Source organism: Watersipora subatra, chromosome 2, assembly GCF_963576615.1.
Source record: "Watersipora subatra chromosome 2, tzWatSuba1.1, whole genome shotgun sequence".
NCBI classification, from domain to species: domain Eukaryota; kingdom Metazoa; phylum Bryozoa; class Gymnolaemata; order Cheilostomatida; family Watersiporidae; genus Watersipora; species Watersipora subatra.
Window position 1 is genome coordinate 56,855,024 of NC_088709.1, and position 564,643 is coordinate 57,419,666.

The 564,643-nt window shown below is 33.4% G+C and overlaps 14 protein-coding genes and 1 long non-coding RNA gene across 20 annotated transcripts; 8 read left to right on the forward strand and 7 right to left on the reverse strand.

Moving 5' to 3' along the window:
• Positions 1-34,802: 34,802 nt before the first annotated feature.
• On the reverse strand, positions 34,803-36,226 carry LOC137388354 (uncharacterized). The gene is made up of 2 exons (XM_068074841.1): positions 35,423-36,226; positions 34,803-34,844 (listed from the first exon to the last, which is right to left on the reverse strand). Exons 1-2 carry the CDS (start codon positions 36,224-36,226, stop codon positions 34,803-34,805), a joined length of 846 nt encoding a protein of 281 aa, XP_067930942.1.
• A 595-nt stretch (positions 36,227-36,821) lies between these two features.
• Positions 36,822-46,479, forward strand: LOC137388355 (calcium-activated chloride channel regulator 4A-like). The gene is made up of 10 exons (XM_068074842.1): positions 36,822-36,836; positions 36,888-37,021; positions 38,359-38,503; positions 39,450-39,653; positions 41,280-41,435; positions 41,681-41,801; positions 42,976-43,070; positions 44,317-44,422; positions 44,899-45,064; positions 46,296-46,479. Exons 1-10 carry the CDS (start codon positions 36,822-36,824, stop codon positions 46,477-46,479), a joined length of 1,326 nt encoding a protein of 441 aa, XP_067930943.1.
• A 2,363-nt stretch (positions 46,480-48,842) lies between these two features.
• LOC137388662 (uncharacterized) lies at positions 48,843-56,544 on the forward strand. Its single transcript, XM_068075127.1, has 6 exons — positions 48,843-48,913; positions 49,753-49,910; positions 50,731-50,799; positions 52,600-52,683; positions 55,081-55,217; positions 56,199-56,544. The coding sequence occupies exons 1-6, from the start codon at positions 48,898-48,900 to the stop codon at positions 56,392-56,394; spliced, it is 660 nt and encodes a 219-aa protein (XP_067931228.1). The 5' UTR covers positions 48,843-48,897; the 3' UTR covers positions 56,395-56,544.
• Positions 56,545-76,601: 20,057 nt separating this feature from the next.
• On the reverse strand, positions 76,602-100,601 carry LOC137388356 (calcium-activated chloride channel regulator 1-like). The gene is made up of 12 exons (XM_068074843.1): positions 100,470-100,601; positions 95,919-96,035; positions 93,812-93,826; positions 93,265-93,442; positions 89,368-89,488; positions 85,983-86,124; positions 82,943-83,066; positions 82,425-82,798; positions 81,636-81,863; positions 79,631-79,764; positions 77,500-77,644; positions 76,602-76,844 (listed from the first exon to the last, which is right to left on the reverse strand). The coding sequence occupies exons 1-12, from the start codon at positions 100,599-100,601 to the stop codon at positions 76,602-76,604; spliced, it is 1,953 nt and encodes a 650-aa protein (XP_067930944.1).
• Positions 100,602-115,817: 15,216 nt separating this feature from the next.
• Positions 115,818-377,207, forward strand: LOC137387006 (calcium-activated chloride channel regulator 1-like). 3 transcript variants are annotated; one of them, XM_068073282.1, is made up of 24 exons: positions 115,818-115,840; positions 117,321-117,499; positions 120,903-121,019; positions 328,251-328,428; positions 335,336-335,456; positions 337,103-337,244; positions 339,201-339,327; positions 339,578-339,834; positions 342,356-342,583; positions 343,901-344,034; positions 347,291-347,435; positions 350,888-351,097; positions 353,048-353,206; positions 354,831-354,951; positions 357,060-357,151; positions 361,699-361,810; positions 362,913-363,065; positions 363,788-363,925; positions 364,709-364,851; positions 367,160-367,201; positions 371,349-371,432; positions 371,539-371,607; positions 374,808-374,944; positions 376,306-377,207. In XM_068073282.1, exons 1-24 carry the CDS (start codon positions 115,837-115,839, stop codon positions 376,502-376,504), a joined length of 3,291 nt encoding a protein of 1,096 aa, XP_067929383.1. In that variant the 5' UTR covers positions 115,818-115,836; the 3' UTR covers positions 376,505-377,207. The 3 variants fall into 3 exon arrangements, with proteins under 3 accessions (XP_067929383.1, XP_067929384.1, XP_067929385.1); XM_068073283.1 differs by lacking the exon at positions 374,808-374,944 and having other exon boundaries at positions 376,306-376,509; XM_068073284.1 differs by lacking the exons at positions 115,818-115,840; positions 117,321-117,499; positions 120,903-121,019; positions 328,251-328,428 and adding an exon at positions 334,567-334,706.
• LOC137387009 (calcium-activated chloride channel regulator 1-like) lies at positions 137,854-162,525 on the forward strand. Of its 3 annotated transcripts, none has more exons than XM_068073286.1 (13): positions 137,854-138,072; positions 138,522-138,655; positions 140,012-140,156; positions 140,532-140,741; positions 144,354-144,512; positions 145,333-145,453; positions 149,182-149,273; positions 150,931-151,042; positions 154,544-154,696; positions 155,775-155,912; positions 156,289-156,431; positions 158,847-158,977; positions 162,121-162,525. In XM_068073286.1, the coding sequence occupies exons 1-13, from the start codon at positions 137,866-137,868 to the stop codon at positions 162,275-162,277; spliced, it is 1,902 nt and encodes a 633-aa protein (XP_067929387.1). In that variant the 5' UTR covers positions 137,854-137,865; the 3' UTR covers positions 162,278-162,525. The 3 variants fall into 3 exon arrangements, with proteins under 3 accessions (XP_067929387.1, XP_067929388.1, XP_067929390.1); XM_068073287.1 differs by having other exon boundaries at positions 155,802-155,912; XM_068073289.1 differs by lacking the exon at positions 158,847-158,977 and having other exon boundaries at positions 162,121-162,268.
• On the reverse strand, positions 163,798-198,656 carry LOC137387070 (calcium-activated chloride channel regulator 4A-like). The gene is made up of 21 exons (XM_068073359.1): positions 198,638-198,656; positions 196,316-196,494; positions 186,843-187,020; positions 185,788-185,908; positions 184,084-184,225; positions 183,845-183,971; positions 182,732-182,973; positions 178,403-178,630; positions 176,818-176,951; positions 174,831-174,975; positions 173,723-173,932; positions 172,508-172,666; positions 171,519-171,664; positions 170,823-170,940; positions 169,931-170,042; positions 168,731-168,883; positions 166,526-166,663; positions 165,448-165,590; positions 164,811-165,014; positions 164,402-164,517; positions 163,798-163,978 (listed from the first exon to the last, which is right to left on the reverse strand). Exons 1-21 carry the CDS (start codon positions 198,654-198,656, stop codon positions 163,798-163,800), a joined length of 3,195 nt encoding a protein of 1,064 aa, XP_067929460.1.
• On the reverse strand, positions 202,350-260,526 carry LOC137387008 (calcium-activated chloride channel regulator 1-like). Its single transcript, XM_068073285.1, has 22 exons — positions 260,361-260,526; positions 258,101-258,279; positions 253,490-253,606; positions 250,880-251,057; positions 242,614-242,734; positions 241,093-241,234; positions 240,416-240,542; positions 238,707-238,963; positions 237,005-237,232; positions 236,572-236,705; positions 228,270-228,414; positions 224,768-224,977; positions 223,830-223,994; positions 220,708-220,828; positions 219,391-219,482; positions 217,318-217,429; positions 216,161-216,313; positions 215,150-215,287; positions 213,847-213,989; positions 211,281-211,370; positions 209,905-210,032; positions 202,350-202,798 (listed from the first exon to the last, which is right to left on the reverse strand). The coding sequence occupies exons 1-22, from the start codon at positions 260,416-260,418 to the stop codon at positions 202,669-202,671; spliced, it is 3,168 nt and encodes a 1,055-aa protein (XP_067929386.1). The 5' UTR covers positions 260,419-260,526; the 3' UTR covers positions 202,350-202,668.
• LOC137387010 (uncharacterized) lies at positions 289,934-303,579 on the reverse strand. Of its 2 annotated transcripts, XM_068073290.1 has the most exons (11): positions 303,564-303,579; positions 298,747-298,810; positions 296,802-297,095; positions 296,172-296,363; positions 295,325-295,425; positions 294,864-294,954; positions 294,003-294,122; positions 292,032-292,137; positions 291,616-291,704; positions 290,679-290,921; positions 289,934-290,373 (listed from the first exon to the last, which is right to left on the reverse strand). In XM_068073290.1, the coding sequence occupies exons 2-11, from the start codon at positions 298,792-298,794 to the stop codon at positions 290,350-290,352; spliced, it is 1,308 nt and encodes a 435-aa protein (XP_067929391.1). In that variant the 5' UTR covers positions 298,795-298,810; positions 303,564-303,579; the 3' UTR covers positions 289,934-290,349. The 2 variants fall into 2 exon arrangements, with proteins under 2 accessions (XP_067929391.1, XP_067929392.1); XM_068073291.1 differs by lacking the exons at positions 296,172-296,363; positions 303,564-303,579 and having other exon boundaries at positions 298,747-298,809.
• Positions 299,383-309,484, forward strand: LOC137387071 (uncharacterized). Its single transcript, XM_068073360.1, has 6 exons — positions 299,383-301,873; positions 302,061-302,191; positions 302,319-302,587; positions 305,081-305,155; positions 305,811-305,975; positions 309,335-309,484. The coding sequence occupies exons 1-6, from the start codon at positions 301,743-301,745 to the stop codon at positions 309,482-309,484; spliced, it is 921 nt and encodes a 306-aa protein (XP_067929461.1). The 5' UTR covers positions 299,383-301,742.
• LOC137387011 (uncharacterized) lies at positions 310,659-312,981 on the forward strand. Its single transcript, XR_010977860.1, has 3 exons — positions 310,659-310,792; positions 311,787-311,862; positions 312,517-312,981. It is a non-coding gene; the product is annotated as an uncharacterized lncRNA (long non-coding RNA).
• Positions 377,208-388,707: 11,500 nt separating the features above from the next.
• Positions 388,708-390,916, reverse strand: LOC137388357 (uncharacterized). Its single transcript, XM_068074844.1, has 3 exons — positions 390,910-390,916; positions 389,910-390,242; positions 388,708-388,718 (listed from the first exon to the last, which is right to left on the reverse strand). Exons 1-3 carry the CDS (start codon positions 390,914-390,916, stop codon positions 388,708-388,710), a joined length of 351 nt encoding a protein of 116 aa, XP_067930945.1.
• A 4,089-nt stretch (positions 390,917-395,005) lies between these two features.
• Positions 395,006-396,820, forward strand: LOC137388358 (general transcription factor II-I repeat domain-containing protein 2-like). Its single transcript, XM_068074845.1, has one exon. The coding sequence runs from the start codon at positions 395,006-395,008 to the stop codon at positions 396,818-396,820; it is 1,815 nt and encodes a 604-aa protein (XP_067930946.1).
• An 813-nt stretch (positions 396,821-397,633) lies between these two features.
• LOC137388359 (calcium-activated chloride channel regulator 1-like) lies at positions 397,634-452,409 on the forward strand. The gene is made up of 24 exons (XM_068074846.1): positions 397,634-397,710; positions 398,257-398,417; positions 399,760-399,935; positions 404,424-404,540; positions 406,585-406,762; positions 415,343-415,463; positions 420,329-420,470; positions 421,029-421,155; positions 424,217-424,473; positions 425,396-425,623; positions 426,171-426,304; positions 429,918-430,062; positions 431,091-431,300; positions 433,389-433,547; positions 435,294-435,414; positions 437,453-437,544; positions 441,432-441,543; positions 442,471-442,623; positions 443,351-443,488; positions 444,304-444,446; positions 445,949-446,179; positions 450,250-450,318; positions 451,035-451,210; positions 452,006-452,409. The coding sequence occupies exons 1-24, from the start codon at positions 397,634-397,636 to the stop codon at positions 452,073-452,075; spliced, it is 3,537 nt and encodes a 1,178-aa protein (XP_067930947.1). The 3' UTR covers positions 452,076-452,409.
• A 13,803-nt stretch (positions 452,410-466,212) lies between these two features.
• Positions 466,213-514,421, reverse strand: LOC137388361 (calcium-activated chloride channel regulator 1-like). The gene is made up of 22 exons (XM_068074847.1): positions 514,236-514,421; positions 513,423-513,539; positions 507,153-507,330; positions 492,673-492,793; positions 490,746-490,898; positions 490,354-490,495; positions 489,221-489,344; positions 488,020-488,168; positions 486,188-486,415; positions 485,124-485,257; positions 483,605-483,749; positions 479,351-479,554; positions 477,287-477,442; positions 475,134-475,254; positions 474,819-474,913; positions 474,244-474,349; positions 472,738-472,887; positions 472,457-472,594; positions 471,839-471,996; positions 467,878-467,949; positions 466,593-466,723; positions 466,213-466,297 (listed from the first exon to the last, which is right to left on the reverse strand). The coding sequence occupies exons 1-22, from the start codon at positions 514,419-514,421 to the stop codon at positions 466,213-466,215; spliced, it is 3,093 nt and encodes a 1,030-aa protein (XP_067930948.1).
• Positions 514,422-564,643: the final 50,222 nt, after the last annotated feature.

Below are 564,643 nucleotides of genomic sequence, written 5' to 3' on the forward strand. Positions count from 1 at the left end.
GCAATGTGACACACATAATTAATTTGGTATTTTGTGAAATATGGCGAAGGGATACATTAGGTCACTTACTCAGCTAACAACAATTTTAATGAAGTAAATAATGCAAACCATAACTTACCATCACATCACTGAATATAACCAGAGGTTGTTTACCTACACACCAGAGCATACAATGAGGATAGAGAGTATTTTTTCTTTAGCGCTAGACGAAAAAGAGCTATGCTATTATCAGGATAATCACATATTCTTATTATTCATATAACTAGAGTTATACTACGGTTTTACTCGATCACAAACTTTTTTAGACCATACAATACGAGTTGTTGAAGTTAGAAACTGATTTATTATAACAGATCACACATAATTTATTTAAATACAATGCCAGTGAATAAAGGTGGTGTTGCACAGTGGTAACTATTTTTTTTTAAATTTGCCAAACCATTCAATTGCAAAGTCCTTAGTGTATAAATGTTTGAGCAGAAGTTTTTGCACCGTACTAGCAGATTAAACATCATATAACTTTAAAATTTGAGTTTGATAATGGAGCTTTGATATATCTATTTATAGCTTTTAGGGTAATTTATGAAAAAGAATGCTAATTAGCCCCCAACATAATTGTACTCAGTAAGAAACGGTTTCATAAAAATGCTAACCACTTGGAAACAATAAACTGGAAATTTACCAGGTATATATATATATCCAGACAATGTTACTAGCAAAACTTTGAGGATATTATCTGGATAACATTATGCAGTAAATTATAGTAACCATTGCTGCTTGTACATGCCATATGAGAGAGAAGTTTATCTGGAACACTGCATTGTCTTTTACCTCATTCATAGACGGTGGTGGTACAGTGGTGGTATCAGGGTAATGATAGCACAGCGGTGGTATTAGAGTGGTGGTATCAGAGTGGTGGTAGCACAGTGGTGGTATCACAGTGGTAGTAGCACAGTGGTGGTATCCGAGTGATTGTATCACAGTGGTGGGATCACAGTAATGGTAGCACAGCTGCGGTATCAGAGCGATGTTATCAAAGTGGTGGTATCAGAGTGGTGGTATCAGAGTGGTGGTATCAGAGTGGTGGTATCACAATGGTAGTATCAGAGTGGTGGTATCAGAGTGGTGGTATTAGAGTGGTGGTAGCACAGCGGTGGTATCAGAGCGATGGTATCACAGTGGTGGTATCACAGTAGTGGTAGCACAGCTGTGGGTGGTATCAGAGTGGCGGTATCAGAGTGGTGGTATCACAATGGTGGTATCAGAGTGGTGGTATCAGAGTGGTGGTATCAGAGTGGTGGTAGCACAGTGGTGGTATCAGAGTAGTGGTAGCACAGCGGTGGTATCAGAGCGATGGTATCACAGTGGTGGTATCAGAGTGGTGGTAGCACAGCGGTGGTATCAGAGCAATGGTATCACAGTGGTGGTATCACAGTAATGGTAGCCATTTTTCCACAAATTATAATTGCAAGCTTAATTCTAGTACCAGAAAAAACCTACTGCTTCGCAAATTATATTAGAAAACAAACTATGGAGTATTGAAATGCAATGACTCTTATTAATAATAAAAATAGCTCTGTTTCCATTATTTTATATTGCCTTACAATTATCAATGTTTCAAGTCTTTTAACGTCTTTCTAACAAGTAGTTCAGCCAACTGAACAGCCAGTTGAAGCAGTTCCAGGTGTGTCTTGTAGAAATCATAAATATTGTATTGATATCTCTGTACCTACTTATCTGTTAAATTGTTTCATTGGTAGTGCAGCTTAATAGTAATGCCCTCAGATAAATTTACCTAGATGTCAGCATTGAGATACCAGTATTGTCTGGATAATGCCATTTAACGGTATGTTATCATCAGCCTGACCTTATATGTATACTGGTATGTTATCATCAACCTGACCGTATATGTATAACGGTATATTATTATCAGCCTGACCTTATATGTATAATGGTATGTTATCATCAACCTGACCTTATATGTATAATGGTATGTTATCATCAACCTGACCGTATATGTATAACGGTATGTTATCATCAACCTGGCCTTATATGTATAACGGTATGTTATCATCAACCTGACCTTATATGTATAATCATATGCTATCATCAACTTGACCTTATATGTATAATGGTATGTTATCATCAACCTGACCTTATATGTATAATGGTATGTTATCATCAACCTGACTGTATATGTATGACGGTATGTTATCATCAACCTGACCTTATATGTATAACGGTATGTTATCATCAAGCTGGCTGTATATGCATAACGGTATGTTATCATCAACCTGACTGTATACTTAGAGAATTATTTGTAATCAATAGGATGATGTTGTTTTTGAGCTGAAGCACTTTCCCATTATCTTACCTTGAGCCATACTTTGCCAAACTTTTACCATGCCACGAATCCTTTTTTTGAATCATACCATGCTGAAAATCACTTTTATTCAGTTTGAAAGAAAATGTACTAGGACAAATGGAAATCTAGAATTGGCTCAAATTTACTAAGAATCACAGCAAAAGAATGAAGTCGGTCTGTATAAAAACAAATAGCAGAGACCTAAAGGTTACAATAACAAGCAACAAGATAAACACTAGCTGCCTTATCATTGAAGGTCAATTAGTATTGATGCGAAAGACTAGACTGCTGTCAACAACTGTCTCTGACCGCTGCCTACATACGAGAAGCCAACCTTATTTCTATTTGATTTCATGTGCCAGCAGTGAGCAACTTCCTCATTGCAAAATAATTTTTCGCTTTTCCAGCTTCTCCGAGGTGCCTGGAAAAATCTTGTTCAAGATCGCATCATCAACTATATTAGGATTATTTGAAGCTGAGAGGAGGAAGAAACCAGACACAGGTATGTGGCTTCTAAAAGACTTTTTTATATCAGAAACACTGCCCGCTTTATTAGTAAACTTTATGTAAAAGCAACAATGCGGTTTTTATGTTTTTCTTAGAAAAATTGGTAGCATATTAATAAATAAAACTTAATCGCGGGAAAAGATTGTTTATAATATGTGTTACTATTGGCATAACCTTGCAGTAGTGTAATAAGGAATACAGTATAGAGCACAATAACAATCTATTTTTGAAGGAAAAACAAATATTTAAAAAGTAATTTTCATAATAAAGTTATAAATCGATATAAAATACAAACTTAAAAAATTAAAACACAGTTGTCATAGAAAGTCATAAAAAGCTTCCTAGTTTTAAGTTTAGGAAATAATAACTTGCAGTTGAAGGCTTGTGCAAACCAATTAAATGCGTTAGTTTTGCATCATAGGTTTACACTTGCTGCATAAACATATCTTGTTTTTAAAAGTGTAATTATAGTTCTGATGTAAGGCACATTTCTTTCTGAAAATTTAGAAAGCCTGGGTTGTTGTTGCTGTTTCATTAAAAAATATCACAAGATCTGCTGCGTTGAACTAAAATCCTTGTACCTCAAGCTGCATTTCTTTTGTTTTTTAGTGAAACCACTAAATCATTTTCTAGTCTTCCATCAGCAAAACCTGCTATAGAACTAGCTTTAATATCAGCCTTTAAAACATCACAATTATAACTTTTATGAAAAAACGTGACAGACAGTACCAGAGCTGAATTTTGCATGAATGGCAAAATGCAAATGCGGACTTCCTAAAAAACAACATATTTATAATTTGGGAAGGCCAAAAAATTTAAAAAAAATATAAGTGGCTTTTTTCCTAAATCAGTTTATCATTTAGAATGAAAGATTGTTTTGATGAGTTTTATAATTTTTTAAAAGTGTCTTTATGCAAAGTGCCATAATATTATTATATTACTCTAGGCTTGTCATCTTTTTAAAAACTATAAATATGACAGTATGTCATACCGGTCTTTGTTAAAGTTAAAATCTAGAAGATTGGTGGATTGAAACATTATAAAATTGTATAAAAGTTTTATAGAGTTATACACATGACAGCAGCACAAAAGTTGTAAAAACAAACCATATATATATCATATCAGAGTTTTGAAGATGCAATATAAATTATATAATTGCAAAGCAAGGCATCTAGTGTTTGGTCCATAAAATTTAGTATGAGACTCTCAAAAACACTTTTATGGTGCTACTGTTTAACAAAAGAAGATGAAATCATAACATGGTGTTTAATAAATTTGATATAATATTTACTATGGAAGTGTTTCGTTTCGCCCTAATCAGATATGACAGTTAACAGAATGATAATAAACGTGAATTCGTGTGATGAACAGTTTATATCATAGTCAATAGTAAAATATAAATAGAACATCATACGTCATCATCCGAAATTCTGCATGTTTAAGACCTTTGTCACTATTGGCGCTGTTTTGTTACATTTTTGATGAGTCACACACATGAATCAGCTATAATCTAAAGTTATGGTGGGCAACAGTGAGAAGTTGTTTATATACCATACCCTATTTTGATAAGCCTTTTATTGCATACTAACCTCAAACAGCAAGTACTATGAAGATGTTTTTTCAAGCAAGTTGATATTTTTTTGATTTGATTCAAGTTGAAGAAATAAGATGAGACAATGTATTATGTAACAGTATTTATAGCAAATATTACGTCAAGTCTCATTTAATCAGATACAGTAGACTCGTGAGTTGCAACATCTCTTATTTACGTTTTTCTCTTCTTACAAGGTGGGACATGATGTTTTTTTGTCCCCGCTATAGGATATATGTTTTCTACAAAAAATGTCTTTTGAAATTCAAATTTTGCAATCAGTTTATTTAATATGTAAAAAAAATGAAAAATTTGGCATGCCATTTACGAAAATAGCCCTCACAATGCCTGAAAGAGATACAATGCTCAATTTCACTCAGTTCCGCCTTATTCGTTATAAGCTACAGTTCAAATGAAACCCGAAACAAATAATAAACACTAGGGTAATGACTAAATTAAAGTTTAGTTCAGTAAAATACATACTGAATGAAGGTCAACCTTTAAGTACGTGTTTAGTAAACCACATTTGTTTAAATTAAACTCAAAGCTTGTGTTACACGTCTGTCTCAAAGGTAAGAACTTTATACTGTGCATAGCAACGTTACATTTTATTGCAGACCGTAACCCCTAATTACACTTTAACTAACTAAATTAATGTAAATAACTGTAGTTACTAAGGTTAATATACTATTTTGTAAATAATGTTTTATACAAACAGTATGTATATAAAATGTTGATGTTTTTATACCAGGAAGTGTTTGTATTAGATAATTACTGTGGTTTCTATGGCTCCTTGTGTGACATTTTCGCCTTACGATGCCCACACAGGAACAAATTAATGTTGTACGGTGAGGTTGTCACTGTACTATCTCGAAGGCTAGTTTTTAGCTTTTAAATCTACACGACAGAATCTTATGTAATGAATAAGTAACAAGTTATCTACTAACTACTTAGCTTTTTTGGTTAATATACCACTGTACTCACTTCATATACCAGGTAGTTTATATCAGTTAAGATGAACCAATGTTACATGTATAACCCAATTGCTTGTTAGTTGAGAATTCTGACAATAAAATATCATCAACAGGTATGATTACCAGATAACAGTTACCCTTGCAAATGGTTTCACAATAAAATTGAGTTCGTTAAAGGTTGACTCGCAACAAAATTCAAATTACAGTTATTTGGTATCAAAAGATTCACCATGTCTTACTCTGTTGTGTTGTAGGTGCCAAATATGTGGAAATGTGATTACAAGCTCTTAAAAGCTCAAAAATGAAAAGCCGCCGTAAATTGGAATCTCTTTATTTCTCTGACGTTGTCATTACAGTTTGGTTATCGTCTTGACACATGATGTTCTCAGGTTAATTGAAAGGCCAATAAAAAGCTCAATATAAAACTTATCGTAGCACTAGTTTATGACAAACACTTTGGGTTTTACCGAAGACCTCGTATCAAATATCGATGCTCGCTACTTTACAGTTTTGTTTTGGCATTATCTAATCGTCAAGTCGTAATCTGATCATGTGACCCAATACTTCGCAAACAACTTTTGCAGCACTTTTCGATTAACACAGGTGACCAACAGGCTCGTCATGATTATCAGACAATAATATGTACTCCTTCGAGGTAAGGTTAAAAAATTAAATGAATTTTTACAGTAAGTTATAAGATATCACTGCTAAAAGTGACAGCATTACAATGACGATAAAACAGACGCATAAAAACAATAGACATGGTTTTATTGAATGCGTGAAGTATATTTGTGAAAATATTTTGACGAATAAGGTTGCATGAAAGTGTAAACAGAAACCATCCTGTAACAACTACGTCCCATTTGAGCCATTTTGGAAAGCAAATACAAACTACGGCGGTCTCGTGTGGCTGCGATTAACTGTTCGTTTTTGAGCTTTTAAGAGCTTGTAATCACATTCCCATATATTTTGCACCTACAACACAACAGAGTAAAACATGGTGAATCTTATGATACCAAATAACTGTAATGTGAATTTTGTTGCAAGTCAATCTTTAAGGACAATTCTCCTTAATGCAAGCAAAACGCACTTTTGAGTTTCTAATCAGGTAGATAAAGGCAGATTTATGCAAAAGCGAAAATTTTAAGATTGCCTGTTGAGTTTGCCAACGTTTGAAGTACACTTGCTTTTGCACATGAAAAAAGCTGCAATGAGTCTGGTCTTATAACTCTTGCGTACCACAATAATTTTTAACACGTTAGACCACTGCTCTTATCATAATAAAGAATCTATTAGGATTCCAAAGGCTTTAAATACATTTTGCTAACTGAAATAGCACAGCTGGTAAAATGTCGTTTTACCTAACTAGATATCATGAGATCAAAACGTGCACAAAGTAATTTTTTATAAAGCTTTATAATTACGATTTATGATTGTTTTTTCCGTGCAGTGGCTTCAAGCGTGATTACAAGACCAATACAAGTAGCAATAAAAATTTTAGAATAGAGAATATATCTAAAGTTTTATACTATAATAGAATAAATAAATAGATTCTAGACCAATATAAAAGTTATAGATTTAAGAAAGGCAGGGCTAGCTATTTTGTCAGTTTTGATGCCGATCATGACCAGCGCTTTGGCATCAGGATACTCACCAATAAAAATTTTACTCATTTGAAGCATTTCCAGGTAAGATCACAGAGCCACTGATTGCATGACAATGCTTTTACAGACACACAGCCTCTGCTTGCAGCATGCCAGGTATTTTTGGGGGATTTGTGAAGAGCCTAGTAAGCATTGCCTCACATTTCTGTGACTGCCTTAGTCATTCGTTTTTGCGCACTCTGGTCACCCTGAGTGGTGATTCATGAACAGTCAACCTGTCCTCTGCACTGGTTGCCTTGGGTGGTCTAATGATGATGGCCAATGATAGCATTGCTTTTGGGTCACCAAATTTCGTTTGTTGCCACACTTTTTCTTTGTCTTGTTTTAGTTTAGTTCTAGAGTCTAAGCAAATAAGACTTACCTTTGACTTATTTACAGCTGTTTTTACAAACAACGAGCAGACAAAATAATGTGACGCTAGTATGCTAGTAATGTGATTACGGAGGCACAAGGTTAGTGAAATAGATGTTATACATAATATGTCATTTTGCTTGCTATTCTGTACTACTTGTCAGTTTTTCTACATGTTACGTTTCTACATAATGCTTTATACATTTTATGCTTTTTACTTTGTGTAGTAATATTCCACTAATTAGAATGCCTTTATCCATTGTATGTTTCATGATCTACATATCTTAAAAGCCATAAGAGCATAAGAGCCATAGCTTCAAACTTATCACGCTAGTATCTAGCAAAACTTTACATGATTGCCTACATGAACGGGAACTGAAGCATAGAACAGTGCCATATTATAAAATTGAAATTACGTTGCTCCACGTGCATTTTCAGCGATTTAATTTCTGGCAAATGAAAAATACAAATGAACCTTTACTGAAGGGTTGAAATTAAACATGAACTTTTTACATCAACTTTTTATGACAAGCCCTGGACTTAATTAAATATAGTGTACCCATCAAGCTCTTGTGGTGTAATTGGTGAGGTATTGGACTGGTGAACGGAAAGGTTTGAGATTAAATCTTCTATTTTAGTCTTCTAACAAATTCTAAGATTTTAGTAGCTATAGCTGGAAATTCACCCGCAAACATACACACAGAAACACGAACAAACTTTGAGAAATGTTTATAGATAATGAACACACCGACCCGAACCTGTTTCAAACATATCTGAATTGCTTCTAATCTACAACCACAGCTGATGACTTTTTCACTAGCTAGCTGTCGTTCTCAGAATTTTATTTGGTTACAATCTAGCAATCTATTAAAATTGTAACTAATAGAAACTGTTCCACTCTTCATTATACAACTCGGTCTACCAACTCTATGTATGAGCTTCTTAATAAACCGGCCATGTATACCTTCATGCCTTGGATCCCACATGGTAACAGTAGCATTTTAGTATGGTAATCTTTTACTAGGAATCCTTTACGTAAAATAATCAACAACAGACTTGTTCTATGGAACACAGGCTCGATGTAGCTGACCAAGTACTGCTGTATCTAGCTGACTGTAGAATAATTCATACTATTTTAGGCTATTGGATTACTCATCAGTTCTTTGCTTCCAGAATATTTTCATGTTTTATCCCTGACTGCTGTCTCCATATTATGCTTTGCTATTTGCACTGAATGTTGTTAGCACGGCCATAGATTTTTGCTGCGCTATGAAATGTCAACTATCTAGGTATTGGTTCCTTGTTTGTGTTTCTAACTAGAAAGGATAAAGGTGAAGTTTTCCTTGGTCTGCTTCCAAAACCACTTGATTACTGTTTTTGTTTTCCCACCTTTGAAGGTCTTGACTGCTGTTAGCCTTTGCTCCAGTGGTGCATATAAGCACACAAGCATTATAATTGCATCGGTTATATTCAGGTAATAGTTGTTGCTATAACACAAAAAGCTTAAAGGTTGACTTGCAACAAAATCCACATTACAGTTATTTGATATGGAAAGATTCACCATGTCTTACTCTGTTGTGTTATATGTGTAAAATATGTGGAAAGGTGATTACAAGCTCTTAAAAGCTAAAAAACGAGCAGAAAATCGCAGCCACACGAGACTGCCGTAGTTTGGATTCCCTTTCCAAAACGGCTCAAGTGTGATGTAGTTGTGAGAGATGGTTTCTGTTTACACTTTCATGCAACCTTATTCGTCAAAATATTTTCACAAATATACTTCACGCATTCAATAAAACCATGTCTATTGTTCTTACGCGTCTGTTTTATCGTCATCGCAATGCGGTCACTTTTAGCAGTGATATCTTATAACATACCGTGAAAATTCGTTTAATGTTTTAGCCTTAGCTTGATGGAGTACATAGCAATGTTTGATAATCATGATGAGCCTGTTGGTCACTTGTGGTAATCGAAAAGTGCTGCAGAAATTATTTGCAAAGTGTTGGGTCACATGATTAGATTACGACTTGCCAATTAGACCAAACCGAAACAAAACTGTAAAGTAGCGAGCATCTATATTTGATACGGGGTTTTCGGTAAAACCCGAAGTGTTTGTCATAAACTAGTGCTACGATAAGTTTTATATTAAGCTTTTTATTGGCCTTTCAATTCACGTGAGAACATCACGTGACAAGACAATAACCAAAGTTCATGGCAACGTCATCGAAATAAAGAGATTCCAATCTACGGCGGATTTTCGTTTTTGAGCTTTTACGAGCTTGTAATCACATTTCCACATATTTGGCACCTACAACACAACAGAGTAAGACATGGTGAATCTTTTGATACTAAATAACTGTAATGTGAATTTTATTGCAAGTCAACCTTTAAGAAGCAATGATTGTGCTTGCTATAAATCTAGTAATTAAATTGTCAAGGGGAAACTACCTTTAAGCAACACTACATTTATGCTGGATTCTACTTTGTAAATGTCTATAAAATTCTAGGTATTATTAAGTCTATGAATACTCTAAAATTGACAGCATCACAACTCTCTAGGTATTGTAACCTCTATGAATGCTTGTAAATTAGATATGCTCCAGCATGCTAAAAGCTGCTTCATTTACAGCACTAGGATATTGCAAAGGCTGACCATTCATATATATCTGAATAATAAGCTGCATGTGTAAGTATCTCAATATACATAATGCTACTGCTATATTTAAGATTGCTATATTACTAAGATTGCTATGTCTATCAGGCATGTACAAACATTCTATTTATTTAGATAAATAGAGTTTTATTTATCTAGATAAATAGATCTAGATAAGTAAAATAGGCGCTACCAGATCTATAAATAACGTGATTTTTTTAGGCTCTGTTACTTCTATAAACACCAGGACTTTTTTATGCTCTGTTAAAGCTATGAGTATCATGATTTCTCTAGGCACTCTTGCTTCTAAGAGTAACTGCCAGCCAGGGTAATGTAAAGCTAACTTTTATGGTTATGCTAATTTTCACACAAAACTCATTATCTTGAAATGTTTATTGTACTTACAGCTTCAGTTATTATGAAAGTTTTATATAGCAAACTGTCTTGTTGCAACTGTCACTACCTTTACATGCCGGTTGTGATAAAGAGCACCTTTGACAATAGTTTTCCTCCGCCTTCTTGTCACCAACAATTTTTAATAGCATGTTATCCAAAGTTTTACATCTCAGCATAAAACATTTTGGTTAGTTTACTGGTAACCATATTACGTTCTTTATCAGATATACAGCTAGAGACTATCATAGTACAACTGATATAAGACAAAGACTATATATTACTCGTACAGCATTTTCAATGTTTACTAGCTGTGTTTTGGTCTGCTCCTACACAATAGGAACAGGGCTTTGTAGGGGTTTTTATAGGGACTTCCTGCCTCTATTCTGTTGGTCTCTTTGCAAGTATAGATGTCATAACTGCATATTTGTCTTACTCGGAAAATTTTAACAGAGATCAAATTTAACGTCAATTTTAATTGTAAAACATCCTGGCAGTCAGATCACTTTGAGATAAAAAGTCGCATTTGATAGGAAAATACTGATAGTTTTCGATAAAATCTACTAAAATTTTGCATGTAAGTTCAGGTTCAACAGAAGAAAGTCCTTCCAAAAATTGAAAATGTGATGCATTGCTTTCAAAACCGCCAAAATTATAAAGTGTGTGCACACCTCAAATATTCTGGTGAGCAGAAAACTACGACTGAAATTGTTAAAACTGTTTGTCAACAAAATCTTTACGTAAAAGAACCTTAGGCATTGCTGGAGCTACATAAACTAAACGCCACAAATAATATACGCTTGCCTTTTTTTCAGGAAACCTTTGTTGCAAGCAAATGTCAAAATGCAATTCTTTGTAAGGCTCAGCATTCTAGCACTGATGGTTACTATAGCGACCTCATCAAACATTGGAAACGACAGACAGGATATCACTCTAACTACAGATGGTGGCTACAGCAACATCCTTGTTGCCATCGATGACAGAGTTCCCGAAAACATAGAGATCATTTCCAAATTGCAGGTGAGTTGATTCTGATTAATTGATTGACAATTTTTCATCTACTTAAGAATGAAAGGGAGCAGCCATGGTTTCAGTAGTTAGTACACTAGCATACAGCTACTAGGTTAGATCATCAGTGGTGTAAGGAAGGGCGTTCAGTCAAAATTAACTGGGCCAAATCTCATGAGAAATAGGTCACAATATATTCTGTTCCAAGATTTACCATTTGCATGGGTGGACGACCCCTAAATGTGAAAAGCCGAAAAGAAAAGACATATTTTAGAACTAAGTTTATAACTAAAAAGATTTGTATTTGATATTGATTTTCACCAACAACAAGCAACTTACCCACACTTTTATATAAAAAACTAATATATTATATATTAGTTAATACATATATATAAAAAGTAATATAATATATATACTTTTACTATAAAAAAACTAAGTTTTATTTTTAAGATAATACTAAAAAAATAGCAGTAATTGCTGTACATTAGTGAAATGCTACACAAATGACATTAAAAATTGCTTCATTGTTTTTTGTAAAATATTATCATAACCGACCCATTTTGTTAAAGTAGGTTGCTTTTTTAACTAAAGCCTTCAAGAACAGGATATAAAATTTTGTGGAAGAGATTGAAATGGCATCACTGAGGGTGCCCATAGCATCATTATAGTACACACCTTACCTTTCAACAAAAATGTTTTTCTAAATGCAGTTTTGTTATCATTTCTGTTGCTACAAAAAAAGTTTATCGATATTTCTAGAACTACTTCATAGAAGCATCCAGAGTGCTGCTCAAGGCTACACGCAATAGACTCTATTTTAAACATTTGACTATAGTGGTGCCAGTCAACTGGACTCATAACAGCTCTTGGTCTCCGGTAAGTGATCAGATGAGAACTATAAAAAACTAGTTGGCTGGCAGTCCAATGTGCCAAGAGAGAACATCATTAGATGTAATAACTAGGTGCACAAATATTCTATGTTGCTGCAAGCTGGTGGGTGGTGCAGAGAGTAGTGAAATTGGCTGCAAAACTTGGATACGCAAGTTCAGTATATGTGTGGGGTAATCTTTTTTGGTATTGCTCGTAGCGAGGTATTAAACAGATGAACGGAGAGCCACGCCTCTCATTATAGTAAAGAATTGCGCACTAGCAGTCTTTTGAAAAACCGTCAGGTGCACCAATAAAGTACAAAGAGTTAATATTTGAACAACTATTTGAAAACACAGAAAGGTGGTCAATTGGTGCAGGTGCTACAGCGTCCATCTTCTGATATAAAAGTCATGAATTAAAAGTTGGTCTGGTGCGTTCTTCTGTCTAACATCCAAACACAGCTTAAATGAAACCAGCTCTTATTATAGTAAAAAATGACTGCGTTTATTTTAAAAGATTTAAATTTGTTAGCACTAATAGCAATATTCTTGTAAACATTTTTTAAAGTACTTTGTTCTTGAGGGCTTCTTCCTTAAGCATAGTAGAATTTAAGAACACATTACGAATCAGCTCTATACATTAAGACTAGACCATAAGCAATTGGAGAACTCAATCTGGCAGCAACAAGCCGTATTATTGAAGTTTCATCTATTTTAAAAAGTAATTTCTTTTTATGACCACAAGTTTTGTTTTCATGTGAAAACAACTTTTTTATAAATTATGTACCATACATTAAAATTTAACAAAAAAAATACAGTAGAACCTCGGTTCTCGAACGCTTCGGTTCTCGACCAAGTAGGTTTCCGACCATAGATTTTGAGATTTGTTCATCTCGGATCTCGAACATAAATTCGATTCTCGACCAAACCGGAACATGTGCATTAGAATTAGAACAGCTTAGGAAACAGCATGAAAACATTCACTAACAAATGGAGAAGCAATTTACGCTTTGCAATTTTTTTACAAAAAAGAAGGAACCTTCTAGGACGACCTTTCCTCTACAGAAAAGATTTTCTTGGGTGATAAACCCTCAAGTCAAGTTATCCTAAATTGTTTTGGAGGAGGATTCTCTTTCAAAGATGTGAAGCAAACATGTCATTGCTGTTTCTATTTTATTTTCCTACAAATTTTGATATAACTGCCTCGTTACATTTTTTTGCTGTTTCGTTATCAATTTCTGCAATTTTTGGTATTGTATCTTAACCTTTAAAATTTTTGTTGTTTTAATTCTAAAACACACAAAAAAAGTTTACTAGTGTTTTCTTTTTCCAACATCATAAATAGAAAACATTTTATTAAAATTGAACATGATCTATATCTACCTGTTTTTATCTATAGTATGTAGTATGCAGTACAGCTTATGGTGTAAAACGTTGAAAAATACTTTACCGAAGTTGTTTTCTTGCTTTTGAATGAATTAAAATTTCCATGCATTAATTCTAATGGCAAAAATTGTTTTGGGTCTCGAACAACTTGGTTTTTGAACAACCATCTAGAACAGGTTATGTTTGAGAATGGAAGTTCCACTGCACAGCTTTGGGTAGCTTGAGACAAAATTAGGACAGTACAAAGGTTTTAACTGTTGGACAATTTTGAGCACCTCATGCAAAATAATTGACTCAATGTTCATAAAATATTTATAAAAATTATGAAGTTTTGATTATTGCAAACTAACATAAAGTTACATTAATAATTTTCTTTCAATCTTTAAAAGTTATAAGCTGCAAGGAACACTACCTCATGCAGAGAATCAACTAATATGCTATCAACCCTCTTCCTTGTAAAGGAAATGAAACTTTCAAAATGTCACAAACTTTTTATCATATTTATGAAAAAAATACATAAATAGGTATATTTATACATAAAGGTAAAAATACGTATAACTCGAGGCTTCAGAATGAAAGTATATAGAGCATATGTTACTATACTTTGTAATCCACTGAATTTTTAAATGAAACTGATATGGCTATTGAGCTATAAGGGATTGTGACAATTATGAGGTAATAGTTTATGGCTATAGTAATCCTTTTGCTTATAACAATTCTGTTTACATCTGAAACAAGATAGCAATATGGTGCTCTATTGTATTTTTACCATACACTAAGCTAATATTTATAAAGCTACTTTTGGTTCCATATAAATACCCACAACATCTTCAGTTCAAATTGGGTGTTTCCATCAGTGAATAAACTACATTACATTCTACACTACTTCAGGCTTTAATTCTTTACAAGAATACAACAGGATAAATTGACGACAAGGATGGGATCTTCTTGAGTGGACATTGATACCAAGGGAGTTCTCAAAGTATATATCAGCTACGTATACAGTCAGAGAGCTACCTACAGCAGAAGATTCACATTATTCACCTGAGGAAACACACCACCCTCTACCTACAACACCGACGCTGCAGTTGTTTTCGGCTCACACTATAGCAGAGGATCGAAAGCCTAAAATATTTCTCACATCACAGCCTGCAGTAACCTACAAGATTCTAACCAATCTTTTGGCTCAGATGACCCCACCAAAAGACATCAACCAGCTGACCATGGCAGAAATAACTGGCTTTATGAAAGAACAGTACGATCCGAAGAAATTCATCATCAGAGAAAGGTTCAAGTTTTGGAGTGAAATGCGGCGCAAACCAGGAGAGACCGTCCAAGAGCTAGCTGCACATATCCGTCAGGATGCCACGGCTTGTGATTTTGCCTCCACCACCAACCCACTTGATGAAGCTATGCGGACCAAGTTCATTTGCTCTGTAAGCAATGAAGCTGTTCTGAAAGCCCTATTCAAAGTCGATGAGCTGTCTTTCACCCGAGCAGTAGAATTGGCTACAGAGACTGAGGACGCCGCTAAAGTAGCTAAGGAGACTGCACATGGATTCAAGGCTACAGGTGTTAACAAAGTTCAGTCTGAGAAAAAATCCGCAATCAACAGGCTTAGCGGACCTTCATCCAGCGCCGGGAACCGACCACCTCCAAGCTGTTATCGATGTAGAAACAACCACTTGGCTAACACTTGTGCGCATAAGAATTACCAATGCAATTTTTGTAAAAAGCTTGATCACATTGAACCTGCTTGCCGAACCAAGAAGAAGAATGCAACTTTGACTCAACCTGTCAAGATAATCAAATCTACAACTGAAATCAAGACTGTAAAGAGAATTGCATCTCTACCCCAACTATAGCAACAGTTGAAGATTAAAGATACGAAATTCACTATGGAGCTGGATACCGGAGCTTGTGAAAACTTCATCACGATAGACATTTGGAAGGAGCTTGATAAACCAACTCTGGAGCCTACCAAAGCAAAATATGAATCGGCATCAAAGCATCCAATACAGGTATTGAGACAATTCCAAATGTTAGCAACAGTTCCTGATGAAGAAGCGGATGGTCAGACTTTAAACTTCGTATTGACTGAAATTCCACATCTTAACCTTCTTTGATGCGACGCTCTACAGAAGCTGCAGATTTCGGTCAATGATAAGATGAAACTCAGATTGTCAACCAAAGTTAACACAGTCAACATGGTATTTAAGGATCTCCAACTTGACCGATCTTTGTAACAAGCCTGTGAGCAACTCTGCCAGGAGTTTCCAAACGTTTTTCAACCAGAGCTTGGATGTCTCAAGGACTTCGAACTGGAAGTCAGATTTAAGCCTGGCGGTAAACTTGTTTTCTGCAAAGCCCGACCAGTCTCATTCGCCATGCAATCGGACCTAGTCCAGGCATATGAAGCAGGAATCAAACGAGGGATTTGGAAACCGGTACAGTTCAAAAAATATGGAACGCCAGTAGTGCCGATCAGGAGAGCTTTACTGCCAGGTCAACAAAAGAGAAAGCTGCAAGTATATGGGGACTATTCAGTTTCTATTAACAGCCAGCTAGAAACACATCGTCAACCCATGCCACTCCCAGGAGACTTGATGCAGAAGCTAAAAGGCGGTTACAGATTCACAAAGATAGATTTGGCCGATGCATACAACCAACTTGCACTAGCTCCTGAGAGCCAACGACGCCTGACATTGAATATGCACAGAGGAGTTCTTCTACAGCAGAGACTGCCTTTTGGAATAAGTTTGGCACCAGGCTATTTCCAAGAAATCATGGAGCAGCTCACTAGTGACTTAAAAGGTGTTGCAGTGTCTCTGGACGATATTCTAGTCAGCGGATCTACAGCTGAGGAGCATTTAAGCAACCTAAGAAAACTAATGCAACGCTTAGATGAGAAGGGCCTACGCTGTTGGAGGGAGAAGTGTGAATTTGCAAAACCTGCAGTCAACTACCTCGGACATCTACTTTCTCACCAAGGCATAGCCAAGGGTGAAAAGGCAGGTGCAGTCAAAACCATGCCCAAACCCACAGATATCTCATCACTTAGCTCATTTCTTGGATCCGTGGTGTTCTACAGCAAATTTCTACCGAATTTGTGAACAGTAACAGAACCACTCCATCGACTAACTTGAAAAAATGTGCCTTGGATATGGGGATCTGAAGAAGAAGCCAGTTTTCAACAACTCAAAGAAATGCTATGCTCAGAAACTGTACTAGCTCATTTCGATCCATCACTAGAAATTGGAATTTCCTGCCATGCCTCATCAGTAGGAGTGGGCGCTGTTCTTTTCCATCGATACTCGGATGTTTCAGAGCGACCAATTTTCAATGTATGAAAGACGCTGAACAGCACGCAGAAGAAATACGGACAGATACAGAAAGAAGCACTTGCTATAGTCTTTGCACTAAAAAAGTTTCACCAGTATCTGTATGGCAGACATTTCATATTAGTTACCGATCATCGACCATTGTTAGCATTGTTTGGGCCGACTAAAGAAACGCCAGCATTAGCAGCCAACAGATTAGCTCAATGGGCTCTACAGCTTAGTCAATACGAATACACCATCAAATACAGGAAGACCAACAAACACGACAATGCAGATGCGCTTAGTCATCTCCCTGTCGGACCTGATCACCATTTTGATGAGAAGGAAGATGGCGAAGATATGGACACAGTCTGCACGATATGCACCATTGGTCAGCAACTAAAACCGACAGATCCAGGAGTGCTACATAAAGAGACTGAAAGATCCTATTCTGTCTACTATTATTTGCTACACCAGGGAAGGATGGCCTAAAGCAATCGAAGAAACCAACACCGAAGCGGAAGACCAAGTTCACCACGCGGATTACATGATACCATGTTTCAAGAAGATTGCTGGATCACTCTCAATTTCCGACGGTTGTCTATTATGCGGATCGATAGTTGTCATTCCGCTCAGCCTTCAACCACAAGTTCTACAGATACTTCATTTAGGGCATTTTGGCATGCAACGCATGAAGCCGCTGGCACGATTTGCTGTGTATTGGCCGACGATTAAGGCTGACATCATGGAAGCATGTAAGCAATGCACCTCCTGCGCCAAACATCAGAACCAACCAGCTAAGCCTCCTAACCATCCGTAGATGCTACCAGAAAAACCATGGAGTCGTATACATATCGACCACGCAATCAACTTTCTGGGATCAAAGTGGCTGGTAGTGGTGGATCCTTATTCTAAATATCCATGCATTCACCCAACCACGTCAACATCCACTAAGACAACCACAGAGCTACTGGAACAAGACTTTACACATTTTGGCTATCCTCACACTATAGTGTCGGACGATGCCACCACTTTCAAGTCAGAAGAGTTGCAGAGATGGTGCAGAGACCGTAGAATAGTCCACCTAACCGGAGAAGCTTACCACCCCGCTACAAACGGAGCAGCAGAACGGCTGGTGCAGTCATTCAAACAAGCTCTGAAAAAATCAGAGTTACCACCCAAGCTCGCACTCACAGAATTCCTCATGCATTACCGGCGTACGCCACTGACAGGAGGATATTCATCGAGTGAGCTACTGAATGGATGGAAAATACGCTGCAAAATCGGTGTTCTTCTGCCCTCACCGGCACATCAGGCCCAAGGACGAAAAAGCAAGGAAACTGACAAAAACGAGGAAGCCGAACCTCAAACTACTATCGCAAAGATCTACACTTACACAATTGACAGCCCTTGCTATGCTCTCTATTGCGGGCCTCGACGGGATAAAAGACCTCGATGGGTTCCAGCCATTGTCACCAAAGTGTTCAAAACCCGAAGTGTGAATGTCAAGGTGATTCTTCGAGGACCAACATGGAGGCGACACATTGAACAGCTGCTACCCCGCTGTAGAGTAGAGGAAGATTCGGAGCCAGCAGACGGTAAAAAGCAAAAGATGGTACTGGGGCTGAGCCACATGTATCACTAAGCCATTCAGAGGTTACCAATAGCCCTCAACCATGGAAAAACCCCAGGATACCAACAAGAGAAGAATATGGACCAGAAAACCCTTGACGATCTAAATGACTAGCAGACCGCCAGACTACATAGATGTACCAATGGCTAGGAAGGAGGCGTTATGGCTATTGAGCTATAAGGGATTGTGACAATTATGGATAATAGTTTATGGCTATAGTAATCCTTTTGTTTATAACAATTCTGTTTACATCTGAAACAAGATAGCCATATGGCGCTCTATTGTATTTTTACCATATACTAAGCTAATATTTATAAAGCTACTTATTGTTCCATATAAATACCCACAACTTTTTCAGTTCAAGGTGTGTGTTTCCGTCAGTGAATAAACTACATTACAATCTGCACTACTTCAGGCTTCAGTTCTTTACAAGAATACAACAGAGACATAACAAGCTGCACGATATGCCAAATTTTATTATTTACAAATAGTGTATTTAATAAGCCTACACATGTTTTGCAAAGGAGTACGCTGTGTTCCTTTACGACCCAACAAAGAACCACACCAAGTTGATTAGATAAGGCAACTATATATATATATATATATATATACATATATATATATATATATATATATATATATATATAAACTTTGAGTAAAATTTCCACACAGAGTGCTCGATATTCTAAAGTAGAGCCTGTTATACAGAAACAAAAGTTTAAAACTTATGGTTAAAACACTTTTATTACTAATAGTTTCATGAAACTATTAGTAATAAAAGTATTTTAACCATAAGTTTTAAACTTTCGTTTCTGTATATATATGTGTATATGTATATATATGTAGATGTGTATATATATATATATATATAGTTATATATATTCCCCTGAACAAACAAGCGGAGCGAATGTTTGAGAGTTTTTATGATAAATGCATGTGCACACAACTCACGAAAATTATTCATCAACAACGTCAAAACCCTTGCATCGAAATCTAATCAACAAATTTAACCATTTTTTTGTAGATTCGTTAAAGTATAACAACAACACAAAACACATACAAACCTATTTAAATATGTTACCAAGTCTTTGAAAGGTTACCGCAATATCTTAAAACTAACCCTTCTCATTGGATTATACATAAATACACAGATTAATTTGGCTGAAAATTGTTATTAAAACTGGCCAAGCCTTACTTTTATTAACATTAAGACTGGCAAACGAAATGCCGAGCGACAGAAAAAAGAACAATTAAGTCGTGCACATTTCCCGAAAAAATACCGTGCACATTTTAACAGTCTTTAGCACTGTCAAATTGGCGACGGTCTCTGTAATTAACGCGGAAGTACAGAAATCATTTCTTTTTTGCCGATTTCAAAATAACTGAAATTTTGGAAACTTTTGAGTACTTTGGTATTCTAACTGATGTCCAAAGCAGTGAAAGTAAAGGAAATGACAATGATATTTTTTTCTAACGATTCTAATGAGATTATTGCAATACTTAATTATAAGTTTGAATATTCTTCTTGATACTTCTTGCTATTGTTAGCTATGACGTTTTGAAATGTAAACAAAATTGTGCATTGGTTTTCTATTATTACTGTATTAAAAATATTGGTTATTCTAATAATATCAGTGCATTTTACTTCTAATATTGCATTTCTCCTATTGCAGGGAGAGAGATATCAACAGATAATCTTTTCCTTTCATTATTGCTATTTGTCGTATATAATAACACCCACACCCAGTACATTATAGCTACCATTGCAGTTATCCTATTGCACTGCAGTGCCATTTGACTGCTAATATTGCATTTCTCAACCATCAGTACCCTTTCTTTTTTTCCAATATCACTTTGGTTGTAGGCTGTATGACAGTGGAATTTCTAGTTATATATATTTATACATATATAAATATATATATATTAATATATATTTGTATATATATTCCACAACCTAAAATTTCCTTATAGTATTGTTAGCTCTTCTGTTTGAGTGAAGTAAACAAATAACTGAATCATTAACCTCATTATGTCCTGCAATTTATCATCAATATTTTTGTAATTGATTATAGGCTAATAAAACATAAAATAAAAAAAAGTTGATGGTTTTAGCCAAGCAAACTTGAGACGATCAAAAATGCCAGAATTGTGGTGGCAGAGACTAACCCAGCCTATGAAGATGAACCTTACACACTCCAACCTGGAGGCTGTGGGCAGGAAGGAGACTTTATCCACTTCACTCCTGAGTATCTTACTAAAGATTCAAATAATGACAAAAAACACAGACCAGGTTAATATCAATGACACCGCAAAATTTGTTTTTTAGCAGTATCATCTTTTCGTAACAAAATTAACTAATCCTATTGGAATTGACTATAGTTTACAAATTAAGCTAGTCGTACCAGTATCAGCTCATTTTTTGATAATACAATATAATATGCTAATAAATAATGTTTTGTAACAGAATTTATCAAAGTTAGAATGAACAAATCTAAATTTTAATGTAATATGCTACCATGTAATACAATATAGTGCACAATCCTATTATTGTTACACTATCATACAATGTGAAGGAAGTATGCTCTAGGGTAATATAGTAGTGTATAACCATACTGTATATTTAGTACAACTACTATAGGAGTTGTGTAAATTTGACCTATGGTATTTTTGTGCTTTAAAGCCAATTTTTTTGTAATACCCTGGTCTTTAATAAATTTTAGAAACACATATTTATGTACTTTATGTAAAGTTAACGATGCATTTCAAGCCGAATACCCCAAAACCTGTTTTTGAACGCCACCTTTATTTGAACACCATCTTTATTTGAACACCACCTTTATTTAATCGCCACTTCTATTTGAATACCGCTATGAGAAAAGGTTTGAAACATACAGCGCCACCCTTAAATTAAACACCACTTCTGCTGGAACACCACTACTATTTGGTCGATTCTATTTGACATTTTTAACCATTTGAACCCTTGCCGCTTTTGTCGATGTGTGTCAGTAATCCTGAACAATTGTTCCAATAATCTGAAGTTTTTAAAATTTTATTAAACATACCCAAATGTGCTCATAATACATTGTTATTTGGCACAGCACTAATAGAAGTGTTTTACAGCTAATCGGGCTAAAACCATAAGAATTTGTATGATTTTTAAAAACATGAAAATATTTACAGTAACGTAATGCCCTATGAATGCACATTCTTCATTGTTCTATGACTCAAAATAATTATAGTTATTATCATATAATTCCCCAATTGCATCACAATCATCCATGCCCTACCAAAAAACGAGTTGTATCAATTTTTTCGCAATATTGTTCCAATATAAATTGTTATTATAATGAAGGAAGAAGATAGAGGTATTTGAAATAGTTAAAAATGAAAGTGAAACTTGTGGTCTAATGCCTTGTGCAAGAGTTCATTTGATTTGTTTACACTATTACTTAAAACCAGCATTAGTAAACAGAGCTACTGTGTTACACAGTTATTCCAGCCGTTAGGGTTTCTGACACACCCTACACAATGCTTACACTACTACCTAACACTACTACCTGTTAGAGTTCAAAGGGTTATTTTTCTCAAACCCATTAAAACAAGTTATCAATGAAAAATGTCTACAAAACCCTGCTATTCATGACTCAATTGCATTAACGATTAATTTGTTAATCGTTTTTGTTCATATCGAAATTCATTTTTCAACTCTAAGTCTTTAGATTGTTTCCATAAAAACTTTGATTGCAACACCATAGGAATAATTGTATCAGGCTAATGGTAGTTCCTTTTTTAACATAACCTTGATATTTTGATGTATATTGGAAACACTTCTTTACAGTTATGATGAAAAATGTGCTACTCTGTATTTGAGGCTGAAATTTGAGGCTATTTTAATTACATGCAGTTTCTCTTCATTTGCGCTAAAAATTTCTATTCAAAATGGCGTCGGGTAAAAAGTTTTGCTCTTATAAAAAATGTTTGGTCACTAATATCAACTAGCTCAGCTGTGCAGAAAAGAAGTGGAGATCAGAAGACACTGGGGAAAATATTCAACAGCCATATATGAAATGGTTTCAACTGAAAGCAACAGTCAGAACGCAACTGGCTAAGCAAAGGATGCTAATACTTTTGCATTAAAATGTTAATATTTGTTTTAAAATACTAATTTTAGTTGCTGCATGTATCATAGTTATGATTTGCTTATTTTACTTGTTCTTGTTTTACAGCTATTAAAATATTGATGAGTGCTCGTCAATATTGATGCGTGCTACGAGCCTTTATGCAACCTTGTTAAATATAGTTATAAAATGAAAATATATCTTCAAATTTAAAATTGAATAAAAAACTTTGAAGCTCTAGCAAATGGCAACTTGGGCTATAAAGTACTTATTGGTTAATTGCATGCAATAAATTTAATCTGGTACAGACACATATTAGCTTCCTTGTGCATATTTACTTAAAACGTCTATGATAAGTTGGAGGTAAGTTAGCAAAATTTCTGCCTCCAAAAATGTTAATGTTGCACCGCCTGAAAGAGAGTGCAAAATACATGTATAGGCAATGATCAATTTATCCATGAAAGAGTTAAATTTACCTTCTTAAAATTTTGACCAGGGATTTGAGAAGTACAACGGAATCCTTTATTTGAATGTCACCTGTAATGAAGTGCCACTCAAAGAGAAGGGTTAGAAGATAAAGTGCCATGGCGTTCAGACAAAAGATTTACAATAATTAGGTTTTACAATATGCATTTTTCTGATATATACATATATATATATATATATATATATATATATATATATATATATGTATATATAAATTTTCAAATTGATATGTGTATAAGCATGCATTAACAAATATATAAAAAGGTATGTGTAAATGTATTGATATTAATATTTATATTTAAATATATATATGTTTAAATATATATATGTATATATAGATATGTATGTGTAACCATTTGACTATTTATATACATCTACATGTATATTACAACATTAAATTCTATTCATATATTTCTTCATTTTAGCAAAGAGGCTTGTGAAAGAATTTGCCAAACTTAAATGGGGCTTGTTCGATGAGACCATCTCTGTGAATGACCAAACTACTAGTCGTTTCTACACGGAGAAAACCGAGAACAAGGTTTTCTTTCGATATAAAGGGTATGGACTTCTTTCTTATCCTATTTCATATGCAACCAGTGAAATGAACATTACCCATAATAGTATTAAACACGGATTGGCATCAGGTTTCAACATACCTACCTTTGTTTAGCAGGAGCCAAAATCAGTCTCTGTAAAGAGGAATACTAACATCTTTAGCAATGACCTCAGTTGGTAAAGTTTATATCTAAGCGCACTTGTTTTGTTAAATAGGATATATATTATATATGTATTCTGTTTAAAGAACAAAATTTTATATAGGCCTATATATATTTTATAAATATATAAAGCATGTATATAAAGTATATATATACTATATGTATACATATATAGATATATATATATTATATATATATATATTATAACTTTATATATTATAAATATATATATGAATACATTATATATAAATAGATATATCATAGATATATAATATAGATATATCTATATTATAAATTTATATTATATATATATTATGTATATATACATTTTCATGTTTAAAAAATAAAAAAATATATACGTATTTTATATATATGTTATAAATATCTAAAGCATGTATATAAAGTATATATATACTATATATACATAAATATATATATGTAGTATAATATATATATGTAGTATAATATATATATATATATATATGTATGTAGAATAAAATATATATGTATATATATGTATATATATGTATATATATATGTATATATATAAGCAGAATTGTATCCCGTTGTCCATAAAAGTGCTCGAAGTTGCCTGAGCTGATCTATAAAATAGACAATAAAAGAGCAGTGTAAAATTTATTAAAAACTGTATAACTTAAAGTTTCATGCTAAAAATATGTTAAAATATTTAGCACTCATCAGACACTCTGATGAGTGTCTATATATAGTGTATATATATATATATATATATATATATATATATAGTTAGTATATATGTATATATAGTTAGTATATATGTATACATATATATATATTTATAAAAGTCTTACCCAAATAGTAAAAAAGTTTTTGGGCAGAAAATCTATTTCTATTTAACATATAACAACATTTGCCATTCTCACTTTCAAACTACATATCACGAAAAAAGTTTTCTGTAGTTCAAATAAATTAAGAAAGAAAATAAAAATAACTTTAAAGGTTTTCAAACTTTATCAAACAACTGTAACTTTCAAACTTCATATTATGATCAAAATGCTTTGTGCAGGTCAAATAAATTAAAAAAAAAATAGAACAACCATGAAAGGGTTTAAATGTAAATTTGAAATAACTAGCAAGTAATAGCTAAATTAAGTCTGTTTTGCTCCGATTAAAATAAATGATGGTTAATAAATAATACAGTTAATACTAACTGGAAAAACAAAATAAAATTCCTGAATATGTTGAATTAATAATAACAATCATTGCATTGAAATGTGTGTGTATAAAAAAGGTTACTGTTCCACCAAAAGCTATCCATCAAAACTTTGAATATGAGGAAACTGGTACCTCTCGATACTGGTACAAATGTGAAAATAAGATATCATACTGTCTTTGTCTGACCAAACAGAGAGAATGCAGAGGCTCTTCCTACAAAGGTAATCTAATTGTCTGCTTAAAAAAATTGCCTTGAAAAGCCCTGACCGCAATATAGCAATGGAACTTTACGAAAACCGACAGTAAAATTTCAAGAAACCACAAAAAAGCATCGAGTTTCATACAGTTAATAGAATTCATAAAGTTTCAAGTAATACGTCATTTAGGGTGTACATATGCTACATAGTATATGATAATGTCTTTGATCAATAATCCTTGTATAGCTCAGTGGTAGTGCATGTGAATTTAATATATGTGGTTGCAAACTCCGTGAGTTCAAATCCATCAGAATATACAATTTGAAATCTAAGATTTTAACAGCTGTAGCAACACCCACACAAAAACACAGGCAAACAATGAGAAATATATACTAGCTGGATGCCCGGCGTAGCACGAGAATTAAAAATCAGCCTATAAACAATGAGGGGTAATGTAGTTGCTTGCTGCTTGCTATTAGCCTGGCACAGTGTCAATGAATAATTTGAGTAAGTTTACTAATAAAAGCTAACTACGTACTTGCTCTCACGATTGAGCACACATAAAATTATGCTACTGCCCTCCATGGCGTTGTGCCATCACATTGCGTCGTAATGGAGAGCGGTAGTGTATTACAGTAGTGTATGTACATACAATGACATATATCGTCTAAAAATTTATCAAGGTTGTGTGGCTAAATTGGTAAGGCTTTGGACCGGTGAATAGGAGGGTCGAGATCAAATCTTCTGCAATACTGATTCTATATTTCATATTCTAAATTCTATATAATATATATATAATATATATAATATATTATAGATTTTAATAGATATAGCTGAACATACACAGAAAAAAATACTCTGAAACACAGAAAAACTTTGAGAAATATATATGTATAGATATATATACATAAATATTTTATAAGTATTATGGTATACTAATATAATACTCAAAGAAAAGAGATAAAACAAACTGCTGTCTATAAAAGATCAAGTCTATAATAGAATTAAATATATTTAGAGTTTGATCAGCCAACTATATTAAACAATCATTGTATTGAGTCATTTATTTATAATTAAAAAGATAGAAACTGCTGAGGAGAGCTCTGATAAAGATTTGATGAGTTTTGATCAAATTAAATTGAAGAACCTTTTAAACTGTTGCCATAAAAATAATAGCAGCCAAACCCGTCATTACTTTTCCTCTCTTATAAACAATATAAAACAATATAATATATATAATATGTCTTCTAATAAAAAACTTAGCGTTTTGCTACTCAATCCATTAGTCAAAGTCAATGTTTATCTAAAATATAATACTTTTATAAGTAAAAGTTGAAGTATTTCTTGTTGGCTATAGGTATCTGTCATAGAACCGTCAAAGTCTTTCAAGCTCTGACAGTAATTTTAGACAATTAGATACCTGCGATCAGCTTCCAACAAACAATTGTTATTACGACAGATGAAAAGGTGACACTGCTAAATGCTAAGTAAATAGATCATAATTCCAATTGTTGGTTTTAGAAACTGTTGTAAGTGCGTCGCTCGCAGTACTGCATTTCCTTAAATAGTTTATTAGTTCATTCATTGTTGCCATTTCAGATGCATGAAAAATCCTGCTATTTCACTTACCAAAAACTGTAACAGAGAGACCATGCAGGCCTCGGCTCCTCCCTTATATCCTTGTGACGCAAAAGCCAACAAAGTTAGAGGAGCAGCATCCCTCCTTGCTTACGAGTTTCTTAATGAGGTAAAACCTAGTCTTAGACAAACTCCATGTACCTATACCAAGTTAATACAAAGTATTCACTTACCTGCTGTGCACGCACTCATTGGATTAAACTAATGTTTAGGTAGAAGGAGAACTGGCACCAAACTAATTTCCAAACATACACAATAGGCTAAGTTTAAAAAACTTTATGCAAACAGAAAACCTGTTTGTTTAAAAAGATTAAATCTCAAAGATATCACAGAAACCTTAGTTTTTACTTGATTAGCTAACCGTTGAAATTTAGGCTTAGCAATAATATAAAAACTGGAAGGTTGAATATAACAGGCTTTTTTTTCAAAAGTTTAAACCAGTAATGCTTATTCACACGTCTATTTTTTCAAAACTATTGGCTCTCATTAAAACAAAGAGGAAACTATTGATATTACATAAAATAATTTTATAGTACTATTTATCAGCCATCTAATTTATTTAGAGCACTACTTAATGGGCAACCACGCAACAAGCCTGGCATCTAGAACAAGTGTCTTTGGAATGTTCAATGTTGTAGTACTCACGGCACACCATTGCTAATGTATATCCAATAATATTTTTAAGGTGTCAGCCTTGATTACGAAGTTAATGTTTGCATTGCTTGCTCATTATGCATCAACCTTATCATAAACAGACATGCAAACATTCTTTTTAAAAGTTTTACTCACACAGATTTAAAATAAAAGCTTGAAAAATTAATGCTTTCTGAAGATTTGAAGGCCTATTTCAATTCTTTAGTCAATTAATAGTTGGTAACTGCTACAATGTCTATTTTCAATTACTGCCAATAACTTTTGGACAAAATAATTAAAAAGTTTGTTTTTTGGAATCCTTTGAAAAAAATTTAATATATAGCAACCTAAAATATTTATTTTATAATCATCATTGCTTTGTTTCAAGTTGATTTATAATAATTTAAAACAAAGCCATGACAGTTTATTTTTCAATCTAAAATGTTTATTTCTTTTTGACTAGCTAGTAAAATCTGTTAAGTTTTTAGAAGCTCCAAAATTACTTTACATTTTATAACAATCATTTTGTCATATGCGATGCAATTCTTAATTGCATTTTTTCAGACACATATAACATTAGAAACAAGACCAAAACTTCAGTCAAGTGTCTTTGCTTATAAAATTTTCAGGTGACTGACTTTTGCACTTCTGATGAGAGTAGCTCCACTCACAACTTTATTCCTGATAATCTACAAAACAAAAACTGTGATCAGAGTGCATGGGATGTAATGAAAGGACTACATGATTTTGGTAATTTATGACTACAAATACATATTTTACAAATATATTGTAAATTTGTCATATTGTCATTGTCATATTTTATATAGTCTATAAGTCAGTGAAAGTCTTACAATTAGTATGCATGTAAGTTACTTGAAACAATGGAATGAATTAAAATGAAGTTCTTTGAGTTAAAATGGATGGTTAGCCAACACCAAACTTATTTTTTACCATAGAGTTTTTTCCAGTTGTTGTTTATGAGATGAGAATAGTTCAAGCTGTTTCAATTATTTTTAACAAAGATGACAAACCCTACACTTTTAGCTAAAATAATATTGTTAGCTCAAAAGGTTTATCATGCTTTTATCCATGTTATGGAGTTGATATGCAACCATTTTAATTACTGCTGTTAGATACTTGCTAGTTACTAAAACACTAAGTGCTTTGATAACTTTTAAATTATTGATACATTAAACTACAAGTATTTTTTGTTTGCAAACCTAAACAATTTCAAGTTTGACAAAATTGCATAAAATAACGCAAAGAGCTAACAAGAGTTGAATAGTTACCATCGCGCTACAAATGTGTACACTATGTACAAATAGTTTGAAAATATAGATTAAATAGATCTAAAAAGATTAAAATTTCCTTAGATACTCATTTGTGATGATCACAGAGAGGTCTAGAAAAAATGTTGTAAGCTATTTCAAAATGGTTTAACTGGAAAATCTAAGTTTGCTACTTTTTTTGAAATTGAAAAAATTAAAATCTTTTAAAAAATTTAGATTTTAGAAACTTTATATTTTAGATTCTAGAATTTAAAATTTAAATATGAATTTTAACATTTTAAATATTAATTTTAGACACTGGTTAAAATAGTTTAATTGGTGTTTAAAATTCCTTATATTAGAACAGAGACTTCACCCTACTTTCTCTAGCAAAAACTGGTTTTTACAATTGTTATTATGCGGTATTATAGATAATAGTCTCAAAAATGGTAGCAAACAATAGTTTATAGTTTATACTTTTGATTATGTTGCTTCCATCCATTTATTAGCAAGGGAGAAGTTTTTGATTTTATAATTTAGAAAGTAAAACTTCTTACTGGCAGTCAAGCTCTGTTATGTTATATACTTAACGCATTAAAGCGACAATTTTGAAGAGCAGCTACACTTAAAAATATATAAAAAAATGTTTTCTCACCTTAGTTAACCCAAGCAGACAGTAATATCTGCGTAAACTTGGGTATCTTACTAGAGATCTGAGAGTTTTAGCTCTCCCCTCAAAATCTTAGCTGCTTCAAACAGCACGCTTTTTGATTTTATTTGATTTGAACCGGTAATCCTGCCTCGGTTTAACTAAAGGCAGCGCAAACCTTGTTAGATTAGGCAACAACCCCGCTGGCATGGCATTAAGTTTTGCACTTATCATAGATATTGTAGACATGATTTGAGCAAGAGTCTTGTTCATGGAGTGCCAGAAACGTGGAGTGGATGGGAATAAGTTTTACGCCATTACCCAGACACTCTACCAACTGCACTATCTGTCCTAAATAGGTCTTATATGCACACGATTCCTGTTGGTAGCCTGCTTTTAGGCTAGTTCTTTTTAGACCAGTGTAAACAAAATCTGTTATCGCTACAAGAAAACAGCTGTAATCCTAGTAAGATAGCCTGAGAGAAAAAAACGGCAAAATAAGCTTAGCTAGAGATAGCAACACAACTGTGTTGAAGTAGAGACCAAAGGTTCTTACTGGCTCTACAGTTACGCTACAACTTTAAGATGATGATTTCAATAATTAAGGCATTACAGATAAACTGACACAAAACCTTTGTAGATTTTATCATAATGTATCAGTATTTTTCTATCATTTGTGATTTTTTTTGATGTTTGAAGTGACCTGATTGCCAGGATGCTTAAAAATTAAGTCTATAAAACGTGATCGTGATTAAAATGCTCAGATCAATCAAAAGAGCGATTGTGATGTCTATAATTAGAAAGAGATAGACAGAATAAAAACATTTAATTTTAACTTAAACGCAATAACTGATATTAATTATCACAATGATAACAGCTAATGAGGCCGTGTTGCTCCTCTTTTTAAAGTGTTTTAATTAGAATCAAGTTTTATCAGTTTCAATCTAGAAACATTTTGACAATCAGATTACCTCAAACATCAGAAACAATAGAAAAATATCAATACATTCAGATAAAATCTACAAAACATCTGGTTCATCCTTTTTCAATTTTGTGATTCACTATTTTTAGGATCACCCGTAAACTGGGTCAGCCAATCTTTCAATTTCTAAATCAAGTAACACTTTTATGTGTATGTTCATGAACTGTGTGTCATTGCTATTTTTTCATGTTTTTATGCCATTTTTTAGCTACTGATTACGGCAAAAGCAGATCACTTGACTTTGTACCAGACCCCGAAGTTGATGTGGTTCACAAGGAAGCTGCTCTGAAAGCTAAAAAAGAGATGAAAAGCATAACTTGTGAGCAGGATGTTGTATGTCTTTGCTTGGACGTGTCAGGCAGCATGAGTGTAAGGAGCAGCGTAATTACCAAATTTCTGACCAATCAGCTACCAAAAACTCACCACAAATTCACTACCTTAGCATGTAGCTGAAAGATTAGTACACTCTTTAACAACTGTTTAATATATGCATGAATTATCTGATTAAGTAAGTTATCTATATATATAAATCTCAAAGTCCATCATTTGGTGGGTCCAGCTATAGCTATTAATATCTACTGAACAAATATCCATTTTGTGCTGGATTTGGTCTCTGAACTTCTCGATCACCAGGCAATAATCTTACCAATTAAGCTATGCAAGAATCGATGATTTCATTAAGTGATATGAGTCACTATGTCGGTTAAAATAAGAATATTGCGCTGCATTACGGAATGTCACTAAAGCTTGCTCTCATAGTTGTTATAATTAAATTTAGCAATGTGGATAGTAGCATACTCAAACTGGCCACTGGCAATGTGCAAGACTACTGGCAAGTGGCAAGCAACTGCATTACCTGCCTCTGTTTTTTAATACCCCTGCAACACCAGGCATTTGGCTAGTATATTCAAAGTCTAAAAGACTTAAAATCTTTCACGATTAATTAACATATATTTTTATATATAATTTATATTTATCTAAATTCATGTGTGATTAGTCAAACTTTTTTAAACAGAAATTAAAAAGAGTAATCTTTCCAATGAGAAATAATTTACAAAACGATATATTAAATCATTTAATGCTTGCAATTTAACTTTTCTGTCAGTATATGATTAATGTATCCCTATAAAATCAAGTTAGCCATCTATACTATTCCAGGCATTTCAACAAAGTTCTATTTTCAATTTTATTAAACCTTTGACATTGTTAAGCCAACATAATCATTCCTAGTTTATTAAATCTTACAAATAGTTTAATTGAAAGGCCTGTGCAGACTATCACTCAACTCAACATATAGCTGTGCGATAGGCAGAAGCGATTAGCTGTTTTGACATTATTATCAACAATAAGGTATACACACGATGAGCGGTTATAACCTTTGGGGACAGCTAACCAACAACGAACAGAAATTACAAATTTGCATTCCTGATATTGCGAGTCTTTTTGTTATCTTTACATAAATCTTCACGACATCATAGAAACAGCATCTTTCTGTCAACTGATGAAATTGGATTCAATGCTATCAACAAACAGCCAATTAAAATGCTAACAGCTGCGTTCATTGGTGTCCAAGTTCAACACCATGAAATCCTATCACCTCCCCAATACGAGGATTACTATGGACGCTCATAGCAAAATGACATCATAGCAGCTAATCATTGCGGTCTATCACCTAGCTCAACATTGACTTAAAGATGTGGTTGCGTCAAATTTATGTTGATTTTAAAAGAAAGCATTTTTTTTCTCTATCAGTTGATATGTTGTTTGTTGTGTTACGTGATCGCATTGCCAAGATATTTGAAGATTAAAACCGAAAAAATCTGATCGCCGTAAAAACGCTCAGGCCACAGAATTGTGCCCAGACTTGCCCAAAATGATGTCACGCGTTAGGCAACCTGTCTCTATCTTTCGTATTCACATCGGCTATTTGCGATAAAAGTCTAGTCTTACGCGGCTCTATTGGCATGTATCTTATTTTGTATTTGCTCATGTTGGCTAGGATAAAATTTTAAATCCTGCTACAGATGCATTATTATGAATGTTTCAAAGGCCTCAAATAACGAAAATTGAAAATTTGTTCTACTCACTTTCTCCAAATGTTGTGTAAAGATTTGAGTACCGACTACCAATTCTACCGGTCTACGGTAATTCTGTCAAATCAACTATGTAGAACGAGGTCTTTGTATCAGCACAGTTCTGCAGCTACCCATACTAACGATATACAACCTCCCATAAGTCCCGCCCACATTATGTCTGTCGCCTATCCTTGGGGCGGGCTGTATATCATCGCTTACACCGTCTACGTACTAGTTTCTTACTAGTAGTATCCTTACCGAATACTACCGAAGCGAAATAAGCAAGCCAAGTTTGAAAAGAATATAGATAGGGATAGAGTTTTAAGAATGAGAAGTCTGCTGCAAACTGGATTTGAACTCACATTCTCTAGTTCTGCGGACATCCATATACCATATCCAATTCACTACAATATTCTGCAAATCATGTTTTGCATTATCTTCAACAATATTATTTTATTATATATTTTTTACAAGCAAAAATATTTTCATCTCGGCGTAAAGCTTTATTAAAAATATTCATCAAGTCGTGGCCACTCACATAGTATAAGCTGATACAATAAGACAAATTCATCTACTGCAACAAACTCAAACAAAACATCATGGCTTATGCAGCACACATTCAAGTCTCTCTTTTCCCTCTATGGCAGTTTCCACACTGACAAAGCTTCTTCGGCAGGTGGGACGACATAAACATTCTGTAATCAGTAAAACAAATGCAATAAATATATGTCATTCATAGATATGTCATTCTAAAGCGTATCTATTGACAGCTTCCAAATTGGGAGTTAAATAGATTGCGAGTGTAATTTTAAAAACGAATAAACGTTTAACAAAGGCACAAGTACACCAAGCCAACGATTCGAAGCTTTGGTTCTGGAAGTTAAAGATTTGCATTGATCAATCGATTTTCTTCACTTTCTACAAGTGAAAAGTGAACATCTAATGTCAAATCACAAATCTAATTTACTAGATATAGATGCCACAAAAAATTTGAAGCAAATGTAGCTAAGTGAACTGATAAAAAAATATAAAACGATGATTAGTGATAGCAAAAAGTTATAGTTTTATTAATTAGTACATGGAATTAGTATTAGTACAGTTAATTTACCTCCATTCTGTCTTCCTCTGCAGCAAAACGCTGCTGATGCCTGTCAGCTTTGACCATAGGCTGTCTACTCCAATCTTTTACTAAAAGTTGCTCAGATAACTCTGAGTCGCAGTCGCTCGAACCTGAAGCCATTTTAAAACTATGTATAACTTAGTAATTGTTGAAACGCGTTGAATCAGTAACGATGAGAATTCTCTAACGATGAGAATCTTCGAGATCACAGACAACGCGTTTTACGAGTGATAACATTTATTACGGCCTATATAAAAATTCCGCGCTCATGATTGGCTAACGAAACGACCTCATATTTATCGCTCGTGGTTTCGTTTCAGATATCTTGCTTGTGACGTCACGAAAGAAGCACCCGCTGGAATGTGAGCTTTTTAAACGAGGGCCTCATTCAAACGCATATATCTCTGGACAGGGTTGGCCTACAAAGACAAAAATGGCATCAAATTGTAGCTGATGTTTTATCCTTTTTTTGGTCTTAATTTCATTAAATTGAATTTTTTGATGCAGCCACATCTTTAATCGATGGTATGCATGGGCCTGTACTGCTGATTTTACCAACAGGCTGTGATGCAAAAAGGCTGTAGAATAAAAGATTTACCAAACCTGATCAGAGGTCTACCATATATTATTTTTTGTTAGACAAACCAAAGAATCAGGGTGATGTCGGAAGCTGTCCAGTTGTACATTCAGAGCATCCTGAGAAACGGGTCAGCTGTTGGAATTGTCTCCTTTTCTAGTGTTGCTATTTTAAATGCTGATATGACAGAACTTACCAATAAGGAAGTGAGAAAAGATCTAATGACAAAAGTACCCATCAGTTCGGGAGGCGGAACCGATATTGAGGAGGGAATTGATGAGTGTCAACGCGTGAGTTTTCAGTCTCTGAATCTCTTCAACTATTTAATGCTACTTTGTTTGCAGTAATTTATATATTTAAATAAAACAACTACGATGTTAAAAAATTATATAGTTTCACGTCATTAGTACTTTTATTACACTACATAATCACTTTGTGTTATTTCAACCCACATATCACTTTTTTATGCACACTCCACACCTGAAATTAAATAGAAAATGTATAATAAAAATGCTAAAATAGAAGTGTAACTGATGAAAATTTGTTGCTGTGTATATATGGTATGTAAACCACAACTTGGCAGGGTGAGATGGATTTAACTAGTTATTGACAAAGATAGCATTTAACGACAGGAATATTTGCTTGGTGTCTTTGATACAATCAAATAATATTACCATACTAAATGGGATATTTAGGCAGCTTAAATATTTCAAAAAAATTGAAAAACTAAAGAATATTAACTATTAATAAACATGCAATTTAAAGTTTTCCTTTTTGTACCACATTCTTTTTCTATTTCCCAATCTCTCTCTCTCTCTCTCTCTCTCTCTCTCCCTCTCTCTCTCTTTTTTATCTCTCTCTCTCCCTTTTTTTTTATCTCTCTCTCTCTCCCTCTTTTTTATCTCTCTCTCTCCCTCTTTTTTATCTCTCTCTCTCCCTCTTTTTTATCTCTCTCTCTCCCTCTTTTTTATCTCTCTCTCTCTCCCTCTTTTTATCTCTCTCTTTTTCTCTCTGTTTTCTCTCTCTCTCTCTGTTTTCTCTCTCTGTTTTCTCTTTGCTTTCTCTCTGCTTTCTCTCTGTTTTCTCTCTGTTTTCTCTCTGCATTCTCTCTGTTTTCTTTCTGTTTTCTCTCTGTTTTCTCTCTGTTTTCTCTCTGTTTTCTCTCTGCATTCTCTCTGTTTTCTTTCTGTTTTCTCTCTGTTTTCTCTCTGTTTTCTCTCTGTTTTCTCTCTGTTTTCTTTCTGTTTTCTCTCTATTTTCTCTCTGTTTTCTCTTTGTTTTCTCTCTGTTTTCTCTCTGTTTTTTCTCTGTTTTCTCTCTGTTTTCTCTCTGTTTTCTCTCTGTTTTCTTTCTGTTTTCTCTCTGTTTTCTCTCTGTTTTCTCTCTGTTTTCTCTCTGTTTTCTCTCTGTTTTCTTTCTGTTTTCTCTCTATTTTCTCTCTGTTTTTTCTTTGTTTTCTCTCTGTTTTCTCTCTGTTTTTTCTCTGTTTTCTCTCTGTTTTCTCTCTGTTTTCTCTCTGTTTTCTCTCTGTTTTCTCTCTGTTTTTTCTCTGTTTTCTCTCTGTTTTTTCTCTGTTTTCTCTCTGTTTTCTCTCTGTTTTCGCTCTGTTTTCTTTCTGTTTTCTCTCTGTTTTCTCTCTGTTTTCTCTCTGTTTTCTCTCTGTTTTCTCTCTGTTTTCTTTCTGTTTTCTCTCTATTTTCTCTCTGTTTTCTCTTTGTTTTCTCTCTGTTTTCTCTCTGTTTTTTCTCTGTTTTCTCTCTGTTTTCTCTCTGTTTTCTCTCTGTTTTCTCTCTGTTTTCTCTCTGTTTTTTCTCTGTTTTCTCTCTGTTTTCACTCTGTTTTCTCTCTGTTTGCTCTCTCATTCTCTTTTTTCTTTCGCATTCTCTTTTTTCTCTCGCATTCTCTTTTTTCTCTAACACAAAAAAATAACATAAGTGTGTAAATCCTACACAATATTACTAGATGTTTTGATTTCACTATAGAGGTCATTTTTAATGTCGTATACTCAAAAATAATTTCACTTAACAGCGGTGTGCTAAGTATTTATTGTTTACATATGTTTTTTGCCAAGTTTCCTTCTTTTTGATAGCCAGCTGATATCATCTTACTTGGTTCATATCTTTTTTGGCAGTATTTTCTTTTATCTAATCCTCTTCTAATAAATTTCATATATGTATACATCTCAGTGGCTCTAACTTACAACTTTTCTACCTGAATAAGCTTGCTAGCTTACTCTCTTTACCACCCTCTTGTAAATTTAGCTAACGCACCCGCCCGCAAACTATTTGACGTATAGGGCTAAGTAACCTACTCCCCCTACAAATCTTCCACCTGTGAATTTAGCTACTGGACCCTGCACAACTTTTTTTGTCAAAATAGTCAGCCTGTGTGATTCTCTGTAATTATTTTTATTTTTTTTATAAACACATTAGACTGGCCCCTCATCCCTGTGCATGAATGGTGTTTTACATCGTCTAATTCAAGTTTGAATAACATAAAAATTGTCTTGACTGTCTACTTTAGATTCTTACACAATACACTAACGGCCACCTTACCAATACCAGGATACTTCTGCATAGTGATGGTCACGGAAATGTAGGTGACTCTATCGAAAGAATAAGCAAGGAAGGCATCACTTTAGACACAGTCTTGTTTGAGTAAGCAGCCATGTAACAACACACGAGCCATTTCTATATAAGCTTCAGCTAACCAAAACTGATATAGGTAGAATATTTATTTAAAGCGACAGAGTCTGTTTAATACTGTAGTCTAAAAGCACATTCTGATGGTACTCTAAACTCTCAGCTTGAATAGTTGAATATACTAAAATGGTCCTTGGAAATTCAAACAAGTAATCTGTTGTCTTTATAAGGTAACCAAAAAACATAGATTTTAAAGATAGAACATAGTTTTTAAACATGGTCAAGGAGAGAGGTTTGTATAGTGATAAATTAAATAAGTCCATTTAAATCCATTTATGCCAAATTTATGTTTAAAGCTCATTTTTTTGTTCCGGTACTATTAACTTAATTTGACATAAACGGTTTAAACACCTTTTTATCATTATGGACATCTTTACAGACTCTGAGGTAAAAAACTTGGAACACAAAACTGTTAAATTTTGAGCAAAAGTGAGTAAATGGAAATAATGCCTGATTCTAAAATACTAACAGCACTTTGAAACAATGGCTGATATTTACTGTAAAAATTAAATGAACAAGCTTCTAACAAGTGAAAAATCTGGCTGCAGTGTTGTTTTGGCCCCTGTGGCAGTTATAATCAAAATTATAGAGCTTGTTGCGCTTACTATTGCGAAAAGCTTTTCTCCTGTATATGTTCCTAACAGAACTTGATTTCAATTTTTGGAAAAACAAACAACAAAGCAGCGATTGAAGTCAACAGATATAATTCTTCACTGCGATATCAAATATTGTTTTTGAATTACATTCTCAACTGTGCAGTCCGGATTTTTCATGCTAAGTCTCACTATCACATCTTTTTTCTAAGAATAAGGCTTTAGAATTATGAGCTTTAGCAGTGCTAGTTTAAATTTCTCGAAGATAATAGTTTTTTGACTCTAGGCTCTTTCCAATGGTGCTATTGTCAAATTACACCAAAAAGTGTAAAGTATCATTCTTGAGCATAAACATAGATAGTCATGGAGACACTTGCACTAAAGTGCAAAAAATTATTTCAATATCAAAGTGAAGAGATGAACAAAAATCTTAAAAGCTGAACAGGAAAAAGAGAAACTTTAGAACACCTTTTCGTACTACAAAGATTAGGCTGTTTGCAGGAAAAAACAAGAACATATGAAACAAAAACTGGAGTCACTGATTAACCAATCAATCAAAATTTTTTCATAAATTCAATCATGTCTTTTGTCCAAGTTTGATTGCTTTTTAATGCTTCACAACTGAAGCAGTTGTAAGACAGCTGTAATGTTATACAACAATTTTAATGATTTCTACAATGATGAAGCAAACTTTTGTAGTCAAGGAGGGTATTTGGCTGACAGAGCCAATGAGACAGGAGGCAAAGAATATCTGGCAAGTGATGAATCGGGTCAGAACGGTTTGCAGAGATTCTATGAAGAGACTGCATCACGATACTGTAAACCTGAAATTAGAGACGCTGTGGTGAGCTCGCTGCAACTTATTTAAAACTAGTACGCTTGGCAGTTTTGTGCTCTGTGAGAGATCGTAATGAGTATTTAGTATGTGCATAATTATTTGGTAAAGTGAAAAAGTTGGTGAGGATTGCAGTGGATATTAGAGATGGTATGTGATATATTAGAAGGAGGGATTTGAGTTCAATCCCCATGTGAGGAATTCTTTCCTAAAGCTCTTAGTGCAGCCTTGGACAAACGAACGGAAGGACACAGTTCTTATTATAGTAAAACTTATTGACGTCTAAAATAAGTAATTTATAAACTTTAAAACATAGAAATATAATTACATAATAGAAACCTATGGCTGCTTTTGACAAATTTTCACAACAAATGTGGGTTATTTAATACTTAAATACATTATATTAAAGTATGTAGATTCATATTGAAACAAATAAATTGAAGAAGGAAATACTTTTCTAACTACAGTTTAAACAACTATTATGTAATAGGTTAGTCAATTTATTTTTGTATGCAACCACATCTGTATTTGAAAAGTTTAAAAGTTTTGCCGATACTAAAAAGTTCCATTTTTATAGTTCTACTGGCCAAAACTTTAGAACCATCAATTTTTTTCTCTTTAAAATAATTTAAGTCATACTGTGTAACAGGTTTCTTTTTAAAAGCATAAAATGACAATGTACAGCTCGTGTCTTGTTGAAAGCTTTCAAATGGCACTATACAACAGGTGTCTTTTCAAAAGCATTCTAATGACATTGTGCAGCAGGTGTCTCCCCAAAAAAGTTTAAATAGCACAGTGCAGATTGCTCTCCTCCAAAACATTCAAATGACACCATTCAGCAATCCTTTTGGGCATGGAAAACTTTTGCACTTATGAAGATATTTCAATATCTACTGGTGAGCTTAGTGACTCAGCAAGCTATCATAGCAAGCAGCTTTGCACTACAAATTTTTAGGTAAAGAGTGAGAAGATAACTCTACCATACAACATACTCAGTTACCAAGGAAGAGCTTATTTAGACAGAACAATTGGAATGAATACTAAAATGGTGTTTGAATATGATAAGAAAGTAAGAGTCGGTGTATCAGATAACTTTACTACAGATGTAACAGAGAATGACAAGTTGAAGGCCATTGTCATCATTATTGAAGATGTAATAGTAAGTATCAAATAAAATATCATAATAAGGTAAATTACACAAAATAATTAGTTGACATACTTTCGACCAGTTGACATAGTTTTGAAATATGGAGAAAACTCATGACTTGAATTAATTTCAATTTCAATAAAACCTTTTTTACTAAAATACTAAGACTTAAAATTTGATGATATTATTTATGTTGGCTCTATTTGAACTTTCTTTTTAAGTTTAAATTATTTTATTACTCCATTTCTAATACCAAGCTGTGTATTTGACATGTATATTCTTAGGTGTTAAAGTTTTTTTTGTTTAGGTTTTCATTTTTTGATATTTTGATGTTTATATCATTTTATTATATTTGTAGCGCTGTAATAGCCATTAAATGTGAAAGTTTAAAGACACATATTTTTAAAGTTATAGGGCTTGCATATGTTAATGTAAACTAAATTTTTAGAACTTGCATAATAGATATAAAAGTTGTGAAAAGAAGTGCAAAATATAACATTTTTTAAATAGGTAATAGTTTATCAACGTGTATGCTACAAAAAATTATTTTTTCTAAACCTATTGCAGTTCCTTTGCCAGGCATATCCTAAAATTTCAATCCTTTTTTATTTTGGCTTCAAGCGTTTTAGTAAGCGTTTAGCAGTTACTTGTTTTAATGTGTTTTAACTGTTGGAAGGATCACACACACATATACTAGTCAGTGACTGAAATACTACTCAATGCTAGTAAAGTTATGTGTAAACACATTGAAGCGTCAGTTGTAATATAAGTCTAAGAAAGACATGTCTCGTGTTAAAATCAATGCAGCACAAACAGTAGCGCCTGATTTTTATGTAAATTAGACTCACTTGAAATGCCTGTTCTAGGACCAATTTGTTTGAATAATGACAGACCTATCAATAGGTCTATTGCATATCAACCATACTAAAACTGCAAACTTATTTAGTTTTGCCTCTACATATTTCATAAAGTTTCTTTAGCAATCTTAAGCAAAGTGTTTACACGGTTTACATTGTTGACAATTTTGCTAAACTAGTTCCCGACAACAATATAATCAAAACTACTGAAATTGTTGGTTAACATACATATGAAAACACTTTTCATATCAGTGTCTTACAGACCCGGCTAATGTAACAGTTTGTTGCAAAAGATCCTCCGGGACAATTTACTTTTCTATAAGCAACTAAACCATTTGAGTGTAACAAGCAATATATATATATTTCAAATAAATAAATGGTACTGTTCAGAGTATGCAACAATCAACTGCATGGTATAAGGCATTCAAGTGCTTTGCTTAATTGGACTCATCTATGCTGTTTTCACATGTCTTTTTTTGATATACTCTGCACCTCGACTGCAGAGACCAACTCGATTTTACGTCGGTCCTGTTGACAGCTTGGTATTTGATCCAATAGCCCTATCGAGAGTCATACTTCTGAGCGATCTGAGAACGGCTTGGTCTTTCCTTCAGTTGAATTCTTTTTCATCTCGAAGGAGCTGATCTCCTAACCTTGATTCGGTGGTCCTGCAGTGCTGCTCTTTTAAGCTTTGAGCCTGTCTGTTTCATGCTGCCACACTATGGCAACTTAGCATCTTTGCATACTTATGTAAAGCAGACACATGGCATGTATGTTTTAGCACCAATTCATAGACTACACCATCACAAAAGATAACCCAAATCTTGAAGCAACAGTTATTGTGACTATTACTTCTTCTCCTCTTCCTGACACACCAGCAATTGAAGTGAATAGCAAGATCAACAACAGGCATTTAGAGTTTACTGCATCAACTGAGGTATTCTTAAACTGCAAGAGTTTATTTATAAATATGACTTATAGGTTGTTGATTGCTTAGGTCAGATTAGTCAAAAAAGTGTCAAACTAGAACTTGTACAAACTTGATAAAGAAAATTGTGCATGTGCATGCAAAAGTGCAAACATGCATGTGCAGGATGCTATCTGGAATCCTTGATATTTTAAACACTAGCCTTAGCTGAGCGTCAGAATTATGCTCAATAATAATTGCATATATTATTTTAGCTGGTTTCGTACATTGGAGTGTTCCAAGGATTCACACCGGTTTTACAACTCACAGTCAATGTTATCATTGAAGATCCAACAGGTGCATTGACCTACATAGAACATAATGACAACGGAGCAGGTAATGATGGCACCATTTTCTTTCAGCTTAACTACAGAATTCTCTTTATTTGAAGCCGAAACTGGCATTTGTTATTTGATTACAGAGAAGTTACATAGATTGCAGATAAGTCTCTACATCTACACATAAAAAGGTGGTAGTCAAAATACAACAAATTAATTAAAATTATTAAGTTAATTTAAACTATGAAAACAATTGAAAAGTATTATTACTAATTTATAGTGTCTTACCTTTTACCTAATGCATACACTCATCGGATGATCCTGCCAACTGTGTGCTTTTTCAATGTACCTAACGATTGCCAGCTGTCACAGGTACCCGCAATCTCTACCCATCAAAGTTATATGTCACATGCACCTTTTATTTATAAATGCCACACACCTGACTAAGGTGCATTTTACATGTATCTCTTACCTATATCTGTTTTAGAAGTACCTACAACCTATGTCTCTCATAAATAATTGCAACCTGTATCTTTGAAGATATCACCTGCATCTATCATACATACATGTACCTGTCACCTGAACCTGCCGCATGCACCTGCCACATGTAAATGCAAAATATCTCGCCCATTTGCTCTTTATACATATGCCTACCGCATATTTACAATAGTACTGCCAAACACTACCTGCTATAATGAAAACCTGTCACTTTTTCTGTACCATATGCCCTCTTGCTAACAGCTACTTTATCCACTTGTATAACTTGTCAACTGCAGCATCTTCCTCCTTCACAGAACAGTTACTGTCAAATGTATCTTTTCTACCCTTCTTTAATACATGCCTGTCAGAGGGGTCTTCATTTTGACATCTGCTACATCTCCTTGTTGTTTATGTAATATCTAACAAACTGTGTTTTTGATAGTTTTAGATGCCATATTCTGCCTCTTGTTTTACTTTTTGGCTTAACTTTGATTTAATACAAATTTGTTTATAGCTCAGTCACTTTGGTTCTAAATGGTTTAATTTTATCTGACTTTGAAAATTACTCACCTATGTGCATTTGGCATGTCGTTTTTCCTATAAACTTTGACACAATTTTAATGCTTTTTCAAATGTTACCAAAAATGAGTGATATCAGTTATGCATGCATGTTAGCTAAAGAAGGACATAAATACTAATAAACAACCATCTTATGTGTGTACAAATAATTAACTTTAATCTATATGATAAAGGAAAGGATTCCGTGCCAAATGATGGATATTATACTGGACATCTCGGAGCTCACCGAATAAGAGGATTGTCCAATAAACATTTCTATGGCCTCAAAGTAAGCATGTTCAGCTACCTACAGTGAAACCTCTACACACAAAGTTAAATTGTATTCTGACCTGTTTTAAAGCTGATCTGTATTATACTAAGAGCTGTATCTGTCTATTGTCTGCCTGAAAAAAGTGGAAAGCGATGCACCGCACAGGATTTGAACTAGGATATTTGGCTTCTTTGATCCACATACCAACCATTGCAACATCCCACCCACTTTCTTTAACTTAGAATAAGTGTAGTTTAAATTAGTATTATTTAAATTCTTTCACTAATTTTCTTTTATATTTTCAATTCTTAAAATATTTGCTTATATTCTACATGCATGTCACAAAAGTTGCTATCAAACTTTTACAAAATATACTTTTACAACATTGGAAATAGATTTATAAAGGCTGATAAACTCTTAGTTTTATATAAATTGAAATTTGACACACCTACCAGCTTTATATCTTTTGTTATCTCAAAAAGTGTCAAAAATTGCATTGTGTTTTGGAAATTTTACGCTTACAAGTTATCAACTTTTGTGGATAAGGGACAGTTTATTTAAGAGTATGTCATTTTTGCTGAATGCTGAAATGCGCTGCCCCAGTGCTGTATGCCAGTATGCTAAAATTTTACTAAAAGCTTAAAACTAAAAATGAACAAATGACATTTGATTTGCTGACTTTTCAATTTTTTTAAAATAGCGCTAAAAGTATATTATTATTTATTATTATTTAACCTGAGCTGGTAGCTCGCAATAAAGGTGAAGTTGTTACTCATGAGGGTGAAGTAATAAAACTACATTATCCAAATTTTTTGAAAACTGAAAAAGTGGAGTACTAAGCATTTTGGCTAACTACAGTATATATCCATGAAATACATGATTTGTATTGATCATTAAAAATAATAATTCAGAACACTGATTAGGCATGCATTTTTAAAGAACATTTCAGCGAAATGGCTTTCTGTTTACAGCTCCCTTAAATTTGGTTTAGTGGTGCTTTCGTATGGCCTACACACCATTACACACCATATGGCCTACATACCCTATTATGCACTACAGTGTGGCCTACACAGTACATCACATTAGTCCATAATAGGGCAGTGCAAATGGTTTCATAACTAATAGCATGCTCGAGCATCATTCACACATCTGAATATTGGTTCGACTATATGAAGTCGAGTCTTATGTAGTTTTATTGGTTAGTCAAGAGACAAGCTTGAATTATTGCCAACTAAATAAATTCCTTACCTTTGATTTGATTTAGATCGACATTACCGGAGAAGGTGTTCTCCCTGGTCAAAAGGTCATAGGGAGAAGAAAGAGATGTGTGGGCTGTGGCAGCCTGGGAAACATCACAAGATCAATGGGAGGTAAAATTTTACCATAAATGTTTTGATGTTGATGTGCATTGTTCTTTTTGTTGTGCCAGTGTATAAATTTATTCAAGTAATTGAATATGCGTTAAAATTGTGTATTTTTGCGACTGAAATTATAATTTAATTAGATATGCACAGATACTTTGCTTTACCAACCCCTACAAGCCAAAGAAAGCATAAGCTTTACAAAAGACTGTACACTTGCATGCAAAAAAGCAAATAAGGCGATGTGACAAAAAGTAATGATGAGTAAGCAACTCCTAAAGGCCGTGAAAAGTGAATAATTCGTCAGTTTGCTTGTGGTCCTCATTTAATGAGTCAAATGAGATAAAAAATAAGTGAAGTAAAAAATCACTTTATTGGATGACTCTCGCAATCTCTCTAAGTGAAAAACTGAACTTTATGATAAACAAAATCAAATATAAGAAACTAGTAGAATTCCTGGCAGCCCTAATGACTGTTTCTTGTAGGAGGTGTGATTGTGATCAACAACTGGGCTCCTGTGCCTGATACAACTCCACCAGAAAGAATTACAGACCTCACAGTTCTAGAAGCTTCTGAAGAAACGAGTACATTTACATTGGTTTGGACAGCGCCTGGTGAAGACCTTAACATTGGTAGAGGTAAGTGTCTAAGGTAGGTAAGGGAGAACTGATTCATTTTAGCATGAGCTCGTTAGGTGGAGATAACTGAGCTTGAAAAAAAAGAAATAACTTTCCGCGCCAAAATATGCCAAAAACATTTCATTACAACTTGTTGCTAATAGGTCAAAAATTTTATAAAACCTAAACAAATAAACTCACTGCATCTTGCATCTCACTCATCTTGAAGGCTTAGAGCAGGGTTTGAGAATGTTAAAGAGCCACGCCGTACAACTTTAGGAGATTTGCACAAAACATTTTTGGTTGGTGAGGAGTTTATTAATTACCCTATTGTGTCTGTGCTTACGCAGAAAAAACAATCATTTACCCGCATTGAGCCCTTAGAAACATGTTTACAGCCCTTGATGTGCCGGAGTTTGATTTGCACAAATGTTAAATGTTGATTGCATTACTACTTCACAATGACTACCAGTGTCATACGCATTACAGTTACCGAGGCTTCAAAAGTTTTTAGATATATAAACTTCTGATGATTATCTAATTAGCAATAATATTACTGACAACGCTGGTTACATTTTCAACAATCTATATACGGTATATAAAATTATGTGTTTGTTGCCGTTCGTATGTCCAGTTAACAGGTATTAGTTAAAATACACACGCTTGCGGGCTGGCAGTCCAGTGTGCCTTGAGAGATCATGACATGTAATAATCCTACGCACAGTTATTTCAAAGTGTAGCAATGTGGCTGCATGGTTCAGTAGTAGTGTCCTTGACATCCGATGTGCCATGCACCTGTATGTGCGGGTTCAATTTCTGTAAGGTGTAGTAGATGTTCGTACTGCTCTTAGCTGGCATTGGACAGACATGATCTTTATTATGGTAACCAATAGAATATTAGCCTAAAGTTACTAGCTTAAGTTTTTCAAGTTTGATGGGTGAAGAAACTTGACCAATGGCAACTACATTACTTTTCACTGTTTATAAGCTATTTTAAATCTTAAGCAAATGTGTAGCATAAAAAATGTTTTTCAACAATTTGTTTTAGCTATCCTTGAGCTTTTGAAAATTTAAATAATATACAGGCGACACGCACACGCACACGCACACGCACACGCACACGCACACGCACACGCACACGCACACGCACACGCACACGCACACACACACACAAATAAACTAATACCTTTATTTAAAATTAGAATGGTGAATGTTGTACATGTTGATTAAAAATAAATTTCTTAAAGAAACTTTTTTATTACCAGCGCAACGCCCGGCATTCAGCTAGTCTTCACTATAATAAAAGTCGTGTCCGACAGTCCGATGTCAGAAGTTGTCCGATGTCAGAAGTTGTTCGACCGTCCGATGTCAGAAGTTGTCCGACTGTCCGATGTCGGAAGCTACGCTAAGAACATTAGGAAAAAATATTGGGCCACTCACGGGCACTAATGACTGCGCTACTTTTGCATTTTTCTACATCCAATAATAACTGTGCTCATACTTATTACACCTGATGATCTTCTACACAAACTGCCTGTGTATTAGTACAAATAGCACTGTTGTAAGCTGTAGCAATAGGAATAGATTTTCTAGCCTGAAAATGCTCAATCTGTTTAACTAACGCTAGCATGAAATGGGACTAAAAATAATCCAAGCTCAATCTGCAGCACATTTATATATTTGTCTTATACCACTAGTTGATGTAAAATTTGATGTTGATTTGTTTACATCAATATATTCATATAGAGGTTGTATTTTAAAAGATATGACATGTTTATTTGCCATTTCCAAATATTAGGTTTTACCAAATACTTACCGGTAGTTATATCCCCATAACCAAATATTTGAGTAGCCACAGAGTTATTTCATCTGCTCTTAAAATATTCATAAACACAAATATAATTTTTGCAGACATGGACAAAATTTAAATTCAAGTGAACTTTTAGATTGACATAAATACAAGAGATTCTTAAAGCCCCAAAATCCTGTCTACTGTAGCATTGTCATTGCTGCTGTAAAAACTATATTCATGGCTTCCTTATGAGCCATTTTATTTGTGTATGAAAAAATCATTAGCAACTGAAAATTTTTGGATTTTTTGCATCAATATTTTAGTTTGACAAAACAAGATATTGAACAAAAAGTTAGTTGCATCTCATACGCAAAACATATTAGTTTAAAGTTGCGTGAAATAAAGTGAATACCGTGAAATATATTTCTATAAAAAATATAATGTATTATATAATTACGTCAATGATGTCCACTTTGTCATTATGTATATGTATGCATGCACATGTATGCGGGCATGCCAGTGCATGGTTGAGCTTGTGTGTAGTCTATGTTGTGTGTGTGGTTTGCATGGTTTGGTGGCTGTGTATTGTGGTTGGGTAGTTGTGCTCAGAGGGTCTAATTGAGCATGTGTGGTGGGTGTGTAGTGTGGTGTGATTGGGAGGCATCTGTGTGTGTGCGTGGTAGTGTTGGGCCAGTATCTAATTTAGTGCCGGATCGGATATCCTTGCAATTTTTTATCGGTTTTCCCGGTATAGGTATTCTCTGTATTTACCATCTTCAGTATCTTTTGCCAACTAAGAAAGTTCAGTATTGTCGGTACTATTGTTCGGTATATGGTTATCAGTGTGTGTTTAAACTTTAAATGGTTTAAAGTTTAATGGTTTAAACTTTAAACCATAACTGTCTCGAACAACTTTTATCGTTGTGCAAAAAGTAGCTTGTGCAAAAAAATTCTTTAGTCAGCAGTATATTGTTACGACAAGGAGACTCTTGGTTTTAGCAAGCAAAAAAAAGATGGAAATATAAGTTTCATGATAGATGTTTTTTACTGTTTATTCTATTAAATAATATAGTTATTGATACAAACGTTATGTATAATAGAGAACAGATAGATAATGGCAAGGGGCTCTCTTTGTTAAATATACTGAAACAGTTTACAGAAATCTTACTATCACATATTGTAATCAGGTAATGTAATCACATAATTATACGCAGTCCAATTAGAGTCCAGTCCCATTAAAATCTTTATACATCCTCCCATCTGTGTAGAACTCCCAAACCTTCGAGGCTAGTGGCATTATCAATGTAACGTAATATAATAGTAGATACAGTAAGCGTGGAAATTTTTGTTGAATTTGTTCGCCAATGCGTGCTGAGATTAGCATGTTCGTCAACGAAGCGTATTCGGATGTCCGTATAACCATTTACCGATAGGCTTTTACGGATAAATACCGATCATATCAAACCGGCCGCGGATAACTAGCTGTCTCCGAAAATGATTGGTTTCTTTGGATACCGAGAATCCCTTGGTATCGGTAAGAGCGGATAACCCAATACCGGCCCAACACTAGTGCATGGTATGCGTGGTATGCCTGTTATATCTGGTTGTGTAGTGTGATGGGTGTTTGTGGCGTGTAATTGTAGTGTGTATGTTTGGTGTGTATGTGTGACATGTGTGTAGTGTGTGTGTGTGTGGCAATTGTGCATGGCATGTGTCTGTGCAAGCTTGCGTGTGTGCGTGTGTGTTGGTCTGCATAAATGCTACATGTTTCCAATTTTTTAGCAATTTTATTCAAACTTCACACAGCTATGTTTCTTGGTTTTTGCAAGCTTTTTTCTAAAAATATATGGTTTTAAACGTGCATCTGGTTTCTGTGAAATAGCCTGTTAATCACCCACATGCGATCTGATAGAGATGGTAAGATTAAATATTGCTCTTTTGCTGTTTTTGCAGCTTCTGGATATGAGTTTATAGTTGGCTCTAATGACTCACTAGATACATTAGTACCTTTGGAGCCAAGTGCAATTCTCAGTGATGTATCAACCTTTCTAGTGGAAGCGGGAACACAACTCCAAATGAAAATAAATGCTAGTGAGTTTTATAGAGTAGTAGACCATTATAAACCTTAGCATATATTTATTTATACACATTACAGTAGAGTATAGCATTAGTAAACTTTAGAAGGTTGTCTACATAGCTAATTACAGCTTGGTTTTGTTGTATTATACTGAGTTATTGTCAGACAGTTCCGCATGATTCTGTGATAGTTTTTGAAGCTTAATAACTCTATGTATTACACAGAATTTCTTTCGCATCTACGAGTGTGCCTGTCAATCAATTTGCTAGGCTTTACATTAAAATGCTTTGAAATGATGCACAAAAAGTAATTTTGATAACATGTAATTCAACGAAAAATGAATAATCACTTTAAAAAACAACATGAGTAACAATTGGTTGATGACCATCCGCTGATGATATGAATTTTGATCGAGCCATCATACTTTTGTGTAACCCTCTGTTTAACTGCTTAAAAAGATTTTTTTAACATTACAAAGTTCAATAAAAAAACATTGAACACTTCCTGTGGAATAACTAAATATACCCTTCAACTAACAAAATTTGTATAACTAATTTTTGTTCAGTTCTAGCATGTGTCTTGATTGGGGAATTGGAAAACTTTGTTAAAGGTTCACATGACCAAATAATCAGTAGAGATCATCAGTAGAAATTAAATAATTTTTCAAAAAATAATTCAGGCTTCTACTTATAATAGAACCTTTTTTTAACAAATAAATTCACCTTATTTATCTAATGGTATTTGTAACTGTTTGTTGATGGTCACTCGCTAATGACTTGAATGCTTATCAAGTCAGTTTACTTGAAGCAACCATAACCATTTGCTAAACTCAACTACAGTTTTATTTATGTAGGTGGAATAACTCCAGAGATGCTTGGACTTCCTGAATCAACAGACATTGGTACCTACTACTTTAGAATGAGAACTCATGACTCGAACTACAATTATGCTAATTGGTCAAACCCTGTGTCAGCTTCTTATGTGAAACCTGAGACCATCATTGCTTTTTTTGTAAGTTTCTAAGTATATTTTACTACTTGGTGTTGCTGAAGATATTAAGAAATAAAGAACTATTATTAAAATATAATCAGACACTAAATAATAGTTTTACACCATCAAGATAATTAGCTATGCCATGATAAAATTTCTTTTTAAAAAGAACAGTTCACTGGACAAAAAAATTTGAAGTTTCTAAAATAATTTTATTGCTTACTCAAAGCAGTGTATAAGAACTTCATTTATTTAAAAAAATCGATCCGCATATAATTGACTTTATGCTATCAAGAGAAATACAACAAAGTTAACCACTCTTTTACAACATTCCATTCTAAAAAGAAAAGATAATTGGACAAAAAAAGTGAGATTTGAACTCTGTATTAATAACCTTTTAAATAAAATGACTTTGAAAATTACTTAAAATAAATTTGCATGTAAAAAATCTATTATTTTAAAATAAATAAATAAAAATAAAATAAATATGTCTATGCAGCTTACTAATATTTTAGCTCCATCATTTATTTTACTGATTTAAGATTGTATTATATTTCCAACTGTTGGACAAGTCTTTCAAGCAACTTGCTGACCGCTGCCAATAAAGAATATGAGCTATAAAAGCGATGAGGTTTCATAGCTACCAATGAGCTATAAAACTTGTATTTTGCTTTCAGATATGCCAATGAGCTATAAAAGCATTTCATTGAACAGTTAATTATAATTAAATATTTTTATTTTATTATTAGGAAAACCAGAATTCAGAAATAAATTAATTCAAGGAAGTTTAACTTTTATCTCACAAAGTTGGTCACCAAATTTGTTTGTATGTATATTTTAGGAGCAAATGCCTACAGAGCCACCCACGAGCACCGAACCTTACACTACCACAACAGAAACAACTACAGAAGTAAGAGAAACCCAATTTGTTTAATGGCTGTTTGCAAGAATTGCCTTTGTTCATGAATTTTAACACAGTATGTGAATTTTAGTGAACAAGGTATTCTTCATAGCAAGATGAATAAGGTTTCTTTAGAAGTTGTCAGTGCATACAAATGTTGGCAGCCTGATAAACACCAGGTTTTACAGTTACATTACTACATGTAGTTGACTTTCACAATCAGGTAAAGACTATAAATGGCTCTTCATTGTTTTTGCTTCCTATGCTTTTTCTTTGCGCAGAGCGTAACGTCTTTGGGATATTGATGATCTCAGCTACTAGTACTCCACTCATACCAGCAGTTAGTAGAGCTATACTCACATTGTTTAATGATACAATAACCACGCTAGTGTGATAACCCTAATGTCAACAACTGGTATTTAGCTTTGGTAGAAAGGCCATAACTAGTGCATGAACAGCCAGAAGTTATTAATGGCTATGCCCATATTAGTTGAAGAACCGTGTCATACATACAATCACCTGGGTTATTGGTGACAATTCAATACCTGAAAAAGTAACTCTCAGCTATAAAAATCTTATATTGATTGTTTGATGATATACTTTCTCACAAATTTGAGCTGCAGCATTTCTATGATAAATTCTATATGTAAAAACTCTTTGAAAACATTAGGTCAACATTAGGCCTTTAGTGCTAAATTCATATATAACTATATGCCTTTTTGAAAGAAATTTATTTGAGCCCATTTAAAATTTTCTCAAAAAATTTTAAAAGCCAAAACTTGTATACAAGCAGTATATATGCTTGTATTATACTCGAAATATTTGGTATGTTAACGAACCTTGCACTGGTGTGATCATCTTCGCTGGTATGTCATACCTAGCCTACCTAAACCGTCAAATGAAAGCATTGAAAAGCTGCTTTATAATGTTTCGCTGCAACTTATACGTAAAAGATTATTTTTTTTCATATTTAATTTTGCTAAAGTTTTTATATAGGTATAAAAAATAAAATATATAAAATAAAATATATATAAAATGCATATAGCTATGTATAAAATGCATACAGCACTCAAATAACACACATTATAACTATACAAAAATGCAGGTGAGTGAGTAAATTCAAATATAATTTTACAGGAACAGACGACAAGAACTTATGCTGTCAGCACTTCTGATGACATCATTTCTAAGGAAACCGCTACATATACAGTCACACAAGAGGTAAACTGAAAAAGGATGGTTAGCCTGCTATTTATGAATATGCACTAGTTCTGACTGAGCAGCACTTTTATTTGGTAGTATGATTATTATTGCTCTCTTTATTGACTTCAATGAGGGCAAGGTCAACCTACCAGACAAAAACCTTTAAATTATTAAATACAAATTCTGCAGGTAAAAAACTCTGAGGAACATTTACGGTCAATGCCTTCAGTGCTAAACTCATAACCATATACCCTTTTAAAAACAAATGCATCTAAATTCATTTAAACTATTTTTCAAAAAAATAGTTCAAGCAAGAACATCATTATGTCTGATATCTGACATACTTGGTACGTTAATGACACTCACACTGGTACGATCATTTTCACTGGCATGCCTTACACTGCCTACCGAAATCGTGAAATGATAGCATTGAAAAGCTGTTTTATAGCATATGGCTGCAACTCTTATGCAAAAGATTAATTTTTTTCATATTTATATTTAATAAAATCTTAATTTTAGGCACATACCAAACAACTAATTTATACAAATTACGGGCATTATAACCGCACCAAATATGAATGAGTAAATTTAGTTATACTTTTACAGGAACAGACGACAAGAACTCATGCTATCAGCACTTCTGATAACATCATTTCTAAGGAAACCACCACATATACAGTCACACAAGAGGTAAACTGACAAAGGATGGTTAGCCTTACTTAGCCTGGTTAACCTGTTACTTATGAATATGCACTAGTTCTGACTGAGCAGCCCTGCTATTTAGTAGTATGATTATTAATGCTCTCTTTATTGACTTCAATGAGTGCAAGGTCAAGGTCAAGGGCACTTTACCAGATAAAAAAATAAAATTATTAAATCGGACAAAAGCTTGTTTCATTGTTCTGATCAAATCTTGTAGTATACAATTTTTCGTAGAGTTTTCATAGCAATAAAAGCGAAAACAAAATTGCTGAGAAACTACGTCACTTGAAAGAATTATAATAATGTAGTGTTTTATGTTCCTATTGCATAACAATACACTAATCCACTATTTTGCTTTGATGATGGCTAACATTTTACACCTACGAAAAACTTTTTATTCTGGAATATGGCATAATAAAGATTTGCTATAAAATGTTAAGAAAAATTTTGCTGATGAAGATTTTTGTTTACCTCTGAGATTTGAGAAAAAGATTAAAATGTTTTGTTAATGACCAACCAAAGTAAAAAAAAGCACCCAGAACTTTGTTACGGCGTTCAAATTCTCCATCGGCAAGTAAGTCCAGTAAGCTCTCCGAGTACAGTAGCTCTTAGTAGTCTACTCAGTACAAGTGGTTAATATCATAATGCTTCTTTTAATCTACATATGTAGTTAGAATAGTGCTTAAAGGCACAGAGGCAAAAAGGAGAATGATGATTGTATTCTAATACAGAAATTAATTAACCTTAACAAACTTTTAAAGACATAATTAATGTATCTTAAAATTTTTTATTTTTATAAATTTTCAATAATTAAAAATATTTGCACTAGTTTAAATTTGCCTTTTCCAGATAGTGTCTCCGCATGAAAGTTTATCAAATTGTTTTTTTACAAAAGCTTAATAAACCTTACTAATTTGCATCAGTCAGCAGAATATTCAAACACAAAATGAACTTTTGCTTGAAATCTCAAATGCTCCTGTGGTTTAAGCCTTGAAAGCTTATGTTTTACAGGAGAAAACAAGCAGCCAATTGTTAGTGAGCACCACACATCACATTTTTACTGAGAAAGCCACTCTACCTGCAAGTGTTTTGAAAGTTTTTTGTAATGTGTTATACATAGCTTAATGCTTCACTCCAGATAAATTCCCCAATTAATTTTGTGCCATTTCACATAAACTACTGTAGTCTTCGTAATTTCCATGTCCTTTTTCTCAGACAGACTGGAAACTATCTGTTGATGCGTTTCCCATCTCCCAATAACAACTTATTTCAATCATGCTAACAAAAATAAAGTTGTAGTTTTAAAAACCTATTTTGTAACAATATTAATTTATCAACAATAAAACATAATTCGAGTATAAAATAAGAAAAAAATGTTGACAAGCAAATAATTCTCTTCTAGCCTTGTTTGTTTTTTCAAAAAGTGTTGGAAAGTTTAGTGTTACTAGCTTCTAGTCAGTGGAAATTTTATCTTAGTATCCTCAGACAACTTCAAGCATCTATTAACTTCTTCTGCACTTCTATTTTGAGCCTACTTGTGCCCGACACGCATCTGCAAACTGCACACGTTGATGGAAGTTTTTCTTCCGTTCTGTCAAAAAGGTCGGCTAAGCATAAAAGTTCTTGCTCTTCTAAAAATTTGTTTTCACGATGATTTCGACTGGTTTAGGAGTAATAAAACTTTGAGGTCAAAAGACAATGAGGAAAGATGTAAAACATCAGAAGTTGAAGTCAAAATTATTGAAACAGTTTAATCGCAATTGGTAGTTAAATAAATTTTTAAAAAGCTTTTATTTTTTTTTGATTATTATGAACATTACTAGTTTATGTTACCCGCTTTCAAAAATACATTTGTAAAATTTGACAAATAATATTATCTAACTTAAAGGCCTACAACTGCCCATTTAATTATACTGATTGATTAAACACCACAGGCGTACCAATAAATTTTATTACGTAATTGCATTTCTTTTCACATGGAAGTTGTTTCCTCTTACACACAAGTTGACTTTGCAAATAGAAACTTCTCACTTAATCAAGTAAAATGCCCCTTTAACTTTTAATGACGAAATTTGTGAAAAAATGGAGTATTATATTGAGTAATCACAAAAACTGATAAACACAACAGTCTGTTGGTCAGACCAAGATTTTTTTTAACTCAGTACAAAATAAAGTTCATATAAAAATGTATTTCATTACCTTTTAAAGACTTTCTGTTTTTTAATTGCCTCTTCCAAAAACATTCAGTAAGTTGCAATTAATACAGTCGCTGCCTTACTTTTATCACTAAAGATATTATTAGATACACTCACAATTTTAATAAATTCCTTTACAAGTAACTATAGTTATAAAAACTTTAATGAATTATATGCTTTTCTATTGCAGGCTGATGAAACAATTTCTATGCTTACAGTAATAGTTTTGGGAGTTGCCCTATGTACAATCGGTGTGGTAACAGTGTTAATTGGACTAGGCCTGGTCATTTACGCCCGTAGAACAGGATACATGAATCTCAAAAGAAGGTAATCAGAAAGCAATAATTAAAAATTTAGAGATGTTTTCTAAATTTGGTAATTATCACTTTTTAAATACAATTAAAATCTAATTAATGTTTTTAGGAATTACAAACGTTTTTTAGCTTATTAGCTCTCACGACAACTGGTTACAGTAGTAAAAATATGATGACTCATGCATTGGCTAGATTTTCATGCAGACATAGTTTAACATGTATAGTCATTTTGCACTTTAATCCCACAGATGAGCCGAGTGGAGACAACTGGACAAAGATTAACAGGATTCTGCTTCTGTAATATTGATTATTTCATTCTGTAAAATAAGCTTATTTAAAAATCTAAAATGCAACATATTTGAACAGGATTAGTGACCAAAGATTAATGAAAGATGTCAGAACGTCATTAAAACATGGCTTGACAATATTCATATGTAACAGCTGCAGTTATCAATTTAAAATTTCATTGAATTGTAAGTGCTATTGTAGTTGTTCATATCTGATTATTACAAAAATAAAATGTTCTAATTATAATTTTGATACTTAAAAAATGTATTTGCTAATCACTACTAAATTTTGATGTTAAACAACGTTACCAAATGCATCACCTTTTTTAATGTAAAGAAACAAGCATCGGGAAGCATGAACTTTCACAAATGTTTATTTGATTTTGTTAAAAAGTTTTGGTATTTTTCTATCATTTTGAATCGTTTTGGTTGTTTGAGCTGTTCTGACTGCAAGGATGTTTCAAGATTAAAATCGACAAAACTTGATCGTAGTTAAAATTCTCAGACCGAGTAAAAGAACAATGGTGATGCATTTAGTTGCAAAGAGACCGACGAAATAGACCGCTAACGCCACAAATTAAATACAATAGCCGATATCAATTATTGCAACAATAAGAACTGGCAAAGTCGTTTTGTGTGTATTTTTTCTGAGCGTTTTAGCTGCGAGACAGCTATAAAGCTAGTAAACAACTATAAATCTTCTTTAGAGACTGGAGCTGTGGAGAGGACGTGGTGGGGAAGGTTTATTACTCAAAGTATTTTGAGAACAAGGATGACTTAAGCTACAGAGATGCTGATGAAGAAAAGGGGTTGTACAAAGATGAGCCAAAGAGCGAGTACAGCAAGCTTTGCTCTAATGTGTCAGATGTAGTAGCGGAAGTTTCAGAACAAACACACCTTTGATGTGGATGTAATGTCAGCTCTGTAATGAATAGAGAGCTTATTGTTGTAATCGCACATAAATTTCTAAACTGTTGCTCTATACATCGCAGGTACAGTGTAGAAATATTTGTCCAATACTCCATAAAAATATTATATTAAACTTGTTATAAACTGCACCATGTGCAGTGCAGTTTTGTTAGCACAACTGCACTAAAAAAACTACTGTACTATTATATTACCATGCTGCTATTTATTGTTCTTACATAAATGACTATTTTCAACCCGTTAAAAAGTGAATAATGTGCATTATGAATAATAAATGCTTGTTATTCTGCATTCTGAGCAGATTAACCAAAATCGACTAGTTCACAATTGTTATTAGAATTGACAGATTCCGCTTTTCAACAGAACTGATAGATTTACTTTGCCATCAGACTAACATGTCTGCTATTTCATCAGAATCAATAAGTTACAACTTATCATTTTCATATTTAACAATTTACCATGTTTTTATTTGAAAATGTATAACTTTTTAAACATAAATGCATCATCTCTTGTTTCATTACTGATGTACCAAACTTTGTTTAAAGTTTAGTTACTCTCATATCTACTATTAAAGTTATACAATTGACCTAGAGCTTTTTCCCTTGCTCAGAAACTAATTGGAAGGTTTTACTTACCAAATATGTTGCTTCACATTTTGTCAAAATTATTTCATCTAACTTACTCAAAAAACCTGGTGAAGCTGTTCAAAGTTCATTCTAAAGCTTTTAAAACCAAAAGCATTTCGAAGAAATAGAGCTATTATAAAATAACACTTCAATTGGTTTACTCTGACTGAGGGTCGTTTTGCTTAGACATAAGGCTAGATCAAAACTAGATTAAAAAGTTTCTGAGAAGCCAGCAGACAACCTGAATTTTAATTCTGAGGAATACAGTCCTTTTACAGCATGGGATAGTTTTTGTCAAAGCCCACTGCAAAAGAAAAAAGTTCATTGGAGAGCTGCCATTGACAAAGCAACAAAGCTATGTACATTTTAGTCTACCAAACGATGAATGCTTTACGATGCTGAAAAGCCTTTATGCTATGTTTCAGTGAATATTCTGCTACCACTTTGTTAATTTGAAAACTCTCTGGACACTGTTAACAGTAATTAATTAATTAATTCTTCTATTAATTGATTATTGTTTTAAAAGTTCACACACAGAGCTGCTGATTTGCAACAACTGCTTATCAGCTGTTTCCAACAGTAATATGGAGTGTATATTTTGGGTGTCAATTATTTGTCAATTGCCAAAATGGGTTGTCATTAACATTTCAATTTACTTGATAAATAGCCAGCGAGTATTTTAAACCTCAAAGAGCTCAAGGTATTTGAACATAGAACATGAGCTTGAAAAGCTAGAAAGTATTGCTAGAAAACAGCAAAAAAGGAGAAAATTATATAGATAAAGAAAAGCATGTTGCACTGAATAAAAAAAGTGATGCACAGAGAAAATAAGTTTGCAACAGAGAAGAACAGAAAGGGGAGATGCAAGACTGACCGAGTTAAACTCACATGGCAAAAGAGAAATAGAAACAAGAAATGACAGGAACTCAAACTTGAAATGGTGAGCCAAATAAGTCAAAAGTTGATGATATTAATAGCAAATTGTTTGCAAAGATTCAAGGTTACTGGTTTTTGATGTTATAAAAATGGTTAGCGTTTGCATAAATTCAAGCATATTTATAACTATGAATGTGTGGAAGAAAAATGTATGAGCTAGCTAGTTGTTGACGCTGTTCATATCAGAGCAGTTGAGGTTTTATTTTTCATCTGGTTAAAAGGCAGCTGAGTATGATGCTTGTTTCTTTAGTAAGTCGTAACAGGATTCGTAACCAAGTTAACACGGTAGCAACCGCTTAAACTTACGTAAAGTAACTTAAAGTTAAAACTTAACTCTAACTATTTTAAATTATGACTTAATGTTGTAACCCCTATTTTACACCAATATACACAGTAGAACTGTTGCACCACTTACCATAAGCAATATTGTTCTGCAACCTTTACTTCAGAAACATCTCGGCTCAGTTCTTTTCATATCTGACTTGCTTTTCATTTTTACAGAAGCCTCTCAACCTGCTGTTAACTGATTGCAGCTTAATTTGTAACAGGATATGTTTCATGATAAACCTTTCTCACCACCACAGTTTAGTCTCTCAGAGAATGTTAATACTTCCTTGTTAGCTAGACAGTAGGTATTTAAGACCTAACAGGGTTAGAATATAACAGTTAATGTAAAATAGTTAATATTCCGCTAACAAGTGAAATAGTTAGATGTGGTGGCAGAGCGCCTAGGCTAAGGCTAACTGCTTAGCTGATCCCAGGACCAATGCCATGGGCCAGCCGAATCACGTCACAACAAAAAACCTGGTAGTATGTGAGCCAGCTTGGCCTACCGAGCTGCCTAAACCAAAAGACGATGAGATGTGGCAATAAAAATGGCTGAATCTAAAGGTTATCTGTATGAAGAGCCCAGATGAGCAAAAGAAGTTACAGATAGCTTGCAGTCTCTCTGCATGTTACTTATTGTAATGCACAAGCATTGATCACATGTACTTATATATATTATGCAAACATATATTCATGTTGTTGCTTACACTCAGTGTCTTTATTATTGTGGAGCAATAAAGATAACTGACAGTTTCCTTTACACAAAAGAAAAACATTCTGCCTCCAAATTTTGTAACCCAAATTCAGTAATACATATAATGAAGTGTTGCCATGTCAGTTTTTCGAAAATAGTTTCATACTTTGGAAATGATTTTTTTTGACAAGTTATAATTCCTTCGCAGAATTAAAAATGAGAAATTGTTTATACACTTTAATCAGATAACAGGTGACTAAAGACAGTTAATTCTGAAATGATTGCACACCTGAGTCTCATTCTATTTTTGTGTTTAAAATTAGCTTGAATAAATGACACTATTATAACAGAGTATTCATTATTTTAGACTTACAAAGTAGTGATTGTATTGGAGAGAAATTGCCAATTTCGAAAGAAGCCATTACAGTGCTACCAGCAGGTTTGGAGATTTGAAATATTTATAGCTGGAGATTCAACAAGGTCGTGATTTGTGTTGTGATGTTTATTAAAATTAAACAGTGGTTGATTGTGAATCATATGCATTTTATGTTCAAATGTACATATTAAACTTTTATTGACTTAAAATAGACTTTAGAACAAACAGTAATAAGAACTGAGATCAAATTTTTGTATCTAATACTGGTGATTATTGCTAGCGCTATTCATAAAAGTTCATTTTGTAGAGTCTATGAAGAATCAGTCTATGAACAACACAATTTATCAAAATAAAACTCCTTAAAATATAGCACCACATTTAAGCTCTTTTATTACTCAAATTTTGCTGAAAATGGCCGCACTTCAAATGTGGCAAAAAATCATCAGTTTCTTGTTTGTGGCTAGCTATTTCTTTTGTAGAACCTAAGTAAAAAAAGACCAAGTTTGCTACTTTCCACTTTATGCAGACTATATTTTGCTCAAAAATTAAGCTGCCAATCAAAGTCAACATACCTTGTAGTAGTATAAGCTAAAAAACTAACTAGCAAGTACTTTAGCGTGTGTATATAGAATTGGTCAAAGCTGCTTAACTGTTTTTGACTTTCATGTATCCTTTTGTTTGGGTGTAAATGTCAACTTTAATCAAATAAAACTTTAGAACCATTGATTTGCCCTACAAACTCAAGTTTATTCAGCTTTTAGATCAAGCCACTAGACGAAAGGCTGCAAATTGACTAATGACGATGTCACAAAATTCTGAGCAATGGTATGACAAACAATCTGGCCACATTGACAATTTGTTTAAGGTGAGCATTCACTTACAATCTTGAGAAATGTTCTCATTTTTATCTTGCATGTTTGCCTTATATATGCTTAAGCTAGCTTCGTTACTCTTGTTCTGTCTTGTTGGTTTTGCTAATAACTCGTAACTGATATACTTGCATTAGATTTAATTTATACCAGGGCTTTATTGATAACTATTCCTTTCAAAGTCATATAATTAATTCATTGTCTTTTTATTCGAAAGCACTGGAATACTGGAGCTCATCGCGTAGACCTCTCAAGCTTGTATGCACACACTACTGTTGCACATGTGAATAAAAATTTTATTCACATGTGCAACAGTAGTGTGTGCATACAAGCATACATTAATTTAATGCCACTAAGCTAGGATGCAGTTGTAAATGTTCTAGCATCAGTTGTTGTTAAGATGTTGAGCTGCATTTCATGGGAATAATATTCACCTCTTACTATCAGAAGTTTTTAGAACCTTCAAAAAGCCACACAGACATTTCTTGACAGACATACACTAGGCTAATGCATTTTTAATTTTTTTGAAACACAAATGTAACTGTTTGAAATTGTTACCTGATGAAAATTAAAAAGAGAAAGCTATATTTAGTCTTAAGTGATCCTACTAAAATATAATGAAGTTTAGCCACTGCCCTTTCTTTCACTTTTGATAATACTTTGCGATCGGTGCAATCCTACTGTAACTTACGTGTAAGTCATTTATGGGCCAAACTATCTTCTAATCCAGACAAACAGTGGTGTTTTATTGTTTTATTCAAACTTACATCGGTAATGATATGTAAACTACTCTTCAATTGTTTGCTACAAACTTTTCCATGATAATTTTAAGGTTTTTCTTTTCTTAAAACATCTGATCCTAAAACTATAAGAGGCCAGCTAGACTAATGCACCGAGTATGGAGAAAAATAAGCAGATGTAAAAAAAATGCTTAGATATTTTGTATGTATGTTACATAAAACTGCTAACAATGTTATACAAAACATTAAACCCTAAATAAAAATTACAGCAAAAATAAATACAATGATATTTATATTAAAACTTAAACAAACCCTTCTCCTCATTCTTAAAAACTTTTGCATTAACTTTATTATTGACGTCATTGAAGAAAGCATTAAGCTCTTTGCTGGTCTATTGAGGCAGCCCTTTACTGGCAGAGTGCTGTGTAATAATACTCCATATAGTTAAGACAGACTCATTGTTACTCTTTTATTTCCTATAACAAAACATAAACTATTGATTAAAGATTTTATGCAAAAGGGACCTAAAATATTGTAGATTTAAAGCATTTTAATACAAGTGGATAAACACTAGAGCTTCTGACAAAGTCTCATAATAGTGACTAATAATTATTAATTATTAGTCACTAGATTGTATACACGATTTACAGTGAGGGTAAAAAAGGACAGCTTAAAATAGAACAAATGTTGACCTGTATTTAAAGTAAAACTGTGTTCCTAATTGTAAGTAAATTATCAAAAGGAATTCTGTTTTGTTGAATAAACTGTTTTTTTCACAAGACTTATATGAGAAATTAAACAAGTTAAGTTTGTATTGCTAAAAATGGCTAAACCAATTATTTGAGATAAAAACTTAAAAATAATGCACAGTATTCTTCCACCCAGGTTACACAAAAAAATTAGACAAAGAAACAGATTGGTTGTAAGAAACAAACATTTTAATAAAAGCAAAACCTGTTCAAACATGGTATTTCTGCTCAAACTTAAGTTTCTAAACTTAATGGAGTATAATTACTTTTTTCGAGCAGCTTACTTCCCTATAAACAATTCATGCTCAAAAACATTCAAATCTTCCTTTAGAAAAACATGTCTGTTTGAAATGAAATTTTGTCTAACATAATAAAAAAAAGCTAGACCTCTAGATATAAAGCATGCTCATAATTTATGAAAACAATGCAAGCGAGTTAAATTAACTTTATAAGTTGTACAATCTGATCATATTTGTTGTTAGTCGATAAGAATGAAGTCAAACAAGTCTTTGAGATTTTAATCAAAAATCAATTTTAAATAAAGATAGCAACAGCTTTGCTAGTGTATTATTTGCATCTAAGATAGGGCAATAGTTTACTTACTGCTCACCAATTTACTAAAAGGCCAAATCATAACCTCTAACTTATAAATACTCGTAAACTACTTGATATTTGCTTTGAGGCTAAAAACATACATCTTGAATCGAGAAGTCTCAGAGAAAAAAACTAAGATTATGTGATGTATCAGCTGAAAATTAAACACAGCTAAAAGTATAGCACAGATTCTTATCATGTGTAATTTGTAACATTTAAAGTGGTAAATATTGGCAGCTCTAATATAGTTAATGCTTATTAGATGCTTACAAATTTGATGACTTGTCTAAACAGCAGCAAAAAAATATAACAGTTTTATGACGGTTTAAATTGTTATGAATAACTTACATGCGCCACTTCATTGTTTGCTTACTTATTCTCAGAGTGTGTTTATAATTAATGTAGTCTCATTCACAACTTTATAAAAACTGAATGAAATACTAGTTTATTTTCATACTAACTGACTGAATAAAAACTATGCTTTCTTTTAGTTTTTAGAAAAAACTAACTCTTGCCATTATTGGACTAGCGTAAAAAGACATGATTTATTAGCAATCCTTGCCAAGTTTTGTCAAGTATTCCAAATAGAGTATAGTGGTTGAATGTGTTGGTTGTAAGCTGTTTAAACAGATATTAAACAACTACGATTCTTATTACGGCAAATATAATGAGAAAAAAACAAAGTTTAATATACATTACTTAGGAATTTTAGTTTTGTTAGTTTACCTCTACAAACAATATTAATCTAGAGTAATCACAAATAGCTTTGATGCTTTGAAAATCAAGTATTAGTGTTCAATATTTTTAAAAATTAACAGTCAACTTTTTTTGTTGAAAAGTACATAATCTTACCTTCTTTTTGCTCTTTGTTTCTTACATCAGTAGATCAGAATACCAAGTGCAAGAAAACAAACTATGGCCAGAGTTATTTCTGTTATCTTCACTGTGCGAATCGCTGAGTTTGCCTGCATAAGAAAAACATTTATGAATTAAGAATACTGAGATAGCAGCAGCACAGTAATAAAATCAAATATATTGCTCTCATTTGAAGTGCTGACGGTGAAAAAATAAAAAAATTTTGTATACCAATTTTAGTCTATTTTATCAGAAATTATCGATATTTTTCAATCATTTAAAATTGCTTTTGTTGCTTGAGGTGATTTAACTGCCAGAATGCTTCAAAGTTAAAATCAACAAAACTTGATTGTGATTAGAACACTCAGAAAAAAACGTGCAAAGTTTTTGTGTTTTGCTAGTTGATATAGCCTATTGCATTCAAGTTTCATTGTTGTGCCTCTCTATTTTGTCAGTCCCTTTGCAACTATAGACATCATAATCACACTTTTTCTTAATCAGAGTAATTTGACCGCAATAAAATTTAATCTATTTAAATTTTGAAACATCCTGTCAATCAGATAACCTCAAACATTAAAGACAATCGCAAATGATAGAAAAATACCAAAACCTTCTGATGAACTCATCTAAAATTTTGTGTAAACTCATCCATAATCCTGGTTTGTTTGTTTGTTTATTATTGGAAGCATGAAAAGTTTGCACGCGTTTATAAAGTTTTTGAGATACATTGTGCTGAGCACTCACATAAATGCAGACTGACCTTTGTTGAAGTAGCATAAATACTGGTTGTTTTTTCAGACAGTCTAGAAGTTGAACTTTGAACCTACAACATACATGTAGAAGTTTCCTAATGACTTCGCTAAGTTCTAACCATTTGCTTCTACCAGAAACATACATGTACATGTAGAATTAGCACAAGAAACTAAGCTAAACCGTATTTAAAAGCTTTTATTTAGCACACATTTATTTTATATTGTTTTTAATTGGTTAAAACATATATTTTACTGCCTTACTAACTAGATAAGAATAATTTTTTGCTTTGCACGCTGTGGGCTTGTATCAGCTGATCTTTGTTAATTTTTATAGCTTTTAATTTACAAAATGTTAACCTTGTGAACTTTGGCCATCTTTGCTGATGTGTGTCAGTATCTCTGGATAAGTTGTGCAAGGATAAAAAGTTTTAAAACTTTTATCAAAAAGATCTTAATATGCTCATAGTCTAATGGTATTTGGTAAAACATCGATAAAAAAGTCCAGCAACCCACAAAAAATGTTAAAAAATGGAAAAACTGTCTTTCAAAGTTCATCTGGCTAAAATATAAAAAATTGAACAATTTTAAAAAACTTCTAAGAATCTTTACAATAGCGTCAAATCTATCGAGCACATGTTTGTCATTGTTAAATGAGTCAAATAATTCTGAAAAATTATGGTAAGTATCATATAATCTTTCATCTACATTACAATCATTTACAACATACCAAAAACAAGTTGTATCAATTTTCTTCGCGATATCGTCCCAGTGAAAGTGTTATCATAATGAAAGAAGTAGACAAAGAGATTTGAAAGCGGCTAAAAATGGAAGTGAATATTTTTTCTAACGCCCTGCAAAAATTAATTTGATTGGTGTTCGATGATGCTTAGAAATAGGTATTATAAATCGAGCTATGTGAATGCCAGTATTTGGTCGTTGGGGTTTTTAACATATTTTTTGCATTGCCAGAATACCGGCTGTTTGGGTTCAAAGGGTAAATTTAAAACAGTTAAATTACCATTCGTTACTTACGTTTCATTAATTGTAAAGCTAGTACTCTACGGTACAGTAGGTAGGCATCAACTAGTCTGTATATAATAAAAAACACACATTCTAAAAGTATTCTCCTTGCTAAACAAGCAAAATATTTTTATGAACTACTGAAAGCTTGAACTAGTTTATTAAATGCAACAAATAAAACAAATAAAACAAATAAAACAAATAAAACAAACTAAATCTTAAGCCATTAAAATCTGAACGCAATGAAAACTAATATAGAATAATAGTTTATGTTTCAGCAAGTGTTTTATGTAAGCCAACTATGCTTTACCAAGTCATAATTCTTATCAACTCTATTATCAAAACAATCTTTTTATATTATTTGATTATGAGTCAATTTTGTTAATTCAAAGATTTTATGTGTACAAGTAATTTTTATAAAGGAAATGAAATTTGATAGTCCCTTGAGTCAGTCACTATAGTCTTTTGAGTAAAGCCAATTTAAATAGTCTAAGCATGAGCTAAACAACTACTGTTACCTTTCTCTCCATTTTTACTGTTTAATAAAAATAACCCCCTGTGATTCTTGCGTACACTTTAGTCATTCTAACTTTGTACTGGAGCTGAAATCACATCATCCATTCTGACTCATGTTTTATTATAAAATTGGAATTCAAAATAAAACTTACTGCTAATTCTTTCAGTTCAACCTTTTTTTATCACAAACTAGTTTTAACAGAATACTTTCCAAGATTTGTTGTGTTTGAAGAAACATTTTAGGAGTTTTAAAGTGCATCTAAAATATGAATTTGATATTTCTAAGTACTTAAGTGTATGGCCAAGCTTCATGCTTTGACTGCAACTGTAAGACTTTTCTACAACTACCATAGTTTCATCATAAAATTTTATTTTGTTATGACACTAAACAATATTCATCATTTGAGTAATGAGTCATCATCTGAGTAATGAGTCATCATCTGAGTAATGAGTCATCATCTGAGTAATGAGTCATCATCTGAGTAATGAGTCATGAATAAGATTAGTTATAAATAATCAGAATAATTTTTTATACTTAAAAGTTTATTCCAGGAGTTGAATTTTAGAATACTAGAACAAAATGTAAAGAGCGTCTAGCTATTGATAACAGAGTAACACTTTGGTTCTGTAAATAATAAATATGATAAATAATCATGATAAATATTGTATTTAATCATAATTTAATGCTTTATATAAATAAAATATGGAGTTTCATGGTTTAGGTGATTAGTATTTATTATCATATGCATTGTCAGTTTTTAATATCTTAAATGTCATAGGCTAATTAAATTAACTATCTGGTTTTAATCTGACAACTTAACTAAATTAAAAAAAATTATCTAATCCTAAATTGTAAACTTTGTTGTTTTAGCATCACTAGCAGCAAATATTGTAATGCAGAATAAATAAATTATTTTAAAGCTAATATAAAAAAAATTACAACAATTTTAATCTTTATTTTGATTAGTAATTTAATTTAAATTTACAAAATTTTATTCTGGTTTATTCCTTGAAAACAAACAAAAAAGCTGCAAAAATTTAGCTTTAAATTCAATCTATGTTTCTATTTTTAGTTTTTTACACAAAATCATATATTGAAATTAAATGCTATACGCATTTATTTTAAGTAGATGCATTTACTATTTTTGCACAAAAGTTTTTATAGCCTATGCTACTGTAAATCTACAAGCTATTCTCACAATTTCCAACTCCACTTCATTAGACTTCAAATACTCAGGCTAATAAATGCTAGCAATTGTATGTAAACATTGCATGACCTAAACACTGACCAAAAGCTTTCACTAGATTTGCACTCAACTTTGAAATACACATATCACTCCCAAAAATAGATGGATCCACATATGATGATGACGCAGGGTTAGACCAGTTAGCATAGTTGTTGCTAGAGTCATAAGCTCTGATCCGAAAATAGTAGGTGCTGATGTTAGCTGATCCAGGCTTGCCAAACATCTCTGGAGTCAGTTTACCTTTGTGTAAAAAATTATTCAGCGAATTACCAGTTAACAAAAATAGTTATATTATTATAACGAATAACTAAATAGGGTTTCCCGATAATGATACATTAGACAAGTCTGAAGTTTCAATAAGGTGGTAAGAAATAACTTAAGTTTAGTAGTGAACCAACTTTTGTTATTCAAACAGTTTCTGAATACAGGTTTTTTATACTCTATTCATTAAAATTATGACTACCCCAGGTTAAAATTCCTTTATGGTTCCATATAAAGTTGTTGACTGTTTTGTTTATTTTTCTAGCACTTTTATCATAGTGAGACTCTTTTATGTAAAGCATATATAATATCTAACAATTTGGAATTTGTTGCAAAGTAAAATTTTTTAACTGCCTTCTCTTTTCCTCTAAAGTGACTGAACACACAGATTGTCTCAAAATAACAGACTTCATCTTACTCAAACATATTGGCATAATTTCACCTTACTTAATTTTTATTCTGTTGATTACCAATTGAATTTGTCCTGATTAACTTATAGTTAAACTTTTTTTCTCTTGTTACAGTTATATAATGGTTCAACTATATTTTTATTAACATATGATGAAAGCGTTTTCCATAAGGTAAAACCCAATTATGATACACTTCCTCACTCAAAAGTTACAAAGGTTTAACCTTAATAACTGCTTAACCATTTAAGCTACTTGTATCGATAAAAGCACAAATCCTTAGGTAGATATTAGTTAATCTTACAGTCATACTTCTGAAATTGTTATTTAGGTACATACTTGAATTGACTTGCATTTCTATTGAAGTCCCAGCTTCTACCAAAAAGGTAGAAGTATTAGTAAGGGCAGTGTCTAAACTGATCATAGATTCTATGGAGAGATTTACTCCAACTCCAAACTCATATCCAGATGCTACAAAACAAATTTGCATAAATGGTATCACATAAAGCTCAGAAAAACGTTTGCCAGGCTTAAAATAGCAACACTTCCAATATCCTTTTTAAATTACATTTACTAACTGTATTGATAAATTTATACCAAGCTACTTTACACAACAATAGTACAAATAATATTGTCGCCTTGGAAAAACAGAGAGAAGTAATCCTAAAAGTAAATGTTTTGGTTTTTCAGATTTTCCACGGAACGACTAATAAAAACAACTGAAGCAGTTTTGAGATTTTTGCAACAAAAAAATAGTTGATGTCTTAACACAACAATGTTTATTTTAGCAATTTTTTTGGCTTTGGTAAACTCAAAAATTAAATTATTTGCCGCAAAAAACTTTCTGTCAATGTAGATTGATCACTATTGAACACTAAAATGCTGTATTTTTTTACTATGCAAATAAATAGCTATTAGTAAATTCTGATCTTTATGATAAACTTTGTGATTGTTCAGACTAATGAATTGATATCCTTCAACAGGCAATAAATAGCTGACTTTTGATCTGCTATAAATGAAATATTGAATACAATTTTCACCCCCAATTGCTTCTGCACCAAAACTTAACCAACAGTTGTCATTCGCATGGTAACTCAACGTTTCTTGTGGCAAACAGCCATGATCTATATAGTTGGAACAGCAAATGCGGCGGTTGCTCAGTATCCAGCAAGTTCAAGAGAAAATCACTTCTTGATACTATACGATCATTCTAGACCGCACATGACCATATAAGAAAGTAGAAAACACACTCACACATTTAGGCATTACAGCGCATAAGTTAAAGAGAAGAAAAAAAAGCATCAATGATGAATCAATGTACTTAAAATAATGATCTACATATCTCAGTAACTAATGTCATTGTTTGAAAAAGAATTAAAATTAATATTTAAAAAAATTGAGTTATCGATCAGAAATCGTTGTCAGAAAAATTTGTTATAGGCTCAACAATAACTAATAAACATTAACAAAAAAGTCAAAACCGAGTAAAGCTTAGTGTAAGCAATAAAGATTTTAGTAGTTGTTGTAAAGGTTAATTTTACTCGCTAATGGGATTTATGATAGAAAAAATTTGCAGAAATAAACCATTGGAGAAAGTTTTAAATTAAGTTTAAGAAATTAAGTTTAAAAACTGGTAGTCTTAAAACCATCGAACTCTGATCTCTTAATGATATTTTGAAACTGTAACTAACAGGTAACCAATAATTAATGTATTTTACATGTACTTAAATGAAAACGTTTGTGAGGACTTTTAAGAGTTAGATTTTACTTGCTTTAAAGTTTTAGAAAGTTGTTTTTGCATACTTAATAATTCAGAGATTTGAAGCTGAAGAATTTGAGTAAAAACTAAACTAGGTTAGAGTCAACTAAAAATAATGCAACAAAATACCATATATGAAGATCCACATAAAAAGCTAGTTTTGGCTGCCAACTGTAGAAAGCATATCAATGAGTGCAATGAGTTTTTATGCAACATTTTTAAATATAAATATATAATAAAAATATATCTTGAAATTTAGAATGAAATAACCATTGAAAATGTCAATAAAATGCAAAGAAGGACACAGGCTATAATACCATCGAAGGTCAATTGCAAGCAATAGGTTACATACCAACTGGTAGAGATATTTCTCAGTTTCCCCAATGCATACTTATTAAGATATATTTGACAATTTGGAGATAAGTTAGCAGATTTATAGCATCCAAAATGTTTAATATCATTTCATCGAAAAAAGAGGGAAAAAAAGTCGACATTCACCTTGCCTGTAGTAAGGCTAAATTTATCTTCTGGTAATTCTGCCGAGCCATTTAAAAAATACCCCGCCAGCCTCTATTTGAACGGCGCCTCCAATTGACCGCCACTATAGAGAAAGGGTGAAAAAATAGAGCGCCATGGCGTTCAAATAGAGCTTTTACGGTATATACATATACACATATATATTTTATATGTATGTATGTAATCTAGTTGACACAGCCTATTATATGTATTACAGTTTATATGTCATAGAAACTACTTAAATTATAAATAGAAACTTATATATTATCACTTATATACAAAATTAAATATTATTACTTATATAAAAACTTATATATCATCACCTATATATAAACCCATGTATTATTATCTATATAGAAACTCATATATTATTACCTATACATAAACTCATATAGTATCACCAGTGTATAAACTCATATATTATCACCTATATATAAACTCATATAGTATCACCAGTATATAAACTCATATATCATCACCTATATATAAACTTAAATATTACCACCTATATATAAACTCATATATTATTACCTATATATAAACACATATATTATCGTTTATATATAAACTCATATAATATCACCTATATATTAACTCATATATTATCACCTATTCCAACATTCAGATCTTCTCCAGGTGCCGTCCAACGAAGTGTAATTAAACTTCTTTCTTCAGAAGCTTCTAGAACTGTAAGATCTGAAATTCTTTCCGGTGGAGTTGTGTCTGGCACCGATGCCCAGTTTCTTATGACTATAACTCCTCCTGCAAAAGTTATGTTAATATATAAACACTGTAAACTAGTAAGTTACTACCTGATGAATTATATGCTCTTTAAAAAGGGACTTTGGTTTCTATTTTTTTGCATACCAATGGTAAACAAACCTATGAGCTAGAAAGGTAATCAACTGTGTTGCTTGTAGAGTTAGGGTAAAATATCAATTAAATAATAATGGAAAGCTAACACTATTTCAATTTTTTGAATTAGAATGTAGTCTAACATTAGCAACTCAAATTTATGTACTAAAGTAATTTGTCAAAGTTCAACTCTTACAGAATTAAAAGTGATTATGTAGCCAATTTTTAGAATGGCCGCAATTGTCGTTCTTTAAACATTGTTTCTATATTTTTGCATTTTATGCAAAAGCATGCAAAACAAAATTTGTAAAAGATTTTTAAAATTTTTTTATCTTTAGTTTGCTATGTTAAAAATACACAATTTACGTGTTTGCAAGATCTTACTATTTTTAAAATTAAAAGAATATTATTCCTTTGAATTTTTGAATTTTTCAGAAGTGCTTTAGAAGTTGAGCATACAAAAAAGTTTAATTCCGATGTTAAGCCTTATTATTATCAATATCTTCTGTTACGCTGCAGAATCTCTATAATTCTTAGGATTTCAATGAGCTAATCATACATCTAAAATATCTGAATAAAATGCTAACTGATCAAATAAAAAATGCATGTACCTTAGATAGGTCTCAACACATTTAGGCTGGATGTATGTAGCATATTTAATCTAACATGTATTTAATTTTGTTATGTATGATTTATATACTATTCTCAATATAAACATTCTAGCATTCTGCTTTCTGCATACAGTATACTCTTTAATAGTTTACCTGATCCAGATCTGGTGATATTTCCAAGACTGTTACAAGACACAGATCTTTTTTTTCTGTTTGCCTCATCTCCCTCACCTGGCAAAACACCTTCTCCGGAGATGTCGATCTATGTAATAGGTAAACTTTAGTTCAGTGAAGATGACTCAAACTTGTGCAACATTACCAAAACTTTACAGCTTCACAAATCAACAACATCACCAAAGAGAGCTGTACAACTTTAGCAGATCAAAGTAAATTGAGGAGTTTTTGTTAGAATGATCAAATCTTCTTTATAGAATGAGGCAATTTTTTTTGTTTTCAACATTGTTGAACCCAACAGTTTTTGGAAATTTTGCTTAAAATGTCATATTTGTTAGACACATTTTGGGCTGCAAGTTAGTGTTAATGATGCTAGTAATGAGCTAGTATGCTAGCAGTAATTTCGTAGTAATAAAACAATATAAAACAAAATAATAAAATGAAACCCAATAAAATAATATAATAAGCTGAATTCCATTCCGCTTAATAAACCATCCTTTATCTATTTTTAGTTGTAGACTTTGATTACCCACTGCCACTGGGTTTTTGTCAACAGAGCTGCCCTTGTGAGTTTTCCATTACCTTGTGGTTTTTTGTGGAGAACCAATAAATTGCACAACAATTCAGATTGCTATGTTAAGATTTGTACAAAAGTTAACATATTTGTTATAACTAATCTCTAACATATTAACTTGTTATTAATTAATAATTACACAAGAAACTAACTCAAACCAAAGTAATACAAAAAGTGTATGCGCTGTTTTATGTCAAGCATTATGTCTAGCATCTCAAATGAAACCTAAACGCAACCTTATAACGAACTACATTTGGATCTATTGGGGCAATCAAACAAGGTACCTGAAGGTTCCATAGAAGTGCTGCGAAATAGAATCAAAATGAATACACAGTTTTACTCTTTTTGCTGCTCTTTAGAATGAAGCTAAATCTATGCCACTGATTTATTGTTGACAAAAAATAATAGTAAATTTAAGTTAAAAATAATATAGTTTGCAATATCATAGGCTGAGCTCGATGAATTGATTAAAAAAACTTTGGGAAAGTGTGACTGTCCAGATAAAATTCATGCATTGTTTTGTTCTAAGCCTTCTTAAAGAGTTGACCCTCTGTGAACCAAGTATTAGTGAATGCAGTAAAAATGCTAAGAACCAGATGACCATGCCCAATGTCAAAATAATAAGTGCTGTGCTGACACATTGCCAGTGCCGACCTTGCTTAGCCACAACGTTATTTTTGTCTACTTCCGGTCACTGCAGCAGTTGCACTTTGATTGCTTATTGAGTAATATATTAAGGTCAAGTAATTGCATAAAGCTTTGAAGCATTGTAAAGGCAGTCCATAAATAAAACTGATATTGATAACCTAGTTTTAAGAAGCTAATAGGTACGTACATGTATCTACAAGTTTCTTCCTCTATCTTAGCTTACATGTACACACATATATAATACATATTATTGCAACTTACCATGTCTATTGCTGCAATTAGTTACACGTTTGTGTTTTTATATTTTGCTTGTTTGGCTATGTAACACTTTACTAGTCATGAAGTTAGCCATTGACTTGAATATATTTACTCATGATTTTTACTCTTGACAGCTAGTTAAGGAGTTTGATGGTTAAAAGCTGGTCATATTTATGATATTGTTACGCTACACACCGAATCAGTTAAGATTAGTGCCAAAAACTTAGTTCACTACAGAGAATAGTTAGTTCCGCTTTGGCTTGCTGTAAACAAAACAAGCCTATTCATTTTTTTTCCATAGATTGAAATAAAATTTCTTAAATTTAATTTTGAATTGGCCTGTCTCAGGTGTTTTGGGAGTCTAGCAACTTTTGCACACAATTCAGCTAATATTTTTTTGGCACTAAATAAACTGTAGTTATACACTATGCACTTAACTTTTGGCCAAAATAACTGTGAATTGCTGAAAATGTTGTTGTCAGTGAACCTTAATAACTTTCAAGTCATAGATATGTCAAAATGTTGCATAGAGTATCGTATGATACAATTCTTATTTTGATTAAACACTTTGTTGCTAAAGTAGCTATGTATCCAGATAAGTTTTTATCTAAATCATACTTCTAAGTATAAGTATACAAAATATTAAATGTGTGCACAAGCAATGTTTGAGGTTTTATTATTTTGAGAATGTTAAATTGCTACCTTCCGTAAAGGCTGTCTCAAAACTTTAAACAATATCTCTTACTGAAACATTTCAAACTAAACTATTCAAAATTTATAGCTGAAATTTTAAGCAGGAATTATTCTCAGTTTACCTAGCATGCATATCCAATTAAATTTTCACACAGAATCAGGATAAAACTTTAAAAACTAGTTTCATGCACCAATCCTTTTACCTGAAATGTTCAACCCAAGTTTCATCTAATATTTTCCTGGTTTTTTGTATGGTAAAATACATACAATTTTCAAAATACCATCAAACTCTGACTCATCAGTTACTTGCAAAAAATCGCAATGTCTCTATTCAGTGATAGCAAGTTTTTGGTTTTAAACTTACAGACAAACCATAAAACTTCCCTCTAGAATCTCCTCCAATCAGATGAGGTGGTAGAAAACCAGTGTAGATGCCGTCGTTAGGTACAGAGTCTTTTCCTAAATAGATTTGAATTATGATCATATCAGTTTCAATTTACAAGTATGGAGCTTGGTTGACTTATTAATTATAGCTCTGTATTTAGCTTGGTTAGAAAAATTTTGAAAGCTGAAAATGTAGCTTTTTATGCTCAACTAATACACATTGTTTACTGCATCAAACATGCATAAATTTACGTTAGCGTAAGCTAGCAATAAATTATTTTCTCAAAAACTTTGCCAGTTTGAACTTGTTATAAATTATTTGAAGTTTAACCTCGCTGCGTATTCATGACCCTGATTCAGTTTTCACTATTGCAGTAACTTGATTTCTCATTATTAAAACTCTGTAAATGTAATTCAGTTAGTAAATTTAATGCATCATCAAAAAAACTAAAAATATCATAACACTAGTTAATGTGGAGTCTCACCAGTCCCATCATCATTGTGCAGAATCCGTGTTAAAGTGCCAGTCGGATCTTCGAGGATGGTGAATACAGTTAGTTCTAATACCGGTGAATATCCTTGAAATACTCCAATGTAAGCTATAAGCTACAATTGCAAGGCTACATTATAGCCCTAATTTATTAGCAATATTTTATTTTATAAAGGTAAGCTAAAAAGAGAAACAAACAAAAAAGCATATTATGGATTTTGAAAGTAAAAAGATTTTGTTTTGTCACAGTTTACTGGCCTACCACTTATTATAACAGTAATAATCACTGTAAGAATTTTCAGTTTGGTCATAATTTATAATATGTAGTTAAATAATTTTTAAAAGAAATTATAACTCTTTAACTTAGCTCTTTTGTTATCATGAGCAAGGTGGTACAGCTCGCCAAAGTGTTTGCGTATAGCCAAAAGTTGCGTGACACAGCTTTATACGTTCCGTACGAATCGTTTCTGATTAGTGAATAGTAAATTAATTACCCTGTCATGTCTGTAACTAAACTAAAGAAAACAGTTTTTTGCATAGATTGAGCCAGTAGAAAATATGTTTATAACTCATCTGGAGCATAAATTTGCTTTGCAGAACTTTATTTTTATCACGGTTTCATTTAGGCAATGACCGGCCTGTCAGAGGCGTTACAGCTACCAATGTTTTCATAAAGTTTAGATCTATGGAATTTGTGTGAACTTTATTGAATACCAGTACTATTGATAGTGATTAGTTTTACTAATAACGTTATAAGTCGTCTGAGGCAGACGCTCGTCATGGTCTTTTCAGAAATGGCCAAAAAAGCGTCTGCGCTCCTATTGCAACACATCTGTGATATTCTTCAGGGAATTGACTGAGGTAAAATTTATTGCTGATTAATTTGGTATTGAAACATTTTCATAGACAGTGTGATTTAAAATGTATGACAATTTACACGCGCCCTTGCCTAATATTAGGTTTTAACCATTATGGTGTTATGCTGTAATTATGTAATTAATTTGGTGGCGAAATAATTAATTGTTTTTAAATTCCTTAAAAAAAGTTGTGTATCTCATAGAACCAACAGAGATTTTGTCATTTATAGGCTAAAAAAAGATCAAATTTCTCTGGCTAATGTGCTCACTAATTTAAATTATTAATATAACAGCCCAATTGTTAAAACAAATTGCTGTTAGCCCAGTGTATTCAGGAAATAGAATTAAACAATCTCATCGTCTTTTTGTTGCAAGACGCGCTGTTTTTGAGAGATGATGTTTCACTAATCACGACACTGATACGATTGACAAGTTACAAGTTATTGTAACTTGTTATAAGTTACAAGACAATTGACAAGTTATTTTTTAGATTTCAAAAATGAACAAAATGGACAAATCTCTGTAACCTATTTATCTGCAAAATTGGAGTAACCTATTTATTTAAGGTTGACTGTCAATGGTTAGAAAAAACCTTTTCAACATTTTATACAATTTAACAAATACAAGTTTATTTTTCAAAAACCTCATGAATTTAATGAGGCTTGAAAACAAAATAAACCACTTTAAATAGGACTCACAAGCGTTTCTGAGACAGAGAAGTTAGGTAAGACTTTGCAAATAAAATGATTGTCTTATTCAAACTTACCTCAGTGCTCAAGCTGAACTCTACATTCTTAGAATTGACCCTAGTTTTAACCTCAATAGGTTGGATACCAGGAACTGGTGAAGAAGTCACAGTTATGTTTACAGATGCTTCAACACTTGGATCTTCTTTAGTGATGATGTAATCAACGTAATCTTCCTAAAATAAATGCTGCCATTTTAATATAAATTAAACCTTAAATACAGGTAAGTTTGGCGAGTATAACATGTTTTATGTTATTGCTGGGAACAAAACTTTATGTTGTAGTGTATTTTATTAAGGCGGTACTAAAATTACAGCAATTCAAAATAATGGTTCAATGCCAAAAGTTTTAGTTTCAATAAAATTAACAAAGTAAAATTAGATGTCCTCAAAACAAAATATGTAATCTAACTAAATATATGGTGGTATATGCAGAATTACAGCTGCTCTGCTACTTAAAAACATGACCGAATGGAGACACAAAATAGAGCTAGCACACTTTCTGCGTGTAAGCTCTGTAGGTACTTTTAGATTAAAATATCTCTAAAATTTGTTGATATACTATTTTGATGGTTTGTTGTTAAAACGTAAAAGGCTGATTTAGAAAAAAAATTGACAAATAAATAGTTACGCTACTAACAAAGAAACCCTCAAAAGTTAGGCATATTTTTAGTTGCCTTGTAACTCACTAGTTGACCTTCTATGACCACAATTGTGGTTTGTAAGTTTGTGTTCTCAGAGACGGTCACTATAAGATCTGTGACAATATCTATTTCAACTTTGCTATCGTATTTGAAGACCATTTTGGTGTTTAGGCCAATAGTGACATCAAAATATACTCTGCCTGCATAAGTAACTTCTCCAAATGGAATAACGATGGCATCATTGTTGATCTACAACAACCAAGCATCACATAGACCATTCAATAGCATTATATTTAAATATATCTTTACAATTGAAACTCTAACATACACTGTAACTACTTAGAAAACAGCTTGGTGCAATAGTAATAGTAATAGTAATAGTAATAGTAATAGTAATAGTAATAGTAATAGTAATAGTAATAGTAATAGTAATAGTAAAAGATGAACTTCTACAAGATCTTTTTAGAATTAATCAGAAGGTATGAGTATATTTGTATAATTTGCAAGTATATGTGATAATTGCCAAAATGTTTCAAGATTAAAATTGGTAAACTTTTCTCTCGGTTGCAACGCTCAAATCAGACGATAGCGCCTTTATGTCGACTATAGTTACAAAAAGACCAACAGAATAGAGACTCAAAATGCTGCAACTTGAACACAATAGTTGATAGCAATTATCTCAACGTTGTAAGGGTTTTAAACTATTTAAAAATTTGAATCTTTATTCCAAGTTTAAAAAGGATTTCCGGGTTTGAATGAAAGTTTTTAATAGATTTTATTAACTCATATAAAAATACAATGCTAACCTTTAACGTTTCAATTCAGAGCGCATGGTAATGAGACTCGCTTTCCATCAAAACTAACTTGAAATATTTGCTAACCGAAGTATAAACCCAAGACTTACCAGTGCAGCAATGCTCTCAGTTTGGCAAGATCTTGATGCAGTTTCTTCATAAAATGCTAGCAAACCTACTTGTCCTCTAGTATCACTAGCCAGATACTCCTTCCCTCCAGTTTTCTGTGCTTGATTTGTGAGGTAACCTCCTTGTCTGCAAAATAATTCTAAAAATTACCATTTTTTTGCATTGTGTAAAAATCAATCAGTAGTAATTTTTCTATAGAGCCCTTATTCATAATTAAACTCCTTACATATTGCTAACAGAATTGTAGCACCATGTATTAATGGTGTTAATTATTATAATACAGCAGTAATGTATTTTACTAATAATAATAAAGCTGTTTTGCAACATTGTTTATTTTGTTGGCTAATATTTAAATCCTGATTCTGTTTTTGTTGAAAATTTTCTAAGAAATAATACAAAAATTGTGTTCAACTGTAATACCAAAACAACTATGAGACTCTTGTTTAAATTTAATGTTTACTGAACTTACAAAATCAGAAAAACTTAACATTTATTGAATACATTAGCACCATAAACAATATTAACTATAATTATCTTAAAGTGCACCAGTTAATAAAGTAAGGACTCATGCAGCCAATAGTTAAGAAAAGTATAAATATCATCGGTGAAATTTCTATAATTTTCAAATATACCTATTTTAGGAGTACCTAAAACAGCTGTAAAACGTTAATTTGAAAATATATAAAAATTATTTTTCAGTATATAGAAATAAATTAAACAAAAGTAGAACAGATAACATTTTAAAGGGAAAAGGGTTGCTTTGGTTACAGCAAACCAAAGCAAAACTGGCTATTCACTGTAGTGAATTAGGTTTTTTGGCATTAATCTTAACTGATTCTGTATGTAGCGTAACAATAGCATAATTATGACCAGCTTTTAACCATCAAACTCCTTAACTAACATTAAAAATTAAAAAGGATGAATAAATATATTCAAGTCATTGACTAACTTCATAACTGATAAAGTGTTACATAGCCAAACACGCGCAATATAAAAACACAAACATGAAACTATTTGCAGCAATAGACATGGTAAGTTGCAACAATGATATAAACCCCCTATATGGGGGGAGGTGGTTTATATCATCGGTTGCAATAACATGTATTATATGTGCATGTTCATCCAGGCTAGGATAGAAAATGAAACACAAAGCTACACACCAATCAGCTCATCAGAACTAGTTCAACAATGCCAATTTTATTTACACACTGCCTTTACAATGTTTCAAAGTTTCATCAAATTACTTGACCTTAATATATTACTTAACCAGCAATCAAAGTGCACCTACTGCAGTAAACCAATTCAGTAGAAAAAACTAACGTTGTGCCCAATGCCGAGTTCAGTCTGGCAATTTGCCAGGATGGCTGCGCTTATTATTCTGACATTGGGCATGGTCATCTGTATCACAGCACTTTTACTGCACTCACTAATGCTTAGTTCACAGAGGGTCAACTCTTTAACAAGGCTTAGAAAGAGACAAGGCATTAATTATATCTGGGCAGTCACACCTCCTCAAAGTTGTTTTAGCCAATTCATTGCATTCAACCAATGATAATGCAAATTATTTTCTTTTTAGCCTAAACTTGCTATTATTATCTGGCATAGATGCAGTCTCATTCTGAAGAGAAGCAAACAGCAAAACCTAAATATTCATATTCATCCATTCTTCTAAGGCTTTTATAAAACTTATCATTGTTTGATTGCCCCAATAGAACCACATTTATTTTGGTATAAGGTATCATTTTAGGATTCATTTGATATGGTAGACATAAGTCTTGGCATAAGACAGCGCAGGTACTCTTTATATTAATCCGATATGTAGCCAAACTTTTGAACCACTTGTAAAAGTTGTTAGCACTCAATTTTGATTAAACAAAAATAACAACGAAAATGTAAAGCTTTAACTTTGACTCAAATAATTAATCATAATTTTTTTTAGAACATAAATTAGTTATTTATAAAAATAAATAAGTAAAAAAAGTCTTTTTATTAACATTTGATAATCCAAATTGATTTCATGGATACCATCTACTAGGAACTAACAGTTTGCTCGCAGTCAAAAGTTAATTCAAAGTTAAAAACTTTAGTGAGATAATGAAGAGTGTTGCTTACCCAAATAAGACAGTGTCTAGAGTGACTCCTTCACTAATTATTTTCGAGATTGAATCTTTAATATTTACTGCACCATCACTATGTAGAAGTATTCTTGTATTGCTGATGTCTCCTCCAGTGTACTGAGTGAGTATCTGAAATAGACTAAAGATATTAAGCTTTGATTCCCTAATTGACTGCTAGAATTCTCGGCGGCAATCTTGTGCAGCAAAACACCTGCGACAATAGGCTCAGCGGCTTATGTTCACACAAAACTGTGCCACTGATTATTGCATAAAAATGGTCGCTCGTGACTGTAGCTCTTCGCGAATGTTGAACATTGCTGAACTCTTGCGTTAAAGGTTGACTTGTAACACAATTCACATTACAGTTATTTGGTACAAAAATAATTACCATGTCTTACTCTGCTGTGTTGTAGGTGCAAAATATGTGGAAATGTAATTACAAGCTCTTAAAAGCTCAAAAACGAACAGTTAATCGCCTCCATCACAAAACCGCCATATATTAGAATCCCTCTCCCATTGCAAGTCCACCTTTAACCACCAGCAACTACTGGCAGTAATTGGCGTGTAGGTTCTCATTTCATCATCAATAGCCCTGCGATTTTGCCACCAGTGCTTGCGGTGTCTTTGAGAACCAGCCTTTAGTTACCAATTTGTTACAGTTACTCATGATTATGATATCAAGGTTTCCTCACATACATGGTTATTCAGTAAGTAGGGAAACTAATAAATGAAAGTTTACAAGATTAAATAATAATAAACAAACATTACAAAAATGTGCTGAAATATAAGTATATGTTTACTAGATTATATAAGAATTTAGCTACAATTAGCTCAAATGAGGGAGCTTTTTCCAGTCCCATGTCAAATTAATTTTCATTCTAGTACATTCTGTTCTGATTTTTGAAATGTCATGAAAAGACTTCATTTAATGTAAAACATGCATTCTTTATGAGCACTTCTGCGAAGCAGTTTTTTAATTTTTTGTCACAACAGAATTCTTGTAAATTAATATTTGGTTTTAACCAAAATGAAACTCGTTTTATGTTTATGCATGTAATTGCAGTCACTTGCAAATATTTCAAGTCAGCTCGAAATTTGCTGGTTTACTACTGCTTTGTTATTAAACCTTTACTGTCTGTGTTTGCAGCAATTTTAATTGTAGTCCTAATGTACATGTATAAAAGCAAGGTTGAGTAACTAAATACAACTTCTATAACATTTGAACCAGACACAATGGTGCAACTTTAATTCTTATTTGATGTTTTCTATAGCAAAAGTTTGATTTTAAAAGTACTCAAACATAACTTTAAAACAAATTTTTTGAACAATTGATAATTAATTTATGTTGAGGATGTCAAAACCATTTTGTTGCATCATTTTTATGCTGCTAATATAACACGTTATCCGATTTTTTACTTTTTTGCAACAATCAGTAAGGTTTTTAATGACAGTTTTTATATGTAATTTCATATGAAAGCAAATATTTGCTGTAGAAGTGACATTTAATTTTTCTTTGAGTGTGTTGAAACCAATTTTTATGATATTTTCTTCTATTAGTTTTTTCTTCCTTTCATATGGCTGCAGCTGCCAGCCATATCTTAGTGGTAATGCTGACATGATGGCTGGATATAGCATAGGAAAATTTGCAGTTAGATTCACTTCTCAACAATGCTCTTTGTGTGTGACTTGAAGAACTGCCCTACTGCCTATAAACCATGAAATTAATTATTAAACAACATTTAACCCCTTAGTCAACATCTCTGATAAAACGAAAGATGTCAAGTGAATTGCTCTCATGAAGTGGTTATTACTTTAAATAAACTTTTTAATCATCTCTTTAATGAAAGTTTACTCTAACAGCCAGTTTCCAACTGAGTAAATGTTTTAATGCAACTAGGTAACTATAACTTAGCCACAAACTTACTTCAAAATCTGGAAGAGAGACATTGAAAAATTAATATAAAGAACTTTTTGGTTAATAAGTGAAATGATTAACTTACTCGTTGGCATTCATTTATGCCAGCAGCAACATTTGTCCCATCCAAAGTGACTATTGGTACAGATGCTTTAAGGCTCTCTCTTACTGTATCGCTAGTAATTTCTGTCATATCTGCATTCAAGGTGACAGAATCATAAAAGGAGACAATTCCTACTGCGGTTCCATTTCTCAAAGTATTGAGTATATATAGTTGAACAGCTTCGTACATGGTAGTTATTCTGTTACCAATCTGTAAAATACATTTATAAGTTATGAACAATTGTGAAATTACTGAATATTGAAGTGAAAGGCTACTGGTACTATACTTATATCTATATCGAAGATAAAGTTGTTCGACTTTTTGCATTCTTCTGTGTTCTTGCATAAGTTCATTTATTGCTGATGAAATAAATAAACACCTAACCATGGAGTGCAGCAGGTTAACTGTACATGTATGACATTTCAATCTCTGATTCACTCTACTACCGATCTGTTTCCCTCTAAAATTGGGGCTTCCATATATTCGATAAAAACTATGGATGACGGGCGATATTGGCAGAGGCCGACTTTTCTAATCCGGTCAGCAATATTTAATAAAACATTTTGTTGTTAAATTGTTTAAGTTAATGAATGAAGGCATTTATTTTTTCAACAGAAAAGTAAGTTTAATGGACACAGCTTTAGCAAAAACACACTGTGCACTGATAGCATTGAGCTGAAGTGAGGAGTGCGTACAACGATATTTGATGAGATATCTAAGCGGATACACACTTTGTACTGATAGCATTGAGCTGATGTGGCAAGTACTTACAAGCATACTTGGTGAGATGTCTACGCAGATACACACTATATCCTGAGAGCACTGTGCCACTTCTCCTGTTATGTAACCTGAAGAAGAAGTGACAGTAGACGATGCTGTTGCAGTACTGACTGTGGTTGTTGATAAAACAGTTGATGTTGAAGTAATAACAGTTGCTGGAGAAACTGTAGATTCTGCTGTAATTTTACTTGTTTCAGTTGTAGTGGCAGAAGTTGTTGTTGTTCTGGTTGTTGCAGAAGTCGTTGTTCTGGCTCTTGTAGAAGTTGGAATAGTTGTAGTCAAAGTAGAAACGGGTTGAGTACGCACTATTCTAAATTGTGGATCAGGTAAATCGGTGGAGTTTCGAGAGATCTGGTAATTTTCAGCTACAATAATATTAGAAATATTATTCTAAAATCTCAAAATGATTGCTTATCAGAATATACTGTAATATCGTAATTAAAATGGCTACAACTGAAGGTTTATTGTTGATTCTATAGCCATGATGGAATATTAACAGAATAGTTTACCAAAATCATTTAACTCCGACATGACATTCCAGGCGCTTCGTCCTTGACAGTTAGCATTTTGTAGATTGCTTGCAAGAACATTGTGAATGGCTTCAGTTTCATTGTCTGTGCAAAAACCTTTTACCTACATAAATAGTAAAATTTTAATAACATTTCATGTTCATTCAGCAACTAACAATGCATAAAGTGCGAACATTAAAAGTTTTTGTCAATTATTTTTTGATGAAAGCTAGCCAAAGCATATCAAAAATTTTAGTGTAATATTACATTAGGATTTAAACATTGTCTCAAAATGAATAGAAAATATTTATAAAACATAAAAAGCTATACCTTTATGAATATGTCTATACCTACTCAGAGTCATATACAACAGTCTATCGGCATACTAATTATTTATCGTACCATCAAGCTGAGTCTTTTTTATTGCAAATTATCCATTGCTTGAATTGCATTAGTTGGCATGTTTGAACACTAGCAAAAACCAACAAACTTTAAATTAGCTAACTAAAATTAAAACAATTACCAGAAACCCTCAAAAAGGTACTGGCTATTATATTCATCACTATTTGACCATAAGCTATAAGCAATGAGAATAAGTTGAAACAATCTGTGTACTCAAGTATCAAAGTAAAATTTTGTATCTTTGATACAAAAGTATTAAAGATACTTTTGTGTCAAAGATACAAAACTATTATTATTTTCTTTTTCAATTATCTTACTTAGCACCGGTAGCAAACTAACCGGTCTGTACATAGAGCAAATTTTATTTGAGTTTTTTTTAAACAAGGGTTTTACTTTAGCTATTTTCATTTTACTTGGTACTTGAAAAGTTGTTAAGCTGGAGTTTAAAATGTCAGCGCAGCAGGAGCAATAGCTTCTGCCGCATCATTAACTAATTTTTTATGGAATGTTGTCAAATCTAGTTGTGTTGGCTGGGTTAACCTTTTTTAGAAGCTTGGTTACATTATTGATGCCGACTTTCAATAATTTGAGAGTTAAACTTTATGTTGATATCCTTTGCGTTAGCTCTCCTAGATTAAAATTACACTTGTCAAAATTTTGTGCCAGTGACGGACCAATAGAAGTAAAATAGTTATTAAAGATGTTGGCTATTTCAATCTTTTTCGTCAGTCTTTTTCATCATGCATTATGGATTTTGGGGCTGATGATAATTTAGTTTTGCCAATCCCATTATTTAAGTTTTGTCAGAGGTGTTTAGACTCAGAAGCACCTTTTATTAGGAATTCAAATTAATTTTTTATATCGAAATTTTAACTTTGAGGTAAGTGGTGAGTTGAGTGTTTGAGAGGAGAGGTAGTCTGCTTTAAAATAAGCTTGTATATATGAGCTGAAATCTAGGCTCGTATTTAAGCAACTTGAGCAACCGAACAGATTGAATCTTATTGTTAAAATAACTGTAAGTCTAATCACTCCCTTTTAAAGCTAAAAGATATTCAACTGGAAAGCCGCGTCCACAATTTTTCTTCAAAATACTGTAAAACATCTAATTAAATGCCACCTTTATTAGTCGCCACACAGGTTAAAAGTTGAAAAACAGAGCGCCACCATTTAATTGATTATCACCTCCATTTGACTGCCACTTTGACAGTTTTTGCTTTTTACAAATCCATGATAGCAAGTGATCAGAACAAAAGTGTCCACAAAATTGTACTGGTAATGACTCGGTTACATAAATAACAATTAATTATTTTGATGTTTCTGCTCATATCAAAGTCCATTTTCCAGCTTGAGAGCTTTTTGGTATTTTTGTTAAAGTTTTGAAAGTATGACCATAGAAATTAATAATAACTGTATCAGGCTAATAGTAGTTCTTTGTTCAACGGAGTTTTGATACTTCGACGTATATGAAAAATGATTAACACTTATCATGGACCGACTAATTTTAGAGTAAAGACTGTGCTGAGAGAACATCTGGCTAAAGGTTTTTTGATATTTATACGAAATGCAACGCTTAAAAGTTTTGCTTCACTAAAAGATTATTTGAACACTAATATCAACTAGTTCAGAAGTTTGAAAGCAAAAATTGTGGTCAGGTATTGAACAACCAAAAGATGTTCCTTCCATCAAAAGCAACAATCAGAATGCAACTGGCCAAAAAACGATACAAATATTTTTGTTTCAAGAATTTTAATTTTCGTTTCTGCATGTATTACATGTACCAGTATGGTTTGTTTATGTCACTTATTCATGAATATGTATTTGTAGCAATTAATCGAGTATTATTTTGTAACTTATAAATTTGCAGTTTTCTAGCATAATATGCTAGAAAACTGCAAATTTATAAGTATCCATTGTAAGCCAAGTGAAGATAAATGCAAAGATGCTATCAAATAATATTATTATTTGATAGCATCTTTGCATTTATCTTCATTTGGCTTACAATGGATTGACGCATATAACTCTTTTTCTATTGCACATAAAAAGCCAGTTTTACTTGCAAACTGTACTAAACATATCAATAAAGTCAATGAGCTTTTATGCAAAATTATTAAATATAGTTATAAAATGAAATTATATCTTTATATTTGAATGAAATAAAAAGTTTAATCTTAAACAAATTGCAAAGCAGGCGCAGGCTATGATATCATAGCAGGTTAATTGAAAAAAATAAATATCAACTGGTTGAGATTATTCTTGGCTTTCCAATGCATAATTACTTACAGATCTTTGACAAGTTTGATGTAAGTTAACAGATTTATTGCATTGGAAAGGGCTAGTGTAGACCAAAATATAGATGACAATTGTGTCACTGTTAAAATGGTTAAATTTTGCTTTCCAAAAATTCTGACTAGCTATTTGAAAAATAAAACTCTAGCCTATATTTGAACAGCACCTCCATTTACCCACCACTAGAAAGAACCATCTGGAAAACAGAGCGCCGTGGCATTCAAATAGGCGTTTTACGGTAATATATCATTTTACATTTGGAAAAATTATTTTATATAATTACTGGTTATTTGGAAGTGTGCATCTATTAAAATAATTCACTTTTTCAACTTTTGAACATAATCTTACGTACCGAATCTTCATACTCAAATGCCAAGAGTGATGCTGATCCTTGTACACTGCTCACAACGAAATCACATGGTGGTGGTGGTGGCAAAAAACTTAGGTCACAGTCGCTTAGATCTTGAAAGCCAAAGAAGACGTCTTCAACACATCTATAATTTAATATTTTAGTAGCATAAAGCTGTATATATAGTGCATAAAGAATATACTACATATGAGGTATGAAGTTAGGATAATACTTTTTGAATTGAACTATTATTTCAAAGTTTCTTTTTTATATTACAATCTTTACTATAATAAAAGTGTTGTATTTGGATGTTTACTCTATACATGTATTCATTGGTAAATATCAAACATGCTATAATAACACAAGGTATTAGTATTTAATATAAGTGCGTGCACTGTCAAACTGACTGTAATCTCTCAGTACAAATATAAAAAATAAGATAACTGCTAAGCATATATGGTGCGATAACTATGACATACAAACATATGTATAAAGTATGAGAGAAGCTGACTTTTACTTATATAGAACAAAGGGCTGTGTCTATTTATCTGCTAGAGATAAAACAAAGAATGGCTATGAATTGCAGTCTGAAACTGAATCTGAACTAGCAAAATTCAGATTGATGGCTCTCTAACATTTGGCATTGCCACTTGATTTTATAAACAAAGCAGGTGACTTGATTTCCAGCTTACTAAAAAATTTCTTTCAATTATATTACTAATCACCATAATGTTATTATACCACCAATTGGCTGAAATCAATTATTATTTGATCAACTAGGTAAAACCCAAAGCACAAGAATAATTTGCGCATGTTTTACTTTCAGATCACCCTGCTTTTCTAGATCAAAGAATGATATCTACCATATTAATTTAAGTCTTGTTTTTCTATCAATTGTTAGATCTCTCAAAACACTAAATGCTCTAAAGTTAACTTATTTATTGGCTTACACTTAGTTATGTTACACTTACATGCAAAGCAAACATTTTAAATACTAAATATTGTTAAAAATTTAATAACATAAACTCAGTTATAGAGACTTATTAACCCTTTGACTGGGTAACAGCCCCGCGGAAACAACCGCAATTTGCATAATTTATTTTTTGAAAATACAATAATTACGGAATTCTATGAACATGCATAGCTCAAACCGAAATTTATTTCTATTAATAAAAAAACTTTTGTACATAAAGATTAATTTACATGTGTACTACTACAAAAAAGCTATGACTATGTACAATTGTCTATGTATGAAATACTTGAAAGCATTGCTTCAGCAGAGTCCAATGCCACAGCATAGCCAACGCCAGGAGCATCGTCATAGTCCAAACTACCATAATGATCACTTTTCTCTGTATATTTAAAGTTTTCAGAGTTTACATCACTACCATCAACTGAATTATTATTATACTGATCATAAAAAAGATCACTAGTGATCACGGGATCAAATCAATCTTAAATTCTTCATGAGTTGACGGGTTTTTCCAACTTCGACTTTTTCAAAGAAGTCGCGAATTGTTTAGCTTTCAGCACAAAGCAAGGTCTCTCAGATGATCGTTCTATATTGTAATTCATTGACCAACATCTTGTCAATAATATTTAAGTCTTACTAGCGTTTATATCTTTTAATTATTGTTACTATCGACAGCTTTATAAACAACTACCAAAGGTGACATAAAAGTCGTTTCCCTACAGAACTGATAAATGACATTTTGGTCGTTTTCCCAGCCAGAGGGTCAAAATCCAGACTATGAGAATTTTCCTATAGTCAACTTTGACACATCAAGCTTTTTCAAAAAAAAGCTGATGTGCCGATATAAGCTAAATGATGTGGGTTGTGTTTTAAGCTGGAATTGCGTTATTCTAATCATAAAAAATAGCTCACGTGACCAACCTTATAGTAACAGAATACCTAATCTGTATATAAATCTCTCATTAGAATGTCTAGCTTTAGCGATAAAGTTTTAGAAATAAAAAACAATCTTTGTATTGAATTAAAACTTTTGAAATTTAAATTGCAACTCTGCTAACAAGTTTGTGCAACCACAAGACTAAGCCGTTCTTATCATAACAATTTCTTTTATCATATAGTGTATATTCTTTTTGCAATTGCACAGGCTAAATGTGTACTTTTTATTATTAATTACTACAGTGTGCCATCAGGTTACGATGCCCTTGTTTAAAGGTTTGTTTGCTTTTCTATAAAACTTTTCTAAAACTTTTTTTTCCATGTGAGCGCAGTTTTTTTTACTTTTTTCTTGCCATATGATATCAACAAAAATTTTTTTCAAAATTAAAATTTGACAGTCAATGTACTGATTACGACGAAATAATAAAAATGTGGATATTCAATTGCCAAAATTTAAATATTGACCATGGTATATATAACTCATGAAGGAGATATACCTTATCACTCTCTCAGTTCAGTGATATTCATTATAAGTCATAAGAAAATCAAATAAGAAAACAGATGGGCGATGAAGTTTTAGCCAATGACAAAGTTGAGGTTTAGTTAGTAAAATATATACTAAAACTAAGCTGTAAGTATGTGTTTAATAAGCTAAATTTGTTTAAGTTATCTACGACATTTATGTTATATATGTCTGTCTCAAAGGTAAAAGCTCTTCACAATATTTACTGCCCGTATTACAATTTAATGTTACATTTTTTTGCCGATCTTAACAACTGAATACACTAAAGTTTCTGTAGGTAACCATGGTTACATTTGCTATGGTTAACATAAAGTTTTGTTGTTAACTTTTAAAGTGTACAGTACAAGCATAAAATTTTTATGGTTTTCAGAAGGTTTGTTCGCATTAAATAATTTTATGGGATTCACTACCAATCTATACAATATTCTCGCCTTACGATGCTAGATTTAAAACATCTTAATATCATATAATTGTATACCAAATAATTTTTCATTGAGTCATCCATTCATTTTTCATTCATTTTTCAACTTTGAAGTCATTTTATTTTTTCTCTTAATTTATTTCAACAAAACACATATTCACGATAGGAAATTTAAAATATACAGTTGTTTGAAAAAACTTACAGTTGTTTTAATTTTTCTCTTAAATTTTATGAACTGCGCAAAAAACATTTCTCATGATATGTAGTGTTAAAGTTAGAATGGTAACTGCTGTTATATGTGAAATAAAATAAATTTTCAGTGCAAAACCTTTTATGTTATTCGTTTAACATTTTTTTCCAAAATACGTAAATTTAAAATAATAAAATCTCCACCCATCTTTTCGAAACTCTATATATCGATTAGTCATGACAACCTTTTAGATTGTGTAAAACTGGCAAACGTACTAATCATAATAAAGCACGGTCTAATACTGCATTGTAGTAAACTAATAATTTAAAACTGTTTGTTACTTACCCTTGTGGTATTAGGCTCCCCTCTTTTAGATAGAACTTAGATGTTTTGGTGTCATTGACTGAAACATTTTCATCAAACAAGCCCCACTTCAGTTTGCCAAACTCTTTGACTATCCTTTTGCCTATAATTTAGAATAATAATCTCTTTTATATAGCAAACATCTATAAAAAAAACTAAGTTTAATAAAAACATGAATTAGGTGTGAATTATTTGCAATTTACTGAAAAACACAAATTTGAGTCATGAAGGCTGAAAGTTTCTCAGAGGCCTTTAAATACAACTATAATTTTATTTGCAAATAAGGTTTACACAAATAATTACACTAAAGATATTCAACTGCTTACTCATGGTAAATGTAGAGTTGTATAAATTGAAGGTTGCTACAGTCATGTTTAACGTAGATATATATATATAAAAAAAAATTGTTTCCTCACCCCGGATACCCGTATGGGTGGTAAATTCTGCTCTAACTCGGGTCTCCTACCAGAAACCTGGGAGTTTGAGCACTCGCCTCAAGATCTTAGCTGTTCCCAATAGCGCACTTTTCTGCAACTCAACTGAGTTGATTGTTGTTGGTATTTGGGCAAGCCACATTTTATGCACCAGTGTTATTGCGCCCAGTGCCCCAATGACTACTGGGATTACAGTTGCTCTTACATTCCAGCATTTTTCAATTTCTTCTCCAAGAGGGAGATATTTCTCTACCTTTTCTTTTTCTTTGCTGGCTATATTGTAGTCATTGGGTACTGCTATATCTATTATAGTAGCCCTCTTGTTTTCCTTGTCTACCACCACTATATCTGGTTGGTTTGCTAGGACATGCTTGTCAGTTTGGATGTAGAAGACCCAGAGGATCTTAGCGCGGTCATTTTCATTGACCTTACCAGGAGCTTCTCACCAGTGTTGTGGTTTATTAAGGCCATACTCATCACATAGGCTTCTATACACAACACCTGCGACATGATTATGCCGCTCAGTGTATGCGTTCCCTGCTAGCTGCTTGCATCCACTGATGATGTGTTGGATGGTCTCAGGTGCATCTTTGCACAGTCTGCATCTAGGATCGTCTCTAGTGTGATAGATTTTCGTTTGGAGTTGCCTTGTTGGGAGCACTTGCTCCTGGGCTGCCATGATTAGCGACTCTGTATTGGCCGTTAGGTTTCCTTTGTTCAGCCACATATATGTCTGGTGAAGATCGCCAACCTTAGATATTTGTTGGTGGTAAGCACCATGAAGAGGTTTCGTGTGCCAGTCAATTTCCTTATCATCAGAGCATAGGTCCGTTGTAAAAGCAGCCAATTGAAATTCAGCTAGCAACTTATCTGAGATAGATCTTATATGAGCAACTTATCTTACTTATATATATATGTATATATATATATATATATATATATATATATATATATATATATATATATATATATATATATATATATATATATATATATATATATATAGGTAGAGAAAACGTAGAGGTAGAGAAAAGGTAGGGAAATATCTCCCTCTTGGAGAAGAGATTGAAAAATGCTGGGGTGTAAGAACAACCGTAATTCCAGTTGTCATTGGGGCACTGGGCGCAATAACACCAGCGCATAAAATGTGGCTTGCCCAGATACCGACAGCAATCAACTCAGGTGAGTTGCAGAAAAGTGCGCTATGGGGAACAGCTAAGATTTTGAGGCAAGTGCTCAAACTCCCAGGTCTCTTGTAGGAAACCCGAGTTAAAACAGAAATTACCACTCACATGGGTTAACCGGGGTGAGGAGACAATTATATATATATATATATATACATGTATATATATATACACATATATATATATCACTTGACATGCATATATCAATTAGATTAAATCCTCCATATAAATAATTTATATATAAAGTATTATTTTATCTATATAATATATAATATAAACATATGTATAGTAGACGCACCTATAAAATATACCTCTTATAACATAAATGCCAGATAACGTAAAGAATTTATGAAAAGTTTTTGCTTTATACAACGTAAAAAATTCCATATAAGGTAAAGTGTCAAGTTGGGCAAGTTCCCAAATTTGATTTGAATATTAATCTATCTCGCCACACTTGCCAAAAAACGATGCGTGTATAGTGTTGTACCTATTACATATATAACTTTTGCAGCATTTTAGTTCATTGTGATAAATCGTCAAATGTGTCGACAAAACAGAGAATAGGGTAGCTGCTTAATTATTCATAAATACAAAGGCGATTGGTGCAGGTGTTACAGAGTCAGTCTACCAATATGAATGTCACGAGTTGGAGTATTTTTTTTCAAAAACCTTCGTCAAAAGATTTGCTTTTTCTTAACCTTGATTCTCTGGAAGTAGATAGCCAAAGAATAGGTCAAACATGCAAATTTTTTAAATTAAGAATTTTTTGCTTTTTTGCTTTATTGCAAATGTATAAAATATTTGTTGCTAATTTTACTTTGCAGAATAGACGTTGCTATTTAGAAAAAAATAAGCAAATCATTGTAAATGAATGTCAAAGATATGCGCTCGCCATCAACTTATTGTAAAAAATTATTGCACTCATGGTCTAGAAAACCAGTGAGATTGATCAGAAAAAAGAGAAAAGTTGTTGAAGCGCACCAATAATACTGCAGTTGCAGTACAGCCCACGAACTAAAAAAATCAAGTCAGGTTTTTCTTTTTACATGGCCTAAGGCCAAATATTACTTTCTGCCAAACACTTGAGTAGACAAGATGAGAAGTAAAGCTCTCAGCGTGTCTACTCATCATAATGCATAACTTTTGTTGAGGCCTTTTGAACTTAGCAAGAACACATGCATCTTTTACTAGGAACTTCGCCCATAATCTTATTTGTCAAGATTTTAATCTTTTTCCAATAGCTAAATTTAGAGCTTCATAACTGTGTTAAAGTAGCTAAGTAACGCCTTACTCGATAAACAGTTCAATATTTCTGCACATTGATTACTATGTAGGCTGCGCACATAAATAAAAACATGTCGACACATTTTTTATTCTACTCATAGTTTAGAAAATAAAATATATAATTTTAAAGTGTGTTGCTTTTATCTTCTAGTGCAATTATATTAGAAATGTTAAAAAAGCCACTTAAAAAAAATTTGTGAGTATTTCTTTACTATTTTTTCTGGTCGTTCGGTGTTATTTTTGCAAAAGAATAAAATACGCAAGCAAGATGAGAAGTGAAACTGCATAAAACGATGCAGACTATAAAAAAACGAGAAAGTATTATGAGAGAAGCTAAAACTTTTGGCATAGTAAATCAGGAAGTACTGCAGTAGTATTTGAATTAATTATATACCACCACATATCAATTGTTGATCCACAAAAAATGGTTGGTCCATATCAGCGTAATAAAGCTCACACGAAAAAAATAAAATTGTTGCAAAAAACCATCTTAATGTAAAAAAACCTTTGTGACTAAATCGTTATCTAAATTCAAGTGTGATTAAAATTAACTAATTCTATTCGCTGTTTTTCAATGTTCAGAAACTTTTAATACAATGTAAAAACCATATTAAAATAGAGTGGTTGTTAAATTATGATTTTAAAGTAATGCTCAGTTCTTTGAAGACTATAATAAACAATAGATCTGCCAAGTATAAAATCAATAGCAGCTGCGCATTCAAAACTAGCAGTAAGTTACAAAATACGGAATATAAGAAATGTAGTTTTTGATATATTACTGATTACATACCGTATGACTAGCAGTTGTAGTAGTTTGATAGTTGACTAAATTGACAATAGTTTGCCCCACTACTAAAATTGAAGCAGTAAGATATATTGCCTATAGATTACGGCGTATTAAAATATAATTGTATATCTTGTAGAGAATTGAACTAAAGAATTTTCACTTGATCAGCATCTATCTTAACTAAACTTACGTGGCTTATATTTCTTGTCACTCGTAGGCTTCTTGGTTAAATAATCAGGAGTAAGGTGAATAAAGTCTCCTTCTTGTCCACAACCTCCAGGTTGAAGAGTGTACGGTTCATCTCCATAGGCAAGGTTAGCCTCAGCTACTACTACTCTTGCCCTTTTTACGGTCTCATCTTTAGCTGGCTTAAATTTAAAACCAGAGCTAAGGCTCATGTGTAAACTGCATTGTTGTTTCAGCTTTACATGTATGTATTTTCACTATTTTTAATGATGTTGTCGGCTTTTATATTTGATTTTTTCAAATGTATATTGTAAGTACTAAAAATTCCAATTACAGTGTTACATTTAAAATTTTTAGATATTTAGATTTTCAAGAAACACAAATATGTCATTTTTTATATTTGAATGGAGCTGTAGCTAAAGCTACTAAATTCTTAAAAAGGAATTATTTATTCAGCAAACCACTTGAAAATATTTCATCATTTTTGATAGAGCAAAATGGATCTACTCAAGTTTCAAAAGAAGGCTACATTTTTTTGCTCTGCAATTTACCTTGTACTTGCAGTACTGCAATACACAGACAAATATGTGTAACAAGTTTGCTCAAATTTTTTAAGACGTTTTTGAGTGTAAAGATGATTTAGCACACGCCTCAAAGTATAAAACAAAAATTAAAACATCAGCGCTGATTCATATGCACTTGTGTTAGTAGAAATTGTGCTTCTTTCATAGGTTGATCTGATTGTGTTGTCTGCAAAATTTCCTCGCAGCACACCAATTGAGAAATTAGAATTTTTAGCCATAAATTAAGATCGCGTTTGAAGAATTTTATTGCTGATACATTTGATTTGTAAGTCTCGACAGCTCTCACAAAAATATGTTTATCAGAAAATGCCTTTAACGCTCTTCAAAATGATTTTTAATTTTAGCTTTGCTCGACTTTTGGTAAAATATGCAGAATATGAAATTAAATAATATTTTGATAGATTCAAAATAAAGCCATATGTTTCCTTAAACTTTTCATTTTTTATTTAATAATTAAAGTTTTTGTTTAGCAAATTTTAACTTTGTTGTTGACTGTCTCAAATTTGCCAAAATTCCTTGGCAGACAGAAGTCTATCTAATTGCTAAATACTACCAAATTTTACAACTTGAGATTTAGAGCATTACAAGCAGTTTTTAATAATTTAAATGTAATAATTAGTATAAAGTACATAATTAAATATAATACCAGTTAAGTATAATCTTTTTAGTTTGTTTACAAAACTTAAAATAAGGCTGACTGATTATTGAGCTTTTAAATACTCCCAATGTTTTTATTATGATATTATAGATTTAGGTAACTCAAAATATATTATACATGTATTTAATTATTTTCTAACTTTTGTGATGCAATCGGTAGATTTTATAATACCTTTATCAAATACATAATATACCGATTATCAAAAGAAATTATTTCTACTTGGCTTGTAGATAATATGTGTACTTCCTTTTTTAAATTTCTGCTATTTGTCAAATTGTTTGCTTGCAACGCTGTGTTGTTTTACAAGTTTTTATTAAAAGCCTTCAAAAATTATTGTTACATTGTCAGAAAGTTAAATCTTTTGCTGCAATAAAATTTTATTGATTTAAAGATTTTAGTTTAAACTGCTAGAAAAATAATGTTCAGTTATCTAATCTTTTGTAGAAAACTAAAAAAACTAATTAAAACAGATTTTTAAGTAATTTTAAGCATATTAAAATTTTAAAGTTTTAGTAACTATTTTGTTACCAAATTATCAGCTATTTGTTTGGTTATGCTTTTAATTAAATAAAAATGCAATTGCATAAGCAAAGCAAATTTTTTTAGCATATTCATTACGAGTGAGAAAAAATCGGTCCACTATTATTTATGATAAAACGTAATTGGCTATTAAATGCAAATTTAAAACTCTTCCTACCAAGTGCTATTTTTTTTCACCCCTTATGATTCTTATAATTTTTCAACAATTTCAATAAGCGTGTGCAATAACAAGCTTGTTCTACATAATGTTAGTTCTCTACCTTATATATATCCTTTCAAGTTTGAACTGTAATGCGCAGGAAAGAGTAGGGATAGTTTAGCAAGTATTTTAGTATCTGTATTCGTACAACTTATGCTGATTAAGTGCTGATGAGCAACTTGTAGATTGTGTTCGTGGTAGATATTCCTATTTTGTATTTGTTTAAGATTTTTTGTTGTGAAAAGTGTCAAATTTTTGAGTCTCCCATAAAATCTTTTACTGCAAATATACTTTAACATGTCATTTTGCAAAAAAGCTCTATATTTTCATGACTCACACAATTTATTTACTTGTATTTCACTTCATTTTATTTTATTTTAATTTTATTTTTATTGTTCTATAATCTGTACAATATAAAAAATGTTAATTTAAAAAGAAAACATAAGTAAATTATTTGTTGGCCATTGAAATAAAGTAAATGCGAATCAAAGGCGAGAACGGTTAATCAGTATTTTTTAATGCTACAACTACGTATGAGCCATGGCGAGCCAAAAACTTTAGTTTTTTTAATTTAATGCATAAAAACTTGACTAAAATAGTTTTAACAGAAATAAAATTTCTCATTTGACTTTAAAAAATAGTTTTTCATTATTGCGGCAAAACTAGCAAATTGATACCTGCAACCAGGTGCTGTTGTAAGTCCAGCTTTCAGGAACCACAACAGTAAAGTTCTTGAAGTAGAGTCTGTTGTTGGTAGCAGTAAGTAAGACTTTGGAAGCCTCAGAAAAGTATGCCTAAAATATAAAAAAAGACTCAAAGTTTATACAAATCTATTGCTAGATAACTTAATTATTATTTGCTAAAATTTTTGCAAAGAAATTTAATTTTAAGTTTAATTTAAATCTTCAGAATATGTTGTAGATTTAAGTCAAGCCTTTATGGTTGGTGGGCTGACTCACAAAGACAATGATTTCTGTTTCTTTTGTTTTATTATTTGAAGAAACGTTTTTTGTTAAATATAAACAATTTCTAACCTAGTAAGATGACTTGCACAACTAATCATTGTCTCTTTTGATGGTTCAATTACAATTGATCCACAAGAAACTATGAATAATTTTAATCAGTAACTTTGAGATTTTTACTATAATAATAAAGTACTCACCGATCCGTTAGTTCAAAAGTAACTTTTGGCATTAACTTGGCATGCTTCTGTCATGAAAATGTTTGGTAGTGTTCTCATGTTTTCTAGTAGAGAAACACACCGCCAGGCATAGTTCTTATAAGCTACCTTTGGTGATCCTAACACTTATCAAGGGCTTCTTCAGGAACTGTCAGATTAACCCGAAGGGATGCATTTTGCAACACGTCCAGTCTGATAGAGACTGGTAACCATTTCACTTGCCTAATGGGTGAAGGACAGGTGAATTTTTAATGTGCCCGTGTTGAAGATACACGAGGCTTCCAAGTTATGGTCTAGATCCAAAAAAATCAGCAATTCAGGGTTGAACTTGCTGAGAGCTTTTTGTCAGATCAACATTAAGAAGGGCTTGAACCATCAACCCTATAGTTGATAGTCAAAGACACTACCACTAGACCACCCTGACACCCTGAACACCCTGTCTGTTCAAAACTAACGCAAAAAGCACAAGGAAAAAACTCACCCCACATGGGAATTGAACTCAGGTACTGGGATTCACATATGAGTTCTCTAAACCACTCTACCAAAAACCACTAAGCGGCTACACAAATTATGCATTTACCGAATATTCAAGCCAATCATACTAGTGTTACATAATTTGAGAAGTTTTTAGAATTCAAAGCATTGAGTGAGCATGAAGGTCTCACTAGAGAGCTTAAAGTTTATCAGTATGCTTCTTGATAGAAAATAATTATTTTTCCAAATTGTTTACAGCCTTTTTACGATTATCTGCAGTAAAAGTGGTTTCAGATTTTAAACATTGCTATAGAAGTTTCTTAAAGCTAAGGCTTCATACACCTTCTAAGCTGATTTATGATCCACCATACAGTTTTATACAGCATACTGTTTTATACAGCTTCTAAATTGATCAATGAACCACCATTACTCCTGCACATCATTAACATTATCAACAATTGTAAGACAGCCAGATATTTATGTTAATTTCTTAAACTATTACTTGTTGCTGACTAGAATTCTTAATTTTTAATGCTGTCATGTGCTATAACTATAAATTACCTTAAGCTGTCGTTAGCTTTGTTGAAAATTATTGTAGAACTCAAGCTTGTTATATCAATCATCATATTTGACTTCATCTGAGACCAAATAATGCAATATATGTTGCTAATTTTACTTAATTAATATAATCAATTAACATAATGACAAAGTTGCTGAACAAACAGTCAGGCTGCCCTCAAGTTGTGCTAGGATAAATATATTTACACGAGTTTTCTTAAATAAATACTAATTGGGAGTTAAGCTCCCTTTGTACTGTTTTTTCGTTCGGAATGCAACTCCTTATGTACTAATATTAGTAGACTTTATTATTTGTAAGTTTGTTCTGTTTCCAGTTTTGTGCTTGGTCATACACTAATTGTAATAAAAATTGACATGCATTCTCATGCTAGGCATCTGCTATGCATTAAATAGAAATACCATCTATTTCTCATGGGAAAGCAAGTCACTAATTATTTGGTGTTGAGTAGAGAATGGACATAAATAATATGTATTCTGCAGCAGTTGATCAACAAATATCTAGATTTCCAAATAAATTTTCTCATATTCTTTTGAGCATAGCACTGTTAGAGGTCAAAAATATTACTTTGTTTCCATGCTCTACCTTTTCTATTGTTTGATCATGCAGCTTGAATTACATAGAATAAGTAGCTGCACATATATTTGGCAATATTTAAAGATAACCGATTGGTGTAGATGTTGGAGTGTTAGTCTACTAATCTGAATGTCACGTATTGGAATCTGTTAAAATTGATAATTCATCGTAACTTCTAACCGTGGCTTCAGAAAAACAAATGAACAGACAGTCACCATTCTCATGATAATAATTCAATTTTTTTTTAATTTAAATTATTTTAGACATGTATAATGTTTCTTTTTAAATTTTTTCTTTTTAGCGTAGACTTTGTTTTCTAGAAAAAATTAAAAAGATACATTTAAACTGCCATTTTAGTTGTGCACGAACCTTAACTTAATATAATTATTATTATCCTGAACTCTAACAGGATCAAAAAAAGAAAAGTTGTCAATGCAAGCCAATAATTTAATGACTGCACATTAAATTACTTAATTAAAAGTTTAAGTTACTGTAAGTCACGAAATAAGAAAATTAGGTTTAATTTTTTTCTGTTGAGTGAATTTATTACACTCTAGAAGACTTAGCTCTAATAACATTGTATTAATTGTATAAATATTAATTAGGTATAACTATGTTGAAAATTGATTAAAAGATATCTAGACTTTCAAAAAGTGTTTAAAATTCTTTTATGCACAGTATTGTGAAGATAAAATAACATTGTATTTGCTTTCTTTTTTTCTAAGCGCCTAAAGAAATGATTTGAAGAACTAGTTTACATTTTATATATGAGGTCCACAAATTTACCTAAAAAACTTTGACTCTACATTTGCCTACTTATTAATACTGGTTTTAAAGCCAAAATTACATAACTACCAATTGATTTACTCTCAGTGGTACACAACAAACATTTGTAGTTATCCTTCCTAATTGTTAGTGACTCTACCTAAACCAAATGCTGCATTGAGTAGTTAATTTAAAAAAACAGAAAAATATTTCTAACACAGTGACATTTAAAAATAAAAGCTAAGGTACATGTTAAAGGTTTTATAAAAAATCCACAAAAGGTTTTTTGCCGCCATTTAATTTATGTCATTACTACTAATCGTTTCATAACTCCCGAATAGTTTATTAATGCTTTTACTTATACCGTTTTATTTAACTGGTATAATTTTTTTCGAGTTTCATATTTGCTTATCGAGTTTACCTCTAAAAATGTCAATTTGTGCTGCGACTTAACTACTTTGAAGTATAAAGAAACCTGTTTATGAATGTATTAGCAAGGCTTGCTCAATTTGATCCTTTATTTTATCTTTTAGTACGGTACAAGATATTTAGTACAAGGTATTCAGACAGTCAACTTATATAGCCTATCTCATCAGAGCAAAAACAAAGGTTTAACCTAGCAATTTTGCACAGAAATTTCTTTGAAAGTTCACAAGCTAAAAACATTACTGCTGTTTCTTTTGTTTGCATAAAAGAACAAGAAAACTACGATATTACCTTATATAAAAAAAAATATATATATATATATATTATATATAAATATATATATATATATATATATAATATATATAATATAATATATTTATATATATATATATAAATATATAATATAATAATATAATATAATTTAAAAACATATACGTTTGAGCTCATTTTTTCTGGAAAGCATGACCGTAGTACAAAATATTTCTACATGTTTTATGTAAGTTTCCACCTTTTCAGTTGCAATTTATTTATATAATTGTTTTTACGGATTTACTTATCCAGGTAAATTCAGCGAGAGTAACGCATAATGCAAAGAAGTCCTTGTCATAGGTTTAGTCCTTTGTTAGCCAAGCGACTTTTCTTGTCGGCAATAATTATATACCAAATAATGCAATTTCACAAATTCCTTACTAGTTTACTAAATTTTTAACAAATTTTACTCTTTTGACATCAAAACAAGAGTAAGCTACAATAAAAAAATTATAACTAAAGTATATAAAAACCAATCATCTAACAAGAATATTTAAAAAAAGTTATAAAAAACCAGAATATGTTGATGAAGAAATTATTACAAACCATTACGGTGGTGGAAATTACATTTGTGTGTATACAGATATTTAAAACGATTTATTAAATGATGTAGCAAATTTGTACTTAAATAAATTGGTTTTAATTGGTTTGGTTTAAAAAATAAGCCATTGTTTTTCATATTTGTGTCTGAATTCAAATAGTTACTTGCTATTTTAGTTTTTTTTTGCCGGTGCAAAAGATTTGGTCAGTAAAATCAATAATCTTTGCAGAAAGTTCTAATAAGCCGATTTAGTGGTATGAAATGAGAGAAATTCACTTATAAAGGTAATGCGCGAGTTTTTGAAAATTAAGATAATAGCTATTATTGCGTAATTTGGGGTTATCATGATATATTAAGCAGACTGCACCCAAGATTCTTACCTGCAGCTTGTCAATGATGGCAAGGTCCTCTGACACTTTATCATCTATAGCAATGAGAAGATCAGTGTAGCCTCCATCAGGACTCAGATTGATATCCTGTCTGTCATTTCCAATGTTTGATGATGTTGCCATGACTACCATCAAACATATGATGCTGGTCTTCATGTTGTTTTGGCAGATCGTTATTGGAGAATTCTAAACAATACAAAAACTTATGTGACAGATGCTGAAATCATAAACCGGAAAGTGTAAAACAAAAGGTTTTAAAGATTATGGTGCGCATTTGCTCTACTAAGATATTTTTAAACTTTCCAAAAACTAGAGTCATGTGCACAAGTTGCTATTGCATAACATATGCTTCTTTAAAAGAGTTGGTAATTGTTTAAAAGTACAATTAGCTCTGTCAAGCATATTTAGTGCAACATGGACTACACAGCAATATTAATTGACCTAAATAGTATGTTAGGTTGAGCATTACCAATTAGATCATAAACTTTAATTATTTCTTGTCTCTCATTAGTTATAAGCATTTATAAGCAATTGCTACCTGTGCTAAAAATTTATGACTCAAAGTTATCCTGTTAACAAATTTGCCGTATTATGATATTATTTTTACTAAAATTTTGCTTGAACTAGCTATCAAATTTTGTTTAATTTTTAAAAAATGTCACTGACCATAGCTGAGAAGGCATCGGACCTAAAGTTCATCTCTCCATTAAGTCAACAAAGCAGATTGATGTTAGGGCACTTACCAAAACTTAAATAGTTAAATGTTGTGACGACACCAATTAGTTATTTGCCAAAAGATAAAAATAGATTAAAAACCGAGTAGGCTAAACAGCATAGAGGTGTTCTAAAATTAATTAGTTATTACCTGGTTATAAAGGCTCAGTGATCTGCTTCTGGTTAAATGCTTTGCTGAGCAACCTATTTCAAAGTAAGTTTGGCCAGCATTTAATAATTTTTTAAAGAGTTGCACTATAATTATTCACAGTTGTATCAGTTAGCTGAATATTTATACCAGTCATACATGAGTAGTGCAGAGTCACTGACAACCACTCTAAATGCTATTATAAAATTTTATTAAAATTATGAATAATTTAAACAAGTTCAAAGACAACAATTTTAATCTCCGTATAAGGCAGTCACACCAAAAACACTCATACTGTTTACCCTCTGTAGACAGCATTGTTTTAGTTTTACTTGCCTAGCTTAAACTGAAAATCCTAAAACCTTTTTCAAGTATATTCTTGTTAAGGTATGGGAGATCTGCGTATCAGCAAAAAGGCATTGAATATTACGTAATAATTATTTATACATAGGAACCTGGATAAACTAGGCCCAGAATACTTGTATTTATATGTTCACACATGACAAACGTCGTCTTCTATTTCATGACACTGACATAGTAAATCTACAATTGTATGTTTTCATTTACGTTTCTGTTACTACAACCTTTAGTTCACTATTTTGACTCCTCCGCAATACTATAAGATTACCAACTTTCAAAACAAAGTTGTTCAACTTCTTTACTATTTCAGAATTTCTGTTTGTTCATAATTTTCCTTTTTGACATATAATGACAAACATCATTCGGTTGATAACTACCAGTCCTGAGAAACAGTTATACATACATACCTACATTCTGTTTAAGCTAACTTGCAATTGACAGAAAAAACCTATGCATATATTTTTTAGTTTTTTGCTAATGTAATGAGTAATGAAAAATATTAGGAAAGGTTTTGCATGAATCGTTAGTCAGTTTTGGATAATGTAAAGGTATGGCAATACTGTTTTCAACTGTTTCATAAGCACAAATCTTAGATGATAGTGATAGAATATCTTTTTTTTGTTAGAGCTATGTAATACAGGATTAATGAAAGATTGGGTTCTGTATAGACACTTTTAAATCTTATTTCCAGTAACAAGCAATTATCATGGTTTTCACTCAGCAGAATATAAAAAGGACCTGTGAGCAAAGCTAATAAAAATCCACTAATTTTGTCAAATTACTTCAAAGACTATGTTTCTCTAACGTACAAAAATTCACCACTAGAAACAAATTCGAGATCTATCTGTACACAGATTGCCAAAAAATGAATCTAACATTAGCGACAGATTAAATAGATTCTCTTTCTTAAACTACCTGTTTTTCATTTTTTACTAAAGTTTTTGGTTTCTTCGAAACAGTCAGTGACATGACAAGTGACAACCAGTCTATGAAAAAGCTTGTAAAACACATGTAAGCTGATGATAACAATAGTATGAAGCCCAATTAGACCTCCTGGTTGTTTATGGTAGCAATAGCTGGTTCCACCACTAGATTAAATATAGGTAATATTGCTATAATTTTGCTTGAAACTGGATGCGTCAAATAGTTTGTACTCAAATGGAAACTACTGTTTTCAAGAAATCTGGTTATTAGTAAAATGATTTGGTCACCAGAACATGGAGTTATGTTTTAGCAATTTGAATGAAAAGCAAGTAAGTAGGTACATTGTATATAAATGCATTGCTTGTTTATATAAATCAAGAACAGCACAAGTTATGCCACATTAAACTAACGAAGGAAACAAAATTAAGCCAGTAGGAAAAATACCTAGTAGCGTATTGATTTAAATGTTCAATCTTACTTCCTCCTTGCTTAGCCCCAGTTTAACATTGCATTGTATTTTCACTCTACGGGCTGTCTTGTTTGCTCAGTATTGATTGAACCTATACAACAAATGATTGTGCATGAGCTATTCTCGTAAACTTGTTGACTTAACCTAGATCTAAGTGTTTAGCAATAATTGACTGTAGACTATAACTAGCTTCATAGCATTGTCAATACGTAAATGCGCTAATTGGTATGTTAGCCGATTTATAGAATAACTAGTAAATATTTCCCCCCCCCGTGTCACAGGCGCGAGGAGACTGTCCTTTAATCCAGTACTAATAATTTTCCTGTTAACCTATATACATATTTCTAAAAGTTTATCATCGTTGTTTATGTCTAGCTATAGCTATTAAAATCTTGGAATAAAAAATTCATAAAGCAGAAGATATGATCTTGGAACGTACCATTCACCAAGCGAACTGCCTTACTAATCAAGCCACGCGAGCTTGATAAATTCACTAGGCGATATACGTCGCTATATGGGAGCAACAGGCTACTAGTTTCGGTCATGAAGCAAAGTCACTACTATAGCAATACGCAATAGCATAGCTAGCCGTGGTGTTGGACTTGTCGTCATTGTGTAATCAACATCAATTTTTATGAGTAATTAGGTTTCATTCACCTGTTAAAAGATGCAACTTACTTTATTAAAAGTTATTAGCCTAATCTTATTAGTAAGCTTACTCAAGTTATTTAATAGCATAGTGCCAGGCTAATAGCGAGTTGCAGGCAGCTCTCATTACCTCTCATTGTTTATAAGCTGATTTTTAATACCCGGGCAACACAGGGTAGCACAGCTAGTATTAAGTATAAATGCCAGTTAGTTTGAGAAGAGATTTTGCACATTATTATGATACTGAAAGTAAGCCAAGTGATGTCTACGATTTCTTTTGTTTTCAAACAGATAGCTTGTGGGTATTTAAAAGGCTGCTTTGTAGAAACCAGACAGAGTTTTAAAACAAAAAAATTAGTGCAAGCAGGGCATAAGGATGTGAAGTTTGGATGAAGTTGGCTGAAACATGTGAAATGCATAAATTTATGCAAACTATCAAATAGATGTAAAGCATTATAAAACCTTTTTGAATAGTTAAGAAGTTAGGAAAAGTTTTTTATAGTTGATTAACAACTTACATTTTAATTTCAGAACTTTGTTGAACAAGGTTAGAAATTAAATTAGTTAATAGCTAAAAGAACTGTTGCATATACACATAAATTTATGTAGAGTTCAAAGCATATCACAGTTTTGTCTCAGTGAAAGTATAACAGTTCCACTATAACTGCTTTTTCTAATCTGGAAATAATTAAAACTAATTTCACTAGCAATATTGTGATATTGAAGAATGGCAGCACAATCCAAAACTTGCTGAAAATCTAGGCTTTTTAATACACAAAGTATGGCGTCCATATGAATTTCTACTAGCAACTGCATATAAAAGAACTTTGTTATGACATCAATGAAACATCTAGTCATAAGTAACTGAGAGTACAGCAAACCTTTGGCAGAATTTCTTGAAAATCACAGTTGTTGTAGGCTCCTCTTATTTTTTTTTCTACTGAGTTTTGTACAATTACATAACTGTGCCCAAAAGTATTGGAAATTGCTTCTCAGAAATTTCTAGTTTTTCATACTTTGGAAACAATTAGAGAACTTCAACAGGTTTTTAATTTTATTACATTACTCCAAATTATTTTGGTGGCTACTGACTACTGAGTACTGGCTAGATACAATTGAAGACTTATTATGCTATGGTTAAATCTGTTGGCGTTTTGAGCCAATGTAAACACTGGTGGAGTACCGCTCTGTCAAAAAATGTTGGTGATGGCTCTAAAACTTTTAGTGTTTTTTTCATTTCATTGGTTATTGACCTTTTCAGCTTCTTATATGTACAAACACCTCTTTGCTTGTAGTATTGCAGCTAGATATGTTAACAAATGTGATACCTCATACTTTTAGGCACTCCATGACTTTTAGAGTAGATTATCAAATGATCTAAACTGAGCAGTCATCTAGAAAATAGTTTCACTATAGATTTCATCTAGCAAAAATAAATCTAAAAGGCTACTTGAAGTTCACTGTTTGTCTTTAGAATCAAAGTTGTTCTGGTATAAATGTGTACCTGTGTTTAGATCTTGTTTAGTTGTTGGTAAAAGTTTCCCTTTTCATTCTTACTTATCACAGCAGCTCAATTGAGAATGTAGTCTAATCTTTGAAAAAATTGCGGTGATGCTATTTGATAGTAGCTTATTCCGCCTGCTATCAACTACTTTTAACTAATGATCAAGGCTTTACACATCTACTTTCTTTAACAATAAAGAACTTGCGCATTGCCCGTGATTATAATATGAGCGCAACTCTTTTGTTAAGCTCAAATATTTGTAAAGTGAATCTATTGATGCTAGCTTTTGCACCTAGATGCAGCATGAGCTTTTGTTGCTATTCGAAATTTAACTATTTTGTTAGTAAATGATGTTAACTAGAATATCATAGAAACCCTTTAAGAAAGAGGGTAAGCTTTAGAAAACATGATTGCTAATCAAAACAGTCATGTATTACCATTCGCCTATATAATTTCTTTTGCATAATTTATACAAGTCATTTTGTGTATTCTGTAGTCTGAATACACAAGAATATATATAAGCATCCCTGTGAGCATGCCTACCCATATAAACAAAATGTGCATATTCCCATGATCAAACACAAGCGAAACGAGTGTTTGGTAGCTTTATAATAAATGCATATGTGCACACAACTCTCAAAAATTATCCATCAGCAGCATACTCGAACCATTGTTCCGAAACCCCATCAAAAATTTTAACCATTTGCCTGTGGAGTCAGTTAAGCATAATAATGATACAAAACACCTATAAACCTTTTCAAATATGTTACCAAGTCTTTGAAAAGTGTTGACAATATCCTAAAACTTACCCATCTGATCAGATAATACATAACTAGAAAAATTAATTTGGCCTAAATTTGCCATTAAAACCTGACAAACCTTTTTAATCAAAATTAAGATCGGCCTACAAAACGCCCATAAAAGCTGTGCGACAGATAGTAGAACCATAAAGCCGTGCGCATTTCACGAGAAAAACGTGCACATTTCACCAGTCTATGGCATTGTCCAATTTTCGAAGGTTTCTCTAATAAACATAGACAGTTTGAAGCATAGACCAATTTACAGGTACGAAAATGTGGTACACAGCTTATCAGCCTATGTTTTTTTGTCCAATTACCGAAGGTTTTATTAAATTATCTAGAGCATTAGCTAAATTTTTTTCCATCTAATGTACAAGCTAGGGCCGAACTACGATGCCCTTTTATGACAAGAAAATTTCTTTATTTTGCTATAGTTTGCAGAAAACTTCCAGACGCGTGAATGCTAATGCTTGCTTTCTGTTACAGATCACTGTCAAAGCCATTCTACATTCAACACAACCAACTTCCAAACTGTTTATATTACACAGCAGCTTGCCATTTTACTTTTAATATTGCATTTCAGAGATATAATAAACATATGTCATTATTACTGTTGTAAGTTAAATTACATACATTACAGTAGGTTAGGTCTACAGCTTTAATTAATATTTATTTTATTGTTGTAAAACAAAGGTTTGAGATAGTATTAGATTAGGTCTGATTTTAATACAACCTTTTGTTTTGCATAATTGACCTTTTGAATTTTATTTCAAAACAACTTGACAACTACCATAAACATACAACGTCCCAGAACACCACGTCGTCGCAGTGGCCATCCACATCTCTCCAAACTATTACAGCGCAATAAGAAAATAAATAGAAGGTCCTCACAGCAACCATCAACTTCAAATGCTAATGTTCAACAACACGCTACTCAAAATAATAATAACAACTCATCTGATTCAGAGAATCCATTAGTAGATGTTGTAGGCGATGTTGTAGGTTGTTACCACAAAATGATCACTTAAATATCGTTTGTTGCTCTCTCTTGAGTTCGAAACATTAATGACTTACTTGTTAACAACTTCAGTAGGAGCTCATCACTTGATTAGCAATCAATGACCGAATCCTACAACGTAAAAAAGAGGAGACTAAACTGCACCACTTTTAACAGAACACTGCACTTATCTAATTTATCTATATTCATTGAAATTGTTAGTTGCACCTTTTTGGAGTCGTGCTCCCTCAAATTTATTTTATATTTCGAACAACTCTCATTTACACTATACTGTCAATTCCTGTTGACAACTACTTTTTCAACAACCAGCAGCACCCTTTCTTTTTTTCACTATCACTTTGGTTGTGAGCTGTATGACAGGGGAGTTTCTAGTTAAATATATATTTCTCAAAGTTTGTTGTTTGTTGTCTGTTTTTTGTTGTCTGTCCTTCGGTATGTCCAGCTATAGCTATTAACATCCTGGAATTAAAATTCTGCATCCTGATGAATTTGAACACACAGAGATTGCGTCCACCAGCTAATTGAATCTCGAGCTTGAGTTTTTTAACCCCGAGCTCTACCACTGAGCTACGCAAGGCATATTAATCAAAGACATTATCATATACCGCAATGTGTATGCACACACTAAATGCTAAATGGCGTATTGTTTGAAACTCTATGAATTCTATTAAATCTATGAAACACGCTTTTTTTGTGTATTTTCGAACTTCTATTTCTGGCTTTTCCTAAGGTTTGATTGGCAATTTGCTGAGAAGATTAATACTTTTCATGTGGACAATTGAGACAATTGTCTGACAGAATGTAGAGAAAATGTAGAGGCTATTCCTACTCGAGATAATACAACTGTCTGCGTGAAGAAGATTAACCTTTACTGATTTAGCAATAGAACCTTACGGAAAACTGGAAATAGAATTATAACACACATTTAAAATTGAAACTGTACATTTTAAAGTTACAAATTAAAAAACCGGTGATAGTAGCAAAAAATTGGTTTTTAAATAATTTCAACAAATATTTCATGCATAAGGTAATATTAGTTAATAATCAAAAGTGCACATTTGGTGTGTGCTTTTTACCATTTGCGTGTGCATACGTTATACGGTATATGAAAACAGTGATAAGATGCTGAAGACTGTATAGCTTGGTGGTTAAACTCGTGGTTGGAAACTTGTGGTTGCAACTGTGAGCTCAAGTCTAGCTCAAGTCTATAGCTGGGCAAACAAAAATCTGAACAAACAACAACGGCGACAAACTTTAAAATTTATATATATAGTTATATATACATGTATATACATGAGTGCGCACACTCATGTACCTCCCATCATGCATGCAAGTGTATGCAAACTTACTTATATACAAAAGCGCATTCTCATGCAAATATATATGTGAATATATAATTGGGCATGTATGCACATGGGCAATCATATAATTGCATTTCATATTACATATTGTGATGGACTTGCAAAGCCTAGCTTTTTTTCTATCACTTTTTTTGATTCTATCACTTTATCGCTCCCTCGCCATCTTGCTCTTTTGCTGTATTACCCTTTGCCCAATTGCCCTATCACTCTATCGCGCTGTCCTGTTGTCATAATAATGTGCTGCAACGCTGTGCCACTGTCCTGCTCTCACGCTCTTTTTCGCTCTCTCACTCGCCATATTTCTCACTTGGTATGTTTATCGCTCACTATCCCTCTCGCTCACTATCTCTTTTGCTTGCTATCTTTCTCTCTCGCTCGCTTTTCTTCTTGCTTGCTATTTCTCTTGCTCGCTATCCTTTTTGCTTGCCATCTCTCTCTCTCTCTTGCTCGCGCCCTCTCTCGCTCGCTATCTCTTTCACTCGCTATCTCTCTCGCTTGCTATCTCTCTCGCTCTATCTTATCCTCTCTTTCTCAGCATACCATTGCAAAAGCAAATTATAATTAGAATGCCTAATACAAAATGACCAAAAAATCTGGCCGTCATACTTGGTGGTAATATAGCTGTTGCTACCTAGATTGACTGGCCACACTATGTGGTAGCTATCTACTCTAAAAGGACTGCAGCTGTACCATCCAGACACTGCTAGTGACAATCCTGTACGTACACAATTAATAGCCCAACTATAGTAGCCCGCGGCTATTACCTTCAAAAGAATTTTGACTTGCAGGCATTCAAAATATTCTGCTAGAAACCCTTTCTCTGGTATATGGAAAAAGCAAATTGTATTTTCCGTATTCAAACTCCAATAAACATAAGCATTAGTTTTGAAAAAAAAAGAAGTCTTTTAATTATTATGCTACGAACCGATTTTTTACCATAATGCCAGAAAGTCATCCTGTTTTACTTAAACTTTGATTGGCTTTAACTATCCACCCCTAAATTTGTCGATTTTGGACTCTCTGTAAAGACATTTTTTTTTTTCGTATTGGCAATAATTTTTTTTTCAAACGCAAATATTCTTTAAATTATGCCATACAACTATAATAAAAGAGGGCATTTAATTGGAAAAAAGAAAAATATTTAAAAAAGGAATTTAAAGAAAAAGGGCCCAGTTAACCACTAAAATCCAATGAATCGTTTGACATATAATGTTTAAAATACTTTGCTCTGCTAAGAGAATAGATTTCATGGAGAAAATTGCTACAGCAGCTAGCAACGATAATTTCAAAATAATAGTGGGATTATATACTAGATGTATTGATTATTTGAGTAGAGGAAAATATTCTTGCTACATGGTGTAAACCATAAAGCTTTTTTGCACATTATTGAAACGACATTATAAGTTGTTTACGTACGTTATGTATATGTATAATGTTATAACAACGCATTATGTAATATTATATTAGAAGTAAAGTTTGATGAAGCACTCTGTCAGTTACTCATTTTTCTGCAAATCTGCAAAAAGTTTAAAACTAAGGTAGGCTACTGAAGTCTGAGTTGTCTTTTTTGCAAATACATGTAGACATAACTTTATAGGATGTGCTGTTTAAAACCAAAGTTTTCTCCTCTAACTAGTTAACGACATTTCTACTGGTGTAGCATTTCTCCATGTATCTTATTGTATTATGATATTTTGATAGGAGTAATTTTAGCAATCAATCAAGCTCTAAGTACGCGTATAAACATTCACCTCCCACATGTATTTCTCTGACATCAACGCTCAAAGTTCTATTACAAACATAACTAAACAGTCTAAAAATCAGTTAGCTTATTTTTAAATGTTGTAGATGCTATTAAAACCCTTAAATATTTAGCACTCACCTAATATCAGCTCAAAAATCATTTAAATTTTCAACTTTCCAAGTTGTTTAAGACTATAGGATAATTTACCAAAAATAAAGTTTACTGCCGAGGTCATGCCCTATTACCTCTCTAAAGGTTTGCTACTAGCTGAAATCTAGAAAAACAGTGTTGAGTCATATTATCTAATTACAAAGTGAGTTATGAAAACAGAAATATGAGAAATAGTTTTTGTATGACCTTTACTTTACCTCTGAATACTTGTTACGTTTTATTTTGTTCTCATCAGACTTTCGTTGGTCTGTTACCTGTTATAGGGGTTTAGATTTTAAGAATTTAAGGTCAGTTGTTCTTCTTACCACCACTGATTGCATTTACTAGGAAGTGAGGACTAAGCTGCTGCTTAAAGATCAGGCACTTAATGGGATTCTACTTTGTTACATCTATGAGACCTTCAAACAATTATTTTGCAGCAATATCCTATAGTCTGTGAAAACTTCCATTATTTATTGGGATAATCGATTAGTTGTTTAAATATTAGAATAATCAAGAAGGAAGTTCCTGAAAAAGCTAATGCAGTGATTCTTATCTATCTCAAATGTTGTTGAGTTGCGAAACCAATTACAGATTATTCCTTTAACTGAGATAAATGTCTGGTAAGTGAATTAAAATAGCGTATTTTAAATGAAATTCATTGTGCAAGCAAGTATAAGTTACTGTGTTTCACTGACCAAACCTACTAGGGGCACGCAGCATGGGTAAGCAGCACATTAGATCTTTTTTGATAATATTTTATATACTCTTTAGTGCAATCAAACTATATATGATCGCTTCAACCTACACATTTTCTAACATTCATTGAAAATTTCATCAAATATTTGAATCAATGCCAAAGTTAATTCTTGCTGGAAGCTTTTCGGAACTTGCAGTGTTTTAGGTAAAAGTAAAGAAGCTGTTAGAAATTAAAAGTAAACTATAAAAGTCTTAATAAATACGTCAGTGATGTTAGGTTATATAGTTTACCTAATTTAAGTTAGAATAACCTATGCCACTAATCACTATGACCTTAACATCTTATTCTCTAGACAGGCAAGCCTACACTTCCACTTGTATTTTTTCAAAATAAAGTAGAATTAAAAACCTGTATCTATTGATTATAACTTTATCAAACTATTTTTCCGTTTGGTATTTTTAAATACTTTTCATTCATAATAAATTTGTTTCATTGTTAAACAGTTATTTACAGAGTTTATTATTACTAGGGGTTTTGGTTGGCATACGGATTAAACAAGTTACATTGTCATTTTATTTGAACATTTGCTTTGATGTACATGTATGATGGTTTTAACATACCAAGCAAGAGTACTTTGTAGCAATGCTACAAAGTACCATGAAACGGTTTTCTAGCAAACAATTTGTTTGTTAGATCACTTTTATTATAAGTACTAATTATTGTTTGATACAGTAGCAGATATATAAGTCTGATAACTGTACTATAGCTCTTCAGATTGAAATACTCATGCTGACAATATTGAATATTAAACAGAACTTTAGCTTTGCGCTGCTTTGTGAAGTTTAAGTAATGATGGATTATTTCTGAAAGACGTTAAACATAATATCAGCATTATGAGTTGTCACTCATTTTTAAAAACTTTCAAAGTTTCCATAATTTTTGTTTAGTAGTGAACTTGATTGATTAACTTTAGGAAAAGCTCTAACTAAAATAATCATAAAATAATAATCTTTTTCTTTTAAATATAAACTATTGACCATTCATTCTTTATTGACCAAAAATTCCTGACTAAAAGGAAAACATGACTCGCAACAATTAGAACATCAAATAACGCCCACATTTAAAAAACACACCTAAAGGTTTTAATTATGAAAATAAAGTTAGTTAACTAAGATACTTGATTATTGGCAGTTGTTTCATTTTGCAATACTATAAAAGTAAATATAAGTGCTTAAGTCACATCTTAGGTGGATTAAATGCCGATTGATTACTTTTGTAAAACAGATTAAAGCACACAAATGTGAGGACCTCTGACTTAACAGTTTTGAATTATGATGTGTGAGTGGTCCAAGCCACTCGACTTCTTCTCTCCTCGGCTTAGCCAGCTGGTTGTGTCAGTTTCTCTTTGCTCTTGGTCTGGCTGCTAGTTTCCACTAAACTATTATAAAATTGCAATCGGGAAACCATGAATAAGATTGGCTGACCCTAAATAATGTTAATGCGGACCTGATGGCATTGTATATTTGCTATTTTAGATGCTAAACAACATTTTTCTAGTTTTAAATAAACAAATAGCAGCACTTACAATCTTGATTTGTTGCTTACACGTAGTTGTCATGGCAGCTTCCTCTAGCATTGAAAATGACAGAGAACGTATCAACCTGAGTCGAGATGGTGGCTACACTGATATCCTCATTGCTATTGATGAGAAGGTTCCAGAAAACCTAGATATCATTGAAAAACTGCAGGTTATATTATTGCTATAGTAGTTTTTCAGTCGTGATTCTAGACAAACCCTAAAGCTTTACTGTACGTGGCTCATCAGATCTATGAACTCAAAATAAAATACCATAAGAGGCATAATGTTGAGTATTTATAGTCTAGCATAGAGTCTAAAAGGTTTGAGTGTCTCTAGACTACACGGTATTAAAAACTTGCGTTCTTTAACCACAGACTGCATTCAAAACAAATCGGTCAAAATATTCCAGTTGACTGCTAACTACTTTGGGTGCAAAATAGGTGGTTGAATATACATGGCAAAAGACTAAGCTTGCCATTAGAAGATTTTTGGAACAGTTGCCATTAAAAATCTTTAGATATCATTGTTTAATATACAATGAGCAGCACAATGTACAAATGTTGGCAAAAAGCGAGTATGTTTTATCTACATTGTGCTCGGACCTAAACATAATCATGCATGCATGATCTAAGCAGATTCTCAGACACTTACGCTTACTTACTAAACTCTTGGTAAAGTTTTAAGATATTAGTTCATAGAGTCATTTCTTTAAGCATCGGTTTGTTTCTATTAAAAACAGATAAAAATGCTGTTATTGATATAAAGACGTGTTTCACTAAAGATTCATATAAACAAAGTAACTAACAGCTTATTTTAAAAGCGCTATCATTATTTTATTTGAATAACAAATGTTTTTTATATTTTCATCAAAAGCACATTTTCAACTTTTTGGAGTTTATAAGTGTTGATGTGAAATGCAACACAGTAAGATCTGTTATTAGTAGAAAAAGCTTTCAAAAATGTTTGAGCAATAAATTCAGAGCTTTGAAGCTAAATTTGAGATTTGAAGCAAAACGAAAGCTAATTAATATCAATAATTGAATATTTCATTTCTGTCATCATGGTAAGCGAGACAGAAACTAAAAACAGACCCTGCAAGTGCTGCAGTATGACGCTCACTACAGCTTGAAGCTTTTTGACCAGTTATATGAGAATGTAAATAAACCTATATTTTTGTAGTTCAATTGGCTACTAATTAATATATAAGATTCGAGTATAACTGATGGCTAAGTTGACATTGAGAAACCGTATCCTTTTCATTTAATACAGTAAGTCCCTACTTTACTATAAGTTGAGCAGTCACGCTGGGTAGTGCTTGATAAATATACAATAAATAAATATAAATATACAATGATAAATATACAATGAGCCTTATGGCTAGCTACTGGTTTTTTGTGCTATAATTTACACTCTGGCAATCATTAGAACAAGAATAGCTTAATTAAATAACAGCCACGTTGTCATTAGCTGACAAGAAGCCAACCATCAGCCAATCAGTGAGAATACCGGAGTAAATCCTTAAGTGACAAAATAATGAACTGACTATCAAAAATCAATTGTAAATTTATACTAAGCGTTCAAGTTTAAGCTTTCTAATTAAATTTATAAGTTTATTGCCTTATTGTTGATAACAAAAATTATTTATTTAAAAATGTTGTGTAATTTACATTGCTATTATCTGCAGTGTCTGATCATAAGTCAGTTGAAAAGTCAGTTAGGCAGGTGAGCTTTTTTGTTTGAAATCGTCTGCTCCCAACTCGATAAAAAGAATATTGGGAAAAAGGGTCGCACAACTTCCTAATTCAAGGCCTTCCTATTATTCTGTTTTGATTATAATGAAGGTATACCTTGAAAAAAAAATTTTGTTTTGTTTTTATGTCTTCGGTCTTCTCTTTTTGTGATAAGCTTTTAACATATAATAATGATTGCTAATTGATAACGTAGACTATCTAATACTATTTATTTGTGTGAATACTGGAAAATTGAAAAAATTGACTGCATTGAGAAGCTCCAACAACATAAATAACCCGTTCCGAGAAGGTTTACGTTATAGCACTTGCTTGTTAACTGAACAGTAAAATATATGTAAACAGTCCTTTTCCATGATTCAGTCAAAATTGTCCCCAACTCAACCCTTTGACTCTTCAAGTAGAAAACTAAACCTTTTAATTGGATGACTGTACAACAATGTGGTATTATCAGTTTGTATCGACCATTTCTGTCTAACTATTCACTTAGTTTAGGATTCGTAATTACAGTAATTTTATGTTAAATCAAACAGTAGCAGCCACGTTTTCTTTTGGTTATTATTGTCTCTTATAGTATTCTTCATTAACGCGATTTATGTAATTTTTTTACCAGAAGTACCAGAGAGTAAACATTTCTCTAACTAAAATATTAAATAAGACTTTTCTTACCCTTTTGCAATGCTACTCGTTCCAGTTTTGTATGCGTATATATGAGCGTATATTTAGCACTCATCTAATTTCAGCTCATAAACTCAATTAAATTTTCAACTTTCCAAGTTCTTTAAAACTATAGGCTAATTTACAAAAGTTAATGTTTGCTGCTGAGGTCATGACCTCTCTAAAGGTTTCCCACTAGCTGAAATCTAGAACAACAATGTTGAGTCATATCATCTAATTTCAAAGTGAGGGTTATGAAAACAGAAATATGAGAAATAGTTTTTGTATGACCTTTACTTTACCTCTAAATACGGTTTACTTTTTATTTTTTCTCATTAGACTTTCATCGGTTTGTTACCTGTAGCGGTCTACATTAATCTGCAAAAATCTATCTAGCAGACAAAGAGAGAGAAAGAAATTTAAGGTCAGTTGTCCTTGTGACTGCTGATTGCATTTGCTGGGCAATGAGGATTAAACTGCTGCTTAACAATCAGGCACTTTATGCGATTCTACTTTGTTAAATCTATGAGACCTTCAAACAAATATGTTGCAGCAATATCCTATAGTCTGTGAAAACTTCCATTATATATTGGGATGACCGATCATACGTTTAAATATCAGAATAATCAAGAAGGAAGTTCCTGAAAAAACTAATGCAGTGATTCTTATCCATCTGAAATGTTGTCGAGTTGCGAAACCAATTACAGATTATTCCTTTAGCTGAGATAAATGTCTGGTAAGTGAATTAAAATAGCGTATTTTAAGTGAAATTCATTGTGCAAACAAGTACAAGTTACTGTGTTTCACTGATCAAATCTACTAGGGGCACACAGCATGGGTAAGCAGCAAATTAGATCTTTTTTGATAATATTTTATATACTCTTTACTGCAATCAAACTATATATGATCTCCTCAACCTACAAATTTTCTAACATTCATTGAAAATTCCATCCAATATTTGATGAATCAATGCCAAAGTTAATTCTTGCTGGAAGCCTTTCAGAACTTGCAGTGTTTTAAGTGAAAGTAAAGAAGCTGTTAGAAATTAAAAATAAACGATAAAAACTCTAATAAATACGTCAGTGAAGTTACGTTCTAGTTTACCTAATTTAAGTTAGAATAACCTATGCCACTTATCACTGCCACCTTAACATCTGATTCTCTAGACAGGCAAGCTTACACTGCCACTCGTATGTTTTCAAAATAAAGTACAAATGAAAACCTCCTTTTATTGATTATAACTTCTACAGAGTATATTATTACTATTATTATTAGGTGTTTTGGTTGGCAAGCCGATTAAACGAGTTACACTGTCATTTTATTTGAACATTTGCTATGACCTACATATATGACAATTTTAACATACCAAGCAAGACGCCAATGAAATCCTACCAAGTACCATGAAATGTTTTTCTAGCAAACAGTTTGTTTGTTAGATCATTTTTATTATAGGTTGTACCTATTGTTTGAAGCAGTACCAGATATATAAGTCTGATAACTGTACTATAGCTCTTCGGATTGAAAAACCCATGCTGAAAATCTCAATATTAAAAGGTACTTAAGCTTTGCGCTGCTTTGTGATGTTTAAGTAATGATGGATTATTTTTTAAAGATATTAAACATAATAGCAGCATTATGAGTTGTCTTTTCTTTAAAAACTTTGAAAGTTTCTATCATTTCTGTTTAGTAAAGAACTTGATTGTTAACTTTAAGAAAAGCTAACTAAAATAATAATAAAATAATCATCTCTTTCTTTTAAACATAAACTATTGACCATTTATTCTTTATTGACCAAACATTTCTGACTAAAACGAAAACATGACTCGCAGCAATTAGAATATCAAATAATGCCCACATTTTTAAAAAACACCTAAAGGTGTTAATTATGAAAACAAAGTTAGTTAATTAAAATACTTGATTATTGGCAGTTGACTTATATTGTGAGAATATAAAAGTAGAGATAAAGAGATAAAGTAATATCTTAGATTGATTAAATGCCTATTGATTACTTTTTTAAAACGGATTTAAGCACACATAATGTGGGAACCTCTGACTTAGCAGTTTTGAACTAAGATGTGTGAGTGGTCCAAATCACACGACTTGGCTGAGCCAAGCGGTTCTTCTCTCCTCGGCTTAGCCAGCTGGCTGTGTCAGTTTCTCTTTGTTTTTGGTCTGCCTGCTAGTTTTCACTAAACTATTTTAAAATTGCAATCGCGAAACCTTGAATAAGATTGGCTGACCCTAAAGAATGTTAATGCGATCTGATGGCATTGTAGATTTGCTATTTTAGATGCTAAACAAAATTTTTCTGGTTTTAGATAAACAAATAGCAGCAGTTACAATCTTGATTTGTTGCATAGTTGTCATGGCAGCTTCCTCTAGCATTGCAAATGACAGAGAACGTATCAACCTGAGCCAAGATCGTGGCTACACTGATATCCTCATTGCTATTGATGAGAAGGTTCCAGAAAACCTAGACATCATTGAAAAACTGCAGGTAATATTATCGCTATAGTAGTTTTTTAGTTGTGATTTTAGACAAACCCTATAAAGCTTTACTGTACGTGGTTCATCGTATATATTAACTCAAAATAAATTACCATAAGAGGCATTATGTTGAGAATTTTTAGTCTAGCCCAGAGACTAAAAAAATTGAGTGTCTCTAGACTACACGGTGAAAAGAATTTGCGTTCTCTAACCACAAACTGCATTCAAACAAGTTTCTCATAATATTCCAGCTGCCTACTAACTACTTTGCGTGCAAAGTAGGCGGTTGCATATACAAGCAAGATGACTGTAACTAAATGATTCTCTTTTTGAGTTTCATTTTTAGTTGGACGTTTAGTTAGCAATCATGGTCTTTTTATTGTTAGACTAAAGGTTTGCATAAGGATACAAATGTAAATATTATTTTGATAAATTAAACTGGTAGGTTAAAGCAAATTTTGGTCTATGTAAAAACAATTGTAAACGATTTTCTATGAGAGTTGGCGAGCTTGGTTGAAGGCTATTTTTAATTATTTTCTACAAGTCTTTTTTGTGATATTCACAATGTCACGGAATCTTTAAGTTTCAAGCTGTTTCTACTGACAAAAATTTTAGCGAGGTTACAACTTACAAAGCTAGGAGCATATTTACACTGAATTGCCAAAAAGGTGTTAACTGGTCTTGAAAAACTTACCCAACTCTAGAAAATGTGACCAACAAAAAATGTTTTATGATGTTTAAAGATTTTGTATGACAAAGTCGTGAAAACTCAGTGACATTCCCCCATGGTTTGCTATAGGTTTAATTAGCAAAAATCTATCATTTAAAAGTAGTTTTGAGGTTATTTTAAAGTTTCGATGTGGCAAAACTAATTGCAAAGAATTAGCCTTACAATATTACCTGACTATAGTCTTAACAGCTTTACAAATAGCTAAAATTAAAATAAAATTCAACTTGTGTCATCTGCTAAACTGAAAATCAGATGGCAAAATATTTATGTCACAGTGAAGACAGCACTTTTTTTTAAAAGCACATTCCAACAATGGCAGTTACCATTAAAACAGAGCAATGACAAAGACTGAAAAGTAATTAGCGATGTTAGATGAATGCGAGCCACGCAAACTCAACTACAATTTAAACAATGGTAATTTCAAAAGCTATATCGGTTATTCTCTTCTGAATGTGTAACGGTTGCTTTGAGAAACCATCAGGATAGTTATCAATCAGGGCGCCATGCCAGCTAAGCTAATGGTCTACAATGCACTAGTAGACCATATCTAGTTGACATTATCATATCTTAGTTATTTATAATTACCAATTTGGCAAGCGGGTATCCAGCATGCAAATACTCATTACTAACGCAAAAGACACTGTGATGAATCATAGTCTACCGTGTTGAGTTCAAAGAACGGCATGCAGGAGATGGTTTTGTAATTGAATTTGAATCACTCTGTGTCTGTTTTCATTTGTTCTACTATTTGGCCTGACACTGTTGACAAAGTTCCTACTCGCAGTCTGTTGAAAATGGCAAACGACTAAGCTTGCCATTAGGAGATTTTTGGAACAGTTAGCCCTTGAAAATCTTTGGATAACATTGTTTAATATACAATGAGCAGTACAATGTACAAATGTTGGCAAAAAGCGAGTATGTTTTATCTACATTGTGCTTGGACCAAAACGTAATCACCCATGCATGATCTAAGCAGATTTTCAGACACGCACACTTACAATACTCATGGTAAAGTTTTAAAATATTAATTTGTAGAGTCATTTCTTTAAGTATCAGTTTATTTCTATTAAAAACAGATTGAAAGGCTGTTATTGATATAATGCCGTGTTTCACTAAAAATTCATATAAGCAAAGTAACTAACAGCTTATTTTAAAAGCGCTATCATTATTTTATTTGAATAACAAATGTTTTTTATATTTTCATCATAAGCACATTTTCAACATTTTGGAGTTTATAAGTGTTGATGTGAAATGCAACACAGTAAGATCTGTTATTAGTAGAAAAAGCTTTCAAAAAGGTTTGAGCAATAAATTCAGAGCTTTGAAGCTAAATTTGAGGTTTGAAGCAAAACGAAAGCTAATTAATATCAAGAATTAAATGTTTCATCTCTGTCATTATGGGAAGCGAGACAGAAATTACAAACAGACCCCCAAGTGCTGCAGTATGACGCTCACTACAGCTTGAAGTTTTCTGACCATTCATATGATAATATAAATAAACCTATCTTAATCTTCCAGTATAACTGATGGCTAAGTTGACATTGAGAAACTGTATACTTTGCGTTTAATACAGTTTGAATACTGTCACTTGTTCAGAAAATTTATTGCTTTTAGCTGTTTCTAAAAGGAAAGGCCATATGTTTTTCTTGTTTATCAAGAAAATAGTATAAAAATCAAAATACAAAAATAAACTGAGTAGCATTGTGAAATGTTTTTAGCTCTTTCTGGGTGAATTTTCATGATCATTTAACCTGCGCAACATGCCACTTTCCCGTAATAAACATGTAAACATGTCCTAGTTTGATGAAACGGAAATACGTTCTCTTGTAGACCAAGAGAGTTATTTTTATCATGTAGTAGATGACTCATAATTTCCAAATGATCCCGTGACCGCTAATGATGCAGTGAATGCCAAGCTGACAAGGAACTTAGCTTAGACTAGTACTTGCTGCGGAAGTTTTGTAGTTTTTCACTAACTTTCCATAGGCTGACCACAATAGTAAAATAATTTTAATTACAAAACCAATCAAACTCCAATTTCTCAGAATAGCTCGTGGCATCCATAGATGATAAGGAAAAAACTTTTTGCTGTTGAGTGTAAGATAAGAGTAGAATATCAAAGCTAAATCTGGTATTAATTGAAGTAGAATAAATAAACAAAATCTGGAGCTGCATATAATTGTCAGCAATAATTTACAGTATCCCCAGCATTAAACCAAAATGTTGCAAATCTTAACTTTCAAAAATTAAACGATTGGAAAACAAGCTTTTTTTATAGACATAACATTAAAGTAGCTAACTATCTCTGTTAAAAAATAATATTTAAGTTGTCAGCAAAATGATTTCAGATGCTAAACAAATATGATGTACATAAAATTTACACTCTTGAAAGAAATTCAAACATATTTGGCATTTCAATAAGAATTTTGGCATGTTATGAACATTATCTGACATTGAAGAACCAACTTGCTTAAATCAGTAACATAATGATTGCTAAACAGCAGAAAAGACTCACAGAAAAAAGAAAAACTAGTACAAAATACACAAAAAAGATTGCTACAGCTGGCAGCATGTAGATTTAGTAGCAGCCTATTGTTTTACTAGATATATTTTGTTTTACTAGCTACAGATTTTTCAGCATGATCATTTCACTAACATATAGTTTTGCTCTTATTTTTACCAGGTTTATTTGAAGGAAGCATCACAGATACTATACCGAGCAACAAAGAACAAGCTATACATAGAAAGGGTGACAATTGTGGTTCCCTCTAGATGGATGGACCAGCAACACTGGCTTCAGGTCAGTTTGTCTATCAACTGCTATAAAAAGACTAAAGCTATATAAAACATGTCTCAAAACATTACAAATAAAATATTTTGTTTCATCATGTGTTTGAGACATGAATCCAGAAAAAATTGAAATAATTATACCTGATTAACTTTCCAATTTTTGAAATTGTTTATCTTTCATGTAAAAAACTGCGACTGAAAACCTTTGACAATGCTTTTTTATATTTTTGGTTTAAAGCATAAATTTTGTTAAAGCATGAAACGAAACTCTTTTTTTCTTCCGTCGTTATTGGTAAGGCCGTTTTCACCTAGAAAATTATTCCAGTCTAATTGGAAGTCATGTTACCATCTGCCAGTGAAATTGTATTGAAAGAGCAAGAAGCTACTAGGAAACACCTAACACACTCTGGGGTGTCCCAATCTGCTCCCCTCCAACAGTCCAACCCAAAAAAGTAACTTGTGCCACTATATCTTCTTGATCTTCTCAACAATCACTCGAGTTACAATAAACAAACTCAAATAACTAAACTCAGGTTTAGATATCGAAGCTTATTAAAACACATAAAAACACAATTCAAATACAGTAAAGCATAACAACTTGCCTTGTTCTTTTGTCATGACGATTGATAGCTCAATAACAAGCTGTTAGAACTTCAGTAACAAATAACTTCCCAAAGTGGATATCTGGAAGAATAACTTTTAAAAGTTTGAGAAAACAAGTTTTAATTTTTTAGTAATGATTTTGCTACTTTATGAGCATTCAAAAGAAAAAACAGTAGAAATTTTGTTTGTGTGTGACGGTAAAAAATTTTTTTGTTTGAACAATTTCAAAAATTTGAATTAAGCTATTACCGGACAATGAGCTGCTATAATTACAAATGTGGACCATCACCTTTGAGTTTGTTAGTGACATAAATAACTGGGCTAAGATTAGATGCCACAATTTTAAAGGTTTCCAACTTAAAAAATACGCATCATGATTTTTTTCAAATTTTCTGACAATCTATTGAGATTGATGGTGAGCTGCTGTGAATCTGTTAAGAAAATGATAAATAAGGTTTAATGTTTGGCTCATAGAAATTTTCGATGATTTGTGTGCAGTAACTGTGATTGTTGGTTTATTATTGATTTCTGTAATTATTGATTCAGAAAACTTGGAGGCTAGAAATCTATTGCATGAGCCAGCTATTGAAAGGTTTCATCTCTGGTGTTTTTGGCTAAAAATGTATATATGTATACATCTGAGAATGTACATGTAGATAACTACAAAATCAAATATGATGAGCCGCTGTCAAATCTTATCTGCTGTGGTAAAGTAGATTATAATTGCATTACAGTGCTGCCTTTTGCTTTTTGGATAAAATTAGCGAACACGTGACAAAAGAGGACAAGATCGTCCTGGACAAAGGAGAGCCATTGCGACTGACCAGAAGACGACTTAGCTCCTCAGAGCTAAAATGTATTTAAACAGACCTTGCTGAGCAAAAGCCAAAAGAGATCAAGTGGACTTTTGATTCAGCCAGAAGTACAGATGGCGGGTCATTGACCGATCGGAACAGCTGAGCCTACTACCGAGTCGAGTCGGCGAATTAAAGACTGACTAAATGCTGAGCAAGCAGCTAAATGATTTGATCTGCTACCAAGTCAGCACTGAATGGACCAATCAACTACCGAGTCAGCACTGAATGGACCAACCAGCTACCGAGTCAGCACTGAATAGAACAACCAGCTACCAAGTCGACACTGAATGGACCAATCAGCTACAAAGTCAGCACTGAATGGACCAACCAGCTACCAAGTCAGCACTGAATGAACTAACCAGCTACCAAGTCAGCGCTGAATGAACCAACTAGCGACCAAGTCAGCACTGAATGGAACAACCAGCTCCCAAGTCGACACTGAATGGACCAACCAGCTACCAAGTCAGCACAGAATCGACCAATCAGCTACCAAGTCAGCACTGAATGGACCAACCAGCTACCAAGTCAGCACATAATCGACCAATCAGCTACAAAGTCAGCACTGAATGGACCAACCAGCTACTAAGTCAGCACTGAATGGACCAACCAGCTACCAAGTCAGCACTGAATGAACTAACCAGCTACCAAGTCAGCGCTGAATGAACCAACTAGCTACCAAGTCAGCGCTGAATGAACCAACCAGCTACCAAGTCAGAACTGAATGAACTTACCAGCTACCAAGTCAGCACTGAATGGACCAACAAGCTACCAAGCCAGTGCTGAATGAACCAACCAGCTACCAAGTCAGCACTGAATGGAACAACCAGCTCCCAAGTCGACACTGAATGGACCAACCAGCTACCAAGTCAGCACAGAATCGACCATTCAGCTACCAAGTCAGCACTAAATGGACCAACCAGCTACCAAGTCAGCACTGAATGGACTAACCAGCTACCAAGTCAGCACTGAATGAACCAACCAGCTACCAAGTCGACACTGAGTGGAACAACCAGCTACCAAGTCAGCACTGAATCGACCAATCAGCTACAAAGTCAGCACTGAATGGACCAACCAGCTACCAAGTCAGCACTGAATGGACCAACCAGCTGCCAAGTCAGCACTGAACGGACTAACCAGCTACCAAGTCAGCGCTGAATGAACCAACCAGCTACTAAGTCAGCACTGAATGGACCAACCAGCTACCAAGCCAGCACTGAATAAACCAATCAGCTACCGAGTTGACTATTTCGGAAAAAAGGGCAAAGTCTGTCATGTCAGCATTATTTGTATATAAACAGCCTAAATGAGCCAAGCAAGTCAGAGTGCTGGAAAGTTTTGTTATCTGCAGTTGATTGTATGCACACGCTTGTCTATATATATTTATGCACTGCAAGAAAAATATATATGGCTCTAATATATCTACATATTTAAAAAAAATATATATATACCAATTATATATATATATTTGAAAAATTATTGTGAAAAAATTAAACTTTTAGTATTTGCGCTACAAATTTGTTTCGTGCGAAGCACTCATCAGACGCGATTGAACTAAAATGAAAAGCTTTACTGAATGTGCCAAAATATCCGAAATGGGCTCTCTGTGTTAATCATGTACATGTAATTTAGTGCTAAGTGTAACCGAGAAGATAACTCCTAGCATGTCTGCAGTTAGAAGTCAATTCATTTCTTTTATTTAATGTGCCTAAGTGTGGTTTGCATATTATTATGAAGTATTTTTCAAGTAAACATAATTTGCATCGTTTTGCTTTGTTTGTATATGGTTGTGCTTGAGCTAATATTTTCCATGTTATGTTGTATGTTGAGTTGCTGTCTTTCAACTTCCAAATGTGCTTGCTCAATTCTGTGTGGTGTTGTTTGTTTTTGTGGTTAAACGAGGCTTTATGGTTGCTGTATCTAGTTTTAAATTCGGTTGAGCAAAGTCCTATGTAGGTCGCTACGTGGCTGTTTGTATTGTTGCTTACTGTTGCTTGATATATCACATTTTTGGCTCTGCATTTTCCTTCTAAAGGACAGTTGTTCTTTTGTCTGCAGTTCCAACTTTTTTCGTTGTCTTCTCTTTGTAGTGTACTGGTTTTATTAAGGGTTTTGTTGCTCCCATCAATGATTGTTTTCATGTTTGGCATTACTGAGTAGCTCAGCTTTAAGGTTTGTCTATTAAATATTGCTTGGAGTGGGTGTTTCTTTGGGAAGCATGTGGTAACTATGCTGAAGAATTTTTGTCCGATATTGGTTGCAACATTGGCGCTGAATGGTGGGTTGTACTATGTGATTTTTCTTTGTCTGTTACGTTTATTAGGTTTTTTCATGTTGGTTTCATATTGTAGTTTGCTGTTGTATCCACTCTTGTGGAGTGCTTCTTGGTAAGGTTGCACTGTGCTGTTAAATTGTTGTTCATCTGATGAAAGTGCGTTTAATCGTTTGTTTATGTTGTCTGGTAAGTTTTGCAATATGGAAGGTGGATGGTTGCTTTGTTTGTGCACATATAGTATTGTGTTACCTGGTTTTTGGAAAGGCTTGAAGCTGCCATCTTGTAGATTTAAAGTTATGTCAAGAAAGTTCACTGATCGTTTGTAGTGATAGTAATTTTAGTAATTGTAATAGTAATACAATTGTTAAAATAGTAGTAATTTTAGTTGTTTTTATTAAACCTGTTGCATATTAGTTTCTTTGTTCTCTCTACAGCTTGTGGTGTACCCTTGCAAACCGCAAGTCCATCGTCTCTGTATAGTCCAATGTTGCAAGTCAATTCTTTGGGTATTTGAGCCAGTAAGTAAGTCCCTACTAATTCACAAATCTCCGCTCTGTCGTAGCTACCCATAGTCACGTCAAACAATTTATTAGAGTTCTTCTTTGACCAGGCCGTGTCGTTGTGAGAAAGTGACAAGAGAAACTAATGTAAAATTATGGCGAAGTACGAGTGACGTACTGAATTGGTTTAGAGAAATAAAGGAAAAGCAACAGCAAGCATTTATTACTTTTGACGTTTGTGGATTTTACCCTTTAATAACAGAGGCACTATTAAAAAAGCATTAGATTTTGCAAGCAACATAACAAATATCACAGAAGACGAAAAGGCAATCATACTACATGCAAAAAGATCGCTTGTATTTCACAACGACACGGCCTGGTCAAAGAACAACAAAAACCTTAATAATACCAGTACACTTCAAGGAGAAGACAACGAAAAAAGTTGCAACTGCAGAAAAAAGAACAACTGCCCTTTGGAAGGAAAATGCAGAGCCAAAAATGTGATATATCAAGCAACAGTAAGCAACAATACAAACAGCCACGTAGCGACCTACATACATGTAGGACTTTGTTCAACCGAATTTAAAACTAGATACAGCAACCATAAAGCCTCGTTTAACCACAAAAACAAACAACACCACACAGAATTGAGCAAGCACATTTGGAAATTGAAAGACAGCAACTCAACATACAACATAACATGGAAAATATTAGCTCAAGCACAACCATATACAAACAAAACAAAACGATGCAAATTATGTTTACTTGAAAAATACTTCATAATAATATGCAAACCACACTTGGGCACATTAAATAAAAGAAATGAATTGACTTCTAATTGCAGACATGCTAGGAGTTATCTTCTCAGTTACACTTAGCACTAAATTACATGATTAACACAGCGAGCCCATTTCTGATATTTTGGCACATTCGGTAAAGCTTTTCATTTTAGTCCAATCGCGTCTGATGAGTGCTTTGCACGAAACAAATTTGTAGCGCAAATACTAAAAGTTTAATTTTTTCGCAATAATTTTTCAAATATTTCATACTCCACTAATTATCTTTTAGGTTTTTAGTGTAGAGTTCTCTCTTTATATGCTTTTGCACTTGCTTTTAGTTAATATATATATATATGTATATATATATAAGTATACAGGTTATGTCCATGTAGTCTTCTGTACTCAAGTAGTGTGGTGCTTGGTCAAACAGGGAAGGTTCAGAGAGAAACCTTTACAAACGCATGAGTGCATACTAGTTAAAAGCTTCGTAAGACGATCTACCCAAATAAGAGCATAGGTCACCTTAGCATCCTTTCATCTATGTAACCTACAATTCTAGAAATACTACGCTAAAGCTATATTTTGCAAGGGAATATGTGATATAAATTACGTCATCTACAAATTTTCTCTGGTAAATTAAATCAACTCTGTGTCTATCCTAACTAAGCAAAGTGCTAATAGAGAAGGTTGCTACATTTGCAATTTTTATTTGCACAGTACAACAAGCTTTTTTACAATAGAAATAAAATAACTGGGATTATTTTATTAAAACAATGCAATTTAATCATAAGCTTTTTGGCAACTTTTATATGTATATGTATATTGTACTTTTGTAAAAGTTATGTTAAACTACTGTTTCCTGTAAAGTGAAGGAACCTTATATTATTTTTCTGGTATATTTAGCAACCCACTGTAGTGAACATTTGTAAAAAAAGTTAAAAAATCTAGTAGTCATTTATGATGACATAGTAATAAGCGATTATTTTGCGATTTATGTGAGTGTTGATGATTATTGTAAACTACAGCCAGTGGAAAATGAAACTTTTGAGAGAGCAAGAATACTGATAGCACCGAAAAATCTAGCATATGGAGACACTCCTTACACACTACAGCCACGAGGATGTGGGGAGGAAGGAGACTACATACATTTAACTCCAACTTTCCTAACCACCTCTGAATCTAGTCGACATCCCTACAGACCTGGTAGGTTGAAACTCTTCACCTCATTACTTGCATACTCTTGATCATAGGTTTCTATGCTTTAATAAGTTTGGAGTTGCCTGTTGCTGACGAATTTGTCCTCTATTGTTTCAACAATTCAGGGTTACTCTGAAGACCGTCTCGAGATTTGAGATAAACACCACTTGCTTAAGTGAAGGCGCTTTTGGGTCACCTTCAGTTTTCAATTAATGCGTAGTCAACTAGTTGCACTAAAATAGTAGCTTTTTACATATTTTGTAGGAGCAATAAATAAACGAATATGATCAAATAGGAGCAAAATACAGAAGTTAGGGTTAGCAGCTTGTTCAAAGGTGATAGACGCTGCACTATAATCAAGATAATATGGAAAACAGAAACGATAATTAGAGACGTCTATGTAGACCGACCTACATAACAATGGCAGATTCAAGTAAAACACAGTATATGCAACTCATTGTAGTAATGCAAAGCTGTAGAAAAAGCAATGATTTTATTAATCAAAAACTTAAACCGCCACAATTCCTTTCTAGAAAAAATGGTGTGTAGTAATATATTTAATGAAAGCCATAACTAGAATAGACTACATGTAGCTATAAGTTGTGAGTTTGGCTATGTGAAAATTGAATGACAAACATTAGATTTTATTCACTAGTACTGACAGTGTCTAGTAAGTTCTGACAGTGTAGTGGCGGTTACTGTTACTGTTGTATGTAGCTACGCAAAATAGATGCCAATTTGATGCCACAAAATTAAGTTAGGCAAACTCCGAAATATGAAGTTTTATCAACATATTTTAGATTTTTGTTTTAAACTTTTAATAACCAGAACTTGTTTTTAAAGTGTATATAAATTTGCATGTAAGGATGGAATATTTTTATGGTTTTGTAGCGAGACAGCATATTAGAAAACCCGATACCCCAGCATATTATTAAGGCTCTTTAAAAAACCTTCAGTCTATGGTTTAACAAAAACCAATAACCATTGCTAAATTTAAATAAGGTAAGTTAGCACAGATACTGATGACTGAGTCACATGTCTTCAGAAAGATGAGTATTATATAACTGGTGCTAAATGGTATTTACATTGTATTTAAAAATCAACAACAGTTGAATTATGCCTGACAATAACCTAATTCAACTTTTCTTATTTTGATCAGTGATAGCTTTTTGTTTTTAGGAGATTGAAACATACCAAACTAAGTCCAAGCCAAAATTTAAAGCATCTAAGAGAAAAATCAGGATTATACCAGTAATACATTGTTTTCATAGTATTTTCCTGCTACTGCATTTTATTAACAAAATATGGTTTAATATAGACTAACCACCTTTTTCTAGAAAATATGCAGATCTCATCCACAGTTTTGTTTGAAAAATCAATGGCGTTATGTAAAGGAACCTTAGATGCCATACTAGCAAAATGATGCATTGTACATTTTCCCATACTAGAGGTATGTTTACTTTCATTTATTCTTATTTTGGATATGTGCTATCTAAAAGAATGTTTGTGTCAAAACTTGATAAAATAGGTCTTGTAAAATGTTTTTAATAAACAAAAACACATTTTCCATCAAAATCATGCTTAGATCAGCTTACTTAAACATTCTCCGGATCTTGTTTTAACAAAGTTAGGAGAACAAAAATCTAAAGCATTTTGAAAAAAATTAGTTTGAAGCAAGAGCGAAATGTATGGGGAGTCTGATAAAAGTTTTTAAAAGCATTTTAGAAACAAGAGTCGCACTTCTAAAAAATTGAATGAGGAATGTGATGATAAGTTTGTGCTATAGGCCTTGTCTCCATTGAAAAGGGGAGACAACTCTACATTTTGACCTAGTGTATGGGATAATAGTCGAAAAGAATTCTAGCCACTTTGAAAGGTTAGCGGTAGCGCTACTTCCGTATAGGAATTTTAAGGAGATACCACTAAAAGCTTTTGGTATCCAGGAACCGATAGAAAATGACTACTTGGGCCATCTCACAAGTCATTGAAAATATGTTGATACTTTAGTAGTTTAGTTGATGATAGCATTATTTACTTAACCATTGTGATTGACTATCATGAAATTATTTTTAAAACTAACAGTTTAAAAGAAATTTTATATTGAAAATGAATGCTAATTTTGTGAATTTAGAAGTTATCTCCTTTTGCGAAAGAGCCACCTAATGTGTGGACTCGTCATCATATAGCATTAAAAGCTTCAGCTTTCTACTAAACATTAGAAATTGCATTAGCTAGCGTATGTTGCTTAGGATTGATGTATGGTGTTAAAACAAGCAAGTAATTTAGAGTCATATCACAATATGTGAGTATCCCAACCCTCGAGACATTTGCGGTACAAGCAAAACTTTGAACACTTTTTGTCGTCATATGTATTTATTATAAAATGACTGAGGCTATCAGGTAATTGATTAAAGTTATTGCCTTTTTTGTCAGATCATTTTGTAAAAGTTTCAAAAAGACCAGCTAAAAGTGAAAGTAGAATTGAGGAAACAAAACAAGTAAGAAGATAATATAAAAATGAAAACAGAGATAAAACTAGAATTAAGTTTAGTACAAATTAATAATTATTTCAGGTATTGGTTTAGTAAGCTATATTCATTCAAGCTAAATTTAAAGTTTAAGCTACATTATGTAGCGCAACAAAAGTGTAGCGTACCAAGTGTAATGCCCTCAAGTCTCTCTTACAAGGCGTTAGCTGCCACGTGTGTCTCAAAGTTAACAACTCCATACAGCCAAAACCTGTAGACAAAAATGTTACATCTCATTGCAAATCATGACTACTAGATAAGTATTTGCTGCTTTGTGAGCATAGATGCTGAATTAAACTATGAAAATCGCTTTTCTATCATAATATTTTGTTATAGTAATATAAGTGCTTTTTTAAATTGTGGGAACACATCAATTTGTATTAAGTTACCTTATTTAAAACATATTGCTTTGAGATACCAGAGACTTGACAAACGAGCTCTGTAAATGCATTAAGCTTAAATGTTGAAGTAGGAGTGCTTGGAAGTTTACACGCAACAGCACATGTAAGCGTGTATTTGTCTCGCTCTGGTAAATTTACTGCCCTAGTTTCAAACGATAAGGGCGTAATTCTGAGAGTATAATCATAATTCTCATTCTCAGAATGCATCATGGATAAACATCACAGTTTCACTGCAAGGCCATAACATAATAATCTAAAATATTTGGAACTATGTGCTTGGTTGTAGTGGGTAGTTTTTCTTATTTGCTTTAGTTTGTAATTATTATGAACTGTTGATGTCACATAGCAAAATATGTCTGACGATTTTTTGATTTATCTTTTTTCCATCGGATGAATTGTAAATTTATAACTGTATTTTAGTTGTTAGAAAACTTCATCTCATTATTCTATTGTAACTAGTTATTGTATTGTCCTCTATTTAACTTGTGAATAATCGTCTTATTGATATTCATTAACAGCAGCTGAAGACTGCTGTTAATGAATATCAATAAGAAAATCTTATTGATATTTGACTGATTGATTTTATTGATTGAGTGATTTTCTTATTGATATTTACAACAGTCTTCAACTGCTGTAAATATCAATAAGAAAATCAGCACATCAGGGTCAGAAAATCAGGGTTGAAAAATTGCGCATACCAGTCTTCGACTGTTATGCGCAATTTTTCAACTCTGACTTTTTAAATAATTGTTTGTTAGTTTCAACACGTCATTAATACAATTATCCAACTAATTATTTAACTATGATTGCATCTTTCCAAGCACCCAATAGTGTTTGATTTATTATACTACGTAATCTACTAGCATGATATCCTACTCATAATAGATGATAGGTTTTAGGATTGGTAGCTTAATACTAAAATAATAAATCCAACTTTACACAATGTTGATTATATTTCAAAACTTTTCATTTTCTGAAAATTTTCTATAGCTACTGTTTTCTTCAAACCTAACTTATATGGGCTAATTTATATATAAAATTCAGTGTTTGTCATCTGTCTGTATGTTTGATAGTCGTTCGTGTGTCCAGCTCTAGCGATAAAGTATTAGCCTTAAAAAGTCTTGTTCACATTGGATTTTAACTAGGAACTATCAGGTCAGCGATCAGACATTTTGTCTACTAAACTATATGTTGAACTAGCTGTAGCAATAACTAATTGTGAACATACTTAGGCACCTGCAAATATTTAAAGGCTTCAAATTTTAGTTATCACGCTTTGCTCTTCAGCTAACATGCTTAAAGATCATGATTGTGTGAGAGATCATGATGCAATTTTTTCCTACTGTCTTAAGTGACAAAAACGGCTTTTATTATAGTACAGATTTAGACTAACTCAGTTACTCAAATTCATTCGGTAAAACAACAAGTCAATTCAAAATAAATGTTCCATCTAAACAAATTCATAGTGTTTGTGCAACGCCGGGCATTAATCCAGTTTATAGAATAATATTTTGCTGATGGTTATCGGTGCATGTATCACTCATGGCATGACTTTTTTACAATCATGATGGTTATTATGTACATGTATATTATGGTGGCCTGCCCTACATTTACAGTTGCAACTTTCCTAAATATACACAATTTATAGTTTTAAGTTTTTTTATAGCCAGGTATAAACCTAAGAATTTGTTTCTAAAAAAATGCAATTAAACTATCCTGACCAGGATATAAGTTTGCAGTTTTGAGCACTTTTATTGCAGCAAAAAAGTTAGTAAGAGAATTTGCAAAACTCAGATGGGGAGTTTTTGACGAGGACATTTCCATAGCAGATAGAGAATTGCCACAGCTCTACTGGCACAATGGTGACAGACAGCTTGTTGGGTGAGTAACCGTAACACTTCACTTTGGTGCTTTCAAATTATGCTTCACAGAAGTTGTTATACTCCTGAAGGAAACCTTCAGAAAATATAATATCACATGTAACTAATTTGTATAATAGGTATAATAGGTATCATAATATGTAATAATAAATTGACCACAACTCTGCAGGTGCACTGAGGGAGCCAGCTTTGCACCAGTCAATGCAACAGGCTGTCAGTGGAGAAATGGAAAAGAAGACTCGGATTGTGATTTTTTAGCCACCGAGTTCCGTGGGACTGCATCTCTTCTAAGCTATGAGTACTTTGATAATGTAAGTTATTGTGTGGAAGAAAATTGTATGCGACTTGTTACTACAGTCATACCTCAACATATGAGATTAATGCGTTTTGGAACTGAGCTCGAATATCAGTATTGTCATATTCTAAGGCAGTATTTCCTATATGTCATAATTAAATACAAAGTACTATTACATTCCCAAACTTTGAAAAAATCACCTGTCTTGATATAACTGTGAGATAGCCTCAACAGTAGTAAACTAAGCTTTTGGGATGCCATGTAGTGTAACGTAAAACTGAAATTTTACCTAAATGAACTTGGTTACATACCATTTAGCCTAAGGTTTACCAAACATAGCCTTCAAACTAAGTTTTAATCTTTGATCAAGTATAATTTTAGCTTTGTGGGTTGTCTTATCTTTTTAATAACTGTTTCTGGCTCAGTGCTTTCTTTCACTCTAACTTTTTGCTGACTTCATTAAAATTTTCTCTAAACTTTATAGGCAAGAAAGTCAAAGTAAAACTGTTTTCATAAGAGGCCTATTGCATACTTGGCCATTCTAAAAACCATCTCACATGCTGGTATCTCAGAAGTTTCTCGTATCTAAAAGCAGTAACTTGCCAACCATTTTGCGTGTCTCTAGTTTTTCTCGTGTGTTGTGAACCTAACATGTTGAGGTATGACTGCAGTTTATTTATTCATACTGTACTATTTCAGGTACTAGATAACAAAAAATAGGACAATGTTGTGCAAATAACACAAGCTGAACATAAAAGTCTAAAAATTGTATCAGCCATACTTTTCAATTTCTGGTCTTGTGGGCTTCCTTCTCAGCAGTATTCTTTTGGCTGAATGCTACATCTGTTCATGTTCTGTTGTCCTGTAATTATACAGACCGGTTGGTTTACTTCTTGAAGCTGTGTATGAGTTTATGTCATATGCACTTTTTTGCTTCTGTGCCAATTTGAAATTTGTTTAATTTTCCATTATAATTTTGGGTTTGAATACTGATGTGTTTACGATCAAAAAGGTTTTGAAATTTTTAATTTTTTCAACTCATATACTGACTACTTAATTAAACAGGTTGTACAGCAAACAAAAATTGTTACAGTTCAAAGTGGTTGGTTATAAATTGTTTTACAATGTAACAGGTTGTTGAATTCTGTGACAGCAGAGAGGACGGCAATACTCCCCACAACAAACTAGCTCGGAACCTGCAGAACAAAAATTGCAATGAGAAAAGTGTTTGGGATGTGATGTTAGCACATCCAGACTTTGGTGAGATTTACTATGACACATCTAGTAACTAATAACTATTACTTAAAAATTGTTAACTAAAAACTATTGAATATATTTGTTCACTAATAGCTTATATATCAATGTATATAACATATATTATATTTAAGTATATTTATATCATTATGTATTATAATCATGTATATTACATATATAATTATTAATAATATTGTGGATATGCAATATATATATTTATATGTGTGTATCTACATGTATATATAATTATTATTAATATTGTGAAGAGAATTGCTGGTCTCCTTTACTCTCCACAAGACAGTCAAATAAACACTCCAAGTGTTAACCACCAATGATATATATGTAATAAATGAATATACATAGGCATACATGAATGACAAGCAATTACCTTAGTAAAACTTGCAGAAAGCGTGTATGCAGTACAACTCTGCCAAAACCAACAAATCTTACTTCTTATATACTCTTTCTTCTTTTTTAAGCTCTGCCTTATTTTTTCTTTATTTTATGTTCGGTCTTCAATTCAGTTTCCTTAGTAATTTGTGCATCCTCAACAGTGACCAAGCCTTTTCTCGTGACCAGAAGGCTCGGCTCTGCGATTGAGGTGACCAAAAGGTCAATTGTAACGCCTCTGGTCACAGTGCACTATCATAACAAACTCCTTCCAGTGGAGGCCTTGCAGCTGTCTATTGGTGCTCAGAGAGGAGAGCAGCTGTGACCAGAGCCATTGCTGCCAAGCGCTAACCTCCAACCCGGCTGCCTCAGTCTTGGAGAATGCTCTGTTTGCTTCTCTAAGACGCTGAGCCCTAATGAGTTGGTTAGTCCGCATAGCCACCTGCTGCCACTGTAGATTGTCATTGAGCAACTGTCTGGCCATCTCTTCTTGACGGTCATACAAGATTGTGTCTAGTCAGCTCGTCTTGGTCAGATCTTGCATTTTTATAAATGTGAATCTAAATATTTATATATATATATATATATATATATATATATTCATACATAAATATATGTATATAAATATATACATATATATCAAGTTTATTAAAAACTACAGGTTAAAATTATTTGTACTAATAGTTCCATGCAATTGCCTTGCCATCCTCAGGTAGAATGACTGAAATGTATAACACATAAACTATAAAATTATGTTATAAAGCTGATGGCTTAGTACTATTATCTGATATATTTATAGTATATGTGCACAGCAAAGATGTTGTCAAATTATGTTATTGAGCTAATTAGGTGTTTTCTAGTCTGTCGGCATGTGGATATCAACTCTTTTCTAGTGTTAAGGCTGGTTAACGTTGGCTTGTTGAAGTGAGGCCTACACTGAAACAAATTTTAAAGTTAAGTACAGCTATAACACTGTTAAGTTATAGCTGTACTTCAAATATCAACAACATAATTAGCTGGCACACTAAGCAAGTACTATTGTAACCACGCAACATCGACTGAAAATGCAACTGCAACAACTTTGAAAACTGCCCACTAAATCGAGAATGTCTTTCAAACTGCATAATATATCAGACAACTGCAGAGTCTGAGGAACGCTATAGGCAACAAACACAAACGTATTTAGGCTTCACTGAGACAACTTTTAATGCAAGATTAGCCAACCACAAAACATCATTTAAATATTCTACCAAACGACTACAAACAGAATTGAGTAAATATGTAGGGGACTTGGAAGACAAGAACATTCACTAGAACATAACCTGGAAAATCATCAAAAGAGTGGAATCATACACCACATCAACAAAATCTTGCCAGTTATGTCTATGGGAAAAGTACTTTATCATATTCGAATTAAAGTTAGCCAGCCTTAACACTAGAAATGAGTTGATATCCACATGCCGACAGACTAGAAAACACCTAATTAGCTCAATAACATAATTTGACAACATGTTTACTGTACACATATACTATAATTATATCAAATAATAGTACTAAGCCATCAGCTTTATAACATAATTTTAAAGCTTATACATTATACCAATACCATACATTATGCAGTCATTCTACCTAAAGATTGCAATGCAATTGCATGAACCTATTAGTAGGAATAATCTTAACTTGTAGTTTTTAATAAACTTAATACACAGCTCCGACTGACTCAATTATCAAGCACTTTACTTCACAGTAAAATTTACTTACACTAATCAGCTCATTAGGTTGAGCACTTTATATGGAGAGTCACTTTTTTCACCGTTTTCATAAGTTTTTGAATTTTAATTGTTGCCTACATTATTTTTTATATGTTTTTATTTATTGTTTTTATTTTAGAAATTCAGAAAAATCCGAAGATGAGACTTGGTAACTTGACAGTATTACAATTAAGTTTTAGCCATCAAGTACTTGTACTCAAATAAACCAGGCCATTTCATTTTAGATGTTAATGTGAGATACATGCATGTATATCTCTACAACCTTATGCTTTTGCTACCAAAGTGTTTTTGGTACAAATAAACAACCCCAAAAAATTCAAAGTTGTGATCCTGAAGTGACTATGATGCGGCTAGATTGATAGATTAACAACCAAAAACTTGCTGAAAAAAAAATTTAATTGTGGTAGAAGCTTCAAGCTTAACACTACGGGTTTCACATGCTTTTCTAGATGTTGCACTTAGTCCCATCATACTCGATCATAATCCAATTCCACCTCAGCCTTTCGTTCGAGTTGTAAAAAAGCCATACACCGGTGTGACTGTACCACCAACCACCTCTACACAAGCCATACCCAGTTCTTCTAGCACAACTTCAAGCACCTCAACATCTTCAACCACTACAACTGCCACAACTACCACTGCTGCACCTGTACAGACTTGTTCTCAGGATATTGTTTGCCTCTGCCTAGATGTCTCAGGAAGCATGAGTGTATGTAATCTATAAGATATTACAGTCTCTTGGTCGATTCAAGTTAATTTTGTTTTATAAGAAATTAAAAATCGATATTGGTAAAATTAGACTCAGTCGAGTTTTGTGCAAAGATCATTCACCTACCATGGTTATTGAGGGCCAACACTGATTACAAACTGTGCAACACATTAGTAAAATCAAATTCAATACAAGAGGTCAAATATATTCTAGCATTTCATTTTCAAGAAAACTCTCCAACCAAGGCATCTTACTAACAGTAATCGCAAGACCTGGATGAATCTTCTTCTATTTGAATTTTTAAACTCGGAAGTGCCTTTTCAGAACACTAGTACAGTCATACCTCAACATAAGGCTTAGTGTGTTTTGGGACCTCACTTGTATTTCAATGTACTATTCTTATATAAAAAACAATTATATACAAATTAATTTGTTCCTTTGCAGTGAAAAACTACCTAAAATGGTATTGCGCGATAAAAAATGTGTTTTTAATTGTTCTGAGTCATTATCTATGCTCACAAAGTAACAAATACTTATTCAATCGGTATGATTTGCACAAAATTGTAGCATTACTGTGTTTAGTAATGCATAGATGTAGTGGCTAAAGGAAGTGTGTGGGAAACTTGACGGCAACACCCTTGCTAGCTGCACCTTTGTGGAAATTTGTAACATAACATAAACTGTTAACTTAATTTAAATAACTTTAGCTTACTGAACACAGGTTTAATATAAGTTTTAATTTTACACTAAATTTATTCATAATATTTTGTTTTTGTTTTCATGTTTTATTATCTTTTTACGGTTTGGCACTTTTTGTTTTGCTTTCTCTATAACTTAAAGCCGACCTTTGCAAAACTTTTTAGACACTGATTTAACAAGACAGACTGAACGATGCTGTTCTTAAGAGTGCTCTCTTGCATACTTGGCCAATCAAAAACTGGCATGTATGCTCGTATCGCAAAGGTTGCTTGTATATAAAAGCTGAAACTTGCTCGGATTGTTGCTCGTATCTGGACTTTCTTGTATGTTGGGCACTTGTATGTTGAACTGTAATGAAAAGCTTTGTTGCGTTAAGCAGCAACATATTTGAGTATTTTTATTTCTGGATCAATTTTATCCAAATTTCAAAAGTTTTGAAACTTTTATAAAAAGTTTAAAAAAAGGGTTTTGTTATAACACTGGTTGTTTTATTGAAAAGCCATGATCTCGGGGTATAAGAACTATAGCGGGCTAGCGATGTCAAATATTTGATAGCTATTTTAGATGGTTTTGATAATTTGGTAGTTATTGTAGGTGGAAACAGGCAGCTATGTTTTGTTTCAACTCTACCTTTTACTTTCAAACTATAAAATGCTATAGTTTGCACTGTCTATATCTTATAAAGTTGATGTATTGCAGATAGCAAACAGAATTGGAACTATGGCAGATTCAGCAAGTGTGTATATTTCGGCTTATCTGAAGGAGGGCACTGCAGTTGGAATTGTCTCCTTTCAAAGCAGTGCCTATTTACATGCTGACATGAGAGAGATAACAAGTTCTGCTGACAGATCAGATCTTATTTCTGCTCTGCCACGTTCAGCAGGTGGTGGAACAAATATAGAAGTTGGTCTCAACGAGTGTCAACGGGTAAAAGCCCACTTGATATATTATGGACAATTGTTTTATGCCATTTGCTTTTTAAGGGGACTGTATGTCTGAATTTAATACAATAACTTGAATATGTCCATGAAGATGCTCATAGATTTTTTATAGTGGTGGTAATTTAAATTGCAGATAACAAATAATCTTATAAAAATAAATTTTTGTGGTAAACTTTTCCTCATAAAATTTTACCCAATTATTAGTAAAAACACTTAAAATAAGGTTTTATTGCTAATGATAAATGACAACTTTACAATTTTTAGTGAAGTGGAGAAAAAATAATCATTTCTGACATGTCTTAAGTTTCTCAGTTTTTGGTCAAACTGTTTGCTCTTGTTTATCTGAATAGAGGCTTGATTCAAAGTTTACACATGGTCAGTCTGAAATATAGACTGATTCTATCTAAATGTGTATATTATTTTAAAATACTGTAGATTTTGCGAAACTATGCGGGAGCGAGGCTTGCTGAAAGCAGAATATTACTTATAGGAGATGGAGCTGGAACTGTTGGAAGTTCCATTCCTTCAATAAGAGCTGACGGAATAACGATTGATACAGTGCTTTTTGGGTAAAAATAAGACCTATCTCTAAGAAGTTTTTGACTTGCATTTTTATTCCCTAGTTAAAACGAACTTGATAATAGTTGCATAGCTGCCTGATTACTTACACAAAGAAAATAGGTTTTTTGCATAGGCAATGTGTTGCCAATGCCTCAATCTGAAAAAAAACAACTAATATGTTGTCTACCATAAAAAATAAAACTGATGCATCTGCGAATACCTGAACTACTTCATGATAATTTTCTCTCTTCAACTATAAATTTTGTACGCATAATATTTTTGTCCAATAATGTCTTTTGAATAACTATGATGACACAGCTTCACGTAACTATTTTACCTTGGCAAATGTATCATCACTTTTACATGGTATAAAACGCTCCAAAGACTACTAAAATAATTAAAGCTGCTCACAAAACATTTTAGACACTATTTTGATAATTAGTTGTAATAAAACTCTTTTTCTGTAATTTAGTTTATGTATCAAAATGGAAATATTTTCAAATTGAATGAGTTATCATTCATGCATAGCTAGTTTTTAACCAATATTCAGCAATGCAAGGAGCTGTACTAATATCATTGCTATACCAAATTGTTGCTGATCCATGTTCTATACAAATAACTTGACAATACTTCATTGAGAGTTTTGATAAATTTAGCAAGAATATTTTAGGCTTCACACACAATTGGTGCTAATTCTCATGGATCAATGTGTTAGTCAACCAATTTTTTCTTTACTTTCTAACAATTATCTGTTGGCTCAACAAAACCAGATAACTGTTTTCGTTCAATAAAATGAAGACACTTTAGGCTAATTATCTTATTAATCACCAAGTAGAAGCCCTCTGTACTAAGCCTGCAAAAGTTGTTCCATTGTTGCAATCTTTTGCTTGATAGGTACGCATGAAGTGTTACGATTTATAGGGTTAGCTAATGTGCAAATTGTTATAAATTTTGCTGATTTTCTTGGGTCAGAGTTTATCCGAGATAGGTTTATATGAGTGGATATACAGTGATATACTAAGTAATACGTACTAATGCATTTACGGTGCGTAACATTAAAAAACTAAATGAAGTACGTGAAATGAAAATCTCGCAAAAAAATTGAAAATCCCTTCAAAACTTTTTGTTTAGTCTGTATATGCATGTCTCCAAAAAAAAGATTCAACTGATTAGTCGATGCTGTTATGCCATACACTCTTTTACTGTTTAGTAATGAAATCACAGAACATTTATTAGCTCTCAAAATGAATCACTAATTAAAATTAAAATTTGGACAACAAACGATCTTAATTTAAATTAATACATACGTTTTTAAGATTCCAGTACGGTATTGTTATTATTTGTGTCATTTGGCTCTATTTCAGTCAAGGTGCTCAGCTGGTTGGAATTGCACAAGAAACTGGCGGTACTGAGAATTTTGTGAGTGATGACTCCTCTGTAGAAGGGTTGCAGCTTTTCTTTACAGAGAGTGCCTTTAGAGGGTGCAGCAGCGAACAAACTGATACCATAGTATGTTTAATCTTTAATGAATGTTAGACGTATGCTTCCAACTAATAGCTGATGTTTGATGATTTGCTAAAACGCTTAACCATTGATGAGATAACCTTTATTTGATTCACAATTTTTCACACTGACATTTTTCCAAATTCTACAATTAGTTTAATTAGTCATGACATCGAATGCTGTTATTCAGAAGTGTAGAATATAGCTAGCCATCACTTGTGCAAAGCTATGACATCACCAACAAGTCAAGGTGCGTGCATGTAAATTTTGCCCAAGAGCTCTAATCTTTGATGTATAAGTTTATATCTTGCTATACTGAACCAATTTTCTATGGTCTGCACTGATTTGCATTGAATTTCCATCTAGTTTATCCTGTTTTAGGTCCAGAATAAAAAAGTTGTTATACCGGCTGGAGAGAGTTTTCTTGAATCTGTAGTTTATTTAGATGAGACTATCGGATTAGATACCAAGATCGTTGTCAGTTATAACTCCGAGGTTAATCTAGCCGTAGAGACGGAGAAGAACCTCACAACTACGATAACTAAAGATGATAGTCTTCCCCTTATTGTTGCTATGTTGAAAGGAGAGGCGGTAAGCAGACCGACAAGTCTAATTTAATGAGCAGAAAGCCCATTTATCATTTGGTGGTGATATTAATCAGGGTATGAGAATATGGCTAATTTGGATTTTTTTGGAAAATCTCAATTAATATTTCTTTAAAGCTTTCATGTGTTGATACATTTGTGTGATATATACTTTTTGCAGTTTGTTTTTAGGTGAATCTATTGAGTACCAAACAGACTTAATATTTGTTTTACAAGTAATTGTTCTCGGAAAGTATTGCCAGCAACTTCTGTCAAAGTATTAAAAATGCCTAAATCAAATAATCCAAAAAGAATGTGCAATTGCGATGAGTGTTGTCAATATTTTTATAGTATAAACCTCCTAACATAAATTTAGGCAAACAAAAAGAAGCTATGTAAAATTGCTGCTTATTATTACATAAAAAAACTTCATTTAAAGTATAGTGTCAAGTTGGAAAAAATTTTCTAACTTGATTTAAACAATGCGTTTACCATAGTTAGCTTGAAAGTATAGTTTTTGCTCCTGCAGCACTTGAGCAAAACTACGATGAATAGGTTTATATATGCGTATTGAAGCAACTAATTGTATACAACAGTTTCCTGGCAGTTCGACATGCTGTGATATATTATCGGTTATGCCCATAAAGCAGAGAATAAGTACAATATCTTCACAATTATTCAAAATTACCTAAAAGCAGTTAATTGGTGCTAGAGCGTCAGTCTACTAATCCAAATGTCATGGGTTGAAGTCTTATTGATTTCACATAATCTATAATCCTGGCTTCTTGCAAATGAATGAACATATAGACACTGCTCTCAATGTAGTACATTCATTTTTGTCCTACTTTATTTTCAAATATATAGTATTTTTTTATTTTTTGCTTTAGAGCATAGACCTTGCTGTCTAGAACCAAGTTGAAAACAAATATATTAAAGTTGACATTAAAATTTGTGTAACCATTAATCCTATACCACAGATGGGCACTCGGTTTAACATGCTTCCTCAAGCAATCCTTAAAGCTCACTTTGCAAATAAATTAAAAATAGCTGATTTTTCAGTATCTTTCACTTGTATTCTCTTACTGATTCAGAGAATTTTACCAGAAATAATGAATTAAAATGTGTCTTTAGCGTCATGATAAATGAATTGACTCAATTATCAATTTTCAATAAACAAAACGACATGAGTCAAGTTGCACCAATCCTTCCTTTCATAACCACTGCGCTGATGGAAAATCAATGCTGCTGATTTGGTGACAACAAACGTAATGCTGGAAGTAAGACAGTCTATTACTTGATGTGTGCCAAATGAAAGCTGCCAGTGCAGTCCCTTGTTGCTACTTGCAAACATTTTTTAACAGACTTATATATCACTGCATATAATTGATTGATAATATGTACTATGCACTAGCTTTTTGGTTTGCCTGTGCACTGACAATTAGCTTAGTCATATGTTTTATACCAGCTCCTGACTATCGTTTCTTTTATCGAAAAGCCTCTATGTTGTCTCACCTTTGTACGTATAAAAATCACTAATAACAAAGTGCGGTGTTGCCAGATCCAACCAAAACTAGGCAACAATAACTTTAGGAAGTTAAGTCATCATTGTGCCAAAAAACAACCAGTAGCTTGGTTTTGCGTTACTCACAAAACACAAAAAAATATTGTAAACAGCAACCTAAACATATTTCTAATGGTGAAATCTTTCAATACTGGACCAATAAGACTTTTGGCTACTAAATTTCTATGTTACATAATGTATGGCTATATTTTGATCAAACTGCCAAAAGGATAGCATTTTACTTTTGCTGCCAGTTTCACTAACCTCTAAAGATATTAAACATTTATTTTTTTTTAAATGCATTGATTGTTGAGCAAAATGTTTTTCTGATTTTAAAAAACTTTAATTTGAAGTGATCTGACAAAAAATCGATATTGCAGCAAAAATATAGTGTTTTACGTTAGCATAAAATGGTAGGCATGACTTAATTCCACCTGGAAAAGCAGTGGATAGTTGGGTAGTTGGATAGTTGAGTAGTTAACTTTTAAAAATAAGTGACAACATCAAGGTTTACATGTTTCATGGCAATAATCTTGGGTTTAACGATTTGTTTACTTATATTTGCAGTAATTGTTGCATGAAATATTTTGAAGTAATTTTGCATGTAGGCGCATTAACTTTTAGCCGCTTAAATTTTAAGCATAAGTGTTTATTGTCACAATTTAGCTAACAGCCTACTTCTGGTAGACACATGGCTATCTTAACCATTTTCTAAGTGGAAACATGATTACATCTGTGTTATCATGGTCAAAGATGTTTCAGAGCAGTCTAAAGCCTGGTTCCCATATATGCCGCAAGCACCGGCGACAGCACCACAGGCTCTCAAGAGTGAAATGTGAACCTAAGCGCCGGGTACCGCCGAGTATCGTTGATAATTGCCGGCAGTCAACGCAAGAGTTTATTGCTGTTCAAATTTTGTAAAGAGCCGCAGGCAAAATATCCTCAAAATGCACTGTACAGGTGAAGGTCAGCATTATTGAAACAGAATGGCGAGCGAACATTTTTATGCAATTATTAGCGATGCAGCTTTATGTGACCAGGAGCCGCTGAGCTTATCTTGCTGCTAGGGTCCTGCAATCGATATGAGAAGCAGGCTTAAATTACCTACCTGTAGTTGAGTAATTGTAAGAAATGGCTTTTCCACATGACATTCCATTCTTAATTGTTAGCTACTTTTCATTTTTAAGCTCTCACTGCTTTAGACTACAATAATGTTATGATGCCAAATATCCATACAAGAAGTATTGTGTATCTGTTGCAAAAGCTTAAAAATTAGTGTAGTTTATTGTTCATTAATTTCTTGTTTTATTCTATCAAAATTACTGATGTGTTACAAAAACACGCTAATCCACAAACATTTAGCTTTACTTAAACTCAAGAAATAGTGTGGTGAAAACAGCTGAACAGCCATTGAGGTCATGCAGTCATAAAAAAAGCTCTCCAAATACACTGTCAGCCTGACATTGGCTAACTGTTCAAGGCAAACAGGATGTAGCCTAGCAAGAAAGATTTTTATATTAAGATGGCACTCACCAATGGAGAATAGGGTAGATGCGCTTATAAATTATACTAGTGCTTTTTTGTTATGGTTGTACTTATATACAAATATATCAGGCATTAAAGCTACAGCCACTTGATATTGTTCACACAATTAGAGTTGGTGGCAATAAAAAACACTTCCAACCGTACATAGTCGCAAACTGGCTGGCATATAGGCTGCCTTTAGAAAAGCTATACTTTAAATATCTTGATTATAAATATATATATATTTATGTATATATATATATATATATATATATATATATATATATATATATATATATATATATATATATGAGGTCTTGCATGGTAAAATAAAATTTGTAATCATATGTGTGTCAAAGTTTTCTTTTGATGAGGGCCAACCATATGATACTAATCTGTAATTTGTTTACACCTTTGTGCAAACACAAAAAAATATGATTATATAAAGTCATTGAAATATTTTGGATGCGTCTTCTTTTTGAGTTGTTCTTATGTCGCAAATTTAATTTACATTGAAAGATATATTTTTTTCAGGGTGGTTACATTAAATATACCATCACTAAGACGGTTCGAATTGAAAGTGATGAAGAAATGCTAGTAACTGTTACCTCTTCTCCGCTGCCAGGAGTCAAACCTGTAGTCATCAGTTACAAAGCCAGGGAAAGCTACGTCGAGTTTGATAAAGACACACAGGTACTTTTAGCTGCCTTTTAGCTGTTTCATAGCTAAAAACTTTAATCTATGAAGATAACAGTGTATATTTATTACTTTATTGTAGATATTTTTATACCAAGGAGGAGCTGTTTGTACAACTAAGACTAAATATGTGTAAAAATATATTATTGTCCACCTCTAAATTCTTCAGACTTCGTTCATAGATATCAGTAATTTTTGGTGGCTAGTCGACTCCCTACAATTTTATAATATTCCAGCATGCATGTAATGTCTAAAACAAAGAACTTTTATATCTACAGCTACTTGGAAATTATTTTGAAAGTAGATTGGTTCCTAGCATAAATGTGCAAACACACTAAGCAATATTTAGTGCACTAATCTGCGCTAGAACGCACGCAGGGAGCTCATGCAGAGCGATAACGCTAGACATTCTCTATCACAACTTTATTGCGCTCGAGCTGCATTTCAATTGGTTGGTTTTTTGAGAATACAGTTCTATGACTGATAATTTTTATGTTATGATAAAAACATATAAATCTATTTATATATATAATTAGTATATACTTGATTAATTTATACACAACAAACTTCATAAAACTGTTCTAATCATTAATGTTTTATGATGATATTTTTTACAAAATATTTTGTCAATGTTTTTAAGATGTTAGCAGCAATGTAATTTACTGTAAAACCTCTATTTGAATGCCATAGTTCTCTATTTTTAACCCTTCCCTTTAGTGGCGTTTAAATAGAGATACTGTTTAATTCGAGGAGCCCGCTGTATTTTTTGACTACATGTATCTTGTCAGAAAACTTAGAAACTTGTCTTTATTTTTAGCTAATTGGCTATGTAGGAGTGTTCCAAGAGTACTCTCCTGTCTTAAATCTTTCAGTTCACATTCTTTTGAACCAACCAGGTAGATCAGTTCTTTCTGTGAAGTACGTTGACAACGGATCAGGTAAGGCAATTCCAGAATATTTCAAATACTAATTCTTCTTGCATAATTACATAAGCGCTCCTTCCAAAAATTACATTAATTACAGCTATATTAAAATGTACACAATGAAAAATGTCACTGAATGGTTTCATTTTGATAGGCTCTAAGTAGCCTCTCAATAGGCCTAAACTACACCTGCTCACTAAAGAATCCTTAGCTGTTCGGTATCGGAGATACCCTCTGCCGCTAACCATTTTGATAATACCATGCGAATAGATTGTCAAATGCGAAATATGTTCAGTCATGTGACAGTCATGAGGCCCTTGCTAGATTTTTATTACCATTATTGAATTATCATCAGCTTATTTATTATTTAACGTTAATAATCAAGAAATTTTGATGGCAATGTTTGTATAGTTACCCTTCAAAAGTGCTAGCTGTAAAAGCTGTATAAAAGGGTCTAGATCCATCACATAAATCAACAGATTTAATTACTTTATGAACTATCTGAAGATCCTCTTGAACAATTCTAAATTACTCTACCAGTCTTCATGAGTTAGTTACTTATTTCTCTTTGGTTGAATGAGAACGATAACTTCTTTGTTCATATATAAATACTTGTTTGTAACAAGCCTTGTTGTTATTGATGATATAAAATTGAATCTTAGATGAAACCAGCTTGCTTACATTAAAAATAAGAAAATTAGAAGATTACAGTTGTTAAGATAAACTATTTCTTCTGATAGCTGATGATTCGGTTTTATTTGTAACAAAGTCGACCAACATGTTTGGGTTGACAAAGTGCATCAAAGTTTGTACACATACAATGTGTCTACATGTACACACGTTTCATTGCCGTGTGTACATGTACATATGTGTTTATTATAAATGTAATGTAGACAACCTGATGTGACATCGTAGTAGTTTTTAACATAAACCCACTACCATGTGAATTACTGCTAAAGCATTCAAAGTATTATCACCTTAAGATGAAGAGGTGAGAACAGGGAGAGAACCAGAGAGAAATTAAAAATTAAAACAGAGGAAAGACAAAGATGAAAGAAAAAATGGCAAAACAACCAACTATAGAGAGAAAGAGATACAGCAGGAGAAGAGAAAGGACCAGAGAGACAAATTGTAAGATGGAAAGAGGGAAAATGAGGGAAGAAGAAAGGTGAAAAGAAGAGGGAGAGGAAAAGTTGGAAGTAACAAAATAATCTATCAAAGTTCTTTTAAGCATCACCAAGTCTACTCATCACATAATCCCTAAGTTATATTTAATGATTATTGAAATATTTAACACTGTTCACACTATATTGCCATATGTCGACCTTTTCCTTTTTCTGTTCATTGTCAATTATGTGAACTGAAAGCCAATAGCACTAAAGAAGCAAAGCGGATATGTTCAAAAGGTTTGCAGCTGTCAAAGCTTTCTGATATTCTGCCGACCATTGACTACTGTATGTATAATTTGAACCAATGACAAATAGCATAAAATTGTAAGGCGGTGCAGTAGATAGTATACTTAACTGATCAAGACACAGAAAGCCATTGAGAAACCAACTACTACAAAACCTTGGACTTATTTACCAGGCCTCATTGATCTCACCAGAAATGTCTCTTTTACTGTTATATAATACTCTAATTACCAGAAAAGCGATAAAATAATTTTACTCTAATTAGTAAAATATTTTATTGCTTGGAAGCATGAGGAAATGCTTCAATGAGCTACTTAAACAAAATTTGGTCACCCAGAAGCAATTGCTTAAAATAAGATATCATAAAAAACTTTTATTTTCCTTTAATTCTTTCATTTTAAAAATCTCGTGTTTGGCCAATAAAACAACTATACCTACTAAGTATACGTCTTCTAATCTTCACACATTTTAAATCTCAAACAAACTTGTCAACACATTGCAACACACGCCATTCTTTATTTTCATTATCTCCTCCACTCTCCTTTTCTACTAGACGCCATAAACGGGTTGCCATTGTGTGTCATCAGCATGGAACTCCTTGCCAAATTGGTTCGGGAAATTTGATAGTTATGATGGTTTTAGGGCTGCTTTGAAGCAGAACTTGCTGGACTCTCTGGAATAGATTTATTCTGATTTTTTTTTGCTTAGACAATCCATGTTTTCTTCATTGACATTCTCATCTGTTAACTCAGGCTCTGCGCTTCAAATAGCCATCTACTGCGCATAGGGGTCCTCATTCCACCTTTCTTTTTTTATCATCGTGTTGTGATTTTATGTGAATAAAACAAACAAACAAACCATTTTATCACTAGAAGTTCCCCTGTCATACAGCCCACGACCAAGGTGATATTAGAAAAAAGAAAGGGTACTGATGGTTGAGAAATGCAATATTAGCAGTCAAATGGCACTCCAGTTCAATAGGATAACTGCAATGGTAGCTGCAATGGTAGCTGTAATGTACTGGGTGTTATTATGTACAACAAACAGCAATAATGAATGGAAAAGGTTATATGTTTTTATCTCTCTCCTGCAATAAGAGAAATGCAATATTAAAAGTAAAATGCACTAATATTATTAGAAAAACCAATTTTATTAATATAGTAATACAGTAATAATAGAAAACCAATGCACAATTTTGTTTACATTTCAAAAAGTTTTAGCAGCCAATATCGAAAAGTTGTGATATTTATCTAGATTTTTAGAAAATCTATTTAACAAAACTACTTAAAAAAATAATAACGGAAACATATTGCCCAACATCGATCACTATATACTTCGATCTTGTAAATTCAAAGGATTATTCTTGTAATTAAATCTTATAAAATCGAATAATTATTCTTATAATTAAATATTGCAATAATCTTATGAAAATCGTTAAAAAATATTATCGTCATTTCCTTTACTTTCCCTGCTTTAGACATCAGTTAGAATACCAAAGTACTCATTTTAATTGTCCAAAATATCAGTTACTTTGAAATCGGCAAAGAAGAAACAATTACTTTTCAGTACTTCTACTTTCGTTACAGAAACCTTCGGCAATTGGACAATGCCATAGACTGGTGAAATGTGCACATTTTTCTCGTGAAATGCACACGACTTATTAGTTCTACTCTCTGTCGCATGGCCTTATCAACATTTTGTTGGCCGGTCTTAATTTTGATTAAATAAGGTTTGTAAAAGTTTAAATGGTTATTTTAGGCCAAATTAATCTGTCTACTTATGTATAATCTGATCCAATGGGTTAGTTTTAGGATATTGTCTACAAATAACAAAGACTTGGTAACATATTTAAATAGGTTTATATGTGTTTTGTATTGTTATTATATTTAAATGACTCAATAGAAAAATGGTTAAATTTGTCGATGAGATTTGGACCCAAGGGTTTGGAACCGCTGTTCATGAATAATTTTCGCGAGTTGTGTGCACATATGCATATATCATAAAGCTTCCAAACAATCACTTCGCTCGTGTTTGGTCAGGGGAATAGTAAATCACGGTTGTGGATACCGTGATTTATTTTTATTTTTGTTTATGTTAGTTGCTGTGGGCTTATTACTTAATTCAAGCACACGAAAAAGTATGCTTCTTCTCAAAAGATTTAAAAAAGATTAGATCACTACGTTGGTGAGTATTTTCTGATGCAAAACAGCATGGGTTTGTGGTAGTGTAAACATATTTAGTATTGACCATCATTGAAGTATTGCAGCGTCAATGCCAAGATACCGCGATATGGTGTGAACCAGCCTTTCATTAGAATATCATCAATTGTAGGTAAAGATTCAACGCCAAATGATGGAATCTACACCGGTTTTGTTCCTGCTCATATGATTGATGGGGCTGGAGGAAGCTACTTTGGAGTAGATGTAAGATGGAGTACATATCACTCATGGCACACATAATAGCTATTATCTGTGGTGTTTCCATTGCTAATAGTGATATATCAAGATCAGGCATATACAGTGCATTAATCAACTCTTATAGAATGTTTAGTTTAGACAAGCTTTTGGAGCTGTGATCGATTTTGTATAATATCATTAAATGATTGTTTTTATATGGTTAACATCATGAATACCAATAGTAGCTATTGGGTACTAATACCAGCACATATTGAGTGCTAACACTAGTAAATATTGGGTACTACTATTAGTACATACTGGGTACTGATATTAGTACATGTTGGGTACTAATACTACAACATAACGGGTATTAAAGCTAGCTCATGTTAGGCAATATTAGGCAAGCTTGAATAACACGAGGAATCATGTAGTCCTGCTACCTTTGTACGCTGATTAACAATTCAAGTTTAAGAAAAATTTATCTCTTTTCAAGGCAACTTAGATGTAAGTCACTCAGGGGTGGGAAAAACATATAGTTTATATTCCAAATACAAGCATGCCCAAAAGCATTCATACTTCGATCGGTTTGTCATATTTATTGTTTTTGTAACAAATATTAGTAAGTTATTTAAATTTTACTCCTTGAATAGTGATCAACGGAAGAGGTATTATTCATTCTGGACTTATTTGTATATCCGACAAAGTTTAATAACTACCGAAGATTGTATAGGAACTTTTGTAAGGAACTGCTGAAACAGTCAAACTGGAAAATTTCAATGGAAATTTGCTTGCCAAAATCTGGCTACTCGTTATTCAGCGTATGTGGTGTCTGAATGTCACATGTGTTACTGATGCTGTATGCTGTACAAGACCAAAGATTTTTAAACTGATCTATGATAGTCAAAGCAATGTGAGATCAGGATTACTAGCTAGACAAATTTATTGAAATTAGAAGTAGTAACTATGGTTACTTTTATCATGTCGAGTTATTTTGATGCACATTGCTGAGAGATTTTAATTTTTGCACTATAAATACCTAAACTAAAATCCATAAAACATAAACATTCTCGGAACGGTTTATTTATGTTGTAGGAAGGTCTACAATATATGTTTGTATTATACTGAATTATTACATGAAAATCAGTAAGGTCACGTAGTTTGCAGCTGTGGACTGCAATGTTGCATAAAAAGTAGACAGAAAAAAGCAAAAATGAACACGGTTTCAAAATAAGTCTAAGTGGGTATTTAGTGTAGTCTGTAAAATTTTCCAACCCCGCTTTTTGTAATATCCGATGCCCTAAGTTTTTGATGCAGTGTTTTGCATGAGTTTGAAGGAGTTTTTTATACCAAAAGTAACCTGCATAGTGACAATAATACTGCGAAAGGTCTTTGGTGGTCAAAGTTCATTTTGTTGGCTGCTCTAAAATTAGTTTTCAGCGATTTCTCATTCAAATCCAGAGACTAAACCGATGTATGAATTCCTTAAACGATGGACTAAAAATTATACTTGTAGGGAAGAAAATCTCTGTTGCATTCAAATGAGTTTTTATTTTTAAAGCTAAGATTAGCTGCTTTGAATGAAAGAGTAATTTGTTTTTGCTAAATGACGTAGGTGGTACCTTCACTATGGTATGTTTGTACATGGCAGCTGATTAGTGTATTCAAAGGTTTCACTAACTCACAGGTCGATGTTACTGGAGAGGGGCTACTCCCAGCACCCGTAGAAGAAGCTAAGAGTCGAGGAAGGAGATCTACTGGCTATTCTAGTCTGGGAAAATTTTCGAGAATCTCTTCAGGTAATTTATTAATTTTTCTAATTTTGAAAATAGCTTTTTTGGCATTTTTTGCGGTGTTTCGTTCTTCAGATAGCAATAATTTTCTTTGTAGTTTTAGGGAAGCACAATAAGTAAAGCAATAAAACTAAGGCATTCTACAGGTATCTGCATGGAAACAGTAACATTTTGGTAATTTACTTGTTCTTGTGGATGCACTAGAATCAAAGGACGTTACAATTTAAGTGTCAGTACTTATACATTAAACCTTTTTGAGATTTTTGTTCATTTTTGCAGGATTTTGAGTTTTCCAGTATATTATCATTTACTTAGGATATTATTTTTGTATAGTTGTTTCTTCCACCTTTAGAGCTCTATAAAAAGATCTTGGGCATGCAGATAAAGGAAATTTTTTGAATTATGCACTTCTAATTCAAATTAGTGTTTTAACTGTGTTGGATTGAGCCACCAACACGTAGCGGCGTACAAAACGTCTTACACTACAAGTAACAACAATCCCTAATGCAGGGAGCACTGCGTTGGACTGAATCACCAACACGCAGCGGCGTACGAGACATCTTACGCTACAGGTGACAACCAATCACTAACTTCGGGTAGCACTGCGTTGGGCCGAGTTACCAACACGCAGCGGCATATGGAATGTCTTATGCTACAGGTAACAAGTCACCAACTCGGGCAACCTTACGTTAGTTTGCGTCACCAACACACAGCGGCGTATGAGACGTCTTACGCTATAGGCAACACAATTGCTCGTCTCTAGACAGGGGTCGACCCCTGGTCGACAGGTCGACAGTCTACAGCAAGGTCGACAAGGTCGACAGCCAGTAGTGGTCGACAGGTCGACAGGCCGACTTCTCCTGATATACCGAGCAGCGCTTAGAGGCAAAATGCCAAGATACTTGCAATAAATCAAGTAATTCTCTTTATCAGAAAAACTGAAGAGAGAGATGGTTCATGGAACAACATGTATTTCAGAACGAAATAATAAGGCTGATGCCTTCCTTTATATACTATAAGATATGCAAATTAGTGGAACATAAGGCCAGCCCACGAGGGCGTAGCTACTCAGAAAAAGATAAAAATAGGGCACAACTCCCTATAATAATATATAAAAAAAACGTAATTTACTTGGTGGCAAATCCACCACATAACAAAAACAATGATTTTTATTACACTTACTTTTACAAAGCCATTCATAATAGTAAGATATATTTGTATATGCAGTGTACGTGTTTCATGCATTCAGGCTGTTATTTCAACTAGCATTAGTTTTCTTGTAAAAACCTTTAAGAATATTATGATACTTTGCATAAGATTTTTGGCAGATTCATTTAAATTGCAGGTACATGTATGTAAGCAAAAACATATTAGCAATTTCAACTCAGTTTTAAATAATTGTCTGAGGCTATTCTTTAATAGATTATTTGGGCATGCAATCAACGACAAAGGAAATGTGATTTTTTTTGCCATTTGCTTCCTTCTATTCTGACATATCGAAATCGTTTTATTTTACATATGAGTTTATTTTTTATTTAAAAATTTTATTTTCTTTAATTTAAAACATATGTGGGATCACAAGACATTCAAATTAAAAAGGCATAATAATATATTTTGTGAATGAAGTAAAGATTTCATCAGTAGCATTCTTTTAAACAGCCAATCAAATAGATTGTAAAAATTCTGCAGGATTAATATCTAGTGTAAGTAAAACTTGAGGTGACTAAATGAGTTACTTTTAGCAACTTTGCGAAGTTACTTCACAAAGTACTTGTGAGTCATTTTATCACAGCTTCTTTAGCAGAAAACCTCACATAATATTAAAACTGCTATTTAATATTTGTTTGAGAAGAGAACATGTGTAAAAGGGTTTATTTGTGCTTTCCTATTAATGTAATCGAAGGCAAAATTATGTGTTTACACTGCAACATTCTCTATGTAAGTTCAATGACAGTATGGCAAGGTAATCTGCATAATCTTTACAATTTGCTATATTATCTGAAGCGATTAGTGATAAATTTATGTTCACTTGAGTCAGCCTCGGATTCCGTACTACATCTTAATGAGCTACTCGCAAAATTCATTAAACTTCAAAGATCACTGATGAACTTTCTGGATAAAGTGGACTGATTAAACCAATATGTTTTTGATAGTACCACTAAATGGCATTAAGCTCTTCTGTAAGGAAAACTTGCAATCTCTCACATAGTAACTTAGTTATTGTAAAGACTATTGGAAATAAACAAACTTATGTCAAAAATCTCCTCTAATATTCTGGCAAAGCCGTGGAAGAATATCAATAGAAAAATTCCATCAAGATAAAGAGGTATTTTTCATTAGCATTTAAAATATTTCATTTGTATTTAGTTTAGCGTCGTGATCAGTCAACCTAATATATCTTTAACTACTCACAGTTTCTTAATAAATAGTTTGTGTATTATAACTATCACTAGTTTTGTTGCAGCCAAACCAAAGCAAGTAACTAAATAAACAAATTTATATACATGTATGTGCTAGATGAGTGCTCAGCGTTGCGAGAATACTACATGTAAAAAGGTTTTCGCACAGAAATCTTATTTTTATTTAACAACATTTACTCTCTACCATCTATACTTCATATTATGATAAAAACATTCTGCTAAACTCAAATAAAATGAAAGAAAAAATAAAAAACTGTAAAGGTGTTTAAATGGGAAATAATCAGCAAGTAATGACTACATACACTGTTTTGATACAATAAATTCAATAAAAAATTATTTGATACTGATACAATTAATAGAAACTCAAAAACAAAATAAAAAATCATTAATATTTTGAATTGATACTAACAATGAGTCCCTAGAAGTGTGTGTATAAAAAATGTACTTTGGATATTTAGTGATCAGTCTTACAAAAACTGAAAATAGGGGTGTTACGACACATTTGAGATTGAAATGGTATATTTTAATATTACAAAGCAAAAGAATATATAGTGAATTTTGAAATAGTTTTTTGAAAATATTTCAAAAGGAAAACAACTGCAAAATGTATTATCAGTTAATAAAAAAATGTACATATTTAATTTCTAACCTTGCAATAGCCATAAATATATATAGAAATGTAGAAAATTTTAAAACTTTAAGAACGGTTCAGCCTAGTGCTTGTAGACTGGCGATTTGAATGTTGCGAGTTCCACTCCAAAGCATATTTTTCATTGCTAGTTTTTAGTCTCTATAACTGTACACATAAACAGACAGACAAACAAACTAACAAAGGACAAACAAATATTGAAATTTGTTTCTTTTTTTAAGCTTATACATGTCTATGTTTGCTTAGAGCAAACTAAGTAGGCATATAAAATGATTGCAAAAAGGTAAAACATTAAATGTTCACATGTCAAAGTGTTGCATGCTATTATGGCTGCCGCCTAAATGTGCAGCCAAATTATAGAATATCTCAATTTCTGTTGTACGACACAAAGAGTACTCATATTATAAAATAGTTTCAGAAAAGTCTACTACATTACAGGAAGTGTGATTGTGGTAAAAAACTGGGAATCTGTACCAGATATTACACCACCTGATAGAATAACTGACCTGACTATTCACAAAGTTTCAAATAGCAAAGATGTTGTCACTCTAATTTGGACAGCTCCAGGAGAAGACCTTAATATTGGTCAAGGTTCGTTCTATGACAAACTATGTACAAACTGTTTAATGTTTAGATTTGACCATACCAGCTGTATGGTTGTCTTTTTTAGTATGATTTTCATCTGATGGTAGATTCAAATGCTGTCAACTAACATGTTAAATGCTAATGATGCTACACTTAGTATATTAATAAGATTTAATAATATTTTGAGAGCAGCTATATATGATAATTCTTTCAACAAATTTTCACAAAATAAAAATTGAGTAGTAACAAGCATTGCTTAATCATGGTAACAGACAGGAGTTTGTGATGATCTAGTGTTAGGTTCTGTGATGTCCAGACCTTTTCATTTTTAATTAGATGGAAACTGGTTTTCAAAAACCAGAAGAAATTGCAAAATTAAATCATTGACTGACATGGCTGAAGGTACGGATTATATTCTTGTAAAGTTTGGATAAATTGATTAAAATATGTTAAAAAACATAATATTTATACAGGCTAACAAACACACACAAAGAAAATATGGGATTTGTTACAATGAATAAAAATTCCTCACCGAAATTCTCTCAACGAACTTGTTTTGATAACCATGCTTATCTACATGTAAGTACATTGATAGGTGAATCCGTGTTTCTCATTTTAGGTAATCCTAGGCCTATACGAGGCTTTAAAATCACTCGGAATCAAAAAAATATTGGTCTGAAAATTCAGATGGTCTATAGCATAAAGTTTTTTTGTTAACCAAAAAATAATATATTTGTCATTGACCCACACTAATGTTCAAACTCAAACAAGTCAAAAATTCACCAGGAGTTACTCGAGAAAACTACTCTTGATTAATGTAAAGTAGTCTCCCATGTAATTGTTTTTGTAAAACTGATAAATGTTGAAGCCATCGCAAATTTTTTTCCAAAAGCATTCTTTCTAGTACTGATTATCTTCAAGCAGGTTTATTTTTTTTGAAATAATCTACGAATTTTTAATTTTTGCACATAATTTGGAAAAACAATGAAGCAGCGGCAGTAATTTAAAGGCCCAGAATATTCTGTAGAAAAAAGTTACCTTGACATTAAATACTTTTTTGTAGCAGTTATACCTATATTTACAGCTTCTGGATATCAGTTTGGAGTTGCAGGAACTAAAGAGATACAAGATATTAAGTTGGTGCCTCGAGATTCCATCATCACAAATGTTTCAAGACTTCAAGCAAAGGCTGGAAAACGTCTAGAGTTACAGATTAAAACCAGTAAGTTTAGGCAAATTCTTAATTTTTGCAAATGATATTTTAAATTTTTTGTCATACAATGCTTTTGTCGTTCTTTGAGAAACTTGTCCTTAATGAAAACATTTATGAGCTACTCTTTCTACTTTTATAATCTAAATATTGGACCATAATAAAGATAATAAATATAAAAAAGATTGGACCAGAAAGAATGTGTTTGTTCGTGCTCTTTTCACAGAATTGTGAAAAACATGCATATTCAACATGCATATATTCAGTATGAAGTTTTGCCATGTGTCTACTATAAAGCATTATCTTATGATTCTCGCCTGTGATTGGATAATTTGAGGTAAATCTTTTAGCTGGTTCAACATGTTTAAATCTTTGGTCCTTTAAACAGGTAGCATCCCCTTAGAACCACTTGGTCTCAACATCTCTACAGACATTCTGACATTCTACTTTCGAGTCAAAGCTTACGATTCTAGCAATAACTCTGCAGAATGGTCAAATCCTGTGACAGTTTCTTATTATAACCCAACAACAGTAAGTTCCATTCTTGATCGCTTTTTAATAACAAACCAAGTCCTGAAAGTTTAGTGTTGGTTTTTTATGCAAAAATTTGCAGTTGTATTCATCTGATGATTGCGACAGTATACAGCATAAATAGTATATTGCCCGGAACAAGAAGTTTACTTATTTCCAATTTTTTAACGAACTGCTTCAGACTTCCGTGGCTGCTTGTTAAACACTCTTAACTTGTTGCAGAGCCTTCCCATTGGAGAAGGTTTTTTGTGTTGCTATCTAGTTTATGCTAGTATTTCTGCAAATGATCTTGCTGACTTCTACCCGGACAAGAGTGCAAGAAATGATGCATAAAATACAAAGGAAGTGTGAATAGTTCCGTTAGTTTTATTCAAAGAAATTCCCATTATTGGCGTGGCCACTACTACTTTGCTAGCAAGAGCTCTCTCTTATATATACATGTATGTATATATGTTTTTTCCTTCTGTACCATATGATGGAACCAAATGGCAACTGTAGAAAAAGTATAATTAATGTGATCGCTAACATGTTTCCTTAGTTACGGCCAAACTAAGAGCGTTTAAAAATAATAGCAATATAATTGCATAAGAGACAGAAACAATGTACAAAAAGTAATGCAACGTGTATAAGGGTGATTATATGTAGATACTATGAGAATATAATGTCAGAAATAAGTTCATGGCCCGGCGTCTGCCACGTTTCTATACGTAGCTAGTAAAGTTAAAAATCTGAAGCAGTCATGCTTAGATGCTTCTTGACTCACCATGACTGGGCGCTGCATCAAATGTTTCCCCTCGCCACCTTTTCTATTGAGGTTATCCCGTATCTTAGTATCACTAAATGAGTGGTTTAGATGGCACCTCTAATACCACTTATTGGCAGGTATTATTAGTACCACTCATGATGTGGTTTTATTAGCATCTCTCACAAAAAGATATTCATCTTGATGATTTATTATAAAATATTTAGAATGCAACAACTTAATTATAGCATTGTTTTAAACTGCTCAAGCAGCGGTATTAGTTTAGTACCACTTGTGGTGTGGTAGAAATTAAAACCCAAACCAAACCCGTACTGGCTTGACAGTCACCTAGGATATTATATGGCTATAGCAAATTAATAGGCTTGTCATTTCATGGTAACACACCATATTTTACACAAAATGAGCACGAGTGTTAAAAAGTTTACAGAACAGAAAGACCAATAATATTATATTGATATATTGTAATATTATATATATTTCTATTAGTCTTCCATTAACATGCTCGGTCAATACTTCATTAAATAAGGTCCATTTTTAGAAAAAAATTTATCGGCATATTTCTCTTTAGTTTTTACAAATATTAACTTGACATACAAATTTACTATTATTTTTGCATTAAGTTTAAAATTCATAATTCTCTACCAGTGAGGTTAATCCAAAGGGAAAGAATAATAAATTTCCAAACATTGAAACCCACATAAAATCTCTTTCAAAATTTGATAGCCTTTTTAGTTTTTTTTCTGATCCGTAGCCAATCAATAGCTAATTGCACATGCCCAGCCTGTCTGGAGAGTGCCGGTTTGGCAGCATTGCTAATTCACCATCCATTTTCAAGCTGACTGAGATTACAGTTTTGGCATCAGATTTTCACCACAGCAAGTTAACGACAATTTATGATTGGTTTTTCTTTTTCATGTTGCTGTCTGCCTTTGCATCATTTTGCTTTGCTAAGGAGATGTGATGAACGCATAAGTTGCCCACCTTTAAAACAGAAGTTGAATGTATGCTTGGATTGATTTGAACATTCGTATGCGGCGATATATTGAAGTTTGAAGAGTTTTGCCTTTTGACACAAAGGTTCGGCGTTACATTAGTGCCAGCAACGAGTTTAAATGTTTGTCAGCTTTTTGCCACACATAACTACTTTTTATATAAGACATGGTCATCATCTTTCATGATTGAGCAATACCAACTACTGGGTCTTGTTAGAGTCATCGTCTAAATAGCAAGATGCAAAGATGATAGTGCAACATTGATTGAACAGAAATGCATCTAAAGTTACAGAAAACAAAATTTTTGTACAGCGTTTTTTGAAAAATAGCAGTAATTACAATGATTCACAGCCAAATCTCAAATTATATAACCATAACTGATTAGGATGGTTGCTATGTTCCAACGATGTTTAACTAATGATGAATACTTTTTGCGTTTTTGACAATTATAAAGGAAAAAATACGCAACTATTTTTTTTGTCTTTAATAAATTATACATTCAATCTATTATATTTAGATATCATGGTGCTAAGCAAAAGCTGCTAAAAACAAAGTTACTTTTGTTTTAGTATCTCAAGACCTCTTAGGCACCATCGAGCTACCTAGTTCTTAATCACTGTTAAGTTCAATCAACGCTCAAATTTGTAAGATGATTTGTAGAAAGAGTCTCATCGGTCCATGGCATTGATGGCGGGAACTGTAGTTGGCTCTGCTGTTGTTCTCGCCTTTGCAATTGGATTAGCAAAAATCATGCATGAGTACAAAAGTAAATTCCAAAACATTTCGAGAGGGTAAGTCAATTTTAATTGAATATTATTGGTTAGATAACTGATTTAAACTAATGCATGTGAGTCGGAACAAAATGCTCAATTTAGGCTTCAACTATTATATACAAAATTGGTTAGGCGCTTTTGTGACTTTTTACAAATATCTTGGTTGATCAAAAGTTCATCACCTTTTCTCAAAGAGTTTTAAAGGTAAAATACTCAACTCATAATTAGTTACCTTATAATCTTTAAACAAGTCTCCATCATTATTGTTGCTAGACTGCTTGATTCTTTAGTTGTTTAGTTAAACATGACTTGAGTAGGCTTTAGCTTGGGAAGCCGAACTCTAAAGTCACTTTTTATCTATTATGTGGAAGGCTTATTTTTTTAAATTTTAAAACAATTGTCTTTGTGTAAATGGCAAGATTGTAGACCAGCGGTCTCTAACCCTTTTCGAACTGCAGAACAGTCAACTTTTGATAACTTTGCTATGGACCAAGCGGAGATAATAATAATAATATTAATAAACTTGAATCTGTTGAGTAATCATAGAGAACTTTATTAGCACAGTGCTCTATAATATTACAATGTTATTATAACATTAGGCAGTAATAACTTTATTAACGCATTGCTCCAACAATGTAGCAAATTACAACATCGAAAACAGCCCATAATGCTAAACCAATGGGAGCCCTGAGGTTTTTCTTTGCAACGAGATGGCCCCATCTGAGGATAATAGCAGACAAGGAAACCTGAGTTTTGTTGCTTGTGTGCAGTTTAATCATTTGCCTTGTTTTGGTCGCGGTCATAGCAAAAAAAAACAGCTTCAACAGCTTCAACAGCTAACAGCGCTGTGTTAACCATCTTTTGAGTATTCTGCAATGGGTTCAATAAAAAAACTGGCAGTGTAGTTGCTTTGAACGCTGTTTTAAGGTCACTGTCATTTGCAATCTCTAGCAGTTGATGCCTTTCTAGCACAGACATGCTGGATTCAGCTGGTTTGTTGACAAAGTGTCACAAATCAATTCATTGGCCCTACGTAGGTACTTCGAGGTTAAGAGGTAGCAATCAAACTCATTTAATGGCGAATATAGGTGATTGTGGACCAGCTTGGTAAGGGAAAGGGCAGGTTCAGTTTTGCACAAAGCCCCGTCAATGTTTGAAACATGCCCAATATGCCTTTGTTCACGCGTCGTCTACCCAAATTCAGTTAAGATTTAAATGCAGCTACTTAATCTGCCAACTTGAAAATAGTTGTCATTTTTTTCTGGAAAGACAGGTTCAGTTGTTTGAGCCAGCTGAGTATGCCACAAAAACAAGCCAGTATTCAACCCTTTCCTCATCGCTGAAATTTGCTGCTAGCGATGAGTCTTTTGAAACAAATCATTGCAGCTGCTCTCGCAGTTACAACACTCTATCTAGTGATTTCCCAATGCTTGCAAGAATTTTCCTGTGAATGATACTGTGTGTGGTTTCCCTTTCAGGTGCGTTCTCCTTATTCTAAACAGTTAATCTAGGCAGCCATTTGGTCGTAGCAGCAGCGGTGTCAGTACATATTCCGAAACAACAAGACCCTCACAGTTTTCCCGCTATTTAACCATTCAGCAATGTGAATAGTTCTCCGGCTGCAGTGTGGGTTCACAATAACAGTGACACAGCAAATCCTCATGCAAATTCCTCTGATAAATATATTACACATAAACTAGCGGTAGCAACTTGTTGTCAACGTCTGTAAATTTATCAAGAAGGAGCGCATAGCACAGTGATTTATCAATCCTCTCCAACAACTTTCTCTCGCTGTCCTCTGCTATTTCCTTAATGCGCCGAGTCATTGTCATTATGTTTTTATGACTCGCATGATACGCATTTGGTGCTCTGCACAAGTTCAGCTACTTTGCAATGGCGTTTTAATGAACACCTGCACCCCTGCACCTGCTCTACCCCATAGGTGAAGTATTAGCCTAACTAATGATTCTAAAAATAGCTACATCAGTCTTGTCACGCTAAGCTTAGCAGCAATCGTTCGAAACATTAGAGCATTAAGCCTGCTCAAATCAAAATAAAAAACGACTGAAGCAGTGTGAAAATGTTTAGAATGAGAATTTAAATGCCAAAGATTCGCAAGTACCACTTCCATGATTCACAAGCATGATGGATTTGATAAAGTTTTGCAGATTGCAAAACTCGCTTAGCATGCGGATTTATGCCGTTTCTATGACGCGGATAATTTGCGGATTGGCTTAAATTGGCGAATCATGCACATCATGGAAACACAGTGTGTGCCCTTTGATACCTTTTTACTAGCATCTTTTCCTAAATGTTCATTAATTTGAGAGTTTGCACCGACTTGTACGCTTATATGCAATTTCTTGCGTAAGATAAAACACAAACTTTGTTTAAATGCTTTATGGTACGTAACATTTACATTATAGAAACTATATGTTATAGGAGCGTCTGCTGCATAGAATAGGCAGAATTTTAAATAAATATGCATCAATCTGTCAATGGTTTCTCACATAAAAAGCAGACAAAGAGCATTAAATTCAAGCATAAAAAGTTTAATACTGTACAGATTTGTTATTTTTTCTGTGCCGGCTTCCTTTGAGGTTGAACATAAAGAATATTGAGAAAGTATTTGTAAGAAAAATCGTGCCACCTCCTTGCCCAATATTCATTGTTAGACTAAGAGCAGGCAGTTTTAAGCAAAATTCTCAGATGTTCACTGAGGTTTTAGCTGGCTTTGCTGCAGACTTCAAATGGTAATACTAAAACAATTACATTTATTTTCAAATAAAGAAGATTTTGTCATCAAAAATAAGGCAACTAATTTATAATTTTATTTAAAACGCTATTAAACACTAAGCATCAATTCACAATCGATTCTGGATATTCATTTGATCTAAAACAAGGGTTCATTCACATGTTGTTTTCAGTCATTGGCTGATGAATGACTTTTTTTAGCCAATGACAGCGTTAATGTTTTTAATCACACTGTTCTTGCTTGCCTAGAACTACTTTATATTGAGCAGATAAATTAACTTAAAAAATCTGTAGCTAGAAGCTAGGCTCATTATATATTTGATTGCATTTATCACTACATAGGCCTGTCTGCACAATTTATAGTAAAGTAGGCACAAGTATTCATATTATTTTCATATATCTTGTAGAAACTCGTACATTAGTGTGACAGTTGACTCCTTGTTTAGTGAGAATGTGATTGAAGAACTGGATTATTCAGATACCAGCTCAGCTATTGAGCTAACGGTATATTCGCCCACCTATTCACACATAGATGACAATGATTACGCCGAGCCTGACTACTAACAACATATACAACTTGCTCATTTTTTGAATACAAATCTTAAACATACGTTTATAACTTCCATACTTGTGTTATTTTTCATGTTAAATAAAAATGAATAATGATGTTTCAATTTTAGGAGATATTTAACACAGCACTCAAATTTTTTGTAAAGGTTACCATGATAGTAGCAGTGAATGTTTTAATGTTATGTTTACTGAATATTACACGTAATCCAAGAAGACTTAGAGCTGACAGTTAGATTCACATAATGAAGAATGATGATGCACAGAACATTGGTCAATCAGTCATTCGTCCTTCTTCTTATGCTGGTAGCCCTCGATGCATGTATGACGATGTTCAGGATGCTATTACCGATATCAGACCACATGGATGGCCAGATATCTTTATAACAATAATGTGCAATCCAAAATAGACAAATGTTAAATAAGCTCTCATAGATAGACAAGCAGCTCATGACAGACATGACATTGTAGCTAGAATGTTTAGGCCAAAATTGAAATTTCTGCTCAACTTGCTAACAAAGGGAAAAATTGTTGGCGATACTCAATGTTTTCTTTATTCAATTGAATGGCAAAAGTAAGGGCTGCCTCATTGTCATCTTCGTCTATGGCTCGTAGAAAAAATACCCTCAATTCAGGTTGACTCAGTAATATCCGCAGAAATTCCAGATAAACAAGAGGATCCAACTCTGTATTACATCGTTACCAAGCAAATGATACATGGACCATGTGGCAAACTCAATTGCCTTTCTCTTTGTATGAAAGATGGAAAATGCACCAGACATTACTCGCGAGCACTTATTCATGACACTCTGACTGCTGCTGATGGATATCCACAGTATAGAAAATGAATGCCAAGGTTGGGAGGACATTTTGCAAGAATTTAGCACAGCGGCACTTATATAGAAATCAACAACAGATGGATTGTGCCATACTGACTTCTTCTATCAATAAGTCTAAGATAAACTTTGCAGTTGTTTATTTAAACAGGCATATACAAATTTTTATTATTAACAGTAGTAATGAATCTGAAGTTAAAAAAATATGTTTGCTGATTTTGCAAGCAAATATTTTCAATATTTCTGATTTAAACAGAAAATTTGTTTCTACTAGCATAAAAAAAGCCATGCAACAAAATAGTTCTATGATCACATACTCTGTTTATTTACAAAATTTATCTACTAAAAACACTGTACTATTGCTGGCTAAATACTATTAAAGTTTAAGCAAATGGCTTCCCTTAGCTCATCATTGGCTAAGTTAGCTAAACATTAAGTCTGAAATTCACAGATTGTTTATCAGAACTGACAAAAAATAATTTCATTAAAATTCAGATGACCAGCTAGTTTTACAATTTGTAAGCTCAAGTTTACCTACAAAGTTAATTTGGTCCAAACTCCTATAAGCTACCATTCTCAAAAATCTCATCTACACCGCAAAAAGAAAAAACACAGCGTGTTGAAGGCTAGATAAAATCTTTTTAGCAGCTTTGGATGGTTATTTACATGTTTGTTTTTGAGTTACATGTGAGTATATGCTGGATTAGTGTAGTACATCGGATTTGATTCAGCCAAACTTTCTCTCATAATTTCAGAAAGGTCAGGTTGATGCTGCTGTCCCTCTTGCTGAAAAGAAGACTCTGCCGAAGAAGAAAATGGTCGGATTCTTCTTACAGTCACTGGTCCACCTCTAATGTTATGGCTAAAAACACAAAAGGCCAATGAAACATAATAACATAATGAAACATAATATTGTTAACCCGAATATGTATAACTAAAAACTGAAAAACTGTGTTGCAAAAATACCAGTTTCCTTACAGAAAATACTGGCATCTGATATCTGAATATTTAAATAAGCCAAATTTGTCAGGACAAATTGCAAGACATATTATTGGAGCACTTATTAAAAGATTTAAAGTTGTAAATATGGAGAAAATTGTTACTATAATAAGAGCATTTTTTGTCTGTTTAAAGCCATGCTGAGCATTACGAAAAATGATTGCCTTGCTCGGGAATCAAACCAGGGGTGTCAGATTAAAGGTATATATATATATATATATATATATATATCTTTGTGAGCAATTGCATATTCTTATTATTTATTTATTTATAATGAATAACTTACCTCTTCACTTTGCTTCTAGGAGGAAGTTTGGCAACAACAAGCCCAATGGCAGAAGCAAGAGAGACAAATCCAACAAGGCACAAAAACACACTAACTATTAAAGCTAAAGGAATGCCCTGCAAAAAGATACATTTTTATCAAAAAGCTGCAGCTAACTAATAATATCGTGTTTCTGTCAAATCAATTAAAATTGGATTAAACATCAGAATACAAATTATCATTATATTTTTTTCTCCAACGCTGTTATGACAGCAAAAGTTTCAACAAACAAGTCTACTACTAGCCACCATCTTGTTTGTAGTCAGAACAAAGGCAACAAGCCTAGAAATCATTAAACTGAAACTAACTATCAGAATAATAACATATGTATTTGCAGTTAGATACTAAAGTCTGATGGCATTTTACTGACCTGAGAAGTAGTAGCAGGTGCCTCTTCGGCAACAATACTTAGATTTCCAGAAGTAGTGAGTTGAGAGAATGTAGTGGTGAAAGTTTCTGCAGAGGTTGTAAAGTGTAATGCGGATGTAGTTGTGGAGACTGCGGTGGTGGTAGACGGTGTAGTTGTGGTTGCTGGAGTTGTGGTGGTTGTACTGGTTGTTGTAGTTGTCGTTGTCTAAAAAAATAAAGTTGGCTCGAGTAGAACAACTATATGTATAATCTTGCTAGCATCATTTAAATTTCGTTAAAAACCAGCTCTAGGATATTGCTTACTTGAATAAGTTCCATTAGCCTCACCCTCTCCCTGCAGTTCCATTTGTTCAATAATGAAAAATTAAATTAATAAGTTGATTGAATAAAGATGATTAATGAAATATTTATTTATGTTGATTGTGAATACTTTCTGCCCACCAAATACTCAGATCTAATTGAATAAACCGACAACATGCAAGATCTCTTGTTGATTGATAATTTTGCTTAAACTGATCTATTTTCTAATTTAAAATGTGAAAGCTAACTCATAACTTTACTTTGACAAAAAAGAATCTACAAGCTATCATTAGAACTGAAAAGCTAATTTCATTTAATTTGTTTGCTATCACACTTACAGTGGTTGGTGCAGAGAATGAAACTGAAGCGGGATTAGACCAATGAGCATAGTTTCTTCTTAAGTCATACGCTCTAATTCTCAAGTAGACAGTCTTGATGTCTGCTGATTGGTTGAATCTAAACCGACGAATGTTTATGTTACCTAAAGAAGTAGAAAAGCTTTATACGCCTACTAGTAATATATGACAACATATTGGAGTTATTTAGCAGTATTCTGAGCAACAAATTTTTTTGAACAGTTCTGGAGAACTGTTTATCAAATAACTTTAAAATGAATCATTTAAGAACTCTTGGAAGACTTATATATTCTACATATTTAGATACGCAGTTAAAGGCTGTTAATGAGCTAACAATAACAGCTTACAATCAAGAATTGTTTTTATTTTGTTATATAGTGCTTTTGTCTTTTTAAAGTTTTCATGAAAGACCATATTGAAAAAAAATTATTATTCTAACAGCATTCAAGCAAAACATAAGTAAAGTCAAGCAGCAAAATGTTACAAACTCTGAGCTGAATAATTTGTTTATAGTACAAAAAAATTCTTCATTTTACTCTCCAATTCTTTAAATCCTTATTCTTAACTGGTTTTCAAAAGGTTTGAGTTTTCCTTTTCATCATTTTTTCAACTGTTTTTCTTATTTTTTCTAACTTGTTGCTCATGACCCAACAGTTATTTCAAGATTATCTCATCGTATGTTGAAATTACTTTCTACATATACTAGGCCGGTCCGTGCAGCTTAATCCCCTATTACTGTAGATATTATCTTGTGCAATAATAACAGATACAATTTTTCTAGAAATCCAGTGGGTAGTCGATTGGCACCCTTTTTTGAGTATTTTTCTACTCGTGCCAAAAATATTGAGTTATAACTTTATTTTTCAAACTCCAACCGTGAATTTGGACTGGGGTACGTTCACTGTTTTCGTTATAGTAAGGACTGCATTAAAGATTAGCTTGTAGATCTTAAAACTACAGATTCCTCTAATAATTGAACACAAAGGCTCTAAATGTGTTAATTTCTAACTCAGTAGTTAGTCTTACCACTTCTCCAAAATACAACTAAAGAAGCACTTACTTGTGTTGACTCGCATCTCTTGATGATGTCCAGCTTCTCGTAAAAGACCAGACATTTCAGTAAGAATGGCATTTGTTGGCAGGTTAAGAAGACTTTGGGTTGTTAGATCTTTTGCAACTCTAAACTGATATCCAGATGCTGCAATATTTGGTTAATGTCTCAATTAACAACCTTTTACCAAAATTGAATCTTTAAGTAGTCTAATTGAAGTTCAACTAAAGCTAAAATAGAGTAGGAAAAGGAGCAGTGCATATATTGTAACCAGCATGAAATGTTGCTCCATGGCAAAAATCATTATCCTTGTTTAGGCATCATGGTAGTGGTCTGGAATGAGATATTAAAAACTTTAGGAGTCCCAATAAAATCTAAAATTTAAAATTTAATGGATTTCATTGTTATTAATCTATTATTGTAAAATGAACTAAAATACCAACCAATAATTGCATTAAAACAAACTAAAATAACATAGAATTGCATATTTTTCTAACAACCATAATGTTACAGGCATAATGCTTATATATTATAAAAGGTTAGTGCACTTGACAATTGCGCAGACGTGGGAAATGTAACTTAGCGGTTGCTTTCTACAATATGCTGGTATTGTAGCACCATTGAAACCTTTTGGGTATAGAACTTGAAAGCGTGGCTTGAAAGCCACAAGTTGGGATTCAACCCCTAAAAAGGTCACGATTGGGAGAGAAATGACATTTAACCTTAGATTGCTCTTTACAACGCATGTCTTCAGTCATCAAGGTTTCCTTGCCGCTAAACTTAGACATGTCTAGTCAACATTGCGGAATTATTGTTTAAGCAGCAAAGCTCTTAAGAAAAGACATTCACAGCCTCTGCTCCCAGTAAACTAAGCGAGCATTATCAGGCATTAACACACTTGCAGGCATGCGCACAAATGCACCACACACACTACCACACACACCATCACCACTACTGCTTCATACACACCCACATGCTGCACATTGCACACAAAAAAAACTCACTGGCATTTTCACTCATTTCATTTGTAGATATTAGAAAATATATTTTAACCTGCATGTTGGCAAAGCAACAATATTGGAACACGCAAAATATTTCTGCTTCCTAGTTCAACAGAATTCTTTAATCTTAAATTGTCAAAAACGGATGTATCAGCATTTTAATGCTCTTTCCAATTACAGCTTCTGTATTAGCTGTTTTTATATACAACCAGCACATGCAGTAAATAGTGTGCTTACCGCACTTTTCGGACTATTAGCCGATACTTTTTTTGATGATTTGAGCCATGCGGCTTATATAAGTGTGCGGCTATTCTGTGGCTTTTTTTATTATTGCTAGGGCGCATTAACCAGAATCTTCGGTTAGCGTACCTCTAGCGGCGAAAGAAAATACAAAACAATCTCTAACAGTACTTTTCCGTTGGGCACTAGGTTAAAAAGCGCCCGGCTTGAAACAGAACAGTACCTAACGGCACTGCTCTGTCTTAAACCGAAAAGTTGCTACTGTGTTAAAAGCGCCATCCTGAGTTCTGCGGCCTATAAAAAAGTGCAGCCTATGCATTGTTTTATTATCATTTTTTGAAAAATAAAGCAGATTCGGCTTATATAGGGGTGCGGTTTATATTCCGAAAGGTACGGTAATTTGATTTGTTTTCTAAGATTGACTGAACGTTTTTTGATTTTTTTAGACATCCTCATATGAGCAATAATGATGAAATTGACAAGGAAAACCAACCAAAAAAAACAAAACAATGCATAATATACCAAATTTCTCAAAGAAATAGTTTTAGTAAAGTTATATCAACCAGCAAATGCAATAAGTTTGATAAATTTGTTCATTAACTAATAATGATAGCTGCTGTTTCTTTGTGTTTTCTCTTCTAGAGGATAGACATAACATGAGTATATTTATCTTGCTTGAAAATAGTACACTGTGCCACTTCTAAACAAAGAGATAAACAGCAATTATTGCTATTCAAAATACCATTCTGCTTCTTTAAACTTTATATTAGTATTAAATAAAGGTTGATAATTTTCCTATTTATTGTGCTTAACTTGTGTTATGTTACCAGACTTAGTTATAAAAGCTTTCCTTAGAGCACAAGGGAGAAAACACCACTTTAGATCTTTTGGCCTGATTAGCGAGTTTGTTTTTTATAGTAATATTGAAAAACAACTTTTTAAAAAGAATGATAATCATTATTGGTGTGTTAACCTTTTCCAATATTTAAGTCATTGCCTGGAGCAGTCCAAGCAAGTGTTACTACTTCATTTCCTTCTGAAGCGTGTAAGATTCGTAAGTCTGTTATTCTGTCTGGAGGTGTGATGTCTAGATATCTTCGCCAGTTATTTATCACAATAACACCACCTGAAACAGAGGATTAATTCATGCAAGTGGTATGCATCACTTTTACTTAACTTAATTATCACGCTGTGATTCAATAGTTTCAGACAAATGGTTAGTAGCTTTATTGCTCTTCACTAGCTTTTTTAATTTAACAACGCAGTGAGCTTGACGATGTCTGAGATTTCTCTCCTTTTCAAACAGATAGCCTACAGGTAGGTGTTGAAAAGGCTGGTTCTCAGATGCAGTTTTAAACTAAATATTTTTAGCAACTTAACAGAAGGTATGTAGCATATGCATGTGAAATTTAGATAGAATTTGGTAACAAATATTGAAAGACTTAGCACTTACAGAGTAACAGACACACTTGATGACTAACTTGGATTTAGTAATACAGATGAATAGAGTTTAGCCATATGATTGGGTCTAACAATATTATTGAAGTTTTAATATTTTTGATTAAAGGCTACAGCTTTTATCTAGTGTCAACTTTTACCATTTTATCTAGAACTGTTATTTGTATGAACAAATCATTGGGTGATTCTATTTCCTATCAAATCTTGTCTGAAATGACATTCTATTGTAACCAACATTTTTAGCAAAAAAATATAGTTATTTTTTTTCAGGGAACTAGGTAGATTTTTTATTTGATAGACTTTTATTTCCACACAAGTTTCCTCTTAACAGTAAAAAATGTACACATACATTTAAAACGATTGTGAAGCTGTAAAGAAATTTTTCAATAGATTAATTTATAGTTAAGCCGCTAATACATACCTATAGTTTTAAATTTGTGTTAAAACCATGATTTTATATAGAAGCTATTCATACATAACTAAGCCCAGAAGCACTACAACTGATATTTTATTTTTTAGCATGCTAGATTTCTTACTTTTATCAACCTTTTATAACCTTTAATTTTTTTACTATTATGAGTTAGCTTGCTGATAATGACATCTTAATCTGAGACAAAGTCTGAATCAAACATGCAAAAGGCATTATAAAATCTACTGCAAAAGCATAATGTAAAAAGCAACCAAACTTACTAATTCATCATAAAAAAAGTTTTACCTGTGGATGATCTAGCAAAGTTTCCAAGACTTGTATAGGTTGCTGACCTTCTCCCTCTACTCTCAGCTTCTTCTACCAGCTTTTGGAGCAAACCTTCTCCAGACACATTAATCTAAGAAATGTAAAACAGACATTTGATAGAGCATCAAATTTAGACATTACATAGTTTCGGCCTACAGCTTATCTTTAAATTATGTATTCTGTATTCTGTATTATGTATTCAGTGCAGCTAAATTAAAAATTATGGAAGCTTAAGAGACCTTTCAAGTTATTCAATAAATTGTTCTTTAGTTATCTAGTGGCTGAAAGCCAACTAAATATAGCAGTTTTTATATAGTTATCTATGCCAGCTAGTAGCCATGGATATTTGCATAGCATGTAAAAATCACAAAAAATTGAAAGCTGGCATTTCAAAATTTATACAATACTAAATGATGCTGTATTTTAAACAATGTATATTACGAATTTATTGACTTTTAAGAAATATTACGCTAAGACTTTATATGAAGTTTTGTACAGATGCAGAAAAAGCTAATTTTTAAATACTAATGCTAAGTGATTTTACAAAGAGTATAAATTTGCAAAATATGTTCTATAACAACAGCTATAAGCCACCATTTTTGTCACAGTATTATAAACTCACAATTTTTAGAAAATAAGCTATAAAATATAGGTGCTTAAAGGAACTCATTTTATCAGATTGCAATTGACGTAACAGGAGCATGAAACGTATTTTTTCAAAGCGTACTTTATAATGTATATACATGTATATGTTTATTGATAAAACAGCAAAGGTATGCTAACGTTTTTAATTAAGATTTTAGTGACTTCATATCTGAGAACAGTCTCTGGGAGAGTATATAGGGCTGACTACTTGACAAGCAATACTCACTTTTAGTCCAAAGTATTGCCCTCCATTTCCATTAATCTGGTGAGCAGGAACAAACCCGGTGTAAATTCCATCATTGGGCACAGCGTCTTTTCCTGTATAATATAACCCAGTCAACCATCTACCACAGAATTATGCTATTCAAAAAAACGCTTTTGCTGTTTCTCTAGTATAGAACATATTTTTTTGTGTTTTGTAGCACAAAATATTGAAGCAGCTTTTTTATTGCAAACTAAACCTCTTTTAAGTATAGCACTTGAGTAGGCTTTTGCATTTAAAAATGCCTTAGTTGTCACAATAGCTTTTGCTCCCCAAAGTCTCATTTACTTGATATGTTGCTTCTTGTATGCAAGAAAAGAATCATCTTTTCATGTTTTTTTTCTGCTAAGCAGCAAATGAAATATCGGACCTTATTTCATGCAAATTTCCATGTTTTTCAAACATACAGTAACCCAATTAAAAGTTGTTTTATCATCCTGACAATGAGGGAGCGAATTTCTCAGTAAGACAAGTGTTAACATTGACAACTCTCCACAGGTTTACTCAAAATCTTATGTTTTTAATAGAGTACTACTATGAGCATACATGAGCAGACGAACAATCATATGTTAATTATATTCATCATATCAAGATCACAATTTTAAGCTTTGCAACAAACCAATGGTATTTAGTCGATTAGTAAAATATGTTCATACTGACCTGTTCCATCGTCGACATGTTTTATAGGAACCAGAACACCATTTGGTTGTTCCATAAAAACACTGATTGACAGGTTTAAAACTGGTGTGTATCCTTGAAGCACCCCGACATAGCCAATTACCAAAAAATAAAAAGTCCATTTCTTTCTGAAGTATATTCGATAAACAAAAGTAAAAATTATACTAGCTGCTAGTTTTTTGCCGTCAGTAAGTCAAGGTCAATTGAATGTAGCATATAAAGTTAACAGCTACTTTAGCTTAGACATTTGAATAAAGTCATTTCTAGCATGAATTAATTAATAGTGTTCAAAAATTAAGCACTCCTATTTGCAGCTAACTTACTAGAAGCTTCAAGAACTTTAAAATTAATGTGCCATTTTTATTTATTTCTAAATAATTTAGTTTTGAGAAATCAAGCATGATTGCCTTAAACGCTAAAGCTTTACTATAGTAAAAAAAATCAACTTGTGAGGTTAAATCTAGTATTGTGAATCAAAAAACTAGATTCACTAATTTAAATTTTAAGCATGTTAAAAGTTGGAAAAACTGACCAAAACACCATCTTTGCATACACATATGTGAAAATGCATATGCGAACATGACGACGTATATGGCAATACACATGTGTATACATATATATTTAATTGAATGCCTCTAAAACTTTAATTCTATCATGCCTACAAGCCAAGAAATAGCCGTAATTTTCGACCAATCTTTAAAGTTACCTAAAATACACTTCTATCATTGAATTGTGTCAAACATTGTAGTTTTTTATTTAATAAAAGTCTTGATCATTTAAAACATTTTTCACTACATTTACTGACTCCAACAGCAGACAATGAGTATGGTCTACCAAGAATAAACTTTTCTCATGAAATCATATTGGCATCAGACTAAATTGATTATTTTCACACGCAGTTGAAAAGTGCTTGCAGCAGCAATATCATGTCAGCATCTGATTGTTAAGTATGACTGATTTAAAATTATTACCTGAGTGTTTCTGCTGAACTGAATGTTATGGTTATTCACTCTATAGCTGATGGCTACTGGTTGGACACCAGGAATTGGCGCGGAAGTTACAGTCACTAAAACCGCCACATCATTGCCAGAAAGGGCTAGCTTGGTAATGGTATACTTGATATAGCCTCCCTGGGTGAAGAAATGCAACACTACAGCATTGAAAATCAAAGTACAGAACTTTTGTAAAACTTTCTTTTTTATCTGTAAACAGCATCAAACTAGGGTTTTATAACTGCACATTTTGGGCATAAAAAGACAATTCTTAAACAATAGTAGGCAAGGCTAGTTCTTACTGTTGTCAGATAATAAATGAAAAAAATCTTGATTTTCCGACAATTTCAAACACTACGCATACTAATAAAACCTTCCATCTGCATATTTGTGGTTTATTTAATATGACCTGTTTAGCTATGCTTAAAAACAAGAATATAATTAACTAAATAAACAATTGATTATTTTAATAATTACTTTAAGGAAGTAGTAAAACACAGAACAGGTCAGGTTTTTAGTAATCAGTCTTTAATTACTGTGCCTGAGAGCTACTGTTAGAGGTTACTTATTGTCACCAGTACATTTACTAAATGTGCTGAACACTTTACTCAGGTTTGTGCTTATTACTTCACTTAATTTAAACTCTTACCAAATTGTAAAGGTATTTATATTTTATAATAGCGCAAAACAGTGTATATTACTTTTGACTGTCATGTTTACAAAGCTCTGTTTAGCACAAACAAGTTTCAAAATATAAACAAAACTTGAATTTATCAGTAAACTTTTGTAACAATTTAAAAAAAAGTGTGTAATTTCGTCAATATTTTTAAACAGTTTTTGACCAACTTAAACGTAACACATATATCAATTACACAACCGCTAGTTAGTGAGAAAACATGAAATTTTTAGTTATACAACTTTAGATGAACATACTGATGCTTAAGCTTTATATAAACAAATTTACTATTTATCAAAGGCTGTTGACATGCTTTACTATATAAACAATTATATTCTTTTAAGAAAAGTGAGTTTTGTATCATCAGTTTCATGTCTATACACCTTCGAAAATGCAGTTTGTAGGGACATTATGCGTAAGTGCAAACAGTTGAATTTGCACTTATACATGATTTATTATACATATGGTTATTCCATCTATCAAATTGGAACATGTAAAAGGACAACAATTTGACTTACCGCTTCACCTTCCATGGTGGCAACAATAATTCCAAGACTGCGATCTCTTGTGATAGTAGTTGTAAGGTTTTTCTCTGTTTCGATGGTGAGGTTGACCTCAGAGCTGCACTTAACAACTAGCTTCGTATCAAAACCGATTGTTTCATCAAGGTCTACTTTTGCTTCATAAGACTTTTCATTGGCAGCTATGACAATGTTTTCATTCTGCAACTGCAATTCTAACACTCATATTAAACGTTTAAAACCAAAAATATAGATTTCATCAATATTTTTTTACAGAAAGCATGAGAGGAAAATATGATTTGCTATTAGTTATTTCAGTTGCTAAAACAGTTTAATTTAACACTTGTGGCAGCCTAAAGTCTTAGCTATAAAATTTCATGACTTTAATGTAAAAGGTAAAATATTACTGACTATATGACAGAGAAATTTTAATACTGCGATAAAAAGGGGCAATAGGGTTGCATCTTGCTTTAATTTTTTTAAGTTGTTTGCCACAATTTTTAAGACTTGGTGAAACTTTTGACCTTGTGCAAGTTGTATATGAGAAATGCATCTAAATTTTCTGTTTTGTGTTGCTGGTGTATCTAAGTTGAGTTAAATTAATTTTTAATTGATAATTAATGATTATAATTTAATTTAGCAGTTAATCATAATCAATTTTTTGGATATACTTCATGAACTATTTGGTTTTATGTAATTATTTCAAAGTTTATATTTACAGTGGTATTAATAAATACTTTGGGTAGACACAAACATACCAAGTTTTACAGAATAGTGAGCTTTACATGAAATGTAAAAAAAGCATATAAACTATATAATTTGTGAAGTTTTAAATTTTTTATAAGGTAAAACAACAAAAATTTGAATATATTGACTACATTTCTCAATTTAAAATGTATATTTTTTCACAAAAAGACAATATCTGCAAAAGTTGTATGTTGTTCTAGTCGTAGCTATTATTTTAAAGTCAATAAGCTTAAATCCTAACAGCAATATATAAACTTTCCGTTAACTTAGCAGTCAATTAATAAGTGTTTTTATTGCAATTATTAATATATTCAAATATTCTAAAAGTAAATGAACAAATAATGATTTCTAAACGTACCACAGTATTTGCCTGTTTAATGCTACAGCCTCGAGAAACACTCTCTATGAAGAATTGGATGAGTTCTTGCTCTCCCAAATTGTCACTCACAAAGTTTTGAGTTCCTTTCGTCTGCTGAGCTATTCCGACAAGTTGGGCTCCTTGTCTACAGTAACCAATTAAAATTAGGCACCTTGTCTACAGTAACCAATTAAAGTTAGGCTCATTGTTTACAGTAACCAATTAAATGTGGGCTCCTTGTTAACAGCAACTAATTAAAGTTGGGCTCTTTTTCTACAGTAACCAATTAAAATTAGTCATCTTGTCTACAGCATTCAATTAAATGTGGGCTCCTTGTCTACAGTAACCAATTAAAGTTAGGCTCATTGTCTACAGCATCCAATTAAATGTGGGCTCCTTGTCTACAGTAACCAATTAAATTTAGGCTCCTTTTCTACAGTAACCAATTAAAATTAGACATCTTGTCTACAGTAATCGATTAAAATTAGGCATCTTGTCTACAGTAACCAATTAAAATTAAGCATATTGTCTACAGTAACCAATTAAAATTAGGCTTCTTGTCTACAGTAACCAATTAAAATTAGGCACCTTGTCTACAGTAACCAATTAAAATTGGGCACCTTGTCTACAGTAACCAATTAAAATTAGGCATAATTGTCTACAGTACCTAATTAAAATTATGCATATTGTCTACAGTAACCAATTAAAAGTAGGCACCTTGTCTACAGTAACCAATTAAAATTAGGCATATTGTCTACAGTAACCAATTAAAAGTAGGCACCTTGTCTACAGTAACCAATTAAAATTAGGCATATTGTCTACAGTAACCAATTAAAATTAAGCATATTGTTTACAGTAACCAATTAAAGTTAAAAGATTATTAATCAACTTGTGATCAAGTGAATGTTTATTAAAATATTTCTTTATCTACATGTATATAAATAGGACTAGTTACTACGTACTATTCTATGAGAATTTTACAGCAGACCCATCACAAGTTTGATTAGAAGTAAATTCCAATAACTTCTTAATATGCCAGCATTTATGCTTTATTTTTTGACACTATAGCCTATACTTAACTGACGGCATAAAAACTATTTTTACAGTACTACACAAAATTCTAAATTACATGAAATAGAAAACTACATATACGCTAGGGTGCTACCTGATAATGCAATTTCAGCTCATTACATAGCAAATAAGCATAACAGAATGCACTCAACTTAGGAGTCGAATGTATTAATGTAAGATGTTTTTTAATTTATTGGTGGTAAAAATTAACTTGAATGCAACAAATAGAAAACGAAAACCTCTTTTTCTGATATTAAAAGTCTATAATTTGGCACACATTTTTCCAGATTAGTTTAGCTTCACATAGTCTAAGTTGACAAAGGTTATAGTGCATATCTTTATTACCACTTATAATCTTGAGGCTCAGTAATTCTGTAATTCAGTAATTCATCATTTTACTTTTGCAAAGTTTATCATTAGTTTTTGCAAAGTTTGGAATGATGCATTTGCTTCAATCTTGTGTGTAGTCACCCATAACATTTATTTAGACTTTTTAGTTAGTTTTCACGTTTTTTAGAACAGATTAGTCGAGGCTCAGTAGAATTTTATTGAATTATATTTTTAATTCCTAGTCGTTTTACCTTTCAAAACATAACATGAATGTAATTAAAAATTACGACTTAGCTAATATTAATTTATCACAGCTATCTGAACTTAATACAGATTGCTGTGATAATAACGTAGCTAACAGTTGAATGTCTCTGGTATGTCAGAAAAACAACCTAAATTTTACACAAAAATTTAAAAAAAATATTTTTTTAAATTTGAATTTAATGGTTGCATCTTCAAATCATAATAAATATCTGCATGAGTACAAATCTGCAAATGAAACCTTATGACTACTACAGATTTATTAAATTAATTCAAATATAGAAGCAAAGAGGGTATTCACAGATTGGTTTAATTTAGAAGTTACCCATATAAGACAGTGTCTATGGTGATTCCATTCTGTATGATTGATGACACAGAGTTGCCCAGAGATCCAGCTCCATCACCAATAAGTACAATTCTGGTTTCATCAAGACGATTCCCCGCGTATCGTCGCAAAATCTAAATTAATCTAGCAAGATTATTAAAATAGCCAGTTGTTGTAAAACTGTGTATGATAGGAAAACTCCCTATTTAAAATTTTGAAACAAACTTTTCTACATGAATCTTTAGCAGTTAGTGCTGCATAATGATTCACTAGCTCCAAATTACCAAAACTTAAAAATATTAAATTCCCTAGCTTGTTAGCGCTGTAAAAACAATTTAAATACAAGGCATTGGTTGTAATATCGACTCTTTTTTGTCGAATACATAAAATACTGTAAAGGATTTTGCCAGCTTTTACTTGGCACAATCTAGATCATTTCATATAAAAGTAAAATGCGTATGATTTCGTTCCAGTTTTTATTTTAGAAGGAAATTACACTAGCCGAGGAGCGTACGGCTATCTGCTTTACCCAACGGAGTGAGCTCGCTCCTTTATATACAATAAACTCGCCCGTTCCGGCTAACGGAGCCATGCGAAAACCGTATAACATTAATAATAAACAGAATCGCTAATCCGTTGGCATGGTTATAGTACAGCGATAAATAGTGATACAATATATAGACAAATTAATAACGATATAATAAAAAACAACACAGCATGCAAGATATAACATATAGAAATATCTACACGATTTACAATGTCATGGCCCGGCGTTCACCACAATAAATATACTTCCAGCATTATTCTCATTCAGCAACTGATTGTAAGAAGAGCTCAAATTAGCGTCCAACCTTTAGCCCTAACCATGGTGTACTTAATAAAAGTCAGTACAAAACTGGAACAAACAATTGCAAACAGTTCAATAATCTAAGTTAGAATAAATGTATTAGATTCTAGCGGTATTTTACTCAATAGGAATTGGAACAACTTTTTTCACTTACTAAATGCAGTTGAAATTGAATTTAAAAGTGGCATTCTTATTGCAACAACTTTAGAATATTACCAAATGAGTTGGGCAAAGCTTAAAATATGCTTTTATCCCACACAGTAAAGTGATTGAACTAGAACATTGTTTCTTTGGTTTTTAACAACTGGAAAAAAACCAAGCTTCAATTCGTACATGGGTTGTTACAATACCGGCTAAATTCATTCTCACAAAGGAAAAAGGTAGTTTTAATGTTAACATTGTGTAAAGATTAGAGAATTCTGAAAGTTGTATAAGTTGACTGATTTAAATTTTTTCATGATTTCATGACTGATTTCTAATGTTTTCTGGAACCAAACTGTTTTTGATTGTGCTTTTATTTTTAAGCTCGTTAGTTGAGTCTGACGGGTCCAAATGAGACCACTGTTTAACTTATTCTTAGAATACATTAAGCAGTTTCTTTTGTAGAAGTTTTCGTAGATCTAAACTTTAATTCCAGTGAGTGTGAAAGTAATTCTGAATCAGATGATGTAGTTGATTCAGACACTGACAGTTATGCTGGCATACAAAAAGATTTTGTGATTATAAATCATTTCTTACTCTCTGACATTCTTTGAGGCCAGCGCCAATATTGGTCCCACCAACTGTCCTTCGTGGTACAGAAGAGGTAAGGTAGCTCCTTACAGCTGTACTACTGATCTCTGTCATATCAGCGTGCAGGTAGGCATTATCCGAAAAAGAGACAATTCCAACTGCTGTTGCATTTCTCAAATATGTCATTATGTAGACGCTAACTGTGTTTGCCATTTTTCCAATTCTATCTGAGCTCTGCAAAAAATAAAAACTTGTAACTGTTAGGGTTGTCCATAAAATCATAACTGATGGAAAAATAATGAATAAAGGGGTACGCTTATTGTTTTAATAAGCTAGAATCAAATAAATTAATTATACTGTATATATGTTATGGCATATTTCTAAACACTATCCAATGTTTTTATTTAGACCTAATTCTTGCATTCATTCGGTTTTAGAAGACAAAATTATAGAAATATTTGAGGTTAGCAATATTTAAATTCAGCTAATTTTGCTGCTGCTCGTTTAGCTGAATTTAATCTGATCTTAGCGAAAAACATAATTTGAGTTTTGCAAAATGTTGGTCCATATAGGTTAACTGTGTACAAAGCATGTATGCCTCCTTAAACATGAACTAGATTTTCTCTGCAGTTTGTTGAAAATTATAAGTTTTTGTTATTATGAGTCAACAAAGAGCAGGTTGCTGACTAAAAACAGATAAATGACAATCTTTAAATGCATGATTTAGAGAAGATAAAAAATGTTCTAGCAAACCCTGCTAGAGGGTAAAATTAGTCACAGTTCACTGCAGCAAGCCGAAAATGATATTAATAGTTTTATCACAGTTTGTGAGATAAAAAAATACTACATCTGTTAAAAAACTTCAAGTTTCTGACTTACTGTTACGTAGGGAAAACTTACTATTTATGCTTATACCAATTTTAAAACATTTGAGTTTGAAAAAAATGTGGCTTCATCATTTTTCATCTTTTTTTTTTCCAACCTTTTTTTGTAAGCATACATGATGTAATGCTATTTTAAACCGCAATTATACTGTGTTTTGTTAGTTTTGATCTGTTAGCTTTTTTAAAGTTTAAATTAAGTTATTAATAGAATTATTATTTCAACTTGTTCTTTAAAGAGTAGTCAAGCGCTATATGCTAATACAACTCTTTTGCCAATACATTCAGTTATTTAAAACAACATCACAATTTAGTACAGTAAATATGAAATTAATTTTTTTCAAAGTTTTTATGGTGTCATGCTAAAAATCTTTAGCTACAATGTTAATAGAATAAAAGAGACCTTTTTTAGATATTACTGTAAAAAGGAACTTTTAAAACATGATAGGTTTCAAGCATTTTTAGATTTTTTATTGTCAATTGAGTAAAGTTACTTTCACTGTAGAATTCATTTTTCTTTCAGCTTCTATTATATTGAGATTACCTAGCTGTACTACCAAGGGTTGCCCGGGTAATAAATAAATTTTTGGACAAAAGATTAATTTTATTTAACGTATATAACATTTACCATTCTAACGTTTAAACTTCATATCATGAGAAAAGTACCATGTGCAGTTCAAAAGAATTTAGAAAAAAGAATAAAACAACTGTAAAGGTTTTCAAACTTTTTCAAATAACTGTAAGTTTTAAATTTCATAACTTGAAAAGAGTTTTGTTTTATTAAATTATGAGGAAAAAATGTAAAGGTGTTTAAATGTAAATGTGAAACAATTAACAAGTAATGGCTAAATAAAATCTGTTTTGCTACGATTACAAGGAAAAATTATTTAGTATACAATTATAAGATTTTGATTTCTTTCAGTGATGGCGTGCAAAAATATCGTAGGTCATAGACGTACAGAAGACTCTATACGTCTATACATACGTATAGACGTATAGAGTCTATTCTAGAGTTCTAGAGATGATCCTAGATGCAGAATGTGCAAAGATGCACCTGAGACCATCCAACACATCATCAGTGGATGCAAGCAGCTAGCAGGAAACGCATACACTGAGCGGCATAATCATGTCGCAGGTGTTGTGTATAGAAGTCTATGTGATGAGTATGGCCTTAATAAACCACAACACTGGTGGGAAGCTCCTGGTAAGGTCAATGAAAATGACTGCGCTAAGATCCTCTGGGACTTCTACATCCGAACTGACAAGCATGTCCTAGCAAACCAACCAGATATAGTGGTGGTAGACAAGGAAAACAAGAGGGCTACTATAATAGATATAGCAGTACCCAATGACTACAATATAGCCAGCAAAGAAAAAGAAAAGGTTGAGAAATATCTCCCTCATGGAGAAGACATTGAAAAATACTGGAATGTAAGAACAACTGTAATCCCAGTAGTCATTGGGGCACTGGGCGCAATAACACCGGCGCATAAAATGTGGCTTGCCCAAATAACAACAACAACAATCAACTCAGTTGAGTTGCAGAAAAGTGCGCTATTGGGAACAGCTAAGATCTTGAGGCAAGTGCTCAAACTCCAGGTCTCTGGTAGGAGACCCGAGTTAGAGCAGAATTTACCACCCATACGGAGTATCCGGGGTGAGGAAACAATTTATATATATATATATATATATATATATATATATATATACAGTATATATATATACATGTATATATATAGATTAGAGGGTGAAAAGTAGTAAAAAGCTACAACCTTAGAGCAGAGTTATTTGGCTTCTCGCTTTTGAAAAAGTGATTATGCATTGGCTTATAAATTTTAAATGACCAATTTTAAATCAAATATTTGTTTAAGAAAGCGGAAAATGTAATAAACAAAAATGAGCAGCTAAAAACAAAGCAAAGCAAACAACTGAATATCCCACTCATAGTATGATTTAGTATTTTCAGTTCTAGAGTGCTCTGATCAAAACCTAGTTTAATAGAATTATTTGTATCATTCTAAGCCTTTGTTTTTTAAGTATATTTTAACTATAATAAAACAATTTTAATTAGATTTGTGACAATTTGTTTAAAAAAGCAGGTAAATGTACATATCTTGCTAGAACCAAAAGGTTTAGTCATTTGGTCAAAATATACATGCTGTACTAAAGTAACTTTAATGAAATAATAACTATTTGATTGAGTGAAATATTGTTTACGTTTTTAAAATTAATGATTTGCTTTGCACAGCATTGCACAGTTTTGCACCAATTAACAAAATTAAAGTCATTGCAAGTTTATTACAGAAAACCTCTATACTAAAATAAAAGTTTGAACATACGAATATACTCATTTTAAAACAATACAATTATAGCATCAAAAAAGGCGCCTCAGGTTGTATAACTGAATTAATGGGGAGTATGACTGATTGTATCATGCCTGAATTTTTACTGCAGTGCTCTATGTGCAGGCAAACCACAAAGACAGAATAAAAAATTTATATGTGATTTACAACAGCCAAAAAAACTCCATAAAATTGCTTTTTAGTGTACGGATTTCTTTTTCAAAAGCTTTTTTAAAGTTTCGTCTTTAAGTTTAAGTTTTGTCACACTCCAAAACCAAATTTTGCAGTTGCTTAAAAATCTGAGAAATAATGACTGTACATGATATATAGTTAATACAAAGCTAATGATATATGCCCAAAGCTTCAAACTCTACAATAAGCATAGTGTAATAATTTTACTGGGTGTTTGTTGCAATATTATGTTATGTTAATAATTACCATATGTGGCATATAACGTCATTCAAATATAATTACTCTGTTAGCATTCATTTACTACAAATAGCCTGTTTTCCTTTGCAATTCAAGTAACAACTCCAAGCTAATAGAAACTCAGGTACTTTAATGAGCTGACATTGCTAGATATAGCCAATTTAATATGGTAATCCAATCAAATTCAAGCAATAAATGCATGAATCATTTGAATCTATATATATTATGTCTTCCTCATCAAGAAAAATGACAATCTAATGCAATAGTAATTGTATCACCCTAAACAACTATAAAATGCAAAAATAATTTTTACTTTAGACCGTATGATGGAAATGTTATGGTTGTTACACTGTAAACAAAATTAGGAGCAAACATATTAGATGGAGGTATTTAATTTAAGAATTTTTCAGTGTACAAACATTTAAGTAATCAAATTTATAAAAAATACTAACTTCTGGTTCTCACGTGTTTTTATATACATCTGCAGTTCATTTATTGATGGTTCAGTATTTTTTTTAGTTATGCAGTACTTGACTAACAAAACAATCCAAGTTGTGCAGCTCTTATAAAACTTATAAAAGCTTTTTCACTTGTCAGTAAAATTCAAAAAATAAGAAAACTCTAAAAATGAACTATTTGCTTCTTTTATTATTTAAAAACAAGTTTCAAGTTAGTTGTCTTACCCCCATGCTTCCTGAGACATCCAAACAGAGACAGACTATGTCTTGGGGGCAGAGTGTTTTAATTGGAGCAGGAGTGGTAGTAGTGGCTGTAACAGTTGTAGTAGTGAGTGGAGTGCTAGAACTTGGCACAGCTTGGGTAGAAGTAGTTGGAGGAAATGTTGGACCAGTGTATGGTTCTTTGACAATACGGAACGCAGTTTCTGGTGGAACTGGACACCGTCTGAGGGCATTATAATCTGTTGCTAAAATTAACCAAACAAACACGTGATTTCTTTGTTTTTTCTAGTTATTTTTTCTTTCAGCACTATTTTATTGATTGAGACATTACGAAAATATATTCTACTTGCATTACGACTTTGATTGTCAGAGTTCCTTAAATTGTTGTCTGCGTGTTTGCTGTCGCAATTACAAGCAAATCCATATTTGACATTCTTATTAGGAAACTTGCAGATTTTTGCTGATACCCTAAAGAGGTGATAAAATTTCTAAAATATAAAAAAATAGTCAAGAAAGACAAGAAATAAAAGAAGGCGCTAAATAAGGGTGTAGGCCTTCTTGTACATATAAACATAGAGCTATCTTCAGCAGAACTTAACAGACAGTTCAAGTACATCTAGCAGGTGAAAGCAATAAAAAATTATTAAACCGATTTTTCATGTGGCCAGATTCTAGCTATTATAGCGTAAACCATTAAATACGTAGAAATAATTTGAAGGAGAATTTTTACCTATCTATCGTCAGGCATAAGCTGACTCAACTTGTTATCATATGAGGTTGGGTAGCTGACAGCCGCAATGAGCATTTTATTATAATGGGGGGTTAATTACAAATATTGGGATATTATATTAGTACTTTTATTTGATGAGAATCCTAAAGCAGCTCTTAAATTTATTAAAATAAAAAACTCCAACACTAAAACAGATGAGCAACACAGTATTTATACAAAGAAACAGTTTTTTTTACACTGCTGGTGATTAGGTGATGCAATATCAATAGTAGTAATGAAAGCTGCTGCCTAAAATCCAGTGTTGGCAAAGGAAGAGCAATCTGCAGAATGTAGCTAAGTTATCTCAAACAGAAGTTTTATGCTTCAGCAAAGGAACTATTACTCACCAAAATCTGTATGTGTCGTCATTACTTCCCAAGCACTTTTCTCATTGCAATTTTTGTTCTGCAAATTCCGAGCTAGTCTGTTGTGTAGTGTTTGGCTGTCATGTCTTCCATCACATAAATTTACCACCTGAAATAACTAATGTCTCTATTAAATGTTATGTCATTACAGAGTTGAGAGTGTAAATGATCAAAAGACTGTAACATATGTCAATGAAAATCTGAAATAATTGAATACACACGTTATCAAAGTATTCATAGCTCAGAAGAGACGAGACTCCATCAATGTTAGTAGGCTTGTATTCACAAACTGAAGCACCTTCAATGTTTAACAACATGCAGCCTGTGGAATTAACTGCTGCAAAGCTGGCACCTTGACTGCACCTACAAAATAAATTCATTGTTAAGTCATGATAAAAATTATATGCTGACTAGCTGACAAGAAAAAAAAGTTGGTAGTGACACAATTCTTAAACAAGATTTAGTAATTTACTACATAAACACTGAGCTGCAACGAGTTGTTAGATGACTTTTTACATAAGTCCAATTGGAATAGTTGTTTTGTATACATTGTAAGATTATTAATTAATAAGTTTATTATTCTTAGCTTAATTTGTATTTGTGGGATTTTTTATCAATTGCATGTGGTGTCATTCTTGCAATTGCTGTGTGTAATTTTTCAAATTGGCAGACAGAAAAATTGGTAAATGGTTAAAAGCCTGATATTGTGAAAGCTGAGTTAAAATCATCCCCTTTTGATTTTAAACAGATGTCATCACAGTTTACATTAGCAAAGTAGTGTAAAAGATTTCATTAAACTAAAAATTACCGCTTGGTATCACATACTGTAGGTAGCTGTTTTACAATGCTTCTCACGTTTCAGCTAAAAAAGTTACCTCTAGGATTTGGTCCCAACAAACTCCTTGTGTTTATTTCTGATTTTGACAGGTCTTATAAAGAATCGAGGAGGAAATGATATGGTGCCATTCTGTTGAAACCTTTTATTTGAGTGCCTCATTTTATTTCTGGTTTAGTATTCAAGCAAGTACAGTTAACCTACGGAAGTCTTGGATATATTTCTAAAAGCAACAGCTACGACAATCATAAAATAGGGTTTTATAAACTTTAGCTTGGCGCAAGATTTTCTTTAAGCTCATGCAAAATTTAGCGCAAAGGCTAAAAGATTTTAATTATCACTCTAAACATTTATGTACAGAAATTTTCGAAAGCCTAATTTGTTAATTTTATTCTCAGAAAAGCTGTAACTGCTAGCAAATAAGCCAAATATGTAAAACGTCAGACGATAATGAAAATGAAAATGGCAGTTTATAGAACAGATTATAAATTTTGTGTTCCTAATCTGTGTTATTATTGCTGTTAAAAATGCTAATAATATAAGAAATTAATGTTAAGCTTTGCATAGTAACTGCTGAGTCTTTTCTCTCTTAGATTTAAACCTTGTTCTATAATTTATCAACTTTAGTTTGGCACTTGTTAACCAGCTATTTCAACTATATTAAGCTAATTAATTACCTGGTTATCCGATTCAATTTTTTAAGTAATCTGAAAATACAAACAGATAGCCTAAAAAAGATAAAAAATTGTAAAAAAACAATAGTATGTAGTTTGGTAAGTTCGGAAAAACTAAAACTTATTTTTAAACTAAAATAACATAATGAAAAAATAAATTACCAAATCTGTTCATATTCTAGGCACCAAACAAACCTAAAGAATAGTTGATATCAGCTATTCTACTGCTTTCAAAACAAAGGAAAAAGTACATACATGTATGTACAATAACCAATAAATATATTACAAATATGCTATATATCAAACTGAATGTTACCTTCTCACAATAAAGAGGTCATGGTGATTCAATTTGGTAGAGCTAATTAATTACCAATCCAACTCTCTCACTCTTCAAAAACACAGAAACTTCTACCAACCCAACCAAATTCCAGATTCCTTGATGCCAGTAAAGTTGTGGATTTTCTTTATCAGTTACTGCAACATCTTCATCAAATAGTCCCCATCTGAGTTTAGCAAATTCTTTGACAATTTTCTTTTCTTTAATTGAAAGCAGGAAAACATGAGTTGCATACATGTATGCATGTAAAACGAAGATATTTTGCTACCCATGTTCATATGACTACAGCGATTTTAATGCAATAAACAATGATGCTATAACATTATCAATTATAATATATATTATATTATTCAATGATCAGCCTATTAACCAAGTCAATCTTGTACTCATTTACCTTGACATTTACTCGTTAGTGTAACTTTCCACCATAAACCTATTCATATTTTGAGCCAACTGTCTATCCACAGATTCAACAGCCTGTTGGTACATTCTGTTGTCTATATATCTATCGATCTATCCATGTACCTATCAGAATGCCCTTTCAGTGTAACTTTATTCTATTTTCCTTCTGTTTATACCTTATTGTAATAACCTACCAAACTGTGTGTATATAATAGTATCCATTTGCTCAATGACAAACCAAATTTATTTCCCATCAATCAGGGGCACATTTATCAGTTATTCTATTTGCACATTCCACTTTACTGTCTATTATGCCTCCATTTATTAGCCCTTTCTACCTTGCCATTAATTTACCTCTACACCTGTTTTTTACTTACCTTTCCTTCTTCTTCTTGAGTCTGTAAACAGTTCATGTTTTGCTGTGTTTACTTATTTATTTTTAGTGCATCAATCAGTTTTTTTTCATCTATCTATTTATGCCTGCGTGCAGTAGCTTATCAATTTATTTACCTGTTCATTTTATAGGTCTTTCATTCTATTTTGCTAAAGCTGAATATTCAACAGTAGAAAATTGCTGAAGGTAAACTTACTTATAATTTAAAAACTAAGTTTTGGCATTAAAACTATAGCAAGTTCGCTGTTTCGGTTTTAAATTGAAACTAAAAAATAAATTGGTGCTTTAGTAATTTCTTGCAAACATTTCTTAGACATTTTGTATTCAATGAGGCTTACCAGGTCTATAAGGAATGTTCCCAGACTTATTTAGTATGAGATAGTCTGGAGTCAAGTGTATGTAGTCTCCTTCCACTCCACAACGACCCGGTTGCACTGTGTAAGGAGTGTCGCCGTAGGCTAGATTAGGTTCAGCCACCACTATCCTTGCCTTTGACAGCGTTTCATTTGTTCCTGGCTGTCAATAAAAGGATGAAATTATGTTGTCTCAGTACATCTGAGCTCAAAGCATATAAAACTTCCAATAATATTCAGTCTACATCCCAGCAATATATTTATGACATATTCTGTGGACGCAGAAAATGATGGGCCGCATTTTTGTCTCAAATGCCACTTATATGCCAACAAAAGTATTTGATAAAATTTTGAGTCGAAAACTCGGATGTTGAAGTAGTAATAATTGAACATTTGATTGTGTTTGAGAATTGTTATGTATTTTTGTAGAAAATACAGTAATATAATAAAAAAACTACTGTAGAATTACTAATGGTTAGCAGCGAACCCGGTATTGCTTTTTTGAGTTTTTGAGTTTTTCCACTGTCAATCAGGTATCCTGCTTCGTAGAAGTAATTGTTAACGCAAATTTTTAAACTTCTTTCATGACACTTCTTTCTGTGGACATTCTCTTTGAGGGCAATTGTCCTTAATGCATGCAAAGGTTTCCTAATGTACTTGCACGCCCGTGTTTTCCCAATCAAATTGATGTTTAAGTGGCAGGCTCTTGGAAGCTAGACTTTTAAAACAAAATATTTTGATAATCTTTCGACTGCTATGGAATTTGGACATATTTGGGCAAAAAATGTTGAAACGCATCGCGTCTAGTCAAACTAACAAATGTGCACTCAATGAATAAGTAGAATTTACATGTACTACCATGAATTTTAATAGACAAGTACTTTCTGATAATGTTGTAGAATGTACTTAAATGATGCTGTTTGCGATTTCGTAATAAGAAACCTAAGCTTGCATTCAGCCAAAAAACTATATAATGCAATTCATAAATTATATTGTATCGTTTAAGACAAAGAACTGTTGGTATAGACACATTTTAATGGAATCAAAGCAAGATTAGTAAAGAATGAGGCTGTGAGTTTATTGAGACAAACATTTATTGAAATTAGAATGCTGGTAGTTTGTTGCACCATGAGGTATTTTCATGTGTAAAAAGTACTTCCACAAATATTCCATACCACGGCAAAGTGGTCTAGTGGTGCAGGTGGTGGTGCACTTGGCTAGAAGTTTGAAAATCTGAGTTCAATCCTTGTAATGCATTGTTTTTTCTCACCTCTAAGTATGCCTTCAGACAGATGGACAAACAGACACGACCTTCACCATTGTTAAGATTTAGTGCCACCAAATCGAAGCATTAAATTGAGAGTCTCACAAAACTTACAAAAAACACTGTGCAGTGTTAATATGTTCCAACAGAAACAACAAATTTATTATCAAATATTAAATTTCATATGATGTTAATGAAAATTATTTTTTTAAACTGCAACGATGCAATGAAAACTGTGTTTTATAACTCACAAAGCCCAAAGCAGAGAACTCTCACAAAATTTGTTTCATATCTTGCAGGAAATGAGATAAAATAATATTCTATCATAGAAATGATAACAAGTACGCAGCATAACGTTGCAGAAGTATGCATAAAGCCACATTTCTTTCTGCATAAGTAGGCTGAAAAAGATGAGGTGAAAGCAATTTTAGTATTTATATGAAGCAATATTTTACTTGCTAATATGGTCATTGCTAGACTAACTATGCCTGACCTTAATGGTTAAAGGTTAATTTGCAACAAAATTTACATTACAGTTTTTTGCTATCAAAACATACATCATGCCTTACTCTGTTGTGTTGTAGGTGCAAAATATGTGGAAATGTGATTACAAGCTTTTAAAAGCTCAAAAACAAACTGACAATTGCAATCATCACAAAAACGGCCAACGGGTTGGAATCCTTCTCAAAACGGCTCAAATGTGACGTAGTTGAACACGAGGCGCTTCTGTTTACACTTTCATGCAACCTCACTTGTCAAAATATTTATACAACTACTTCACACATTCGATAAAACCATGTTCTTACACCTCTATTGCATTATAGTTGTAATGTTGTCACTTTGACCACTGATATTTCAAAACCTGGCCTCAAAAATTGTTTAATTTTTTAACATTAACTTGAGGGATTGCATATCATCTTTTAATAAACATGGGGAGCCTGTTGGTCACCTGTGATGGTTGAAAAATGCTGCAGAAATTGTTCGCACCACTTGGCGGCAAATATAGGTCACATGATCAGATTATGACTAGATGATTAGATCAAGCTGAAGCAAAACTTTAAATTAGCAAACATCTATATTTGATAAGGGCTTTCCGATAGAACCCAAAGTGTTTATTATAAAACTAGCGCTACGAAAAGTGTTATATTGAGCCTGTTATTGGCCTATATTTCACATGATAGTATCACTTGGCAAAACAATAACCACATCTAGTTGAGTACGCCATCAAAATAAAAAGATTCCAAACTACGGTCATTATTTTAACTGTTAGTTTTTGAGCTTTTGAGAGCTTGTGATCACATTTCCTCATATTGTGCACCTACAACACAGCAGAGTAAGACATGGTGAATCTTTTGATACTAAATAATTGTAATATGAATTTTGTTGCGAGTCAACTTTTAAAATACACTTTTATTTGCATGTAAGGTAATTGGAAATCATTACACCAAAATAATGATCAATCTGCTACTTTACTCAAAATAACCAAGTATCCCTAAAAAGCTAAACCGGTCCATATAAAATAGCTCTATCACGCATGCCTCTTGAATCAACTGCCAGTTAAAGGACAGCAGCAAAATCTAAGCATTTTACAAAATTTGTTTGACAAAAGGTTTTACCAACCAGAACTTTTTATGAAATAGACAAGCTTAAATTGTTTTCAAACATGATTCTTTTTTATTTCTATAGGATAATTTTGATTATTCAACAGACTTGTACATGGGCAGTAACAGTGAAAATCATTTATATAATAAAAGTGCTTCTATTATACATGTAGTTGCATAGCCAATGATTTACTCATCAAAATATTAAACTGGCAGCGTTATTTCAATCTTTTTGAAACTTTTGAACATACTCGTTCAAGAAAGTAGAAGATAACAGCCTAAAAAAAAAACAACTTCACAAAAAAACCAACTTCTTTTAATTAAGAGTTCTTTAAAGCATGATAAAACAGGTATACTTATTGTATGCTATTTTTTATCAATATGAACAGCATTATTTTCTGTTTTAATTGCATTTAAATTCAGCACAGTTTAACATGAGTTAAATCATTGTACTAGCTTTACTAAACCTTTATAAATGTTACAACAGAAGCGCCGGAAACATCTGCTGATGTTGGTTCTGATAAAATATGATAATAATCAATTTTTTCAATATTTTTGTTAAGCATGAGTATACAAAACGTTGGGTAACCAGGAATAAAATGCACAGCTAGCAAAATTGTAACAATTTTTTGCATATAAGGTAGAAAACAACAAGCAAATTTGAATTGTTCCTGATGTACGTATATCCGAGCGTAAAAGACTTCCTTGAAACCAAATTTGTAGCACGCGAAAAAGCCATGGAGCATTCCTGTCCTTATTAGATAATAGCTCGACACCGGTATTTGTAAATCTGTCACTTATCTTAATTCCGCTAATTGACACACTCTGTAAGCTTGTATTTAATAAGGAAGTAGAGCAAATACTTGCATTGGCAATCTGCCAGAAGCATTTAATGCAAGGCAAAAACCTTTTCAATAATATTACATGTCATACCTTTCTATTTGGCATTTTAGGCATTGGCAATTAAAAACCCTATGAGCTTAAAACTAACAAAGAGAGTATTTGTTCATGTGTGAGATTTTATCTTGATTATAAAAGTTGGTTCCATGTAGTTACATTTTTTGTTGCATACTTACGCAGACTAGCAGACTGTATTACTACAGCCATTTGTCGATATGTGAATGTTTTATGTCTGTTGTATGTATTAAAGATAATTAAATGCCATGGTAAATCAATAAGATTTTTGTTTGCCTGCAATCAAAATGGTGATTAACATCCTATCACCGAAATATTTACCACCAAAAAAACACCGTGAAATATTATGCAGTTTAAAGCTATTGCCTTTGTATGACTTTCAGTATTTGCCAAGGTGCTGCTCTGTAGCAGTTGATGTACATATGTGATTGCTTAGCTACAATATTTGTTAAGCATAGTACAAACATAAAAGAAAAAGTTTACAACAAATTGTGTTTCAAAAGGATACAGAAACCAAAACATCGAAAAACTAGAAACAATACACTTAGACAAGCTTCAAGCAATGCTAAACATTCAAAAGAAATTTTAATCCCATCGTTTATGGAATTTGTCATTTAAATTTAATCTAGAAAGCTTTAGGGAAAGTATTCATCATCATCAGACAATACTTTTGGCTAATTGAGTTCCAAACCGACACTGTGTAGTCAAGGTAAGGCGTAATCAAAAGAAAATTCTTACCAGTTGCCAAGAGGGCTGATCTGCCCAAACAGAGGGAACTACTATAGTCACCTCTTTTATGTAAAGCTGACTTCTGGTGGCTCTGTGTAAGATCTCTGATGCATTGCTGATATAGACCTGATGAAAGTGAAGAGTACAGTTTTTATATTAGCTGGTTGTGTTAACAGATTGATGCTGTTTTGTAACCTAACATAATATAAGAGTACGCTAAATAGAGAATTTTATGTACATTATAACTTGTATATTCTCTTGCTTCAAAGCAATGGAATGCTATTATAGATTAAAATTCTGGTCATTTACTTTAGTTCTTGAGGCTTTTTCAAAACTTTGAACTAGATTATTAGCATAACAATTATGTTAAGCTGCTTCTTTAGGCAGTCACAAAAGACTATATGTTAATGCATCAGCTTGGCTAAAATGTTCATTTATTTAAAACAATGGTTTTAGCAAATTTAATATGATATTAGCCTTGTTTACAAAAAAGTTATATATTACCATGTTATAAAGCTATGGCTAAAATGCTGATAGAAAATTATACACTTTTCAGATGTAACTGCAGAAACAGGAGCCCTAAAACATACTAAATCTTAATAATTTCAAGCCTTGTTCTCAACTGAGTAAAATTACCTTCACTGTAACATTCCTCTTGGTTTTAACTTATATTTACTTGCTAGCGGTTAGAAGCATTAGAGATAGTGAAAAGTTGATTTCTTAAACTATCATTATAATATAGTGTAAAATAGATTCATATAATAGGGTTAGGAGTAGCATAACATAGTATAAAAAGAGTTTATTATGATTTTAACATAATACAATATCGGGAAAATATAATACAATATTATAAAGCATAATATAATATGACCTGATTTAGTGTGATATAATAACATAATATGATATGACATGATATAGTATAATATAGAACATAATAATATAATATGTTGTGATATAAAATAAAAATACAATGCAACACAACGTAGGACAACTCAATGTTATGCCACATAATATCATGTAACATAACAGAGTTTGACATAAACTAATATCATATATCGTGATATCAGATAGTAAACTACAATTGAATTCAATAAAATACAGTGTATGCTATAATAGTATAGGGCAACAATACTGGCGACCTACTTATACCTGCTTACAAATGAGTTTTTAAAGCTTCAAACTTATGTTTTGTTTACACAAGATTTTTAAGGAATGAGTCTATTTACAACCCTGTAGATTGATTAGGCGCCGAAAAAAATGACAGCCAAAGTTATGATGGCCTTTTACAATTCATGAGAAACCGTTTAGTTTCCTTGTACAATACATATTACTTGAGCTGGTCGTGAGTTGCATTAACAGGTAAATTTCTTATACTCACCCAATGATGCAAATTGAAAAAGGGTTATTCTTCATTCATAACCCATCGATATTTTTGCAAATTACATAAAACTAAATTTATGCCTCAGTAACTTTCTGTAAATTCTTGTACAATATTTTACTAGTTAAAACTTCCAAAAGTATTAAACGACAGCTCAGTAAGTCTCAACTGCTAAAGTAAACAGTGGGAAACCAAAATTTGAAAATGCTTTTTTGTGTAAAATATAATAATATGCTATTGCAGTAGTTACAACAGCAAAAACTACTCATGTTGCTAACATTAATAAAAAGATGATTTGATTACAAGACGAATGACAAGTTCTACAGTTGGTAAAGCTTGTTAACCAACTAAGCTCTTTCTGAATGATTATATTTGGAGGATTAGCAAAAAATAAAAAACAGTTTTTCAAATAAATGAAGGAACCAGAATTAAGTCCAGTTGGGTACTAACCCATATTTCTGCTTTTTAAAGAGTTTGTGGGTAGCACCAACCAGAAATTAAGTTCAACAGCTAATGGCTTATATATGAACTTACACACATTTTTTTTATCAAGAAGTATCAGTATTTTTCTATCATTTGTTATTGGCTTTGATACTTGAGATGATCTGATCGCTAGGATGATATAAGATTCACATCGATGAAACTTTATTGCAATTAAAATGTTCAGATCAATAAAAGAATGTGACTATGACTTCTGTAACTGCGGAGTGACAGACAAAATAAATAGAGACGCGTAACGTAACGCATCGATTTAAATGCAATAGCTGATATCATCTATTGCAGCAATAACTAGTGAGGTCACATTTCACGTCATTTCACGTCATTTCACACAAATTTTTCTTATGAGTGTTGTAAATAGGATTAAGTATAATTCAAACTAAGAATATTATATGACTTTTGCCAAAAAGTGTTTGCAAATGAAATTGAAGCTCTCATTAAAACATTATTCTAATTTACACTCACATAAATGTAAATGACAGTAATAATATCATACAATAGCTTTTTCTCAATATGGAAAGCAAATTTGCATTTGATTTTTTTTCTTTCTTCTTTTTACAAAATCAGCTGTAATAAAAACAAAAATAAAATAAAAACAGCTTAAACCATCCTTAAAAACAGCTTAAACCATCCTTAAAAACAGCTTAAACCATCCTTAAAAACAGCTTAAACCATCCTTAAAAACAGCTTAAACCATCCTTAAAAACAGCTTAAACCATCCTTAAAAACAGCTTAAATCATCCTTAAAAACAGCTTAAATCATCTTTAAAAACAGCTTAAACCATCCTTAAAAACAGCTTAAACCGTCCTTAAAAACAGCTTAAACCATCCTTAAAAACAGCTTAAACCGTCCTTAAAAACAGCTTAAACCGTCCTTAAAAACAGCTTAAACCGTCCTTAAAAACAGCTTAAACCATCCTTAAAAACAGCTTAAACCATCCTTAAAAACAGCTTAAACCATCCTTAAAAACAGCTTAAACCGTCCTTAAAAACAGCTTAAACCGTCCTTAAAAACAGCTTAAACCATCCTTAAAAACAGCTTAAACCATCCTTAAAAACAGCTTAAACCATCCTTAAAAACAGCTTAAACCATCCTTAAAAACAGCTTAAATCATCCTTAAAAACAGCTTAAATCATCTTTAAAAACAGCTTAAACCATCCTTAAAAACAGCTTAAACCGTCCTTAAAAACAGCTTAAACCATCCTTAAAAACAGCTTAAACCATCCTTAAAAACAGCTTAAACCGTCCTTAAAAACAGCTTAAACCGTCCTTAAAAACAGCTTAAACCATCCTTAAAAACAGCTTAAACCATCCTTAAAAACAGCTTAAACCGTCCTTAAAAACAGCTTAAACCATCCTTAAAAACAGCTTAAACCATCCTTAAAAACAGCTTAAACCATCCTTAAAAACAGCTTAAACCATCCTTAAAAACAGCTTAAACCATCCTTTACTACCTCAAGATTTGCTGAAAGCAGCTGTGACATACTCAATATATTTAAACAAAGTTATTCTTTATTATAATAAAAGCTGTGTTTATTCATTGCCATGTAGGAAGGCTTAAAAATAGGATAAGATACATCATTACATAATTTCCCAACTAACAACATTTTGCACTGTAAACCAGCCTTCTACTGTACAACCCGTTATATTCACTCAGCTTTCAAGTGTTTAAAGTTATTGGTCACACGTTTATGTTCTATTCCAGGATACAGATTAATATAATTGAAACAGTGTGATACTGTCAAGGAACAACTCTACATAAATTGATTACTTGTAAGACACTACGGATCTCCTACAAGAACGGGCCCAAGCTATGAGAGCCCCTAATTTACATACATCTAACACTTTCCTTATCCAGCAATGTGGCAGAGCCAATTATAGATAAGGATTTAATGAGGTGGCATGTGCTAGCATACATTCAAAAAAATTCTGACACAAACTCTTTTCTCAATAAACTATTGTGACTTAATTCAAAAATAATTAATGTAATATAATGAAATATGTTATAAAACTATGTGTCATATTTGTGCTGACTGATGCTTTTAATGATAGTTGCAACAGTTAGAAAAATATCAGAGCTTCTCACACTTATTCTTACAGAAAATGTATTTGTAAAATTAACAAAGTGCTAGGAAAAAGTTCCTTTTGTCTTTTTTACATTTTTTTCTTTGCGTTATTTTGTTTTAATAGAATATTTGTTTAATACAATTAAATTAAGCATTAGTTTTCTTTGCATTTGTTACTACAGAAAAATGTTTATTTACGATATATGAATGACAGTAAAATATTGATAGACCTTTATAAATCTGTCAAAATAATTTGTCTATAAACTAACTTATCTATAAAAGCTAATTTGCTAGTCTTAAAAGAGTGATACAATACAGATGCAACTTGAAAGCAGTAAAACATATATTTGTGAAGTATTACTCTACTTGTTATCACTTCATGCAGTAGTATTTTATTAGATGCTGTATAATACCTTGTTATTCACATTACAATATGTTACAGTTGTTTTATAAGATTTTTTTAACAAAACCAGCAATGGTCGTTGCAATATATCAAATGACCGTCAAAGTTTCCCTATAATGTTGGCACAGATATTTTATGTTATAAATTTGAACTTTCAGAATGTATATTAGATGACATCACCTCACATTTTGTTTACAAGATTTGACTAACTGTTACCTTTTTTATATTGTTCTTTATAATATACATGTAATTTAGAAACAACTCCGTCTAAAATGAATTTGTTGGTATTGAAGTATTAAAAAATCAAAGAATGGCAACGTTTGGGTTATTATCCATATTGTTTTCATTTGGGTTCTTTAACTTGGTAAGCTAAATTTAGTCCTATCTTCCTGATAAATGTATTTAAATAGTTTATCCAGAAAGTTGTTCACATAACTTAAAAGTAAAGTCTCTATTTTATCATTCAATAACAGAAAACTAGTGTTAGCAACTTTAGGCATATTGTCGAGATGGAGGCAGCAACAACCAAATAACCCTTAGACTGCCTTTAAACCATCGCGTCAATAAAACAACCAACCAAAGAGGACATTATAAATTGCTTGCCTTTAGCCTGTTAATAATGTCTACATTTTCAGGAACCTTGTCATCGATGGCAACAATAACATCAGTATAGCCTCCATCAGGGCTTAGTCTTATATCCTGTCTATCTTTACCTATGTTTGATGATGCAACCATGACAACCAGGAAACAGAAGATGATGTAGAATTTTGACATTTTCTCACCTATAAAACAACGTTTTAATATTAGCTCATCAGGCAATCATGGCAGTGATCAATCATATGATAGGAAGCTACTTGTTTCATAATCATAGTTTGATCTGAATTTTTCTATGACTAACAGTTTGTTACGTAATTATTTATGGTAAAGCAACTTTTGATTTTTAAGAAAATAAAGATTAACTTGTATAAGTTGCTGTGAGTCGCAACTTAAAACCTGACAGCAACCATTTTGTATTTTACTGTGTATATTCTGACTGGTCTAGAAGTGTTAGACTATATGGTTTACAATGTGCTATTCCCATGTTTACGAAGAACATTATTCCCGCGACAACATCGGCATAGATTTCAATATTTTTTATTCATTAGTTTTGGCATGAATGTTTTCATATTCAATGGCTTCTGACAATTGAATTGTTTTTGTACAGAATAACATGTGTCTACTAAGTTTATGAAAGATATATTTGGGAAATCGCTCAAACTGAGCAGTAATGTTTAAATGATGTTTATCATCCCTGGTAACTTATTATCACATTCAGGGTGGCTGTTTGACAACTCCTCATTTTAGCGCTAATCTAGACTCCATCTCCATCAAGGCGTTGGGTAAAAAAATTTAATAAGATTTACCACAAAGTTATATTTAAAACTGAAAAATGTCGTTTGTGATTGGGTTTTATTTTATGTAGAATATGATTTGATTTTTATACACACAGCAAGCCACATTAGACTATTTATGACATCTAGCCAGCTTCGAGTATTACTGACAGAAGTTCTTTTATAGTTGTACTTGCACGGCTTAAATGAATATTTGCTCAAAGGAATGAATTTTTAGCACAGAGATTATTCTGGCTTGAAACTCGCTAAAAACATATTGAGTATTAAAAGCAGATGAAATTTAAAAAACATAAGCTGTTAAAATATTGGTTAGTCTATATTTTAAAACGATTAAAAAGCTAAGCATTCATTTAAGTAGGAAAATACAATATAACTTCGGTCTTGAATTACTGCTGTGGTATGGGAGACAATTTTGACAGGAAAACGTGTGGCGAGCAAGGGAAAAACCTTATTAGCACTCACCCAAAAAAACTTTTGGAATGCTTAGCCTGAGTACTTGAATGACATAATGCAATGTCAAATACTCTTAACTAACCAACTTAAAAGATGTCGCATGAATCTTTCAATTTTTAAATTTGTGATGTGTGCAGGAAGTAATGACAAAGTCAAACATATATCAACATTTGCTCCACACAGCGGATATATGGATATTAATTCTCACAAGCCCATTCTAGCAGTACTGCAACCAAATGACTTTAATAAGTTTAAAATAACTTGACAATTGTATCTTGATTTCCCTAAAAGATACTCTGAATTGGTAATGGAAACCTTCTGTTCTAAAATGCCCTTAAACTCATTTCCTGACGAGTTTGTACCATGCTGTGTATTGACAAATTAGAAGTATGGTTTTCATTTTATATTTATTCCATCTACACCATGCTCAGTGTAAAAATTGTTTGGTAAATTGGTGACGGGAACAAAAGAATTGTCATTATTAGCGCAACAAAAAAAGTTTTAAAGAATCAATAATTTGGTGGTCGTTTCAACTTTATATCAATCATTGATTACTGAGACAAACAATGGCACTGTACGTGTTACTTACACGTCTTTTATCAATCATTTAGAAAAAGAAAATATATTCAGCTAAACATTGCATATTGTGACAAATTTTATTATCACTATAATGATCAAAGTTTTGAACATTCGAGATTGGTGTGGCTGAAAATGGTTTTTTGGAGAGATCATGGTTTAATGGCTGCCTGAGACAAATGCACAATTTTTGTGAGTGTATTTTTAGTTTGTCTAATGTGTCATATAGCATAATGTAATTGAGAGTACACATTACACAATAAGGTAAACATAAAAAGAGTTAGGTACATTAACTAATTCAAAATTTACTTTTTTCTCATGGTAAAACATTCAAATCTTCAACAATGCAGAAAGATAATGTATTCAAGTCAATAGTGCTAAGTGCGAAGCCATTTTAGAAAAATGCGACATGTTCCAGTTTGAATATAATAGCTGCTTAATTTTGCTTAAAAAATGGTTGCTTCAAATGTTATAATTTCCTATCAATATCGACCAGTAAACTCACCTAATGGACTGTCAGTCATTGGGAAGGCTGCAGCAAAAAGTGAATGATTTTTACCTAAGCATCTTATTATATATAGTCAGATTTGACTTCCTCATTTCAAATGTGTCGCACCTGCAAGTTAAACATAAACTGACACTAATTTCTGACTTTCCTAACGATTTTAAATCTTAATTGACAGTCAAAAACAACAATTAAAACAGCTATTAGAAGGCATATGCTTATGAGCCTCAAGATATCTGATTACGACGAAAAAAGCTAATTTACAAAAAAGTTACTTATGAACACATTGTTAATAAAATGTTGAATTTACTTGGTACAATAATTAACTGATATACATTTACGATTTTCAAATGAGTTTCAGGCAACTGTTAATGCATGCTAACCTTGATCTTGTAACCAGATAACTATAGAAAAAACAAAATCACAATGGTTAGATTTTCTTTTATAAATATGGTCAACAGGACTATATAGTCTAGTACACTGTATAGTATACTGCATGTCTAAATAAACATCACAAAACTCCTTTTTGAGTAATTTTTTTATTTCAACAACTAATTACAATTCAATTTATATTTTGATGCTTATTTTATTTTCTTTGAGTGACATTCATAAATAAATAATTTTGAGGTGAAAATCCTCCAACCATTTTAGCAAAAAGTGCAAGACATAAATTACTAAGTCGATTCGAATGAAACTGCGAAACCCTAATGATATTTATGATAGAACTTTAGGTCAGCGTCAAACAAATAGCTGCAAGTGTGTAATTGATCTTTGATTGATTGATTCTGACCAGTAAACCATAACTACCCACAGAAACAAACTACAAGGCCAGCAAGTCAAGTAGGGGCTTGCTATAACTGTTGTCTGCAATGGCGTACCCAAAGACTCATTGCTCTGACAAGCAAATTAATTAATCGCATCCAATGGTTAATAACCTCACTGAATTTTCCATCCTGTCAGTTGTGTATAATGAGAAGGCATTCTCCGTAGCAGAGGATGATGGAAACCTACCTAAACACCCTTGGTTCTTTTTCTAGGAGAAAAGGCTATGTGATGAAAATGGAAATCACCCAACCACATAAAATAGGATTATATATATATATATATATATATATATATATATATATATATATATATATATAATCCTATTTTTCTATATAAAATCTATATTCCTATATAATATAATATATATATTATATTATATATATATATATATCAAAATGCATCATGCTTAGAACTAAAATCAGAGTGCTCAACATAAGGTGGTGAATTTGGATCCTCATCTCTATACCAGGTTATTTCTTTTCCCAGGAAAATATTGATCATTATTTGTAATGAGCTGCCAGTAGCATGAAAGTGATCTAACTACCTAGGACGCTGTCGAATTGGCCTCCCATACTCAGCTGATACACTTTTATTACATGATCACAGATAACTACTTTGGTGTTGCGTGTAATATGATTTCAGCTTCTTTGGCGGCTACATTATGCCTGATGTTTCTAGATTTTTTTATACAAGGTTCAACCTTTTTACTGCCATATGCGTATTTATGCGAAGCCTATTGTCAACTGCCGTATGTGCATTTTTGCGAGTTTTCCAGCAATTTCATAGTAGCTTAATTTTTCTTATTCGTTGACAACATAATGAAAAATATTTATAATTTTATGGTATTGACCGTGTTGTCCGAAGATTTATTTATAAGATTAGCCTAAAATGATGAAGTAATATTAAATTTTCTTTGGGAATTTCCAACTTGAAAACAAACATTTTTTTCTTTCTGATGTTCAAACTATTTAGCGTTACTATGGCTTTCGTAAGTACCTTCCGAGTTATAAAATAGAGAATTACTTTTGTTAATGACATTATTGCCAATTAATATTCAGATTTTAGTAATTACACAAATTATTAAAGTAGCAGCATTGACTCTGATAGTGAAATTAATAATTTTGTAAGAGTAAGAAACATTGAAGAAGATCGTTTCAGCTTCGTAGCGATCATAGCTTCACATAGCTTTATCAACCCCAAAGTATAAATACATTGAATTTTTTGCATAGCAGTGTTGTTAACATGTTGTCAAAAAAAATATATAGCTAAATTTGAACACGGACGGCAGTGAAAGGGTTAAGTTATGTCAATTTCTTTAAGTTTTAATATGTGCACGTGCATGTTTTTATAAAAACACTATGAGAATATTTTTTATGGTTTTAGTTAACAATCGTACAGAAAAAGTTCATCTTTGTCTTTTTATGCACCTGAGACCTTTATAAACAGCTAATGTCTGTAGGCTTCTATAACTATTCACTGACTCTAAAACCAACATTTTTGCTAAATATTAACTAACATGTTTTAGTTCGATTCATTTTTGGGATCGTTCTAATGTATAGAATGATTACTGTTGGTCTAAAGCATAGCCCTCAATTTATATTTATTTGTAATAGCAGAGCGCCGTGACCAGGGACAACGAGATTGATCACGTGACTGATGCCGCAGCAAGGCCGAATCTCATTAACACAGTAAGAGACTCGTCTACCGGTAAGCGGGCTCACATGCCGAGCTGCACAACAAAGAGAAGATTGCTCTCAGCGATAAAAGAAGGAGTCTATTGATATACAAAGACCTTGTTAACAAATAAAGACTCAGCAAACCTAGGGCAGTCACTCTGCATGATTGTTAATTGCTGCATATACATTGACTTCATATATATTTATACATATTGCACAGATATATATTCTTGTAGGTAATACACTCGGTGGTTTATTCTTAGCAAAGGGAACCGGCAGTTTTCTTTACTCATGCAACACGATTGCTCAAGTCTGCTTATAGTGAATGGATATTTTTGTATTTTAGAAATTGGCAGTAAAGCCTGGTTCACACTATATCACTGTTAGTCAGCGTTTTTCTTTTGGCGTTCATCTTCCGATATGTGAACTGTGAACACAACAAATTTAGCTAGCCACGCTGCTATAATAATATACTGCTCAATTTTAGTGAGTTATAGTCTGCAAGGTCAAAATATTGCCAAGCTATAGAAGAACTTTGAGACCTTGTTGAGCAGGATGACTCTAAATATGAGGCAGTTATAGATAGAGCTGCACCTAAAACTAATACCTAGCTTCCTCCACCATGAGCAAAGCCTTACACAATGACGGCCGTGATTAAATCTTAAATTGATAAGAAATATTGTCAAAGAAATATGAAGCATCAAAGATGTAATAAAAATGTCAATTAAAATTTTCTCACAAACTACCTTCTAAAAGATTTAGGTCACGGTCATGATGGGCAAGTGATTAGTGCATTACAAACAATATTTTTAATATCGTTTGTAATGCACTTACCAATATTGTGGCGACCAATATTTTCGAAAATGGAACAATGAGTTTTCTCCATAGATATATAAACCTATATATCTATATATATATCTATGGTATTTATATCTATTTATATGGTATTTATATATATTTATATGTATCTATATATATATCTATGGTATATACATCTATGGTTTTCTCCGATTTTGTGAGGCATTTTGCAACTTTTTACACCTGAAAACTTCATGGCCACTTGATTGTCACTTGTACCCAGCCTCTGCGCATTCCTTTGGCTAAAACCTAAACAGCTGAGTTGGCAACGGCGTTCGCTCGAAGCACAGATCACTTACAGCCTCATACCAATTCGGCATGCTGCTTCCTTAACCCATTTAGTAAATGATGACTTATTGGTTACCGATTACATGTTTATATACCTTTACCAACTCCTTCAAATATACCACAGACACAATTATAATAAAATTTAATATATATTTAACATATATATACTTGCATATTTTTATACTGAAGCTAAATTAAAATAAACAAATTATCTTATAAAACCATTGAAACACAGTTAAATATGAACAGGTTAAAGCTGTACTAAATGTCTCATAAAACTGAAACAAAGTTTCAATTGTGGTTAACATAAAATAATAACATAAGTATGGAAGTAATGACTGTGTGTTCACGAAACATTGTAAACGAAACAAGCAATGTCATCGGTTATTTGGCTATTTGAGCGTATTCATTGTCTTCAATTTGTGAATAGGTATGCGTATAGTCTGTCTGCCCACCATTCTTATGAAAAGAGGCGCTGACTTCTCCTGCTGCTGCCTCTCCACCGCTAGAAACTCTGCAATACATATATGAAAATACAGTCAAACATGGATAACTCGTCCACGGATAGCTCGAACACATGGTTAATTTGAATATTTCCTTTGGTCCATTCCCACGTAATGATAAATTGCTATAGATAACTCGAACTCAACACTGTTAATTCGAACTGTTTTTTTGCCCAACGGCTACCGAAACGGTTGTTATCGCTTTAGAAAATCACTTTATTCAAAGCCATAGAGGTAAACTTCATCTTTTTGTAATTCATAAGCGTCGTTATTACCACCATCGGCAAAATATTTTTGTCAACGACTTTTCTAAAAGTTTGGTGAAAATTGATTTATACTGCGATACGATGACTAGCACTGGCTAGCCGGGTCACGCGCGCAAGGATTTTCGCCACGCACATACAAAAATCGCATGTTGTTTTGTATGTGCGTGGCAAAAATCCTTGAGTGCGTGACCCGGCTAGCCCGTGATGAATAGTTTTCCGACGTTGATTCCGTGTTGAATCAACGTCGGAATGTTGAATGTTTAAAACGTCTTAAAATTGGTGTAATTAAACGTATACGTTGTCTGAGCTACAAAAAACTATTCATCGTTTGACCTAAACACAGAATACGTGTGTACATTCAATAAGTATCTATTAAAAAAGCGTGAGTGATATAGAATGTACCGTAAAACCTCGTAAAACTTCTAATTGAACTGCCTCGGAGTGTTGCTCTTAACGAATCCCAGGTAAAGTAAGGTAATCTGCATAAACTTCAAGAAAAAACGGCAAAATTGATCGTGGGTAAAACCCCAAAAGAAAAAAATGTCTTTTCTTTTGAGCATTTCAACAGCGATCAAGTTTTGCCAATGTCAATCTGAAAAACGTCCTGGCAATAACATCCCCTCAAACAACAAACCAATCTCAAGTGATAGAAAAATCTCTATACTTTTTCATGAAAACGTTTTAAACTTTACATTAGAAGCATTTAATTTGAAACAAGCCATTTGTGCTTTTGATTTATATTATTGTTTGTATATGTACATGTATCTACTAATAAATAAGTAAATATATGGACTTGTGACAGTGCTCTGATAACTTGAACGCTCTGATAATTCGAACACTTTTGCTCGGTCCCTTGAAGTTCGAGTTATCCATGTTTGACTGTATTAGTTCCTACTTTACTATAAGTTGAGCAGTCACGCTGGGTAGTGCTTGATAAACATAATCAAATATACAATGAACCTTATGGCTAGCTACTGCTTTTTGTGCTATAATTTACACTCTGGCAATCAGAACAATAATAGGCTAATTAAATAACAGCCACGCTGTCATTGGCTGACAAAAAGCCAACCATCAGCCAATCAGCGAGAACACCTGAGTAAATCCTTAAAGGTTGACTTGCAACAAAATTCACATTACAGTTATTTGGTATCATAAGATTCACCATGTCTTACTGTTGCGTTGTAGGTGCAAAATATATGGAACTGTGATTAAAAGCTCTTAAAAGCTAAAGAACGAACAGTTAATCGCAGCCACACGAGACCGTCGCAGTTTGGATTCGCATTCCAAAACGGCTCAAATGGGACGTAGTTGTTACAGGACGGTTTCTGTTTACACTTTCATGCAACCTCATTCGTCGAAATACTTTCACAAATATACTTCACGCATTCAATAAAACCATGTCTATTGTTCTTACGCATCTGTTTTATCGTCATTGTAATGCTGTCACTTTTAGCACTGATATCTTATAACTTACCGTAAAAAATCGTTAAACTTTTTAACCTTAGCTCGAAGGAGTAAATACCATTGTCTGATAATCATGACGAGCCTGTTGGTCACCTGTGATAATAAAAACGTGCTGCAAAAATTATTTTCAAAGTATTGGGTCATGTGATCAGATTACGATTTGATGATTGAATAATGCCGAAACCAAACTGTAAAGTAGCGAGCATCTATATTTAATACGGAGACTTCGGTAAAATTCGAAGTGTTTACAAAAACTAGTGCTACGATATGTTTTAGAGTGAGCTTTTTATTGGCCTTTCAATACACGTGAGAACATCACGTGACAAGATGATAACCAAACTGTAATGAACACGTCAGATAAATAAACAGATTCCAATCTACGGCAGCTTTTCGTTTTTGAGCTTTAAAGGGCTTGTAATCACATTTCTACGTGTTTGGCACCTACAACACAACATAGTAAGACATGGTGAATCTTTTGATACCAAATAAATGTAATGTGAAAGTTGTTGCAAGTCAACCTTTAAGTGACAAAATGACTATCCAAAAATTAATTGTAAATTTATACTAAGAGTTCAAGTTTTAGCTTTCTAATTAAATTTATAAGTTTATTGCCTTATTGTTGATAACAAAAATTATTAATTTAAAAATATCGTGTAATTTACATTGCTATCATCTGCAGTGTCTGGTCATAAGTCAGTTAGTTGAAAAGTCAGTTAGGCAGGTAAGCTTTTTTATTTGAAATCGTCTGCTCCCAACTCGACACAACGAATATTGGGAAAAAGGGTCGCACAACTTCCCAATTCAAGGCCTCCTTATTATTCTGTTTTGATTATAATGAAGGAATACCCTGAAAAAAAAAATTCGTTTCTGTATTTATGCCTTCGGTCTTCTCTTTCTGTGATAAGATTTTAACATATATAAATGATTGCTAACGGATAACGTAGACTATCTAATACTATTTATATGTGTGAATATTAGAAAATTGAAAAAATTGACTGCATTAAGAAGCTCCAACAACATAAATAACCCGTTCCGAGAAGGTTTACATTATAGCAATAGCTTGTTAACTGAACAGTAAAATACATGTAAACTGTTCTTTTCCATGATTCAACCAAAATCGTCCCAAACTCACCCCTTTGGCTCTTCAAGTAGAAACTAAACCTTTTAATTTGATGACTGTACAATAATGTGGTATTATTAGTTTGTATCGACCATTTCTGTCTAACTTTTCACCTAATTTAGGATTCATAATTACAGTAATTTTACATTAGGTCGAACAGCAGCAGCCATGTTTTCTTTCGGTTATTATTGTTACTTATAATATTCTTCATATACGAGACTCATATAATTTATTTACCAGAAATTATGTTCATGCCGTGGATAGTTTTATCAGATCTCATTTGATTAATAGATATTCCTTTGCAATATGCTCAAACACAAATTCACTATAACTGACAGACGAAACACAATTTGTCAATATATTGCATTTTTGGTTGCTTTATTGAAACAGACCCTTAATAGACTTTTCTTACAATATTGGGTATCCCAAACAGCTTTTTAAATTTCACTTGCTGATTGCTTGTTGAGGTTCTTACTGCTACTGATAATGATAATATTAGCTATCTTGGGCAGCGGTAATCATCTGGCTAGCATACGGCCAATCCTTCAAAGTTTAGCGTATGCCTACAACGGCATCCGCAAAATGTTGGCGTTCAATTAATTAAACTTAATTAATTGAATTAATTCAATTAATTGAATTGATTCAATTAATTGAACTTTCTTGTACTGCTTTTATCTAATTGGATAATTGTTTCAGCGAGAAACAAATTTTTTGAAATTTTAGAGAGTTTGTAATGATGTTTTTTCTGTCTCATAAAAATGGATTTTCATTTTCATGAGACACACATGTTATGCAGTTTTGGAAGGTATCTTTGTAACAATTTTGCAACCATCATGAAAACAGGATGTCATGAAAGGAGCGATTTTACATTCGTTAAAAGACAAACATTAGCAAGATAAATCAATTTACGTTGTAACCTAAGGCAAGGCTGTTGCATCGATGCATGTATCAACACAACGACTCGTTCGCCAATTTAGAAAGTTATTTTATCGTTGCACAAGTTTTAACTTATGGTTAATACCTCATAGTAGTTCTACTTATCTGGTGCTTTTCTATTTAGAAATTTAGCTTTCCAGCTTCTTTTCATTTAGAGGCTTTGTTCCTATCTGGAATTGAAGCCTTTGAATCATTTTAGATGACCACATGCTTGTTAACAGAATCGTGACAGCGAAAGACATGTATTTTTGTGAAAATTGAGATCGTAGAGTCATCGTTACTATATTCATAGAAAATATTCTCACGAAAGCATTTTTAATAATTCGGCATATGCAGTACCTTAGGTCAAAGACATAGTTGATGTCTTCATAATTGTAGCTATGTAACTAACTATATAAATGTACATAAATAAGCCAAAATTTAAATATTTGGTCAGCCCATAGTTCTGTGCTGTCCACGAATTCTATGAAGCTTGTTAGTTAAAGTTAGACTGATATTTGTCAAAAAAACTGGTCTCACAAAAATAATTAGGCTGAGTTGTCGCTTCACCAATTTTTTGTACACGCATTGCTGGGGAGTATTAATTAATTGGGCGCTGTGTTCTATTAATCCGAGTAATACTATATATCACTATCAAAGTAGCTAATCAGTCAGAAATTTTCGATGCTGTTTTAATGTTTTGTGTTTTCTTATACAGTAATACTTCAACTTACGAGTGCTCCAACGTACGAGAAACTTGAGATACGAGCCAGCTTTCAAGCAAGTTTTAGCACTAACATACGAGCCACGTTTGAGATACGAGCACTTGAGTCAGTTGCCAAGTATGCCGGAGGTGTTTTATGAGAACAGCATCACGCTGTATTTTTCAACTGCTCAGGTTATACTGTTGTACCGTGTTTTTTGTGCACGATTTTCTGTGCAGAAATATGTGAATTAAACGTACTGTGCGTAGACTGAAAGTTTGCCAGTAAAATGAAAGATAATACAAAGAAAAAGCAAATGATAACAATTGATATTAAACGGAAAAATATTGAAAAATATGCGAAATGTGTATGCGTGATTGAGCAAGCTCGGCAATATGACAGAAATACATTCATAATTATCAAACAGAAGGATTATATTCAGGGCATTTAGTTCGCAAAAAGGACTAACCATAGTTTCTAAACGGTGCAGCGATCTTCACGACCGCTGGTGGCATTGGACAAACAATTGGCCGGTGACAGCGTAACTGAAACGATGCTATGTGAAAACGACGCTATCTATCCAAACTGTTTAATAGACATTCGGACAAGTTGGCTAATGGTCGTGCATTAACCATTTGTGACGACACCTGTGTTCGCCCTAATCGCAACATGTTGCAAGGGCGACAAAGGCAAATGTCCTTAGATAGGTTTATCTTAAAACGGCCGGCTAGTCGTGAAAGCGGAAAAAAAGGAAAAATTTCTCGCTAACCAGCGAGAAACTTTTAACTATGAACGCCGAAGAAATTTTAATTACGTTTAGTTGAAAATGAAAGTTTGCTTTTAGGTTTGCTTCTAAGTTTGTCTTTTAACACTGATAAAATCCAAATTTATCAAAGTCAAATGTTGTAACGAAGGATAACTTATATCTCCCTCCCTGGCAAGTGCGAGTGTTAACTGCTATTGTATGTATTTAATTTTACATTTTAATTAATCACATTTCCTTGCATTATTTTTTATTTGTTTTTTGAAAGCATGTAGTATGTAAGGACAATAACCAACATGTTCTTTCTGTTACAATATCTTGTTTTGAGTGTTTTATTTGCTTTTTTAGAGTATGGAAACCAATCAATATATATTTAATTGTTCTATATATAAATAAATTGCACCAACATGCGAGTAAATTGACATACGAGCGCAGTCTCGGAATGCATTAAGTTCGTAAGTTGAAGTATGACTGTAAAATTAATGGAGTTTTCAAAAACAGAACCTCCCATTTTTAACTATGATACCCCTAAGAAAATACAGTGCAGGCTTCTGTGACCGTAAGCCCCCATTTTATGTAAATTCCAGTTAGCGTTAAGATTTCATGTAAAGGTTTTGGTTCATATCATATAAGAAATGTTAGCCAACGACAAAAATAAACTTGGGATAAGTTCTTAGACTTAATTTGAAAAACGAGGGTCTCATAGTTAGCCTTAAACCATAACTGTCACGTACAACTTTTATCGTAGTTGCTGGGTAAATCAGACACACTGATTCCGATTTTGAATTCAAAATAAATATTGGTCCACTAACTTTCAGAGTAATGAAGGCTTTTTTACAGTGTTTTAATATCGGTCTCGAAAACAACCCGATCAGCACAAGCTCCGCCCATAAACACGTGACAAAACCTAGCTTTTTAGAAATGGAAGTTAGGGATGTTTAGACCGATTTAGAATAATAGAAATTGATGTTTTAAAATCCATTATTATCTACCGTAAATTAGGCGGTAAAAATAATCTCAGTATTTTTTGAAAGGTAGATGAGCTATTTAACATTGCATATTTAAAAATGAGCTCAAAAAAGCGCGACAACAACGTTAGCTTGTAATAAAACCGCGCTTTTTTAGTTCATTTTTCTCAGCGTTCAGCCTATTTAAACATCATGTAACAAGCTATGAGCAATTTTAAATAGTTTATATACCTTTTATAAATGACTGAGATTATTTTACAGGCTATATTTAGATAATAATGGGTTTTAAGACACCCATCTCTATTATTCTAAATAGGACTAAACATTCTTTACTTCCGTTCCTGAAAAAGCTAGGCTTCGTAAAAATATTCATGGGCGGAGCTTCTTATGTCGATTGTGTTGTTTTCGAGACAGTTATTAAAACGCTTTAAGAAAGCCTTAATGACTTGGAAGGTTAGTGAACCAATCTTAATCTTGAGTACAAAATCGGAATCAGCGTGTCTGATTTACCTAGAAAATATGATAAAAGTTGTACGTGACAGTTATGGTTTAAGTTGACAAATGAAATGCTGTCACAAAGGATGGCGGTCAGCTTTACATTTCCGCTAAATGTTTATGATGTTGGTGATGCTTCAATATCTTACCATTTACAAGAAAAGAACCATTTCAGCATTAAAATGTGGGTTGTTCACAAAACAGAGAACATTTGTCTTTAGAGTTTGACTTCACAAGCTAGAGCCTACCCAAATTATAAAAAAGTAACCAGCAAAAGAATCAAGCAATCAACCAATTATGATTGACATTTTATCAAATCTTATAATTCAACTCATACTTTTGCGACTATATCATCGGACATATCATCGGACATCATAGAAAACATTTCTCCAACTAAAATATTCAATAAGACTTTTTCTTACCCTTTTGCAATGCTACTCATTCCAGTTTTGTATGCGTATATGAGCTTTCCCAATCCAGCCGCCAAACCGATGGCAGCAGCAGAGCCAACAATAGACCACACAATAATCGCTGTCGATTGATTGGATTTCTGCAACAAACTTCGATATGTAAGCCATGATAGAGATTTAGAGCAACTATGAGACTGGGTGACTAGATGACCTGTGAAGGCCCAAACTTACTAAGAAAAAGCAAGCTTTGCAGTTGTAATTCTACTGAATACTATATCTTAAAAAATAACAGAGGTGATGTATAATTTATTAGGGTCAAGAAACAAAGTTACAATATTTCGTTTTTAAAATTCTCACTAATGCATACCAGAATGCATCAGTCATTGTCAGAGTAAAACAACCGCATGAATTGGTTATTATCGCATCATCTTAGAGTAGGGATCATTGTAACCATTGCTAGGGTGTATGTATTGCAAACATTCGTAATAATTTTCGGACTCGTAATAATCAGCAAAATAATAGTTAGTATCACATAATTGTTCATCACAATCGTATATCACATACCCACAAATGGACCGTATTATTTTTCCCGATATCAACTTAACAAAATTTTTATAATAGCAAAGGAAATTGATAAATATATTTGAAAACCGTAAAAAACCAAGTGAAATTCTAAGTCTAGCCTTCTGTGCAAGAATTATTTTCAATAGTTTGCCCTGTTACTTATAAACAGCATTTGTAAACAGAGCCGTGTAGATGCCACTGTCTGGCCGTTCGGGCTTCTGACACACTCTACTCCTCGACAGAATACCGGTCTTCAGTTCAAAGAGTTAAATCCATGAACCGTTTATATTAACGATAACCGCTGCTAAGGAAACAATATAAGAGAATTTCAAAAAAATTCTCAGACATTCACCTTGTAAGTAATTAACATTAAAAATGTCTTGGACTAAGATGAGAATAGTTATAACCAAAATATAACAAAAACATTATTGATCTTCAATATTTTGTTAAATAGCTCTAGCTAAAATAAATTACTCATTAAACTTGTGAAAATATTCTTAGATTTATAAAACATATTTGCTTAAAGCAAAAAAGGTTTGAAAAATAAACAATACTAATTAATTAAATTTAGTGTGGTAAAACTTCAATAACAGTAAATTAACTTTTTCAAATAAAGCTCGAATGAGTTTCTGACAGTTTGCAGCTGTTCTAAAATATATTTTTTGATCAATAAGTCACAATTGGAACAGCATATCTGATTGAAATACACAGTTATTCATAAGGTAAGAATAATAACAAACGCAGGAGCTAGCCGGTGATGACACAATGAGTCTCTCTCTATACATTTACAAAATAACTACATCTGACTCAGAAATACTACAAACCTTGGTTTCAGCAAGAACTGGTGGGGGAGCAATGCTTACTGCTTTTGTAGTCGGCTCAGGTGTAGAAGTAGTCGTAGTAGTAGTAGTCGTCTGAGACAAAAATAAAGGTTAAGATAATTGAAAAGTGGGTAATCGAACTAATGTAATGACAAAACTCCAAGCCATGAAGCCAGGAAAATGACTGAAAGTACTACTTGTAAGGATAATTCCTGATGCTACGAGAAGATTTGTAAATACTTGACCAAAGGAACAAGAGTAGCAGAAAGAAAAAACCCGAATTGTTAAACAGAAAAGGTAATTCTACAAGAATAACTCAACTATAATAACAATAGACTATAATAATAAATGTTTCCCAATATAATAACACAAACAGTGATAATAGTTATGGAACCTAGGAAAAACGTTCTGCCAAAATTTATTCCAAAAACTTCTTGAACTTGATGTAAAAAATATTGACAGAACATGTTGATAAATACAGTCAAACATGGATAACTCGAACTTCAAGGGACCGAGCAAAACTGTTCGAATTATCAGAGCATTCAAGTTATCAGAGCACTGTCACAAGTCCATATATTTACTTATTTATTAGTAGATACATGTACATATACAAACTATAATATAAATCAAAAGCACAAATGGCTTGTTTCAAATTAAATGCTTCTAATGTAAAGTTTAAAACGTTTTCATGAAAAAGTATAGAGATATTTCTATCACTTGAGATTGGTTTGTTGTTTGAGGTGATGTTATTGTCAGGACGTTTTTCAGATTGACATTGGCAAAACTTGATCGTTGTTGAAATGCTCAAAAGAAAAGACTTTTTTTTGGGGGGTTTTACCCACGATCAATTTTGCCGTTTTTTCTTGAAGTTTATGCAGATTACCTTACTTTACCTGGGATTCGTTAAGAGCAACACTCCGAGGCAGTTCAATTAGAAGTTTTACGAGGTTTCACGGTACATTCTATATCACTCACGCTTTTTTAATAGATACTTATTGAATGTACACACGTATTCTGTGTTTAGGTCAAACGATGAATAGTTTTTTGTAGCTCAGACAACGTATACTCTTAATTACAACATTTTTTAAGACGTTTTAAACATTCAACATTCCGACGTTGATTCAACACGGAATCAACGTCGGAAAACTATTCATCACGGGCTAGCCGAGTCACGCACTCAAGGATTTTCGCCACGCACATACAAAACAACATGCGATTTTTGTTTTGTATGTGCGTGGCGAAAATTCTTGCGCGCGTGACCCGGTTAGCCCGTGCTATTCATCGTATCGCAGTATAAATCAAATAACACCAAACTTTTAGAAAAGTCGTTGACAAAAATATTTTGCCGATGGTAGTAATAACGACGCTTATGAATTACGAAAAGATGAAGTTTACCTCTATGGCTTTGAATAAAATGATTTTCTAAAGCGAAAACAACCGTTTCGGTAGCTGTTGGGCAAAAAAACAGTTCGAATTAACAGTGTTGAGTTCGAGTTATCTATAGCAATTTATCATTACGTGGGAACGGACCAAAGGAAATGTTCGAATTAACCATGTGTTCGAGCTATCCGTGGACGAGTTATCCATGTTTGACTGTACTTTTAGGAACGTGATGAGGAAAGAGTTGGTGCAGGGTGCGATTAGGGTAGGACAATTTTTTTAGTGAGATGACTCGTCTTTCTCATTTTGTAACTATGCATAGCAGCAGACCAAATATAAACAAAAAACATTCCCTTAAAGGAAAGGCTCAACAGCGAGTTAAAAAGGTACAACCCACATTGTAGCTGTGCGATATGAATTTTCTGTATTTCAATATGATATGCACTAAATATCGACTATATCGATACGATATTTTCTTTCATAATGACTAAAGAATAATGAATGATGTTAGGTTTTGCTGTGACATAAAAGAAGACTGTATTGTAATGAAACCAAATGTTAGAAAACAACTATTTTAAAATGGAAACAATCTACTCCAAACTAAAAAAAACCAAAACAAACTGGAAATCCAACTACAATTTTCTACCATTACGACCATTTTTTCGTGAGGAGTCATTGCTGAAGAATGTTTTTACAAACCGCTGGATTTTCAGTATTGTAGTATAAGTGTTGCCGTGATTAATGTGTAGTGGCAATAGCATTTATGGCAGTGCATCTAATTAATTTTGTCACCACAAGCAATAAATCGTGCATAAACTGAGGATAGTATTTATTATCTAATTATAAATGGTGGTTTATTACCAATATAAACAAATTGGACCAATGTAATATGCCTTATATCGATACAAGCTTAGCATCACATAGCCATGTAGATATAGCATTAATATCGACACGTCATATTGGCAAGTCAATATATCACACAGCTATAACACACATGCAAGGTGGTCTGAAGCAGATCTTAAAGAAATTGGAAAGAAGGTAAACTTCTTGTTCACTGTATTCTCAGCAACGGTGCTGTATACTCCTGTATTGCATTAGATGTATACAGCTGCAGATATCAACATAAAAACCAATAGCAAACTTTCAGGATTCGATTTGTTATTAAAAAGCGAACAAGAATGGAACTTACTGTGGTTGGGTCATAATAAGAAACTGCAACAGGATTTGACCATTCGGCAGAGTTATTGCTAGAATCGTAAGCTTTGACTCGAAAGTAGAATGTCAGAATGTCTGTAGAGATGTTGAGACCAATTGGTTCTAAGGGGATGCTACCTGTTTGAAGAACAGAGCATTTAAATACATTGAACCAGCTAATGAGTTCACATAACTTTTCTAACCACAGGTGAGAACCTAAATCTGTGGTCACACAAGAGGCTTTAAACATGGACACATAACAAAGGGTCATCTTGCCAGATTTGTCTATCTCGAACAGAACAGATGCATACGGTATGATAATTTGTTATGTTGCTAGTCCTTGTGTTATACTGTTCAGTGACATTAAACACTTAGAACAATGCTTCTCAATTTCTATTAGGAACCAAAATTATTCTCACGATAAATTTATCTTCTCTGCTAACTATCAAATAAACAACCGACGGGCATGTCTAATAGCAGTAGACGATGAGACGCGAGCAATATGAAGCCTTCTTTTATTGCAACTCTTCAACTTTGGTAAAAAAATACATTTGGCTCTACAGGCAACTCTTGAGCAAGTTTTAAGCATGTTTCACTGCCAACAACCAAAATTAACAGCTAAGCTGTTGATTGCAAACTACTTGTTTCGAGTTAACTTATGTATATATAATCATCCAAGTTTGTTGTCTGTCGTTCGCTGTCTGTCCAGCTTTAGCGGGGTAAAATCTTGGAATAAAAAATCTGTATCGCAGATGATTTGATCATGGAACCTCTGTTCACCTGGCGAAAAGCTATCCTATTAAGCTACTACGCCAGATGCAATGGAATTTTTGGATGATATGAGTCGTTATCTTGGTTAATATACGCATAGACTCTGTGTTACCTTGCTCTCACGGTTCTTATTAGTAAGTTTAACAATATAGATACTAGCTTACTCAAATTAGTCATTGGCAATGTGCCAGGATAATAACAAGTGGCGGGGAACTACATTACCTGCCACTGTTTATAAGCTGCTTTTTAAAACTCGTGCAACGCCGGGCATTCGACTAGTAAATATAAAAATATTCTATTCTAGTGCTTATTATAAACCCAAAAATAATTGCCGTACACGAAATGCATATTTCACAATTTCTCAAAACAAAATGAAAAGACAAATCTATTTTGACCTAATCTTCTGATCTTGATAAATACAATTAAGGAACATTATCCACAAGTGTTTAAATGCAAAGCTAGTTGCTCATAATTATATGACAAACAATTTAAAATATTGCAAAACATTAAAAATTGCATAAGCTTACTGGAATTAATCTGTAACTCTATACGCCTTCCAGCCTCTACTCGAAAAGTAGAAACATCGGTGAGGATACAATCGTGAGGCAGAACCATTATACCGTGTGTTTCCTCCTTCCCTGCCACTCCAAAGTGATATCCGGATGCTGCAAATAATGGCATAGCTACTAGAAACGATAGAACTTATTGTTAAGGTATCCTTTCTACAGAATGTTTCTAGAAAGTCTGTGAACTAACGCAGCTAAAATGTCCTCCCAAATGCTGTGCTAAAATTACAATGGTATTGAACAGTTCATATGAATAAAAATGAATGGAGAATAATCAGTACAAGAAAAAACTTTTGAGTACAAAAGGAACTTTGGTTTCAATATTTTAAAAAATTGCAAAAAATGATGCTTGGGAGACTACTTTGCATTAATCAAGAGTTGTTTTCTCCTGTAAATCCCAGCTAGGGCTTGACATGCCTGCATGTGAATTGTAGTGTTGGTCAACAACAAAATATCTTTGGCTAACCAAATGGAAAAACTTAATACTATTCACAATTCGTATTACCGTGCAAAGTGTTTATACTGAATCAACTTTTCAGTATGGTTTAAGATAAAGCGAAATTACAAATACTGATTCAACTATCGATACATTTAGGTGAGTAAAGCTATCGAAATAAGTTCTTTGAGACCACATTGATGAAGGATTTGCATGTATCATAAACCACTGTCTATTATCAATCAGTAAACAAAGTTTATTACTGCTCCATTTTCATTCAGTGGAAACATTTTTCAACAATATCATGTTTTTGCTGCTCTGAAAACATGAGAACAGCCCAAATAATATTATACAGCAATAACTATTGCATTATTACCATCCCATAAAATCAGGCTAAAGCAGACAAATGTAAAAACAGTCCGGAACAATCCAAATATGAAAAAGATTGTTCTCTATTCTAGATACAAAATTTATGTGACACTTATTTTAAAATAAACCATTTCAAATCTCTGCTCATAAAATGTCGTAGAACCAACCTTGGCCAATGTTAAGATCTTCTCCTGGAGCTGTCCAAGTTAGTGCAACCACATCTTCGCCGCTTAAGGCGATGTGAATACTCAGATCAGTGACTCTATCGGGTGGTGTTATATCTGGTACATTTTTCCAATTGTCGACAACAACTACACCTCCTGCAATTATTTATTACACTTCTCTGAACCCTTTTTATAATGAGTCATACTACACTCTTTATATGGTTGTAGAACATGAAAAGAATCTACACAATAGACACTCCTACAACGCTAATAATCCACTCCGAGGATATTTACGTTTTGGGAATATCACGTTACATGAAGAGTAAACTAAATTTTATTTAATTTATCAGTTAAAATTGATTTAAATTTTATTTACTAAATAAAGTTAGAACAAAATTGATTCAAATAATCCAGCCTGGGATGTTTAAGTTTTGGGTATTTTACGTTACATGACGAGTGAAATAAAGTTTATTTTACTTATCATTTAAAATTAATTTAAATTTTATTTAATACATAAAATTAAAATTGAATTAAATTTTATTTATTTCTATGTTAACCTATTTTATAATGCAAATACTCTTTATATGGTATCGTCAATGGAAATATTTTATAATTTGGCTGTAGATTGAGACAAAAACAATACATATAACACTCCAACATGTTAACTAACAGCTAATTGACGTTTTACTTCTTTGCAACATTTTATATGCTTATCAAGTTGGCAGCTGCAACAAAACTAGTGATAATTTTAATACACAAACTAGCATAGAACAATGAAAAGTAGTTGGACATCTAAGCTGTTGACTAAACGTAGCAGTACAACTACATAATATATTAAATACTAATGAAAAGACAACTCCCTCTCCCATACAGACACTTGAATGTCAACTCAAGTACTTATGTAATTTTACTGCACCTACAGTTTCACCTCCCACTCAAGTAGATCTGTGATTCTACTGCACCTACGACTGAAGTAAATTCCCACAATACTATTGGTTTTGGGACACCTATAAAGGTCCCTAGTTTTGAAAATTTCTATTTGAAAATCTCATGTTATTTTAGGTAGCAAAGCTAAAAAATGATTGCTACTCAAACGACAAATCATTGCAATAAATGTCAAAACTAGTTTTTTTTTCAAAAGAGAAATGCAAATGCTTTACCTGCAGAGTATCTCGAAAAATTTCCTAGACTAGAATAGCCTGTAGACCTCCTTCCTTGACTCTTTGCTTCTTCTACGGGTTTTGGGAGTAGTCCCTCTCCAGTAACATTAACCTGTGAGTTAGTGAAACTTATGTATACACTAACCAACAGCCATGTAGAAACAGGTTCAAATTGAGATTGATATTTGGTAGTAATATAAAATTAGTTCCTATGCGAAACCTATCATCTAAGTATTTTACATGGAGATACAAATACCCAATTCATTGCTTCGGGGCTGCCATTCCTACCACTTACTATGAAAACTTATTTGGATGCAACAGAGAGTACCTTTCCTACATGTATGATTGTTACTCTGTCACACTGGAAGGTCTAACATATAATTAGTTGCTGGTACTGAAGAAGAAACCGCTAAAAACTACTTTTAGAGCAATAAACAATACAAAACCTTAACCTCGAAGACCTTTCGCAGTATTATTGTCAACATGCAGGCTCATTTTAGCATGAAAAACTCACTCAAACTCCTAACAAAAGCCTTCAAGCAAAAGCTTATGAGAGTAGATATAAGACTTATGAGAACTATGCATATTTAAACTTATGCAGAAGCCATGTTCAGATTTATCAACCCCTGTCTACCCTCGCTACGATGTTGTATTCCAAAGCTGCAAACTTCTTAATTGAGCTGTTTGCGACATGATATTTCCCACATACCCATATAGTGAGAAATACTTATAATACAGCTAAAATGGTTTGCATTTGCGATTTTTGGTAAATTTGACAAAACATACATACATTCAAGTAATGTTGCACACTACACTACTGACCTGCGAGATATAACAATAGTGATATAATATAACTTGTATTTCAATAATGATATAATTTAACTCGTAGTTCAATAGTGATATGATATAACTTAAACTTCAATTGTGATATAATATATAACTTGTACGATAGCCAATAATAATAGATTATGGACCTAAATAACAAAGCAATAAACCAAAATTCCCTAGCAATGTGTATCCTAATAATTAGGCGTGATAACAACGCAGGATACATCTGAGTTAAGTCAAATTGCCAGTCTTGCAATCATGCTTAGTAAATCCTTATAATATTATTGGTCAGCTTGAAAAATCCTTGCTCTTGTACAACATATGTACAGCGGCAGGCAGTAAGAGGTGCTTGCTCTTGTACAACATATGTACAGCGCAGTAAGAGATGAGAAAATGATAGTTTATAGTATTTGTAACACTCAGATACACGGTGAACCGAATAGGTTAGCATAAAATCTGTTTTAGATTGACAGTTTCAACATGTTCCAACAAATGATCTTTGATGATAATATGATAATCAGTGCGCATCACACTTTATGAATAAACAAAAACGAACAGAGTGATTGCCATTTCATTTGTTCCTTATTCAAAGAGGGAAAATTAATACTGTAGCTGAAAAGAAAAATTCCTATTGAAAATCATTGGCAGTGCAAGTACTTCTAGCCATGGAATTAGTAATGGAAAATATACTGTTTTCACACCAATATCTCACCCTCGCCAAGTACCCAATATGCATTAGTAATAGTACCCAATATGCATCAGTATTAGCATCCAATCCTTCGTTTTTCGTGACGTCATTTTATCGTTGTCGGCCATCTTTATAGACAATTTTATCGTTAGAAATACGAAGCTTTTGCAATGATAATTTGAAAATGATGTTTTTGTTTGCAATTTTTTATTATAGTATCAAAACAACACTTACAAGTACTAATAACCAATGCATTCTGGTATTATTACCAAATATTTAATACTATTAGTACCCTATATGTACTAGTATTATTACATAATATGTACTAGTATTAGTGCTCATTACGTACTAACGATATTATTCATGTGAAACATATAAAAACTACTATTTAAAGTATCTTAAAACACGTGCTCAGGCCCGAAGTCTGGTCTAAACATTCCATAGTGAGTTGAGTAATGCACTGTATATGCCTGATTTTAACATATCACTATTAGCATTGGAAACACCACAGATAATAGCTATTGTGTATGCTATGAGTGATATGTACTTCAGCTTACATCTATTCCAAAGTAGCTCCCTCCAGTCCCATCAATCATATGAGCAGGAACAAATCCTGTGTAGATTCCATCATTTGGTGTTGAATCTACACCTACAATTGGTGATATTTCAATTGAGTATTTCAATAATCTCAAAATACAAATCTGAAATTAGGTGATGAGTAGACATGGGGTCTCGCTGGAACTTTGATACTCTCTCCTGCTACTTCCAACTCTGCCTCTCCTCTCTCTTTTCACTTTACCTCCTCATTCTTGTTCTCTCCCCTATCTTTATACCTCACCTCTTTTTTCTATATCCTGTTTTCCCTCTCTCTTACTCTTCCCCTGCCTTTCTCTCGCGACTCATATCTCCCTCCACCAAAAAATGCTTTGAATGCCTTAGTAATATTCACATTATAGTAGCTATAGACTTACACCCAACCTATACCAAGCCCAATTTATAGCTTTCGGTTATGCGATAATAGCAATATCACATCAGGTTGCTGATACCACAGTTTGAAAAACTGCTTAATAAGGATCTGTTGGTGGTAATGGTTTTCGAAGCAGTATGTAAACGCAGACATACTGTTTTACATCGTTAGAGATAAAACTGACTAATCTGTGATCACCTGAAATAGCTGATATTAATATAATCACGATTCCATTTTGTTCATTTTTAATGCAGACTCGGGGTATCCTAGATTGTTTTTCAAACCAAAATGATAACAAGGCTAATCACAACCGAATAATTATGTGAGCAAAAAATTTGCACTTGTAACAGATTGTAAAGACCACTAGTGTAACGCGAAACTGTTCATCTAACCTTTCAGGTTAGAACCTTTCAATTAAGATAATTAAACCTGTTGAAAACCATGTTCTCTACAGTTTGATTCATGCCGTAAACCAAAAGTATGATAATACTATTTTATAAATACGAATCATGGCTGTTTCATATCAGCCAATAAACATGCTGACTAGACTCCAGTAATCGTCTTGAAAAATCTAGCGATGATATAATGATCGTTACACGATCAAGGGTAATTATCATTTGTTTATCAATTTTCAGGGTAGAGCAAAGTTTTGTAGAGTTGATGAGCATTGTGTAGCATTTCGCGTCCCGCGACAGCAAGTATCTACACTCACAGTCAGCCACGAAATTCATTAGAACGTGTAGCCAAGCTTTTAATGAGATGTGACTTGGAAGCTTCTCAAGATAAAAGCTTCTTATGACATAGGCCATTGCATACATAATTTAACAGAAAAATTCCTTCGCTTTAATGCAAAAACTTGAATAACGCAAATGGAATAAGTATTTGGATTATTTTGTGATTTTCTTACCTGTTCCATCATCAACATGCTTAATAGAAAGAGGCGTGCCACTCGGTTGATTCATAATAATGTTGACTGAGAGGTTTAAGACCGGAGTGAATCCTTGAAAAACTCCCGCATAGCCAATGAACTAAAAATAATACATTAGAGCAATTGGCATTACATTTATGCTAATTACCTTGAAACACTAGAGAAAAACTTTGCGTAATCAATATCAGTGACAAAAGCATTAGTGATTAAAGAATTTTGTGAAGATATTTTAGATATACTGATAGACCTCTGTTTGAGCATCATAGAGCTATATTTTTCAACCCTTGTTCAAATAGAAAGTGACAATGTATTTTTCTACTGACTCATATGTTTTGAGACAGAAGTCTAACCCTATTACAGGCAAAACGAGGCTAATGTCACTTAGGCCTATATTTTGCATTCTGCTTAAGGGTGTCTCAACGTTAAAGCTGTTGGCCTGAGTATTTTGCTGAACCATTTTTCAGATATGTCGAAGTACCCGTCTGAATTGAACAAGGCACTACTTTGAACATAAATTATTAGTGGGATACAGTTATTAATTATTTCATTGAAGTCACTTTCAAAGTTTTAAAGATGAAACTGTAAAGCATTTGAGTTAGAAAATGGACATGACATTTGTAAATTTTAATGCTACAATATGCCATAACCTTGACTACTATCATGTCGTACGGTGTTCCTGAAGAGTATTCTCATGGTTCATCAAAACGCTTTAAAATCTTCGGGTAAGATTGTAAACAATGAACTAACCGTGAATCACATGAAAAAATCTGAAAGACTAGATAGCATTTAGACCTTAATGACTTCGAATCCGAGACTAGTTATAATATTTGTGACAATCGATCTTCTCAGGTACAGTCACTAAAATAATGGCGAAAATAGAGTGCTAACCAAATAATTAATTGTTATTGATGTAACTGAGTCATTAACAGTACAGTACAGTTTGTGGACACTTTTTTACTGATCACTTTCTAATACAGGTTCGTGAAGATCCAAGAATGTCAAAGTGGTGTACAAATACAGGTGACGTTTAATTAAAGGGTGGCGCTGTATTTTTCAGCCATTATTCCATATTGGCGTTCTATTAGAGGTGGCACTTAAATCAAGGTGGCGTTTAAATAGAGCTTTTACAGTATATTATAGTATAGATACAATGAATTCATTTGGGCAGATAGTCATTATCTGGGGTTGAAATACTCATAGCGACTCTGTGTTACACGTGATGTCACTAAAGCTTCCTCGCTCAAATTTTATTCGTCAGTTTAGCAATACGGATACTAGCTTACTCAAACTAGCCAATGGCAACTACATTACCTGCCACTGTTTATAAACTGTTTTTAATATCCATGCAATGTCGAGATTTCGACTACTCTACCATAAAATTCAGTTTTGCAATGTCTGTGTGCATCTAAATGATCTAATAAATCTATATATTTATTGGGAGTTAGTGATGAGCAATTTTAAAGCCTACAGTTATCTCAAAATTGGGAGATATCTTTCATACCCAACTTTCAAAAATGGACACGGAATCGCTTTATCACCAATCCATCATCTCTATAGAGGATGGCACATAGATAAATTAATCCGATAGCAACTAGTGAGCTCTATCGTGAAAAATCAGAACGCCATGCTAGAATAAAGTTAAAGTGGTATGGCAAACATATAAAGCACATTATTTTTCATCTAATTTCTGAAAATATGTAATGCAGGAATTATCAATCGTTGCAAGTCGATCGAATGTGCCAGAATGAAGTGTTTTCAATCTGATTTTTAAAGTTTGAAAATTTGTTATCACTTTGCGAGCTTAAAATTGTATTAGCTTCATATTCATATACAATATGGTGTAAAATGTGTATGAGTCATCTCTAAAGATTTTATAGGCGTTTGGTATAATCTGTTGTTTTCAACAGACAGCGCTGCGTGTAGATAATGGGTGATATTCCAGCCTGACTTTTCCGAACCATATTTAAAACTTTCAAAAAATAATGTGAGTCGTGATCTCCTTGTTCAATTGCCTTTTACACATACCTTGTTTGCTGTAAATATTCAGCACAACAATAAAATATTAGTTGATCGAGAAAAGCAAGTTTAGCTAATTGCCTTTATGCAACAATTTTCACGGTCATATAAAACAGTGTAGGAATAACTGTGGAGTGTCAATTTTAACTGCACTTTTTGAATACTCAAGCTGAAGTTCTGTGAACTTTTAGTGCTTAAATTTTAAATAAGAGCTTCAAAATAAGAAGTAGAATGAGAAAAAAGTATTAGGTTTTGAGTCACCGCTAAAAAATAAAAATAATGAATCCATCTATACTGGGATTTGGATGACAGGTTTCATTGTTTGTGTCCATCAAACAGATGCACTATATAGCCAACTGCTAGTTATAGTAGTTTACAAGCAAATCGGGTCACAGAATCTAGCAATGCATAGAGTGGCATATGTCTAGACCTTTCCAATGACACCTTGACCAAATCGGTTATACAACATCCTCACACGCCTCACTTATTGCGAAATTCAATATAATTCTGCAAAGTTTGTAATTAGTTCCATTAGAAGCTGAATTAGTATGATTACCATGCAGGAGTAGACTTAAAAGCATTCTAATAAAAATGAGTGCAATTTTAATACGTAAACTAATGAAAAAATAACAATATGAGCTGAACTAGGATCAACACAAGCAAGTTAGTATTAATGATAATTTATATTAAATTAAAATTTATATTTAAATTAAAATTTAATTTTAAATTTTAAATTCCAAACTATCAATGAATTTAACATTTGTAACTGATCATATTTAATTTTGTATACATTAGTGACTAGCACTAAAATTATGACTAATTCGGCTTTAATACTACTGTTCCTTAAGATTAATTAGAAATCAAAAAGGTTAATTCATGTACAACATTGGGCCAACACTGACTGATAGCATATCCAACTCCAAATGTTCTACGAACTCAAAGACCAATTCAATATCTATAATATCTCTAAATCACCAAGTTCAAAAATACCTCTTTTAAGAGCATCTTGAAATAAATTCATTTGTTTATCTTAATGGATGAACTGTTGTAGTCATAAAATTGATAAAATACTGCTATAGAAGTACCTGTGTATCCTCATCAAACTCAACATAGTTTTCACCGACTTTGTAGCTGACGACTATAGGTTCGACTCCAGGCAGTGGGGCAGAGGTAACAGTTACCAGCACGTCTACATCACTCCCACTCCCACTTTGGCCCGTCTTGGTGACAGTATACTTAATGTAACCACCCTAAAAAAATATATATATATTATATAAAATATATATATATTTTTAACTATTTTATCAAACTTCAACTTTGTTATCGTTTAAAATTTCATCGCCTATCTGTTTCCTGCTTCGTTTTCACTATAACTAATAATGAATGATGATGAACTGAGAGAGATCGAGCATCGTATCTATTTCATGCGTTGCACAAAGGATTTCGACGAATAGCACATCGGCATATTTGTTTTTTTCGACATATTCAGCGCATTGACTGCAAAATTTGAATTTCAAGAACAACTTTGGTGGACATTGCATGGCGAAAACTAATCGTATAGGGAGGGTGAAAAAAACATGTTCTACATTGTAAGGCAAACAATCGTACAAGCTCATCATAACCTGAGGACGCACTGTACAATGTAGATAAGCCAACTGTACGAATGCTTAATTTAATAGTCCATCTCAATTTGATTATGTAAAATTTACAATTTAAAATTGGTTTCTATTCATACTTTTAAGATTTTGATAGAAGTTGCTGGCCCAACTCTCAGCCCATTGTTCCTCGTTAAAAAAACTACAGACACTCCTTTCGGTGAATCTTGTAACCCGGAGATTCACCGAGATACAAAACTCACCAAGCCGATATGACAAAACTTATCAACCCGTTGAAACTATGATAAAAACATTGTGTGGAATTACTCAAAATGATTACATCAGCCATATTCGGATAACCTGACCAAGGTCACTACTACATGATATATGAAAATTCTTCTCGCAAACTAAATTGTAGGTCTGCTCACCGCCTCTCCTTGCAGCGTAGCAACAATAAGCTGAAGATTTGGATCTTTAGTGATCGTAGTTGTAAGTTTCTTCTCCGTCTCCACGGTTAGATTTACATCCGAGGTGTACTTGACAACAATCTTGGTATCTAACCCGATGGTCTCATCCAAATCCACTTTAGATTCATATGAATCCTCCCCAGCTGGTATGACAAAGTTTTCATTCTGGACCTAAATAAAGAAATAATAGATTTGCATTTAATTAAAATCATTAAAACTTTGAAAAATTAGTTGAGTCTAGCAGGTGAATGACTTCTACACTACGAGACTGAACTCTGGGTAAAATCAGCTAGTGATGCAGTCCTATTCGAGTGTGTGCATGCAGTTCGTCTAGTTAGTGATGTCATAGCTTCGCACAAGTAATGGTCAGCTTGTTGAGGCAGTACAAAGGCTATAACCTACAACGCTAAAACTCAAGCCGTTAGTTGACAATCTAAAGTCTCGCTCGCTTTGCTATGTTTATTTGAGATCTGCAGATACACTTACTCCTGGGTCGTATAATACAATCCCTGTACACAGACAATTAAACTTGTTCAACACGACTGAAGATAGTAGAAACTGTACCAAACCGTGACTAAGTATTGCAGCTGTTGCGAATGAGCAAAAATCAAAAATTACATCAGTTTCACACCATAAAATACACAATTTTGCTCGGACAACTGTTATAAAAGAACTTTCATACCATACCCTATGATGAGAATTATTATTATTACGGCATAGCATGGTTTAAAAAGTAATATACGCTGTATATAAACTAAAAGTGGGAGAAGAAAACAATAAAATTTATTGTTTTCAAATAGTTCTAGCACTGAGGACAATAAAATATTAATCGCATATTTGCTATCAAACTGTAGAAGAAATTCCTTTCCAATTTACCCTTCTTAAAGTTTAATTGAAACTTGTTTCAAGTTATTAACAATGGCTTATATGGTGGAAAACTTCCTTGAACAACTATTGCATTGAAATACTTATACGAGCACAAAATTGAATAACTCAGCATAAAACTTCTCATATAACTTTGAATTGTGTCTTTCTTTTTCATAAAACATACTTCAGCACACCTGGACACTGTTTTTTGTCAAACTCGGTATAAAACCTTCAAGGATTTATTAAACTTGAGAGGGGCAGACAGAAAATCAAGCCAATAAAATTTAAATATCTCACAAATGACTAAATCATCTAAACGTTAATTCAAAAATTTCATAATTTTTTTTAAAAAATTTGAAATTAATTACCAAAATAATTTACTTTTATATTTATACATTTTTCAAGTAACATGAATTTAAGAAACTGAAGTATCCTATAAATAAATGCTTAGCATAATCTTCACTTTAAATGCATGGCATGAAATGCTACAAATCTGAATCAATTTGAACACCAAGCTAAGAAATTTACTTTGCTTTTGAGAAAACAGGCGATACTAAGGAGATAGATGCCAAGCGACGTTTTAAATTTCGAAAAAGTTGTATGGTGGAGTCAAAGTTTTTAAAAAATAAATAATACTTTGCCGGATTTATTGCAGAGCCGAAAATGGCAATAAATACATAGGAGATACATTAAGATAATAACATATAGCATTAAAGCAATTGCTTTACAAAAAGCTAAGCAAAACTGAAAGTAAAACTTTGTTTTATATAACGACTAAACAACTTAAATGACTGGGTAGAAATAAATGAGTTAGTTTTACTCTATCTTGAAGAGATGAAAATGGAACCGTAACTTCGCCGATGCCTATGTTTAGCATGAGCTAGATATACATTGTATAGCTTACTTTAACACTGGGTACAGTTTAGAAAAGTCACTGTTAATTGCTACAAGCTCTTTTATTTGCAGCTTTGCGGTTTTTTGAATAATTCTGCACTCAGCATGGTAGAAACAATTTTGATTATGGAAGTAAATACCTATCCAAATTTCAAGAAAAATTGAAGGTTTGACTGCAAGCCATAATGCTTGTTTTTTTCACTTGAATAACCAGAAGGCAGTCGGTCGTCAAAGTAAGAATAAATGAGAGGATTAAGGATGATTTGATTGGGTTAAAGAGTGTTTACACAGCGATCCTATCAGATCATTTGTAAGAAAAGGTTTGCACAACAATAAATCAAAAACCTGCTGTTGAGGTGACAGAATAACACTGGACAGTTGAGGTGACAGAATAACACTGGACAGTTGGGGTGACAGAATAACACTGGATAGTTGGGGTGACAGAATAACACTGGACAGTTGGGGTGACAGAATAACATTGGACAGTTGAGGTGAGAGAATAACACTGGACAGTTGGGGTGACAGAATAACACTGGACAGTTGGGGTGACAGAATCACACTGGACAGTTGGGGTGACAGAATAACACTGGACAGTTGGGGTGACAGAATAACACTGGACAGCTGGGGTGACAAAATAACATTGGACAGTTGGGGTGAGAGAATAACACTGAACAGTTGGGGTGACAGAATAACATTGGACAGTTGGGGTGACAGAATAACACTGGACAGTTGGGGTGACAGAATAACACTGGATAGTTGGGGTGACAGAATAACACTGGACAGTTGGGGTGACAGAATAACATTGGACAGTTGAGGTGAGAGAATAACACTGGACAGTTGGGGTGACAGAATAACACTGGACAGTTGGGGTGACAGAATCACACTGGACAGTTGGGGTGACAGAATAACACTGGACAGTTGGGGTGACAGAATAACACTGGACAGCTGGGGTGACAAAATAACATTGGACAGTTGGGGTGAGAGAATAACACTGAACAGTTGGGGTGACAGAATAACATTGGACAGTTGGGGTGACAGAATAACACTGGACAGTTGAGGTGACAGAATAACACTGGACAGTTGGGGTGACAGAATAACACTGGACAGTTGGGGTGACAGAATCACGCAAAAGAAGAAAACAGCCCAAAAACAGTGTTTGTGATTGCTTACATATATATTACCTTCCTGCAAGGATAATTTTAGTTTGCTTAGTTGAATATCAGTTACTATAGGTTACAGCCATTCACTCCACTTTTGTGAACAACAGCATGAAATATATTCATTGCGATTAAAGCAACAGTGACCTGTCCAAAATGTTTCCATGTGAAAAGTGGTAAACCAAAGCTCCATCTCATAGATAATTTGGCACTTCAGAGATGGATAAAAACTGGCTATTAATTGGAACGCTATTGTTAGCAGAGGCATACTATTAACTCGTATTATTTGGGTCATGGGCTAAATATATGGGTCATGGGCTAAATATATGGGTCATGGGCTAAATATATGGGTCATGGGCTAATTATATGGGTCATGGGCTAGATATATGAGTCATGGGCTAGATATATGGGTCATGGGCTAGATATATGGGTCATGGGCTAGATATATGGGTCATGGGCTAGATATATGGGTCATGGGCTAGATATATGGGTCATGGGCTAGATATATGGGTCATACTATTAACTCTTATTATGGAGTAACATACTATGCTGTCAGTTTGTTCAAGGCTGCACCCGCTAAAGGCACTCTCCGTAAAGAACAACCGCAACTCTTCCTCAGAGGAATCGTCACTCACGAAATTCTCACTTCCACCAGTTTCTTGCGCAATTCCCACCAGCTGGGCACCTTGGCTGCAATAGAACAAAGCAATAGAAAATAATATCTGATGATTGTGTAATTGAATTTTGGAAGGCAACATATGAAGTTGAATCGAGATTATGCATTGTCTGAATCTGGACTTTAGATTGCGTTCTAGTTTAACAGCTAGTCTCAGTTTCATCACCTTATCATTGACAAAAAAACTGAGTGTATTTATATATATATATCTTTGAAAAAAAACTACAAGTTAAAATTAGGACATCTTTCAAAAAATTAAAATTAATCTGACAAAGTTTGAACAAGACAACCATGGTAGGTAAAACATTTAACTCTTGCGCTACCGTAAGCCGATGTATTGGCTATCACGGTAATAGAAGTACAGACCTTATCAGAAGACCAGACTTCAGTTCACCATAGAGTTCACTATAGAGTTCAATAGAGTTCACTTTTCACTATCAATAGAGATCACTTTTCTTTTCATTATGAAGCCTACACATTAGCTAGACCAATCAAATTTTGTCTCCATCAAAACAACCTTGTTGCCAATCATGTGCAACCAATCGAAAATCTTTGTGCTAATCAATTCATTTCTAATTATTTTTCAATACGGGAAAACTACATCGCTATCGTCATGGCAATAAGAAATTCACCGCATTCTTTCAATGCAATGGAAGCGTAAAACACTTTGCGAGAGTTTGATTCGCTAAACTTTGCGAGAGTGAAACTTTGATTCGCTAAACAAATTTATACTTATCTTGTAAAAAATTTTGGTTCAGAATAAGATACATTTTACAGTAAAACAATATCTGCATTGATTCTCGACATATTTCATAAATACTAGCGTAATATTGAATTTCCGAAAATCCGTTTGAATTAATTTAGTCGGTGATTTTAGCGCAGTAGCGAAAGAGTTAAACAACTCTGAACTCACAGAACTTGGAAACTAATTAAATTAAATAATTAAATTCATGAGAATATAAGCAAATGAACATGAAGCACCTGTGCCTTAGGGAAGAAGTTGAAGGTTGACCTAGGATCAACCCTCTGCACGCATCTTTCTGACAAGTACAATACAAGATCTGAGTCAAAATTACCATGGCATACAACATATTTACAATATACGAGGTCTGATCCAAAAGTTCCCGGAATTGAGTTGTATACTCGTGCATATTCACACGATGGAAAAACCCATTGCAGGGTTGGCTGGGAAACACCTCTGGAGTGTTGTCACAAAATTTCAGGTTGCTATGACAATGCGTTCTCATGTGAGCTAACGATATGTCAAGGTCTGTCCGGTGCTTCGGTATTTTTTTTAACAAATTTATCGTCATGCCTAATCAATCGGAACAGCGTATTTGCATTAAATTTTGTGCGAAATTAGGGAAAAAAGTACTCAGACAGTTGAAATGTTAACTACTGCTTTTGAAGATGCTGGTCTATAAAGAACACAAATTTTTGAGTGGTACAAACGTTTTTGTGAAGGTAGAGACAGCACTGAAGATGACGCGAGGTCTGGCAGACCAGCGTCGGCAAGAACCTGCTCGTAAATTGACAGTGTGAGGTCACTAGTCATGCCTGATCGACGTTTAACCATTAGAGATATTTTGAGAGACTGGACTTATTTTTGGAACTGTTCAAAAAGTTTTAACTGACAATTTAAACAATTTTTAACAGATTAAACAAGTCGCAGCAAAGTTCGTGCCAAGCTTGCTGACTGATGACCAAAACGAGCTCAGGATGCACGCTTGCAACGATTTTAAGGAAGCTTTCAAGAATGATCAAAACTTTATTTTAAAGGTCGTAATATCCTTGTTTTTCTTAATTTCACACAAAATTTAATGCAAATGCGCTGTTCCTGTTAATTAGACATGATGATAAAAAAATTTTTTAAAATACCGAAGCACCGGACAGACCTTGACATATCGTTAGCTCACATGAGAACGCATTGTCATAGCAACCTAAAATTTTGTGACAACACTCCAGAGGTGTTTCCCAGCCAACCCTGCAATGGGTTTTTCCATCGTGTGAATATGCACGAGTATACAACTCAATTCCGGGAACTTTTGGATCAGACCTCGTACAGTCAAACATGGATAACTCGAACTTCAAGGGACCGAGCAAAAGTGTTCGAATTATCAGAGCGTTCAAGTTATCAGAGCACTGTCACAAGTCCATATATTTACTTATTTGTTAGTAGATACATGTACATATACAAACTATAATATAAATCAAAAGCACAAATGGCTTGTTTCAAATTAAATGCTTCTAATGTAAAGTTTAAAACGTTTTCATGAAAAAGTATAGAGATTTTTCTATCACTTGAGATTGGTTTGTTGTTTGAGGTGATGTTATTGCCAGGACGTTTTTCAGATTGACATTGGCAAAACTTGATCGTTGTTGAAATGCTCAAAAGAAAAGACATTTTTTTCTTTTGGTGTTTTACCCACGATCAATTTTGCCGTTTTTTCTAGAAGTTTATGCAGATTACCTTACTTTACCTGGGATTCGTTAAGAGCAACACTCCGAGGCAGTTCAATTAGAAGTTTTACGAGGTTTTACGGTACATTCTATATCACTCACGCTTTTTTAATAGATACTTATTGAATGTACACACGTATTCTGTGTTTAGGTCAAACGATGAATAGTTTTTTGTAGCTCAGACAACGTATACGTTTAATTACAAGAATTTTTAAGACGATTTAAACATTCAACATTCCGACGTTGATTGAACACGGAATCAACGTCGGAAAATTATTCATCACGGGCTAGCTGGGTTACGCCACGCACTCAAGGATTTTCGCCACGCACATACAAAACAAAAACAACATGCGATTTTTGTTTTGTATGTGCGTGGCGAAAATCCTTGCACGCGTGCCCCGGCTAGCCCGTGCTATTCATCGTATCGCAGTATAAATCAAATTTCACCAAACTTTTAGAAAAGTCGTTGACAAAAATATTTTGCCGATGGTGGTAATAACGACGCTTATGAATTACGAAAAGATGAAGTTTACCTCTATGGCTTTGAATAAAGTGATTTTCTAAAGTGATAACAACCGTTTCGGTAGCCGTTGGGCAAAAAAACAGTTCGAATTAACAGTGTTGAGTTCGAGTTATCTATAGCAATTTATCATTACGTGGGAACGGAACAAAGGAAATGTTCGAATTAACCATGTGTTCGAGCTATCCGTGGACGAGTTATCCATGTTTGACTGTACATTGTCTGAAATTTTGCAAAACAATTAACGAACTATTACCAAATATTTTAGCGAATAAAGTTACTGTGATACCTAGTAATTTCCAAGGTATCGCAACAATATAAAATATATAAAAATAAAACGATATAAAAAAATATAATATATAGCAATATAAAAATTTATATACAGTGGTGATACAAATTATGGAACCGCCTTCGAGTTTTAGTAAACAATGCGCTATAATGGCTCTCATATTAGTTATATTCAGTCCAGATATAAAAAGTTATATATCATTAGAAAGGGAATTTTATCAGCTGTCGCATTGTTTAATTTTTTTTTGCATCCAAACATAATTTCATCGCTAGTGCTGTTGAAAGTGCAACTAGTCAGGGTGTCTCATAACAAGTCATTTTTTTCAAAAATAGTAGTCTGGTGAAGGATGTCTAGAATTTCCAAATTCTTTGATCTGCTCAGTTTAACAATCATTTAAGACAACAATTGCATTGAGTGAGACGTTGTGCATTACTCAATGTAACCCAAGTAGTATTGAAAAGTCCTTCTGCTTTCAGTAAATGTCATTCTAATAACTTCATCATCATGCCTCACCATCTCACGACAGAAATGCGTGCTGCAATAATTCACCTTCATCAGCAAGGAAAATCGCAAAAGAGGAATATTGCTCTAAGAAAGGTGTATTTACAACAATCTGCAGATGGAAGGAAACTGGTCAAGTTGAAGAAATGGCTGGTAGGGGAAGAAAAAAGCTAACAACAGATCGAGTGACCAGACGCCTAGTAAGAATTTCCTTGGTTGATAGACATCCAACCAGTCCTCTGCTAGCCAGTGAGTTAAAAGAATCCATAGGTACAGAGTTAGCACCATCAACTGTTTGCAAATCATTGAGAGATAATGGCTTACGAGGCTGTAAAGCTCGTAGAAAACCTTTTTCATCATTTCAGCAAAAAAAGGCTTGTCTACAATGGGCAAAAGATCATGTGAATTGGTCACCAGAAGATTGGAGAGCAGTATTATTTAGCAATGAGAGCACATTTACTGTTCAAAATCACTCTGGCAACAATTATGTAAGAAGGAGACCTGGTGGAGAGTTTAAACCAGAATGTATTTTACCTACGATAAAGCATCCCACCTCAGTAATGGTGTGGGGTTGTTTCTAGGCTGCTGGTCCTGGTAGATTACATTTTGTTGATGGTATGATGAATGCAGAAAAATATTGTGGAGTACTACAAAGTGTGATGATACTATCTGCTAGAAGTCTGTTTGATAGAGAGTGGCTGCTTCAGCAAGATAATGTTCCATGCCACACAGCCAGAAGAGTAAAGAAGTGGTTAATAAATAACGTGCTGACAATAACGTTAACACTCTGACTTGGCCTTGGCAGTCACTCAGACCTTAACCCAATTGAAAATTTGTGGAGCAGAGTAGGCAATATCGTAACTAAAGACAAACCAAGAAATAAAAGAAGATTGATGGAGCTTATTTTGCAATCCTGGAATCGAATAGTTACACCTGAAGAGCTTCAGACGTTGACAGATAGTAGGCCCAGGCGCTGCCGAGCAGTGATTGACAACAAAGGCTGGCCAACCAAGTATTGATCATCTTAAGGACCAAAACAGCTTTTTTCAAAGCTACTATACCTTTTCTTTAAGATAATTCACAATAAAAACCATTTCAAAGAAAATAAATATGTTATTTTATGACTTTTGGTCAGACACTATTTAATAGAAATGACAACTGTACAGTAACTCTTTGACAGCTTTCAGTAAACCTCTAATAAAAGTGTTATAGAAAATGCAATGTGGTTTTAATTTAGGTTTATCAAAAAGCCAACATTGTGACGATTCAAATAATATATAATTTTTTATAGATGTGTAAAATTTTGATTGTAGAACAAACAAACACAACTCAGAATTCATTGCTATGTAACGAAAATTAGAGGCGGTTCCATAATTTGTATCACCACTGTATATATATATGAAAGGATATGCTGCATCCGCATTTCTTGATGCTGCTTGATGCAAATGAAAAACCCTTCGGTATACTAAACAGATATCTGAGAAGTTGCTGATATTTTATGTACTAACATTACAAGCTGTATTGCCATAAGTGTTAAGTACATGTATTTTAAATATTTTTAAGTATTTAAGTATTAATATATTAAATTAACAATATGCAGTACACCCTCAGAATACGATTACCCTGATATACGATTTTTTTTATCTTACAAAGTGGAACATGATGATTTTTTTCACCTCATTATAGGAATCTCATTTCACTATCTGAATTCAACAAAATTTCGGTCGAGTTCAAATTTGGCAGTCGGTATGCTTACTACGTACGCCAAAATAACAAAAACACCGAACTGCTATTCGCCGGAAATATTTTCACAACGCCTGAAAGAGACACCACGATGACCGATTTCTTTCAATTCAGTAATTCTCATGTATAAAACTGTAATATTTTTTTTGAAGCTAGTAACAAAGTTGAAGTTGCGATCCCTTCGAACAAATGGTCAGACAACTTCTCTTAATTTGCTAACAAAATTTAATTTCATCACAAAAGCAACAACGTTCAGGCTTTCTTGCCGAATTAGTTTGAAAAAAGGTTTTGAAAAGGCACGCTAAAAGTCATTGTGAAAGGAAAGACAAAAACTAGAAAGTGATAAAATTTTAGTGATAAAAAGTGATAAAATTTCAGTAAAATAGTTAAACATACCTACTGAAACTTAGCTTCAAGTGTGTGTTTAGTAAGCTCAACTTATTTGATGAGTTCAAAGTTTATGTTATATGTACATCTGTCTTGAAGGCAAAAACTACTTATGATAATACTGTATATGGTACATTATGTTACATTTTATTGCAGATCATAACCACTAAATACACTAAAGCTACTGTAGTTAACTATAGCTACCAAGGTTAACGTACTATGTTGTTACTAATTCTTAATATGTACAGTAGTTTTTTTAATATAAAAATGGTATTAAATTTTGACGATTTTTACCAGGGGATGTTTGCATTATATTAATACTATGGTGCCAATATCTCTACATATGATTTTTTCATCATTATGATGCCAACCCTGGACCGGATCAAAATCGTATCTTGAGGGTGAACTCTAATTCAAAAGTTATGATAATTAAGGTGAACCCACTGTCAAATATTAGTTTTACTGAATAATTAAGTATGGCCCAATAAAAAAATACTTGCTCGCAAAAGAGTGAAGGCCCGTACTCACTATCGCTCAAATCGACGATTACAGTAGCTGTGCGGCTGACTGCAGTGATGGACTGCTATGACATCATTCTGCGATGAGCGGCCAGTGTAATCGTTGCTAGCGACGATGCGATGGACTTTCAACGTGTTGAATTTTGACACCGATGATCGCAACTATTAGCATCTTGATTGGCTGTTTGTTGACCGCATCGGATTCAATTTCAACAGTTGGGAAATTGGGAAACAGCAAATTGGGGATGTTTATTCCGATTTAGAATGATAGAGATGGGTGTCTTAAAACCCATTATTATCTAAATTCAGCCTTCAAAATAATCTCAGTCTTTTTTGAAATATAGATAAGCTATTTAACATAGTATATTTAAAATAGGCTCAAAAAAGCGTGATAACAACGCCAGCTTGTGATAAAATCGCGCTTTTTTGAACTAATTTTTCTCGGTTTTCAGTCTATTAAACATCCTGCAACAAGCTACGAGCAATTTTAAACAGTTTATTTACCTTTCATAAAAGACAGATTATTTTACAGGCTGAATTTAGATAATAATGGGTTTTAAGACACCCATCTTTATCATTCTAAATCGGACTAAACATCCCTAGCTTCGGTTCCTAAAAAGCTAGGCTACGTCACATATTTATGGGCAGAGCTTATTCTGCCGATTGTGTTGTTTTCAAGACGGATATTGAAACGCTTTAAAAAAGCTTTCATGACTTTGAAAGTTAGTGGAACAATCTTTATTTTGAGTACAAAATCGGAATCAGCGTGTCTGGTTTACCTAAAAAAATGATAAAAGTTGTATGTGACAGTTATGGTTTAAAGATAACAAAAGGATCCATGATATCACGAATGCAATTTTGTAATTTCTAATTGGTTGCTGGTTAGCGATCACCTACAACTAATCGCTCATTGTGTGTATACCTTCTCGTTGGGACGACGTAAAAATAGCTAATGGTTGTGTTCCATCACACAGCTAAACGTTGATTTCATCGATAGTGTGTACGGGCCTGTAAGCAGCTGATATCAAACTGTTGTCAGGTGATAAAAACAATTAAAACTTCCTAGCTGTTACTAAATTTGAGATTAACTATTGGTTAACCTCAAAAGGTTAACCATTTGTTAACCTGTTAACCAAAGGTTGGCCTTATTTTTACTAACTATTATCAAGTTTGCTTTATGATATTAGTACGGCTCATTGCATTGCTGAATATTGCTTAAAAACCAGCTATGCATGAATGATAACTCATTCAATTTTAAAATATTTCTAATTTATTACATGAACTAAATTATAAAAAAAGAGTTTTATTACAACTTATTATCAAAATAGTGTCTGAAATGTTTCGTGAGCAGTTGTATTTATTCTAGTAGTCTTTGGAGCATTGTATACCACGCAGAAAGATACATTTGTAAAGATAAAATAGTTACTTGAAGCTGTGTCATCATGGTCATTCAAGAGACATTATTAGACAAACCTATTATGCGAACAAAAAATATAGTTGAAGAGAGAACACTGTTATGAAGTATTTCAGTTATTCGAAGATGCATCAGCTTTATTTTTTATGGTAGACAACATATTAGTTGTTTGTTTCATAATCAGGCTTCGGCAAAACATTACCTATGCAAAAAACCTATTTCCTTGAGTAAGTAATCAGGCAGCTATCCAACTATTATCAAGCTTGCTTTAACTAGGTAATAAAAACGCAAATCAAAAGCTTCTTAGTTGGTAACATTTGAGATTGGTCTTATGTTTACCCATAAAGCACTGTATCAATCGTTATTCCATCAGCTTTTATTGAAGGAATGGCATTTCCAACAGTTCCAGCTCCGTCTCCAATTAGTAATATTCTGCTTTCAGCAAGCCTCGCTCCCGCATAGTTCCGCAAAATCTACAGTATTTGAGAATCTTGTACATGCTTAAATAGCGGCTATAATTATATCTTTCAGAATGAGTGTGCGTACATATAAACATTGAAACGAGCATGTATTTCAAACTATTCTGACAAAAAGCTGAGAAACGTGCCAATGCATTCTTGCCACTTCTTAGAAAAGCTTATTTTTCTCCCACACATTGGCAATTGTAACTTTTCTATTTACCCTCTGCAATGAAACAATATTTTAGTTGTTTTTACCAGTAACCTGGGTAAAAGTTTGCAAGTGTTCAAAAATATATCAAGTGAGCTTTTACCCGTTGACACTCGTCGAGACCAACTTCTATATTTGTTCCACCACCTGCTGAACGTGGCAGAGCAGAAATAAGATCTGATCTATCACGAGAACTTGTTATTTCTGTCATGTCAGCGTGTAAATAGGCACTGCTTTGAAAGGAGACAATTCCAACTGCGGTGCCTTCTCTTAGATAAGTCAAAATATATGCACTTGCTGAATCTGCCATTGTTCCAATTCTGTTTGCTGTCTGCAATACATCAACCTTATGGGAAATAGACAATGACAAGCATATCATAGATTTAGAGTAAAGATTTACTGTTTTCATCTAAAATAGCTATCAAATATTTGACATCAATAGCCCGTTCTAGTTCTCAAACCTTGAGATCATGGTTTGTCAATAAAACAACCAGCATTGTAAAAAGAACTTTTCTTGAAATTTCTTATGAAAGTGTCAAAACTGTGTGCTGAAAAAGGCGTATTTGAATTTAAAGCTTTATAGGAGAGCCGAAACAACTAGGTCTTTTTATTTTTATAGTGATATACAATTTCACATTAAAATGGAATGCTCAGATCTCCTTGCCTAATTTTCAACAGCAAACTGTTTCGTATTACATCAACTGGCATATGAATGTTTTCCATTACAACCAAAATGCTCAGTGCTGATATTTTGGGAAACCTTCGCTGGAATTGAGAGATTTAACCCTTTGCCGGGTGTACCAGTTTTTACAACGCCTATATTTTGCACTCTCCTAAGAACAGAGCGCCATTTGGGTCACTCTGCTTTTATCAACACTTGTTGAATCAGTTTTCATCCATGTCAAAGCATCAGATCAAGTCATACAAAAGATTATTTTGTGTAAAACATTAGATTGATAGAATTTTTACCGCTCTTTATCAGATTACTTTCAAAGCTTCGAGAAAAAAAACTAACAGTTTTGTGCAAAGCAATTTTATTTCCCCCACAATAGCATTTAAAAAAAATCATTTCTTCATACACGTCGAAACATCAGATCGAATCAAACAAGGGAATATTTTGTTAAACCCATATTACACTGATGCAATCCTTCGTTATCTCAATCGTGTTACTTTGAAAATTAAAAAACTTTAGAGTTTAAAAACGAATTTGAGAAAGCAATGCAAATGGCTTCTCCATGCCTGGGGTCACTGTTATCAGGGCAACCACAACACCAGTGATGCTGGTAACACAGAAGTGCAGTGGTTAAAATTAAATGGAATAAGCTAAATACTGATATACCTCCAATTATTAATCATTTTACACAAGGACCTTGACAAGGTGCAGATGTTGACAACATGCTCAAACGCTGACAAGTGGCCTCAAACTCAAAAATAGTACATATATTCGAAAATGTGGTGAAAACCAACAGCATTCTTGAAAAGACCATTAAAAATATATTTAAAAATAATTTTTTCATTATTAGTATTATTCAGCGGAGAATTTTTACTGATCATTTTCATGACTAGTTCACAAAAATCAAACGAATAATTTTCAAGTTATGAACAAAATGGTGAACACAAAAAACTAATGATTTTTTAAAAAGCTTTTTTCTAAAACAGTTCACTTATATTGATGGAATCCAGTAATTAGGCAAGCAAAGCTTACACATTAAATCAGTGTCATATTTTTTAGCAATATCAAGTTTTAATTTCCTAAAAAGGTGACCTGCAAGCCCAATACACTGCATATCTTATAGATTACATACACTCATGCTTCCTGAGACATCCAGGCAGAGGCAGACAATATCCTGAGAGCAAGTCTGTACAGGTGCAGCAGTAGTAGTTGTGGCAGTTGTAGTGGTTGAAGTGGTTGAGGTGCTTGAAGTTGTGCTAGAAGAACTGGGTATGGCTTGTGTAGAGGTGGTAGGTGGTACAGTCACGCCGGTGTATGGCTTTTTTACAACTCGAAACAAAGGCTGAGGTGGCGGCACTGAACATTGGCCGAGGGTGTTGCAGTCAGATGCTACAGAAGCAAACTATGTGAAAGCCACGGTGTTAACTTTAAAGCCTTCAACTCAATTTTATCCAAGCTATAAATATCTGTCTACAAACATTATAGTCAACTGTGTGTCACAAATTGAGTTTTTGTCGGCTTTTTATCTTTTACCAAAATGCAAGAAGTTAGCACAAGCATAAAAACGCGCAAACACACGCATCTCATTTTGTAGCTTGCAAATAACAATATAAGTTTAATAAAAACCTGCATTTGATGGTTATCGCTTAATTATAATATTGTAAAATCGCCAATTTCGATCTTGATATTGATTTGATTGCCAAAATGTTAACACTAAATAGAAGACAGAATAAAATCATTTAGACCATAATTGACTAAAACAAACCTATTAAAATGATGAGAAACACCGTAACAACACTTGAAACCTTCAGTTATGCTCAGCTATTATTATGCACTCATTTACAACAAAATACAGCATCATCCTTTTTGAAACACCACACATTTTTCCGGAAAAAACTGGAATCTCATATAACTTGGCATGTTTTTGACTTGAAAAAATGTACAGTCCTGTGCAAAAGAAAGGGCCCACCTCTGATTCTCATTGCCAATATATGTACATGTAGACCAAATTTCAAATGCTCATAATATTGTGCCAACTTGTTGAAATCTACCTAAACTATATATCAATAGACTCAGCATTTACTCAGCTTTCTTTTGATGTGAGTAATTCCAGAGTAAATAGATTAGCAATGGATGAGCAAGTACTAATTAGCCTCCTTTGATCCTACTCTATTTTCGCTAATCCCGTCAAACAATGGCCAATTTTTAATTGGCTCTAGCTTCTGATTGAAGTGAGATATTCACTCACTTTAAAGTTTGTCTGACACTTCAACTCATTCTTGAGATGATATTAAAATTTTAGCATTCTGCAAATATTAGAATTTGTGTATATAAGGCAGCGAAAACGGGACTTCAGGAATTCGAGCATTGGAAATTCCATCCCAGACATAACATTTTGCAGGATAGATCAAAAATGACATCAGGTTCTGATTCTCCAGAAACTGCTGATTCCAAAAATATATACATTATTATACTTGGAGCGAACACCTTTGCTTCAGCACAGGTTTACTGTCCAAAATACACAACAATTTAGGGTGGGCCCTTTCTTTTGCACATCACTGTAGGTCTACTGCTCTCCGCGGAAAACTGTGAGCAATAAAAGATTTTGTCTAAAGAACGGTTTCTCCAATTAAATGCAAGAATGTCTTGAGAATACTCAATGATCGAATTCTTCAAAATTAAATTTACAACTTAATTTACTTATCTGAGGATATTATATGTGCAGCCAATGCGATCAAAATTTTCAAACTGAAGGAAAGACATGACTCCGGTACAACGTGACGTATCAGTGAATTAATATGAGGAAGGATCAGTTAATAGATGTAACATAGTAAAACTCACCAAAGTCTGGATGCGCTAACATCACGTCCCAGACACTTCTCTCGTTGCAGTTGGTGTTCTGCAGGTTACGAGCTAGTTTGTTGTGAGGAGTATCGCTGTTCTCATTGCTATCGCAGAATTCAACAACCTATCACATAGTGTAAGAATTTATAAATCATTATTTTTAAAAAAAATTGATCTTTCTCCAAAACTCAACTGTACAGCCTCATGTTTACGTAGTCAGTATGCTAGTCGAACCAGTTAAAAACTTCAAAAAACTTTTCGATCAGAGGCACATCAGTGTGTAAACCCAGAAGTATATTTTAAACGCCAACAAATGTAATTCCAGATTGACAAAGAGAAATAAAACAAAGTGATTACGAAACAAAACCATTGATCACTTATAAAAGTACACTGATCGGTGTGTTTTGTAACAGTTCAGCAGGACATGAGTAGATAAATGATTCAACCAAAAAACCTGCTGAGAAGGAAAACCAAAAAACTGGCTCCCGATTAGAAAGTATGATTGATACAAATTTGGGCTATCATGCCTTGCCTCTGAACTCTAAACCACAATTACGAAACTAAACATAATACACTCTTTGCCATTTATGACTAGCTAGCACTCACAATGAAGCAAGACAAATAAATAACCTACCAACAGATGGCATACAACTTTCTGCCACTCAATAACTTACATTATCAAAGTACTCATAGCTGAGAAGAGATGCAGTCCCACGAAAATCAGTGGCTACAAAATCACAATCTGAGGCTTCCTCTCCATCATTCCACTGACAGCCTGTTGCATTGACTGGTGCAAAGCTGGCTCCCTCGGTGCACCTGCAGAGTTGTGGTCATTTCATTATAGTTCATAATTTTAATGAATTGATATATATAAAATATCTGTATAAATTTCAGTCTATCATCTGTCATTCAGTTTGTTTGAGTTATAGCAATAGTATCTAGCAATGAAATATCCATATGGCAGAAGATTTGATCTGGGAACTTCCGGTTCCCCAGGCAACTAGCTAACCCTTTGAGATAGGGGGGGGATGCAATATATTCCTTAGCAATATGAGTCGTTATCTAAGTTCTCACGGCTCTTATTAGTGAGTTTAGCTTATAGATACTAGCTTACTCAAATGAGCCATGTGCCGAGATAATGACAGGCAACATTACCTGTCATTGTTTATAAGCTTTTTAATACCCACGCAATGCCTGGCATTCGGCTAGTATATATACAGTCAAACATGGATAACTCAAACTTTGCGGGAGCGAGCGAAAGTTTTCGAGTTATCAGAGCGTTCAAGTTATCAGAGTGCTGTCACAAGTGCATGCATTTATCAGTAGATCCATGTACATATACAGATTATATATAAATCAAAAGCATATATTGCTTGTTGCAAGTTAGAGGGCCTCTCATTTGAAGTTTTCAAAAAATTTATCAGAAAGTATTGATATTTATTCCATCACTTGAGATATGTCTGTTTGTCTGTTTGTCTGTTTTAGGTGATGTGACTGCCAGGGCGTTCTCAGATTAAAACTGGCAAAACTTGATCGCAGTTAAAATGCTCAGCAAAAAGACTTCTTTTTTCTTCTGAGTGTTTTGACCAAGATCAATTTTGCTGGTTCTACTTCAAGTTTATTCGCTTTCCCTTGCTTTTGAGAGGCCATCACAAAGCGGATGTTTGGTAAAATTAGACCTTTTGCAAACCATTAGAAAAGTCAAAAATATTTAGCTGATGGTGGTTATAATGACGCCTAAGAACTACTAAAAGTTGATGTTTATCTCTATGGCTTGGAATAAAGTGATATTCCAAAGTAATAACAACGGTCTCAAAGACGTTGGGCAAAAAACTGTCCGAGTTTATGGTAGTAAGTTCGAGTTATCTAAAGCAATTTATCATCGTGTGGGAACGGACCGAACAAATCCCTTCGAGTTAACAATGTGTTCGAGCTATCCGTGTTTGACAGTATGCATATTACTAATGCATAATTTAAAATTTTGCTTGATTTAAAAACTTTTTTAAGTACCATAGATATATTGTGCTATCAAAACATCATAGGTTAGGAGTCACACACAAACGCTGAAAACCCTAACGGACTAGAATTTATAACTGGTTACATAAAATATTCTCAGAGCTTATCCTTGATGAGACTGACAACTTGTTTAACGCATAATTTTAGAGCATCGAAAAATGAAGTGTTACATTACTCACCCGACAATCTGCCGGTACCCGTTGTGCCAGTAGAGCTGTGGCATTTCCCCATCTGCTATTGAAATGTCCTCATCAAAAACTCCCCATCTGAGTTTTGCAAATTCTTTTACCAACTTTTTCGCTGCAATAAAATGATGAAAACTATAAATTTGTTCCCTGACCAGAATAACTGTCACATTTTTTAAAAACCAGATTTTTAGATTTATACCTGACGGCAAATTTAGTTATGAATTTTTCATGTAGAATATTAGTTGCATATTACAATAACTACACAAAAACTTTAAGTAGGTAAAGAACATGTATGATCAAAATTATGTAAAGTTGAGTTATTTTAGTAGTAAACTGCTAACCATACTAACCACTAATCATAAGGCTAAGGAAAAATTTAACAAAATTTGAATTATAAACCATACATAGCCATCACAGTGAGAATAACACATTATACAATGTGTGATGAATGCACTGATAACAATTGGTAGAATATATTCTCCAAATTAGCCCGTGCACCTATCCGTTTGGTTTGAAGAGCAGTAACTACAACTGCTGTATAATGGGATTTGGGTGGCTGAGGCTATATTGGTGTCTGAGCTCAAAGCAGTCACAGATGGTCCTGGCAGTTAAGGAGATTGAATGAAGCCAGTAGATTAGGTAGTATTAAACACCATATAAGGAAGTGGAAAGAAATAAAGCTTTTCTTCCTCTTTTTACAATCCCATGTGAGTGCACTTACATGTACTTATATAACACGGCGCAGCTGACAGGATTTTGATTTTTTCTGTGATCGCTAACGAAAGAGTACTGGTACTGTAGTTTGTTTGACAATTGATGATATGCTTTAACAGACATGCAGATGAGGTGACGAGTGGTGTGAGAAAAGATGAAGTGTTGGGTAGGTGATTTAGCAAAGCTTTGAGGTGTCAAAGCGGCGAAGGGCCATACTTAAAAGTTCTAAAGGTGAGACGTGTAAATCTATCCTTCATGAAGGAGAAAATGAGAATTAGAATAAAAGGAAAGGTGTAGAGTGAATAACTTGTGCTGTGGAGTGATGGAGATGGAATCCAGCTATCTGAAGCTTGTGTTTGGTGAGCACATTGATGGTTCGTGGGAGAGATTTGTCGTCAAGATGAATTTGTGTATCGTGAAAGCAGTTGAGAAAAGAGGTTATAAAGGTGAAGGTGGTGATAGACATCCTATTATGAGAGGTGGAACTACGCCGACGCCATCATTGAGAGCAGCTACGCCGAAGCCATCATTGAGAGCAGCTACGCCGAAGCCATCATTGAGAGCAATAGACTGTAAAGAGCATAGTGGTAGAGAGGTGCATGGTGTGATTTAGATGATGTAGATACCACTTATGAAAAGGTGGTGAAGGTTTTGCAGAGTATTATGGTAGACAGGAGAGCATGTTTGTGAAGATGCATAAAGCAGGTCAAGGTAGTATTAGGGAGAGGTATAGAGGCAGAGAAAGCCCTCGCTAAGTAAGAGACAAAATGGAGTAGATGCACGGATAACAGTATGGACAGATGTAAGAAAATCAGTCGGTATGAGATGCAAGAGATGAATAGGTATGATGAAAAGTACAGTGACAGTAGCAGAACTGTAAGATTTGCTGGTTCCAAAAGTAAATATGCTGAAAACCAATGGCCAGGCCATAAAATTGCACAGTATTTGAAAGTTAATGAAGGGAATGTCGAGTTTACATTTAATAGTGAGACTGAAGCCTCACAACCGAGACAACAGTCAATAGGTTAAACAAACAAGCAATTAACAGTTTTATAAAATGTTAATGGTAATGGTTTGAACGTAGTTGGAAGTGTGGTAGCTCATTCGGAAAGTAAACACAGGACTATGGATGCCGAAGTTTATGTAATGAAAAGATTGAGAGAGCTAAAATTATTGGCTGTTGTAAATATAGCATGTGAGAGGAAGTTTGAGCCTGTTAAGGAGTGTAGAGGTATTAGGCCAGTTAGGACAGTTTGGTCAAGAGCTATTACTGTCGGGTTAAGTTGTCATGTTTTAGATGATGCCAAGTTGCAAAACCCGACAAAACATTCTGACAAGAAAAACAATGTTGACAAAGGCTGTGCAAGTCAAGATTCGGGAACTTGTGAAACCAAGGGAGTGACGCGTAGTCGATGAGCAGTAATAGAAAGTTATATCGGAAACTAGCAGAAAGGCCATGGTGGAGAGATTGGTAATCAATGGGGACAGCCTAAGGCACAAGAGAGGTCAAAGTTTCTATGGGGCATATTAGGGAACAGTCATGCTGAGGTGAGTGAAGGGGCTAAAAAAGTAGCTGGACCCCTATCTGTAATGGAGAAGGTGTGCTTTTTCAGCTGAGGTGTTCAGCGATGGAATGTTGGACAGAGATGGTTATGAGACAAAGAAATTGAGAAAATGGAAGAGAAGGTACAGAGAAAGTCTGATGAGAAAATGGCTAAGCTGAAAGCCAAGCCTGAGGTAGTCGTCACGAAGTTTGAGAATGCTGAGGCATCCAAGATGACTATACACCAGTTAGCCGATGTTAGGAGGAGAGTTGTAAGGATTAGACCTAAACCATTTAAGGGTCAGGCTGAGATTGACAAGCCTATAACAACACCCTGCTCTGTGGCGCCACCTCGTGTGCAGTCGGGTACAACTCAGGAAAAGCTTCTCAGCGGGTGCATGTCAAACCTACATCCATTAGTGAGAGCATCATTAAAACGAATGAGATGGAAGAGGAGATTGAGGAGTCATTATTGATCCAACCAAAAGGCTAGACAGTAGTGGCGGCAGTGTTGGTAGTGACAGTGGTCACGATACAAGTGTTGATAGTGACGGCAGTCACTATGGCAGTATTGGTTGTGGCCAGGGAGATGGAAAAGCAGGAGCGTACTGGCAGTGGTGCAGGCAATTTAAGAGTATTTTGGCAATGACACAGGGTCAGATAAGCCAGAGGCATAGCTTATGGAGACTACCCTAACATAGTCAGGTCACGAGTGACACAAGTAAGGTGAGTGAGGCTGCTGTGTGCTCATTGGTAGTTTTGTTGTAGCCCGGAAAAAAGAGCATGTTGTACAATGAGAATAAATAGGCGTATGCACTCAAATAAGTGGCAGATGATTGCGGTAAATACGGTGAGTGTATAAAGTCAGTGGATACAGTAGTATTAATTAGGCAGTGTTGAGCAGTATTAGGCAATATATAAGTGTACAAAAATACGAAGCCTTTCTTCCTCTTTGCTATAATCCCATGTGAGTACACTTATTTATATACAACAACAACAAAATTAAGCAATTGAAAAAGCACAAATATGATTGATATCCTTTCAAAGTACGGTATGTTTAGTATTAGCATTTTAGTATTAACTACTACCCATATAGCGTAACACTAATCATGAGTAAAATATAATGCTGGAAGATTACATAATACGTGTAAATACAAACAAACACCTTTGGTACTTGGTGAAGTAGTTGTTGTTTAACTATGGCTACAGCTGTTTGTAAGGATGCGATCGTGGTTAGCAAAATCATGACATAATTATGTTGACGAGACTGTTAAACAATTTTTAAGCGAGCATTGTTAGAAATTGTTACAGAATTCACAAAAAATTTTAATTCTAAAGTTTCGCTGTATAGTCTTCTACAAGTAGCTCATTCGTTCTACATGTATCTCTGGTTGAGTAGAGAATGATAACTGGTAATGAGACTAATCTCTCTCACAACATGATATATGGTTATAAGTTTACCTTTTATCCGTTTGGGAAAATAAAATCATTTAATCCTCGCGACTGACGTATTTTGCTTCGCAACATGGCCAGTTTAGTAACAATTACGAAATAGTATCAGTGAGCCACCTACGGTAACAAAGCGAACTAAAGCCGGGGAGAATATTTAAAACCGTTGCGTTATTGACCTTGCAGAAAACTTCTTTATTCATTGGTTAAAAGGGGCTTTGAGATATCGTCCCAAGCTTTATCTAATTTATCGGTTTGAGGTGATTTGACAGAAAAACCGCAACAGCTGGAAATGATTATTGAACGCTCATGAGTAAACCCATTATTGTTTGAAAACTAGGCCAGCGTATAACACCAGCCCCATAACTTTATTATGTACTTTACCGAGGTGCGTTGCGTGTTAACTAATTTCGTGCGCTGTAATGGAATGCTTCATCACGGCATAGAAGCAATGATATAAAACCTCATAACTAAGGGTTTATAACATTTATAGAAGTGAGGCCAGGCCTGCCAACTCTCACGCTTTGGGTGTGAGACTCACGCAATCACACCAAAGAAAAAATGAAAATGGGTGAGAAATGCGCAATCATACCAAAGAAAAAATGAAAATGAGTGAGAAATGCGTGAGATTTTTGCCCAATTTCCACAATTTTATACATACTATCATTGATACATCAATTGCCCAAAAACAAATCTCAAGAATTGCCCCCGATCTTGGGTTGGCAGGCCTGAGTGAGGCCGCATTTTTTTGTTAAACATTTGGTCAGCTAGCCCCATTCCGATATTTGGTCAGAAGCCAACGGTTGTAACAGTAAAAGTGCACAGAGCACACACCATTGTGTAGACTCTCCGGGTTTCTTTTTCTCAAAACAAACTATCTAGCGGATTCATAAAAAACGCTTGGTGTAAGAATAATGCATATCCTAAACTGTTTGCTGAAAAAATAACTCAATGAGAGATCATCGAAACTATTAAATAGATACATGCTGTCAAGCCTATCATCATTTAAATTAGCTGGAAAGTCAAGAGTTGAATAGACTGCAGTAAGAAATACCTCTTAAAACACTTTCATAAAGAAACATAGCCAAAGAAAGGTGCCTGAATGTAGCCTATCTGCCACGTCTCACAATAAGGCAATATGGCATGGAAGGAAAAGCACACTGTGTCTGAATAGATGTTCTTACACTTTAGAGCTTACATTAGCTGCACTTGTTGCATTGTTGATAGATTCACTAACATGCGACTTCAAAGGCTCATGTTTGGCTCCAGTTTTTTCAGCTTTCCTTCAGTTTTTGATCTTTTTTTCAGTGTGCTGCGGCTTTTTCAGACAGCTATTACATAGCTCACATCTCATTGGCTAGCTATTATGTACTTTTACAATTTGAAAAGTTTGCTAGAACCCCAGGGGGTTAACTCTCTTCTATTCATTCCCCAGTATTAGTCTAAAATGTTATAAAATGCACCATTTCTACTGACTGACACATTAATAGAAAACTACCTCTTATCACCTCATCACCACAGACTAATTGCCCCTTTTTTGTGCATAAATACCCTTTTCCACTGTGTAGAAATTGGTATTCATGTACCAAGCTAAAAAAAACGTACCCTTTTGTATGAAAACACTCTAGAGTGTCAGGCCACGAAAAAACACCCCAAAAACATGCGTTTTTTCGTCGAGCCTTTGGGATGAATAGAAGAGAGTGAACCCCCTGGAGCTAAAGCTCATCATCTGAATAAGTTAGTTAAAACTTAAAGTCTAATTCGAGCTGAGGAAATTCTTCACTTTATCCTTGAATGTGTAATCTTAGAGATCAATCGGCCACCAGCACAGATCATTTTCAAAATTATATTATTTGTATGAATAATTGTGAAGAAAAAATTGTCATACCCACATAAAGAACTTGCTCATGCATTAGTATAAAGTTGTTCACTCAGCATTATCTTTGTAGACACTTTTTATTGTCTTTAGATTTCGATTTAAATAATCTTAAAAACATCTTCTCGAGCTCTCTAGCTGTACTAGCTTGTTTTACCATAGCTGATCACCAAAGTGTATATTGATCATTAACCACTGTTTTACATATCTGTTTATAATATTTGCTAAAACTTGCATTTTCAGAGTACCCTAAAGGTCCGGCCACACGTAACGAATTATTCGTTCAATCTGATCGAATTCACGAATTTCACAGAATTCATAGATTTATTCGGCCGAATATCACATAATCGTCTGAGCTGTGCACGCACACCGAATTCGTCAACGAAACACTTTTAATTGGCTAACCAATTTTTTTAGCGAGCACGATTCTAGCTGCTTTGACAATTGGTATAGTCCGAGACACGTACAACGACACACAATAAAAGTATCAGCGCGATATGACTTGGTACATACGATGCAACTGCCTATATGCGCTAGAAATAGCAACTGTTTTTGCAACTGAACTTTTGCTGCATAAAAATATTATTATTATTGAAATAGAAACAATTTATAGCTTCTAAAACATCTAAAAGAAAATACTGGATACACGATGAGAAGCTCCTGCCATGGTGAACCAACGAGAGAGAACCAACAATAGCTCATATATGCAGTTGCATCGTATGTATCAAGTCATATCGCACTAATACTTTTTTGTGTGCCGTCGTACGTGTCTTGGACTATACCAATTTTCAAAGCTACTAGAACCGTGCTCGCTAAAAAAATTGGTTAACCAATTAAAAGCACTTCGTTGACGATTTTGGTGTGCATGCACAGCTCAGTCGATTCTGTGATATTCGGCCAAATAAATCTGTGAAATTCGTGAATTTGGTCAGATTTAACGAATAATTCGTTACGTGTGGCCGGACCTGTTTAACCATATTTTATTAACGATATGTAGCATTAGAAAAATAGCACAAAAATTGTAGCTATGGTATGAATGTGCTTCTTAACTTTGGGAGATTTAACGGAGGTTGATCTAGTTTGTCCTCTTCCATCGTGACAACAATAAACTGACCACTAATGAAAATATAGAAGGTTGCACGTATTAGGGTACTGCTTTGTATAATAGTGCAACTGTGGTTGATTTTCTCAAGCATACCATGTAGCAGAAGTTTTATATTACTCATTATTTTAGAGAGTTGTGAGTTAGTCATCAGTATCTGTGCTAACTTATCTAATTTAACCATGCTTATTAGTCTTCTCCTACCCTCAGACTGTTTATGTTTTTAGGAGCCTTGAAATCAAACTTTAGCTATGAAACCATTTAGCATCACTTATTGATTCATCTGATTCAATTTATACCTTACAATTTATAATAATTTATTTAAATAATATTTAAGTAATAATTTATATTTATATTACTAAAAGTCAAGTTCTGCTACCTGAAGACTGAGACAAACTTTGAAAGATCCTGGTGAAACTCCTCAATTCAGAGTTGGTCTATCTTAATTTTGTTTTTGTAATACGTTGAAGTTGTCCATTATTTTTCGAAAAAGTTCAAACTAGTAACTGCATTGTCAGTGCTAGTAAATAACACTCAGCAGTTGTCATCTAACATGCACATACTGTAGCTACACTCATAACTTACAGCTAGTCTATTCTTACTATGTCTTGAATATTATAGTTAGAGGCAACGAGGACAATGAGTCATCTGTTTAAGTTTTTTGTTTACAGATTCATTTTTTTTCTACACTGTGGTTCACCACAATAAGTTGTATATAATGCATGTTGCATACAACTGCCACTTTTGCTTACATATAAGCTTTTAGTTATTGTTACTTATATCAACCTTATTACAGTATCAACCTTATTACAGTATCAACCTTATTACGGTATCAACCTTATTACGGTATCAACCTTATTACGGTATCAACCTTATTACGGTATCAACCTTATTACGGTATCAACCTTATTACGGTATCAACCTTATTACGGTATCAACCTTATTACGGTATCAACCTTATTACGGTATCAACCTTATTACGGTATCAACCTTATTACGGTATCAACCTTATTACAGTATCAACCTTATTACAGTATCAACCTTATTACAGTATCTATCACCTTTGAAAAATAATAACAATAACTCCTGTTCCTTATCGCTCTTATTCACATGTTTCTTGTACAATGTTGACAAAATAACTAATTAACACTAACTTGGGTCTTTTGCTCCTAATTGATCATTTTTGATCACTCATTGCTGGTTGAAAAAATTACTATTAACTGCAACTAGCTGTCTAAGTATGAATTGAAAGCTTATGATGACCCAAAAGCCAATACACTTCAACATGTTTTGTTTTGAGGGATACATCGGGAATCTTGGAAATATCTATAGCGCAACTCCAACTCCCTGAAATTAGCTGAATTGACAAATTAGCTGGCAGCGGGCAACTCCGAATACAAATACAGTTTTGCAGAATATATCGCAAATTTTGCGAAGGTCTTCAGAATATATCTGAATTATTGAAACAATGGGGAACAAATTAGCTGGCAGCGGGCAACTCCGAACTCATTTAAAGCGCAGAAACACAGTGGTTAAGAGTGTGAAAGAATAAAATTGAAAAACTTCAACCTACCAGGTCTGTAGGGATGTCGTATAGTTTGAGAGGTGGTTAGAAAATTTGGAGTTAAGTGTATGTAGTCTCCTTCCTCTCCACATCCTCGTGGCTGTAGTGTGTAAGGAGTGTCTCCATATGCTAGATTTTTCTGCGCTATCAGTATTCGGGCTCTCTCGAATGTTTCATTTTCCGCTGGCTGTAGTTTGTAATATGTATTAAATACTCATAATTATGATTTATTACTATGTCATAATAAATTGCTATGAATTTTCTTTCAATAACTTGTACAATTTTTCATCTCAGTTAGTTGCTATGTATAATAGAAAGTTAATATTGATTTATCTAATTTTTCAAAAATAAATAGGGGAATATGACTCGGACAAAAATATTTTATATGATTGGAAGTTGTCAACACATTCTCAAAATGATCAACCGGCATTTTTAGTAATAGCACACCAATGAATGTTTTATGTCTATTGCAAAAAGTTATAAGTATTTCGGTCAGAATAAAAATAGAAATCTGTCTTGGCATCCTATTTTAGGTTAGAAATAGGATGCCAAGACAGATGATGCCAAATCGACCGTCCTAGCATCATCTGATATTTTATAGGCAATAAATTTTTGTCACCTGCTCTTTTAAAAAAATCCATCTCGGGCTATAAACTAATAAACTATTTATATATATTTGGTTTGCATAGACTGAAGGCTATCCATGGCTATGGCATCCATGGCTATCGCTGAAGGCATGGTCTATGCACTACTGCCTGTAAAGCTTTCAACTACTTTGTACTTATCAGTTCATTAATTTTATTCACACAGCAGAAAGCAGCTGTTATACAACTATAATCTAGTCTACCACAGCAGATAAAATCTGGCAGCAGTTAACCATACTTGGCACTTGTCAATATTCTTTACGTCATGCCATGAAGATTTTAGAGACAAACACCAAAGATTAAGTCTCTTCATGCACAAACTCATATCATAGTTTGCTAACTAACTTGGTTAGCTAGCAAACAAAGCTGGCTCACTAGCTTGCTAGTTTTCAAGTTTTATAAACAAATGATTACTAATACCATGGAAGAATCATTCAGAGTTTACTGAAAAAACTTTTGAACCAAACATAAAATTCTATCTCACATTTCACTAACAGATTCAAAGCACCTTAAACCATAATTGCCACGGACAGCTTTCATTGTTTTTTTCATAGGTAAATCAGACACACTGATTCCGATTTTGTACTCAAAATAAAGATTGGTCCCACTAACTTTCAAAGTCATTTTTGTTTTGTAAGGGTTTTTACAGCGATTCAATATCAGTGTCGCAAACTACGCTACAAGCCCCGCCCATAAATATGTGATGTAAATTAGCTTTTTAGGGACGGAAATTGGGGATGTTTAGGCCGATCTAGAATTATAGAGACGGGCGTCTTGAAACCCATTATTTTCTAAATTCAGCCTTCAAAATGATCTCAGTCTTTTCTGAAAGGTAAATCAGCCATTCAACATTGCTTGTAGCTTGTTACAAGATGTTTAATAGGCTGAACGCCAACAAATTGAGCTCAAAAAGCTCGATTTTATCGTAAGCTAGCGTTGTTATTGGGTCAATTTTAAACTAGGTTACGCCAAAAAATTAATGATAGCCTGTGCGCTAAATATCCAAAGCCTTCTGAATGACATGGTTTTCAAGGCCTGATGCAAATTAATCCCCAAACTGGTTGTAATTTTTTTATTAAGGCAATAATTATAAAAAATAGTGTAACCATAGTGATCAGCAAAGCTGATTTGCTATTTGAAAAACTTCTACTTGGGACGGTGACAGTTATGGTTTAACATCCCTGTCAACATATTGTTGCAAAATCTGAAAAAAAATCATGGCACACACTTTTTAACTTTATGACCCTTAGGATGTCAGTATCTCATCTGAGCTTAGAGATTTATGCAATTAGCTTCCTCAATGGGTATGATCAGCCTTGGTACTTATGGCAGCTCATTATTAGAGAATAGTTAAATTTGAATTTAAACAAATGTGCTACCATGATCAATCTCAGTTGCTTGGTGATCTTTTTTTTAAATGCCTATGAAGTTTTTACGTTAACACTAGGGAAGTAAGCATGTTTTGCATAATCCATTTCAAAGTTTATTTTTCAGATTGCTCAATTTGAGAACTTCTTTTCTATTCAAGCACTAATATATTTTGATCAGATGTGCATCAGTCATCGCAACAACATAAAGCTAACTGTTATGCAATATTGTATTTGAATTACATATCTATGTCTTTTGTACATGCGCTACAAATTACTGGACTCGGTTAACTTTGCCAAATATATACCCTCCCTAAACTCCAATGTAAAAAGTGCCCGAGTGCGTTATCTCTTGAGATGCCATTTTTCAACGGAACAAAACTTATCCATTACATAAAAAGGTTAACATGCATTTTAAAAGGTGATCAGTGACAGTTTTCTTACGTGCGAGGTCAAAGATTTCACAAGTTGACAAATTAATCATATTTTATTCTTTCAATTTTTTTAGATTTTTGCTCAAACTTCTTGAAACACAAGCTCTGGCCTGTAATGTTTTGAAGTAGCTTTCACGTAGCTTCAGTTTTAAAGCAGTTAATGAACAAACTAACCTGAACCCAGTTTTGCTGGTCCATCCATCCAGCTGGAACCACAATCGTTGCATTCTTGATGTATAATCGGTTCTTTGTTGCTTGATTTAGAATCTTTGATGCATTGCTCAGATAGGCCTGGTGAAAATAAAAGCAAAAACCTGTTACTAAAATGGTCGTTATGTGCTGCCAACCATGGCAATCTTTTTAGGTATCATGTTTTGATTCCCTTTCGTGTCATGTTTATCCTGTTGAAATATTCATTGTGTAAATAAAATAGACATGCTTGCGCTTCCTTATCAGATGATGTTCACCACATGTCATCATTCTGGTTGAAACACCAAGTTTAGTCCATTAATTTTCAAAGAATGTAAGTTATATAAATTAGGAAAGACTTTCTATGAGATCCCATCAAATTTGTTTAGCATCAGATATTATCTTGCTGACAACTGAAGGTTGTTTTCCCTAGATAGATAACAATCTATTTTTATGTTATGTCCATGGTAAATGAGTTCGTTTGCTCATCACTTATTTTTGATTGATAAAACCTTCCACATTTCAAGGTCATGACCCCTGCCACAATTTAGGGTCATGCTGCGAACATTATAAATTTTTTGTTGGCATGTTGCTTTCAGCAATACCGGCTTTAATTGGGACTCTTAAGGTACGGCTTGTACGGTAAGGTACGGATTTGTTCATTTATTCTGACCAAAATCACGAAAGGAATGAAAAACAGAATTATTTGGCTGAAATTCACAGAACTGTCAGAGCTGTGCATGCATACCGAAGTCGTCGACAAAACTCTTCTAATTGGCTAAATAGATAATTATCGAGCATGATTCTAGCAGCTTTTGCACTTTATATAGTCTGAGGCACTTAACGCGACACGCAAGAAAAATTCTAAATCGATTTGTCGTAGTAAATATGATGCAGCTGTCTTGATGGCGCTAATGATTGCGCTAATTGCTCTCTTTCTACAAAGGAACTTTTTCTGCTAAAAAAATTGTTATTATTAAAAGAGAAACGATTTGTAGCCATAGTGTCCAAGCGACAAAAATCAGCAATAGCGCAATCTAGGCAGTTGCATCGTATGTACTGTGTCGAAATGCGCTGGTACCTTTATTGTGTCGTAATACGAGTCTTTGACTATATGTATTTCACAAGCTGCTAGAATATTGCTAGCTAATAATTCGTTTAGCAAATTAGAAACGTTTTGACGACAATTTCGGTGTGCATGCACAGCTCTGACAATTCTGTGAATTTTGGTCGAATAATTTTGTGTTTTTTGTTCATTTTGTGATTTTGGTCAGAACCAGAAAAAAATTGTTACGTGTGGCCATACCTTTATCCTACTCCCTACAGTTTACAGCTTATTTCCTTATAGTCTGCTTATGGCATAATCACTGCGTTTCCATGACCCGAATAATTCGCAAATTAGAGCCAATCCGCAAGTTATCCGCGTCATGGAAACGGCATAAATCTGCAAGCTATCCGCATAAATTCGCAAACTAAGCGAGTTTTGCGATCCGCAAAACTTTATCGAATCCATCGTGCTTGCAAATCATGGAAACGGTACTTGTGATTAATGCGCATTAAAATATCGATGGCTGTTACATTAAAAACATTTTCACGCTTCAGCCGTTTTTATTTCGATTTTAGCAGTCTCAATGCGCCAACGTTCTGAACGATCACTGCTAAGCGTGACAAGATTGCTTAGCTATTTATAGAGTCATTAATTAGGCTAATACTTGACCTATGGGGTCACGTTCTGGTGTTAAACCCGCATCGCCAGGTGTTCATTGAAACGTTCGATTGCTAAGTAACTCAACTTGCGGATCGTTCGAATTATGGGGGTCCTCCCATGTTTTGTGACGATTCTGACGACCCGACGACATGGATATTTAAAAAGTGACAGACGAGACGACCATTTATCAACGTAGGTGACGATGATTGTGTAAGAAAGATTACTAAATGTACGGCTACACGTAATGAATTTTTCGTTGGTTCAGAGTTCTGGCAGAAATCACGAAAAACGCAGAATTAATCGGTCAAAATTCACAGAATTATTTGAGCTGTGCATGCCCACCGAGTTCGTCGACAAAACGCTTTTAACAGATTAAACAAACTATTAGCGAGCACGATTCTAGCAGTTTTAGCAATTAGTATAGTCCAAGACATGTATTGCGACGCACAATAAAACTACGAAAGCAATTCAACATAGAACACACGATGTAACTGTTTAAGTTGCGCTATTGTTGGTTATCGAGCATGGCTCTAGCAAATTTTAAAATAAATGTAGTCTGAGAACATAATGCGACACGCAAGAAAATTATTAAGAAAATTCACCATAGTAAATATGATGCAACTGACTTAATTGCGCTAAAGATGGCAACATTTTTACCACAAAACTTGCTGCTAAAAAGGAAATATAATTAAAAAATAAACATTTTGTAGCTATAGCGTCCAAACAATAAATACATGCAATAACGCAATCTAAGCAGTTGCATCGTGTGTACTATGTTGAATTGCACTTATACTTTTATTGTGTGTAATTTTACGTCTCTTGGACTATACTAATTGCAAAAGCTGCTAGAATCGTGCTTGCTAGCACAATTCTAGCGGCGCAGAATAATTCTGTGTGTTTCAATCATTTCTTGATTTCAGTTAGAACCAACGAAAAATTTGTTACGTGTAGCCGTGCCTTTACTAACTTATTATTTGTCCAAAAATCAACAGGTTCAACCGAAACTTCACTAGTTATGGTTTGAAGCATCTGGCCCAGCATTTATAGACTGCCAAATAATTAAAGTAAACAGCAATGGAATGCCACGACATTGACAGCAAATCTGTTTCCAAGTCTGTGACTGACAGTGATTATTAAAGACAATCTCGGTCTATTTTCAGTGCAAGAAATGTAGCCCTAAAAACCTAAGACGGCTGTCACTCTTCGCGGAGTAATCAGCAACGCTCCCAAACATCACTAATAAGTTTGTGAAGGTCGCTGGTTGAGCTATGCTTTTAGTTAGCAGAAGTTTAAGCTGAGCAAGTTTCAGGTTTTTAACGCAACCCGGTGCCACCAGAATGGATATTTGTATTAAAATAACAAATGTGAAGAAAGAGGTTGTTTTGGTTACCAACTTGAAAAAGGTGACAGTGATTTTAAAAGTGACGACAGTGATTTTAAAAGTGACAACAGTGATTTTAAAAGTGACTATTCTGACAACAACTTTGTGTGGTAGGACCCCCAATTATGTGAATCATCCGGATTATGCAAGTCATGGAAACATAGTAAATAAAGCTATTCCAAGAATCAAAGTTTGAATGGTTATGCAATTCAAAAGTTTTAGTCATTATGAAATTACAAAACTCCCACAGCACATTGGCAAGCTAAGTTCCTTGTCAGCTTGTCACTCACTCCCCTAATTAGCATTCATGGGATCATTTGGAAATGATTGTTCATCTACATAACAAAAAATCACTCACTTGATCTAAATGAGATCAAGTGAGTAATTTTTTGTTCAACTTTGATCAAGTTCTCTGGGTCTAAACTAGGGCATGTTTATAACAAAATAAAAATAAAATGTGCGGATTAAATGATGCTAATTAAAATTAAAATTAAATGATGCGTCTGGTAAGAAAGTTAAACGGCACCAACATGGCCACTCAGTTTAATTTTGTATTCTGTTTTCATGGCATATTGTCAATACACAAGAAGAACATTGGTCTTCTATGTCAGATGCAGCTGGGAACAATAGATTTTCTGAACAAGTGTTAATATCCTAGTTGTTAAATGCAACTGGTAGTTTCGTAATACTAATTTTACTGTCAGTTTAATTACAAGAAGGTAGATTAATTTACATTTCCTTACAGTATATATATACCTATAGGTACATGTATAGTGAGCACGGCGTAATAGTACTTGGTAGCCCGTTTTTAATTTCTGTCTCGCTTTTGTTGCTATCATTGTTATCACTGTTATTGTTGCTATCGTAATTGCATGAACTAACATTTAGGACTTTGTTTTATTAAGTTTTAATTTTGCTCCAGACGTTAAATTTCAATTCCAAGCTCTGCATTTATTACTCAAATTCTTTTTTAAGATTAAAAATTAGCAATAGTAATCTCGACGTTGCTTTTGATATGAACCTTTGCTAAAGTTTTAAATACACTTTTGATGCAAATACGAAAGAACCTTTTTACAAATATTAATAATAATGGTTATGCCACAAGTTGCTAGATAGTTGCGTTAAAAATTTCCTGTAAAACACTGCATGATACGAGTGACAATGTTTCAATGTGTATTTTAATCGGAATAAATTGCTAGTTAACGGAGATGGCTCTACAAGCTTTTATCTTAAAACATTGAAATGCGACAAACGGCGTTGGAGTGATTTAGTATTTACATAAATCATGCACATGTGATTAGGTTTCATTCTAAATACCTCGTACGCATATATTATGTATATAATATGTGTTATGCTCATATATTATTCAATATAGCGCCTCTTATTATGATTTATTCTATGTTCATAGACAAAAACACTCAGTTGCAGTTAGTATTTAAGGTTTTCTCCGCATCACAACCAGACAGAAAACTAGTGTATACACAATATTATCACCAATTAATTATACCTGCAGTTTTTCGATGATGTCTAAGTTTTCCGGAACCTTATCATCGATAGCAATGAGGATATTAATGTAGCCACCATCTTGACTTAGCTTGATACCTTCTCTGTCATTGGCAATGTTAGTGGAAGTTGACATGGCAACCATCCAACAAATAATGACTGCAATCGCAGCTATTTGTTTGTCTAAAACAAGAAAAATAGTATGTTAGAAAGCTGGTTTTCCAAGATTAATTAAGTCTGAAAGTACCACTATATCCGTATTTAAATTTCTCCAGTTCAGCCAAGCCTATATATTGTAGATGGGTCAGAGTGGCCTAGTGGTAGTGTCTTTGACTATCAACCATGGGGTTGGTGGTTCGAGCCCTGCTTAATGTTGGTCTAACAAAAAGCTCCAGCAAGTTTTAAACCTTTAATTGGTGGGTCTTTCAGATCTAGACCATAACTTGAAGGCCGCGTGTACCACACTAACAATGTGGGCAATGTGGGCATGTTAAAGATCTATGTCTGTCTTCCTGTCCTCCGCACATTGGGCAAGTGAAATGGCCACCAGCTTTGTCAGACTAATCTGACAGTTCCAGAAAAAGCCCTCGATAAGTTTTATGTCCACCCAAGGTAACTTACAAAAAACTAGTCCTGGTGGTGTGTTTCTCTGCTAAAACGTGAGAACACTACCAAGAATTGTCACAACATGACAGGAGCATGCCATTACTGTACATTATACAGTAGTTTTACAATAATTGGATGAAAAGAGTTTTTGAATGTCTGGTGGGCTCTAACAGAGAATCGGAAAATATTTTTTGTTGGACCGGTGACAATTTTTCTATTGCCTAATTTGTAGAGACTTTATTTTTTACTATAGTATGATAACTAACAGGCAACAGTTTGCATTAGCTTCAGGATCTTCTATGTTTACTTAAAAATAACATCACACATTTTTTGCACGGCAAGTATTGCAAGACTATCATACCATTATATTTTAAAACTGTTTACCCAATGAGCCCCTAAACTTGTGTGCTTAATAAATACGCTCTACATGGGTGATCAATAGACATTGAATCAACAAAAATGGTTATTTAGAAGCTTTTCTTTATAGTTTACAAAATATAAAAATTATCAAATATCTCCATATGTTAGATTTTTTGTGGTCAACTACTTAACATTTATATGTTAGTTAAAAAATTCATCGAGATTTGATATTACAATTGCTGCAAATAATGTCGGCCATTTAGCCAAGAATCTCTATTGAAATTATAGCCAAGGTCAATAATCTATCTGTAAAAGCAAGATATATTTGTTTTATTATTCTAGTGAAAGCTTTTACTAATGTTGATCAATTAAATCTACTGCCTAATGCAAATAATTAAAAATGTTGATGATTTCAAAAAAATGACAACTTTAAATAAAGAAACTGCATTGGACATCCCTCACAATGATCCACCGTTGGCATTATTATCATAAAGCAAAGCGATGCGTAGCAAGACTCATTTATCTGGTGGCTCCCCTCAAAACTATTACAATTTCTTACAGTTACACTTAGAAAGAAATTTGTCATTAGCTAACCATGAAATTGTACCTTTTAATAATGTCTTGATGCCTTTCATGTTGTGTTAAAACCTTCATAAGACGAACTAAATATTCATACAAGGACACACTGTAACTTGTCTAATTCGGTCTACAGCCCAAACTTCTACCAAAAATATAACCGGTAGATAATATAATATAGATAATAGCATAGTGTGGAAACAAATACATTATTAAAAATAATTTAAAGTAATAAATGAAAAAAACTAAATTATGTGTAACGAAATTAAACTCATAAAGTAATAATCAGTAAAAAGAGTTCTTTATTGTAACTTTATCATAGAGACATACAAGTGGAAGTGTAGGTTTGAAAATGCATAGAATTGGTGTTAACAGTGGTAGTACTAAATACTGTAGCTTACTATAAATAATACTTAGGGAAATACATAAATTATGTAAAATTTGATCTTAACTCATCTCCATATTTATATTTGTTTTAAAGGCTCAATTTTAATTTCTACCAGCTTCGTTACATTCAATTATAAAGCATCAAGTTTCAAAAAATTTTTAGCAGTGCTCGTTAGGAATAAACTTAGCCTCTGATTCAAAATTTTGCTGAATACTGTTATAAGATGTTAAAAAATTGGTTAGGTAAGGAGATAATAAGTAGCAGTTTAATTGTATTTAAAATTTATAAAGTTATACATAAAATAAGATTGATAAAGATCCGGCATGCTACTTACCCATGTTGTGCGCGTGTGATAGGTTTGATCTCTGAAGGAAATGTAGTAACTCGTACATGTCGTGTTGTTTATATGCAATGAACTTGACTTGAAATGCCCTTCCTTAATTCACTTGCCAGACATCTGTCTCAGCTAAGTGAAGGTTCTAGAAAATGCTTTTCCAGCCCTACAATCATCTGAGATAGATAAGAATCATGATGTTGGCTTTTTGTAAGAACTTCCGCTTTGATTATTTTGGTCCGCAGTCAACCAATGCTTTGTCCTAATGAATAATATATGCTCTAACAGACTTTACCTCATTGCTGCAACATATTTGGCTAAAGCTCTCAGATATATTTTAGCCTAAATATATCTTTATATCTTTGATATATTTATAGAATGACCTTTGACCTTTAGACCTTTGAACAATGGTTTAGCGCCTAATTCTTAGAAAAAGCTGCTGGTGGTGACAGGAAGGGCATTTGATCCTATATTGCTTACGCTGTCAAATCGATTGTAGCAGATCAGTTTGTGGAATGACAGAGTAAAATTTCTAACTAGAATTAAATGAGAAAAAAATCATAGTAAAAAGTATTTAGAAACAAAGTAGATCAGACAAAATTCATTGCTTCACATTTCTTTTTTAATGACCCCTTCACTTTGTAATAAGATATTATGGATTACCATTGTTGTTCTACGTTTCAGCTAGTGGTAAACTGCTACAAAGGTAACAAGACAGGACCTGAACTGCAAACCATAACTTTTGAAAATTAGGCTATAGTTTTTAAAAAACTAAGAAAATTAAAAACTCAATCGATTTTACTAGAAGAAAATTATATGCGAGTTTTGGATATTCAGTCATCCTAATAACATTGACAGCATTTAAAATAAATTTTGAACTTTTCAATTCCTTTTGAATAAAACTTTGTGTGTTTATTCTAAATGAATGCATGTTGGTGATTATGCTCCATGGGTGTACTTGCAGAAAAAACATGAAGATGGTCTTCGATTAAAGTTGATAGTGTTCAAAAACCACTAGTATTATTTATATGTACTGAGAATATGGTTAGGGCTTTGTCGTCACGCTGAAGTACAATATGATTAAGTTGCTTTCTGCTCGGCAAATGCAACAGAATAGTGCTTGAAAATATTGACTTTTTAAGGAAGAGATTATTTAAGCACAACTAAGATTTGGCACTAGGTAAACTGCCACAATGTTTCAATTCCAATTTACAAAGTTATTTCAACTTTTATAAAATGCTATAATTTATGACAAGATAACATATCTAGATTGTCCTTCAAGCTAGGTCACCATTTTTGTCGAAAGCTATGTTGCTTACCAGTAAAATGTTGGAAAAATATTATTGATTCTGACAAAAATTCATACAAAATAGCAACCATTAATGTGAAATATGTATGTAATCCAAGCTCTAAAATTGCACGTTTGATAATTTTTCCTCTGGAGCGTATGCATGTACGACTGTTATTATACGCTCCTGAGATCGCAGTTTGAGTTTTTAAGATTTACTGTTACTGGTTCAGGATCATTGCACCAAAATTGTCTGTGACAATTGTCATTTTTTGTTTAGTCAAATTGACAGTCCGTAATAATAGTTGGAGCTGCCCAGTATGATAATAATAATAATAATGATAATAATATAATATAATCAAATATTCTTAAACAAATTAATAGGTGCTCACTTTTAGTTTACTTCATCCACTAAGTTTCAGTCATATTAGGCAGACTTGTCATGGTTTACTTTTTGTAACAAAAGGTGGCACAGTTTTGCTCTTTAGGTTGTACAAATCTGTGTCAGAATCTATAGACCACTTTTCTAATCATCATGTTTACAACACTAGTCTCCAGGTATTTACAAAATATGATATTAATACTGACCTTGCATTACCGAAGTAAAAAAGCTTGATGAAGGTGTACCTATTTGCAAGTGTCTACGACTCTACGCTATCAGTAAGAATAACTTCATATAATTAATTGATTGCACCACATCAAACACTACAATCAAGCAAAACATCTAAATCACATCACTCGGGCAGAGAAAAAAAAAGCTGAGCAATTCAAGCCTGGGTTACCTGAGATGTAGCAGCTCCAGAATCTGCGGTACTATTCATAACTGCTAGGTAAATGTTTCTGATCTAAAATATCATTTTTCAAATACTAAAACGATGAATAAAAGCTGGTTTTACCCTCTAAAGTAGATTTTGACTTCTTGATAATCCAATATTCATAATTGCATAAAAAGTCATCAAGCATCACATGGATATTGGTTGTTATTACAGTCAATGTGTCTCTTTATGGCAAGATTGTGGTTGTATTCAAAGACAGAAAATTCAAGTGGCTGAAAGAGCAGACTAACTTCGACACTCATTATTTTAGTAACACTCTAAGTACAGATATAGTTTCCAACTAACTCAGATGTTACACAAGCTGTTGATGCCTCCAGTTAAACTGTATCATTTATATTATTGTTTCATAGTTATGACGTTAAAAATTGTGGCATTCAATTTTGCTTATATGCTGTACAGGAGAGAAACTAATGACTTTTTGGTACTAAAGATTTGTACAGCAACAGAAATCAACCCAGATGCATAAAGTCGCGAACTCAAAGCCAATAACTAGTCTGGTCACTAACTGGTCTGCTAATAGTTGGCAATACGCCAACTATCACTCATGAAAATCGTAATCATTGTCATTTCTGTTGCCACTGTATTTATTTTGTTACGTGTTTGTTAGTAGAAGGAAATAAAGCAGTTAGGCGAAACCTTTTGTTGCATTCTCTAGACAGAACAACAAAATTAACCTTTGTCACGATTTGAGGAAGATAATGGAAACTACTATAGTACTTTTGTACAGTCAGAAAAACAGGTCGTGTTAATCATCTGATCTCCAGATCTAAACAACAGCACTATTATTCACATTACACTTTAAATAGATAATTCGGAATTCTTGAAGGTTTTTCATTTGTTCTGATAAATGAAATTTTAAATACAGTTTTGTTAGTTCGCAAAGCATGAAAATACAAACAATTTATTTTTTAACCCGATATGTTTTTTCAGACAGTGTCGATGGCAAATATGACAAATGTAAAAAATTATGTGGCCTATTTTCTGTGGCATATAACATTTTCTTTGTGATGGTGAGGTTTGATCGTTACTATGTAGAATGGGAAATGGTTTTGTCTAATGAAAAGATTGTATGAGTTGAGTTGCATTAGTTGCACAAGAATGCAAAGAAAGAAAACACTTTGTTGGGTTTTGAGTTTATTGCATATCTAAGAGTGCGGTAACTACAGTGGGGATCCTAATTATGGGACCACTTGAAATAAACACATTGTATGTTGTTAGCTCATATATCCTTTTGTCTGTAAGCTATTATGTACATTATGACAATATGCACTTCAAGGAAAAACTCAGAATTTACCGGATAAGAATATTATGTAAAACTAACTGGTGGTTGTTTGATTTTGGAACAATATGGTATTTTCGGCATAAAGAGGTACAAAAATCCAAAACAAAAAATGTTTTAGGTTTGTGGAAAACGCAACTTAATTTGACATAATTTTAAAAACATAGTTCTATAAAAGTTAGTTAATTGATGGTGTTTTTAAGTTCCTTTAGGGTATTTATAGCATCCTAGTATTTGGTATGACACCATAAGACTAGACTGACCTGATAAGATATAATGGGTGCCCATTAAAGCTTGACTTGCAACAAAAATCACATTACTGTTATTTGGTATCAAAAAGCTCACCATGTCTAAATCTGCTGTGTTGTAGAGGCAAAATATGTGGAAATGTGATTACAAGCGCTCAAAAGCTCAAAAACGAACAGTTGATCGCAGCAGTCACAAAAACGAGGTAGGTTGGAATCGCTCTCCAAAATGGCTCAAATGGGATGTAGTTAACACGAAGTGCTTGTGTTTACACTTTCATGCAACCTCAATCGTCAAAATAATTTCACAAATATATTTCAATAAAACCGTGTTTATTGTCCTTACGCTTCTATTTCAGTATTATTGTAATGATGTCATTTTGACCACTGATATCTCACAACTTAGCCTAAAATTAGTTTAATTTTTTAACCTTAGCTCGAAAAAGTGCATATCATCATTTGATAAACATGAGGAGCATGTTGATCACCTGCGATAGTCGAAAAATGCTGCAGAAATTGTTTGCGCCATTTGGCAGGAAGTATGGGTCACATGATCAGATTACGACTAGATGATTAGACCAAACTGAAATGAAACTGTAAAGTAGCGAGCATTCATATTTGATAAGGGCTTTCCGGTATAGAACCTGAATTGTTTGTCGTAAATTATTGCTACGAGACGGTATACATCGAGTCTTTTATTGGCCATTCAATTTATGTAATTTCACGTGTGAAAACAATAACCTGTCTGAGTTGAGTACGTCATCGAAATAAACGGATTCCAGCCTGCGGCGTTTTTGTGATGACTGCGATTAACTGTTCATTTTATATCTTATAAAAGCTTGTAATCCCATTTACACATATTTTGCACCTACAACAGATTAAGACATGGTGAATCTTTTGATAGCAAATAACTGTAATCTGATTTTTGTTGTAAGTCAACCTTTAAAGGCTAGAAATCTATTGCATTGAAATTTGAGAATGTTGATTGATTATTGATTTTATTACTAGAGAGTACCTTTGGTGCTAGACAGAATGTGTAGAAAATTAGCTTTTCAAATATATATAATATGTATGATCTGAGACTATAGGGAAAGGGAGTTTATGCCATGAATGAAAAGAATTATTATTAAACTACCAGGCGGTCCCATTATTATAATCACCGCTGTACGTATATAATCATATAGTATCTATATGTATAATTTAATAAATCCTATTTTGTCATTATGTGTGTGTTAGTTGTGTAGGTGCTATGTTTGTCATTGCACTAAAAATGTCTTTGTCAATCGTCATTGTTTAGTCAAATCGACTCTATGAAGTAATAGTTGGACCTGCCCAGTGTATATTATCAAATTTTCATGAATGATTTAATAGGTGCTCACTGTTAGTTTACTTCATCCAGTTAGTCTCAGTCATATTAGACAGATTTATCATGGTTTACCTTTTGTAATAAAATGTGGTACAGTTTTGCTGTTTAGGTTGTACGAATCGGTGTCAGAATCTATAGACTACTTTTCAAATCATCATGTTTACAACACTGGTCTCCAGGCATTTATAAAATATGATATTAATACTGATCTTGCATTACCAAGGTAAAAAAGCTTGATGAAGGTGTATCTATTTGCAAGTGTCTACGCCATCAGTAAGAATAGCTTCATATAATTAATGGATTGCACCAAATACTACACCAAGCAAAACATACAAATCAGATCTCTTCATAATTGAAACATAAAAATAAGATCTTTTTATTAGCCAATCATCAGCAAGAAATCTTTATATAGGTCATGTTAAATGTTACCACTCGTAAAACGGTTTGTCTGTGATTTCGAAGATTTTTGTTGTATGTCTTACTCTGAGTTGTATAGGTGCAAAATATGTGGAAATGTGATTACAAGCTTTTAAAAGAAATAAAACAAACAGTTAATCGCAGCCATCACAAAAACGCCGTAAGCTGTAATCCGTTTAGAATCAGACTTATCATGATTTAACTTTTGTAAAAAAAGGTGGCAAAAATTTGCTTTTCAGGTTATACAAATCTGTGTCAGAATCCATGAACTATTTTGCAAATCATCGTGTTTAAAAGACAGGCCAGGCATTTACAAACTATGTGATACTAACCTCGCATTACCAAAGTAAAAAAACACGATGAGGATGTATATATCTATTTGCAAGTGTCGACGCTATAAGTAAGAATAGCTTCATATAATTAATTGATTGCACCGCATCAAGCACTACATCAAGCAAAACATTCAAATCACATCACTCAATCAGAGAAGTAAAAGCTGAGCTAATCAAGCCTGTGTTACTGGAAAAGTAGCAGCTCCAAAACTGCGATGCTATTCATAACTGATAGGGAATATCTGAGCTAAAATATCCTTTTGGAAATACTAAAACGATGAATAAAAGCTGGTTTTGCTCTCTAAAGTGGATGTTGACTTCTTGATAATCCAATATTTATAATTGCATAAAAAGTCATCAAGCATCACATGGATATTGGCTGTTACTACAGTCAATGTGTCTCTTTATGGCAAGATTGTGGTTGTATTCAAAGACTGAAAATTCAAGTGGCTAAAAGAGTGGACTAACTTTTACACTCATTAGTTTAGTAACACTCTAAGTACAGATATAGTTTCCAACTAACGCAGATGTTATACAAGCTGTTGATGCCTCCAGTTTAAGTATATCATTTATATTATTGTTTCACAGTTAGGTCGTTAAAATATTGCGTTTTGTCCAATTTTGTTTAATGCTGCACACGAGAGAAACTAATGACTTGTTGGTACTAAAGATTTGTACAGCCAAAAATATCAACCCGGATGCATAAAGTCATGAATTCAAAGCCAATGACTAGTCTAGTCACTAACTGGTCTGCTCATAGTTGTCAATACGCCAACTATCACTCACGAAAATCGTAATCACTGTCATTTCTGTTGCCACGATATTTATTTTGTTACGTGTTTGTTAGTAGAAGGAAATAAAACAGTTGAGCAAAACTTGTTGTTGCATTCTCTAAACGGAACAACAAAAATAAAGTTGTTCAACATGTGAGGAAGTTATGCAATGATAAAGAAAACTATAGTACACTTTTTGTAAAATCAGAAAAACAGGTCGTGTTAATCATCTGATCTCCAGATCTAAACAACAGAATTATTATTCACATTACACTTTAAATAAATAATTTGGAATGCTGGAAGGTTTTTCATTTGTTCTGATAAGAGAAATTTTAAATACAGTTTTTGTTAGTTGGCAAATCATGCAAATACAAACAAACTATTTTTAACCCGATATGTTTTTTCAGACAGTGTCGATGGCAAATATGACACACGTAAAAAATTATGTGGCCTATTTTCTGTGGCATATAACGTTTTGTTTGTGATGGTGAGGTTTGATCATTAGTATGTAGAATGGGAAATGGTTTTGTCTAATGAAAAGAGTGTATGATTTGAGTTGCATGAGTTGTACTAGAATGCATGAGTTGTACAAGAATGCATGAGTTGTAGAAGAATGCATGAGTTGTACAAGAATGCATAAGTTGTACAAGAATGCATGAGTTGTACAAGAATGCATGAGTTGTACAAGAATGCATGAGTTGTACAAGAATGCATGAGTTGTACAAGAATGCATAAGTTGTAGAAGAAGGCATGAGTTGTACAAGAATGCATGAGTTGTAGAAGAATGCATGAGTTGTAGAAGAATGCATGAGTTGTACAAGAATGCATAAGCTGTAGAAGAATGCATGAGTTGTACAAGAATGCATGAGTTGTACAAGACTGCATAAGTTGTACAAGAATGCATGAGTTGTACAAGAATGCATGAGTTGTACAAGAATGCATGAGTTGTACAAGAATGCATAAGTTGTAGAAGAATGCATGAGTTGTACAAGAATGCATGAGTTGTAGAAGAATGCATGAGTTGTAGAAGAATGCATGAGTTGTACAAAAAAGTATGAGTTGTACAAGAAAGCTATTTAATGGGTCTTGAGTTTATTGCATATCTAAGAGTGCAGTAACTACAGCGGTGATCGTAATTATGGGACCACTTGAAATAAACACATCTTTTGTTGTTAGTTCATATATTGTTTTTTCGGTAAGCCATTATGTAAATTATGACAATATGCACATCAATAGGCAGCTCAGAATGTACCGGATAAGAATATTATGTAAAACTAACTGATATTTGCTTGATTAGTTTGATTTTGGTACAATATGATATTTTCGGCATAAAGAGGTACAAAAGTCCAAAACAAATAATGTTTAAGTTTGTGGAAAACGCAACTTAATTTGACATAATTTTAAAAGCATAGCTGTGTAAAAGTTAATTGATGGTGTTTCAAAGTTCCTTTAGTGTATTTTAGCATACTAGTATTTGGTATGACACCATGAGCCTAGACTGACCTGATAGGATATAATGGGTGCCCAATAAAGGTTGACTTGCAACAAAATTTACATTACTATTATTTAGTATCAAAAGGCTCACCATGTCTTAATCTGCTGTTTCGTAGATGCAAAATATGTGGAATGTGATTACAAGCTCTTAAAAGCTCAAAAACGAACAGTTAATCCCAGCAATCACGAAAAAACAGTAGGTTGGAATCCCTCTCCAAAACGGTTCAAATAGGATGTAGTTAAACACGATGTGCTTCTGTTTACACTTTCATGCATCCTCAATCGTCGAAATAATTTCACAAATATATTTCAATAGAACCATGTCTATTGTTTTTACGCGTCTATTTCAGTATTATTGTAATGCTGTCATTTTGACCACTGATATCTCAAAACTTAACCTAAAATTAGTTTAACTTTTTAACCTTAGCTTAAAGGAGTGCATTTCATCCTTTAATAAACATGAGGAGCATGTTGGTCACCTGGTCGAAGAAATGCTGCAGAAATTGTTTGCGCCATTTGGCAGGAAGTATGGGTCACATGATCAGATTACGACTAGATGATTAGACCAAGTTGAAATGAAACTGTAAAGTAGCGAGCATCCATATTTGATGATAGCTTTCCGGTAGAACCCGAATTGTTTGTCGTAAATTACTGCTACGAGACATTATATATTGAGTCTTTTATTGGCCTTTCATCCTTTTCACATGTGATAGCTTCACGTGTGAAAAGGATAACCACTTCAGGTTGAGTACGTCATCGAAATAAACAGATTCTAGCCAACGGCGTTTTTGTGATGGCTGCGGTTAACTGTTCATTTTATATCTTTTAAAAGCTTGTAATCACATTTCCACATATTTTGCACCTACAACACAGTAAGACATGGTGAATCTTTTGATACCAATTAATTTTAATATGAATTTTGTTGTAAGTCAATCTTTAAAGGCTAGAAATCTATTGCATTGAAATTTGAAAATGTTTATTGATTTTATTACTAGAGAGTACCTTTGGTGCTAGACAGAATGTGTAGAAAATTAGCTTTTCAAATATATATAATATGTATGGTCTGAGATTATAGGGAAAGGGAGTTTATACCATAAATGAAAAGGATTATTATTAAACTACCAGGTGGTTCCATTATTATAATCACCGCTGTACACATATAATCATATAATATTGTTAAGGTCAAGCGACTTCCCTTAACTGGCTCCTGCAATCCACCCCTGTTTCAGGCATAGAAAGAGTGTATGAGTTCAAAGTGAATAAGCTTGTATTTGACTGTAAGCGCCACAATCAATGTACAACAGGAGCATTCACAACTCCACTGGGAGCCTGGCCCATCTTGCCAAGTCACCCAATTTACTACCATATAAAAGGAAGGTGGTTATGTACAAAACAAGTAAAAACATAGCACACGGTCGAAACTTAATATAATAATAATAATATAAAAAGAAGTACAAGTATGATTAAATAATTATTGGTGTCGCCGATTAAAAACGTACAGAGTAATAAGAAATAAGCATATACAACAGACAGGGGAGACGAATCACGATATTTAAAAGGACAACAGTATAAGGCATATAGGAGTAAATAAAGTAAATCCAACGTCCGCCACAATATAAACATTTATAATTTGATAAATCATAATTTGTCATTATGTGTGTGTTAGTTGTGCAGATGCTATGTTTGTCATTGCACTAAAACGTCTTTGGCAATCGTCATTGTTTAGTCAAATCAACTCTATGAAGTAATAGTTGGACCTGCCCAGTGTATATTATCAAATTTTCATGAATGATTTAATAGGTGCTCACTGTTAGTTTACTCCATCCACTTAGTCTCAGTCATATTAGACAGACTTATCATGGTTTACCTTTTGTAATAAAAGGTAGTACAGTTTTGCTGTTTAGGTTGTACAAATCTGTGTCAGAATCAATAGACCACTTTTCAAATCATCGTTTTTACAACACTGGTCTCCAGGCATTTACAAATTATGATATTAATACTGATCTTGAATTACCAAGGTAAAAAAACACGATGAGGATGTATCTATTTGCAAGTGTTGACGCCATCAGTAAGAATAACTTCATATAATTAATTGATTGCACCAAATACTACATCAAGCAAAACATACAAATCAGATCTGTTCATAATTGAACAATAAAAATAAGATATTTTCATTAGCCAATTATCAGCAAGAAATTTTTATATAGGTCATTTTAAATATTTTCGCTGGTAAAACGGTTTGTCGGTGATTTCGAAGATTTTCGTTGTTAGGGATTTTACTATATTACTAGTTAGTTACGCTGATCCACTAGCAGTAGATTCTAGTAGCTACCTGCATCGACATCGATATTTACTGACATCTTGAATTTACTCAATTACTGCACCAACAGGTTTTATTGACCAAGAACATAATTGTAACAATGCTTTCAGCTCCTGCGAAGGTGACTCTACTTTTTTGACCATCTGGTAGTTAAAGTTTAGGGCAGACAGCGTATGGTTCGAGCTGACAGGCGTCAGCACCGTTATCTTGCAGAGAAAGATAGGAGAATGGAGGTAAATTTATCTTCAACTTTGAGTATCCTTTACATACATGTATATTCTAAACTAACAGGAATAATTTTAATACTCATGAATATGTTCATCTACTAATAAGTAAAATTATAACTTTTTGCTATCACGAATCATCATTTCATCACCTTTTAATAGTTTCACAACTTTTTATTGTTTCACCTAGCTATAGCATTTGCTTAAAATTTTGTCTATGGCATTTTTAGCTAGTAAATTAGATTTATGATTAGAATTTATGTTCATTTCTCACTTGTAGAAAGTGAAGAGCATTGATTGATCAATGCTTATCTTTAACTCTCAGAAGCAAAGCTTTGAATTGTTGGCTTGGCGTCCTTGTGCTTTTGTTAAACATTTATTCATTTTGAAAGTTGCAATCTTGCAATCTATCTAACTCTCAAATTGAAAGCTTTCAGTAGATATGCATTAGAACGACATATATATGAATGACATTAATTACATTTGTTCTATTGTTACAGAATGATTATGTGGTTCACTAGGGAAGCAGTTGTGTCGGTCTGGAAACTGCCATAAATGGGAAAGAGACACAAATGTGTGCTGCACACACCATAATATGTTTTGTTTGAGTTTGCTGCGGTAGATTGATTTTTCCTATTATATGAGCTGAAATTATGTGAATGGCCACGACTAGGATGGATGTTTTTAATGAAAACTTTATTCTGTGATGAAAGTTTTTGGTTTGTAAAAATTATATAATAAAATAATATTGTTGAAGACAATGCAAAACATGATTTGCAGAACATTTTGAATACAGCATAGCCCTGTTGCTTTTTGGGCTAAAATCTTCTCTGATAGATAGATTTATGAAGTGTAATCAGAGCTGTATTGGCAGGTACTTTCGCATAGCTCGACTCAATTCCAACAGACCAAAAATTAAGTTCAAAATGTTTTATGCTCCACCCTACTAAGTGAAAACAGGTGAGTCCGCCACCAGGTGCAAGAATGGTTTTAGTAATCCTTTCCCAGAATCGGTGGGTTAATTGATTTTAACGAAATTGACGTTGTTTTGCGATCACTATTTCGGTCAACTCATAAAACCATTTGTTTTGTACTTGAAATAACTAACCGAATGTGACCAGTAAATTTTTTCTACAAACTGCTACTGATAATGACAATAGATAACGTTGACTATACATCAATTTTTGAGATGCAGTGTGTTTCGCCATATATTCAAACATATTCTTTTCAAAGATGGTGGCGTGCTTACTTTGTTTATTAGCTACCCTACCAGATAAAAACATTTGATGGATTTAAAAGTTCCCGACTTCACAAACAGTCCATTCCGCGAATTATTAAATTCCGCGAATAATTAGTTCTATTTTTAATCACAAAAGGTAATAACTACTGCCTCAAATTACAAATTAGCCACTAGGCATAAATACTAAACATAGTTGAGTTCCAAAACCTTTTTAAAATCATCGCCGGTGCTTCGAGTTAACCCCATTGCCAATGCATCACATTTCTTTACAAAATTATTCAAGGTTGTCACAAGATATGCAGAATGGCGTCATCGCAAAAATAGCCCCTAAGCAGAAGTACTAAACGTAGCCGAAATCCAAAATCTTTTTAAAATCATCACCGGGGTTTCGAGTTAACCCCATTGCCAATGCATCAAACTTCTTTACAACATTATTCAAGGTTTTCACAAGTTATTCGGCATGGCATCGTCATCGCAAAAATCTCTCCTACAATCTACATTATTTACATTCAAATGAACTCCATCAACCTTTAATATCGAAGTTGAGGACGATAATTATTCTGATCTGAACATTATGGTATGTATTTGATTTGCAGTGCAGATACGTTTTTCCATAATTATTTGAGTTAGTTAAGTCTTTTGTTTAAAAGCTGATCGCTTTCATTAAATATTTCAGCTATTGTTTTTGCACTTCCTTTACACTTATTAATATTTTTTCTTTTTTGTGTTTACTGCAGAGTGAGAATGAAACAGAACCTATTTCGATTATGAAAACTAGAGTCAAGTAGTAGTATTCACCAAGGCAGGAATATTGGCAGAGAAGTAACCAGTCAACCTAGACCCCTTCATCAACAACAACTCTTTGATATCGCTGCAGCAAACATGATTATATTATATATTCTATTTCATGTATAAGTATATTATAACTTATTACAAATTTGAGTGTACAAATAAAATATTTTAAACACAAATAAAATTTTACAAATGATGAATGGAGTAAATAAAAACAGTTTCGCCCATATGGCGGTTGTCTGGCAATAAAATTAAACTGATACTCTTGATAAGTAAATACTAGCGTGTAATGGTGCTCTCTGACTAGTTATTTTAATAATAACAGCTCTATATCACTGTCACTGTCTTGGGTAGATGTAAAAGGTAATTCTCTCGCTACTACATGGCTGGTAAGAGAGTTATCATCAGAACTCTCCTCGTGGCTTACCATTGGAAAGTTCTGCCGGTTGGCCGAAAATTTGTGCTCGTAAAGACGTTTTTGTTCCTTCTTTAAAACAGATATATTCTCCTCGTTAGCATCTGCGATCATTTCTACCTCAATTTCAAGACCTCCCTGAATAATTGATGATCTTCTTGGAATGACATCTACCACCCTTATAGTCATTGGTCCTCCGTGTATGATGAAAAACTTCTCTCTCTCTCTCACACTAAAACAAATAACGAAGCGGTAGGGATGGAAAAAATAAATCTTGCGTTTTACCAAAGAACCAAAGTAAAATTCAATTATTAATTTATTAAATGTCTTTGAAAAAGACTCATTACTTACCACAAATTGTCGGTTCATCAAAGGCCTCCAAATCGATGGATATTCGTTTAAACCTTTGAACGCAGCAAGAAATTTATAGCTTAGCATGATCGACTCGTAGTTGTAAGCTAAATAGAAACCAAAACACGTGGTGTGCGCATGCGTAAGGTTAGCTTTATTGCGACTGGCAATAGAGTTAACTCTTAATAGAGAGTGATTGTGTTCATCCGCGAATGAGTTAGTCCGTGAGTATGCATGAAAAAGGCAATTTGCGCGAATCTTAACTCCGAGAGTACATTCATACTGTAGGGTAGTTTCCGGTGTGGGTAGCAACTGAGAACTTAGCTGATACAAAGGCCGTGATGAAATAAGTTAACTCGACGACCTAATTACCACAGACCAGCAGAATCGTAGTCGGTACTCAGATGTTTACACAGCATTTAGAGAAAGCACATATAACAAGTTTTTAATTTCCCTTATTTGAGGCGTTTGAGACATTCATAATAATGTATCTGTAGCTGGATTTAAAATTGTATTCTAGCCAACATGATCAAATACAAAATAAAGTATATGCCAATAGAGCCGCGGAGAACTAGACTTTTATTACAATAACCAATGCGAATACAAGAGATAGAGACAGGTTGTATCAATTGTTACATCATTTTGGGCAAGTCTGGGCATGTTTTTTTGGCCTGAGCGTTTTTACCGCGATCAACTTTTTTTGATTTTAATCTTCAAATATCTTGAAAATGAGACTGCCTAACACAAAAAACAACATAGCCTACCAACTGATCAAACAAAAAAAATGCCTTTTAAAATCAACGAAAATTTGACGCAATTACATCTTTAAGCATCGCATGGATATTGGCTGTTATTACAGTCAATGTGCCTCTTCATGGCAAGATTGTGGTTGTATTCAAAGACAGAAAGTTCAAATGGCTGAAAGAGCGAACTAACTTTGACACTCATTGCTTTAGTAACACTGTAAGTACAGATATACAGATGTAGTTTTCAACTATTTCAGATATTACGCAAGCTGTTGATGCCTCCAGTCAAACTATATCATTTATATTATTATTTCATAGTTAAGTCGTTAAAATATTGTGGCATTTAATTTTGTGTATATGCTGCACAGGAGAGAAAGTAATGACTTTTTGGTACTAAAGATGTGTACAGCAACAGAAATCAACCCAAATGCATAAAGTCATGAACTCAAAGCCAATGATTAGTCTGGTCACTAACTGGTCTGCTCATAGCTGGCAATATGCCAACTATCACTCATGTAAATCGGAATCACTGTCATTTCTGTTGCCACTGTATTTATTTTGTTACGTGTTTGTTAGTAGAAGGAAATAAAGCAGTTAGGCAAAACTTGCTGTTGCAATCTCTAAACAGAACAACAAAATTAACCTTTGTCACGATTTGAGGTAGATATGCAGTGATAAGGGAAACTATTATAGTACACTTTTGTACAGTCAGAAAAACAGGTTATGTTAATCACCTGATCTCCAGATCTAAACAACAGCATTATGGTTTACATCTCACTTTAAATGAATAATTTGGAATGCTGGAAGGTTTTTCTTTGTTCCAATAAATGAAATTTTGAAAACAATTTTTGTTAGTTCGCAAAGCATGCAGATACAAACAATTTATCTTTTAACCTGAAATGTTTTTTCAGACAATCCTGATGGCAAGTATGACAAACGTAAAAAGGTAAAAAATTCTGCGGCCTATTCCATTTTCTTGGTGATTGGTTCTTTTGAAAGGTTTGATGATCAGTATGTAGAGTGGGAAAGAGTTTTGTCTAATGAAAAATGAATGAGTTGTAGATGGAAAACACTTTAATGGGTCTCTGAGTTTACTGCATATAGGAGTGCAATATCTATGTATCTCCCGTATCTATATACATGTATATGTTTCTCAAAGTTTGTCGTCGTGGCATATGTTCAGCTACAGCTATTAAAATCTTGGAACAAAGAATCCATATCCCAGAAGATTTGATCTCCTAACCTCCTGTTTGCCAGTCTGAAGTCCTACCAATTTACCCAGACGAGTTTGATAGATTTGCTAGACGATATATGTCACTATATGGGAGCAAATACTCGATCGCTTTCGGTCATGACGCAAAATGCTGGTTTAACGTCACAGAGAGGGGTAACTCTTATTAGTAAGCTTACTGAAATTATCCATTGGCAATGTGCCAGGCTAATAGCAAGTGGCAGGCAACTATCATTACGTCTCACTGTTTAAAAGATGATTTTTAATACTCAGGCAATGTCAGGTAGTACAGCTAGTATAACCATATAATATATATATATATATATATTAATAATTTAATAAATCAAATTTTGTCAATATGTGTGTCTGTTAGTTGTACAGACGCAAAGTTTTACCACATTATTGGCTGAGGTTGTCCAAACCTCACACACATATGCCCTTTTTTCCAGCAGTCTGCTAAAATAGTTGATTTCAAAGTTCTGTCGGATCTAAAGACTAGTTTTTATCAGCCTTTCTGAGTAGAAATTCCAAAATGTGGCTTTGCATGCATGAATGACAGTTACCTTTGAAGAACACATTCATGGATTGGTGTTGTGAAAGATTTTTAGTGCAGGAATTTAAAATCTACAAACCCGCTGTTGGCTATCTAATTAAAAATGAAACAAAACTCTTAGCTAAGTTATAGACATTGTGACAATATTTGTCTAAAAACTTTGAAAAATTGCCGTGTGCAGACAAATTCGCTTTAACAAGAAGTTATTTCCTCGTGTACTCCTATGAAACAGCATATTTACATGAGAGCATAATTACAGTGCCTAGTGACACACTCGGTAATCTATATCGTCAGGCAATAATAACCACACAATAATTAGTTAGCTGCAAGGGGTTAATGGAAACGTTGCTAGCGACAGTTCTGGTGTTATACATCTAAATATTCTTAGAAGAATTTGTTTATATGTCAAGGTCAAAGATCGCCTGGAAAAAGAAAAAAGAAGTAAAAACTATTATTAAGGTAAACGATAAGTAACTCATGCTTAAACATATTACACAGCTTCGCATGCTTGATCTGATTGTCAGGATGTTTTAAAATTAAAAACTATTACCAAACTATTAAAAAAAGATTACAGTTAAAGCACTAAAGACTACCAATACCTCTTTAGAAATGATGACACTATGCACATGTTTATAAGTAATAAATATATGGTTTTCTCGACCTTTGGCATCCACTTATATGTTTACGCAGTAATTAGAGGAAAAACTCGAACAATTTTCAACATATCTTTAAATAACTTGAAACATCTATGAAAATATGAAAATTTATGAAATATATGAAAATATGAAAATATAAAAACTATGAAAATACATCTAAAAATATACTTGAAGTTTTATTTTAACAATCAAAAGCCAATACGGAATAAAAAATTTTTCAATGAAAACACATAACACTGCAACTTGAATGCAATAGCCAATAACATCTGCAGTTATACTTGAAGTTTTATTTTCAAATATTTGAGCTAACAGCAAGGGTACAGCGAAAGTTATCTAAATTTTGTTGAACATCAAAAATCTGCATGGCATTCTGCTATTTGAAAATTTCTCAAATCACACTTTTACCCAAGCTATTTACACTGATCATTGTTCTTTAGGGGTTTTATGGGTGTGAGAAATGAGCTGAAACGCTCATTCTTGATTTTATGTCGCCTTTTGTAGTTACTTGGTAAGTCATGAACTATCAACTGATATAATACAATAACAGTGTGTGGTAATAAATTGTTGCGATTATACCATGCAAGTATTATTTAGAAATATATTTTGTTGGATTTTAATGAGTGAAAATGAAGCTTTTTGCTACTTGTTAAGGCACTATTCATATAGCAGTGTAATTTAATGTTGTTCAAAACATTATTTATATTTATGAAATAAGTAGTATCTTTGAAGCAACATACACATGACATCTTGATTAGCTACTTATAACACCTACCGTTCTCAACTGAGATATCAGAAAAAGATTTGGGCTGAGGCGAAGAGTAAAGTAAGGGAGATAAATCTAAATTTGTTAATTGAACAAAATTACACAAAATTACTACTGTTTAAATTATAAAAGCTTATTGAATCATACTTTGTTTAAACTCACATCCCGCTTGTGGGATTCTTATCATCAACACTTTTAGTATTAAGAGACCGGTTCGAGCTCTAAGCTCGAGGGGAGAAAACTCTTGTTAGTCTCAATAAACTAGTAGCTTTATGAATCATATTACGTAAAATACCGTAACTTATTTAATAAGATAAATATACATTCATTAACAACCATTAGCATAATCTTAGCACTGGTGTAGCAGTTAGTCGTGGAGTACTTAACACTCATCCATGGTAGGACTTAGCGCTGGTGTAACACTTAGCCATCATTCAACTTCCAAGTATTATGGGTCAAAGTTAGCATATAACCTCTGGAGGTTATATGTCATTGTTCTTCTCTCAGCAGAATTTTTTATCATATCGACTTCCTTTACAAGTCTATTTTAGGGAACCAATGATTACATACCGCTATTTATGAAAAAATCAGATATCAAGTGTATCACATATAGTTGTAACCGTTTTTCCCTAAACAAATGCAACTTATATACTTGTTAGCTGTCTAAAAGGGATGTTGGTGTGGTAGGTTTTGCTATACATGTGTCAAGGTAAAATCTGGGACAGAATTATTTTGCAAAGTAAAATAACAGCAAGTAGAAAAAAACGCATATGCTCTCTGTATCTTTCTAAAAACTTCTTTCACTAATGACTTGCTGCTGCATACACCCGAGTGTTCATTGCTATTTTTCAGCTGTAAGAAAGCTTTGCATGGATTGACAGGTGACAGCTGCTTCCAACATTTGCAGCGCATGTCAAAACTTTCTATCTAGAGCTGAGCTTTCAGCACGAAGCCTGCAGCAAAGCTTTTTAATTACAAGTTTTGTAATGTAAAGCCTGGTTCCCATATCGGCCGTAATTTTGCACAGCAAAACATTTGCGAAGCTAGGCTCTGCGGCTTATGTTCACATAAAGCTGCACCAATAATAAACGCATAAAAATTGTTTGCTCGCTGTGCCGTTTTGAAAATGCTGACCTTGACCTTTACAGTGCATTTTTTGAAGGTTTTGACTGCGGGCTTTCGCGAAAGTTGAACAACGCTGAGCTTTTGCGTTGACCGCCGGCAACTATCAGCGATACTCGGCGCGTAGGCTCACATTTCACCACTAATAGCCCTGCGGTGCTGTCGCCGATGCTTGCGGTGTATTTGGGAACCAGGCTAAGTGAGAAGCTGCTATTATAGCAGCTTAATAGTAATTGAAACAATCAAACCTTTAAACGACTACCTTAAGCATTTTTTTGAGTCAATAGTAATAGTTCTGCCAGTTGGAGTGTGAGCTGCACAATGGATGGTGAAGTATGATGAGTGATTGATTAGGTTGAACTCCGACATATCTCATGTTTATCACTTTTTTGGTAATGAACTAATTATCATATTATTTCATCATAAGAATTCAATGTTGTATTAGAGTGATAATTTTTTTCGGCAAGTTTCAAGTTTTCTGTTTCAAATGTTATTTAACAAAGAGTGGCATTATAGTTTGAACCCCACCGCCATTTATTAAATTATGCTTTCGTCATGGCAATATCTTATTTTTGTTTCTCTAATCAATAAGAGGTTGATTCAAACAATGTAAAAAAGCTACTTTATGTACTGATTTAATTACAGACTTCCAATAAGAAATTCAAGTTGGAAAAAACTAAATTGCTAAAGATGCCAAATGAAAAAATGAAATTGCCTCAGTAATAGTGGGCTAATAGTTAGGAATATAGCTATCAAAGTTCAGAAATATAGCTCTAATTGAGGGTGGTTAAAGAAAAACACATCGTAGCATTTTAAGTTTTGTTGATTTGACAAGAGTGTTTACTAAAACAAAGCATTAGGCTTGCCAAACCTAATATTTCAGCCTATAATGTGACACCGCTATCTCGTGTCTAAAATAACTTAGTAGTTTTTGCTGCAGGCCTCTGTCCATTTACAGCAATAGGTGAAAGATAATTTTGCTTTTACTCTGCAATTTTATAGATTGAAATAACACTAGATGATTTATTTCAACAATTATTTATTGCTATAACTTTTTACAATCAAGGTTTTTAAACTATTTTAACTATTTAAACTAAATCATTTCTCGATCGAGTTTCACATGTTTGCATCGCTAACTCGTGCGTACGTCACTAATTATTAAGTTATAGCGTACAATTCCTTACCTTTCTTCAACAAGGCGCCAGTCAATCCGCATTATGCAAATGTCCAGAGAAATACTTAATTTGCACGGTAGTGCAACTTGTGTACAACTCCAAATACGCATGGTGCGAGTCATGCGAGCCATTGAAACATAGTGTGATTGAAACATATCCCGCTTTAGCGGGATATCTGAGCAACTCTCTCAACACACTAGACTGCAAGGGTACTGGCATATGTAACAGAGATAACTCTATAGGTCTACACGATTCACTCTATAGGTAGATAACTCTATAGATAACTCTATAGGTCTACACGATTCATTTTCCCAAGTGTTTCTCATTATTCAAATCAAACTTGAGAACTTGCAGCGCAAGATCTCAAATTATATTTGTTGCTTTACGTTTTATAGAAATTTCTACGAAATGCGAAACAAACACTTTACATAAATTCCTAAAGGTTAACTTGCAACAAAATTCACAGTACAGTTATTTGGTATAGACTCGCCAAAAGGCTCATCATGATGTGCTTTAAATAAACACTCCTTGCATACTAACTAGATAAATTGATAGATAATTTTTTACCTAAGAACAATTTTAGGTTTACATTCCAGTTCATTGAGCTGTCAATGCTTAGTTGTTAATGATGTTGTTGATGAATGATAAACTGCTCCTGCGAACCGTTTGCAACAAATATTTCATTAAACATGATGTATAATTTTTGAACAAATTATTACAGGTAAATGCAAATCAGATGCTCTTGTAGAAAATCACATAGATGTTACTGAAACAATTTGCTTCGGCAGAAATTCAGTAGGCAAGTTTTTTGTACTTACCGAAGATATTAAGGTGATACACAAACCAGGTCTATCGTCTCACGTTTTAAAAGAAGAGGTAATGTATTAGAAAAACTGTTTTCACCAGCCCATCTGGTCACCAGCCCATCTGGTCAACAATATTCGATGGTCTGCCAAAGCTTACTGTCATTTAAAATGTACTTCAAGCTAATATAAGTTCAGAGACGAGTATAGCTTGTTTTCTGCCACAAATATTCATCAAAAAGTTATGATGGTAGAAGGTCTGTCTGAGAATGAAGAAAGTTATTTACAGAAATAGGCTATAGAAAGATACCGATAAATATCCAGTTTTTGACTCAATCATGTGACATGTAAAAACTGTAATCCTAGGCGTTTCACTATCTTCTATTAATCCCCAAGAGCTAGTCTGAGGTGTTATAAAATGCACCCTTTCCACTGACTTACACATTAATAAAAAACTGCTTCTTATCATTTCATCATCACAGACCAGTTGACTCAATTTTTGGCTAATGAGTACCCTTTTCCACTGTGAAACACAATGAGACAGGTTTGGCCCATATCCACTGCACCAAACTAAAAAAAACATACCCTTCTTTATGAAAACACTCTACAGTGTCTGGTCACAAAAACACTCCAAAAACGTGATTTTTTTTTGTTGAGCCCTTAGGAATTAAAGTTGAGAGTGAAACCCCAGGGACTGTAGTATCTGCCAGCAAGGCAATTAAAGTGACGTTTAGTCTGAGATTGGCAATGACAAACAAGCAACCAATCAGAGAGCTGCCATTTGCGCATGGAATGGTGCACTGTTTTTACTGACAAGTATTTGAATGGTGGTACCCCCATGCCATAGCTAACCTTTACATATACATGTATGTACATACCTAAGGAAATGCAAGTTTAGCTGCAATAACATTAATATTACTATGCGATTTGTTCAGTTGATTTTCAGATTTAGAATACACATTTTATGTGTGTTATTACAATTGAAAGTACATATTTAAACAACCATAATCTAACAAATGTGAGTACTTAGTGCAAACAAGTAAAACAAAAGGAGATTTTTGAGTTTGCTTCTAGCAGACAAAGGCCTCACATATGTCAGAGTTTGTCACTATGAAAAAGATTGTGTGAAACAGCGCCATAAGCTTGAATGCGCTACTATGTAAAAGTTCTGCTTGCATTTGATTGCTTCCCATTTCTATAGACAAATTAAAAGTCTGCATCGCTGAATGCAGACCTTAGTAAAAGTAGGAGTATGCCTACCATTCTTTGTAATTTAAACCTATGTAGCTCTTTGATTTAGTGAGATTTATCTAACACCAAATCAGTTCAGTGTATTATTGCCTTTGGTAAGTACCCTAGGCCACTTATATTTCGCTAGTAGGCTTATTTAGTTTCGTGAGTAGCACACAGAGTAAAATTTTGCTGCAACTTAATTTCGCGGATCTGATGAGTGTGAAAATATAGTGATGTGAAAATAAATGCAATAGAACAAACATAATTGGATTCCTCAGGTCCAGTTCACTAGTAAAAAAATTTGTTCAATTTGGGAATAGTTTGTATTTGTGAACCACGGGTAGAAATGTGTGGGCGAGATTGACATTGCAGCTTGATCGCTTGCTGCTATTTGTTTCTTGGACTATCAATGACGTCTAGGTCCTTGCCCTTGCCGGCATGACTGATGTGGCACCAATATTATATTTCAAGTATTTATAGCATGCGGTGGCCATGGCTCAAGGTTGTTATTGTTTTTGGTTGGTAATAAAATTCATCGCTACAATAATTATTATTCAATTTTATGACTTCCCCTACCAGACTTTCACCCTCATCAGTTACAAATTCAGTGACTAAACTAATATCATCATCTTCCTCAAAGTTTGTCTTGGTTTTTTACAGGCCCGTATTCCCTGAGCCGCCCCAACCTTTTAGGAATTTTTGGCGGCTAAGTATAGTCAAACTCAGAGAACTCGCCCTCGGATAAAATGTAATATTTTATCACAAACACTTAGTTAACTCGAACAGATTTGTTTGGTCCGTTTCCACAAAATGATAAACTGCTTTAGATAACTCGACCTCAAAACCATTAAATCGAACAGTTATTTGCCCCACGGCTACGGAAATGGTTTTTATCGCTGTAGAATATCACTTTATTCTAAGCCATAGAGATAAACTTTAACTTTTAATAGTTTTTTGGTGTCGTTATTATCATGATTGGCAAAATATTTTTGTTAACGACCTTTATAAAGATTTGCAAAGGTCAAGTTTTACCAAACATCCGTTTGGCAATGGCCCAACGAAAGCGTAAAAACCTTCGGATGAACTAAAAATGAAATCGGCAAAATTGATCTTTGTTCTAGCGCTCAAAAGAAATAAGATGTCTTTTTTTAAGCGTTTCAACTGCAGTCAATTTTAGCCTATTTTAATCTGAAAATGTCCTAGTAGACACATCACCTAAAACAAACAAATATCAGATAATAGAAAAAATGTTTATACTTTCCGATAAAATCTTTTAAAACTTTACTTGATATGCCCGGTTGAGGCCCTACATGAAAGAAACCTGTTAAGGGGGCTGATACCGCCCCTCCAAACCCCCAGTTGCTCATAGTTAGTCGACTAACATTAGCTGTCCCAATTTGCAACCAGGGAATACAGGCCTGCTTTTCTAAAAGAACTTGTTATCTCAATTTGCTTTGCCAACTGCTCAGTCGGCGTATTAGCTATAATGAGTTTAGCAGAAATTACCCAATGAGCCCAACCACACACAAAGGTTACCTGCATTTCTAATATGACGATTGTAATGTGGATATCAATGAACAAAGCTATTTAATTTCATGTTTTCGCTCGTTCGGATTGATAGTTTTGTTTCGCTCATGAATTTTTCGCGAGATGAATGACTCCGCGAAAATTTGAAAGTTAGATGACGCGAATACATACGTGTCTTAGGCTATATAGGCTAGGCTGTGGTGAACAATCAATCTCAAACTATGACAAAGACAAGTTTTGATTTGAAGTTTTGCATGACTCACTTTACTCTAGTTTCCTGTCAGTAGTTTGGGTTTGACTGTTTGTTAGCTCATAAAACTGTAAGACAGTGAGTGAGGTGGCATCAGAGGTACCTGTCTAATAGTGTCACCAGAGGTCAGTAAAACTTGGCCTGAGCAAAATAGAGTTGAAGCAAACTGAGACGGGTTTGTTTCAACCTTACTCAACTTTCATTGGTTGTCAAGATAGCAAAGGTCACATTTTAATAACGTAAAATATTGCTCTATATATCGTTACACGAATGGCATATTATAAAATTATGCGAGCTTATGCTGGTTGGAGATGAACTTGCTCAAAATTTTAGTAGATTTTATCAAAAATTACCCATATTTTTTTTTGTTTGCAATTATTTTTGATGTTTGAGGTGATCTGATTGTCAGAATGTTTTAAAATTAAAATCAACAAAACTTGATTACGGTTAAAATGCTCAGAAAAAAGACTACAAAAAACCTCTCTAAAAATGATATCAATAGCCGTGCATGTTTATAAGTGATAAATATGTGGTCTTCTCAGCATTGGGTACCCACTTATATGTTTACGCAGTAATTAGAGGAAAAATTCGAACTATTTTTAATTCATCTTTAAATTATTTGAAACATCATTGAAAATACATCTGAAGTTATACTTGAAGTTTTATTTTAACAATCAAAAGCCAATACGAAAATAAAAAATCTTTCAATGAAAACACATAACACTGCAACTTGAATGCAATAGCCAATAACATGACAAAAAGGAGAAACAAAAAAATACAGCTACTGACATAATTTTTGGAGACTTATTTTTCTTTTTAGTGTTTTAACCGCAACCGATTTTTTATTTATTTTAATCTTGAAACATTCTGGCAATCAGATCGACTCAAATATTAAAAACAATCACAACACTACTGATACTTTCTGATAAAATATGTTAAAATTTTGTGAAAGTTAATCTTTGAATTAATATATTGATAAAGACTAGCTTTTGAGCAAAGGATGTGAAAAATGTACCTACATGATGAAAAAACTGTGAGAGTACTTTTGTGGCTTTTTTAACAAGTTGTCTTCTCTTGGTTAGTAATTAGATTTCAAGTAGACAAATCCTACTGAAACTTTTTGAGATTCAAGTTAACCAAAAAAGCTGGAAGCTTTTGTTATAGCAAACTACTAGTCAAATAGGTTACATGAGTATTCTTGTTAATTCATTTGTTGTCATCTAAAATAGGTCTAAAAACTTGCTCACAATTCTCTCTGGCGTAATGCTTCTTTCTGCTTTAGTACACAAACAAGTAACAGTTTTACATAAACTTTCATTTGTTTTTCATTTCAAGTACAAAATCTACCCATATTGAATATTACCAGAGTGGTTTAAAGAGAGCATCTCAAAATGGCGAATTATTTTTTGATGTCAATGATTTGGCTATCAATGTCCAGATTGTTCTATTCTAATTGAACAATAAATTAAAGAAGTAATAAAGAGGGTTTTTGCTCACTGCAAATCCTTACATAGTAATCTGATGATATATTATGAACTAGGGATGGCATTTGTTTTTTGAAAAGGTGATATCGACTATCGTTGGAGTTGTCCCACCGATAGCGATAGTATCGAAATATCAATGAGCAGACAGAGTTCACAGATAGTTATCGAGTGACTTGGCAGCTGGTGAAACTATCGAATTATCGCGCCTGAAAAGATTGAGGATTTTGGGAAGGAATAGGAAAAGGCGTTCGAGTTATCAGAGCGTTCAAGTTATCAGAGCGCTTTCACAAGTACATGTATTAATAAGTAGATAAATGTACATGTACAAACTATATGTAAATCAACCGCATAGATGGCTTGTTGCAAATTAAAAGGCTTCTAGTGTAAAGTTTAAAAAAATTTCATCAGAAAGTATAGAGACTTTTCTATCACTTGAGATTGGTTTGTTGTTTGAAGTTATGTGATTGTCAGGACGTTTTCAGATTAAACTTAGCCAAACTTGATTGCTGTTGAAATGCTCAGAAGAAAATATATCTTTTTTGAGCGTTTTAACCATTGATATACAGCCCCCAGGAATGATATACAGGGGGCTGTATATCTATCACTATGTTTCCATGATGCGCAGTGCTTCGGAGTTGCGCTACTTCCGAATCTTGGAAACGGCGTCTTCGCACTGAAATCACTGCGCACTGAAATCAATGCGCACTGAAATCACTGCGCACTGAAATCACTGCACACTGATCAGTGCGAAGCCAGTGCAAATTCGCAGCAAGGAAACATCGACTGCGCAGTGACTGCTCATAGCTTTCATGCCGTGGAGACGGATTCTTCGAGAGCCATAAACTAGTACAAAGGTTGTCCTGCTAATTTTGTTTTTTTTCTATTCTTCCGATCTTCTTTCACCTAAATTTAATTATGGTCTGCATTCACGAGGATGATGAGGTGATTACTTTCCTTGACTTTGTTATCGATGCCAACACTTTTCGAAAAATAGGTGGCAAGTCCTAAATTAATGTTTAAATAATATATTACTTAAAAATGCTTATTAAAAATATATTACTTTGTAAAAAGTGTGTTAACGTTTATAAAACCTTGTGAATGTGTATTGTAAATAAAAGTATAATGACAGAATCATAAAAAGACCGTTTATGACGTTTGGTATCCGTGATGTATTCTATTTCTCCATCAGGAAATTCGATTTATACAATTTCTCTTCTCTGGCTAATTTGCTGAAAACCACTCCGCAGCATAAAAGCGTACAATCCCCTCGACTTCGGAAGGTGCTGCTTCGCAGTACTGCCCACCATGGAAACATAGTGATTGTTTTAACCAAGATCAAGTTTGCCAATTTTTCTTTAAGTTTATTCGAAAGTTAGTTCACTTTTCTTGGCTTTCGGAGAGCCATCGCTAAGCGGAAAATTGGCAAAATTTGATTTTTGCAAATCTTTAGAAAAGTCGGTAACGAAAATATTATGCCGATGATGGTAATAACGACGTCTAATAACTACTAAAAGTTGAGGTTTGTCTCAATGGCTTGAAATAAAGTGGTATTCTAAAGCGATAACAACCGTCGTAGTAGCCGTTGGGCAAAAAACTGTTCGAGGTCGAGTTTTCTAAAGCAATTTATTTATCATTGCGTGGGAACGGACCAAACAAATTCGTTCAAGTTAACCATGTGTTCGAGTTATCCGAGGGCAATAACTATCGAGTTATATTATTTTTATTATTCGATAACGATATATTTGTTTCGGATGTTTCGATAAGCTAAAAATAGGCAACATATTCATATCGAGAAAAACAACTATCGACTATCGAGCTATCGTGCAACCCTATTATGAACCAATAAATTACTAATAATGAAAATGGACTGTGGCAAGTCAATCACGTGGGATTTAATTCAAATTGCAACGGAGTTTGAAGCCAAAACTAACCTTCCACAGACTAGACAACCCTCACTGAGACAACTGCTAAGAAAACAACATCGAAAGAATAGTTATCCACTACTATCTTTGATTTTTTAATTGGCTGCAATGTTTGCAGACTCTCACAGAAAACCAAACTCCTACTTTTTATGATGAACATAACAAACGCTAATAAACTAACGATACAAAGAGAAATGAAGGTATTGGCAGTCTTTTGAAAATGTTAAAGTATTGGTTCCCATTCGACATAGTAAAACCACAAGCTTAAAATGTGAAGACTTAAATACTTACTTGTAGATGCATATGTAATAGAAAGTACATCTTCATTAAAGTTAACGATAGTTACCTTTCAATAAATTAGGTGTACAAAAATAGTGTACAATTTACTAAAAAGATTTTCAGCTGAGCTATTGAACCACAGCAGGAAGACCTACAAATTCACTCACACTCATTTTCTTCTCAGGATAAATTCTTTCAAATACTTTTGAAGACTTAGGAGACTTTGAAAAATTATCAAATGCTTGCGATTGGTCAATAGATCCTGATGCTAAATTTAATGTTTCCTGCTTTGTTCACTACATTATTTTGTTTCTGTTAAACAAGCTGTATTATGTCATAGGCACATTATTAATAGAAAAAAATTATTACTTTCTACATTTCTATTCTTTAGTTGTCATTGCATCACATTTTTTATTTGGGTTGATTTATTTTAAAATGTTAATGGCAAGACAATGAGAAGTGTTAAAATTCTCGTATAAAAACTCAAATGATAAGCCCAGGTCGTTAAACATGTTTCCTGTTTTTCAACTTACAGAAACTAAACAGATGACCGATTTTATCAATTACAAAGTAAAGGAAACTTTTTGGACTGGATTTTGGACTGTAATATATATATGCTGTATATATATATAATATATATATAAATTGTTTTCACACCCTGGTTAACCGTATGGGTGGTAATTTCTGCTCTAACTCGGGTCTCCTACCAGAGACCTGGGAGTTTGAGCACTCGCCTCAAGATCTTAGCTGTTTCCAAAAGCGCACTTTTCTGCAACTCACCTAAGTTGATTGTTGTTGGTATTTGGGCAAGCCACATTTTATGCGCCGGTGTTATTGCGCCCGGTGCCCCAATGACTACTGGGATTACAGTTGTTCTTACATTCCAGCATTTTTCAATCTCTTCTCCAAGAGGGAGATATTTCTTTACCTTTTCCTTTTCTTTGCTGGCTATATTGTAGTCATTGGGTACTGCTATATCTATTATAGTAGCCCTGTTGTTCTCCTTGTCCACCACCATTATATCTGAATAGTTTGCTAGGATATGCTTGTCAGTCCGGATGTAGATGTCCCAGAGGATCTTAGCGCGGTCATTTTCATTGACCTTACCAGGAGTTTCCAACCAGTGTTGAGGTTTATTAAGGCCATACTCACCACATAGACTTCTATACACAACACCTGCAACATGATTATGCCACTCAGTATATATATATATATATATATATATATATATACATATTTATGTATGAATATATATATGTATATATGTATATATATATATGTATATATACATATTGGTTACATGCGGATGTATATATATATACATATATATATTTACACTCGCGTGTTTGTAATATATATATATCTCGCACGGGCGCATAATATATATATTACGAACTATTACATACGTATATATATATATATATATATCTACACTCGCGCGTTTGTAATATATATATGTATCTCGCATGTGCGCGTAATATATATATTACACATGCGCGTAAGCACGTGCGTGCATGTGTGTAATATGCTTCAGAAGGAAATCATCAAACCTTCATTTTTAGAATTAAATTATAAGGGCCAGATTGTTACCAGATTGATTACATGCCATATTTGTGCTTTGTTGCAAGCACACATATGAGCCATTACCTCCCATATCTATTCATATGAAATATACATCTAAGGTTTTTTTAAAAGATGGATTAAAAAGTTCAAAAGTCAGTTACATGTAGTTTACTTTCAATGCCGCTGATGATAGTAAAACAACTGAATATACAGTACTCACATGGCATTATCCCAGAAAAGCCAAAAGATATTCCAATTTTTTAAAGTTTTTGAAAACTATAACGCAATTCTCAAGCCATTACTTGCTCTGCAGGCCATGTTCCATTATCTTTGTAGCACTTTGTTGTTAGCTTAAATATAGATAGCCATGTTATTTACTACTAAGGATGGGTCATGACCAGGGCAATATGAGGAATGGCTTCTGTTTGACCTCTACTTTGTCTCTAAATACTACACTGTAAAAAAAATCTATGCAGTATTCAATCACCTCAGATGGTCATTTTTCAATGCACCTGAAAAACTACACACTCGAAAATTATGCAATGTCCATGCGCTATTCATTCAATAAAAACACACTTCTATTCATCGTTTTATGCGATGTGCAACTAAAAATTAACGCACTGCTGATGGTCATTTTTCAAGGCAATTTCTATTCACACTGTGCATTAATCATAAAACCAAAATATGTACGCACTTAGCGTTTAAAATTGCAGTTTTTAAACATTGACTGAGTTTTCTATACGAAGACGATTTTCACACGCTGAGTGCATTTAGCATTGCAACCTGGTTTTACACGCTTGGCGCATTATATTTTAGGGTCAAATTTGAACGCAGCAAGTGTTTACAAGTTTAATCACTTTACAAACAGCTCTGCGTTTTTTTCAGCCAAGGATATTTTTAAACAGCGAGTATATATAATTTATTATTAACATTTAATAAAAGCACTAAATAACTCGAAAAACACACACAGCATTTAATAAAAGCACTAAATAACTCGAAAAACACACACACCATTTAATAAAAGCACTAAATAACTCGAAAAACACACAGCATCTGTTTGATCAAGATCGATTTAGAATAATAATTAAAAAAAACTATCTACAATAATATAAAAGAGAGCACGATTCCATAAAATCCATTGAGTAAGCCCAAACCCCAAATCACGTAAATAATTCGCTCTAAAAGTGGTGTCACTTTGGCATACTGGATTGGAAAGGTTACTATTTCGTGTGAATTGTGTTCTATGAATTTTGTTGTTATGTTTTAGACTTATAGCGTTCCAGGCTTTGCCGGCACTTGCTTTTCTTCGCCTACTCATCGTCGGCTCGGCTTTCCTGCAAAAGAGAAAAAAAATGTTTCTATGATTTATGATAATTCCAACATGAAAAATAGACGTTAAAAATAAGACTAGGAAGACGGCAAAAAGCTCGACCAATGAGTTTAGGATATGAGTGTTCTCGGAAATTTTAGTTTCAATGATTTTACAACTGGTTGAAATCGTTTTTTGCGCCAAAAGTTACATTTTGGAGTTCTCTTCTCATGAATTATATGATAAATTGCTACCATAGAAATTCATTCGAATCCTACTTAGTTTTTCGACAGATATAAAACTAGCATAGCTGAGTCATTAGGTACTCACCCGCTTCATTTTTTCCATAAATTTGTCGACAGACAAATACTTGCTTCCCTTTCTCACGGTGCTGGAGCCCAAGAAGGTAAACTCCAGCAGCTGGCCAAACTTCTTGGCGTCGCCAAACTCGATGTCCCCAATGTAAAATACTGCCAGAAGTTTTAGCAGGACGAGAGGGTCCTCACTAACGCTTAACTTTTCCCCATCCACACAGAGTTTCCCAAATTTGAGGTGGGGAAGAGAATGGCTTACCTAAAACAGTAAAAAGTAAGTCAGATTGGAGCCGAAACCAGTCCAGCCAATTTATGACGTCAACAACATGCCTATAGAAACATCCTAATAACCTCTAACACGCTGAGTTGGAGTTGCGAACCCATAGCCGGGCTAATGTATGACGTCAACAACATTCCTATAGAAACATCCTAATAACCTCTAACACGCTGAGTTGGAGTTGCGAACCCATAGACGGGCTAATGTATGACGTTAACAACATTCCTATAGAAACATCCTAATAACCTCTAACACGCTAAGTTGGAGTTGCGAACCAATAGACGGGCTAATGTATGACGTTAACAACATTCCTATAGAAACATCCTAATAACCTCTAACACGCTAAGTTGGAGTTGCGAACCCATAGACGGGCTAATGTATGACGTTAACAACATTCCTATAGAAACATCCTAATAACCTCTAACACGCTAAGTTGGAGTTGCGAACCAATAGACGGGCTAATGTATGACGTTAACAACATTCCTATAGAAACATCCTAATAACCTCTAACACGCTGAGTTGGAGTTGCGAACCAATAGTCAGCCTAATTTATGACGTTAACAACATTCCTGTATAAACATCCTAATAACCTCTAACACGCTAAGTTGGAGTTGCGAACCAATAGTCAGCCTAATGTATGACGTTAATAAGTTACCGAACTAAGAAATCCACTCACTTTGTGTTCGGGTGTTTCGGCCAGCATCTTTTTGTCTCCAAGGCGCTTTCCAATCACGATCACCAGTTTCTCAAATCCAGAATCATTCGCTGCAAACAAAGTATTTTTGTTATATTTAAACTTTTTTTGACTACACACTACCAGGTAAGACCTCCAACAATAGAGACTAGTTCTTGTTTAAGCTGCTGCACATGTAAAGCATTGGAATGGAAAATAGGGTGAGACAAACTCCGTAGATTACTATTATCGTGAGGTAAAAAGCCAGTAATACTGACTAAAATCATGGGCACCCGACTCCGACTTATATCATTTTGGCGGTTGATATTATTTTGATAATTGAGCCGTTGCTAGCGCATAAAGTAACATATTGTTCTGCAAAGAAAGTACGTAAATTTGAAGATAATAAATACACTTACGATTAGTCTCTTTTGGACATGCAGCCATGAACAAATCCTCTGCTCGCTTTCCCAACGCGTCCAAATCCAAGTCCCGATTCAGAAGGAGCTCAAGCTCAGGTATAAGCTAACAAGCAATAAAAAAATAAGCAACTTCAAAATATCGACGCTAATTTGAAAGAAGAAGACATTTTAGCAAGCGAGAAATAAAGTACAAACATTTATCTTCAATATTCTTCCTGTAGCAAATCTATAGAATTCAAGAAATATCGACATTCAGTCGACTTGCCCGTAAATAAAAACTAGTTATGACCCTCAATGAACCACTTTACTGCTCTTACATGAAGTAATTCTAAGCCCTCAACGATATAGACCTTTAACAAACTTAATACGAGTTGACAATATTATTTATATAATCAAAAAACTTTGGTGGTGAATTTTTAAAAGCTGTGGTCAGATAGATGTCCAGTCAGAAACACATATCTGACCTGACCACAACGCCGAAATTTTTTTAGAAATTCAATTATGCTGAAGCCTACTTAGATAGTAATAATTACAATGTAAAAACCTAAACGCATAGGGTCAGATGAATGAAATCGAAGCTAGAAATGTGAGTTGTCTTATATGTGTAGTTTAAACGATGGATAACTAGCAGGCATGTGATTTCCAAAATTCATTTTAGCTTGCTGACGGAAGTCGTTGACAAAGTACTTTGAGCAAAAGCCCGAGGCAGCATTTCAATCATAAAATTATGAAATAAATGTGTTTATATACTGAAGTGGATAGATAAAAATACCACCTAAGGTATACTTAAATGGTGAAGGCAATGAATAGCGTACAGTAAGCCAGCGTTCGGAGCTAATACAAAATAGCTTAAAATAAACTTTTTAGCTTATGAATCACATCCCTGACTGTGATTTGCCATAATTTGCCTGTATAATGCTAGAGGTGCAGGATTATCTCTTTGCCGGAAAACACGGCAAGGCTGTCGTGTTTTCCGGCTAACCCTCTCCCTATTCCACCTTAGATTAAACACTGTCCTACCAGCAGGAATATGTTACAAGCCCAAACTACAATTTTATAGAAAACACATACTAACAATAATGGTTTATGCACATGGGCAAGTTGGAGTGGAATACATAATAGTAAAACAATACCTTACTCTTTCTTGAAATTTATTCCTTTGATTTTGGGCCCAAACATATTTATTTTTAAAAAATAGCCAACAAATCTAGACTTCATAACTTTTTGCTCATAAATTTTCAGAAATTGCTTATTACTAAGAAAACAGGCTAGGAATTCTGACTTAGAGAAGGTATGCCATACATTTTCAGTGAAAACATAGTTCAAAGTCTATGCCAAAGACATATTTGGGAGTAGAGTGCTGAAGATTTTTTAGAAGACCATAAAGTTATCCTCTGATTATGGAGAAGAAAACTCCTAATAGATAGGCAGTAAGTCTGCTCAGTGGTAGGATTACGTTCAATGCTGCGCCAGAATAGTGCTAAATAAAAACTTGGCAATCGTTTAATCCAGTGGCCAGATAGGACAGGCAACTGCCGAAATTGACCATAATCCGGCAAGTCATCCATCGTTTAAACTATAAATTACTGTGCACATATTATAAATTCCCTCCATAGAGAGAAACTAACTGGAATTTTCCCCTTGCAATGAATTTCAGTTCAACTCGGTCTCCAATAATATATAACATTTAAAGTTTCAGTTAATCCCAAGACTAAGACATTATTCTTTGAGAAACTATAAAGAGTGACGAGTCTAGTCAAGTTTATTTAAAATTGTGCTTTGGAAGTAGGTAGCCATCTTCAGCTCATGCAAATTGGTATTCGGTGCAGGTTGTATTGCAAAGACTTCGCTTGTAGCTTTTTAATATCAATCCACTAAAACACTACGTGAGACCTGGGCTCAAAATAGGATACTGGGAGAATGGGCAAAATTTTGAAAGTTCATGTTATTTTGGAGAGTAATACTTACAAAAGCCTCCTGTCCATAAATTGGCCACTCAACAACCATGCCACTCCAACCATCTTTCATGTTCTTAAAAGCCTCTTTCCTAATAGACAATGATGGACGAAGCATCTCCTTTACCGCACTCTGCAATATGAAGACTGATTATAGAGTTCTTATAGTTTACTGTGGTTAAAGTTAGGGCATCATCAACGAAAACTACAAATTTTATTCAACTTGCTATAAAGGGTGAAAAGTTACCATAAAAATTTCAACAATAATCAAGTTTAGCCGTGCCATCAGGGAGTATATAACTGGTTACATAATAGATTGTTAGAAAAATGTCCACCTTTTCAAAGAAGTGGAACCCTAAAAGCCGTGACACTGACACTCCATGCCTCATTATAATATTATTCGAAACGCGACTGTCAGTGAATGCTGCCATTAGAAATATAAGCAAATCTTTAATTTAGAAGCGATTTTGGCGGCGACAAAGTGGAGCCCGATCATTAGCAACAATGATGTATAACAAGAATGGTAATACCACAACAAAAATTACTTGAAACATTTAGCGGATGAAACAAAAGGCGCTTGAAAGGCTGTTGCATAATCAAGACTCCCTCATATATTTTAAAAACACAATAAAGCAAGCTGCACACACCTAAGAGATCTACTGAAAGCAACACAAGATGTTGGTTATAAATTAGTACCACTAGCCTAGATCAAATTTGTGATCCTCATTGTCTGCGTTGGAGTTGCACCCACTATAAGCGGCTACTTCGATCTTATTTTATAGTGGGGGTAACTCCAACGCAGACAATGAGGATCACAAATTTTTATCTACCGCTAGCCCCTGATACTCTTATTGAGTAAACTATGCTACCTTACCTGTGGAATTGTGTCAAGATTTTGAACCCGCAAATTCCTCTTTTCCTTGCTCGGAGAAACCACTAGTGCCTCTGCCCTCACCACTATATCCCTGTAAGAAATTAAAAGATGAAAATTATGGCTACAGAAGACAAAGTGTTTGTCGCATTTTTATGAGTTATATGAGTAGAAATCTTATGAAACATTGAGATGTCTATTTGTCCTTGCAAAGGGAGGGGGATGTGCGGATAATAGATTACAATGATTCACTTCAAACAAAGATCAAAAGCATAACATACATAAAAAACATATTATAATGCTTATAACATACATAAACATACAATATTATAATGCTTATCATCAAAACCTAAGACGTCAATATAAATTGCGATTCTGATTGACTATTCATCTCAAACGGTAAATTTTAAATTATTTTTATGACGTCAACAATAAAGAGGAGAATTAACAAGTAAAATACGAACCCGGTGACCGAAGCAGCAGGTTCTTGATCGAGTTTTTGTTTTTTCGCATAGTAGCTTCTTTTGTTTCTTACGCTGCAAGATAACTGTCTTTTGAAAACCTTCTACAAGCAAAGAATGTAGATCCTGATAAACTATAGATGCGCAAAAAAATAGTATGATTACAAAACTAAAAAGGGAGTATAAAAATATCATATGTGTATAGATTAGCTAGCATGAAAACCAGAGAGAGTTGCTCAGTTCTAGTCCATCAGACAGAATATTTTCCAATCATCTTGAAACAAATTTAAAGTTTACCCAGCTTTGGACTCTTGCAATGGTGGTTATGCAAATCAACGCTAGATTACACTGGCTCATAGCGTTTACTATGATAGTAAAAAAATAAAGCTAACCCTTCATTCCTAATATAAAGCTGAAATGAAGCTATGCCTCCCCAAACAACAATTAGAAGCTCAATCATTTCAGTTTCAGTTGCATAAATATCAACGGAAGGGCTTACATTTTCTGGATCACTTATTACACTTCTCATAATAAATATGAAAATATCACTCAATAGCCCATATTAACATTCATAGTGAATGCATGAAAATAAATGACAGAGTAGACAACTCCGACAGGTATTTAACAAGCATTAGGTATCTCTCTCCCTCCCTGAGAGGGTCAAATGCTTAGAAAATTTCTACATACACGAAATAACCCTTGATGGATAACGGATATGATGTAAGTTTCTGTATAATAAATTGTGGAAAGCTGCACGCCAATGCCAAGTATTGCTAAATGAATCTGCAGGACAGTAGGCTACATGCCCGGTAGTAAGTAGACCTATTCACGATTATAAAAAAAAACTCACGTAGCAATCCTTATCTTCGGTATAGCTAGCGTCTTTGAAGATGTCACTCTTATCTGGAAATTGCCTCAGGACTTTTAGTACCACACTATCGTAGTTGGGTCTGCTGTGACTATGGGACCAATTAGCTTCCCCAATCGCCTGTACAACCATTTTCCTGGTCTCTCGTCCAGTAAATTGAGGTACATTGAGCTCCTATAAAACAATAAAACTGAGTTCTTACTTACTATAGGGAAAAGCCATAGTGTATATTAACTTTTAAGGCAAATTACTTAATTAATTGCCTAAGGCGGAGTTTTTCTCATAGACAGAAAATACTGCAGTGTAAAATGCATAGTGTCTGCTCGAACGATAAAGTGTGACTACCAAGAGTTGCCCATTACAAGCGCTTTCAATCAAGGCTAACCTACTAAGATTCAACAATTCAAACAGCACCATACTTAGCAGGTCTAATGTACGTAAAAATTTACATTACAAATTTAAGTTGTGCAATCAATTCAACATTATCGACAGCCAAAGAACAGCCAACGAATTTAGACAGGTCGACAGGATTTATTTTCTCTAGCTAACCTCAATAAATATTAACAACAGCAACAACAACAACATAATTTACAGTATATTGCTGTTACTCACTCGCATAAACAATGGAGAGCTAGAGGGTGTTGAAACAGTCGCCTCAGCAGTGGCAGAGGCTGAAGCAATAGGTTCGGCGGCAGGTGATCCTGAAATAGCGGAAACAGCAGAGGAAGGTGTTGAAACCGCAGGTCTAGGTGTGGTAACCACAGGTCTAGGTGTGGTAACCACAGGTCTAGGTGTGGCCGGCATGGAAGCAGGTGGTGATGCGACCGCAGCGCCGAGTGTTGAAGCAGTTTCATTAGGTGTTGGTAGTGTAAGCGCAACAGAGGGGGCAGCACTTGGTAAGTTATTCTGAAAATGCAAAGACCAATAATAGAGGCGCCTCCGATATAAATGATACCCTAGGACACTTATATTTCGCTAGTATTTAGTTTCGTGAGTAGCACACAGAGTAAAATTTCGCTGCAACTTAATTTCGCAGCTCTGATGAATGCGAAAATATAGTGATGTGAAAATAAATACAGTGGAACAAACAACTTAGATTCCTCAGGTCCGGTCCTCTAGTAAAAAAAGTTGTTATATTTGCGACTAGTTTGTATTTGTAACCCGCAGGTATAAATGTATGGCAGAAATCGATAATTCAACGTGATCGCTTGCTGCCATTTGTTTCTTGGACTATCAATGACGTCTCGGTCCTTTCCGTCGTGACCGATATGGTACCAATATTAGATCTCAAGTATTTATAGCAAGCGATGGCCATGGCACGTTTTGAGTTCACAATATTTCAAATTTAAAAAAATCAAATACAGTACATGTCTCATAAAAAAGAAAATAGATAACAACCAACATCACAACCAGAACTGTATTACATGGTTGGACCTGGTGAGGGTTGTTATCGTTTTTGGTTGGCAGTAAAATTCATCACTACAATAAGTATTATTTAATTGTATGACTTCACCTACCAGACTTTCATCCTCATCAGTTACAAATTCGGTGACTAAACTGATATCATCATCTTCTTCGTTTGTCTTGGCTTTTCCAAAAAAACTTGTTATCGTAATTTGCTTTGCCATGCTGCTCATTCGGTGTATTAACGAATTTACTAGAAATTTCCCAATGAGCTCAATCACACACAAAATTATCTGCATTTCTAATATCACGATTTTGTTGTGGATATCAATGAACTACAGGGCCGTATTCCCTTGGACAGCTGGCCGGCTAAGACGCCCCAACTTTTTAGGAAATTCATAGTCCAACGGCTATAGAAAGGTTTTTATCGCTGTAGAATATAACTTTATTCGAAGCCATAGATACAAACGTCAACTTTTAGTAGTTCTTAGGCGTCATTATTATCTTCATCAGCGGCAAAATATTCTTGTTAACGACTTTTATAAAGGTTTGCAAAATATCAAGTTTTAGCAAACATCTGCTTGCCCATATCCTACTTAATGAACTTGAAATAAAATCGGCAAAAATGATCTTTGTTAAAACGCTTAAAAAAAAGATGTCTTCTTTCTGAGCTTTTTAACTGCATACAAGTTTTGCCTGTTTTAATTTTAAAACGTTTTGTCAGTCACATCAGCTAAAACAAAGCAAATCTCAAAAAATAGAAAAATGTTGATACTTGCCAATAAAATTTTTTAAAACTTCACGTGAGAGGCCCGGCTGAGGCCCTACATAAGAGAAACCTGTTGGGAGCTTACAGCACCCCCCCCCTTCTCCACACCCCAGATGTTCATAACTAGTCGTCTAACATTAGCCCCCCAACTTGCAACCAGTGAATAGTAACAGGCCTGCGTAGAACATAGCTATTTAATTTCGAATTTTCGCTAGTTCGTTATGATAGTTTAGTTTCGCGCATGAATTTTTCGCGTGATGATGACTCCGCGAAAACGCGAAAGTTAGATGCCGCGAATACTTAAGTGTCCTAGGGTATGCATAAAACTATTATACTCAACAATAATCAAGCTAAATTTTGCTAAAAGAAGAACGTAAAATTTACCTTTTGAACACTTTTGACAAGCTCTTTGAGTCTTCGTAGGTATTTCATACATTTCCCCAGAGAGCTATAAGGAAAGTTCACATACTTAACATAATGCCATAGTAATACTTACTAGTAAAGTTTACAGCATAGGTAAATGTAAATCCAAAACTGGCCATTTCAGAATGTCTTTTTGGATCCACATAAAAACGTAACGCAATGCAATCATAAGCAATTCTTAGCCAATTCTTAATTCTTCCTGTCATACAAGTTAAAATGGCGAACAAAAATGATTGACATTGCTAAAGCCTAAAACAAATTGCAAACCCTAGCTATCAACTAATCCATTTGGGGAGGTAATGTAGTTGATCTTTGTTCTTCGCCTAGACAGTATTTTTGTACTCCTTGGCAATAAGAACTCCTTGGCAAAAAGAAGCTGAGTTGCAAGTAGGCCTAATTTCTATTTGAACCACAGGCCGGCCAAGGTGTTTGGTAGCGCTCGGACGGTGGTGCTCGCCCGAGCACCACCGCCCGAGCGCTACCGAACACGTTGGCCGGCCTGTGATTTGAACAACCAACTGGCGGAGGTTATAACATAGACATGAATACCATGATCGCGTAGTCTATCAGACCAAACAAAGACAACTCACCCAACACCAAGCTGCTGAAGCTGCTCTGGTTGCAAGTCAGGTATCACTTCTTCATCAAGGATATCATTATCTAAAATGAATTCATAAAAAAATCAAACCATACCAGTCTTGTTGGAGGAAAATAATTCCTAGTGAGTTAACTTATATCCTTAATTAGAGAGAGCAGTAGCAGCAGCCCCCACAGACTCACAGAGTTAGAGTTGAATTCAAAGTTACAAAAAAATAGTGACAACCTAATCATTCCAACTTAATTCTAAATCATTGATTTGGGCACCAATGTTGAAGAACCTTTGAATACTCATTGTGGCTTCAATTAGCTCGTTAGAATATTCTTAGCCAATAGCGTATCTGGTAACAAATCTATGCTCATACAGTGAGTCAAGTATTTCATTTATTTGTATAACTTGACAACCATACAACCATACAACCATAAAGTGACACTAATGAGTAACTGAAGGTGCAACTTTTTTGTGATTACAGCTGTCAGAATTTAGTTGCCTTAGTTGGAGTAAAAGTTAAAAGTTAATGAAAGAAAATATTGAAATATAATTCCGACTTAGCAGCCTAGTACTACTAGGCTACTAAGTCTTAATTATATTTCAATCTTTTCTAGGCTAGTAGTAGTACCACAGCCACCCAGGCACAAATGGATGGTGGGGTGGGTGGCTGTGGCTAGTACTAGTAGTCAACAAGATAGTGTAAAAATTAATTATTCAAATGCTGGCTGGCTGCACCAAGGAGTTGGCTACACAAATGTATTTAAGGGTAAGAACACAAGATTTGAAACGAATGATGTTGGAAGTGTGGTGATTGTAAAGATTACTTCTTTCTTTGGCCTTCTTTCTATTCTCTGTTTAGTAGGCTTACATAGGCATTGTGTTTTATACCTTTGAAATTTTAACTACTCTATGGCCTAAACAAGAAATTTTAATTACTCTATAACCCAGGCTTGAATTGTGTCGGCAGTAATCTTTTCTCAATTGAAAACCTCTGAATGTTCTTACAAACAAAATTTCCTTCATGACTTCTATCAAAGACTAAAGAGTTGTATGTGGGATACATACAACTCCTTGCTCCTATCAATATGTCTGTTGCGTTGCATAGGCCTGCATCAAGAACTCCCTGCATGCATATAGCTATCTATTTAATTATGATAAATAATATTCATTCATTGCATATAAATAGGTACGCTTTAGATCTTCTACTGTTCGGGTGACTGCTCTCAAACATACTACTTTATGTAGCGATTAGGCCTCTCTCACAAAAGTAAAAAATATTATTGTTTCATGTTTTCTATAAAAAGGGATTGTAAATTAAAAGAAAGTTGAAACTTGACTTAATAAAGCGAAGAGCCTTTTAATTTAGGTTGATTTCAAGGTCTTGATTTCAATTCAGAAACTTAGGCCTACACCTTTCATTTGTCTAATCCTAGATAGTTGTGATTTTGATTCTGATGATGATTACCCGTTGGGTATGAAACTACTAGTAATAAAATGTTTTAAACGAATTCTATTTTAATATATTTTACGCTTTGTTCAACATTGGGCACTTTAGTAGATGCCTACTTCCAAAGTATATAAAATAAAAATTATCTCGTTGAATTTTAGTGATCAAGTCAAACTATAAATGTAGCGTATACTCACCAAGTAATATTTCGTATGCCGCTGTATCGCCTATCTCTTCAAAAAGGGTTTTGAATTGTTCCATTATTGCAGAAAGTTTGTAACGGCTATTGCTAAAAATCTTAGCCCAACGGATTCAAACGCCAAAGTACTGTAGGTTCAACGGTTACGATACAGTATTCTGACTTGAAATGAACCAACTACACCAAAATTATAGTATTCTCTCTTCATAGCCAAGCCTACTATATTTTATTGGACAAGCTTTCAGCCTAAACAATGACTGCATTGCTATTGGTCTATTGCAACCAATCACATTGTTATTGTCTTGCCTATGATAACCCTTGATAATAAGTTTTATCTGAGTTTATAGATTAGTCCATAAAAAATGGTAGATTGCTTTTGCAATTTTAAAACTTGTTTTAGGACATGTTGTTGACGATACTGCTGTTGAATATATTTCTGCGAACCCGAATCCTGGATCTTGTGGAGGCCCAGTGGACTTTCACTTCAAACTGCCCTATCTTGTACCGAATTCCGACTTAGGCAAGAAATTGTATAGGATATATGTTGGATTTTTGTAATAAGTGTTCTAATATGCCAATTTTCTTTCTGAACAGATCAGACTATAGGGATATTTTGATATTATTTTGTTATTTCAACAAAGTGTCCTCTGAAATGTTAGTAACACTTGCTCTCATTGAGCCATTGGTATTTTGAATAATTGTTAATATTCCAATTTTAGGAAATGCTTTATAGCTGTTCCATATGTGGATTTTCTCACAATTCAAATAAAGTCTTCACTCTCCATGTCATCCGAGTTCATAAACATGATCCAAGGTTTCGGATAACATGTTTCTGCGGCATGAGTTACGGAAGGTATGATATGAAGTTGGCCCTAAAGTCCTATTTGGTATTTTTAAATCTGGCTAATAAATGTCATGTCATATGATAAGGGTTCTGTTTTGAAATTGAGCTAACCATAATGTAAAAGCCCCATTGGAATCAATTTGCCTGATAGGTTGTCAATTTAAAATACACTGAATGGTAGTTGCTTGTTTTACAGCTATCTCAGTTATAGAAGGCACGTTCGTAGGAAACACAAGGACACTGAAACTCATATTGAATCAATGCCTTTAGAACCAGTTGTAGAGCCAGTTTTAGACCCAGATCCGCAATCTCCTCATCATCGTAACAGTAAGTATAAACTCATTATCAGGAAATTCAGACACTATTGGCACATTCTTCCTAAAATTATATTTTTCTCAAAATGGACATGCCAGTCAACAATAAAACGCAATCTTATTCTTGTTAATTGTTTCAGATGAGCAAACTGTTAGACCTCCTTCACTGGAGAAGAACTGTGCCAAATTTATGCTAAGTCTTGCAACAAGTAATATTCCCAATGTACACATTGAAAAGATTGGTTCCACTGTCACTGAGCTGTTGAATGAACAGAAACGATTGTTAACGGATACAGTGCAAAAAGAACATGGAATAGATGTTGGCGGTTTATTCCCCTGTCATGGATTCACGCGTCTAGCCACTCAACACACTAGAATGCGATACTTTAAAGAGAAGTTCAACCTAATTGTGAGTTCTTAATGTGTTTGTACTAAAAAAAGTCAAATTTTAGTTGACACACTGAATCAAAAAAATTATCTAGCTGTTTGCTGCCTATAATCTAAGAATACAAAGCAAATTCGGAAAAGATGCTGATCAAATCCTTAATATTTTTAAACTAAAGAGTATAATATAGGCCTATAATTCTTCTTGCGTTAACTCTTGGGAGTTTTTAAAAGATTACGATCACTCAGTGTTTCATTTTAGTTAACCCTTTCAGCCCTAATTATTTTCCAGTTGAGTGCCCCCCTGGCCTAATTAATTTTTCACACTCAATATTTAATAAAGTGAGGTGTGTTAGATTGAGCATAAATAAAGCTGCGTTCAAGATAAATGAAAATAGTTTTTTGTAACTTGTTGGTAACATTCTTAGCTACATTTTGATACTAACATATACACATTAGGTTAATCTATATAGGATGTTATTGATAAGATTCAAATCAATACATTTTTTGGAAATCGAAAAGTCCAAGTTTGGCTGCTACTACAAGTCAGCTTTTTGGTTGATAACACTTCAGTAACATATTAGGATAACAAGAAAAGGTGTTATCATCAAGTTGCAAAAAAAAATTTGGAGTTCTAACCAATAGAACTGAAATTATGAGCCTATACGCAATATTATGGCATAATGTAGTTTCCGTTCCATTGTTCAATCAATTGGTATATAAGGTCTATATATCATATTTACATTCTATAAGGACAACATTTATTGCAGTTATGATAATAAACACGAGATGCAAACAACTGGAGTACAAAACTAATATAATGTATCGTTTTTATCAACTAAAATTGTGAAAAGATTTGTCAAATAAAATTTTTTTATTCGAAAAATTTAAAAGTTATAACTATTTAGTAATTTTGATGTTGTGCAATTGAAACCCACTTTGTGCTACTAATAAACGGTCATAGTGTTGTTGTAGATCACTGTCACTGCTAAATTCTTCACCTGAACTAATTATTACGTTAGATTGTAAGATTTAGCCGTAGTCTTTCGGCAAATGCATTCAATATGGCGACCTCCAGAGTTGAAGTTTGAAATCTATCACAGGATTTGCCTAGTAAAATGCTTTTATCCAACCACATTTCTGGTATCAAAACAATCCTCAGACTGTTATCTTTCGAAATAAAGCTATAAAAAAACGATAAACACAAAAGGAGTATCAATAAAGTTACTCAGAAAGTGTCCCGAAAGTGTTGGCTTCAGGCCCAAGTGTGAACAACTTCTCCCGAAATAGTTGGCATCAGGGGTGAGAGGGTTAATGCTTTAGTGTCACAGAGTCCATGGACGTATATTAGCATCCATGAGTTACGAGTTTTCGTGTTGAAATCTCTAGTGTGATAATTGTAATGTAAACAAAAGAACAATGCTGTGACTGTGAATCATAATCATAGTAATAAAGGGTTATCTATGCAGTGAATTTAAAAATTAGCATGATATTTATGCCATAATATATATTAATTATGGCAAAATAGTGAGAATAAGGGCTCATTCTTGATCAATCTTTTCAAACTAGTGTGTTGAAAATTGCTGAATATAGCCCCTGTCACGGAGTGATAGCAAATATGTAATATAAAAAGTCAATGCAGTCCTGGGGCATATTAAAAAATATATTTGACCCACTAGTTATCCTGAATGATTGAGGCCGCGCAGCGGCTGAGGGAGCGCGCTGGCGGAGAGGGTCCGGGAGGGGCGCCCGAGCGCCCTTCCAGTGGGGGGTCCGGGGGTCACACCCGGAAAATTTTTTTCTAAAATGGTGAACATTTACAGCATTTCAGAGCGTTTTGCAAGATTCTACTGAGTCCACAAATAACCAAAATTCGAACATAATATATAATATAAAACAGTCAAAAGTTAAAAGCGAGTACGTATAAAACTACAAATGTATTTCGTATGGTCAAAAACTACATTTTATATCAAGTTTTTAACCATACAAAACAGATTTGTAGTTGTATATGTACTCGCTTTTAACTTTTGACGATTTTATATTATTTTAGCTCCCAATACCTATATACTATATATCTATATGTCAGTGTATTATGATGGCGCTAGAGATTTAAACAAAACTAACTAATGTCGATTGGCTCAATGACAGCAACATGTTATCTCATAATCTCCTTTGTGATCTTTACTAGATTTAATCATGTTAAGGCAATACAAAGAGGTACTGTTATGTTATGCAATAATACATGATCTCACTAATGAGTTTTGGTTATTTGACCCACTAGTGAAATTTTCACTCACGAAAACTCGTAACTCGTGCCCTGTCAAATACGCCCCTGAATTGCAGTCAATTGACAATATTCACATTAGATCACTTGCCTTGGAACCATTGGGGTGTTTAGAGAAATAAAGATATGATAAAAGCCTGTTTGGAAATAAGCCTCTTTCGTTTGAATTTTCCTTAAAGTGTACACCAACCAATTAATTGTATCCTAACCTAAATGTCGTGTTGTGGCTTGTAGGAATCGACTCCAATTCGCTACAACAACACCGCTAGAAGACCATTTTACTATGTATCCGTACTATCAACTCTCCAGGTAAATACTTGTGCGCTTAATAACTGCAAACATGCAAGATAACTTCTGAGAGAAAATATATGAAAAAGGTTGTCAAATGTGCTGCGCTTGTCATAGTTCTGCGATTTCAATAAGAATTGATTCCTGCTAATTACCGTTAGTGAACTGGCTATGGACAAGTAATTTTTTCAGGATTAGCTCTTTAAATTTTTTTCAGTGACACAGCTAAGTTAGTGTAACAAGTTAGGTTCCCTAGGTTGATAGTTGGTCTACAGTTAGTGAGTTTATTTATAGTGACTTATTTTGCTAATTGGCTTGGCCATGTTCCCATTGTACTGAACATATCTTTATTTCAGACCATTTGTAAACCTAATTTGCTAATGATTATGTAAACAAAGAGCGCCTTAGCTGTTCCCATCAACAATATAGCAATGAACAATAAAGCACTTGTCACCCTGAAGAGTTGCTCTAATTTATCAGACAAATATAAACATCACACAATAGGGTTCCATGAGGAAATTGAGTCATCTTTGACTAGAAACACAACATTGTCGACCAACTATCATCACCTCATGGAACCTAACTAAATGCTAAAAGTACAACCAACATTTTGCTTTCAAAATTATGCAAAAAAGCTTTAGTCTATGTTCTCATGTATTCATTCATCTGTTTGCAGATAATGTTAGATAGTCCAGAAATCCGGAATGTAGTACAGTTTCCAATATTCTCTCCAGATGGGGCAATCAAAGACTGCATAGATGCTGATTATGCACAGAATTCTGACTTTTTTGCTGACGGGCAAAAGATAATGGTAGCAGCCTATTATGATGATATTGAAGTGGTATGTCAGCTCAAATAATAGTGTGTTGATTTAAGGATCATAAAGCCCTTCAACTATGCTACACAAAACTTATTGGCGACTACTGCCTTCTCAAATTTAAGTGCTCATCTAACACAGAAGAATTGGGCATAATTCTGCGTAGGCCTATAAATAAATTTACCATTTATGTTTCGGTTGTGTCAACATGCAGATGTTCAGGTCCCACCCTGAATTTGTTGATACCGTATGATCCGGTTTTGAGCGCCCCTTTTCCTGTAGAGACGGATAATACTTTGAGCTGTGGTAAATTGTCTTGTTGAATGCTTTTAAGTTTTTATACATTTTGATTAGTGTTATAAAAATCTTTTGTAATTAATTTCCGTCGATTCTGGTAGGGAGGCCTACTGTTTTAAAGCCAGATGTCGTAGCTTTATATTTTTATTTTACCTAGTGGGCATGAGAGTATTGTCTAGGTTTTGGTTCAGCTTGAAATATATTATATTGACCTTGTCATTCACTTTACTTCCCAGAGATTTTCATGTTTCTATGTTGAAAGGTTCAGTTCAACGTACGGAAAACTTGTATGCCTACCCCATTCTGATACTTATTGTCAAAGAAAGACGCTCTCACCATGCTTGAGGAAACATGTTGAAGCGAAAAATACTGACCACAAAAGATCTAACAAAAGACCAGCTCAAACACTACATATTTTCAGACCCTGTTTTAACAATCTTGAGGCATCTTTAAAAGTAACTATCTAGGGTACATGATTGGGCAGTGCAAGTAGGCTGAATGTAGTGTGTGCACCTCATAACAGGACAGGGTATTTGAATTTCTAACAATGAACACAATAAGTTCCAAAATTCCCATTGTGGGAGAACAAAGGAACCCTCTTTGTTTAGTAGGCAAGGCAAGGGCAAGGCATATTTCTCCCTTAGGTCTTAGCCAATGTTGCCTAATGCCCTCTAAAATACATTTTGCCCTTTACTTTTCAGCTTGCTATTGAGTTCACAAAACTTTTGGCGCTCTTTTTTTCTAAACATCCTGAATCAAATTCGGTACACTTACTCTGCTGTAGCGGGCCGCAGTTGTTTTATATTAGCAGAGGATTGAAGATTTTAAGAAAGGTTCTTTAAATTGGGCTGTGGTGTGGCTAAAATTTGCATGGTCATTTCGTAGATAATGGGTAAGACCCCTTTCTGTGGGATACCCATGTCACAAGTATTTATGCCGACTTAGTGAACATTCTGGCCCATTGTGAAATCACACACTCTCACTTCACAACCAAGCGATTCGAAATGAGTCATTTTTATTTTTCTCCCCCCCCCACCCACCCCTTCTGTGCAACTTATTGTATTCACTGTCAACAAATCAAGTTTGCTTCATACTATAGCCTATCCTACTAACACCCTAGCTGTGTGACTTTTCCATCATCCGTACTGCTGTGCTAATAACAACCCATCATATAGAGTAGTCGATTACGACCTGATGGTTGATTCACAGCACAGCCTGCTTTAGATTCCTATTTTCATGGGCGACTTCTTGTCCATATTTGAATGATACTTTTTGTATTATGACCCATGGCCTAAAAGGTATCTAAGAAATAGCCGATGGTCTAGCTATATTGCGATTGTGTCAAAGCTATGTAGAAAATGTCCGCAATGGAAAATGTCAGCAGCGGCTGCTGTGAGTGAAGGAAATTCTATGACCAAGATTGAACTGTTTTGGTTTAACATAATTTTATGGTCTTTTATATATACCTTTAGAAAGGGTTATGACTGAGTGGTTAATAGTTTAATCAGCAGGGTTAGGCATGAGGCAATACACAGCAATACACAGCAACATCAATACCCCGAGATATTTTCAAAGGAGATAAACTCGGCATAGGTGCATTCCCTGGCCCTGATTTGTAATCAGTTATTTGTGTTGTTCCTTTTTGTTGCTATTAGATCTTTCACAAAACATTTTACGACAAAGAGATCTGGATCATACAGTGATGTTTTCTATCTATTTTTATTGATATACATGTACAGTTCATTATTTTGCTGAAAAATTCTTGTAAAAATTGTAATTTGAGCTTTTTTGTACGCGTGTCGAAGTGGATTTTCCCACAGTGTTGGACGTGTACCCCTCCGCCTCGCAGTGTTTCCCCAAAAAAGTAAATCTGTTTCTAACACTGGTTATAATTATATTTATCACTGATGTATTCCAATCTTGATTATTTAAATTTAAGTCGTTTTTGGATGACATTCATCAACTACTATTTGGTTGAAAATATCTTTTCCAGCAAAGCAATGCCTTACAGACTAGCGGCTTTTTAGCTAACTCAAAATCCTATTCAATATGTTTCCCAGTCATTGTTAGCCTGGGTAGGCTCTTCAACAGAAGAGCCTACCCAGGCTAAGTCATTGTAGTTTAACTTTAAGTGACATAAACTGTTGGCACTTGGTGGTAGTGGCATTCCATTATCAACCACCCACCCAATGGAATGCCACTACAGCCAACTGCCAACAGTTTATGTCACTTAAACTACAGCCATTGGAGAGTTTATAATTTCTCTCAACTGTTATTATTATATCTATTGTTAACCTAGCTAGGCCATAAACAAATTATTAGTTGGTTAATACAGGCTAAGTGTTTTGTGGACCATTTATTCAGCAAAACCGTGCCGAAATACTTTCCATGTCTCTCGCCTTTAAGAAAGCTTCGTCAATAACTCCAACCTTGGCTTCAAATAAAGTTATGTCTCAGAAGTTCTCGAATACCCGACAACGCGAATAACTCATAAATAACTCACTTTAAATGTGGTGCCAGGTTAGCCATAATGATAATCCTATTACTCACTCTAAATTTTGTTGCCACTCAATATGGCTAGTATAATAGAAGAGATGGAGGTATAGAGCTCTACCTTAGCTTAGGACAATTAAAATAATCCTTTGAATGAAGACTTATGAATAGGATTTTTAATTGAATAAAATAACTTTGAAAGTTGTGACATCAGTTGTGCATGCCAATGCTGCACCGTTTTGTTTGAGAGGCTAACCCAGCACCTTGAAGTTCGAGCAAAGGTTTAAATTTCACAGGTTACACAAAAACTAAGTAGCCTATTTATGCTTTACTTGAATTTTATTTTTAATAGGTCTGATTACGCATGTAATTATAGTCAATTTACCAATTGGTAGACACATTTTACTGATAACCACAAATGGCTCTCCGAAAGCTCAAAGTCTAATAGACCTACTCCAGTCTCAGTGCTTTTATGAAGGCTACCGTGAAAAATACAAAAATATTTCCCAATAATCAAGTGGGGCATTATGTAAACAGCTTTTTGCTATTAATAATTGTTTCGACAAAATATTACTTTAGAATTTTCCTCAAAGTGGATGGTGAGGAATGAAAAGCGAAAAATGAAATTTGTCGCACCCATCACTTTGCTCGTTTCCTCAACGAATCTCCGTAGACTCATCAAGGAAGCTGCTCTACAATCTTGCATCGAAGAGAATATGAGGCTCATTATGAGGCGGGATTAAACCACTAATTAATAGTCCTATAATCATGCATCTAATTCTAAATTATGCCAATTGGTAATCCACATAGCAGCTTTTTTATATTACGGGAAAAGTGTTGGGAGCAGTTTTAATGATTATAATCTATCCCAACTTTGGTTACTCAGTTTTGGACTTTGGTTGGCGCCATAGCTGCCAAGTCTCCCTTTTTGAGAAGGATATTTCTGATATTTTGGGTAAATTTTCCTCTCCACACGCGATTAGCTATTTTTTTATTCAATAATATTAACAGAGTGTCATACACTATCAGAAAGAGGGCATGAGAGAAGTCCTTAGACACACATTCAAAGTTTTACAGGGTGTAGGGTATGAACCTCAGTCGTTTAAATCCAAAAAAGCTAAAAACCTCACTTTTTCAAATCACGGTTACTTGGCACCTATGGTTGGCGCTCATTCCTATTTTGTTGACAATATCTTTACTGACACTGTAAGGTCATTCATTCAATGTGCGTTTCCCACAGTTTCCCAGCCATTTGTGAGTTTATGATTTCCCTCAACTGTTATTATATCTATTGTTACCCTAGCTTGGCCATAAAAAGATTATGAGTTGGTTAATATAAGCCTTGGTGGGATCTATGAGTTGAAATCTCCTCAGACCACTGTTATTCAGCAAAACGGCACCAAACCATTTCATTATATAAAATCCATTAAGAAAGCTTCGTTCATAAAGCCAACCTTGGCGTCAAATAAAGTTAAATCTCAGAAGTTCTCGAATACCCGACGACGCGAATAACTCACTTTGAAAGTGGTTGATTGTCAAAGAAGCATTAAAATTTTCATCGGTAAAAGCCAGTTTGATGTCAGAAGGAGTGTTCTTTAAACATCGTCATTCCAAAGAGAAAATTAAAAATCAGACTTGGCGACCATTAAAACCCTCCACTTTTGGCTAATCGTGTCTCACTAAAATTTATTTTATTATACCAAAACACCTTATTTTTTCTTTTTATTTAATGGCCTTCAATAATCTCTGCAACTGCTGTATATAACCGAAATTCAAATAACATTTTTCTAAAAAGTAATACTCCAAAATCCAAATATTAAGTAATTTTAAAAATCTAATCTGAACTGCTTTCCCCTGCGGCTGTAATAAAGGCTAAATAATCTTGAGACATCAAAAATACAGGTTTTATAACTTTTTCAGTGAACCATCAGAGAGCAAATTTATGATCAATGGGCAAATAACACCTGTCTATGACATCGTAAGCCTACAGAGTTTTACAAGAACCCTAAAGAGTCAATGGAGCCGAAGAGCGAAAGGGTCTATTTGTAACGGTATGACTTGTCCCTTCTTAACAAACGTATTAGCTTGTTTTACACCAATAGTCAGGGCCAGTAAGATTATAGGTGTCTGTACTATTGAATAAGCAACACAGTGTAGGCTAGGAGGTATGATGGATCCAAAAAACTTTGACAAACCTTTTGTGTTAGCCTACACGCCCGTTGCAGTTAACCGGTTATTCTTCATGGGATAGCAATTCTGTTATTAATTATTTATATTATAAACCATATTATATCCCTCTAAACAGAGTTACCTAGCTATTTTTGGAGCAAGCAGTTAGGAGTACCTCCTAAATTTACCACTCGATATTTTTGTCCAGGCTAATTAATTCCAAATGACTTGCATTACCAACAGTGTTGCAGTTTGGGTAGGTAAGCCGACAGCTGATTGCCATTGAGAATATGGAAATGTTGCGGTGCTGACAGTATCAGAAAAAATATCGCATGCCAACATCAGAGATATAAGGCTGCAATATGTAATGTGTTTTCACCAGACTGACTTGCCACCGTCAGTTTTGGCTCCATTTGGATCTTACAAGCTAGAAAGTAATGTGGTTGTGCTGACAACTCCTTGATACTTTCAGTATTATACAAATTTCTATGCAGGTTGATTTCACTAAGGATAAAGCTATATACCATTGCGTCTCTTAGTTTGTGAACAGCACCGCTTTATTATTATAATTTTATGATTTTTATAATTTAAATATTTTGTTGAGAAAGCTATGCAATAAATTTAGCCTTAGTGGCAAAAAGCTGTCAACATCCAATCCAACGCCAAACTGCACAAATATAATAACCCTCTCTAAGATGCTCTGCGACAACCGTTTAGAATTATTTGCTGTTTCCAAACGAATAATGACTAAAAATTTTCTATCTTTCTGAAGAACATGAAAAAACACAGTGTTCACTTGAAGTTCCGATGAGATTAACCCTGTACTATATGTATACTAGTTAAAGCCACATTGTATGAGACGTGATATTTTTTCAGATTTCGCCAGGAAATGTGTGGCAGATAAGCTAAGTGGAGGATCAAGGATACCAACAGAAAACCTGTGATGCCGACAGTAAGCGCTTAGATAATCCTATTTTTTTTAACTCAAGAACATAGATTTATTATCTTTAGGCCTACATTGATATTTTTATGTAACTGAAACGACTTGAGCTTCTAACTGTGGTTTGGGAAGACATAGCTTTATTTTAGCTTTATATTAGGATTTGACTTTGAGGCTTATCAATCGTTATTGTAATATCATAGTACTCAATGACGCTCACGATTCAATGAGAGTTGCATGAAAACTCTGAGCTATCTTTACTCACATCAAATATATATTTTTAAATTAAAAAAAAACATTTCCACAGCAGTCAATGTTCTTCAATCCAATCATGAGCATGGGTCATTATTGTTGGTAATTCTTATACATTTACTTTGCTAGTGATAAATGCAATAAATGGCATACCGGTATGAATTTTCATGACATATTTTAAAATTAAAAATAACAATATCTTTGGTTAGGCAGACCACTCCCATTGCAATATCCTAGTTGTGATTAAAAACTTTAAAAAAAACTTAATTTTTATTAGATATTCTTGTATCTTACCCCTTTTTACAAGGGTAGATAATATTGAACCTCCAATTCTGTGCAAGGAGGCCGCATTTTCGTTGCCCGTAAATATATCAATTGACGCCAGTTATGGAAATTTTGTTCATGATATGACAGGTCACCGCTTGGATTCCCAACCCCGTGTGTTCGGATCAGCATGGTAATCATAACAAGGAAATAGAGATATACCAGAAGTTATCTTGGCATGTCGGTAGCGGTAGCAGGGCAGTATTTATAATATAATATCTACATCTACTCTGCACTTTGAATTAACCCACTTTATAGAATGTATCCGGCAGTTTGATGGTTAATAAGACTTGTGTGGTGAAAGTGTAGCATAGGCTAAATAAGTCAATTAAATCAACATATTATTTGTATTTTCAGACAGTAGACGCGTTCTCGGTTGTGTCAAGTTGATGTCAGAAATAGACTACAAGAAGAACTCCTCATACGCCAAAAAAATTTCACTCTCAGGTGAGCACAACTATAAAACTTAGTTCTGTAGATGGCAAACCTTTGGAGCAAGCCATCCTTTTTGCAGAATACGTAGGTCCACTAATGATCGCCACTAATCGAGAGATAATTGCACTTTCACATTAGTTCTACTAGTAGATAGGCTCAAAAATCTTAGGACATCTTAATGCAGAGCAGTATGCCTGTTGTTCACATTGTTTCAAAAGAATTGAAGCGGGTTTACGATGCTTCAAAGAAAAAAAGATACATGGGCTGGTGAAGTCACAATGGTCCTGGTCTGCACTGCACTGCCGACTTGTCGATTATCACAATTGCATATTTTCCGAGCCATTGTCGATAAAATGAAAAATGAGATTTTAATTGTGAAATTAAGTTAAAATGAACGATCCACACTAGCTAAATTAGTAGCAATAGCGAGAGAGGACAATTCCACCAATTATCAATAGCTGCACTCTATGTTAGTGGTGTGAAATTTCCAACTCTAAAATGCTATAACACTTATTACCAGCTGGTTTACTGTTTTGCGGTCTATTGAAAACTATGAGTATGTAATTTTCTTGCAATTCACATTATTGAATAGAAGAAGATAATTTTTTGCGAGAAAGTTGAAGTTAGGGTAAAATGCACTATTCTCTGCGAAGTGGGAATAGTTTGGGTATACGCAGGGTGTTAATGGTAATAATAATATACTAACAGATGGTGATGGGCAAGCTAAGCTGCTTGGGAGTTGGCCAACTTTGTTTGCAGTGGCCAATGATATTAAACATGCTGTCGCTAAACTAGTATCAAAAGCGAGAGAGGACAATTCCGCCAAAGCAGGAGAACAATATTTTTGTTCAATTATCAATAGTTGCATACTATATTTAGGTTGCAGAAAATTTGCGGCTCTAAAATAATAATAGCAGTGACAATTTATAATTACCAACTGTTTAACGTAGCAGACATAAAACACTTGTGAGGGGCGTGTGAGTCGGGGCATTTATTTATAGTAGTTCGCTCACAGCTCACATCTTTGAATTAAATAAAAGTTTTTCAAGAATGGTGGAGCTATGGTGAAAATACCAAATTGATTTTCATAGTGAAGAAGTATACACAGGGTAATGGTAGTAATACTAGTAGGTGGTGATAACAGAGCTCACCTGCCAAAGGGTTAACAACTCCCGATGGAGGAAGTTAAACTCGAAAGGCGAGAGGGGGCAACTCCCCCAAAACATTACATGATCGGTTTTATTATTCAACCAATCGGTTCGCTTTATGAGTTAGGGAAATGAAAAACTTTGTCGCCTTAAAAAACTAATAATAGTTGGAGGAATTACTAACCCGTTTTATTAACTTCCAATTCAATTGGAATATTCCAATTATGTCTACCGCTCTCCACATCCCTATCAACCGTATCACTTTTCTGTAGAAATTGTCAAGTCTTATTTTGTAAAGTTGAATATACCTTGGTTTTTTTTTTGGGAAATAGTTAATTTTCTTTTGCGGAAAAAATTTCAAGGGTTTGGTTTGTCGCAAACGGAATCACATATGCAGAGTTCACCTCAAATATTGGTGTTGTTTTCCATGTCTCAAACTACTCCATGTTGGATGTAATTCAGCTGGAAATGTTGCCTGCCCTTGACCATCTCGCAAAATGACCAACTCTTAAAGCCATTGAGATTATACACACGAGATATAATCACTTACTATAATAACACAGACCTGTAGATCAGAGGATGGCCATATTAAAAGTTTAACCACTTGGTGTCTGCTTGTCAAGGTCTTCCTTTGACATGTTGAAAACCGGTAATTATGAAAACAAAGTTTGGTAATCCTTTAGATGTAGACCTATGCTCATCAGATATTACCAGCAAACAGCAATTGAAAAAAGGTAGGATTCCGCAATAGAATTGTCCCCACTCGAAATGGTCACGTGACCATTTCAAATTGGGACAACTCCAATTCAGATAAAGTGATTAGGGCCTGAGCTAGTGCAGACCTAATGAATTGATCGCATTGTAAATTAAGATGAGCTATTACATTGACAGGTCAGAATTTGAACATCTGGTAATCTGTTGAGGTTTAGTGTAAATAATACATTCAGCTCATAGGCTTTCAAAACAAACGACGCTGACTACCTTGATATATACTTAAACTAGTCAATGCATTAATATTCTCAACTATACACGCCTATTGAGTTCAAGTACAAAATCACACAACCATTGCATAAATGTGGAAATTTAATGCGCTGACTGTTTACTGTATCTTATTTATTTGTCAACTATTAAGCATGTAGTGAGTTTTTTTTGTAAACAATTCAACCAGTGCATAAATTTTTGCTAATAATGCAATGGCTGTGTTGCAAGTTTAATGCAGCTGACGCATTACTGTTCAAAATTTTAATCGCTTATCAAGTTTTTATTTAGTTAACACAAGCAGTGCATAAATGCCTGAAGCCTACACCCTCACCGCATAAAAATTATAAACAGTTAATGCATAATTATCAATGCTCTCTATGCACTCATTGTGTTTATCTTAATTTAATTCACTCGGCGCTGTTAAGCGGATCACAAACGCATCATACGCATTAGCTTTATATACAAAGTGCAATGTTTAAGCATTAAGCGCATTGTAATATACTGATAGGTAATGGCAAAATACACACTGAATGCGATTTCATTGCATTGCCTGAGAATTTAATTCAATATTTAGTTCATCACAGTGCGTTTTAAAGAAGGGGATATTTTAACAAAGTGCATTGTTTTTCGGACTGCAGAAAAATATTCATCCAATGCCTAATATTATGCATTATTCAAGCAGTAACTGCACTGAATCACTCACTTTTCACACGCACTAAGTCTGACAGTTTTTACAGTGTAATGAGAAAAAATTATAAAATTTTGTTTGAGATTATCAATTTGAAGCAAATGCGTAACTAGAGATTAAAAAAAACAATAAATACCATAAATAAAATTAGTAAGCCGGTGGCTTGTCAGTGCACAGATTGATACACAGAAATTTATTTTATTAATTGAACAAATTAAAATCAGATGTCTTTCCAATCACCAACGGTAGCCTTTCTGTCAAATAAGTGCTAGTGTTCACAAAAAGGCTCTCTATGCTGTTCTACTGTAATACATTGTAATCATGAGAGCTTTAAACAAATATGCTGTAGCAATGACCTACTCTGTAAAAACTTGTATTATTTACCCAGAAAAATATTAGTTGATAACAAACCAAAATACAAAAGCAGAAGTTCCTACAAAATGCTAACATAAAAAATATTATCGCTCAGACGATTGTAGGGCTGGAAAACAGTTTCTACATCTTTATTTATCTGAGATAAATGTCTGGCAAGTGAATTAAAATATGGTATGTCAAGTCAAGTTCACTGTATATAAACAGCGAAACATGCATGAGTTACTACACTTCTTTCGGAGATCAAACCTACCACACGCACGCAACATGGGTGAGTAGCGTGTAAAACTTTTCTTAATAGTATTATATATATAGCCGAGCACAGTCAAACCTGTACTTATGTTTGCTTCATCTAACCAATTTTTAATATTTAAATATTTTTCAGTAATTATTTGAATCAATTGCTAAATATATTCTTAACATACCCTGCTCAAATTTTATAGAAACATGCACAGTCTGTAGCTGTACATGTTTCTTTACATGTAGCTGTAACTTCATAAATAAAAGTAAAAATAAATGTAAAAAATGAAAAAGAACATAAAAATGAAGTGTAGGTTAGGTCAAACTTTACTTGATTCACGTTAGAATATGCTACGATGTTTATCGCTACCACCTTCGCGTTCAATTATACGTTTTTGTCAAACCTACACTTCCACTTGTATGTCTCTAAGATAAAGTAGAAATATAAAATATTGTTGTATTAAATATTACTTCATAAATTTAATTTTTTTGCACATTCAGTTTTATGACCATTTAGTTCCATAAATTAATTTTTTAATAATGCATTTTTTTTTCATGCCACGCAGTTATCTACAGAATGTCGTATACTGTCAGGAGGGTTTTTGGCTGAAGATCGATTGAGACCAATTTCAATGTTTTCTTAATATTTCCTTAAACATGTGAACATTTCATGAAGTTTCTGCAACAATATTAGTTTGCGTTAACAACTTTTCTCTTTTTTATGATCGATCTCACAGGTTTTATAGACTCATAGGTTTTATCATAGGTTTTATAGGTTTTATTGAGGTAATTTTACAATAAGTTGATGGAGAGAGCACATCTTTGATGTTCATTTACAACGATTTGCTTATTTTTTCTAAACAGCGATGTCTACTCTGCAAAGTAAAACTAATAACAAGTATTTCATACGCTTACAAGAAAGCAAAATAAAATAATTCCAAACAAATAAAGATTGATACTACCAGCTCGTCGTCTAGCTGTATCCAGGAGTCAATGTTAGGATAAAAGAGAACTTTCAACGATACTCCAACTCGGGACATTTGCATTAATGTAACACCTGAACCCATTTACTGCCTTTGTATTTATGAACAGTTGCAGCTATCCTATTTTCTGTTTTGTCGACACATCTGACAATCTATGATGATGAACTAGAATGTTGCGAAGTTGTATATATAATAAATATGATGCTACAAGTGTGTCATTTTTTCTTCCAGAAGTGCGGTGAAATAAATTAATGTTCAAGCCAAATTTGAGAATTTGCCTGACTTGACACTTTAAGTTACATATATATGGAAGTTTTTACGTAGTATGAAGCAAAAACTTCACATAAACTATTTATGCTGTCTGGAATTTACGTTATAAGAGCAACTACTGTATCTTAGAAGACATGATTCACAAAGGGCATTGAGGGAGTGTTTTAGGATTTAAATATATGTATGAAGAACTTTTGATCGGTAATTATCAACAAAATTATGTTTTTCATTTTAAACTAAAATAGAAAAATAAAAAAATTTTGCACATAGATGTCACCCCAAGTGCCTCATAGATACTTCTTATTTGACAGAAGTACTATTATTGTTTTAACTATATCCGATGATATTTTTAATTGTTATTGTTGATCGCGGGAGTGAAAGAAACATATACACACTAGTCCTACAGAAAGTTACGCGTATTTTCATGTTTATATTGTCATGCTTATATTTTAAGATTTGTATGTTATAAAATTATCTCCTCAACTCTTTCGCTACGAAAAGCCCTTATAACGCCTTGCCTGTATCCTTCATTCTGCCTCTACAACTGTGATTCGCAGGTAACAGAGTTGACTGTTTTTTGTTATTCTTTTACCACTTCAGATTTAAAATATTTGTTTATCATGTTACTAAAAGAGAACCAGTTAGCTTTTCTGTTACTTAGAAATCACAGAGCAAAATCATGGTTTTTATTTTTCTTAGCTTTGCTTTAGGATTGATAAAAAGAAAAAAATGTAAACAGCAGAAGAAACATGTTTCTGTTTGTGGAACTTTTTTAATATTGGGCTCAAAATATTTTTGTGAACTATATATTTCTAGTAGAGACATTTGTCCTGCGTTTTGATCAAACAGCAAAAACAATAGAATTTTTCTTTTGCAACAAATTTCCCTAAACTTCAAACAATATTAAGAATGACTTTTTTATGCAAAGTTTATTGATTCTTGTGCAAAATAGGTTGATTATTCTAAAAAAAATTTTAAGTTAATGCTTTAAGATAGGCACTAGCTTTTACAGCAAAAATTTAAAAAAAATTTGGCGTTACTTAATTACAGCTAAATTAGCAAAATATTTTGTAGTGAAATAGTTAGCATTTGCTATACAGACAGTCAAGGAATTTAGCTAATGTGTGTAGTTAAGTTTGTGTGAGTGTTGTTTATTGTAATTTTGATAGAGTGCTGTGAGTAGAAATTTTAGTGAGAATCGATAAAGAATTAGTTTTAACTCTTTGGGAGAATTGATGTGAACCATCACATTGAAGTCGAGATAGTTAATGAATTGAAAACTGAATACTGCATTAAATCGATTCTTAAGGTGCAAAGACACTAGGGGATTTGTGTGCGGGTGTGGAGAATGCCTTTTCTGAGTGCGAAGATATCACTGGCGTGAGCCTAAACACACTTGGGCAATTTACCAGCAATCAGTACTGTAATGCGGGCACACTCGCAAATAGCCAATAGAATTCTGTACAACCAATTTCTCCGGAGTTGGTAATAAATGTGAGTAAATATGGCGCCTCCAAGACAACGCTGTCAATGGCTTATGCTATCTCACTTTCACCAATTGTGTGCTACAAGAAGAAACAAGAAAGAGTGATACTAGGTTCCTACTCCTTACCTTTCTGAATCATTACAAGGTGGCTAACACAACGTTTTAGATGTGTATCAACAGAACAACTTTCACAACCATTTTCCCAAAGAAGCTTTTCCTGTCACACCTTCAGGTTTTAACCACATATTAGAGTTCATAAAATTAGATATAACTAAATTGGGCACCAGGTTAAGAGAGGCAATATCACCAGAACTGCGACTCACCATCATTTGACCTAGCCACTCGACACATCATAAAATTAATAGCCATGCTCTTTAGAATAAGGGCGTTTACAGCTAAGGACATTATCTACAACACCTGTGATGCTATATGGAATCACATGTGCTACTTATTTGGCTACACTATCTACTGAGGATGATGGGGATGATATTGCTATTTGGTAAGATATTATAATTAATTGTTCAGTTTCTCTCAGTTAAATAAACAAACATAGTGTAGCAAAGTGCCATTTTGTACTTGCTAGATTATCACGTATAAGGAAACATAAAATTTTATCTCAAATATTTTAGTTATTCACATCAATTTATGCACTATAAAACATATTGTCTCAAAAATGTATCAACCGTTAATTCTATTCGTTTTACAGATTAGAGCAAACAAGGAATTTTCATAACTGTTTGTAAAGTGCAGATGAAAAACATTGACAAATTCAAGCACCACGTAACAACGGTTCACTGTATTTCAACTACAAAAAAACTTTATTTAACAAAATGTTTGAAAACCATATGTTATAGGACTGTTTTGATATTATTATTTTATCCTTCCCTCTTCCTAACCTTTTCCCAACACCTTTCTTTTTTAGAGTTGCAGTTTTCTCAATTAAACTGTGACATATGTTACAAAATACAACCATGTTGTCAATTAAAGCTAAGGGTTGAGTCTTTGCAACCTACTGGTAAACTGGCACATTACTTGTCACATGGCAAATATCTGCTTAATTATCTTACAGTATTGCACTTGTGGCAATGTGCAATGCTAAGTACCGGTTCATTTACATTGATGTTGACACCCCAGGATGATATTCAAATGGTGGAACTTTTAACCAGTCTTCTTTGGAAGATGCAATAGAGTCTGGTCAGCTCAAAATATTAGCTACAACAAACTTGCCAGGTAATTAAAGACTTTTTTAAATTCACAATTTTCTTGTGTTTCAAACGTTTTTACAAATTGCTGAAATATCACCTGATATTCATCGGCATTAGATGGCATCCTTGATTCTCCAGAGTACCATGCATAATAGTTACACTAGTTGATGATTTTGAATTTATTTTAGGAACTTTTCCGTCACTACCATTTGTGATAATAGGAGACAAGGCATTTCCTCTTGAACCATAGCTAAAGCATATATCCTCTGGAACAGTGCGGGTTAGCAATGATAAAAAGTATACAACTATCAGCTAAGCAGGACTTGGAGGACCATTGAAAATTCTTTTAGCATAATGAGATGACTTCTAGGTTAGTGTTCTCAATACACTGGTGTTCTACTGTACTGCTTGACGACACTATATGTGCAACAAATATTATTCTTTTAGGCACTATGACACGCTTTCATTATATGCTGTTTATGAATTACTTCACTTAATATTTTTAGATGGAGATGATTAGATAGAGACGATATTCTAGGTATTTCAGCAGATAGTGCAAAAAGAGTTATCTTAGCAACTTGTGTTCTCCACAATGTTATGGAAGAGCACATTATAAACTGGGATAGTCTGCCAGAGATTGCCGACTCTATAGAATTTAGGGAAGATATTTGTAGAGGGTACCTGGTGACTTGAGAGACCTTTTGATAATCAGGTACAAACAAACTGCAGCTACACTCAATATGCTACTGACACTGCAAATAGATTTGAATCAGACTTTGTTGGACTTGGTGTTGTGGAACGGCAAGACACCTATGTATGCAGAAGTCTATAACTCTAAGCTTTGTTGCATATTGTATTCAGTTTTAATGTCATAACATGTAGTTTTCGAAAACCAATACATTATATATTTAGCAAAGTTTTGACAATTTATGTAGTTTGTGTAATGCCAATAAAATTATGATATAGTATATTATGGGTTTCATTCTTCAGTGGGTGAACCTTGTGATTGTGATAGCTAGAGAGTGTGGGCCGCATGTATTTGGTATCTTGGAATCCTAGCTCTAGAAATCACATCTCTTATTTCTCACATTATAAGTTCCTGCTCTAACTCTCCTTTGATGGCTTTAAGGTCTCTTGCCATTTTTTCTCCAAAAGCATCAAGCCATTTCTCTTCTTGATTTAACAAGTCAAATCGTTTCAATAATTCATCTCTAAAATCAATATCAGCACTCAATTATCTTTTCTTACCCTTTGATGAAGAAGGAGTTTAGGGTGCATGGGAGGTTGAGTTGATGATGGAGATGGTTGTAAATGTACATGGTGGCTCTATATTACCAGCAGCAGCACCTCCTCTGATGCAGTTGAAGTGCTCATAGTGCTACAACGACAAAGTGCATTAAGACCTTTGAAATTAATATATGCATGTGTATCTATTTGTATTTGCTTAATTAATAATTTACTGAAATAGCACGCATAGAAGGCTTACAATAGCTGCCGTAGACCAAAGTTGCCTTCAATCATTATAGGTATTGGTTAAGATATCCAATTGTAGTTTATATTGGCAATCAATTTATAAATAAAGTCTGCATGTAAACATCAAACTCATTTCCCTTAACTAACCTTGGTCATTCAAAACAACCTTTATGCCATTTCATAAATGGAATTATTTCTTTTTTAGATTCTGGAAAGCTAGAGCCCTTAACCTCTGCGCTTTCTCCTTTTCTAATAAAATTTTTCAAAATTGGTCTCCAACAGACTTCCACTGCTGCTTAGATTTTGTGACTAAAAATAAATAACTAGCAGTTACAACATTTTTAAGAAAGCTACTTCACGTTATCTGATCACACTCACCTAGGAACTGTCATGTAACCAATGCATTTAGTATTATTAAGCTCAAGAGAATCTTTTTTCATAATAAATAATAATTACTCACCATTTCCAAGATGGCCAACTTGCATCGTGATTGACTTCTAAATGTTATTTTTCAACTGCGTATCCTGATAGTTTTAGTATCTTGTATCATACAAGACTGGATTTGTCATCATCAAATCGATGAAAAGTTCGATGTTCATTTAGCAATCATTAGCAAAACAGCAAATACGACACAAGAAAATTTACAGCTAAAGCATTGCACTCTGTGAAGAACAGCCAATCAAAATACAGTGCGCGATAAAGCTCTGATTGAGAAAGTCTAGCGTTATTGCTCTGCATCAGTTGGCTGAGTGAGTTCCAGCACAGAGTGGTGCCACACAGTGCGATGTCACACTAAATATGGTCTAGTGTGTTTGCACCTTAACACAATTTATGATGCAAAAGAATTTCGATTTGAACTACTAATTTTTTAAAGAGTTAAATTAAATCGAATTATTTCTAAAGCGTTAAAGCAATTTAGGTGATAAAATAATTGTCACAGGTCCAACAGGAAAAGTCTCCTGATTGGCGGTTAGAGCCAGCATATTTTTTGTCTAGTCATCCTTCTCCAAATTATCAGCATATCACAATTGCAAATCAATGAATAGGCTGAAATGACCTGATGACCTGATGAAATATCAATGCAGATCTGATGGTATGTGTAGACTTGTTATTTAAGCAGCTGCAAAACAGTGTTTCTGTTTTTAGACCAACGAATAGCAGCTGTGCTGATGATTTGTTGGATGATTGTAATGACGACTTCCTCCAACATTGCGAATGACAGAGAATCTATCAAGCTGAGTCAAGATGGTGGCTACACTAACCTCCTCATTGCTATTGATGAGAAGGTTTCAGAAAACCTAGACATCATTGAAAAACTAAAGGTATAATAGTTGGTGGTATTATGGATTTGCTAGCTTCTTAGTACAAATGCTGAGATAGCCATAAAGTTTACCCAAATAGATTATTTCATTTATGACCTTAGAATAAATCATAATTAGAAACATATGTTGATTAATTACCTTCTAGCCTTGCTACCAGCAGAATTGAATTAGTCTTCCGACTTTAGCAAGGCAAACATGTGCAACCTTTAACCACAGACTGCATAAAAATGATGCAGCAGTAATCTCCCCCTATCTTGCACTTGACTAGTTTGGGAGCAAGATAAGCAGTTGTCTACATAACTAAGAGAGTCATAACAATACCATGCTACTTTTTAATGCTTTTAATTAGAACTTAAAATACTGGGCAACTGCTGTATCTGTCTGCCAGTCATAGAAAAAGGATGTACTGGGGTATAACTTTAAATACTATTTACATATATGAAACTGTCAGATTGTAGTGATTTTTATCTATGTAAAAATAATCATTAATCTTCTTTTGAAAAAGTTCTTAAAGCTGGTACATGGCTATTTACAATGTTATCACAAGTTCAAAGGGAATCTTAGTTTCCAAGTTGTTTCTACCGACAAACATTTTAGTGATGTTTCGAAGCCTGTAGTATATTTATACTGCATCTTTGAAAATATGACCTCATTATAACAACCTTTGGCTAAATCCAGCATATTTTACCAGCAGAAAATGTTTTGTAAATTTTAAGGACCTTGAACAAGAAATGCATCAAAACTCGTATATTCTTTCATAACAGTTTTGCTATATGTTTTTACCTGGCAAGAATACATTACTAGAAAACAGTGTTGAGGTTATTTGACAGCTTTAGGAAGCAAAAGATGATGCCAAAATATTAGCCCGTGACCAAAGAAAGAAATTCAACTTTTATCACTGATACAACTAAAAATCTGATAATGACATCTGGTAGTGAAGACAATATTTGATAAAACAACTTTTGTCAATGTTATGAATATCTTTAAAATGTAACTCAATTTTAGATAGAAAAATTAACAAACAGAAATTTGCTATGAAAGTTTACAAAGAAATCATTACCATAAATTAAAACAGAATGATAAATCGTTACACCATGTCAGCTAAACGATGGATCCGCGATACACTAGTAGACATTATCATGCAGATATTTATTGTTTACTGAAAACAGTCTATGCGTGAACCATAGCCCATCTGGTTTAGTTAGAAGAATTTCCTGCGGGCCAATGTTTTGCGATTCATTTTGAGACACTCCATGTATGCATCCAATTGCTTTACCCATTCAGCATGCCACTGTTTGTTTTGAAGACCTACACACTGCTCCCATGGTGATAAAGAATTAGAAGTGAAGGAACTTTTCTTTTACTCAGTTTTATCAAATGTTAAAACGCGATAACCAATAACAACTAAAAGTGTCAAATAAGTATTTCTGTCTATGAGACACTTGGAGTAACATATAATCATGCTTGCATGATTCCTTTTCTTCTGGTGTGAAATAAAAAATATAGTTTTTTGGTGATTACTAATTAAATGTTATACATACATGTATTTAAAATCTAAAACCCTTCCACAATGCCCTTTTTAGACAATGTTTTTAAGATACTAGCTTATTGAGATATTTTTTAGCACCTGTTCTCTCCAATTTAGAAAACCGATAAAACACTGCTATTTTAGTCACGCAATGTTTCACTGTAAATTTATACAAACAAAATAGTGAACAAATTATGTCATGACCATTATTACCATTTTAGGTGTGAGAAAATCTATTTCATAATTGCACAACACTTGCATTTTTTCCTTTATCTAGTTTACAAGTCCATCTACATAAATCTCAACGATTGTCGTCTGTTCAGTTATAGCGATTAAGTGTTAGCAACGAAATAACCATCGTACTGGATAAAAACTAGTGACATTCAAATCTCAAGTCTACTAACAAGTGCACATAACCACAAGGTTAACCTGTTCTTATCCTTTCCATGGCATTTACCATATACTGTATATCCTTATCGCGATCGCACACACTAAATGAGCACTTTTAGTATTAATTAATATTACCCTTTCTATTTAGCGTTTTTGAAATTTTTTAAAGTTAAAGTTTGTTATCATTAAATTTTTTACATTTTTAATTGTCAATTGCGCTGTTTCAATCTCAAATGTGTCATTATACTCAATTACCAGTTTTGGTACATCTGTAAAAACTAAAATTATTTTCATGAGGTCAATTATATTATTTGTAATAAAAACAGCCTCTACATTCTCTTTCCGTCTGGCCAGACAAAGTAACAGGCCAAGGAAGTCTGATATCTCATTTTTACGTTTGTACCACTATCAAGAGGTGCCATTATTGTCCACCATAATGTTGGATACAGCGAGGTTCTGCTGCAACAGTAACCTTTTTTATACAAACACTTCCATGTACTCATTGTTTATTTTCTCTCTTAATTTATTTGAACTGCACATCAACACCTTTCTCATGATATGAAGTTTAAAAATCATAGTGGTAAATGTCGTATATGTTAAATAAAAATAAGTTTTTTGCCTGGACTCTTTTATTACCCAGGCAATGTCAGGTATTCATGCAGTGCTCATATAAAATGCGACTTTGAGATATTTGGTATTTGTTAATGTAAAATACTCAAATGAGAATGTGAGCAATAAATTCAAGATTTGGAATTCAAATTTACAGCTTGTAGTACAACATAGCTTATCATTATAAAGTGCTAAATGTTTGTTACTTGTAATTGCGATAAAAACACATGCAAAACCAAAATTAGAAGCAAACTTTGAAAGGCTGCTACACCATGCTCAGCATACATGTACATCTATCATAAATCAATGTACATAAATCTCCTACATCAATACATCTCTTTGTGATGTTCTCTCTTGAGCATTTCTTGATTAGAAATACTTACAGCTTACGCCTTACGGCCAGGTTAAAATTGAGAAACTGAATCATTAGCCAATAACACCACTTAAATATTGACATGCTCAGAAAATCTATTACTTTCATCTTCATTTGGAAAGTAGGACCTAAAGTTCTTCCTGTGTATTAAAAATGCCATAAAAATCATAATATTGAACTAAACTGAGGATCATTGTGATATTGTGAGATATTATTACTGGGAGTTATACTTTCTTACGGCGAGTTATATTTCCTTACCGGGAGTCATATTTTTTTACTGGGAATTATACTTCCTTACCGAGAGTTATATTTTCTTACTGGGAGTTATACTTCCTTACCGGGAGTTATACTTTCTTACTGGGAGTTATACTTCCTTACTAGGAGTTTATTCACCAACATTTAATATTGGAAATTAGTCACTTTTACTTTGTAATACCAGGCCCACGGTTAAGGGACTGGGAAGTGTTGTCTCTCATTGACCTAGGAAGTTGCTAATACACTCAGCAAATAAGCTTGTTTCTGTGGACATCACATTGAAGCAGATTACTATCATTAAATATAACAAAGATTCAGTCATCAGCAAGATGATCTCCGACGCTAATCAATTTTTTTAGTCTTTGTAAAACTTCTCCTTTTGAAGGTTACTCGAATAATTTGTTTTCCATCAATCAGAGTGTTGCGTGTTATGAACACCCTCTGATAAGGAAGCACTAGCATGTATATGTTTGCTACAGAATGCATGCGTAAACATAGTAAGCGTAACAAAAAGAATAAAAAACAAGAATATAAAACAAACCTAACAAGACTTCAACAGCTGGCAGCATTATTGGCCATTTTAGTAACAGGTTATTGTGGTTATTTTTATTAGATCTATGTGAGCAATGCATCAGAGATCCTAAACCAAGCCGCAAAGAACAGGCTCTACATAAAGAATGTAACGATAGTGGTTCCTTCCAGATGGATGGATCAGCAAACCTGGCTTCAGGCTAGTTTGTCTATCACTTTCTCTAAAATGACTGAAGCTATGTGAAACTGGCTCAAAAAATTAAAAGTAAAAACTTGTGTTTCAATCTGTATTTTAGCAAAATCCAAAAAAATTGAAATGAAATTATTTTGCATACTTGTAAACACTTGGATCTTTTATGCAAAAGAACTGTCACCAGCCACTTTTGATGCTTCGCTAATTTTTTGTGTAAAAAGCATAAGTTTAGTTCATCTAAAAATAATTAGGATATTTCATCGTCAGATGAGGCTCTGGTATTTTCATAATCAGAATTTAGCGACGGTACTTAAGCGACAAAAATTGGTGATCCCTCAGGAACTTGTATCATTTGATCTGATTTATAACCGACACAATCACTCTAGTTACAGAAAAGTGATACATACTAAAGCTTACCCTAAGAAAACAAACAATAAATTCTGATACAAAAAAATTTAAAGGTTGCCTTATGTTTTTTATGATGAGTCATGATTTTCTTATCACATGGTATTAGCACTTTAACGTCAAAGAAGTTGCCAAAGCGAGTTATCTTGAAAAAAATGCTAAGTTTAAAAAAGTATAAACCACGAATTTTCAATTCCCTATTCACAATACAAATTTTTCATGAGCATTCAAGTGATAGGATTGCCTAGCAACTGAGATTGCCTAGCAACTGAGACTGATGATGTAAATAACTCTGAGTGTGTTCTGGGAGAATTATAAAAGCTGGGAGCTTCTATATGATATTCAGTTCAAGAGGAAATGTGCTAACCTGAATACTTTAACAATCGATGGAACATTGTTAATCTAGTTTACTGTAGTAGCAGAGGGGGGGGGGGCTAATAAGCTTTCAAACTTAAAACTGGAATACTAGAAATCTATCGCAAAAAAGAATGCGATGAAAAGTTTGATCTCTAAAAACGTTGATGGCTAAATGTAAAGGATGCTTGTAACTGCCACACCAAATATGATTAAATGCTGTTAGAGCATATCTGCTGAGGGTAAAGTTGCAGTGCTAATTTTTGCCATGTGAGTAAAATTGGTAAACAATGAGCACAAAATAGTTAAAAGCTTGGCTAGTCTATTTATCCTACCATCCATGTAAACCAAGTTTATAGAAACATTGCCGAAGACCCTTTGCAAGAGAAAGTGTGACAGAAATTGTATTACCAATAAGCTTTTTTTGACAAAGAAGATAGATTCTATTTCTATTCTGTCTTAAAGGAATGCTTATAGAGAAGGTTGCTACAATCACTGAATTTATTTGCAAAGAAGACAAGCAACAAAGAAGACAACAAATAAGTTATAATTATGCAATTTTAATGAATATTGTAAACTACAGCCAGCGGAAAATGAAACCTTTGAGAGAGCCCGAATACTGATAGCACAGAAAAATCTAGCATATGGAGACACTCCTTACACACTACAGCCACGAGGATGTGGAGAGGAAGGAGACTACATACACTTAACTCCAAATTTTCTAACCACCTCTGAATTTATACGACATCCCTACAAACCTGGTAGGTTGGAACTCCTTAATTTCATTCTTTCAAACTCACCACAAGAGGGACAAAAAGCTTGCAATTGCTTTTTTAAGTTCAGTAATAATTGTTAACAGGCTTTCTAAATGTGATTGATATCCTACTATAATCAGCATGATATAGAAAACAGAAACAACAAGAAAAACTTACCCGTAAACTGTGAGGGTGGGCTGTCCTCACACTTATGGGTTCGACGTGAAACAAGACGTTCACTCTAAGCATTAAGCGAGATATTATATTTGAGTCAGATACAGTGTGTACATAGCAATCACTTGTAAAATAACTCTGATGGCACGACCAAAGTTCACAGGAGAATATATAGATGAAATGTATCAAGAATAAATCTTGAAGGCGGAGACATGATGAGATTGTTGACTTTAGACATTGTTCATAGCAACTAATGTCAGCAATGACTGTCAATAATTATAAATAAAACAGTAAACATTGCATAGCTTGTGTAAATGAGTGTCGTTCTTGAAATGTTACAGCGATGTTATTATAATGAGATAATAGATGTCGTAGAAGACTGACATATTCAGGTCAACTCTGGCGGTCTTCTTCGCTGAGATATAATATCTTACAAAACCCGCATTTGAACGCCAGCCATCTTTATTTGAAAGCCATATGTATTTAAGCGACACTATGGGAGAACGGTTGAAAAACAGAGCGCCACCCGTTAATTGAACACCATTTCTATTTGAAAGCAACTTCTATTTGACCGCAATATTAGCAAGTGATCAGTAGAAAATATCCATAAAAATGTACTAATATTGACTCGATTGCATCAATAATGATTAATTCCTTTGTTGTTCCTGTTAGTATCCTAGTCTGCTTTTTAACTAATTAGATTTTATCGTTAAACACTTCAAGTGCAACACCACACATATAATTAGTAGCTTTATCAAGCTAATAGTATTTCCTTGCTTAACACGATCTTAATACTTTGACAAATGTGAAAAATGTTTTTGCAATTACTATGCTACGGCTGACTTGTGCTACGCGGGCCTCTAGCTGAAAGTTTACTATTATTTTCGCGAGGTATTTCAGATAGCAATGCGTAAAGCTGACTCTGCTAAAAATTGTTTGGATGCGAATATCAACTAGTTCGGCAGTGCAGAGTAAGAGATCAGGTCAGTAGACACGTTGGAAGGTATTACACACCTAGAACATGATGAAATGGTTCCATATGAAAGCAACAATCAGAACCCATGCTACCGAGCAAACAATTCACATATTTTTGATTTTAAAAGTGTTAATTTTTGTTTGTGCATGCATTATAATTATGATTTGTTTATGTCACTTTTGTGAATATATATTTGTAGCATTTATTAGATTATTACTATAAAACTTATAACTTGCAGATTTATAGCATATTATGTAATAGCATGATTGCAGTAAAATGAACTCAGGTTCCATTGGAGCAACAGTGGTAACTTCTGTTCTGTTGCACATAAAAAACCAGTTTTTGTTGCAAACTGTAGAAAACATATTCATGAGTGCAATGTACCTTTATGCAGACATGTTGAACATAATTATAAAATGAAAATATGTCTTCAAATCTAAAATGAAATGAAAAACTTTAAAGCTCCTACAATATGCAACGCAGGCTATAAGATCACCGTGGCTCAATTGCAAGCCATAGATATCAACTGGTACAGACACGTATCAGCTTCCTAGTGCACATTTATTTAGAGGTATATAACAAGTAGGAATTAAGTTAGCAAATTTCATCCGAAGGAGTGTGCAAAATTTGGGCAACTTTCGATTCGCCTGTGAAAGGGTTAAATATTTCTTTTCAACATTCTGACGAAGTGCTTGAAAAGTACAGCGCCACCTTTTATTTGAATGTCACCGCTAATTAGGCGCCACTCTAAGGGGAAAGTTAAAAAATAGAGCACCGTGGTGTTTATAGAATGAAACATAGAGCACCGTGGCATTCATAGAGTAAAACATAGAGCACCTTGGTGTTCAAATAAAGTCTTTATGGTATATCCACACAATCCTTCGGTTTTTCGTGACGTCATTTTATCGTTGTCGGCCATCTTTATAGACAATTTTTTTGTTAGAAACACGAAGCTTTTGCAATGATAATTTGAAAACAATGTTTTTGTTTGCAATTTTTTATTATAGTATCAAAACAACAATTAAAAGTACAAATAAATCAAAGAAAAACGATCGTTTTCTACAAAAATGGCGGCTTTTTCGTGAACGTGCACATGCGCAAACGACTTGATGACGTCAAAAAAACGATGGATAGTTAAAAAATTTTGCATCATGCAGTAGGCTATATACGAAGCATTGTAATGAAGCAAGGATGTAGAAACAATGATGAAACTGAAAACTTGATGAGAGCAGATGATTCACGGTCACCATCAAACGTAATGATATTTAATATATTTGATGCATGTCAATGTTGCATCCACACTATTTCAAATTTTTATAAATCCCTTACTAAAATAACCACTCCACTCCACAACACATCACATGTTTATGCTTCTCATCTCGCACACTTCATTATTTATCGTCGAGCATGACCCTTCTCATCCTAGCCTCCAATCTAAAATGAATGCAGACCTACCACTTATTCAATGATGGTGCATGACAAATCAAATGTCCCTCAAAATCTCTTAGTAAATCCAGCACAGAATTTCCATTTGACAATTTCAATAAAGGACAGTACCCTAACACCACAGTCCACTTCTAAATTACATGTACTTGGCTTTGTCATTAACGACTCTAACATGGCTAGACCACATCTAATTCCTTTCAAATAAAATATAATTTAACCTACATTTCTTTCATAACGTTAAAACTAGACATAACTTTTTAATTTAATCTAATTTGTTCAAATATGTTTTACGAACAGAATAATGCATGTAAACCGCCTACTCTACACTGTATTTTATTATGTTTTCAAACTCACTCCCTTGGCCATACAAAAAGAAAAAAACTAGATTTAACTCTTCAATTTGTTGGCTAAATCTTAACTGTAATATTATTAGTTTGCATTGACAACTTGTCTTCTTTTTCTGATCAATTTCACTGGGTTCATTAACTCTGATTGCGGTAATTTTCGATAAATTAATGGGGAACGTACACATTTGGCATCCATTTACAACAATTTGTTCATTTTTCTGGACACCAAAGTCTATTCTGCAAAGTAGAACTAACAACATATATTTTATAGCTTTACAATAAAGAAAAACAAAAATGTATTTTTACTATAAAAAGAGTAGTGTCTACTTATCTGTATTCAGGGGTCAAGGTTAGAATAAAAGATAACTTTCGACGATACTCTTAACTTGTGATATTCAGATTAATAGACCTAGGCTTTAACACCTGCACAAATCGATCGCCTCTAAGTACACTATTTGTAAACAATATAGAGCTACCTATTCTTTGTTTTTTTTTCAACACATCTGATGATCTATCAAACAAACTGAAATGCCATGAAAGTTGTATACATTTATATGATAGACATAATGCTATATGCATGTCATTTTTTTTCAAAAGTACAGTGAGAGATGTTACCACTAAAATCGACTTTGAGAAGTTGCTTCTACTTGACTTTTTACGTTATATTGAATTTTTTTACATAATACGAAGCAAAACTTTGCATAAATTTTTAACATTATTAGGAATCTACGTTATAGAAGTTATATATTATAGGAGTGTCTACTGTATGTGGTTTTATCATCAATAACTCTCTATTGTGGCTGAGCCACATCTAATTCATTTCAAATAAAATATCATCTAACCTTTATTTATTTTATAACATTTGTCATCTTATGAACTCTGATACTGCCAAACTATATTACTATAATATCTACTATTTATTATCTATTTACTATCTACTAATAATTATTTACTATTTATGCATATCTTATACACGGCCTTCATGTGTTTTACCCTCCAGCACCAACACACTATTTTTGTTACAAACAAATCTTTGCTACTAATAGGCAAAGACCTAAACATTCTCCATAACAACCATTGCTTACCACCTACCAACCTAATAACAAACACTACTGGTGTTCTTCCCTTACCTAAGCTGTCACAATACTTTACCCGCCTCCCTGCTCATTCAATACTCAACAAATACTGCCCTAAATATCTCAGCTATAGCTTCAAAACTGAAAAAAAATGATTTAGAGACCAGGACCAGATTTAAATTACTGAGTGCCGTAATCCACAACGAGCTCAACAGTAACCTACTAAATAGATTTAATAGCCTCTGCACTCGTTTAAGAACACTTCCTGTGCAATCTTTTGAAACAAAACTCAAACTACACCTACTATTCTTTGACTATTAATAACATCCAGTATACAGCCTTATCTATTTCAACATTTCTGTGTTATATTTTAGTTTTTATTACAGGAAATCTGTTGTAATAGATATGCAGAGCTATTTTACAAAGCTTAAACTTGGCCACTTTTGTTTAAACAATAAGGGCCTACTAATACCCAATCCTCAAGCTTGCTTTTTTCATATTAAATATGAAAAATCGAATTGAAAACATTAAATTTTTATGTTTTCAATTCCAACATTACTATATTAGTGAGACCACTTATTAATCTTTTTAATTTTCAATACGGCTATTAAAATTACTTGCTGTGGCACATCGTGGAAAACATTGTAAAATATGACTATTGCCATAATGACTTACCACAATAAAGATTGCTCATATATATAATCCATAGCTAAAATGGATAAGCTATATTTTATGAGTTTATCTATGAGAATATTGTATGACGAATATTGACTGCTGTTTATCAGTACTGATAGTGACAGTTCCTAATTTAATCAGCTACAAAGAAAAATTGAAAGTTTATATTAGGCCTAAAAAGTAAGATAGATCAACTCTGAAAAGAAGATTTTCATCAGGATATTTCAGTTGTACTTTAGATTTTCAAGTATAGTGAAACCTCGGTTCTCCAACATAATCCGTTCCAGAAGGTTGTTCGAAAACCGAGTTGTTCGAGATCCGAAACAATTTTTCCCATTAGAATAAATGTATGTAAATTTTAATCCGTTCCAAGGTGAGAAAACAATTTTGGTAAAGTATTTTTTCAATATTTTATACCATAAACTGTACTGTATACTGGATACTATAAATAAAAACGGGTAGATATAGATCATGTTTAATTTTAGTAAAAGGTTTTCTATTTACGATGATGGAAAAAGAAAACAAAAGTAAACATTTTGTATGATTTGCTCTTAAAACATCAAAAACATTAAAGGTTAAGATACAATACCAAAAATTGCAGAAATTGATAATGAAACAGCAAAACAAAGCAACAGATCAGTTACATCAAAAGTTGTAGGAAAAAGAAAATATATAAACAGCAATGGCATGTTCACTTCACATCTTTGAAGGAGAATCCTTCTCCAAAACAATTTAGGGTAACTCGCCTGAAGGGGTTATCTCTCTAGGAAATCTCTTCGGTAGAAGAGATGTCGTCCGAGATGGTTCCTCCGGGACGACATATCATTGATCTGTATATCATTGATCAAACCAATGATATACAGCCCCCGGGGGCTGTATATCATTGATCAAACTCATTTCAAGTGCATATTCCGAAAACCAGAAGATTCATGCAATTGCTACTTTTCTCACATGGTTTTTTGTTATTGTAGAAGTTTATAAAAAATATGATTTGTACTCTGGATATTTGTTATAAATGTAGTTCTCATGAACAATTTAACTATGTCAACCTCGCTTAATTGTAGGTGCTTATGTGTTGGCAAAATGATGAATGAGCCTAGCTGCCCACTTTGCCAACTCTTTAGTAAAACGACTCTGCCGTATTGGTATAACAAGCTACCACAAAATAGATTACGTAGTTTTCGTGGTAATTAGATTAGGCGCACAGCGTCTATTCACATACTTATTGTAATCAATGCTCAAACTGGCAGAACACACTGGCCTAGTTTCCAAACGGCAAGGTTTTTAATGGTGCGGGCGCTTAATCATTTCCTAATGTTGAGGTTCTAAAGCTAATTGCTAATAACTAATAAGCTTGGTAAAGTTTGAGAGGATATCTAACGCCTCCGCAATAACGGGCCAACATCGCAGTTTAACGGCAAGGCCAATCGGTTTTTAATTTTTGGATTCAGCAGCAGATTCAGTGCTCATTCACCGAGCGCGGTTCAACAAAATCGCTTTACTTTATAATTATTATCAACCGAACATGTTGCGAAGGAAAGTATGTCATTCGCGAAACATAAATGGGTCTCTTTTCCCAACGGATAAAATGTAAGTTTTTAATTTTATTTTAGGTTGTTTAAAAGCTATGTTTCATCACTCCTTTATAACCAGTCATGATTCTCTACACAACCTGTCATAAACCGAATGAGCTACTTGTTTACCTTCGTTAGCAACATTTTGAAACTATACTGTGCACATATTTTTAACCCTGACCATTAAACGTAAAAATAATTGTCACAATCTCACCACTACAATTATCCCACCCTTTTGCTAACCACATTCACATCCTTACATGCAGCCAATAGTACTAGTTAAACAACAACTACGCAAAATGCCATCGGTGTTTGCTGGCGATTGATTGTTGAAATTATATAATCTAATACTGTTATATTTTGATCTTTATTTTTATAAGCATAGTGCTAGGCCTGTATCGATATGTGGTTTAATACCAAAATCATTAACACAACGTTAAATAAGGTTGATCATATTTTGTAGTTTTTCAACTATGTGAAGTCTGGGGCAGTTATTGTATTATTCCATTAGTTTTCTAGATGAAAAGTTTATGATTAAAATATCTGCTAGGTCAAGTATTAGTCTAATAATTTGTTTTTAAATAATACCTACTAAATTATACCAACCAGGGAACCAATTTATAGTTTTCAGCATTCTTATTCCAGCAAAAAAGTTAGCGAAAGAATTTGCAAAACTCAGATGGGGAGTGTACGATGAAGATATTTCCATAGCAGATGGTGAAATGCCACAGCTCTACTGGCACAATGGGTATCGACAGCTTGTTGGGTGAGTATTGTAAACACTTCACCGTTGTGCTTTCAGATGATGCCTCACACAAGTGGGGATGAAAAGAACATTCAGTAAAGATCATATGTAATACATTGTTATAAATATTCCCTTTTAAGGTTCCCAGCTGTTGCATGCGGTTTCTAACCTATTTTGGTTGTTCATCACTATCGATTTACTCATTATCCACTTCATGGATGTTATTACTTTTAAAAAGTCTTATAACATTCTTTTTCCTCAAGTTCACTTTAATTTTAAATTTTTTGGAAGTTATAACTTTAACAAAATGTTTTAGTTAAAGTGTGTTCTAGTAGTGCTACCAGATATAAGAGCCTGCAGTGAACATTGCATCATGCTGTTTTAGATACAAGTCACCTCTCCATCATATAGCGGAAATTTTTGAAGATTACCGTTTTTTTTGTCAAATTATTTTTCATAGAAACCAATTTTTTTTAAAAATTAAGCTTATTGGGAATGATGCTCTTGGAAGGATCATGTCATTGCCGTTTCTTATTTTTTGTGCCTTGCCTGATGCTATTGTCAACAGTAAAGCGTTTCAACATGGTGATAGCTGGTCAAACTATTTGGGTAATTTGTTGGCTTCTTGCTAATGATGAATAACTATTCATGAGGATGATAATTATTCCCACATCTTGTTTTATATGTACTACATCAAATACTTTGCAGATATCTGAAAATTTTATTAATTTTTATTCTATTCACAAATTTCGTTTGTCTGTTTTGAGCTTGTTAAAGGGTCCAATATCTACCTTGGTAGTTTGTGGTTATGCTGACGAGCCTTTGTAGAGTCCTTTATATTTTAGTACCAAATCTCTTTGGATTTTAGATTTTCTAACCATCCTACTGTCTGTCTATATCCGAATAGAAATAACCGAGAAAGAATGAATACAAACTATGAACTGGTATGTTTGTTAGTTTACCTTTGGCTGTCGAGATGAGGCCAAGAAAAAAACTATCGGATGTTAGAGGATAATGGTCAGTAGATATGGGTGTTGTGTTACTGTCATGGCTTTGTTTTGCTCATAATAAATGTTTTAACAAAAGTAAGTATAAATATTTAAAACAATCATCATACCGAAGGCAGAACTTGAATTGCTAGAAACAAAAATTGTCCCACTTTGTATGCGATACAAGATAATTCCAACTTATATAACAAATGAAAACAAAACACTTGTTTTTTTCTGACTTTCGCTAGCAAAAGGATCTGAGTGAGACTCTTTCTATGATGTATGAATGAAAAGCCATGAAACAAACTAACAAACAGCTTTTTATAACCGGAAATGTCTTTCATAAGTCGAAGCAAAATTTCTACCAAAAAGCGGTGTGCAACTTTAAAATTGCACACATAGAGTTTTTCACAAAGACCGGTTTTACTGTATTTGCAATTGTTTTTAATATGTTAAGGCTGATGCACACATTGCTATTTATTTTGTGTCATTGGTCACCTACAACTTAGTTTATACCTCATAATATGAGGTATAAACTAAGTATATATATATATATATATATATATATATATATATATATATATATATATATATATAGATATATATATATATATATATATATATATATATGAGTAATTAAAAACAATGAACTCAAATAAATTGACCACAACTCTGTAGGTGCACTGAGGGAGCCAGCTTTGCACCGGTCAATGCAACAGGCTGTCAGTGGAGTGTTGGAGAGGAAGCCTCAGATTGTGATTTTGTAGCCACCGAGTTTCACGGGACTGCATCTCTTTTAAGCTATGAGTACTTTGATAATGTAAGTTATTGGATGAGAGAAAATTGTATGTCATTTGCTAGTAGTTTATTTATTTGTCTTGCTTCAGTGCAGGTACTAGTTTGCCAAAGTAGCGGAGAGTGTATCATATTTAGTTTTGCAATTGTAGCTCAGAGTGCGGTGGCATATGAAAAGCTAAAGGTGTATCAATCATGCGTTCTAGAGTTGCCCCTATCTTAGTATCGGTATCGGTGCCGATATCGGTGTTACATATCTGAATCGGTATCGGCCGATCTTTTCTTAAAAAATTTCAAACTTCAGATCAACTACTTCTTTTACAGATCAACTATTTAGCAAAAAACAGTATTTTAGCCTGATACATTAATAAAAATCATCATCTGCAAGTTCCTTACTTTTACACAATGAATTCCAGGCCTGCCACACAATTTATTTCATGTCTATTAATAATAGCCTGACCAAAATCCACACAATTTATTTCTATTTACTAGCATTACGAAAGTAATTTGCGCAGTCGTTGCATAAAGTTATCTACCTATCTCCCTCTTCATCCTGACGATACGATGTATCATTTGTAATGTGCTGGGCACGAGTACGTCTTGACCAACGAGTTTAGACTCGCTCCCTTCCATTCGAGTTTTTCGAGCATCGGGTAGCTGGCAGTACTTGGCACGAGTACTTCTTGGCCAACGTGTTTTTCGAGTATCGGGTTTGTTGATACGGATTATGTTTAAATTTTGTAAACATCAGACATATCTTAAGATTTACAATGCAATTATAGTTCTATTCAATTTATTTATTACTTTTCACTATTTTGATCAACTGATATTTGTGCTCGCAGCATTTACAGGCAGGTTGTTAAACAGCCAAGAGCGCAGGGAGCAATAGACCAAGTTTTTGTCCACTCTACTCGACGGATTTGTGTATCAAAACCCGAACTCGCCAGTCAAAATCCGAACCCGCAAAATCGAATTGCTCAAAATTTCTATTACCTGAGACTCGAGAGAAGATAAACCCGCGAGTTGAACGAGTTTTATTTTTCGTGCCCAGCACTAGTTTGTTCCGCATAAAATAACCTCAGTGGCTTATCGGTATTTAGCCTGCTCTCCATCATCTGTGGCAAGTGAGTCTCTCTTCAGTACGACTGGCTACATCGATAGTGATAGAAGACGTACTTCTCATTGAGAGAATTGAATCTCTAACGGTAATTAAAAGAAACATTGATTTGCTCTAAACTTATACAGGTGCAGAAGTTTGTTCAGCAATAGAAGAGAGACTTCATTATCACAGAGAGCGTTGTACCACTAACAGTGATTACCATTATTAAATACAAATTACAAGAAACATGGACTGTTTTGTTACTAGATGCACGATATGTCAGTATGCGAATATAAACATATCTTTTTTCCATAAATACAAACAAATATTAATACATTAAAAATTTATATTTTCTTTGCATTATATTTATATTTGCATAATAAAATGAACAATTATCTATGCAACACAAAATATCTGAATCGGATCATTTCTCAATAAGAGTCGGTATATCAGATCGGTATCTGAATCGGCGGGTGAAATTAGAATCGGGGTATCTCTAATGTGTTCTAATCACCAGTCCTTTGGTTTTTTTAAGTCTTTTTTAGGCTGAATGTTACACTTGCTCACGTTTGGTAGACCTGTGAATACACACACTGGCTGGTGTACTTATTAAAATTGTCTATGTTTTCATGCTGTATGCATTTTGTTATACTTCTTTGTGCCAATTTTGATCTGGAATTCATTTTGTTGAATTTCAAATATGTTTTTAGGTATCATTCATTATACACTGATGTATCAACGATCCAAATGCGTTTGTAGGTTTTAATCTTTTTTACTCACATACTGATTATTTGAAGAAAACAATGTACAGTTGAATTTTGGAGAAAGATCAAATATTATTTATAAAAAAAATTGTTTATGAATTGTTCCACCATGTGGCAGGTTGTTGAATTCTGTGACAGCAGGGAGGACAGTGATACTCCTCACAACAAACTAGCTCGAAACCTGCAGAACAAAAACTGCAATGAGAGAAGTGCTTGGGATGTGATGTTAGCTAATCCAGATTTTGGTGAGCTTTACTATGTCACATCTCACAAGTGTGTAACATCGATTCATCATTCTGCCATTTTTATGCATGTAGTAGCTTAATGCCTTTGGTAAAATTTAAAAAAGCCTACGATGATGCAAAAATTGTGAAAAGCAAGCGAATATGGTACATGTAGACTGATGATACTAGCTAAAACACGCATGAAAGTAAGATTATATTATGTTAAAGGATTGAAATTTAATACCCTCACTTTCACAGTTTGATTCTGTAGCATTTGACTGCAACACCCTCAACCAATGCTCAGTGCCGCCCCCTCAGCCTTTGTTTCGCATTGTAAAAAAGCCATACACCGGTGTGACTGTACCACCTACCACCTCTACACAAGCCATACCCAGTTCTTCTAGCACAACTGCGAGCACCTCAACGACTTCAACCACTACAACTGCCACAACTACTACTGCTGCACCTGTACAGACTTGCTCTCAGGATATTGTCTGCCTCTGTCTGGATGTCTCAGGAAGCATGAGTGTATGTAGTCTATAAGACATGCAGTGTATTGTGCTTGCAGGTCGATTTTGTTCTATAAGAAAGTAAAACTCGATAACGATAAAAATAGACTCAGTCTGAGTTTCGTTCAGGGATCATTCACTTACTATGGTTATTGAGGACCAACACTGAAAACAAACTGTGCATTTCATTAGCAACATTAAATTCAAGACAGAGAGGTTAAATATATTCCGACATTCCATGTTCATGGAAATTGGCAAACCAATTTATTTTGCTAACAGAAATCGGAAGACCTGGTTGACTCCGCTTCCTTAGAGTCTCTAAATTCAGACATGCGTTTTTCAAAACACTAGTACAGTCATACCTCGAGTTATGAGCTTCACCTCGTTTATTAAAGCCTGGTTCCCGTATCGATTGCGAGACTCAGGCGGTAACATGCGCAGCAAAATGCTTGCGACGCTAGGCTCGTTGCATCTGTTCACATAAAAACCACATCGTTAATAATATCGTAAACATAATTGCGTAATCAAATAAAATGTTCGCTCGCCATGCCGTTTCTATAATGGGGACGTTTACCCGTACAGTTTATTTCGGGAAAATTTTACCTGCTGCCTTTTGCAAAATTTGAACGGCGGTAAACAGCTGCGTTGCTGCCGGCAACTACCGGCGGTCTTCGGCAGTACCGGCGCGTACGTTCTCATTTCACCGCTAATAGCCTGCGGTGCTGTCGCCGGTGCTTTGCGACGTATATGGGAACTTATATATGCGACATATATGGGCTTAATACACTAACAGCTAGTGACTAGCTGTACTACCTGGCGTTGCCCGGGTAATAAAAAAGTCTTTGCACAGAAGGTTTGTCTGTATTTAACATATAACATTTGCCATTCTAACTTTCAAACTGCATATCATGAGAAAAGTTTTTTGTGTAGTTGAAATAATTTAAGAGAGAAGATAAGACAACTGTAAATATTTTCAAACTTTGTCAAACAATGGTAACTTTCAAACTTCATATCATGAGGAAAATGTTTTGTGCAGGTCAAATACATTGAAAAAAATAAAACAACTATAAAAGGGTTTCGATGTAAATGTGAAATATTTAGCAAATAATAGCTAAATTAAGTCTGTCTTGCTACAATTACAATAAAAGCTGATTTGGTAATGATACAATTAATACAAACTGAGAAAACAAAATAAATATTCTGAGTATGTTGAATTGATAACAACAATTCGTGCATAGAAGTGTGCGTATAAAAAGGTTACTGTTCCAGCAAAAGATATTCATCAAAACTTTGAATTCAACCATACTGGCACCTCTCCACACTGGTACAAATTTGAAAATGGGATACCGGACTGTCGTTGTTTGATCGAACAGTGAGAGACGGTAGAGGCCAATCTTACCCAAGATAATATAATTGTCTGCGTGAACAGTATTGACCTTCACCGCGATTTACCAATTGAACCTTACGAAAAGCCGGAAATAAAAGTTCACGGAAACACGAAAGAGCATCATGTTTCATAGAGTTGATAGAAGTCATAGGGTTCCAAATAATACGTCATTTAGCATGTGCATACGTTAAATGGTATATAATAACATCATTTATCAATAACCCTTGTCTAGCTCAGTGGTAGAGCGCATGGATTGAAAATTAATGGTTGAAATTTCCGTGAGTTCATATCCATAAGAATGCGAAAGTTTAATTCCAAGATTTTAATAGCTGTAGCCGGACATACCAAAGGACAGAGAGATGACCAACATCAATAAATAAATATATATAGATGTACATAGTGGCTAAAAGGACCGTGTGGGAGACTTGATGGCAACATCTTTGGTAGCTATAGTTTTGTAAAAATTTGTACAATAGATTAATCTTTAAATTTAACCTGGATGAATTTAGCTTACTAAACACACTGTAAAATAAGTTTTAATCTTACGGTAAATTTACTTCTAATTTTGTCTTGGTTTTTATATTTATTTTTTTCTGGTTTGTCGCTATTCTGCCTCGCTATAGCTTAGCGCCGACCTGTTCAAAACTTTTTAAAACTGAATTGACAAGAAACACTGTGCTGTGCGATGCCGTTCTCAAAAGTGGCCTTTCGCATACTTGGCCATGTATTGTCCACCCAGAACCAGTTTATATCCTTGTACCGGAAAGGTTTCTCGTATGTTAAGGCAGAAACTTGCTCGAAAATTTGCTCGTATCATCTTTTTCTCGTATGTTGGGCACTCGTATGTCAAGGTGTAACTGTAATGTGATGCTTTGTTTTAAACGGCAACAAATTTAGGCATTTTTATTTCTGACCGAATTTCAACCAAATTTTAAAGGCTTTGTACTTTCATAAAAGTGTGTACAATGCTTGTTGTTTTATTGACAAGCCATGATCTCAGGGTTTGATAACTAGAATGTGCTAATGATATCAAATATTTGATAGCTATTTTGGATGAAAACAAGCAGCTATGTTTTGTCTCAAATCTACTTTTTACTTCCAAACAATAATATGCTTGTCATTGTTTATAGCTCATAAGGTTGATGTATTGCAGACCGCAAACAGAATTGGAGCGATGACAGATTCAGCAAGTGTATATATTTTGACTTATCTGAGGGAAGGAACTGCAGTTGGAATTGTCTCGTTTGAAAGCAGTGCCCATTTACACGCGGACATGAGAGAAATAACAAGTTCTGCTGACAGATCATATCTTATTTCTGCTCTGCCACGTTCAGCAGGTGGTGGAACAAATATAGAAATTGGTCTCAACGAGTGCCGACGGGTAAAAGCCCACTTATATATTATTGACAATTGTTTTATGATCTTTGCCCTTCAGAATGCTGTATAATTCTGAATTTAATACAATAACTTGAAAGTGTCACTGAAATTGTTGCTTAAAGGTTTTTCATAGTTGTGTTAATTTAAATTGCAGATTAAAAACGATCTAATATAATAAATCTTTTTGGCAAACTTTTCATTACAAAACTTCACCCATTTGCTAGTTAGTAGAAACAGCTAAAATAATGTTTCATTGCTAATGATAAATCAAAACTTTACAATTTTGGGTGAATTGGAAGAAAAATAATCATGTCTATCATGGGAAGGAAATGTCTTACATTGCTTAAAGGTTGACTTGCAACAATTTCACATTATAGTTTATTTCGTATCAAAAGATTCACCATGTCTTACTCTGTTGTGTTGTAAGTGCCAAATATGTGGAAATGTGATTACAAGCTCTTAAAAGCTCAAAAACGAAAATCCGCCGTAGATTGGAATGTGTTTATTTCTCAGACGTAGTCATGACAGTTTGGTTACTGTCTTGTCACGTGATGTTCTTACGTGAATTGAAAGGCCAATAAAAACACTTCGGGTTTTATCGAAGACTCCTTACCAAATATAGATGCTCGCTACTTTACAGTTTTGTTTCGGCTCGATCTAAACGTCAAGTCGTAATCTGATCATGTGACCCAATACTTCGCAAATAATTTTTGCAGCACTTTTCGATTATCACAGGTGATCAACAGGCTCGTCTTGATTATCAGACAAAGATATGTACTCCTTCGAGGTAAGGTTAAAAAATTAATTGATTTTTTACGGCAAGTTATAAGATATCACTGCCAAAAGTGACAGCATTACAATGACGATAAAACAGACGCGCAAGAACAATAGGCATGGTTTTATTGAATGCGTGAAGTATATTTGTGAAAATATTTCAACGAATAAGGTTGCATGAAAGTGTAAACAGAAACCATCTCCCACAACTACGTTACATTTGAGCCGTTTTGGAAAGAGAATCCAAACTATGACGGTCTCGTGTGGCTGCGATTAACCGTTCCTTTTTTAGCTTTTAAGAGCTTGTAATCGCATTCCCACATGTTTTGCACCTACAACACAACAGAGTAAGACACGGTGAATCTTTTGATATCAAATAACTGTAATGTGAATTTTGATGCAAGTCAACCTTTAAGTTTCTTAGTTTTTTGGCAAACATTTTGCTTTTGTGTGTTTGAATAAAGGCTCGATTCACAGTTTACACACGATCAATCTGAAATATATACGGATGCTATCAAAATGTGTATATTATTCTCCAATACTGTAGATTTTGCGAAACTATGCGGGAGCGAGGCTTGCTGAAAGCAGAATATTACTTATTGGAGACGGAGCTGGAACTGTTGGAAGTGCCATTCGCCCAATAAAAGCTGACGGAATAACGATTGATACAGTGCTTTATGGGTAAAAAAAGACCTATCTTTAATACCTTACCTGCTAAAAAACTTTTGAATGTTATTTTTGATCTCCTTGTGGCAGCCAATTTGATCATTGCTTGCCTTTTTCACAAGGAAACAATGGTACTGTCCTTTGAACAACCATGACAACACTTCTTCACACAAACAACTGTTTATATGCTGACAAAGATATTCTCATTTGTAACAGGTATACAAAAGCCAATGGTATAACTCTGAACTGTTTATGAAACATTTCAGATAATATAACTTTTTACAGTGTTACTACATGTAATCTACTTATACATTCATTTCCAAGCAAATGTTTCCGTTCTCTGGCAACACTGTTATGACAGGCTCATTACCATAGCAAGTTATTGTTTTAATTCTTTTAAGTATGATATTGTAATGTTGTTTAGATTTGAAGAATACTATGGTAGATATCGAGATTTTAAACTTTTTCATAGACAGCTCGTTATGTAAGCTCATAAATATCAAAAACTTCTTGTCTGGTAACAAAACAATTTTTATTTGCTTCAAGTTAAAGCTAGATGATAAAATGCCGATGCAAACGATTCATTCAAATATGTGGGTTATTTTTCTTATAAAGTCGCACTACCTGGGAAATTCCTAGGTGTCTTGGAAATATCATTGGCGTAACTATGTGGTAATAGTTCCAATCAAATTGCAGCTCCTTTTGAAGAGCATAGTTATTTAGGTGTTCACATATTTATTATTAGTTTAGATGTGAATTTTTCATATAAATATGAAATTTTAATGTTCTGAGAAGTTTTTTGACATCGTATGTTGGAAGTATGTAGTATGCTAAGGTAAAGTTTTACTTAAATCTTTCATTGTATTTGTCAGAAAATTTGTACATTGAGTTGATCCTTAGTCAACCTTCAACTTATTTACCAAAACATCGTTGTTTTTTGTTCATTTTCTTATTTTTCCTTGAAGGTAATTCTTGTTCCCAGATTATGCCGTTATGAAACGTTTTTAGCTGCCTCTTTTTGCCCAGACTTCATCGAGTTTTTTATTATATCCAAATAATATTCTAATTATTATTTTGGCTTTTTTCAGATAGAAATATACTCAGTTTTGTCTGGTCAGTGATAAGGTGATGAAACTGACACCAGCCATCATCTGGTGTCTCCACTAAAGGCCCTAAAACAGCCTTAAAATAAGGGAATTCATAAGAATTCATGTTTAAGCCTTATAAATTGTAACAGACCGTAAATACCTATCAAAGCAGAAGCTTGCAGAAGTAGAGTGACTTTTGTAGGCTTATTACAGAACGTTTTTGATTAGTCAGCATTTGTATACTTAGCCTATTGGGTCCCGCTTAATCTAAAGGATATAATCATCTGTTTGCGGTGCACATTGGAAAACATGTTTGCATCGCACGCTGACCCTAGTTTCGCTCTGTAAAAAGCTGTTATACCTGGTTCTTCATAATGATCAGACACATTATATAGATTTCATGCTATATAGATTTCACAACTAGTAGACCAATAGAGTTCTAATGATTATCTATTGGGCAATGCAGTAATGACGGTGAGTAGTTATTTTAACAGTAATAATAATGCCATAATCTGTGGTAATAGGGATTACTAATCCGACAAAGCACATGCTCAACTTGTCAACCACAGTAGTATGTAGAGAATAAAAAGGTGACTGAACTCATCATAAAACACAAACGCCTTTTTATGGCACCAGATGTTGTGAAATTTTGTCTCGATAAAAATACTATTTGGTAGCAAAAGAGTTAATGATAGCAGTGTGGTAACCATTATGCTATGTTCTGCTCTTATCGATAACGATAAAAAATGTCTCAAAATTTTTGAAACTCGAGTTGTAGCTGTTGAAATTGTGTTAGCGTAATGTCATCTTGTTTGCTTTCAATCAGAGTCCAGTTTGGTACATTTTCTGTGATCTAAAATCAGCTTATACCCTAGGACACTTATGTATTCGCCTCATCTAACTTTCACGCTTTCGAATGTACGAAACTAACCTATCATAACGAACGAGCAAAAACGCGAAATTAAATAGCTTTGTTCATTGATAGTCAGGCCTGTATTCACTGGTTGCAAGTTGGGGCAGCTAATGTTAGACGACTAGTTATGAACACCTAGGGTGTGGAGGGGGCGATGTAAGCCCCACCCCACCAGGTTTCTCTCATGTAGGGCCTCAGTCGGGTCTCTTGTGTGAAGTTTTAAAAAAAATTATCAGAAAGTATCAACATTTTTCTATTTTTTGAGATTCGTTGTGTTTTAGGTGATGTGACTGATGAGACATTTTTAAACTAAAATAGGCAAAACTTGACTGCAGTTAAAACGCTCAGAAAAAAGAAATCTTTTTCATTTGAGCGTTTTAACAAGGATCAATTTTGCAGATTTTATTTTAAGTTCATTCGGAGGTTTTTACGCTTTCGATGGGACATGACCAAGCGGGTGTTTGGTAAAACTTGATCTTTTGCAAACCTTTTTAAAAGTCGTTAACAAGAATATTTTGCCGCTGTTGATGATAATAATGACGCCTAAGAACTACTAAAAGTTAATGTTTGTCTTTATGGCTTGGAATGAAGTGATATTCTACAGCGATAAAAATCGTGCCCATGGCCGTTGGGCAAATAACTTTTCGAATAAATGATGTTGAGGTCGAGTTATCTGAAGCAATTTATCATTGCGTTGGAACTGACCAAACAAATCCGTTCTAGTTAACCTTGTGTTTGAGATGAAATGTTACATTTTATCCGAGGGCGAGTTATCCGAGTTGGACTGTACTTAGCCGTGAAAAAGTCGGGGCGGCTCAGCCGCCCTTGGGAATACGGGCCTGTAATGATAGTCCAAGAAACAAATGGCAGCAAGCGATCAAATTACATTATCGACTTTGCCCACACCATTCTACCTGCGGTTCACAATTACAAACTAGTCGCAAATTGAAAATTTTTTTTATCGGTGAACTGAACCTGAGGAATCTAATTATGTTTGTTCCACTGCATTTGTTTTCACATCACTATATTTTCGCACTCATCAGAGCTGCAAAATTAAGTTGCTGCGAAATTTTACTCTATATGCTACTTACGAAACTAAATACTAGCGAAATATAAGTGTCCTAGGGTACGCAGGGATATATGGTAAAGTAAAACACAAAATAAAGTCAGACAGAAAATGTATCTTCTCAATTTAACTTCATGTGTTAGCGTGTAAATTACAATTACATAATTATGGCAAATTATTTTTTACTGTTTTGCTCTGTTGCAGCCAAGGTGCCCAGCTAGTTGGAATTGCAAAAGAAACTGGCGGAGCTGAGAATTATGTGAGTGATGTGTTCTCCCAGCAAGAGTTGCGACAGTTTTTCACTGAGAGTGCCTCTAGAGGGTGCAGCGTTGAAAAAACCGACAACATAGTACGTTACTCTATAATAAGCCTTAATAGTATGCTTCTAATAACAATAGCGTTCTTATTAATAGCCTACCTTTATCAATTTGATGAAGTGCCAAATTATCAATGAGATGGAGTTTTGATTTACCACTTTTCACACGGAAACATTTTGGAAAGGTCACTGTGTTGCTTTAATCAGTCAATATATATTTTATGCTGTTATTCACATAAGTAGAGTGATTGCCTAAAACATATGGCAACTGACATTCAACAAAGCAAACAAAAATATCCTTGCATGAGGGTGATAAATGTATAAGTGTATGTAATTACACACACTGTTTTTGGTTGCAAAGTGTTTTCTTCTCGTGAGTGATTTTGTCACCCTAACTGTCCAGTATTATGTTGTTGCCATTTCTTGTTTTTGGCGGTACCAAAGACTTATCAATCTATTGATGAGTGAGTTTTTTCCTACAAATGATCTGGTTAGATCGCTACTGTGTGAACACTCTTTAACCCTATCAAATCATCCTCAGTCCTCTCATTTATTTTTTCTTAGACGACCGACTGTCTTCCTTTTGGTTATCTGAGTAAAAAAAGAAACATCTTTGCTCGCAGTCAAACCCTAGATTTTTTTTACATATGACTTTTGGTTTGGGTAGATATATGCCTCGACAGTCAAAATATTTTTGCTATACATCAAGAAGAATTTCTCAAAATATCACAATGTTTTAAATAAAAGAATTTGGTAATAAACAATTATTTTTTAAACTACCCATTGTTAAAATAAAATATACAACACGTATCTAGCACACATCTGGCATCTGAACATAGGCACGCATCTGGCATCTAAAAATGGGCACACATCTGGCATCCAAACATAGGCACATAACTGTCATTGCCAAAGTAATGGTTGCATTTTCATCCCTTTATGATATAAGCATGAATAACATGTTTTTTGTCTCCCAACCTTTTTACGTTATTGATTTAGTCATTATATAAAACAGTATTTCAGTTTTTGCTTATTTTTATTTAATGTACATGTAGTTGTTTTAAATGGTATATGTAATTACTTTAGGTATTTATTGTGACTTTCCAACAAAATCCAACAAAATATAATTTAGTTTTATAAAAATTTTGTCTCCACTATACCATAAATTGGATCAAACATTTAAAAAAATTATCGGGATCGGTCATCTTTGTTTTGCTTGTAATTTCAAGAGCAACTACGACTCCTCTCTTCTGGGAGTGAATTTCTTTGATTGGCTTTTAAATTGGTTAGGATTTCTACCATTTCATGCTGAGTTTAAAGTAAAGACTACACTAAGTGTCTTTTTATGTAAGACTTGTGTCAAGTATTTATTTACAAGATATTTCATACAATTATTAAAGTTTATCATTGCATGAGTTGGTCATCGGTGAGGTGTTCAACTTCTATTGGTTTACTTGACTTTCTATCCTTCGCTCTCAGTTTGAATAAACTTCTAAGGTTTTGCACCGAGTTAGACAATAATGGTGTCAAGGTGCGCTGATATATGTATTATGGAAAAGAAAGACACAATTTATAACTATACGAATAGTTTTGCGCCGAGTTATTCAATCTTTAGTTTGAATCAATATTTCCATTGCATTAGTTGCTAAGGAAGTTTTCCACTACAGAAGCTATTGTCATTAGCATGAAACAAATTTGCATCATAACTTAATAGAATGGCAATTTGGAAGATTGATTGCAAATGTTTGACGAAGGTTTTATTGTCCTTAGTACTAAGACTTGTAGAAAAATAATAAATTGAACTGTTCGCATCACCCCACTTCCCATTAGTTTTACATAAAAAGTATATTAGCATTAAATCATTGTTATGCTGTAATCAATCCATCATAGGGGAAGGTTTGAAAGTCTACTCATAAGATTTATCTGCAAACAAGTGATATATTTTGTGTGCTAAAATAGTTGTGATTCCCAGTTTTCTGTTTATAGTAAGTTTCTCATATTTGTTGACATCACAACCATCACAAAAATGCTTAGTGATGTTTTTATCAGATTGTTTTTGTGCTAGTTCCAGCAATTTTTGGCAAAATCTTGATAAGGACCATTCCAAAGTGTTGATCGGGATTAGCAGTCTTTGTACATGAATGGTTAGCCTGGGCATGGCTCTCGTGGGGGATTTGGAGAGAGAGCCTGGGACACATAGCAACACGCGGGGAAGACAACTGTAAAAGTCGACTTCTGCAGTGGCTAATATCACAATCGTTATTTCCGAAGGAGTATCATGTGACGGTCTTTTTTATGATCTTCGCGAGTATTATGTATTATTTTTAATCTGAATTGGCAGCAAACAAACGCTGGTTGGTAAGTATGAAATGTTGGTTGCATAATAAATCAATCACGGGAGTTATATTATTTCATATGTTTAATTAATTAAGTTTTGATTTAAATGTAATCAAAAATTAAATCAATTGAATAAAATATTTTCACAATAACAATACAAACGAATAGCAATAGAACAACAAAAATGAATCGCACGCTGCTAGTAAAGAAAAGTTTATCTAGTAAAAAGTAATCTCAGTTTTATTTTACTCGCGAGTATTGTGATTACTCGCGACAGTTATTATGAACAACTCGGACCTACCACTGCAAAACGGTGCCATCTGAAAGCAAATACTCTTTCCAAAGCTAGTAGGAAGAACTATAAATTAGTCAAAACCTACGATAATATGTTGTAAAGCTTGAAACTGTTTTGGTCTCAGCGTGACTATGCCTAACTTTGATAGATGATTTTTGAATTGCTCCATTTTTTATCAGTAAATGAAATGAAACCACAAACGTGAAAACGCAAGAGAATAGTAACCTACGATTCTTATCGTTTTGTTATCAAACGGTGTATTGCATAACTACCCAGTCTATCAAAAACATAGGGCCTTTCACTAGATCAAGTCATGTTACCGTGACGATGGGCTTTTAAACGCGCCAAATCTAATATATCGTGAGATCGGAATCTATCGACACGCTTTCATTAGTATCCGTCTGAGCGTCATATGTAACATATGTCGCTCGTTTTGCCGAAGTTATCTTACCTTTTTTTCGCTATGTGTCCCAGGCTCTCTCTCCCAATCCCCACGAGAGCCATGCCCAGGCTAATGGATGGTATTATCTGACACAGGAACAAGTGTATCTGCAGATCTCAAATAAACATTGCAAATCAAGCGAGACTTTAGATGGTCAACTAACAGCTTGAGTTTTAGCGTTGTAGGTTATAGCCTTTGTACTGCCTCAACAAGCTGACCATTACTTATACAAAGCTATGACATCAGTAACTAGATGAACTGCATGCACCCATTCAGAATAGGTCTGCATCACAGGCTAAGTTTCACCCAAGAGTTCTGTTGCCTAGTGTAGAAGTTGATGTCCTGCTATACTGAACTAATGCTTTAGTCTCCAATGATTCGGATTGAATGTCAATGTAGTATTTCCCCTTTTAGGTCCAAAACAAAGAGTTTGTTATACCAGCTGGTGAGGGTTCACTTGAATCTACAGTTGATTTGGATGAGACCATCGGGTTAGATACCAAGATTGTTGTTGACTACAATTCGGATGTAAATCTAACCGTAGAGACGGAGAAGAACCTCACAACTATGATAACCAAATACCAAAGCCTTCAGCTCATTGTTGCTATGTTGAAAGGAGAGGCGGTAAGCAGACCAACAAGTTTAAATTATGAGGAAAAATCCTGTTTAAATTTAGTGGTGACCTTGGTTAGGTTATCAGAATATGGCTGATGTAATCATTTTGCACACTCTCACTCAATGTTTCTATCATGGTTACCATTGGTAGATGAATTTTTGTCTTATCCACTTTCTACATTTGGTTTCTCGGTAACTCTGTGAGCTACCAAATGGGTGTAGCATTCGGGCTAGCCGCATGACCAGCATTTTCTACCAAGGGTAATCTTAAACTTGTTAAATGTCTTCCTAATTGGTCCCTTGTTGTTTAGCTATATAAATGGTTGACATTTAAATTAGTTAAACCAAGCTGTCAGCATTAATGCAACGAGTAACTTGTCGTGACCTCTGGTTTGCACAGCTACTTCTTGGATTCCTTTATTTTCAACAGTTAAGACTTGAAAATAAGGGAATCGAGTAATCCAAATAGCCCGCTCTCTCGTCTGCATCTTAGGTGTATGTATAGTTTGATGCTCGAAACATCTGTTTGACGAATAGTTAGTAATTAAGGATCTTCTCAGCGTATTCCTTCGGCTCCTCATCACAATTCATCATTGGGTGGCGTGAGACAAAGTTGTGGTGAAGCAAAAACCTTTTCAACCAGCTATTGCTTGCTTAGAAATCTTCACATAATGACAAAGTGAGCCCTTCGCTCTAAATCAACACCGACGCGGAGGTTCTTTTGAGATTGCTGACTAGTCTAAATGATGAGTTTATCTTCAAAATCCTTGTCATAAAAAGACGTCCTTGCCCGACACACTTTAGAGTTGCTTGCTATATGAGAAATTATAAGGCACTTTTAACTGAGCCTCAAGATGTGTTCTTGTTTGGGCCAATCTTTGGCACACGAACAAGGAACCTTGTGTTTTCCAGCTTTTGCTTTGTTGTATATCTTAGCGCATGCAAAAACATTAAGCTGAAAGTGCAGGTCATACTTCTTTCGTTTTAAAGAAATAGCATCCTCTGATTCGTAAGTGCTTGACATGTCTGCCAAAGTTTATATATTCTCGTCGTGTTCTTAGAAAGTTTAACACACAAATATGTGGTAGGTGTGTTTTCATTGGATGTTAAGGTATCAATCTAGTAGGCTTAGTCTCGTAGTTTGTACAATCCAATAGTATTTATCCACTTGTCTAACACGTGATTAATGCATGGAATATTGGTCTACAAAATCCTAAGTCCATCAAAATCGCAATGGTCTTCTGTTAGCTTTCTTTACTAAGAAGCGTGACAAATGTCAAAGTGGCAGTCAAATAAAGGTGATGTTCAATTAAAGGGTATCGCTCTATTTTTCAAATCTTCTATTGTGACTGTCAAATAAAGGTGCCGTTTAAAACAAAGTAGCGTTCAAATACAGGTTTTACAGTAGTTGAATAATTGTAAGTAAAAGGCTTTTGTATCTGATATTTATGTGGAATCATTTTTATCTTGCTTCCATTTCCTAAGTTTTTACTAATAAGGATTTTGTGCTTATTTTATTGGGGCTGTTTATCAATGCAAGAAACATATAGCTGTTGCAAAATCTTAAAATTCAGCATAGCTTAGCATTCATTGAGTTTTTTGTGATACTTTATCAAAATTATTTTTGTGTTACGAAAATACATGATAAGTTGTATATGTTTAGCTGCACTAAAACTGTAAAAATGGTTAAGCTAGTCAAATCTTTGCTACAGATGCATATACAAGGTCTCTCATGATAAGAAATTGAAACGCATAATCATAAGTATTTCAACATGTCATTGTGCGGATGGAAAACTAACTGATACAAATCTGTAATTGATTTTGGTATTTATATAAGTTAAAGCACAAAGAAGTTATAATTATATAAAGTTGTTAAAACTTTATGCTGTATCTCCTTTTTGTTTTGCTCATACGTTGCAAGTATTCCTGTATTTATGTTAACATATATATATTTTCTAGGGTGGTTACATTAAGTATATTATCACTAAAACAAGCCAAACTGGGAGTGATGTAGCCGTGCTGGTAACTGTTACATCTGCCCCACTGCCAGGAGTCGAACCTATAGTTGTCAGTTACAAAGTCAGTGAAAACTATGTCGAGTTTGATGAGGATACACAGGTACTCGTTTAGCAGCCTGTTATTAATTTTATCAATTCTATTTTTATTGTGTTTGAAAGAGTCAAAATGCCTCACCATCACCCTGAAACACGCTTTTTTTACATTTGGTATGTTCAACTGGTAGTCTTGGTATAGCCCTATTTAAATTTTGGATTTTGTTCAAGGTTTTTGCTGATAGTGCTTACATAAAATTGCTACATATATTGCAAGGCCAAACCAAAGAGTAAATTTAATTTTGTCATTCAATTGAATTAAGAGGAAGCATTGTAAAACCTTAGATTTTATATAATTATAATCTTTGTGTTGCATGACTCAATTCATAACAAATTCATAACATGAAAACCAAGTAAAAACTGTTTCGAACATTTTTATCACAACTGCGACTGTATGTTACTAAAATATTGTGCGACACTGTATAACCTTTATTACTGTACTTGACTATATACTGAACACTCCAGACTTTTATCAGTTGTGCTAAGGGATGTGGAGACTGACCACAATTTTGTAGTTTTATGATAAGTTTGTAAAGTCTAAAACTAGGCGCGTCCCATCATAATTGCATTTAAATACTTTCGAGAGAAAATTGTTTGCTAGTATAAGCCAATTATCACAATTTGCACTGCTACTCAGAGCGTGATTAAATCAAAATATGAGTTGCCATCGAATTTTGGCGAATTCATTTAAAAGAGAATTAAACAAGCAGATTTTTCCGTTTAAGGCACTCTGCTTGGCTTCAAAATATACTCAATTGATTTGCAAGGGTTGACATTTCACACACTACACATTTTTTCAGCTATCAGATACAAAAAACAACATCTATTTGCTTGCGATGCTACTTAAAAATTGTTTTAGCGCAGCATACCGGTTTTGTCAGGGTAGATTCGCTAGTTGTCATTGGATACATTGATCTATAGCCCATCTATTTGAGAAATCGATTCCTGTGTCCATTGTCAAAAGTTCGATGTCGAACGTTTGATATGAAAAATAACTTAGTTTTGAGATAATTGTAGGCTTAGAAAATTACTCACCACCTATTTCCATTTAATGGTGGGCTCTTGAAAATTCAAGGCTACCCTAGTAGTCAGTGAACTAACCATTAAATGTACACTTACCAGCTGCTACAACAATTTCCATTCATGTTACTCTTTACATATGAACATCAACCCAATGATAATATGCACTCGATTGATCTTGCATTGCTATCTCTTTTAGCATTTCCCCGCGTTCTTTAGACATTTACTGCTTTTTGCTGTATATATATAATTAGTGTATACCTGGTTATTTTATGAAGCAACAAACATGAAATTTCGCCAATAATTTTTGCTAATAAGCCTAATATTTTTGACACAATATTTTGCATGTTATTAAGATGTTAGCAGCAATATGTCAGTATTTCTCTATTTTACTCATGTTTCAGCTCATGTGACAAGTACAATACACTAGTGCTATATACTATTAATCACTAATGCTGGTGATTTATGCTGCTAAATATGCTACATTAATCAGCATATTTAGTAGCATAAATATATTGGTGCTGATAATGGTTATGCAAAATTTTTCTAGCGTTTTAAGATATTAGCAGCAATGTACTACCAATTGCTGTATTGTATTTATCACGTTTCAGTTCATCGGTTATGTGGGAGTTTTTCAAGGATTCTCTCCTGTCTTAAACCTCTCAGTTAACACTCTTATGAATCAACCAAATGGCCGTCTTCTTTCTGCGAAGTACGTTGATGATGGATCAGGTAAGAAACTTCTAGAAGCCTCACAGTACTAGTTCATTTTGCAGTATTTAAGTTCTTGGATTAAAGTAATTAAACTTGTTGTGTTAAAATGTGTACATGATGGCCTTTGTTACTGGGAGCTGTCATCATGAAAGGCTTCAAGTAGTGTCACCCTGACTCTTTGAACCCTGGCCATTTTCGTCAACAAATGCCAAATTCCCTGGACAACTCATCAAAAATTTTGACATTTTAAAATTAGTAAATATATCTAAATATGCTCACGATCGAATGATATTTTGTGAAACACTGAAAAGTTATTCCAAAACACTGAGAATGTCATCAAATAAAACATAATTAGTTTTACAGTTTTTTGGGCTAGAACCAAAAGAATTCGAATGATTTCAACAAATTCGGAAAATGTTTACAATATCATCACATCTATTAAGCACAAGGTCATCATCATCATTTTCTGACACAACATCATTAACAAAAATGTAGCTAGTATCTCATAATTTTTCATCTGTCTCAAAAGCATTTATCACATACCAACAAATGAGTTGTATCAATTTTTTCCGCGATGTCATCTCACTGCAGATATTATATTAACAATGGAAGTTGGTAAAAGACATTTGAAAAAAGGAATAAAATGGGAGTGAAATTTCCAGTCTTACTGTGTAAGTAAATATCAGTTTGTTTGGTTTCGCCGTTACTTAGAAACAATGTGTGTGTACATAGAGCCATATGAATACCGGTATATGGGCCGTCACAGGTTCTGACACATGCCACACAACACCGGAATACTGACTGGAAGGGTTCAAAAGGTTAAAGGATGCCTCGACATACGGATGAAATGCATAGCCTGCTGACAAATAAATCCACCAATGAGAATTAGCCTTGGCTATGTGAAGGTCATGACATCTGTGCAGGATTTTCTTGTAACATTAGTTGAGTGTTGCCAGCATATTTATTACCCGATACGAAACATCCATTATTCATCCACAAGTCCTATGCTGGTGATAGGATTTGTATAGCAAAAAACATAGCAATTCACATCGCTATGTTTTTTTCTCGTAGAAGATATAAAACGGTATAAGTATGCTTTAGGTTGATGACATTAATCGAACAATCGACAAAATGTGTTTTATCAGATTTATTTAGCGATAGAATTATCGGAAAGGTTTCATTAACAGCTCCAATTTGCACCAGTAGTTTTCATGAATCTGTTACAACTAAGAATTATTTTGTTCACATAAAAGTACAAAGATAAGCCTTTGAGATGTTTGAGACAAAGAGCTGTTTGTCATAAACCTTGTTGTCAGCAATGTTTAAAAGCTAATCTATGATGAAACAGGCTTGCATTGGAAATACACAAAATGGAATCAAGATAATATTCATTAACATCAATTTTTTCTGCCAGTTGCTCATGCATCAGTTTTATCTCTAATGATGTTGACCAACTTGCTCATGTTGACATACTGCATTGAAAATACATTGTTAACGTGTAAAGGTACTATTCCTAGTACACATTAGATACTACTGCTAGTCCATATTCTGTACTATTACTAGTATGTTATGGGTACAAGTACTAGTACATAGTTTGTATTAATACTAGCACATATTTGGTACCAATATTAGTGTATTGACAGGTCTTAAGTTGTTGCAGTTTTTTCTAAAACTGTTGTGTAGACAACTTGTGACATTGACCTGTGATATATTATGCGTCACTGCTAGTAGCTCTCAACTTAAACCTACTACTATGTAAATCACTGATAAGTCATCCAAAGTGATTTTGCGGAAAGAGTTGATGGAGAGAAGGTCAGATAAAGCCGGGAGAAGACAAAAAGAAAGGGAAAAGTAATTTGAGACGGGAAAAAGTGAGAGAAGAAAGAAGAGGGCGAAAGAAAAAGAGGGGGAGAGAAAGAGGAGTAAAAGCAAAATGACTGGAGGGAAAAGAGTGGAATAAAACGGGGAAATGAGGGGGAAGAGAGAGTAAAAAGAGAGAGAAGAGAAAGAGTTGAAGTAGGAAGAGCAAGGGAGTATTAAAGTCCTCTAAGCTCACTATTTTTACCTATCTCAGAGTTATACTTTATGATTATTGAATTACTTAATTGGAATATCATCAATTGTAGGTAAAGATTCAACACCGAATGATGGAATCTACACAGGATTTGTTCCTGCTCATCTGATTGATGGAACTGGTGGGAGCTACTTTGGAGTAGATGTAAGCTGGAGTACATATCACTCATGGCACACACAGTAGCTATTATCTGTGGTGTTTCCATTGCTAATAGTGATATATTGATATCGAGCATATACATTACTCAACTTACCATAGAATGTTTAGTTTTTTAGGATGTTATTTTAAATGATTGTTTTTATACGATTCAAATTTTTTACAGCATTCGTACGAATTGTTATTAGTACTAGTATATATTGCATACTCAAACTAGTCAAAATTGGGCAGTAACAATAGTGCATATTGGGTATTAATATTTGTACATATTAGTTCCAAATACTAGTGCATTTAGGTACTATTCCTAGTATACATTGGATAACATAGCTAGTCCATATTTCATAATATTACTAGTATGTATTGGGTACAAATACTAGAACATAGTCGGTATTAATACTAGTACATATCAGTTGTACCTTTTTTATATTGGCTAACAACTTGAGTTTAGAACCAGTGTATCTATCTTTATGGAAATTTAGAAGTTAGTGACATCCAAATCTGCCTGCTTGTTAGTCAGCTTTGGGTAGGGTGTGAATGTTACAAATACTATCACACGATCATCCCTTCATGTCTTACGGCTGCTGTGTGTTATAAAAGACCAAGGGCTTTTTAAGCCGACAACTATCTGTTCAAGTTAGAAGTAATAATCACGGCTGCTAATTAGTTATCACGCCTAACTATTTGGATAGGGAATTAAAGTCAATTGTTTTTACTGTCCATTACATAAACTACATAGTATCACTTTTAATAGATATCACTATTATAAAATCTATATGATTTCACTATTGTAATAGATATCACTATTATAAAATCTATATGATTTCACTATTGTAATAGGTATCACTATTATAAAATATATATGATATCACTATTGTAATAAATATCACCATTATAAAATATATATGATATTACTATTGTAATAAATATCACCATTATAAAATATATACGATATCACTATTGTAATAGATATCACTATTATAAAAGATCTATGATTTCACTATTGTAATAGCTATCACTATTATGAAAGATGTATTGTATCACTATTGTTATATCTATCACCATCGTAAAGGACTAGGTGAATGCCCGACGTTGCCCGGTTATAAAAAAGTGTACAAAAAGGGACAGAAAAATTATTTTTATTTAACATTTACCATTCTAGTTTCTAAACTTCATGTTACGGGAAATGTGTTTTTGTGCAGTTCAAATGAATTAAAAGAAAAAAGAAAACAACTGTAAAGATTTTCAAACTTTTTCAAACTACTGTAACTTTTAAATTTTATATAATGAAAGAAGTGTTTTGTTGAAATAAATTACGAAGAAAAATAAAACGGTAAAGGTGCTTAAATGTAAATGTGAAATAATTAGCAAGTAATGGCTAAATTTTGTCTGTTTTGCTACGATTACAATGAAAAATTATTTGATAAACGATTATACTATTATTATACGATTTTAGTTCGTTTCAGTGTTGCTATCATAAGAAAAAATATCATATAGACGTGTAGAATGGTATAGAAATTGATAGTAATTATCTAAAGCAATCACTGCCTGGTAAAAATCATCAAAATCATCATCTTTAAAAGATAGTAATGAAACAATATGTTAACCTTAGTAACTGTAGTTATCTACAATAGCTTTAGTGTATTTTGCGCTTATGATCTGCAAGAAAATGTAACATTACAATGTACTATGTGCAGAATTTTTACCTTCAAGATAGGCGTGTAACATAAACGCTGAATCTAACTTATATGAATTTAGCTTTATTAAAACGTAATTGAAGGAAGTTTCACTGCATTTTAGGAAACTTCACCAAAATTTTATTTTACCATAACGGATGAAGCTGAACTGAGATACAATAGCCAAATTTTAATTTCGAGGGAAATTATTGTTGATATCGTTTTGCGGAAAACAAAATAGCCCTAGTACGGCTTGCACGAAAAAGCGTCGTGTTTCATAGAGTTAATAGAGTTTCAATTAATACATTAATTAGCATGTGAAATCAGAAAAGGATGTATACAGTATACAGTAAGCCCTATGAGTTGTAAGAGCCGCGGTTAAACAGTAGGATTACAAGCCTGCGGGTGCAATCGTTGTGAGTTCGAGTCCAGCACGATGTGAGATTTCCATTCCAAGATTTTAATAGCTATAGCTGGACATATCAAACTAAACACATACATACAGACTAACCTTAATATATATATATATATATGTATATATATATATATACATATACATATATATATGTATATTTAGATAATATATCACTACTGTAATAGATTCACTGTTATAAAAGATATACGATATCACTATTGTAATGGATATCACTATTATAAAAGATATATGATATCACTATTGCAATAGCTAACAATATTATAAAATATACCGTAAAACCTCTAATCAAATGCCATTGCGCTCTATTTTTTAACCCTTCTATAGTGGCGGTCAATTGGAAGCGGCGTTCAATTAGAGGCCGGCGGTGAATTTTTTAAATAGTTCGTCAGAATTTTCGGAAGATAAATTTTGCCCTATTACGGGCGAAGCGAGTGTTGCCTATGTTTTGCTTTCCTTGGAGAGCGTGGTGGAGCAATATTAAGCCTTTTGAATGAAATAAATCTGCGAACTTACCTTCAACTTGTCAGAGATATCTTAATAAATACGCATTGCGAAACCGAGAAATATCTCTACCAGTTGATATGCATTGCTTGCAATTGACCTGCTATGATATTATAGTCTGTGCCCTTTACAATTTGTTATCATTTTCAATTTTTATTTCAATCTAAATTTGAAGGCATGTTTTTATTTTATATTTATATTTAACAACGTTGCATAAAATCTCATTGCACTCATCGATATGTTTGCTACAGTTGGCAATCAAAACTAGCTTTTCATGTGCAATAGAAGTGTAGTTATGAGCATCGATCCATTGTAAGCTGTGTTAAGACAGCCGCAAGGATGCTATTAAATAACATGCTATAAATCTGCATATTTATAAGTTATATAATGATAATCTATTAAATGATACAAATATATATTCATGAACAAGTGACATAAACGAACCATACTTATATTACATGCAGAAACAAAAATTAACGTTTTTAAAACGAAATTGTTTCCAATGCTCGCTCGGATAGCTGGTCTCAACTTTTTTCTGCACTGCTAAACTAGTCGATATTAGCATGCGAACAATTTTTAGCGGAGCAAAAGTTTTACGCACTGAGCAATTTTTTTGCATTGAGCGCATAAGCAACGCATAAAAATTTGCTCGCGAAACATAACCTCTGGCCCAAAACAGTTTTTTGTGCTACTATTAGCCTGAGACAGTACTTATTTCTATGGCATTGCTCTGAAAGCTCATCTACCATCGTAAATTTAAATTGTTTTTTTAATATAGTTACATATACTTTGAAGTATCAAGACCGCGTTAAACAAGGAACTACTATTAATCTGAGACCGCTATTGATTATTTCTATGGAGTTGCTTTCAGAGTTTTAACAAAAAATGAAAAGCTTTGGAATTGGACAATGAGAGAATTGGTTGTTATTAATGCAAACGATTCTTTATTAATACGATTTTGTGGACACTTTTCTACTGATCACTTGATAATGTTGGGTCATAAAGATCAAAGATAATCAAAGTGGCGATCGAATGGAGTGGCGTTCGAATGGAGGGTGGAGCTCTATTTTTCAACCCTTCTCTCGTAGTGGCGGTCAAATAGAGGTGGCGTTCAATTAGAGGTTCTACGGTCTATGATATCACTATTGTAATAGCTATCACTAGGGTATTAAACCATAATAATATAGTAATGCAAGCTATAACATATTATTTTTGCACTAGCTCAAAATTTGGCTATGTATAACATTGCTTGAATTTTTTTCATCAAACTAGTTGAAAAATTATCAGCTTATGAAAATTTTATCATTTTTATTGCTGTTATAACTATTTTTCAATAGATAGGTTTGTACAGAATATCACATGGCAAACAGGAAAATTACATAGTTTGCAGCTTTAGAATGTTACATTGCGTAAAGGGTAGGCAGTGGATGGTAATTCTGAACATGACTTTTTAGTGAAAATATGTAAAATCCTCAAGCTATGCCTCATGTAATTTCCACTGCCATAAGCTTTTGCAGGTAGATTTTTGTTATGGGTTTTAGTGAGTTTTTCATGCCAAAGTGAACCTGCATAGTAACGATCATACTGCGAAAGGTTCTCAAGTCAAAGTCTGTATTAATGTTTATTGCTCTAAAATTAGTTTCTGGTTATTACTCATTCAGTGCCAGCAATTTGTCAGACATTTGAACTCCTAACATGATGCTGCAACAATCATACTTGGAAGGACAACAATCTTTGTTGCATCCAAGCCTGTATTTATTTTAAAAGTAATGAAGCACTGAACTATTTATTTTTACCTAAAAGACCTAGATGGTATGTACGACGTGGGAACTGTACTTTTATTTTTCTACTGAAAGTTTATCTAGATATTCATCATTTCTACGCAATGGTTAATTAGTGTATACATAAGTTTCACTAACTCACAGGTCAATGTTACTGGAGAGGGTCTACTTCCAGCACCCGTAGAAGAAGCAAAGAGTCGAGGAAGGAGATCGACTGGCTATTCTAGTCTAGGAAAGTTTTCAAGATATTCTAAAGGTAAGGTTTGTTGCAATGCTTTTTAATTTCATTCAACAATTTCTTTTGTAGTTTTGGTAACTATAGTCGCCAAAAAATGTCATATAGAGCAATGAAGCTAAGGATCACTCTATTTTAGTTCATATGTGAAAACGAAAGTATTTTCGCAATTTGTAAGGATTTGTGGATGTACTAGAATCACAGACCATTAGCTTTCAATGTCAATACATTGATGTTAAAAGTTTTTGCTCACTAACTCACTAAGCCATCTCGATTACTTATACTAGTCTAGTACCCTGGTAGTCTAGTGTGCTTCGAGAAATAATCCGGTGTGCCAATGAATCACAGAGAACATGCAGCTGCACAATTAATACCTAAAGGTGGTCGATTGGTGCAGGTGGTAGACTGTCATTCTACCAATTTGAATGTAACAAGTTCGAGTCTTACTGAAAGCCATCTTTTACCATGCGTTGAAAGCACAGGTCTTTCCAAAATCCTCGCTTTGGACTTACATACATTACCAGTGTTATAATAGTAAATATATTTTCTGTTTTTCTTGATTTTCTAAATTTATTTGTTTACTTTGCAGCGTAGACCTAGCTGTCTAAAATGGAAAATAATCAATTTGATTGATACTAAACATGTATTATCTTCTTAACTTGAAGTAAAATTATCGTAAGTGTAAACCGTCAACCGAGTGGAAGTGATAAGAAAAAGGAACAATTTTGTCAATACAAGTTACTGCACAGCCATTTTATTAAGAAGTTAAGTTGGGACCTTTCCTATTTAAAGGGCAACAGGGATGAACTTGAGACGATCTTGGAATGGATTAGGCAATTTAAATTAGTTTTACTATTCACATAGCATATAAATATAATATCTAGAATGTAAATGTCCTTGAAGTGGGTTATTTGCGTTGTCAGAGTTTGTAATGTGTAGAATCTCTCCATTCTTTACAACTATTTAAAGAGTATGGTATGACACGGTATAAATTGAGTTCAGAGATGTGTTATAGATTTCTGTTTCAGAGATCCCACCTCTGATCTCTGAAACAGAGATCAGAGGTGGGATCTCTGATCTCTGTTTCAGAGTTCAGAGATCCCACCTCTGTAATAAATTGCAGGAGGTGTAATTGTTGTGAATAACTGGAAAGGTGTACCAGATACTACACCACCCGATAGAATCACTGATCTGCGTATTTACAACACTTCAAACAGCGAAGATGTGGTTACACTAGCTTGGACAGCTCCAGGAGAAGATCTTAACATTGGTCAAGGTTAGTTCTGAAATATTTTTATGGGTCATTATTAAGTAATCATTTAACTTAAAAGAAATATCACATGAATTGCAAAGTTGTTATAGAGTACAAACTTTTTAATATTTGGATTTGTCCAAGCCGACTGTGCTTTTGTCTTCATTAATCTGCTTGTCTTGTGATGGTGATAGATTGTCATGTGATAGATTCAAATGCTGTCAGCTATGCATTTTTAGTGCTGCTGATGCAATACTTAGTAATGCGTATTAATAATTAAGTTGTTTTCTTATTTTTAGAGCACTTAAATTTATCTCACAGATTGCTTTTTAGAAAATGTTTTAACAGAAGACAAATTGGGTAGTAATAAAAATTTCTCATTTCTTATAATAACAGTGGTTTATGCTAAAAGTAAATTCTTCGACGTTGTATACTTAAACAATTTATTTTGATAACGGTACTCTTTCTATGGGTTACAAGAGGAACCAAATCTTAAATTAAAGTAGTCTCATATACAATTGTTTTTCAAAATTGTTAGATATTGAAACCTAAGTACCTTTTGTATTCAACGATTCTTCTTCAGCACTGATTATTTTCAAGTCAATTTAAGGGCACTTCAATTTCGACACAGTATTTTGAAAAAAATTCCAATTGCTCTAATTTACAGGCCTTCTAAAATAATCTGCAGACAAATTTACCCTGGCAATAAGCCTTATATTTTCGATTAGCTATGCCAATATTTACAGCTTCTGGATACCGATTTGGAGTGGCAGGAAATGAGGAAGCACAAGGTATAACACTGCTGCCTCTAGATTCTATCCTCACACATGTTTCTAGTTTACTGGTAGAGGCTGGAATGCACCTAGAAGTACAAATTAACACCAGTAAGTTTATGCAAATTTTCACTTTCTACATGTAATATTTTAAATTATTTGTCATACATTAATGAGCATTTTGTTCTGCATTAAAACTGTTGTGAATAATCTTCCCTGGTTGTATTAGTTAAGATCTGAAGATCGGATGAAAATAAATTTGCCTCGTCCTTTTGCTGAATTGGGAAAACACGTATTGTGAAGAAATTGTTTGCGGCCTATAATAGAACCAACTCAAAGCAGGTTATGTTTGTAGCCAACAGCTTAGATGGTAATTTTAGTTTGTTATGTTATTGGCAACATAATCTGCCGCTCTAACTTAACGTAATCTGCCACTCTAAAACTAAATCAAGAGTTGGCTGTAGAGTCGAATGTTTATAGCATTTTTGGAGATTTTCAATAGAAGAGGGCTTCTTATTGCTTGCATCTTCTTGCTTATTATTATTATTGCTTCTCAGTGCGCTATTAGACACGTCTGACTTTTGTTTATTGGACAGTTATCAAATAAGATAATTTGACTTCTCCGATAGTTTTTGCTTGTAACATAAATGTTGAAGTTTTCTGAACATTTTATTTAACTGATAAATATACCATCACGACAGTCATAAAGAGTATTTCAAAGAAAAAAAGTACAATAAATTTTTTATCACTAATTTATGTATTTGATTAACTTTGGCCATGTTTAAAAGCATCTTCTTGTGTAACCACTCATTTCTTTCCTCACCTGTAATTGGATGAAATGATGTGAATTTTTTAGCTGGTTCAACATGTTCAAATGTTTTGTCTTTCAAACAGGTAGCATCCCCTTGAAACCACTTGGTCTCAACATCTCTACAGACATTCTGACTTTGTACTTCCGAGTTAGAGCTTACGATTCTAGCAATAACTCTGCTGAATGGTCAAATCCTGTTGCAGTTTCTTATTACGAGCCAACCACGGTAAGTTCCATTCTTGTTCGCTCCTTAAAGGCGTACTTGCACCAACTTTTAGTTGATTTTATCAGAATGTATAAAAATTATTTCACTATTTGCGATTATTTTGGATGTTTGAGCAAGTCTGATTGCCAGAATGTTTCAAAATTAAAATCGACAAAACTTTTTCGCAGTTAAATCGCTCAGAAGAAAAATATGCAGTGGCTGGTAGTCTGAAAATTACGGTACTCTATAAGGCGGACACTCAATCACACACGCAGACAGACAGACAACGATTGCCGTTTATATAGTAGATAAACATTTGTGATTGATATAAACATTTGTTTTGGATGTTTGAGGAAATCTGATTGCCAGAATGTTTCAAAATTAAAATCGAAAAAACTTGATCGCATTTAAATCGCTCAGAAAAAAAATATGTGCTCGGGCTTGCCCCAAATAATGTACATAGCCGCGAGGCCGCTTGTCTCTCGCTCGTATTCACATCGGCTATTGCTGTCAAAGTCGAGTGCTACACGGCTCCATTGACATATATTTTAATTTGTATTTGCTCACGATTGTAGGAATAAATTTTTAAATCTAGCTACATATACAGTGGTGTGCATAAACTTGGAATCACCAGTTAAATCTTCAAATATGCATGTTTATATGCTGTTGTCTAAGAAATTATTTGGAGTTAAGTGCCTCAACCCCATCAAAATACATCAATATATGTATATTGCTATAGGTGTCTCAAATAAGGTAATTAATTTTTTTTCTATTAGTTTCCTCTAAATGCTGTGTAAACATGAGCACCTGACTAGAATTCTGTCAGTCTACGGTAATTAGGTTGCTGTGTAAACTTAGTCCATTCTTTGTATCGGCGAAGTTCTCAGTTGCTACCCACACTGGAAACTAGTTACTAGTAAAAGTATCAAGCTGCATATTCAAAAAGAGTATGTTTGAATATATAGTGAAATTAACTGCATCCCTAAACAATTAATCTCGTTATCTAATTATAATACGTTATAATAGTCAGTGTTATCTAGTTACTTTTAGTATCAGATTGCAGAAAATTTTCTACTGATCACATTTGATTAGTTGATAATGTACAAAACAAATAGTGTTTCCGGATTAACTAAAATAGTGAACGCAACACATAACATCCATTTCTTTTACAAATTTACTAACCGATTAAACTCTGAAAATAAACTTGTCTAGCAATGAGTTATTGTCTAGCAATATAGCCCTTCTTGCACCTGGTAGATTGTTTGTGTTGTGGACTCATTTCTATCATTCAGTAGTGTAGAGCATAGAATTTTTTGAGCAACTATTAATATTTGGTTCGTTGAGATTGAGTCGAGCAATGCAAAAGTACATGCCTATACAGCTCCGATTACACTTTATAAACCCATGTATCCGACAAGATTTGGCACAGGTGGTATTAAGGCTAAGATGTATTTAATGTTTCTTGCAAATCATTTTTCAATCATTGTTATGCCACTAATATTTAACATGATAATTTTTAAGACTATTTTTTTTTTATCTTCAACATTATTATTTCATTAAATAATTTTTGCAAGTCAAAAAAGTTTCATCTTAGCAAAAGTCTTCATTAAAAAATTCGTCCACGTCGTGGCCACTAACATAGTTTCAGCTCATATAATAGGAAAAGTTGCTCTACTGCAGTAAACTCAAACTCTGTATGTGTTGTATCCGGATATTTCTCTTCATCTTTGTTCCCAGGATATGAAACTATCACTATGTAGTTTACGTAGGCTGGTAGTGGTCACCACACTGCTCTTGTAAGTCATTTTGGGTATATCCAAAATACCAATAATCGGTAGGGTCATGGCTTTCTCTGTCTTTTCATACCATGCTATACATCTCAATTTAGTCGTTCTGATGGTATCAGGCTCACACATCTAGATACTTGGGTGCTGACAAAAGATTAAGCTTTTATTATCTTTTAATAACTTATAGAATTTTGCAATGTAACATCTAGTCAAAACAGTTGCAACACAATCCCGTATAGTGACAAAACTCACCATGGTATAGTCGATAGCCATAATGAGCCACTCTCAATTCACCTGGTTTTACAAATTTTAATGTCTTTAATCTCTCCCATTTCTGCAACACACTTGAAACCTATCTGAGGAACAGAATGCCGCTATTATGATTTGTGCATCATACATTCATCTAGCACCATCCCTGTGCATGGTAGTTTCCACACTGGCACCACCGTTCTGCAGGTTGAGAAATAAACATCTTTTCATATCAAATAACTGTAATGTGAAATTTTTTGCAAGTCAACCTTTAACCTCTATTTTCATTTCAGACCACTACGACTACTTCTACACCTGAGCCGACTACAAAAGCGGTAAGCATTGCTCCTCCACCAGTTTTTGCTGGGACCAAGGTTTGTAGTATTTTTGAGTCATATGTAGTTATTTTGTAAATGTATAGAACCTCATATTTTCATCATCAGCTAGCTCCTGCGCCTGCTACCATTCTCATCTTATCAATAATTGGTTATTGTAGTAAGATATTCTGATCTAATTGTGACATATTGATCAAAAATATGTTTTAAAACAGCTGAGAACTGTTTGAAATAGGTTTGTATTATTGCTTCCTTAGCAGCGGTTATTGCTAATATAAGCAGTTCATGGATTTAACCCTTTGAACTGATGACCAGTATTCCGGCGAGGAGCAGCGTGTGTCAGAAACATTCGATAGGGTGGCATTGCGTATTTAACGTTTCCTGCCTGTCATTTTTGATTCATGATTATGCCGCTGATATTTTGCATGATCATTTTTAAGACTATTTTTTTCATCATCTTCAACATTATTATTTCATTATATAATTTTTGCAAGCCAAAAAGTTTCATCTTAGCAAAAGTCTTCATTAAAATATCCATCCAAGTCGTGGCCACTAACATATTTTCAGCTCATATAATAGGAAAAGTTACTCTACTGCTGTAAACTCAAACTCTGTATGTGTTGTATCTGGATATTTCTCTTCATCTTTGTTCCTAGGATATGAAACTATCACTATGTAGTTTACGTAGGCTGGTAGTGGTCGCCACACTGCTCTTGTAAGTCCTTTTGGGTATATCCAAAATACCAATAATCGGTAGGGTCGTAGGGCTTTCTCTGTCTTTACATACCATGCTATACATCTCAATTTCTTTAGTCGTTCTGATGGTATCAGACTCACACATCTACATGTAGTTACTTGGGTGCTGAAAAAATATTAAACTTTTATTATCTTTTAATAACTTATTGAATTTTGCTTGGAATTTATGTAACATCTAGTCAAAACAGTTGCAACACAATCCCGTATAGTGAAAAAACTTACCATGGTAGTGTTGATAGTTAAAATGGACCACTCTCAATGGACCTTGTTTTACAAGTTTTAAGGTCTTTAATCCCCCATTTCTGCAACACACTTGAGATCTATCTGAAGAACAGAATGTTGCTATTATGATTTGTGCATCATACATTCATCTAGCACCATCCCTGTGCATGATAGTTTCCACACTGGCACCACCGTTCTGCAGGTTGAAAAATAAACATCCTACATCAATAAAATAAATGTGATATAAACATTCTTTATTTTACAAGGGATCTATTTGAAGGCTAACACATAGACAGCTTAATCTACTGATTGTTAGTTTTTATTCTATCATGTATTCACTGTAAGCTTTCAATATGGAAGTTAGATAGATCGAGAGTGAAAAATTACAAATTGAACACATGTTTCAGGAAAGCATAAGTAGATCAAGTCAATAATTTGAAGTTTTTATTCTTGGATTCAAGGGTGAGCATTAATCAATGCATTTTTGTCAAGTTTCTACGAGTGAAAATTGAGCATGAAATCTAATAATTAGTCTAATTTACTAGCTAAAACAACCTGAGGTGGGTGGGTTTTGGTGGGTGGGTTTGGGTGGGTGGGTTTGGGTGAGTGGGTTTGGGTGGGTTGGTGTGCGTGGGTGGGGGTGTGGTGGTGGTGAGGTATGTGGTGGTGGTGTGTGTGTGTGTCATTGTTTTATGTCATCAATTGGTAGAAATATAACATTAAGCAGAAATAAAGATATAGTTATAATATTGATTACGTTAAACAAAATAAATGAAAGCTTAATTCCTACTCGCTAAGGCATGATGAGGCCCACATGCGCAGTAGCACTGCAGCTAGTTGAGGCGCTGGGCCCGCGGGAGTTGCCAAACATAAACGGCAGGTCTGAATTAATTTAGGCTTAACAAATGGCTTTTCACATTAACTCTAAAACTAGTAAATGCAGAGGTTTTGTGTAAGTCTATTGGAAGACTGCTCCAATGTGATGATACTCTGTATTCAATTGTTTTTTTGACCTGAAACAGTATAAAATAACGGTAAAAGTAGATTGGTTTCTAAAAATCTGGTGTTATAGTGTGAGTTCTTGGTTTTGTCATTACTTGGATATAATTTTCAATGAGCTATCATAAGAATTTTATACTGATTAAGTTTGTCAACAGGCAACACAGATAGCTGAACAAACAGGGACCGAGATGAAGTTAGTGGTGGTTTATCAAAGATTATGCGCATTAGGCGATTTTGTGATATTGGTTTTTTTTAAATAACAAAATGGAGCATTTCCTCATGACCCAAGACAGTAACTCATTTTTGAGTTAATAAATGCGTTGTATATTAGTTTCATAATACTTCTGGATAAAAATTTAGAACATCTACTAATCAGGCCTGACATAGATCCTATCTGCTTATTCAGCTTATTGATGTGTGTATCCCATATCAGGTGACTGTCCAAATGACTTCCTAAGAATTTGATCGAAAATATCTCCTTTAATACTGAATCAAATAATGTTTTTTATTTTCCTAATTTAATTTTCTTTTGATGATTTCTTATTACAATGTACATTTTTCCATGTTTACAGTTAATTTATTTGTATTACACCATTGTTCACTTATTTTAAGTTCATTATTGACTATATCAATGTCATTATTCAAATTGTTAGGGTCAAAAAATAAATTTGGATCATCAACATATAGAATAGGTTTTAAATGATTAGTAGATAACACAAGATCATTAATATATATTAAGAAAAAGGTTGGACCTAGGATAGAACCTTGAGGAACGCAGCAATTTATACTTAAGCTAGATTTATAGTTTTCTATAAAGGTTACCTGGTTTTTATATTCTAAGTAGTTTTTATAAAGTGAATAGAAGACGATGAAAAGTGCATATATTTTATATTGTGAATGAGTATTGTGGTCAATAGTGTCAAAAGCCTTACTAAAATCGAGAAATATCCTTAGTGCTGCTCTGCCATGGTTCATTGCCAATAAAACTTTTTCTGAGCTCAATTAATGCTTGGCTAGTGTTTAGATTTTCTCTAAAATTACATGGTTATGTTGTAAAGTTGCTGTTATTTTCTAAATATTGGCATATTTGCGCATTAACAACTTTTTTCAAAGATTTTACTAAAAACTTGCAATATAAATACTGGTCTATAATTTGATAAAATCTTTGGGTAACCCTTCTTAAACAAAGGTTTAACTTTTGCTATTTTAAGGCTGGCAGGGAATATACCTAATTGTAAGCTGGTATTTATAATATGAGCTAGAGAATAAGCTAAAGCAGGTGCTGCAATTTTCACAAGCTTTGCTGGAATTGAGTCTAATCATGTAGCTTTATTTGCATTCAGCTTATGTAACAAATCATCAACATAATCCTCACCAACACTGCTGAACTGAAACTGTAGGTATGTTGGTAACAGATAAACATTTTCCACATTGTCCTTCAAGCCTGTAGTGTTGCTAAAGGCCTCGGCTAATGTATGTAGCTCCTATGGATTTAAAGTACTGGTTGAAACAATTGGCTATCTCTTGTTAGTTCTTAATTTCTGCATCGTTGTGAATAATTGATTTTGGAGCACCGCTACATATTGTTGATTTCACCAAATGCTGATTTAAAATTTTGCCAGTATATTTTGGCACTCTCTGCTGACTCTAGTAAGTTTTTAAAATATTAGGATGTTAAAAACTTGCTAGGTTTTATTAGAATAGGGTTTAGGAGAACAAAAGCAAAAAAGAGGCTTGCTGTATCATAATAAATAGTTTAATTAACACTAACAAAATTTGAAGACTTATGTTGTAGACATAATTATTGTATCTTAATTTTTTTTATTTGTCTTAATTCTCAATAATTAAAGATTTCTGCATCAGTTTAAATTTGCATTTTTCAGGTAACGTCTATGCATAAAAATTTATCAAATTGCCTTTTACCAAAGCGTTATAAACCTTACTAATCCGTATCAGACATGAGTCAGCAGAACATTCAACCCCAAAATGATTTTTTGCCTGAAATCTCAAATTCCTTGTATGTATAAGATTAATGTTTTTCATATTTATATTTGCTAAAAGGTTTGTATATGGACATATAAAACACATAAATCATTCAAGTAATATACATTATAATCAAAAAAAATGCAATGCATATGAATGAGTAAATTTAGTTATAATTTTACAGGAACAGACCACAAGTACTTTTGCTATCAGCACTTCTGATAACATCGTTTCTAAGGAAACCGCTACATATACAGTCACACAAGAGGTAAACTGAAATAGGATGGTTAGCTTGCTACTTATAAAGATGCGCTAGGTCTTCCTCAAATCTCAAATGCTTCGGTAGTGCAAACTAAAAAGCTTATGTTTTACAGGAGACAACAAGCAGCCAATTGTTACTGAGCACCACACATCACATTACTACTGCGAAAGTCATTCTACTCGTAAGTGTTTCAGAAGTTTTTTGTAAGCTGGTATATATGTAGCTTAAAGGTTGACTTGCAACAAAATTCACATTACAGTTATTTGATATCAAAAGATTTACCATGTCTTACTCTGCTGTGTTGTAGGTGCAAAATATGTGGAAATGTGATTACAAGCTCTTAAAAGCTAGAAAAACGAACAGTTAATTGCAGCCATCACAAAACCGCCGTAAATTGGAATCTCTTTCCAAAATGGCTCAAATGCGATGTAGTTGTACAAGATGGCTTCTGTTTACACTTTCTCGCAACCTCATTCATCGAAATATTTTCACAAATATACTTCACACATTCAATAAAACCATGTCTATTGTTCTTACGCATCTATTTTATCGCCATTGTAATGCTGTCACTTTCAGCACTGATATCCTATAACCTACAGTAAAAATTCGTTTAATTTTTCAACCTCAGCTCGAAGGAGTACGTGTCATTGTCTGACAAACATGATGAGCCTGTTGGTCACCTGTGATAATAAAAAAATGCTGCAGAAATTATTTGTGAAGTATGGGTCTAGACGACTAGACGGTTAGACCAAGCCGAAACAAAACTGTAAAGTAGCGAGCACCTCTATTTGATACGGGGTCTTCGGTAAAACCCGAAGTGTTTGTCATAAACTAGTGCTACGAGAAGTTTTATATTGAGCCTTTTATTGACCTTTCAATTTACATGAAAACATCACGTGACAAAATAATAACCAAATGTGATGACTACGGCAGAAAAATAAACTCCGATCTACGGCCATTTTGTGATGGCTGCGATCAACTGTTCATTTTTGAGCTTTTAAGAACTTGTAATCACATTTCCACTTATTTTGCAACTGCAACACAGCAGAGTAAGGACATGGTGAACCTTTTAATACCAAATAACTGTAATGTGAATTTTGTTGCAAGTCAACCTTTAACCCTTCCACTGCCGTCCATGTACAAAGTTAGCTATCGGCCTACTGCCAGCCATTTTACCGAAAATTACCGATATTACTTCATGATATGTATACAATACTTTTTAAATTTAAACTCTATCTAGAACGTTTTTGTTATATATTTTATTTTGCCAACATGTTAACAAACACTGCTACGCAAAAAATTTAATGCTATGCTTGATGCTATGTGCATTTGATAAAGCTATGTGAAGCTCTGATCGCTACGAAGCTAAAACGATCCTATACAATGTTCCTTATTTTAACAAAACTCTTAATTTCACAGCCATTAGAGTCAGTGCTGCTATTTAAATATCTGTGTAATTGCGAAAATGTAAATCTGAACTGGCTATAATGTCATCAACATAAATAATTATCTGTTTTTTGACTCGCGTGATACTTAACAGAACTTACAAAAAAAATGTTTGTTTTTAGTTGGGAATTTCTCAAACAAAAATTTAAAATTGATTCGCTATTGTAGACTAATTTTGTAGAGAAATCTTTGGACAACACTGTCAATACTATGAAAGTCTTAAAGATCGTTGGTTATTTTGTCAACGAATAATAAAATTAAGTTACTACGCAATTGCTGGGAAAGTCGCAAAAATGCGTCTACGATAGTCGATCATAGAAAACGCATAAATGTGTCTACGGCAGTGAAAGAGCTGATTCTTCACCACAGATAAATTCAAAAATTTATTTTTGCCATTTCATATGAGCTACTATAGTTTTTGTAATTTTCATGTCTTTTTCCCTGGACAGACTGGAAACCATCTGCTGAAACCTTTCCTATCTCCCAATAGGCAAACTTTCTAATCATGCTAACAAAAATAAAGAGGTGGTTTTGCAAACTTAATTTTATACCACTATTATTTTATCAACAATAAAAAAGCTTACGTAATTTGAGTATAAAATAGAAACAATTGTTGATAAGCCAATAATTCTCTTCTAGCCTCGTTTATTTTCTCAAAACATGTTGGCAAGTTTAGTGTTACTAACTTCTAGGCAACGTTTCTTTTTGCAACAAGTATGTTCACATGACAGAATATGTTGATGGTTTTGAGGTTCGACACGACTTAGAGTAAGCAAAATAATTCTGAGATACCGGTACTCATAAATGTGCTAACTCACCATTTGATTTTTTGTTTGCTGTAGTGATTTATTTATCATAATCCTCAAGATTAATGTTTAATCAAGTATAATACTAGCCAAGGCTTTCAATAAAAACATGTATTTTTGACATACTCGAGTATGATACTCCTCTAAGTTACCAGATTATTCTTTTGTGAAAAGTTTTGAAATTTTTTATAAAACAACTTTTTATTTTTGACAAAAATTTTAAATATTCTAAATTTTGCTCTTCTATTTCAAGACTATTACTTGCGCTTGCATCTGCAAGCTGTATAATTTGATAAAAAAAATTTTCCATTTTGTGAAGAAGTTGGTTGAGCATAAAAGGTTCCTTCTCTGCTTAAAAAAACTGCCTTGGATGCTTATTTCAACTGGTGTTAAAAAATTTTAAGGTCAAAAGCAATGAGGAATGTAAAGAATGTAAAAATCAAACTTTAAAAATTAAACAGTTCAAACGAAATCACAAAAACAATTCAATTGCAATTGTTTGCTAAACTTGTGCTAAATAAATTTTTAAAATGCTTATATTTCTGTTTTTGCGAGTATTATGAACATTGTTAGTTTGTGTTTGTAGATATATTTGCAACATTTAACATAAAATTATTATATAACTTTTAGACCTGCAACTACCCGTTTAATTATACTTATTGATACAATACTGCAAAGGTAGCAAAAGATTTTGTTACATAATTTCATTTTCCCCATACACAGGAGTTGATTTTGAAAATAGAGATTTCTCACATATTTAAGTGTAATATTCCTTTAGCTTTTAATTATGAATTTTGTAAAAGAAATGGAGCATTATATTGAGTAATTACAGGAAATGGTAAACAGCAGTCTGTTGGTCAGACCAAGAATTTTTTGACTTCAGTACAAAATAAAAATATATTTCAAAAAATATTTCAAATAAAAATGTAGGCTATTTCATTAACATTTTAAAACTTTCCAATATTTAGTTGCCTCTTCCAATAATATTCAGTAAGTTGCAATTAAGGCAGTCGCTGCCTTTCTTTTATTACTAAAGATATCATTAGATTCACTCACAATTTTAATGGCTTCTTTTACTTATAATTATAATTACAGAAACTATGATGTTTCACTTGCTTTCTTTTTGTAGGCTGATGAAATTATTTCTATGCCTACAGCAGTAACTGTGGGAGTTGTCCTTTGTACAAGTGTTGCGGTAACAGTTTTAATTGGGCTAGGCCTGGTTATTTATGCTCGTAGGATAGGAAACATGAAACTCCAAAGAAGGTAATCAGAAACTTACAAATTACATATTATAAATTATTTTCTTGCTTACTAGCTCTAATGACTGCCGCTTACATTAGTAGAGGTAAGATAGCTCATGCATTGGCTAGATTTTCATGCAGACATAGTTTAACATGTATGGTCATTCTGCATTTTAACTCCAAGGTTGAGCCGAGTAGACATGACTGGAAAGATATTAGGATGGTTTTGCTGCTGCAATATTGGTTATGTCATTCTGTAAAATAAGCTTATCTAAAAATCTAGATTGCAACATATTTGAACAAGATTATTAATCAGAGATTGATGAGAGAGGTCAAAGGGTTATTGAAACATAGCTTGGCAATTTTCATATGTAACAACTGCGATAACTGAATTAAAATTCATATTCATATAATTCACGTTCATATCGGATTATTGTAAAAAGTAAAATGTTATGATTATAATTTTGTTACTTAAAATGTGCTTGCTAATCACTATTAAATGTTGATGTTAAACAACTTTACCAAATGCATCACCTTTTTTAATCTGAAGAGTCAAGCAATGGCTATATGTTGAGTGTGGTGTAAAATGTTGATTTTAATAAAAAGTATCAGTATTTTTTATCATTTTGAATTGTTTTTGTTGTTTGAGGTTTCCTGACTGCCAGGATGTTTCAAGATTAAAATTGACAAAGCTTTATCATAGTTAAGATGCTCAGACCAAGTAAAAAAACAATTGTGATGCCAATAGTTGCAAAGAGACTGACAGAAAAGAGACGGGTAACACCGCAACTTAAGCGCAATAGCCGATATCAATTATTGCAACAACAGGAGCTAGCGACGTCATTTCATTACTTTTTTCTGAGCGTTTGAGCCGCAATCAAGTTCTGTCAATTTGAATTTTAAATTTCAATTAAATGGCATTCAAATTATCTTAAAAAATAAAAACACAATCGCAAGCTATAAAAAAATGCTAATACTTTTGGATACGATTTTCTAAAATTTGTTGTACATTCATCTTTAAAAACTGTTATTAAACTGAAACAAATGTGACCTTGCTACAAAATCCTCTTTAAGCTTTTTTAGTTACAGGCTATAATCATAGCAAAAAAGTTAAAACGTTTTTGAAGAACATTTTTAATGTCTAAAGTTCAGCTATTTTCTGAAACACGGTTGACACAGCTCCACTGTGTTCATTTCGTTTTTCAGCTTTGGCTACACAAATTTAAAGGCTAATGTTTTTTCCTGGCTGCTATAATCATTCAGTAATAGAAATTATTTAAAATTCCCTTTTAGTGCTTTCTCTTGACCTTGACTTGACCTTTTTTCTCTGTAGTACTTAGCATCTCTATGACTATCTTGTAAATAACTATAAATAATCTGTAGAGACTTGAGCTGTGGAGAGAATGTGGTGGGAAAAGTTTATTACTTAAAGTATTCTGACAACAATGATGACTTAAGATACAAAGACACTGATATAGAAGAAAAGGGTTCGTACAAGGATGAACCAAAGAGCGAGGGCAGAAAGCTTTTCTCTGATCGGCCAGACATAGAGGTGAAAGTTTCAGAACAAACACACCTTTGACGCGGATGCAATATGTCAGCTCCGTAATATACATGTAGATGGTTTATCGTTGTAACTGCAAATAAATTTCTAAACTGTTGCTCTAAACACCGTGTGTACAACATAAAAATATTTGTCAAATAGTCTAGAAAATGTTATATTAAACTTGCTATAATTTGCAATATGTGAATGTTGATTTCATTTTGTTGGTCGGGTGTTAAGCAATGGATAGTTTAATCAAAACTACTGCATTATTACATTTACCACGCAGCCAATTGTTGTTCTTACGCAAATGACCATTTTTAACCAATTATAAAGGTGAATAGCGTGCACCGTGAATAATACATTTATGCTTGTTATTCTGCATTCTGAGTAAATTCCTCAGAGTTGACTAGTTTTCAACTGTTATTAGAATTTATATGTTCCGCTTGTCAACAGAACTGATAGATTCAGACTGACAAGTTTATCTTTTCCATAAAAATCAAAAGGTTCCATCTTATCATATTCAGTCAAATAAAACAACGGGACAGTATCACAGTTTTATTTGAAAAAGTATAACTATTTAGACGTAAATGCATCATTTTTGCTTCATTACTTATGTATCTAGCTTGTCTAAAGCATAGTTACCCTTATAACTACTATATAAGTTATATAATTGACCTGAAGCTTTTGCTCAGGAACTACATGGAAGGTTTTAGTCACAAATACGCTGCTTCGTATTTTTCAAAAATATTATCTAACCTACTCAAAGAACCTGGTGAAACTGGTGTTACAACCAAAAGCATATGAAATGAATAAACCTATTTTAAAATTACACTTCAGTTAGTTTTCTATAACTAAAGGTAAATCCGCTAGGCATGTTGCTAGGAGTAGGTCGACACTAGATTAAAAATGCCTGAGAAGCCAGCAGACAACTTAAATTTTGTATGTGAAGAATACAGTTTTTCTACAGCAGCTGATGTTTTTTTTGTCAAAAACTCACTGCAAAAGAAATAAAGTTCATTGGAGAGCTGCCGTTGACAAAGCAAAAAATAGTTATGTACATTTCAATTCACCTAACAATAAATGCTTTAAAATGCTACAAAGCCTTTACGCTATGTTTCAGTGAATATTCTGTTACTATCCTGGTAATTTGAATATTAACAAAGCACTGTTAATATTAAATAAATAATTATTCAATTAACTAATACTGCTATTGTAATGATCCTCTGTTTTAAGACTACTAACTATAAGTGCTGGATTGGTGGTTCAAGTAGTTGGTTTATGATTCGCGAATTTAGAGGACTGTATTTTAGGTGTAGATTTAATCTTGAGAATTAGACTGGTTTGTTTTATTTGGAAAACTTTAAAACATATTATATTTATTAAAAATGCAAACTTTCAATAGCAGAAACATAAAATATATAAAGGCTAATCAAGTCAATAGTTGATGCTAATTGCGCAAGTCTAAAAATATAAGAAGTGATACAAGAGCAGAGTAATACTTAAAGCTTGAGTAAGATATGGAGTTCAAATGGTTTCCGATTTAAGCATGCTTATATATGTTTGCTTAGTCATTGTGACATATGTCAAAACTTCCTAAGCAATAATCGATTAAGTAAAAATAAGCAAATAACATTTATGTAAAGCAGTGAAATAACGGATGCTAGAAAATCAGAATAACAAATCGGCGTGTCGGGCTACTAAGAGTCCAGAAATCTGTTTCCTAATTATGTAAAAGATGATTATATAAAAGGGTATGAGTGGTTCTGCAAGAGGTGTATATTACTCTTACGACAGCATGCATAAATATTAATATAGAAGTGGAATCACATTATGAGTTTCTTTGTCTCAGAATGACAGGTCTTGATGGGCTGTGTAATCAAGGATAACAAAAACTGGGAGTTTCACCCTAATAATTGATGATGGTCTTAAAAGTTCACACAAAGCTGCTGATTTACAACAACTGCTTATCAGCTGTTTCTATCAATAATATGGAGTGTAATATTAGGTGTCAATTATTTGCTTTTCAAGATTGTTTGCCATTAATATTTCAACTTAATAAATAGCTAGCAAGTATTTTAAATCTCAAAGAGTTCAAAGTAATTGAAAATAGTTGGCACATAGGCTTGAGTAGCTACAAAAAACTGCTAGAAACAACAAAAGAGGAGGAAGTTTGAAAGAAAGAAAAGGATGTTACATTGAATAAAAACAGTGATGCACAGGGAAAAGAAATAGATACATTTTTGACAGAGAAGAAAAAAGATGGGATATGAAAGACTGACCAAGCTCAATTCACATGGCAAAAGAGAATATAAAAACATGAAACGACAAGAGCTCAAACTTGAAATAGCTAGCCAGTGAGTCAAAAGTTGATGATCTTAGTAGTAATCTGTTTGCAAAGATTCAAGGTTACTGGTTTTTTGATGTTATCAAATTTGTTAGCATTTGCAGAAATTAGAGCATTTTTATAACCATGAATGTGCTGAAGAAAACCATTTGAGCTACCTATTTGTCACTGTTGTTCACGTCAGAGCAGTTGAGCTACCTATTTGTCACTGTTGTTCACGTCAGAGCAGTTGAGCTACCTATTTGTCGCTGTTGTTCACGTCAGAGCAGTTGAGCTACCTATTTGTCGCTGTTGTTCACGTCAGAGCAGTTGAGCTATCTATTTGTCACTGTTGTTCACGTCAGAGCAGTTGAGCTACTTATTTGTCACTGCTGTTCACGTCGATTAAGTCAATACGGTAAAAAACTGCTTAAACTTATTTCAAGTTATTTAAAGTAACTTGAATTAGCGCCTAACCTTGACTTTAAGCTACAGTAATACTTCAACTTACGAGTGCCCCAGCGTACAAGAAACTTGGCATACGACCCAGCTTTTAAGCAAGTTTTAGCACTAACTTACGAGCCATGTTGGAGATACGAGCGCGTGAGTCAGTTGCCAAGTATGTCAGAGGTGTTTTATGAGAACAGCATCACTCTGTATTTTTAACTGCTCTAGTTATTCTTTTGTACCGTGCAATTTGTGCGCGATTTTCAGTGCAGAATTATGTGAATTAAAAGTACTGTGCGTAGACCGAAAGTTTGCCAGTAAAATGATAGATAATGCAAAGAAAAAGCGAATGATAACAATTGATATTAAACGGAAAATTATTGAAAAATATGCGAAATGTGTATGCGTGATTGAGCTAGCTCAGCAATATGACAGAAATACATCCACAATTATCAAACAGAAGGATTATATTCACGGCATTAAGTTTGCAAAAGGACTAACCATAGTTTCTAGACGGCGCAGCGATCTTCACGACTGCTGATGGAGAGACTGCTCAGGCTTTGGATAAAAGACAAACAATTGGCCGGTGACAGCGTAACTGAAACGATGCTATGTGAAAAAGCCGGTGCTATCTATCAAGACTATAAAAATAGACATTCGGAAAAGTTGGCTAGTGGGCGTGCATTTACCCTTTGTGGCGACACCTGTGTTCGTCCTAATTGCAACGTGTTGAAAGGGCGACAAAGGCAAATGTCCTTAGATAAGTTTCTTTTAAAACGGCCAGCTGGTCGTGAGAGCAAAACAAAGGAAAATTAGCTAACCAGCGAGAAACTTAAAACTATGAAAGCCAAAGAAATTTTAATTACGTTATGTTAAAAATGAAAGGTTGCTTTTAGGTCTGCTTCTAAGTTTGTCTTTTAAGACTTTGATAAAATCCAAATTTATCAAAGTCAACTGTTGTAATGAATGATAACTTATCTCTCCCTCTTTGGCAAAGCATAGCTGTTATTGTATGTATTTAATTTTACATTTTAATTAATCACATTTCCCTGCATTATTTTTTATTTGTTGCTTTTTGAAAGCATGTGGTAAGTTAGGACAATAACCAACATGTTCTTTTTGTTTTAATACCTTGCTTTGAGTGTTTATTTGCATTTTTTAGAGTATGGAAACCAATCAATATATATTTAATTATTCTATATATAAATAAATTGCACCAACATGCGAGTAAATTGACATACGAGCTCAGTCTCAGAACGCATTAAGCTCGTAAGTCGAAGTATAACAGTACTGTGTTATTTCAAGTTATTTAAAGCAACTTTAAGTTAACGCTTAACCTTGACTTTAAGTTACTGCTTACAGTTTTGTAACCCTTATTTTATACCAATATAAACATTTGTGATTGATATAAACATTTTTTTTTGGATGTTTGAGGTAATCTGATTGCCAGAATGTTTTAAAATTAAAATCGACAAAACTTTATCACAGTTAAATCACTCAGAAGAAAAATATGTGCCCAGACTTGCCCCAAATAATGTACATAGCCGCGAAGCCGCTTGTCTCTCGCTCGTACTCACATCGGCTATTGCTGTCAAAGTTGAGTGCTACGCGGCTTCATTGGCATACATTTTAATTTGTATTTGCTCATGATTGTGGGAATAAAATTTTAAATCCAGCTACATATATATTGCTATATAGCAATATATATGTAGCTGACTATATTGCTATATAGCAATATATATGTAGCTGGAGTTAAAATTTTATTCCTACAATCATGAGCAAATACAGATTAAAATATATGTCAATGGAGCCGCGTAGCACTCAACTTTGACAGAAATAGCCAATGTCAGTACGAGGGAGAGACAAGCGGCCTCGCAGCTATTTACATCATTTGGGGCAAGTCTGGGCACACATTTTTCGTCTGAGCTAGTTAACTGCGATAAAGTGTTGTCGATGTTAATTTTGAAACATTCTGGCAGTCAGGTTTCCTCAAACATCCAAAATAATCGCAAGTGGTGAAATATACCTATACTTTCTGATATAATCAACTGAAAGTTGGTGCAAGTACATCTTTAAGGAGCGAACAAGAATGGAACTTACCGTGGTTGGCTCATAATAAGAAACTGCAACAGGATTTGACCATTCCGCATAGTTATTGCTAGAATCGTAAGCTCTAACTCGGAAGTAAAAAGTCAGAATGTCTGTAGAGATGTTGAGACCAAGTGCTTTTAAGGGGATGCTACCTGAGTTGTATCCTCTGTCTAGCAACTTTGAAGGGCTGTAACCGGCGACCGTTTCCACGTGGGAACCTAAAAACTTCGATTTGTACCAAACTTGACATGCTCTTTAAGATGGAACTAGTTTTGTGATGGACGAGCCCACACTTCAGTAAAACCTGATGGAATGGCCCTATAGGTGTCTCAAATGTCTCAAATATGGTAATTAAAATTTGTTCTATTAGTTTCCTCTAAATGCTGTGTAAACATGATCACCTGATTAGAATTCTGTCAGTCTACGGTAATTAGGTTGCCGTGTAAACTTAGTCCATCAGGGTCTTTGTATCAGCGAAGTTCTCAGTTGCTACCCACACTGGAAACTAGTTACTAGTAAAAGTATCAAGCTGCATCTTCGAAAAGATTATGTTCACATAAAGCTGCACCGCTATTAATCGCATAAAAAAGTGTTCGCTCGCCATGTCGTTTCGAAAATGCTGACCTTCACCTGTACATTGCATTTCGGGAAGGTTTTGACTGCGGGTTTTCGCGAAAGTTGAACAGCTCTGAACTCTTGCATTGACCGCTGGTAACTACCAGCGATGCTCGGCGCGTAGGTTCACATTTCACCGCTGGTAGCCTGCGGTGCTGTTGCCGGTGCTTGCGGGTATATGGGAACCAGACTTAAGTGAGAAGCTTCTATAGTAATTAAAACAATCAAACCATTAAACGACTACATTGAGCATTTTTTGGGGTCAATAGTACTAGTTCTGCCAGTTGGAGAGTTAGCTGCACAATGGATGGTGGAGTATGATGAGTGATTTACCAGGGTTCACTCCGACATATACCCTGTTTGCCACTTTTTTGGTAATGAACTTATTATCATCACCTTCATCATAAAAAGTTCAATCTTGTTGGTAGGGTGTTGATTTTTTTTGGACAAATTTTTATTCTCAAATGTTATTTGATAAACAGTGGCATTATAGTTTGAATGCCACAAACACTTATTAAATTATGCTTTCTCTATGGCAAAAATGTTTTTATTTTGTTTTTCTAATCAATAAAAGGTTGATTCAACAATGCACAAGATGTTACTTTATGTACTGATTCAATTATAGGCTTCCAATAGCAAATTCAAGGTGGGAAAAACTAAATTGCTAAAGAATTCTTATGAAAAAATGTAATTGCTTCAGTAATAGTGGGCTAATGGTAAGGAATAAAGCCATCAAAGTTCAGTAATATAGCTCTAATTGAGGGTTTTTAAAGGAAAACGCACTAGCATTTTACGTTATGTTGAATTGACAACAGTGTTTTCTAAAACAGCACATTAGACTTGCCAAACCTGATATTTCAGCAAATGATGTGACACTGCTATCTGTGTGTAAAATGACTTAGTAGTTTTTGCTGCAGCATCTGTCCATTTACAGCGATAGGTGAGAGATAATTTTGCATTCACTTTGCCATCTTATAGATTGAAATAACACCAGATAATTTATTTCTGCATAGATCTATTGCTATTACTCTTGACAATCAAGATTTTCAAACTATTTTATTTAAGAATAATTTGACTTGAAATATGTAACTTGAATATGTAATGAAAAGCTGACACAGGAAGGACAACCTTTAAGTGATTTGCAATGCTACATGTATATATAGTTTATATCAACACTCTTAGCATACTAACTGGAGATATCGGTAAGATAATTTTTTACCTAAGAACAATTTTAGGTTTAAATCCCAGTTCATTGAGCTGTCAATGCTTAGTTGTTAATGATGTTGTTGATGAATGTTTAACTACTCCTGCGAATTGTTTGCAACGAATATTTCATTAAACAAAATGCGTAATTATTGAACACATAATTAGGGGTAAATGCAAATCAGATGCTTTTGTTGAACATTACATAGATGTTACTGAAACCATTTGCCTCAACAGAAAATTGGTAGACAAGTTCCTACTTACCAAAAACATTACGGTGATACACAAACTCAGTCTACTGCTTCATTTTTTAGAGAAGAAGTGGTAAATTAAGAAACAATGTTTTCAGCAGCACATCTAGTCAACACTATTCGATGGTCTGCCAAAGCTAACTGTCATTTAAAATGTGCTATAAGCTAATATAACAACAGAGACAAGTATAATTTATTTTCTGCCACAAATATTCATCAAAAGGTTATAATGGTAGTAGGTCTGTCTGAGAATGAGGTAAGTTATGTAACAGAAAAAAGCTACAGAAAGATAACGATAAATATCCAGCTCTTGACTCAATTGTTGTTATAATAACTTGTAATGGCATGTGATTTCATTTGTCCTTTTATTTCCTTGTCCTGTTTATCCTTTGCCTGTACTTATTGACCTATGAGTTAGGCCTTACTGTCTGAGTTCCCTTTGTGACGTTACGTTATGCCTTATGTTATGCTAGTCAGTCAGTTGTTCAGAATAGATGCAAGCAGCAACAACACAGTGCACTGAATTCACGTTTTAACAGGTTATGGGCCCAGAACCTCCTGAGAATATCGTTACATAAGAAACTTTTGATTAGATTATCATGGCAGCAACAGATGAAAAGTGGACTATAGACAAGCTCGATGGACAGAACTGGAACACATGAAAATTTCAGATGAAGCATATGCTGCTGTCGAAGGGGCTGTGGGGTTATGTGAATGGCAGTATAACCTTAGCTGAAGATGCCGGAGCAGATGCGAAACAGAAATTTCAGACAGAATCCCAAAGAGCATTTTCATCTATTGTAATGGCTGTAAACACATCACAAATTTATCTCATCACATCACACGAGACACCAGATAAAGCATGGGACGCCCTGTGCAAACATTTTGATCGCAACTCTCTCGCGAATATACTTTTAAAAAAAAACAATGTTTTCGGTTGCAAATGACTGAAGGAACGCCACTTGTAGAACATATGAAGACCATGAAGGAGATAACTGACAGACTAGCAGCTATAGGATCTGCCGTTGATCTTGAGGACCAAGTTGTGACACTTTTGGGGAGCCTGCCAGAGAGCTATGCCACTATTGTCACTGCGTTAGAAGCTCGAGTTGACGATATAGACATATGCTTTGTTCAACAAGCTTTACTTAATGGAGAATTGAAGCGAAATGCTAGTGGCAACAAACTTGAACAAAATACTGCTTTAGTAGGAGAATGGAGGTCAGCACATGAGTACAAAAGCCAGAAACAACGCAGGTGCTTTGTATGTGATTCCCCACTTCATCTAAAGCGTAACTGTCCTCAACGAAATGCTGAATATAGAGGCAACCACCAAGCTAAGTTTGCAGGAAATGATGAAAACAGTGGTCAGAATGATTGGCTATTCGTTGCTGGTAATAGCGTTGTCAATGATAATCGATGGCTGATAGGCTCGGGAGCCTCATCACACATGACTAATCAGATGACCATGATGACCGAATATACCAACTTTGAGAAATCACAACTAGTGAGACTGGGAGATGGCAGATCGGTAGAAGCTGTAGGATGTGGTAAAGTGCGTCTCCAAATGCTGTTCGATGTAAGTGATGCCAAACCCGCGGTGTTGACAGATGTATTGCATGTTCCAAAACTGTCATGTAACCTTTTCTCTGTACGTGCAGCTGTAAAAAGGGGAAACACTGTCAAGTTCGGAAATGAAAGATGCTGGATCCGCAGCAGAGACGGGCGATTGTGCGGTATGGGTAAAGTGTGGACAAACTTTACGAACTGAGGTGTAGACTTGCTACCACTACGAGTAAAGAGGAAATACACCTCACAATAACGTCTTCTAATAGCAACATAGATCTCTGGCATCGACGCCTTGGACACTTAAATGATCAGCAGATTCGTTCCCTTATACGAGAGCAATCAGTTACTGGACTAAATAGTACCCTGACTGGAAAAGATACACTCTCCTTCTGCGAAAGCTGCGTAAAAGGTAAGATCACGCGTAAACCTTTTCCCCATTCACAAGTCGGCAAGTCTAGTCATAGGCTACAGTTGATACATAGCGATGTCTGCAGACCAATGCAAACACAATCACTTGGTGGAGCTAAATACTTTGTAACTTTTATAGACGTCTATTCTCGTTGTTGTGCTGTCTACTTTATTAAACACAAGTCTGAAGTGTTTCAGAAATTCAAAGATTTTGAGGCAGCTGCTGTTAATAGCACAGGCAACCGCATTGCAACGCTTAGGTCCGACAATGGGGGTGAGTATGTGTCATCTGAATTTGAACAATATCTGCTGCACAGAGGTATTAAGCACGAACTGAGTGTACCGTATTCACCTGAACAAAATGGCACTGCAAAAAGGCAAAATCGAACACTTGTAGAAGCAGCCCGTACAATGTTGCAACATGCTGGATTGACTACCACTTATTAGGCAGAGGCCGTTGCCTCTGCTGCCTATGTGCGTAATCGTGCTGTAACATCAGCCTTGAGCAAAGGCATTACCTTGTATGAACTCTGGTATGGCAAAAAACCCGATGTGAGCAATCTCAAATTATTTGGTTGTATTGCATATGCACATGTGAACGATAGCTCTAGACAAAAGCTAGATAGTAAGGCATTAAAAGTAAGGTTTGTTGGCTACAGTACTAGATCAAAGGGCTATAGTGTTAGATGAGAATTCTGGTAGACTTTTTATTAGTCGTGACCTGGTGTTCAATGAATGTATGTTTCAATTCGATCATACTAATGTTTGTTGTAGCAACACAGTTGTCTTTGCGAATAATGAAACCTGCATATTGATGTAAGCATGGAAACCACTAGCACCCAACCTGCGACTACTGAGCCAACAGCAGCACACCCACGTCGGTCGCAGCAAGAGAGGCAGCCGACAGTTAGATATGGTATCGATGAACACATTAGCTCTACCGTAGTAAGACACACTGCCTGCTTTGCAAATGACATCACTGAACCAAAAAGTTTTGCCGAGGTTATGGGTAGTGAGCACACAAATGAGTGGAGAGCAGCAGCTGATGCGGAGTTTCGCTCGTTAATGTCCAACCAAACTTGGAATTTAGTGGAGCTACCCGAGGGAGAAAAAGCTATAGGATGCAAATGGATCTTCAAAGTAAAAAGTAAAAGCGATGGAACAGTTGAGCGTTTTAAAGGAAGACTGGTGGCTGAAGGTTACGCACAAAGGTATGGAATAGATTACTGCGAAACATTTGCGCCAGTAGTTCGATACTCCTCAATCCGTACAATTCTAGCTAATGCTGTAAAAAAAAGAACATGCATGTACATTAAATGGATGTTGAAACAGCCTTTTTACATGGAAACCTGGACAAAGACATAGAGGCTATTACAATTGAAGGTATCATATTTAAATGACCATAACCTAACAAATATAAAAATTAGCTGCAGCGGAGAGAAATAGAAAACTATTTTTTTTAGTCTGTTTGTAGCAGAAAAGAGCCACATAGATGTCAGTGTTTATCTGTGTAGAAACGATTACGTAAAACTGTACCAGAAGCTGGGATGCACTGCTCTGTAGAAGTTTTCCTTGCATTTAATTATGTTTCCATTTATACAGGCAAATCAAAACTTTGAGAAATATATAAATTAGAAATCTGCATAGTTGAATACAGACATTTAGGACAAAAACTGGAAATGCTTAGTATAAGCAGGAGTATGCTAACCAGCTTTTATAATTTGAATCTAAATAGTTCTTGGATTTAGCAAGATTTATCACAGATTCAATTAGCAATATCAATTATCAATATAGCATTGATTCAATTTGTGTATTATTGCCTTTGGTAAGTACATAGTCTAGGCTGTAGTGAACAATCAATCTCCAACCACAACAAAAGCAAGTTTTGATATGAAGTTGCGCATGACTCACTTTACTCTAGGTTGCTTCCAGTAGTTTTGAGTTAAAGTGTTTGTTAGCTCGTGAAACTAAGACGCTCTGAGAGGTGGCTACAGAAGTAGCTGTCTAATAGTGTCATCAGAGGTCAGTGACACCTGGCCTGAGCAAACTACTCTGAGTTGAAGCAAACTGAGACAGGTTTGTTTCAACCTTACTCACCTTTCATTGGTTGTCAAGCTAATTAAGGCAAAATTATGATACACTAAAAGATTAAAAAATTGCTCTATATATAGTTACATAAAAAGGCTTATTGTCGACTTATGTTAGCAATACTGGTTCAAGGTGAACTTGCACAAAATAATTTTAGTAGGCTATAAAAAAGTAACACGATTTTTTATTGTTTGTGATTGTTTTTGATGTTTGAGGTGATCTGATTGTCAGGATTTTTCAAAATTAAAAGTTACAAAACATGATTACGGTTAAAACGCTACAAAAGACTGCCAATACCTCTCTAAAAATGATGTCAGTAGCCGTGCATGTTTATAAGTGATAAATATATGGTCTTCTCGGCATTGGATACCCACTTATATGTTTACGCAGTAATTAGAGGAAAAATTTCTAACCTATCTTTAAATTATTTGAAACATCCATGAAAATACATCTGAAGCTATACTTGAAGTTTTATTTTAACAATCGAGATCCAATACGAAATAAAATTTATGTCAGTAAAAACTTTGTAACACTGCAACTTGAACGCAATAGCCAATGCCATAATAAAAGGGACAAACAAAAAACATGACTACTGACATAATTTTTGGAGACATACTTTTCTTTTTAGCATTTTAATCGCAACCAAGTTTTTATCTATTTTAATCTTGAAACATCCTGGCAATAAGATCACCTCAAATATCAAAAACAATCACAGATGATAGAAAAATACTGATACTTTCTAATAAAATATGTTAGAATTTTTGTGAAAGCTCATCTTTAAATTAATACATTGATAAAGACTAACCTTTTAGCAAAGGATGTGAAAAATGTACTGTGAGAAAAAACTGTGAGCGTAATTGTGTGGCCTTTGTAACAAGTTGTCTTCTCTTGGTTAGTAATTAGATTTCAAGTAGACAAATCCTACTGAAACTTTTTGAGATTCAAGTTAACTAAAAGAGCTGGAAGCTTTTGTTATAGCGAACTACTACCCAAATAGGTTACATGAGTATGCTTGTTAATTCATTCGTCGTCATCTAAAATAGGTCTAAAAACTTGCTCACAGTTCTCTCAGGCGTAGTGCCTCTTTCTGCTTTGGTACACAAGCAAGGAACAGTTTCATAAACTTTAATTATTTTTCATTTCAAGTTCAAAATTTACCAATATTGAATATTACTAGAATAGTTTAAAGAGTACATCTCAAAATGGCAAATTATTGTTTGAAATCTATGATTTGGCTACCAAAGTCAAGATTGTTCTACAGTAATTGAACGATAAATTGAAAAACGAACAAAGCGGTTTTTGCTCACTGCAAATCCTGACATGGTAACAAACAATATGTTTCAATATATTACTAATAATGAAGATGGCCTTTGGGAGGTGAGTCACATGGGATTAAAACAATGTTGCAACGGAGTTTGAAGCCAAAACTAACCTTCCACAGACTAGACAACGCTCGCTTAGACAACTGCTAAGAAAACAACATCGAAAGAATAGTTATCCACTACTATATTTGCTTTTTCAATTAGCTGCAACGTTTGCAAACTCTCACAGAAAACCAAACACTTACTTTTTATGATGAACATAACAAAGACTAATAAACTAACGATACAAAGAGAAATGAACGCATTGGCAGTCTTTTGAAAATGTTAAAGTATTGGTTCCCATTCAACATAGTAAAACCGCAAGCTTAAAATGTGAAGACTCAAATATTTACTTGTAGATGCATATGTAATAGAAAGTACATCTTCATTAAAGTTAACGATAGTTAACTTTCAATAAATTAGGTGTACAAAAATAGTGTACAATATACTAAAGAGATTTTCAGCTGAGCTATTGAATCACAGCAGGAAGACCTACAAATTCACTCACACTCGTTTTCTTCTCAGGATAAATTCTTTCAAATACTTTTGAAGACTTTGGAGACTTTTAAAGATTATGAAATGCTTGCGATTGGTCAATAGATCCTGGTGCTAAATTTAACGTTTCGTGTGTTGTCCACTACATTATTTTGTTTCTGTTAAACAAGCTGTATTATGTCATAGTCACATTATTAATAGAAAAACATTATTACTTTCTACATTTCTATTCTTTAGTTGTCGTTGCATCACATTTTTTATTTGGGTTGATTTATTTTAAAATGTTAATGACAAAAAAATGAGAAGTGCTAAAATTCTAGTATAAAAACTCAAATGATAAAGATCGTTAAACGCTTCCTGTTTTTCAACTTAACAGAAACTAAATAGATGACCGATTTTATCAATTACAAAGTAAAGGAAACTTAGATTTTGGACTGTAATATATATATAAAAATTGTTTCCTCATCCCGGTTAACCCGTATGGGTAGTAATTTCTGCTCTAACTCGGGTCTCCTACCAAAGACCTGGGAGTTTGAGCACTCGTCTCAAGATCTTAGCTGTTCCCAATAGCGCACTTTTCTGCAACTCACCTGCGTTAATTGCTGTCGGCATTTGAGCAAGCCACATTTTATGGGCCGGTGTTATTGCGCCCAGTGCCCCAATGACTACTGGGATTTCAGTTGTTCTTATATTCCAGCAATTTTCAATCTCTTCTCCAAGAGGAAGATATTTCTTTACCTTTTCTTTTTCTTTGCTGGCTATATTGTAGTCATTAGGTACTGCTATATCTATTATAGTAGCCCTCTTGTTTTCCTTGTCTACCACCACTATATCTGGCTGGTTCACTATGACATGCTTCTCAGTCCGGATGTAGAAGTCCCAGGGGATCTTAGCGCGGTAATTTTCATTGACCTCACCAGGAGCTTCCCACCAGTGTTGTGGTTTATTAAGGCCATACTCATCTCATAGACTTCTATACACAACACCTGCGACATGATTATTCCGCTCAGTGTATATATAATATATATACACTGAGCGGAATAATCATGTCGCAGGTGTTGTGTATAGAAGTCTATGAGATGAGTATGGCCTTAATAAACCACAACACTGGTGGGAAGCTCCATATATTATATAATATATATAATATATATATATATATATATAATATATATTATATAATATATATTATATATATATATAAATATATATATATATATATATATTGGTTACAGGCGGATGTATATACAGTATATATATAGATATATATGTCTACACTCGCGCGCTTGTAATATATATATATATATATTACATGCATATATATATGTAAATATATATTTACATATATATATATATTACATATATTACATATATATTATTGTAATATATATATATATATATATATAGCTCGCACGTGCGCGTAATATATATACTACACATGCGCGTACGCACGTGCGTACATGTGTGTAATATGCTTCAGAAGGAAATCCTCAAACCTTCATTTCTGGACTTGAATTATAAGGGCCAGATTGTTACCAGATTGATTACAGGCCATATTTGTGCTTTGTTGCAAGTACACATATGAGCCATTACCTCCCATATCTATTCATATGAAATATACATATAAAGTTTTTTAAAGGATGAATTAAAAAGTTCAAAAGCCAGTTAGTTTAATTTCAATGCCGCTGATGATAGTAAAACAACTGAATATGCAATACTCACGTAGCATTATTCTAGAAAAGCCGAGAGAATTTCCAATTTTTTGGAGTTTTTGAAAGCTATAACGCAATTCTCAAGCCATTGCTTGCTCTGCAGGCCATGTTCCATTATCTTTGTAGCAGTTTGTTGTTAGCTTAAATATAGATCACGTATAGCCATGTTATTTACTACTAAGGATGGGTCATGACCTGGGAAATATGAGGAATGGCTTCTGTTTGACCTCTACTTTGTCTCTAAATACTGATGAGAAAAAAATTATAAAATTTTGTTTGAGATTATTATCAATTTGAAGCAAATGCGTAACTAGAGATTAAAAACACAATAAATACCATAAATAAAACTCAGTTAGCTGGTTGACTGTCAGTGCACAGATTGATACGCAGAAATTTATTGGATCAATTGAACAATTTAAAATCAGATGTCTTTCCGATCACCAACATTAGCCTTTCTGTCAAATAAGTGCTAGTGTTCACAAAAAAAGTTCTCCATGTTGTTCTACTGTAATACATTATATTCATGGCAGCTTTAAACAAATATGCTGTAGCATTTACCTAGTCTGTAAAAACTCGTATTATTTACCCAGAAAAAGGATTAGTTGATAACAAACAAAGATAACAAAAGCAGAAGTTCCTACAAAAAGCTAATATAGAAAATATTATCGCTCAGACAATTGTAGGGCTGGAAAACAGCTTCTACATCTTTATTTATCTGAGATAAATGTCTGGCAAGTGAATTAAAATATGGTATGTCAAGTTCACTGTATATAAACAGCGAAACAAGCATGAGTTACTGCACATCCTTCACAGATCAAACCTATCACACGCACGCAACATGGGTGAGTAGCGTGTAAAACTTTTCTTAATAATATTATATATATTATATATATATGTATATATATATATACACATATATATATATATATATATATATATATATATATATATATATATATATATATATATATATATATATATATATATATATATATAGCCAAGCGTGGTCAAACCTGTACATATGTAACTTCATGAACAAAAGTAAAAATAAATGTAAAAAATGAAAAAGTACATAAAAATGAAGTTTAGGTTAGGTCAAACTTTACTTGATTCAAATTAGAATACGCTACGATGTTTATCGCTACCACCTTCATGTTCAATTCTATGTTTTTGTCAAACCTACACATCCACTTGTATGTCTCTAAGCTAAAGTAGAAATATAAAATATTGTTGTATTAAATATTACTTCATGAATTTAAATTTTACACATTCAGTTTTACGTATTTAGTTCCATAAATTAATTTTTTAATAATGCATTTGTTTCCATGCCAAGCAATTATCTACAGAATACCCCATAATGTCATTAGAATATTTTAAGGTTTTTTGCTGTAGATCGAATGAGAAAAAATTCAATGTATTATATGAATATTTCCTAAAACATGGGAGCATTTTATGAGGTTTCTGCAGCAATATGAGTTTGCATTTACAACTTTCTCTTTATTATGATCGATCTCACAGGCTTTATAGACCATGATTGTGGTAAATTTACAACAAGTTGACAGAGAGCGCACACCTTCGACACTCATTCACAGTGATTGGCTTATTTTTTCCAAACATCAATGTCTACTCTGCAAGGTAAAACTAATAACAAATATTTTATACATTTACAAGAAAGCAAAACAAAATAATTCGCAAAGTTTGGTACTACCAGTTTGTCGTCTAGCTGTATCCAGGAGTCAAGATTAAGATAACAGAGAACTTTCTACAATACTCCAACTCCCGGCATCGCATTGGCGTGCGACCTGCACCCACCGACCACCTTTGCATTTATGAACAATTGCAGCTAACCTATTTTTTGTTTTGTCGACACATCTGACAATCTAAGATGATGAACTAGAATGTTGCGAAGTTGTATATATAATAAATATAATGCTACATGCGTGTCGTTTTTCTTCCAATTAATGTTCAAATCAAGTTTGAGAATTTGATAGAACTGACACTAAGTTATATGGAATTTTTTACCTCGTAGGAAGCACAACTTTCACATAAACTGTTTACGCTGTTTGGAACTCATGCTATAAGAGCAACTACTGCATCTTAAAAGACATGATCCACAAAGGGCATTCTTATTTGACATAATTACCATTTTTGTTTTAACTATATCTGAAGATATTTTAAATTGTTATTGGTTATCGTGCGAGTGAAAGAAACATATACGCACTAGTGGTCCAAAAAGTTATGCGTATTTGAACGCTTATATCGTCATGCTTATAATTTAAGATTTGTATATTATACATCGTCTCAACTCCTTCGCTATGAAAAGCTTTTATAACGCCTTGCTCGTATCATTCATTCTGCCGCAAAGCCTCTACAACTGCGATTTGCAGGTAAGAGATTTGACGGTTTTTTGTCCTTTTTTTACCATTTTAGATTTAAGACATTGGTTTATCACGCTACTAAAAAAAACCGGTTAGCTCTCTGTTGTGTTGCTTGCCCGCTCGACGGGGGAACAACTCCGCAAAAACAACAGTTTGTCAAGACAGGCTAGCTCTCCTCTTACTTAGAAATCATAGTGCAAAATCGTGGTTTTTAATTTTTCTTATCGTTGGTTTAGAATGGATAGAAAGAGCAATGTAAACAGTAGCAGAAACATATTTTAGTAAAATTTTTCAATATTGGCCTTAAAATATTTCTGAGGACTGTATTTTTATATTAGAGTCATTGGGCCTGCGTTTTGATCAAACAGAAAAAACGATAGGATTTTTCTTTTGCAGTAGGTTTCCCTAAACTTCCAAAAAATATTAACAATAACTTTTCTATGCCAAATTTTTTGATTCTTGTGCAAAATATGTTGTAGTTCTAAAATAAATTAAGAAAAACCTCTAGGATAGAAACTAGCTTTAACAGAAAAATTAAAAAAAGTTTCGGTATACTTAATTGCAGCTAATTGAGCAAAATATTTCATAGTGAAATAGTTAGTATTTGCTACACAGACAGTCAAGGAGTTTAGCTAATGTGTTTAGTTTGTGCGGGTTGTTTATGGTTATTTTGATAGAGTGATGTGAGTAGAAATTTTGGTGAGAATCGATAAAGAATTAGTTTTAACTCTTTGGGAGAATTGATGTGAACCATCACGTTGAAGTGATGGTTCACATCTTCACATCACTGTGAACCATCACATGGTTCACAGTGATGGTTCATGGTTCACCTAGAAACTAATCACAGTGTGGAAAGCGCCTTTGCTGAGTGCAAAGATATTGCTGGCGTGAGCCTAAACACACTTGGGCAATTTACCAGCAATCAGTACTGTAATGCGGGCACACGCCAATAGAATTCTGTACAACCAATTTCTCCGGAGTTGGTAATAAATGTGAGTAAATATGGCGCCTCCAAGACGACGGTGTCAATGGCTTATGCCAGTGCTGCCCAACGTCCGGCCCGCGGGCCGGATCCGGCCCATGAAGCCTTAGAATCCGGCCCGTGCGTCAGTCTTTAACTTATTCCTGTTATTAACGCAGAAGCTTACAACTGTTATTTTTCTTCGAAGATGATTGGCTACTAATCAATAGTTTTCAGTTTGAAGAATTCAGTAGCGTTAGGTCAAAAATTAGTGTCTTTGCTGACATTGAAAAATTGATAAAAAGTGAAGTATCACAGCGTGTACGATTGATTGATTCGATCGTCGAATCAAAAGCCTCAGGGCGCTCACCTCAGCTGGTTGAAGAAGGACTGCTGGGAAATTACCATAGATATTTCAATAGAAAACGCTGAACTTTTTACCGCTTATTGAAATATCTATGGTATTTTCCACCGAGGCGCGCACGCCTTATTGACTTTCCGCATCAATAAAACTGGCTTTTGAGGTGATTCAATTTCAAATATACTCCAGCACAACCTTTGATAAGGAAGCCTTCTTATACCGATGAGCAAATTACAGTAGTTTCTTTTTCACAATAAATTTCAAATTTTGTTCATCCATGGCGTCGGCTAGAAAAATCAGAAAAGTAGACAAGGAGAATCGCAGGTTTAACGAAGCATGGACAAATTTGTATTTCTTTGTGGAATCAAATGCAAAATGTCTTTGTCTGATCTGTGGTGAAACAGTCGCAGTTCTAAAAGCTGAAAATGTGAAACGGCATTACACATTAAAGCACGCTTCGACCCATAATCGTTATGAAGGAGATCAACGCAAGGAGAAAGCACTTTTACTTCAAAAGAATTTAGTCTCACAACAGAACATTTTTCGGAAAGTAGATGATGAATCGAAAAAGTACGCCAAAGTGAGTTTCGTCATTGCTGAAAAGATTGCACGCAACATGAAACCTTTTTCGGAAGGAGATTTTGTCAAAGAATGTATCACCTCGGCGATTGAAATTCTGTGCCCAGAGAAAGAGAAAGCTATAAAATGTGTTAGCTTGTCGCGTAATACAATAACCCGAAGGATTGAAGAACTGGCCAAAAATACGAAAATGCAGTTGAACGAACTTTGTAAAAACTTCGAAACTTACAGCATTGCCATCGACGAATCTACTGACATTACTGATACACCACAACTGGCGATTTTCGTGAGAGGTGTTGATTCAACTTTTAATATCACTGAAGAATTACTTGCTCTATGCCCCATGAAAGGAAATTGCACGGGTGCTGCTGTTTTCAAAGAAATCGACACTGCACTCGAAAAGGCGGGACTGACTTATGATCGTCTGGTGGGAATTGCTACCGATGGTGCACCGGCCATGATCGGCAAGGAGCAAGGCTTGCGTGGTTTCATCCAAAGAAAACTGGAATCCCTGAATGTGAGTAAAGACCAAATATTGTGGTACCATTGCATTATACATCAGGAATCACTTTGCTCCAAAATCTTTAAGTTTGATCACGTCATGGATAATGTCGTGAAAGCTGTCAACTTCATTAGGAGTCGTGCATTGAATCATCGACAGTTTCGAAATTTTCTCGATGAGATAAACGCCGAATTTTCTGGCATTCCTTACTTTACCGAGATCAGGTGGCTCAGCCGTGGACGTACTTTGAAACGCTTTTACGATATTCGAGAACATGTGGCAGCATTTCTTGAAGCAAAAGGAAATTTATGCATCAATTTTGATGACGACAAATGGATGAATGATTTTTCTTTTCTGGTGGACATTACAGACAAACTGAATGAGTTGAATGTGCGGTTACAAGGAAAAGAAAAACTCATCCATAATTTGTTTGGGGAGGTGACAGCTTTCCAAAAGAAACTGGATTTGTGGATTGCTCAAATTGCTGACAGCAATTATGCCCACTTTCCTTGCCTTCAGAAACAGTCGCACATTTCAACCATGAACCGGGAATTCTTTGTGAGTGAGTTAAAACGGATGCAGGAAGAATTTGCCAGGAGATTTAAGGATTTCCGTGCTTGTGAAGACCAGCTGAAATTTTTTTCAATGCCTTTTGACGTGGATCCTGCTGATGCCCCCGTTGAGCTTCAAATGGAATTGAATGAATTACAAAGTGATTTTGATGTCAAGAGTCAATTTTTAAATAGGAATCTGATGGACTTCTACAAATACGGTCTGCCTCACACTCAATTTCCAAATCTTACATGCTACGCAAAACGCTTTCTCGTTTTGTTCGGTTCGACATGGATGTGTGAATATCTCTTCAGTCGCATGCAATTAATAAAATCGAACAAAAGAAATTCTTTGAGTGACGCTCACCTCGAAGATGAACTCCGACTGGCCTTAACAAATATTCCGGCAGACATCGAAAAGCTTCTTGATGACTCGAAACAATTTCAAGTTTCTCACTGATATTTTCGTTCATTACCGGTTTACATCTAAAATGAAATTGTTTTATTATTGAAATACAAAGCCATTTGAACAATGTTTTTTTTAATCTTGATAAATTGTTGAATTTATTTTATAGAATTTAAGGCACTAAATCAAAATTTCTAATGATCATTTCGTATTCATGTAATATCTGGAGACTATAATCTTTTGATAGCAATAAAAGTAATAGAAATACATGTAGTATCATATGTAGGACCCCCTATGTTTAAATTGAGTTATGAATTATAATTGTATAAAGGGTAATTTCTATAAATAAAAAATACAATCAATATTTACAGTTCTGAATACTTTTCCAAACCATTTCAAATAGTTCTATTAAAGAATGTAAGACTAGAAATGTGAGTCCGGCCCACTGGCGTCATTTTTTTTAAAATCCGGCCCATGTTCGGAAAAGGTTGGGCAGCACTGGCTTATGCTATCTCACTTTCACCAATTGTGTGCTACAAGAAGAAACAAGAAAAAGTGATTCTAGGTTCCAACTCCTAACCGTTCTAAATCATTGAAAGGTGGCTACAGCAGCGTTTTAAATGTGTATCAACAGACCAACTCTCACAATCATTTAAGGTGTCACACCTTAATGTTTTAACCACATATTGGAGTTCATCAAAGTATATATAACTAAATTGGGCACACGTTTAAGAGAAGCAATATCACCAGAACTTCGACTCCCTGTTACTTTACTCTACATAGCCATCAAAGACAGCATGAAGTTAATAGCCATGCTCTTTAAAATAAGGGTGTCTACAGCTAGAGACATTATCTACGACACCCGTGATGCTAGATGGAATCACATGTGCTACTTATGTGGCGACTACATCTACTGAGGATGTGGGGGTTGATAATGCCATCGGGTAAGATATTATAAATAGTTGTTTAGTTTCTCTCAGTTGAATAAACAAACATAGTGAAACATGAAATTTTATCTCAAAAAACTCAAATATTTTAGTTATTCGCATTAACTTATGCACCATGTAACGTGATGTTCCAAAAATGTATTGACAGTAGATTCTATTCATTTTACAGATTTGAGCAAACATAGAATTTTCTCAATTGCGTGGTAAGTGCAAATAAAAAAGATTGACAAATTCAAGCACCACGTAACAGGGGCTTACTGTATTTCAACAGCAAGAAAATTTTTAGGTAACAAAATGTTTGAAACCCATTCCTTATAGGATTATTTTTATATTATCATTCTATTCTTCCCTCTTCTTAACCTTTTTTCAATACCTTTCTTTTTTAGAGTTGCAGTTTTCTTAATTAGTGGTGAGCAGGCCTGTGACAAATGTTACAAAATATAACCATGTTGTCATCTAAACCAAGTGTTGGGTCTTGGCAATCCGCTGGTAAACTAGCACATTACTTGTCACATGGGAAATATATTCTTAATTATCTTACAGTGTTACACTTGTGGCAATGTGCAGTGCTAAGTACCAGTTCACTTACATTGATGTTGGCACCCCTGAAAGATATTCAGATGGTAGAACTTTTGACCAGTCTTCATTGGAAGATGCAATGAACTCTGACCAGCTCAAAATTCCAGTCCCAACAAAGTTGCCAAGTTATTAAATTTTTTTTCTTTTTACTATTTGCTTGTTTTTAAAATGTTTCCACAAAACAACGAAATATCACCTAATAATCATTCAGATGACATTCTTAATGCTCCAGAGGGACAAGTATAATAGAAGATATTTAATGACTTTGCATTTATTTTAGAAACTTTTCAGCCATCTACAACAACTGCTGTAGATCAAAATTGCCTTCACTCATTATAGGTATTGATTAAGATATCCCATTGTAGTTTAAATTGGCAATCAAATTATAAATAAAGTCTGTATACACTGTATAAACTGCAATCTTATCTCCATTAACTAGCCTTGGCCAATCAGGATAGCGTTCAAACCAATTCATATATAAAAATCATTTCTATTTTAGATCCTGGCAGGCTGGAGCCTCTGACCTCTGCGCTTTTTCCTTTTCTAATACAATATTTCGAAATTGGTTTTGAACAGACTTCCTCTGCTGCTTGGCTTTTGTGACTAAAAAATATAACTAGAAGTTACATCTTTTTTAAGAAAGCTACTTCACGTTATCTGATCACACTCACCTAGCAATTATCATGTAACCAATGTATTTAGTATTATTAAGCACAAGAGAATCATTTTCATAATAAATAATAATTACTCAACATTCTCAAGATGGTCAACCTGCACAGTGATTGACTCCCAAATTTTATTTTTCAACTGCGTATCCTTACAGTTTTTGTGTCTTGTATTCTACAAGACTAGATTTAACATCATCAAATCGATGAAAAGTTCAATGTTCATTTTTGATACGTTTTAGCCGTGACAATAGTTAACAAAACAGCAAATATGACACGAGAAAACTCCCAGCTAGAGCAGTGTGTCCTGGGAGGAAACAATCAATCAAATACACCTCGCATGCGATAAAGCTCTGATTGAGAAAGTCTAATTTATTGCTCTGCATCAGTTGGCTGAGTGAGTTCCAGCACAGAGTGGTGCCACACAGTGCGATATCACACTAAATATTGTCAAGTGTTTGCATTTTTATACAATTTATGATGTAAATGAATTTAGATTTGAATTAGTAATTTTTTTAAAAGAATTAAGTTAAATCGAATTATTTCTAAAGCGTTAAAACATCTTTGCAATTTAGGTGATAAAATAATTGTCACAGGTCCAACAGGAAAAGTCTCCTGATTGGTGGTGAAAACCAGCACATTTTTTGTCTACTCATCCTTCTCCAAATTATCAGCATATCACAATTGCAAAACAATGAATAGGCTTGAATGACCTGATGACCTGAACAAATACCAATGCACATATGATGGTATGTGTAGACTTGTTATTTAAACAGCTGCAAAACAATGTTTCTGCTTTTAGACCAACAAATAGCAGCTGCACTGATGATTTGTTGGATGATTGTAATGACGACTTCCTCCAACATTGCGAATGACAGAGAATCTATCAAGCTGAGTCAAGATGGTGGCTACACTAACCTCCTCATTGCCATTGATGAGAAGGTTTCAGAAAACCTAGACATCATTGAAAAACTAAAGGTATAATAGTTGGTGGTATTATGGATTTGCTAGCTTTTTAGTACAAATGCTAAGAATGCCATGAAGTTTACCCAAATAGATTATTTCATTTATGGCCTTGGAACAGATCATAATTAGAAACATATGTTGATTAACTACATTCTAGCCTTGATACCAGCGGAATTGAATTACTCTTTAGAATACAGCAAGGCACACATCTGCAACCTTCTACCACAGACTGAATAAAAATGATGCAGCGGGAATCTCCCACTTATCCTGCACTTGACTAGTTTGGTAGCAAGATTGGCAGTTGTCTACATAACTAAGAGAGTCATAACTATACCATGCTCATTTTTAGTGCCTTTAGTTAGAGCTTAAAATATTGAGCAACTATTGTATCTTTTGGCTAGTCGTTGAAAAAGGGTTTACTAGGGTATAACTGTAAATACTACTTAAATATATGAAACTGTCATATTATAGTGATTTTATAGTGATCATAATATTTATTTTGAAAAAAGTTGTTAAAGCTGGTACATGGTTATTTACAAGGTCATCACAAGGTCAAAGGGAATTTTAGTTTCCAAATTGTGTTTACCGACAAACATTTTAGCAACGTTATGAAGCATGTAGTATACTAATACTGCATCTTTGAAAACATGACCTCATAATAACAACCTTTGGCTAAATCCAGCACATTTTACCAGCAGAAAATGTTTCATAAATTTTAAGGACCTTGAACAAGCAATGCATCACAACTCGTATATCCTTTCACAACAGTTTTGCTATATGTTTTTACCTGGCAAGGATGCATTCTTACCAAAACAGTTTTGAGGTTATTCAACATCTTTGGGCAGCAAAAATTGATGCCAAATAATTAGCCCGTGACCAGAGAAAGAAAGAAATTCAACTTTTATCATTGATAAAATTGAAAATGGTACAATAACATAATTATGGTAGTGGACACACTATTTAATAAAAAACTTTTATCAATGTTACGAACATCTTTAAAAAGTAACTCAATTTCAGATAGGGAAATTAACAAACATAAATTTGCTACGGAAGTTTACAAAGAAATCCTTACCGCAGTTTAAAACAGTGATAAATCGTGACGCCATGTCAGCTAAACAATAAATCCGCGATACACCAGCAGGCATTATCATGCAGATATTTATTGTTTACTGAAAACAGTCTACGCGTGAATCATAGCCCATCTGGTTTAGTTGGAAGAATTTTCTGCAGGCCAATGTTTTGCAATTCATTTTGAGACACTCCCTGTATGCATCCAATTGCTTTACCATTCAGCATGCCACTGTTTGCTTTCAATGCCTACACACTGCTTCCATGGTGATAAAGAATTAGAAGTGAAGGAACTTTTCTTTTACTCAGTTTTATCAAATGTTAAAACACGATAACCAATAACAACTAAAAAGATCATTGGATATAGTTAAAACTGATATAGTATTTCTGTCAAATAAGAAGCGTCTATGAGGTACTCAGAGTGACATACATTATAATCATGTGTGCATAATTTCTTTTTTTGTGTAAAATGAAAAACATAGTTTGGTTGATGATCACTAATTAAATGTTATTCATACATCTATTTAAATCCTAAAACACTACCACAATGCTTTTTGTGGACAATGTTTTAAGATACCAGCTTATAGAGCCATTTTCAAACACCCGTTCACCCCGATTAAGAAAACTGATGAAAACACTGTTATTCTGATCACACAATGTCTCACTGTAAATTTATAAAAACAAAAGTAGTGAACAACTTATTTCAGAACCATAAATACCATTTTATGTGTACAAAAGTTTCTTTCATATTGTACATGCATCAAACTTGCATTTTTTACTTTATTTAGCTTACATGTCTATATACATGAGTCTCATTGTTTTTAGTCTGTTCAGTCATAGCGATTAAGTTTTAGCAACGGAGTCACCATGGTTCTAGGGTTCTGTATTCAAACCCGCAACATTAAAATCTCAAGTCTACTAACAAGTGCCCATAACCCCACAATTGAGCCATTCTTATCATTCTCATGACTTTTATCATATGCTGTATATCCTTTTTGCGATTGCACATTCTAAAAGTGATTTGTATTATTAATTAATATTACCTTTTCTATTTGGTTTTTTTAAAGGAAATTTTTGTTATCATTGCATTTTTTAAATTTTGTGACTGCGAAATGGGCTGTTTCAATGTCAAATAGGTTTTTATAGTCTTATTTCCAGTTTTGGTACATTTGTAAAAACTCAATTCTTTTCCTGTGAACAATTGTATTATCTGTAATAAGGTAATAATAATTCTAATCTATAGCCTAATCATAATGTAATAATTTAATAATAATATGTAATAATCTGTAGAATAGCTTCTACATTCTCTTCCCATCTAGTCAGACAAAGTATCAGGCAGAGGAAGTCTGATATCTCATTTTACATTTGTACCGGTATCACAAGGTGCCAGTATCGTCCACCAAAATGCTCAATACAATGAGCTTCTGCTGCAACAGTTTTATATACACACTTCCATGTATTCGTTGTTTAATTTTTCTCTTAATTTATTTTTAACTGCACAAAAACACTTTTTTCATTCGTTTAAAATTTACATGTAGAATGGTAAATGATGTATATGTTAAATAAAAATAAGCTTTTTGCACAGACTTTTACTCTACCCAGGCAATGTCAGGCATTTATGTAGTGTTCATACAAAATGCCACTTTGAGATATTTGAAATTTCTTAATGTAAAAAACTTAAATGAGAATATGAGCAATAAATTTAAGACTTGGAGTTCAAATTTACAGCTTGTAGTACAACATAGTCTAGCATTATAAAGTGCTAAATGTTTGTTACATGCAATTGCGATAACAAGGCCAAAGACATAAGCAAGACCAAAATTAGAAACAAACTTTGAAATGCTGCTACGCCATGCTCAGTATACATCTATCATAAATCAATGTAAACAAACCTCCTACATCAATAAATCTCTTTGTAGTTGTTCTCTCTTGAGCAATTTATGATTTGATATAATTACAACTGACGGCCAAGTTAAAATTGAGAAACTGAATTATTAGCGTTTAACACTACTTGATTATTGATTATTGACATGCTCAGAAAATCTATTGCTTTCATTATCACTCGGAAAGTAGGACCTAAAATTCTTCCCGTGTATTAAGAATGCAATAAAAATCATAATATTGAATTAAACTGAAGACCATTGTGACAAAAACTATTCAATATCAAACAATCTTTTATTGGAATAACCTACCTGAAAGATTGAAGAAAATTGTAAACAAATTTGACTTTAAAAAACAAGTAAAATGTGTCTTGTCTTTTGTCTTCTTGTCTCTCTGACTGGGGTGGGTTGAGGCCTGCCTTTGTTCTGCTGCTGTTGGCTGCTTTTGGGGCTTGCGCAACATTAGCTGGTCTACAGTGCACCTACGGCTCCATCATCCTTATCTCGTGCTCAGGTTGAGTGAATTTTGCTAGTTTTTTTATTTTCTCATTAACTTGTATTTAACCTGAAATATTTACTAATATGCAGTTTATTTTTCTGTATAGTTTCTGTTGATGAAAATAAACACACACACACACACACACACACACACACACACACACACACACACACACACACACACACACACACACACACACACACACACACACACACACACACACACACACACACACACACACACACACACACACACACACACACACACACACACACACACACACACACACACACACACACACACACACACACACACACACACACACACACACACACACACACACACACACACACACACACACACACACACACACCACCCCACACACCCCACACACACCACACCCACACATCATTAAACTTTTTTACTGGGAGGTATACTTCCTTACTGGGAGTTATACTTTCTTACTGAGAGTTATACTTCCTTACAAGGACTTATACTTTTTTACTGGGAGTTTATTCATCAGCATTATGATGAATAAACTGTGAAATGTGAAATTAGTCACCTTTACTTTGTAATACACATGTACGCGGTGTAGACTGGGAATTGTTTCCTCTTATTGACCAAGTGAGTTCCTAATAGCATGTAAATTGAAAAGATGATGTTCTTGTAGCTGACAAAATATACACTCAGCAAATAAGCTTGTTTCCGCGGCCATCACATTAAAGTAGATTACTATCATTAGGTAAACAAAGCTTTAGTCATCAGCAAGATGATCTCTGATGCTAAACAGTGTTTTTAGTCTTTGTCAAACTTCCCCTTTGGAAGGTTACTCAAATAATTTGTTTTCCATCAATCAGAATTTTGGCATGTTATGAACACCGCCTGATAAGGAAACACTACCATGTATTTGTTTGCTATAGAATGCATGCGTTAACGCGGTAAGTATAACAAGAAGAATAAAAAACAAGAACATAAAAGAACCTAACAAGATTCTTACAGTTGGCAGCATTGTTGGCCATTTTAGTAACAGGTTATTGTGGTTATTTTTACTAGGTCTATGTGAGCAATGCATCAGAGATCTTAAACCAAGCCACAAAGAACAGGCTCTACATAAAGAATGTAACGATTGTGGTTCCTTCCGGATGGAAGGGTCAGCAAACCTGGCTTCAGGTTAGTTTGTCTATCACTTGCTCTAAAACGACTGTAGCTATGTAAAAATGGCTCAAAAACTTAAAAGTAAAAACTTGGGTTTCAATCTGTATTTGAGCAAAATCCAAAAAAAAACTAAAATAGTGAAATTAATTTGCATACTTGAAAACGTTTTGATCTTTTATGCAAAAAAGATGTCACCAGCCACTTTTGATGCTTCGCTAATTTCTTGTGTGAAAGGTATAAGTTTAGCTTGTCTAAAGATAGTTGAAATATTTTATCGTTAAATGAGGCTCTGGTATTTTCAACATCAGAATTTAGCGACGGTACTTAAGTGACAAAGGTTGGCAACGCCTCAGAAACTTGTACCGTTTGATCTCATTGATATCCAACACAATCACTCTGGGTATACAAAAAAGTGATACATATTAAAGCTTACCCTAAGACAGCAAACAATAATTCTGCTACAAAAAATTAAAAGTTGCCTTATGTTTTTGTGATGAGTCATGATTTTATTATCACAAAGTGTTAGCACTTCAATGACAAAGAAGTTGCCAAAGTGAGTTATCGTATATATGAGCAATATTTATTGTGGTAATCAATAGTCATATTTTACAATATGTTTTCCACAAGGTACAACGGCAAGTAAACTAACTAAAAGGCGGTGTACAACAAAAAAATAAAAAGGACCGCAAAGAAACTATAGTCTAACTAAAAAACTAGTGAATAGTCTAACTAATATAATAATATTAGAACTGAATGCATAAAATATGTAGAACGCAAGCTTGAGGATTGATATGAGTATTGTTTAAACAAATCTTGAGGAAAATTTTACGTTAAAAATACTATAAAAGTCGTGTTTTCAATTCCCTGTTCATAATACAACAACTTGGTTAGCATTCAAGACATAAGATTGTCTATCGACTGAGACTGATCATGTCAACAACTTTGAGTGTGTTCTGGGAGAATTCTGCAAGCTTGGAGCTTCTATATGATATTGGAAAATATCAGCAAATATAGGAAATAGGTTAACCTAAGTACTTTTACAATCAATTGAACATTGGTAGTCTAGTTTACTATAGGAGCAGGGGGCTTGCTTTTGTATACATGTACAATTTAAACTTCAAGGTGTTAAGCTACTAAAATGTGTTTGTGAAATATGAAATTAAATTTGATGTTTGGCTCATATATTTCTTCAATAAACCCTGAGTGAGTATCTACAGCATCTGTAATCATTAAATATTTATCATGTTACTAAAACTTGAAAGCTAAAAGCTTACCACAAGAGGTAATGCATTGAGAAGTTTGATCTCTATAAATGTATTTGGCTTAATGCTCGTAACTGCCAAACCAAATATGGTTAAATGCTGTCAGAGCATGTCAGCAGAGGCAACAGTTGCAGAGCTAATTTTGTCTTACAAATAAAATTAATTAATGAATGAGTACAAAATAGTTACAATTTTTGCTAGTCTATTTATCCTACCATCTATGTAAACTAAGTCTATAGAATCATGCCGAAACTAGACTTTTTGCAAGTGAAAGTGTGACATAAATTGTATTACCAATAAACTTTCTCTGACAATGAAAACAGATTCTATTTCTATTCTGACTTAAAGGAATGCTTATAGAGAAGGTTGTTACAATCACCAAATTTATTTGCAAAGCGGATTTGGCGCCAAAGATTTCATCTGTCTTGACATCCTATTTTTGCCTTGACATAGCATGCCAAGACAGACTTTTATTTTTATCCTGACCAAAATGCTTAGAGCTTTTTGCAATCGAAATGAAATAATCATTGGTGTGCTATGGTTAAAAATGCAATTTAATCACAAGAATGTGTTGACAACTTCCAATCATATAAAATATTCTTTTCCAAGTCATATTCCCTGTTGATTTTTGTAAAGTTTGATAAAGCAATATTAACTAATTTTTATATATAGCAACTGACTGCGATGCAAAGTTGTACAAATTATCAAAAGAAAAACTCATAGTAATTTATTATGACATAGTAATAAATAACTATTCTGCGATTTTAATGAATATTGATGAATATTGTAAACTACAGCCAGCAGAAAATGAGACCTTCGAGAGAGCAAGAATACTGATAGCACAGAAAAATCTAGCATATGGAGACACTCCTTACACACTACAGCCACGAGGATGTGGGGAGGAAGGAGACTACATACATTTAACTCCAAATTTTCTAACTACCTCTGAATCTATCCGACATCCCTACAAACCTGGTAGGTTGGAACTCCTTAATTTCATTCTTTCAAACTCACCACATTAGAGGAAGAGCTTGCAAATGCTTTTTTTAATTCCGTAGTAATTGTTAACAGATTTTTCAAATGTGATACATACTCCACTATCTCAGAATGATATAAAAATCAGAATCAACAAGAAAAGCCTGACCTGCAAAACCCGTATTTGAACGCCATCTTTATTTGAAAGCCACCTCTATTTCAGTGGCACTACAAAAGACGGGTTGAAAAATGTAGCGTTAACGTTTAATTAAACACCTTATTACATTTGAACGCCACTTCTATTTAATAACCATAACATAACATAACCTAACCATAACTCATAATAGCAAGTAATAAATAGAAAAGCATTCACAAAATTGTGCTAATAATGACTTGATTACATCAATAACAATTAGTTTGTTGTTTCTGTTCGTATCACATTTTTTTTCCAACTATTTAAGTTTTATTGCTAAAAACATTAATTTCAACACCATACATATAATTATTAACTGTGTCAAGCTAATAATAGTTCCTTGTTTAATACAGTTTTAATACTTCTACGTATGTAAAAACATTTTAGTTTTTACTATACTTTGGCTGACTTGGGCATCAGGCTAATAGTTTACTATTATTTTCGCAAAAAGTATTTCAGATAGCAACGCGCAAAGCTGACTCTGCTAAAAAATGTATGGACGCTAATATCAACTAGTTCAGCAGTGCAGAAGAAGAGTTCAGGTTAGCAGACACAGTTGCAAGTATTGAACAGCCAGGCGATAAATGGTTAATACAAAAGCGAGTATCAGAACTCAACCTGCCGAGCAAACGAACCAAATACTTTTGGTTTTAAATATGTTAATTATGGCTTGCGTGTTTATTATAATTACGGTTTGTTTGTGTCTTTTGTTTTTATATATATATTTGTAGCATTTACTAGATTATTACTATAAAACTTATAAACTTGCAGATTTATAGTGTATTATTTTTATATAACAAGATTGCGGTAATATGAACTCAGCTCACAATGGATTAACATTCGTAACTCCTGTTCTATTGCACATAAAAATTCAGTTTTGGCAGCAAACTGTAGCAAGCATATTGATGAGTGCAATGTGCCTTCATGCAGATATGTTATACATAGTTATAAGATTAAAATATGCCTTCAAATTTAGAATAAAATAAAAAACTTTAAAGCTCCTAAAAATTGTAACACAGGCTATAAGATCAACGTGGGTTTGTTGCAAGAATTATAGATCAAATGGTAGAGACATGTATCAGCTTTCTGGTGCATATTTATTTAGATGTCTATAACAAGTTGATGTTGAGTTGACAAATTTCTTCTGAAGGAGTGTGTAAAATATGGGCAAAATTCATTTCGCCCATGAAAGAGTTTAACTTATCTTCTCAAAATGCTGACGAGGTGTTTGAAACATACAAAACCACCTTTTATTTGAACGTCATCTTTAATTAAACGCCACTCTATAAGGAGGGTTGAAACATAGGGTGGTGTTTAAATGAAGTCTCTACTGTAAATGTGTATAATAGTTAAATTTTGATGCATCATGCAGAATATGCCAAGCATTGTGTTGAAGCAAGGAGGTAGAAACAATGATGAAACAGGAAACTTAAAGAGAACAGATGCTTCATGGTCATCATTCATCGTAATGATATATTTGCAGCAAGCCATTGCTGCACCCACACTATTTCAATTTTTTTTACAAATTATTTTCTAAAATTACAACTCCACAGCACACCACACATTTATGCTTATCATCTGACACGCCTCATTTTCTGTCTCCGAGCCGGACCCTTCATGCTTCCAATTTAAAATGATTGCAGACCTACCACTTATCCAACAGCGGTACATGAAAAATCAAATGTCCATTAGCATCTCAAGATCTCACTATCTCTTAAGACTGGTTCACACTATATCGCCACATTTCGGCGTTGATGCCACAATACTTCGGAGATCGTCGATGATAACCGTGTTCACACCATCAAACCCATCCGCGTTTGCACCAGGAAATACTCCATGATGTAGCAATTTCATTCTTCTTTTTAAATTTTCGCAAAGAAACCTCTTTGTTTTTTTCTGGCTGGAATCAAAAACTAGTCCTGCAGCGACTATCATAAATGGATATGAATAAATTAATCTATCCGTGATCGCTAATTACCATCGCCAAATTGGTTCACATTTAAAAGGCAGTCGTCAATGCTCGGCGAAATAACGGGAAAGTTTTACAGTTGCAAACTTTCTGACGTGTCCGCGATGCTTCGTTGATGACAACAATTTACGGTTCACATAATCGACGATGAACGCTAAAAGGGAAACGCTGACAAACGGCAATATAGTTAGAACTGGCCCTTAGTAAATCCACTATTGAATTTCCCTCTCACAATTTCCATATTCATCTGTTCCCTAACAAAGCAATCTAATTGTAAACTACGTGCACTTGGCTTTATTATCAATGACTCTCTATCATGGCAGGACCACATCTAATTTATTTCAAATAAAATGTTATCTAACCTTTGTTTATTTTATAACACGTCTCATCTTATGAACTTTGATACTGCCGAACTATATTACTATAATATCTACTATTTATGCCTATCTTATACATGGCTTTCATGTGTTTTACCCTCCAACACCAACACACTATTTTTGTTACTAACAAATGTTTGTTACTAATATGCAAAGACCTACACATTCTCCATAAAAACCATCGCTTACCATCTACCAACTCAATAACAAACACTACTGGTGTTCTTACTTTACCTAAGCTGTCACAATACTTTACCCGCCACTCTACTCATTCAATACTCAACAATAACTGCCCTCAATATATCAGCTATAGCTTTCAAACCATAAAACTTGATTCCGAAACAAGAACCAGATTTAAATTACTGAGTGCCATAATCCACAACAAGCCCAACAGTAAAAGATTCTAATCTACGGCGGTTTCGTGATGACGGTGATTAACTGTTCACTTTTGAGCTTTTAAGAGCTTGCAATCACATTTCCACATATTTGGAACCTACAACACAGCAGAGTAAGACATGGTAAATCTTTCGATACCAAATAACTGTAATGTGAATTTTGTTGCAAGTAAACCTTTAACTATGGGAATATTGTATGATGAATATTGGCTGCTATTTGCCAGTACTAATAGTGACAGTTACTAATTTGAGCAGCTACAAAGAATAATTGAAAGTTTAAATTAGGCCAAAAAATACGATAGATCGGCTCTGAAATGAAGAGTTTTATCAGGATATTTCAGTCATATTTTAGACTTTCAAATATCAAAACTTGGCTTTTGGTTGTATTAAAAAATTATTAAAAAATGCAATATTAGTTATAAATTTTTAGTTAGACAGCATATTGGGAAACCCACATGACAGCATAACGTTAAGGTTCTTAAATGAACAAAAACTGTCTAAGGGTTTTTTCAACATTTCCTATTTTCATCAATCGTTATTTTTTGTTCTTGCGAGATAGATACCAATGGTATACAGCTCCCCAGCTTGAGAGACTGTATATCATTGTTGATACAAACCAAACTTGATCAAACTCATTTCAAGCATTCCAAAAACCAGAAAGTTCATTCAATTGCAACCGTTCTCACATGTTTTTTGTTATTGTAGCAGTTTATTAAGAAAATATGATTCATACTCTGGATATTTGTTATAAATGTAGTTCTCATAAACAATTTAACTATTCTCATAAACAATTTAATTATGTCTTCCTCGTTTAATTGTAGGTGCTTATGCGTTGGCAAAATAAACCAATTTGCCGTATCGGTTAGCCTGTCTGGACAAACTGTTGTTTTTTGCGGAGTTGTCCTCCCGTCGAGCGGACGAGCAACACAAGTTGTGTTGCTCTCCTTCTCGACGGAGGGACAACTCCGCAAAAAACAGTTTGTTAAGACCGGCTACATATCGGTATAACGAGCTATTGTACGTGGTAATTACATTACGCGCAACAGCGTCTATCATAATTATACTTATCGTAATCAATGATCAAACTGGCAGAACACACTGGCCCGGTTTCCTAACAACAGGGTTTTTCACGGGGCGAATGCGTTAAATATTTTCCAAATGTTGATGTTTTAAAGCTAATCGCCAATAACTTATAAGCTTTGTAAAGTTTGGGAGGATATCTAGCGCCTCCGCAATGGCGGGCAATCGTTGCAGTTTAATGGCAAATCCAATCGCATCGAAGTTTTAAATATTCAGTTTCAGCGTGCTCGTTTACCTAGCAAATTCAACAGAATTACTTAACATTATAATTGTTATCAACTGGCTATGTTGCGAAAAAAAGTGTTTCATTCGCGAGGCCTAAATGGGTCTCTTTTTCCAACAGATAAAATGATGTAAGTTTCTAATTTTATTTTAAGTTGTTTAAAAGCTAAGTTTCATCACTCCTTTATAACCAGTCAGGACTCTCTACTCAACCTGTGATAAACCGAATGAGCTACTTGTTTACCTTCGCCAGCAACATTTGGAGACTATGTGTACGTATTTTAACCCTGACCGTATCAGATCAGATTGTTCTCACTGAGAGCCTCTAAAAGCAAAAAGACGTGAGAACTCAGTTTCAATAACCTTTTTTGTTTGTTTTTTATTCCATGTTTTTTAAATATTTATTTATTTACATATATACATGTACAAATCTCTCCGGTTAAATCAAAGAAACTAAACATCTGCACACTCGACATACCTTCGAAAATCCCTTGTTGTTTTTGACCAAAAGGAGTGAAAATATTGCCCTGACTTTATAGCTGGTATGTACAATTCCCTATTTTGTCTTGTATCGTGCGGGTTATTGGGAAGAATAACACCAGAACTCAACACTTTGCAATATAGTTTTATTCGGGCACCTTTTCTATGTTCTTGTAACGATTTTATGTTAGTGCTTTCCCTTAATTGTGAAAAGCTTACTGATGATCTTATGCGGTAAACAGTTTTCAGACATTTATTTTGGATTTTCTCGATCTTCTTTATATCTTCTTTTTAAATGTGGGTCTCACAACTGGCAAGCATATTCAAGGCCTGATCGTATCAGAGTCTTGTATGCCACTAATCTTGTCTTAGTGTCAGCTGTTTTAAGAACTCTATGTAACATTCCTACTAGTCTGTTAGCTTTTGATGTAATTTTATTTGTGTTTTTCCAATTTTAATTTAGTACTCAGCTCAACTTCTAAATATGGATTAAAGTCAACATTTGTTAAAGGTTGACTTGCAACAAAATTCACATTACAGTTATTTGGTATCAAAAGCTTCACCATGTCTTACTCTGTTGTGTTGTAGGTGCCAAATATGTGGAAATGTGATTACAAGCTCTTAAAAGCTCTAAAACTAAAAGCCGCCGTAGATTGGAATCTCTTTATTTCTCAGACGTAGCCATGAAATTTATTTATTGTCTTGTCACATGAATTGAAAGGCCAATAAAAAGCTCAGTGTAAAACTTATCGTAGCACTAGTTTATGACAAACACTTCGGGTTTTACCGAAGACCCCGTATCAAATATAGATGCTCCCTACTTGACAATTTTGTTTCGGTTTGGTCTAATCGGCAAGTCGTTGTCTGATCATGTGACCCAATACTTTGCAAATAATTTCTGCAGCACTTTTCGATTATCACAGTGACCAACAGACTCATCATGATTATCAGACAATGATGTGTACTCCTTCAAGCTAAGGCTAAAAGAATAAACAAATTTTTACGGTAAGTTATAAGATATCACTGCTAAAAGTGACAGCATTTCAATGACGAGAAAACAGATGCGTAAGAACAATAGGCATGGTTTTATTGAATGCGTGAAGTATATTTGTGAATATATTTCGACGAATAAGGTTGCATGAAAGTGTAAACAGAAACCATCTCACACAGCTACGTCACATTTGAGCCGTTTTGGAAAGAGAATCCAAACTACGGCGGTCTCGTGTGGCTGCGATTAACTGTTCGTTTTTGAGCTTTTAAGAGCTTGTAATCACATTTCCACATATTTTGCACCTACAACACAACAGAGTAAAACATGGTGAATCTTTTCATATCAAATAACTGTAATGTGAATTTTGTGGCAAGTCAACCTTTAACTTTATATTATGTAAATGGTAGTCTTGCTGAGATTTCAGCTCTCCGATGGAAATAACTAAACACTTTGAAGGATTAAAAGAAAGTTGCCAGATGCGAGACCATTCCTCGAGAGTCATTAAATCTTCATTTAAAACTGCACTCTCACTTTTTAAATTGTACACAAGGGCATCATCTGCAAACAAACGACATTCCGATGTTATTTTGCCTGGAAAGCCATTCACATAAACAAGAAACAGAAGCGGACCCAAAACGGATCCCTGAGAGACCCCAGGAGAACCTTGCAAAAATGTGATTCAAAGCTCTCCACTGAAACAAATTGCTTCCTAGTAATTAAAACATTTCTAATCAATGATATGAATATAGGGCGAACGCCAAGTCTTTCTAACTTAAATAGCAATTTCCGATGATTTACTGAATCAAAGGCCTTTGAAAAGTCCAGTATCAAAACATCTGTGATATGATGTTTCTCTTTATTTAAAGCTAAATGTTTGAACGTATGGATCAGTTGTGTCTCACATGATCTGTCTTTACAGAAACCATGCTGAGAGTCACACAATATTTTGTTTTTATCAAAAAATTGATAAATCTTGGAAGCTATTATGTGTTCCAGTAACTTGCAAGTAATACAAGTCAATGAGACAGGCATGTAATTGTTAGGTACTTCCTATCGACCGTTTTAAATATCGGTTTCACCTTGGCAAGCTTCTATATATCTGGAAGAGAGCTCAAGGTCAGAGAGTACTTAAATATTTCAGTTAGTGCTGAAATATAAATCGTTCAAAGATAATTTTGACGATCTATTGACACAATTATCCTACCCTTTTGCTAACCACATTCACATCCTTACATGCAGCCAATAATAGCCTACTAGTTAAACAACAACTACGCAAAATGCCATTGGTGTTTGCTGGCGGTTGATAGTTGAAATTATATACAGTCATACTTCAACTTACGAGTTTAATGCGTTCCGAGACTGAGCTCGTATGTCAATTCACTTGCATGTTGGTGCAATTTATTTATATATAGAACAATTAAATATATATTGATTAATTTCCATACTCTAAAATAAGCAAATAAAACACTCAAAACAAGATATTGTAACAGAAAGAACATGTTGGTTATTCTCCTTACGTACTACATGCTTTCCAAAAGCAACAAATAAATAATGATGCAAGGAAATGTGATTAATTAAAATGTAAAATTAAATACATGCAATAGCAGTTAACACTCGCGTTTGCCAGGGAGGGAGATATAAGTTATCCTTCGTTACAACAGCTGACTTTGATAAATTTGGATTTTATCAAAGTGTTAAAAGACAAACTTAGAAGCAAACCTAAAAGCAAATTTTCATTTTCAACTAAACGTAATTAAAATTTCTTCGGCGTTCATAGTTTGAAGTTTCTTGCTGGTTAGCGAGAAAATTTTCCTTTTTTTCGCTTTCACGACTAGCCGGCCGTTTTAAGATAAACCTATCTAAGGACGTTTGCCTTTGTCGCCCTTGCAACATGTTGCGATTAGGACGAACACAAGTGTCGTCACAAATGGTTAATGCACGACCACTAGCCAGCTTGTCCGAATGTCTATTAAACAGTTTGGATAGATAGCGCCGGCCTTTTCACATAGCATCGTTTCAGTTATGCTGTCACCGGCCAATTGTTTGTCCAATGCCATCAGCGGTCGTGAAGATCGCTGCACCGTTTAGAAACTATGGTTAGTCCTTTTGCGAACTAAATGCCCTGAATATAATCCTTCTGTTTGATAATTATGAATGTATTTCTGTCATATTCCCGAGCTAGCTCAATCACGCATACACATTTCGCATATTTTTCAATATTTTTCCGTTTAATATTAATTGTTATCATTTGCTTTTTCTTTGTATTATCTTTCATTTTACTGGCAAACTTTCGGTCTACGCACAGTACGTTTAATTCACATAATTCTGCACAGAAAATCGTGCACAAAAAACACGGTACAACAGTATAACCTGAGCAGTTGAAAAATACAGAGTGATGCTGTTCTCATAAAACACCTCCGGCATACTTGGCAACTGACTCAAGTGCTCATATCTCAAACATGGCTCGTATGTTAGTGCTAAAACTTGCTTGAAAGCTGGCTCGCATCTCAAGTTTCTCGTACGTTGGAGCACTCGTAAGTTGAAGTATTACTGTACTGTAATACTGCTATATTTTGATATATATTTTTATAAACATAGTGCTAGGCCTGTATCGATATATGGTTTAATACCAATACAATTAACATCAATTTAACATCAATTTAAATAATGTCAATCATATTCTGTGGTTTTTCAACTATTTGAAGTCTGGTGCAGTTATTGCATTAGTCAAATAGTTTTTCTAGATAAAAAGTTTATGATTAAAATATTGGACAGGTTGAGTGTTAGTTCAATAATTTGTTTTTAAATAAATCCTACTAAACTATATGTAGAACCAGAGAACCAATTTATAGTTTTCAGCATTCTTATTCCAGCAAAAAAGTTATCAAAAGAATTTGCAAAACTCAGATGGGGAGTGTATGATGAAGATATTTCCATAGCAGATGGCGAAATGCCACAGCTCTACTGGCACAATGGGTATCGACAGCTAGTTGGGTGAGTATTGTAAACACTTCACCATTCTGCTTTCAGTTGATGCTCCACACAAGAAAATCCAGTAAAAATCATATGCAATACATTTTCATAAATATTCCTTTGTTAAGCTTCCCAGAAGTTGTGTGTAATTTCCAACCTATTTTGGTTGCTTACCGCTATCAATTTACTCATTCGACACTTTTTGGATGTTATTACTTTTAAAAAGTTTTATAACAATCTGTTTCCTTAGTTTCACTTTTATTTTAGAGCTTTTTTAAAGTTATAACTTCAACAAAACTATTGTAAAATGTTTTGTTAAAGTGTGTTCTAGTAGTGCTAACAGGTATAAGAGTCTGCAGTGAAAATAGCAACATGCTGTTTTGGATGCAAATCAACTGTCTATCACTGTCTGTCCTTGGGTTTGGCACCATGATTAGCTCTGCTATTGCGCATACGGACCCTCATTTTCTACAAATTTCTTATCTTTTATATGTTGCATATTATAATAATGAAAATAAACACATACATACGTAGTGGAAATTTCTGAAGATTACCTTTTTTGTAAAATGATTTTTCATAGAAACCAATTTTTTTTAATTTAGCCCATTGGTAATGATGCTCTTAGATGGATCATGTCCTCACAATTTCCTATTTTTTGTGCCTTGGTTGATACTATTGTCAACAATAGCACGTTTTAACATAGTGATAGTTGGTCAAAGTATTTGGGTAATTTGTTGGCTTTTCGCTAATGGAGATGATAACAATTACTACATATTGTTTTATATGTATTATATCCAATGCTTTACAGATATCTGAGAAGTTTTTAAATGATCATTCTATTCACAAATTTGGCTTTTGTCTGTTATTTCGTATCCAGAAATATTTTTCGTAAGTAGAAGCAAAAGTTTTGCAAAAAAATGATGTGCAACTTTAACATCGCACATGTGGAGTCTTTCACAAAGACAGGTTTTACTGTATTGGCAAAATTTGAATTGCTAGAAACAAAAGTTGTCCCACTTTGTATGCGATACATGATAATTCCAACTTATACAACAAATGGAAACAAAACACTCGTTGTTTGCTGACTTTTGCTAGCAAAAGGATCTGAGTGAGACACTTTCTATGTTGTATGAATGAAAAGCCATGGAGCAAACTAACAAACAGCTTTTCATATCCGGAAATGTCTTTCATAAGTCGAAGCAAATTTTTTACCAAAAAGCGGTGTGCAACTTTAAAATTGCACACATGGAGTTTTTCATAAAGACAGGTTTTACTGTATTTGCAGTTGTTTTTAATATTTTAAGGCTGATGCACGCATTGCTATTTATTTTACGTCCTTGGTCACCTACAACATAGTTTATACCTCATAAATTTAGTTTTGCTACCTGGAGTTACTTCAGTTGGATTTCGCAATCCCATATTGAGCAGATGGTGATTCCATTGAACTGCTATGCGTACGTTGAATTTAATACTAACACTTGTATCTGTGTCGATTTTTACAATTTTTACGAAACCAAACTGAGATAATACATTAATAATAGATAGATGTAGGTAGGTATATGGCAATTTCTAAAATTTAGTGAAGTTTTAAAACATACAATATATATATATAAAATATAAATATATAATATATATATATTATATATTTATAATATAAATATATTTATACAATATATTTATAATATATATAATATATTTATAATATATATATATATTTTTTTAACTAATATATAGATATATATATATATATATATAAAGAAATTGTTTCCTCTCACCGGATACTCCGTATGGGTGGTAAATTCTGCTCTAACTCGGGTCTCCTACCAGAGACCTGGGAGTTTGAGCACTCGCCTCAAGATCTTAGCTGTTCCCAATAGCGAACTTTTTTGCAAGTCACCTAAGTTGATTGTTGTTGGTATTTGGGCAAGCCACATTTTATGCGCCGGTGTTATTGCGCCCAGTGCCCCAATGACTACTGGGATTACAGTTGTTCTTACATTCCAGCATTTTTCAATCTCTTCTCCAAGAGGGAGATATTTCTCTAGATATATATATATATACAGTGAAACATGGATAACTCGCCCTCGGATATAGCGAACACATGGTTAACTCGACTGGATTTGCTTGGTCCGTTCCCATGCAATGATAAATGGCTCTATATAACTCGAACTCAACACTGTTAATTTGAACTGTTTTTTGCCCAACGGCTACCGGAACGGTTGCTATCGCTTTAGAAAATCACTTTATTCCAAGCCATAGAGGTAAACCTCAACTTTTCGTAATAAATAAGTGTCGTTATTACCTCCATTGGCAAAATATTTTTGTCAACGACTTTTCTAAAGGTTTGGTGAAATTTGATTTATACTGCTATACGATGAATAGCATGGGCTAGCCGGGTCACACGCGCAAGGATTTTCGCCACGCACATACAAAACAAAAACAGCATGTTGTTTTTGTTTTGTATTTGCGTGACGAAAATCCTTGAGCGTGTGACCCGGCTAGCACGTGATGAATAGTTTTCCGACGTTGATTCCGTGTTGAATCAACGTCGGAATGTTGAATGTTTAAAACGTCTTAAAAATTGTTGTAATTAAACGTATACGCTGTCTTAGCTAAAAAAAACTATTCATCGTTTGACCTAAACACAGAATACGTGTGTACATTCAATAAGTATTCATTCAAAAAGCGTGAGTGATATACAATGTACCGTAAAACCTCGTAAAACTTTTAATTTAACTGCCTCGGAGTGTTGCTCTTAACGAATCCCAGGTAAAGTAAGGTAATCTTTGCATAAACTTCAAGAAAAATCGGCAAAATTGATCATGGGTAAAACGCTCAAAAGAAAAAGATATCTTTTCTTTTGAGCATTTCAGCAACGTTCAAGTTTTGCCAATGTCAATCTAAAAAACGTCCTGGCAATACCCTAGGACACTTATGTATTTGCGGCATCTAACTTTCGCGTTTTCGCGGTGTAATCCCCTCGCGAAAATTTAATGAGCGAAACTAAACTATCATAACGAACGAGCGAAAACGCGAAGTTAAATAGCTTTGTTCGTTGATATCCACAATAAAATCGTAATAATAGAAATGCAGGCAACTTTCGTCTGTGGTTAGGATAAATGGGAAATTTCTGGTAAACTCATTATAGCTAATACACCAACTGAGCAGCATGGCAAAGCAATATCAGTTTAGTCACCGAATTTGTAACTGATGGGGATGAAAGTCTGGTAGGTGAAGTCGTAAAATTGAAGAATAATTATTGCAGTGATGAATTTTATTCCTATCCAAAAACAATATCAACCCTCATCAGGTCCAACCACATTATCTCTTTCACTGCCAATCATGTACAAATTCGTTACCGGCCTAGTGCCAGCCATTTTACCGAAATTGCCGATATTGCTTCATGCTATGTATACAGTATTTTTCAAGTTCTACTTCAATTATCTGTATAATCACGAAAATCTAAATTGTCTGTTATGTCATCAACAACTAATTACCTGTTTTATGACTCGCGCGGGGTAGTTAATGAACTCAAAGAAAAATGTTCGTTTTTAGATTAGAAATTCTCAAACAAAAGTTTAAAATTGCTTCGTTGTTTTAGGCTGATTTTATAGAGAAATCTTCGGACAACACAGTCAATTTCATAAAACACTTAAAGACCGTGGGTTATGTGGTCAACAAATAATAAAATCAGGTTACCAGACAATTGCTGAGAAAGTCAGAAACTGCGTTTATGTCAGTGGCCCCTAGAAAACGCATAAATGCGTTTATGACGGCGTAAGGGTTATACAGTTTTGGTTGTGAAGTTGGTTGTTACCTATCTATTTTCTTCTTCTTGGGATTCGAGTGTGAAAGTCACGGCGGGAGGGACCTAGACGTCATTGATAGTCTAAGAAACAAATGGCAGCAAGCGATCAAATTGAATTGTCGATCTCACCCACACATTTCAACCTGTGGTTTACAAATACGAACTATTCCCAAATTGAATTTTTTTCTTATTAGTGAACTGGACCTGAGGAATGTAATGTTTTTTCCACTGCATTTATTTTCACACCACTATATTTTCGCACTCATCAGAGTCGCGAAATTAAGTTGCAGCGAAATTTTACTCTGTGTGCTACTCACGAAACTAAATACTAGCGAAATATAAGTGTCCTAGGGTAACATCACCTCAAACAACAAACCAATCTCAAGTGATAGAAAAATTTCTATACTTTTTGATAAAAACGTTTTAAACTTTACATTAGAAGCATTTAATTTGAAACAAGCCATTTGTGCTTTTGATTTATATTATAGTTTGTATATGTACATGTATCTACTAATAAATAAGTAAATACATGGACTTGTGACAGTGCTCTGATAACTTGAACGCTCTGATAATTCGAATACTTTTGCTCGGTCCCTTGAAGTTTGAGTTATTCGAGTTTCACTGTATATATATATATATATATATATATATATATATATATACTTTATATATATATATATAAAGTTTATTAAAAACTACAGGTTAAAATCATTACTACTATTAGTTACATGCAATCCTGTTGCAATCTTCAGGTAGAATGACTAAAATGTATAATTTGCAAGCTATAAAATTACTTAATAAAGCTGAGGGCTTAATACTATTGTGTGATATATATATTATAGTATACAGCAAATTATGTAGTCAAATTATGTTATTGAGCTAATTAGGTGTTTTCTGGCATGCCGGCATGTGGATATCAGCTCACTTCTAGTGTTAAGGCTGGCTAACTTCGGTTCGAATATGATGAAGTACCTCTCCCATAGACATAACTGGCAAGATTTTGTTGATGTGTTGTAAGAGCGCGGTCTTACAATTAGTTGGAAATATAAGCTCAATTGAAATGACCACAACTCTGTAGTTGCACTGAAGGAGCCAGCTTTGCACCAGTCAATGCAACAGGCTGCCAGTGGAGTGATGGAGAGGAAGCCTCAGATTGTGATTTTGTAGCAACCGAGTTTCATGGGACTGCATCTCTTCTCAGCTATGAGTACTTTGATAATGTAAGTTATTGGATGAGAAAAAATTGTATGCCATTTGTTAGTAGTTTATTGATTTGTATTGCTTCAGTTCAGGTACTAGTTTGCCAAAGTAGCAGAGAGTGTATCATATTTAGTTTTGCAATTGTGGTTCAAAGTACAGAGGCAACACATGAAAACCCAAAATTGTAACTATCATACTTTCTAAGCACCAGTCCTTTGGTTTTCCTTCTCATCAGTCTTTTTTAGGCTAAATGTTACACCTGCTCATGTTTTGTAGACCTGCAATTATACACACTGCCTGGTGTACTTATTGAGGCTATTTATGCTTTTATGCCGCATGCACTTTGTTATACTTCTCTGTGCCAGTGTTGATCTGAAATTTATTTGGTTGAATTTCAAATTATATACATTTCTAGGTATCATTCATTATACACTGATGTATAAACGATCAAAATGTGTTTGTAGGTTTTAATTTTTTACTCACTGATTATTTGAAGAAAAGAACGTACAGTTGAGTTTTGGAGAAGACCAAATATTATTTTAAAATAATGATTTATCAATCGTTCCACTATGTGACAGGTTGTTGAATTCTGCGACAGCAGGGAAGACAGCGATACTCCTCACAACAAACTAGCTCGAAACTTGCAGAACAAAAACTGCAATGAGAGAAGTGTCTGGGATGTGATGTTAGCTCATCCAGATTTTGGTGAGCTTTACTATGTCACATCTCGCAAGTGTGTAACATAGATTAATCATTCTACCATTTTTATGCTTATGGTAGCTTAATGCTTTTGGGTAAAATTAAAAAAGCCTACAACGATGCAAAATTTGTGAAAAGCAAGTGAATACGCTACATGTGGACTGATGATACAGTGCACCCTCGAGATACGATGTTGATCCGTTCCAGGGTTGGCATCATATGGTGAAAAATTCCTACGTAGGGGTATTATAGAGATCATTGTAATTATACAATGCAAACATCCCCTGGTAAAAATTGTCAAAATTTTATAAAGATGCGTACATTGAAAATTGGCAACAAAATTGTATGTTAACTTTAGTAATTGTAGTTACCTACAGTAACTGTATTGTATTTAGTGTATTTTAATGGTTAAGATCTGCAATAAAACGCAAAATTATAATGTGTGTACCAAATGCAGTACGTACGGTAAGAAGTTCTTACTTTCAACAGGTACGAATAACATGAACTTTGAATTCACTTCAAATAAGTTTAGCTTGCTAAACTCACACTTGAAACTAAGTTTTAGTATGTCTTTGCACTATTTTACTGAATTTCAACTTTTTATCACAAAATTTTATCCTTCATGAGTTTGTCTTCACCTTCACTATAAAATTTAGCGTGTCTGGTTGAAACCTTTTTCAACCTAATCCAATAAGAAAGGCCGAGCGATGCAGTTATCGAAAGCGGCCTCTCGCACACTTGACCATTTAATGGCTACCGAAAAGAAAAATGAAATTTCATTCACTATACTTCTGGAGTTACGTGACATTAGCTGGTACATGTAGTGAATAAAGCAGAGAGGAAGCAAAAATGTGTCAATGCTAATTATGTTGATGTACACTTGAAAATAAATTTAATACGTAATGAAATGGAATTTTTTCAGCAGGCTAAAATAAGTTGTCTAATCTTGTCCAATTTTTCTACTAGTTTAAAAGAAAAAAATGCTGGTGCAAAGCAGAAAATTGTTAGCTGGCTAACGCTTGTAAAAAGATTCAGAGAAAGTGGTACAGTAGTTTGTTTTGTATGAAATGTGCACAAGAATCAATGTAACCATACATTCAAAGTTTGTGCGTATTTATACCCTAGATGACAAGGCTTTAGCATGTTCCAAAAAGTAATGTGGATGCGTCAACTATCTTGAGTAGCTAATTACAATGTATATATGAGTTGCATACATACGATGAGTTGTATTTACATAGTAGAGAACAGGCCCACCTGCAAAGACATAGTTAAACAAGAAAATATAACTTAAAATCAAAATGAAACAAATAAAATATAAAATGAAATGTGTAAAATATGGAAAACATGCCACACAAAGAAGATAAATAATGATATATATATAAATATATATATACATACACATATACAGTGAAACACGGATAACTCAAACTTCAAGGGACCGAGCAAAAGTGTTCGAGTTAGTAGAGCATTCAAGTTATTAGGACAGTCATAAGTGCACGTATTTATCAGTAGATACATGTACATATACAAACTATATATCAATCAAAAGCATAGATTGCTTGTTGCAAGTTAAAGGGTCTCTCGTGTGAAGTTATAAATATTTTTAATCAGAAAGTATAGATATTTTTCTATCACTTGAGATTTGTTTGTTGCTTTAGGTGATGTGACTGCCAGGACGTTCTCAGATTAAAATTGGCAAAACTTGATCGCGGTTGAAACGCTCAGAAAAAATACATACGTATTTTTCTACCGAGCGTTTTAACCAAGGTCAATTTTGCAGTAAGTCAGTTATTACAAAACTGCTTTACTATTAAAAACCCATTATCAATTTTGCCGGTATTACTTTAAAGTTATCCAAATTTTACCTCGCTTTTCTTGCATTCGGAGGGCTTATCGCTAAGCGGATGTTTGGTAAAATTTGATTTTTGCAAACCTTTAGAAAAGTCGTTAATGAAAATATTTGCCGATGTTGGTAATAACGAGGCCTAAGAACTACTAAAAGTCGATGTTTATCTCTATGGCTTGGAATAAAGTGATATTCTAAAGCGATAGTAACAACCGTCTCGGTAGCCGTTTGGCAAAAAACTGTTCGAGTTAACGAGTTTCGGTCGAGTTATCTAAAGCCATTTATCATTGCGTGGGATTGGACCAAGCAAATCCATTCGAGTTAACCATGTGTTCGATATATCCGAGGGCGATTTATCCGAGTTTCACTGTATATATATTATACATGCATTGTTTTTATGTACCAGTCCACATCAGTAAATGAAACACTTGAATTATTTCTGCCGATGTAGGTTTTTCTGTATCTTCTACCTCCTCGCCCTACTAAATAGTTGCTCCTCTTGAATGCTGATCGCATGCATGGCCTTCCAACTCTTTCAAATCGTCAGTTGTAAGCTCCTCATTGTGCTTGCTTTAATGGAGTTCTTGTTTTAATAATAATTGCAAATGCTGATTGGTTGCGATCATATTCCTCGACAATATTAACAATACGGGTGCCTTCTTATTTACGACATCCAACTTTGCTGACATTGAAATGGTTTTTCCTTTATGTAACATTTATAACGGTCTCAGATTTCATAGCTAACCAATTAAATATAGATACTTGTAGTTATAAACGTATGCTGACTGAAAGTTTATAGTAAAAAAGAATATAACGCTAAAAATGGACATTTGCTCTCGCTTGTGTATTTTACACAAAATTTCCCACCCGGAATGCTGACCTGAGAAAAGTCGCTCATTGTGTCTCTTCTCAATGTTCTGAAAATGTTTTTGGCGAACCATATTTTGGCATCTTTGTTATCTCAACTTGCGTTATGAGCTCACCGACCGCCAAATTTTAACTCGGGCGAAACTTTTCTCGAATTCGTATGGTGAAATAAAGTTCGTATGACGAGGTGAAGATCTCACAATATTCAACTTCGTAAGCTGAAAAAATCGTATATCAGGGTAATCGTATATCTAGGGTGCACTGTGCTAGCTAAAGCACACATGAAAGTAAGATTATATTATGTTAAAGGATTGAAATTTAACATCCTCACTTTCACATAGTTTAATTCTGTAGCATTCGACTGCAACACCCTCAACCAATGCTCGGTGCCGCCACCTCAGCCTTTGTTTCGAGTTGTAAAAAAGCCATACACTGGTGTGACTGTACCACCTACCACCTCTACACAAGCCATATCTAGTTCTTCTAGCACAACTGCGAGCACCTCAACCACTTCAACCACTACAACTGCCACAACTACTACTGCTGCACCTGTACAGACTTGCTCTCAGGATATTGTTTGCCTCTGCCTGGATGTCTCAGGAAGCATGGGTGTATGTAATCTGTAAGATATGCAGTGTATTGGGCTTGCAGGTCGATTTTGCTTTGTAAGAAAGTAAAACTTCTTATAAAGATTTTATAAGAACCATGATTTGCACTAAAATGTAACGTTACCTTGTTTAGTAATGCATGTACATAGTGGCTAGAGGGAGTGTGAGGGAGACCTGACGGCAACACCTTCGGTAGCTACATTTTTGTGAAACTTTGTGCGGTAGCATAATCTTGAAATTTAATTTAATTGAATTTAGCTTATTAAATACACACTGTAAAATAAGTTTTAATTTTACAGTAACTTCACTTCTAATTTCGTTTTCATATTTTGTATTATTTTATTAGTTATATTTATTCTCTTATGGTTTGTAGCTTTTTTGACTCGCTATAGCTGCTATAGAGTCGACCTGTTCAAAACATTTTTTAAAACTGATTTGACAAGAAAGACTGTGCGATGGTGTTTTCAAAAGTGACCTTCCGCATACTTGGCAGTGTATTGACCACCGAGAGCCAGTTCATATGCTTGTACCGGAAAGGTTTCTCGTATGTTATGGCAGAAACTTGCTCAAAAATTTGCTTGTATCTTGATTTTTTTGTATGTTGGACACTCATATGTCAAAGTGTAACTGTAATGTGATGCTTTGTTTTAAACAGCAACACATTTAAGCATTTTTATTTTCAGCCAGTTTTCAACCAAACTTTAAAGGTTTTGATACTTTCATAAATAGTTTCATAAATTTGAAGTTTTTTTTACAATTTTGTTTTATTGACAAACCATGATCTCAAGGTTTGAGAACTAGAATGGGCTAATGAGGTTGAACAAAACAAACAGCTACATGTATGTTTTGTCTCAAATGTACTTTTTACTTCCAAACTATAATATGCTTGCCATTATCTATATCTTATAAGGTTGATGTATTGCAGACAGCAAACAGGATTGGGACTATGGCAGATTCAGCAAGTGTATATATTTTGACTTATCTGAGGAATGGAACTGCAGTTGGAATTGTCTCCTTTGAAAGCAGTGCTGATTTGCTTGCCGACATGAAAGAAATATCTAGTTCTGCTGACAGATCATTTCTTATTTCTGCTTTGCCACGTTCAGCGAGTGGTGGAACAAATATAGAAGCTGGTCTCAACGAGTGTCAGCGGGTAAAAGCTCACTTGATATATTACTGACAATTGTTTTATGCTCTTTGCTCTTCAGAAGACTATATAATTCTGAATTTAATACAATAACTTCAATATGTCACTGAGGTTGTTGTTTATAGATTTTTTATAGTTTTGTTAATTTAAATCACAGATAAAAATTAATCTTATGAAAATAAATCTTTTTGGCAAACTTTTCCATACAAATTTCACTCAATTACTAGTAGAAATAGCTAAAATAATGTTTCATTGCTAATGATAAATGACAACTTTACAATTTTTGGTGAGTCGTAGGAAAATTTATCATGTCTAATATGGGAAGAACATGGCTTAAGTTTCTCAGTTTTTTTGTCAAACTGTTTGCGCTTGTTTATCTGAATAGAGCTTGATTCACAGTTTACACACTGTCAGTCTGAAATTATACGGTTGCTATCTTTTTGTCAGAATAGTTTGAAATACATGCTCGTTTCAATGTTCATATGTACGCACACTCATTCTGAAAGATATATAGCCGCTATTTAAGCGTGTATAAGATTCTCAAACACTGTAGATATTGCGAAACTATGCGGGAGCGAGGCTTGCTGAAAGCAGAATATTACTAATTGGAGACGGCGATGGAAATGTTGGAAGTGCCATTCCTTCAATAAAAGCTGATGGAATAACGATTGATACAGTGCTTTATGGGTAAAATAAGACCTATTTCTAATATGTTACCTGCTGAAAAGCTTTTGAATTGTATTTTTGATCCCCTGGTGGCAGCCAATTTGATCATTGCTCAACTGTTTCACAAGGAAAACAATGTTTTTGTCACTCAAAACTTTAGCGCACTGTGGTATAGCGACGATTTTGTCATTGTCAAGAGTGTTTTGTCAGACCGGTCAACACTTGACAATTTTATTGCAAACCGATGGTTGAAACAATAATAATAACAATAAACGTAGTAACAGTAAATTAAAAAGATAAATACAATTTAATTGTAATGTAATTGTAAATTTGATCCATAATTGGTTTGGACAAGTTTTTTAACTTTATCAATTACACTCCTTTTATGGTTGAAGATAATGGTAATTTTACAAAAAGTAATAGGGAGCTCTTACCTTTAATGTCAATTTACATTGGTTATTTTTATTTTTTAGACAGCGTTGTCTACTCTGCAAAGGAAAACCATTGCAAAATATTTTATGAACCTAAAAATAAAACAAAACAATGGCTTTACTGTTTGTATTAGTAGTGGGTGTATGATTGACCGCCCATCACCTGGGTTTGAGTTTAGGATAAAAGATAGCTTTCGACGAAACAAAAACTCATGACTACAAGCTTGGTATATCGATACTCGGATGCCTACACTAATAGATCGCCTTTAAGTATTTATGAATAAGTGCGCAGCTACTTATTTTATGTGCATTGTCGAAACACCTGACAATCTCTAACGACAAACTAGATTGCTATCATATTAGTAAATATATAGACAACCCCATACATAGGTCGTTTTCGTCCTAGACTTGGTTAATAAATACAGTAAAACAAATAACTAACTATTGTGCAGCCCGGTAGTGATTGATCCACGGACCGATACTGGTCTGTGGCCAGTTAGAACATGCAGGTAACAGCGCTGCTGATCAATGTATTAAGTCTACACACGGGCCAGACGTTATTGATTTTTGGACGGAGGCTGTGGCCGGATGAAAATTGATCACGCATGGGCCGCATTTGGCCCCCTGGCCGGACTTTGGACATGTCCGGTCTAGGTAAATAGGTATATTAATAAACATGAGTCATCAATTTTAATAATTTTCAACTTTTGATAGATTAATTTGCCCGCTGCCTACAAAAGTAGCCTAAAGAACTTACCTGAAAAAGGGTTTAACGCCTGGCTACTCACGCATATAAAATCGGCTGGATGTTGCCAATGCTTTTCTTCAAAACTAAAGTATTGGTCTATGTCGGAGAAAACAAAACTGACGCATCTATGAATAACTGAAATGACAATGATAATCATGTCCGGTTAACTTTATTCATTTTAATGTGTGATAATTGCATCCAGTATTGTTTTTTGAACAACAATCACAACACTTATTCATGCAAACAACTAATTTTCTGTTGACAGATATATTCTCATTTGTAACAAGAATACAAAAGCCTATGGTATATCTTTAAACTGTTTATGAAACGCTTTAGATAATATTTTTGTTTATTAATAACGTTAAGGCTGTTTTATTTCGATAATTTAATTTATATCTTGAACTTAAAGTATGTTTGTAAATGATCTCATTGTTAAAGTGTAATCTGTTTTTAAGTAATAAATAGCAATGCAAATAGCGGTACAGCTATATTGTTATTCAACATCTATCATCAATGAAATTGTTGCTGATTCGTGTTACAATATAAAGATCCTGACAATACTTCATTGGCAGTACTGGCAAATTCAGTAAGACTGTCACATGCTTTTTAACTTTTCTACAATTTCACTACATTTAATCTACTAATACATCAATTTCCATGCAAATGTTTCTGTTCTCTGGCAACAGTGTTATGACAGGCTTATTACTATGGCAAGTTATCACTTTAATTTTTTTTATGTATAATGTTTCAATGTTGTACTGGCGTTTATAGAGCTAGGTAATAATATGGCAGATATTGCGATTTCAATCTTTTTTTCATGGACAGCTACATATGTAAGCTTGTAAAATATCAAAAACTTTTTGGTTATTTTTCTGGTAACAAAACAGATTTTGATTACATCAAGTTTAAACTAGATGATGAAATGCTAATGAAAACGATTCTTTCAAGTATGCGTGCTATTTTTCCTATAAAGTTGCACTACCTGGGAAATTCCGAGGTGTCTTGAAAATGTCATTGGCGTAAATATATGGTAATAGTTCCAATCAAATTGCAGCTCCTTTTGAAGAGCATAGTTATTTAGCTGCTCACTGATTTGTTATTAGTTTTGATTTGAATTTTTATATAAACATGAAATTTTAATATTTTGACACGGTATGTTGGAGTTATGTAGTGTGCCAAGGTGAAAATTTACTTAAATCTCATTTTGTTTATCAGATAATTCTACGTAGAGTTGATCCTAAGTCAACCTTTAACTTATTTACTATGACATGGCTGTTTTGTGTCTAGTCCCTTATTTTTTTAAAATTAATTACTGTTCCCGATTTATGCCGTTACGGAATCGCTTTAAATGTTTTCAGTAGCCTTCTTTTGCTTAAACTTTGTCAAGCTGTTTATTATATCTAAATGATCTTCCAAATTTTTTTTTGGCTGTGTTCAGATAGAAACACGCTCCATTTTGTCTGGCCAATGATAAGGTGATGAAACTGACAATAGCCATCACTTTTTGTCCCCACTAAAGGCTCTAAAAACAGCATTAAAATCACGGAATTTATAAAAATTCATGTTTAAGCCGACCCTATAAATTGTAACACACTGTTAATACATATCAAAGCAGAAGCTTGCGGAAAACGATTGACTTTTGTCGGCTTATTACAAAACTTTTCGATTAGTCAGTAGTTGTATCATTAGTCTAGTATGTCTCCGCTTATTCTAAAGGAATTAGTCATCTGTTTACGGTGAGCCAACGGAAAACATGTTTGCATCTCATGCCCTACCCTCGCTTTGCTTAGCAAAAATACTTTTATAGCTGGTTCTTCACGATGATAAGACACATTGCAGCTATATAAATTGCACAACTAGTAGACCAATAGTGTTCTGATGATTATCTATTGGACAAGGTAGTAATGACAGTGATTAGTTATTTTAGCAGTAATAATAATGCTGTAACCTGTAGTAATAGTGATCACTCATTTGACTCAGCACATGCTCAACCTGTCAACCACAGTAGTATGTAGAGAACAAAAAGGTGTCCGAACTCACCGGGAAACACGTTTAAAGCATTTTTATGGCACCAGATGCTCTGAAATTTTGTCTCGGTAAAATATCATTTGGTAGCGAAAGAGTTAATGGTAGCGGTGTGGTAACCAAAGTGCTACATGCATGTTCTGCTTTCATTAATAACAGTAAAAAAATGTCTCAAAATCTTTGAAACTCGATTTGTTGCTGTTATAATTACGTGAGCGTAATGATATCTTGCTTGCTTTCAACCAGAGTTTAGTTTGGTAAATTTTTGGTGATCTAAAATCACCTTATACGCAGGGATATACGGTAAAATAAAACACAAAATAAAGTCAGACAGAAAATTCTTAATCTCAATTTAACTTCATATGTTAGCGCCTAAATTGCAATTACATAATTATTACAAACTATTTTTTATTGTCATGCTCTGTTGCAGACAAGGTGCCAAGCTTGTTGAAATTGCAGAAGAAACTGGCGGAACTGAGAATTTTGTGAGTGATGTGTTCTCCCAGCAAGAGTTGCGACAGTTTTTCACTGGGAGTGCCTCCAGAGGCTGCAGCGTTGAACAAACTGACACCATAGTATGTTACCCTATAGTAAACCCTAATAGTATGCCTCTGCTAACAATAACGTTCCAATTAATCACCAATTTTTATTAGTTTGATGAAGCGCCAAATTATCAATGACATGGTGCTCTGGTTTACCACTTTTTCACACTGAAACATTTTGAAAAGGTCACAACTGCTTTAATCACATTCAATATAATTCATGCTGTTATTCACAAAAGTAGAGTGAATGCCTGTAATATACAGGAACTGATATTCGACAAAGCAAACCAAAATATCCTTGCATGATGGTAATTAATGTAAGTAATTAAATAAATAGTTTTTGGGCTGCGAAATATTTTCTTCGTTTGAGTGATTCTGTCACCCCAACTGTTAGTATTATGTTCTTGCCATTTCTTGGTGGTCCCAAAGACTTTTTAATTTATTGTTGAGTTTTTTCCTAAAAATGGTCTGATTGTTTACTCTTTAACTTTTTTAACCATTATCGTCCTTTCATTTATTCTTACTTAGACGACCGATTGCCTTTTGTCCGGTTATCCGAATAAAAAAGAAGCATCCTGGCTCACAGTCAAACCCTAGATTTTTTTTACATACGATTTAAAATTTGGATAGATATATGCCTCACCAGTCAAAATCTTTATTCTATGCATCAAGAAGAATTTCTCAAAATTTCACGATGTTTTTAATAAAAGAGTTTGGTAATAAACAATTATTTTTTAAACAGAGAACAAGTGTTTCTGCAGATCTCAAGTAAACATAGCGAAGCAAGCGAGACTTAATATTATCAACCAACAGCTTGAGTTGTAGCGTTGTAGCTTATAGCCTTTGCACTGTCTGAACAAGCTGATTATTACTTATGCGAAGCTATGACATCACAAACTAGTAAAACTGCATGCGCCCATTCAAAATAGGTTTGCATTACAAGCTAAGTTTTACCCAAGAGTTCTGTCGCCTAGTGTAGAAGTTGATGTGCTTCTCGACTAAACTAATTCTCAAGTCTGCAATGATTTGGATCAAGTGCTAATCTAGTATTCTCCTTTTAGGTCCAAAACGAAGAGTTTGTTATACCAGCTGGTGAGGGTTCACTTGAATCTACAGTTGATTTGGATGAGACCATCGGATTAGATACCAAGATTGTTGTTGACTACAATTCGGATGTAAATCTAACCGTAGAGACGGAGAAGAACCTCACAACTACGATAACTAAAGACCAAAGACTACAGCTTATTGTTGCTACGCTGCAAGGAGAGGCGGTGAGCAGACCTACAACTCAGTTTGCAAGAAGAATTTTCATATATCATGTAGTAGTGGCCTTGGTCAGGTTATGAATATGAATATCCGAATATGGCTGATGTAATCATTTTGCGCACTCTCACTCGATGTTTTTATCATGGTTGCCATTGGTAGATGAAGTTTTGTCTTATCCACTTTCTACATTTGGTTTCTCGGTAACTCTGTGAGTTACCAAATGGGTGTAGGATTTGTTCACGGGTAAATGTGGGCTAGATGCATGAACAACATTTTCTGTCAAAATCTTGAAAATGACCATTTCAATTAGTAAATTTGTGATGAGCTTTTAAATTACGAGGTCTTGAGAGTATTCTTAAACTTGTTAAATGTTTTCCTAATTGGTCGCTTGTTGTTTAGCAATGTAAATGGTCAACATTTAAATGAATTAAACCAAGCTGTCGACATTAAAGTAATGGGTAACTTGTCATGACCTCTTGTTTGCACAGCCACCACTCAGATTCTTATATTTTCAACCATTGAAACTGTCAAAAGTAAGGGAATCGAGTAATCCAAATAGACCACTGTTTCGTTTGCAGCATAGATGTATGTCTAGTTCGATGATCAATGCTGCTGTTTGATGAATAGTTAGTAATTTATGATCTTCTCAGTGTGTTCCTCTGACTCTTTCTTGCAAGTCGTCGTTGGGCAACGTGGGACGAAGTTGTTGGGAAGCAAAAACCTTTTCTATCAGCCGTTGCTTGCTTAGAAATTTTCACATAGTGACAAAGTGAGCGCCTTGCTTTAAATCAACATCACACCGACACAAATTTTTTTTTGACGTTGCGGACAAATCTAGTTCATGAGTTTATCTTTGAAATCCTTGTCGTAAAAAACCATCCTAGCCCGACGCATATTGGAGTTGCTTGCTTGATAAGAAATTATGGGAAGGCGCTTTCAACTGAGCTGCGAGTTATATTTTTGTTTGGTCCAATCTTTGGCACACGAACGAGGAACCATATTGCATTTTTCCTGCCTTTGATTTGTTGTATATCTCAGCGCATGCAACAACATTCAGCTGAACGAGTAGATCATACTGCGCTCTTTTCAAAGAATTAGCATCTTCTGATTCGTAAGTGCTTGACATTTCTGCCGACTTTTATACGTTCTCGTGGTGTTCTGAGGAAGTTTAACACACAAATATTTGGTTGGTGTGTTTTAATTGAATGTTGAGGTATTAACATTATTAGGTACATTAGGTAGGCCTAATCTCGTAGTTTGTATGACCCAAGAGTGTTTATCCACGTGTTTAACACGTGATCAATGCATGAAATATTGGTCCACTGAACCCTAAGTCTATCGAAATAGCAATGGTTTTCTGTTACAACATACATATGTAGGTAGCTTTTATTACTAACAAGTGTGACGATTGTCAAAGTGGCGGTCATATAACGATGATGTTTAATTATCGGGGTAATTAGGGTAATTATTGCTCTATTTTTCTAACCTTCTATTGTGACGGTCAAATAAAAGTGCTGTTTAAAACAAGGTGGCGTTTAAATACAGGTTTTACAGTAGTTGAATAATCGTAAGAAAAGGACTTTTTTTATCTAATATTGTTGTGGGGTCTTTTTATTTAACTTCCATTTCCTAAGTTTTTACTATAAAAGATTTTATGGCGCTGTCTATCAATGCAAGAAACATTATATAGCTGTTGCAAAATCTTGAAAGTCAACATAGTATAACATTCATCAAGTATTTTGTGTTGCTTTCATGAAAGTTATTTATGTGTTACAAAAGACGCATAACAAGTTATATATGTCTAGCTGCATTAAAACTGTAAAAATGGTTAAGCTAGTCAAATCTTTGCTACAGATGCATATACAAGGTCTTTCATGATAAGAAATTGAAACGCATAATCATAAGTATTTCAACATGTCATTGTGCGGATGGAAAACTAACTGATACAAATCTGTAATTAATTTTGGTATACGTTAAAGACAAAAAATTATAATTATATAAAGTTGTGAAAATTTTATGCTGTATCTCCTTTTTGTTTTGCTCATACGTTGCAAGTATTCCTGTATTTATGTTAACATATATATATTTTCTAGGGTGGTTACATTAAGTATACTATCACTAAAACAAGCCAAACTGGGAGTGATGTAGCCGTGCTGGTAACTGTTACCTCTGCCCCACTGCCTGGAGTCGAACCTATAGTTGTCAGTTACAAAGTTGGTGAAAACTACGTTGCGTTTGATGAGGATACACAGGTACTCGTTTAGCAGCCTGTTATTAATTTCATCAATTCTATTTTTATTGTGTTTGAAAGAGTCAAATTGCCTCACTATCACCCTGAAACACGCTTTTTTTCCATTTAGTATGTTCAACTGGTAGTCTTGGTATAGCCCTATTTAAATTTTGGATTTTGTTCAAGGTTTTTGCTGATAGTGCTTACATAAAATTGCTACATATATTGCAAGGCCAAACCAAAGAGTAAATTTAATTGTGTCATTCAATTGAATTAAGAGGAAGCATTGTAAAACCTTAGATTTTGTATAATTATAATCTCTGTGTTGCATGACTCAATTCATAACAAATTTATACCATGAAAACGAAGTAAAAACTGTTTTGAACATTTTTATCACAACTGTCACTGTACGTTACTAAAATATTGTGTAACACCGTATTACTATTATTACTGTACTTGAATCTGTACTTGACTGAAAACTTAAGACATATCAGTTGTGCTAAGAGATGATCACACTGACCACAATTTTTAATTTTATGATAAGTTTGTAAAGTCTAAAACTAGGCGCTTCCCCGTCATAATTGCATTTCAATATTTTCGAGAGAAAATTGTTTGCTAGTGTAAGCCAATTATCACAATTTGCACTGCTACTCAGAGCGTGATTAGATCAAAATATAGCGAAGGATGAAAATTTTGCATGTGTTGCAATGTTGAATTTTGACGAATTCATTTAAAAAAGAATTAAAAAACCATTCAAGGCCCTCTGCTTAGTTTCAAAACATACTACATTGATTTGCTAGGATTGATAACTTCTACACTACACGTTTTTTAGATATCAGATACAAAAAACGATGTCTATATGCTTGCCGTGCCACTTTAAAATTTATCTAGCGCAGCATTCCGGTTTGTCAGGGTAAACTCGCTAGTTGTCATTGGATAAATTCATCCATAGCCCATCCTCTAATTGAGAAATCCATTCTTGTATCCATTGTCAATAGTTGGATGTGAAAAATAATTCCAAGCTTTGAGATAATTGAAGACTCGAAAAGTTATTTACCATCTACTCCCATTTAATGGTAGGTTCTTAAAAATTGACTTGTATAATGAATGCACAAAGACATTGCAAACCTAAATTTATTGTAGATAAAGATGGCAGATGTCATGTTGTTCTACAGATTATTTTATTTCTTATGCTGGTTTAACATTAGGCTTGAGCAGCAAATACACACAACTCCTGCAGTTCTAATTAATGACACTTTCAGGGCTGCCCTAGTAGTCAGTGAATTAACCATTAAATGTACATTTATTTGCCGCTGCAGCGACCACTCATATTAATCTTTACATATGAACATCAACCCAATCATATAATATGCACCCGATTGACCTCGTATTGCTATCCCTTTCACCATATCCTGTATTCTTTATACATTTACTGCTGTTTGCAGGATATATAATTAGTGTATATCTAGTTATTTTACAAAAAACAAAATATGAAATTTCATCAATAATTTTTGCTGATAAGCCTAATATTGTTGACACAATATTTTGCATATGTTATTAAGATGTTAGCCGCAATATGTCAGTATTGCTGTATTTCTGTATTTCACTCATGTTTCAGTTCATGCGACAAGTAATATGCACTGGTGTAATATATTTTTTATCACTAATGACTTTATTGCTGATATTGCTTATGCAAAATTTTGCTAGTGTTTTAAGATATTAGCAGCAATGTAATGCCAATTGTTGTATTGTATTTATCACGTTTCAGTTCATTGGTTATGTGGGAGTTTTTCAAGGATTCTCTCCTGTCTTAAACCTCTCAGTTAACACTCTTATGAATCAACCAAATGGACGTCTTCTTTCTGCGAAGTACGTTGATGATGGATCAGGTAAGAAAATTCCAGAAATCTCAGAGTATTAGTTCATTTTGCAGTATTTAAGTTCTTGGATTAAAGTAATTAAACTTGTTGTGTTAAAATGTGTACATGATGGCCTTTGTTACCGGGAGCTGTTATCATGAAAGGCTTCAAGTAGTGCCACCCTGACTCTTTGAACCCTGGCCATTTTGGTCAACAAATGCCAAATTCCCTGGACAACTCATCAAAAATATGACATTTTGAAACTTTAGTAAAAATATCTAAATATGGTCACGATCGAACAATATTTTGTGAAACACTGAAAAGTTATTCCAAAACACTGAGAATGTCATCAAATAAAACATAATTAGTTTTACAGTTTTTGCGGGCTAGAACCGAAAGAATTCGAATGATTTCAACAAATTCGGAAAATATTTGCATTATCATCATATCTATTAGACACATGTTCATCATCATCATCATTTTCTGACACAAAATCATCAACCAAATTGTAGCTAGTATCTCATAATTATTCATCTGTCTCAAAAGCATTTATCACATACCAACAAATGAGTCGTATCATCTTTTTCAGTGATGTCATCTCACTGCAGATGTTATATTAACAAAAAAAGTCGGCAAAAAATATTTGAAAAAGGGAATAAAATGGAATTAAAATTTCTAGTCTAACTGCGTAAGTAAAGATCAGTTTATTTGGTTTCGCTGTTACTTGGAAACAAGGTTTTCAATCTTGGCCGTCACGGTTTCTGACACACGCCACAAAACACCGAAATACTGGCTGTCTGGGTTCAAAAGGTTAAAGATGCCTAAGCATGCGGATGAAATGCATAGCCAACTGACAAATAAATTCACCAATGAGAATTGGCCTGGGCCGTGTGAAGGTCATGACATCTTTGCGGGATTTTCTTGCACCGTTATTTGAGTGTCGCCAGCATATTTATTACTTGATACAAAACATCCATAGATTGTGCTGGTGATAGGACTTGTGCAACAATTCGCCTCACTGTATTTTCTCTCAAGAAAGATATAAAATTGGTATAAGTATGCTTTGGGCTGACAACATTAATCAAACAAGGGACAAAATTCGTTTTATCAGATATATCCAGCAATAGAATTATCGGAAAGGTTTCATTAACAGCTCCAATTTGCACCAGTAGTCTTCATGAATCTGTTACAATTAAGAATTAATTTGTTCACATAAAAGTACAAAGATAAGCCTTTGAGATGTTTGAGACAAAGAGCTGTTTGTCAAAAACCTTGTTGTCAGCAATGTTTGAAAGCTAGTCTAAGATGAAACAGACTTGCATTGGAAACACACAAAATGGAATCAAGATAATATTCATTAACATCAACTTTTTTTGCTAGTCGCTCATGCATCAGTTTTATCTCTAACGATGTGGACTAACATGCTCGAAAATGCATTGTTAACGTGTAAAGGTACTATTCCTAGTATACATTAGATACTACTGCTAGTCCATATCCTGTACTATTACTAGTATGTTATGGGTACAAGTACTAGTGCATAGTTTGTATTATTACTAGCACATATTTGGTACCAATACTAGTGTGTAGACAGGTCTTGAGTTGTTGCAGTTTTTGTAAAACTGTTGTGTAGACAACTTGTGACATTGACCTGTGATCTATTATGTGCCACTGCTAGTAGCTCTTAACTTAAACCTACTACTATGTAAATCACTGCTAAGTCGTTCAAAGCAATATTGCTGAAAGAGGCAGTGATGAAGAGAAGGAAAGATGAAACTGAGAAAACAAAAAGAAAGGGAAAAATAATTTTTGAGACAGAATAAAAGAGGGAAGGAAGAAGAGGGTGAAAGAAAAAATGGGGGGGGGGAAAGAAAAAGGAGGAAAAGCAAAACTGCAGGAGGGAAAAGAGTAGAATAAAATGGGGGAAATGAGTGGGAAGGGAGAGTGAAAAGAGAAAGGAGAGAAAGAGTTGAAGTAGGAAGAGCAAGGGAGTATTAAAGTTCCTCTAGGCTTACCATCGTTACCTATCGATGATTATTACAATACTTAATTGGAATATTACCAATTGTAGGTAAGGATTCAACACCAAATGATGGGGTCTACACAGGATTTGTTCCTGCTCATATGATTGATGGGACTGGAGGAAGCTACTTTGGAGTAGATGTAAGCTGGAGTACATATCACTCATGACATACACAATAGCTATTATCTGTAGTAGTTCTATTGCTAATAGTGATATGTTAAAAATCAGGCATATACATTACTCAACTCACTATAGAATGTTTAGTTTAGACAAACTTTCAGACCTGCGCTCAAATTTTAAAACAATGTTATTTTAAATGATTGTTTTTATATGGTTTAAATCTCTTTTAGCATTAGTATGTATTGTTGCTAATAATAGTACATATTGCATACTCAAACTAGTCAAAATTGAATACTAACAATAGTGCATATTAGGTACTAATATTTGTACATACTGTATTAACTACGAATACTAGTGCATTTTTGAGTAAAACTCATAGTATACATTGGATACCACTGCTAGTCAATATTCCGTAATATTGTATGTATTGGGTACAAATACTAGAATATAGTTGGTATTAATACTAGTACATAGGGGGTACTATGACTAGTATACAGTAGGCACTAATACTAGTACATATTCGTTGTACCTATTTTATATCGATTAACAATCTGAGTGTGTCAACCAGTGTATCTATATTTATGGTATTTTAAAAATTAGTGGCGCCAAAATCTGCCTGTTTGTTAGTTAGCTTTGTGTAGCGTGTAAATGTTACCAATACTATAACGTTATCATTCCCTCATGTCTTACGGCTGCTGTGTTTTATAAAAGTCCAAGGATTTTTCAAGTCGACAACTATTTAAGTTAAAAGTAATAACTACTGCTGCATTGTTATCACGCTTAACTATTTGGATACTCATTGATGAGGAATTAAAGTCGATTGCTTTTTACTGTCCATTACATAAACTCCATAGTATCACTTGTAATAGATATCACTGTTATAAAAGATATATGATATCACTATTGTAATAGCTCTTACCATTATAAAATATATACGATATCACTATTGTAATAGCTATCACCATTATAAAATATATATGATATCACTATTGTAATAGCTATCACCATTATAAAATATATACGATATCACTATTGTAATAGTTATCACCATTATAAAATATATACGATATCACTATTGTAATAGCTATCACCATTATAAAATATATATATCACTATTGTAATAGATATCACTGTTATAAGAGATATATGATATCACTATTGTAATAGATATCACTGTTATAAGAGATATATGATATCACTATTGTAATAGATATCACTGTTATAAAATATATATGATATTACTATTTTAATAGACATCACCATTATGAAATATATACGATATCACTATTGTAATAGATATCACTGTTATGAGATATATGATATCACTATTGAATTAGCTATCACCATTATAAAATATATACGATATCACTATTGTAATAGCTATCACCATTATAAAATATATATGATATTACTATTTTAACCCTTTCGTGGGCGAATTTTCAAAACTAAATCAGACTCCCATGGGCGAATTAATTTTCCAAAAAATCAATTTTTTCCAAAATGTTCATACACTTTTCTGTGTGTTATTATGTGCATATCTCTATGTTTAAAGGTGCATATGTATACATGTATATGTCCATAGGCATATATATATTATAAACAAATAAAAATGTATAACATAAAATATATGCTTTTCATAATAATTGTCTATTTACGAATGATTTTTTTCGAAAGCATTCTCTTTTACAAAGGCCCACATCACAGTCTTTGCACCATGTACTTATTCGTGTAACAAAGAGCTCCCACAAAAATGTACTTCCTGGATTGACAGGGTCAAAAAACTTTTCAAAATACTCTACTGGTTGAGCATCTACTGGAGTAAATACTGGGCCTGTCACTGCTATAAACTGCTGAATTGTAGGAGATTTATCTCTGTTTATGTTGGTTATATTCTTCCAGGCACTGGCATCACTCCTACTCACATCCTCATCATTACTGCTACCAGCCTTTTCATCACTGTCACTTTTAGATGTAAAGTCATTACAATCACAATTCAAACCTGATTCACTGTCATCTCTTGCTACTAAATCTAAAAAGTCACTGTCATCTCTGAATCTCTTAGTAATTTCGGTACTAGTACTTGCTTTATGAGAATAATCTCGGGAGGTTCTTTTAGAAGTCGCCATGACGGTAAACTAAAGTCAAACTCTCAAAAAATTCGGTAAATAAAAGCTAAAACCGAAGCAAGAAAAATAAAAGTTGATAAATTATTTAGAACAATTTTCTAATTTTTTTCGAAAGTTTATTTATTAATCACTGCTAAAAACGATCGTTTTTTTTTCAACCTTGAAGTCAATTTTTGAGACTAACTGAAACTACTATATCGTAGCTTGCTATTGATAAAAAAAGTAAACAAAAAACGGCATTTAGCTAACCAGAAACGGCAATAATAAAATACGTTACCGAAACGACAAAAACGTCGCACTGCCCATTAGCAGCCGTATCGCAAAGCGACAAAAACGTCGCACTGCCCACGAAAGGGTTAATAGATATCACTATTATAAAATATATACGATATCTCTATTGTAATAGCTATCACCATTATAAAATATATATGATATTACTATTTTAATAGATATCACCATTATAAAATATATACGATATCTCTATTGTAATAGCTATCACCATTATAAAATATATACGATATCACTATTGTAATAGCTATCACCATTATAAAATATATATGATATCACTATTGTAATAGCTATCACCATTATAAAATATATATGATATTACTATTTTAATAGATATCACCATTATAAAATATATACGATATCTCTATTGTAATAGCTATCACCATTATAAAATATATACGATATCACTATTGTAATAGCTATCACCATTATAAAATATATACGATATCACTATTGTAATAGATATCACTATTATAAAATATATACGATATCACTATTGTAATAGCTATCACCATTATAAAATATATACGATATCACTATTGTAATAGCTATCACCATTATAAAATATATACGATATCACTATTGTAATAGATATCACTATTATAAAATATATACGATATCACTATTGTAATAGCTATCACTATTATAAAATACATATGATATTACTATTTTAATAGATATCACTATTATAAAATATATACGATATCTCTATTGTAATAGCTATCACCATTATAAAATATATGTGATATTACTATTTTAATAGCTGTTACTAGTAGATTAAACCTGCCTGTTTCTGTCTGGTAATATGAGCTATATCATATCACTTTTGCACTAGCTCAACTTTTGGCTATGTATAACGTTGCTTGAATTTTTTTGTCAAGGATTTGGAATATTACAAGCTCATGCAAATTTTATCGTTTTTAATCCTGTTATAACTATTTTTCAATATATATGTTTGTACTGAATATCACATGGCAAACAGGAAAATCACCTAGTTGGCAGTTTTGGAATGCTACATTGTGTAAAGGGTGGACAGTGGATGGTAAATCCAAACATGGCTTTTATGTAAGTGAAAATATGAAAAACTATAGATTTTTGTTTAGAGTTTGAGTGTTCCTTTATGCCAAACAAATCCGCGTGGTAACAATCATACTGCGAAAAGTTCTCAAGGTCAAAGTCTTGTTGTTTATTGTTCTAAAAGTAGTTTTTGGCTGTTTCTCATTCAGTATCAGCTACTAGTCGAACGTTTGAACTCCTAACATGACTCAGGAACAATCATACTTATAGAAACGGCAATCTTTGTTGCATCCAAGTCTGTGTTTATTTTGAGATGTAATGAAGCAATGTATTATTTATCTTTACCTAAAAGACCTAAATGGTATGTTCGGCGCGAAAACTGTATTTAAGTTTTTTCTGCTGATTATCAATTTAGATACTAGGTTATTTCTACACGATGGTTAATTATTGTATACATAAGTTTCACTAACTCACAGGTCAATGTTACTGGAGAGGGGTTACTCCCAGCACCCGTAGAAGAAGCAAAGAGTCGAGGAAGGAGATCGACTAGCTATTCTAGTCTAGGAAAGTTTTCAAGATATTCTAAAGGTGAGGTTTATTGCAATGCTTTTTTATTTCATTCAATAATTTCCTTTGTAGTTTTGGTATCTATAGTCGCCTAAACATGTCATATAGAGCAATGAAGCTGGAGATCACTCTATGTTTGTTCATATGTGAAAATGAAAGTATTTTCGCAATTTGTAAGGTTTAGTGGATTTACTAAAATCACAGATCGTTAGCATTCAACTGTCAATACATTGATGTTGATAGTCGTTGAAATCCATACATTTCTATGACTGAATTTAATACAATAGAAACATTAGTGAGCTGCAAACGCGGCTAGGCATTTACGATAATACATTTCCTGCTGCATCGCAGTGAACCAATCATGAGGAATTTTGTTGTTCCTAACGATCCGTTCAGGATCCTCATTGATTTTTACAGGTTTCAAAGTTGTCTATTAGTTTATCACTCACTAAGATAAGTATTTTTGAAGCTGTTAAAAATCTTGGGCATGCTGATGAAACAATTTCTTTGAATAATGCTTCGCCAATTCAAAACAACGTATTAACAAAAGGGGTGCTTTTTATCACACATACATTCGTGATGTCATCTACTAATTTATATACATGTCAATCTCAAGTTTCTCTTTCTGTCATTGGTCTGCCCAGTTATAGCAATAAAGTTTTAGCTACGAAAAATCATCTTTGTAGTGGATTTGAACTCGTGACCTTCATATCACAAGTTTATAAGCAAACACGCATAAATAAGGCTAAGCCGTTCTAATCATTTCAATGGCTGCTACTATATGCTGTCCATCCTTTTCGCGATCGCACAATCCAAATGTACACTTTTTATTATTAATATTACTTTGTGCGTTTGTTAATTTGTTTGAAGTAGTTAAAATGTAATTTTTGTTAATTGTGTGGTATGAAACGTTATAAATTTAGTACAGAGAAGTGTAACAAATTACAGGAAGTATTATTATTGTCAATAACTGGAAAAGTGTACCAGATACTACACCACCCGATAGAATCACTGATCTGCGTATTTACAACACTTCAAACAGCGAAGATGTGGTTACACTAGCTTGGACAGCTCCAGGAGAAGATTTTAACGTCGGTCGAGGTTGGTTCTAAAACATTTTTATGAGTAATTATTAAGTAATTATTTATTTTGAAGGATTATTACATGAATTGCAAGCTGTTATTGAGTACAGATTTTTTAATATTCGGATTTGTCCAAGCCAACTGTGCTTTTGTCTTCTTTAATCTGCTTGTCATGTGATGGTGATAGATTGTCATGTGATAGATTCAAAGCCGTCAGCTATAAATTTTTAGTGCCACTGATGCAATACTTAGTAATGCGTATTAATAATTAAGTTGTTTTTTTATTTTTAGAGCCCTTAAATTTAGCTCACAGATTGCTTTTTAGAAAATGTTTCAACAGAAGACAAATTGGGTAGTAATAAACATTTCTCATTTCTGATAATAACAGTGGTTTATGCCAAAAGTAAATTCTTCGACGTTGTATACTTAAACAACTTATTTTGATAAGGATACTCTTTCTACAGGAGAAACCAAATCTTAAATTAAAGTAGTCTCATATGCAATTATTTTTCAAAATTGTTAGATATTGAAACCTAAGTACTTTTAGTATAGCTTCTTCTCCAGCACTGATTATTTTCAAGTCATTTTTATTAATTTTGCGCTAATTTAGATCATTTTAATTTTAGCACAGTATTTTGGAAAAATTTTTAGTTGCTCTAATTTACAGGCATTCTAAAACAATCCGCAGAAAAAGTTATCTTGTCAATTAGCCTTATCTTTTCTATTAGCTACGCCAATATTTACAGCTTCTGGATATCGATTTGGAGTGGCAGGGAATGAGGAAACACAAGGTATAACTCTGCTGCCTCTAGATTCTATCCTCGCACATGTCTCTAGTTTACTGGTAGAGGCTGGAATGCACCTAGAAGTACAAATTAACACCAGTAAGTTTATGCAAATTTTCACTTTCTACATGTAATATTTTAAATTATTTGTCATACATTAATGAGCATTTTGTTCTGCATTAAAACTGTTGTGAATAATCTTCCCTGGTTGTATTAGTTAAGATCTGAAGATCGGATCAAAATAAATTTGCCTCATCCTGTTGCTGAATTTGGAAAACACATATTGTGAAGGAATTGTTTGTGGTCTATAATAGAACCAACTCAAAGCAGGTTATGTTTGCAAACAACAGTTTAAAAGGTAATCTTAGTTTCTTATGTTATTGACAACGTAATCTGCCAGTCTAAAACTTAATCCAGGGTTGGCTGTAGAGTCGTATGTTAATAGCAGTCTTGGGGATTTTCAGTAGCAAAATAAAATTTTCAATATATTTTCAATTTCCTTTTTATTGCTCGCATCTTATTGGTTCTTATTAATATTATTGAATTTTATTTTCTCTTATTATTATTATTGCTTCTCAGTGTGCTATTAGACATGCCTGACTTCTGTTTATTGGACAGTCATCAAATAAGATAGTTCGTCTACTCCGATAGTTTTTGCTTGTAAAATAAATGTTGAAATTTTCTGAACATTTTATTTAACTGATAAATATACCATCACGACAGTCATAAAGAGTATTTCAAAGAATAAAAAGTAACAAGAAATTTTTTATCATTAGTTTATGTATTTGATTAACTTTGGCCATGTTTAAAGCATCTTGTGTAACCACTCATTTACTTTTCTACCTGTAATTGGAAGAAATGTTGTGAATTTTTTAGTTGGTTCAACATGTTCAAATGTTTTGTCTTTCAAACAGGCAGCATCCCCTTAGCACCACTTGGTCTCAACATCTCTGCAGACATTCTGACATTCTACTTTCGAGTCAAAGCTTACGATTCTAGCAATAACTCTGCTGAATGGTCAAATCCTGTTGCAGTTTCTTATTATGAGCCAACCACGGTAAGTTCCATTCCTGTTCGCTTCTTAATAACAAACCGAATCTTGAAAAGTTTGCTTTTGGTTTTTATGTGGATATCTACAGCTGTATACGTCTAGTGCAATACAGGAGTATACCTCACCGTTGTTGAGAATACAGTAAACAAGAAGCTTACCTTCTTTTCAATCTTTTAAAGATCTGCTTCAGACCAACTTGCATGTGTCTTGTACTCTTATGACTCGCTGTTGAGCCTTTCCTTTAAGGGAATATTTTTTGTTTGTTTTTTGTTTATATTTGGTCTACTTCTATGCATAGTTACAAAATGAGAAAGACGAGTCATCTCACTAAAAAGTTGTCTACCCTAATCGCACACTGCACCAATTCGTTCTTCATCACTTTCCTAAAAGTACTTTATCATCGTGCTCTGTCAATCTTTTTCATTGAGTCCAAGAAGTTTTCAAAATAAATTTTGGCAGAGTGTTTTTCCTAGGTTCCATAACTATTATCAATGTTTGTGTTATTATACTGGTGAACATTTATCATTATAGTCTGTTGTTATTATAGTTAATTTATTCTTATCTGTAGAGTTATCTTTTCTGTTTAACAATTCAGGTATTTCTTTTCTGCCACTCTAGATCCTTTTTTAGGTCATAGCAAATCTTCTCGTAGCATCAGGAATTATCGTTACAAGCAGTACTTTCAGTCATTTTCCTGGCTTCATGGCTTGCTTGAAGTTTTGTCATTACATTAGTTCCATTACCTATTTTTCAATTATCTTAAAGGTTGACTTGCAACAAAATTCACATTACAGTTATTTGGTATCAAAATATTCACCATTTCTTACTCTGTAGTGTTGTAGGTGCAAAATATGTGGGAATACGATTACGAGCTCTTAAAAGCTCAAAAACGAAAAGCCGCCGTAGATTGGAATCTCTTTATTTCTCTGACGTAGTCATGAAATTTGGTTATCATCTTGTCACGTGATGTTCTCCCGTGAATTGAAAGGCCAATAAAAAGCTCAATATAAAACCTATCGTGGCACTAGTTTATGACAAACACTTAGGGTTTTACCGAAGTTCTCGTATCAAATATAGATGCTCGCTACTTTACAGTTTTGTTTCGGTTTGGTCTAATCGGCACGTCGTAATCTGATCATGTGACCCAGTACTTCGCAAATAATTTTTGCAGCATTTTTCGATTATCACAGGTGACCAACAGGCTCATCATGATTATCAGACAATGATATGTACTCCTTCAAGCTAAGGCTAAAAAATTTAACGAATTTTTACGGCAAGTTATAAGATATCACCATTTGAGCCGTTTTGGAAAGAGAATCCAAACTACGGCGGTCTCGTGTGGCTGCAATTAACTGTTCGTCTTTGAGCTTTTAAGAGCTTGTAATCACATTCCTACATATTTTGCACTTACAACACAACAGAGTAAAACATGGTGAATCTTTTAATATCAAATAACTGTAATGTGAATTTTGTTGCAAGCCAACCTTTAACCTCTATTTTCATTTCAGACCACTACGACTACTTCTACACCTGAGCCGACTACGACTACTTCTACACCTGAGCCGACTACGACTACTTCTACACCTGAGCCGACTACGACTACTTCTACACCTGAGCCGACTACGACTACTTCTACACCTGAGCCGACTACGACTACTTCTACACCTGAGCCGACTACGACTACTTCTACACCTGAGCTGACTACGACTACTTCTACACCTGAGCCGACTACAAAAGCGGTAAGCATTGCTCTCTCACCAGTTCTTGCTGAGACCAAGGTTTGTAGTATTTCTGAGTCATATGTAGTTATTTTGTAAATGTATAGAACCTCATATTTTCATCATCAGCTAGCTCCTGCACCTGCTACCATTCTCATCTTATCAATAACTGGTTATTGTAGTAAGATATTTTGATCTAATTGTGACATATTGATCAAAAATATGTTTTAAAACAGCTGAGAACTGTTTGAAATAGGTTTGTATTATTGCTTCCTTAGCAGCGGTTATTGCTAATATAAGCAGTTCATGGATTTAACCCTTTGAACTGATGACCAGTATTCCGGCGAGGAGCAGCGTGTGTCAGAAAAATTCGATAGGGTGGCATTGCGTATTTAACGTTTCCTGCCAGTCATTTTTGATTCATGATTATGCCGCTGATATTTTGCATGATCATTTTTAAGATTATTTTTTTCATTATCTTCAACATTATTATTCCATTATATAATTTTTGCAAGCCAAAAAGTTTCATCTTAGCAAAAGTCTTCATTAAAATATCCATCCAAGTCGTTGCCACTAACATAGTTTCAGCTCATATAATAGGAAAAGTTACTCTACTGCAGTAAACTCAAACTCTGTATGTGTTGTATCCGGATATTTCTCTTCATCTTTGTTCCTAGGATATGAAACTATCACTATGTAGTTTACGTAGGCTGGTAATGGTCGCCAAACTGCTCTTGTAATTCCTTTTGGGTATATCCAAAATACCAATAATCGGTAGGGTCGTGGCTTTCTCTGTCTTTTCATACCATGCTATACATCTCAATTTCTTTAGTCGTTCTGATGGTATCAGACTCACATATCTGGATACTTGGGTGCTGACAAAGTATTAAACCTTTATTATATTTTGATAACTTATTGAATTTTGTTTGAATTTTATGTAACATCAAGTAAAAACAGTTGCAACACAAACCAGTATAGTGACAAAACTTACCATGGTAGTGTCGATAGTTATAATGGACCTCTCTCAATGGACCTGGTTTTACAAGTTTTAAGGTCTTTAATCCCCCATTTCTGCAACACACTTGAGATCTATCTGAAGAACAGAATATTGCTATTATGATTTGTGCATCATACATTCATCTAGCACCATCCCTGTGCATGGTAGTTTCCACACTGGCACCAATGTTCCGCAGGTTGAGAAATAAACATCCTACATCAATAATATAAATGTTATATAAACATACTTTATTTTACAAGGGATCTATTTGAAGGCTAACACATAGACAGCTACATCTACTGATTGTTAATTTTTATCCTAACATGCATTTACTGTAGGTTTTCAATTTGGAAGTTAGATAAATTTAAATAAAAAATTGCAAGCTGAACACATGTTTAATAAAGGCATAAGTAGGTCAAGCCAATAATTTGAAGCTTTGATTCTGGGATTCAAAGATGAGCATTGGATAAATTCATTTTCCTCAAATTTCTACAAGTGAGAAGTGAGCATGAAATATAATAAGTAATCTAATTCACTAAGTAAAACAGCGAAAGAAAATATAAACTAGTTGCATGGCTTACAGTTAAATTCTTCATCTAGTTAACAGCTAAAATCGAGTCTCCAGACCTCAAATGGAGGCTTCAAAAATACTTGAATAATAGCTGCATAAAATCGTACACATCCTTTGATACTAAAACAATCATTATCATTACTATTGACCTCGAATCTCTAGACCTTTCGTTACTACATCCTTCATGCCTGTTCGTGGTGATTTATTATAGCTAGGTAAAACGATATAAAATTAAAAATTTGTTAAAACTAGAGATGTCGAGCAGTAAATAATGAGTGTGCTTACTGCAATCAACTGTGCAATATTTCTCGTTTGTATATGATTGTGTTCATGAGTAGTAAGATTATTCATTTTACTTTAGTGTAGCAAATAGAAGAGAATCAAATGCAAATATAGGTATACCTACACTCTCATATCTTCCACAGCAGCATAATGCCTGTCAGCTCTAACAATAGGCTGTCTGCCCTAATCTTTCACCACCTGATGCTCAAAAGTCTGAGGCATTCTCGCTGGAACTACAGGCTATGTTGCAATTCTGTTGTTGTTCGATGGATTGTGCTAACTCGTTGACTTAATGAGATTTGGATTGAAGCTGATTGGTATCCAGTAAAGCAGTGAATTCTCCCATAATCTACAATGGTTCCATAGTGTTACTACATTCGTTACTCAAGATATTTGGGGAACAAATTTATTAATAATTATTTTAGTTATTATAATAATTGCTTTAGTAAATTATCTGGACAAACAATTTCCCAGATAGTTTACTAAAACCTCCCCATCCTGAGAGATTATCTTTGCTTACGCTAATGCCTAACTTATCCGAGTCTAACTGCGGATAGTGAATTTTGTAACAAGAGTTTTTAAGATCACAGAGAGCTAGTTTGTTAGCGATAGAATTTACTATGAACTGAATAGTTCGGACTAATGATTGACTAAAGAAGAGAATGTGTATTGTTTGCTCGGGACTCTTTCCTAATACACCGCTTTACATGTCACGAGTTCACCAACTGCTTAAAGCTGTGCGTCTTAACCGCGATAAAGTTTTGTTTCTTTTAATCTTGAAACATCGTAGCGGTCAGACCACCTCAAACATAGAAAACAATTGTTTGGTGCATAGCAAAGTTATAAATACATGGGTTAACTTGTGTTGACTCACTCGAGTGCAAATGAGTTAATTGACTGCAATTGTAAAAAAATTTAAATTGATAGAAGTATTTGTCACAATTGTAAATAACAAAAAATTATTAATGGAAACCGATAGCTTTATTAACTGGTTTTATATGAATATATTATTATTTTTCTCTCTAATAATAGCTTACTAACTAATTATTGTTGTTATAATCAATCAATTAATACCCTTATCTGATAGTCGAGTAAAAATGATACATGTCATGTTTTACTTTCTCGCTATCAAATAAATATATTTTATGAGATATAATTGCGTATTCGGTAAAACCTAACATTTAACAAGGGAACGTTTACACCAATGTACCTCTTGAACCATGAGGTCTATAAATTGTTTGATACCAACTATCAGCACACAGTTTTACATCAGCTGACGCCATTAAAAACTGCCACAAATGTGTTGCAGAATGAGCTCGGGTACAATTCAGATGTTTTCGCTACTACTAAAACTACGCTAAAACTTGTTCAGTTATTTTGCTACGACCGTGAGCACGTTCGGGTCAAATGATTTATCAACTTTATTACAGCTTATGGCATTATTATTATTGCTAATTTATAATAATCACTCTCAGCAGTATTATTCGTAAATAGAATCACCAAAGTTCCTTGTTTAAAATTAGTGAAAACTTCTTAGCTGTCAAGTTTCTGGCACAACTGGTCATTGCTAATATGAAATTCTGACAAAATAAAGTTTTTGCAAACGCTTGGGATGGTTTGTAAAGGGATTTTAGATTGGCTCAACACATGCAGATTTCCGTTTCAGTACAGATACGATAGATAGGATAGGCTAATTGTTAAATAACTACTCATCGATCAGCAACCTTTTAAAGGAAGATTACTCAAACCATGTTATGCGGCTCTTGGTCATAAGCAAACCCTTTGCCATGCCCTACTATGTGGCTCAGGGTAGCGATAGAACTAATATAAAAATATTACATTAAAAGTTACATGTGTAAATATTGTAACATAAATTTTGATGCAAGTCAACCTTTAAGCCAACTAAACCTTCAATTCTTTGCTGAGTCGTTTTTTCAAGGAAACATCCTGTTTTCTTGTTTCCATCTGGTCTTCTGCTTTGCATAATCACCAAATGAAAAAGCCAAGAAACCTTGCATAATGGTTTTCTCTCAACCAAGTTGCACGCTGCGTCAAAATCATTTTTTTCATCACCTTTCCCAGAGCCACCAACTTAGTTGGTCTGTTATCAAAAGTAAATCAAAGGAATTTGAGTTTTATGCTTCCATATTAATCTAAGAATTAATTGAATTAAACCAATAGAGAAATTTTTCTATCTTTTCTGTGATGGTTGTTATTTTGTTTCATATTCCAATGCTGTAGAACCCAACAAAAGGCTGCCAGTCTTCAGGCACTATGGGACGTCAAAGTGACACCGAAAAAGTGGTTGACGTGAGTGAATGATAGCAAATCTTTAGTTAATATTCACAACCTTCTTTCTTGTTTATGTTAAACATGCACTAAAACATGTTAGTGTGTGAATATGACAAGGATTAAAAAACTGATAATATTATTTTCATGTGAATCAGTTTTTATAAGTCAAGATTAACACAGCTACTTCAAAGACTTTATGGGCTTTAAGATTAAGAGATGAGCATGAGGCAAAGCGAACGTTGTTTTTGATCACTATGAAAAAGTGAAATCGAAATTTACTAAGTAATTGATTGCAAATGTAAAAAATGAAAAATTTACAGAAGTATTTGTTACAGTTGAAAAAAGTTATTACAGATCTATTGCATTCCCTGTTGTTTGATTGCTGTAATGTTTACCTAAAATGCCAGCGATCCTAAATTAATGGAAACCGATACTTTTACAAACTGGTTTTATATGAATATATTATTATTTTTTTCTCTAACGGTAGCATAGTAACTGATTATTGTTGCTATGAAGTACTAATATTAAGTACTAAATAATCAATTAATATCTTTATCTGAAGCAGTCAAGGAAAAATGATACATGTCATGTTTTACTATCTCGCTATCAAACTAATGATAACAAGCTTCTACAGTTCATCAGAGGTCACCTACAGAACTTTTTTGAAACTTACACAGAAAAATACCTACAGAAAATTTGAAACTTCAATGTTTAATGCCTCTGATCTTTTGTAGGTAGCTACACCCTCTGACGGGATTATCATTTTGGGAGTTGCTATGTTCGTTATTGGAAGTGTAGCATTGGCTGTAGCTGTAGCAATTATTGTTACACATCGGTCATCAGCCAATAAGACACCAGCCGATAGGGCATCAGCCAGCAGGACATCAGCCAATAGGAGAAGTGGACAAAGGTAAGTGGCAATACTAATCTCATCAAATTTATTCATATCATTTAAAAACTTTATTATGAAGGCATTTTAGTGGATTTGGATTTTCTGAATGATTGTTGGAAAACTTTTAATTTTTTAAACTCAACCGAGACAACAATTGATTTACGTTTGAAAACATTAAAGAAAATTAAAATATCCATTATACAATTATAATAGTGAACCGACTACTGTTGATAATACGTGTGAATGCAAAATTGCTTAAAGTTGCAGTATCATTTCCTACATTACAAAGCCAAACGAAATTTTAAAGCGATCGAACAAAACCGATGCTAAAAAGTACTGGAAAAACACTTATTTTAGGTACATCTGTATTTTCATCATTGCTCTTTTAGTAAACGTTCCTAAATAAAAACAGCAGCCTTCTCAACATTGATTAGCGGTGATAATAAAATTGGGATAGGATGCCAGAAGCCATTTGGGCATATAATTGCTTGTCTGTTGAAGTGTTTTTCACAGTTTTTTATAACACTCTACCGAGTTATTTAAGTTAGGTTATGGAAGTTCAGCCAGTTTTGAGACCCAAAGTATAGTCTTTTATCCAAATTCTAAACATGAGTGTATATGAAGCACATTTTCATTGAAGATTGATAAGCCATCGTGTTCCACTGTTTAAAGTCTGCACTGAATCTGAATTGAGCAATGTATTTCCCAGATTTGGTCAGTTTTAGTAAGAATTATATCCTCGCCATCTCAGCCGGCCTTGGAAAAACAAACTATTACTAAATATCACTGTGAAATTCTCCTTTCTCTTTTCAGAGGCTTTTCACGAAATGGAGCACAGATGATTCCAGCCCGCAATCAGTTGGTTCATGATCAACTAGTATAAAGTGATATTAAAAATTTATGAACGAATTTGTAACGCTGAATATTCCGGCTGCATCAAAGCATTATCTCATACTTTCATACTTCGTAGAATCTAATGAGTTGTGCCTATGCTAATTGTGATAGGCCTTTTGCATATTAATGTCACATACATGTACGTTACACTTGCATTCTAAATACCTATTGATTTTTGTTTCAAACAGCTTCCGAGTAGTTTTTTAACTTCACAATGTATTTATACGTAGATGATTGTTTTATAGTTTTTGAATTAGCTTTTTACTTTTAACGTTTTCTCAACATATCACCTAGATTTATCAACTCTTATACGCTACTTGCATTATGCCTGGCATTATACGATTAGTAAAAAGCAGCTTATAGAAAGTGACAGAAGAAAGTGACAAGTTATGTGGGTGACATTGGCTAAATTGACTAATTAGACAATGGCTAAATCGACTAATTAGAAAATAGCAAAATCGATTAATTGGCTAATTTGAGTAGCTTAAGCTAGTAACTTAACCAACTTACTATAATAAGAGCCGTGAAGCCAGCTTGTATTCTTTACATGTTATAATACGCATCATGATCTTTTTCGCAATCATGATACTGACGTGTGCTCAAGGTAAGCAATAGTATTTTCACAAGCGCTTCAAGTGGGCGTATTTTAACCGATATAATGAACATGGCCACAGTTATTTCATTGTATGGCAATGTAGCCGTTTGGTCTAGTGTATTAAAAATCTGTCTGCAGTCCTGTAGGTTGCGAGTTCAAATCCGGTGCACAACAGATTTTTCATTCCTAAAACCTTATCGCTGTTAATGGACACACAAACAGCAGTCCAACAAATGAAAGATACTGAGATCTATATATATATATATATATCTCAGTATTCATTCAGCCTAATTGGTTTGCTTCCAAAAATGGTTAAACTAAATATGAAATAACTTTTCTATGACTGAAAATAAAGTTGGGCAAAGCTTATTTGGTATTCTCTTACAGCCTTCAATAATAAAATGTTTTACAGGAAGTAACTTAAATTTTTAGCAAAAATTGACAATAGTATTGAGGTAGAGCAATTCATTTAAGCTTCTTACTGAGAATTAAAGATCTTGAAACAAATTATAATGAGGAGCAAACTCTCAATTATAATGAGGAGCAAACTCTCAATTATAATGAGGAGCAAACTCTCAATTATAATGAGAAGCATACCACCGAGTTTTAGAGGCAAAAAAGGACTTTACAAGTATGCTACATGTAAAATTAGACAAAAATATTTGCCTAATTACATTGAATTGTAACACAGAAAGCTATTTGTCACATACAACCATACAAAAAGCAGACAACTCAATGCATTAGATAAGAATTAAAAAAGTAGGTGTTAAATTTCTCTCTAACAAAAGGGTTAAGACTTTTTACCTAGACACCCAAAATGATTCGGGAAACATAATTGCGCCTGCTAGCCAGATGTGCATGTTGACATATAATCACGTAAATATGCAATTTTTTGGATCTATATCTAAAGCTTTACGTTTGTACATATCCAAATCAACACAGCCATAAAATAACAAATTCTATTACCAGCAAGAAAAATAATTTTGAGTAAGATCGATTCCATTCCGAGCTAAAATGTTTTTTGTGTTGGAAATTACATGTGTAAATATAACTGCTGTGTACAGTTTACTACTCCACAAGAATTAAAAGTACTGAATGCTCAATAAAAAAATATATAGAAAAATATAGAATACAAGCCATTCAAAGTCTGTATGTGTACATTGAACAGTGTGAGAGAGACTGCCAGGGATCTCTGCCTTCTTTGGCTAATCTTGGTTCCTCATATATGCTATAGGCTCCAGCTCTGCTGATCTTGTGTATGGGACTCAGCTTCAGTATTTAAGCTATATTGTGGCTGGTTTCAGCTGAACCGAGTTTGTACTCAACAGTGAAGATAGTCTTAGCCCAAACAACTTCGATTCTGCCAGCCAAGCTGCCTATTTTCCGATAGTTTGGCTGATCGCGCGTACAACTAATTGATGACCTCTTAGCCGCTCATTCAGCGCTAGCTCTCGGCTAGCTACTACCGCACAAGCACATCCATCCACTATATACATGTGCATACAAAAATAGTCGAATATATACATATATTTTACTATGTATACTTTATTGGTGCATGCACATGTAATTTCCAGCACAGTATATATATATATACACATATACTTATATATACACTTATATATATGCTTATATATACTTCTATAAGTATATATATATACTTATAAGCATATATACATTTTTATTGATATGAGGTTCAAAAGTTAGAATGGTAACTGTTGTCATATGTTAAATATAAATCAATTTTCTGAGCAAATACTTTTTTATTACACAGGCAACGAAGGGCATTCAACTAGTATATATATATATATATATATATATATATATATATATATATATATATATATATATATATATATATACATGTATATAGTGTTTATATATACAGTAAATGTATAGTATATATGCGGTATATATAGGTATGTATTTACAAATATGTATATATACATATATGAAATATGTATTATATTTATAAAATATATATATGAGATGCTATACATTTACAATTGAAAGGAGAATTGTGCTCACAGCGGTTAAAGTAGCCTGACTTGACAAACTGTTGTTTTTTGCGGAGTTGTCCCCCGTCGAGCCGACGAGCAACAACAGCTTGTCACAAGACGTACTACACCTGATGCATCAGCTGCATTTATAGGGAGTTGTACTCTTCCGTCTATGTGGCTTGGCCGCGATGTTATGTCAGTCGCTCCATTGGTAATCATAACGGAATTCGCGCAAAAATTTATGTAGAAAATTTAAGATAAGAACGTTTAACTAAGCGACCCGTCTCTGCAGTAAACTTTAGTAGATTTTTAGAATTTAGGCTGCAGCAGCGACTAAACATGTCGTTATTTGTGCGCTCAGTCCGTTTTATTTCTATTTTTGGGTCAGATCTAAAAAAGATAACGGTTTGTGAGTTTCTAGCCAGCAGTTCCTAACTCGGTTTGAAAACTGTGTAGCTGTGTTGGCGATTATATGCAATCAGTAATACCAAGGATGTAAGAAAATAGTTTTGTATAGCTTTTAAGATAAACTTTTGACATCAATGTTAAATGTCCTGCTCTAGCGGGCAATATTTGTTTCTTTTTTGCATTTCTAAAGCAAGCGGCATCGCGGGACCAGCAATGTCTGCAGCCAAAACTCTTCTTCTTGAAAATTAAGAATGATTACTTGCATTAAAGAATGGTTATTGGTGTTTTGCTGGTGCTGGAAATGCCTAGATTTATTCTAGATACTAGAAATATAAGGTGTATATATATAAGAGTGATAAAAACAATACATTGAAAAATAACCAAAAAGGTTTACTGCTCTTAATAAAATGTTACGCTGCTAAAAATAGATCCTAGACATGTTTTATAAGCAACTACGTTCTTGATGACAGTTTGTGTTGCAACAGTGTCTTCTAGTGCAGTCTGTTTAGTTTCTAATTGTAATTTTCCTTCGAAATATTGTACTAAGTTTTAGATTTTCTTTTACTTATTTTAGGTGGTAGATGTTGGCATAAAACTGGCGATTTCGAAATCGAAATCAACAATCAAGGTATGTCTTTTTGAGTTTGTGATCTAAAGTTGATGTGACGTGATGCTGTCAGAATATTTCTATTTCATTTAATCAGCGGTAAAAGTTCATCATCCACCTAAAATTTAGCAAACGCAAGGTCAGTGAAGGGTAAACTGAATGAAATAGAAGTTTTAGCATCGGAATATGATATACTATGCATTACAGAGACACATATTGATTCGTCTTTCAATAATGAAATGATTTTGAGCTCATCGCAAAAGTGTATTTATAGATGTGATCGAGATTGCCATGGCGGAGGAGTTATGATTGCCCTTTCACCATGTATTAATCACCACCAGATCCACTTAGAGGGTACATATTTTCCAATAGAAGTGGTTTGTGTAAAGATAGAATGCGTTGATAGTGGCCTAGATTTGATAATTTTGTGCCTTTACATCCCACCATCTTTTATCAGACAAACAATTGATCCACTTGACGATCTACTGGGACAAGTAGTGTCAAGATTTCCTAAATCTACTATATTTGTTTCAGGCGATTTTAACTTGCCTGACATAGACTGGATTATAGGTCAAGTTCGTTCTGGATCTCACAACAAAACACTTCACAAATCTTTTTTGAGCAGTCTGCTATCCCATCACCTGACCCAACTCGTGACTGAGCCTACACACCAACTTGGCAATACACTCGACCTAATCCTTACTAATAATGACAGCCTTTTTACAGATTTGAGTGTGATCAATCCTGGACTAAGTGACCATTACATGGTAGGCATAAATATAAAAATCAGGGAATTTAGGCCAAATAGTAAGCATAATGATTCTTTTAAAATATACGCTAAGGCAAATTTTGAAGCTATCACTCTGGCTCTAGAGAAAACACTTTCTAAAGTGTCAAGCGCTATTCAAAATGAAGAAAACATAAACACAACATGGCAAATCTTTGAAACGGACTTGAAAGAAGCAGTCAGTAACTATGTACCTAAATGCACAAAAAAGATCAGAAACAAAGACGAGCCCGTATGGTTTAATGATTCTGCCAGGAAGTGTGTAAGATCGCAAAGAAAATTGTATGATAAATTCAAGAAAAGTGGCCTGCACACAGACCTACAACAGTACAAACAGGCTAGGCGCCAAAACAAAAAGCTCTTTAGGAAAATGGAATATGACCACTATGATAGAATATTATTCAAACCACTGAGTTTGGGAGATAGCAAGCCTTTCTATTCATTTTATAGAAGGAAGAGTGGGAAGAGCTGCCATGGCTCTGTTATTTTTAAGGGTAAATCAGCTTTTGAGACTTCAGAGATTTTTAACAAGTATTTTCAGAGTGTTTTTTCTGGGAGCAGTTCATACTCAGACCCGCTTTGGGCTGAAGGGAACTGTCCGATTACAATTACTAGTGAGGGGGTGAGGAAATTGTTAATTGGTCTGAAGACCGGAAAGGCCCCAGGCCCTGACCAGCTGAGGAAAGAGGACCTCAGTCTTGATGTGGTGGTCACTAGTCAGATTTTAGCTCTTATCTTTCAACATTCTCTTAATACTGGCCAGCTGCCTGATATCTGGAAGGCGGCAAACGTAGTACCAATTTTTAAAAAAGGCTCGAGAGACAGCCCCAGTAATTTTAGACCAGTTTCACTTACATGTATTGCATGCAAACTTTTAGAACATATAGTACTAAGCAATATTAATCAGCATCTTAATGTAACGCTCAACCCAAACCAACATGGATTTAGACAGGGTCTCTCATGCACTACCCAACTTGTCACAACAGTAGATGACATTATGAAAATGGTGGATGGAAATGACTCGGTACACGCTGCAGTGTTGGATTTTTCGAAAGCTTTCGATCGAGTACCTCACGGTCTCTTAATTGAAAAGCTGTTATTTATTGGTATTGACTCAGCAGTAGTTAGATGGATAGCACATTTTTTGGCAGACCGAATGCAGAGAGTGGTTGTGGAGGGAGCAACGTCTGGTTCTCTTGCAGTAACTTCTGGTGTTCCTCAGGGTTCCGTGCTGGGGCCCTCTCTTTTTCTAGTTTACATTAATGACATTTGTAGCATTATAAAGACATCGACAATAAGACTTTTTGCGGACGATGCCCTTCTTTATTGCCCGGTTAACAGCTTAGATAGTTCCCAGAAATTCCAGGAAGATTTGTTTTTGTTGGAAAGGTGGGCTGAGCATTGGGGTATGGTGTTTAACACTGATAAGTGTCAAATAGTCAGGTTTGGTAAGAACGGTCTTGATAGTTCTGTGGATTACTTTTTAGGAGGAATAGCGTTAGAGAATGTATCAGCTTTTAAATATCTTGGAGTTGAAATTACTAGTGATTTTAGTTGGGACTTGCAGATTGATTCGGTGACGGCAAAGGCTTCTCGGAGGTTGGGTATGATGAGGCATGTGCTTTTTAAGGCCCCCAGAAAGGTGAAGAGGGTTGCATACCTCACCTTGTGTAGACCTATAATGGAATATGCAGGTGAGGTATGGGACCCTCATTTAGTTAGGCAGATAACATCGTTGGAGAATGTGCAGCGAAGGGCTGTGCGTTTTATTTCGGATTTGAGGGGAAAACAGAGTTTTACGGAAGCAAGGCAGTTTTTGGATCTAGAGCTGTTGGAGGCAAGGCGCAAGAGTGCTCGCATGACATTGATGCTAGAAATTTTGACGGATAGCAAGCACAGTTCTTTTGTTGATAGTTTTAAGCATTTACAGGATACAACTCATGATCATGATACAAGGTCAACAACTAACGGGGAACCCCCCGCCATTGAGTCAAATTCGAGTTTTTATCAATATAGTTTTATGCCCAGGACTTCCCGCAACCTGCGAGGAAAGCCATGAAATTTTATCGAATTTTTGACAGACATTTTGAAGGCCTTCTTTTACCCGCAAGCGGGGTCTAAAGGCTCGAGTTTTACCTAGACCTAGACCTAGATCATGGGATTAATATTATCATAATTTTTGTTACATCAACAAAATATATATTTTATAAACTTATTATGCAACGCTTAACGCAGTAGAAAAGATCTTGCCATATTGTACTATTCGTTAACTTTTTTTATCTTTATCAAATGTTTATTTTCAGTTTCATGCTCTACTAATCCATGATAGTCTCGCTAACGCATTAGACCAGCCTGCTGATATTGTTATAGTACCAAGACATGATTCTGAGCGAAGTCACTACTTCCTAATGGTTAGTATTCTTATGCTGCACTTTTATACTAAAATACTATGTCAAAATATTAATTTTGAGAACAATTAGTGTTGCATGGCTGTGCATAGTTATTATAATTATTTTAAAAATTTAAAACAGCACATCTTTTATATAGCGTGTAACTTGAATAAGATAGCTGTTTTGTAGGCGCAGAAATACTTGCTCTGCCTGTATCTATAACATGCAACTTGCATTAGCTTGCATAGCTTTATATACAAGTTGTATATGGTACTCTGTTTGCAGCTGGTAGATAGGAAACTTAGGAAAATTCATTTAATGGACTCTCTTTCTTACAAAGGGCAACAGACCATTGAAAAAAGGTGAGCATGAAATACTTCACTAGGTTTGTCGGTAAATCTTACAAAAAGCGACAGTTATTGCCTTTGCATTCTAGCATAAATGGTTTAATCCAAAAACTCACTGTTAGCAACAATATTTGCAGAAAGCTTGTTTCTGTTGATGGGAGGTTTGCTGATTATGCTGTGACAGATAGTGAGATGGCGGCCATGCAACAGAAAGATTGTGTAAGCTGTGGACTGTATGTTATCAAGGTGTGTGACACTCTCATTCGTAGAGGTCTCAAGACTTCAACAATTATCAGTAGGAAACGTCTGGTTGGATTATTTATCTACACATTAAACCATAACTGTCACGTAAAACTTTTATCGTATTTTCTAGGTAAATCAGACACGCTGATTCCGATTTTGTACTCAAAATAAAGATTAGTCCACTAACCTTCAAAGTCATTTAGGCTTTTTTAAAGCGTTTCAATATCCGTTTCGAAAACAACACAATCGGCATTACAAGCTCCGCCCATAAATATGTGACGAAACCTAGCTTTTTCAGAAACGGAAGTTGGGAATGTTTAGTCCTATTTAGAATAATAGAGATGGGTGTCTTAAAACCCATTATTATCTAAATCCAGCCTGTAAAATAGTTTCAGTTTTTTATCAAAGGGATATAAACTATTTAAAATTGCTTGCAGCTTGTTACATGACGTTTAAATGGGTTGGATGCCAAGAAAAATGAGCTCAAAAAGCGCGGTTTTATCACAAGCTAGCGTTGTTATTGCGCTTTTTAAATATGCAATGCTAAATAGCTTATCTACCTTTCAGAAAGGACTGATATTATTTTTAAGGCTGAATTTAGATATTAATGGATTTTAAAACACCCATCTCTATTATTCTAAATCGATCTAAACATCCCTACGTAACTTCTGTTCCTAAAAAGCTAGGTTACGTCAAGTATTTATGGGCGGAGCTTGTTATGCCGATCGTGTTGTTTTCGAGACCGATATTAAAACGCTATAAAAAGTTCTTCATTACTCTGAAAGTTAGTGGCCTAATCTTTATTTTGATTACAAAATTGGAATCAGCATGTCTGATTTACCTAGTAAATTTGATAAAAGTTGTTCGTGGCAGTTATGGTTTAACTATTACTAGGAAACCTAGTCCTATTCTGCCAATTTTCACTGCTAACCGCATTGTTTTTTCAGCAAAATCAGTGGGATTTCTTGTAGGGGTTATGCAATAATCTTGAACTTTCTAGATATTCGGCACATTTTTGTTGTTGTAAACTTATTAAAAAATAATTCTAAGAATCTGTATTTTCATAATGTTATTTATATTTTCAGCATGCGCAACGATATGTTGAATCTTTTTGAGCTAAAAAATAGAAAAGATGGTGATATGTCTTTAAATCCTTCCACATACCGTAAAGAATTATTGGCAAGTATAAAGGTATGTGAAACAATAACTATTCCCAGCAGATTTAGCACATCTGTATATCTTGTATGTAAATATATGCTAAGATACTTCCTCACTTATTTGGTTTAATTTTCTCAACCTGAACTAACAACTTTTTAACATTTTTGCATTGAATTTCGTTTTTAACCAGTTGTCTTTATTTATGTTAGGAAGATGGTCGAGCATTGGCGGATATCAAGCTCTCTGTTGAAGCAGGTAGGTTGAAGATGTAAGCCACGTACAGGCTAACAAGTTTTATATTTGTATCATGTTAATACATAAAAATTATTTTACTGTGTTCACCAATCTAGAGCATGAGAATACTATTCTGATATCTTTAAATAGTATAGTGTTGGTATCTACAGACATCCGCTTTATATATGTCTAATGTATGTTCTTAACCCTTTGGCTACGGCGCGCTTACGGCCGGGGAAAATACCAGCGTACGGAGGTAATTACTAGGGCGATTTGAGCCTTCGACATGACTGCATAACAACTGCATAATATGCATAGCTGAAAAATATGAAAGCTGAGAAATTTCTCTACAAGCTGATATTTTTTCTATGCAGATAGTTTGCAAATGCTTTCCAGCAAAAGTCTCAATTTGTTGAAGCTATTAATTTCTTTTTATACGCCATTTTCAATTGTATTTTCCTAATTGATAAAGGTAATTGACAATGTTGTATAAATAATACTTGCACCGATTCATAGGTTCTCAACAATTTGCAAGAGAAATTGGTCGTCAAATAGCATTGAAAGTGGAGTTATGAGCTCCGATGCTTTGCGGGAGCGCCACTTGAAATTCTCACTACATGACCCAAAAGACCAGCGAAAAATAGAGGCCTGCCAATGTCCCCTAAACTTCGCTATAACTTACATGCAAATTGGAATAGAGCTATAAATGAATATGCATTTGAAAGCTTAGAATTTTCTCAACAGGCAGCCATTTATTCCCTGCAAATCGTCCCTGCGAATTTATTCGTCTGTGAATATTTCTATCAAAATTGTGATGTGTCAAAGTTGCCACCTTTCTATCATAAAACATCGATAACAAATACATTTTTGGAAGCAATAACTCTGTGAACATGGTTTATGATAAGCATCTGCACGGTGTCATATGTTTGCAAGAGTTTGCAAAGAAACTGGTTGTCCAAGTCGTCCTTTCCAAGCCAGCAAGCTTTCATCTATAGATATGAATTTACCAGGCAGCAAAACAGAATATAACCGGTCACATATGGCAAAAACATCTTCTAACTTGAAAAATTTATTGCTAGCAGGCTGTTCAAAATTGTCAGCAAAATGCACAGTAGCAAGTAAACTTGCTTCTACTTTTAATTTTATTAAAAATTAGCATAGATAATAAAGGATTGTGGACCAGTAAGACAACAGAGTAGACTTTTTGAAAATACTTATATGCAAAACTAAATAAATAACTCGACAAATATCTTTACCATCAACAGGCTCCGAAGCATCGCAATGTTTTTGGAAGCCATATTTATTCATTTCGTTAAATATAACATTTATAATGGCCGATATTTTAAAAAGCTTTAAATATTAAAAATACTTACCTGTTTAAAAATTCGAACTTACTCCTGCCAAGCTGTCAACAAAATGTAATTTTTTTGGTTTTAAGTCAGCTCCTATTTGAAATCCGAGAATACTCCTGGTTTCATCGCCGGCCGTTTCACTCTCACTTTTGCAATCCAATCCACCCTGTTGATCTTATTTTTCACTTTCATCGTCTTCCCCACATTCTTCCGACCTGATATCCTCTTCTTCACTTCCAAACCAGTCGATGTCTTCTTCTAAACAAACTTTTTTAGCAGAGCTTGAACAACCACGTGCGTTCATGATGAATAGATTTCCATAAAAGATCACATCTTTGCAAAGTGTATTGCTTGCACATGCGTATTAGGGATTATTTATAGCCTCAAAACAGTATTACAAAGCCAACGGAAATTGATCAAATTACTAATTTTAAATTTTAATGCTGTTTTTTAATAAATAATATATTTTAAAAAAGATCTATCGAAGGCCGAATTATTTCGGGATTTTCCGAATCCGTACGCTGAGACAACGCTCGTATTCCGGGCTTTTACGGATTTCATAAGCAAAGGGTTAACTAGATCAAAACTTTGTGAAGTAGTCTATAATGTTTTCTATTTATTTATTTATTTATTTGTGTAATAGCCAAGGAAGAATCCACCAGAGAAGGAGCAGTGGAGTGTTTCACGACAACAGAAGATCATGAAGCTACCAACTGGAATGGCAAGGAGCTTACAGAAAACCCTGGGGAATTTCCTGCTGTCTCACTAGATGCTCAGCTTATGTATTATAAAATCAAGTACCTGAAGCGCTATAAAACACACTATACTAGTTATGGTGTATTTAATGTAGTTTCAGCTGAAGATTACGAACATTGTTGACAGGAGCGTATATCTGGAGTGTATGATGGTATTCAGATGGTAAATAAGACCATTTTATATTATCTTAAAGAGAGTAGCTCTGACTATCGGGTCATTAGTCGGCAACTTATTAGACTGAGTCCAGCTGTACTAGAAGCTTACGAGTCATGGTGTAAGAAGTTGACTCCAGAAGATGACAATAGTAGGCCATCTCCAGCATATTATGGTATGGAAAAATCCATTACGCATGGCTAAACATACGTTTTCCTGTTATGCTTTCCAATGTACTCATGTATGCGGATAACTGGCATATCTTCAATATGTTTTAAAACAAAATTTTATTGTTTGTTCACACCGGACTATTATAGTGTATTAACTGTTAATTGATGCCCTGATCCAGTAGTAACTACTGTTTTATTAACTTTTATGTTGCATACATCTATATAGTTTAGCCATCCTGTATTTCTAGTCAGTTTGTTTGCATTAGTGGAATATGCATCAAGGCAGTGTGTACTCAGCTGTACTCAGGGTGTACTTTTTCTTTATACAATTTTGCAACTTAGTGTATTCAACTTTTTCAACGGTTTTTCTATTTGGTACATATTATATTTCGTTTAGAGATGCTATGTAAATCTAAGTAATATATAACTTTTACCTACAACATACAATGATAATACCTCCTCATAACTCTAAGCTTTAGTTTGCATGAAGTCATAAAACTTTTATGTAGCCATGCTAATACTTGCTGTTCAAGTCCATGAAGTTGAAATAAGATAACAGTTTTGTAGCTAGGCTAATATTTGCTGAAAAGCTAGGTTGTAACATGTATTTAATAGAAATATAACTGTTTTGTAGCCAGGCTAATAATTGCTGAGAAGTTAGGTTCCAATATGTATTTAATAGAAATATAACTGTTTTGTAGCTGGGCTAATAATTGCTGAAAAGTCAGGCCCTAACATGTATTTAATAGAAATATAACTGTTTTGTAGCTAGGCTAATAATTGCTGAAAAGTCAGGTTCTAATTTGTATTGTAATTAGAAGAAAAAGTATAACTGTTTTGTGGGCAAGCCAAAACCTGCTGTAGTCATATAAAATAACTGCTTTGCAATGTAGTACATACGTAATAGTTTGTAATAATAAAAGTATCAATATACAAGCCCTATTCAAGAGCATACTAAAAACCATTTACAACAACAGCCTACTACTACTATGCAGTACAGCTAGCATTAGCAGTTTTGTCGTTCCGTAGAAACGACCTTGTCAACGTGCAGTTATATTATAGGCGCCAGAATTTATTTCTGTGTACATTCCGCAACCGAGTTAGGAATTGGGGCTAGAAACTCACAAATCGTTATCTTTTTTAGATCTGGCCCTATTTTTGTATCAGTCAGTTTTATTTGTTCTTATTTATTTTATTTTCAGTTTATTTTATTCTTAAGTTTTACTAAAATTTATCACAAAGATTGGTTTTTGGTTAAACGTTGTAATCTTGTTTTTTTTTCTACATATATTTGTGCGTGAAATCCGTTATGATTACCAATGGAGCGACCGACATAACATCGCAGCCAAGCCGCGTAGACGGAAGAGAACAACTCCCTATAAGTGCAGCTGATGCATCAGGTGTAGTACGTCTTGTGACAAGCTGTTGTTGCTCGTCGGCTCGACGGGGGACAACTCCGCAAAACAACAGTTTGTCAAGACAGGCTACGGTTAAAGGAGCCAAATGAGAGAAAAGACAATCACAAAATAGAAATTGAGTGTGTAATTAATTTAAAGAGAGTAAAAATCATATTGGAATCATCGACAAAACATAACAGATCCGGCACAAGTCCTCAGAATTATAATAAACTGTTTATTATTGATAAGAAGTGCCGGCTTAATTTGGCAAAGGAGCCACTTTGCCAGCTCAAAACAAACTTTATTAATTACTCCAGAACCTCAGTCAGCTAGCATTACACAAAAATATATAATTATATAAACTAAATATATAACACAAATTTTTTTTATTGCGTTTGATATAATTTATTTAGTTTGTTTGTTGTTTTTCTGAAGACAAAACTATTAGTCACCTTTTTAGCAAAAATTATGTTTGCTTATTTGATGTATATTGTATTAACAATTTTCACCTGTTGTTATTAATTAATATTATTTTATATACTTTTGGTTTTTCACTTTTTTTCTTATGAGATAGAAAAGAAACTGATTTGTCGAGCATTGAATATTAATAATTTTCTTAAAAAATAGCTTTTGATGGTATTGCACTGATAGCCATTTGGCTTATTCCTTGCCTTGCTTACATACGCACCATTCTTCGTCAGGATTATACTAATATAGCCAAACCACATAAATAATACTTTATCTCCTTTATAATAAGCTATAATAGTTTTTGAAGAATGTGCAGACATTGCACTTTGACATTGAAGTGCAAGCAAGGAAGAACTAAACAGGTAGTTTGTTATCTACTCAACTTTAGAGTTGGCGCGGAATTTACTTCAACATCAGAAAGGGTTACATTTTATTCACACTTTGTTGAATAGATTTATTAGATGAAAGTCTTTGAGCTCAGTGATAAGAGTACTCTACAAAATTTACTCAAGCCATTTTTGCACCTCCCACTTGTGTAACTAGTTAGAACTACAAAAACCAATCAAAATAATCAATAGAAACAATCAAACGCTACAATCAGCCTTTATGACAGATCGCATGAGCAAGTTATAAAAACGTTTACTAGTTAAAAGCACATTAGAAAAAATACACTGTACTATGAAATATTATTGTACTTCTTTAGTAAAAGTAATATTATAAACAACCATAAAAATAATTATCTACTAAATCTATAGGCTTTAAAGTTTTGTCCAAACTTCTCTGATTATGAAAGAACATAGAGCAGATCTTCAGATAACAGATGATGTTCATTTTTGTGGTTCTCTCATCGCACTCTTCACTGTGTGGACTTTTAGCAGCAGTTCCTGAAAATTTTAATTTGTTTTAATTAGTTTAAAAAAAAGTAAATAGGTCATTCAGCTGTCTGACGTGTGATTATGAACTTATTGGGTCACTGAGCAATTTGTTAAAGAAGCTAGTTTGGGCCAATTCTGCTTGTTAAAGAACTTCAGTTTTAAAATATAGCTAAATACGTGCGTAAGCTCTTATCCACTAGTCAAGTAACGTGCCATTATTTTGCTGTAATTGAAGACCTCAACGGAAGAACGATCAATGTCACAATTGTTCAAACTGAAGATATAGCCATTTTAAAGTTTACAACTTGAACATTGATCAGTTTTGCAAAGAGCTAGTTTGTTTTAAGTTGGGATATCCCTATACTTGGGTCATTTTACTAAAAGTTTGTCACAGAGACTAAATCTTGTGGCCAGAACTATCTAATGGAAGATAAACCTTGTACTTTAAAAAAATGTGACATTGTGCGTTCTCATGTTGAAGTCTTCAATTGTTTAATACGAACAAAGTTTTATTGAGATAACGCTAATACCAAACTACTGTCAAATGAAATGAACTGTTAGCAGCTTACCTGTTCTTTTGTCGGAGGGAAAGTGCTCTGAAATAAGAAATGAATAGTCCCACACCAGCAGCAACAGCTAGGATTCCAGTTATAGATAAAGCGGCAGCTAGGGCCACTAGTTTAGTTTCATAAGTAGCTTTCTGCAAAAAAACATTAAATTTATAAGGTATTCATTTACGACGCATTACTACTAGTTTAAAGGTTTTAGAAAACATTAAGGTCAAGAAAGAATTTTTGAATTCAGTGCTGGTCACAGCTAGTTTATCAGATGAAGTCTTAATCTAATATAATGCAGTGTATATATGATTTTCAAAAACATACCAAACTTAGCCAATAGGCTAAGATGAATTAATTAGAAGTAAAAGTTAAAAAAGTAGTTTTCATTAAGGGTTCCATGATGTCAGGTAACAAAATGAACAGAATATGAAGTCAAAACTAGTTAATAAATTGTAAACCCACAACTTGATGCGGTAGATTACAACAAGATTGGAAAAGTAATTTAGTTCTATAAAATCTCTTGAGTTGCTGTATATTGGTATGTCTTGATATTTTTTAATATGACAGGATATGGTATTAGGCTAGCCATATTATATGAGACATTGAGGATTATGATGTAATAAAATTATGAGTTGTAACACGCTTTGATATGTTGATATACACAACTTTGTTTTAGAGTATGATTCGCGGAGATATGCAATGATGCACTTCAGTGTGCCTCGGTATGTTACAGTATGCTACATTTTGGTAACATTTGTCATGCTGAAATATGATACTATGCGCTTTAACCAAGTTTGGTGTGTTGTAATACGCTACAGTATGTTAACATATGATACTCTAAGATATGCTATTTGACCTTCAATGTGCTTTGCTTTAATGCCACATAAATTAACATACTGTATAAGATGCTAAAACATGATATAATATATAAACTTACTTTGGTATATCGTGTTGTGATTAATATATATATATAATATATATATAATAATACATAATAAATATTCCATATTATATTATGTATATTATTACACTTCAACGTGTCAGTATATAATATGCTGCATAATGTGATAAAATGTGCTTCGGGCTTTAGGTACAATGTGACATGCTACAATTAAGCCTGAAGCAGTATGATACAATATTACATAGCATGGTGAGCAGAATGAGTTTCAGATAAAATTTGTCAACATTTTGTGCATAATTGTCAATGACAGAACTAATGGGTGACTGTGTGAGTCGCTAAATACCACTTCAGCCAGGATGGCAGTTGTTAAAAGTTATATGTTGCAAATCAGCTCACTTTTGTTGGCTGTACTGTCTCCACAAAGCCTTGAGAAGTTGTATCAAGAGGTTCCCCTTTAGATACGGTTGACTAAAATTCAGATATACACCAAGTTAAGAAATAGATAAAAAAGGTTGGACATTGTTCTTTGTTTATTTTGATACACTCAAACAGCAGTAGTAAAAATTATGACATGACACTTGATTAAAAATTGGGATTTTAGTCAAAAAAGCAATATAAATTTTTTTTAAGCATATTTAAAAATAAGTTAACAAAATCTAAAATTGACCCTAATTTTTTTAAATTGACACATTTTACTATTAGCATAAAAGTATTTAGCAGATTAATAGCTTTTTGCAACATACCCATATGCTTACTCGAAATACATGTTTTATATCAGTTTTTCCTAGGTCGATAAATTTAGCCATGATGTTTTCAATTGTTTACAGGAAGCTAAAAAAAGTGAGAGTTCATTTGCTTTTAAGTTACTAGCAACATCTTTGCTCATTATTAGTTTAACTGTTCAAAAATTTCAGCTTTTTGTGTATTTTTGTATTACACATAATTACCAGAGTTATAAAATTTGTAAACATAATTAAATGCCGACTGGCCTACTATTTTTGATCAAAGAAAAAACTAATATATGGTCTACCGGTTTACTGTTAGTTGCAATATTTAGTTGGAATGTTAAAAAATAACAAAACTCAAGATTTTTTAAACATTTAAAAAAACTTTGGCTTAAGTGATTAGTTATAGATGTACCAATAGTCAAGACCTTTAGTAGCTGATGCTGTAGAAGGAAGGTTAAGCAGTTCTTGTAGTAAATTGGTTTTATATAACCTAATTACATGCTACGTATCTCATGGGCAAGCCAATAGAGGGGTTCACAACTAATCAGCCTACCTACTATTTTACGTTATTTGTTTCTGGTGTTTGTAAAATGTCCAATATATTATATCATATCAATACAGTCATACCTTGACACATGCGAGTCCCAACATATGAAAAATTTGAGATATGAATAATTTTCCAAAAACAACATTGTCCAGTCATTCTTGTCCAATTAGTTGGATTTTTTTTTACAAAGGTTTGCTGAAAATGAAGGGAAATCAAGTCAGAAAGTGAGGCATAAGAAGTCAAGCAGAAAGAAGAAACACAAAAAAAAAGAAATGAAAATGGAATTATGATTAACGTTAGTGTAAAAGAAGGTTGACACTATTTTAAAGTGTTTATATAGTAATCTAAGTCTATTTAAGTTTAATTTAAAGTTTATGTTACTGTATATAGTGTCACAAAAGAGTAGCGCCTAAATGGGCTGCCGCCAAATCTATCTCACACTATCGTTTGCAACTGCCATTCCTTTCAAAGGTTGGAATTCTGTAAAGCACTCTACAAAACAGTGTTGAATTTTACTGCAGACCATCACCACTAGATAAGTTATTGTTACTTTGTGAGCATGGCAAACTCTCTCTCTCTCATTCCTTTTCTTTTGTTTTCTTTTTCGAGTACTCAGCCAAGATGAGTCAGACTTCCTCTGGTTGTGGATTAATTATGATACCAGGTTTTCCATCAGCTGGATCATATGCACTCATCTGCCTAAGTTGATAATAATCTACCTCAATTTTAAAAATCATCTTAGCTACACCTTTATTGCAGAGTTTAGGTCTTCCTTGATTTTGTTTACATCACACCCGTATAATAGCTGATATAGAAGCTAGTCTTGTGCCATCTGTGTACGTAGCCCAACCATCTCAAACTTTTTCCAACACGGGTGTCAGCCGTTGATGATAGGCATGCCCATGTAAGAATTTTTTCTTTGAAATCCTATCTCGCCACTTGATGTTCACAATGTCTCTCAAAAGTCTCATCATCACAGCATGAAGTTTTTTTACTTGAGCTTGAAAAATCGTCCAGGTCTCAGTGCCATATACAATAAGAGGGTTGACAGAACCAATGTTTGATATACTTTACAGTCTACCATGACTGAGAAATGCTAGTTCTTTCAGACTCTCTGTTAAAGTTTGCCAAAGGCCTGATCAAGCTTTGTCGATCATTGCTTGAAGTTTCTTTCAGACCGCAGAATAGTCAGATGAAGGGATTCAAATGTAAGTAAAATGTGTGGCTTTAACCAGTGATTCTTGGCTGATGTAGATGTCTTTGGCTTCAGCATCCACTTTCTTTTTTTATAATAGTCTTCAAGCCAAACAAAAAAGCAGCCCAGGCAAAGTTGTCCAAGAGTAGCTGCATGCCAGAGGCAGTGTGCGCAATCAATGCACTGTCATCAGCAAATGGCGTTTCTTGAACCAAGTGTTTAATGGTATGGAACTAGGCTTTGAAATGGGAGACACTGAAACGATCTGGTCTTGTCTATATAAACACTACTTGATGTACATCCTTAAAAGGTGCATAAAGCATAGCAGGTAGGTTGCCCAAAAACATGGTGGGAGCTGGGATACAGCCCCGCTTGACACTACTCATTTGATGAGTCGTTACCTTGAACTAATCATGCCTGCATCCCATTGCATTCTGCTCTGATCAGGTTGGTTGCTTGAACTATGCATTCTCGTTTTTAGCACGTTTCAGTGGGTCTCTTGCAAAACAGCATTAAAGACATTTGTAAAATCTATCCATACTGTGTAATGCTTAAAGTTTTGTTAGGCACAGTTCTCCTGTATTTGACGAAGACTGAAGACTATGTCTATATAGTTTTGGTTTCTTCGGAATCTACTTGGAGTCTCTAAGAAAATATAATGACATAACTTATCTAGTTGATTGATGATAGTCTAGGCTAAGATCTTCTCTTTAATCAATAGAAGTGAGATCTCTCTATCATTGCCTCATTGCTTCCTGCTGATGCTTTTTAGAGCTTGGTAGTGGTTCAGATTTTTAAATGTGTGCAATTATATCATGCTGCTATTCTTGCAGTCATGCTCTACCATGTTTTCGACTTTTTGCAGAACTGTTACCACTACCAAGTGTTTTCTTGTCTTTCATGAATAGGAATTGTCAACGTGATGAATTAGGTTAGTTAAAAACACGTTTTTCCAAGGTAATATCCTGCTTTGGCCTATTTTTCAGAGGGCAGGAACAACTTAGTTAATATATATACTTATTTTATAAAAGGACAAGTGGCTTGAGATAAAAAAGTTGACCAAACAGCTTGGACAGAATGTACTAAGTTTGTATGTTAAGGTATGACTGTACTAGAAATGATTTACAACTTTATTTTACACATCTAGTTGGAGCACAGCAAAGTAAAATATAGCTATTGTAGAATGCCTTTTCGTGCTTATTAATTTATGTTAACATTTAAATAGGAATTTTATGCAAATCTTGCTCATTTAAAAACAGAAAAATTAAGTATTTATCGCATGAACTTTTAGTTTCTAAGCCATTTTAAAATAAAACAAATTTATCTTTTGCAAAGTCAAATGCATTTAAAAAAGTTATTAAAATACCCTGCTACATTTTTTATTTATATAAAATATTTTATACTTTTTTAATCATACTTGTATTTTATTAAATATGCTGGTGTGAGATCTCAACTGTTTAATTCTAAGACACTTCTAAAAACTGGCAGCTGATACGATGACTTAATAAAATGAGTAGCTAATTATATAAATAGTAAATTGAGCAAAAATTTAACAAATAGCCTTCTTTTTGCTTAAAAGCTGCTGATGAATGCTTTTTACCAAACATATTAGTCAGTTATAATATGTTGTATCAAAAACTAAAGTGCTGCAAAACAAATGTTTGGAATATTACGAGTGAGTACTCAATAGCTAAAATTTAGACAAAACACTATTTTATATTTTATTTTGTTATTATTTTGGAATAATAACAGGATAATGATGGCTAAATTTTACTAATTTTTGATTGCCTCAAACCAGTTGTTTTAAAAAAATTTAATTTTTTAGTTTAATGTTGAACAATATTGAAACATAAAAACATTTGTATACCTCTTGAGTTTCTAACTTACGGACAAATTGGAATTGAAGGAGACGCCGTTCTCAAAAATGGACACAGGATTTGACCAGTTAGCAAAGTTATTGCTTGAGTCATGAGTCCGGAGTCTAAGGTAGAAATTGGTGAAGTTGGCTGGAACTGGAAATTTAAGTATGCTTGAAGTGATTACACCTGTAAATAGAAGCATCTTAAAATTTTTTCTGTTTGTGTTGGTAAACTGTTGTGTTATTAAAGCTAATATTTTAGTCCAATTTCTTTAGTCTTGTTTCAATGTTGTGGTAAGCGCCAAAAACCTACTGAAGTCATCTAAAATTAACATAGCGAAGTTACACAATTGCATCAAGCATTCAAATAATAAGTGTTACTATGACAGTAATAACGAAAGATCACAAACCACCTGCAAACATATATTTAAGAGCTAACTGTTGTCTTTGCATCGAAATAATCACTAAAATATAGGCCTATTTTCTACCAAATATTTGGCCAGATTGCAACTCGTACAAAATAATGAATATATTATTATTTGCTATGTCAAGGACACTTGAACTTAAGGTAAAACATGTAGAAGATCCCATTGTTTTATACACAATAACAGTGAGTTAATATAAGCGGAAAGCATTATGTTACATACTTGTATTGATAGGAAGCTGAAGATAAGTACCAGCTTCCACCAGAAAGGCAGTTGCGTTACTTGAAAAAGAATCTGGTTGAAGAATGAGCATAGGTTTTAGCAGAAGGTCTGTTCCAACTCCAAATTCATATCCAGATACTGCAGCCAACAATCATTTGTTTAGAAAATAATATGATTTTAGATTTTTTTTAAATTTTATTTCATGATAACTGAATATGAACAGTGATTTGGAAAAAGTGATTGTTCTAAAAGTACCCTTTGAAATCAGTATATAAACTAACCTTTACCAATGTTAAGGTCCTCCCCAGGTGCTGTCCAGCTGACAGTAAGTAAACCGTTTTTACCATATTCTTGAACTACGAGGTCTGAGATTTTTTCTGGTGGCGTCCTGTCTGACACATTATGCCAGTTTTTGATTACTATGACGCCTCCTATACAATAAAATCAGATTATTAGTTATTGGTTTACATTGACTTAATATTTAGTAAGGCAAATTTGTATCGATATTAAAGGATATTCAACTAGTCACATAGTAGAGAAATTTATATGCTCTCTGACTAAAAGATTACCTAGTTTCAAACATGATTATATGTATACTAAAAGTTAAACATACTAAGTCCCTTAGGATTTAAAAAGATTTTATTTATTTGAAAATAAATGAGAATGGTCAATGTTAAGTTAGGATCTAAATCAGCCATGTCTAAAAATTTGTGTTTGGCGATTACAAAATCAGTGCATCGTTTAAAGTAATTTATATACAAGTTTAAGTAGTCATTATGAAATCATACACTGATTTACAGTAAATTAAGTAAATCTTACAACATTTATGAGAAGACCAAAATGCATTAAAACTTAAAACTTCTTGTTCATTGCAAATATGTAATAATGGAATTGAAACTGGTTTTCACACCACTATGCTTTAGAGAAATTGTGTCTTTTAAACAGAATTCAAGAATAGCTGCCTCTTGACTAGCCAAAATTTTTTAGTTTGCAAATATTCTTCTAGATAAACTTAAAAAAACATACCAAAATTTATGAAACTGCTCCATTGAGTTTTGAGATCTTTTAAAATGAACACTAACAGCTTGAAGTTAGTAAACCTATTCGGAAAGTATTAACTCAAAGTTGATTGACTAAATATTGGTAAAACTGGGAAATAAATGTGATTTTTTTTAGATTAAACAAATGGTTGATTTCAGTCTTTTTTCCAGGTTTCTATTCAAGTTGCTTTCATGATGAAAATTAGAAAAAACAGATTATTTTCCTAACTAAAGCAGATTTAGACTTAAGTAAAAAACAAAAACTAGGCATTCTGGAAAATCACTCCACCAAACAACATAAAGGTATTATTTGAATTAATTAAAAGAAGCTATAGTACATGGTGAATTAAAAAATAAACGGGGGTCTTTGACAAAATGTTGAAACTCACATGATGAATGATTGACAACAAAAAGAGTACAATAAGTTGTTAAAGGCTAAATAATTGTTCCAAAATAGATTTAAATATTGTTTTTTTAATATCTCTTTTATATCTTAATCAGAAACAACTGAAACAACTGCTAAAATCAAACTAAGAAAACTTTAAACGGAATGTTATCTGTATTTGTAAAATATATGGTAACGGTAGCAATAACTTTACGCTAAAGGTTTTATACGATGACGATTAATGTATTGTACTGTTGAGACAGTTTTAAGTATTATACACGTACTTGTTGAATAGATCAGAAAATTAATAATTAACAGCTTGAAGTCAATTGTGCCTATCAACTTAATAGCAACTGTTATACCTGTAATAGATCTGGTCACATATCCAATGCTGTTGCAATCTATGCATCTCTTCTTTCTGCTTACTCCGTCTTGACCAGGAATTACGCCATTACCAGACACTTCAATCTATTACAGATAAAGTATCACAGTACTGCATTATCGAGCTGGTTATTCCTTAATACTTTAAACAGACACAGCTATTAGATATTGAAAGTCTCGATTTAACAAAAAGTTTAGGGAAAGACTACAACTAGAGGTTTGATAACTTCAATAAATCAATTATACAACACTTCAAAATTTCTACAGATTGCCACGTGTCCACCTGTTTTTAAAAAGTTTTTACTTTGAAGAATAAAGCACGTAAAACATAATTACATATTAAAACATATAAACATTCAAACACTTCTGAGGTCAAAAAGTTCCAAATATAATTCATGATCTTGATTTAAGCTTTAATACAATGTCATAAACAAGGTATGTTTGCTTATGGCCACTATAAGCACAAAAATGTGCATAGTTTATACAAGACGCTGAAATTTTATATAGAATTCCTGGTAGTATTAAACAGCAAAATTAAGGAGCAGATAACCCTTACAGTAAGTCCATAGTACTGCTGGTTTAAATCTCCAAGGATCCCATGTGCTCCAAGATAGCCTGTATAGTACCCATCATTTGGTACTGAGTCCATCCCTGTTTAAAAAGCAACTTTTTTCTAAAACCTCAATAGTGAGCTTAAAAAATCTATGCGTCAGGTACACGCAAAAGAAATTTCATCAAATAACCTAAAATCTTTTAATCAAGCAAAAAATCTTTAACAGCTTTCTGCAACCTTTTATAAAAATGAATTTAAAGCCGTACTTTCTTGATTTTTTACGAAAACTCATACTTACTTTGCTAAATTTGTGCTCACCTTGTCCGTCATCATTGTGTGGTATATTTGTCAGAGTGCCAGTTGGATCTTCTATCACAATACTAACGTTAAGCAGTAAAACTGGTGATAAACCCTGGAAGATGCCGATGTAAGATACTAGCTACAAATAGTTAAAAACACGTGTTAAATAATAAAAAGCAATGAATTGTAAAAGTTTTGTTTTCAAAAATCAGGCTTTGAGAAACTTTCACCTACTATATACATATATACAATGCATCAATATAATTATATTGATAACTTTCATAATATCTACATGTATATAAATATGTATAAATATATATCTAGATATGTATATATAAACATATATTTAGATACATGTATATCTATATATATATCTATATATAGCTATATATATTATTCATAGATAAATATATAAATAAATATATATATGTAAAGGATATATTTACAAAAATACTTATACATATTTACATCTATGTAAAGAGTATGCATATATATAATACAGATACATCTATATATTTATAAAAAAATATTTATTAATATATACATAGAAATAAACACATTTTATACATTTATTTTATATACTAGAAATTCCACTGTCATACAGCCCACGACTAAAGTGATATTGGAAAAAAGAAAGGGTACCGATGGTTGAGAAATGCAATATTAGCAGTCAACTGGCACTGCAGTGCAATAGGATAACTGCAATGGTAGCTGTAATGTACTGTGTGTGGGTGTTATTATATACAACAAACAGCAATAATGAAAGGAAAAGATTATATGTTTATATCTCTCTTCCTGCAATAGGAGAAATGCAATATTGGCCAATATTAGAAGTAAAATGCATTGATATTATTAGAATAACCAATATTATTAATATAGTAATAATATAAAACCAATGCACAATTTTGTTTACACTTTAAAACGTCATAGCTAACGATATCAAGAAGTGATATTTATATAGATTTTTAGAAAATATATTTAAAAAAGTGTTTGGTCATGACAAACAGCAATAATGAAAGGAAAAAATTATATGTTTATATCACTCCCTTTGCAATAGGAGAAATGCAATATTAGAAGTAAGATGCACTGATATTATTAGAATAACCTATATTATTAATGTAGTAATACAGTAATAATAGAAAACCAATGCACATTTTTGTTTACATTTCAAAACGTCATAGCTAACAATCTCAAGAAGTATTAAAAAGAATATCCAAACTTATAATTAAATAATAATAATAAATAAATAATAATATAATGTAATAATAACATAATAATCTCACTCATAAGAACTGTTAGAAAAAATATCATCGTCATTTCCTTTACTTACACTGCATTGGACATCAGTTAGAATACCAAAGTACTCAAATGTGTCCAAATTGTCAGATTCTTTGAAATCGGCAAAAATGAAACGATTTTAGTACTCCTACGTTAATTACAGAAACCTTCGACAAAGCTATAGACTGGTAAAATGTACACGGTTTTTTGTGTGAAATGCGCATGACTTAATCGTTCTATTCCCTGTCGCTCGGCGTTTTAATTTCGGGTCTTAACTTTGAAAAAAGTGATGCTTAACAAGTTTTAATAACGATTTTTGTCCAAATAAATCTGTCTATTTGTGTACGATCCGATTAGATGGGTAAGTTTTAAAATAATGCCGATGGTTTACAAAGACTTGGTAACATATTCAAATTGGTTTGTATGTGTTTTGTATTGTTATTATACTTAATGACTCTACAAAACGATGGTTAAATTTGTTAATGAAATTTTGATACAAGAGTGGCCAAGAGTTCGTCTCATTGTTGATGAATAATTTTCGTAAGTTATGTGCACATGCATTTATCATAAAAACTCCCAAACTTCGCATCCGTTCGTTTGGTCGTGGGATAAAATAAATGTATATCTTTTAAAACTTTAGACATTTTGTGATACTGATTTGTTTCTTTTTTGAAACCTGAATTGAGACTGTGTTCAAAATAAAAAATAGATTCAACCTGGTTGCAGAGAAAATATAGTTTTACAATATGTTCGAGCTGCATAGGATACTTGAATAATTAGCTGCAGACCATAATTTGTGAGTTAATAAATCAATATCCAACAGCTGAATGCTAATTTGTTACCATGTGTGGAAATAATACCATTTAATGCTAATAAAAACCACTTATACTTACTGAGGATGTTGTGCTAAATTCGACGCTTCTAGTATTGACTTTGTTGTTAATCTCAATGCCAGCAACTCCAGGAATTGGTGAGGAAGTTATAGTAACAATAATGGATGCCACATTACGAGAGTCTTCTTTTGTGATAGTGTAATCAATGAATTCATCCTGAAATCAATGATGGCCTGATTTGACAAACTATAAATTGTTGACAAATAATCATGTGTTCTTACTGAGTCAAATAGGTAACTTGTAAGGCTGTAATTTTATTGCTTATAAAATACTGAATTAGGTTCTTTTCTTTTTTACTGGACTTTATTATTGCAGATGAAATTTTTTATTATTTATGTATTGACAATAATTAGTTTAAGCCGCAGCAAATACATAAGCATTTTGACGTGGAAATGGTGTTCATAGTCATTATACCATGAGTCCTAGGTAACCCAACACTGTTTTTAATTGCTAATTGTGATGCTATGTTTACTAAAAAATTTGTTGATTTTTACCAGCTAAGTGTATTTTGTATGCAATCTTACCCAATATCAAAATAGTAAAAACTATCATATGACACTCTGCCTCCAGCACTGGCTACAGCTCTGAGTTTTGAGTTACGCAATGTTTTATAACTATTTTTAAGCAGCTTGGCAAGTCCGCATCATAATGATCGAGAAAATCATGTTTTTTAACGGAGGTAAATTTTGGCTGTAGTTGTCTTATAAACCAGTGCTCCAAAACTAGCTTAGCACCTTTTGTGGATTATAGCATGTAACATGTTGTTGTAACTATAATGTCATAAGTTGTCATTCCATTCAAAAATGTCTTGTTCGAAAGGTCTTATATCTGAAACCTGGTAAAATCCAAATATTCTCTTATTTCTGTGGAATAATTTGATATCAAAATTTATGTTAATACTGATATTTTTTACATTTTTGTTATATTTTGGTGGCCAATTTTGTGACCGCTCTGGTTGCTGCTATTGCACCTAATACTATTATTTTGATGTCTTTAGTAGTATGATAAATGATATTTCGACTGCTGTTTGTAATCCGAACTATTTATACTAACTGCTAACACTTTTATCTTTAGCAATATTATTTTTAGTTTTGACTACGGTAGCCTACTACTTTTTTCAGAAATGTTTCTCAAGTAAAACATTTGTTCACCAAATGCAACCAAAAAACTTTCACAAACAACCTTAAGAATTGCGGTGTGTTGTACCGTAAATTGGTCGTTCTTTTAATTTTAACACTTGTTTTAGCTGCTTTTTCAAACTTCTTCGTATCCACTTCGCTTTCAAAAATTTTAAAATCAGGATGAAGCACTGATCCATGCTAGTGAATGCCAATTGATAACTTTTTGTTATTCAAGTTTTGTAGAAACACATATGGAGGATAAACTTGAATTAGAAGAGTTCAAAGTGCAAGAGTTTAAGTGCATTGGAGCTGCTGTGCAAGAAGACAAGAATTGTGATAGAGAGATAAAAGATAAAAGAGAAAATAAGCTAGAATAGGTGAAGGAAAACTTTAGGCATTATCTACGATAAGAGGGTATCAGCAAAGTTAAAGGAAAGGGTGTGCAGCACACCAGTATGACCAGCAATGCTATATGCTATAGAAAGGGTGGCCATGAAAAAAACAGGAAGAGAAACTAGAAGTAGCGGAGTTCAATATGTTAAGACTCGCAAGAGGAGTAATTTGAAATGTTAAAATCAGAAATGGTGCATCAAGGAGAGTGCAGGCGTTGAAAAGATTAGGAAGAAATCGAGGGAATGGAAACTATGGGTTCACGTGTTCATGAGGGATGAAGAATATGTAGGTAAAGACGTGCAATGCATGCATGGAACTGTCAAAGGTAAAAAACAACAGGGAAACCCAGAAGAAAATGTTTGGATAGAGTAAAAGCGGATATGCAAGACCCGAAAGTGACCGATGAAAATGCAAAAAAAAGCAAATGGAAAAAGACTATCTGCAGTGGTGATCCGGAACAAGAAAAACCTGGAGAGGAAGAAAAATACTAACTAAATATTTTGTAGATTACCCAACTCAATCTGCCATGTTCAAGTAAAGAGTTACTTACTATTTCACTTTCTACTAAGATGATTATAGTCTTCAAATCAGCTACGTGTGACATGGAGGTAATCAGATTCTCTGATACGCTGACTGATATTGTCTCATTATAGCTAAACACCAGTTTGGTGTTCTGACCAATTGTGCTGTCGAAATACGCTCTGCCATTGAATGTTAATTCTCCTGGTGGAATAATGATTTGTCCTCTTTTAATCTGTAATAAAGAATCCCGGAACACCAGGCTCCAATTGTAAATATATTAACATATTGACATTAAATAATACATGAAAAAAATCATAACCAGCAAGCTAAAAAAGTAATTTAATTCTGTATGTGTGTTGAACATGCTTCGGTAAGTGCAAATATTTGTAATCTGTGATTACGAAGAAAAGCAACAAAAACCAAAAAACATTGACCAGTTTGTTTTATTGCTTGCATGATACTTGAACACTAAGTCTTAATTTTGATAGGTGACATAAATGGTAAATCTTTGCAACTGTTTTCTGATGCAGGTCGTTTTAGCTTAATTGCAAACAATCGATTTCATTACATAGTAATGTCATACAGAGTAATCAATAGAATAGTAAAATATGTGAACAAACATTCACAATCAACTCAAACCACAATTTAAAGAAATCAGCACCAAAGTTGAAACAATTTTTTTGGAGCTATTGCACACTTAAAGCCCTTAAATTACATTTTGTACATTTTTTACATTTTTTATGATATATTCCAATACATCAGAGTCTTGGCTTTTGAATGAGACTATATTCAATACACAAAGAATAATAGAACTATGAAAAACAGGTTGTCAAAAGTATGTCCTGCAAAAACAAACACTTGATTCAGGTTCTCAAAATGTGATGTCACAATTATTATTTAGCCTTAGGTAGTCGATCCCTTTCGCTGCTATTTAGGTTGCGCTTTTCTGTGACAATCGGTGCTGTTAAACCGAGAGAGCGCTAATAATGAACTGGATTTCTAGATAATCAACAATGCCCGGGATCGTGCGAACGAATGCCCAACCAATACAAACGCATGTTCTGGGTTAATTAACTATGCTTCAATAAATGTACGATCGTTGATAAAGGTAATGAAATCACATCAATTAAATTGGGACCTGCGCTTTCATGGCCCTAGGACTATATGTCAATCGCACTTTCGTGAGATCACGTAATGCTTGAAACTAATTAGTCTCAGGAGCGACCCTCAACATCACAATAAAATGAGATGGCTAGTGCATAATGTAATCGGGAAAACATAATATGGTGCTTGGAATCTGAGTTATTTATCATATAAATGATTTGTACATAAAGAACTAATGACACTGATTCCTTTGTCATCTTCATTGGTTCTCTGGAGTTGTCCTATTTTTGCCTGACACTAGCGTCATTATCGTAGTTTTTTTTATATAATATTATTTATTGAGGTTTTCATGAGAAAATAGTGTTCTGTTGACTTCATAGTTAAAAATTAAAGCTAATATAATGTGGTATAATATGATAATTGAGAACAAAATTGATAATGGCTACAATTCCAAGTTAGTAATTAGTATAGTCATTTTTTAAGTTTTTTAACGCGGGTGGCACAATACTCTACTATTCTTATGTCAGTTATGGTTGTAAAGTGACAACCAAGGGTTTTTAATAATTTTAATTCAATGTTGTTAGTATACCGGTGTTAGTAAATACAATATAGAATGGTCAGTAGTCACAGTATGGCCAGTTAGGCAATACCAAATGACAGCTCATTTACAGGATCTAATATCTCTTCTTTCATAATCTTGATAGCGTTATATTTAAAAGATTGTCTACCATAGTTCTTAGTAATAGATGATGTTATTAATGAGCATTGTGATCTTAGGCATATTTAGTGTCTCTCACTATCCTGTTGAACATATTTGTATAGAGCACTGGCCACTGTGCTCTATATTGATAAAGTTGATAAATATAAGCGGTAAACAATAAAATAGGCGGTAAGAGCACACAACACCGCATAAGAAAATTGTGACATCACAATTTCCGAGCCTCTGCCGGTAAACATGTTTGCGGTAAAGCTCTGGGGAAATCCTATAAACACCAACCGATGTTTGTCTCACCATGGCAAACAATAACTCATTCGAAAGCCAAGACTCTGATGTATTGAAATATACAATAAAAAAATTATGTAATTTATGTGCTTTAATATAGAGGTGGAAAAGCTGCAATTAATTTTTGTAATCGTATAAAAACATTTTTTACTTTGCTGACATAAGTGTGCACGGCTAAAACTGTTGAACTTTATTAATTTACTAACCAAATGTCTGATGCTGCTCAGATAATTAAAGTTTTTATATACAAAATTTACCTTTAATCAACATATACTACATTTACCATTCAACTTTTAAATGAGAGTGTTTGTTTACTTTGTTTGTCCAGCCAATGCATAATTCAAATATTTAAAAGCTCGAAGCATAAATAAAACATATTTTAGGAAAAGGTTTCTTTCTTCTTACGCTACACATTTGCTCAAAAGTTAAAATGGCTTATAAACACGGGTAAGTAATGCAGTTGCCTTGGATGTTTTTAAAGCAATCATTTGGAGTACCTTAAGCTAGCCTAAATCTTTACTATATTAGCAGCCGTGTCCTTCTTTTCAACTGTCCATCTTTCTATTAGAAACTTGATTGCCTCTCACAGGAATCAAGCCGTGCATTCAAATACACAAATGTTACACCAAGCGCACTACCACTAAACAGTGCATAGAGATTATCACGGTTTGACATAATTGTGCTTGCAATCATTACACATCATGACCTCTCATGTCACATGAAATTGCAAGCATGGTTTTTTGGAGAAGCCTGGCATATCTTTATCCTAGTAGTTTAAGTGCACTCCTAGTTGTTTGCTTTTAGCAGTTCTGCCAGCGTGCCTATTTTGACCAACTACTAAAATTCGGACATTCGAAAAACCAACAAACACTTAGCTGTAAATAATATAAATTTGTATATCAATCTTGAGCACTTAAGTAACTCTAGCAACTTGTTCAGGTGTAGTTGAACTACTGAAAAAAATGACAATTACAACATCATATCAATATGAAAAGTAATAGAAGAGCCCAGCTCGAAAAGTTAGTAAGTCACAAAATGGCCACCTGCAGAAAAGCAAAGTTAAAGTTAAAAACTTGTTGTGAAATCAGAGACAGGTCACTAGGCACCCTTTACCTACATTATCAGGCTCATAACTGTCACTAAATTCACATTTCAAGTTCATTAGATCTTTTCGCACTATTGGATTGGAAAAAGCTGAGATGTTTTTTTATAGATTTGGGTATTTATAGTGCAATTACTTGGGTTTTTTAAAGGATCAACACATTTTTATTTGTGTACGATGACAATGAAAATGATAAGGTAAAAAGCAAATGTAATGAACATCATTGTCACATTAAAAGCTTGAATAATAAAACATTTTTCTAGCCCATTCTGATGAGTTTTAGCCCTTCTTTAGCACTTGAAGTTAGAAGTTTAGGAATAACAGCTTCAGCTTTTTGCTCAGCCATTGCTGAATGCTTTGAAGAGAGCTGTGTGATCACATGACCCTATAGCCTCTATCTGATTGGCTGCTCATCGACCTAAGTACTTTTAGTGCATCAGTATAGAAAACTTTGGCTTACCTTTGTAATTTATCTAAGACTTAAATACTTTTTCATGCTTATTTTTAGTGTTGTTAGACTTAGGTGTGTAAGCTTTAACATTCTACAGTGAAAACTGCAGCTGGCCAACACTGAGACTTAAGTACTTTTAACAAGAAGCTCTTCAATTATAGAGCTGATACAGACGTGTTTGGTTGATCCACATGTCAAATTGTAAGACAGTTATGCAAGTCATGACAGCTAGTTATAACCAGTATATATCTAACACAAACCCCCACATATGACACCTGAATTATTTCTTTACAATAAGTAAAAGCCTAGAACGTACTTTTGAACAATGGAAAACCATTGTAAAGCTTCAGAAACTTTTTACACAATTCATGAATTCCGAATCATGATTATGGCAAGTGATTAAAAAGACAATTATATCAGTTGCATATTAGCTTACAATTAAAAATTTTCAAAAATGCTCAAGTTAAAATGAAAAGAAAACAGTGAACAATATTTAAACAGACTTTGTAAACATTGAAGGTGACTGATGAATAGAATATGTAATTTTTAGGAAGGTGCTAAACATTTATAAATCTTTTTAGGGAAAGTCAGTCAATATGTATCAAACAAATGTAAAACATACCAGAGCATCTCTATTTGCTGCTTTGCAGAACCTCAAGGTAGTCTCTTCATAAAATCCAAGCAAGCCAATTTTGCCTTGGTCCTTGCTTGCTAAATATTCTTTGCCTCCAGTTGAACTTGCCTTATCCGCCAAATACCCTCCTTGGCTATAACATTATTTTATGAATAAAACATTTGATTTCAGCATTTAATGGTAAATTGGTCAGTAGCCAATTTTAATGAAATTGAAAAAGGTAATACTCCTTGATTTTACGAAAATTCATCAAAAAGAGTTGTTCAAAATATCTGGGTCTTCTTGCTAATAAAACATAAGTACCCCTATATACTCCATATTTATTTCATAATGACATGATCAGTGTTCCTAAAGTTTTGAACTCGCTGACACAGGCTTTGCACAAACTTTTTTAAAGCTTTTCTGCTTGTTTTGCTCAAGGTAAGCCATACTTTCTCTTTCTTACCACTACAACCATTGAAAAAACAATTTAGGCAAATGTTATGCAAATTGTTAGCAGATATATTACAGACATCTGTATTTTTATTAATTGTTTAGTTAGTAATCTGTGTTTAGTAATCGTACCACTTTTTAAAACTAAAATAAAACTTCATCTCATGTGAAAACCTTCTATTGCCATGAAAATAAAATAGTGCACTATTGACCAAAAAAAGATTATTTTTATAATTAGTACTATCATCAATTGATCATGAGAAACAATACTTTCAAAAAGAAAATTGAATTAATTAATTCTATCGTAAACCATTAATGTGTTAACGTATATTACTAATTATCTGAAGCTCTCTTGAAAAACAGTGCAGAAGCATTCTATGCAATGAACTCAAGTTGCTTTTAAAAGCAACTGTCTTTATAATGTGTTGACAACTACTTTGCTGAAAACAACATCTTTTTTTATATGAAGATGGGATATTAAATTTTTTTACCATTGTAAATGTACTTAAATCTAAAATCTCAAAAGTTTGAATTTGCCTCCTTTGGCAAGTTGGAAAGTATAATGGTCAGCAGAACTCCTTCTTAAAAAATTGTTGCTATCTTTCCAAAACTAATTTTTATGTATTACTAATTTTTTATGACCTTTAGCAACTCTTAAATGTTGGGAAAACGTAATTAACTTTATTGATAACCTAGAATTTTGAGATTTTTTATTTATTGAAGCAAAAATACGTTAAAATATTGTTACCAAGAAGTACATCAACTCAAATTTTTACATTACAAATCTTTAACCAGCTAACAGATGTTAACTCGACCTGCTTATAAAAAATTTAGTTTTATTTAAATTGCAACTGACAAAGCTCGGTACAGAGTAGATATAGAAGAGTACTTGTCAATTGCCAGTTCTATTCAATTATTAATAAACTTGCAAAGTATAGTGTATTAAAAGAATAATTGGTAATAATCTTTTTTTGACTTCAATATTTTTATAACTACCAAACGAAAGCTAACAAAATTGTAGTTATAGAACTATTCAATGCAAAATTCTATGCATGTAAGAAAAATTAGTTTTTACCCAAACAGCACTGTGTCAAGTATAACTCCTTCACTCAAAATATCTTGTATAGAGTCATCAACATTACCGAGCCCATCACTGTGTAAAAGTATTCGAGTACGACTGAGATCTCCTCCAGTGTACCGACGAAGAATCTAAAAGTTTTCATTTAATTTTTAGTTGAAAAAGGTAAAAGTATATTAAGAGTAAGTATTGGCTATATACAATCACTAAATTATAGATAACTTTAGTATAACAGAGAAAAACTCATTTGTTAGAATCTTTTTGCTTTCTGTCTAATTATCCATGATACATTAAATGTTTCTTGCCCAAATTTCAATGTCTCGAAGTTTTTAGAATCTTGAAAGTTTACACAATTTTTTTAATGTAAACCAACCTTTTACAGAACAGGATTATCTATGCCAATTTCACTACCAGATTTTTGACAATTATGCTTGAATAAGCATTGATAAACAAATGTGACGAGGTAAGTTACAATAATGATGCAAACTTTTGTTATAAAATCTATTCAGAGTGTATTTTTAAAATCTTCATTGCTGTTGTTAATGAATTTGCTTACTACTGCTTATTTTCACAATTTTTCTTTCAAAAGAGATATTTTAGTAAGTTGTATTTACTTTAACAGTGTATTGCAATATCACTAGTTTAGCAAGCACTCACTATAATTTTACCTAAATTTTGTTAAAAATCAAATTTTGTCACCTAATTTTTTACTCGTGCTTATCTTTCAGAGCTTGTAGTTCGGCATGCATAAAATAAACTTTAGCGTTCAGCTATAAGCATTTTTTCTACTTAACTCACTATAATTGCAACACTTTTAAAAGTTTTAAAGCTTCTAGTTGTACAAACATATATTTTTGAATTGAGACACTTTTCGTTAGTTGCACATGATTGACAAACTAATTACAAAAATGGTGCTATCATAGAATATACAGTGTAGTATTTATTTATTTTAATTAGGATGCTGACATAAGTTTTATAAATAAAGCTTCATTCTTGAAAACTATGGTTTGTGTTTATAATAAAAGTTTCTGATATCATAAAAACCAAATATTTGTACTTACTTCGTGACATTTTCTCACTCCAGCTGCAATGTTAGTTCGGCCAAGGGCTAATGTAGGTACCTTTTTCATAAGTTGCTCTCGGCTGAAGCTGCTGGTAATCTCTGTCATCTCAGCATGCACAGTGGCAGCATCAGAGAAGGAAACAATGCTGACAGCTGATCCGGTTGGTAGAAAACTCAGCAGGTAAAGTTGAACAGCCTCCGACATTACAGTTATTCTATCATTTGTCTAATTAAAATAACCGGCAGTCAAAGAATACCAAAATGCAAATATGTTGTGTAATTGTACATGTATATCAGCCAGTAGGGAAGAATAGATCATTATTGAAATATTAACACTTTAACGACCATTTTTAATTCACCACAGTTTACTTGCTGGCAAAGCATTGCTAAAAGTGCGTATCTAAAAGAAAATCTAAAGCCCCAGTTACTCTTAATCTACATTGAACCAAAAAAAAAAAAATTATATTTTCTGACTTATATAAAAAGCACAGTTTTAAAAAAAACTTTTACAATTGCTAGTAATACTTACTACATATAGTTCGGTGTTGAAACTTACTTTTTTACAATGATTGAAATAGTAACACCTGTATTAGGTACATTAGCAGAAAAACAGTTTGAAACATCTAATTTTCTGCAATTTAGCATACAATACAAAAAACCTAAACTATGCAATTACACAAAATAAAATGTTTCTGGAAAAAATTGTATTTATAAATGTTGATAGACTTTTACGTGTCAACTCCCCACGGCCTATTATTAGAATAATAATTTTTTAACAACTGGGAAGCGCAATTTTTTGCTTAGTTTAACTTGTTTGTTTTAATCTAATGAGTAATTGGAGAAGTAAAACAGGAAAATATTTTGGTATACATGATGGTTAAACATTAAGCATCTAAAATTATTATTCCAAAATCGTAATATGCGCAATTATTATTTTCCTTATTGCGCCATTGGCAGATTGTTGTGATTAAATTTATGCTATCTCTTTTGAAATCAATTAATCAAACTTTTAACTACATTAGTCGCAAAAAAAGAACAAAAAAGAATTCAGTCAAAGCTTTATTTGTTAAGTAAAAAATTGAGTAAACTCAGTAAAATTCCCAAACATTTCTTCAACACCAGAAAATTTAATTTAAACTGCAATTTGTTTCAATGAAAACAAGGAATAGGCAAAAAAACAATCAATGCGAAAATTCCAAAACTCTTCCTGATATTATGCCTAATACCAGGAAAAGTATCAGGAAAATATCAGGAATAATATAATATTCTTAATATTATGAAATAATATTAAAAATGTTATATTATTGCTGATATAAATTATTTATATCAGGAATAATTAAAATTTTTATATTATAAATTCTTAGTATTATGAAATAATATTAAGAATTTATTATACAAAAATTATTGTTTTAAATGAAAGAATAGATAAATCTCTGAATTGATAGATGAAATTAAACAAATATTAAGTAGTTTCAGGACCACTTGCGACAGGACTTCAATTTTCACCGCGTTTAGAAAAACAGCAACTTTTTCATCCTGAAATAGAGTTCAAATGGTTTGATGGTGCATAATTGATCTAAAATCACATTTACTTACTATTATATTGGTACATTAACAATTTTTTGTAATACTGATGACAGGCGATTTTGTTATTTAGGAAATTGTTTCATTTAAGATACCCTTTTCATTTACTATTGTGCCAAAGTGATTATTTTTATCATTTTGGATTTTTCAGTTATTTATGCAGGTTTAAAGGCTAAAGAAAAATTTAAGACATTATTCATGATAAATAAATTAGAAAAATTATTAATTAAAGAATCATAGCCTTACTTCCATACTCCCAGATACATCTAAGCAGATGCATACAACATCTTGATCACATTTGTCATCGGAAATGTTGCTCTCGTTTACTTTCTGCACTACACGGAATTCAATTACTGGTTTAAAGTTCGAAGGTCGGTTTTGGCCATAGGCTACATCTGTCAACAATCAGAAATCATAATTTGATGAAGAGAAAGTAATGCAATGTTTGACAATACATCTTATAAATTTCAAATAAAAGCTTGGCAGATAGTTTAGCATTGTAATTGGGTTGTGTTTTAAAACCAAGTGTTTAGCACATGAGTTTGTGATAGACTTAAATAAACTTTCAGCATGAACATTTTCTTTATTAAAAAAATAGTTTATTGTGGTTTAAAGACATCAAATAAGTTTATTTTATAAAATTTATTAACTCTAAAAACTGTAAAAGCAGTAAAGCTTTTGCAAAAATAAGACATAGTGAAAATACTAAATGGGAAGTTTGTGTGCTCATTGAGTCAAATCAGCTTACATACATAAATATTATTTTAGACAATCAATTCTAAAATTAATTGATTGGTTAAACGCCTTCAAAAACATTTTCTCCGCCAAAAATATAAAATCTAAAATATCATTTTAAAACTTAAAGAACTACATTCCAGTATTAGAGAGATCTTCACAGTTTGAAATATCAAATTTCCATTTAGAAAGCAGTTAATACGTGTAGCTGTGATCATACATTATGTAGAATAATCTGTCTGATTCACTACATAAAAGCTTGACATAAGATATTATAAACTACATCAATATTGCATCATGCAGATCAAAGGTTACTAATCAAGTAAATATATACATTGCTATATTCAGTAAAGTATTATTTGATACAAAAAAAAATTATATTAAGTTATTATTGGGATTCAAAATTTTCTTTACACCTTTTGGATGTTGCGATTTGCATGCACACATGAAGCACTGTATTAAAGAAGTGTGCATAACTAAATTTGAGAGTTTTGCCTTTGGCAATTACAATGAAATTTATATTGTGTTGTTGTTAAGGTTAAATAATGCTACGAGTACTTAACACAATATATCAAAATTGACTTGAATTAAAAAAATTGATTGCTTAAAATGCAAATATATATTTGCCTTTTAAATTAGAGTATGAAAAAAATTGCTGAAATTTCTAAAAAATACAGTATGGCTAAAATTTTGTAGAAAAAGAGGCAGTTACCAAAATCTTGAAGATCTGTCATGACCTCCCAAGCACTCAAATCATCACAGTTCTTGTTTTGTAAGTTGGTAGATAGAATATTGTGAGCAGTACCATCTCCATCTTGATCGCAGAAATCAACTACCTGAATAGAAGCCAGTTAAATAAATTAGCTGTAACCATATACTCTTGTAGTTTACTAATCAGTTTGAAACTATTCTAGAATAGAGTTTTATTTGAAGCATGATAAGCTTAAACTAAAGCCGTGACAATTTTTAACCCAACAATCTTCAATTATTAAAAAACAACTTAAAATGTTTGACGCTTAAACGCTTCAAGCCGAGATAATTTGAAGTATTGTTTGCTAACCAGATACCATACCTAAGTAAGCTTGACTGCACATTTTTGCTTTGTTTTTTAACACTTTCAGTTTACATAGTATTACAAATCTTTTGGTGATTTGTGTGCATTACAAGTTTCTAGCCATATTTCGTAGTTTTGAGTTGAATACGCATTATTTTTGAGATATCTTGAAAATACTGATAAGACTTATAATTGACAAAAAATGAAAAGTAACTGCTTACAAAACATTAGTATCTAGTGACACATTGATTAAAATTATTGACAAGAAAAGATCAAACAGATTCAAATCTAAAAAGATTGTTTTCTTCAGTATCAAAAGCTTTCCACTAAAACTGATCGTTATTCTATTAATACCAAATACATAAACTCCATCAAGCTCATTGTACTGCAATTATTTGTTTTTCTCCAGTTATCTCAAAAACATTACTTTATTGAAAAAGTGTGAAACAGAGATATTTACTCGATTTGATTTTGTTGTTTCATTGGATTTTTCAAATCTGGAGCTTCAATATTATGTTTGTTTAGTTTACAATGAATTGGGTTATTATAAGGGCTTCTAAGTGTAAAGTTGTTAATACAGCCTAGAATCAGTTGACTCACATTTACCTACCAGATTAGGTTTCAATGTGTTAATTATGCGTCTTTAGTGCTATTCGTATTAGATAACACTTTGTATTACTAGTTGTAATTGTAATCACTGTATTAGGTAATATGGTAATTTTGACATAACTACAAAGTAATCCTTTTATTTGACAGTAGTAAAATAGTTACTTTACTTTTATGGTACTCACTTTATCTAAATACTCATAAGCAAGAAGTGATGCTGTTCCTGCAATATCGTGGACAGAAGGTTCACATGGAGGCGGTGGCGGCATAACATTGAAGGCACAGTTTGTAAAATCTTTAAAAGTAAACTCCATTTCATTGACACACCTACAAAAACATAATTGCTTTCATCTACTGTGGAAGATTTGGTAAGATTTGGCAACTGCCTTTAGTTATCAAACAACATCAAATTAACTCCTTTCATCACACTAATAGAGTTGAAACAATAACTTTTATGAAGTTATATTAGTGTAGCAGCAGAAGGTACACAGGCCCAGATCCAAAAAAGGATGCCATGATTTGCCAGCCCAATCGAGACTAGGATACCAGTTCAGCCCATCCAAGCTGTAAAAGACACCAATAGACTTTACTGAAAGGACGAAGCCAGCCATCGATCAGACTTGGCCGGTCAGAAGTATAATCCTCGGTAAGGTCGATGAGCCAGCCACCAAACCGGCCTCGGAAGACCGCTCTATAGCTGAGTTGACCTTGGTGGTTAAAGGGGCAATGCCTACAGGAGAAAAACTGTATAAGGAGGAATGCTGAAAACAAGAAGCAGAGCACCTGGACGCCTCATCCTAAGGAGTTTGATTGTATGCGCATAATTGATTGTATTTGTTTTGATATGTATTTTTGAAATCTACTGTATATTATACTAAAGTAATGTAGTTCCTTGTAAAAAAGTAAATAGTAACAGCGACTCCTTTATATTAGTCCAATTTGGACTGCGACCACTTTTGTTTGGTACTGCGTTACCAACCAGTTTGCTAGGTTGCCATAGCATTAATGGGTTATGACCTTTAGTTAGAACTTTCCTGAGTATTTAATTTACTGTTACTTATATTATAACAACAATACAAGTTTTCAGAATATCAAATAAGTCTTTTGTGTGTACTCTGATGCTTTACATCTTTATAGCAAAACCTACAAAAATTTTAGTTTTTAGTGGTCTAAAATGTTTTTTACCAAAATCTTTAATGGAGTTATTAAAAATGGTACCACGACAAGCCCATTTGATTTGTGGTACTTCTGAAAAGAAAATTAGTATATGAGCCAGGCATAATTTGCACTGTATCAAATCTTAGCACTTTTTTATAGCTCAAAATGTAGTTCAAAACATTTGCACCAAATTTTAATTACCAATAACTTCACTGGTTTACTTAGAATATGATTTGTAATTTACTTGACATAAGCAATTCCTAAAAGATTGAGCTGGATGTCTGTTTTACTCACCGCAGGTAAAGGCTACGCAAGACTATTTTAAAAAACATTGTTGCATATCCATTGTTGTAACACCTTTGTAATCTTGGGTAGACGTGATTGAGCAAATTTGCAAGTGAGCCTAAGAAACTCCAGCTGAGCACAGTTGTAAGAAACAATTAAATGTTTGATGCCTTCTCTATTATCACTACTGGTCTATTCGTGGAATTGAACGACAACATGGTGTTCACAGATTATACGCTCTGAACCCTTAGTTCACAGTGTTTGTGGCCTTTGCAGCAGCCATTTATCGTAATCATCTGACATGGTCTTTAAAATGAAAACAAAATAAAGAAAACTTCAATAAAACTGCTGTGTTTAAAAATGGTCAAATCTTCATTATAAAAAGTCATGTTCACCCATCTGTCCTAAGCTGTGCTGAGAGTGTCAGGGATAATTTGAACTCAGATATTCAGACTTCCAACAGCGCGCACACAATTTGTGTCCCTCAACCACTTTTTCACATCTAAGACTAATTGTGCCCGAAGTTATTACACACGTCAATCCCTTGCAGCGCGTGAGTCAGCAAATGTACTAGTAATAATAATGAGTCAATAAAACCTTTGATGGATGATAAATAAGCCTATGAAAATTTGTACCACTTACTACCAAAATTTATAGTTGCTTAATAAGATTTTTTAAGTATAGTAACATCTCACAATGTTTAATTTTGACATGCATTAAATTTGGGTGTCAAATAAACATTCAAGTTAATTTTTTGAATTTATTTTTTCAGGTATAGTAAACATATATATATATATATATATATATATATATTATATATATCAAATGTTTTATTGACTCATTATTATTACTAGTACGTTTGTTTACTAACAGTATATACATGTATATATCTATATATATATATATATATATATATATATATATATATATATATATATATATATATATATATATATATATATATATATATATATATATATGTATATACATGTATATATATCTTTTTCACATCTAAGAATAATTGTGCTAAACATTAACAGACATATATCTAACATATTTACCCTTGTACTCTTATGACTCCATTTTGTAGATAGAAGTGAGAGCTCACAATGTCATTTACAGGAATATTTTCATCAAACAATCCCCACTTTAGCTTGGCAAACTCTTTTACCACTCTTTTTTCTGTAATATGTAGACATGGCTTGAATTAATAATACACATTATTTCTGATCTCTAGATGCAATGATTTTTGCTGCTTACACCAGTTTAACCAAAAAGCATGACATTATCAAAGTTTTCTATTTGGTAAGTAGGTATTCTATTTAGTATATATATATTATATATATGTATATATATTATATATATATACATATATATACATACATCAGTTGTTGATTTATATTGACTTAATATTTGGTAAGACAAATTTGTATCGATATTAAAGGATATTCAACTAGTCACATAGTAAAGAAATTTATATGCTCTCTGACTAACAGATTACCTTGTTTCAAACACAATTATATGTATACTAAAAGCTAAACATGATAAGTCCTTTAGGATCTAAAAAGACTTTATTTATTTGAAAATAAATGAGAATGGTCAATGTTAGTTTACGATCTAAATCAGCCATGTCTAGAAATTTGTGTTTGGCAATTACAACATCAGTGCAATGATCTCTTAAAGTAATTTATATAGAAGTTTAATTTGTCATTATGAAATTTAATTTACAGCAAAATAAGTAAATTTTCCAATTTTTAATGAGAAGTGGTTTTGAGAAGCATTTTTAACCAAAATGCATTAAAACTTATAATTTTTTGTTCATCGCTTTTTTCATTTTTTTCATCGAAAACCAGATTCAATTCCATTAATACATCATTGTTTTTGATGTATTAATGGAATTGAATCTGGTTTTCACACCACTATGCTTTGGAGAAATTGTGTCTTTTAAACAGAATTCAAGAATAGCTGCCCCATGACTAGCCAAAATTCTTCAGTTTGCAAATACTCTTTTAGATAAACTTAAAAAGACATACCAAAATTTATGAAACTGCTCTATTAAGTTTTGAAATCTTTTAAAGTGAACACTAACAGCTTGAAGTTAGTAAGCTTCTTCAGAAAGTATTAACTCATAGTTGGTTGACTAAATATTGGTAAAACTGTGAAATAAATGTGAGTTTTCTTAGATAAAACAAATGGTTAATTTCAGTCTTTTTTCCAGGTTTCTATTCAAGTTGCTTTCATAATAAAAATTTGAAAAATCAGATCATTTTTCTAGCTAAAGCAGGTTTAGACTTTGGTAAAAAACAAAAACTAAGCATTCTGGAAAACCAGTCCATCAAGCAACATGAAGGTAAGATGTAATGTTTGAATTAATTTGAAGAAGCTATGCTACATGGTGAATTGAAAAATAAATAGGCTACTCTGGCAAAATGTTGAAACTCACATGATGAATGATTGACAGAACAAAGAGTACGATAAGTCGATAAAGGCTAAATAATTGTTTTAAAATAGATTCAAATATTATTTTTTAATATTTTTCTTATATCTTAAGCAGAAGCAACTAAAACAACTGCTAAAATTGTATTAGCAATACTTTAAAAATAATGCTATCTGTATTTATAAAATATATGGTGATGCTAGCAATAACTTTACACTAAAGGTTTTACTTGATGAAGATTAATTCATCATATTATATAATATAATATTAATTCATATTGTATATATATATATATATATAAATATATATATATATATATAAATATATACATATATATATATATATATATATATATATATATATATATATATATAAGTATTCTATATATATATATATAGAATATGTATATGTATATATATATTATATATATATAATAAAACTGCTGTGTGTTTAAAAATGGTCAAATCTTCATTATAATAAAAGCCAAGTCCACCCATCTGTCCTAAGCTATGCTGAGAGTGTCAGGGATAACATGAAGCCAGATATTCAGATTTCTAACAACGCACACACAATTTGTGTCCCTCAACCACTTTTTCACATCTAAGACCAATTGCGCCTGAAGTTATTACACACGTCAATTTCTCGCGGAGTGTGAGTCAGCAAACATACTAGTAATAATAATATATATATATATATATATATGTATTTAATATATATATATGTATATATATATACAGTGTATATGTTTCTCAAAGTATGTCGTCGTATGTGGATCTGTATGCATTCTGGCTATAGATCTTAAAATCTTGATATTAAAATTCCATGTTCTGATGGAACGTAGAAATTAAATGTTTATATATTCATATAATTATATTATTATATATTTATATAATTATATAATTGTGTATATATACAGCAATATAAAGATACAAAAATATATATAGATATCTACTATATAAACGACAATCGTTGTCTGTGTGTGTGATTGATTGATTGTCCGCCTTATAGAGCGGTCTTTTCTTTTATCGTCGTACGAATTTCGGTCGTACGAAGCGAACTGAATTAATATGTGTAGTAACGGTAAATAAATTATAGAGCGGTCTTTCTTTTTCCATTCGGTCGAACGAAGCCAACCGAACTAATATGAATACTAAATATCGTAATATGGACTATTAGCCGCTACTTTTCTCTGACGATTTGAGCCAAGCGGCTTATATAAAAGTGTGGCTATTCTGTTGGTTTTCTTTCACCGCGCATTAACCGAAATCCCCGGTTGGCACGCTTTTTAAACGGCAAATTTTCTGCCGTGTTAAAAAGCACCTTCCTGAGTTCTGCGGCCTATACAAAGGTGCCTATACAGCTATACAAATGTACTGTTCATTAAATAAAATAAATTAACGAGTAGTTATTTACATGCAATTAATATTTACTGCCAACGTGTACCAAGAAGGTCACGTAAACGTTTGTTTTTGGAGCCACTGGAAAAACGCATTTCTCACCTACTTTCCACATCAAAAAGGTAAGTGTTTTTTATACGATGTTGTATTCTCCACTACTTAATAACGTTGGATTTGCCGCTGTTCGTGATAGTGGGTCATGTTCATTTCCTTCAACAGCCGAGTTACTAATTTTTTTCCAGCTACGAGTAGGCCTACCGTAACTTACTATTACAGAACTTTCACGAGTACTCCGAGGGTTGCGATACGCTATTGTGAAAAGAAAGAGAGCAGCTGCTATCAACTTACTGTCACCCTGCATCAGCCATGACCAGCTATACGTCGCCTGCTCAAGAGTAGGCACACGCCGAAAACTGTTTCTTCATACGCCCGACAGAAAAACAAAAAATGTTGTCTATCCGCAAGTGTTGCGTTGAACTAACATTGTGTTATTGTTTTATGTCCTTCATGTTCTGCTATACCACATGCAGCATTTTCTAACATATTTTTCAGTATATATATCTTTTCATGCATTTCTTTTCCTTATTGTATCTCATACAAAGGCTATCATGTCGACGCTTTGTTCTACTATTGTAAAGTGCTAATGCTGTATCTGCCTTGACATCATACTGTCTGTGCTGTTATACTTATAAATTTTATTGACACAACCTCATTACTGTTTGTATATACCATGTCAAAACACAGGCTATAGACGAAAAACTGGTGAGCTATGATTAGTGTGTTAAGAATGTAGAAGTCTCCATTCAATAAATGCTGGCGATAGCAAAATATTTTGTATAATTTTTTAAAAGATGCAAAACTTTTCAATACTGCCAGTTTGAAAAACTTCAGTTTGCCTAGCGATGTCAATTTCATTATCAGTCCTCTGTACACAAATAGGGCAACTCCGATTTGAGTGGTTTGGGACTGATGCATTGTAGACTAGCTGTAAAACGTATGGCAGATTTACATTGTTCTCCCCTACATTATTGACCTATATGACTGCATATGTGTATGCGTAGTGTGATCAGGGCAAAAAAATTCAGTAAACTGCATATTTGGAGTTGTTTTACAGTATAAAAGACAACTCTCAATAAACCTCTTGCTGTACATAAATCTGTTCCTGTGGACGGGTTATGCAGCTAGCGGTTTGGGGCCGTGGCGTCACTTGGGGATGCGCAGAAGACCTTTTTCACCCTGAGTGCAGCGAGTGTATCCAGGCGCGGCTTTCCGGATGAGTTGGACAAGTGCGAGGCGATTGATTGCGAAGCGATTGAGTGCTAGGCGATTGATTGCGAGGTGATTGATTGCGAGGCGATTGATTGCGAGGCGATTGATTGCGAGTGCGAGGCGATTGATTGCGAGTGCGAGGCAATTATTGCAAGGCGATTGGTTGCGAGTGCGAGGCGATTAATTGCGAAGCGATTGACTGCAAAGCGATTGAGTGCGAGGCTATTGATTGCGAGGCGGATGCGGGCCGGATGATTGCGAGGCGATTGATGGCGAGGTGAATGCAAAAGCGCGATAGTCAACTGCGAGACGGGTATAGACTGGTCAGCCAAGGCGGGTAGATGGGCCATGGACGGGTATGACGGGCCAGGCCACAGACGGGTATGAACGGATGCATGAATCTAGACACATGAATCTAGAATATTTACTAGATTTTACACGCATCTAGCTGTAAAACACATTGTAGATTTTTATTGTTTTCCCCAATCATTGTTGACATCATAATATGTGTATGCATATTCAGGGCAACAATTTCAGTAGACTGCATATTTGGAGTTGTTTTACCGTATGAAAGACAACTCTCAATAAACCTTATGCTGCCCGTGAATCTGCTCCTGTAGACGGGTAATGCAGCTAGTATATATATATATATATATTTCTCAAAGTATGTCATCATATGTGGTTCTGTATGCATTCCGGCTATAGATCTTAAAATCTTGATATTAAAATTCCACGTTCTGATGGATTTGAACAGTTTCTAATTTGGATTCTCTATCATTTAGTTAGAGCACCATAGTGATCAGATATGTTTTCATATAACAGATACACTATGCGTGTGCTAATTATATTAGCTTTGTGTCCACGAGTTACGATGCTCTTGTTCAGAAATATTTTGGGACATGAAACGTAATGCTTATTCGTCTTTTTTCGTTGAAGCTTTTCTCGTTAATAATTTATCTCGAACTTAAATTTTGGCGATTGTTGTACTAATTATATACACACCAAAATATATACGTTGAATCAAAATTTCGTAGTTTACATACTTGCTATTTATTTTACATCTACATTTAGTTTGCTATTAATTAATTCCAGCTGCTCAGAAGACTTTTTCCCAGCTACATTTTGTTTTTTGGATTATGATTTGGTAGCTTGCGTTCCACAATCATTAAATACAAACAAAATCTTTGTTTGTTAGAAAATCTTTCACGTTATTTTTCAAGTTAAAATTGAAACATCTGTATTTGTATGAATATTTTTCAACCTGTTATTTAACGTTTGTTTTAATAGCGATATAGTATATTAACAAGCACAATTTCCCTTCCTCAACAGATGGATAAAGTGAAGCTCGCTAAACACGCGTTTCACAAAAGTTTCTATCAGTGCTAGCTTTGAATAATATGTATCTATATTTACATTCTCTTATTACATTCATAAACTTCTTATAATTTTTGAAGTTTATACATTAATATGTTTTTAAAGTTTGTTTCATTATTGTTATTATTTTAACTTGCATTTTTAAACATAATTTGAGTATCGTGTTTGAAGTTTAAACAACATTCTTTTTCCTTTCACTGTTATTAGTACTTAGTTTCTCATCTTTATTATTAATATTATTTTTCATTCAACCATTTTTGGCAGACATTGTTTAAATAAAGTTTCAACTACAAAATACTACCATATTGTCATATTCTTTTGTTAATCTGCTAAATACATGTATTCTCAGAAGTTACACATTGTCTCATGCCTCCACAAAAAAGAACCTATCCTGCACAAAATCAGTTCCTCATGATATGAAGTTTGAAAGTTACAGTTGTTTGAAAAAGTTTTAAACCTTTTACAGTTGTTTTTATTTTTCTCTTAACCCATATCAACTACACAAAACACTTTTCCCATAATATGTAGTTTGAAAGTTAGAATGGGAAATGTTGTTATAGGTTGAATACAAATCAATTTTCTGTCCAAAAACTTTTTTATTACCCGGGTAATGCCAGGTTGTGCCACTAGTATTTTATAGTCATTTTCTTCAACAACACAGTCTATGCTAAGGAATGAAGTCGTAGTTTAAGAAATTTTTCAAAAGGTAGTTGATTTATGCGGTCAACAGTGTCGTTCTTAGGTGCCAGAATTACCTTTTATCAACCATTAGTACTGAAAATAGTTTTCCTGATTATTGAGGGAAATTTTTTGTAGTAAACTGTTTTCCATGTCTACAATAAATCCCCGATTTTCAGAAAGAGAGATTAGTTCATTGTTAACTGGTAGCTTTCCATCACCAATATTTAAAAGTCGTGCAGAAAATTTGCCTGAATCATCATCCCCTCACAGATGCACTCTTATATTTGTCGTTAGTTCACTCATTTCTGCACAGTGCAATATATAAGAATCTTTTAAGCAAGCTTTGAGTTCATCAGCTGGAGTTCCTCTAGGTATGACTGGTAGGCTTTAACAAAACTTTCCAGCAAGAAGTACACATACACCATCCAAAAGTTTGTCACTGTTATAAAGGTCTTTAAGTGTGCGATCCAGAGCTTCCAATGTTGCTTTTTGTACAATTGTGCATTTATTCCAAACAATTAGTTTTGTAGTCTGTACTAATTGAGCCGATCCAGTACTTTTACGGATGCTGCAAATATGAGTCTTCAAGTTTCCTATATCCAATGGCAGTTTAAACATAGAATTAAGCGTTCTTCCACCTTCCATCAACATAGCGGCTATACCTGAAGATGCGACTGCCAGTGCAACTTGTCAATTAGATCTGATTTCAGCAAGCAAAAATTGAGCAAGAAAGTCTTACCAATTCCATCGGAAGCGTTCAAGAGAAATATTGCTTTCCGCTAACCATTTACAGCTTCTAAAACCTTTCCATCAACTAAAGTCTGACCAAATATAAGGTTTGGTTCTGTGCTGCTAACAAATCTATTTAAATTGGCTATGCCATAGTTGGTTTCTTGTAGCAATTCTGTCGCTGGAAGCAGGTCTAAATTTCTGTATGGCGATGTGAATTCGAATTCCTCTAGTCTTTTACCAAAAATTCGCATGACTTTGTCTTCTAACAAAATCAAAGTTTTGTTTAAAATTTGTTTTATAAAATCTAAAAACATTTGCGGTTGAATTTGATTCAATTGTCTGCGTACATCTCCACCCATGCTTTTTCTACGATCTAGCCATAATTTTTTAGGATCAGACGGATTGCAGCTAATAAGAATAACAGTAAAGAGATTATGCAACTGAAAAGGTGAATCTGAAACTGAAGCTTCCTGAAGAATGTTGTGCCACTATCTGTCATCTACCAGTAATTCTCGTTTGAGACATACTTCCTTAAATGTTGAGCAAACGATTCTGTTGACAGTTCAAAGGTTTTGAAACAAAGTAATTCCCGTAACTTTGTGTCGTAAAATGTGCAAGTGAAAACACTCTACATAGATTTGTTGGATGAACGGTATATACTTTTTCCAGCACATCTGATGCACCTATGTGAGGCCAATTTTCAACAACCTTCCTTTGTTTTCTAGATTGCCACGTTTTCTGTGCTGTACACGTGTAGTGAATAAGCATTTGAGAATGTAGTAGAGTTTGAGCAAATTCATTGTTTTTGCACGCTTTAGAAAATTCCGTTAAAGTAGTTCTTGGTGGTTCTTGTTCATGTTGTTTGATGTTGTCTTTATTGACGAATACTCGCTATCCCTTTTTTAGGTGTGCAATAAGACCTGATACTGCAGGATGTCTCTAATAAATTGGGAAACCTCAAATTCTCCAAACAGCTTCATTGCTGGACATAAATCTACCAAATTAAAAAGTATTCATTTCATTTTTGTTATTTTCTATTACAAAAGTTGTTTAATCACTGCCTTTCCGAATGTATTTGCAAACGCACCTTATCTATATAACTGAATGACAATAATCCCCATTCAAATGGGTGTTGATAATTCTCGATATAAAAGGGCAGTATGGCACAATCCATCTGTTGTCAATTTTTATTTCTGTGCTACCGTATTGAATTTTTGCAAAATGTCTTTCTATCCCTGGCATTCGTCTTCTATACTGTGGATATCCATAATCAGCAGTCAGAGTATCATGAATAAGTTCTTGCGGGTATTGTTTGGTGCATTTTCCATCTTTCATACAGGGAGAAAGGCGATTGAGGTTGCCACATGGTCTATATATCATTTGCTTGATAATGATGCTGTACAGAGTTGGGTCCTCTTCTTTATCTGGAATTTCTGCAAATATTCTTTAGTCAACCTGAATTGAACGTATTTTTTATACCAGCCATAGAAGAAGACAATGAGGCAGACTTTGTTTTTGCTAATCAATTAAAAAAAGTAAAAATTGAATATCTTCAAAATTTTTCCCTTTGTTAGCAAGTTAAGCAGTAGTTTTACTTTTAGCCTAAAAACTTTAGCTACTATGTCATGTCTGTCACAAGCTGCTTGCCCTTCTATAAGAACTTATTTTATTTCCGTCCATTTTGGATTTTGTACGTTAACGTTATAAAGAGATCTGGCGTAAATAAATGAAAGAAAACTATTTTGTTCATATTTAACGATTGTGGAACGCAAGGTACAAAATCGGAATCAAGGAAACGTGGTGTAGCTGGAAAAAAGCCTTCTGAGCAGCAGAAATAAATTAGGAGTAAATATAAATGTAGATGTGAAATAAATAACAAGTATGTAAACTACAAAACAGTTGATTTGGTAATAATACTATTAATAAAAAATGATGAAACTAAATAAAACTTATTACAACCAAATAAAATCACCAAATTTTTATTTCAAGAGAAATGTTTGTTGATAATGGTTGGCGAAAAGCATCCCGATATATAGGGGTATAGTAACCCATAGGCACAATGCATCAATAAATACGACGTTTAGCGTGTGAAATCGAGAATAAGGTATTACAGTATATAGCAAGAGCTACTAAAAAGTATTTGCTTTCGCAGACTTGCCTTTATAAACTTCCCATGGGGAGCAACGCATATCTTGTAATCTACTATATAAACGGCAATTGTTGTGTGTGTGATTGAGTGTCCGCGGTATAAAGCGGTCTTTCTTTTTATCGTCGTACGAATTTCGGTCGTACGAAGCAAACTGAATTAATATGTGTACTAACAGTAAATAAATTATAGAGCGGTCTTTCTTTTTCCATTCGGTCGAACAAAGCCAGCCAAATTAATACGAGTACTAAATATCGTAATTTCGTAATATGGACTATTAGCCGCCACTTTTCTCTGACGATTTGAGCCAAGCGGCTTATATAAAGGTGTGGCGATTCTGTTGTTTTTCTTTCACCGCTCGGGCGCATTAACCGAAATTCCGGTTAGCACGCTTTTTACACGGCAAATTTTCTGCCGTGTTAAAAAGCACCTTTCCTGAGTTCTGCGGCCTATACAAAGGTGTCTATACCGCTATACAAATGTACTATTCATTAAATAAAATAAATTAACGAGTAGTTATTTACATGCAATTAATATTTACTGCCAACGTGTACCGAGAAGGTCACGTAAACGTTTGTTTCTTGGAGCCACTGGAAAAACGCATTTCTCACCTACTAAATTTCCACATCAAAAAGGTAAGTGTTTCTTATACGATGTTGTATTGCCTATGAATTGCAACATCTCCACTACTTAATAACGTTGGATTTGCCGCTGTTCGTGATAGTGGGTCATGTTCATTTCCTTCAGCAGCCGAGTTACTAATTTTTTACAAGCTACGAGTAGGCCTACTGTAACTTACTATTACAGAACTTTCACGAGTACTCCGAGGGTTGCGATACGCTATTGTGAAAAGAAAGAGAGCAGCTGCTATCGACTTACTGTCACCCTGCATCAGCCATGACCAGCTATACGTCGCCTGCTCAAAAGTAGGCACACGCCGAAATCTGTTTCTTCATACGCCCGACAGAAAAACCAAAAATGTTGTCTATCCGCATGTGTTGCGTTGAACTAAGGGAGAGAGAAAGAGGGAGAGAAAGGGAGAGACAGAGAGGGAGAGGGGGGGAGAGAGGGAGAGAGAGAGGGAGAGAGAGGGAGAGAAGGGGAGAGCGAGGAGGAGAGGGGGGGAGAGAGAGAGGGAGAGGGGGGAGAGGGAGAGAGAGAGAGGGAGAGAAGGGGAGAGAGAGAGGGGAGAGAGAGAGGGAGAAAGAGGGGGGAGAGAGAGGGGAGAGAGAGAGGGAGAAAGAGGGGGAGAGAGAGAGAGGGAGAGAGAGGAGGAGAGGGAAAGAGAGAGGGAGGGAGAGAAGGGGAGAGAGAGGGAGAGCGAGGAGGAGAGGGGGGAGAGAGGGAGAGAATGGGAGAGAGAGGGAGAGCGAGGAGGAGAGGGGGGGAGAGGGGGAGAGGGGGAGGGGAGAGAGGGGGAGAGGGAGAGAGAGAGGGAGGGAGAGAAGGGGAGAGAGAGGGAGAGCGAGGAGGAGAGGGGGGGGGGAGAGAGAGAGAGAGGGAGAGAGGGAGAGGAGGGAGAGGGAGGGAGAGAAGGAGAGAGCGAGGAGGAGAGGGGGGGGGAAGAGAGAGAGGGAGAGAGAGGGAAAGAGAGGGAGAGAGGGAGGGAGAGAGAGAGGGGGAGAGAGAGGGAGAGGGGGAAGAGGGAGGGAGAGAGGGGAGAGAGAGGAGAGAGAGAGAGGGGAGAGAGGGGGGAGAGAGGGGAAAGAGGGAAAGATGGAGAGAGGGAGATGTAACTGCATATTTGGAGTTGTTTTACAGTATGAAAGCCAACTCTCAATAAACCTTATGCTGCACGTGACTCTGTTACTGTAGGCGGGTAATGCAGCTAGTAATGTATAATATTAGTACACAAATCGACAAATTTTAAATTCGAGAGAATATATTTTTGTTACCGTGTGGCGGAAAAAATAAAAAGAAGCATTGGGTTTCATAGAGTTAGACAAAATATATTTCATGACAGGGGCATCGAAATCCGTGGGCGCAAAGCTCAAATAACACTTAATTTAACAAGTGCATATGGTAAATGGTAAATGAAAAGGCTGATGGTTATAGCTCAGTGGTTAGGCGCATTGTTTGAAGCTTATGGTTTCATCTCCATGAGTTCAAAACCAGCATGCCCCTAAGTTATAATTTCAAAATTTTAATAACTATAGCTAGACTCGCACTCGCACTCTTACTCACATACACACTTACACTCACACACGCGCATGCGCTTGTGCAAACACCCGCACGCAAATGCACACACAAACACACACACAAAACACACACAGACTGAGATTTATATATATATATATAAATATACTAGCTGTACTACCTAGTATTGCTCGGATAATAAAAAAGTCTTTGGACAAAACTCTGATTTGTGTTTATCATATAAAAAATTTGCTATTTTGCTTCTCAATCTACATATCATGAGAAAAGTGTTTTGTGTAGTTGAAATAAAATAAAAGAGAAAATAAAAGCAACTGTAAAGGCTTTTAAATTTTGTGAAACAACTGTAACTTTCAAACTTCCTATCAAGAGCAAAACTCTTTTGTGCAGGTCAAAAAAATAAAAATAATAAAACAACTATAAAAGGGTTAAAATGTAAATGTAAAATAATTAGCAAGTAATAGCTAAATTAAGTTTGTCTTGCGATGATTACAATAAAAGATGTGTTAGTAATGATACAATTAATACGAACTGAGAAAACAAAATAAAAATTCTGAATATGTTGAATTAATAATAACAATTCTTGCATAGAAGTGTGTGTATAAAAGATTTTACTGTTCCAGCAGAAGCTATACATCAAAACTTTGAAAATGACGGTACAGGTACCTCTCCATACTAGTACAGATGTCAAAATGAGATATTGTACTTTCTTCGTCTGTCCGAACGAAGAAAGAATGTTGAGGCTCTTCCTACAGGTATAATACACTGTTTGCGTAAAAAATGATTGGCTTTGACTGTGGATATACCATTTAAACTTTACGAAAAAAACCAAAAGTAGATGTTCAAGAAAACACAAAAAAGCATCCTGTTTCATAGAGTTAATAGATTTCATAGAGTTTCAAATAATACGTCATTCAGCGTGTGCATACGCTTTACGGTATATGATAATGTCTTTGATTAATACGCCTTGTATAGCTCAGTGGCAAAGCGCCTAGATGTTAAACTTGCAATCGAAATTTTTGTGAGTTTAGGTCCATCATAATGCGGAATTTTAAATTCCAAGATTTTAATAGTTATAGCTGGACATACACAGGCACAGACATACATACAGACACAAACATTTACAGATCAGAAACAGACATACATGTATCAAAAACAATATTCAGATAGATATAAAAAAATATATAGGCCTATATATATTTCTCAAAGTTTGTCTGTGTACCCATGGCTGTGTTTGTTCAGTTATAGGTATTAAAATTTTAATACAAGGAATTCCTATGGTGGAGGGTTTGAACTCGGAATCTCCGTTTGCCAGTCCTATCCCTTACCAATTGAGCCACCTAATAAGTTCATTAGGTGATATATGCCATTATATATAGGTGCAAATACTTTACCGCTCTCCATGATGTTGTGCCATAACATCATGGAGAGTGGTTAGTCAAGTAGTTACATGTAGCTCCTATTAATAAGATTAATCAAATTATCCATTGGCAATGTGCCAGACTAATGGCAAGTGGCAGGCAACTACATTACCTCTCATTAGTTATAAGCATATTATTTTCTCATTTTTTACTACCCATGCAACCTAGTATACATATATGTATGTATATACAAATGTATATATCTATATATATATATATCTCAAAGTCCGTGTGTCTGTGTCAATGTTCATCAGAAATCCGGCTACAGATCTTAAAATATTGAAATAAATATTACGTACTGATGAGGATTTGATCGCGCACCAAGTCGTTCACAGGTCTTACGTCTAGCCCACTGGAATATGGAAGTCGAAGTTGCTGTCTAACCAATATAAGGCATTATATGAGAGTTATACCTAACTGCTTTATGTATGACGCGGGTCATAGCATGACGTCACGAGAAGCTGTTCGCTCACACTATTAAACTGCCTAATGGTCCTAATAGCAAAACTTACACTACTTCTCAATGTTTATAAGACAAAAAACTTTTCCCACGATATGTAGTTTGAAAGTTAGAATGGCAAATGTTGTTATACATGTATGTTAAATACAAATCAATTTTCTGTCCAAATACTCTTTTATTACACGGGCAACGCCGGGTGGCACAGCTAGTATATATATATGTATATATATATATATATATATATATATATATATATATATATATATATATATAAATAATACTACATGTAATGCATGACACGCACTACATTTAATGCAGAAATATGAGTCGAGTGTCTAGAATAGCTAAATAAATCTTTACCATAAAAATTATTCACAACAGTATAGCATACCTGTAAAACTATTTTAACACAGCTCTAAAATAATACAGATTTATAGATTTGCACTATTTTAGCTAAAAATTAATATATATTTTTAGTTTTCATCTTTACATTTCCAACATGAATTTTCTTTAAATGCTGTACATATAACAGAAAGTTGACAAGTCAAGCTGCTTTTGTGTAAAAAAAGGAGCAAAGAAAAAAGTCTCAAAATTTTATGGTAGCATAATTTTTACAATTGCTTACTAAACTTGCAAAGAAATATTTCCTAGAAGTTATTTGATGAATTCAAAATTTATTATTACTGTAACGGAAAAGAATGCAGTATAAAAAAATTTGTGCATTTAGACTTTCTGCATGAAAACCATTTAAGTAAAGCTCTAAAATACTAGACTACTTTTGAGGGTGCAGACAGAAATATCTGTATTTCTAAAAAAGTTCTTTAAATTATCTTACCAGTAGTGTTGAAGGTAAGTTTAAAAACGTTTTGTCAGTCAATACCTGTTTGGGCTTCCATAAATGTAATTCTAAAAATTTTTCTGTATTTTATCTTTCGTATTGTTGTGACAAGTCTAGGTGATGAACCTATGGTATTTTTATTTATATTTTTGATGTCCTGATGTACTGACATCACCTTAAGGACTAAACATGGCGGAGTCTAAAACTTTGTGCCTTTCAAAACTGATAGTTGTGGTACGGCCACTCTCGGTTCTCTGATGTTATCAAGCCTATAGGTGTAAGTTTTCAATAAGGTTTCTTGGTACATAGCAACTTTGAATACCTAATCACTGTGTTTGTGTAATACTCTGCAGCAACAAACTTGACAATGCATTATTTATATAAATATAAGTATATGTATATGTCCATGTATATATATATATAAGTATATATATATACATATATATATACATGGACCTATATACCATATATACATGGACATATATATAAAATTTATATTACACAATTGTTTAACCTTTAGTACAAAATGGGTTAAACCGGGGAAAATTAAACATTGGCATGTTTTATTACAATGAAGATGCTGGGCAGATTTTTCATTGCTCAACATAACTAATTTAATTTGTGCCACCGACCTGGTCTGTATTTTTTGTCATCTCTAGACTTAGCTGTCAAGTATTCAGGAGTAAAGTGAATATAGTCTCCTTCTTCTTGACAGCGCCCAGGTTGAAGAGTGTACGGTTCATCTCCATAGGCTACGTTAGCTTCAGCTACAACTACTCGTGCTCTGTCTATAGTTTCTCCTGACATTGCCTGGTTGTTTAAACATGTAAATACAAACCGTGAGACAATGAATCAATTTCATCAGGTTTCATATAGCATGATCTTTTGATGCTGCCCAGAAGCATGTATCAGAAGCTGTTGCTAGACTTCAGAAACACAAGCATAATCGTTTTTTTGTATTGGCTGTATGATAAATATATGAAACCTAGTATGATAGGTGCAGCTTTCCAATGCTTATGAGGCAGGAAGCTGCAGAAGAAAATATTGTTAAACAACTTAAAACTTATATCTTATTTATCAATGTTTAAAATTTCATTTTTATATAATGACAATAATGTATTTTGGTAATAAATAATAAAACTTTATTACTTTTCATGACAAGAGCTCAATACAAAATATTGAAACTATAATATCAAAATAATTACCCAAATTAGTTGAAAGCCCAAATTTTTTAATTTAAAAGCGTGTAAAATTGGTCATTTCGGTCTATAACCCTACTTCAACTAGTAGAAAAAGTCTCTAACAAAGAGCTTTTTGATGAAGTTACAATGCTGTCTGAAAAAGAACTCTTGATTTTTACTGTGACAATAAGTAATTAATAATCTTTCTTTAAAAATGTTCAACTGTTTACAATTATTACAAAATAAATTATCAACGGTTGAATTTCATTTGGCAACTATTTAAAGGTTGACTTGCAACAAAATTCACATTACAGTTATTTGGTATCAAAAGATTTACCATGTCTTACTCTGTTGTGTTGTAGGTGTCAAATATGTGAAAATGCGATTACAAGCTCTTAAAAGCTCAAAAACGAAAAGTCGTCGTAGATTGGAATCCGTTTATTTCTCTGACGTAGCCATGACAGTTTGAATATTGTCTTGTAACGTGATGTTTTTACGTGAATTGAAAGGCCAATAAAAAGCTCAATATAAACTTATTGTAGCACTAGTTTATGACAAACACTTCGGGTTTTACCGAAAACCCCGTACCAAATATAGATGCTCGCTACTTTACAGGTTTGTTTCGGCTTGAACTAATCGTTCAGTTGTAATCTGATAATGTGACCCAAAACTTCGAAAATAATTTTTGCAGCACTTTTTGATTATCACAGGTGACCAACAGGCTCATGATGATTATCAGACAATGATATGTACTCCTTTGAGCTAAGGTTAAAAAGTTCAACAATTTTTTACGGTGAGGAATAAGATATATCAGTGCTAAAAGTGACAGCATTACAATGACGATAAAACAGGCGCGTAAGAACATTAGACATGGTTTTATTGAATGCGTGAAGTGTATTTGTGAAAATATTTCGACGAATAAGGTTGCATGAAATTATAAACAGAAACCATCTACCACAGCTACGTCACATTTGAGCCGTTTTGGAAAGAGAATCCAAACTACGGCGGTCTCGTGTGGCTGCGATTAACTGTTCGTTTTTATGCTTTTAAGAGCTTGTAATCACATTTCTACATATTTTGCACCTACCACACAAAAGAGTAAGACATGGTGAATCTTTCGATATCAAATAACTGTAATGTGAATTTTGTTGCAAACAACTTTTAACATATCCCTTACAAACCAATATTCGTAAAAAAGTATTTATGTTAGTATTTGGTGTCAACAATATCTTTATTCTGAAATCAAATAATAAGTTGTATAAAGCTGGCATATAAAGTAGCTTGTTGCACTTCATTAAATCATAATTAGAGTAAAAAAATATTTTTGCAGTGCATATGTATTTTTTTACCTTTTTGTGTCACCTTTATCTTGTAAAATTTAGTTACTAGCTCATTTCCTATGGTTAAGCTTGCAAAAGATTTTTGAATATAGATAATTTTGTAACTGGTTTATTGTGACCATAAGTTTTGGGTTAGAGAAAAGAGTTGCCTTAAGCGTTAAAATTGCTGGAAATGTGATTTTTAAACTGTTAGCGATAGCTATTGTTTTAGATATACTCTGGAAGCTAAATAAGTTACAGGTATGAGACTTTACCAATAGTATCAATATGGTCTGACTAGCAATGAACATATCTAGGCATGCTGAAAAGAAAAGGCTAGATTTTTTCTTTAAAAAAATTAACTAAGATTATTCAGAAAAAGTACCTTAGTTATTACTTATTTATTAAAGTTTTGGTATCAGAGTTATAATATAGAATAAGAATGTTTACTGGCCACCCATAATACTAAATACACTTGATTGGAAAGCTTTTATAATTTAACACCATTATTACCTGCTGTTATTTACCCTAAAATATAAGGTCTTGATGTAAATGGACTAAAATAGTAATAGCAAAAAGTTTGCATGCCTTAGTTCATGTTTGACGAGTGAGATCTGTATTATGACTCTATTATCTGATGATGCCGATTGCATTAACTACATGTACTTGACTAGTTTGCTCCATATTTGGTTTACTACTAGAGTTGGTCATGATATAACAGTCATATAAACATGTATGTTAGCAGTGTGCCTTAGAATTATGTTAATGTTAGTGTTAAAACATGTTAATGTTAACATTAACATAATGTTAAAAAATAAGAATCAAGTGCAAAAATAGGTGTTGTTAAGGCGATTGTATGAATTTGAATGTACCCTAAAATTTAAGGTTAGTGTAAGCAACTGGCGTAGTAGACTATATAGAAAAAAGCCAAAGAGCCAACAGAGAGTCAAATCAATGAGACTGGCTTTTCTATATTTGCTGTGGGAGAATAAAAGTGAGTGAGAAAATTGCTATTTTTAAAATAAGCCGCACAGATAAGCCAAGTTACAACATTAGATTGACTACATTTTGCGTAAGTTTAACAATTCTCGTAGATATGATTTGAGAAGTATGTTTCTCTGATAAAAATAATGTTTCTCATTTCATGATACAAATTTGGAAACATTCAAAAACACGAAATAATTTTTTCTGTAGTAGCATTTATTGCTTTAATTGGACAATAGTTTTTCTCTGATTCCAATATGCATAACTATAGTTTCTTTAGCTAAATTTCAATGGGTTTAAGACAATAAAAGTTTTCTCATATTTTAAAATTAACTACTAGCTTAAATGAGTTACTTTTAATTTACTTGCGAATTAAGACATAATGGTGCGGCACATTTTTTAAAGATTGATTAATAGCTGGAAATCTGACATCGGCTCTTAACATAGTTGTTACAGAGATGTAATACCTCACATTTAACTATTGATCCATGAAGCTGCCTTTGAATGACACACATTAAATAAGCTTGATTTTTAACATGGCAACATTTTTAAAACTTTAAAATAATTTTTCATTTGATTAAACCGGCCAGTTTAAAATATTTTTTTACAAAAATAGATATTTAGCGCTTAAAATGAATTTTCAGACAGTTTAATAATAGTAGCAAAAAAAATTTACATTTACTCACTGCAATCAAGATGCAGTATCTACTTGGTGGCTGTTCAGCTGTAGACACTTTTGCTCAAAAATCTTTTTTTAACTATTATTTTTTGCAAAACTGATATTATCAACTTTCTGAAATCTTCTTAAAGTTTGTTACTATTATATAATATTATATAATATTATATCATTATTATTATAAATCTACCAGATTTGACATGAATTGTAATTTTACTTTGAAATTTGTACAAATGTAAGAACCGAACTGTGTAAGAAAGTGTGATGTTAGAACTCAATCTTATACTTTTTGTACGAGTAATTGGAGCATTCTAATTAATAGATATTTACTGCTTTTTTATTTCTTATTTATATTAAATATACAAATGAATGTAGAGGTTTTCTAGTGTTGAAAAAGTTTATGTATAGGTAAAACTGTAGAATGCTCAACTCTTTATCAGCCATTATTTACATCTGTATTACTTACACTAATTTTATGACAAACAATTAACAGCAACCAGAAACAAACATAAATACAATCCTGGATACCAAAGAACAGGTAACATTGTTGCTATATTCAGTAAAATGTTTATAGCCACATGTGTTAAGAGGAGCTATTTATAAGGATAAATTCCGTGAATATTATTTCTACAAATAATCAAAAACAAATAATAAGATAATAAACGATTTTACCACCAAATCATCATTTTTCTTATTCCGAGGCAAATCTAAATAGCACCCTTTGATATTTGGCTATTCAGTGCTAAGGCTATTAGTGTAATCAATCAACTTTGATTAGTTGTCTACTAACTAGTGATGAACAAAGTATGCAATAGTACAAACACCAGATATGTTCTCTTTGTTGCAGTAGTTATTGTTTGTTACAGTTGTACACCAGCCACACATTTTCAACATGATGAGACTATTCATGAAACTATGATTTTAGATAATAGAAGAAAATTTCCTAAAAGGTATATAATACGTTTACAGGCTTCTTTTTAAATTTACTTTTATTTGGAAAACATGATGCACATAAAAATTTTGTTTAGAGCGGCAGATCAAAAAACCAAAATAGTTCTTGTTTTTGCAATTTTGGGTTACATGACAACAATACTGCTCACTTTTTTGCATTAAATGATGTCACTAAAGTGAGTCGATATTACGAATATTTAAGTTGTTTGCAGAAAACATTGAGAAGATATTTATGAACCTGACTTTCACTTTTGAGTTTGATTAGCATTATTATTACCCATACTAGTATCCTGGTGATCTAGTCTGCAGAGGCAATGAGATGTACAAATGAAACTAAAATAATAACTATTTACCCAATTACATGTATTCCTATGGTGCAGAGAGGCAGATGATTGGTGCAGGTGATAGTGTGTTAATCTACTACGCTGAATGTTGTGGCCTTAAAGAATGCATGAAATGATCTTTTATTTTAGTATTGAGTTGAGTTTACCGATAAATTACTATTATTTTTTATCACATAGTAGATTATTGTCAGCCAGCATCTGTCCATACTTTCATTTGTCTGTTTGTCTTCTGTCACAAAAGAAAAAGAAAAAATAGCGGTGCACTTATTCTGAGGTTTCTGAAGATGGCTGACTAGCTCAGTTGGACAGAGCAACAGTTGTATAAGGCTAATGTATTCAACGCATGAGCATATTCTACGTAGTACCTCATGTTCTATATGGTATTAGCACGAGTTTTTCTACATGCTGCACATCTACTTGTTTACATGAACATCATTTTGTGATTGTGTGAAAAATGGAGAATTTAAAACTGCTGATATTGTAACACAAAAATGAATCGCACACACTGAGCTCAATCATTTCTGGTAGTTTAACATTGAGTAAAAAGTCACTTCTTATTTATGAAAAAGCTGTGAATCTTTTTAAAACAGTCTTAAATAAAGCTAATTTTAGATGGCCGTACTTATGAGAGATATTTTTTTATCAACAAATCAAATACATATCAATTATTTCCTATTCATCAATTACAAAGGCTTATGAACTATCATTTAGCTTATTTCTTATTTTTGGTGGAGATGGAATTAGAAAACTAACTGGTCATTAGCCATAGCATTAAAGTTATTCATCAAAGCCAATGAATAATAGTAGTTGTTGTTATGGACCACTTATCCTCAAAAATTAAATTTTTTTCAAGATTTTTATTGAAAATCATATATGCATTACTCACTACAATAAGAGGGGTGTTTGTCCAATTGTCTGTTTGCTGGTTTTTGTCTAAAACCACACTAGGAGCTTTAAGAAAAATGGGTATTTTGCAGAGGAGTAAAACTTGCATGTTCCAACCTTTAGACAGGCATGCTACCAAATGCACCACTCAATCATCTCGTTAAAACTAAGAATAATTGGGCATATAGTTATTACATCTGATGATTCCTTACGATGTACAGGACTGCTAGTCATGCTAATCTAATGGGGCTACTGCTATCATACTGGTGATAAATACTAATAGCCTAAATGAACTTTTTGTGCAAACCAGCTAATATTTTAGCTACAACAGGCTGTATGTAAACAGGCGGAAAGCTAACAAATAATTCTACACTCACAATGAGGCTTGCAGTTTGGTTTATACTATTAGCTTGTCACACACGATTACAAAGTTCTATAGCTTGTGAGGCTCACTGATGAGTAGCCATAAGGGTTGTTAGCATTCATAATATTAATATTTCCGACAGCACATGCTAAGTATGAACAAAAAATGTTTTGATTTAAATAAGTGAAGTTGTCTTACCTCCTCCCAGTCGCTGTTTGAAGCCCAAGTCTCAGGAACAACTATGGTTAAACTCTTGAAATAGAGTCTTTGATGTGTTGCAGTAAACAGAACTTCTGAAGCATTAGTGAAGTATTCCTAGAACAATGATTACATAATTAGAAGCAAAGATAGTAGGTAGACTAGCATAGTAATCTTATATCTGTATTTTTTATTGCTTTTGAAAAATAATTACAAAAAGTATTTGTTTGAGTAATGATGTATACAAAGCTGAAATAATAATTCTTTGTAAATAAAAATAGTAAGAACAAAGGATTAATTTTGATGAGCCTGATCTTGCACTTTTGTAAAAAAGAACAACTAAGCAGCCAAGTAAGTATATAATATTCTGTAAAAAAAATCTTTAAATTTTGATATAATCAGACCCATGCATGTAAATCACAATTATTTTGGCTGCAACAAATTGGCATCATATCATAATAGCAGAAATATACTTAACAGCTCAAGCATGACCATTTTCTACAGCTTGGCATTGCAAAATATTTAGTTCCAGCAAAAATTATACTTTTAAAAGTTTCCTTGGGATAGCTAAGAAGAGCAAGTTAACAGTCTGGAAACTAATCTTAGTTTTAGACTTTTGTGTTTTTGGAAACTAATCTGTGTACCCCTTACTAGCTGAATCTGTAATAATAATAGTTTAGATGTTCTATTTTACCAATTTCAATGTTTTAGAATTTATGTTGTCAACTAAGCAAATTGCTTTTTGCATCGTCAGTCGATTAAAACCACTAAATAACTTTTGAACCTATTTTGGTCAAATATTTGTGTTCAAACCTTTAGTTTGACAATGATTTCTTCATTCTCGGGAACATCTTCATCAATGGCAACAAGGATATTCATGTAGCCTCCATCTTCACTCAAGGCGATATCCTGTCTATCATTGCCAATGTTTGACGATGCCACTACGGTGACTAACAAGCAAATTCTTGTGAGCTTGCCAATAAGTTGTTGGGCTTTCATTTTCTTATTTTTGCATAGCTGTATTATACAATAATAACATGATAACAAGTAGTGTGGGATATATAGCACGAATACGTATAATTCAGACAACCAGTATAAACATCAACTAACATTTTAAACTTTTAAATTTATAGAGCGACTCATGAACTCACAGTGGCAGGTGACAAGTAAAAAATTGTTCGGTGAATACAGCTAAGAACTTTTATCAAAACATCTACCTACCCTAAAATATTAACAAAACTTCTATGAAAAAGAAAACAGCAAAATTATTTGCACATTTTTAGCGAGATTTATTTTTTCTGTTTACTACACCTATTTTGCTCACACACTTTCCTCCTTTGCTTACAAAATTGATATATTATAGATCATAATAGTCAACGGCAAATCCAAATATTTACACCATTTTTGGCAAATTAAATTTTATGTATACTGCTGAAGTATGTATTAAAATAGAAGCACATTACGACAACAGTATGTCACTTGGAACTAACTAGGTTTTTGTATGATTTTGTAACCTGATAGTATTGGAAAGCGCTTACTACTGTCAACTGTCTTTGTTCTAACAAAAGTCTTAATGAAAAATCCTCTATCTATACCAAATAATTCCCAAAATAAGGTTCTGTATGCACTTGGTAAACCTGTCATAATATAAATATTGTTCAATGATATATATTCTATTGATAGAATGGACCTTTTTTACCTTTAATATGTTTAAAAGTGAAACAATAATAATATGCTGATGAGATACATTTGAATCGTGTGAATACTTTGAGCACTCAGTACTTTTTAGCTAAGGATTTTTTTGTTCTAAGATTGTATAGTTAGGAATAATATTATTTTGCAAGCGAATGACAAAATTATTGAACCATTGATTACAACAAAAGTTCAAACTACTTTTATTAGAACTTTTCTTGACTAAATTATATATATTTATATAAATCTATTAATACATGCATACACCTACATCTATATAAATTTCAATGTTTGTCTTTTTGTCTTTTTGACCTGTGTATAGTTTTAGCAATTGAAATCTAGCAACCAAAAACTTGCACAGCACTGGATTTGGTCATGCAACCCCAACCTCTAAAAATGGCACACTTGGCCATTAAGTTACAGGAGTAGTCATTAATTTGGTTAAGATATGCTTGAGCTGCTTGTTTGGGCTAATAACTAGCACTGTAGACCATTATGCTAAACAATTGTTAAGCTGGCCCAAAACGGGAGTATTGTTGTAATAAAGATTTTAGTAAAGATTTAGTTTTCTAGGTAAATTGCTCAAATTCATTAGGTAATTATTCTATTACCCGTGCATCATCGGTCAATTCGCTATTACACACGCACGCACGCACGCGCGCACGCGCGCACGCACGCACGCACCACACCACACCACACCACACCACACCACACAAACACACACACGCGCGCGCGCACACACGAGCCAATAGAGGTTTTTGAGAGCCGAGATCACAGTATTATTTAGGCATTGACGTCTTACTACAGAAAACTTTACTAAATTTATAGCAACTTTGAGAATCAGTCAACACTATATGGTACTTTATTTATGTATTCCATATACATAGCAGTCTTTGATAATATTATCATGCAATACCTATTACGCAGCTGGTTTGTTTGCTTTGGGTGGTAGCCAATATAAATTGTGGCAATAATGCTCTTCGTTTTAGTGGTTGTTTAGTAATAGGCTATAAAGGTAATCTGATGATAATCGTTGGAAAAATTATCGACTATCTGACTGTTTATACAATTTATTATTTGCCTTAAGCCGATGCCAAGATATCTTATTTTGCAGTTAAACATCATTATTAAACTGCTCAGTTGAAATTGCTACAAATTGGTCAGGCCATACTTATTCTACCTTCAAAAATACTAAATATGACATTGTTAATTTGGAATGTTCTCCTAAAATGCAAACAAGTTATAGTCTGTTATGAGTATCTGAAGACATGAGAGAACAACTGCAATCTATAAAGAAACTCGTTGTATATGCTGAACTTTACTTTTTGGGTTTGTCTGGCCTATATTTACATCCAAACAGTAAAGGCTTAGGACTAAGATCCTTGGAATTAAACTTAGCAAATGTAATTATGAAGTTGTAGAGACTAAGGTAGTCAACAGAATATAGACAGGTTGCTTTCATTTAAACTTTAACGGATGGAAGCTATTCGTTGAAAGACACTTAGCTACATAACACATCTTACATGTATATAAACATGCAGAACAGCAGTTGATATAAAGCAGATGAGTATAAATAACCAGTATAGAGACAAGAAATACTTGAGACATGAACTCATTTAAAAAGCTCGAGTGTTACAGTTGCACCAACCAAGCTTGCGCTATACAGAAAGAACAGGTGAGGCGGTACGATTCGTAAAGACAGAGAATAATTTGTAGACGAACTTAAGACCGGTCTGTCTACCAATGTAACTAATGATATGTAACTAATAATATACCAAACCATAGCAAGTATCTGTATAATTGCGAATACGATCGTTAAAATGAAGCTTCGCTTCCGCATGAAGAAGCATAACGTTGCACCAATGGTGGGAAAATAAACGATAGTAAAGAGAAGGCAATCCCCAAAGAAAATATGTTTGATGTGGTTAACAGGGCCCTAGAAAGCAAAAAACTCATAAGGAAAAATAGACTACCCAATGTGTATAACAAGACAGACTTTGTTGCTTTAACCAGCAGTAATGGTAGGTACAAAGAGCACGCACGTGCGCACGCGCACATACATTATCATGTACTAGCGGATGTATATACATGTATACTACTATATATGTCCATATATATATTTATCTATATATATTTATATATATACACATACATATATGTATATATACCTGTACATATATGTATATACATGTAAATAAAACTAATAAACATAAAAGTTTAGGCGATCAGTCTGATGAGAGCGCTGACTGCATCTTTAAACCTCACATTAGCAAAAGACAGAGGACCAACTCAAAAATGGGAGAGCTAGAGGGCAAGAAGACAATAAATACAAAGACAGAAAAGTGAGAGAACGAGGCGGTAAGAGAAGCACATCTTATTCATATTATAAACTATTTTGAATTAATTGAGCAAATTCTGAGTCATAATCATTCTGCTGTTTTAAGAACTCTTACTGTTTTGTCATTTTTTGTCTACAATAACCAATTACCAACAAACATTGACAAAACAGCCCACCTACCTTTTAGTAATTAACGGCAAGTAGCACTAATCGCTCCTTGAAGTACCTTTGAGCAAGTGCTACTTTATATGACTTCTGAGTAATACCTTAGTTTTTGCATACAAAGAGCTCACTAGTGCTCAATAGCCCACTGAATAGCTTTTATTTAGATATGATGAATTAGAACTTAGGCTTCATTGTGTAATTCCATTGTTTGAATTTTTATCGATGATCATGATCAAGCCTTTATATCTAAAGCTATGGAAAGATTGGTTTTGGCCGCTATACACTGCGTCTAGCTCGAAAATCAATGTTTCGCCAACAAACAAAACCTGTATCCATTGCAGTTGATGGCTAAAGTAGCAGTAATTGAACGTCTCTCATGAAGAGAAATCTCTTGAATGTTAATTTTGGTGACCTGCCAAAAACCGTAAAATTAAACTAGCACTAGTATAGTGGTTTTGTTTCAACAGTTTGTTTACCACTTTTAACAGTAAAGTTTAAATGCTCCACTTTTTTCAGTGGCTAGCTCATAGGTAAAGCAAAACAGAACAAATTTTATCTTCTCTGTTGGTCCAAACAGAAGCTTATGTTAAGTTAAGCTTATGCAACAACGGTATTTTTTCATCGCTAACATTTCATTTTCTCCTGTCACCTTCATTGGAAGGTTAAAAAATTTAACTTTATCATGCTGTTCACAGATCAGTTATTCTAGACGTTAAGGTTTAATTTTCTATTCCATGATTTGTATTAAGTAACGTGCATTAAAATTTTATATGAGACTTAAAAAAAGTTTATTTGACGTTTTGAGAATCTCCGCAGTAACAGTATTGTATAACTGTATGCTTGCCTAAAAAACTACATTTTCAGTTTACCTGTTATTTAGTAATTATCCTCTCTATAAACTGGCTGTTGAGAACTAAGATTATTGACATTATTCTGCTAAGAGTGTCACACAACTCTCTAGAGACTCTATTCTGAGCAGCAGAATAATACTGTTAAATTCTTCAGTTCCAGTATTAGATTTTACAACGCATAACAGTGAGTTACTGTAAGTTCCCTTTTATTCTACTCAATCAGCAATGTTAGTAATTTTACATTGAACTTAAAATAAATCTTCTTTTCTTATGTTCAATAAATAGTTTTTAAACTTGAAGTTCAACCAATAGTATTTGGAAGGTTAAGAAAATGTTTCAAAACAATGTTGGTTTTACAAAGTCTAGAATCATTTGATCAATATGAAGTCCGCTCCTTGATCAATAGAGTCATTGAGTCAAGTTAGTTGATAGCATAGATATATAAAGGTTTATATATCTATTGGTGATAGTGATTCAATAACTAATTAAACACTGAACCTAGCATATAGTTGAAGATATACTGTAGATAAACGCTAACTCCATCTTGCGGTCAGGTGTAAATATCCTTCCTTTGCCAATTCATTAGATTACCTCATTGAAGCCCAAGACTATTGAAAGTGCATAGAAAGCCTATTCAATAATTCTTTAAGTAAGCGGACGGTTATTTTTACTTCTTAACTCTTGCACTGTCGTTGACGTGAACCTGTGATGCTCTTTGCTAAGTACAACTTTGTCGCCTTCTATGAGAATGAAGTCTCCGTACTGGAAGGTAAGGCAAAACTGGCTAATAACGTCACATTAGTCTGAAAATATCTGATATGTACGATTCAATTGCAAGTTTTATTTGGACTACTTTATAACTCTCTGACAAAGCTTTAAGCAAAGTTATAGTTTTTTTGTAATAAACTTTATTTTGCTCCCATTATTCTATTGTTTAGTAATTTTTGACTTTTCATATTGAGCTTGTCCCTGAATGTCTTTTTAAAAACAAGTTGAGAAAGTAACTCTCTTTTTACCATCATAAATGATACATAGATCACAAAAAAAGAAAGCAGATAATTCTAAGATACTTTTGGCAAACTAACTTTTTTGTTTAATCTTTTGCATCTAAAACCTATGTATTCAGTAGTATATATGAACTTGTGGTGTAAAACAATCTTAAGAGCTGTAACATGGAAATTGACAGAGGTCTGCCATGAACAACCAAATATAATGATTTGATTCACAGTTTTTATGACTCAAATCTTTAAAAATTAGCCAACAACGAGTTCAAGTTGAGATGAAATAGTGGAAGACAAAAGACTAGTAAATTTATTTTTACAGCTTTATTTCCTATACCAATATCAATAGCAGTGAATGTTTCTAACTTCTGATTAACTGGTATTACAATAACACTACCTATCTAAAAATCATGTTGGTGGTAGCCAGTGTTAAAATTTGTACAATAAAACCACAGATTTCTGCATAAAAAGTTTAAGCCACACTTTTGCATGTAATTTACAACTACTCCTGTTGTTGTCTAACCTGCAGGTGATGAAGTGGAACTGATAGAAAAAAGCCAATTATGGAGCTTGGTGAAAGTTGGTGGCCAGGATGAAAAGGAAGGGTACGTTCCAAGCTCCTATCTCACAAACAAGCGCCCAGCGTTGGGACTTCAGTCTTCATATGACATCATAGCGCACAGTATGGAACCTGAAATCTTAAACAACAAAAAAGACAGTCTAAAGAGGGTAACCCGCCAATTATCAGGGCCTGCCAAATATCTATCATTTTTATCAAGACCACAGGCTACGAGCAACTCCAAGTCATGGAATAGAAAACTGATGACACAAGCAAAATTCGGTTTAGGAACTAAAAAGTTAAAAAAAAACTCTACAACCGTTGGAGATACTCAAAATAAAACAAATGGGAACCGGCCAAAGAGTCCTCTTAATACCCCTACACCAGTAGTTTCATCTTCCGATAGCGGATGCAAAAGAGTTTTGCAAAATTCACAAAAGGCTTCTCTGTTACACAGCAAGTAAGTTTTGGCACAGATTTTTTAATTCTGCGCGAAAATAATTCTTCCCTCTGCTATCACAATTATATTCATTAAAAAACTGTAGCAGAAAAGACCCAAGAAGTTTTATGACCAAATTTATTTAATCAATTTTTAAATATTGAATTGTTTTTAAAACTTGTTTTTTATACGGGATTTTAATAGGAAGTTCCATCTTATGTAACAGAAAATTAAAACACAATATGTGAGATGACTATTTGTGACTTGTATAAATAAACTTCAAAAAGTTATTCTCTGTCCATGATGCAAGCATATGAACACAATATTTGCCTTTGCATGTATTTTTGAGAATAACTACTAAATGTTCAATTGCAAGGAAACATGAAGCGTAATCGTAATTTTTTTTTCACAATGTGGGATACGTTTTACACATTACTTAACCGCTAGTCAAACTACGGGAATTAGTCAATGCTTACATCAATCCACTCGTTATGTTGAGACCCATGCCTCTTTTGTTCCCGGTCATCTCTAATGAAAGGCCTTAATGTTCTGCATATTCTAAATGCTCAGTAATATGTAAATAAACCTATTCAAGTTAATTGCATCCAATTTCTATCAGTAGTTTTTACAAACAAAGCTGAATGCATGTTAATTTTTAAAACAACAACAAAAATTATTGCGCGTTTTGTGGTGTCGATTAGCAGCTATGACAACATCAACAACACTACTTGAAGCAAAAAAATATTTACTCACCTACAAAATGGTAAAACTTAGGCAAATAATGAAATGGGCTGTGTATAGCTCTATAACTTTATACTACATATGTAGTCATGCATCTGGCTCGTCAGTTGGGAGCATGGCTCAGAATTAATATGCTTTTAACCCTTGCTTATGCTGCTCATGCAAAGTAGAACATAAAATGCAAAAAGTCCCATGAGTGAATGATAACCCCACAGTCTGGAAGACATGTCTTTTTATCTGAATTAATCAGCAGCGGTGCTTGCGGTTACAATATCCTTGAGGATTCCGTAGAAATAGTTCGAAATAAGCTTTGAAATTCATGAACTTTGTACATTAGTTGTGTTTTTACCTTTATTGTTTTCATGAGGTTTTTTCCCATTAATTTTTGGTCAAAGGAACTTAACTGTCATGCCCATCAATATCTATATTGGCAGTCACATACGATACAAACTTATTCTACATATATAATTATAATTTATGATGCAGAAAGTTATGTTTCAACTCTGGGGAATGCTCAAATGATAACCTCTTACTTAGAGGTTTAAGTGGCAGCTTCCGGGTGTCAGCAAGGACATAAACATTTGTTTATAAACATCAAGATTGAGTTAGCTAGGCTATCAATACTTCTATAGAATGCTCTTTGATTTACACCTATTTATCATTGTGTCATTGAAATGCCTCAGCGGCCATGTTAAATCTCATCAGTATGTTGTTCTAGAAATATTTAGTCAATATAATTTATTGAGGTTAATGTAGTAAACTTCAATATTACAGAAAAAGACAGCCAACAATGGAAGAATTGAGGAAAATGTACTCCTGCAGCACTAATGAGAGTGATTCGGACAGCGACAGCAGTTATTCGGATAGTGAAAGCAGCTGTGATGAGGAAAAACAGTTCCACCTAGTAGTCTTTAATCACTGGGTAAAAGTTTTTCTTGATTGCTGGTGCCATCACATAAGCAGTAAAACTGTGCCTGAGAAGATTTGCTACAAAGTTACAAAACCTTTGATTTCTAATATGCTTACAAATATTAGCAAATATCTGAAAAGCAAAACCAAGCAGAATAAGTAAACTTTATAAAAAACACTGTAAAAGATTTATATGTGCATCTAAATACATACATACCAATGTACATGTAAATGAATGCGCATATATGCCTGTGTTTGTACAAACCCGCATCTACATGTTTATGCATATAAATTTACTATATATACAAACAAAGATGTATAAATGCATGTGCTTGTACATATCCTCATTCAAACTTGCTCTACATCTACCATACACTTAATATATGCAATTGAAATAAAGTTATAGCGACTTTTAGATCTATGAACCTTGGACCTACAATGTATATATCCATATACACCCATATGCATATATATATCTATATCTATAGCTATCTATCAATGTATATTTGTATCTATAATCTATATTTTTCCAAGTTTGTCATCTGTCTGCCGGTTGGGCTGCCTGTCTGTCCTTTGGTATGCCTAGCAATAGCTATTAAAATCTTGGAATTAAAATGTGCAATCTACAGGATTTGAGTTCATGAAGATCCCAATCTTGCCATTGCCTAACCATGAGTCTAAGATGGCTTTTATGATTCACAGCTCTTACAGTATACTTTATACACTCTTTTTTAATAGCAAGCGTTAATTTACGTATTAATTAAAACTTAATGAATTCTACTAACTCTATGAAACACGATCCTCTTTTGCATTTTTGGGTACTTTCATTTCCAGTTTTTTGTAAAGCTCAATTGCTAAATCGCCGTCAAAGTCGATACTTTTCAGGCCGACAATTGTATTATTTTGCATAGGAATAGCCTTTACATTCTCTCTCTGTTTGGTCGGGCAAAGACAGTATGATATCTCATTTTTACATTTGTACCAGTAACATTGTATTCAAAGTTTTGATGAATAGCTCAAGCTGTTACAATAACCTTTTCTTATACACACACACTTCTATGCATGAATTATTATTATTAATTCAGCAAAATTCATTATTTTTAACTTGTTTTCTCAATTCATATTAATTGAATAACTCCCTATTCATTTTTATTGTAATCGTAGCAATACCGACTTGATTTAGCATTTACTTGCTAATTACATGCATTTCACCTTTAATTTTACTTTGCACAAAACATTTTCTCATGACATAAAATTTGAAAGTTAGAATGGTGCCTGTTGTTATAAGTTGAATAAAAAACAAATTACTATGCAAACATTTTTTTTACTTGTTCAACCCCGGGCATTCACTTAATATATATATTTAAAAAAAATGTTTATGCGATATGCATGCTAGTGTGCCTATTTTCTTTGAGATTTCCGATTGTTTTGCTAACGAATTCCAGTCTTACTTTGATTGTTGTTTGAGTTACACGTAGATGGGAAAAATTTGCAAACACCAAATGTCATTCATTTCTATAAATAGACATTAGATGTGCTACCCAGCGTTGTGTGAGTATTAAAATCAGCTTATAGACAATGAAAGGTAATGAAAGTTGCCTGCTACTTGCCATTAGTGTAAATGGATATTTTGAGTAAGCTTACTAATAAGAGCTACCCTCTCCGAGACGTTACGCAATTACGTACTTGGCGTCGTGATTGAAAGAGGTAGCATATTTGCTCCCATATAGCGACATATATCATTTGAATGTATCAAGCTTGTATGGATGAATTGGAAAGGCGTCAGACTGGTGAACCGGAGGGTCTGAGTTAAAATCTTCTGCAATACAGATTCTTTATTTCAAGATGTTAATAGCCATAGCTGGAACTACGCAAAAACTTTGAGAAATATGTATCTAGATCAGATCAAATTCATTAAGTGACCAGCAAAATTTGTATTAACAAATATTGTATTATGTAACTTCATTATTTGTAGGCCTCCAAGTCTAAAGATGACAGTGAACTTACAATAACCAAAGGGGAGGTGGTTAAATATTTAGAGACAGATACAAAGGATGACCGATGGACATGGGTTATGAATCAGCACCGAAAAGAGGGATATGTACCAGCAAACTGCCTTGTCAAACTAACAGAGATTTCAGCTAAATATGCAAGCTAAATCATGCGTGCTCAACTCTGTCTTTCAGAATGTCATCTCAAGAGATAGTTTGCAATCCTTAGCAAAATACCTTTGTAGAACTAACCGAAACTTTTCTCAAAGTAGATAATAACATAAACACGAAAAGAATAGATATATCTGTACGACTATTGCCTGCCTTACGCAATTCTTTTATAGATTTTATAAGAAACTTGTTACTTATTCTGAAAAGAATGTACAATGTAGTTAGAAAATTTTACTTTACGCTCACTTTATAGGTTAAACTTTTAAATTAATATTTATGACATGTTAACATTTCTAAATAAAAATCTTAATTAAACTTCACAGACATATTAGTTGAAATAATAAGAATCATTAAGTTGGCAAGTTGTTTCTATTAGGAGGTCATGTTGGAGTTGTGCCACCATCTTTGTTTGTTTTTAACAAGATCAGATAATTTCACCTTTTCACTATTTATATAGCGATTGTATAAATGAACTTCTTTTTTTATGAAAGCTTTTGTAGGTACTAGCCATGCAGTGCAGAAAGAAAACAACAATAGCAAAGAGAACCACGTATTCTTGTAAAATATAGTTTATATATGACATGGAAGTATCAACAAAGACCCTAGCATTTTTGATACTCAATTACAGATATAATTGCAAAATTGTTCTTTTGGCATATAGAAGTTATTAGCAATCAAAGCTTTACATGTACTAATATCTGGTTGTGTAGATGTTTTACTGTATGAACAGATTATGCTGGTGTACTGTATTTTGATTATGTTAGAGCCAAAGAGTTTAAACATACCAGTGCTATTATTTTTACTTACTATTGAATTATGGAATCCTGTGCTTGCCTAGTTTAGCTATGAAAATGATATTTTAACCAAGCTAAACCAGCAATACAAGTTTTAAAGTTGAAAAAACTATAAACAGTAAGCTAGTAAGCTCTTACAGACGTTGTCAACAAAAAGCCATGGAATTTATGCATGCAGATTTGAACAAAAGTAAATCAAATATGTAAAAGAGAAAATGTTTGCATAAGCATGCAAGTACAAACACGTGCATTCACATACACAAACATGTGCATTCACATTCTCACAAACACATGGAATAAAAATGGGAGTTGTTCTACTTTGCATTTCAAATTCTGATAAACATAGACATACAATAACTTCAAAAAGCAAAAACAAAAGGGAACTGGTAAATTTTAATTACATGTAGCTTGTTAAGAAGTTGATGTTATGAAAAAAGATTACATAATAATACTGAGTGAGATGTGAAACTTTTGGCCGGACAAACCAGGTAATAGCACTTAAAGACAGCGTGACAAGATGACAGCGCTTAAAGGTTCACCAAAATGTCTTTTTCACTTATTTAGTAGTCATAAGCCTAGCTCTAAATTTATTTTTCCTCATCTATAGATCAATACTTCTAGAGTTCCATGTTTAAAAAATTTTCATAGTTTATGCTGGGTATAAAATCATACTAAAGACTTTGAAAGTGACGTTTTTTTGCTCATCATATTTCCAAAAAAAACTTTAGCAAACTTATTTTTATTTTTTGTGAGTTTTGTGTTTATTTTGCTAATATAACTATAACAAACCAATTTTCAAAATAACAGAATTAATTTCTTTGCGAAATTATGTCATTATTGTAAAATATGTTTATTACCCTCGTAGAAGGTTATATTTCTTGCCAATTAAATGTGTAAAATTTGTTTTAGTGAGTAACTAAAATCCACCGTAGTTAAATAATGTCATAACATAAAATATAAGCGAGACCAACTGTCAACCCTATCTCTAGTGTTCCCAAAATATATCTTAGAAAAATACTCTTTAATACAGCCAGTTATTACAAAGGGTCAACCTAATTTGTGGTCAGTAAATAAACTGGTTTGTTACCATTACCAATAAGTTGTTACACAGACCGTTGTTTAGCATGCTACAAAAGTCTGTTACCAAATATTACTCAGTAATATTTGGTAACAGACTTTTATAGCATGCTAAACAACAGTCTCCTATTCAGTAATATTTAGTACCAAAATTATCTGTTCTTTTACAATTTATAATAGTTAGTGTAACAGGCTCACTTTAGCATTATTACAATAATATATTATAATAATATTATGATGGTATAATATAATTAAAAGAATAATTGTACTAATATAATATTGTTGTTTATCATATTGGTGATTATATCATAGTATTATATAATAATTATTAATATACTGTTATGTAATATTAATTGCTAAACTTATTATTTTTCATTTACCTACTTTTGGTATTAAGTTATTTAAAAGTTATTTGCGCACCATTTAGAATAATTGTGAGTTTAGCCATAGCTAACCTGAGGATAAACTTAGTTTCTGTAGCCAATGATCTCACTGATTGAAACTGTCAATATGCCAGCCTATTCTTTGACAACACAGTTGCTCGTAACACGATCTATTTGGAAAGTACAAATAGAAAAGCTCATTGACAGTTCTCATAGGAAGAGACGGTAGTGTACACTGTGAAAGTATTGTACATCAACTTTGTTTTGTAAAACAATGTTTGCTCTTCAATATAACCTTTCTTTATATCTTTGCATAATTACACTTGCAATATAAAAATTATCACTTTTCTAAGTATGCATAAAGAATTTATGTAATTTGAAACATTTAATGATTGATTAAATAAACACGGCGTTATTTAGTATTCCCACCTTTTTGACTATAATTGAGAAAAATGGCGGTACTCAGAAAACTCTCAGGCCTTAATGATGTCAAGATTGTTGTTGAAGAGCTGAAAGGAGACAATGAAATTATTTTAGGAAAAATGAAATCATTATCAGATACGTTAGACAATAAAGTGACAGCTAAAATAAAAAGGTACGTATCAGGTTCACACGCATTGGAACCTGATGATCTTCCTTGATTGTTTTGACAAGATGATATATTCAAATACAATAGACTGAAAAGTTGAATACGATTGAAGTACAAATAACTCATTTATAGACATGAGTTAATACTAACAAAGTAACAAAAAAGCTGCACTCAACCTGCTTACGGTTCTATAGCCAATTTGATCTGCACGTATACATTCCATTTCTACATTTTACGAAGAAGTGCTATCAAGTCTTGGTATAATCTTTCATGTTTAAATTAATGCCAGGCTAGAACAAGAAGTAAATTTCCATCTTAAAAAACAAGAAGAGATTCAGTCCAAACTTGAAAACATAGAGGATCAGATGGTCTCTAGAGCTGAATTCAAACATCTTCAACAAGCTGTTCAGGTAAAACTATATTTTTTCCCTTTCACTAAAATATAAACAGTCCAAGTTTACAGGTTTGAAAATATAGAATGACAACTTCAAAGAGTTGATTATACTTGTATAGTCTGTAAACAAACATTTCGAGCTTGTATAAGAACGACCTTAGAGCTCGAAGCCTAATAATATAATTATTCTAAGTATTTACTATTGCTACCGAGTGCAAACTGAAGTGCTCCAAATGTCATCTCTTGGGCTTGTCACAGAACTTGTGAGTTATAACATGAACCATCTTGCATAGGTAAACAAGGTGTACATAACAGGCACAAAATTTGATTTAAGTGCTGACTTTTTGTGTCAGGTCACCCATTTACTCTTGCTTGTTGATTAGGTTGTCATCAATAAAAAAATAAAGTTATTTATGTAAAACACAGTCGGACTTTGATAATCTTTTTTGTTGCACGCAAAATCTTTACACCCAAATCTGAAGCAGTTTAAAACTTTTATAAGTATGAGCAATAAAATTATGATGAGTGGGAATTAGGTATTCTTAGAAGGGAATATTTATTTTGCAACAATTTGTGAGTAAATTGTCAGTCAGTTATCCGTTTCATCAAATGTCACAATGTCAAATCACAAGTTAAACCAAAAAAATCATGTTAAATAATTCATAAGTATCTGAAATTGTTCAAGGTGTTTGAATAAGTTTGCACGTAATTACTTGATCATTATTACAAAATGATGCTAATGAATAATGTAAACTAGGTGAATGGAATTGTCAACAATTTTCATTTGTTGTTGAATCAAAACTATTATAAAAAATATAATAAACAGTGTGTTAATAGAAACCATTTTAAAATTTAAACCACAGTGAAGCGCGCCACATTTTTTCTCACATAGGCAGCTTTCCCAGAAGCGATTCAGCAGCCGGCATTATAATGGAAAAAAAAACTGAAAAAAAGGCACTCATTGGTCCAAACTGAAACTGTTCAAAGCTCTTCATACAACAATGGTAGTTATTCATTGCTACCATTAAGAATTCCTGCCCTCCATCCTGATATATTTACATAAGACAATATTAGGACACAAATATCAAAACAACTAGCATACAGCAAGTTGCACTTGTTTTAATATAAATACTTTCTATTGCTGCCTACAGTATGTGCGCGGAGTTAAATCAAACATGGATAAGGTCAACAAATCAGCGATCGAGCTTTCCAAAAGAAACCATCATGACATGTCCCATATGAAATTATCAGCAAGAAGGCAAAGCAAGTAGACACTTTGTTATATAAAAGTTAGCTAAAATCCATCAGTTTGCCATGCACTGTCACACAGTGGATACACTCAGTACTAGCTGCAATATTTTACGCTTTTTAAAATCTTTTAGGAATTTTCTTTAGTAATGTAATTCGACATTCCTGCTATTTCTCGAGTTTTTTGAGAACGACGTTTTCTAACAATTGATTATTCCAAAGAACTATCTTACTATTGTTTTAGTTTGCTATTTTTATGCGAGTCAGCATTTTACAAGAAGTTACACCTAAAAATACTTTTTAAAGAAGGCTCAGTTTGTGAATCGCCACTATATTTGGAAAAACTAACGCTCTTTTAAAAGCATGCAAAGTACATGTAAATCTTCAATTTTGCATTTAGGTAAGCATGTGGATGAGCTTCAACATGGACACCGAGATATGAAGGGATCAATGGTTAATCTAAGAGAGTCGGTTTCTGTGATAGATGAAAGTGCAAAAAGAGCTTTTAGTGTATGTATCGGCTTATTGGATCTCTGTTCTCGACATTGTTACAATCTTAGGTTTCAGTGTTACTATTCCTGAGCTCTATGCACTGTAACCAACTAAGTGCTAAATATCACCTAAGTATTTGCAAGGATTTACTTCTAGAACCATCAAAGTTTAGTTTATAAAATAATATTTTGTGATTGACACACTCAAAAGCTTTGCTGAGATTTAAATCTGAGGCCATATTAATACAGTATCAACAGATGAGTGACTTTCTTTAAAACCACACTGATAATTATGTAAAACAATATTTTTGGACAAATGAGAGTAGATGTGGGTAGTTGAATGCTTTTCAAAAACTTTAGATAAAATAGGAAGTACTGAGCTAAGGCGAAAATTTGATGGTTTGCTAGTATCTTCTCCTTTGAACAAAGGAGTAACCCATGCATGCTTCCGTGCCAAAGGACAATCTTCTTTGATCAATATTCAATTAAAGATGTCAGTGATATCAGGTATAATGAATGGAAAAGTAGCTTTAAATCTTTTCACACAAATATTGTCTATGCCTGATGCTTTTGAATTAGGCATGTTAATCGTGTAGTTTACAGTATCATTAAGATTAATTTTTAGTAGCTTATTCAGTCTGGTCTTTAAATAAGTGCTTTGATATGCCAAATGAAAATTAAACGCCTGTAAAACTGCATTTGAAAGTTTACTCGCAATGCACACAAAACGTTAATTAAGTTCTGAACATATCAAATCAGTTTAATAGGTTTTGAGATTTTTTGACCTTTTACATTCAAGGTTTGCCAATGTTTACATGTACAACTAATCATTGACTGTTTAACAAGTTTGTCAATACAGTTGGTTTATTTTTAATGAAATTTGCAACAAAATTGCGCTTGCTTTTTTTGTAAGCAGTAAAATGTCTCAGTTATTCAGTTGTTCTCTTGACTTGATATTTTGCTGTAGCTCCATGTCAAAGCATATACAAAATTGCTCTAATTTGATTTTTCCAGTTTTAAGAGATAAAAAGTTATGGACAGACAAATAAAAGTTCTATTGATTTGATTAATCATATTATAATTGTTTTTTAACCCGAATATCATTCCATACGACAGACGTAAACTCTTTTGAATTATTGCCAGGCAATAATCTAGTCTTTTTTAAGGAAATCAGGAGTGACACCAATTTTTTACTCAATTTTCAAGTGCTCCCTCATAAACAGTTTAGGTACTCCAGAAGACTTGGTGTGTGGAGAAAACTTTGTGTACACATGATCAATTAATGTGGAAGAGTTTAAACTTACTTTTGCTGGTTCAACTATTTTAAAGCCAAACGATTACCTATTTTTTTATGAATTGGGTCCTTGTTTATCAATCAAGTGAACATTTAAATTATCTAGTAATAAATTTTTAGTGCTGCTGTAACACTCATTTATGGAGTCTAAAAATCTTATTATCTAATCTATTGTTGAATGTTGAAATCTATAAACAGACAATACTACGTGTGGCCACGAAATGAAGGGAACGACTTTTATAGGAGTTTATTTTATTTTAATAATATAAATTAAGAATTACAATATGTAATGGTACAATCTACCTTGTTTACTGAGTTGAAAGTTGTTCAGCTGCTATACAATTTTTGTTTGCTAGAGTGCTAAATTTTTTCTGTCAAAGCGTCATATGTGAAACGTCAAATGCATATTTTTAATCTCTAATGACCTTTGTTTGGTCAATGACTGAGTAAGCAATTGAACAATTTAGCGTGAGATCAAAACTGATCTAGTTTTACAAATTTTCTATTATAAAAACACAGCAGCTCTGCATTCAGAAGAATTGAGATCTCTACACATTTTAGACATCAGTTTTAATTCAACCGTGAAACCTTTGTGAAACATCAGACAATCACTTGGCTGCTCGCACAAAACCAGAATTCAAATTACTTTTGGTACAGTTTTTTTTGATCCGTTGGTTTCAGAATTTACCTATTCTATATTTAGAATAAAAATTAGAAATCAATTATAATAAAATCTATTCTAGGAACTAGACAGTTTGTATGACCAAGATCACAGGAATCAAAAACGGTTGACTGAACTGGACAACAGAGTAGAGAAAATAGTTGGGGTTCTACACCGCGAAGAAGCTGATCATGAGAGCAAGCTGGGACTGAAGCTAGAGTATGTACATGTTTATGCTTGGATAGGAAATGGTTTTTAAAAGAAACATATACAGTCACTATAAGTTTGATAATATAATTATCTGTCTCTACTGCTATACATTTTTTGTACAATTTCAAGGCCTAACAGGCAGTAGCTGAAACGATTGTTATTTTTTGCCAATAGAATAATTCTCTGCGGCTTCTGCTGAGTGCTACATTTCATTTATTCAGAACCGCTGAACTTGAATAGATACATGTAACTCTTTTTAGAACATTTGCATGATTTATAGAGCAGTTTGTTATACTACTAAGATTATTGTTATTACTATTATTATTTTTATCAGTTTTGCTTTTTTGCTATAATATGTTTTATTAAACTTTAATAAATCAACTAACAATTGATTATGCTAAATGTATATGGACAAGTCCTGGTTTTATCTCTGCCAAGTTCTTAATCCAAGACATGAAATAAACAGACCAATCCTATCATATATGACCTTGGACGAAATATTAACCACTAATTATAATCTGCTGTCTTATTGCAGAATGATAGAGAAAGAGGTGACCAAACTTTTCAAGTTTTTGTGTCTGATATTGTTTGCCATGGGTCTCGTGTTGTTCTGGTGCGTTTGGTGGCAGTATCGCAAAATGAGCCGTCCTCCCATACATCATGCTCAATCTTTCTGAAAAAGCTCTTCTATCTTACTGTTTTATTTTCTGATGGAAAGCAATTGGAGAACAATCAGCCAGTCAAAAGGGCATTGAAATGCTTATTTTGTTATTTTTCAAACCAAAGTAGATTATACTTGCTGATTAGAAAAAAATATTTTTTACAATGAAAAGAAATGATGCCATAGTAATGTGAAAAAAAAAACTCTCATAGAACAACTGCATTTTTTATTTCCTTTATTGTCTGAACTTTCTGTATTATTGTCAACTAATAAAATATAATTTGACCAATAAGCATTCTTGCAATTGAAACTATTATTATAAGCATCTTTCAAATTAAATTTCAAGTTATTTTTTTGAAATTAAAGTTTAATTAGAAAAATACAGTGACCGCTATGCACAAAGTTTGTTTAACAAAGATGGAGACATAAAGCAGTTTCAAAAACAGCCAAAACATATGGTCTATTTAGAAAAGTTTGATAATTCACACATGCTACTATAAAAAATTTGTAAGAATTTTGCTAAGCTATTGTAATTAGTGTATATAAACATCATTCAAAATAAAACAAACAACTCATCTCACAAAAAAGAAAATCAGTAGTTATTTTGAAAACGGGGAAGGTAAGCCTAACTCAACATGACTGTGATAAAAGACACTGGCTAAGCTTTGAGGTAAAGTCTTATAGGAATCTGTCATTGTAATGTGATTGCAACAAAATAAAAATCACTGCAATATCACAATTTCTAAAAAATTCTATTGAGCTTTAAATTAATCTATTCATTTAGTTCTTTAGGCATTTTTAAAAGATAAATCAAAGGATACAATTTTTATGAGACAATTCCTACACTTTTGTTTTCTAACGTAGTGTTCTATAACATAGTTATTTTAGAAAGGGTGGATTCTTTTATTAAACTTACTTTTAAAACTGCCCAGTTAATTTTGTTCTAGGCATTTAATTTACATTACTATTATCTGGTTTAAAGGCTAACGTATATTTTTAGGCATGGTACCGACGAGCATTATAAGCATAAGAAATATGTCTAAAAAACCTTGGTGCAAACACATTCGAGAACCACAGCTAAGTTTGGTTGCCATAACACTAAAGGTTAAACAAGCTGACGGAAACAAAATCAATAATAATGATACTAACAATGAGCGAGCCTGTCCTTTTGCAAGCATAATCAGTTGGCTAAAAATGTTTTGCGGAAAATAATCTAAGTGGTATGTTTATCTTGTTGGAGCAGAAATGATGTAGAGCAGTTATCAGGTGTGCCGTAATCACAGGCTTACTTAGGAAAAGAAGAATAGCAATGAAAAGAGATAGCTCACTTCCTTCTTCCATCCCATCAGCATTCAGTGTAGCACTTAGCCATGTTAGTTCAAAACATGAAAAATCAAACCAATAATGTAATAATGTGACTTTGAATAACACTTTAGCCAGTAATTTTACTCTGCTGTGTTTTGCAGAATGATAGAAAGAGAAGCGACTAAGCTCTTCCAGTTTTTGTGTCTGATATTGTTTGCAATGGGTCTCGTGTTGTTCTGGTGCGTCTGGTGACAATATCGCAAAATGAGTTGTCCTTTCATACATCATGCTCAATCATTTTGAGCATGCTCTTCCATCTTATTGTTCTATTTATTGACTGAATGTAGATGGTGGACAGTCAACTAGCAGGTTGAAACAACCTTTCATTGTTGTGTTTCATTATCCATCGAAAGAATGACAACAACTATCAAAGTATGCACAGTGACTAGAGCAAAATACTTTTGAGGTAGCCTGAAATTTCATGCCATTACACAAAATGAATACTGCTGTAGAATAATTGCAATCATTTTATTAAATTATTTGTCAAAAAGTTCTGCATCACAGGTTACTAATGAAATATAGTTTCATTTATAAACATGCCGCCAAATTTTCAGGTTCTAGCAATACTTTGCAGATTTTTACTCTAACTTTGGTCGCTCTTTTACTTTGTTTTAAAGGTTTTATGACTATATGCAGAAACTACTTTTACTTTCTTCAAAAAACAAAAATTTATTTAGAAATATAGAGTGACTTTTATGCACAAATATTGCTTAAAATAAATATGAAGCTGTATTGTAAAGCGACAGTAAAACATTGTCTATTTAGAAGAATTTTTTCAAATAACGCAATATATTTTATCATAATTATTGGTAATTATTCTGTTAACTTGCTGTAATAAATAAATTTGAACATAATCTAAAATGATGCAAACAGCACATCTCAAAAGAAAGGAAGTTAGTCATTTTAGAAGCAGAAGAGGTAAGTTCATTTTCACCTAACTGTTACAGACAACTTTGACTAACCTTGATGATGAAGTCTTAAGGATAACACTTCAGAAGAAACTGATAAAAATCAGTCATTGTTTTTTGATTGCATCACAACGCTTCTTATTGCAGCTTTTCACAATTATTTACCACTAATAGCCAATAACCAACTGATACCACTAATAACGTTTCAAATTAACCTATTCATGTAGTTTTCATGAAAATGTTTAAAAGTATTTCAAAAGACAAATAAGTACAATTTCTACACAGTAGCTCCTACACTGAAATTTGTTCTAATATGCGTCTTATAGCACAAATATCACATATTCGGTGTATTCTTTGATTAAATTTTGTTTTAAAATCTTGCAGTTTATTTTAATCTAGATATTCAATTTATAATACAGTTTCCTGGTTTAGAGGCTGACGTACAAAGGTTTTTTCATGGTAGGCGTAAGCAAAATTAAAAAAAAAATGTTGTAAACACATTTGCATACCACATATCGGTTTATGTGAACATAAACTAATAGTTAAACAGATGGTAAAAACAATTAAATTCAATAACAATACTACTAACAATAATGATTAAACCGGTCTTTTGGTAAGCGTGGCCAGCTGGCTAGGAAGCCCTTGGAGAAAAGGATCTCAGTAGGCTACTTGTTGTGTTGTAGTAAAAGTTGTGAACAGTAGTAATCAGGTCCCTCTAAAACAAAAGTTCACAAATGAATGGCACAGCTACTGTGAAAAGATATTGCTTCTTTCGTTCTTCACGTCGACTTTTAGCATATCACTTCACCGTAATTTTGCATTGATGACTCCGCCTGCTCTTTGTACTAATCTGACTTTTTAGTAAGGCAGGCTGGGCTCAGGTTATGTCGGAGCACTTAACTGAAACTTTGTTGCACTTTCTTTGTTGGCTGAATCCTTTCTTCGGTGGTTGGGAGAGTTGTATGTCTCCCAGCTTCCTGTCTTGCCTCTCGGACCTCCTCAGATGGTTTTGCGCATGCCGCTCATTGGGGACAATACTGCTGCTTTTGGTTGGTCTACTGCTTTGTCCAACTAAGGTAGCCAGATCAAATTATGTTGAATTTTTCCTTAGGTTATAGGGTAATAAAAAAGAAAAAAGAAAAAGAGGGATGCTCTAGAAATAATTTTACAAAACCTAACGAATGGGAAAATCCGGAAAACAGACTCTGCGTTTAAATTTTTGTAGTTTTTGATCAAGGCAAGCAATCAAATTTTAAAAATATCTTCTACAGAAAAATTCATCCATTATTTTTTCGAGCTTTGAAACTCCAAAATAAATAAACAACAACACTACATCTACTAATGCACTACGGCTTAAGCTTTTTAATACATCCTGCAGGTTTGCAGTGAATCATTGCACAAAGTATGGCAGTAAACTGAAATATTATTTGCTGTAGCCCAAAAGTTAAGCAATGAACATAGCAACATAGAAAATTCCACTCAAAATGAAAACAGTCCAGTGCTGAGTCAGCACACTTAAATGTACGACTAGGCTAGCAACTGTCACACACAAGTCAACTGTCTAGACTTTTGCCTCGAAAAAGAAAAAAATTACAACTACTATATTCTGAAAAAAAGTCATTATTTTCTGATTGTTTAGCCTGATAGGTATTTTTGTACAATTATATTTTTGCAGTGCTGATGGTCAAAATACAAACACCTAAAGTAATGAAAACGAGTTTTAATAATATACATGTATATGAACTCATACTATGATACTTTATATTACTTTGAAATAACGATAATTTTATTTCAAACAGCATTTTGTTTTAAACTATGTCATTCAAAAATAAAAAAAACATCTATTTGTCACTAGAATCAAGTAAATGTTTTGACAGAAGTGTATAGAATACTTTGCTATGCTAACAAAATTGATATTAGGTAGAAGATTGTTAAAGCGGCTAGCAATGCTATTTTAAAAATAGTTGTTAGATGTTGAACGCAATATGATCACATCGCAAAAGTCAAATTGTGTAGAAAACCTGTAACTGTCGTGTAACTGTTATGATATATAATTTATACTACTGAAATGCTTTGTATTTTATAATGTTACAAAATATACCTTTTGAAATTTTAGAATGTTTTTTTATTGCGTTTTGTTTTAAATTATCTGACTAAGTTCAAAAGCACTCTTTCTCCAAGCTAAAATTGTTAGATCAGCATGCATAATCAATCAATTGTGAGTTCATTAATACTCTACTGCATCAACAAGCTCCTAAATCAATAAAAACTCTTACTATTTTCAAGTGGTCTATTATCGCCGAATAATGCTTTTGTTTTAGTATGTACGCCAAAGTTACCAGCAAAAGGAGTATTGCTAAAAATAGCACATATATATTGATTTGTCTTTGGCTAAATATTAATATAAAAAAGATTGAAAGCAAAATATTGACCAAAGAGACTGAGAGAAGGTTGAGTGAGCCAGCATAACAAAAGAGTTGGAGTAAACAGAGATAATAAATGCCATTTGGACATACATTTTCCAATTTTGCTTTTGTCTTTCCTTAACAGTTTTATTGATGTTTTTTTTGTAAATATATGTTTTGCTAAGTCTTCTACCTGCACTCACTGATAAGTTTTGTTTTACATGCTTTACGCTACTGTGAGAAACAAAACCATCATAAAAAGCAAGACTGCTTGGCTTTGTACGAGAATTAAAATTTAAATTAGGCCTACGTTGTCGCTAAAAAGTAGCTTCTCAAAAAATAAGGGTACTAGATATCTTCCTTACTTAATAAAACTGCTTATAAAAGCACAAGTTAAAATCTTTTAATTTTTTGTAGTACATGTATTTGATTTTGTGGTAAGATCACCAAGTAAGCAACTTCCACTTAAACCTGCAGAAAATCAAATTAGCTAAAAAATGCCTGAATCTAGCATAAATGTATTTCACTGCTGTAAAAATATCCTAAGCATTGTTCAAATATATAACTTGTTGTGATTATTACATGAAAATAACTTTAGAAGATGGTATACTAGTTGTATAATTAGGAGAACTATTTATTTATCAAAATGACTGTTAAAAGCAAATAATCTAAAATATATCTAATATATCTAAAAATAATCTAGTGTTTTTGAAGACAAGCTTAGATGTGATAGGTTCAATTTAACCATCTGCAATGGCATGACTAGCAATGGCATGACTAGCAATGGCATGACTAGCCTTCTCAAAGAAATAGTTGTGCAAAGTTTTAGTTGATTTTATCAAAAATTATCCATATTTTTGTAACAGTTGCAACTTTTTCATATGTTTAAGGTAATCTGACTGCCAGGATGTTTTCAAATTAAATTTGATAAAACATGCTTGCAGTTAAAGTGCTCAGAAGAAAGATATATCTCCGAAATCGCATCAGTAATGGTGTTTCCTGATTTGCCCCCTTTTTATTACATTGGCTATAGTACTAAGTTGCACTGCTTCTTGTCTCTATTAATATATACTTTGTATTTGCTCTTAATCTTTAAAATAAAATTATAATGCTTCAGATACCTTTCTATAGATAGTTCAAATAATTTTAAGATAGGTTACTTTCGCTAGAAATTGTCCAAATTTTTCCTCCAAATGTTGTGTAAACGTATAAGCACCAAATGAAAATCAGACTGTATACATGTATAAGTTTTGTTTTTTCAGTTTCTGCCCCATGATTAGCCTTGCTATTACGCATATGGACCTCATCATCCCCTTCCCTGGAGTGATATTTCTTTTCTATTTCTCTTGTTCTTTTATACTGTAAGAAACACTCTTCATTTTATTTTTTGTAGTTATATCATAGATGAAAATAAACAAACAAACATGTATTTATCAATTAAAAACAATATGTGTTTTGCATATTCTTTTTAGGTTCATGCAATAAATACTGACATATTTATTGGAAAAGTGTGGGCATATCTTTCTTTCTTTATTGTAGGCAGCTTCAGTGTTGAGACTGTGAAAAACTTAAAACATCAAAACAATTAGATAAATAAATATGAAAATTTAAGAATTTTGTAGATATGAAAAAATATTTTCAGTACTCAGATAAAAGAAAAACCAAAAATTTGAAAAAAAGCAGACTTATTTTTTGGCATAAAAAATCTGGCACTTCAAACTACGGCCGTCAAGTAGCTAAATTTGGACAATCTAGTAATAGAAACCTATTTCGAAATAAACAGTTGCTTTAACTAGCTAATTAAACACAACCAATGGAAGAAGAGAAAGAACGATGAATAAGTTTTAGAAAAAAAGATAGTGACAGTCAACAGACTAAGTTACAAACAAAAACCTACAAAGACTACAGACTTCAAACATGAAGGAGTCAGGCGGGTAGTAATAATACCTGATCAAGAAACATAGAGTAGCCATTAAAAATACACAAAAAACCTAATGAGCATAAAAATGAATATGTGCCAAAAATAAATGTTAATATCAAATGCTAAAGTGTTAAAACTAATGGAAGAAAACTAATGGCCATGAACTACTAAATAAGCAGGAAGCCTTTGCTATTGAAACCAAAATCTTTGATCGAAAATATGCTGATCGAAAAAATTGTTTTCTAACCTGGAATTTCGCCTGTATGCTTATAAAAAGGTTTGTGATGTAATGCTGTTTGTCACACAAAAAATTATGAATAATAGGAGAATTATACCATAGACAAGGAGAAATACAACAAAAAAGTAAGAAGACAGTGAGGTAAGCACCCAAGTAAAGATAAATATTTTAGAGTAGTCATCTGTAAAAGAGACATCATTTGCTCTTTTTTTATAAATCAAATTTACTAAAAAGCTCTGTTTAAATTTTGATGGCTAAAGCAACCATCACTTCGCAGCTTATTTTTATGATTTATGATTTGATTTTATCAATACTTGAACAAATTGTGCTTAAAGAAAATCAACATTAAATGTTTATAAATTTTTTATTTTGAATATGTTTACAGAGCTGTATGTATGTTTAATATATTTACAACTAGCTGTGCTACTCGGCGTTGCCCGGGTAATAAAACTGTTTTTGGTCAGAAAATTGATTTCTATTTAACATATAACAACATTTGCCATTCTAACTTTCAAACTATATATAACAAAAGTGTTGTGTGTGATTGAAATAAGTTAAGAGAGAAAATGAAACAAATGTGAAAGTTTTCAAACTTTTGCAGATAAACTTTAAACTTTATATCAAAAGAAAAATGTTTCATGCAGATCAAATAAATTAACAAAAATAATTCGACTACAAAAGGATGAGATGTAAATGTGTAATAATTAGCAAGTAATAGCTAAACTAAGTCGGTTTTACTGTGATTACAATAAAAGATGATTTGGTGATGGTGCAATTAATACGAACTGAGAAAACAAAATAAAAATCCTGAATATTTAGGATTAATAATAACAATTCTGGCATAGAAATGTGCGTGCAGGCGTATAACAGGCGTTACCGTTCCACCAGAATCTATCCATCAAAACTTTGAATGCAATAATACTGGTACCTTTCGGCACTGGTACAAATGTAAAAATGGGATATCAGACTGTCTTTATCTGACTGAACAGTGAGAGAATGTAAAGTCATTCCTACTTGAGATAATACAGTTGTCCACATGAGAAAAATTGGCCTTGACCTCAGATATAGTAATTGTACGTAATGAAAAATGTTTCTTAACAGGGGCATCGAAACGCGTGGCCACATCAGTAAAATAGTCAGCGTGCATTATAGCTATAGCCGGTATGACATACATATCCACTGACATACTTTGAAAAAAACATATAGATTAAATAAAAGTGCTTGTTTAAGTATTTTAAATCTTACTTTTACTGCAGGCTTCAATAATTTTGTTTACAAACTGGTAAATGAATGAAACTCACTACTACGAGTATATAAGTTTTTAGCAAATAAACTACAACATCATTAAAGCTAATAATAGTTTTTTAGAAATATTTGTGCAAAAAATATTTGTTGATAACTAGGTTTAAATCTGAACTATATTTCGATTAAAAGCTCAAGCCAAACCAACTTTAGCTTTCGGCTGATTTCAGTACCAAAAACTGAATATGCGTTTAGCTTTGGGTAAATTAAGCGCTCTATTGGCTTATCATTTGTTGTGCACGATGCTTATCATATTTCAGTGTTACTTTTCACTTAGGGGTGATCAATCATTCCTCATAAGCCTTTTGCGTCTAAAGAACAATGACTGGCTATAGTAACTCTTGACTCTGATATTCTGAGCAAACCAATGGTCTACTTTTCTACAAAAACCTCCTTAACAAAAAAGTAATGAATCCATGAAGCATCAATGCCGTTTCAGCAATTACAGCAATATAATTTAAACATCACAGATAAATATTTTAAAGATTAAAGAGATTTTTTTTATAAACAGAAGCTACTTATTCTAAAATAACAACTACATGTAATGTAAATTATGACAAATTGCCTAAAAGCACGCAAAAGTTCATAGACTTTGTCAATTGATATCTTTAGAAAATTTGCCATTCGGCTTTTGGTAAGAACAGAGTCAGTTAAAAGTAATGGGCACTCTCCTGCATCAACAAGCTCTTAAATCAATACAAATTCTAAACAAGTCCAAATGGCCTGTTATAATGCAAAAGTGCTTTTGTTTTAACACACACGCCAAACATATATGCAAAACGAGTGTAGCCAAAATGATGCAGATCTATTGATTTTTCTTTGACTATAGATGAAGGTTACATGCAAAAGATCAATGAAGAAGTCTGAGAATGGGTCAAATAAGCCAGCATAACAAAAGATATGGAATAAACAAGAATAATCAATGTCATTAGGAGACAAAATTATTTATGTTTTTTATTTCCTTATCAGCTCTATTATTGCTTTTGAGAAGGTAGATGTTTTGCTAAGTCTCTTTACCATCAATCACTGATCAGTTTGGTTTTTACACACAGCACGCTACGGTGAGTTCTTTAGGAAATCTATAAGCGCTGCAGAAAAGGTAAGCCTTTGCTTATGTTGAATTACCTGAACTATGATTACATGATTTAGTACTACATAACGCATGCTTGTTACGTTACTATTTATACAGGCATGAGAAGCTAAGAAAATGCGAGTTCCACAACTTTTCGGCAAGCTCAGCATCATTTGTTTGTTAGTCACCATAGTGACAACATCAAACATTGGCAACGACAGGCAGGATATCAGTTTGAGTGATAATGGAGGATACACTAATATTCTTGTTGTCATTGATAGAGGGGTCCTAGAAGATGAGAATATTATTGTCAAGCTGAAGGTTAGAACTCAAATTTTGACAAAAATAGTTTGAAAGGTGATTTAGTGACTGTAATAGATGGAAGGCATAAAAACAGTCTGTTTAGTTGACACGATGTATTCTGAAACATTATTGTTACTATTTTCATTACCGTTACACATTTAGTGAATAAATAGCTAGTGAGTGGCCCACTTTGAAACTTAGGCTGAATTAAAAACTGTGAATTTATTTTGCAGGGCTGCTACCAAACAATTTTTAGACAGTATAATAGATTTAAAAGTTTAAAGCTGGTCTGCTTAATTGACACATTGTATTCTAAAATAATAAAATAAGTATAGTAGAATATCTGTCAATCGATTAGTACATACTCAGTAAATAAACAGCTAACAGATAGTACATTGATATATTTAGTGCATAAAAAAAACTTTTTAAAGTGTTAACTTGTTTTGCTGATCAAAGAACAACATTTTTATACAATGTTATAAAAATCTTTTTTTCTAAAACATCAGTTTTTACTATGCTGATATGTAAAATATTTTTATGTTTTACTGGTTGAATTTATTTTTGTTAGCATGAGATAATGCCAGTTTGTTATAGCAAATGTAACAAGTTCTTTGGATGCATGAGTGTGATTATGTTAAAATTGAACTGTTTTATGATAAAAAGTATCTTTTAAATTAGTTCTAGTTATTTTTACTGCAAAAATAGAATGTTAAAATAAGCCCAAATCAAGTTATTGTTCTTAAATTTTTCATTTAAAAAAGACTAGTTGAAATCTGTATCACCAAATACTCAAATAGCTGCTTGTAATTGTTTGGCAGAAGCAATGAAGAATACAGATGTAAGGTTGCTTATTACTGCGTGTGTCTAGCTACTATCTTTACTTGTCAATAGGTTATGATTGTTTTAGGAATTTTTATGTGCAATAAAAAGCTTATTTCAGGTTTGTCTTACAAAAGCTCAAAAGCAATGTAGAATACAGTTACAAGGTTACTAAGCGCTCTTAGCTGTCATCAGTATTTCCCATTATGTAATGATTGTTCTAGGAGTACTTCACAAATGCTTCAAAGGTTCTGCTTACTGCAACAAAACAAAGACTCTATTTCAAGAACTTAACCATAGTTGTTCCTGAGACTTGGACTCCAAACAGCGCCTGGGAGGAGGTAAGCCAGCTTCCCTTATTTAATTCTAAATATTTTTATAAATGATGAGTGTGGTCAGAAGTGTTATTATTCTTTATACTAATAAAACTAATAATTTCAGAAAATTTGCTTAAAATAGCTAAAAACATATTTTCATAAGCAATCTTATTACAATATGTGAGCACTGCTGGCATGCAACGGTATCAATCAATAAATACTGCCATATAGTAAACATAATTTATCATCATGTCAGCGCAGTACTTTGTCTATCACTAGTTGGTAAACACACCTCAATTATAAGGTACATGTTTATCAATCTTGCTGACAGCTTTAGCGCTGACTAACAAGAAGACAGAATGCTTTTCCAATCAGTTGCTAGAATCAAGAAATAATTTAGCAGTGGAATATTTTATCATCGAGGTAGCTGTGATGACATAGACTGTCTTTCTAAAAATTGTTTTTTCTCTACACATTAATTTATTAACAGGCATTGAAGAAGCAGTATTTATCGCTGAATGAATAAAAACTGTACTTAAGTCCTTATATCTGCGTTGAGCAAATTTGTTTAGTGAAATTAGTCTAAGCCTGTGCAGTAGATTGCCAGACAAAGATCTGAGCACTATTATTAATACATGCTTTTGATTAGACTTTCGCAATCCCTAGTAAACTCTTACATGAATATTTTTAGTCATTAAATAACTGAAAAATCAGAAGCTGTATAAATTTGTAATTAAAAATTTAGTTTGTTGGACATCGCTTGTAAAAAGTTGTACAGGAAAAAAAAAAACAATAATGAACCCTTCTATGGTTGATTACCACATTAAATTTGCACACATTTAAAGTTAAAATTGGGAAGTCAAATCTAGTAGAAGTATAGCAAATTAAATTAAAAATATTTTTAGAAATTTGACAATATCAGTTTGACAAACACAGCGACTGATTAAAGAATAAATTGATGAGTTGCGAGTGTCCCCAGGTTCACAGTTACTGACTCACAACCTTCATGGGTGCTTTGATATGCACAATTTAGAGACAGTTAATAGTTCTCTATTATAATTTGTCAATAGAATACACCTCTTTCGTTCTTACGTAAAAATGTTAAAAAAAATGTGTACAAAAGATTAACAACTTGCGGTTTGAATTGGTTTAAAGGTTGCAACTAAATGCTTGGTCACTGTATATCAAGAATATACTAACTGATAAAACTTTTACTTCAAGAATATTTTGATAAAAAATCACAAATTCAATAGACGCATAAAACACATAAGCCTTCTTTTCTAGCTCTAAAAGTACATACTGACTTATTGCAAAATTTATGTTAGGCTTCTAAGAATTTTTATTGACGGTTGGTGATTTTAGCGATGAGTGCTCTGTATGTACTTTAAAGTAAAGTAACAAAATTTGAAACATTACCTGGCTTTGTTTAGTATAATTTCTGAAAGGACTGAGACTTGTTAAAAATAGCTAACCCAGGCTGGTTTATCAAACACACAGCTGGTTCATTTTACTCTGAGTAATATTAATAGCTGCTCACAAACATGTCAATATCTTTTGTGTGAGCCCTGCATGCGCATAATGCAACCATTGTTTGTAAGATTTCTAATAATTGTTTGTATAGAAGGAATTGATTATCGTATTCGTAGGTAAATACAATACTGCATGGCACAATGCTAGAATGCTACTTGGGCAAGCCTGATTGTCAAAACAACATCAGACAGTATGTTGATAGTTGAAATATATTTTCACTGTGTTAAACATATCCAAAACTGCAGCAAAAATTTGAATCTGCTGAGACGTTTGACTTTTGATGGCAAAACTTCATTTCAAGTAATTGCACAATGATATCTTTATTTAAATTTGACCCTGGTAAGAATATAAAACAGTTCAAGCTTTTGAAGTGCATTTTTTAAGTGGATAGGAATAGGGGTATAATAATCAATTAATACTAGATAACAGGACTCCACTCTTTTGATCAAATTTTAATGCAAACGCGTGAATTGGTCAGCATAAAGTAACATATTTATAGCTCATTTAAAAGGAGGCATCTTTATGACCTCTTATGGCATCTTATGCTACAGCTTGCCTATACTCATGACAATGCACTTTGTTACTGTTCGCAGCTCAGATGTAGGCTGTATATTCAACAAATTGTAAAGATTTATGCATAAAAAATCTATGCATGTCATTGTGTTCCAAAATAAAAAAACTGCCATTGACCATCAAATATTCTATGTCTCAATTTATTTTTAAATGTACCGCCTTCTTGCCATAGTTTGTACAGAAGCTAAAAATATTTGTCGTTGTTCACAAAAATAAAAAAGAACATGATTTCACAAGTTGTTTATAAAGGCTGTGTTAATACTAAAGCTAAGAAATAAATAAAAACGATAAAGCTTATTTTAAAGAAATCTCATAAAATTAGCAAAACTACACGAGTTTAGAGTGTTTTATTAGTTTTACTAGAATGTTAAAATTAAACTGCCCCAACTAACAAAACATACGATTTCGAAAGTCGACAAACACAAATCTATTCATTATCAAGTTCATGAATAGATCAGAATAATCAGAATCATCACTCTTAGTTTTTATAAAAAAATATCACAGATATTTAGAGAATATGTCAAATTTTGAGCATTCTGTTTTAAAGTAGCAAATTTTTATGATATTTTACACTCACAGTCAAGTTATGTCCACAACTGAATATAATATACTTTTCTAAAGGTCATTAATAGGAAAAGAGTGTAATAATTTTGTAGTGTTGCTAAAGAATATTGGCTTATTTTATAAACTTTTTTGGACTGCTTATTTTGACAAAATGTAAAATCTGCAGAAATTTTCAAAAATATTTTTATTTGATAGGCATGAATAATATAAAAGCTATTTTGTTTGAGCATAAAGGACGCAGTTTAACACTTGCAGACCTGTGACTTTATATATCAAGTTGTTGTTAGAGTCAATTGGAACTGCCTACAATATTTTTATTCAAACCAGCTTTGCAATATCTGGATTGCATATTGCAATATTGGAATATCTGGATTAACCAAATTATCTGCTTTACAAGAGTTTCTTACAAGAGTTTAAATAAAAAATATTTCAGGATGTGACTGTTACTCAGTTTACTTGAGCCTGTGAATCATATCTATACTAGCGTTGATGACTGCCTAGCTGCCTATAAAAATCAACATGCAGACTTTGTCATGGTTCGTGATCTCAACTTTATATAGTGCAAATAATCCACAAATGGTTACTGAACTGCATTTGAAAAACTTTTTCAGGAAAAAAAGGCCTGCAGTTAAATTTACTCACATGTTTTTGGAATATCGTTTAGTGATGCGAGCACCATTGCGAGATGGCAGTAAATAAATATAAGTACTTTACTTTTTACCGCAAAATGGCATTTTTTGTTCATAAAAAAGTTTGAAATTTACTGTCTAATTAAGAATAGCTGTAAAGTTTTAAAACTAATATTTGCACACTAAACATTTTATTAACTGAATATCTATTACCAGCTGACACAACCTCATTTTATGTGCATCACTGGCATTCAACTCAATTAATCAATATGTTGCTAGCAACTAATCAGTGTATGGAAGTATTATTTGAAGAGCTAATGTAAGACTCCCTGCTACCTAACCTAACCTTAAAATCCCACCAGTCATTGAATGACTTTCAGTAGCTTATGCTGCAATTCAATATTAACTTTATTAATGTAGGATACAGTTTTGCACTAGTTTTTAGTGTTTTACAACTATTGAAGTAGTTTGAAAATGCTGAAAAAGATTATTAGTGCTTAAAAATTGAATCAAAGCAAAAACTAACAACCAATTAAAACAATAAAATAATATCACATTATTCCTTGAGATTTCTTGACAATTTTTTTAATATTTTTTAATGAAAAGAGAAATATTACTTTGCTATAGAAACTTACTTCTATTACCGATAAGACTTGTTTGAACTACAAAGAAAGGAACTAACTAAAACACTTTGCAGTCAGTTAGCTTTAAGGTATATGTTAGAAATACAATCTTGCCCTTTTACTTTCTGCTGTGACATCATGAATCCGTTTTTGGTAGTTTATCTTTATGAACTTGCATATATTTACTCTTATATATATTTTGCATATTGTGTCTGTCTTTATTATGTGTCATATCGCTAATACTTTGTTAGTTTGGCCATAACTAAGCCAACGTTTTTGCCACTCTATTAATCATAATGATTTCCTACCCGGTTTTAAGATACGGTATATTGTGAAAATTGTTTATATATAGGAAGCGCTCTTGCTAAGAGAACAGAGTAGTTGTAGCTCCGCGACTAGTGGGATTTCCTTTGAAGAAAAACAACCATACTCACTTTTATTGTATTTTATGCAGCATCTATTACAATCTAGATCAAGCCTGAGTAAAGGCCGGCAAATATTTTACACTGCTACCAGCAGCACTTTCAGAAAAATCAGACTTGTTAGTTTGAATTTTTATCATGCAATATAAGAAATAGATAACCCCAATTATTTACATGAGCCTAAACTCTAAACATAAATGAAATTTAGTTCATTCATATGAACAACCCCTAAGTTGGCTTTCTGAAGTCATTCTGGCTTTTTGGAAATTATCAACTTTTTTAACAGTTTGCTAGTTGCATGTCAAATTTGCATACGGTTCTAACTGCTGAATCATAATAAAGAAGTAAACCAAATATAAAAGAGACTAGTCTATTTAGTTAATGTAACTAGTATCATCTGATGAAAGAGTGATACACCAGGGTTCATTCAGAAAACATAAAGCAAAGCTAGCATGAATGCTTTTTCATTTGCTTTTCTAAATTTCTTTTCATCAGTCTCCTCCAATAGTTTTAAGTCGAACAACAACAACAATAGCTTTAATTATAAAAGTTTACTTGCAGACGTGGTTAAGCCAAACGGCAAATTAACCAATTATATTATTGGTTATCATTGTTATTATTATCATATTAACATTGCTTATTATAATATGCTAGTAAATATCTCTTTTGGAGATTATAATTTCAATACTAGAACTCTAATACTAAGTATTGATTACTAGAGCTTTTCAACAGGGTTCCAAATTTTACTTTTTGTTCTGTCTGACAACAAATTCCTATTGTTAAGCAGAGCATATTGTTACCATTGATATTTAAAAGCATTCACTGAAATAACCTATTTCGTTGAAGAAAATATATCTACTAGATTAGCTTCATTAATCCAAATGTAACAACTGTAAAGCTAAATCAGCACAATTCAACTGAACCAAAATTATCCAGACAATAAATCAGTTGCAAATATAAAATATATACAGAAAGTATTGCCATCTTATTTGCTAGTAATAAAATTACAAAGAACTAGGATTCAAAAAAGAATAAATTTAGAGACAAAAATATAACCCTAACTCTATGCACTGCAAAAAACATTTATTTCACAGTATATAATTTTTTAAAGTGCAAGAAATAATATTTTTGCTTAATACACACTTATCATTAAATATGTTTTTTTAACAATAACAATCTAGTTGACTTCAAATAACAAAACCAAATAAATTTCTTTTACATTATTTTTTGTATTTTGTTGAAAAAATTGATATACCTACATAATGTAGTTCCCAATGCAATCTAACAATGAAAGAGTCTTTTTTGAAAAACTTATACATATTTTTAGCTACAAACTATCACATGCAAATGGTCTGTGTCTTTCTGGAAGCAGCCTTAAAGGATAATTCAAAAAGTTGGTGTTTGAAAAATTTTCCCTTTATTTACAACTAGTCTATAGATTAGAATGGTCTTTCATCTCATACTGCAGAGACAGGGTACTAGCTAATAAAAAAACTATGTTAGTGTTGCAGTAGTCTAGCAAGTGCTGCTAAAAGCACCACAACAACACCAATAGATCATAGTATGTAGCGGGTAATGGAAATAATGTGTTGTTGTATCAGTTGTTTTACATTATCCATACCACCAGGCATTACCAGAAGAGACCATAGAAAGAGCACGGGTAGTAGTAGCTAAGGCTAACCTTGCCTATGGAGATGAACCTTATACTCTTCAGCCAGGAACTTGTGCACAAGAAGGAGACTATATTCACTTTACTCCTGAATACTTGACAGCTAAGTCTAGAGATGACAGAAAATATAGACCAGGTTAGAACTATTTACTCACCACATAGATCAATATGTTTAGCAAATTAAACATCTGGTTTTTATTTTTTAAATTACTTGAATGCATCAATCGAATGAATTACATGTCATTCTATTTGATTTTTTACTACGGTGAAAAGTTCTCAACAATCAGAGAGAGCGGGCTAGCAGCCAGGTTATACTCAAACAACAGACAATGTTTACGCCCACCTTTCTGGGTGGCCTGCTTTCAGCACAAGGTTGATGCAGGCGACCCGTTACACTCCATCCTTCAGTCTTACATAAACAACAACCCACTTTTAATTGCAGCTTGTGGAGCTAGTAAAATTTTCTAGAAAACAACAGAGCAGAATATTAGTTCATGATAATTGGTCATTATTCTGAATGCAGTAAAGTGACTCTGAGCACTACTTTTTTATCCTACATTTACCATCTTGAACTGGTTCCGTAGTCTGAAATAAACAATTTGTCTTTTTGTTTTACATTTATTGGTATGCAAGTAAATGAGATAAAATAAATAAATAAACTACTTACAAAGTACATGTATTGTAAAAAGCTTCGCAAGATTTACTTGTAATACTTCATGAAAATACTTTACCGTTTAAATGCAATTATTTTTTTAACCATCCTTTTATAAGTAACCAGCTATAGTACTCAGTGTTGGTAGCACCGGGTAGCACCAACACCCGGTGCTACCCGGGTGTTGGTGCTATACCCGGGTAGCACCAACACCGCGGTTAGTGCTACCCGGGTGTTGGTAGCAATAACCCAACACTCGGGTTGGTGTTAGGTTAGTATTACAAACTAGCTTATAAAATTGAAAAGTAATAAGAGTTGCTTGACACATGCTATTAGCCTGGCACATTTCCAATGGAAATTTTGAGTAAGCTTACTAATAAGAGCTACGGCTTCTACTGGCGTTGTATCATGAATTTGCATCATGACCAAAAGCATAGCACACTTGCTCCCATATAACGACATATATTGCCTAGCAAATATATCAAGCTTGTGTGTCTCAGTTAGTACGGCAGTTGGAATGGCGAATCGGAGGTTCCGAGACCAAATCTTATGCTTTACAGATTCTTTATTCTAAGATTTTAATAGCTATAGCTAGACATGCATACGCACATACACACATACACACAAACTTTGAGAAATACATACATATATACATACATATATACATACATATATACATACATATATACATATATTAACCAAATACCTGGAATTGCACGGGGATTAAAAACAGCATATAAACAGGGACAGGTATTATAGTTGCCATTGGCTAATTTGAGTAAGCTACTATACGTATTGCTAAACTTATTAATAGAAGCTGTGAGAGCAAGCTTTAGCCCTATTGCCTTTAGCCCTTTAGCCCTATTTTAGCCCTATTATAGAGTCAGCAGCGTATTTTAATTCAGACAATTATACTATCTGCCCAATATATTCATTGTCTCCAGTGTAGCTTACTGTGCAAGCTTGTTGACTTGTAAACGAGAATCTCTGACATCAAACGTTCTGTGATATGAATTTTTCATTGCTAGGTTTTAATCGCTATAACTGGACAGGGCTTTAAAAACAGAGAAACATAAATATTTATATAAAGAAATTGACTAAAGCACAGACATATTTGAGATTGGGCTCTAATAGTTATAATCATTTTTTGCAGAGAAAAGAATAGTGAAGGAGTTTGCCAAGTTAAAGTGGGGACTATTTGATGAAAATATTCCTGTGAACAACAATGAAACCTCCGATTTTTATGTCAAAGATGAGAACATTGAGCCACAAGGGTATGGTTGGCTAGCAACTTAGTTTCCAATTATACACAACTGTGATAATTATGGGCTAAACCATTTGAGAAAATTTATAGTGTATTTTGCTGTGTTCAAGCTTGAAGTTAATCTTCAAAGATTTTACATTTAGGTATATTAATGCACATCAAAATAACATTAGGTATCAAGTCTATGACATTTGTGTCAGGTAAAAATGAAAGAAAATTTTCTTTAACTTTAGTAAAAATATTGATGATGATTATGCTTGAAGGTTTTCTAAAACATTTAAACCAAATTTATGAAGGTAATTTCTATTACAAATGAAAGCTTTAGAAGAAAAGATTAAATAATTTATGATTTTGCTTAATGTTACAGTAATCGTAAAATGTCTGCTAGCTGATTATTCCGTATGTTATGGCTACATCATATCTTAAAAGATAGTATATTAATGATAATCAGGCAGAAAAAGCCTTAATTAATTTTATTAAATGTTTTGTAGAATTTAATTGTACATATGTAAACATCTATGCAATAAAACGTATATAGTATAAGAATATAATATAGTAATATATATAGAATACATATAATATGCGGTAATATATATATAGAGTATATATAATATATATTATATATCTACCAGCGAAATGCTCTGCGGTGCAAGGGTAATAAAAAACAGCTTATAAACATTGGCAGAAAATGTAGTTGCCTGCCACATACTAATGGCCTAGACATTGCCGATGGCTAATTTGAGTACACTCCTATTCGTATTGCTAAACTTACAAATAAGAGTCCTAAATGCATACTTGCTTACATGTATACACATGTATATGAATACCTACTTATGCACATACATGTGTATGCGCATGTATGCATATACCTGTATAAATATGTGAGTTAAATACACATATGAATACATATACATGTATAAATACACTGAGATTTATACATATACAAATAAATAAATATATATATATATACATATATATATATATACAATCTCAATTATACCCGTATGTATTTTTGCCTGCATTTGTATTAATACTAGTTTTGCTACCCGGTATTGTCCGGGCATTAAAAATCAGCTAACAAACAATGAGAGGTAATGAGAGTTACCTGCTACTTGCTATTAGCCTGACACACTGCCAATCAATATTTTGAGTAAGCTTACTAATAGTAGCTACCGGTTCTCATGGCGTTACGCCATAACTTTGTGTTGTAACAGAGCCGTACCGTATTTGCTCCCATGTAGTGACATATATCGACTAAAGAATTCAACAATCTCGTTTGGCCCAATTGGTATGGTGTCGGAATCGTTCCGACCGGAACCGGAGGTTCCGAGATCAAATCTTCTGAGATAAGGAGTATTTATTCCAAGATTTTATTGCTTATAGCTGGAACGACACACGCGTGACCAACTTTGAGAAATGTATATATATAGATGGGTATTTATATACATACTAGCTGTGCCACCGGACGTTGCCCGTGTAATAGAAAAGTATTTGGACAAAAAATTGATTTGTATTTAACATATTACAACATTTGCCATTCTAACTTTTGTCATTACATATCACTGCATATTTCATCACTACATAACTACATACCATGAGAAAAGTTTTTTGTCTTATAAACAATGAGAAGTAGTGAGAGTTTTGCTATTAGCCAGTTTAATAATGTGAGCGAACAGCTTCTCGTGACGTTATGCTATGACCCGCGTCATACATAAAGCAGTTAGGTATTGCTCTGATATACTGAATTATTTTGGTAGGATTGCAATTAGACATCCGTAGTCCTGTGAGCTAGGTGTAAGACTGGTGAACGGCTGGGTCCGAGACCAAATCCTCTTCGGTACAGAATAGTTCTTCCAATATTTTAAGATCTATAGCCGGTTTTCCGACTTACAGACGGACTTTGAGAAATATATATATAGATGTATACACAATGAGCAAAAAAGGGTCTATATGTGTACACAAGTACTTGTATAGGTGTAAACACATATACATGGATATATATATGTTACATTATACTTGTTTTCCCCTGACCAAACATGAGCGAAGCGATTGTTTGGGAGCTTAATGATAAATGCATATGTGCACACAACACACGAAATTTATTCATCAAGACCGTCGCAAACCGTTGTACCGGAATCTCATAAACAAATTTAACCATCTTTCAATAAATTTGTTCAATTATAATAACAGTACAAAACACATAAACTAATTTGAATATGTTACCAAGTTTTTGAAATTTGCAGACAATATCCTAAACCTTACCCATCTGATTGGATTATACATAAATAGACAGATTAATTTGGCCTGAAATCGCAATTAAAACTTGGCAAATCTTTTTTGATTAAAATTAAGACTGGCCAATAAAAAGCCGACAAGGCCGTGCGATGAAGTGTAGAACCACTAAGTCGTTCGCATTTCACGAGAAAAACATGCACATTTCAAAACGTGTGCGTGTGTGTGCGCTTGCGCACATGCACACGCACATACATATGGCATCGTCCAATTGCCAAAGGGTTCTGCAATTAACATAGATGTACTGAAAAGAAATAGGTTCTTTTTTGCCAATTCTACCGAACTCTGACATTTTGGACACTTATAATGAGTACTTTGATATTACCACTGATGTCCGTTCAAAGCAGTGAAAGTAAAGAAAATGACCATGATATTTTTCTAAAAATTTTATAAGATTATTACAATATTTAATTGTAAGAATAATTATACAATTTTATGAGATTATTATGGGATTTAGTTATAAGAATAATCATTTGAATTTACAAGATCAAAATAGATATTGACCGATGGTGTGCAATATGTGACTGTTATTATTTTTCTAAAGATTTTGTTGATGATACTGCAGCTGAGCCCAATATCGCGGTACTGACACGCCGTTTTTAATATATGCAAAATTGCGTAATTGGCATACATTTTCTTATAGATATACATCTATTTCTACGACAACCAGCTAAAATCCATTTAGACTTCTAAATTCAGCATCATTTTTCAGCTATATAAACACAGATCTAGATAAATATCACAACTTCCTAATATTGGTTGCTATGACCAATGATATACAGCCCCCCAGCCTGTGTATATTACACAGCAGCTTGCCATTTTACTTCTAATATTGCATTTCTCCTATTGCAGGAGAGATATATAAAGGTAAAATCTTCTCCTTTTATAATTGCTTTTTGTTGTACATAATAACCCCGAGTACATTACAGCTACCATTGCAATTCTCCTATTGCACTGCAGTGTCATTTGACTGCTAATATTGCATTTCTCAACTGGCAGTACCCTTTCTTTTTCCATTATCACTTTGGTCGTGGGCTGTATGACAGAAATTTCTAGTTACATTATACATATTTTCATATACATGTTTATAAATAAATATATATCTATGTATAGGTATACAGGTACATGTGTATGCATGTGAGCGTGTATACATTTACATGTATACATATATATGATTATATATATGCTATATATAATATTTGCTAAGAATATATATTTATATAAATCTTAAATATATATTTCTCAAAGTATGTCTGTCGTATATGTGTAGGTTTTTCGGCGATAGGTATTATTAGAACAGCTGAGCTGGACAACAATGCAGACTCAAAGTCATGGCTTACCGTCATTGGAAGTCTAACCTTATTAAATAGCTTAGTGGAATTTTTTCTTAGCAATATGCCAGGCTACTAGCTTGAAAGGTACAGTTGTTTGACAAAGTTTTAAAAACGTTACAGTTGTTTTTATTTTTCTTCTAATTTATTTCTGCTACACGGCACACTTCTCTCAAGATAGGTAGTTTGAAAGTTAGAATGACAAACATTGTTATATGTTACATACAAATCAATTTTCTGTCCAAAGACTCTTATGTTACACGGGCAACGCCAGGTGGTTCATCTAGTACTTATATATATATATATATATATATATATATATATATATATATATATATATATATATATATATAACTTATGAATACTTGACAGCTATTCATAAGTATATATATGCATATATATGTGTGTATACACATACTGTATATATATGTGTATATACATACATATATATGTGTGTATATACACACACACACACGTACACGCACACGCTTGCGCACACGTACACACATACATATATATATATATATATACATATATATATATAAATATATATATATATAAATATATATATATATAAATATATATATATATATATAAATTGTTTCCTCACCCCGGATACCCCGTATGGGTGGTAAATTCTGCTCTAACTCAGGTCTCCTACCAGAGACCTGGGAGTTTGAGCACTCGCCTCAAGATCTTAGCTGTTCCCATTAGCGCACTTTTCTGCAACTCACCTGAGTTGATTGTTGTTGGTATTTGGGCAAGACACATTTTATGCGCCGGTGTTATTGCGCCCAGTGCCCCAATGACTATTGGGATTACAGTTGTTCTTACATTCCAGCATTTTTCATATATATATATATATATATATATATATATATATATATATATATATATATATATATATATATATATATATATATATAATGGATAAGTGGTCAGGCCTACTGCTAACAGCACTCTACGCTGTAAAAAGTGTGGAGTGTTATAACTAACTAGAGTGTGGAATAGGTTAATTTTACTTATCTTACTTCCAGATTGATGTTTTACTCTATGGTCACGACAGGTCTGTTTTGTGCTGGTGCACTCTTCAGGTGACTTGTGTTGAATGGTGGGTGGGATTGCCTCTCCTGATGTTGTTGGTGGTGTCTGTAGCTCCGCCTCTGCCTGGATCGTATTAGCTGAGTAGGTATTTCTTGGAGTGTCGGCGTGTATCATTTATTTCGTTTCTTTTGTTTAAGGTGGCTGTTTCTTGCCTGCAAATGATGTAATACTTTTTACTAAGGCACAGATGGCATTTCTTTGTTTGGTTTGAATAAGGTCTAGGTTTCTGCATACTCTACTATTTAATCTTGTAGCTTGCATTGTCATTCTTAAGTTTCCAGATGTGTTTACTAAGTTCTGTGCTGTTTTGCTTGTCACTGTGTGTGAAAGAGGCCGTGTGGTTTCTAAATCTGGATTTGAAGTCGGTTGTGCATAATGCACCTACATAGGACTATGCACAACTGACTTCAAATTCAGATTTAGAAACCACACGGCCTCTTTCACACACAGTGACAAGCAAAACAGCACAGAACTTAGTAAACACATCTGGAAACTTAAGAATGACAATGCAAACTACAGGAGTAAATGGAAAGTTATGCAGAAAGCTAGACCTTATTCAAACCAAACAAAGAAATGCCATCTGTGCCTTAGTAAAAAGTATTACATCATTTGCAGGCCAGAAACAGCCACCTTAAACACAAGAAACGAAATAAACGATACACGCCGACACTCCAAGAAATACCTACTCAGCCAATACGATCCAGGCAGAGGCGGAGCTACAGACACCACCAAAAACATCAGGAGAGGCAATCCCACCCACCATTCAACACAAGTCACCTGAAGAGTGCACCAGAACGAAACAGACCTGTCGAGACCCTAAAGTAAAACATCAATCTGGAAGAAAGATAAGTAAAATTAACCTATTCCACACTTTAGTTAATTACAACACTCCACACTTTTTAGAGCGTAGAGTGCTGTTAGCAGTAGGCCTGATCACTTATCTATTATATATATATGTATATATATATATATACATATATATATATATATATATATATATATATATATATATATGTATAGATATATATATATATGTATATATACATGTATATATGTATATATATATATGTATATATCTGGGAGGTATATATATATATAAATATATATATATAAATATATATAAATATATATATATATATATATATATATATATATATATATATATATATATATATACCTCCCTCTTGGAGAAGAGATTGAAAAATGCTGGAATGTAAGAACAACTGTAATCCCAGTAGTCATTGGGGCACTGGGCGCAATAACACCGGCGCATAAAATGTGGCTTGCCTAAATACCAACAAGATTCAACTCAGGTGAGTTGCAGAAAAGTGTGCTATTGGGAACAGCTAAGATCTTGAGGCGAGTGCTCAAACTCCTAGGTCTCTGGTAGGAGACCCGAGTTAGAGCAGAATTTACCACCCATACGGAGTATCCGGGGTGAGGAAACAATTTTTATTTATTATATATATTTATCTCTATATAACAAAGATATCCAGCTTAATAAGATATCCAGCAGGCATAATAAAGTGGACTGAAGAAGCCATCAAGGAAACATATTTAGCAACTCGTAAACTGCTCACCATGCATGGAGCATTCCACCCAAAATCTAATACTACTAGATTGCATCTCGATAGGAAAGATGGCAGTAGGGGACTCAGAAGTGTACAGCAGACATTGAAGGAGAAAGAGCAAAGCATCAAAGCCTATGCAGCCTCCATGGCCACTTCAGATAATTTGCTAGCTGAATTTCAATTGGCTGCTCTTACAATGGACCTTCGCCCTGATGATGAGGAAATTGGCTGGCACACAAAACCTCTTTATGGTGCTTACCACCGACAAATATCTAAAGTTGGCGATCTTCACCAGACATATATGTGGCTGAACAAAGGAAATCTAACGGCTAATACAGAGTCGCTAATCATGGCAGCCCAGGAGCAAGTGCTCTCAACAAGGCAACTCCAAACAAAAATCTATCACACTAGAGACAATCCTAGATGCAGACTGTGCAAAGATGCACCTAAGACCATCCAACACATCATCAGTGAATGCAAGCCACTAGCAGGAGACGCATAAACTGAACGGCATAATCATGTCGCAGGTGTTATGTATAGATGTTTACGTGATGAGTATCGCCTTAAAAAACCCCAACACTGGTGGGAAGCTTCTGGTAAAGTCAATGAAAATGACCGCGCTAAGATCCTCTGAGACTTCTACACGCGGACTGACAAGCATGTTCTAGCAAACCAACCAGATATAGTGGTGGAGGACAAGGAGAACAAGAGGTCTACTATAATAGATAGAGCAGTACCCAATGACTACAATATAACCAGCAAAAAAAAGAAAAGGTAGAAAAATATCTCTCTCTTTGAGAAAAGATTAAAAAATGTTGGGATGTAAGAACAACGGTAATATCAGTAGTCATTGGGGCACTAGGCGCCATAAAACGGGTGCATAAAATGTCGTTTGCCCAAATACCAACAGCAATCAACTCAGGTGTGTTGCAGAAAAGTGCGCTATTGGGAACAGCTGAGATCTTGAGGCTAGTGCTCAAACTCCCAGGTCTCTGGTAGGAGACCCGAGTTAGAGCGAAAATTACCACCCATACGGGTTAAGAGTTGAAGAAGAGTGTTGTTTCTCCCATACCAGGGTGAAGAAACAATTTGTTATATATATATCCATGTACATATATACATGTGCATAAATATAGATATATGTACATGTTTATTTATATATACAGATGTATGTGTAAATGTATATGCATATTTAAATTTATATATAAATATAGTAACAAGGATGGCAATTATAGTATTAATGGTAATATAATGCAATTATTCATACGAATAGGTAAAATTGGCTATATGAAGAAAGAGAAAGAACAAGAGGGAATGGCAACTTAAGGCCAGCTATAACCAACTAGATTATGAAAACAGCCTATTGAGTTACAGCTATATACGGCATTGTATAGAGACGTGTGAAGAGACGAAACTACATACATTCTTTACTTTAAATAATGCAGTTAGGTAAAACGCAAGAAAGTACAGAAAGACATGATGGGGTAAAAAACTAACACATTTTAATCTATCTAGACATGTGGATTAAAACATCTAAAGTGTACTTTTATTTTCAGGTAGAAACAGTCCTTGAGAATGAGAAAGCAAAGTTGTTGCAGTATATGATAATTAAAACAGATCAGATAATATGCCTTAAATGACCAAATATAGCATATTGATATGGTTGTACTAGGAAATGGAAGAGTAACAGACAAATAATAAGATACAGTGGAGAAGCATCAGAATTTGCAGAATCCCCTGATTGGCAAAAGAGTTAGGGAAGAACGGAAGACATATGTTAAAGTTGTACTTATCATGTTCGAAGGGTTAGGTAATGATATTTATCTGTATTATATATTATTTATATATAGTTATACCTTGAATGCAATGATTTGATTGGAGAAGAACAAAAAGGATGTCGATGGTATACAGAAGATTCGAAAATCATTCCATGCAAAATCAGGTAGTAGTAAAACATTGTAAAGCAAAGAAGACCGATCCAGCTAAGGTTTACATGGATCCTCAAAAGGCTCCTGATTTGCTACCGCATATATGGATTATGGATATATCGAGGCTCCTGATGGTAGGAGTATCGGAGATATTTTCAAGTTTTTTGGAGCAAAGTATGGAAAAGTGGGCGACCAATCTGGAACACAATAGAGAAAGTTTGGGGCCAGAGGATATAAAAAGGGGCATGTTTCAAAAAGGTTTGCCATATTCCCTACTGTCTGCCGTTGTCTAATACTCATGAATTTTTACTACAGAATGTAAAGTTAAGATATGCAATGAATAGAAACACCGGCAAAAAGATTAATTATCTACTTTAAATTGATGATCTGAAGTGTTATGGAAAGATAAAACAAGTCTTGGAAAGCCTAGTTCAGATGGTCCGGATATTAGCAGATGACGTCATAATGAGGTTTAGATTGTAGCAGTGTGCTATGTTGACGAAAGAAAAGAAAAAAAAGATGTTGATTTGGTCATAAAGTTACCCAAAAATAAAATCATGAAACACCTATTTAATGATGACTATTAATATTTTTGTGTGCTAAAAGCTTGTGAAATAAAAATGAATAAAATAAAAGAAAGGGTTAAGAAAGAATACCAAAGAAAACTTACTTTTTACTGAAATCAAATTTAAGTGGTGGAAAAATAATTCAAGCAATGAACACGTCGTCGGTGGCTGTATTCAAGTACCCTGCTGGAATCCTTTGCTGGACACAAGAAGAGATGTGAAACTGGCTGGTAAACCAGGCAGTTGAAGACAATGAATGGATAGCTTCACTCGTGAGCCAATATGTCATGGTTTTACCTACCCAGGAACGAGGGCGAAAAAAAACTTCTTTCAATAGACGAGGCAATACCAGAACAAAACATGGACTGCTACATTATGTAAAAACACTCAGAAAGGCCACAGCTGCTCACTAAAAGTAATGAAGAAAGGAGCGAGGAATAATACAAATATGATATAAGAAAGAATAAAACTAAATATTGGACAGGAAAAGCATTACATGGACAATATCGTCGGCTAGTGGTAGACACTGAATACATACAAGCATACGTGTATGTATGAAAACATATGTAGGCTACATAAAAAAAGACAATAGGGATGATGACAGAAACTCAAGAAAAAGGTGCAACAAACTAGATGAAAAAGGAAACTTAATGGAAAGCAGACGGATGTGATATTGTGTAGACTATGTGGAAAGAGAGAATAAACTACAATCCATATTTTACAAAAATACAGTAAGATAGCAGCAACGGAGTACAAGAAAAGACAAATGGGGTAAAAAGAATAATGTATTGGAATTTATTTAAACAATAAGGATTCTGAGAAGTGGTGTCACCACCAGAACAAAACAGCTTTAGACAATGAGAAGGCATAGATCTTTTGGGATATAAAAATTTCAAAAGATCATGTGATACAGGCTAGAAAACCAAATATAGTATTTAAGGATCAGGAGCTAGACTACACGTAACTGATTGATATGGCTATACTAGGAGATGGGAGAGTAAATGACAAAGAAGATGAAGCATTAAAGAAGTATCAGGATTTGGCAAAAGAGTTAAGGAATATCTGAAAGGCACCTGTGACATTTGCTCCTATTATGGTTGAGACATTACATGCAGTAAGAAATCTAAAAAGGAGCTGATCAAACCTAATTTTGACAGAAAATAACTCTCAAGACAGCAATTTGCAGCACTGTTAAAATTGGCTAGAATACGCAGGAAGGTTTCAATTCTCCCAAATAAGTTGTTTTGACATGATTTCTAAGGATTTCACTAGCGTAAAATCATGCTGTGCTATCTACCAAAAATAATAATAATAATAATAATACAGCAATTGGTTGTGCAGTAAAGTATCATTTACAAAAGTATATGCTAGTCTCTTTTTAAGATTGGTACTGACCACGATTTACCCAGATAGTTAGCTTTAACGGTACTCTAATCTGGTGCCATCCCTATTTAATAATGTTTTAAACATATTTCAGCTTGCTGCAACAGTTAGCTGAATTTTGAAGGCATATATGTAGATAAAATAAATTTTTAAATAGAATATATCTTGTGTACTAAATGTTGTATATTTTACTATGCTAAACAGAGTACACACTGATATAATAAAAATATTTTGCACTTATACATGTATAATAAAAGGCTTGATAGCAATTTGGCTATAATATCAAAAGCATTAGTTTTATAAAAGCACAATGAAAAGCTCTATAGTCGAATATAACAAAGGTACCTTTAAAATACATGCTCAGTTGTTTGTATAGCGACTTGTAATTCCCTAACGCTAAGTGTATTCAAATACAAAGTTATTGTAACTTGGTAAACCACCACTTACAGAAAACTGAATTTATGTAGTTTAATAAAAAATCTAAGTATCTAGGTGTACACGTATGGCTTTATTTAAAACAAATTAGGCGGTATTGTATCTGACTAAAACTTTTTAACTAAATGTTTTTTCATTGAAGCAGCTTTGCCACTAAAGTTGCTTTGGGCAGAGTGCTTAAAGCAAGTTTAGTGGCAAAGTCAACTTTACCATGAACAACTCATTAACACCGTATTGCACTAAGTCTGTTTATAGCAGTCTTTGAAAAACTTGGCAAATACAGTCAAGTTAAATATATCAATTAGTAATACCAATGTCAATGAGGTATGACAGAAATCGTGTATTTCAGTTATATTGGAAGGCTATTTGAGAAATTTATAATTTTATCGGATAATATTTAAATCTGATCCAAAGATTTAGGATGACCTGTTACAGGTTGCTTTAGATCATTTGTCAAATTAACCATGATGCTACCTACAATGCGATTAAATATCACAATAAACATTTATATTATTTACCAATCTTTGAAAAAATATTTAAAAGGCAATATATAGCAGAATTTTTATTTTAGGCACACTTACTTGAGCTGCACTTGCCATATTTAGGTTATGTGATCGATGATGTACCATTAGTTATTGATTTCATCTGCTATTTAATCCTTGATCTGTTTGCAGTTTACTGCTAGATTTGTGTTTTTACAACGGCAGAGAGTGAAGGTATAAATAAATTTTGACCTAAAATGTAGTGCTTTGACCATTTCTACTATTCTGAATTGCTGTAGATGCATCGATGACATACCGTTTGAATTTAACTCTCCAACCTGTGACTTTTCTATTTTACCACCTCCTCCTCCGTGTAAGGCCGAGCCAATCAATGTTAGAGGAACTGCATCCTTGCTTGCTTATGAGTTTTTAGATGAGGTAAGAGCTATTGCATTAGTTCAAGTTTTAGAAAAAGTTCTGTGACTTTTTTATAACCTTGCATCTAATCTATCCAGACCAAAGTAATTACTTCAAACTGTATATCCGACTAAATAATCTTTGGCATCGTCTGCTTTTATAAAGTTTAAGTTTGCTGGGAAGTTCAAGTGATTGGATTTTCCAAGTAAATGTGAGTTTCGTTTATGAATTTTACTCTTTAGCAAATCTGAAAAACCAAGGCTTTGCTGTTTTTCATGCTGACATGTAAACTCTAATAGATTGTAGCAAACAAAAAATTGAAGGGATTAGAAAAGACATTTTAATGACAGTCCGTAACTAATTTTGTAACCACTATAATGTACACTTATTATGAAACCATATGACTAAATACATGAAAAAAATTGCTGATGGTAATAACTTTTAGAATTATGTTGCATCTTCCTCATTATCATAGTTAATGCTAAATGTTAGAAAGGGTTTTTTATAAAAAAGGCAATGATTCAACTTTAGTCATAAACAAATTTGATGTAACATTTGTACACTAAAGTTGCAAAACTTTTAAAGAGGATTGTTGTGTAATGAAAATGTCTTATGGTGGTGTAAAATGAATTTGTGAATGTATCTTTGGCCTCTATTTATTCATTAGCAAAATTGACAAGGTAAATACTAAAATATTACATAATTAATAATTGCAAAGTCATTTTGAAGTAAAGATTCCGAATATGAACATGAAAACATGAGTTGAGCTTAAAATAAAGCTATGTATACATTTGGTAACCTTTTATTAACAAAAATGTATGTGATGCCAGTCTTTGTCTTTGTGAACAGCCGTCATAATAACCTATGTGATACAAGTGTGGTCAACACCGGGTCATGAAGCTACATTTCTTGTTTTATTGTACGTGTTGTCTTTTTTATTCTATCGTTGTTTTACTCGTTGTGCTGTCACTTGTCATCACTCATGTTGTTGTCTTATTTTATTGTATGTCCTTTTTATTATATTGTTGTTTTACTCGTTATGCTATCACTTATTGCCATTTAAATTGTTGTCATACCAATGCACTAGCAATCCTATTTATTCACCTTGATAGCTGGTTTTCTTACCGTTTGCTGTTAGCCGGAGCAGGTGATGTTATTATATATAAATGAGCGGGCTCATTTAGTTGAGCAGAGCAAATGGCCGTTGGCTCCTTGGCTAGTGAAATTTCTTCTTTAATAAAACAAATGGAACGAAACCACACACAATTTATTTCAGCATAAAATAGTCTAGCTCGTGCCAAGTAAAGGCTAGCAAATTCCTTTACACTGGTGGCAACAGTAGAATTGCGTCGAACCCGGCAGGCACCATTTAAAAATTTGGAAATCAAACTTCGGCAGACCTCTTGTTCTGCTTGCAAAAGCAGCCTCAGTAGAAGAAAACCAGAGTAATACGGCAAACACTGGGGGTTCCGAAACTGGCCAAAGTAGCTGTACCGCTATTCCCAAATTCTTAGAGAAACCTGGTGTTTTAGAATAAGCATGATGACTGATGACCCGCACTATGCCAACCACCCCCACTCTGTAAGGTGCTCGATACCGCCAAAAAAAGGCTTGAGCACACCAAGTCAGGCAACGATCGTCTATAACGGTCCCCCTCACTAGGAGAGTCCCCCTCACTAGCTCACTAGCTCAAGTCATGTCTCAAATGAGGGCAAAGAGTTTAGACCGAGACAGGGACCCACTAGATAACGCCATTGGGCAACTTGTCAGATTAAGTCAGAATCCAGAACCGGCATCCCAGTTCAAAACACCCAAGTAGAATGGCGTCGGAGACCCAGAACATTTCATTACCAGATTTAAGAAAATTCCAGCGGCAAACAGGTAGACCGAGCAAGCACACTGCACCTCAGAGAGGCTTTGAAAGAGGCAGAGTTCTGTAGAAGGGCAGTCGGAGTGGCAGCCATCTTTGAAACCATCTAAACCTGATTTGGACTATCTCCCCGACAAACCAGAGCAGAGTTAAGCAGTTTGAAAAAAGAAACCCAGACCTCTCTGCAGAAAAATGCAACAGAAATTGAACAGCCAGTCCAAATAGCCTACGCTGAACTGCCCGAACCGCTCAGAAGTAACATGGCAAAGGAGTACTTCTCAAACTCCCTTAACAATCTCACCCCACAGCGGCACCTCCTAGCGGTACCCACGGAGACTCTCGTGGATGCAGTACAGGCCAGTGGAGAATTTCTCCAGATCAAATCTAGAGAATCAAGTCTGAGCAGAGCCGTCCGCGCTGTACAAAACTTGGAGGCCAATACAGGACATGGTGCGGTATGCAGTGTCGAACAAGACACTTTGAATGTACTGTTATCCACAGTAAAGCAGCTGGTGGAACCGGTCAAACAGCTGCAAAACAAGCCAACAGAGCTTCCAGAAAGTAAGCCTGCAATTTGCTGGGCATGTGGAGGCACGGGAAATCTCCG

What these genes read in the sequence shown, in the direction of transcription:
- LOC137388355 (XM_068074842.1), top strand. An exon ending in CTGAAATTAGAGACGCTGTG is followed by an intron (nt 38,504 to 39,449) that starts GTGAGCTCGCTG and finishes ACAAATTTTTAG; the next exon opens with GTAAAGAGTGAGAAGATAAC. An exon ending in CATCACAAGATCAATGGGAG is followed by an intron (nt 44,423 to 44,898) that starts GTAAAATTTTAC and finishes TGTTTCTTGTAG; the next exon opens with GAGGTGTGATTGTGATCAAC.
- LOC137388359 (XM_068074846.1), top strand. Translation starts at nt 397,634, where the DNA reads ATGCTAGATGGAATCACATGTGCTACTTATGTGGCGACTACATCTACT. An exon ending in GAAGCTACTTTGGAGTAGAT is followed by an intron (nt 437,545 to 441,431) that starts GTAAGCTGGAGT and finishes ACTAACTCACAG; the next exon opens with GTCAATGTTACTGGAGAGGG. An exon ending in ACACCGAAAAAGTGGTTGAC is followed by an intron (nt 450,319 to 451,034) that starts GTGAGTGAATGA and finishes GATCTTTTGTAG; the next exon opens with GTAGCTACACCCTCTGACGG.
- LOC137388358 (XM_068074845.1), top strand. Translation starts at nt 395,006, where the DNA reads ATGGCGTCGGCTAGAAAAATCAGAAAAGTAGACAAGGAGAATCGCAGG.
- LOC137387010 (XM_068073290.1), bottom strand. Translation starts at nt 298,794, where the DNA reads ATGAAATACCTACGAAGACTCAAAGAGCTTGTCAAAAGTGTTCAAAAG. An exon ending in GCTCTCCATTGTTTATGCGA is followed by an intron (nt 296,364 to 296,801) that starts GTGAGTAACAGC and finishes ATTGTTTTATAG; the next exon opens with GAGCTCAATGTACCTCAATT. An exon ending in TTTATGGACAGGAGGCTTTT is followed by an intron (nt 292,138 to 294,002) that starts GTAAGTATTACT and finishes ATTGCTTGTTAG; the next exon opens with CTTATACCTGAGCTTGAGCT.
- LOC137387006 (XM_068073282.1), top strand. An exon ending in ATGTCTCAGGAAGCATGAGT is followed by an intron (nt 339,835 to 342,355) that starts GTATGTAGTCTA and finishes GATGTATTGCAG; the next exon opens with ACCGCAAACAGAATTGGAGC. An exon ending in AGATCTTAACATTGGTCAAG is followed by an intron (nt 363,066 to 363,787) that starts GTTAGTTCTGAA and finishes CAATATTTACAG; the next exon opens with CTTCTGGATACCGATTTGGA.
- LOC137388361 (XM_068074847.1), bottom strand. Translation starts at nt 514,421, where the DNA reads ATGAAAGCCCAACAACTTATTGGCAAGCTCACAAGAATTTGCTTGTTA. An exon ending in CCTTCAATTCCAATTTGTCC is followed by an intron (nt 467,950 to 471,838) that starts GTAAGTTAGAAA and finishes TCTGAATTTTAG; the next exon opens with TCAACCGTATCTAAAGGGGA. An exon ending in AGACAGTACAGCCAACAAAA is followed by an intron (nt 466,724 to 467,877) that starts GTGAGCTGATTT and finishes GTTTTTTTGCAG; the next exon opens with AAAGCTACTTATGAAACTAA.
- LOC137388354 (XM_068074841.1), bottom strand. Translation starts at nt 36,226, where the DNA reads ATGAGAGAGCAAACAGAGAGAAAACAGAGTGAAAACAGAGAGAAAACA. An exon ending in AGAGAGAAAGCAGAGAGAAA is followed by an intron (nt 34,845 to 35,422) that starts GCAAAGAGAAAA and finishes ATTTAATTTCAG; the next exon opens with GTGTGGAGTGTGCATAAAAA.
- LOC137387071 (XM_068073360.1), top strand. Translation starts at nt 301,743, where the DNA reads ATGCTTTATAGCTGTTCCATATGTGGATTTTCTCACAATTCAAATAAA. An exon ending in CCGTACTATCAACTCTCCAG is followed by an intron (nt 305,156 to 305,810) that starts GTAAATACTTGT and finishes ATCTGTTTGCAG; the next exon opens with ATAATGTTAGATAGTCCAGA. An exon ending in ATTATGATGATATTGAAGTG is followed by an intron (nt 305,976 to 309,334) that starts GTATGTCAGCTC and finishes TTTTCCTCAAAG; the next exon opens with TGGATGGTGAGGAATGAAAA.
- LOC137387009 (XM_068073286.1), top strand. Translation starts at nt 137,866, where the DNA reads ATGGCAGATTCAGCAAGTGTGTATATTTCGGCTTATCTGAAGGAGGGC. An exon ending in CTATGTTGAAAGGAGAGGCG is followed by an intron (nt 140,742 to 144,353) that starts GTAAGCAGACCG and finishes TATTTTTTTCAG; the next exon opens with GGTGGTTACATTAAATATAC. An exon ending in GTACGTTGACAACGGATCAG is followed by an intron (nt 145,454 to 149,181) that starts GTAAGGCAATTC and finishes CATCAATTGTAG; the next exon opens with GTAAAGATTCAACGCCAAAT.
- LOC137387070 (XM_068073359.1), bottom strand. An exon ending in GACGACACATACAGATTTTG is followed by an intron (nt 182,974 to 183,844) that starts GTGAGTAATAGT and finishes GGTTAATTTTAG; the next exon opens with CAACAGATTATAATGCCCTC. An exon ending in TGACTTAAATATTGGAAAAG is followed by an intron (nt 166,664 to 168,730) that starts GTTAACACACCA and finishes CAAATATTGCAG; the next exon opens with CATCTGGATATCAGTTTAGA.
- LOC137387008 (XM_068073285.1), bottom strand. Translation starts at nt 260,418, where the DNA reads ATGTACGAGTTACTACATTTCCTTCAGAGATCAAACCTATCACACGCG. An exon ending in ACGACATCCCTACAGACCTG is followed by an intron (nt 242,735 to 250,879) that starts GTAGGTTGAAGT and finishes ATTTTATTGCAG; the next exon opens with CGAAAAAGTTGGTAAAAGAA. An exon ending in AGAGTTACAGATTAATTCCA is followed by an intron (nt 213,990 to 215,149) that starts GTAAGCTTATGC and finishes TTCTTCAAACAG; the next exon opens with GTAGCATCCCCTTAGAACCA.
- LOC137388356 (XM_068074843.1), bottom strand. Translation starts at nt 100,601, where the DNA reads ATGGCAACATCATCAAACATTGGAAATGACAGACAGGATATCAATCTG. An exon ending in CATTTGAGTATGAAGATTCG is followed by an intron (nt 83,067 to 85,982) that starts GTACGTAAGATT and finishes CTATTTATGTAG; the next exon opens with GTAAAAGGTTTTTGCACAGA. An exon ending in ACATCTCACCAAGTATGCTT is followed by an intron (nt 81,864 to 82,424) that starts GTAAGTACTTGC and finishes TGTATTTTACAG; the next exon opens with ATTGGTAACAGAATAACTAC.
- LOC137388662 (XM_068075127.1), top strand. An exon ending in CATATACAGTCACACAAGAG is followed by an intron (nt 52,684 to 55,080) that starts GTAAACTGACAA and finishes TTTCTATTGCAG; the next exon opens with GCTGATGAAACAATTTCTAT. An exon ending in TACATGAATCTCAAAAGAAG is followed by an intron (nt 55,218 to 56,198) that starts GTAATCAGAAAG and finishes AATCTTCTTTAG; the next exon opens with AGACTGGAGCTGTGGAGAGG.